This window comes from Rhodamnia argentea, chromosome 6 (assembly GCF_020921035.1).
Source record: "Rhodamnia argentea isolate NSW1041297 chromosome 6, ASM2092103v1, whole genome shotgun sequence".
Taxonomy (NCBI): Eukaryota; Viridiplantae; Streptophyta; class Magnoliopsida; order Myrtales; family Myrtaceae; genus Rhodamnia; species Rhodamnia argentea.
Window position 1 is genome coordinate 28,326,982 of NC_063155.1, and position 559,591 is coordinate 28,886,572.

Genomic DNA, 559,591 nt, shown 5'->3' on the forward strand with positions numbered 1-559,591 from the left:
AATGGATTCACCTCGTAAAAGAGCGTTTTCTTGCTAATAGGTTTGGCAAATTGCAACCTAGAGCCGATGGACCATTCAGAGTTCTTGAGCAAATTAATGACAATGCTTGTAGGATTGAACTGCCGGGTGGGTACAATGTATCCAGGACTTTTCATGTAGCGGATTTGTCACCTTACCATGCAAATGAGGAGAAACCCGAGGAGACCGATATCGATGAAGACGAAGTAGATTCGAGGGCGAGTCTTTTCTTAGCAGGGGATGATGATGCACTTAGGGCTGGCGAACTTAGAATGGGCTGAATTTGGTCGGCTGCATGGAAACGGGCCGTTGATCGAAACTCACCACTATGCCATGATGAATGTCATTTTTTAGCGTTTCAGAGTCATATTCATGGATTTTTTTAGCGTTTTTTGTAGTTTCAGTAGCATTTTCGTAATTTTATATTCCTTAATGTAATTAGGATTAGCACCATATAAATTGGTGTTTTACGGTTTCGAAAAGGGGAGACTTTTTGATATTATTCTATCGATTTGATAATTGTATTTGAGAGAATAGATTGTTCCTCATTGTCAATTCTACTACCACAAATAGTTAATTATCGTTATATCCAAATCGACCCATCAAGAGAATGACATAAGTTTCATCGATATATTGATGTGGCTTTTGTAGAAGTTACTAATCGAGAAAGGAAAAATCCGTGATTTCGGTGAAAAGTATCTATCGAATTATTTTGTTTAATATTTATAGAGAGAAGGTAGAAAAATAAATAAATCTGAGGGCAATGCGACACCATATCTCATAGCAATTAGCATTTAAAAGACTGTCCGTAGCAAAAATTCAACAGCAAAATGCAGCCGCAAATTCACAGAACTATAATTGTAGAACACCCAAGACTGAGATAAACAGAAATATCTCTTCAAGCACTCGTACCAGCCTTGGCAGCAGTAGTGATGTTACTCTTTTAGTTATGTGGGCTGAAAGTGGGTTTCATGATAGACCCAATTCATTTTGGACTTTTCTCATCAGAACCAGTTGAGCCCATATGACAATATTGAACTAACCCATTATGACTCGATCTTTTATGTATATTTATGGCTTATAATATGTAGGGGTGTCAACAGTACGGTTCAGTTCGGTTTTTTAAAATAACCGAACCGAACCGAACAATTATGGTGAACGGATAAATTGAACCGAATTGCAACCTGAACTGAATCGGCATTGAACCGAACCGAACCGACTTTTCGGTTCGGTACGGTTCGGTTTTTCGGTTTTCTTAATAAACAGCAACAAAAAATATGTTTTTCTTTTATACATATGCTCGTGCAAAGCGTGTGGCATATGAGTGGAGCTCCGAAGCCGGCATCACCGGCCTGCCACGGAGCCGCCACCTCAGGCTCTCTACAATGCCGACCCTCTTCCTCCCAAGGTGCCGCGTGCACCTTATGAGCCCGAACCGGATCCCTCCCCCTCGCTCTTCCAAACGCCGCACCCCTTCAAGCTCAATGCAATTTCGCCGCGCAAAGCCATTTCCACTCCCTCTGCAGAAAACCAAACCGGAGTTAGTCAAAGTCACAAGACACCCACGAATAGAAACCACCATGCGAGAACGAATTTGTCGTGAGGTTGAAGGAGCAAGGCAAAGACGAACCTGGTCGGATTCGACGTTCCTCACTCGATCAATTCGAGTAAGATCAATTCCTTCAAGAGCGGGTAAAAAACAGACCGTGCTGAGCGGAGGTCGGAGAACTGGCGGGTACCGATTCGGTTCATGATTTTAGATGGAAACTAGTCAACCATCCAACCAGATCGGATCTATTGATATAATATAAATATATATTTTTTAATTGAAGTTAAAACCCTCAAATTTTCAATCACGTCTCTTGACCCTGGGCCAGCTAACCTCACCTAAACCCTCTCTAGACTATGATCTTCGTTCTCTGCAAAATTGAGTGGAGGCCCTTCTTGAGATGGCCTGAGTGACATTTGGTTTGTCTGTGAAATTCTTTTCTCTGTTAGTCATTTGTTAAAGTGAATGATTCTGGTTTTGGGATTGCATTTTTAATGCGAGCATCTCTGATCCAGGATATTGCCTTAGTTTCATTGACCTTCAATAACTATGACGAAAGCTCAGGTTGATACATGCAATTATTGGCAAGCCCTCACTAGGATTCACGCAAACATATCTTTCTTTAATGCTCCCCAATCCCAGGCATGCCCGACTACTTCCATTGTTTTTTTTTTTTAAATTTCTAGGACACGCAACTTGTTGGGCCATGTTCTGTCTTAGTCCGGAAGGGAAGGGCAGCCCGAGCTGAAAAAGGATTCCGAACTTGTTGGCCTGTAGCAAAACAATATTTGATTCAACATAGCGGTTATATTCTGGTAACTCACTCACTTTTCCTTCGAGAAAAAAGATGAGAGTCGTGAGCGAATAACAAATGAATAAGAGTTGGATAGTATTTGTTTAAGCTGATGCCTTCCATGATTCCCTCCTCGAATGCCTTCTTCATAACTAAAGACGAAACATTTGCCACGAGGATGAAACAGGCATGGGGATAAAGGAGGAGGCGTTCTTACGTCGCAATTATCCCAAGAAATATTCTAAAAAACAAAACAAAATAAAAAATAAAAAAAATAAAAATTCATCATGAAATGTAATCACAAACAAGCCTAGGTCGACTTAATAATTTACATGTGAATGGTGGAGGCCGAGGGCCGACCCACCGAAAGTTTCTGGACACGTGGATTGACGAAATTGCCCCTGATCGGATGTGAGATCAAGAGGATCAAACGGTGGCATATCTGTCCAATCGAAATTGCAAGTGAATTGAGATATTGCTAGTACAGAAAATAGAAAAAATCGAAGACGTTGGTTTAGAAATATGGTTCCATTTATAAGGCCCGAGTTATGATCCGCCTGTTTAATTGCCAAAAAGATGAAATCAATGTCTAAATAAGTCAATTTAGTCCATAATCCATAACCCACAAGAACATTTACTCGATGTCTATGATGTGTTGTCCATGCCTCGATGTAGATACGTCACCACATTCCTTGCCGGGCGCATCTTTTGAGTTGAACACACTATCGTTCGTATCAACAATCGAAGAAGACATTACATAATTTAGGCGAAGGGTACTAAAACCACCCACGTCAAGTGATTGCGTACGTCTGCATAGGCACCGAACCACGATGTGATCGGGGGATGATTGTTATCAGATTCGCCGCTGGCGTAGATGAGCGTGTTTGGAGTCGGTTGTGCAACGGAATCCCTCCGCATGACATCCATCCGACGGCGAGCGCGCGAATCGTTCCTAGTACCGCATCAGATCTAATGAAAGCACCAAGAAGAATCCCAACGTTGTGAATTGCAAGAGCACCATCATCATGCTTTTCACTAGGTTTCAGGAAACACAATTTAAGAGAGAGACCAAAGAAATGGTGGACCACTCACTCCGATTAAACTAGGAGGCCCTAGAGAAAAGAGTAACAACCTCTTCCATGTGCCGATCGATATGAGTTAGGTTAGAAAAGGAACCAAGCTTTAAATGTAATGTGCGGACACGTCATCAAGTAATATAATCAATCAAGCGTCCGGAATCTCTAATCTCTAAAAAACAAAATGCCTGGCGTTGAAATTGCGAAAATGACATACGAGCCACCCTAATAAATAAACAAATAATAATAATAGTTATTGTTGTTGTTATTATAATTTAGGCAAAAATTATTATCGTGGTCCAATTCATTTATACGAAGTTATTAAAGAACGAGTCAATCTCGTTTTCTTGACAATTGGTTTATTCATTTGTCATTTAAACTTCTTATCTTTTGTTGATTTCAAATTGGAATTAACTCACAAAATGCACATTTCGATATAATTGCGGGAATTTAAATCTTTCCGCACCCTTATTTGTCTTGCTTTGACAGTGATCTCACAAGATGCCACAGTCGAAAAAGCATATAAGATGTCAAAAATTCGACAAGTAAAGATTAGGTGGCAACAACCAGTAGTTGAATAGTTCGAATATAGTTGAATGACGAATCATTGAAAGGACGCCTTAACACCTCTGTGATTTCCCCTTCTTCTTTTTTCCTCAAAAATTAACTTCATGTAATCGAGATGCATTGACTCGTTCGTTTGTTTTCTTATTGTTACGTTGAACTTTCCATCACTTTTTTTAATTCATATCACCATTAGTGCTACTAACTATTAAAAATACAGACAGGCCCTCACCAAGTGTGGATTGAATAGCTAGTTAAAAAAAAGAAAGAAGAAAAAACAGTTTTGTTATTGTTTAAAATAAAGGAATTAAATAGTGTTTGTCATGAGCTATCTTGTAAGAAGAAGCAATGAAGGAAAGCTATGGAGGAATTGTATTCCGTATTGCTTGTTCTCTAAACGAAACTGTAGAAGAATAGACCTATTTATAATACATAGAGGTCAAACTAAAAAAAAGGAAAAATGAGATATACAGAATAATATAAAATCAATTACTATCATACAAAACCATCAAATCAATAAGTATCAAATGAGATCGTGATTGCTGTCGCTATCAAGATCTCTCATTCCAAAGGCAACCGTATCTTCAACATATCTATCAGTAGGTAATGTGTCCGATTCAAGTCGTAAAATATCACGGTCAATAGTTTGAATCGTCCAATTAGAACATCGTTAGGAAAAGTTTTCAGTTTAGATTTCAATGCATCTTTTAGAATTAGAAATAAAAAGCTTTTCGAACACCAAGAATCATATTAATCGGACGTCATGTGAGACAGAAATAACTATTTAAAGATTCTTATTTTGATATGAACATGGGTTGTGCACAAAAGAACAAAAGAGCATATAGGGCAAACAAGATAATCTGGAATCAGCATCTACCAAACCCGATACTTTCTTGTTTTAATAAGAAGAAAAGAGAAGGAATTTGAAGTTTCCACATGCACTTGCATATTATTTTGAGTAAAGATTAAGAGACTTTCCCTCAAATTAGTCTTTATGACTACTTCCCGCGTATGGTCCACTCCATTAGTATGCACGGATGATTAGCTGTACATAGCAAAAATCCCAGACTAATTACTTTAAAGGCCAAATGCATTGCTTCTATTATGCTCCTCCCGTAGTCCCATTGAAAAAAAAAAGGGGAAAAATTCCAATTAAGGACACTACGTGCCTTTATTTTTTCAAATAAGAACTCGAGGCTAACATGTTTTCGAATAAGTTGAGCTGGATGATTCCTCACTTCTGTTCAATCTCCTTTATTAATTTGATTTTAATACCAGGTCGAATTCCATAAAAAGTAAAATCAAAGCATCCGTTGACTTTCGTAAGTTCATTTTCTTATATAATGAATATAGGAGATGTCTCTTCCTCTTCGTCCTTCCCTTTCTCTTTCCTTGCACCGCACTCCCATCGGTCGAATCGGAACTCGGAGTCGAACCATGACGGGCTTCACCGACACCACTCAACAGGCCTTCGACCGAGCCCAAGAGCTCGAGCAATTCGAAGAATCCAAGCTCGGAGTCAAAGGCCTCGTCGATTCCGGCCTCTCCTCCATCCCTGGCCTCTTCATCCACCCGCCGGAGACCCTCTCCGACTTCAAGCCAGCCCAGCACAGGCCCGTTTCAGTCCATTCGATCCCTACCATCGACCTCTCCGACTGCAACTCCGGCCGGCGGCCGTCCGTCGTTGAAGAAGTAGGGCGCGCGGCTCGTGAGCTCGGATTCTTCCAGGTAGTCAACCATGGTGTGCGGACGGAGGTCCAGGACGGCATGATCACGGCGGTGAAGGTCTTCCACGAGCAATCGATGGAGGCGAAGAAGAGGATCTATCGGAGGAAGATGGAGACCGGGGTCGCGTACTTCTCCAACGTTGACTTGTTCCACTCTAAAGCGGCTAGCTGGAGGTAGTAAACCAAGCCACTTCAAATTAATTTCGTTTTAACTGATGAATATTAGTTCTTATAAAAGCTTAATTACCATTTACGATCATATCAAATCAAGCTTAGAATATTCAGCAAAACGACACGAAATGATATATCAAGGAAGACATGACACATCCTAAGTTAGAGAATTCTTTCTTATATTTAAGAGAAGAAGCAAAAAGAAATAGTTCAGACCGATGCTAAGGAATAATGTCGCAGGGACACGCTAGAGATTAGGCTGGAGCCGAAAGCAGACACGGAAGAGATCCCCGAGGTGTGCAGAAATGAGGTGATGGAATGGAATCAACAGATCCAACGGCTGGGAAGCACCCTGATGGGACTGTTGAGCGAGGGGCTGGGACTAAGTCCCGGAAAGCTACAGGAATTGACGTGCCCGGAGAGCCGGATGATGGTTGGGAACTACTATCCCTACTGTCCCCAGCCCGATCTGACGATCGGCTTGGCGTCCCACACAGACCCGGGAGTGATCACGGTGCTCTTGCAGGACCACCTCCCTGGTTTGCAGGTGAAGTGCGGGGACGAGTGGGTGGATGTGGCGCCCGTCCCGGGCGCTCTCGTTGTGAACGTCGGTGACATCCTCCAGGTAAACTTCCCTTGAACACTAGGGAGCGTCTTCAAAGCGCCCGAGCTAGTTAAAAAGTTAACGTGATACAAGGAAACAGAAATCTACTTACGTGATTTCCAATTTTCCCAGATCATATCCAACAACGAGTACAAAAGCGCGGAACACCGGGTGCTGGCCAACTCTAGTCAAGAGGCACGTGTATCGATAGCAGTTTTCTGCAACTCGAACAATATGGAGATCCAGTTTGGACCGTTGCAGGAGCTCGTATCCTCGGATAAACCGGCTGTGTTTCGGCAGTTCACCATGGAAGAATACTTGAGGAGATTCTTTGCTACGGAGTTGGACGAAAGTCTGGTAGATTACTTTAGGGCCTGATTGAGAGCTCCATAGGCCACAAAAGATGATATAAGAATAAGATGGCTTTCCTGTAATACTAGAGGGAATAATGGATCCCTCCCCTTTCCTTTTCGCAACTTATTTCAAATGTTTTATGACCAAAAAATCTTATTTTAAATATTTTGCTTTCACGACTCTTAAAAAAAAACATTTTTCAATGAAACCCTTACGCTTACGCCCCTTTTCATCAACATTACAAATGAAGGAATCGGGTAGTATTTGTCACGAATTATATCTATTAATAGCTAACTTGTCTAAATTCACCGGTTGAATCGTAAAAACGTATCTCGATCTTTAGTTTTTTTTTTTTGGGTTCCAATGAATTTTTCAAACTAGAATTCACAAGCCTTCCGAACATCAAGAATCCTACTAATCAGACACCGCATGAGAGAATAACAACGACCAAAATTTCACACCGGTTGTAAAGCAAGTGGAGTTAACCTTATGACACGATTGCGCGTAACTCTCTTTGGGGTACCCTTAACTCTCAAAATTATAGACTATTCGTCCCCATCTAATACTTAATTTGTTACGACTCAATCCAATGAGAGCGGGGAGTAGCTACTGAGGCCAAAGAACCCGGACGAGGAGCGGCTCCTAATAGGCTTCCGGAACGGAAAATGACTCATGAGTGAACCAAACTGCAAATCGAACAGGGAGATATCGTACTTGAGATATATGTGCAAAACTAAAATTAACTCACAAGAAGCACCTTCTGAGGTATTACTAACATTCAACATTAGAACTCTAATGTTAAGCGTATTCGGGCAAGAGCACTACCAAGATGAATGACTTCCCGTGAAAGTACCTGTCTACACGCCAAAATACTAAATCGTGAGCCTCGGTACGGGATAGGCCAAAAAAGATAGTACCTCAAGTGAGTTAATCATCGGGTGTCACACAATTTAATTTGAAGAAGTTCAACCATTAAATTCAAAACCAGTCTTAGATTGGTTCATGTCAATGCGAATTTCTAGTAGATTTTCACTGATTTGCCTTTGCGGATAGTAGGGCAGTCAATTACGCCCGACCATACCCTACCCTACCCTACCCAACCCAATTTTTTGGGTATTTTAGGATAGGATAAAGAACATGTTTGGGTGATAGGGGGTATTTTAGTGATTTTGGGTAGGGTAGGGTAGATACCCATGCGATACCCTATCAACGGTGCAGGAGAGCATGGATGATATGCCTTTTCCTGCATGCGAGAATCAATGAATCACTTAGAAAAACTATAAAACCAAAACATCACATAAGAACATAAATTTCATAAAGCTTATTTAAATAACTAATCATCTCGAATAACCAACAAAATTATGCCATGCCAGCATTCACACATCAATATTTCGCAGAACAAACACATAATATAGGGGGAAAATTACCCAAAAAGTCCTAAGAGTATTGTACATGTGCCAATTCAATCTCAAACATTTTAACTTGGTCAATTTAGTCATAAACCTTTTGATGATTTGCCAATTCAGTCTTAAACTTTTCAATTTGGCCCATTTAATCCTAAAATTATTGACGATTTGTCAATTTAGTCCTAAATCTTATAAGGATTTGCTAATTTAACCCTCCTGGCTCATTTTGGCAAGAAATCACTAAGGTGGAAAATTTTGCTCCATGTCATAATGAAAAATATTACCAACATCGATCTGTTAGAATTCTGACTCCATCATTGTTTAAAACAAAGGAATTAGATAGCATTTGTCATGAGTTATCTACCAATAGCTAATTTATCTTAATCCACTGATCGAATCAAAATGCATATGACCTTTAGTTTCAATTGCCCAATTGAAACATTGTTGGGAAAAGTTTTATTTTTAGGTTTGAATGGATTTTTCGAAACTAGAACTCACAAGCTTTCCGACGGTCAAAACTCATGCTAATCAAACATCATATGAGAGAGAAATAAAGACCAAAATTTTGTACCAATTGTAAAACAAAAGGAGTCTATGTTAGAATTCCCTTAATGTGGTCCCAACTAAATGAAATTAACATATACCGTTTTACAAGATTGATCTATTAAGGTATGATATACATATTCTTAATTACTTATAATATGGCCTAGCTAATGTAGGCAGAGTTAGGCCCGACCCGTAATAAGTGGGCCTATGGCTGAGAACTCTATAAATAAGCTCGAATCCCTCATCTATCTCTCATATGCACAAATAAGAACGTGAACGTACCATTTCGTTTCTTCAGTGATTTTCTCATTCGGCTAGTGTTCCCAAGAGGGAATGGAGAGGAAACGCTTGAGTTTCCATTCGTCGTCATCCCGCTTCAAGTCTCGCTGGATCCCAAATCAAATGTGTGAATCTCGTATCCTCTAACATGTAGCGTGTTTCTAATTTTGGTTATGGTGATATTGAGACATGCCATTTTCGTGGCTTAAAGTCTAATCTCATAATTCCATTGCCTATAACTCTCTGTAGGATATCCTTAACTCTGTAAACTTTTAAACACATCTCAACATGTTTCAACCTATCCAACCATAGACTATTTGCCCGAATCTAATGCTCCACTTATTACTACTCGATTCGACGAGTGTGGGAGTGATCATCAAGGCCGGAGGACTCAAACAATGAGTGACTCCCGACAAGCTTCTAGGATGACGAATAGCACGAGAATAGACCAAATTGCAAGCACCGAATAGGAGGAGAGAGTTTTCGGAATATATTTGTTAAATTGGAATTAACTCATGAGATGCACATTCCGACGCAATGGCAACATGTTGTATTCAAATTTTAATGCTAACCGTGCTTAGACGAGAGCATTACCACGATGGGTGACCTTTTGAGAAATTGTCCACTTGTATGCCAAAGTACTAAACTATGAGACTCGATATGGAATGGATCAAATCGGAAAACACACCAACTAAGCGAATCCACGATGTCAAATGATTTGATTTCAACAAGTTCAACCATTAAAGTCAAAGCCGGTCTCGGATTGGTTCAGGCCAATAGGAATTAACTCTTATTGATTTTCACTGAATTTGTCTTTGTGGATAGTACGGATCATAAGCCTTTCCTATATGCGAGAGTTCCTCAAAACAACTGTCAAACCGAAAAATTACATAAGATTGAAATTTTATCATACTTTTATAAAAACTAATCATCTAGAAATAAATCTTCTAGAAATTTGCAAAAACATGTAAGATGTCATATATTCGATCGGCTAAGATTAGGTGACAACGGCCGGTCATTGAACAGTTGGAATATAGCTGTATGGCTAATCATCGAAAGGACGCCTTAAACCTCTGTCATTTCCCTGTTTTCTTTCAAAAATTAACCTCATGTAATCGAGATGCATCAACTCGTAAGTTTTTTTTTTTTTCCTTATCTTTACGTTGATTTTTCCATCACTTTATTAATTCATCTAGTTATATTGTTACTAACTACTAATAATACAGACAAACCCCACTCCCCACCAAGCGCGGATCGAATAGCCGGTTTAATACTTTTGTCACTATTCAAAATAAAGGAATTAGATAGCGTTTGTCATGAGCTATCTATCACTACTAGGTAATGTGTCCGATTCAAGTCGTAAAATATCACGACCAATAATAGTTTGAATCGTCCAATTAGGCCATCGTTAGGAAAATTTTTAGTTTTAAATTCCAGTCCATCTTTTCGGAAGTAGAAATAACAAGTTTTTCGAGCATCAAGAAACACAAGTTTCCACGTGCATTTGCATGTGCTTTTGTCTTCCCTAGGTTAAAATTTTTCTTATACAACGAATCTAGGAGGTGCCTCTTCCTCTCACGATCGCCTCTTCGTCCTTCCCTCTCTCTCTCTCTTCCTTGCGCAAAACGCTCACATCGGTCGAACCGGAACTTGGAGACGAACCATGACGGGCCTCACCGACACCACTCAACAAGCCTTCGACCGAGCCCAAGAGCTCAAGCAATTCGAAGAATCCAAGCTCGGAGTCCAAGGTCTCGTCGACTCCGGCATCTCCTCCATCCCTCGCATCTTCGTCCACCCGCCCGAGACCCTCTCCGACCTCAAGCCCGCCCAGCCCAGGCCCGTTTCGGCCCATTCGATCCCTACCATCGACATCTCAGGTCACGACTCCGGCTGGCGGCCCTCCGTCATCGAGGAAGTGGTGCACGCGGCTCGCGAGCTCGGCTTCTTCCAGGTAGTCAACCACGGTGTGCCGAACGAGGTCACGGGCCATACAATCGCGGCGGTGAAGGCCTTCAACGAGCAGCCAACGGAGGCAAAGGCTGGGGTCTACAGGAGGGACTTCAAGACCGGGGTCAGGTTCTTGTCCAACGTCGACTTGTTCAATTCGAAAGCAGCTAGCTGGAGGTAACCCGTTTGTTTCGCGAAAAATTAATGATTTGAAAATTATTTTTCTAAAAATGATAGCTTGATATAATTAGTCGATTAAAAATATTTTCATCATCCACGACAACTTATATCTGAACATTATCGTGAACGACAGAAATATTTTTTTATTTATTCATTGTTTTAAGTGATACAAAGCAATTATTTCTTGCAAAAGGGGAAAAAAAAAAGTTGGGCAAGCAAAAAGAATTAGTTCAAACCAATGTAACGAAGAATGTTGCAGGGACTCGCTCCATATAAGGCTGGAGCCGCAACTGGACACGGAAGAGATCCCGGAGGTGTGCAGAAATGAGGTGATGGAATGGAATCAGCAGATCCAACGGCTGGAAGGCATCCTTATGGGACTGTTGAGCGAGGGCCTGGGACTGAGTCCCGGGAAGCTCCAGGAATTGACGCGCCCGGAGCGCCGGACGATGGTGGCGAACTACTATCCATGCTGTCCCCAGCCCGATCTGACGGTCGGCTTCGTGTCCCACACGGACCCGGGCTTGATCGCAGTGCTCCTGCAGGACCACCTCCCCGGTTTGCAGGTGAAGCACGGTGGCGTGTGGGTGGACGTGCCGCCCATCCCAGGTGCTCTGGTTGTGAACATCGGTGACATCCTCCAGGTGAACTTTCCGTTTTGAGTCCTAGGAGCGTCTCCAAAAGCACCTGAGTTGGTTAAAAAGTAACGTTATGCGGTCAAACATACGTCTATTTACGTTCATTTCAATTTTCAACAGATCATGTCCAACGGAGAGTACAAAAGCGCGGATCATCGGGTGCTGGCCAACCTTAACCGAGAAGCACGCTTGTCGATAGCAGTTTTCTACAACTTGAGCGATTTGGAGGTGCAGGTCGGACCATTGCCGGAGCTCGTATCCTCGGATAAACCCGCTGCTTTTCGGCAGTTCGCCATGGGCGAATACTTGAAGGCTCTCTATACTGCGCCTTTGGAGGAAAGTATGTTAAATTACTTCAGAGCATGATTGAGAGAACATAGCCCGAAAAAGATTATTCAGGAATAAGATTTACGCCCGGTAATACTGGGAGGAAATACTGGATTCTTCCCCCTAAATTCAACTGCTCATTGAAGTATAGAGCTAGAGGTGGCCGGTTCCGGTTCCTAAAACCGGAACCGGAACCGCCGGTTCCGGTTCCTAGGCCCAATGGTTATTTTTCCCCGGGCCTCCTCCCTTTTTTTTTTTTTTTAAACCGGGTCGGAATCGGAACCGGCCCTTGAGAGCCGGTTCCGGTTCCGAATTGGAACCGTCGGCCCGATCAACGGCCCGGTTCCGAGCTCACAGTTCATTTTGGCCATCTCTATATAGAGCAGCTATGTCCTATTGTATTTTTGTTTTCTTTTTTTCTTGTCAAGTCAAACTTAATTCAAATAAAACTTTTCCGAACGTTACGGTTAGAACAAAACGATGCCGTTTTAACCACGTAATCACTAAGAAAATATTAAAAAAATCCAAATTGAATGGTGTTAATAAAAAGATTCGATTGTACCAAGTTAATAAAGTCTAGAACTTGATCGATATTTTTTGTAAGTGTTAAAATTTAATTGCTCGGGATAAGTTGGCTTTTAGTAAAAATATAAAAAAAAGGAGTTTATTTTCCTCTTGCGTAAAATCATTGGTCACGCCATCGCGGGGGTTTGACTTTGACCGTTTGAGCAATCACGCTGCTCATTCACATCTTTTCCTCGACCCTTCTACTTCCTTCCTCGCGGGGACCTCACATTCCAACCCGAACACCAGAACTCAGAGTCGAACCATGGGCGTCACCAGCACCAGTCAACCAGCCGTCGATCGAGCCCAAGAGCTCAAGCAATTCGAAGAATCCAAGCTCGGGGTCAAAGGTCTCGTCGACTCCGGCCTCACCTCCCTCCCTTCCCTCTTCGTCCACCCGCCCGAGACCCTTTCCGGCCTCAAGCCAGCCCGCCCCAGGCCCACGCCCACGCCCGATTCGATCCCCACCATCGACCTCTCCGGCTGCGACTCCGGCCGCCGGTCCTCCGTCCTCGGGGAAGCGGCGCGCGCGGCTCGCGAGCTCGGCTTCTTCCAGGTGGTCAACCACGGCGTGCCGGCGGAGGTCCTGGACCGCACCATCGCGGCTGTGAAGGCCTTCCACGAGCAGCCGATGGAGGCCAAGGCGAGGATCTACCGGCGGCAGACGGAGACCGGCGTGTCCTTCTTCTCCAACATCGACTTGTTACACTCCAAAGCGGCTAGCTGGAGGTAAGCCACGAAGCCATTGATTCATGAAATTCGATGAAAATTAGTTCTGTAAAAGGTTAATTACCAATACGATCGCGTCGAATATTCAGCAAATTACGCATGCGAAAATTTATAAAAAAAAAAAAAAATTGGGGAAGCGAGAAGTATCAGCTGAAGGAATAATGTTGCAGGGACACGCTCCAGATAAGGCTGGGGCCGAAATTAGCAGACGTGGAAGAGATCCCTGAGGTGTGCAGACACGAGGTGTTGGAGTGGGATCAGCAGGTCCAACGGCTGGGAGGCCTCCTTATGGGGCTGTTGAGCGAGGGGCTGGGATTGAGTACCGGCAAGCTCCAGGAATTGACGTGCTTGGAGACGAGGGTGATGGTGGGGCATTACTATCCCTACTGTCCCCAGCCCGATCTGACGGTGGGTTTGACGTCCCACACGGACCCGGGAGTGATCACATTGCTCCTGCAGGACCAGGTCGGCGGGTTGCAGGTGAAGCACGGCGACGAGTGGGTGGATGTGACGCCCGTCCCAGGGGCTCTTGTTGTGAACATTGGTGACATCCTCCAGGTAAGCTCCCGTCAAAGACTACTAGGACTGTCTCCAAAGCAACAAGGCAAAAAAATCTTAATATTTGTTCTATGATATGCTTTCGATTTTCCCAGATTATGTCCAATGACGAGTACAAAAGCGTGGACCATCGGGTGTTGGCCAACCCTAGCCAAGAGCCACGTGTGTCAATAGCAGTTTTCTGCAATCCGAGCAATCGGGAGAATGAGTTCGGACCGTTCCCAGAGCTCGTGTCTGCAGATAAACCCGCTGTTTTTCGGCAGTTCACGTTCGACGAATACATGGGGAGATTCTTTTCTAAGGAGTTGGACGGGAAAAGCTTGATAAATTTCTTCAGGGCATGATTGAGAGGTGCATAGACCACAAAAGATGATACGAGAATAAGATTGCTTCTGTAATAATGAAGGAAATACTATATCCTTCCCCTAAATTCTACTTAACCTTGTATTATGTCGTTTCATATAGTGGTTAATTTGCATATATTTGTTTGCATATTCCATGTTTGACAGTAACTTGTCCGATGGACGAAGTTTGTTTAACCAAACTCATTCCAGAGAGCAATCACATACATGGGAACTCAACAGCGAGAATGCAACGAGATGAATAGTTTAATGTTCACTCGAAAAGAGAAGACAGTATCCTGGAAAAATATGTAAAGGCAAAGAAACAAATGAAGTTGATTCTTCTCAGCTACATGTACAGGCATCTCTACTCACATCTTTCCCCTGCCGAACCATTCGGCCAGTTCTTCATCGTCCTCAAAATCTGGTGATTCTGACTTCCTATAAATTCTGGATGAGCGTGGCTCGTCTGGATTCGCCGTTTCCTCTGTGGTCATTCTGCTTCTTTCCAGCATCTTCAGCTTCCACGTTTCCCCTTTTTCTGTGTCACGAGACAAATCGCTCACGCCTCCTGCAATTGGAAAATCAAGAATTCCAGAAACATCGTTCAATGAGTTTGTTAACTTCGGTTTCTCGGCGACCCCGTTCTCTTCATCCACAAATCTCCACCTATTTGCGACTCGCGTCTGGCTACTACTTCTCGGAGACCTCATAGAATTTCTGTCTCCGATGGTTCCATGACCTCGATGATGACTTCCAACATCATGCTCCCATTGAGAAGAGCCATTTGAATTTGACGCTTTCGGCCTTCTATAATCACACTTCAAGCATACCATATTCCTTCTAAAGTTGATGTAGTTGCACCTACCAATCACAAATCCATAAGGATACAACAGCTCATGACAGTAACTGCTCAATATATACTGTCACTAAGAGAATGGATTAGGAAGAACTCACGATTCACACTCCCACTCCCCGGGATTGAGTTGCCTTTTCGGGGGTTTCTCTTTGCACAGCAAACATCTAGTATTCTTTGCAAAATTTAAGAAATTGCACCTGCAACATGCAACAGTTTCTATGAGGGAGGAGCTCTGCTGACCCCCACCACAAATCAGTGAACAACTGAGAAAAGACATGAGAAGCAATCACTTGTCACATATCCAGTCTCCTTTCTTTAACGGAAGATGATCTTGGTCTTCTTGTAGTTGACTCAGTCTTTCTTGAGAAAAAGTATCACATCGCAAGCATTTGATGTTCTTGGCAAAGTTTAAGAAGTTGCACCTGCCATATGCAGAAAATAAATAAAACATTCAGAGCAAAACTCAAGATAATCAATAGGATGTTAACAATTGCATTACTTGGGACAATGCCAATCCCCCTGTTTCATTGGAACATCTTTGTGGCCTTTCTCTTCCGAACTTGAAGGCCAGGATAGATCACCAGCTGGTGTGGGCTTCAACAAATCAGATCGAACTATGCCGGTGCCACACTCTGCCATTTGCTTTAGCAGTGCTCTGACTGATTCCTCAACTGTTCTAGTCAGACATGGTTTATTCTCCACAGTACCGCTTATGGGGTCAAGTCCATATGTTAACAAGATTCGCATAACATCAACCGTGCGCCCTCCTTCTTCTTCACGCGCCTTCACAAATGCTCTCTCACAGTTTCCCCTCAAATTGCAGGAGCAGCAAACCTGGCAAAGCAGCTGTCTGTAATGAGTACGACTGATGAACCAATATAATCTAATGATCACTGGAAGTCTTTAAGAAGAGAACTGTGATCACATACATTTCCCTCATCGATGCCCACATGTGCCCTTAAGCGCTTACCAGAGTTCACCACCTTTCTGTCTGTGCTGGGGCAACCACACTCTGCTATGACCTGAATATGTTTCTTTGATAAATGCCTATCAGGAAATGTCTTGTTAAAACCTTCTGAATACGAGTTAAGCGACTCTGTCCAATTGTAAATGAGGATATCTCCAGTTTCTCAAGTAAAGTTATGTTGTCGGATACCTATCTGGTGATGATATTGCATTGGACAGTCATTATCCACTTTCAAATGCTGACCTCCAAATCAGAGGGCATACCGTCAAATTGATTACCAGCTAATTTCTTAATCTGTATTGTTAACACATTCCCCATGTAATATGACTCGCCTCTTTTCAGGTTATATGTCATCCAAAATTTTCGGCTCCAGGTTCTAGTTAAATACCTTCATTCTGAGAGAAATGAAAAATGATAGTGGATGGGCAAGCATGAGGCCTAAAGGCGAGTCCTGTGAATGCTCTTTCAAAGTAAAGGAGGAAGCATATAAGGCCCCATGTTGTTGCCGCTATGCAGAAAAAAGACGGACTGAGATGCCAACTAAGGTGCTTTCAACAATAATATCTCTAGCTTACTCAACAGAATTCTGGATAAAAGAAAGCTCGGGAGAAGAAGTCTAGATACTTGATAATAGGGCATCACTTTATAGTTGACATTACATGGTGATATTATCCAAGACCACATGACCATTCTCAAGTCAATAGAAAAACTACTTCATACTTTTCTTTCTTCTCCAGGTTTTCAAAATGAACAAAGAAGGAAGGAAAAAAATTTTCCTTCACAATGTTGTGATTCTTGTCCTGGTTTGAACATTCTGGAGTTACCGCTTCCTACAAATAGCAGGCTCTCAACCTCAAAGCAAGAGAAAAATAAATTGACCAGGAGCTAGCTCTCTAAATGACAATATGCCGGTGGGTATGCAAATGCAGCATCTAACAAGAACCTGGAGAAAGTCTGAGCTTTCTTGAAGCTCGTATGAGCAATACCTTCACAAGAATCAGAACAAAGCTTATAACGAACTCTGTTCCGAAGTAGCCCTACTTACACACAAACATCTACTTCTCCAGAAAGCACAGAGGTTTATACCTCACCATCGTCATCAAAACCCAAGGTCTCTGAAATTACATCAAACAGGTAAAGCGCACAAACCAAAAGCCATTCCTCTCAGTACCTCATAACGTCATATCTGTCGCGGGCGAAATTCAGGCATGCGGTTCTAATGTGATTTGATTCTTTCGGACCCAACTCCACACACTGGAACGGGTTCCCCTCGGCATCAAAGTAATCTTCCTTCAGCAGAAGCACCATCAAATCCACCCACTCGGGCCACGGATGCGAAATCTGAGCCGCCGCCATCATCGACGACTTAGAGGGCTCTGTCGGATGGACATTATTCTCCATTCCCGGAACGAATTGGGGACTCGGGTTGATGGGTTTCGCAGACTTGAGCTCCACCTCAAGCACATCGTTATCAGTGAAGTCGAGCTCGGAGTTGAGGTTCGGGGTTTTAGTGTACTGGCGGGAACGAGCGGAGGTAGTGACGAATCTGAGGTTCTGGAAGTGATTTCTCAGACGCGAACAACTTGTTAGGAAGAGCTTGTGCATTGAGCCACTGAGAGTTTTGGCGGTAGATCGAAACAGGAGACTAGCGTATAACGTGGGGTAGTTGACCCAAGACAGGTTACAATTCACGTACTGTGGAATGACGAATGCCTTTCGGTAATATATATTCCAACGCATTTTTTCCTCCCCCTTCTTTCTCTCAGTCTCTCTGCCACTAGTAAACCAGTGTCACCGGACCCGCCACCATGCCACGGTCCCGCCGCCCCGTCCAGTTGCCACCTGCACCTCCCCACTACTGCTTGGCTCGCAAAAGCTGATCTCTCTCTCTCTCTCTCTCTCTCTCTCTCTCTCTCTCTACAGCCGAGGTTGCAAGCACCTGGCGTGACCACCCAGCCTCGAGCGATGCCAAATTTGGCGTCACCTAAGGCCGTCTCCCTCTCCCTCTCCCTCTGCCCTCATTGAGGATATAGGAGAGGGCTCGATGGGTCGCAGCACGACTCCCAACCAAACTCAACCACCACGGTCACAGACCTCCGGCATTGCCCGAGGCATCGGCTATGTCAGCAACTTCAGCAACATCGCCAGCATAGACTCGACGCACAATAAAGGGAGAGAAACATGGTAGTGCGGGCTCCGGGAAGGACTGACAACGGTTGGGTCCCTTGCTGGCAGCGGAAGCTCGTCTAGGCGTGCTCGTGGTCAATGGTCACGGTTGGTCGTGCGTAGTGTAGTATTGGTGGTGTTGGTCGTACTGTGTAGATTAGCAAAGGGCAGAATGACGGTAAAGACATACAAACTGGGAGTCCGGAGCGGGAAATTTGACCTTACAAGGACCTATCTGCACCAAAATACTAGCACTAAACACCATCGCATAATCAAACGAACCCAGAAAAGAATTCCTAGAAGACAAAACAAGAAGCTATTTTCCTTTTTCTCTGAAAGAAAGGGTGAGGATGAGGACGGCTCGAATGTCATGACTTTGCTTAGCCTTGAGCAGAGACTGTCTCTTTCAACAGCAGCAACTTTATTCTTCTCGAGAGGTCTCTCATCACATCTATGATGAGCGACTTCTTTTGAATTCTGAACGCGATGGCCAGTTTCGTTGTATCAGGAACGCCCTTCTTCAACATGGATTCATCCTCCATTATTTTGGTGGGAAAATGTTCCAATGCGATCGAGCAAAGAGCAATGATGGTACGGAAAGCGGCCACCTCCGTCGCAATTCCGCATGGAGCCTCAGCTGACATAGATTTGAGGGTGCTCAAGTCATGCTTTTGCACCGATTCACTTTCACTTTCAAGGAGCACCCTCAAAGCTGCTAGCAAGCGGCCCTCTACCAAGTCCGAACCTCCTAAAGTCACCTATAATTGAAGAAAGTGCAAAAAAATGCACATTGTCAGAAAGGATCAGAACCGATTGCACACAGAAATTTTTTTTTTTTTTTTTGGTAAAGAGATTGCACACAGATATTGATGTCTACAAATTTTACAAATAGAGAGAAATGCATTTATACTCGTGTGGCATTCCCTGATGCTCAAAGTACAGGCAAATTTGGGCATAAATTCTGAAATAATAAGCGATTTGAACTGCTCTTCTGAAACATAACACCAATATGAGAAAGAAGAAAACCTTGAGATCAGGAGCTTCTCCATCTAGATTTAACTGGGACAAGATTTCTTGCTGCCACGGAGCCGGTGAAGAGAAATTTGGTGATGAAACCCCAGCAGCCAAACTTGCAGCATCTAGAAGAGCTCCATCGTACTTAAGTTCGATAGTGTCATATCGATTTGAAGGTATAACAAACCCATAATCCAGAAGAAAAAGATCATTGCTCAAACAACCATAATTCAGAAGTAAAGGATCATTAACTCTGATTTCTTTCTCAGCAACAACCTGGAGAGAGTTGTAAGAAATGAGACTAACACCAAATATTATCACAACTACATAACAGCTAACAGAACTAGCGACACTAGGTGAACAGAACCTTTCTCCCAGAAATAAAGAGAACACACAGAAAGCAAAAATTGAAAACAAAAAGCGAGAATATGCAGACATGCCTTGACTAGCATTTCCGGTTGCTCTCCACCTACTTCCTGGACAATACGCGCATTTGGCTCGAAATTATGGTTGCACATATCTATGAGAGGAAGCATCATAGGAACATCACTGTAGGCCCCTGTTGGGGACTTATTCCCATATAGCCTAAAGGCTCTAGATGAGACAGCTGACATAGCCCATCCAAGAGAAGATGCATTAATATCTTGTCCTCCAAAAGGATGATCCTTCATGTTAAGATCGCTGAGAGCATTATTAACTTCCTTCTCAAAATCAAGAAGAAATCGGCATCTCTTGTTTACCTGGCATGAATTAAAAGGTTTATCACATGACAGTTACCAAAGAAAGAACCTTGTGTAAGGCATCACTAAGGTCGCCAAGAACATACAAATGCTATGAGCTCTAATGCAAGGTCATGATAGCCGAATAACACAATATCCAATCATTTCTCAGAGGAAGAAAAGAAGCAGCAGCTACCAGGTTCACAGGCAAACTGCTAAGTTTCTGCCACAAGAACAGATAGAGGTCAAGCTCTTAACAGGTTGCAAAAGAATAGAATGCTAACTACATCTCAGAAAGCCAATTGCTCTACAACCAGGAGAATTCAGTAATGATTGCTAGAGTGGTACTTGACCACATACCATTCCCAAGAAGCCTATGACTATCATCCCTGCAATCTAAAAGTTGAAAGATTTGTTGCAGCTGGCAGCATCCAAAACTTTTTAACTATAGGTTACTTGTTTCTTTGATAGCAAGGCAAAATTTGGCTTGTATGCGTTTCCATGAGTTTCTTCATATACAGAATAATTAAGTTTATTCATGTCCAGCAGTGGCATTTCCCCAGTTTCTTGGGCACTTCATATTATGAGCGAACCCTGTGAATCATAGGCATTGGATCGAGGTCCACTTCCTATTTATTTCAAAAATATTTTGGAGGACTACCTGATAAAGTAGAGGAGCATATTGCAAGTTCTTAATGTCCTCTCCCGGAAAGAAAATGGGTACACTGTAAGTCTCAGGAAGATTGCTGATGTAGGGCCACCAGAAGGATCCAATCTTTGATCTTTCTCCAAGAAGCTTTAAACCCAACTTCATCGCCCATAATTCCTCTGCCAATGCTCCCACAATGTCCATTTTACTCATTCAAAACTCATTACAGCCTAATTCCAAAAGTTATAGTTACCAAAAATATGTTGAGCAAAGAAAATCTATAAGCCGTCATGCAGTAGCATGGATGCAGCCTATATTCTAGGACAAACAAAATGTCTACCAATTGCACAGCCTTAAGTGTCAATGAGCTAGCAATACACCATCCACCATGTAACCTAACTTTGTCCAAGTTTTTTCTATCCACAGATTTACATTGAAGACAATTAATCCTATAAGAGAGGGAGGTAACATATTTAGAGAAACAAAACATCAAAAGTTCAAGCCATTTACTGAGGGAAATAAGGGAAGAGGAAGACAAAGTTTACTAATGAAGCCTTTACACTGCACTTGATAGATCGCAACTACTAGTGATCACATTGCTCCACTATCAAGACACAAAAACATATACATATACATCTTGACATCCATTAGGCCCAAGATGACTGGCAAACATGTGAATGACGGAGTGTTAGACATAGAGATATATCATAGCAAAAGCAAAGAAATGCCTCATTTGCAAATTGTCAGCTACCATTCCAGAGCATTCATACTCGACCTACACAAAATCTTGAAACATTCTGAGCTAATAATCGCAAGTTGTAGTAAACGAAGCTACAACAATCTTCATCTTATCTCACGGAATGAAGCCTCAGACTTTAACTCAAGAAGTAACCTCTCACAAAAGTGCAGCATCTCGCCATTGCCTTGAAGCACTAACAACATTATCACCATTGCAATCTATTAACTTAATCCTCTTTTATGCAGAACCCAATCGAATTAAAGTCCGTATCAAGAATCAACTCGAGCTTATATTAGAGGACAAAACAACTAAAGAGGCAAAGAAACATCCATTTAAAAAAAAAAAAAAAGCACCTCAAGCTAACAATGCACACCACAATCGAGACAGGTAACTTCACCAGACTCGGCTAAAAGCAAGAACCCAATTTTCAGCGTACCTGGGACCTTGCTCGCCAAGTCGGCAAGCACAGGTTCGGCCACGTCCCCGCCGTCCGATCGTAACCTCAACGGCACGTGATGGGGAAGAGCAATCAAGTCGGAGCCTTTGGGGATCTTATCGGCGGCGGCCAAGCCCAGGCCACTGAGCTCGTCCTGAGCGATCTTGACGGCCTCGTGCACGAACCCGCCTTCTCGCCCGACCCATTTGATCAGGTCCGGCGCGTGGGGGACGAGGCGCGTGGGATGGGAAGCGGAGGCGGAGGCTGCGCAGGTTAGCGGGCGGTAGTGGATGAGGGAGGCCATGGCAGTCTTGGAAGCAGCCATTCTTCCGGGGAGCTCCAAACGGGTATTAAGCTGCTGTCGGTTCCCAGTGCTCACCCCGACAAAATTCTTCGGGTCTTCGATGAGGATTAGAGTTAGACCCGGTGGCTCGGATGGTCCAGTCTCAACCTCTCAACTCGCAGAGGCCTCGAGAAATCCTTTTTCCCTTCTCAGTTTTCCGCCAGTTTTCCGCCAGTTTAGATGGAAGGGAAACAGTGGAAAAGAAGTTGAATGAAAAGGGCAAATTTGGAATAAGACCTTTTCCCATCATTTTCTCTAATAAAATTCTGAAATAAAATTTTATTTTATATAAAAATCTGGAGTGGATAAATCATCTCAAATAAGACTTTAAAATGACCAAATCATCTCAAAGAAGAACTTTCGGCTGGCTGACAAGCTTATTACTACTCCAGCCGTCGGAAAAGGAATATATTTGGTTAAAAAAGAATCCTAAGTATATATTTTTATTTTATTTTTAACTTTTCTTTCCTTTTCTTTTTTCCTCGTTCCTCCCTCGGGCCTCATCGATGGCCGACAGAGGTCACCGGCCTTAGGCGAGGGCTGCCCTCACCTGGCCTTGAGTCCAGCAAAGGGAAGGGAGAAAAAGATAAAAGAAAAGGAAAAAAGAAGAAAAAGAAAAATAATTCAAAAAGCAAATGACAAAAATACCCTTTGACCCGCTAGGTCATGCCCTTTTTGAAATTGATATCGCTGCTTCAAACGGCTTATTTGAAATAAAAACTACTTTATGCCCTTATTTTGAAAAAAAATGAATGCACTTCATATTCCTATTTGAAATTTTCCCTTAAATTTACAACAATGGTAAAGTATGAAGGAACTTGAAACTTCATTTAATTTCGCAATAATGATTAAAATTGGGTGTGTGTATATATAGGGAGCTGATTTGCCAACCGGCACATATTAGACATTATAAAGGGCTCGGATGAAACTTTTGTGCCCGTCTACGAGTGTGCCTCCAAAAGCTGGCCAACTTGATCAACCCAACTTGTCGACGAGTGCCTCCAAATTGATCGTGAATATTCCCCCCGCGAGGGGGGAATCGGCGCATTGGACCTTCGCGACACTTCCTAATTGACCAAAAAAAATCCTACGTGGCATATTATATTAGAGACCCTTTTTGACTCTGCCACATTAACTAACTGCACTAATCTAATGGCACCACATTTTATTAGCATATCACCTTGACCAGCGAATCCGAGGAAATCCAATCAAGGCGTCGCGTACGAACCACGCGCAGAACATCCATAATCCTTGATTTGGAAAACTCGTCGTGATCTCCAAAAAACAGTGTTGACCAACGAACAAAAAGTCAAGAGGAGGATCAAGACGCAGATGCTGTTTTGATGGAATTTGGGTTGGAAAGCCAAGCCAAAAGGGTTCCAAGAGCAAGAAGGAAGAAAACGAAACGGTGGTGTTCTCTGGAAATTTTTACATTTAGAGAAGGATGAATCGAGTCCCATTAGAACTTGGAACATTATAGACAATTGCTCATGAAACCAAACACATTCGAGGACGAGAACTAACCCCTGTGACCCTCCAACAAACGAGGAGAGAAGATCCAGAGATGCAGAGCGAGAGAGAGAGAGAGAGATGGGTTCGTGGATTGAAACTCTCTCGATCGGTCCGTCTTCGCCATCTGCTAATTGAGGTTGTTGTTGCCGGACGATGTGCCGTCGTAGCGCGAGCCCACCATCATCATCACCTTGAACTCCTCGAAGCTGATCATGCCGTCGCCGTCGCTGTCGACGCCGCCGATCATCCTCCGGCACTCGGCGAGCGAGCTCTCCTCCCCGAGGCTCCGCAGGACCTTGTGCAGCTCCTCGGCGGTGATCGACCCGTTCCCGTCGATGTCGTACACGGAGAAGGCGTCCCTCAGGTTCTCCATCGCCTCGTCGGGGTCGACCCCCTTGGTGTTCAGCTCCACGAACTCGTCGAAGTCGATGAACCCGTCGCCGTCGGAGTCGACCTCGCAGATCATCTTGGTCAGCTCCTCCTCCGTCTCCGGGTGGCCGAGGGAGCTCATGATGGAGCCCAGCTCGGACGCGGAGATCTTGCCGTCCCCGTTGGCGTCGAACTTCTTGAACACCTGCTCCAGCTCCTCGATCTGGGACCGCGAGCCCATCGACGAGGACCGCGACCCGAGCGGGGTGGCCAGCGCGGAGCCTCCCGTGGCCGACGGCGAAATGGGTTTCTTCCTTCGGAAGAGGGATCGGAGACCCATGATCGGAACGGGCTCAACACGGCGAGAGGAAGCAAGAATCGGAATTGGGAATGCAACAAGAAACGGGTGGTGGCGAATTGGCGATCGATCGTTCGTTCGTTCGTTCGTTCGTTCCTTGGGGAGCAGGTGGCTGTGGGGGTTAAAGAGGGGGCCGACGATTGATTTTCCGGGGTCGTTGAAGGGAATTGGTTGGGGGAGACAGAAAACAGAATCCACGATTGATGGGATTGGGTTCGTTTCGGTGCTGCGAACGGGGGGAATTGTGCGGTTTTGATACAGACTATCTTTGGAGGAGATTTTTCGCTCCCTTCTCGGTTTCTCTGCGTGTGTTCGTGCTGGTGCTGGTGCTGGTGCTGGTGATTGCACCACTAGATCTTTGGGGGGGGTGGGGGTTGAGATGATGAATCTGATATTACGTTCGTTCGTTCGTCCTGTCTTCACCATTAGATTATGTGGGTCCCGCATCAGCTCAACGGCTAAGATTAGAGTGGATTCGCGAGCTCTCGAAGCCCGTCCCTCCCGCCCGCCCGCCCGCCCGAATTTTCCTGTCATTTTAAATGGGTGACTTGAAATAGATGCCATGTCGAGCAAAGAGATTTGAAGTACTTAGAAAGGGCTACCTATAAAAGACACATCTTCTTCGAATTGACATAATTTGCATCTTGATACATAAGTTAGCCTTAATTCGTCACCGGATCCAAATTCGTTTCCCTCCCCCTTTCTTTCCCTATATGGCACTCTGCCCCCAACTCTCTCTCTCTCTCTCGATCGGCCCCTTAACAGCCGAGCAAGTCACACAATTTGGTGACTGGCCGACTTCAATCCCGACAAGGTCCGAGGTAGTAATCACTGTCAACCCTCTAATGCAGAGGATGGTTACCAAATGTTGTGGAAAAGAGTGAGTAAGTGAGATCACATTCAACATTTTATAGCTTTCTTAAAACAATTTTAATATGTCTAACGCTATTTTTCTACGCATGCTTTGAAAATTATGCTCTTGAAAGAAAAAAGTCTTTTTAATCCGTGTTTGTTAGTCATGATTAGTAGAAAAGTGTTTCTTATATTCTATTTATGATAGATTGATTGCACACAAGAGATCAGAAACGAAAAAATTTCTCGAACATGGAAGTCTAAATCCTTCATAAATTTACTTAGCATTATTTTAGAATGAATTTTATCATTTCATTCACGGAAAATTTCAAATAAAGACCTAAAATACCCTCATTTTCTCAAATAAGGGTAAGAAGTAAACCGTATTTCAAATAAGGGTCTAAAGTCGTCATATTAGTCTAAAAGAAGGACCTAACCTACCGAAGGGCATTCTTGTCATTTAATTTTTATTTTCTCTTTCTTTTTTCCTTTTTTTCTATTTTTTTCTTCTCCTCTTCTTTTTCTTTTCCCCCCTTCCCTCCGCCGGACTCGGGCAAGGGTCGCCTCGCCAACCGAGGCTCGGTTCGCCTAAGGCCAGCGATAGCATGGGGAGGGAAGAGGGAAAAACAAAAAAGAAAAGAACAGCAAAACAATCAAAATATGAAAAATTATATGCATAGAATTTTTTTTATTAAAATACCCTTTCTTAGAGGGCGGAAAGAGTCACATGCTCACCAAGGCCAAAAGTCCTTATTTGAGATGATTCGGTTACTTCGGACTTTTATTTGGAATAAGATCCACTTCATTCTCTCATTTGAAAAAAATAAGGACACTCTAAGCCCTTATTTTTGAAATTTTCCCTAAATTTAACATGGACTCTTAAGCATTTAAAGTATTGCACAACATTTTTAACATTGTCGTAAATTTTAGCATCCGCTGATATTTCTTCCATTTTCGACGTTAGCACTTCCGCTTCCACATGTCAGACAACTGATGTCCGACGGGCACATAGTAATGCTGCAAGGGTTTGGGATTAGGGCAAAAGAAGTCTAGAACAAAGCTATCAAGAAGCGTTTGGGGCTGCTGTTAGTCCTAGGGCTATGCCATCTAAGGAAACCTCTAATATTGGATGACGATAATATTAAGGAAGGTTGCCATTCGTGCTTGTCACACGCAGATTTTATAATTATGTCAAGTCGTGTCATTGGACAACGCTACTTTTTGTTAATTATGCTATAAAGTTCATAAATCTTGAATTTGTGTCCTACCAGCGGAAGAGCCGATGGCCAATATGGAAAGAAATCGAACGCATGCTAAATTTGCAATAATGTTGTGTGCCTTTCGAGGCAGTTTAAAGTTCGTGCCAAATTTACGACAATAATAGATAAAGGTTGTGCAATATTTCGAGATGAATGAGTCCAGAGTTGAGATCTGGTCCATATTTGAACCATGTAATTACTTATAAAGATCGAGAAAGATGGAGACCAGAGGGCGTGAGCAAGCCTATTATTATCACATGTACACATCAAACAGGCCATTCTTTTGGACTGGACGGGATGACTTCTTTAGATGTGCGCTTGTTCTGCATAACATAAGCACAAAGAATAGGCAATTAGGGAGGAGATACCTTAGTCAGACTAAGTAGAAACGTTCAACATCAATAATCATATTCTACTCCGCTAAGCTTCAAAAGATTATGTTGAAACAAAGGCTGGCGACAACCAAGCAAGACAGCGACGCCATGAAACTTGTCAGCAGCATTCCAAAAACCTACTCCCTAAAATACGACGCAGCATTATGTGCCAGAAAATTAGCAGTCATCTCGTGAGGGGCCATTGTAATTTCCCCAGTAATTTGTTGTTTATATCAACAGTTGTACTCAGCTAAGTCCACCAACTTCATCTACTCATTTTGTATCGCAGGAGGGTATTGTTGAGAATTTTAGCGAATAAAATGAACAAAGAAATCAGACTCTGAGGCGTGATAGCACTCTCTTTACGGAATTATTTGCCCCACAACATTGCTAATGGTTATCGGTAAAAATTTTATAGGATACAACAGAGTCTCAAGCGAGAATATTGGACAGCAGTTTTAATATTTCTCCAAGAACTTTCTAGGAAACAATCGAAAACGAAGGTTCTACTTCTCTTGTTTGGAAAGAATGAAAATTGAAGAAGTTATGAACAAGCAAAATATTTGAATATATAATGAGAAAAGAACACACATTTTTGCTTCCGAAAAGGTGTTAATTCTCACAAACCTTTTCATTGTTCGAAAATAATTTTTTTTTGGTCTAAAATTTGTAATTGTTTGTGTCTAATAATGGATAGTTCAAACATACCTCCTCATGTTCTAAACTATACACTCAACCACACATTTTCATATTTCAATCGGTAATTATTTCTGAACAGGTACAAAAACTTCATAAGTTACAAGAGTGTCTATTTGATAGTTATGTCCGAATAGACACAATTTTTCAAAGGTTATAAAGTACCTTAGAAATAGCCGCTAATTGGATAGACACGACCTTTCAAAGGTTGTAAGAATGCCTTAAAAAATAACTATCAATTGAACAGATATACACTCGTGTCTTTTCATCAATTGAACGAATAAAATAACCGTCAAGTGGGACATGGCACCTCTTCGTTTGTTTTAAAAATAAACTACCACCAATCCCCTACTTTGTTTCATGAGCTCTCTAGAAATTAACCCCAACTTTCGTAAGAAACGACAACATTTCTAAACTCATATGGGTGAAGTATTGCCATGTGTTTCTGTTACTAACAAACATGATACTAAATTTTATTATACTTCATTAAGAGTATAACTCAACCTCTAAAACGTAACAGGTAATACCGACTTCTCATGGTCAGGCTAATGTCGGTATCAAACAATCACTTTCAGTAACTTATTTTTACTCATTAAACCTTATAGCTAGTAATGTGCTAAGGCTTAAGTATACTACAATTGCCAAAACTTGTGTACGGCGCTCACTTTACCGCCAAAAATTCCATAACGATCGCTTAAGTGCTAAATTTTTTGAAAAACAATCATTTTAATGCCAAACTTTCAAAACAATCCTTTAAGTGCCGGATGTTTTGAAAAACACTCACTTCAATGCCAACCCCTAAAAGTCACATCAGCTTAAATATTAGTAAAAAATAGACCCCCTCGAATTTTCGGCAAGTCACATCAGCTCAAATCGGAGTTGGCATTGAAGTGAGCGTTTTTTAAAAAAATTGACACTTAAGTGAACGTTTTGAAAATTTTAGTACTAAAGTAAGTGTTGTATACAAGTTTTGACACTTATAATGTACTTTAGCCGATGTGTTAGTATTAAGTCGAGTTACCATTATTGGTGATTTTAATCAAAGGATTCCAGCTCCATTTCTTTTGAGGTCACATTTACCATATCTCTTGGAAAAGCCTTTATAAAGGAATTGACCAAATTCTTACTTGACTTCACGTAAACAATTGTTATGGTACCATCATGAGTCAATTGTTTCACATACTCATGTCTTACTGATATATCTAGATTTACCATTATAGATACTACTATAAGTCTTTGTTAAAGTAGCTTGACTGTCACAATGAATAGAAATAGGAGGCACAATACTAGGCCATAATTTAATGCCCATCAATAAATTTCTTATTCATTCAGCCTATTTCTCACTTGCTGCTAAATCAATAAATTTGGATTATATAGTTGAGTGAGTTATGCATATTTATCTCAAGAAACAGCACATCCATCTAACGTGAAGATCCATCCATAAGTAAAATGTTTATCTCTCATTAGAAATCTAACTAGCACCAGTGTATCCTTCTAATACAACCGAATAATTGTTATAAAATAATCCTAAATTTTTAGTTCTCTTAAGATAACAAAAAATTTTGGTGATGGCATTCCAATGTTCTAAACTTGGATTACTAGTGTATCTACTCAACTTACACACGAAAAATGCAATATCGGGTATAGTACAACGCATTGCATGCATTAAAGACCCTATAGTGCTCGCATATTCAAGTTATGCTACTGCTTTACCAGTATTATAATTTAAGTTGACACTGGTATCAAACAAAGTATTCATTTCTTTGAAATCACGATGTTCAAATTTACTTAACATCTTTTCAACGTAGTTACATTGACTCAAAGAATAACCACCACTATGTTTTTTAACTTCATTGCCTAAGATAGTATCTACTTCACCCAAATCTTTTATTTTAAAGTTTGAAGTTAGATACTTATTAGTCTCAATGACCCCACTCGTATTAGTTTCAAAGATAAGCATATCATCAACATATAAGCAGATTAAAACACCATAGTCTTTAGTGAATTTAGAATAAATACATTTATCAGTACTATTATGCTTAAAACCATTTGATAAAATAAATGAATCGAATTCTCCATGCCACTGCTTAGGTACTTGCTTAAGCCCATAAAGAGACTTAACTAATTTACATATTTTCCTCTCATTTTCAAGAAGAACAAAACCCTGGTTGTTCCCTATAAATTTCTTCATTTAAATCTCCATTTAAGAAAGCTGTCTTGACATCTATTTGACGAACTCAAAGGTCATAAATGGATACTAAAGCAAAAAGAATTCGAATAGATATTATACGTGCGACAAGAGCATACGTAACAAAATAATATATTCCTTCTTTTTGTCTATAACTCTTGGCTACTAATCTAGTCTTCAAAGCTTGGATAGAACCATCAAAATTGTATTTTCTCCTAAAAACTCATTTGCACCCAATAAGTTTAGATAATTTTGGTAAGTCAGCTAATACCCAAGTATTATTGAACATAATTGAGTCTATTTCATCATCTATAGCTTCTTTCCAAAGAGAAGCGTCTTTAGAAGACATAGCATCACTAAAACTTTTAGAATTATCTTCTAAATTTAATACTAATGGATATTTATTTACCACACTATCGTTCATGTCTCCTTCGACAAGGAAAACACGAGTAATAAAGTCTGGACCTAAAGTCTTCGCTTTTCTTACTTTATTGCTTCGTCTAGGTTCAGTCATGTCTTTGGAATCATTTGTCTCTCATGAGAATCTACGTGTGTATCTATGGATTTTGAATTATTCGTATCTTGCATTTGAGCACTATTCTCAATAATTTCAGAATTCGTAGAACATTTATTTTCAAAGAATTAATTTCTTGATTCTACGATGACGTTTCACTATAAATCAAGAAGCCCATAAGCTTTACTGATTTTAGCATATCTAATAAAGGCACTTTTGATAGCTCTAGGACCAAGTTTCGTCATCTTAGGGTCGGGTATTCTATAGTATGCTAAACACCCAACACTTTAAGATATGACATGTTTGATTTTCTACATTTCCACAACTCTAAGGGCTGACGTTATTTCTTGTGGATGGTACTCTATTGTGAGTGTAACATGCAGCAAGCAATGTGTCTTCCCAGAGATAAATTGGTAGCTTCGAGTTCGAGAGCATACAATTGATCATTTCTCCTAAAGACATATTCTTTCTTTCAGCCAAATTATTTTATTGTGGAGTGTTTGGTGCTGAAGTTTGATGAATAATACAATTTTCTTCACAAAATGCTGAAAAATTATTTAGGAAATATTCTCCTTCTCTATATAAATGAAAGATTTTAATTTTCCTTTCTAATTGATTTTCCACTTCATGCTTATATTTCTTAAGCATGTTAAATGTTTTATCTTTTGATCTTACGAGATAAACATATAAATACCTACTACAATCATCTACAAAGGCAATAAAATACCTTTTACCACCAAGTGTTAACATGCGTTGAATTCACACATGTCATTATGTACTAAATCTAGTAAATTCGAATTTCTCTTAACACTAGGAAATGATTTCTTTGTTAATTTGGACTTAGCACAGATTTCACATTCCTTCATTGCCGTCAAAGTTTATCAAATCTAACTTTTTCATGTTTAGTAAATAGCAAAAATTTAAATGCGTTAATCTACTATGCCATAAATGAGGAAAATCAATAATATAAGTAGAAGACACGATATTATTATTGATGCTCAGTTGATACATGCCTTTGTTGGCGTAACCCTTTCCCACAAACAGTCCATTCTTCGATAGAATAACTTGTCGGACTCAAACAAAACTTGAAAACCTTTTTTACAAAGCAAATCAACAGCAACTAGGTTTCTCCCGACTTTGAGTACAAACAGTACATGGTTGAAATTCCCACAAATCACATATTCGAAGGATCGGATTGGAAAGGATAACGAGCTCTCCCCTTTCGGGGTAACCTTCTCTCTAGAAATAAAATCTAAAATGACTGTACCTTAGCCAGTAACCTTTGTAAAATCTTTATTTTCCATTTCGACCTCTTGAAGATGCACTTCAATAGTCTTTTCAAAGTGCTTGAAAATTGATCAATCCTTGCATATATGCACCGTTGCACCAGAATCTACCCACCAAGTAGATTCAAAAGTGGCAGAATTGATTTCAGAAACCATAGCCATAGAATCATGATTTTTCTCAGAGCTATTCATATTTGCAAACTTGGTTGAAACCATAGCCGCGTAGATCTCTTCAACCATATTTGCATCTGTCTTTATTGTCGAAGTGTTCTTGTCTTTGAATGTGCTCTTGCGGTACCTACGCTTCTTTGCATAGTGGCCTTCTTTGTCACAAACAAAGGAATAACCTTTCTTCTTCCGCAGCTTCTTAAAATTGCATTCTCTCTTGCATTTCAAGTTTTGGTGGATTTTGGATTGAAATCCATTTTTCTCCACAGCATTCACTTTGGTATCATACAAAACGGACTTATCACGTAAACGTGACTCTTCCTCAATGCGAAGATGTTTCTGTATTTGGTCCAAAATGATCTCCTCCGACCCATGCAGCATCCTTTTTCCAATAATCTTTCCAACTTGGAGGCAATTTCGCAATAATTGCTCCAACTAGAAAGGATTCTGGAATATCCATCTTGAGGACATGAATTTTATTTACCAGTACTTGCAATTCATGGACTTGCTCTAATAAAGGTTTAGTATTAATGAACTTGAAGTCAAAATACTTGACAATCAGATATTTGATCATACATTCTTACTCCTTCGCTTTGTATTTGAACTCGAGAGCATTCCAAATTTCTCCGACAGATTTATCTCGGTGAACAAATCATATAGCCAATCGGATAACACGTTCGTAACATGTCCTCTACAGAGCAATTCATCATCCTTACGTTTCTTCCTCTCCTTATTGACCCTTTCAACATCTATTGCACTAGGCTCTCCTCCTTCAATGGTAGGCGCTGAATCCGCTACAAGCATCAAATTGAGGTCGAGGATACAGGAAATCTTCAGGATAGTGAAGAGAAACATCATCTTGTCCCTCCATTGAGCGAAATTGTTGGCATCGAATTAGTCCGGTTTCACCATATCCCGATTCATAACCTTCATTGATTCCGATTCCATTGTTCAAAGAATAATTCCTTAAAATTGTTGAGAATTTGAGCGAACGGGATGAACAAATGAATTAGACTCTGAGACGTGATAGCATTCTTTTTAAGGAATTATTTGACCCACAACATTGCTAATAATTACCAGTAAAAATCCTCCAAAATACAACGGAGTCTCAAACTAGAATATTAGATAGCAATTCTAATATTTCTCCAAAAACTCTCTACTAAATAATCGAAAACCAAAGATGTACTTCTCTTGTTTGGAAAAAAAGAAAATTGAAGAACAACTTATGAGCAATGAGCAAAATAATTAAACATACAATGAGAAAAGAATACATCTTTTCGCATCCGAAAAGATATTAATTCTCATAAACCTTTTCATCGTTCGAAAACAGTTTTTTTTCTTTAAAATTTGTATATGTTCATGTCCAATAACAAATAATTCAGACATACCTCTTCATATTCGAAACTATACATTGTTTTTGTTGGTCAAAAATGTTTGAAATTATACATTCAATCACACATTTTCATGTTTAAATCAATAGTTATTTCCGAACAGACACAAGAACTCCAAAGCTTACAATAGTGTCTATTTGGTAGTAATGTCCGAACAGACACAAACTTTTAAAGGTTATACAAATACCTTAGAAAATAACCGCCACTTGAATAGACAAGACCTCTCAAAAGTTATAAAAATGCCTTAGAAGTAACCCACCAATTGAATAGACATGATCTTTCAAAAATTGTAAGAATGCCTTAAAAAATAACTATCAATTGAACAAATACACTGATGTTCTTTCGTCAATTGAACAAATAAAATAAACATCCAGTGAGATAAGACACCTCTTCTTTTATTTTACAAACAAGCTACCAACAGGCAGCACTGGCTCAGAAGAGTAAATTACTTCTGATTCCACCGTACCAAAAGGATCATATTTTGACGTTCGCCACCAAGCATGCAAAAATAGATTACCATCTGTCGATTCTCTATGGTATTTCCATTAAGACAAAGGAAAAGGAGAATCCAAAACATGCCAGACAAAAGCAGAAACGCACCTCCAAAAATAATCATAAATTAGTAAACCCGCTAGAAGTGTAGATAGGAAAAAAAAGCAACTTGACTGTTTAACATCTGATTACAAGAATATTAACAAACAAAATGAACAACAATCACAGTACCCGTTGATTGCTTACATATACAAACTGCCCCCAGACAAAAAGATAAAAAAAAAATATGTCAACTGATGGAAAACGAAGGCCAGAAAGCTACCCATAAAACAACACAACCACTGCCACTCAATACCCGATAAAAGGTTAGCCCAGCATCAATGCCTTTGTCCTTCTGTCTCATTCTCTAAGCAGATGAATAACATTCTAAGTTAGAAGCACACAAATATGATTCACTGTTTTGATCTCTTTATGACTCTCCTACACTTTACCAAATTCTATAGAGACAATGGCACCGGCATGACAGTTACAAACTTACAATCTTATAATCAACCTCTAAAGGGGTCGACGAATAATAAAAGAAAAAAAAAACCGAGGAACTCACAAACATAGCTTATGCCAACATGTTCCTTACAGCTCTTGCATATGGGCTTCTGGTTATTGGGTGCTGCGTGTTAACCCAGTCCGAGCCACATTCCTGCACAACAATGGGTATTTGTCAATGCCATGGCTATACAGGGAAGAAACAGATTCCAGACTAGATCTACTAAGGGAAAAAATACAAATAGAGTGAAGGAAGGAAATAATTAGTCGAATATAAGGCTCACACCACGACTAAGGAAACTAGTTGATCCAACACCACGACAAGTACAAAAGCCTACATGCAAACATTTAGGGTAAAGATGGGCAATGCCAAATCCTTTCAAACTTATTTTGACTACCTTGGAGTTGGCAAAATATCGCCAAATAAGGCATGACAAAATTTTGATCTCACCTAATTCGTCAGAATGAAACAGGGTCAAGAGACAGTAGGCTTGTGCAAGTAAAATTTTAACCAGCAAGTATGATCAAACGTAACTTGCATATCAGCATGAGATGCAATGAACATTAGATTGTCAGCTATGTAAAGAAGTTGAATGTTCCTGCACAGCTTGTTTCTAAGAAGGCAAACCACAAGCTCAATGTGTTAGATTACAACCAAGAAGCCTACCATGTAAATGTTATTTGGGGGTTGGGAAGAAGTTTAAAGTACTACATTTTACCCGACCATAGTTTGTTGTACCCTAGCTAGAGATGCATTTAGAAAAGCCTTGTACATAAAAGCAGACCATAAATAGGGGATGTGCCATGTATTTCGATGTTTCAATAAGTTATAGGCAACGTGCCCATATACTGATGTGAACTCCCCCAAGCATAAAACGATCCTAGCCAGAAAGCCGAAATATATTGTTCTAATGCTTCCATTAATGCAAACATCGGATAACTATATCTGAGACAAATATAAGTACTTTATGATAAGGTCATTTTTAAACAGCAGAAAGACAAACACTTCATCATAAATTGAGCTTGATGAACAAGCTAAAAAAGCCCTTTACTGTACCACCAATTTATCCAAGACTAAGATCTATAGATGAATGCGCCCCATGATGAATTGGATGAGTGTCTTTCTTTTGTCGGAAAGAGGTGAAGATTCTTTTCCCCCTTGCTAGGCACCAAATATACGGTCATTAGAGATTGACAGACATGATACTGAACCCTAGGGATGCGCATGCCAAACACATTCATCTTCCTACTTCAAAAATTTGGTCTGAATCAATCACCACACTTATTCTCTTGGGTCACTCGTAGGAGCATGAACCTGTGTGCTCCGATAATTACCTACCATGGGACAAAGGGATTGCCACACCCAATCGGGATTACTCCAATGCTCAGAGTACCAATGACCCAATTTTTACCCCAAAAGAAAGAATGTGATATCAGACAGCGTCATTATCTTAACCCAAACATGACAATTTTACAAGTACATGACACTTTTTGACCAAGAACAATTACATGGCTTCAAATATAGGAGTTGAAAAAGTACAAAGAGTTGTAGGATTATGGTACAGGCTCAACAAAAGGAGACAGAAAAAAGGATGATTTCCATATGTTAACAACCAAAAACCCGACAGGATTAATTCTCTGAGGATAAATACCAGATAGTAACCAAGTACTTGTTAGTTCTGACACAATGACACTAATGTGTTTTCTTCAGATGACAAGGAGGATAAAGTTCACATGAGTTTTGACATGCAACCAAACATGACTACTGACAAGACACCAAGTCGGTGCATCGTCATCCATGTCTAAGAAAAAGCAACTCTTATACACCACAAAATAATAAACTTAACTCAGATACAGACAATAAATATCTGGTTTGATTCACCTCAATAACATAATAGAATTTCCTAAAGTTCTATAAGCTCAGTGGAGCACATCTAAGATTCTTTGGGTAAAAAAAAAAAAAAAACATCAATAGAGCACCAAGAAGGCACTGGGAGCATGTAATATTCTATGGGAGAGGTACTATCAACTCAAGCACATTTAAAGCATAAAAGAAAAGCATAAAAAAAGGAAGCGTAAAGCAAAAGGTTCAAGGCAAAAAACCAAGACTCTGCCCCTTACCACTTAGGGGGCTTCACCTAATAATCTTTCATACAAGTACAAATAGGATGTCAACTATTCCTTAGAAATCATAATGTAACTTCATTTACAGAAATCAGAATTAGAGCGAGTTTCATTGAGTTACCTTCCCGTTAGCAGTTGAGAACTGCCGATAGGATTCTTCTGATTGCTAAACCTTTTTGATCTACTTTCATGTTCCTTGTCTACCCGCATAGCAGCAACCTCCTTCTCCATCGCAGCTACTTCCCTTCTCATCTTCTTTGCTTCAACCTCCATGGCCTTGGTTAGAGTTTCTACTTTTCTCGCAAGCATCTGCAGTGCAGGAAATTATACCAATAATAAACTGAAAAATAAAACTGTAGGATATCATAACAAAAGCTTGACAAGTTATCAACCTCTATTGCATCATCCTTGTCTTTGAGGCTTTGATCTTTCTCGTGACCAGCTTTCCTTAAAGCTACAACTTCCTTTTGTAAGATGTCATACAAAACCCCAGGAACAGTGTCTTGAGTCTCAGCAGGAGCGAATTCATTTAATTTGTTATCGGAGTTTCCCTTTGAGAAGTCCTTTTCTTCTCCCTCCTTGGATGCATCACACGACTGGTTTGGAGAGTAATTTGCACCAGTTCCATTGGAAAGTACTTTACCCCTGTCTAAAGATCTTGTGCCGCCATCAAATGACCTCGATGTTCCTTTGGCATGTTTCAATACCGTAGTAGCACCAGAAGAGAAAGATTTTGATTGCGAAGCCGTTTTCCTGGATAAGAGTCCACTTGCAGTAAGCCTCGACACATTATCAGCCCCGCCAAGAGACTGGCGCCGGGAGGGCCCATTGCTGATGCTCCTCCCCTCTAATGCACTACGATTACTGCTGCCTGAAGATCCCCTCAAACTCTCCTCTACTACTTTGAGCCTCGACTGATATCTCTCCTGAAAAATGTGGAAGATGAGACTTCAGACCCTGCCTAAATACTCCACGAAACTGCAACAGCCATAGATGCAAGACAAGTATCACCTTTAAAAGAGCCTCAGATCTCGCTGCTCTCTCAGCTATAGCAAGTTTATCGCGAAGTTGCTGCATTTCTCCCTGTACAACTCATAAACAGCAACATAAACTTTTGAGAACAGAATGTGCACGACATATTAACTCCCCAGAAGCAAGAAATGGTGACAAGGGGCCTTCAATGCCAACAACTAAGATAAGATAAGAATTACCTGCAAGAATCTTCGTTCTTCAAGCCATTGCTTGACAGGCATTACTTTGTCATTGGCATCTTTCCACTCATTTGCTACCACAGTGGCCACTCTGTTTGCGGTCACCTTTGCTCGGGCCAACTCCCTGTCAAGGGTTCTCCTTTCTTCCTGGAAAAAACAGATTATCAATAAGAACTGAAATAAGAGATTGACTCAATCAAAATCCTCTAACTGTGCATGCCGTAATCCAAAGGAATTACATTCATCTCTTGCACTTTGCGTTGATAATCCCTCACAGCATTTGCAGCTGCACCACCAGCCAGAACAGTCTCTTCCAGCTCCCTTACGGTCTGTGTAAGCTTTTCAACCTCAGCAACCTTTTGCCTGTGCAGTCTGTCCAAAATTTTATTTTCTTCCTGGTTCAAGAAGAGAGGACGAGTTTGAGAAATAATTTTGCATAAGTTCTGAGAATCAACCCCAAGTTCGGATAAAGTGCTCAAAAATCCAGCAGCCAATTTAACCTGGCAAATTTCGATTTGTTTCATCAATTCTTGATTCTTATTTTGGAGATCATCCACCATAGAAGCCTTAGCTAAGGCAACCTGAACAGTCCTCTCAGCTTCTAGTAAAGCTGCTTCTTTGGATTTAGTAAGACGATCTAAAGCTTTGTTATCATCTTGAAGCTTTGCAATCTGCATAGAAATGAGGCAAGTATCGAAAATTTCAGATCACTGGCTTCCATCATGTGGTGCCTTTTACTTTGAAAAGGCTAGTCACTCATGGAGGAGTCACTACCTCCTGCTTTGCAAGCTTAAGCTCAGCCTCCAAAGGAGCAAGAATGGCTTCAATGGGAGGCATGTCGTCATCCTTCTGAGCAGCGTGAACCCTTCGAAGAGTGGCTTCAGCTGCAAATTGAGCTGCCATGGACGCCTTCTTCTCTTCATTGATTTTCTTAATTTCCAGATTCTGTTGTTCATTTTAAAGATGAAAATAGCTTGATGAGAAGGCACAGAAAAGGGGCGTGTAAATATATTTTCATACATTGGGAAAAACTGAAGAAAAGTTTCAGTAGGTACTTTATTTTCAAGAAGCTTCTCAGTCAACTTGAGCTTCTCTTCCACCTTAGACAGTTCTTCAGTGAGCTACGGCACAGAGACAGAGACAGAGAAGTCAATATTTATCTTGCTTACTACCAAAGAAAGAAAAAGAAAAGAGAAAAGCAAAGATAGTGTTAAGAATATCTAAGGGAATAGGTTAATAATGTTTTACCCTTACAAAATAGCAATAACAACAGTTCAGCTTCTTGCATTTTGTGGAATATGCCATATGGGTTCTCTTGAACAATGTAGGGCTGCATTATCTAGATCCAGATGCTAAGGGTGCTTTAGTGTGTTTACCGATATTTCTTTAAGACACAAAGTCACATTATCGAGTAGTATCATCTTTAAATCACCGATACTCCTAATAAACCACCTTAATGAGTATCTCTTGTTTCACACTTGATTGGGATGTCATCTAATTTCCATCGCAAATACACATTCAGATTCCATTGGTCCTTGCATGCCCACAGTCTATTAGAGCTCTCGTGTCAAAAGCACTCATTTTATGCATATGTTGATATTCCAATAACCGAACTCTCCAGCCGCAAAAAATTGCCCCAAAATGGCCTTTCAAACAGGAAAGCCTTCTATTAATATGGTACATGTACATGGAAGAAAAATCTAATATCAGCCAGATGTGAGTACGGAGATGTGCATTAGTACCAACAAATGAAACTTTCAAAGTGTCGTATGTCTTTAACTATTTAATGCATGATCTAACTCTGACTATCCACATAACAAATGCACAAAGATTATATCCCTGAGACAGATAAGGAAGATATTCCCCCATGAATGTGCCCCCTGACATCCACTGAGCTGCAAGGCAGTGGCATTGAGCAAGAAGAAGACAAAATCCAAAATATGCTGACAAAACCTGTAAGAGCCATCAGGAGGCGGGCAAACGAAGCAAAAATCTTTCCTTCATGATATTTTAGGGACACGAATCGTTTCACAATGTGAAGAAGCAAATGCACTAACCACATACTTCAGTAGCCACATCAATGATGTTAAGATAATTCCGAGTAATTTGCTCTAGATTAGAAAATATACAAATACTATCGGAGCCCGTATGAACAAACGTAAATTTTACGACATAGTGTCAACGCAACAAAAATAGCAATGTAGAAAACAAAATGGAAGTATAGGCGATGATATCACCTCCTCAACAGCCTTCTCTCTGAGTCGCTCAGACAACTTCAGAGCCTTGATCTCCGCTTGGGCCTCCCCTAGCTCTCTGTCCTTATCTGAAACCCCATCAAGCCACACAAGTCACACGCGCACGGTGAGAAACGCAACAAATGGAGCTCAACATCCAAAAACACGCCAAATCAACTCGAGAATCCACACGGAAGCCGCTGGATCCAACCGCATTCGCACCTCTAACTTCGTTCTCGAGCCGATTGAGCTCGACCTTGACGGGATCTGAGCCGTGGAGCAGGGCCATGAACTCGCTGTCGGCGTCGAAGCTGGGGCGGACCGAGGTCCTCCTCCGGGAGCCGCTCCGGCCCTCCTTGAAGGACGCCGACACGGTGAGGGGCGGGGTGGCCTCCGCCCTGCCGTTGCTGCAGCTGGTGGTGAGCTCCGCGGGCACTCCCCCGTCGCCGGACGCCTCCGCCATCGCCCGATCTGATCAATGCTCCTCCCCCACTCACGCCCAAAGATCCATCCACTAGGGTTTCGACCACAGGCGAGAGAGAGAGAGAGATATCCGCGCGCACAGAGAGGGAAGAGGGGGAGAGAGCTGGGAAGAAGACGAATGCGTTGTAGAGAGAGGGGGAGAGAGAGAGAGTTCTGGGTTTTCTCTCTCTAAAACGTGGATTTAAATCTGGGTTTAGAGGACTGACAAGACTGGGATGGGGGGAGAGGAGTTGGGAGTGTGAAGAGAGAGAAAGTAGAGATTAGCAGAGCAGAGCAGAGAGAGAGAGAGAGGGGCTTTCGCTGTTAATCTCAGACAAGTGCGCGAAAGGAAAGGGAACAGTTCAAGTGTACTCCCTTCTCTGCTGATCTTTATTTTTATTATCTTTTTTTTATTTATTTTAACCACCGCTACTTCTCTCCTCTTCTTTTTTTTCTTTTCTTTTCTTTTTTTTTAATCTCCTTTTTTGATCTTTTTCAATTTTTCTTTCCTTTTTTTTGTTCGGACCTCCGGTCTCTTTTATTTTTACTTCTTTTGTTTTTACTTGGGCCTTGTCTCTATGATGAGCGGGGATGCGCAGTGCGCACCGTGCCGTCGGAAAAGGAATGCATTTCCGAGCAAGTGTCGTGCGTGCTTCTTCTTTTTTTATCTCTCTCTCTCTCTCTCTCTTTTTATAGTAAATTTGGCTTTTGTGTTGCGGTTAGATTTCTTTTATCGGTATGTTTCGTGCGGTTTTTTTTTTTTTTTTTTGAAATTGGAAAAAATATATATTACTCATTGAATTTTACTTTCACGATGATAATCACCGCGATAAATTCGAATAACCGTTGTGAAACGAAGTACTACCCGTCGAATCATTGTATTAAGTGGCCTTATCATGCAATATGGAAAAAGAGCCGATGATCGCAATCTCCCCCTAGATAAGTTTAGCCGCTTCTGCAACGATGTTGTACTCTTGTATCATTTGTAAGGACTCAAATGGATTTATGTGAATCTGAGTTTTAAAATGAGCGCACCGACGAGAACTAGAAAATGGTTGATGGTCTCCTCTACGGTCTCTTTGTGATGATATCCTCTGTGCTCTCATTTTATGTCTCTATGAATTTGCAACTAGAGATGCGTATGGTAACATTTTTGTTCTCTAAAATAATTTTTTTCCAAGAATTCTCCGAACGAGTTTATGAGCAAAATGATGCATTTAATAACTGTACAAAATTTTTATTCCCAGAATAAAAAAAAAATACCGACTATGGAGATCGGTGACCAACGAGGGTCACCAATGATCATCGAAGATCGGCGGCGGCTGGGACGACGATCGACGGTGGACTCGTGGTTGTAAAAACGAGTATTAAGTTATACTGAGCTTATTTTTTTAAAAAGACATTGTTTCTCTTTTTGTTCTCGAGAACAAATTTTTTTTTTTTACTTCTTATTTATGTTTCAAACTTATTCCCTAGCGACTAGCCACCGATCTGTTTTCGAAAATGAAGAAATCAACCGGCATAGATAAATGGATTTTTTTCTTTTCTTTTTTTCTATTCTGAGGAACAAAAGAGAAAAAAAACATAGGGAATCAAAAACGTTAACAAATCAGGCCAGACATCCACTACAACATTAAGGTGAAGTCATGAAATGATATTTAGGAACAATTAATGGGTGCTCGGAGAAAGGGAGAGTATACGTCTTTGAATGACCGACTCACATACCCACTACAACATTAATAAGTGCATTTCCATAAATCCAAATAAATATCGAAAACAATGTCCTTCAATTCGGCAACCACACCACCCCCCTCCCAAAAAAAAAAAAAATTTTGCAATGCAAAAAGAGAAAATCGTATAAATTAAGTGGGGCCATTTATAAAACGGTTAATACTATGAAAAATCCTAAGCTAGTGCACCTATGACAAATATACCATAAACTGCTCTTTTTACCACAAAAACCCGCAAATTGATATATCCGTGATAAATTTACCATAAACCATATTTTTCTACCATCAAAAGCTCCAAACCGGTATATTTGTAATAAATTTACCCTAAACAAATTATTTTAACTACTAAAAATCTCAAACTGATACACATGTGACAAATTTACCCTCTGTTAGTTTCCGTTAAATTGGATTAATAGCACAAAAACCCCTAAATTGATACGCATGTGACTACTAGAGGGTAAAAACCATGAACGTGTACATCCGACAAATGTCATGTGTCATCCAAATCAGCAATTTGACGATAAAATTTAACGAAAACTTAAAGAAGGTAAATTTATCAAAAGTATACCAGTTTGAAATAAATTTGTTAAAGGTGTATTAGTTTAGGGTTTTTAATGGTTAAAAAAATAGTTTGCGATAAATTTGTCACATGTATACTAATTTGGGGTTTTTCGTGATATTAACCATTTATAAAAAGAGAAACCAGAGGAACCGGAAGAAACTGAAGGGAGAGCTGGTGAGGGAGCTCAAGGGGTGAGATTTGAAGACCCTTCACGAGATTGCAATGGGCAAGTTGAATTTCGAAAGATTCTCAATTTTATCTCAAATTGCACAAAACACATAAGAATTTTCATAATCCAAAGGTTATTTACAAGATTACTCCTACCCCATCGTATCTTATTTCAATTTAAATTCGGACGGATTAATGCAGCCTTGTACTATTTCGTCACATCACACAATCTGTAATCTTAAGTTCTAACCGGGTCAAGTTCTGTCCGGCTCGGAACGGTCGGGATTACCTTGTTACGCTAGTCCCACCCGGTCAACTTCCCCACGTACGAATGTATTCTCATCTCAACCGTCGAATCGAAAAGGCATGACAAGAAAAGAAAGAGCTTGATTATGGATCACGGTTTCCTTTGTCCTGGAGCGTGCCACGTGGCCACAGGTTTGTGGAGATTATTCTCTCTTTGTCACCTTTTGTCCTAAAACCAAGTCTTTTGACAAGTGTAGGAAGTCCCATTTGGATGGAGCTTTCGCTGTTAAACGCTAGGGGGGAGAAGTTGGTCACCCTTCAATTACAATTTCGTGAACGCATTGCGCCCTAATGGCTATGAGTCTAGGATCTACACGTTAATTATCGTTTTTTTTTTTCGTGAAGTTCAAGAATCGCGCGGCCGGTCGAAAATGTTTCGTTAACGAGTATCTAGAAATGTTTGACAAAGCAGCCGTTCGAGGAAACGCCATAGTTTTCGACGTGCCGACCGTGTTTGTGCCGACCGTCTTATGCCAAATTAAGTATGCTTTGTTAACCGCACTCGGTAGGTTGAATTTTCATTTTCGGTACCCTAATTACACAGTGCACGGCATGTATTCTCTAGCGCATGTTGCTTATGCTGTGGTACGCGCGCTATGAATGAGCAACACGCACAAGCATATATGGTCCCTAGAAACGCCGCTTTGATAGCGTCCTAAAACCGAACGCCTAACAATTCGAGGTGATGATGCCATAAAGACAACTGGCTAGTTGATTCTCTAGTGGCACGATACGGTGGTGTTAACAGCTAGATTTTTGGTACACGATACTACTGGCGATAAAAAAGAAAACGAGACATTTAGGTACGGAAAATTATCAATAAAGTCTTAAACCTATTGCACTTTTGTCAATTCAATCCTAAGTCTTTTGATTGTGCCAATCGGGGTCGTAAACCTTTTCATATTTTGTTAATTGAGTTCATTCGGTCGGAAATCGCCGACGTGGATGTCGGTCGCCCTACGTGGTAAGATTGGCGTTGACGTAAATAAATTTTTTTTAAAATTGTTTTAACTTTTTCGAAAAAAATTTCTTTTTATTTTCTGTTCCTTTTTTTTTTTATTGTGGTCGGCATGGGTCGTTGGGCCCTCGCCCGGACCATCGCAGCTGGGGGCCGAGGCTACCTTGCCCACATTTGGTGAGGTCGGGCGAATGCTGCAACCCTCACCAACCACAACAACAAAAAAATGTAAAGAAGAGTAAAAAATTAAAAATTAAAAATTAATAAAAATTCGAACAAAATATTAAAATACTAATAAAAATTCTCCACGTTAGTGCCGGTCGTGCCACGTAGGACGACCGGCATCCACGTTAGTGATTCCCGGAGAAAATTGATCAAATGGACTCAATTAACAAAACATGAAGATGTTCAGAACGCAATTGGCACAGTTGAAAGATTTATGACTAAATTGGTGCAAACATAATAAGTTTACGAGTTTTTTCGTATACTCATGCAATGTGATCAAGGACTTTCTATGCGTGAGATACGTGAGACTAACAAAAGCGCATGAGCAGTCCCGCACAAGTCACAACCAACACCATTCAATTCAATTCAAGATACTTACCATGCTCGTCGATACTTACTCCTCTCTCGTCGAGACAACAACTTTTGCAACGCAGAGGAAACGAAACAGCAAAGGAAATGAACACGGAAGAGAGAGAAAAGAGAGACCAGCGTCCAGCAATCAGTTTCTGGTTTGGGGTCATTTGTAAACAAACGAACGCAAATGAACACCATTTCGTAAAAAATGAATAATTTCGAAAACGTTTTCTAAAAAAATAATTACTTATGTCATTTGAAATAATTATTCAATTGGAAATGCTTTCATCGTCGATAATAATTTATTTTTGCATATTTTAGTGGACGATAAAAAATATTTTTTGTTTAGTTATTTTTATAAGGAATACAAATGATCGCTTTTAAGAAAATATTTTTTCGAATCGTTCGTTTTTTGCGAGATAAACGAAGCTCAATTGCGGGCGAATCGACGGATCGGAGATGTGGACAGTCCACCTGCTCCTTGGGGGCTTTTGCTTAGCCTTCATGCGGGGCCCTCCCCTTACTTTTGTTTTTGCCTGTAGTTCCCTCCTCGTCTTGTGTGCTACTCTACTCCTCCTGCCCCCCGTAAAGAGTTTCGGCAGGCAATGATTGAAACTTTAGCATGGGCTCATGAACGCACACCTTCAGCTAATTTGATTCGATGAAGAGATGAAGAGATGAATCGGTGGCTCTTTCCATCGACACCGTTTGGGGGATGGGCGGTGTTGGGTGAGTTCATTAGGCAATGCTTACTCATCAATTGGCGGTTGAATAATGGCATTATAGATCTCGATAAAATAATAAATCTCAACCGAAGAATTTTCAAGCGTTGACAAACGACGGCCATTTGTATAGAATTGGGGCGCAAATGCACGTGATTAAGAGTTGGCATCGATCTCTCGAGATATCGTGAAAGCGCACTATCTCATTTCTCACATATGTTGTGGATTTTAGTTAGATTATGTAGGATTTACGGTTATGAGGGTGGAGTGAGTATGCTTTTAAAAATATGAATAATTTCTACGGCCTTTAAGAATCACCGCATCGAATTTATGTATGTTAAAAGAAGTCTTTTCTCGTTTGATCGCCTAATGTGTAAGATTGCATTTGATTCACATAATCTTGATCGATGGACAACCTAAATTTACCTAGGTTTCTTTTTTTTTTTTTACAGCAAATGAATGATTTAAAAAATATTTTCTTAAAAATAATTGCTTATATCATTTGCAAAATGACAATAAAAAGTATATTCATTACCGAAAACAAATTATGTCTATACATCTATGTGAACGATAAAAATATTTTTCGTTCATTCATTTTTGCAAGCAATATAAGCGGTCACTTTGAGGAAAATATATATTTAAATTATTCATTCCTCTGCGAAACAAAACGGAGCTTTAAACTAAAGCAGAAAACACGAGCATCGGATCGAAGTCCCTTATCATCCACGACTATACCCCTAGCACATAAATTTACTTAAAAATTTGTGATAAGGTGTAAGTGCAATATGAGGTCATTTCGTGGAGCAAAACATGGAAGTGGGTAATATAATGCATCATTTGTTTGACTTCTAATCAAAGGGAGAGTATAATCTACTCAATAGAAAAAGTCATCCAAGTTCCTCTTTTTGCGGATATCGATCCAGATTTTCTTCATTGACTTATGTTCTTACATTCCTTGCGAAGTGGAAAAGAAAAAATAGGGAATCTATTGGCTTATAATCTTCCTTCATGTTGTAATTGCATGTATGGGAACTTGGGAAGGCGTAGGCTAGCAGCAATAGCAAAGTCATCTCGACGTGTGAAAGCTAGCACGAATTCCTGATCTTTTGGCCTTTAGGGTTTCTATCTTTCGTATATATAGAGTCGGGGCAATATTATTTATATGTGCCATGTTTGTCTTTTTTTTTGGGAATTTTTTTTCTTGAAATACCTTGTTTAATTTCGATGGTGCAACATCGAAGATGTTTATTTTGATGAGATACGAAAGTTTTGAGACACGTGGTTGGCTTGACGATGTGTAGTAGCCTTTCTAGAGATCATAGTCGTGGAGAGCTAGCATGCAGTGATGGTCCCAAATTCAGTCAAAAGATGCAAAATCTCAAAATTAGAAGATTTCAAAGTAGCTTGCAACTTTGTTAGGAAATGGAATTTCGGCTCCATTTATTTCGCTAAAAATAAATGATTTGGTAAGCATTTTTTTTTATATAAAAAACGATCAACCGTATCGCTTGAGATGGTTAATCGACTAGAAAATATTTTCATTATCAACATCAATTTATGTCTAAACATCTTTGTGGACAATGTAAGCATTTGTCATTTATTCATTTTTGCAAGCGATACAAACTTTCATTTTGAGGAAGATATTTACCAAATCATTTATTTTTCGCGAAACAAATGCACGATGATGTGTTTTACTAAACTTTGCTTAGGGATATGATATCTAATCTACCCTCGCCACATCTCTATGTTTTATTGACCAAACATTGTACTGAATTAGGTGATGGTCGCCATGGCGACGGTAACGGTAACACTTGTAAAATCAACCCGTTGTTTGCATGAACATTGCAGAGTACGGAAAACTCTAGTAGTCAATTTTTAACACCTTCATGACAAGGATGGTAGTAAAGTGAATTGAGTAAGATGATTTTCCCAAGAAAAACTTGGCATTCGATAAGTACTTAAGTTTCGTTAGTAGTAGTATGAATTGTGCGAAAACTTATCCGAAAAATTCTAAATCTATTGTATGGTAGTCAATTCAATCATAAAATTTTCAATTGGCTAACTTAGTCCTAAACCTTTTGACAATTGGTCGGAAATTGTTGACGTAGGCGATTTTGATAATATCATTTTTTTATTTTTCTAAACTTTCTCATTTATTTCCTTTTTTTTCCTGTCATTTTCTTTCCTTTTTTTTTTTTTTGCTTTCCCTATTTCCCTCCACCGGTCACCGACCAGCCCTCGCTCGGATTTGGTGAGGACCGTGGCCGACGAGGGCGTCTTGGCCATCGCCCGTGGCCAACAAACATTGTCGGCCCTTGCCAAGGCCCCGATGACCGGCAAAGGGAAATAGGAAAGAAAGAAAAAAGAAATAGGAAAGGAAAGAAAAGGAAAATAGAAATAAAATAATCAAATATCTAAAAATAAATAAAAGATCATCCATGTCGGCGCTAGTTGTCTTAGTCAAACGTGCCATGTAGAACGGCTGTCATCCACATTAGCAATCTTTTGTCAAAATTGCCGGGAAGACTATATTGACACATCATCAAAAGGTACAAGACTAAATCGGTCAAATTAAAATGTTTAGGAATGGATTGGTTGCCGTAAAATAGGTTTAAGACTTTTTGAACAATTATCTAGGGATGATCCATTCTAAGGTGGGCAATTCCCTAACCGGTGGTCCGGTCCTGGAGTGGGTCCAGGAACCGGACCGTAGATTGAGGCGATGGAGAGAGAGATGAGAGGGAGGCGAGGCCTTGTTCTCTTACTGTCAACTATACCAATATATTGGTAACTAGCTACACTGCAAGATTTACCAGTTTAACGTAGTCCTTTGCCAATGTAGAAACATCATTGGTCACATGTCTCGTTTCTTGACGGCTTGAAGTTGGGAGTCCGGGAGGACCACCGGATGGGCATGGTGACAACGACCATCACCATTGATTCAGGTTTGGGGGTTCGCGGTTGGAACAAAATCTGGGGACGAAATCGGAAAGTTTTTTGAACTCATTGCATTGACCAAAGGCGTACTTGGTCCGATCTGGGTGGGCAGTTCCAAACTTGGGACCGGGAACTGGACTGGTACTCCCCAGTTCGCATTTATTGGAACCGGTCCGGTTCCCGATTCTTTTGCACACACTGTTATCCCATCAAGTTTGACATAAGCTTCTGCACCTATCTTCGGACCCTTTACTAAATGTGTCAAATACATACAATTCATGTTCGGTCTAGGAAGATTTTTTCACCAAGATGAGAAAATCAAGAAAATGACACCATAAATATTATAACTGTTGTACAACGTTCACTTAAGCGTCATAACTTTTCAATCGATTACTTGAGTACTAAAACAAAAAGTGTTCGTAACGAATCGCATCGCTTCTAATCGATCACTCGAGCATTATAAATTTTTTAAAAACGTTCACCACAACTACTAAAGATCCGTCGTGGCAAGACAGTTCTAGCGAACATTTTTAAAGTTACGGCACTAAAATGATAGATTGAAAGATACACTCAAGTAAACACTTTTTAAAAGCCATGTCACTCATGTAAGCACTGCACAAAAACTACGACACTTGTAATATCTTGATCCCTCAGAAGACGTCGTCCTCGGGTTATTTTCCGATCAGCGTGCATTCAAGCAGAATAAGCAGCGACCCAGTTCAGTACCAAAATGGTTTATGATAAACGACCATTTTTTACAAGCTTTAGGATAAGATTGGAAAGTAAAATCCAGTGACACCTTCAAGGGCGAATTTGCAAACGCTAGAGGTTAGTGCACCACCTTACTTGGAATATCATATTGTCGTTGTGGCTTGGGAGAGAGGTAAGATCCGTAAATATAGGCTTTTATGTGCCGTAGAGAATTATGGCATCGGGCTGGAGAGCGATTGATTTGGACACAATACTATGTTAAGTGTGTCTCCTCACTAATTCATAGGCAGTCCTAGCGGGCATGTGTCGTTCGTTTCTTTCGAGACAAAGCCACTGTGTTTGCTTTTCTGTTGTGCCCGCCGCCGGGACAACGTGGAAAGTGTTTTGCGTGCGGAAGTTGTCTTTTGGCGACACGGCGCCAATGGGTTTTAAGCTCGATATCTTCGACTAATTTTAGAGAAATGGTGCTTAGGACAATTTGCCCGCAACGAAGAAAAGATGCCCTAGTTCTGGTTGGACCATCCAACTTGGAGGACCTGGTCGTTCAAGTGAGGTATGGCTTTAATATATCCCGGCTAAGTTAGGTTTGCTCAATGAAAGCAGCTGCGTTGTGTTGGGTGGAATGTACTTGAAGCTGCGCGGGGGCTTGGAGTTGGGACTTCTATCCAGTGCATTTGATGCTGGCATGCCTGTTCAGTGAGTGTAATAAGACGGCCATCGCGGTTGATGAAAGGTAACAGAAGCGGCCGTCTTGGTGGATGTGGTGTTGATGGCAGTGACGCGGATGGACTTGGCCATAACTTGCCTTGATCAGGGGAAAATTGGCCCGATGACTTAGGAGGCGAGGCTAGTCATTTGAGAGGCGTTTGGCTTGGACCTCGACTCATCTGTTCCGATTTTGCATGAACATGACATAAGATGCGCCGGATAAGTGGACAATAATCCGATAAAACAGTATGTAACTTGCTTGGCTCAACGATCTGGTTGAGACAAGGTTTGTTAGGTTCAATGCAAGGCCCGGATCACATATAATACCTATACTTATGCATATGGTCGATCCTTATGGATCCAATTCACCCGTCAATAAGATGCGAGGGATAAGGTGGAAATATGCACATCTTTTTGGACAATAACCAATAAGTAAAGGTTTAACTGAGCTAGTGAATACAGTTAAAGAGTCTTCGATGAAAATGACTATCATAGATAGAAGAGTAAGGAGCTACGCAGCATTCCTGTGATGACAAAGTCCTCACATAGGTCAGTTAAATCACCAAATGGAATTCAGTTCCAGCTAACGATAGGTAAACATATGCTCAAGTATTCCCATTTCGCGACCTGTCTCGGCGGCCCTCAAATCTCAGGCCATACAGATGCTTTTATGAGGTGCCTGGCGATAAACAATAGCCGTCACTTGCTGACAATAGTTCCAGCAACCATAGATAATCTCCCTTCCAACCATCCTGATAGAAACGATGAAACAACAGCAAGACGGGACATGTTACTATTTACCGGAGAGGTCAACAACATAAATCTTTCCATAAAACAAAAGAAGTAAGGCAACTTGGTCAAAGTCGCAAGAATGCCGGCATTTTCAGCAGGTACTCTGATCAGTTGCCTTGATCAAGTGGTCGGGAAAGCTTGAGGACTTGGAGAACTTTTCAAATTCTAGGACGCTGCTAAGTTTGCTCCCCAGAAGACCTTGTAGTTTTGCTGCAAGTAACCTGTGCATCCATCAATGGAAAAGGTGGAGGTTCAAACGCACAAGATTTCCAAGCGCTTTGGGGATCCATCCCGAGAGTCTACGACTGAATGAAGACATTATATAATGTTATTTTCAAAGACCCGGACTGATCTCTTAGTATTGCCGACGACACCTGGTGTGTAGTCGAACAAGAATCAACTCATTCACAGACTAGTGAACGCCGGTTCCATCGAAGTACATTAAAGGTGTTGATGAGTTTTTTTTTTTTACTAAGGAATCCAACGTCTGTGATCAAAGTACATTTAAGATCACATACGTAATGCTGTGTATAATGTGAATAGATACAGCTACCGCATCTGTTGACACAGCTACCGATAATCTGATTCAGCAAACTCTGCGGCATCACTTTGCTGACTGTACAGCATCGTATCACTTCTGTTCTTGATAGCGTCATAGTTCTTGTTTTAGATCTTGGTCAGTATCTTTTAACAATTTCTCCTTGCTCTTGCTGTTGCATTCTGCATTAATCTTTTCTTAAGTGAAATAAGATGGCTCTCCTGATCCCTGTACAGGGCTGGTGGAAGGATATGATTCTCCGAAGAGGCTACTCGACAACAAGTCGTCATCCTTTGCGCAGCTGGTGGCGGAATACACAATGAGGCCAAATTCCAACAATTTGAATTAACTAGAACGCGGTATGATCGCATTGGAATAGTTCCCCTTATGATGATGAAACGTGTGACTGGCCTTCTATGTGTCGGGTCATGTTCTTGTTGTATTATAGGCAAGTTAAGCAAAGTCATTCTGGATCGGTTCCCGTAGTTTATGAGGCCACTGTGATAGAACAGGCATAAACTCAAGCCTGAGGAAGGGTTTGTAGGTTGAACTATTGCCAAATCACATCCTTGGAATGATTTACTCAAATTGTAATGAACTAATGCACCATTTTCGAGACTTAAAAAGTTACCCACAAACAAGCAAATCATTCTTCCTGGCAGATTTTTCCCCAATTTGCCAGTAGCTGCATAAGTGAGGAGAGCTAACTTCAGGTTCCCGCAAGAAAAGGCTGACTGATACTTTTGCTCCAAATAGCAAGAACCATCCATATTAATGCAGCTCTATTCAACATATGGTTCTGATCGTAGCTGAATCCTCTAGTCAGACAGCAACTGCTTCTGAACATTTTGCACTTGGAGCATCTTCTCGAAATTGGCTAGTAGTTAATGTCACCTGCAGGGGTACCTCTGGGTGCAAGCATCTAGGTATCTCATGGTGCTAGACCACTTAGATGTTCTTATCAAGAAGATTCTTACCTGGCTTTGCGCAGAATAATCTTAGGATGATGGTGAGATGATCCCTAAAGCATTCAAACTGCTGCCCTTTCGGTGTTTCATCAGAGGAAGAACATATTCTATCATCAAGTTCCTTGCATTGTGAGTGGGACTTTAATTTGGGACATCTTGAGTACAGTTAGCCAATCTTGCTCATGAACTATGCCAAGCAGCGTAAAAACCCAGCATGCAGCGCATGGCCACTCTGTAATTATATCCAAAAGTTAGCATTTAACATTCTTGAGATTGCATATTACAGTTATCACAACTATACATAAGTACAGAACTACAAAGCCAGTAAAGGCACACTCCATGCCGAAAAAATAATTACCCATGTTACCTAGAACAGAAGAAATGCAGCCAAAAGAAATGTTTCCATGTTCAGCTTTCTCTACTTTTGCATCAAAGGAAGAACTAGATTATGGCATAGAAAGGTGAGTATGCTAGTCGAAATACAGAGCAATTAAATGGGAACCGAAAGGGAAAACTGCATCTACACCTCCCTTGCTTTGGGTGCTAGGTCAAGTGAGCTAGTGTACTTTATAGATGATGATGTTAGTCCCTCAATATATTTGGTTAACCGGTAGATTCCATAAAATGTCAATGCACCAACAACGCCCATGACATTGCCACGTAGGACAATGGCAGCGGGGAATCCCATTGGAAGTTTGTCAGAGGGGGGTTCGACAACTTGTCAAAATTGCAGGGACTGATATGGCCAAATATGAGTCCAAGTGGTCTCTGACTAAAACACCCAAAATAAAGGGACTATACGACAATTATCTCCAGTCAAAATTGCCAGACAATGCCCCATTGCTACAAGGGCACTACGAAGAAATGATTGCATCCAAATGTATGACTGAAAATTTGTAGAGATCGACTATTTGATACTCTCCTTTCCAATTTCTAAATTTGTCTTGTGTGATGTCTCTCATCCCCTGCTCTTTCGGGTAGGGCCACAGAAGGACAATTTTCACCCTTCAAATTTCCAAACAATGTATCATTGCTACAAAGGCACTAAGAAGAGATGATTACATCCAAAGGTATGACATACACTGAAAGTTTCTAGAGATCGACTATTAGATACTCTCCTTTATACCTACCCTGCTCCCTCTTCTAATTCCTAGATTTGCGTTCTGTGCTTCCTCTCTCTATGTCCCCTGCTATTTTGGGTAGGGCCACGGGTGGTCTTTTTTTCGTTGATGTGGGAGAAAGAGAGAGGACTTCATTGGCAGCATTGATTCTGAAAAGCTCCACAAAGTAGTAACAGGTATATGCCTAACCAACAAGCTGCAGCAGAAGGCATTAAGCATCCCATCGAAGGAATTAACTTGAGACCCACTTGAGCCAACTACAGCAGGGGTTAGCCTTATTATCTTAACAATGCGAGCCTCCCCTCCGTGTAAGTTTGGAAATCTGGAATTACTTTTCCACTTTTAAGCAAAACCCACTAACTAATTTTGCTATTGGTAGCATTGACAATAAGGAACATCAGAAACCATAAACATGCTCAACAGCAATCAATTTCTGTCAGAATTGACTCCAGATGCTACAGTAATCCCTCCATGCAAGGGAAAATGACCTTCCATTTTTCTTAAGAAAACAAACATCCAAAAGGATCCTTAAGTATCCAGGGAACATCTCCATAACCAACGACAAAGTGATAGATAACTCAGAAAGTTGGACAAAGTCAATGCCATCCATCTGAATTTCTCGCATACGATGTGAACCTAAGTCAAGCAGGGCTATCCGCTAAATTTAAACATATCCGAATATCTCGCGTACAGCAATGATAAGGTAACATCATTATATTGTGTCAAGTTTTACAATGCATCTACTTTCTAGAAATATAATGTTTTATGGTCAGTACAATTCAGATTTGTAATTTACTATGAAATTTGAACATACTTTTGAGTATCTCAATCGGTACACGCCATTTTGCACCATCATAATCACCTTAATATTTGCACATGAAAGTTTACATTTCATAATTTTTCCTTCGGCAGGAAAAAAAAGGGACATATTCCAATATGGCATTCTCCAGTTACATGGAAAACACGAAAAATTTTAAAAGTGAAATGGGTAAATACCTTGTAAGCAACTACATGTCCCACTGGAAGCCCTTGGCTACCGCACCGTGCAAAAAGAGAAAGATCACCAATAATATCCAAGGCCTTATGGCGACACGGTTCCTCATCAAAACGCAATGGCGGGTTTAACCAACCTTTATCTGCACTGTAGATGATTTCCGGAATGCAAAATGTCAATCAATGGAGCAAAAAAGAGAAGCATGCTGCCTGCTTTGGCTTGTTGATTCCAAAAGTTTCAAAAGACAACTTTGGGACATTACGCAGCATAATGTCTCGCACCGTCTTCCAACAAAACTTAAGCATTTCTTCTTTGAAAATTCAGGTTCTAAAACTACCAGTAGTCCCTTACCAAAAAAAAAAAAAAATACCAGTAGTCGGTGACCCTTGTTTCAGCCATTCATTTAACTCACTAAGCAAAAAAAAAAAAGAAAAAAACAAGAGAGAGAATGAAGAGGTTCCAAGATCTCACCTACAAACCAATGCATTTTCTAGTGAGCCTCCTTTTATCAATCCGCTGCTGCGCATTTTCTCCACCTAAGAAAATATTGCAATATCAGATCTGGCTTTAGGTGGAAAAGCCAACACTAAGGGAGATCTTTTGCTAAAAATAAGGTCCGCATCATTCAAGACAAATGCAAATATGAGCGTATATGGCAACCATTCTGATCCGAAAAAGTAATTCTGATTAAAATGACTTTCTAATTTTATTCCCTGAACAAGTTTTAGAGAATCAGAATACGTTTGGTAATCGCATAAAATTTATATTCCTCGAACAGAAACACGTTTGGTAACTGCACATAATTTTTGTTCCCGAGAACAATTGCTCTTCCCAATTTTTGTCATTTAAGTCAAATAATTACATAGTTACTTTGTGAAATTTCATCCTACATTTTGAATTAACCGAAGATTAATTCATACTGATTCTCGTATATAACATATGCATATTAAAATATAAAAATAAACATCAAGAATCACCACGAGTCATTTTCGCCATTTATTATGGGGTTTCATCCAACTCTTTTGAGCGAACGGACAACCAACATAAGCGACACCCTCGTTTATGTAGGGAAAATGCACCGCACTACACTACCCCGCATTGGTGTGCATTTTTTGTTCTAGAAAATCAAATCTCAATCTTAATTCATCCAAATCTTAAGAACGAGAGCTTGCTAAGTGTTCACGTTGGTTATTTTTGTCTTTTTTCAAAATTTTCTAAAACCAAACTACGACTAAAGTACATAAACCTAGGCAAATCACAACCAATAAAATCAAATGCACAATCAAAGAATCATGGCATTGATAAATCACTTCATAAAACCCTAAAGAAGCCTTAAGGGCTTATAAAAATGTGGTGTGAGTTTAATTTCAAAAGTGTTTATAATTTTCCTAAAAAAGAACAAAATCTATGAAATCTAGGAAATCTAGGCCCAAATTTATGAAAATAAGGTCAATCTAGCCTAATTTAAGTTTTTTCTATTCTTAGGGAGTTTCTGAAATTTTTCTGATATTTTGGATTTTTTTTTGAATTTTTTTATTTCTTACTTTAATTTTATTATATTATATATTTTTCTTTGAAAATGAGACGTCGTTCTGTTTTAGGTCGAACGAAAAGTGAGAGATGTGGGACTTCATTCTGTTTTGTGATTCTCAAAAGTGATTCTTTTTTCCGGAATCAACTTTTTTTTTTGTTTTTTTGTTTTTTTGTTTTTTTGCTTTTGCTTTTGCTCCAAAACAGTTTCTGGGAACAGAATCAGAATTAGAATCGGTTACATTACCAAACATAATTCTCATCTTTTTTTTGCTCCGGAAAATAGAATTAGAGAACCATAATAGTTACCATACAGGCCCTTAGTAACAGGAAAATAGTTTTGTGGAAAAAAAGATAATCTGTTGCCCAGATGGCACAAATTAAGGTAATAAGACGAGTGCGTTTACCAAACAAAACAAAAGGCATAAGTGTATAGTAAACATAAAAGATAATATTCCCAACCACTGATCGTATAGCAAATTCATACTACTAATAGTATTCATGAATCACCCAGCATTCCAACACTCTTGGTTGTGAGCGGGGCAGATGTGAAATTTGCACTCAGTACATCAAATTTCTAGACTCCGTCAGTTCAAGCAAATATATTTCACAGACACGGTAGGAAACATATCAATATGCAAGGAGGACTTCTATGTTTTGTTTACTCTGCTATTATTTTCTTTTTAGCTGTCAAAAGGTAGAATAAACGCACACAAAATGCAAGCGAAGGTAATATCCAGCGATTTGTCAAGCAGCAGTAGTTTATAGGCATGCAAAATAGTTATAGATGTCAATAGTTCATCCACTAATATTAACAGATGCAAGATTGTTTTTTTCGTTCATAACTGCGTAAGTGAGACCCTCACTACGGACAATTTAGTATCCCCCAGTGCCTTGATCAGTGCTGTGATAGCTGAAGAGGTGTAAATGGGCATGGACTGACGAACTGTCTTGACTTTATAAGTCAAGTTTTCCAGTTATCAAAATCATGGTGAAAAATCAGGAAAGGTATGTTTTGTAATTGAAAAAGAAAGTGTGTGTCTAGCAATGTCGCTACACTGAAGTACAACCTTTTTCTATTGCGGTAGGGAAGGGAGATCCATGCATAGGAGAGTAAGATATGGATTGGGAGGAGTGGCGAGTGCCATGGTGACAAAATAACTGACCTCCTCGTAAATGCAAAAGGTTCGTGAAGGAGCAATTTCCCTTTTATAAAAGGAATCGTGTTCAATAGAAGAGGAGAACCACTGGCAGCCAATAGATGGGACCTGCATCACCGACATAATAATGACAAATAAAGGTATTATTTAGTGACTCAAACACCGCATTGCACCTGATGACCCCACTAATCTTCATCTGATTGCTTAGCATCTCTCAACCTCACATTTACCTAAATGTTTAGCCAATATAGATGCACGTGTAGCTAGAATGAGCACAGATCACAGATTTAGCTTCCAATGACTACTAAGTAAGGTGGTGGTATAGTGGTGCTAAAAAGCACCACTCAAGCAAAGAATATGGGGCTTGAGAAAATAACAACATGATGAGAGTTTGAATCGTCCAACAAAACCAGTCCTATTCAACAGCCACTTTGAAGCTTCAAAATATATCCGACAAGATTCAGTCAGATTAATCAAGCTAGTGACCCGGACAATGTCAGGTAAGTGTCATAGACAGTACGAACACATATAAAGCAGTGCATCCATGCACAACATACATTTGCCAACCTGAATCTGAAATTAGGGAGATGGAGATTTAACTTCTCCTAATCTATAAAAACGGAAAGTGGAGCACAGAGCAACAGCAAGAAGAGAATTGCTATAAGTGAAGAGCCATGATGGATATTACATTGTCCTAGAGTTCATCAGATCAAACGAGTAAACCCATATTTTCATCTCCAAGTAACGGAAATTTTTCATAATAAAATTTAGTTAAAGGATCGCTAATCAATATAAGAATCTTATGGTATCACCGAGGTGAGGAACATGGACCATGGTAAGGAAGATGGCAATGCAGAGATTACAACATTAACATTCGTAGCTCATTATCAGTAATTAGCTGGCCTATCGTAAATCTCTGGTTCAAATGCTCAGACACGGAATCCCTTGAAGGTGCCCATATTTTGTTCTCAAAATAAGGCTAATATCTTCTGACCAAAAATATTTAAAACTAAGCTAATATCTCAATTGAAAAAAATAAGCAAGCAATAAGAGAAGTTCCCAGCCCAAAATAGACCCTAGACTGATATACTACTATTACTAAAATCATCTTGTCCCATGATGAATCAGGAAGGTTTACAGGCAATTAGAATTCAAATAAGGAAAAGGTGTCATCTAACAGCGAGAACCACTTTCCTAATATCCAGGTTATTTGAAGGCCCATACTTCCCAATTCACGATTGTGACTAAGTAGCCCCTCCCCTCCTGTAACAGGTTGATATCTCCTTGATCTTGTTGAAAACTTGAATAATTCCATAGCTAACAAAATCTTCATTGCCAGAAGGAAATAGTTAAGAAAGGCTTAAGAAATCATCATGGCATTTACATTTTAAAAAAAGAAAATTCAGGTAAACCACTGGAAGAATTTAAATAAGTAGTTAAACAACCTACCAATGACTCTCTTTTTGAGCAAGATTAGCAATTATTAAAGAAGAGGGAATAACTTCTGTGCCTTCTAACAGCCAAAGCCTCAGCCTGTTATATAAAAGAAGATACCTACATGTGGAAAGTTGATCCCACAGCTGATGTGGACCTGTGATGAGGGGAATGCAATCACAAAAGAATCATTCCTCCAGACATGCACTGGTTCCTCCAAATATGGTGCCATTTTCTCAAGACTGTCTCCACAAGCATCTTTCGCCACCTTTAAACCAACCCCTTCTATTGCCTCCACCCATTCACCTGCTGATCCATCTAAAATAGGAACCTGCAAAACAAATATCACAAATTGTATCCGTTTTCTCATCTGATTCGATAATATTTACACCCGAGCTATTGACCTCGGAACAAGCACTGAACCTTTTTCACCATGCCCTGAAACTATAGGATCAAACATAGATATATGTCCGTTAATTGCCATGATGCATTTGACAGAGCAATCTGCCAATGAGGTGAAATTTCGTACTAAAACTACATTGAAACAAACAACAGATACTTTCTGGATTGAGATTACTTTACACCCTTGATGGGAGGGATCCTGGACTAAGTGATAAGGATACCGAGTAGCATATGTGCAAGCTCAATGGAGTTTATATCGCAATGCTCAAGGCCTTCACTGTTGTAGTTTAGAAGGGAAAAAAGTACAATCTGAAAGAAGAATTGGTCTGATCAAAGACCTGGCTGTATGTTTGTCAATATTAACTGACAAGAGAAAGGGGCAATATGAAGCATCCCCTAAGCATCAGCAAGACTTAGCTCAAAAGTCATGGAAGTTAAAGGACTATATAGTTCTGTGTGAATCATGCGGAGATACAAAATACAAAGACTGCTATATGAAAGTAACTTAAGAAATTACGGGAGACATTCTTGTTGGATGCTTGAAGACAACACACTTGTTTAGGTTGTTCGTCACGTTGCTCCATAGATCTATTTTGCAATCAATCTTCGCATTCCTAACCTTACTCGTCGAGAGTATACCAACCCCAAGTAATACCAAGCAGACAAATTCAACGGAAAGAACAACTGGAAGTATAATCTAACACTTCTTCAGAATTATCTTGTCGGATGCACTACAAAATGCAAGATTGAAAGTGACAAAAGAAAAGCCTTGTTTAAAACAAGTTCAAACATTATAGCACGAACCTCCACATCGCGATCTCCAGCATCAAGGCTGACAACCTCGATCCGGCAATTGTCGACGCCAGTGGCCTCCAAAGCGGAAAGCAAGTGCTCAACGGTGCGGACTCTGTACCCGTCCTTGGAAAGCGTGGTGCAAAGGGGCGATTCTTCAACGTGATCGATCGACGCCGGTACGAAGTGGGACTGGAACTCGAAACACCTGCCGCCGCCGGCGAGATGCGGCCGTACCGTCACCCTCGAGACCTTACCCGAGTGCAGAGCGACGCCTGACTTCTCTATGCTGCCGGCGAGGGTCTGCTGCAACTTCCCAGTCTGCGAGACAGAGAGAGAGAGAGGCAGGGGTCAATGTATATCATTCTGCTGGGGAACTCAACCGGCGTCAAACTGGTGGATCAAACGGTTCAATCTCGACCGAAGTCCGGGAGAAAGAGATGTGAGAGGAGTACAGATTTCCAAGAGATGCGAGAGGAGGACTTGAACAGGGCGTTGAAGGCGGAGGAAGAGAGCGTCATGGTCGAGCGAGCCGAGAAACGCTCAACGCAGAAGCCTCCTCATCGGTCATGAAGCTTCAGTTTTCAGCGCCTACGGGTTTGGAGGAATTTGGAGGGTGACACGTGGCATCATGAGAGAGAGAGAGAGAGAGAGAGTCGGGAGTTTGGGATCGTACTGTCTGAGTGAGGGGAGAAAACACTTTCTCCTGAGAGAGACTGCGGTAAGCGACGGTGGCTATGAGAGACGGGGAGAGGACGGTGGGCCCAATTAAGGGAAAAAAAATGTTAAGAAGTTATAAATTTATTGTGAATTCAATTTTAAATCTTTTAATTTTATCAATTAAATTCTATTCACAATTTTTTTTTTCACGATTTTCAATATAATCCATCTAATCAATTTTCCTGAAATCGTTGATGCATATGTTGCTCGGCCTATAAAGCACTACTGGCCTTGACAATGATAATTTTTGTAATTTTTAAAATTTTATTATATATATTTTTTATTCTTCCTGCACCGGTTGCTAGTCAAGGTTGCCAAGTCTTGATGGTGGCCGGTGACCGACCACAGGTGACAACAGGCGAGATGGTGAGGCTCGAACTCATCAAGATTTGGTGGATGGTGACCTCACCAATTCTCGAGGAGGTCGAGTATTGTCAATTTGTCCGATTGTCAGCCATCGCTAAAGCCCGGAGATCGTCGGAGAAAAATGGAAAAAAAATTTTAATTAAGAAAAAATAAAAATATTATAAAAATCAGAAAAATAATAAAAAATTATAAAATTATCCACTTGAACGCCGCTTGTGCCACGTATGGAAAACATATGCATCAATGTTTTGTGGCCAAAACTAACTGGATAGGCTACATTTGGAAAATTGTCAAAAGTTTAGAATGGCCGGATTAAAAAGTTAAGGACCGAATCATTGCAACTGCAGTAGATTCAAGACATTTTAGATAATTTTCTCTCTTATTTGTCATGCGGATAGATAGGAAAGATATGACACAAGAACATGCCGTGGTAACGTTCACCGTCACAGTTTCACCGTCCTATCACAATTGATTTTTGTCTTAGTATAATAATACCATTGGCCCTAAATGACAGACATTTTACGACCTCCTTCGCAATCAAACAATCTTCCACTTGTAGAAAATCTATTTTCCATTCAACTCTAGACCGGTTTGACGGTTTTATGCGTCTGACAATTGCTTTTGATTACAAAAGACTGAAAGAGTTTCCTCCTTAACCTTTTGTTGTCATGGGAAAACGAATTCCTTAAGGACAAGTTTTCAATGACTTGATGTTGGTACGCCTGAGTAGGGCACGAGCATGTGTACTAGAAGTAGCAAATTGCCAGTTGAAGGTAAACAATTTGGACGTCCTCGCGTTATAACGAGCTCGTCTACTAAAGGAACAGAAAAGCGGCCGTAAAGAGAATTTGAGATGTACATATAGATCTACATAATTGATGCCGTGAATTGATTTTGCGGTAAGAAGGCATAATAAATGACTAGAAGCGCCACTTGAAAGCATCCAGCATATAATCATACCTTCGCCTAGATACACTATGAAATAGATCGCGAATTCAAGCTAAAAACTGCGAGCAAAATAGCTACGTGGTCATAAATGCACAAGTTACTTGCATGTTCCCATCATCCTGCACAATCACATCAACCTTGTTGAGAGCTGCCTAGGATAAGTTTTCTATATACAGAGCATTAACTTACTTTCCAAGAGCGAGACAATGCACATGTTAACCTATCTATACATTCCGTCCTTCATCAGCACCACCATTGCCGAAAACAAACACAAGATTTGTCTTTGCCGATGTCAGAGGCAACTGGCAGCGGCAGATAAAGCTCAGGCCTAATGTTAGGAGAGAATACCTTAGTGCTCAAGGGTGATTAGCTCGTGACTCAAAAAGGATGAGAGTTGTATCAGATATTCACAGGGTGAACTGGATTTTTCATCAGGTATCTGCACTTATGGAGGTGCTGTTCGGATTGCTGATCGATTGCAGGGCCACTAGCGATACGTTTCCTCTCTCTATGCGGTTGCAGATGGACTCCAGAGGAAGAAGCAAGTGTGCTAGCTGGCACTGAGATAAGTCAGCAAGAATGCAAACAAGGTTCAGGGGCAACTAAAGCAAAGAAACAATTACCAAAAGAGCACTCTCCGTACTTTCAAGACCAATTTTCATTAGCTCGATGACTTAAAAGTGAACAGCTCTTTATAAAACAGCGCTAACAAGAAAAACACTACAGTAAGAGAAAAAAGACCAGACTCCAGCAATCAGATAGACATTAAAGTGAAATTGGGATCCCACCGACGGCATTCAAAATTTTTCATGATCTCATTCAATGTAATAGTAGCACCAGAACATAACGAGTAAAACCGTACAGCTTTTTGGCAATTAGAAAGCATACATGCCCCGAATGAGTTGAAGTATATGTTATGGTGCCATGCACAAGGATTACTCCTAATGACCCAATGAAAAAAGTGCTATGATTATTCCTGTCTTAAATAACAAAAGAGAGCAGCAGGATAGAAGGAAAATGCAGACAGCTAGATATTGTACATTTTTTTATGCAGCAACTCAGCAAGAGTCTTGCAGTTTCAACTTTAAACCTTTTCTCGCTAAGCGAATTCTCTAAAGATTCACGTAGCGAATTAACTCCAGCATCTCATAAATTGTAAACTACATGATAAACCTGGCTATCTAGCATGTAGTGTTGGCTTTGGCCTCTGGTCATACAAAACCAAGTCGTTTTGAATGGGTTGAAACGTGCTTATTAGCTAGCCAACTCCAAACCAACCAAGTTCACCCTTTTTGACCAATCCATCTGTTTAGTATGCTCCACACATGTATACTCAAGACAAGAATATTGTTCCTAACAAACAAACAGATGGGTTATCAAAAACAGGTGTCAAAGTGAAACTCAATTGGAACTCAGTGAAAGAATAAATATCTGCAAAGTTTTTGGGGCTGCTGTCATTCCATAAGAAGGCATGTGGCAAAAATATTTCATTCAAAAAGCCAAAAGAGGGGAAAAAAGAGAAGAATATTATGAGTCATAGAAAATTTACCCGTCACCCTGCTGGCAAGACCAAGGGCCTGGCGTAACAGAGGAGCATTGTCATTCAGCGAAACACGATCTGCTAGATTCAGAATCTCATTTTCATTGAAGGAAGAAACCAACTTAAATGCAGCCAAGAAATGCAGAAAACGGGAAACCTCTAACGAACTCTCGGCTTTTTCTGTCAGTTTCATTTTCCATTCTATTGCCAGGTTCATTGCTTCTTTTTTAACTTCATTCGTTGTTGAAGGTGAAACTTTTATCAGCTGCTCTAACAGAAAAATTTGACTCCTGAGATGATCAGTATCCAAATTCATATCCATACTATTTGAGAATTGCCTATGAGACCCCTCAATTACATACAGGATAAGTTCTGCAGGGTCAGAGGAGCTTTGCAGAACATCCGAGATTTCTTCAAGTGTTGCATGATCTTCAGTCAAAAGCTCAGTTTGGAGAAACTGCAGAGTTCCTCCAACAGAGCCAGTTGGTGGTGGAGTAATCCCACCAGAAGAATCGTCTGCATTATGCACAATACAATGCTCTGACTCCTCAGTCTTTATATGCCACTGTTGAGTGGATCTCAAGGAGCCTGTCATATACAAATCAGTTGATAAGAATCCAAAACCACCTTAATCAAGATTATTGTAGTATATGTGGTTTCACGTGAAATCAAAATCAAGCAAGAGTTTATACTAACTAGTAACGAGCTACGAGGAGTAGGAAAGACACAAGACAAAAATGTAAAGACTATGCAAAAGGCAATATCAAAAGAAAGGTTTTAAGGTTGCAACTGCTGCTTAGATATCTTAAGAGAAATATTTTTGAGATCCAACTTTAGAGCTTCAACTATTGGATGGAACCTCGCAACATCCGTATCTGGTGCCGTAGCAACATGAACCTAAGCACTACATTGAAACCTCAATAAATGGTCCATCGTTCCAATCCAAAATATAGTGAAAAAATTGCTGACTAGGAGCCTTAATGAATCAATTTGATAGAACTTTGTATGTCCATGCTAGCGAAAAAGCATAAGGTTTGCGTGGAGAAAGAAAATGAAAAGTAAATATGTTGAAAGAATAACCACTTGAAGGTTTTGTTCTATTCAGAAAAGTAAACGTAATTCTTTTTAAAGTAAGAAGAATTTACCTTACCAAAAAAAAAAAAAAGGAAGAAGGAAAGAAGGATTTACAGATAAATTCAGAAGTGTGAAAGATTAAGGAATCATGTTATGTTCTGAAGGCCCAACCTGATCAAGTTTGGAATACAGTTCAAACGAAAAGGACCTACTGATCTAGAGATTGCCAAGTTAAAACAAAAACCAAAAAGAGTGAGTTGTTTGAGATCAGCCACATATATTGGCTGGCCATATTTTAGAACATAGTAAACATGAGTTAAGACAGTTGATCTGAATGGTCACTATACATACACTGATTTGCGTTTTATTTCAATCCATCACCAGCAATAGCGTGAAGCCCGAGCGAAATTTTCACTTGCCATATGAATCAGACATTTAAAATTTATCAAATTAAATGTTAGAAAAAAAGAATCCAGTTAATGATTTTCAAATTGATTTGGGGAAATCTCGAACCTACAAGAAAGTGTAAATCAGCATCTTCATGTTTTTGCTAGCTCAAATCATTAAACATTAAAATACACAGCTATTCTCGAGTTCGAAAATTTTGTTAGCATAAAGAAATGAGAGCTGAAGCAACATCAATATTGCAAAAACCCAGGCACAAAATGATAAAGAAACTGGCAACCAGATCCATCAATGCAAGTTGTTAGCTGCATAAAAACTTACCAGGTTGTGCATCTGAAGAACCTAGGAGCTGGCGCAATCCATGCCCCTTTCTGAGTTGCAATACAAAATTGACAAGATTTTGAATTTCATTTGCATCGAAATCGGAACCCAGCTTATATGCCACTAAAAGTTGCAAAAAACCCCAGATCTCCAAATAATTCTCTGGTGATGGCAAAACATTTAGCTTCGCCTTCCATTCAAAGGCCAGTTTCCTTGCAGCTTCCCTCACCTGAGGCTTCACCTTTGCTGAAAATTTTATTATAGACTCTAAGAGGAAGATACAAACCCTTCTGATTATACCAATATCTAATCCATCTCCATTGCTCGAGTCCTGAGGATAGAATCCTTCAATGCCATCTAACACCAATTTTGCCGCATCAGTTGATGTTTGGATTATTTCCAGTGCCTTAGAGAACGCCCTGTCGTGCTCCTTGAATTGCTGACCTAGGAACATGAGCAGATTCTTTCCATCAACGCCAATTCCGGGTTGAGAATTTACTTCTGAAGCCGAAGCAGATACATTTGCTAATGCATGTGTCATTAACCCAGAAAGAGCATTAAAACTCTCTCTCAGCTCCAATTCCCTAGTGCGGGTCTCGAGTGCCTTGTCAATCAAATCAAGTCGCTCCTTCCTCAATTCTAGTTCATTACGTTGGACCTCACAATCCTTCTTTCTCATTTCGAGTATCTTACAGCATTCTTCCGTTAACAAGTCAAGCGCACGAAGGTGCTTTTCCTTGAGATCAAGATGTCTGCGGCCTTTCTTGCTCCTCTCTTCAATTTGATCCAACTGCCCTTTTCTAAATTCAAGCTCTTGAGAGCACTCTGCCATAGACTTCTGCATCAAATCCAGTTGCTTCTTTTCCGACTCGAGGGTCAGTGAGCATTCAAGAATTGAGCTTTGGATGGAAGCATACTCTTGTTCTTTCAGTTGAAGTCTCTCTGCAGATTTCCTATTTTGAATTTCGATGGACTCTAGCTGTTTCCTTTTGGATTCAAGTTCAAGATCGAGGTCTTTTATAGACCGTTTGGTTGTACTTAATTCCCTGCATATATATTCAAGAGATCTGCCAACCTTTCTTTCTTTTCCTTCGACTGAAGCAAGCTCTTCGTTTTTTGACTTCATTTCCTCTTCAAGCTGCTCTATGCACTTCCTGATACCCTCCAAATGACCTTCCTTGGACTTAAGATCTTCCGATAGCTTTCCGATAGTCATTTCAATGAACCTGAACACCTTCTCTTTCGAATCAAGTGCCACCGACCGGTCACTGATCAACTTTTCAATTGCATCATACTGCTTTTGCTTCGATTCAAGCTTTTCATTGTTCTCCTTGATCAATGCTTTTGTTGAATGAAGGAGACTCTCTTTCGATTCGAGTGCTTTAGTAGACTCTTCGACGCATTTCTTGACTCGACCAAGTTCCTCCTCCTTAACTTGAAGTTCAAGGCAGCCGTCGTTTATCTCATCTTCGAGAGACTGCAATTCTCCCTGTTTGAGCACGATCACCCTGTCAAGCTCTTCGATAGAGTGTTCCAGACTGCTCAACTGATTCTCTCTCGTGCACGCTGTTTCGTATCTATCCTCGAGCAAATTCTCTACCATACTCAAGTCCAGTCTTTTGAGATCGACCTCCCCACACAATTTTTTGTGAGAACTCCTCGTCGATTCCAACTTCTCTCTTTCCAGATCTAGTTCCCTAGCATTCTCCTCTAGCGAAATCTGCAACTGTCCAACTTTTTTCTCTAGCAAGCTTACTTTCTGTTGCAGCAGGTCCATCTCCACTTTTTTCGAACTATAGTTCCCAACACACTCCTCCATCGACTTCCTCAGAGAACTCAACTCCTCCTCCTTATCTCTGATCAAGGAAACGCAATCACTGAGCTCGCCACGCGTTAGAACTAACCGCTTCTCCTCCGACTCGCGCTCATCACACAGCCTCTTGACCTGTTCCTTCACCGAAGTCAGTTCCCTCGTCTTTCCACCAATCTCCCCCTCACATTCCTCGATCCTCCGTTGCAACGAACACAACTCGCCCTCCTTGGACTCGACTACGCGGCGGCGCTCCTCGAGCGACCTCTCCCTCTCGAGGAGCTGCTCGGAGCGGCATTCCAACGACCTCTGGATGCCGTCGAAATGCTCCTCCAAATCCTTCCACATGAGAGCGAAAGACAGGAGATTCGATGCCTGAGCGTGCACTTGCTCATACGCCTCGGAAATGCCCTCCTTCTTCAACTCCGCTTGCTTCAACTTCTCAGACACTTTCTCCATGGAAGCCACCAGCAATGTCGAGGGAGAAAACGAAGAAACGCTCCCTCTAGAATCCAAACAGGAAACCCAAAACAAAGGAAAACAGAAGAAGCCGAAAGCTGTCGCGCGAACGGAGACGAACCTGGCGCTGCTGGAGGAGCAAGACGAAACCCTAGAGAGAGAAAAAGCTGATGAGCAGGCTCCGAATCCCTTCTTGCTGGTGAATCAGAGGAGGAGGATTTGCCGGGAGGGAGCGAGCGAGTTCCTTCGTGGTGTTGCAGGAAAAACGGAGCTGATGATACGTGGTTGAATCCTGAGCGGGGAGTGTCAGGCCGCGGGTGACGGTGAGGAATTACCTTCCTACTACTACCTGTGCCTGGTGGGATGTTACGTGACAGTCTCCGATAATCATCGAACGGTCTCTCCCTCTTTTTTTTTTTTTTTTCATTTTAGACCTTGGAGTTACTCGAAAGCCGGAAAAAAATTAAGTCGAAGTGAGTTTCTTTTGTTTCGTAAAAAAATGAATAATACGATTTTTTAAAGGATGGTGAGGATAAAATATCTTACAAGCTAGTTTTCACGGACATAATGTCCTGCGATTCAAGCATTTTAAGACATCATGTCCAAGGTATCTACAATCCATTTATGCTTCATTTGTTTCGTGAAAAAATAAAAAATTTTAAAAATATTTTCCTAAGGACTATCACTTGTATCGCTTAAAATAATTAGCAAATAAGAAATATTTTTTTGTCAATAACAATTTCCATCTGGATATTTTTGTGGATGATGAAAATATAATTTGTTGATTAATTTTTGTAAGTGATACAATCTATCGCTTTTAGAAAATTATTTTTCAAATAATTCGTTTTCCACGAAATAAGCGGAGCCTTACATGCGAACCACGCTAGTTGGCGCGAGTCACTTCGAAAGCCGAAAAAAGAAAGTAGAATTAATTTAGGCTTTGTTTATTTCGCGAAAAGTGGACGATTTGAAAATTACTTTCTTGAAAAAATAATCATTTATATTATTTAAAATAATTAATCGGTGAAAATATTTACATTATTGATAATGTCTAAATATTTTTATGGATAATAAAAATATTTTTCGTTTATTTATTTTTATAATAAAAAATATTTTTTAAATTATTTATTTTTCGAGAGAAAGGCAAAGTATCTTCGGAATCCTAATAAATGCAATCTCGTATGAGCTGGCAGTCTTCATATCTTTGTTGTTTTTTTTTTTTTTGGCAATCGCGTCAGACGCTTTAGGAGTTGGGAAAAGAACTATTATGCGATCTCGTCAAAGTCAAATAAATGCTAGTGCGTGGTTAAGACTAGCGAGTTATGAACGGAAAGGAAATGGGCGTTCGCATTGAATGAACGGAAGAGCGATGCGGTATTCATTCTTCAGTTTTTCTTTATTGCTCGTTTTTTTGCAAATTTCATGATGTGTGCGCGAACTCCAATCTTTTAATTATGTACAACACAATACACCGTACGGCACGATATGTGGATACGTGATTTTTTCAAAAAATAAAAAATTTCGATATGTTGAGATACGTCATATATTAAATATATTTTTTTTTCAAAAAATAAAAAATTTCGATATGTTGAGATACGTCATATATTAAATATATATATATTTTATCTATGCATATATAAAACTATGTGAGTTTTTTCTTTTTCTATTAAGGATTCACAATTAGATTTTTTTTTTACTAGTTGAGTATATGACTTAAATATATATTTTAAATAATTCACATTTTGATCTTTAATTTATTAAAAATGCTTAAAATTGACTCTGTGGATATTGAAATGGTGTGTCGAGAAGTCGGACTCGCGTGTCGCTAGCATGTCTAGAGTGCTAGTTACGTGTCGATTGTATGTCGAAGAGTGTCGGAGGGTGTCGGAGTGTTGAAAAACTTCGAACACTACACGAAGACCCTTGAAAAGTGTCGGTGCTGCATAGTTTAGCTTGAGTGAAATATTTAAAATCACTTGAAACCTGTCTCGATATTCTGGAAATTAGACATCAATTTTTTTTATTGTGACAAGAAAGCAACTGAAAAGTCAAAACACCTTGTATATAATTCAAACATGCTAGTGCCTTTGCTTGAGCTTTTTGTTTTGCTTCAAAAAAAAGTTAAGAACCTGAATTAAGGGCGTTTAATAAATAAAAAAAAAAGGAAGCCTAGAGATCTAGTGTCAAAGAACAACTTGAAGTGGTAACTTGATCTTAACTAAGGACCTGAGGTCACATGTGCCTCTCACATGTCACTTTTTTCAAGCCATGATTGGGGACATTCTTGTTCAAGAGAATTTTTTTTTTTTTGTTAATATTACGAAAAATTGCTAAACCGGTACATCCATAACAAATTTATCATAAACTAATTTTTTATCATGAAAAACCTTAGACTGTTACGCTTGTGACAAATTTATCCTAGATTAATATTTTGGTCACAATAAACTTTAAACCGGTATACTTGTAATAAATTTATACAAACTAATTTTTTTATCCCGAAAATTTTGAAATCGGTATGCTCTTGCTAATTTTTTATCACCAAAAATCAAAAATTAGTTCCGCTGTGACAAATTTACTCTCCATTAATGTCTGTTAAAGTGGATTAACCTGTCAACGTGTCATTCAACTCAGTAATTTAACGAAAATTAACAGATGATAAAATTGTTACGGGTGTATTCGTTTGAGATTTTTTCGTGATTGGTAAAAAATTAATTTGAAATAAATTTATTACAATTAAAATAATTTGAGATGTTTTGTTATTAAAAAATTAATTTAAAGTAAATTTATCATATATGTAATAATTAAAAATTTTCATAATATTTATTATTATTATTTTGTTTTATTTTTATCTTCTTCTTCTCGAGATCACCTTCTTCCTCGAGGAAGAAGATGCGGAGACAGAAAGAGCGCAGATAATGATCAGGCATTAGGAATAGGTGTGATGGCGGGGCCCACAGGCACATGGGTGAATCTGGGGGAACCCCCAAAAGCGAAAACAAAACAGATTTTCCCCATTTGTTTAATATAGTGCCATGACTTATGTTTGGTGTGTCTTACGGGCGTTGAATTGTTGGGGGTATATATCGTTTAAGATATTAGAGCAAGGGCGTCGAAAGTTTTAAAATTTATTATGAAAGTACAATTTAGTAGTAAAATTTTCATGAAATATAATTGAATCCTAAAACTTATTACGAAAGTACAATCAAACCTTAAATTTTTTTAAAAATACAATAAGATCCTAAAACTTATTAAATTGATCCAATAAAGTTCTTCAATCTATTACATTTTTTGAATATTTTTGGACTAGATTGCACTTTAGCTACAAGTCTTATAATGTGATTGCACTTTTTTAAAGTTTTCGAACCTGGATTGCACTTTAATGACGAATTTTATGACTTGATTGTACTTTTTGAAAGTTTTAGGACTTCGATCACGCTTTCGTGAGGAGTTATCCTTTTATTTTCAAGGGAGACTAATAGGAAATTTGCTAGATTTGGTCATAAGGTTTTGGACTTTGTATTTAGATTCCAAGACTAACATCTCGTGAGGTTGAGCCGTTGAGGCCCCTATCTTATCTCTCTCTCTCTTTCTTTGTTGCTTCGAGTCATTTTGTTCTCGGCTCACAAGCTGGATTTTTGTTCGTAGCTTCATAACAACCAAGAAGAAGATGAAAAGAGAAGGGAAAAAAAAAAAGAAACGAGAAATAAAAATGCGCCCAGATGAAAATGCCAACAATCACATCTTGAAAAGTGACATGCGAGAAGGACATGCGACTTTAGGCACTTATTTCAAATGAAGTTTATTATTGATCATTTTTTTGAGAAAATGGCTCGATTTCATGTTTTTATTTGGAATATTTCCTATTGTTATCTTAAATTTTTTTTTTGTGGGTCGAATATTGTGATCTTATTTAGTCGCTGCTCTTTCGACCCAAAAAAAAAAAAAAAAACAAATGGAGAGGGGATTTTGCTAGAGCGTTGGGTGACGGCGTGACAGGCCAAAGAGAGGGAAGCATGGGCCTATCACGGGAGGATAGAGAAAGGCATGCATTGTACGACTGCACAGTACAGCACGCTAGTGGAGTCGGCTCATGTGGGAAACTCTCGTTTTTCGCAGATGGAGAGAGGGAGGTCGGATCCGAGTAAATTTATTAAATTGTTCCGTATGAATTCCGCGACCTAAAATTCGAGAATATTCTTTAAATTGAGGAGAAGAAAAATATTTTTTTCTCGACTTAGAGATATAATAATAATGAATATATACTCTATATCATTTTTGAATGGCCACAGTCGGTAGGGTCGTATAGTAAAGTTCCACGCCTGGAGTGAATTATTTGAGGTTTGGCTCCTGCGTCGTACGGTGAAAAGAGGGTGGTTCGATGGATTTGATTGGAGGATCCATACGGTGGGTTTTGATCAAGGGCCGAGATTCGTTCTTTGAAAAAACTTTCCTTTCAACGTCCTTAATGTTAAGGATATATACAAAATCTCTACTGTTTAATCTTTTTGACATTCCGACCAAAAAAAAAATATTTTTGACATATAAAATTAAAATTCCATAAAATGGATTTAAATTCGATCAGCGTTTCAGTGGGATTACGCTATTTAAGAACATATGAAATTACGAGAAAATGAGGGGAAAACATGTTAGGTAGTCAAAAGGATCTGAAAGTCGATCACATAGAGGTTTTTCTGTTTTATTTCACTGAGCTGCGAGCTTCAAACGCAGCTTGTGGAATGAAAATAAGTACTCATGGTGGTGAGATTTTGAGAGAGCATTACTTATCATGCGGTCTTTTTCATCAATATACGTAGTTACTAAAGATAGAGACAATTTGTTCAACCAGTTCTAAACCCATTGTACGCATGTAATATTGCCAATTGAGAATTTTCGTGCGAATTGTCAATATAATCACGTGTCATGTAGGACGGACGGCAATGACTAATAAACCGTCACGTTAGCAATTTTCGTGTCATGTAGGACGGACGGTAATAGTTGATAAACTGCTACATTAGCAATTTTCGACGAAAATTGACTAGAAGTATTATATTGAAATTCGAGAAAAGATTTGGAACTAACTTGATAAAATCAAACAATTTATGAGTGAATTGACATTCGTACAATAACTTTGGGTGCTTGCAAGAGTCATGCCTTCGAAATTTGGTCCGATAGTTGGACGTATGCGAGATTCCGGCGAGTCGTTTGGTGACGGCGCTTTGTCAAGGATTGTGTAGCCCTAAGGTTGCATGTCACGTGCTTGTGAGGGGGCGTCTCCTCTTCCTTTCCCTCCCTTTTGTCATGATTATCTTTCTTCTTTTCATATTTTCATACTATCGAAAAAAATATTTTCGATAGTATAGTCGTTGCATAGTATTCCCCACGAGGTTGTGATACCCCCCAATCATATTCTTAACGGGAAGAACAATTTGAAAAAGAAAATGGTTGAAGGACTCACTCATTGTCAAAAAGAAGAGAACGAAAGACCTGATTGAACAATTGGCAATCGTTGATGGGATTTCTGATAGAGAAATCACAAATGGTGAGTCAAAAGAAAGCTTTTTTCTCATCCGTTTGTTGGCCATGCCAATCAAAGGCACCTTCACCCCTCATTTTTTATCGAGATACGCTACCCAAGCCGTTTGAAAATCTTAAAAAATTAAGCGCAAGCCCGTTGAACAGCATCTTCCGCGTCACTCCCACTTTTCAGGTCCTTCTGTCTTGCGATGAATCACCCGCCATGTTCATTGTCGTGCTCCATTTCGTCAACGCAAGCGAGACTCTAGCCACACTCCACCTCCTCTTGCTCCGCAGTCGAAGCCTCTTCTTTTCGAGCCTAAAAACAAGAATCCGAAGCTTGGACCATTCTTCTGATTGCGGAAAGCACCGTAATGGAGAAAAGCCAAGAACTTGCGCTGACCCAGATGAGGAAATCAGTTCAGAAGCTGGGTTCTTCGACGGAGGTAATGAAACGTTTGCTTTCTTCGTAAGCAATGGATTTTCATAATGGTTCTTGTTTGATTGGTTTTCGAGCTTTTTCATTTGTTTACCGTTGGCCATGCAGAAAATTGGCGAACCAACGCTCATGCGGTTCTTGATAGCTAGATCGATGGACGCCGATAAGGCAGCGAAGATGTTTGTGAAATGGCAGGAGTGGAGGGCGACATGGGTCCCGAATGGGTTCGTTCCAGAGTCGGAAATAGGCGAGGAATTGGCAGCTAGGAAGATTTTTTTGCAGGGCTTGTCGAGAAGTGGTCAACCACTGATGGTCGCCATGGCCAGCAAGCATTTCCCTTCGAAAGATCAGCTCCAATTTAAGAGTAATAAGCTCTTTTCACCTGTTCAAATTCCATCTTTCTTTTGACTTTCCCATTCATATAATTGTGCAGACCATTGATGAAGATATGCGTGTGACGAAATGCAAATACTAGGCGTTCTTCATGGGGTGATATGTCGATGATACTGCTGCTGAATCGTTGCATGCATTGTCAATTTGTAGATTGTCCCACTCGCATGAGATAAAGGTTTTCAAGCACATAGCGCAACTTGAGTCAGAATGACTTGGCCTTTATGTTTTGGGTCCCAGCTTTATTTGTTTGTTGGCTTTTGACAATAGCCGGAGGTGGTTCCATGTCTTCTCGCTTTTTATCCTGTCCCTTTGAATATACTGCCAAAAGGAAATAATTGACTTCATTTTATCAATCATCCTCCAAACTATTGCTTTCTCAAAAATGGTGATTGTCGATTCTGAAGCTCTGGAGTCTGGTATTAATTACTCGTATTCTGTATTAATTAGTTACCTGATCATAACGAATGAAGTGATCTCCCTCTTGGGCCGCGGACGCATCCCTAGGATCAATGTTTTGCAATTTGGTGTATGGTCATACCTTTCTAGGCCCTTTGGCTTAGACCGAACGTGCGATGTGGTTTATAATCAGATGCTTTCTCTTCAATTTTTTGCTTGAGTTAAAGATATTAAATTTGCTACATAGATTAGGGAAAGCTTAATTAACTTAACTTGCTGTCTCCTTTGGTAAACTCCTAAGTATAAACATAACCATGGAGTGATATTGGAGGTCCAGATGCCTAAATTTGGTTATGGGTTTCAGCATCTTCCATAAATGGAGAATTATTAATTGCATGGATGTTTGTAAGATCTACACGTGATTGATGGCCAATAGAAAAAGTTCACCATATGTGATCAGTTTCTTGTGACCGAGCGTCCTCATCCATGTGTGTACGTATTCTTTATTAATGCCACCTTTGCCTTTGGCAGTGCTCAATGTCTTAGCTTTTGCAAATTTGGTACCATCAGTATTTCTTAGCTTCCTCTGTCATGTGGTGAATGTAGAGATTCAAAATATAAACTCCGTGTTGCTTGATTCAGTTTGTTATCTGTCGAATCTTGTGTCTTAATTCTTATCTTGTTTGCTTATTCCACTTATAGATAGCCAACAGGGCGATGGTAATAAACTTAACCGGGCCAAGAATGGTTTTCATCATAACATGGAGTATATTGCATACCTCACATCACATCTTTAACACTTGTTAGTTGCATTTATAAGTAGATTGTTCCTATATATCTGAGTTCTGTTATCATCAGCGCAGGAATCAAATTAGAAAGTCAGAACAAACTGGTTTTTCGTTTTCCCTTTTGTTTCATGACAATGGTTGGACCGAAGAATTGATTAACTCTGCTTCCCTATTGATGCAGAATTTGTAATTTATCTACTTGACAAATCCATTGCAAGGTGCGTACCATACTCATTGCGCTCTATAAGACATGCATGTTTGACTAGTCTGTGTTTGTTTTTGAATTTTGGTATTGCGGGGCTTCATTCATTGGTAGCTAAATTGTGATTGTTAGTCTTGACCACAAAAGTCGTTTGTCAATGAATTTGCAATTTGAGAGAGAGGGAGGGATAGGGATGCTCGGGATAGATATTCAGGATGGTTTTATTCTATTTGAGAAAAAGGAAAAGTGATCATGGGTTGAGTAGCAGCCAAAATGAGATATGTGGGTGTCATTAGACAAGTACATATGGCCTCGTGCTCGGCAGACATTCGTAGGTGACACACACAGAAAATAGTCACGAAAGAACTGAATATTACACCTGAACACCTGAAACTGGTTTTCACCTTCTTAACTTTTCCATCTCTCTTTTAGCATTGGACAATTAAAAGGATTTTTTCACCATAGTATCTTTCCCATGTCCATTAAAGGTTGCTAAAATTTTGTGGATCACCTTTTAATAACTTAAATCAGCAAATAGATAAAATTTCTGATTGTAGATCCTTGCTTATTTTTTGCCAGTAGATATCTCTATATTTGATGCTTTATGTTTCTGTCCTTCATTTCTCGACTCTCTTAAATGTTCCTTGTCCAAATTGGAGAATTTCTGGACATCGGCAACCCTGTTCCCCCACTAAAACTAGGAATCTACCTAAAGCTGATGTTAATCTCCGCTTACAAAGAGAGTTATGCTTTCATCTATGCTGAATTTGCAAATCATGTCTTTTGACAAGTACACGTGATTATTGAGGTCCTGTTTTGTGAGTTAATCAACTCCATTAAAGTGTATGCATTCCATTTTCAGTTCTTTCAAAGGGCGGGAAATAGGGAATGAAAAGGTGATTGTCATTCTTGATCTGCAAAACTTAAGTTATAAGAATGTCGATGTACGTGGCTTCATCACTGGATTTCAGTGTTTACAGGTACTTATCTCATTAAGAGTTCTGTTTCTTATTTATCTCATGTATCTGTCTGCTAGTCCTTCAGACTAGAACTGTCTGCTCATAGATGAGAATACGGACAGAATATTTTTGTGTTCTTATAAGATGATTTAGTTGGAGAAAGGATCCAAATGAATTATATTGTGCAAATATCTGATCTCCGCTTCAGTTGTAGCAATCTACAAACTAAGAGCAAAATAAATAAAAGAAGAAAAGAGCAACTGAAACAAAGGGAAAACAAACTCTGTTTAATAATTCTCTTTCGGTGATACCTTTGAAAACTTTTAGGATTACTTAATGGTACATTGTGCGAAAGGTTCCCTTAGATTTGCATTTACAATTGTTGAAAAATGTCCTGAGACTGAGACCAATTGTCAGGAAGAACACCTTTTACCCCCTCATTTCCCAGACACTGATTTTCCACTAGCAGCTTTTCTTGAGCTGTTTACTTGGGTATGTTGAAGCTTTTACAGTTACATGAGAAGAAAAATGACCGTTTCTTGCACCCGAAGTACAATCCTCGAAATGAATTCGTAAGCTAGTTATGGGTGACATGATTGACGTCGGCCAATACAACTTCACTGGCAATGAAAATTATCTATGTCATTCCTCTAAATCACAAGCTTCTTATCATGCAGGATTACTATCCTGAGCGCCTTGCCAAGCTCTTCATTCTGAATATGCCACGGTTCTTTGTCAGTGTTTGGAGAATGATTTCTCGCTTCCTTGAGAAGGCAACACTGGAAAAGGTGCACTTATTTTGCTCTGCACATAATTATTCAGAACATTTAATGCACAATTTCTCTCGTTTTGCATAGTATTCATATTTTGGCCTAATATGATATTCAACACCTTGTTTTCTTGATAGGAAGGTAGTATCGCTATAGGGCACCAAGGAAGTGCAAGCACATGTACAAAAAGAGCTTAAGCAATGAAAAAAGAGCTCAATCACAAGATGAAACATCTACAATGTCAATCAAAGAATTTGCATCAACGAGTAATTTTCCATTATGCGAAAATGTAGGACTTCAAAAACTGATCCTTAAATAATGACAAAAACTGAGGATGCCTCTCCTTCATAGGATCTCTTGTCTTGATCTCTCCATATCTTCCAAAAACAAAAGAAGGAATATGAGTTTGAGATGCACCTGATGATAACAGGTTGTAAACAATAACCACTTCATGACTCTTGCTTGTCAAGCATTCTTTCTCCTAATCTTGACCCTTCATCCTGAAATAAACACTGCAGATCGTGATTGTGAGCAACGAAGATGAACGAGAAGACCTCGTCAAGGAAATCGGCTGCGAAGTCTTGCCCGAAGAGCACGGTGGGAAAGCAAAGCTTGTGCCCATCCAGGATGTTGTTTTGCCCCCTTTGGATAATTGATTTCAGTGACTGGACAAAACAGCTTCATTTTTTGGTTAAAAAAGGGGAGGAAAAGAAAAACAAAACGAAAAGAGCAGCTGCGATCTCGGCGTCAGCTTCCTCGTATGTACTTTTCAATGTATGTATATCTTCTTCGACAAACTGTTATGTACGTAACGACTCATGTATTAACTTGCCGGGCAACTTTATATGCGTATGTTTCAAGGATCAGCAATTTTAGCAATGAAGAAAGTTAGGATGGAAGAAGAGGTCAAGTGAAAAAGGAGGTGCGGAGGAGTAAAAGGGTGCATTTCGGAACCAATGCCATCTTCGTCAAGCACCTTGTCGAGAAGGGGAGTTGCTGGGTTGGGTCCCGTTCGGATCATGTCACAAAAAAAAAAAAAACCAAACAAACAAACGAATCATTTGTCTTGTTCAACAAGGAATGGTTCATGGTGTAAATCTCACTATCCTCCACGTTGTAATTTATTTTGTCAAATTGGGGATGGGCATGGATAATCCGAGGGACCCGAATCTGCCTCTTCTATACTTTAACCTTTAGAGACTATCTCTTTACACCCTATCCATTTGCATGACTGAGTTTGGCTTGGACCGGAAAAATTACCAAAAAAGCTCTAACCGTATTGCAATTGTGCCATCAGTCCTAAACCTTTTTGTCTATCAATTGAGTCATAAATATTTGCCATTGTGTCCATTCAGCCTATCAGGCCAATTTTGACCGGTCTGTCTTGATGTGGGGCAATAAATATTATTTCGAATTTTTTTCATTTTCTTCTTCTTGAGAATGAAAAGAAAAGAAAAATAAATAAATAATATTATTAAAAATTGCCACATCGGTACCGACCCGCCAAAGTTGGCCGGCTAAATTGAATTAACATAAATACAAAAGGCTTATGATTTTTTTGATCGAAAAAAAAGGTTTAGGATTCGATTGATAAAAAAAAAAGATTTAAAATTGAATTGACACAGTTACAATAAATTTATCACTTTTTTGATAATTTTTCCGGTTCGGATACGGTCTTTTTTCTTCTAACCGATGATTTGGCGTGCGAGAATGCCGCTTCCTGGTTCGATTCCATTAGGTACATCTTGTTCGCAAGGCGTAAATGGGTGGTTAATTGTTGAGCTCAACTCTGTTGTGTTAAGACACTAGGCCCTCGGTTGATCATTTCGATCCTTGTCAACTGATGAAAATTCCTACATCTTGTATTGGATTGGAGGGGTGGCGGATAAGTTATGTAGATCCCCTCTATTATGGACTGGTGTTATTTCTCGAAGTTATTACGAAAAGAAGCAAAAGTACAGTTAAAACGAAGTGAGTGAAACGAACTTTTATATATATATATATATATATATATATATTCGTTTATGTACATGAATATGTTTAATTCATGTATCTCTTGAGTACGTGAACTTTCAAATTCAATACATTAATTTGAACTATTCTCCTTTCAAAAAAGAGGTTTGAACAAGATTCGAAGAAGAAATACATCTCTCATCTTTTCATTTCGATTTTTTTTTTCCTACCAAGTTTGCCGGTTTTAATAAGTGTTTGACATATTCCTATTTGTATAGACGGGGTTCGAGGTGTTGTATCTTGAGAGTTATAATTCGCGAAACTACTCAGAACCATCGAAGGAACCAACCGCCTTGAGAAGATTCGATCAACCGCATCTCACCTCCTATGTAATTTTATCACAATTTTTACGGCAATTGTGCGAATTGCAAATTTTGATTCGTAACAGTATCCACTTTGCTCATTGGCTTGATAAAGTTGTTATCGCTTCCTTAGTGTGATTATTTTTCTATCTACAAACAAACCGTATTACGTATCTTCCTCCCGGTACGTTACCTTAATTTTCGACGTTAATTATTATTATACCAAGGGGGAAGAATGCTAAGGGAAAGGACATCCGCTTTCTTTTTCACTGGAGGAAGGTAGCTGCCTTGTTCGGTTAATCCTCGTTGCCATGGTGCGTTGTGGACCCCATATCAAGTCCTTCCTCGACCGGCTAGGTGGTCGTTTGATTTCTCCCACGAGAGAATAAAAATCAAAGCGTACCCAATTTTTTTTTTTTTGGGTCAAAAAAAGATAAAAGAGTCTGTCCAAATTATGTGGGTCCCACCCTAATCATTCCCCTCTTCCTTTTTTTTTTTATTTAGCTTCCCCACCAGGAAGAAGGTAAAGGGCTTGCGTTTCCAGCCAATTTATTTATTTATTTATTTTTCCCCATTGCTCTGATCACACGCACCTATGAGAATGCTCCATCTTTTAGAGATTTTGACCAGATGAGGAGAGCCCCGCCAATGGCAATCCTCGGATGGGCTGGATTGGACTTTGATAAGGGCAGAACTTTGTCTTTAAATGAAAAATAAAAGAGTGATTTGATAAGCCTTCGACTCATATTAACGAACAAATATTTTTCTTTTTTATTAATTGAAAATATTCACATATTTTAACGTCCCAGAGTTCGGACGAATAGTTTTAAGGACATACTGAGGGCCCCTTCGATTCACACTGTCTTCCTTCACTAATAGCCAAATAAACATTGAGATCTATTGTAACCACTCACCTGGGTGGCACCTTTGGTTCGCGCATTCTTTCTCTCGCAAAAGGTCGAGTGTTCGAATCCCAGGGGCGTCGCAGGATGACTTACTCGGTGACACGTGTGTGGTGGGTAGCACGTATTGCCCCCGGGGTTTACCCCCCAGTTGCCGGCCGTGCGGGGGTTCCCTGGGTCATCAAAAAGAAAAAAAACATTGACATCTATTGTAAGTAATCTTGAGATGTCAAAGATGTCAACAGAAAATGTTTTTCCTTGGCGCATGCTACAGGTGCACAGAAGTGGACACAGGAGGGCCGGAAACTCCTGCGACGGGCTGAATCACAGCCCAATGGGAAGAGAGAGGGAGAGACTTCTGAAGGTGGGATCTTAACAGGAAGAAAGAGGGCAGAAACTTCTGAAGGTGGGATTTTTATCAGGGGAGAAAGAGAGAAACTTCTGAAGGTGGGATGGTTGACTTGAGTTGACTGTACCAGCCTCTCTTCTGCTTTCACTGCTCTTTTTTCCAAGCTATAAATAGGTCTCGCGCTTCTCTCAGTTTGATGCACCGCTCCCCCTATCTACAGCATTTCAGCATTTTTGGCGCATCTCTGTCAAATTCTCCGACCTGGTGAGTCCCCCAATCTCTCCTTCCTCCCGCATCTTTGGATCATCTCTCTCTCTCTCTCTCTCTCTCCTCATTTGGGTCACATACTTTCTCAAAAAATGCACGAGTTCTGTAATGGTTAGCGATCCGATGTTTGGGAGATGCATCTTCTTGTTATGCTCAATCCGTCATCGCCATCGCCATTGCCATCACCGTCGAGTCTCTTCTCTTGTATGCTCTTGTTTCTGTGTTCTTTTTATGGTCCGAAGTTCTGTCACAGGGGTATATATGTTGCTTGCTGAGGATGTCCTTATGATCCGTGATGGACAAATCGCTTAGTTTTGTTCCTTTCTGGGTTTTCCTTGCTTGTCAATTTTTCCATGTAAATGGGGGGGCAAAAAAAAAAAAAAAATGAAACTTTGGAATTCACAAGTCGAGTCCTTCCTCTCTGTGAATGGCTCAGCCTTACTTTCTTTGCGGTCGTACATATTAGGTGGCATTGTACTGAGGGTAAATTTTTCACGATCTACTGCGAGGGAAAGTTGGTTTTGCCAAGGCCGGACTTGAGATGCCTTGGGCTTTTAGCTTTCTTGCCATGCAAGTCGTAAAGGGTTTGTAATAGATCATAATTTAACGAACACAATTTGTATTTGGAAAGACTCTTTTAAATTAAATTTTTTGCATTTTCCCAAAGAGAATTCTCCAAAAGTCCAACTTATGTTGAAATTCGACAATCAACGGGAACTAAAAGGCGAAAAAAGAAAAAGAAAAACATTTTTTTTATCTCTTCCATTTTTACCTGGCAGTTTTTTCCTCCCCCCGATCTTCGCCTCTCTCATTTTTTGCCCTTTGCTGACTCAACGTCCACCGGAGGACATGTCATGGCCACGTCAACATTAGCATAGTAAAGTTAATATAACAAAAAAAAAAAAGTTAATATAGACGGAGGCGCTTGAGATGACGCGGCTGTGACAGATCTGAGCGACCACCGGTGGCGCTGCTCAACGTTCTCCTTTTATATGCCAACTCCGGCGTTGACGGTGGTCAAACTCACATTACGGCACTGAAGAAGTCTGACATCTCTCTCTCTCTCTCTCTCTCTCTCCTCCTTCTGTCGTGGCAAAAGCCACGACGGAGCCTCCGGTGATGGAGCGCTTCAGGCCACGCCGGCCGTTCCCGGGCCATCGGCTGCCAATGCCGATTCCACGTAAGAACACGACCTCTATGATCGCGACGCTCGCTCTGGTAACTTATATTATGAGCTCTCAAGATTGTTCATCTCTGTAATCATCATTTCTCGCCTTTTCGAGCGAAGTTTTCTTACTCCTACGATCGGTCGTAGATGTTTTAAAAGCCTCTTCCGGCTATCCTTCTTGCTAAGATGCTCTTACGTTTCGTAATTCGGTCGAAGATGCGTGGCCGCCGTGGGCGTAATGGAGTCGTTCCGGGGAGGGAGAGATGGAGCTACATGCTTTGACTGTGCACTTCATTTGAAATAGACGGTGTTGGATCAAGAATCCATTTAGCACTTTTTTCGGACATGGGTCGATGGACTCGTTAGGAGGAAGCGGACCAACATGCTTGTGGTGTTGTACTTGGCTCGGCCGTCTCGAGGATATGAAGTTCTTATCCTGCCGAGCGCTTAATTTGGTCATGCATTCATATATAGGACTCGGAATGCGGTTGAGTTCCGGCATAGTTATGAGGTGGTTACTAGTTGATAAGTTGTGAATAGGCACTTTTGACCACGTCTAGCTTTTGTTCTTGAAAATGTGTCTAGATGAACCTGTAAATAGTTAAAGAGGTAAGACTTGAGATTGCGTAGTTTGACTCTTTAGTTTTGGTTATGTGGAACTCAATCTGTCATCATTATGAGTATTGCGTGGAGGCAATATCCATATTATGTGTTCAAGTTAACTTCATTCTTCTTCTTCTTTTCAAATGCAGTTAGAATCTTTGAGATAGCATGGGTAGGACCATTCAGTTGTACGGGTTCTACTGGCCCATCAGTGCAGAAGCAGTCAAGGATTTTCTGGAGCAATATCTTGGCAAAATGACTGTTTATGCAGTGGAAATTCTGAAACCAAGATCTGGAGAGCAAAGAACACGTGCACATGTTCAATTTACTGCTAAATGTGACGGTGAAGATATTATTTTTCTCGCTAATTGCAAAAATCTCTGGTATGGCAATTCATATTTAAAGGCTTCGGAATGGGGTTCTGATATTGTTCCAAATCCCAAGGTCTTTGAGCACTGCCTGGATGATGTAACTTTGTATTTTGGATGTCAGACTTCTGAGAATACGTTCACTGCCTTGTGGGAGAGCCCAAATGCCTCTGTAAAATTTGGATTTGGCATGAGAAAATTGTTTTTCCTCTTAACCTATGGTTCTGTGGACTACAAGCTTGAGCTCTCCTATGAGAATATTTGGCAGATTCAGCCGCACCAACCACGTGGTCAAACTCTGAAGTATCTAGTCATTCAGGTTTGATGCTTCAACTTAATGCTTGATGGTTTAAGCCAAAACATCGAATTGCTTTGTTCTTGTTGGAAGTGGATATGTTGACGAATCATATGTGGTGGGAGGGCCTAGATAGGGCAGGTTGTAGTGAATCACGATATGCAAAAGACCTGCTGTTTTACTTCTATTGAGGATGATACTCTTTCTACGATGTTTGATATATGAACTTCCCCAATCCCCATATTATAGGTCAAGCAGCAATTTTCCCCTTTAATAGCACAACGGTTTTATATGCCTGTCAAGCTGGACACTACTAATTTTTTTTCCTTTTGATCTCTCTGTGGCCTTATTTTACCAGTTACTAGGTGCCCCTCGGATCTATGAAAAAGATTCCTGCACTCTCAAATATTTTATGGCAGCCCCTGATGACCAATGGGTCAGGGAAGTTGATTTTACCCCATCTTTCTGTATTGGCCAAGCTTCCTCTTTGTGTTTGAAACTTCAGGGTCATCATCAGCTTCCTGATTTTGATAAGTATCTTGTTTGCTGCAAAGAACAGAGTGGGCAGTTCACCCTGAAATGTACCCCTCCTTGTACTTATCATTCAGATCTTGTACCTGTTGTGCTTCCACCTGCCGGAGTTGCCTTGCCATATGGAATCTTGTTCAAGGTCTGTTCCTTGGTTCAGCATGGGTATCTGCCGTGGCCGGTTCTGGATTCAAAATTTTTCCGGCTGATTGATCCGAGAAGAATGGACATGAATGTTGCTTGCATAGAACATGCTTTGGAAAAACTGGGTCGTCTAAAACAGTGCTGTTACCATCCTGTAACTTGGCTTGAGGAGCAGTATCGGAGGTATCTGAGTACTGACCATAAACCTACAGCTGGCACTCTTTCTTTAGATGATGGGTTGGTGTATGTACGTAGGGTTCAAGTAACTCCTTCTAAGATGTATTTCTGTGGTCCAGAAGTGAATGTTTCCAATCGGGTGCTGCGTAACTATCTTGGAGATATTGATAATTTTCTCCGCGTTTCTTTTGTTGATGAGGAACTTGACAAAATTTATTCAACAAATTTGTCTCCACGCAACTCTGCAAATGATGAAAGGCGAAGCGGAATTTATAAGAGGATAGTCTCAACATTGAGAGATGGAATTGTCATTGGTGATAAGAAGTTTGAGTTTCTTGCCTTTTCATCAAGTCAATTACGGGATAGTTCTGTTTGGATGTTTGCTTCCAGGGAAGGGCTTACTGCAGCAGATATAAGGGGGTGGATGGGGGATTTTCGTAAGATACGAAATGTGGCAAAATATGCTGCCAGACTAGGTCAATCCTTTGGTTCATCAACAGAAACTCTCAACGTCAGGAAAGATGAAGTTGAAAGGATACCAGATGTGAAAACCAAAAGGCGTGGAGTTGACTATGTTTTCTCTGATGGTATTGGGAAAATATCTCACCAATTTGCTGTGGAAGTGGCTAGAAAATGTGGTCTTATGAGCTCGACCCCATCTGCATTTCAGATTCGGTATGGTGGGTTCAAAGGTGTTGTGGCAGTGGATCCGACTTCTTCAAAAAAATTATCATTAAGAAACAGCATGCTCAAATACGAATCAGATAATACGAAACTTGATGTTTTGGCATGGAGCAGGTACCAGCCTTGCTTTCTTAATCGCCAGATTATTACTCTGTTGTCTACTCTTGGAGTCGAGGATCATATTTTTGAAAGGAAGCAAAGAGAGGCGCTAAGTCAACTGGATGCTATCTTGACGGATCCTCTGGCGGCACAGCGTGCACTGGTGCTTATGTCTCCAGGAGAGAGTACTAAGGTTCTTCTAGAAATGCTTATCTGTGGTTATAGGCCAGATGTGGAACCCTTTCTATCGATGATGCTTCGAACATTCTGTGCATCGAAGTTGCTTGACTTGCGTACCAAAGCAAGGATATTTGTGCAAAATGGAAGATCGATGATGGGATGTTTGGATGAAACAAGGACTTTGAAATATGGTCAGGTGTTTGTACAACTGTCTAGTGTTGGAAATTTGCAGATTGGAAGCAAAACCATGCTAAAGCCGAGCAGAAGTGAGTCACCCCTCGACACATTTGTCTTTCAGGGAGATTTGGTGGTTGCAAAAAACCCTTGCCTGCATCCTGGAGATGTCCGTGTCTTAGAGGCTGTTGATGTTCCCTCTCTGCACCATATGGTTGATTGCATTGTTTTTCCTCAGAAAGGAAAGAGGTAAGTTTTTTTCCTTTTACTGCTGGTACTCATTTTCTTCCATGTCAGTTCTTCTCATTCCCACCGAGTAGCATTCTAGGCAGTTAAGTCTGGAATCATTTCTCTCTGTTTTTTTTTTTTTCCACTTTATTGTCTCAAACCTCCGGTCTCAGCCAACCCTTTTCCCAACAACCCCTCCCCCCACAAAAATAAAATAAAATAAATAAATAAATAAAGAACAAGAATAGAAAACCTTAGCCAATGTTACCATAGTGGGTTTACTTGGCAATTGTGACTATTTTGTAAAAACATGGAGAGTGCACTAGTTTATTAAGATACCAAGATGCCATTGACAATGTACAGAAACTTTTATGAGAAAGATTTTGTCAAAGCTATCAAGGGCAGAGTATTCAGCATGTGAATGAACTGAAAGGCATATCAGCATTTTCTTTGTTTGGTCATGTATTTAGTTATTTTTATAGATGGCAACATTCATGTAACTGGGCACTTGTACAAACAGTATGTGGGCTTCTGCACAAAAGATATTGTCCTAACAAACCCATATCGTCCATCTTAGACAACCATATGTAAGCAGATAAAATCATTGATCACATTACCTCTCAACTCCATTTTTTCATCTAGTTGGTCCACCGGCATCTCTGGCTATAAGTAGAACTTGACATATTTCTTCAATCGTGATAAACTGGTAATCATTGTAGCTCTCATGTTATTTTTTATTTTTTATGGTAAAGATTGTAGCTCTCATGTTATTTACATAATAGATGCCAAAAAGATTTATTTATCCGTTACTCGCTAGACTTCATAATTACAAGCAATCATGGAGCAGACCTAGATTTAATTTCCCTGTTTGTTCATGCAAGTTCCCGCCCAGTACCAGATAGCATTTACGCATAATCTACATGTTTTTCTGATATTTCGCTACTAACCTCCAGGCCACATCCAGATGAATGTTCGGGAAGTGATCTGGATGGAGATATCTACTTTGTTTGTTGGGATCCTGATCTGGTTCCTCTTTGTTTGTGTCATCCCATGGATTATACCCCAGCTCCTACTGTAACTCTTGATCATGATGTCACCATTGAGGTACTCATTGGCCACATGCTTGCCCGTTAAACATTATCTTTGAGAGGACCATGATGATGGTAGTTTGCATTCATATTGTTCGAGTGATATGCTTATATGCAATAAATCTTAGTTGAGACAGTTGGATGAGATCAATGACTTCTAAAGAACGGTTGCAATGGTAATTTAGTGCGGTTTTGTTTTACCCAGATATCGTATCCTTTTGACAAGCAATATGAACAGAGATTTTGATAAAAAAACCTGAGTTGAATGTTCTTATTAGTTATCAAATAGATACGCCATTATTGCTAGAACTGGCCCATAATTTATGTGGACCGAAAACATCTTCAATTTACGCGGAACTGAATTGAAAAGGAATACCTTGTCATGGCTTAGCAAATTGAACTTTTCAAATTTGTACAGATAGTTGTCATCTTTGGCATTGACATTATTTCTTCCCTTTCGGTTCTCCATCTTTTGGTTCTTCAAGTATATCCATATGTGGAACGGAATAGGCTATGTTCTGGTACTTCTGAATGGAGAGTTCTATGTGCAACCACGTAAGTCATCTATCAGGGAAACCAGTAGATGCACAAGTATCAGACATCACTAGATCCCCTCATAGTTTATGAAGCAATGAGATACTTGAAAGTTAGATCATATGGATGGCACTGTTTAATTCAAATTATGGCACAACTCATTTGGCAATGTCCGTTACAGAGCAGTTTTTTGAGCATCTACTCTGTTTTATTAGCATAGTGTAATTCTTGTTGCTCAGCACATGAACCTTATAGTTGTTTAACTTGTTAAAGATAGTGTCCTTCCGTTCCTTAGCATGCCTCTTCAAACTTGCAAAGTCTTTCTCATTCGACATCTCTATATTAGTTTCATGAGGAAATTCATTTATTAGTCTTCTGATGATAGATACCTTCTCAGTGGATAACTAATAAACTCATGCTGTCCCAATTTAATGTTTTAACATACAGGAGGTCGTGGAGTACTTCGCAGATTACATGGTCAATGATAGTTTAGGGATTATTGCAAACACTCACACAGTGTTCGCTGATAAGGAGCCAATGAAGGCGTGCAGCGAATCATGTGCTGAGCTTGCAGAGTTATTTTCCATAGCAGTTGACTTCCCAAAAACTGGTGTTCCTGCTAAAATTCCTGGTCATCTGCGAGTTAGAGAATACCCAGACTTCATGGAAAAGTCTGATAAGTGCACCTATGAGTCTCAACACGTGATTGGGAAGCTTTACAGAGAGGTCAAGGAGGTTGCACCATATACCAATTCTATAAATTCCTTCACGAGGGAAGTTGCTCTGAGCTCCTACGATTGTCAAATGGAAATAGAAGGCTTTGAGGACTATGTCATGGAAGCCTTTCAGTACAAACTCGAGTATGACTGCAAATTGAGGAGCTTGATGCATTATTATGGCATCAAAACCGAGGCTGAAATGCTGAGTGGGAATATCCTGACGAAGTCAAAATATTTTGATAAAAGAAGAGACCTGGAAGGTATAAATTCCGCTGCGAGGTCCTTGAGAAAGGAAGCCAGGTCATGGTTCAATGAAACGAAGTCAGGATCAGCTTCTGGAGGTGTTAATACATATGCGAAGGCATCAGCTTGGTATCATGTCACCTACCACCCGGAGTTCTGGGGCCGCTACAAGGAGGAGGATCAAGAAGATCATTTCTTAAGTTTTCCTTGGTGTGTTTATGACAAGCTCCTTCACATTAAATCAGAGAGAGCTTCTATAGAGAGGTTAGCAGAAATCAACATTTGACTGCAGATTCTGAGTTAAATTCTCCGAATTGTTCAAATACATCTAAGATGTATGTCTTCTTTGTGAAAACAAATGATTTGCATTAGTTGTCATGTAAGTTCCACGGACATGCTCTTATAGCATATGTCAATCTCTAACTATCTTTGGTACTGTTGTATTTTGCTTTTTATGTGTGAATATATAAGGAACTCCTTTTTATCTTAGTGTCATAGTTATGCAGGCAAATGATCCAATGTTGGTGCTAGCCGATTCAATGAAACAGCATGCACGTAGCCATATTCTTTCAAATGAAAGTTCTTTATCCTCTTTTTGGATATCTCTACCGAAATTCTTGAGATAGTTATTGTTCTTTTCTTTAGCTTCTCTCAAGGTCTGCTGGATAGGTTTGAATCAGTTGTGAAGCATTTGATAAGGCCCTCATCGACTCCAATGAGCGATTGATATTGAAATGGAAATGCTGACACTGAAATCACCATGAAAGGTCACTTAATCTAGATAAAACTGAGTAAATTTATGTACTAGCCACTTTATTTTAGTTCATCCAATTATAGGGCACTAGTGTCATCTTCCAAAGATGCATCAATGGCGTTTGAGAACAAGGAACATTAGAGTCCCTTCCTTGTAGCTCGAGTCCAGTAGGTAGCTGAACTCCCGAGTCTTTTCCACGAGACATCGAAAGAGTTCATCGACAATTTCACTTCCGAAGTGCTTGCTGATAATCCCCTCCAAGCCTGCTCTCAGGTGTATCACAATCTCCTGTGCATTGACTCCACCTTCATACCTCGATTGGGTGTTGAGCAACTCCATCGTCTCTATGTGAAAACTACTGTCCATTTTGACTAGCCGTGCAATCTCCGCTGGAGACGCGGCATACAGCGGCAAGTTGAAGCAATCCACTTGCTCTTCACTTATTGTTCCCTGCAGCGAAAAGCTCGCCAATTTGTGGCTTTCCGTCAGTTGAACGAAGCTAAAATTTTATGCTCTCATGTTGATCTCCCATGATAGTAGGAAAGGTTGTGAAATTTCTGGATTCAGAAGAATTGCGAAAACATTATTGTCTATAGAAAATTATTGTTTTCTTCTTCAGTCTGATAAAAGATTTAAGAAGACGGTCGAACAAGAGTAGGAGATATTGTGATACCATACCTCTTTGGCCATGTCCATGAGACTCAGTCCTATAAAATCATACATTAAACACACGGGTATCTTCGAATATGGAACATCATCTGGTTTTCCAGGCATGGTAAGTACGACTATCCCTCCCGCGGCGACCTCTTCTGCTCTAGATTTCAGAAACGCTTCCATGTCCTTGTTGAACTGACCTGCGTATGCATTGCACACCGCCTCAGAAGCGTTTGTGCAGTGAATTTTCCCCTTATTCCATGCCGGAGAATTTCTATTCGACATCTCGTCCGGAATTCTCGAAAGCCACTGGAGCGCGTACTGCGAGTGCACGAAGTGGAGGGAAGACTCAGGGAAAAGCCGCCCGTGAAATGACCCCGGAACCCCTGCAGCGTAGTAGGGTCTTTCTGGAGGGACGGACTTGAAGAGGGTGTTGAAGTCATTGGCGGCGTGGTCGTTGAAGAAAACCTGGAATTCGGGCATCTCGGTAATGTGGCCTCTGGATGTGAGATTCATTTGGATGGCGTCTATGGCGTTTTGCATGGCAATGAAGGTGTTTGGTCCGACCGAGCAGCCGAGGTCGGCAAGACGGATCGTGGCAGGACGGGAGGAGACAAGAGCTTCTACGTTGAGCTTCTCAATGATTGCCTCGTCGATCAAGGCCTTCAGAACATTTGTGGTCGCTCTCTGTAAAATGGTATTCAAATTCGTGAGGACGACAATCCATTCCCTAGTTGAAAGGTCGAGAGAGACTCGTAGAATCAGCCATTTCTCTCGGGAAAAAATGCATAAAAATCACGGGTTTATGGTATCTGCATCTGTTATTTACTTGCACATTTGCTTAGCGAAAACACCATTGCAGTGCATGAAAATCAAAACCTGGAAGTAAGAGTTCTTGCTGTAGCTGTAAGGTCCCTCCCCGCCGTTCATCGGGTATGTCGGCGGCATTTTGGTTTCGACGTTGCTCATCTCTCTCTCTTCTCTCTCTCTCTCTATGTGCCTCTCAGATGCGGGACAATTTGAACTCAGCTGTTATTTTTGCTCAGTGGTTCGGTACCTCTTTATACCAAGCGAACCTTAGTGGTGGTCTGAATTTTCAAGTGACTTGTCGGAGCGCGATCATCAGCAACAGCGAACATTCAAATGCGCAACTAACGTCGGTCTTGATCCTCCACTTTAGTTCAAAACCCCAATGGTTTAATTAAAGCAGCCAGAGTAGACTTTTTGCACATGCGACAACGCAGCATTCAACCTCGACTCCAAGCGTGTATCTTGGACTTTCCAACGTGCGACTATCTTAACTTTCTGGGCAAAGCACGTGTCCTCAGCTTAGCATGAGGCAGGATTTCCATCCCGAGTCAAAAATCAATTCCAAAAAGTCGAAATATTTAGGGCCTTAAGCAGTTATTTAGCTGCCAAACCCAAAATTTTCCTCTAAAGACTTGTCTTCATCTTCGACTAGCTATCTTTGGAGGGTAATGTTTATATATGCTCCTCTAACTTAGGTTGTGTGTAAAATTCGAGTGTCTAACTCTTTTTTTTTTTTTTAAAGCCATTCGTGTATTCAGTGTTAATTGTTCACCAACTACCCTTTCATCGGTTGTGGCCGTCTTCGCATTCCAACCCAAGAGTTCATATCTATAGAGTCATGCAAGTCTATGGCGCTTGAGGATGAGAACCCTAGGAGCGACACAAGATATCATAATTGGTGGCTTTAGTTTCTTTAGGTGAAAGGCCCAAACAACTTATCGGTGCATCGGCCCACGAGACGTTTTGGTACTCTAATAATTTAATTATCAAAATAGGCAAGAATTTTACAATATTTAAATAATAAATCACGCATTCATTTCACTATTTAAGTTTTTAGAATAATTGATGGTAATCCCACCAAATCTCACATGGTATCAAAGAATAGCCAAAGTCTATAAGTTCTTTTTTCATAAATACAATACAACGACCAGAGCGATTCTCTCAATAAATAATAGGATTTTTATTGATAGAAACTAGAAAGTAGAAAATAGAGCACAACCTTCCACCACAAGACAAACATTTTTTCACAAGCGAATCTTGAGTAGGGAATAAAGGACAAGCGTAGGGAATCAACTGCTATCGGACAAAGATCGAGCAATCAACATCCATAAGCACACAGGCAACTACCCATCCATCGTTATCGATACTTTATCTGCGTTTCAAAACGGTGAAGAGCTGAATGCCTTCTCTGTAGGACGCTTCGAGTTCTTGAGAGCACTCGCCGGACAGCTTCCGAACCAATCGATTGAACAACTCGGCAATTGTGTTCTTGTCGAAGTGCTTCGCAAGCATGCCTTCCATCGCCGCCCTCACATGCACCATCCATCCACGGACGTCGATGGGACCGATCATGTTGGGCGATGGGTTTGTCAGCTCCATCGCTTCAATGGTGAAGTTGCCATTCTTGGTCACCAGGGTAGTCATCTCCTCCGGCGAGGGTGCATACAGTGGCAAGTTGAAGGAAGCCACTTTATCTTCACTGACTAGACCCTAGAAAAAGTGGGTAAAATTAGCAAAGGTGGATTACTTTCTTGTCGATGAAAGCCGACCAATTTTATCGATCTTTATAAATCCCTATATAGGTACTTACTTCATTCACCATGTCCATGAGACTAGAAGCCATAACATCATACATAATCCCGCTTGGAACTCGCCGATGAGGCATACCATGTGGAATTCCCGGCATGATAATCACCATCATCCCTCCGCTCACTACCTCGTCAGCCCTGGTCCTCAAAAATTCCTCCATGTCCTTGGCAAACTGCTCTGCATAAGCTTTAACCACTTCTTCCGGGGCACTAGTGTAGTGAGCCCTACCTTTGTTCCATGCTGCCGAGTCCCGGTCCGTCACCTTCTCTGGGACCTCGGAGAGCCAGTGCAGCGCGATGGAGGAGTACACGAAGTGAAGGGACGCGTTGGGGAACAATCTGGTGTGGAAAGAGCCGGGAACGCCTGCAGCGAAGTAGGGCTTATGGGAGGGGAGGGTCGCGAAGAGGGTGTTGAAGTCGTTCGAGATCTTGTCGTTGAAGAACACGTGAAACTCAGGCAGGGTTCGAGAATTAGGGCATTGGGAATTGAACTTCCTTTGCAAGATTTGCACGATGTTTTGCATCGCTAAGATCGTGTTGGGACCAGTGGCACATCCTAGGTCGGCGAGTCGGATTGCATGGGAAGTAGAGGATAGACTCGCAACATCGAATTTCTCCGTTATCACGGCGTCTATCTTTTCGCTCATGATGTTAGTGGCTAGTCTCTGAGAATCAACTCAACAGACATTCTTAGTCATTGTAGCAATTTCTCTTCCTCCTTCTTATATAAGTCGCAATTAAGACACGTAATATCCTAATTCTGTTTTTTTTTCCTTTTGATGTAAAGAAGTGTGGTCATCGATGCTTCTCCATCACTTACCCTAGTTTGGGATTAATTTGGAATTATGGTGTAAAGAGCTCGTGCTTATTCATGCAACAGATGGAGAATGTTAGCAGCAGTGAAGAATCATGAAAAGAAAAAAGAGAAGGATGAAGAGACCTGGTATTGGGAATTTTTGCTGTAGCTGTACCTTCCATCTCCTCCATTTGTTGTGGGAGAATCCACGCCAGGGTTTCTATCTCCCATCTCTCTCTCTCTCTCTCTCTCTCTCTCTCTCTCTCTCTCTCTCTCTCTCTCTCAATGTGGACGTGCTTATAGGTGCGTCGATGGTTGATAACTATATAAATGAAAAGGAAAAATGACACAAACGATTCATGAACTTTGATCCGATGTAATCTGGTCCTGAACTTTTAATCTGTACAATATAATCCATGAGCTTTGGTCCAATATGCAATGTCATCCCGAACTCATATCGTCGGGACCTTAACCTCAGCAGCTCTTATGTCTCTAATTTTACTTTAAAGTTGAAAGCATACATTTAGTTCCACTTTAGGGGTTAGGATAAATCAATTACAACTAGCTATAGAGGGAATTATATAAAATTACTGGCACTTAGTCTAATTAATGCATCATTAAAAAAAATTACGGAGAGTATCTTTTGAGTGGTGGACAACATCTACAAAGGGGACAAAGAAAGGTCTCTTTCATGGCCTAGTAGTATCTCTAAGTATATAAGCTATTTCCTACGCAACTTGTGAGCTACTTTGGACCACCCTTTCGTGGCTATCTCATAATGCACCACTTTTCTAATTCATATGTTGGGGATAAGATAGTCACAAGGGTTGTTAATTCGTGACATGGGAATAGCCAAGGAAAATGAAGATTGCATCAACAAAAATACCAATTGCACGATGTCAATGTCATATAATCTTTCTAAAATGCCCCCGACGGCAACATTAATTTTTTTAGCAATTAGATCATGTCATCCTGAATTGTCCTTAGCTTCAGGATGTGTCAAGGCAACTATATGAGACTAATTAATCAGAAGACGTCTATGTTCTAACACAATTGTTGAGGAGGGGACCGATTAGTCCCACCCAATGAGCAACGTGGACATTGTAATGGACCTTAATTGTCCTTTGCTTGAATTAGTGTCATGGTGATTATGAGTGACAAATTAATCACAGGATGTCTTAATTCTAACAATGGTTGAAGAGGGGACCGATTAGTCCCATCTAATGAGCAATGTGCACATTGTATGGACCTCGATTGTCGTTTACTTGGGAATTTGTCAAATTAATCATGAGTGACAAATTAATCACAAGATGTCTAAGTTCTAACAATAGCTAGAGAGGGGACCAATTAGTCTCATCTAACGAAAATGTGCACATTGCATGGACCACGTCGTTTTAAATTTATAACAACTTTATTGTTCTCTGAGCTTACTGGTTTTTCCTTTGGAAAAAAATTACCCAATTTGTCATTAGATTATATATAAAAAACTATGCCTTGAGTTTGACTACATAAGATGGAATATCCTTAATTGGATCGATCGGATCAATCTTATCAACTTCATGCATGCATCCATGCTCAAATTATTCCAATTAGTGATCAGAAAGAATATCCTTTGACAGCCTTTGTATCTCCAGAATTGGTCAAGAAAAATTCATTAACGTCAATCAACAGCAACCTTTGCACAACTGTAGGCACCTTTGATCGATAACTGAAATCTTTTTTGAGTTCGAATGATGCAATTTTGAGGTTCAACAATCGGAGTGAAGGTTTTATTTTAAGCTCGAAACTTTTCTAGATTTTAAATCAAAATTGAGTTTTGCTTTGGTTCGATTCTCATGAACAAGCCATATAAGCAAAAACGAAGAAAGCCCCCCGCTTTTAAAATTTGATTGTAACTTTTAAAACGTTTAAGACTTAATTGCATTATGTATATGCTTATAGAAGTTTGGTTATTGCTTTTTCAAGTGAAAAATAAAGTACAGAGCTTACCGGCTGGAGGACAACTACTTGTTTTTTTCCCCCATTCTATGACATTTTATTATGACATTATTGAAGTGCATAGTTGCGTACCATTGTTGAGGTATTATGTTTTCTTTTTTTTTTTGCACTCTAGGCGACTTATCTTGATTACAGTTTCGTAAAAAGTACAATCACCGTTGGCACGGTATTATCATGTTTGAAATTGTATTTTAGAAATGTTAGACCAATCATGCTAAAATATATTTTATTATAAAATGAAAATTGAACAAGCGTTAAATTTATCTTGTCGAGAGAATATCGAATCACATATGAAACATCCACAATACACCTTCGATCTCTTTTCTCTTTTCTTCTTCAAGAGATGAATCAAGCCCATTTTCGGTCTCCTAAATTATAATCTCCACGCAATTTGCCCCTCAAACATTTGCTTACACAACTAGACCCTCCAACTCTCTCGACAAAACAAATTTTCCGGTTGAAAGCCATCGCGGCGTCTAATCGATTACGGTGCAACAACGCCGGCACATCGAAGAACATCGACGGGCTTGCCTTGGCCCAAGGGTAATGAGTCTTTTGCCACACCACGTAATCACACAAAGAAGGGTCCTTCAAACGCGCCTCAAGATGACGTACAATTGAATCTTTTCCCTGTAGCTGCATTCCACCTCTCGAGAGCGCTCCACGAGCTTCCTCATCAACCGATCGAATATCTCGTCCACAGTCGCTTGGTCTCCGAAATGGGCGGCGAAGAGCGGCTCCATGGCGGCTCTCACGTGGTCAGTCCACTCTTGCATGTCGACCGGACCGGTCAGCCACGGCGACGGGTTGGCCAAGTCCATGGCCTCGATGCTGAAGCTCCCGTCCCGCTCCACGATCTCCCTCATCTCCTGAGGCGAGGCTGCGTATATGGGCAAGTTGAAGGTGTCCACTTGTTCCTCCGTTATCACTCCCTGCAGATGAATCTAAACTTAGCTTCCTTATAAGTTTCCATCATTTGATGCATCACAGCGACTAGTCTCAACACAGGTCTCACAGGAACGCCAGAAGAATACAAACATCTCGATCATTATGATGCGACAGGACAGTCTGAAGTATACCTCTTGTGCCATCTCCAGTAGGGCTGACCCAAGAAGATCGTACATCACCCCGGCCGGGAGCATAGCGTGAGGCATTCCGTGAGGAATGCCGGCCATGATGATCGCCATCAACCCTCCCACCGCAACCTCTTTCGCCCTCGCCCCTAGGAAATCATCCATGTCCGCCGCAAACCGAGCTCTATATGCGCCCACCACCTCATCCGGTGCGCTTGTGTAGTGGACCCTCCCCTTGTTCCACGCGGCAGAGCCCTCGCAGAGGAGCTCCTCCGGAACTCTAGAGAGCCAGTGAAGCGAGACCGCGCAGTGGACGAAGTGGAGGGAGGACTCTGGGAACAGCCTCCCGTGGAACGAGCCCGGGATGCCAGCCACGAAGTACCGCCTCTCCGCAGGGAGCAAGCAGAAGAGGGTGTTGAAGTCGTTCTCCGGGAGGTCGTTGAAGAAGACGGAGAATTCAGGGGTTTCGCGAGTAGGGCATTGGGTTCGGTACTTCCTCTCGATGCAGTCGAGGATGTTTTGCATGGACAAGAAGGTGTTCGGTCCAACGGCGCACCCCAAATCGGCGATATTGATTGTGCTTGCCATCGATGAGAGTCTCTCCACGTCCATTTTGTGGATTATCGCTTCTTCAATTTTGTCCTTCACAACGTTTACGGCCAGTCCCTAAACGTCAGGACGAATGAGACATGAATTAACGATATCGCCCATATTTTTCAAACAATCGCTGTTGCCAATATCAAGCATGAATGCCAGGCCAAAAAATAAAAATAAAAGAAAAATCCTAGGGTAAAAATTGATATGATCCTCGTTTGCCTCAAACATAGGTAACATTTTTGGCTTTTGGCCAACTCAGTCCCAAAGTATACAATTTTTTAGGCCCTTAGAACTCCCCAAAGCAACCCAACAACATCAATGGAAAATTAGGTCACACGTCAGAAAATTTTATCTTAAATCACATGAAAAAAAGCGGTCATAATATGTTCAGCTCACGGTTCTTGCATGTACCAGACAATATTTAAAATGTTGATATTGAAGTATCTTTGCATTAGCCAAAGTATCATTAAAATTGGGGCGTCCAAGAATAGTAATTCGAAAACGAAAGTTAGATATTAGAATCACAAAAACAAGGAAACTTAAGGACTAAAAACCTCAGTTTTCAATTATCTCACTTCTATTTAAGCATTTAAATAGCTGACCGAGCTCACTAGTTGTGAATTTTTTTTGTAGTTGTGATTTATAGTGTCCAATTTGTTGCTTGAAATACTTACTGGCGACAAGGAAAAGAAAAGAATAGGGTCGAATTAATATGCTATAGGTATAAACATTTTCTTCAAATATATTCTATGGGACTGCCATAGGTGCCAACCCAGTGTTGTTTTCCGAATTTTTCTATAGTCCATTTTAAGCCTCTATTGACGAAAGCTAGGTCACATCAATTATATAATATAGTATCTCATATGTACTTATGGTTTTTTTCATTAAAGATCGTATCTTTCCATATTACTCTTTAAATATATCTCTAATCGATTAATCATATCTGCCCCGACGAGATTGAAATTGACGAGCAAAAAGCTTGATTTGATGCCGCAACAAGCGGGCTTTGACTTTTCGTGGAATTGATTGGCGACACCCAATTCATGTTTGATTCCAGGCGAGGTTGACCTGCTGGTCCCAACATATTTGTAAACTATAGGTTGTCCCGTGATTAGGTTTTAGCTCTTGCTCGTGCGTGGTCCATGTACCCTTGTTTTAATTTAGACTTAAATGAGTTTATATTTATGTTGGAGACGAGGACGTGGCAAAAGACTTGGAATATATACCCATGTTTAAGCCGGTGATTTGTGACTTAGGAACCAAACCAAATATAAGTTGAATAATATAGGGATGAAGTGCTTGAAAACTTTGTCTGAACAGAGTCTAATGGTGAGTTACAAGTATTGACATCGCGCACAAAACATGCTTAATAAAACATAAACGGATAATGGCTATACTTGTAACCCACCAATCAGAATCCTAATTAGAGAAAGAAAAATATGGTCCAACAAGATATTGCTCAAGTAATACACATCTTCCATCACAATACACGTATCTAGAGCATATAGGTACATACGTATGTACATATTCATTTTCGAAAGAGCTCATTGTCGTTTTAATGTTTGAACACGAGACATATAAAAGTTTCTATTGCTCTCTAATATTAAGCTTTCAAAGAAGGCGGTTGCACATTATATTTCAAAGTTGAGAGAGCACCGGTCTTCTCTAAGAACGGCGCATGATATATTTTGTGCTACATCAATAAATTCTGTATATTTTGCTAGCATGTGATTGGCAAAAACTAGTGGCCCGATCCATGGAGAACAATATCTTTCGATGCAACCCCAATACGGAGTATTTGTCCAAATATCAGAGAGAGAGAGAGAGAGAGAGAGAGATTGCATCCAAACTTATATGTCCAAGCGGGCCTGTCTTAGCCTTAGTCTGAGTAAGAAAGCCACATCAAGTTCCACCCCTACCTCTGATAGCCTAACTATCTTCTTTTCTTTGCTTACTTCGCTCGTTATATCGACGGCAAGACAATTTTGACTCATGACGATAATCGCCTTGAATAAGTTTAGCGTTTAGCACAGGAAAGGAAATTATTCTACCTCAGCTGGATCAGTATCGGTACCTACCGTTGGATCAAAAATACATAGATTCGACACCATTGCAAACCTTAGAAGCCCCTTGAAACGTAGAGAGAGAGAGAGAGAGGTTATGGTTTGATCAAGCGCTATTACGAAACGTAGTTAATTACCTGGTAGTACGAGTTCTTCTGATAGCTGAAACTTCCACTTCCCCCGTTCGTTGGAAGTGATGAATAAGGCACCAACGTTGCCATATCTTCTCTCTCTCTCTCTCTCTCTCTCTCTCTGCTGTGTGCGCTTTTGTTCGAGAGGGAATAGCTCGAGGGTCGATTGGGAGGCCTCTTTTATAGAAGACGGAAAAAAAAAAGCATGCACACGCATGGCGCCCCACTTTGATTCTTACTCTTTCTTTATTGATTGCCGCTTTACATGTAGGTAAAATAAGAGATTCAGAAAAATAAGTTTGGACCGTCCAAGAGCGAGTTGGTTTTTTTCTTTTTTTTTCTTTTGACGAAAGTAGGATTAATCAGTACTCTACCATTTGAGCAACGATATCTACTAATATCTAATTTAGACTTCAGGTGCGCCTCACATTTTTTCGAATTTGGCGACTATTGGCCTCTTTCTTTAAACTTGACCAAAAAAAAAAAAAAAACAAGATGGGCCTTGTTGTCGATGACATGTCCCCATCTAGAGTAAGATTTAGCGTCGCCATTATTCATCTATTTGAAAAATTTTCGAGCGCGATAAATTTTCTGTGGGTAATATTCTGGTTGAAAATTTCATGTATTAATTCGAAAAGAAAAATAACAGTAAAGATAATTCATTGTCAGTATTAAAACTGCGGTAATCTCCTTGGAAAACATTACAGACAGCCTTGTTGGGTGCGTCCATGGCTTCCAAATCGAAGATGTTTTGTTTTGTTATAGCATAGGAGAGGTGCAGAGCACACTCTGCATTATTCACGAGTTGCTGTCGTAGTTTGCTTTATTTTATTGGCAGAAAATCGATGTCATTGTCATTTTTTCCAGAAAATCTATCTTTCTCTTGATTTGACGAAAGCGGCCATCGGCTAGTTTAAGTTCAGGCCCACACTAATCAGCTTTGTCACGAGATGATAATAACCATCGAAACTTTTATTAGTTTAGTTTTCATCTCAATGACGTGCATTCCATCTCCACTGATCTTTGTTCTAGGGATACAAGGTTCAGTATACGAGTAATTCCTGTTTTTCCAGCAGAACAAGAGCAAGAGATTATGTAATTTTTTTTTTTTTTGGGTCGAATGAGATTTTGTACTTCACTTAATGAGACTAAGACAGCTTTGACCAACTTTGTTTCCAAAAGCAAAATTAATGGTTCGTGGATTGTTCTTGGATTCCCTTATTTACAGCATACTTTCTTTGTTTCAAAAACAAAAGGAGAAAAGCTTTATTTCCAATCATGATATATAGTACAGTTTCTTTAAAATAGTGTATTCCCCCTAAAAAGATGCATATTTTGCTTCCTGGTTGCCCTACCAAAAAGTCATGATACCTGTGACTCTAGCCATCTTCACCTATTTGTCGCCCTCGCTATTATCTTCGACATAAACGAGTATGGCCTTATACTCTATCCATGCAAATTCTACTTTAAGAAATTAATTAATTTTTAATTGATCATGGGCTCTTTTACCATTGAAAATCAATAGAGTTACCTCATGGGGAATTAGCCGTGTTTTGAAATGAGTCCTTTCGTCATTAAGACAAAATTAATAAGTTGATTGGCTTGCTGACACAATTTTTTGCCATTATTAAGAGGATGGAAAGCAACTCCTCAGAAAAGGGGCATTATTTATCAAGGAAAACACGAAAACGGTAGAACCAAATTATAACCAGAAAAAAAAAAAAAAAAGGTCTAGAGCGAGGGCGAGGTTTTCATGATAAAAATTGACCAATGGGGCCGCCATGAGGGGAAAAATATAAATAAGCTAGTTCAAAGGATGAAACTTTTCCTCACATTTATAAACCGACCACCAACTCCTTTCACAACCTATGTGCAATAATCTAAAAGATCTCAAGGCACAATAAATTATGTTGTAAACCATTGTAGACTAATTATTTCATCGCAAATTAATACAGAGTGTGATACTACACATCCGGAGATCATATATACCATTTTACAGAGTGTCGAATTTAAATGTAAACATTCTTGTTTAGACCTAGTCTGTCTTAAACTGAATAATCCGAGTCATGAGATTTGGTTAATCCAACGTGAAGTTCGTGTCTCGTATGGATCGTATCACTCGGTCTACGGGAGAATCATAGTAGGCAAAACTTTTTACCTTCTAAATTATGCCTACCAGTTTTTAAAAAACTATGCCTAACAAGTATTAAGTTTTTCTAGGAACATGCGAGTTGTTTGGGTGCCTTGGGACCAAGAGTAGCCACTTTTGGTCTCTTGTAATTCTTTTAGTTAAAAAGGAATTATCTAATGCCAGTTTTATGAATATAGAAATATAGGTGCTACGAAAATTTTGGAGGCATGGGAAATTGGAATTTCGTGTCCTATAGAATATTTTTGCTTTGGAGTTTTCCTTGGTACAAGTTTTTTTCGATGCAAACCGTTCGCAAAGATTGCAATGCAAACAAGCAAAACTTTATTCTCATCGACATATAAATGGATAAGGCGCACGAGGCACGACAAAGGTTCATTTTTTTTCACACTAACATAAGGAAACAATCTCATTTTGGACCCTATCAAAGCTTTGATTCGCTTCGTTATTAGTTCATAAAAATCGGTAGGGTGTTTCATAATCGGATATTCATCAATTAAAAAACATGAATTTTTTTTTTGGTTGTAAAAAGAAAGTAAAAGATGCGAAGATAATGTAGTCTCCTAGACGTGTCTTCCTACCAAACAAAAACAAACCAAACGGAAAAGTAGTTCTAAAAATCACGATTTTTAACAAAATTAATTGGCAGTATGTACATAGGGTTCTATAGCCAAAACCATTTGTTATTGCTAACCTAGGTGAAAAGAGGGGGACCAAGGGCAATAACCACCTTATTAAAGACAAATACAAGATTAACTGCTTCAAATTTTAATTAATCTGAATCAAAGCTGGCAAGCTCTACTAGAGCCTCGGCCTAGGGCTCTAAGATTCTCGCCTAGCATGAATAATTGATCACCATGTAGCCCCAAGCTAATTCGCGGTGATTTTGTTTTGTTTTGTTTCAGTTCGTTGGTTGATTTGTCGAGTCAAAGAGTCCTAGTATTATTTGCAAAAAAAAAAAAAAATGAAAAGAAGTAGCGTATCTGTCTTCGACGAAAAACGTTCCTTAAAATAAAAAAGGGCTTTGATTTGACTAATCGATATATCGTGTAAGAAGATACAAATTGCGAGATAAGTGTTGAAAAAGAAGTTCCAAACATATTGTATTAATATCACTTCAGTCTTAAATCTTTTAATTATGTCAATTTCATCTTAAATCTCTTGTATTTGTATCAATTGAGTCCATCTAACTAATTTTAATCCGAAATCACCGATGTGGACACCGGTCGTCCTATGTAGACACTTTTTTTGCATTTTTTTTATAATATTTTTCTTTTTCTTTTTCTTTTCTTTACTCTTTTTTTTTATTATTGAAAGTCGGCGAAGGTTCCTGGCGACCCTCGCCATCATTGGGCAAGGGTGTCGCGGCCCTCATTGGTGACGGCGAGGACCGTGAGCTTTGACGAAATCTAGACCGGGCAAGGGCACCGCAGCCCTAGCGTGGTCCGGGCAAAGGCTACGACGCCCTCGCCTGAGGCCGGGCGAGGCCGAGAAGCCCGGATTCAGCAAGGGTGTGCGTCCCTCGCCCAATACCGATGACCCTCGTGGCCCTCAATAAAAAGAAAAGAAAAATAAAAAATAAAAATAATATATTTAAAAAATCAAAGTTAGCTCCAGTCATTCCATATAGGATGGTCGATATCCACGTCAACGATTTTCGACCAAAATTGGTAAGATGGACTCAATTTATATAAATACAACTAAATTGGTATCAACGCAATAGGTTTAGAAATTTTTTTGACCCTTTTCCCTACAAATTGCCTTTCTATATTTGATTCATCTTCGTGAATCACGTAAGGTTGTAAATACGCCGAGATCGATTTTGACCTCATTACATAAGCACCTCTATATTTTCTAGAGATTGAAAGCAATTTTAGAAAGTTATCTCGAGGTCAAAAGTACTGCTATTTTTAAAAGTTATATCATGCACTCGCCTTCGTTCCTAATATTTCTATCAACAGTCATAGGTTCTTGCATGTATTATGCATGGTTTTGAACAAAAATTAGGGCATGTGTGGTGAAGAGATTTTAGGACAACCCAACTCACACTCTAGGTTTTTGCACAAAAGCCAAAAAAAAAATCCATTACAAGTTTCCAAAATGAATTTTAGTCGTTCATTGCTAAACTATGAGTAAAATCAACATTTGAAAATAGCTTAGACGATTAACAAGGCGATTTCTTGAATCTCTCAAACTATCTAAAATTGCATTCGAATATTCTTGGTTGTGCAACGACTTAAAATTTCAATTTTTTTTTTTTTTGAGAATAGAGAGAACTTTAAACTTAATATCGTTTCTTTAATTACTTATGCAAATCCCTTTTTTTATCTCTATTTTTCTTTGCATGCACGCGGGCTCCTCTCTTGCTTTGCTAATCCATAGAAAGATATCGTCAAACTTTACCAAGGGTCCATCAGAGAAGCCGGGCCAAACTACTAATTTTCGCACGTTGTTTCTTTTACTAGGCCCTTCGATTGGGCCAGAAATAGAAATCCCATAAAGGTAACTGGCTAATATAACATCTCTATTGAAATTTTTCTCTTGAAATAGGAATACAATGCTATTTTAAGGGATTTTTAAACTTTTACTCAGTGTGTAATATCGTCCTTGAACTTTCAAATTATTTAATATATTCCCTGAACTTTATCTCATTGCGCAATGTCACTCCTGAACTTTTAATTCATTCAATGTGGTCCCTAAACTTTTAGTAAATGTTCAATCTAGTCCCTGTATTGTATAAAATTTTTAAATATTATCCTTGTATTAATTCAAGTTCAGGTACAGTATCGAACATTTTCATATAGTCCAAAGATTAAATTAAATATGTTTCAAAAATTTAAGGACTGCATTGAATAAATTAAAAGTTCATGGACGACTGTGCACTTTGAGTCAAAGTTCAAAGATCATTTGTGTCATGTTTTTCTTATTTAACTGCTTATTTATATTTACGAAACCCACCATGCCAAATATAAGCATTGTTTTTCCTCAAATCAATTAATCAAATCTCTAAACTTGCGTAAAACCTTTCCAATTAAGCGTCTCCTACTTCAAATTGGATGATTAATTAGAGCTTGTGTGTCAATAGTCGTCGACGAGAGTCTGTGAAAAACGACGGCTGCCGCTGTTACCCATCAACGACTGCCTTGGAGTAACTACGCAAAGATGTAAACAATGCTAGATTCTTATCGCTCCAACTTACTTGCCAACTCTTACTTACGTACTAGCTCTAATTAACTCGGGCTTCATTTATTTCACGAAAAATGAATTGTTTGAATTTTTCTAAAAATGTTCTTTTGCATCGCTTACAAAAATGAATAAATAAATTATTTTTCAATTGTCAACAAAAATGTTTAGATAGATAAATTGTTGTCGATAAGGAAACATCTTCCATTGACTAATTATTTCAATTGATACAAACGATTATTTTAAAATTTTCCAAATCAATTATGTTGTGCGAAACAAAAGAGTTGCAAAAAAATTAATGATGTGAAAAATATTTTTATAAAAATTAATCGTCTATATCGATTACAAAAATAAGTGAACGAAATCTTTTTTTATTTCAATGTCCACGAAAATATTTAATCATAAATTATTGACGAAAAAGAGATGTTTTACATTGATTAATTATTTCAAGCAATGTAAATGATCATTTTTCGGAAAATAATTTTTTAATTATATTTTTTGGCGAAAGCAAACGGAGCCTTTAACGATAATTATAAAGACCTTTTTCAGCTTCACCCTCAGATATCAAATATCTTCCCGTCATTTCAAAACACATGCTTCTCTTCTTCATGGACACCTGTTACTCCATGTCGTCAACCTCGATTTGAGCTTTGAGTCAGAGCGACTATTTGCCACAAATTTGAGGTCGGCCACGATCGCGAGGGCATCCGCACCCACGGCCAAGGAGTCGCAAAGCTGTGTCTCATATTTGAGTTCTGCAACAGAGCTCGGTCAAATTAAGGTCGTCTGACCTCAAGCCAGGCCCGCCACCGTTGCCAGCCTCGAATATGAGGTGCACCATGGCCGTGACAGCGGCACACGGTCAAGTGATCGATACACGTTGATGGGCGTGTCGAACCCGTCTACCATGAGGAAGAGAGGAGCGGGTGGATAGGTTCTTTAGAGTGCGGTGACGACGATTTGATCAACTACGTTACATAATGCAAGGTCGAGTATAAAAATGTTCCTAATACTTCTCAAGCACAAGCACAGAAATCCAAGGCAAGAGGACCGACTGCATTCGCTGAAGATTATCATCAATTCAAGCACTGGAAGTGTGGATCAAGCTCGCGCAAAGCCACCCATATTTACATCTAATGCTAAACCGAAACCCGGGCCAAAACCGGGATGTTAAAAGCAGTAAACAGAAGGTGCAAACTAGTTTTACGGTTGCAAACGAATGAATGCTCTTCTCGATGAACACCCTTACACAGACTCCGAGAGCTCCGAAACGGAAGCCAGACCCTGCATCAGCCTGACGATCTCCGCTGTATCGTCCAGATAGTACTTGGCCTTGCTCGGCTGACGGCAAACGGTACACGCAAACACCTCCGCGTCGGGAGCGATGGTCGAATTGGCCACGGAACTAGTAATCACCTCGAACATGTCCTCGTCGGATCTGTCGTCGCCGATGCACAGGACGAAATCCGGCGTCATTCCCCTCTCTTGCATGGCAGACAACAATCGCTTGGCGACAATTCCCTTGCTCACTCCCTGCACCATTCAGAATTTCACTTAAGGCATTATCGGCATTACGAGGCTTCTCTGAATCTTTCTTTGCTTCTCTAAGAGTAGCGTTAATAGTGAAAATTACTGGGAATTTCAAAGGCCTGTAACTGAAGGGATTAAACAAACCCCCCACCACAAAACAACAAGACAAAGCAAAACAAAAAGAAGGCGTTCAGTTCCTTAGAGAATTATTCCTATACAATTTCCATTTGCTTATGGAAACACTCCTTTTACATCAGTGGGAGAGTGGCCAGACTCAATTGAACATATAAAGATGTACTAACCTCTCTTTTCTACAGAGAAAATTGGGTGAAGTTACTATGCCATAGTCGGCACCCGAGTACTTTCATAGGATAGAGCACATGACAAAGCCAAGGCTAATCTAAGTAAACACCATAACCCCAACTCCGATTCACCTTGTTAATGCCATGGACGCAAATATATAGTGGATAAAGGCAGGTCATATTTATGCTCCGGCTGGTATATTCAAACTTCGATTTTCTCTGGTTCAGTCAAGTATAGCATAGCGCGGCTTAGGTTTCTAGTAGCACAAAATATAGACAAATTACTATTCTATTTCACTCTAGAAGACCTAGGCTTTAGTAGTCGTATGACTCGTATTAGATTTGTGGAATAGAAGAAGACCCTTGACTTGATACTCTATTAGTAAAGCGTTAGCACCCCTATAGAGTAAGGCGCTCTTTTGGATAGCTGCGAAGCCTTCCAATGTCGGTATGGAGACAGCATAGACAATATGCCCCAAACAAGTTCTCATACCAATGCTTGCAGCAAATAAATAATGCATGGCTAGACAAGAATGCAACACAGACCTGTGGCTTAACCTCCACCGTGTTTTGCCCACTCTTCACAGTCACTGGTTCATTGGCAAGCACACTTTCAAGATGGTCAAGAAGTTCCTTAGCCTGGCACGATCCAAAGTCTGGATCTGCATCTTCATAGGACCAAACAAGTGCAGTTTCTTTGTTTTCGATGGTCGAGCCATCGGTTGTCTCGGTGTAGAGGTTCATAACTGGTTCCGCGATCTGTTTCCAGGTACAGTCTGCAACTGGAACACACGTCTCCCAATCTGCATCTCGGTTCATCCTAAAAAGCACAGAAAAGAACGAGCTAAAAAAAGGCTCACCGGTCTTGAAAAGCGAAGCACATTAAATACGCATTTTCATATTTTTCACACTGACTTACCTTAAAGGGAAGACAAACTCAAAAGAAAAGTAATGCTCACCTCAAGAAGTAACCGTGCTCAGCAGCTATCCCTAATCTTCTGCAAGGAGTGAACCACTCAGCTAGCATCTCCCTGGTTCTAGCACTGACAATAAGTACCATGTTGTTCTTATCTCGGCAGAGACTATTTACGATCTCAACCGATTTCTGAGTCGGCTTCTTGTCAATGGAACCTTGGGGCATCAAAGTACCATCGTAGTCCAGAAGTATAGCCCTCGTCGTGGTCCTTTTGTAAGCTGACACTATGTGCTCCATGACAAGCTTCCTGAAATTCAAATCCAGCGCAACTACTCTAAAACTGAGCCCGAACCCAATGCCCCAGCACCTCCTGCGAGAGTGATCTCGACACGTTCTCTCCAAATCCTGAAGGAAACTGCGGGCCCAGTATCCAACATGATGCGTGCTGACATACTTATAATGCTTTTCATGACGGAGCTGCTTCTCCCCTTCCGGCATTTCCAAGGCGCAGTCCATCGCATCAGCCACGGCATCTATATTCCAAGGATTTACCCTAATTGCTCCGCTCAAGGATGGCGAACACCCTATGAACTCAGAGACGACCAGCATGCTCTTTTTAGGAGTTGAAGGTTTCAAGCCAAAGACCTCGTCCAGTTTCTCGTTTCCTTGGCGACTGATTATGTACTCATAAGGAATGAGATTCATCCCATCCCTGACAGCTGTTACCAAACAACACTCGGCAACAACATAGTAGGCAATTCTCTCGTAAAACTTAAGAGGCTGGTCGATCAACACTACTGGCTCATAACCCGGTCTGCCAAAAGTTTCGTTGATACGTTTCACGGTGGAATAAGTTTCTGCTTGCACTTCCTTCACGTCCTTCCCTTTGCCCCGAGCCGGATTAGCTATCTGCACTAAAACAACTTTACCCTCATACTCTGGGTGTTGAACTAGGAGTTGCTCCATGGCCAACAGTTTCAAGCTAATTCCTTTAAAAATATCCATGTCATCTACACCGAGCAACATTACCCTACCCTGACCACAGAACTGCTTAATAAGTTCGCCCACCTTGGCTTCGGTCTCAGGAAGGCTTAAAACTGACTGCAATTGTCCCATGTGTATCCCAACCGGAAGAATTTTAATACTGACAGTCCGACCATAATAGTCTAGACCTATATAACCCCTCTTCGATTCATAGGTAAGACCAAGCATCCGACTACAACAAGACAGAAAATGGCGTGCATAGTCGAAAGTGTGGAACCCTATCAAATCAGAATTCAGGAGAGCCCTCAGAAGCTCCTCCCTGATCGGCAATGTCTTGTAAATCTCCGAAGAGGGAAACGGGCTATGAAGGAAGAACCCAAGCTTCACTCTATTGAACCTTTTCCTCAAGAAAGTCGGCAACACCATCAAATGGTAATCATGTACCCAAACGAAATCATCCTCCGGATTAATCACTTCCATGATCCTATCAGCGAAAATCTTATTGACTGAGACATAAGCCTGCCACAAGGACCGGTTGAACCGACCACCGAGGTCGGGCGACAAAGGCAACATGTAATGGAACAATGGCCACAGCTGTTGCTTGCAGAACCCGTGATAGTATCTAGTAAACAAATCAGAGGGCAAAAAAGTCGGGACACATCTAAAAGTTTCAAGTAGTATTTGAGAGACCTCTTCCTGCTCACTAGGGTGGATATCTTCCTTAAGACAACCAACATAGATAAACTCAGTGTCATTATCACCTAAACCATCTTTCAACAGGAGGAGCAGAGAGTTCTCATCCCAATTAAAGGTCCAACCTCTATCATTGCTATCCGATTTCCGCTGAGCTCGGATGGGCAGCTGATTGGCCACAATGATAATCCGGTCCCGTTGGGTCGATGACGAGGACGGGTCGGAGCACGACCCCTCCCACCGGTTGTCGTCGTCGACGTCCGAGATGATGCTCGCAACCGTCATGATGCGCGGGATCCGGCGGCTCATCCGGCTGAACGACGGAGACTCGCCGGAGGCGAGCTCCAGCAGGTTCGAGTAAGATCTAGACACCATCCCTTACAGATAACCCCCCAAAAATCTAAACAAGGGCTTCTAAGCAAATATAGACTGGACTTCAAACATACTCACATACAAGAGCAACCCCATCCACTCAAGAAATGAATCTGAAGCAACCCAGTTAAACTAAAACGAATAAAAAATCCAGAGAAGAAGAGGGCAAGTGGTGAGTACGAAAAAGGAAGCGGAAAGAATACCCGGGTCAAACGCTAGATTGGAAAGAGGCAGAACTAGCAGCGAAGCTAGCCAAAGATTTTGACGGAATGAACCAAATTTGGACGATGGACAAACGAGCGAGCGAGGGAGAAAAGCGAAGGGAATAGATTCAGATCAAAACGGCTAAGGCCGTCACAAATCCACAGAGAGAGAGAGAGAGAGAGAGTGAAGAAGAGAGATGTTATCGGCGATGGAGACCTTGGAAGTATCGAGAGAGAGAGAGAGAGAGAGAGAGAGAAAAGAAAAGGGCAAAGCGATGATGCAGAAATCTCGGGAGCTTGCAAGAAAAGACGGAATTTTTCTGCTGTGGGCTTGTGAAGTGGCGAGAGACGGAGAGTGACCAGGAACAATTAACGCAGCAACACCACCGCCCCCTCTACAGGAGAGCAAAAATTAAAGAGGAAGAACAAGAATGGACGAAGACTGCCGCCCGACCGGAACCAAAAAAAAAAAAATCGGCGAAATGCAAAGTCGAAGAAGAAACGATACAGCTGGAAGTCACGTTGGCCCTCCGCCAAGTCACCCGCTGTGTGGGACCCGCCCACTGACAAATCCCCCTCTTTTTCTAAATGCGGGAGATCGGAGTGGATAAGAACGAGGGGGCAACGGAAGGGGAGAGAGAGAGAGAGGGGGGGGCCAAGCGTGGTGGGTTCACGCCACGTGGTGCTGTACGGTTCCTTCTCATTTTCCGAATTTCATTCCGCTCTTTTCTTTTCTTTTTTCCTGTTATATTTTTGCATAAGGGTTATTATGTCACTGTGTTCAAAAGTAAGACTTGGATCATCAAGCGATTCTAATATCCGTGATTAAACATGGCTTGATTTGAAATAAATGTAATTTCCAACCCTCCTCCGTGGCACACATTATTATTAACACAATCAGGACACTGCAAAAATAATAATAATAATAATAATAATAATAATAATTTGATCTCTAAACTTTCGAAAATATTGATCGCGAATAACATAAAACGCTACGATCCATCTAAAATCGTACGACCCGAACTAAGCAGTTGAATGATGCGAACGATTCATTGCCAAAAATGTTTTTCCGTTCTTTCATATAACAAAAAGCGTTTCAAGTACTGCCCCTTGAAATATCTACATGCGCATACAATTGTATGTGTACGAGGTTAATTAATTCGCGACTTCGACATGTTAGGTCGATGATGCGGTCCGAAATGCGACATTTCCTTTTCAGCAGCGCGCTTAAACGGGGGTGGGTTAGGGTAGGGATGTCTTGAAATAATTTTGTAACAGCGATGAAGTGAAGATAAGGGAAAATAGTGTGGAGAGAGAGAGAAGGGATTATTTAATTAGATGGATAGAGATGAGCACGTTTCCCCTGGGAAGAGATAGAGATAGAGATAGAGAGAGAGGATAAGGTTTGGTTTTCGTCCAGTGTTGGGCCATAGAGTAGGGTGGGGCTTTTGTGATTGGTTCTTGGGAAGACTCCCTTTTATTTTTATTTTTATTTTTATTTTTATTTTTTGGGGTGGGGTCGTATGATCCGACGGTGGAATTTCGGGGATCGTTCCCCGCAGCCCCGTGGGATTGTTGCAGTTTTCCCCCGCTGCTTCCTGTGTTTCTTGTCTCTTCCATCCGACGTCTAGGGCTTCTCCACTGCCCCACCCTCGTTAGATAAGGCGGGAGGATTCACGTCACGTGCGTTGAGCTACGCGTGTAAATTATGTTAAAAAAAAAAATCTCACATCGAAAAATTGACTAATCGAATTAGAAAAATCTTAAATTAGAGAATTTATGTGGTGGTGTGTAGTGCGGTGCGGTATAAATCAATTAATACATTATAATTAGTCCGTAACTCATTGAAGTAAGCTTTTCGGTGAAGGTAGATCCAGTTTGATATATTGACGAGCTCCGAAGGCTATCTCTTGACGAGCTTTCCAAGTGAAGGCATCAGCTTGCGGCAGTATAAGTCTAGTGCATTTCATATGGTCGAACGTGTTTCCTATGAGCATGCCTCAAAAGATGTATTAAAAAGTGGATCTTTTGAGGATAATTTAAAATCCATTTATTTTTCGAAAAATATATAATTTAAAATTTTTGAAAATGGTTTACAAAAAAAGGTTAGTATGTTTTTTCGCTTTACCATTTCTCTCTCATTCCATAAGAAGCTCTTATATGTCCGAATTACTTTTATTTAAACCTGTCGAATGGGTCCAAAACCCATTTATTAACTCAAATATACTTAAATGAGTCATAAATGAAATACTTTATATTTCACGAGCATGTTATAATGGGTTTTAAAATGAGAAGACTAAAATAAATGGGTCTTAAATGGGTACGTTCTCAATCCATTTAAAACCCACTCAACCTTTTAAACAAAAGAAAAAGAACAGCCCACCAAGCCTCCTTGTCGTCTTCTTCATGGACGACCTAGAGGATCCCACTTTCAGACTCTCTTCTCTCTCTCCCCTTCGTGACTCGCGGATCTGATTTGCCGCTGCCCATCTCCGGTGGCCAAGATTGGGTGATCGTCAGCCCGGACAAGGTGAACGACTTTCTCCCATTCGTAACTCGCGGATCTGATTTGTTGTTGAGCTTCTGCTTAGCTTGGACATGTCGCCCTCGGCCTTAGAGACGCAGGAGGCCATGGCCACAGAGATGATCCTGTGAGCCAGATCGAGCGGGTTGTAAGGGTCCATGGGCGTTACGGCGAGTATCTCCGCCACGAGGTCAGAGTCGGGACAACCATTGTCGACGCCCTCTTTAACAATACCCAATTCCAATTCCACATCGCTCTGAAACGACACACACCAAGAGCAGGTGAGGGCCGCGACCCTCATTGGCCAGTGAGGGCTTCTAGGCTCTCGCTTGCGGCCGGCAAGGGCTTTTGCTTGCGGCCGGCAAGGGCGGCACTCACCTAGTGTCTGGCGAGGGTCGGTTGGCAAACAGTCGCTACCCCTGATATGTGCCGATCCTCGCCGGTCTTAAAAGGAAAAAATATATTAAAAAATATGTTTTTTAAAAAGAAATAAAAATGAAAAACTCAGATTTTTTAGAAATTAAAAAATATAAAGAAAATCAATTATAAAAATTGCGCACAATGATTTAGTAATACAATTTTTTCAAAAGCTATAAGAAACGAGCTTTCTTAGATTAGATTAAATAGAAAAATCTTTTAGTAAATGGGTTGGATCAGGTATGGATTAGATGTGGATTGGAAGTATGGGTCAAGCATTTTTGCACTACACATAAATGGGCCATAAACGAGTTAATGGGTCAAACCATTTATGACCCGACCCACCGGTTTGACAAGTCTACTTTTGCTTTCCTTATCTAACTTTTTATGTCTCGAGAAATTTGACTGGAAATTCAGTAAATAACCTTTTTTTCTGAAAATAAATCAAGATAAACGAATTAGAAAATATGCTAATATACCCTTGATTTGAGTGGTCACTATTATCGTGTATTGCGGACGAAGGGCGTATATGGCAACATTTCTGCTCTAGAAATCTTCTGTCTCCAATCATTTTGTGAAAATTTGGAAATATGTTAAGATTTTTTTGACGCTACTGAATAACTTTTGGCCTAACAACTACTCTGGCCCCCATTCTACCACAGTGCTTCATATAACGAGGTTGTAATTGTTGAAATTAATTTGATGAGACTACTTAATTATGTTTCACCGAAATTTGCAACCTGTTTTCAAACTTTGGATAAACAATATACGACTAATGAAAGTATTTCTATACTCTCTTCAATGTGTGTCGATGCATATGATGCATGAATCGATATTAATACACAGTTTCGTTTTCTTTATACATTTTCGTTTGGAATGGTTGACAGGACCCAAAAAAAAAAATTAGAACAAGAACACTTCATGGAAATTAAGGTACATCTATAACTATATCCCGCAATCTAATTATCCGCTAACAGAAGGATTATAGATATTTATACAGCTAAGAGGAACCGAAGTTGTCTTCGATTTCATGCACAATTGTATTGACTGTAGTCCCTTGCTCGACCCCATGGACAAAAATTTCGATAAAACCTAGGGAAGCATCATTAAATACTTAATTAAACCCCTTTTTTCCCATCCGATTTACTAAAACTCGATGTTGATATTTCCATTGACACATCGACTGGAAAGGAGACAAACCCTAAAAAAAAAAAAAATATTCTAAGGTCGGCTAAATGGATCTGATCATTTGGTAAAGTCAACTCTCTTCTGTAGGTCGACATTTTGAAAAAGGCTCATGGTAGGACCCAGTAAATGAGAATTTGAAGTTATTCAGAGCGCTGAAAAAAAAAAATAGGGCATAAGTTTTATGTTTTTTTTTTGTCTAAAATTAGGGTATGGATGAATGGTGAGGATATGCGGTGGAATAAACCTTATCCCAAGATGCACGCACCCGATGCTTGCGTCGAAGGCGCCCTTGCGGCTGAGAATATAGAATATGTTGCGTTGGTAAGGGGAAGTGTTAGGAGAAAGTAACTTTATGACCAAGATGAAATTTAGGATGAAAACTTCTTGCATGTCAACCAACAACCATAGGAATAACATAATAAGAGCGATGACCGGCATCGAGAAGGTCGGCATTGATGGGATCTGCAAGAACAGCCGGGGCTGATGCGGTGCTTGTGCGAGCCGACGTTCACAGAATTTGGGAAAAGTACCAAAAAATTCTCAAACCTAAGGCATTGATACTAATTTATTCTAATTTATTCTTAAATATTTTAATTAGATCAATTCAGTCTTAAACATTTTTGCATTGATACCAACCGACATCCAACAAATTTTGGCTGGAAATCGCGGATGTGGATGCTGGCCGCCCTACGTGGCCGCTAACAAGGGTTAGCCGGCGGCCTCTGCTAGGCAACAGCCAAAAGAAAAAGTCCAGAGAATAAAAAAGAAAAAAAATATTAAAAAATTCAAACTAATATTAAAATAATATTAAAAATGTGCGTGTCACCCTCGGCTATGTCACGTAGGATGGTCGGCGTTCTCATCGGTGATTAAAAGTGACCACATAGACTCAATTGGTATCAATAAAAAAAGGTTCGAGACCGAATTGGTCTAATTAAAAAGTTTAAGACTAAATTAATACCAATATAATAGATTTATGATTTTTTTTTTGTACCTTTCCTCTCGTAATCCTTGTGCATAGTTAATGCTGGTGTGGTCTCGATAGGGCCTGTGCCATATGATCACTTTGAAAATCGTACTTATTGCTAGTGGTCACTCTGAGAGCGATAAGCGGAAAAAGGTCTTGATAACAAAATATTCAAATGACAAAAATTAGATACTAAATACAAATTTTTAAATATTTTTTTTGGTATTTTTTTTTTCAAATAGCTTAATAATGTAAAATGATCGACCAATAATAGATAATTAGAAAAAAATTACTTTAGATTTTAGTTAATCATTTCTTTTTATAATTATTTTAAGTATTTTTCTTTATCGGTCTGTTTGACATTGATTAACACTTTAAATGATATACAAGGAGTTTCCAATTTTTGTCATTTGAACTTTATTGTTATTAAGACCTTTTCCCGTTTTACCTAATCTGTGTTTAGCTCTTTTGTTAAATACATCTTATTTGGCTCTATTATGCTAGCGATATTTTATCGAATTACTGATATTTATCTTTACTATTATAGCTTGTATTCATTATTTTTCTATTACTAGTAATTTAGTTAGTATTTCTCGCATCATCTGTATTTTATTTTATTTTATTTTTACAGCAATTAAGGGTAAAAGAGAGATTTCCTTGAAAAATAAGATGAAAAATATGATTTTACCCTTTAAATGCCATGTAAAAAAATGAAAGTTTATATCAATATTCATATAATTCATTAGAGGATGTTTTTTTCTCCTGTCAACAAAGAAATTTTTTATTTATATCATTTCCAAGAAAGCTAAGAAACTGGGGAGGTATGTGAAAAATATTATTTTTTCCCCATCTTTTGAACACGTATAAAAAAAAAATATAGCAACATTTTATTTTTTTATGGAATTTTTATATTAATTGTACTTTGTAATATCACAACAGAGGATTCCGTCATTTACCGGTTGAAAAGAAGAGTCGCAAGAGGCTTTTTAAATCATAGTAACCATTGGCCTTCATTATATATTCGTAACTTCGAATTCTCTTTATTATTATTATTATTCTCATCCAGATAAAAAGTTTTATAAATGTGGCTATTTTTATAGAATGACTCTTAAAAGTTGTATACCAGCTGAAAGTTTTGAGAAAAAGTGTACAACCCAAAAAAATTCAAAGGGTTTTTGTATCGTTTACCCCTTATTAATGTACCAAAAAAGAGCACGAAAGCGTTGCGCATTCTCGAGATCTATTTCATAACTACTGTATAAGTAAGTGCATTTATAGCCAAGATCGTTGACAAAGTAATGGACGCACGAACTCCTATGGAGTTTCTTTCGTTTGTTGTTGAAATTTCTACTAATGACGCAATTACTCATTTAGTTCGCGTACATCCCGAGTCCGACTAAGCAGCCAGTCCGCCAACACGAGTTTAGTACAACTTTTCATAATTAGACAATTATTAATTAGTTCACGTACATCCCGATTCTGACTAAGCCGCGAGTCCGCAACACAAGCTTCGTGTGGCAATGGAGCTTAAACTACATATGAATTCAATTATTGGAAACGGACAAGTGATTCGTGCAACATCAATATAGTTATAGTCCACTTTAATATATCTAGTAGGATTTGTCAGCACGATCCACATGAATCTTGAGATTAGGTTGGTGACATTCCTCGTGTCAAACCCCTTTTTTTTTCTGTTTTTTTTAGAGCAAAGATTGATTCCCCGACGAATGAAATAATGGATCGCATGGAAGTGGCCGTCTCCTTTACATATTATCGACCTATTTAGTCGCTAATGCGACACGACTTTTTTTGTAGTCGTGTTTTTGACATTCTGCCACTAACAACAACGACAGCAAAGCCATTTGAAAATCAAATCACAAGATGTCGAAGGAAATCTTGGGCGGCCATCGGAAGTGCCAAAAGATAGTAGTAGCCCACGCCTTTTTGAGTCCCGATAATTGGCTTAGTGGGCTCTTACCGAATTTGTAAGTAGTAAGTGGAATGACTAATCATATAATCCGATAAAGAGTGCACAACGGAAGTCCGATACCTCCACGTTACATCAATTCTCGATATGAGATTTTTTTTCTAACACAACTCACACATGTATTTCAACAATATTCTCCTCACGTGTGAAATCGGTGTTAGCTTTGTTCTCCTAAATTTAGTTATCTTTCTGTCTCAAGTTACCCCTACTTGAATCTCCAACGCCTAACTTTATCCCTAATCTCTTTCTCTAGACCGAGTCATGAAATCTGCCATCGAGCCCATGTTGCTATACCATAACGCCTATTGGCGGAACACCATACTGGTTACTAGATTTCTTCATTGAGGGCTCATTAATCTACCATCGATTTTGACAACAGTTGCTATGAAAAAATTGCGGAAATTTATAGGATCTTGCAATTAAATCAACGTGAAATCACCAGAAAAATCACCCACTTGCTTTCGAGCGACTCTTTTTTTTTTCCTTTCTTAAATGGTCTCAAATTCGATGGGCATGAATGACACGGAGTGTAATCTACTAGGGCGCTTGGGAGAACCATGTCCACGGAACTCAAGAATGATGAACAAGAGACTAAATAACTGCTCCTTGATTACAATTGTTGAACTACTTGTGGTCACCTCCAACACCACCATTTTGACAACCCTTTTGTGCTCCTTAATTCCCATTGACTTGGATTACAAGTAGGACTTTGCTTCTGTGGAGCGATTTGAGCATGTGTGATTCTGAGTCAACCCGCATCAGAAAGATTCCAATTTGGCTCTGTCCAAAAGCTAATGCTAGAGAAATCTCCATCTCTCATTATTAAAGTCGGTGTCGAAAGCTGTCCAGATAAAGAAGTGATTATGATGGGGTTTTCACCTTTAAGCGTTTTCGGGTAGCAGCGTGCTGAGGTGATGGGAAATCTCCAAATCTTATCGTCCGATGACTCCAATGTCGTGATGATTGGCCTCGCGATTTAGTGGATCGCCGTCCGAATTTGGACGCAATTGCGACGAGAGGGTGAGAATAGAGGACGAACCGGCAGATAGATTGGCTGTGGAAAATTGGAAATGACCCCCCCACCTAGTCCCGCCATTCCTTTTCTTGTAGGCCCTGTGTAAAAGCTGCGTGGCAATGGAAATTCCCAGTGCAAATTGAAATTGCTCCGTTGAAAAAGCCTTGGATAACAAGAAGAAAACCTGATCGCTCACATGATAAGCGCGTTCGACTTCTTTCGTTTAAGATTTAGATTCGAGCCATCACTGTTCCATGCCCTTCCGGAGTATCCTCCGATAGTCAGCCATTCACTAGCGTGGGTTTAGGGTTTACTTTCTCATGATGTGCCTTTTGTTAGTTAACTTTCTACACCCATCAGTTATAGGTCTTATTTTCTTATGAAAAGTGTCAAAGAAGTGCAAAACCAATTGCATTGGTGCCAATTTAGTTCTAAACTTTTTCGCATTGATACTAATTGAGTTCATCCAGTCAATTTAGATAGGAAATTACTTACGTTAAACTCCGGGTGGCTTATGTGGCACGGTTGACGCTCAAGCAAGGCATGTCCTCGCCGGCCATGGAAGAAAAGGCCAAAAAAAAAATATTTAAAAACTATAATGAATGTCCACGCCAATACAAGCCGTGCAACATAGGCCGGCCAACATCCACATCCATCAGCAAATTCCGACCTAAATTGGTCAGATAGATTGAATTGGTACTAATGAAAAAATGTTTAGAATTAAATTGATCCAATTGAAATATTTAGGATTGAATTTGTATCATTGCAATAGATTTTATACTTTTTTTTGTCCTTTTTCGTATGTTCTCCAGTTAAAAATAGAGAAAAACATGGCACTAGTAAGCAAACAATATATGTTAATGAAAAGTCGAGCTTCATTACGAAGCCTACTGTTTTATAGTTCAATGCATCCGCTCTGTAACAGATCAGTGCATGGCGTCGATGGTAGCTCGAACAAGTCCCGGATCTAGAACGGGCAACCGAAGCTTCCCTTCCGCCGCATTAAATTCCGCTACTGCAGGCGTCTACACAAGGTGACTCCGTCCCCGATGGGGACTTGAGAGATGTCGACTCGCGGGTCGGAGGCTAAGAACTCGTTGAAATCCACGATCGCGGCGTGGCCATTGTAGAAGTAGCTGGAGACGTCCTCCATCGCTCGGCTCCTGAGGAACTCGGGCAGCTCCTCGTGGCCCTTGGCCACGGAGCCATACCACAGCGTGTTGTCGTACGCGACCACACCCCCGATCCTCAGGAGCCTCATCACGCGCTCGTGGTAGCCGCGGTAGTCCGCCTTGTCGGCGTCCACGAACACAAAGTCGAACTCCTCTGCTCGGCCTTGCTCGCACACCTGCGAATTGGTTTGGAGATTTTCCGGCGCCGGCTGTTTTCCGGGCGGGGAAAAACAATGAAAATCGATGAATTTGGGTGTTGGTTTCGTGTAAAATTAAGTACCTTTTGACCGAGCATCTGGTCTAGAACTGAGAGGGCGTCTGATTGGATGAAGTTGATCTTGTCAGCCACTCCTGCTTTTTCGATGAATGGCAATCCGACTTCATACGCTTCTCGATCCAAGTCTATGGCTGTTACCTTCAGGAAGAGAGGCAATATCTTTCCTTATAAATGAAGAAACAAAGTTGTCCCAACACAAACAAGAGAGAGTATATTAAATTCTAATGTTGTACATAATATGGTTCTATCATTTCATTCAAACATGAGCATAGAAACTCAGCTAGATTTGGTAACTCACGAAATCAAGAAACAAAAGAAGTCTCGACGTCAACCGGAATCAGCGTGTCCAAAGTAGCAGCGAACATAGCACATACCTTGCCGTCATCGGGCAATGCGAGTGCGGTGGTTAGGAGAGAGTACCCTGTGAAAACACCGATCTCCAACGTTCTCTTCGCATTGATCATTTTCAGAAGCATTGATAAGAACATTCCCTCGTCTCCGGGGACGCTCAGTTCACATCTGCATGAGCCCCGAAGACATATTGTCATTCTGATAGTATCGTGCGCGTTTAACTCGTCTAGTAGATTAATACGCACGTATGCTTCATGCACATATTCTAAAACCTAATAGTACAATCTTCACCGATTTTGCACGCAAATCTCGTCTAAAGCATTAGCGAAGTTGCCATAACCTAGCATAACAGTAGAAAGAGATCGTCTTGGATGATTCCACGTCCAGTCATAGTGATATTAACCGATAGATTTATCCAATGAATCGGAGACATACATATACTAAATTGAATCTGGATTGTCAAATCTGATGAGAGCCATGTGAGGTCTGCATGAAACCGCATCATTTTCGATATTCCAAATTCACGTTAATACATATATGACACTCGCGTAATGATTTTGCTCGAGGAATAGAGATACTTACAAGTGGCCATACTTCTCGAGCGTGGCTGTTCGGAGTTGTTTGAGGAGTCCATGCTCCCTCGGCAACACACTTGTGTCCAAGATGTACTGTCGCATATACGTTACAACAACGGTTCAAGGTTCAGTCGAATGTTGCACGTCATCATATGTTACAGTATGCAAACCTCGTGAACTGATCAGACAAGAAAAAGACGAACCGAAAACATGACGAACAGAAAATTGCCAGTTCGATATACATACATACATACATACATACATACATACACATATGTATGTATAGTGTGCATAAATAAACACGATTAGAGAGACAAGGAAATGGCAAAATGGGCACCTGCTGGAGAGCTTCGCTATGGAGAAGGGTCTTGGTGACACTTTCAGCCATCGTTGGTGGAACGGAGCAGCACTCAAACAAACCCAGAATTCGACACAACTGAAAAAAGGAGGAGGAAAAACAAGGTTTGCCTCGAAGCAAATGAACTGCTGAATTCAGAGAGAGCTGAATCTATCACACCTTCTTCCTCCCCCACCTTTAATGCTCATCAAATCAGTTACTGCTTTTATGACCACCACCCCCCCTCCCCCCAAAAAAAAAAAAAAATTTCAGTTACTTCATTTTTGGCCAAAGAAAAAATCAGTTACTTCTTCGAATTTATCATTAATTTTGTGACTGTCTTTCATCGAATAAGTTATGGCGGTCCATGTTACTGTAAGAAGAAACTGTACAATTAAGTTGTTCTACTTTCGCAAATATATTACTCAAGCCTTTCCGTTCGGTCAAGTCGAGTTGAGTGGCCGTCGGACGACGTTGTAGTGTGACTTGGATAAAATTTCCCAACGTTCGTTTCTAAATTGGCCAAATTTTAACCGCATCATACGCCGACGTTGTCAATATTGGCTAAACATTTCCGTTCATGGCCATGTGAATCTGTTTTATTTAGAACCAAATAAAAATTTTGACGACTTTAAATTATGATTGTCAAAACGTAACTGCACTTGGAGTTGTGATTATGACAAAAAAGAATTATCTAACAAAGCCGGAAAATTAGAGTAACGGAACTCGATTAAAGAAACCATGAAAAGGATGAGAAGAAATAAACAATAGCAGTAAAAGTTGGCATAAATTTAATAGGACAAAAGTCATCAGAAATCCTAAATTAAGCTGTTGTGACACATTTATCATAAACCTTTTTCCGTGACATCAAAATTCTCAAACTTGTACATGTGTAACACATTTATCCTCTATAAAAGTTTCGTCAATGAGGACCATTAAAAATTTGCCCATGTGGAGCTCGAAAAGAAAATTATGTTGACATAGCGCCCTCGTGGCTTAAGTGAAATAAAAATACCATTATTTTGACTGAGAAATCATTTGATGGGAATATTGACGGATGATAAACGTGTCATATAAGTACAAATTTGAGGTTTTTTATGTCACGAGGAAAATTTTAGGGTAAATGTGTCATAATGAATGTAGTTTGGGTTTTTTTTTGCATAGCAAGAATTCATTGTTTCATTTAAAAATTAATTTGGCAGAATCGGGGCGTACTTCCATATATGAATTTAGAGGAAATTAAATTTCGGGTGATAATAAAAAATGCTTATCTATATTGCATATATCGAATACAAAATGTTTAGATTTATGAAGAAGCACATATTTATACACTGAAGCCTTACTTTATACGTTGACTTTTAAATTAACTTAAAAAAAAGGATGGAGAAACAAAGTGATAAATAAAAGGAAAAAAAAGGGCTTAAAATAGGATGCATCGTATCCAAGAATCTTTTTGGATGAATAAAAAAAAATTAGGAGTAGATAAAAACAAAGGCAAAAGCCATGAAAAAAATTCAATCTATACCAATCGTGACACGTTTACACTAAACTTTTTTTTTTCTGTGACAACAAAAATCTTAAACTTGTACCTTTGTGATATACCCTCTGTCAAAGTTCCTTCAATGAGAACTGTTAAAAATCTGCTACATGGATGTCGCAAAGCAAAATGTGTTGACATAGCACCCACATCACTTAAGTGAAATAAAAAATACTTCATTTAGACTAACAAATAATCTATTGTAACTTTGAGGGAGGGTATCTATGACACATAAGCACAAATTTAAGGTTTTTTGTGCCACAAGAAAATGTTTAGGGTGAATATGCCATAGTGGGCATAGTTTGGGATTTTCGATGTGACAAAAAAGCTCAAGATAAATGTGTGATAGTGAAAATAGTAGGAAGTTTTTTGTGGCTCTTTCCCTTAAAAATAAGATTATTTGTTTCATGGAAAATGAATGATTGAGAAAATATTTTTTTCATAAATAATCATTTGTATGACTTGAAATAATTAGTCCATGAATTTTTTTTTCATTGTTAATAATAATAATAATTTATGTCTAAATATATTCGTAGATAATGAAAATACGTTCATTCATTTTTATAATCGATATAAGTAATTATTTTTTTAAAAAATGAATTAATTATTTTTTGTAAAGGCCTAAAAACCAAAATCCATTTCCATCGACTCCCGGCTCTCCTTGCTCTCTCTTGTACATTAATTAAAGGGAAAATTCCAAAAAAAGGCTCGAAATCCTCTCATTTTCTCAAATAAGGGTCCCAAATAAACCTCGTTTCAAATAAAGGTCTGAAGTGGCTATAATGTTTTGAAAAAAGGTCTGGCTTAAAGGACATTTTCGTCATTTTCCATTTTATTTTTTTTTCATTTTTCCCCTTTTTTTTTCCTTTTTCTATTTTTTAAAAGTTACAAAAAAAAGAGCGGGAAGCCCTACCGCTCGTGGCCGCCACCCTACCGCCGGTGGGGCAGCAGCCATGGTAGGTGGGGTCGCCGCTCGGTCTTGGTTGGTGACCCGACCGACCGGTGGCGAGGGCCTAATGGCTTTCGCCCAAGTCCGGGGGCAAGCTGCGGCCCTTGGCCAGACACGGGTGTTGGTTCCCGTTGTAGCCCTTGCCTGCGGTTGGTGGGGTCGCTGGCCCTCGCCAAGGCGTTGGAGACCCCGCCGGCTATCACCGTCGCTTCGCTAGCGTTGGGATGACGGCTACGGGCGGGAGGGCCTACTCTCCGGCTTCTGTGTGTGTTTGTTTTTTTTTTTTTTTTTTTTTGCTAATTTTTAAGGAAACAGAAAAAATATTCTAAAAAAAAGAAAAAAATATTAAATAAGCAAAAAGTCTAAAATGCCCTTGAAAGTATGCACTTTTTTGAGATTTTATGACAATTTCATGCATTTATTTGAAATAATATTCACTTTGGATCTTTAGTTGAAAAAATAAGGGCACTTCAGGCCCTCATTTGAAACATGATTCACTTGAGCACTTATTTGAGAAAAAGAGAGGATTTCGGATTCTTCTTTGAAATTTTTCCTTAATTAAAAAAAAAGGAAAAAAACTCATCTTAATGTTAATTTATAGATTTAAATCCTCTCGTTCTCCCAAAGGGAGTCCACGTGGCAGACTTTTTCCCAAAATATCTCCGCATCAATCAACCCGAGACCGAGCGAGAGAGTGCTCTCGCAGAGAAGTATCAGACCACATTTTCCTCTCTCAATCCTGCCCAACCTCCCCGGGGTTCCGATTCTTGGGCGACGCCACGACATGGCGAAGCCGAGCGGCAACCGATCGACTCTGCTCGCTCCGTTCCTCAGCAAGTGCTACGATTTGCTTGAGGACGAGTCGACCGACCCCATCATATCGTGGGGAGGCGCCGGCGACAGCTTCGTCATCTGGGACATCACTCAGTTCACCCTCCAATTGCTCCCCCAGTACTTCAAGCACTCCAACTTCTCCAGCTTCATGCGTCAGCTCAACATCTATGTGCGTCATTGGTGTGACCTAACCTCCCCCTCCTTTTGCTTCTTTGCTCATCGAGCCTGTTGATTCTTTTCGGTGTTTGTGTTCACGTGGAAGTGGAGCTTTCGGCTGCTCGTGGAATCGTTTTGTGTTTCTTTGGTTGCTTTTGTTCTTGGTTTTGATGTCGGGGATGGGTTGTTTTGGCTGAAGTGATTCGATAGACAGCGTTCACTGCTTGGGAATTTGAAATTTCGGGCCTAGGTTAATGTTGGTGCGTTGCAGCTGACATTGCACAGTACAAACCCTAGGAAGTGCAATTTTTATAAGTGATTTTGTTGCTGCAATGGGAAATCAGCTCGGTGATTGCTTTGCCTATGCGCGGAGCAACAAAGCAACAATCGCTCAATTGAGAATTTGTGATGCAGTACTCATTAGAGCTAACAATTAGAATTGCCGTAATTTTTCACCAATAATTCCTTTGTGCGACTTAGAAGACTTTTTTTTTTGTTGAAGTTTGCTGATAAATCTTGGTTGAACTGATGTATGGGATTAATCCCGAAAAAAGAGAACTTGGACTTTTGTGCGGCACATCTTGTTAGGAGCGGGCAGCCCATCTTCGGCCCTGCTTTTGCCGATGAGATGATAACTTAAATATCTGTGTCAACTGGACTAGAAAGGTCCTATGAATGAGACACAACTACTTTCACTCTCCTTTCATAGAGAGAGTAGTTTATAGACGAATTGGATTTACCCATGGAGTCAGGATTCAACTGCATCTGCCCGTCAACTGTTGTACTGCTCTTTTGCTAGTCACCTTCTTTGATGTCAATCACGCATAAGCTGAGATATGTGAAGAACACATTTCTCTAGTCGCCTGTAGGTATGTGGGTCAATCTGGCTTCATCTATTTGAATATTCTAGTGGGAAATTAACATTGTTGCCTCTGTTTTTCTGCTACATCTTTGCTGTTTTGGTGCTCTAACAACTTTTTAACTCTTTTCCAATGGAAATAAGTGACGAAATCATAGAACTACAGCAGTTATAAGTAGATGTATCTAACTAAGGTCTATAGGTTTTATGACTTGGAACTTTGTTTAGACTCTTCCATAGCTAAGTGGATGGTAGACCAAAGTGCAGATTAGATATTACCAACCCTAGTCTTGCTTTGCTATGGGTTGTCTTGCCGTTTTAGTACAACGAAATTAATTTCTGCATAAGAAAGGAATTAATCTCATGAGTAGTTGTTTTTCTTCAATGCAAAATTCCTTGGAAAAAGATATCCAATGGGACTTTAGCTAATTCTGATAAGTAGTGAATGCCATAGAATTAGCTGAGGATTCAGCCACTTCATAACGATTTTGAGCTTGAAGATGAGTGACATCCGTCCCAGAAAGATTAGTACTTTGTTGTTCTTATTTTCTATTATGTATTTCAACAAATTAATCAGGTTGATCAAGAAGCTTCCTTTTTGTCTAATTTAGATTGTCTTTATTTTGCTCGATGCCATTCTTGGAGGGTTACATTGTACTGCTTAATACTTTATAGTTACTCGTGTTCTTGAAGAACACAACATCCAACGTGTTATGTCAAGATTACCCCTGTCTTTTCTTTTTCGGCCAAAGAGATTGCCACTACTTCACTCCTGGGTTTTTAAGCGTCTGATAGCTGACGCCTTTCTGTCCTCATGTAGTCATTATAGTAGTTGTATTGTTATTTAACAAAGTGATGTTGCATGAATTTTACCAAACATTTGGTAATTATTGACTGTCTTATGGAGAAACGTGAAAATCAGCAGCAACAGCAGAATATTTGCCACTTCAATGGCTAAAGAATTGACAAGTATACTTCTGGATACTGATTTTGTTTCTCATCCTGTTGATGTCCTCTATGTATGATGAGTAACTGCTGTGATTAGTGACAATTATACTTGTTTGGTCCTATTTTAAACGAGGCTAGTACAAGCAATACATATGAGGAGTTAGCTTATTATCTGCCTTCATACACATAAGCAACTGCTTGCGAATGATTCTGGGTCTTGCCTTCAACTTTTATTTGTCTATATTGATGGCTTTTACTAAAATCTCTACCAGGGTTTCAGGAAAGTTGATTCAGATCGTTGGGAATTCTCAAATGATGGATTCGTCAAAGGTCAAAAGCACTTGTTAAAGAATATACGCAGGAGGAAGAATGTTCAGGTCATGGATCAGAAAATATCATTGCAGAAGCAGGATAATTCCGTTGAAGAAGTTGATAAGATTAAAATTGATGGGCTTTGGAAAGAAGTTGAAAATTTGAAGATTGATAAGAAAGCCCTTTCACTGGAGTTAGGTAAACTTAGACAGCTCCAGGAAACTTCGGAGAATAAGTTGGTCCTCCTGAGAGACCGTATTCAGAGAATGGAAAATAATCAGCAGCAGATGTTGTCATTCTTAGTATTGGCGATGCAAAACCCAGAGTTCTTGGTTCAGCTGCTCCAGCCAAAAGAAAATCATTGTCGTGTGACTGAGATGGGTAACATGCTAGAACAACAAGGAGCAGAAAATGGATCATTGATTTCCGAGGGAACAATAGTGAAGTACCAGCCTCCAACTGATGGAAACACAAACCCTGAATTATCCCCATTATCAGGTTCGGGGGAAATGCCCAAATCTGGCCCTTCTTTTGATGGGAAAAGAGATGTTTTCATGAACAACGATCTTACGTCGATACTCATGAACGAAAAATTCTCTTTGGATACTCCATTGGTATTTCCTGACTCTCCTGATGATGGTGCATGGGAAAAACTGCTTTTAGCTTGTCCTTTCATTGAGAGTGCCAGTGAGAAAAGGCAAGACAATGAAGGGCCCAATTATTTGGGCATGGACACAGAATCAGCATTTTCTGGAGCAAGCTCAGTCTCTCATGATTTTGATGCTTTAATAAGACTGATGGGGAACCCTCAGGAAGCTGAGACTGAGTCAGAAGTTGATGGAGATGATTGGGAGGACGCCCCAAATGTTGATTTTCTAGCGGAGCAAATGGAATATTTGGCTTCCAACTCTGATCTCAAGCTTCAGGCAACATAGAGCAATTTGGCTTTCCGAAGGGTAGCTGCAGCTTCAGTTTTTTAGGGGGCTACTCTGGTTTCTTCTGCATACTATAACATATCTTGGAAATGCATCCTCCTAATCTCTGCCACTTGATGGAGCTTTCCAGCAAAGACGTAAGTTAATTTCTAACTGCCAGACTTTTAATCCATCAGAAACAGCAATGCACGCAATCTGGGAAACTGATGCGGTTAACCACAATTGCAATGCGGAAGGGAGATTACATAATCTGACTGAAGAAAAAAAAAATCATAGTACTGTGTTTTCTATCCTGGATATGACACGAAATTTCCCCATTGAAGTTCCCTTATTGATGGTAACATTCCTGTTGGTTATTGACGGAGTTCATAAGCGTAGGCAACTCAACATGATCTTTTTCTTGCAGCTTGTGGGGTGAACCACAAAACGTTGAGTATAGGTTTTCAAATGACATTGTAAATTACTTGCTGAGAATCACAATACAGATTGGATGCCACTTTGTCGGTGGCTTATTAGTATGTTTGTACATTGCAATTCCTCTCAACATTGTTATAGGAGTTCGAAATGGCTATAAAGTATGTAATCATTAGCCCATTAGCCTAACAAATCCACTTTCTATGTACACCGTCCACTTCTTTGTCTGTTTTACATCAGCGCTCAAGACGGTTGTTCTGAGTTTAAATGGAAAGATCGCCACAATGCGAGTACCACAAATTGCACGTCCTATCATGATTCTACATGATCTAGCGTCAGTTCCACTTAATAGATTACCATAATTGAAGCTCGTGTGTATTCCCCAATAGTGCATTATAAGATTGTATTCTCATGTATGAGGGAATGCGGATTGGCATTGCACTTTTCCTCTGTTTACTACCAAATCTGGAGGGAATATCCAGTTGATTTTTACCCCCATGTGAGAGGGAGCTCTGTTAACTCCAAGCTCAAGTTTCTCTGCTTTGGTCGTTTTTGGTCTTAAAAGGGGACACACATCAGAAGTAGCATGGGCATGAGAGCGCTCATTGCTTTCTCGTCTGCCATTTCCTTCTTGCTTCACTCTATTTCCAATGCAAGCTGAGGATGTGTACTCGATATGAAAAGGCCGACAGAAATATGTCCGTGCCATGAAACGCCTAGCTGATCAATGATCATGCACCAATACCATATTCAGCAGTTCAAGAAAGAGAACCAAGTTCCTCCAGATCAAGAAAAGGAAAAAAGACACTCGAGTCTCGCTAGAAGAAGCAGGATCTCATGTAGGCAAACACAAAACTGCCCTACTTATTTTGCCTGAACAGCCTTGGCCATCCCGAAAGCGGCCGCGGAGGCGACGGCGCCGATGAGCGCTGTTTGCAGAGCACTTTGAAAGGGCTTACTACCCGTGAAATGTCCCTTGGCATAGCCGAAGATGAGCAGAGCGACGAGAGTGAGGACAACAGACACGACCATAGCGTCCGTGGCCCTCGGGATGAACATGTAAGGCATGAGGGGCACCAATCCACCCAATATGTAAGCTACTGCAATCGTGAGCGCACTCTGTAACGCTCTTCCCGGGTCCGGCTTTTCCAACCCCAGCTCAAACCTGCATTCACAACACTCGCACTTCTTGGCATAATAACGAAGAGGAAAGCAACTTTTACGAATCGATTGTCCTGTACATAATCGAAATAAACACGACCATAGAAACTGCCATTGCTTGGTGTGAGCTTATCGACGTGTCGCGAGTTCTCGAGGCCCTAGTAGGCACATGGGCGACGATGAACTCTCGGAAAGATTGGAATGACGGGGAATTGGCAATCATACTGCACAATAGAAAACAACTATTGAACTGAAGAAATAAGCTCCAAGAAGCGGGAGCTATCTTCATATCTCTGATATAATGTGCCACTTCATGGTGTTTCCAAAATGTTTTCGCGCACTATCTGTTTTGCTCGAACAACCTAGACGAGAAACGGGCGGGACTGAAAAAGACATAAAACAAGAAAAGAAATAAGAGAGGTGGCGGAGTCGCCATGAAGAAGCACGTGTCAGTGGCGGCCGTTTTAGGGTTTTTTGTCCGTGTTCTGGCCCAAAAGCACATGCCCTTGACATCTTCTGTGAAGAGTTCAAAGAGCCTGCTTCAACTTTTTGTTCTCGCTTCGTATTCTAGTGTCGCATTTTGTGCGTGAACATATCAAGAAAAAAGGGTAAAAGCCAATTCCAAATTATGCCTGATATATTTATTTTAAATTTTTTGTTAGTGACAACAAAAATTTTAAATTTATATTCACATGATATATTTACCTTAAATTTATATCAATGTGATATATTCACTTCAAACTTTTTTTTGTGACACCAAAAATCTTAAAATTAGATCCGTGCAACACGCTTACCTAAGAAAAAAAAAAGGGTTTGAGCAGTTGTATTTAAGTGGACATAATTTAGAGTTTTTGCTAACTTATTTTTCCTAATAAAAAAAAAGTACTGTCGTGGTTTGGATCTTCCCAAAGCAGCAGGCGAAACAGAAGCGTGTCCCGTCCTGTCTCAGTGGTTTAAGCCAGAACGCTCAGAAGCACGTCGCAGCTTGCAGAACATACTTTTTCTCAAGGATTAGGCACTATCGCCTCGTCAGATGAAAAGGGTCTCTGATTCTCTCTCCCCCCCTCTCTCTCTCTCCAAACTTCTTTAATTCATTCTATGAAATCTTCTGCAAAGCTTCTGATTGTGCCCAACTCCTACTTTGAACCAAGCTAATAGAAACATCATTTGATGCTGTCAAGCATACAAAAAATAGGAAGAGTTCGTGATTAGAAAGACCTGTCAACACTTACTTCATCATGAACTCGAGCCAGGCTTGGGGCTTCTTCCTCAGCGCATTCACAACCGGCCTGTATTCATGCGGCTCTAATCCGTATTGCGCCAGTATCTCCGCCACCTCGGCCGCTTCTGCACGGATCCGATATTGGTTCAAATCGAGAAAGATCGATATTTGCTAAATAGGACTGTTATGTCGGAAAGGAAGTGGATGATGAGAAGGGAGAGGACCAGTATCAGGAACACTGATGATCTCTTCTTGCTCTCTTTTGAGTTCCCTCGTGTAGTGGTCTGCCTCACTTTTAGCTGCAAGATACCTGGCACACACCCATTTCACAATCCCATCAGCTTTAAATCGCAGACTTTGCAAACTCAGAAGATCAGCCATTTTCCCTTGTCATCGCACGCGGTTGCCGATATTTTTTCGCCCGCATCAAACCGAACCCATCACAGCTGTTGATTTTGTAACGGCTGGAATCTAACTGGGTCCATGTTACTATAGTAGCTACTGGGTGCTACAAGCTCAACGAGAATAATGAAAAAAAATCCTATGGTTCTCTGCCTTACGAGAAAAGTGGTTCACGTGCCCCAAAAACAACATGAAACGAAAATGAGTATGCTCAGGAAAAGGTTGACTGCAAAGCTGTCACCTTTTTTCCAGGGCAGAATCACGTTTCGCATCTGCATTTCAGAACTGATGTCTCATGACATATAAGATCTCCTGTAATTTGCTGGAGATTATATGATGAAAGTGAACTACAAAGCAACCCCCGTGCACACATGGTGAACAGTTAATGGAGGAGAGTCATAGCAGACGTACCCGCCGAGACCCATGGAGATGGCGCCGGCGGCGACCTCGGCGACTCCGGCGGTGAGGACGATGGAGGAGGGGGCGTTGGCGCCGGAGAGGCCGGCGGCGAGGGCGAAGGGGACGGTCAGGCCGTCGGAGACGCCGATGATGATGTCGCGGACGATCTCGCCGGCGGTGAAGTGGGCCTCCGTGTGCTGGTTTAGAAGCCTCTGCTTCTCCGGCTCCAGCTTGTTCCTGCTCTCGTTTGCGCTCGCCATTGAATGCGAAAGCGTGAGAGACGAAGCGACCGGAAGGAGAGAGAGGAGAATGAGGAGATGTCTCTATTTCGCTTATTTATAGAGAGAGGGGTCGGAATTTGAGTTTAGGGTAGCTCTAAAATATTTCTACGAAATAAGGAAAACTCTACCAAATTATTTTGAGAAATTGCTATCTTGTGATCGAATACCATTTCAGGAGTCGGGCCTATCGACCTTTGATGTACGGATCCGATTTCACGTTAACGAATTCTATCGAATTCTGTAAAGACAATATTTTGACTCGCATTTCACTTTGATCCTACCGTTAGCTAGAGACATAAGTGGTGAATATGGAGTTTACCAAATTGAGATGCCTTTTTTTTTGCCATTTTAATAAAGAAATCGTCAAATTTCATGATGGAAAAGGATAATTATTGTTATGATAAAAGTCGGTTTATAATAAAGGGGCAGATTCCCAACATGTTCACTTATGGGTTTTGGAACCGAATTTGGTGACGTTACATACCAACGTTGAATCCTATGTTGTTCTTATCCCTATTCAAAATGTTGATTACTACGCTCCATATATTCCTCATAGGTGTACAAATGAACTAAAGACTGATCAACGTTATATGGCGTAATCTCAATTTGCTCATATTGGCGACAGGGCTATTAAGTTATCAAGAACAAAATCAGTAGTAAAATTCGAATTAAGGATATCATTTCCTTTCCTAGGTGGGCTTTAAAAGGGCACGGATAACTTGATGTGAAAATTTAGAACGAAGAGCGACCTCAATTCATATTGATTGGGGGGATATGCCGAATAAGGATGGGGAATAAAATGTACAAGACCCCGACGTTACCATTAAAAAGTAATGAAGGCTTTCATTAGCCAACTTCACATAAGTAGGGGATTAAATTTGCCATGTTAAGGACATTAGTTAGTTACTGCTAAACACCAATCATGGATATAAAAAGCTATGATTTTCTCCAAAATCAAAACTAGGGATTTTAAGAAGGCTTGTTACAAGTATGGCCTGAATTACTTTGATGAATCATCATATCAGATCGACATAATTAACGGCTGTGTTTGATCGGATCTACGATGGCAATAAGATGCTGTGTAGTTTATTACAGCAAGGTCTATAGACGGATTTTTGTCGTTTCGTTGATGTCCCCGACATCACTTGTCAGCAGAACGATACAAAGATTCTCGAGGCGGTTTAGCTCGTCTCACATGCGTTTTCGACAGAGCGTGTGCCCACCACGGGCCTCATCCAAACGCAAAGTTCAATGATCTGATGTTTGTCGTGCTGGTTTTCTATGCAGTGCAATTGTTCACTTCGGATCGGGTTGTAGCGATTCGGGCTGTGGCCCGATGGTCGCAACTCGATTAATAAGCTAGGTTTAAGGAAGCAAAAGCTACAATGCCCGTTGACCACCACGTCACGGCCCAAGTCCAGAGCTCAATTTAAGCAAATCGAATGAATATTATCATCAGTGATGGAATTGGAAAGAAGTCCTCGTTCCTTTGCAGGGTTCAAACTTTAAGTATCAACTACTGCAAGATGGAAAACAAAAAAAAAATCGTACCGGAATTCCTAAATCTTATATACTCAGTCGAGTCCTTTAGGCGAACAATGCCGACTATTATCTATGCGACGTTTTCGACATCTTACCAGTTATGGATGTTCGGCTTCGGGCGTAGTTACCACGCTTCACTTGGCGACCTGAAGGTTCGAGATTGGTGAGCCCGGTTGCCGCAGTCCTGCTGAGACGTTAGCAACCGGAGATGTGTCCTAGCACGAGATGGACAAAGGAAAATCAAATCACATTTTCCGTATCGAACGGCGAAGAATATTTTTCAATTCGTTTTCAGGTTTCAACCGAACACGAAAAATATTACTTTTTTTTTTCTGGAAAATGACTTCTTGAAAAATATTTTACAAAAACAACAAAATTTTCGAAACATGAACGGAGCCTTGATCTTAAAAATTTTCAATTGAAGGTGCATAGGATTTCAACGTCATTCACTCGGACTAAGCATAAACAATTCGGTTACTCAAGCTATGTTTATTTGGGTGCAAGTAGTTTTAGGAAATTGATTTTTCGGAGTTTCACCCGTTCGGTTCACCAAAAATGATTTAATTAATGGAAAACACTTTCAATCGGTGAAAATTTTGTGCAAAAAATTAGGAAAGTAAATCCCTAATCCGAAGAGGTGAAAACACTTTCTGCCTCTCAAATTTTCAGTAAGTACTAGCTGGAGATGACAGAAGGAGAAGGTGAAGCATCGAAATTTTCGAAAGGTTAAAAACTATGCAACTTCTCCGATCCAACAAACTTGTATTTCTAGCTTTGAATACCTAAACAGCAAGACTAAATCGCCAATATGTTTTGCACGAAGGCGTGTAAAATTAAGGTAACATTTGAAAATCACAACAACATAATAAATTCAGAAAATTAACTGTGAAGTAAAACCTCAAACGGTAAGAAGTAGGGGTGAGCATGGGCCGGGTCCAAACCTAAACCCCGAAACCGACCATGTTATAACCGGTTCCCAGTTTTTGAAATCGAGAACCGGCCTTGTTTGTCTTGGAACCTATTTTGGAACCGACCCTGTTTTCCGGTTCGGTTTCAAGGTTTACCCGAGAACCTGTTACATGCATCTTCTACCCATCATTCAATGGCCCGAAAAAACAATCTACTCTAGTAATAAAAGCAAACGCATAGAAAGCATGACAAGTTTTCTTTTTTTAATGGCTCGGTTTCACGGTTATTTTTCGTAAGAATACTCGGAGAAGTGCATCAAGAAGTTATTTATCCGAGTAGTTGGGCCGGATTACATTTGTTATCACAATGCCATTTGTCCCGAAACTCCCATCAAACACATGGCGTGCAAGGGATGTTCGGTGAACGCAATAAACACTATCGCTGTTAGTGCACTAAACACCATCACCGAACCGTCGCTAGCAATACAGAACCACAAAAAAAAAAAAAAATAGTGGTCTTTTGAGCTTGCTCAAATGCTACAGTTGGAAAAACCACAACATATCTTAATAAGAAAACCGGAACAAAAATAGCATAACTTGAAGCTTGCCTTCGTGGAGCATTCGCCAAAGTTGGCAGGGGAGGTGAGACCACGGAGAGGGCCGACCACCGGCAAAGCGTTCCGTTGTGGAGGTGAGGGCCGCGACCCGTAAGGCAACCAAAGGGTAATCTTGGCAGCTGGACCGGACAATGCATTAGGGTTTTTTTTTTTTTTAAGTAACTAAAATCAATTCTAAAACCGGTTCGGGTGGGTCTTCACCTAGAACCGAGAACCGGACAGATTTTAACCGGTTCCCAAAAATTGGAACCGAAACCCGGACCGGTTTGAGCAAGAACCGATTCCCAATCCTGTTTTTCGGGTGGATCGATCCGAGTTTCGGGTAAACTCGATCCGATTGCACACCCCTAGTAAGAAGACGTATTAATGAAACCTATTTTGTTAGTGAAATTTACCGTTACCTCCTTTCTAGGATGCGACAATCGAGATTAACACGTGTAAACATCTAATTTGCATCGGTGTGGCAGAAGAGTTGTGATTTTGTTTCGGGCATGTGTCAAGGAATTTGAAACTTTGGCCGACAAACGTTGGAAGGAGTGAAGTACTAAATTTTAATTAGGGATGATTGTTTTTTTTTTTTTTTTCACGGCATTGTGTTTTCATCCTTGCTTGATGTTGTAGTTATTGACGAATGAGACGAGAGTTAAAAGTTAAGCACTTAATGCGATTAATATTGTTAGATAGCCTTAAATAAATCGACTCAAATGATTCAATTAAGTCAAAAACTGCTCAATTCAGTAAGTGAGGAGGGGTTATTTATTTCATTCAACGGAGCAATAATTGGAAGTAATTAAAAATTCACCAAACATATTGACAGAACCTAACAACAATGATCCTTTTCTATATTCGGTAAGAAATCAACTATATATTTTCAATATCATCAAATGACTGGTTAATTCTATTTTCAAAACTTAAGATTTTTTTTTAAATTAACATTTCGTTCATATTCGCAAAATAAATAAATAAATAAGAGTGCAACATTGCAGTGCAACACGGGCATGGCGTGTTGGTGAGAATTGAACCCTTTGGCACCGACGTAACCCACGATCGGGGGTTCGAAACTCTCCCAACGCGTTTTTCGGACTTAAGTGGGGGATCCTTGTTGGTGGGCGGGGATCCTTGATGGTGGGTCATGGGCCAGCCCCTCCCTCCAGTATAGTCGCCGTCGGAAAGGCCCATCACGTCTACCAAAAAGGTGGCTGTCATGATTGATAGATCTTGGATCATAAAAGAAAAAAACATTACAGTGCAACTACTACAATTTCAAAACAAAACAAGCTATAGATAATACGATAAATCATCATAACAAATATAAGGGGTCACACGCTCAAAATGCTAATATATGACTTCTTCAAACCAAGGCCGATCACCAAATCATCATCATAACAAATATAAGGGGTCACACGCTCAAAATGCTAATATATGACTTCTTCAAACCAAGACCGATCACCAAATCCATCTTCGATAATGTACTTATGTTGCTACGGCTTTATCTTATGTTTGGCATCCCCAACATCATCGTCGTGCGGAATAAAAAGATGAAACGAGCACAAATCTGATAATGAGAGTGGAATCTTCATGAAACTCTTCCGATCTCCTTTGAAATTGGACTTGTACGCTAACGAAATCCGATGTAACAAAACTCCGAAAACATACACACAAAAAATCCTTGCAACGGAAAGAGAAGCTTCAAGATCTAGACTACATCGGAAGAAAGAATCTCCACAAACTAGAGAAAATCAAGAAAAAGGAGAAGAGAACTAAACTAGCTAATGAAGAGGAGAGGATAGAAGAGATCTAGCTAAAACCCTCCCCTCATACAAATAGAATAAGGGAGTTGTACGGAGATGAGAGGGAGAGAGCAGCTAGGGTCTCAACAAAACTAAATATTGTCAACACATAAAGTTTAGTATCGAAATTTCCAGCACTATTTTACTAAACAAGAGTAACGCCTAATGTTGGTTAATATTACGAAACAAGTGTAATCCGACTAAGCGCTGAACTTTCAATTTTTAGTACTTAATTGGGTTGTTAAACAGGCCATTTTGTCTAAGTTACATTCAAGGTCATATATTTATTCTCAAATCTTTAAAATATATTCGAGTGATATCTTTGGCCAAGTAATAGGATTCGTTTCTCTTTCGATGGATTTTTCATTCAAAGGACTACAAATGATTAAATGAGATCAGTCAGACTTTTCAGATCTGATAAATCCTAATTTAATATAAATCTACAATGTTCTAAATTTAATTATACCATTTAAATAAGAATCTACGAGTTATTTTTTCGAAAATAGCTAGTCAATAGTTCAAAATGGAAAGATATCGATTTCAAATTTGGACCAAGGCAATAGCTTCTCATCCAATTTTTTTTTTTTAGCAACATCCCCTATGAATCTCAGTAAGGATTAATTTGATGCAACCAGCATATTTATAATCTAATCGCGTGAGTTTGTCTTGTGGCCGACCATGATTCATTTTGTTTCTTGCAAATCACGCGGCGGTCTCTACCCAAGGTCCCGTGCTCCCGCGAACACCCAACCGAATCCTTCCAACGTTCGGGAAAAGATTTTTCACAGCCGGGCCCCACCCACCATTTCCCTCCTCCGGAAAAAATCCCCGAAAAAGTTTCACGTTCCCGCTCTATCTTTCAAACGAGAGAAGCCCTTTCCTTCTCCCCTCCTGCGTCTCTTCGCTTCACCTACCACCCAATCGCCGCCTCTCTCTCTCTCTCTCTCTCTCTCAAGTCCGTCGCAGCCTTTCGAGAACGATGCCGAGCAAGCGGAAATCTGGGGCCGTAGCAGCTTCCACCTCGGCCAAGAGGGGGAAGGCAGAGAACCCGAAGGGGGCGCCCGCGGAGGTGGAGGAGCAGCAGCAGCAGCAGCTCAACATTCATGTCAACGAGAGATCCAATGATTCCGACGAAGCGCTCCGTAAGGATGGAGCCCCTTCGACGAATGCTCGTGCCGACGACGGCAGCGATGAGGAGTCGGAGCTCTCTCTCTCTCAAGTCCGTCGCAGCCACTCGAGAACGATGCCGAGTAAGCGGAAATTTGGGGCCGTAGCAGCTTCCGCCTCCGCCAAGAGGGGGAAGGCAGAGGACCCGAAGGAGGTGCCCGCGGAGCAGCAGGAGCAGCTAAATAGTCATGTCAACGAGAGATTCAATGATTCCGTCGAAGCGCCCGCCAAGGATGGGGTGCCTTCCACGAATGCTCGTGCCGACGACAGCAGCAATGAGGAATCGGAGTCCCGGTTCGTTGGGGTTCCGATCCCCAACGAGGAAGCTCGCCAGAAATGGCCAAAACGCTACCTTGGTTTGGGAAAGGTAGTCTTTCGTGTTTTTTCTTTTCTGTTGAGTCGTTTTCTCTAGGATCTGATTCAGCTCAGCGACTTGCCATTGGGTTTTGGTGCTGCTTTGTTTCTGCCTGTTGAAAAATGTTGCTTTAGGTGTCGTAGTTCCGCTATTAGAGAAGGAGGTTTTGAGAAGATACGAGTTTTGCATTTTGTATTGCTTAGATTCTGCACCTTCAAAACTTGACGTCTTTATCTTTTTTTTTTTTTTTGGTAAGGTAAGTATGTATTGATCTTTCAAAAGGCTAGATACAAAAGATACCGGACACAGAAACCATGAACTCAATACGGCACATAGTGTGACGTGAAGAGTTCAACGGTGAACCGGACGCAAAATACACCCAAGCGAAAAGAAGATGACCTAGAAGCCAACAAGCTAATAGAGTAAAATAAAATAAAGCTACCAGCAAACCAACAAAAAGAACCACAAGGCTGGAACCGCAATGCATCAACAGAAGAGGCACCAGCCGGGAGAAGCAGCAGCGGATCAGCAACTTCAGTAGAAGGAGAGTCCCCTGTGTGACATGGAGGGCATCCGCACAACAGAACAGGTGAGGGCTGAAAAATGCTGCAATGATGGGGCAGCAGCAAAATCCTGGAGGGAACAACATCTGTGAGGGCAGCTGCAAAAAGGAGAGTCTGGCGTTGAAGAGTAGCAGTGGACCAGCATAGGCGCAGCAACGAGAAGACTGAAGCCGACTCAACAGAGAGGAGCCTCGAGAGAGGATAAGAAGAGTAGTACAAGCCAAAGTAAGAATACACAAAAGCAAGGAAAAAGTATGGAAAAACGACCTCAACAGAAGGCCAAAACAAAAGTGCCAGCGAGCACATGTACAGACCACACGGCTAGAGGAACTAGAGCACAAAAACTAAAGAAGAAGATTACAACAACGATCAGCGAAGACTAGAAAGTAACAGAAGAGGAAACTGATGGGAGCTACAGCAGGCCATGCAAAACACAACCAGGGCTAAGGGGAAGTCCCAGTAGAACCAGCAGCGGGAATTAGCACCAGCAGCAGGGGTCGTCAAACAGAAGAGCAGCAACAGCAGGAGGCAGCAGCAGAGGTGGAAGGTTAAAGATGCAGCAATGAAAGCAGAGCTGGCAGGTACCGAAGTGACAGGGGCATACGAGAAGCATCAGCGGAGCAATCCAAAACAAACCAAAACGCAAGCGGTAGTGGGGGTATGAGAGCGCCAGCAGGAGTGGATCAAGCACCCGCAAGAGCAGGGATGGAACCACCTACAGAACAAAATAGAAACAGAGGAAGACCAACAGGAGGCCGAGGGGGAGGGAAAGCAACAGAAGCACCACCCACGAAAAAGGTGGGGGAAACAGAAAAAGAAAAAAGCAAGGAAAAAGATAGAGAGCAAGAGGAACAAGGAGAGAACCACCAAAAACCAAGGGTGGACCGAAGTTAAAAGAGCAGCTCACAGAACTAGGACCCAACCCACAAACAGGCACTCCAAAGGGGACGTAGCAGCATACATAGATGGATAAGGAGCATCTGAGCAGCGAAGGAGTCCCCAAGGTGCAGCAGCAGCAGAGATAGAAGAGAAACCAGCAGCCACAGCGACCAGCAACCAGTAATACAGGCGAGAACCTTTTGTGGGGTGCAGTAGTAGAATCACCCAAGTAGCATCTCCAGTCAATGGCAAGAGCAGTAGAGTATTATTGCAAACCCAGCCATAAAGTGTATAGAATGTGAGAGGCGCAGCCCATAGAACAACCAACACACAGATTTAGTGATAGAATGTACAGAACCGAGACCACCATAATAGGTTCTGTACAGGGTCTGTTGAGGGCAGAAGATAGTTGCAGCGGTACTGAGCAAATACCCACTGGTGATGTGATAGGAAATCAGCTACGAGGACGTGTCGAAAATATCAGAAGATAAACCCCAATTATTCTGAACGCGTCTGTTGCGAGGATGATCTCGAATGCATCCCAAGGTTAAAGCCTTATCCTTGACCAGTTTAGTTAAGTGTAAGATCATTGCTGGAAGATAGAGTTGCTTGTTCCGGAAAAGAATATCATTTCTTGTGGTCCAGATAATGTGACAAAGGGTGCCAAGAGCAAATTTAGCTATCGTGTTAGAGAAGGAGGGCCGACGTAAATGTTTCCTAGCCCATCTCATAAAACTTTGCCACGGTCGGTTTCGCCAATGTAGTAAACAGTTAGACGCCCAAGTAGCAGCCAGTTGACTAGTGATAGGGCAAGCAAAAAATAGGTGATCCACCGAGTCCGGTGTGACGTCTTTATCTTTTGGTCACTCTTGCATTTGTTTTTTAAGAAGTTAAAACTAGGCTCGAATTGGCTTTATGATTTGTCATAATGCTCTCATCCATTGTAATATAAAGTGTTGAAGACTTGAAACATTAGACATACAAGACATCCACTATTTGTGGAAGGTATTGAAGCTTATTTCTGATGAAGTTCTGCACTCCCAAGTAGCTATTAAGGTGCTTACTCATCAGTTCATTGGTGCAAGTATTGATCCTTTAATCTGGCGGATAATTAGCTAAACTAAACTAGCTAATTAAGCAATGGCATTTGTTCATGTTGGGAGAGTCAGTCAAAACAGAGGAACCTTTGCATTTGTTTTAGAAGTAATTAGTCTGAAACCAATTACTTTTGCAATGTCAAGTTCACATTCCAGCTCTCTACTGTGTGGATCAATAATGGAAATATCATACAAGGTCACCTACTTAAAGGGAATGAGCCCTTATACCATTCTACATTAACATACATGAAATTATCGACATGCAATTTGATTTGTTGCTTTGACTATTCCTCTTTTGGTCTGCTGATATTAACTTTCTATTGTATTATTCGTATTGATACATTGCCATGGTGCCTTGTCTATCTTGCAGAAGAAAATGGTGGTCAACGGCAATGAAGAGTAAGATTAGATTTGAATACCTGCTTATTTTTTCTGAGATAGGTAGATCTTCTTTTCCTTGTCAACAATGTTATTTCCTAGACATTCTAATACAACATTTTATCTGTAGAGGGGATAACAATATTATCCACGTGAAGTGCCACTTCAGGAAGGCACAGGTTGATGGGGCTTTGTATGATATTGGTGATGATGCCTACGTCAAGGTAAGTTATTTTATAGGCCAGCGGAATAAAAGGTTTATCTACAGAAACAAATATTGATCCAGCCGTGATTTCATTGTAAATTCAATGACTATTCTTTCTTTCTAGTTTAAAATTGGGCCAATGTGAAATGATTTAAAGGATTCAACTTATGGTCGTATTGTATAACTTGAAATATGCTAGAACATTTTATGCATCAATAGTGTAGCTAATGTTGTTTTATCTGAAGAGTCTTTCAAGTATCCTCTTAATCATGGGAGTAATATGGCAGACTTCATGACAATCAGGGCATGTTAGACTCATGCAAAGATGAGATAGATCCCTAGTATGACATAGATTACCACCAGCAACCACCCAGTGGCATAAATCTTGGCATTACACACTCTAAATATAAATTGTCTAGATTATAATTTTTTTTTGCTATTTGTGCTGTCAAAGATGAGATATAGCAATTTTGTTTGGTGTATACCATTCAATGCATGTCGCGAGTACTTTTCTATCGCGATAAGTAAAAGGATGGGAAGGCGTGACTAATGCGTATTGCTTATACTTAATCTTTATTAATAAGTTGGTTGGAAATAATTGACACACTTAATTAAGTTGTATTGATGAAGTATATGGAACATAAAACTCACAAGGTTGTTCGTATTTAACTTAAGTTTTGCACTGAAATTTTGTTTTGACGTAATTTAAGTGTATGAAAGTTTTGTTTAGATTGTATAAATTGTACTAGATGTATGGTAACATATGGAAAAAACTGTGAATATTTCTAAATTTATTTTCATTCAAAATCCATGCACATGTCTAATATTCCTGGTCCACATGGCTTCGATGATTTCTTGTCTATGTTTGTACTTTGGCTAATTAATGTGTAAGGCTCCACAATCCTTTGGCTAGGAAGATGTACTTTCTAGCGAAACGATCCATCTTGGTTTTGACTTTGTCTGTCTTCCTCATCACTTTCGCCAGGATTTTGTTAAGGAGGCTACAATCTGAGGATTGTCTCACATAGTTGGAGAGTTAGGCAGTTGCAAAGTCAAAGTTTTCTAGCTCTTGCTGAGATGAATGTTACCATTTAAGTGCATGAAAATTCCAATTATTTAATTGGACTGAGTTCTGCACAATCTTCTCCTTCAAAAGCTAATGCTTAAATCACATAGCCGTGATTTTAGTACAAACTTCTTGAACCTGTATTTTTTGGTATGAAATTCAGATTGCGATTTTAATTTTTTTTTTCAGCTAATTTCATATGTATTCCTTATATTTTGGTCCATTTGAGGGAGCTTTGATACGAAGGTACTTCAACTATGTGAAGATATTTTATGATTGATAATTTTCTAGACAATGGCTTACTAACTAATTGTACATCGACATTTATGAATTGCGATACTGCCATAAGAATTTCATTGATGACTTTTTTGCCCACTTAACTCAGGCTGGCGAAGGGGAGGACAACTATATTTGTAAGATTGTGGAATTCTTCGAGGCAGTAGATGGCTCATACTATTTTTGTGCACAATGGTATTACTGAGCTCGAGATACAGTAAGTATGTTTATAATATTTTGTTATTCTCTCATCGGCTTTGTGATTATCTTATGTGAAATTCTTTGTTTGTAACAGGTCATTAAGCAGTTATCCTACCTCATTGATGAAAAGCGCGTCTTCTTTTCCGAAATACGCGATGTGAACCCATTGGAATGCCTAGTTAAAAAGTTAAAAATCGCTCGAGTGCCTCTTGAGGTATGTTTAACATTAGTTTCTTTAGATTGAATCTTCCTTAGTGACATCACAAGAGTGCATTGATTCTGATTTGTAGCTCAATTTGGATGCAAAAAGAGCAGCAATTCCGCGTTGTGATTATTATTGTGACACTATGTATCTATTGCCGTACTCAACATTCAAATGCTTGCCTAAAGGTATGCTTTTCTTCTTGGATACCCGTGTTCCCATACCTGTTTTCTCCTCATTAATTAGATAAAAACATGATAGTAGACACATAATTATCATCGCATCTTGTTTATGCTGTAGATTATAAGGTGGATGGTTGTGAGACATCATCCACCATTTCAAATGATGATGTTGACACGGCTTGTACAACATGTGAGGTCAAGGGGGTGCTGGCATTACTAGATTTGTATTCTGGTTGTGGTGCTATGTCTACCGGTATATGTCTTGGAGCAAATCTTTCTGGTTCAAACCTTGTCACGGTATGCATTTTGTAATTTTTTTTTCTTAGAAAAAGGTTAATATGCACAACTTATGCACTCTTGATTTCATTTGTTCATAGAGGTGGGCTGTTGACATGAACAAACATGCATGCAACAGTTTGAGACTAAACCACCTAGAGACACAGGTATAGCCATTCTTTTTGGTTGATGAACGTACTAATTTTTCCAATCCGAAATATATTCTAATAGCATTGTATTGTTGACTGTTATTGTAAAATCAGGTGAGGAATGAGTCTGCAGAAGATTTCCTCTTGCTGTTGAAGGAGTGGCATAAACTGTGCATGCAATTTCAGCTCATTGAAAGTGATGGTCAACAGCTGCCATATGCCGATTTATTTAGCATAGAGGATGGAATCAGTGATGTCGAGGAAAACAGTAAAGATGACAATGGGAGTAGTGATGGTGAGGCTTTTGAAGTAGACAAAATTTTAGCAATTTGTTATGGAGATCCTAAAGAGAAGGGAGATATCACATTGTACTTCAAGGTACTTAGAATTTTGAATTTAGCATGACAAAGTTGAACACTTATTATTTCGCAACTTCATCTGACTTTTTTCTTTTTACTCCTTGATATATACGTAGTACTTATATTGCAAACCTTTCTGTTCTAGTCAATTTCGAGTCTGCGACAATGATAGGTTGTTGATGAATTTGGTTGTTTAATAATTGTTTAAATAAGTCTTACAGTCCACGTCCATTTTTATATGGACTTGCATAGGATAATCCGATCACGATGCTTTTCTGTGTACTTTAGCATGTGATCTCAATTTTGCACAACCTAGTATCCTAGCGGTGTGATTCTTTTCTAGTGCTTTAAATAATCTTGAATCGTCATTTTGTTGCAGGTTTCGTGGAAAGGATATGGTCCTGATGAGGACACATGGGAGCCAATTGACGGCTTAAGGTAGGCACAATGATCAAAATAACATTATGAAAATACTAAGTACCACATCTCTAACATAGTGTCTTTGTGTCAGCAACTGTTTTGAAAGACTAAAGGAATTCGTAGTTGAAGGTCATAAATCCAAGATTTTGCCTTTGCCAGTGAGTTTTTCATTTCCTATGTTTTTCTATTTTTGCGTCTGGTCGCGTATCCTTTGTACGAACCTTCTCCACGGTGACGTCTGCATACACTTTGCAGGAGAAGCCTTCGATTTAGGAGACTCGTTTCTTGGTTTCATCATTTATAATTTCATATTAGATATTTCCTAATGAAAACTATTCCATTCAGATTCGTGTGCTCATTGTACATGATTACAAAGAAACATTCACCTTGAGAGTTCCTTGGCTGATTTTTCCAGGGGGATGCAGATGTGATATGTGGTGGACCACCCTGTCAAGGAATAAGCGGTTTCAATCGCTTTAGAGATAAGGACAATCCTTTAGCTGATGTGAAAAACAAGCAACTTCTTGTGTTTATGGAAGTTGTGGAGTTTTTGAAACCAAGGTTTGTTTTGATGGAGAATGTGGTGGATCTAGTCAAATTTTCTAAGGGTTTCTTGGGGAGATATGCACTTGGTCGTTTAGTGCAACTGAACTATCAAACAAGATTGGGTATCATGGCCGCAGGAGCATATGGGCTTCCTCAATTTAGAATTCGTTGTTTTCTGTGGGGTGCTCGTCCCAATGAGGTGAACTTGTATATGCACTTATATCTTAGATAAAGTTGTCTTAAACTTGTATTTGTCATTATAGCAGGGATTCAAAAGAATTTCACTCATTGGTTTTGTTTGATGCTTTAGAAGTTGCCCCAGTACCCATTGCCAACACACGATGTTGTGGTCAGAGGTTTCATTCCTTTAGAATTTGAGGTATGGGTTTCTGTGTTATAATGTGTAATTTACTAAAGGCGAAGTCTGAAATTTCCTTGAAATAAAATCAGATGCACACTGTTGCCTATGATGAGGGCCACTCGTACGAATTGCAAAAGAAATTGCTACTGGAGCATGCAATCTCTGATCTTCCACCTGTATGTATCTTTATCACCCTGGTGATGTTTTTATGCTTTGATGAATTGTAATTTTGATGGATTTCAATTGACTAAGGTTGGAACTTATGATGGAAGAGATGAAATGCCTTATGATAAAGCTCCACAGACAGATTTTCAACGTTTCATTAGATCAAGTGAAAAAGGTGAATAAGAAATTTTTTTATTTATTTCCCTGTATATAAAACATCAAATGCAAAATAGTGAATTACCTACGCTGATTAATGTGGTATCATATTAGATTTCAAGTTTTCCTACATGTATACTCTTTAGATGGATGTAAATAGATTGTAGTGTAGTTCATGAGTAGATAGACATTCTTAGGTTCCATCGCTAAACCATATTTACTCTAAATGTAACTTTTAACCAGTGATTTACTCACATGCATACTCTAGCTTAAATTATGGAAAGCTATTAAAGAAGAGCATTTTGAAAATTGTGTTGATACAAGATTGATGCTCATGTTGCTTGATGGGCTCTCCCTCTTTTATTGCCTTATACTTTTTTAATTTTTGCCTTGGAGGCTAGGGTGGCATGCTAGTACGAGTCGATCTAGATGGGTCTGTCTAAGGGGAAGTGAGCTTAGCAGGATGTTTGGTCACTAAGCTTTATGGATCGAAGCTTTTGCATGTTTTTGGCTGCTTAGGTAAATTAAGCGTTCAATTCTAGTTTTTCCTTCTCTTTCTTCTCTAATCCTGAAATCTTTACAGAAATGCTGGGGATCATAGATGACTCAGTGGATTCAGATCGATTACTCTTTGATCATCGACCACTTGAATTGAATTCAGATGACCACGAACGTGTTTGCCATATACCAAAGAAAAAGGTGTTCGTTCTTGTGTTCATAAAAGTCGACATTCTTCTCGTCTAGTTTATTAGAAGCTCTGTTGTTTTGCTGAAAGTTCCGCAAATTTTGTGAAGGGCGCGAATTTTAGGGATTTGCCTGGTGTTCGTGTGTGTCCGGACAACAAAGTTGAATGGGACCCTGATGTTCCCAGGGCTTATCTGGCCTCGGGGAAACCATTGGTAAAATTATACATCAATTTATACTTCCCTCAGTTTCTTTTTTTGACAGAATTTTGCTCATCATTCCCATTGACATTTAGTTCTCTCGCAAGTTTTATAACAGAATTGTTGTCCTTCTGCAGGTCCCTGATTACGCAATGACATTTACGAATGGTTCTTCCTCAAAGTAAGTGTTAAGGTGCTTCGGTGCATATAGTCTTTGTAATTTCAGTGGTCCAACCTCTTCGAATTTTGTAGGCCTTTCGCACGTGTGTGGTGGGATGAAACTGTGCCTACTGTAGTGACTAGAGCAGAACCGCACAACCAGGTATGCTACTTCCCTTTGATTAGGGGCAGAGTTCGATTCGGAGATGACTATATGTCCATCTTTTTCGGTTTCTAGACTTGTGGTTGTTGAATAATATGGAGTTTCTGAAAGTTAAATTCTGTCTAACCTCAGTGACGATGACCTGTGTCGCTCGATTTTGTTGAAAAAATTTTGCTAACCATGATGAGATTTTTGTTTTATAAATATTGTTCCGAACGTATGAAGTCGTTTCACTGTAAAGTTAATGTGTTGTGTTAGCTGAAACTTGGATTTTTCTTGCTGCATATCCAGTATCGTGTCAAAAGTTACTGTCTATAAAATCTTTAAGCTGAAAAGTCTAGCAAAGTTACTCATGTAGTTAGAAATGATGAATAAGCAATGGCCAACCAATTATTTGATCAACTATGCAGGCAATATTACACCCCGAGCAAGACAGAGTTTTTACAGTTCGTGAAAATGCAAGACTTCAGGGATTTCCTGATTATTACAAGCTTACTGGCCCCATTAAGGAGAGGTAACTATTTTATAAATGATGCCTTTCTTTTCATTCGTCAGCTTTACAAACATCCGCATTGTATAAAGGTCATTAGCTAAACCGAAATGCGCCCCAAATTGCAAGGGAGTTCTTTAAGTATGATTACAAGATGTTGTGAGCTGCAGAGCATGAATGCCAATAGGGTGTTTATATACTTGGGTTGAATGTATGTTGCAAGGCACTAATTATCTTTTTATTTTAGAATTTTTAGGATCAAAGCTGTTATATTTTCAGCACGTCTTTTTGGCTTTTACGATTTTAAATTGTGCTGGAGTGAGGGCGTTTAGTTCCTATATCTACCGAGGCACTAGATTATAACATCATCAAGTAGATCATTAACCATCAAATTCAGAGACAACTTGTGTTGATTTTACCAGGCATATCAATTGTACTTTAGTCGCTAGAGTTCGGATACAACGTACACTTGGTACGAGCATTTTCCTTCTGATCACAAGAAAATCTAGAGAAATGCGTAGCAAATTCAGTTGAAACTAGAAAATGCTAGCTATTTATCTATTGACGCTGAACAGTAAAAAAGCAGTGGCCCGGGACAAGGTTATAGTGTACCCGCACGCAATATATAAAACAACCCATCATTTTATTTCCAAAAGGTCTTTCAGAAAATTTATCTATTGAAGCATGGTGCAGGCAGGTTAGTGTGACAAGAAACAAATTATTCTTAAAGTTTTGCTTTGTCAATTCATGGTTTTCATTTTTTTATAATCTAGTTTTCCCAGGCATCTCATTAGGTTTCTCAAAATGAGCATCGCTGAATTCTTGTTAGCACAAGAAGGTTTGATCAGATAATATCATACTTAATCTAGGTGGTCTAGTAATGCAAGCAGGCATCCCACTAGGAAAAATTCTGATTGATGAAGTACTTCTCATTTACATGTAGACCTGAGTAGTTCTGTACTTCTACTCTTTACGTTGATTTTCCAATATTTTACCAGGTACATTCAAGTTGGAAATGCAGTTGCAGTTCCTGTAGCTAGAGCTTTGGGATGTGCACTGGCTCAAGCTTTCCAAAAAAGTGCCAATGATGATGATCCGTTGTTTCGGTTGCCTGATATATTCGTCAGTAGATCTGAGCAACGATCTTCAGCATCGTCTGAAAATGATGCATAGCTGTACAGTCGTAGAAGTGAGTTGTAGGTTAGTGAGATTATATCCCAATGATTTGGAGTGGAAGCCTTGCTCTAAGCTGACGAGGTTATCCCTGAAGGAGGCCGCAATAACAAACCCACCAATGACGGGGTCGGCTACTAGCACAAGTCCCTGCATTCAGTCCCACTTGATCTTTTACATATTTATGTGTTAATGACATCTTATACTTAATTACGGCGACACACCATGCTATGATACGATATGTCGGATGTACCATAGGAGGCTGGCTCTGGCCTCTTCCTATTCTTTTCTCTGTTTTGGTGGCAGGCCTCTCTGTAAAGATAACAATCACGTGGTAACTTTAATCTCCTCTAATCATAAGCTTAGGGTAATTTTAATTGCTTCTTGTAAGTCAATAACGTGGTAATTTAATCTCCCTGACAAGCCTAGAAAAGTTAATGCATACATCAAAACTGAAGCTGGTTTCCGCTGCTTGGAAGGAGAAGAAATCGGGGAACGTGCCTAGAATGGTTTTGGTTGTGACTAAGATTGATTTGATGCCCGGTATAGCATATCGCCCACTGGCTTCGAGCATTGGGTGAGGCGGAGAGCACGGGAAACTGGGTTGATCAAGATCACGAGTTTGCATTTGGTGAGCACAGAGAGGAATTAGGGAGTTCAAGGATCTTGCGAACGATGTCGTTGCTCTGGCTGGGCCTGGAGGGAATGTCTGCACCATCGTCGCGCAAAATGCGGGACGAGCAACTTGGATTAATGCAATGGGGAAGCATGTTGAAGTGGGGGAAAAGTTACCCACTTGACAGAGCCACCGGTGTCCGGTACCACGGGGGGAATAACTAGGGTCAAGGGGATTTTGGCCGGGTAAAGCGAAGTTGTTCGATACACCAGGGCTTTTGAACCTGCATCGGATCACGACGAGGCTAACGGGGGAAGAGCAGAAGCTTGTTAATGTCGGTAAGGAGCTCCGGCCAAGGAGTTACAAGATTAAGGTAAGCAAGCATGCTTAGACAAGTAGGATGATGTAGCTAAGTGGTCAGTGTAAGCGTTAATCCTCATTCTGGATAATGTTTAGGTTGGGAATTCTTTTGAGCTTCTTTAAAAGTAAGACTATCTGAATGGTGCAAGACCTTTGACGAGCATTTGCTACGTCGGAGAAAACAGTGTCGCGTGAGGAAATGCTGTCTGTCTGTCTACCCTTTTTCCCCCCAAGCATTATGTCTTCGTTGCGTTCGATTTTTTTTTTGTTTTCTGATGTTTTATCATTATCATTTGTTATTTTTTTATTTAATTTTTTTCTATTCTTTTTGTTTTCTTAATTTTTTAACTGTTAAAGGCCAGCGGCCTCCCACCGGCCAATGGCCGAGGCCCGGTATAGTACAAATAAAAGAAACAAAGAAAAGAAAAAATAGAAAAAAAATTTCAAAATCCGGAAATATTACAAAAATAAAAAAAGTTGTCATTGTCAATGTCGAGAGTGTCACGTAAAACGTCCGTCACGCACGTTAGCTATTTGCATTCAAAATTAATTGGAAGGACTATATCGACAAATTGTCAAAATTTTTAGGACCGAATTGGCACAATTGAAATGTTTAGTATTGATTTAGTCGCCGTACAATGAGTTTAGGATGTTTTGGACAATATTTCCATCTATGGGCAAAGTCTCTCACCCATCATACAGGGATTAGATGTTTGAATTTGAATTTGAGTGCAATGGTGGAGATTAATTAGTTCAAAATGTTTGGTTATGCCATAGTGAAATAGACTAACCATGAGGACATCATTCATATATGATTCAAGAAACATTTGAAGCAGTTCCTTTATCATCTTTACCATTTCTTATATGTATTTTGTAGCTTTTAACTATATCTCGACAATATTGTCACCCCATAGTAAGAATAGCGATTCATCACAACTCAACTATAATCTGAAAAGCATGACATACAAACAAGGTGGGCGGAGATCATGAACAGGCAATTTTGTCCCCTATATCAAACCAAAAGAAACAAAGAGACTCCAATGCAGACTACAAACCAACTTAATTGAACACAAACAGATCCCCAAAGAAGCGACGAGAAAGGATGTGTTCATGCCCTAAAGAGTTTAGCTATGCCGAAAGCGGCAGCGGACGCGACTGCGCTGATGAGGGCTGTCTGGAAAGCGCTCTTGAAGGGTCGATTCCCGGTGAAGTAGCCCTTGACGAACCCGAAGACGAGCAAGGCGGTAATGGTCACCACGATCGACGCAATCAGGGCGTCTTGGGCGATCGGTAGGATCACGTACGGCGACAACGGCACCATCCCGCCCGCGACGTAGGAAAACGCTATCGTGGCTGCACTCCACAGGGCTCTCAGCGGATCCGGTTCCTCGAGCCCGAGCTCAAACCTGAATCAAAATGTTAGTTAGGATATATCCAGGTTGAAGTCGTTAAAATTTCTTTAGATGATGAACCGACTATGAGATTACTTCATCATGAAATCTAGCCAGGCTTGGGGATTCCTCCTCAAGGAATTCACCACGGGCTCGTATTCATGCGGCTCCACACCGTACTGTGAGAGGATCTCTGCGATTTCAGCGGCCTCTGCGATTTAATGTTCAATAGATCAGCATAATCTGCCATTATTTTCCCAAATACCCACGGAAAAAATAAAGAGATAAGTGCGTTGAGAATTCTATAACTTATCGTAAACGTGTACATGAATTCTAAAACTTGTCAGAAATTGCAATTGAATCATAAAACTTTCAAAAAGTGCAATCAAGGCCTAAAAACTTATCAAATTTGTGAAATTAAATCCTATCGCTAATTGCACTTTTGAAAGTTTTAAGACTTGATTGTGCTGTCGTGATAAGTTTTGGGGCTTTTAGCGCACTAATCTCTTAAATCAAACTGATAAAAGATGAAAGCGTGGGGGAGAGAGGAGGACCTATGTCAGGGACATCGACGATCTCTTCTTGCTCTCTCTTGAGCTCCCTCGCATAATGATCAGCTTCACTCTTTGCCGCTAGATACCTGCATGGCGTCGTTATCTTTTTAAGCGTTAGAAACTCTCTCTCCAACTATGTCTTCACAAAGAAAGCTAACTATGAGCAAACTCATGAGATTATAACATAATGAACACATTTAGTGCAATCATAATTACCCTCCAAGTCCCATAGAGATAGCGCCGGCCACGACTTCCGCGATCCCAGCGATGAGGATGATGCCCGACTTCACTTGAGCCCCGGACAAGCCGGCGGCGAGGGCGAAGGGGACGGTGAGGCCGTCGGAGACGCCGATGATGATGTCCCGGACGACCTCGCTGGACATGAAGTGCTTCTCCTCGTGGTCTTGCAGAAGCAGCCTCTGCTTCTCTCGGTCTACATTCCCATTTTCCGCCATTGATGGACCACTGTGAAGCTATTGTCAATGCAGAGAAAACGAAAAAGGGAGACTGGAGAGACTTCAGAGAGAAAGCTGAACTCTCTTTTGGGGGGGGCGGATGGGCATAAAGCTGGTGATGGTTTAGAGGTTGTTTTTATAGGGAAAGAACGTGGTTTCATGGAGAAAAGGACAAAATAGTCAGAGTCATCCCTTCTGATGATCTCACTCGTATAAACCCTACCTTCATCAAGCACGCATAATACGAAAAATACAGAAAATTGCAAGATACACTACGTAACGACAGGCCCGTATACTTACGAATAACGTGAGTGACTATGGCTCAAGCCGAACAGTCAATAGAGACTATGAAATTCTTTTGATAATGTCCAAAGATGATAATTGTGTCGGTCGTTCCTTCTCACCCCCATTCATTAATTAAAGAAAAAACTATTTAGCGATGGTGGTTAGCTACTACTTCGTCGGAGCTGAGGGGCTTTTTAATCTGATAAAAGGTACATCGAGATAAGTAATGGTCAAGATCGGTTTGTGTTCAACTCGGGCCATTTACAAAAGACATTTTTCATAGAATGGCCCTTAGATTTGAACACGCGTACAAGTGAAAGCTAAGACGATTAGTGATTATTACAAATTGGCACGTTAAAATCGAATTTCCATCGATTCAGCACGAAATACGTATGTTTTTTTTCTCTTTTTTTCGGAATAGAGTTGGGTAGGGTTTTACCATTTCCCAAATATTCCTTTACAATCTACCGTGGACAAGCTTTAATGGGACATCGGATTACAACAAAATAATTAGTTAACCATTAAACAACTCTTAAATTAATCTTTTTGGAGGTTGGTGAAAAATGGATGGGTTGTCCGGTTGCACGTTAAGAGAGAGTTACTGCGGAGATTCCACTAGTGAAGACCCAAAAAAAAAAAAAAGGATAGGGTGGGTTGGGCGGTCGATGGTGACGGGTGCAACTTGTCTTCTTCTACATCCGGCCGCCGTAGATTAGGGCTTCCCTTCTTTTAAAAAGGCCTGTCCTTCACTTTGGCTCAATTTTTGTCGTTTCGCGGGGAAGGCACTTTTAGGGTGTGTGTCCGACACACGCCTTCTCATCCAAAACACTTTTTGTAGTTGACACGTGCCTTGCCAACGCGACGTCAAACCTTCCGGCGACCGGCCAACCGGTGAAAAGGGCAAGAATAAAATAAATATTCAAAAATCATATCGGCGTTGAGATCGGTGTCTACATCAGCGATTTTATATTAAAATTGATAAATTATCTAAATATTAAATATTAAATTTATACAATTGAAAATTTTAAAATCGAATCGGATCACCGTATAATAAAATTTAATGTGGACAATTATCTCGGATACCGTCAATACATGCCATGGCCGTTTTCGCGTGGAGACATTATAATGTAATGTTATATTCGCCTTTCAAGTCGGAAAAGATTTCGGAAAAGCTTGGCGATTCCCGTTTTCCATTTCGTCGGCTCGCCTGGTTGGTTTCACGTGTCGCTTTCGGGCGTGTGTCACGCACAGGCCCTCATCCCGCATTTTAAAGCTATTTCCATAAGGCCGTGCCGTTTTGTAGGTCCAATTCTATGTATCAATCGAGCCTTTAGTCTTTTAGGCAAGGTCCACCACATATATTTTTACCAGCCTCGTCAATCGGATAAGATGCTGATCGAAGTCTCGGGTGATTGATCCCGATATCGAATCTTTTACGCTCGAATGTTAATGTTTCATGAATCAGATAAGACATGGATTGGAATTTCAGAGATTTGTCCGAATACGAAATTTTTTTACAGCCGGATGATATAAATGACTGATTATGTGCGTAGGTTCTTTGATTAGGGTTTTTTTTTTAAAAAAACATCATAGGAAGGAAAACAGGAGAAAGCGTTGAAAACAAGTCGAGCTTTTTAAATCAAACTGGTGCACAAACATACATTTTGTCAGAGGAAATGTTCTTGATTGGGCCCATAAAGTCAACGATATGCATCTAAAGCATGGAATCACGTAGTGGAGTGAAACTAGCATCGCCTTGCATTCCCATTCCCGTGAAATCAAATGAATATCAAACTTTATTCAGCTCTTTAAAATATCATGCCACACTTAACAATTTGACAAGTAAGATTTCTCAAAGAAGCACATGAAAGTAAACCAAAAAAAAAAAAAAAAGATTAAACTTCGGATTATGAGTCTAGAAAGCACGGGAGGACCGAGTCGAAGGATTGACTAGGACTAAATCATGTCGATATACCGTATCGCATCATCTTATGTTCAAAATATATGAATACGCGGGTGCTTAAAGTCGCCGAACCCTTGGCACGTCGGGTGCGAGAGAAATTATGAACCGGAAATATCTTTTTTTGTTTTTTTGGTTGGCCTTTGGTCCTTACAAGTTAATCTTCTTGCTTATAAATCAATGATTAAAAAAAAATTGATTGGGTCCATTTCGTCCGACCATAATGATTGAACCATGTGTCGGCCACGCGCACCTAAATTAATTAAAGAGACGTACCCCCAAAAGAGAGAGGGTATGATTGGCTGGCAAAATCGAAATTATTGAACCACATGCGGGCGTGATGCGTCTTTTTCCAGACCCAGATGCCCCTCACTTCTTGGAAAGCGACAGGGAAGCCATAAAAAAACAAAAAAAAAACAAACCAACCTACTTTTCTAAGTTCAATCAAGAATCTACTCCCAAGGAGTGTTCCACGGCTAAACCACCGTCAAATCTAGATGACTTGATCTTATGCCATCGTCAACTGTTCCGTGGCCTAATTATGGCCTAATTACGGATGTTTGCATATAGCAAAATTATTCTTTCTCATCTCCACCCGTGGTATAAAACAAATACCCAAGTGTCTGCATGTCGTAATTTGGTATCCGGTCCGGCAGCTTCAGCCATTGCCATTCATTTTGCGACATTTCACATCCAATCCAATCGAAGCAAAACATTATAAACAGGCGAAGCATTATTACTGTGCCATTTTCGTTTCACCCAGGAGATATTCACAGAGAAGAACCAAAAACTTCTACATAAGATGTCACAAAAGGCGATGAGGCCACTAAAACTAAACAGTAAACATCTTGTAGATTGGAGAAAGTATATACCAGTGTCTCCTACGGCTCAAATACATTGTGACCCTTTCATCTCAAAAAAGCACAGTAGTAAGAATCCCAACCCCCAAAAAGCATGACAGCCAAAATTTTATAGCACAATAAGATGGAAGAAAGCAAACTACAATAATCAGCTTTTCCTATGCTACGGTGAAGTGAGAGTGATGCACAGAGGAGGGGCACCCGTACCTCGCATCTGCTCTCCAGGTAAATGTACAAGCAAGGGATATTTATAGCTTCTCGCAACATTCTGCTAAAACTGCTCCAAGTGTTTGCAAAACTGGATATTCTTAATCCAAGGAGAAGGCTCCATTGCAGTACCTGGTTTATTTACAAACAGACAGTCAATGACGCGAAGTTTTAAGTTGACTTTTTCTTCAGTCATCTGAAAAAATGTCAAAAGTGACGAGATAAAGAGTAAACTCAAATGGGAGCACGTAAAATCTCGTTAGAATCAGGAAAAGTGTCACTTTTTGAGTACTTCAATGGAAAAAATGCCCGAGCAAGAAGTCAGTTGAATTAGGAGATTTAATCCAACTTTTCCAGATTTAGTTGGAGAACATCTAAAATAGACCGAGATTAGCAAAAACTAGACAAAAAGGGAAAGAGTTAATCCTTTTGGCTCAGGTAAAGCTATATTATTCTCTTTAGAACTACTCTGACAATTTTCAAGAAAACAGTCTCGGGATAATATGTCCCCTGGCACGATGGCAAAGCACAATTTCGAAAAAACACATAAGAGACACTACCTATTGCTGAACTTCTGAACAGCATCAGAGGCATAAAGAAGGGTCTCGTTCGCATTTTCAAGAACCATGTAAAGCTCTTTTCCCCTTGTAACTCGAGTGATAACCCACGCATTGTTTCTAGCCCTAGTGCATATTTCGAGTTCTTTCTCATGATCATCATCATCCCATCTTGCCCTGCTTTTTTCTATGTCAACCTCTTCTCTGAGTTTACTCAATGCAAGCAAAGAATCCTGCAAAAGAAATTCATCTCAAACAATTCTACCTTTATGAATTGCATTAAATTCTGAAGCATACAAAATGTATATGTAGGAGGGGCCATAATTCCACCTTGCAAAATTGCCATTGGGAAAAAAGGAACTTAGCTTCATAACCCCCCTCGTCCCCCTCCCAAAAATTTAAAAAAGGGGAAAAAAGCATAGTCCTGCTGCTAAACGGGCACATGCCACATATAGTAGATGTGATAATAGTTAAGTGGCTACTTCCCCTCCCAAAAACCAAAAAAACCAAAACAAAAAGCCTATTCGTGCTAGCTAAATGGGCAAGTGCCATATTACGTAGATGCACTAAAAGCTAAGGAGATAACAGATCCTTCATGACTTTGCAAATCGCAAAATTTGGTTGTGAGAGAACACATCAAGAATTAGCTAACTGAACTGCACTATGTTGACGGTGCAGACTCCAGAATTTGTCACCGAAGTTACACCTAGAACATAAATTGCTTAGGATCCAAAGGAAGTTTAAAGTTAGCTTAAATAGGGAACTGTGGAAGAGGCTCCATAGAAAATGGACCTTGCACAGTTATATATAGCTCACCAAGCACTCTGGTTAATGCACTACACTGATGACCTATTGATGCAACCACCCGAGTCAGGCACTTTATAGGGAAGTAGAGCTCCAGATAATAATCTAAGTTGCCCAGGAAGAAATTATGTTTGCTATTAGCGAAGGCTAGCCTCTCAGGGTAAAGTTATCTTCTACAAATAGACCACACATAAAAATAAACAGTTACAGCAATTGACCTTTGTTAGTGTAGTAACTTTGCCTGGCGGCGAAGCCCGGGATAAGTTTCTGTCACCATCTACAAGCAAATAACGGTATCCACTGACATGGTACGCATTCTCGCCACCCCATCCTTTTGAAAGCTTTTCTTCAACTTTCAACATCTTCAACGATGCCTGACAATTCAGCAAAAAGAATTAATTCAGCAAATGGACGGTTGGTAGGAAGCCAAAAATGGCACATGGTTGAAAGCAAGAAGCTTTCCCTAAGCCTTTGATTGGTGGACTAGCAGCTTTAAGGAAAAATCACTAGATGTAAATGCTTTATATTCTCATCAAGCCTTTTTTGGTGGCATCTTCGTCAAAGTGAAGAAACTGGAGAATAATCATACAAAGAAGTCGTCCACGAATCAACTCACATATCAGAGTCAGTGCCAATAAGAAAGGCATGAATGGTCACTGAGACCAACATGAAGATTATGATTTTTGTCATCTGCAGCATTTTCCTCCCACTCTATCCAAATTTACCTAGAACTCAGAATACTAAAATAGGATGGAATGTGTTTGCAAACACAACCTACAGCACCCATGGATGTAACAGAACTAAAAATTATGAATATTGAATTATGCTCCAGTGCTCAATCTACTGAAAGAGCAACAAGTCCTGATGCCGAGAATTCTCTAAGGAGTAAAAGGCAGATAGTTCAAGTACTTTTCCAGCAACTTACATCTAATCCTTGCCGAAAGATACCAAATCAGCCACGACAAGTTGACAAAAGTCAATCACATTGAATACAAAACAAATGGCATTTAATTAAGGTGATCATGCTATTTGCAGAGCATGATTCGTGAAGAAAGTACAAAACCAAATAAGTAGATGAGGACATCATGGTTCCTTTACAGTGTCCAGCTTTGTCTATCATGGAATAGCAAGGCGCACACAAGTGCACCGAGATCACAAAGTCCAATGCAGCATGTCAATGTATACAACCATTATACCTCTAGAGAGCAACATTACCCCAATACAAACTAGGAAAACTTATGGAGCTCTGTAATTCAAAGTTTCAATAGGAGAAAATCAGAATCACAGATATGTTAGATACTTAGTCTACAAAGCATGACTAGAAAAGGACTCAGTGGCACTAGGATTTGATACTGGCAATATAAACACGTAAATATAGAGTGTCGCCTATACAAGAATGATGGGCAATGTACACTAAATAACTAGTACATAAAAAAGTGCCAGAAACTGCCCAGCCGTGAACAAGGGTGAGCCACAAGAATATGAAAATGTGAAAAAACGTTAATGTCAGTAATAACCCCTAATTTGATAGATTAGCTAAGCCATCCTAATTAGCATATTAAAATGCAAGTTAACCTTGATATTCCTAGCAACACATAACTCCTATAAAAGTATAGCAGTATAAGAACAACAGCTAAAACAGACATCAGTGGAGGACTAACGTTTTCGAGAACTAGCTGCTTCACAGCGAAAATGCCTTGTTCCCCATTAATGACAGAGGACACAGGAATCAGAACGATCAAGGTAAGGCTCTTGTGCTGATAAGCACAGAGATACATTTTCTCTTCAGTCTGCTGGAGCCAAATTGACGGGGTGACAGAAACTAAGCTCCCAGGCTCAGCTTGCCAGATATCTGTGACAAGAAAACCGTCGTTTCCTCTGGACCATCTGTCATGCTGCAGAGGTCTCATGGCATGACTCTGATCGTCACCTGCGGAGGTACCATGTGAACCATGGAAAGGTTCTGAAAGAGAAGTCGGGCTTCCCACAGCAGGCCCTGTCACGGCAGCGGATGCAGTACTTCCCTTAAGTAGATAGGACCAGGAGCTCGATCCCGTAGAGAGAGCACGAGGAGTCAATCTTAGTACAGCATATGTAAATAGATTGATGGCATCATCCTGAGAAAAAGGAGAATGATGACAGCTAGGTCAAGATAGAATTTTACTGTAAACCATCTTGTCAAGTTTAAGACAGAAAAGATTCATAAAAATGGATTATGGAAAAACAGAAAACTGGAATAAGCTTTAGAACTAAAACATACTGGAGAAAGTGTCGTAGAAACTAGAAGGTCCTGAAACAAGAGCAACGAGTGGCATGATGGGCTTCCAGTGCACGATTCTACAACCCTGACAAGCGACTGACAAAACAGCAGTATAACTATCTGAGAGAATCGACCATGGCGAATGCATGCATAGCAAAACTTGCAGAAATAACCAAGCATTAAAGGAGCTGCTCAATTTGTCAGTGCATTGACAAGGCCCTTTAATTCCCAACAGTGCATTGTGGTTGGCAATGAAAAAGTATTGGTGCGCCATGTCAATAAAAATCATGTCAAACTGGATGTATATACAGTTCCACGCTCCTTCAAAGAATCACGGAATGCAGCAAGAAAGTAATACAAAACCTACCTGAACTTCTATTGCAGCCTCACGTCCTACAGTCAGCATCTGTACAGTTCCACGCTCCTTCAAAGAATCACGGAATGATGGTAACTGGAGTTTCTTCGAAGAGAGAAAATCTGCCTCAAAGAGAAAATTTATGTGTGAGGTGCCAGAAACAGCAGCTTCAGCACAAGTGGAGTAGCAGAAATCCACAGGCGACCATTTGATAGAGCAAACTTCGCATTACCCCAGCAGCAGTAATCCAATGGAGACCGCTTTTCAAATGCTGACAATTAGTGACTTACGATGAAATACTTTGAACTAATGATAGATAATATGGCGCTCAGAAAAACTTGCACGTTAAATAAAGAATGTTACTAAGGTCAAAATACCACACAAAAACTCACCACTAAGATAATCCATGATGAATATGTACAGTTGAGATCTGATCAATCCTGCAGCTGGTTCCTTCTCAAGCAATGACCTTATAGACCCATGGAACATCAAGAAAAGAGAGTGGACTTCCTTTAGGACATTTCTCAAAGCGCCGACTCTCCAAACCGCTTCTGCTTCCTTGTTTTTCTCAACAATCTTACAAAAGAAGAAGGAAAGTATAACTAAGGGGAAAGAAAGAATACATTGAAGCTTTAAAATACTCGAGCGCAAAAGAGATGGAACAAAAAACACACCATGACCATCCAAATATCCGGTTCTGCCTCAAAGAACACATGAGAGTGCCTCTCTGCTTCAATGACCTCACAAGCAGCCTCAGGAGAGAAAATCCTTGACCCGACAAAGAACGAACACAAAACAAGCTCACTCCACTAAACCAACAGATCAAAGAAATAAACGAACTTTTAACAAGCTCTCAGCAACTGAAACAAAGTCGGTGATCATCTACTTAAGGCCACTTTATAAAGAATTCAAAGGATCTGTCGCCAACCTCGTGAAGGTGATGAGGCCCTCGCTCAGGCCAATGACAGAGAGCTGAGTGGAGAAGGGCAAATCAGCGGGATAAAAGAACAAGATCTTGTCCAGCTCTTGCCCCTCATTTTGGCCTCTTCTCAGGTCGAAGATACATAATTGCATGCCCTCGCTGTTGCTCGCAACCGACGACAAGCCCATTATGGCATCGATTCAGCCCTAGATACGATATCCTCCGATCGCCGGATCAAAGGGGCCGTCGAAATTGGAACGGCTCAGCGAGCTGGGAAGACTGATCGGACATGGAATTAGCTGAAGCAAAACAAGAAACGGAGAAACGAAACAAAGACTAAACAAGGGAAAAAGAAGGGGAAAAAGAGTTCGCAATCAGAACCGCGATTACGCACCGATCGCAACCATCTCCAGATCAAAAGTCCGCCGCAGCGTAGATGAATCTGCGAGCGGGGCCAGAACGGAGATCCGTCCTCCGAGGTGAACTTCGACCTAATCTCACTTCGAGACAACGAGGGGAGCGAAGAGGAGGCGATGACGTGGGAGCTCCGTGGCGTAGTCGTCGTCGCGTTTTTTAATGGCAGGTAGCGACGAAAACTGAACAGAGCAATGCGGAGTCATATGGAATCGAGAAAGGGCAAACAGAAGCTTGGGCAACCACTTTGGTGAAATTTGCAGAACACGTCTCACTTGATGTTGGAAGATGATCAACGATGATTGTGAGACTATCCACCAAATGAAACTCCAATAACTGATTGTAAAAAAAAATCGATTACACCACATTAAATGGATTTCTAATTAAATTTATTGGATCCTTATTCCCGAATTATCCCCTTTCTTATTTTATTTTTCTTCCTTTTAATTAAAATTAGAGTTGAACCGGTCGGTTCAATTAGTTGAATTCAATAGGATGGTGGAAGAAATTTGGATCAAAGCCGGTACCGACTTGGTACAATCGATCAACCAACGAACCGAATCAATCGTATCTAAAAATTGGGACTCTTTTTTTTTTAGAGGTGGGCCTTTTAAAAGGTCCAATCCTAAGATACGGTGAAGCACTCACTCAAATCGATTGATTCGGTTTGTTGGTTGATCGATTGGACCAAATTGGTGCCGGCTCTGATCCAAAATTCTTCCACCATCCGATTGAATTCAACTAATTGAACTGACCGATCCGACTCTAATTTCAAGTAACATCGGAATCACAGCTCTATCTTTTCCACCTTCCGTTCATGTCGCTGTATCTTTCGCCTCCTTCGTGGCTCCATTAGACACACTCCCTATTTGCTGTATCCACGAAAACTAAGACCGCCACCTTCTTCCGAACTGACGCCGAAAAACTGCTCTCGGAGACGATTTGCCCTTCGCATTGGCGGAAAGGCGAGGCCGACTATCTCTCTCGCATGCAAATCTTTTTGCCCTTCATGTTGGCGGAAATTGCAGCACTGCCATTGTGAACATTCGGCGTTCGGTTTCGGACAATAGAGTCGGAGACTGCCTCGCCACTTCGAAAAGCCCGGTAACCCTTAAAATCTAATTTGGCCAAGAAGGACCCAAAAAAATAAAAATTTGGGCAAGAAGGAAAAAGGAAAACTAACCCCATGAACCATCTCTAATTCCCTTTTTTTTTTTTTTTTTGGTGGGGCCCACGGCAGGGCCAGTGTGAGCCGTACGATGATCAAGTTGATCATATCAACGGCTATGAGCGATCCGCAGTTCAGTGCAGGAGATGTGGAGCGATCCACTACATCGCGTCCCTTCACGTCGTGATGGTTTTGGTTACGTCCCATTAAACCCACGTAAAACCACACTTTCCCGAACTCCCATAACCGTCTCTCCTTCTTCTTCTTCTTCTTCTTCTTATTCTTCTTCTGCGGCTGCTGCTCCTCCTCCTCACAAACTCTCTCTCTCTCACACACACACACAGAGTCGTCGTCCATCATCCATCGCATAACGGCATTGTCTCGAAGCTCGAACTAGTTCGACGAGTTCAATTTGGACGACAGTGGGAGCCGAACCACATAGGAACCACCAAAATGTTGCCGCCGCCGCCTCCGCCGCGTATACACAAGATGCTCCGGTCGAAGCTTCCTCAGAGGAGGCGGTCTCAGTTCTCTCCTCTTCCTTGCTTCTCACGCAACTCCACCATCTCCGCTTCCGTTGATTCCAGCTACTTGGACGGCGAAGTCTCCGTCGGGATGGTCGATGCGAAGGAGAAGAAGAAGAGCGCGAGCACTCGGAAGAGGCGATCGGATGCTGTCGGAGGCGGCCATCGCGAGTTTAGGAGAGTCACGAGGTCGTCGTCGCACAAGCGACAGGAGGAGGACGACCACAGAGTTGCTGAAGTTGCTGCGGAGGCCTCAGTATCGGAGTCGTGCTCTGGTTCTTCTTTCGAGGTCGATTCCAAGGCGGAGAACTCCGAGTTGAACGCGCGATCGGAAATCTCTTGCGTTCACCAGCATTCGCCTGCGAAGTCCAGTGAGTTCTCCAGCGAATTGTCGAGGAGCAGAAATGCCGAAAATGAGGTCATCTCTCTTCCGTCTTTTGTTGACTTGTGCTCTAAGGCAACTAGCGGTTTCCGATGTACCGAATTGGAGGACGAGACGCTTGAAGTCGAATGCCGTGAGAACACAGCACCGTCGGAGATCATCTCTGAAACATCGAAAGATCATGTCACCGGTTGTTTACTCGCTTCAAAGTCGGAATCGACAGTCGATCAAAATCCAAGCTACATCAACTACGACACTGACCTCGCCTGCACAGAGCAAATGGCGTACGACGACATCTCGGACTACTCTTCTGATCTCGATTCATTCTCCGAGCTATTCGAGGAGAACTCGGACGAATACTCCTCCGAGTACATTCTGTCGGTTTCCTCTGAATCTGGATTTGAGTTCTCCGAGAAATCAGATGAAGATTCGAATCCTTCCCCAACCTTCTCTCTGCTCCTCCAGTACAGGGAGCAATTTTCCAGATCAATTACCCGTTCAGACGACCACAAAACTAGTCTCGTTTCTGAAGTAAATGTAAGCTGTTACTGTACGCGCGTGCGATTTTCATTATTTGATATTTGAATTTGATTAATTTCTGTGAACATGAATTTTAGCTTGGGTATGGCGACGAGGAGGATGCGGAGAGCTATCGGTTGTTGAGAAACAGAGAGAGGAAAGAAGTCTTCTTGCGAAACTACGTCGAGGAGTACGGTGAGCCCGTGAATAAGGACAGGACACGAATGGTTCACTGGATTATTGAGGTGATCTACTCGCAGTTAGGTCCAAGTTTTCCCCCTTCATCTTTAACTGGATACAAAATATGGATGGCCAAGACATTCCATATCAATTCACGATGTTTTATAAGACGCTGAGATGTTTTGCTTTGCACACATCGCATTGGCCAATGAAATTTCATAGAGTTTGAATGTATGGGCTCTTCCTCTTTCTCCCTGATATGTTGTATCGATCTGTTGAAATCCATTTATTGTTTGCATATATTGCTTGTAGAAACTACTTTCGCATGACATGTAGATGACTGCATGCATTCCTTACTGTTAGATCCGTGCCTGCACATAAGAGACTGCTTCAAGCTGGACAAAACGTCATGCCAATATGTTTACATGGATCCTGGTTATGGATCTTTCTTTCATTCTGTGGTCCTTCCTTTGACCTCTTATAAGTTTGATATTCCATGTTAACAGCAATCTACTGTAAGAGAGCTCCACAATGAGACTTTGTTTCTAGGGGTGAGCCTCTTTGACAGATTCCTTACTAAAGGATACTTCAAACAGCGACGGAACTTTCAAATTGCTGGAATAGCCTGTCTCACCCTAGCCACCAGGATCGAGGAGAATCAACCTTACAACAGGTAATCAGATTTATCTCCTTCATTTTCCTTCATATAGAGGGATGCTAATCGAAGCCCTCATTGGACTTACATCATGAACAACTTCAAAGGTTTCCCATCTCTAAGGAATTACCAATCTTCTCAACCTTCACTGTGTCCGATTTGCCACTAGTGACTTAAAATCACTCTACTGCATAACTCATCTATGGATGATAGACACCCAATTGATTTATGCTGAGTTCCTAACAGATGCAAATGGTACTGGTATTTCAGCGTAAGACAAAAGAACTTCCGTGTGGGGAGTGACACCTACAGCAGATGCGAAGTGGTGGCGATGGAGTGGTTGGTACAAGAGGTTCTCGACTTTCAATGTGCATTGCCTACCATACACAACTTCTTATGGTACAGTCCATATCTTGTCTGCGCAAACCTCAACCGGCAGACTTATTTTCTCTCTCTTGATTGTGTTTTCATGTGTTGGACCTACTTTTGAAACTTTGCAAATTCCAATCACTTGACTAATCTGAGTAAAGAAAGTGATTTCGCTGAGTATCACTGAATATGAATAACCGATTGCAGGTTCTACTCAAGAGCTGCAAGAGCTGATGCTAGAGTGAATAAGAGGGCCATAAACCTCGCAGCTTTAGCTCTGCTAGACCATGAGCAGCTGTCCTACTGGCCTTCCACAGTTGCAGCTGCGCTTGTCATCTTGGCTTCGGTGGAAGATGCATCCTGCAAGCGAGTCATGCAGGTAATTAAACCTGTCTTAAAGCCAGCTTCAATTGATGCATGTGACATGTTTAAGCACCAATCTTTTACGAAGACTTCAATAGCTAAATTGTTGTTCAAGGCACCAAGGCTTTTTAAATATGCCACAAGTTAGCCAAACATGATACAATGAAACATCATCTGCTTTGGCAAGGATTCTCCGCGTCTTACTATATCATTTACAATTCTCGTTTGTCAGAGAAAATTTAATGGCATTGCACTTTGAGTGACTGATCCAATATAGGAATTGATCACATTCATTTCCACCTCCTTAATATTTTCTTCTGATTTTACAGATTCATCACAGAACAGAAGATGATGATATAGTGAGATGCATAGAGGTATGTCTATGGGTTCATAGTTAGTCGAGTGCTGCCCACTTTTTTCTCTCGCATTTCTTCGCCAAGCATATGTAACATTTTAATTTGTGAGGTTGCACCCATCTGAGCATTCTCCATGGCACAAAATGTTTAATCTATTCTTAAATTTTCAGCATCTCAATTAGAACCAATGACACAGTGTGCTCTAATCTTGGCAGAGCTTGCAGTGGGTAGCAAGTTACATTGCGGAAATAGCAGATTGATGACGCGGTAAATCAGCCTTATGTTCAATTAAACTCTCTGCTTTCCATTATTATCGACACGAATTGATTGATTAAAAAACATTCTTTCCGTGTACTACAGAAGTTCATTGAGTCCAAAGCCCGAGTGGCAATACATTAGATGAATACAATTCTTCTTGTTCAGTTTAATGGTCTCAATAACTATCGTTGCAGAGTCCTTAAATCCTTTTGCAGCTGCCTATTTTGAGCAGCTGTGTCAGATTTGAAAGCAACGGGGGTCCCTATCAACACGAAGATATACTGCTTTTTAACGCATTTTGCATCCTGTATTTGTTCCTATTGTCTTCATGTGAAGGAACACATGAAAGAAAGGATTGGAAGATTATCTTTATACAAGCAACTCACCAACCTAAAGCAGCCTTAATTCAAAAGTCAAGGAGCTGACAGATCTGTGATCACTGTTCGGACAAGTTTATCTATAAACATCCCACATCTGTGTTACTGAAAAAACCACAATTTTCCAACTCATTGAAACGAGATCGAGGACTTCAAACTCAAAAGCCCATAGCATCGAGAGGGAAGGAGTAACAAAACAAAATCGGGCAACCCTATGCCAATGCATGTATGCTTTGCAAGAAGTTCCTTCATCAGCTGATGGCCTCATTATGAACTTTTTTAGAACAATTAATGTCCCGAAAACGTTTCGTGACTGTAAATTTCAAGACGAGACAGCTAATCTCCAACGTCCTAAGTAAAATTTTTTTGGAAACTCTTCTTTTTGTTCCGGCAGACTATTTATGGTTTACCTACACAAGAATATACTATTTTCAAAGTTAATATCCTGCAGTACATTACCAATGGATTTCATATTGAAGATGGGTCCGCGGCTTGCCGACAAGATAATGATTTTACTGCTCTAACATCTACAGCAGATTACCAAGTGTTATGAAACTTGAAAAGTGGACCCGTCCATCAATTAGAGTACCGAAGAACAAGTCTACATTTTTGAAATCTTATATTTCGTGGTAGATTACTTAGTGCCACAAAAACAATACAATTGGGCCAGACAAGTAGTTTGAATGTTTTCACGGCCACATCTAGTGACAGGTTGAAATACTTTTTCATTTCAATTGGGCCCCACTAACCGATAAATTTTGAAAGGAAAAAGAACTCTTTAAGAATCGTGAAAATATACTTCTTATGCAAAAATAAAACCGATATGATATCGAAATCCAACTGGACCAACTAAACCCAAAAAAAGACAATAAAAGCTGCCAAGCAAACAACAAGCATACCGCTCCATCGGGTCATTATTTGGAAACTTTGAGGTTCGTTCACTCAGTCAAAACAAGGGAGCCCTGCGAGGAATCCCTTTCCTCTTCAACAACCGGTGTCTCGGCCTGAACGACCGCCTCGGCTCGTCGCTCCGAGCATCGCGACCATCCTCGGGGCTGCTGCACGACCCCTCCTTCCCATCATGCAATGTGATCGTGCTGCTCTCTTTCCGAGAGCCCTCGTCGGCGGCCCTCTCTTGCTGGTCCGCTGGCTCCAACGACACCTGCAGAGTCCCCTCAAAACAAGCCATAAACAAGCTACCTCATAAGAGGCCCATCTGTGCGGGTCCACTTTTCGTGTCGTACTTCTGTCATCGAGATAAGTAACTTTCCAAACGCACGCATGAGTTGACACCAAAACCCGATCGACATAACAGCGTTCTGCGCGCATTGCGTCGCGCGGTGTAATCCTCTGTTACTAGGACGGAGGAAACATGTCGCCGCTAGTATTTTCATCAAGGGGATCCCTAGATCTTAAGTTCATGACGGAGCTAAAGTGGAAATGGTTCTAGAAAACCATCTTGGTTCAACATTCTAACATTTTTCAGTTCGACAAGCTTCTTTACTCCGAATTCGGAGTGGGCAAACGAGTTGGGTTTTGGATATGTCTCTCATCGCAAATAATTAACGTCTGAGCTGTTGCGCTGGCAGACAAGTCTTGCAAAATCTCAAACTAATATCACATTTTTTTAACTCAAAATTCGAACCATGTTAAATGACTTATCTAAAGTTTTCTAAAAGATGTTGAAATGGCTTTTAAAAAATAAAACCCAACTAAATATAGGTTTCGCTGAGTTTGGATCATAACAACTTTTGACCCGATAATATCAAAACTCGAAAAGAAAGCACAATCCAACAGACAGAGCGGCAAATGAGTAGCGTTGCTTCTAATCTAATATAGGGATGCCGCCGGTCGCCTTTAATGACCATCCCCAATGGCCACCACCGTGATGGTGGCCGGAGGAAAACAATCTTGATGATGACCGCCATCGTCGCCTTTGATGACCGTCCCCAATGGCCACCTCGCCTTGGCGAAGGCAACTTGATAAAGGTCTAGAAAGAGTCACAGACCCGTAGTTGCATATTTATAAGTTTTACAATATTTCTTCAACTTTGAGTTCTTTTAATATGATTAACTTCTCATATATGTTTTCTAAACATGAATTTAATTTTTGATGATTCACACATATATATAAAATCTAGTGATTTAGTGGAAATAGGATAAATAGGCATTGGGTATATGGGCTATGAATGGATCAATATAACTTAAATAAGTACGTTTAGATCGACTTATTCATGATCCAATCCAAACCCGACTCAGTCCACTCTATTTGCCACCTTCAAAAGTGGCCGAGTCACTCGATGAAATATTCGGCAAATGAATTATGTACCTTGCAAGCAATGGAGCAGTAAGTCTCAGACGAGCGTTGGATGGACACGCCGCAAGCTGCGCAGGAGCGGCAGTTCTTGGGTTGCTCCGACGTCTCCGGTGGTGATCGGGGACTTATGAGCACCACTTTGTCCTCGTTGATTATGTATGACTGCATTCATAAAAACCCAACAAAAATACCACTTTGATTACCCATTTACAAACCAATGACCGAAACCGAATAAGAAGACGATATAGAAACCTTAATCTCGGAGCAATTGAAGTAGCTGCGCATGTCCTGGACACGGACCGCATTGTCGCACTTATACTTGAGGATGTGGAGGCGAGGGTGGCGTCCGTGGTCATTGGCAGCGCAGTGCTTGCAGATGGCGAGGTTGCAGTCCAGGCAGTAGAGCCGCTGCTCGCTCCTCGGCATCTCGCAGTGGCGGCTGCATTGGCTGAAGAAGCCGCACTGCAGGAGGTCGCCTAGCCAATCCGGCCTCTTCTTACCTTCGGGCGAGGAAACTTTTCGTCCTCTCTGCATCATAAAATCAACCGGAAACATACGTCGTAGTCAGCGAACGGGAGATGATCAACCTGAATAAATCACAAAAAAAAAAAAAAAAAAAAACCTAAAATCATCAAGACAGACTGGGAATTATCAGAAGTTATGTGTCGTTTCGCACCATTTTCTGCTAGCGATGGCAGCATCTGAGAGGATAAAAGGATGAGAAAATCAAAGTTGAATAATATTTTGGCGGATCTTAATCCTTTTTTATACGGATAATGTTTGAGTTTCGAATTCTTGTTACATCCACATCACGGCGTTATGATCCTAAATCTGCACGATTTTTTTTTTCCCTTACGTATAACGTTCTGCATTTGCTTTTGAAACTTTCACACGTTCCCTGAACTTCTTATTCGAATTTGAATCATCTAGTCGTTCAAATTTTGGTTAACTTCGATCTTACACTTAGATTTCAGAGAGGTTCTTCCTAAATTTTAGTTAACAACTTGGATTATTGCAAAATAGGATTTGCACCCGCTTAGCTAGTCAATTCTTCCAGATGAATTTCTTCAAGTGATCCGTTGTTTCGGCTTAATTAGTCACCATGATGGATTTCGTGTGGGATCGAGATCATGTTATCTCGTCACGATGTCTCAATCCATGCCACATCACTGAATGATGACATATGTTGCCAGTTAGTTTTTAACAATGCTTAACGAGTCGAGATTGATGCCAAATTTTTCGTCCTTCGGAAGGACTTCGGTGGGAATGATTTTACTGTGGTATTATAATAAAATGATTACATCCTAAACATTTTCACTGAAGAAATATACAGTGTAATCAAAATAAATTAATCTATAAAGGCAAATGCTTGTGATGATAAAGAGATGTAGCTATTAACAGCTGAAAATTATGATATGCAAGGTTTGTATGTGACATGAAAAGAAAAAGCTGATGAATGTGCTTGGTGAGTTCTCCAGAATTCTATCTTGAAGAAGCCAATGAGCATGAAAAGAACCTCCGCGAAATTAGTTAAGTCGATGAAAAGACTCGCAGTTTCAAGAATCTTTATCAAGAAAATGAACGAATTGGAAGTATTGACGACGAAAATAGGTGAGCATCAGAAACTCGACAATCAGTACGTGCCAATAAAATGTTTGAAGAAGCATGTATACATACTCGGAAACCAAAGCAAAAATGACGTGAAATCATCAAGAAAGACAACTTGTACGACGATCATTAGTAGATCTTGTCAGGCTTATTTTTTTTGGGGGGAAAGCCTCTTGTTTTCTGTCATGGCATGGCAAAGGTTATCAGATCATTCCCAAAAGAAGGTAAAATGGAGTGATAATTGGTGGTTTTGTAAGATGTGGAATTATATACCAGAGGTTTACATCATTAAGTGACTAGAATTATATTAACTTCTATGCAACAAGACAAATCTCATAAAACCTGTCATACATAACAAGAAACTTACTACAGCTTGCAGATTCCCTACACCGTCCACATTTCTTTTGCCAGAGAGACTTAACACCACCAACCGCGACACCGGTTTCCCTGATGAGATTCCTGAATTCTGTATCGGATATAAGGCTGTTAAGAGAACTGAACATTATGTCTCAGTGAATGACTCCAGTCACAGCTACCAATGTACATGGAAACCTACGAGAAAAGACTACATGGTAGCTTAATCGGCCTAAACGACAAACACGAATCCAATCGAAAGTCAAATGATTATCGCGAGCACTCTGCCACTCTGCAAGGAATACAGTAAAAGCACAGTAACCAGATGGATGCCACAAGGAATTCTTGAAATCATTTGTCCCTGAGCACGCTATGCCATACCATTAGCTGAACCAATACGCAAAACTGTTAGCGATACAGCCGCAACATGTAACTGGAGTTCTCAGTTATGTACATTACACTGGGCGAAAAAAGCATCCTCTTTTCTATCCAGCTTCAAGAATGCTCTTTACATGAAAACTATTACATGAAGGATCCAGCGCACTGTGTCATCCTGTAGTTTGAAGAAAGGAAATAAGACACAAGGGCAACATGCACTGGATTAAGAAAAAGCTCAGCATACACAATGTTGAATTGGAACTTCAACCAATCGCATGAAGCTCGAGAGCCGATTCCTAATAATAAAGGCTTCAGGATACCAAGAGGATCAAAGCCATCACAGTACCAGATGGCCTCTAGTGGTAACTGCTCCATCTCCTGAGCTAAAAGCAACATCTCGCTGATGCCTAAAGAATATTATGTCTCAAAATCTCTACTCATCTACTTGCGATGCCTTCGCTTCTGTTCAGCTCTTTGCCTCTTTTCATCGTCCCATTCTCGTTCATACATCCTACACCAGTTAAGGATCTTAATTTCAAAGATGACACCATTAATGCATCAATCCAGGGAACATAATAAATGCAAAAGAAACGTTGCAAACAGAGGAAAACCTTTTTTTCCCACAAAAACCTCTTCTCTCAAAGAGAATAGGGGGTTCACAAAATGGCAGCACTCTTCTAACTGCGATCCGATCTACGACTACGCATAAGGGAGGTGGACATCGCATTGATGTCAACGATGGGGAAACTTCTAAATAATAGAACAAACTACCAACGAACAAAGTCATTAATGTGTCGACACAGAAAATGATCGCAAGAGGTGAAAAGTATGAGCAGCAAGACATTATTATAGGGTCAAACAAGTGCCCATCATTCATGAAGACACCTCTTGCTATAATTCAAAACCTGAGTGTGCGAAAACAAGATCAATATGATAGGAAATAATTTTCAAGGATACGGATCGGCATCACGACGGCCCATCTTGCTTGCCGCCTCTTTCATCCTTGTTCCTGGTTCCTCCATATAACCTGGACGTTGCGTCATGAGAGCTTTCCTTTCTCCTCTGTCCCTACTATCATAGGATTGTGACGTGCTGATAGCTGGGGCAGTAGGAGGGCCCACTGGTGAAAACTCCCCAGGTTCCCCGGATGGAAGATGCTCTCTTTTCAGTTTCCGCCTTTTTGAAGCAGCATTTGCATCCATTTCCTCTTTCAAAAGGTTCGCTTTATCCCTATCCCTGTCCCTCTCATCCACCTTAATGCACAAAGTCAACAATATGAGCATAAATGTTCGAATATAAAGAATGATAATCAATAATCTAAACTATGATACTTGTTTCACCAAAATTAGAAGGATAAAAAATCCATAATAGAGCATAACCTGTATCATGTATCTGAGAGGAAAATATAATTAACATTCGATGAAAAGCCATTCAGTATCTAATGGGATATTATAATATAATCTCTTAAATTAAATAGAATTTGAGAATGGATCATATACCCACAACAATAATCCTACAAGGGGAAAATAAGCTTTTTAGGTCACATTCTTTGATCAAGTTTCTATCAACGTCAGCTAAACTCACTTCATTCACGAGCCACAATAAGGTGGGCAGGTATGCAGGGCTTACAGCCAAAGGTTTCCACTGTCTTCAAAATAAGCCCCCATGTCTCAGATAGGTGAGGGCAACATCATGCATCCAAACATTCAGTTTGACTATCATCCAAGGAAAACATAACCGAGTGTAAAGAGTTGATTATTATTATCATCTTTTGCCAAACTAAAAACCCTGTAGTGGAATGAAGAGGTTCGGTATTGCACCAGAGACAATACATACAACTTAGCAAAACCAAGCCTCTGTTGTTTATTTCGAACGAAAACCTTTATCAAAAGTAAAAGAATGTCTTGCCAATATAGAACTCAACACCAAGATATACGCAATACCCACCGATTAGAATACAAAGATCTCTTTGAGCACTTATAGATAAACTATCCTTCCTGCCATTCTACTAATTTACTTTTCACAAAAATAAAGGTGGCGCATACCTTCAATGACATCCCTTCTCGTTCCTCTCGTTTCCTATCACGAAAATCATCCTCTTTCTTTCGTTTCGCATCATCCTGTGAAGTTATGTTCTCTTCAGACCGCCTGCGTTCCCTCTCATCATGTCTTGGAGAAAGTCTTTGAGTATGCCTGGTAACTCCGAACCTTCTATCGCTGTCCTCATCCCTTCTACCAGAACTGACTGACTGAGGTACCACGTGGGGTGGCAAGGGCGGTGGCGGTGGCAGGCTCTGCCCATGAAACCGGTCGTCTACATGAACTTTTTCCGAAGCAGTTTCACCATACTTCAGCTTGCTTCTATCATCTTTTCCCCTATCCTTTTCAGGAAGCCTATCAAAACTCCTGTCATTACTTCTCTCCTGCACTTTATCAACTGAACGCTCTCTAACATATCGTTCCATTGAACGATCCCTTGCCCTTTCGACCACAACATCATCTCCACGAGGACGCTCCCTGTAATCTCTATCATATCTATCAACAACTCTCTCTTTTGTTCTGTCCGAAATCTTATCTGTGTTCCTGTAGATGCTATGCTCATCACTCCCCGTTCTTTCAATATCTAGAAATCGAGCATCTGCAGACCTCTCTCTATCAGAGTATCGAACATCTCCCTCCAAATCTCTGGAGTCACTGTCCCCCTTTCGACGCTTGCTAACCCTGTCAGCTTCATCTGGAGGACTACTCCTTTTCTGCAGCTTGTCGCCAGACTTCGAAGAAGCTAAAGAACTCTCATGTCTTGGGGAATGAACAAGTCGAGAAGGAGGTTTTGGCGCATCATAATTATCATTTCCATCGTCTTTAACATGGGAAGACCTCCCATCAGATGACTTGGCAGCTGCACTCTCCATCTTCGCTTCAACCCCATGCACATCAATTGAAGATCTTGTAGATGGAGTAGAACCTTTAGCATTCCCATTAGTTGTCAGAGTTGTAGACACATTCATAGCGGCTACTTGCCTACCCTCAGATGTATGAGCAGAAACATTCCTATCGTTTGTAGAAGCAGAAGATTTACCAGCAATTTTTCCAGATTTTTCATCCTTACCATCTTGTTTTGTCGGCTTAGCAAGTGATGCGGCAGCTATGGATCTTTTGGCTGGAGCTTTCAACTGTCATTAGTAAAAAAAATTATAAAAATAAATTGGCATTGAAGATCAATTGAGCTTCTAAGGCCAGTTCATGTACCAAGCCACAAGAGCAAACACGTTGAACAAGAAATTCTTATGTGTATAGAACCATGACAGTCATTTCCAGAACAAAACTAATAAATATAGTATCCTAAGATAAGAGTGGGAACCCCATGGCAACTATAGAGGATATAACGATCAATTCAAGGAATAGATTGTATGAGGGGAAAACCAAACAAATAAAATCTAAGGTACTCAGACCATACTTTAAAATGAGCTACTGTTTAAAGAGTCTCCACTGAAATATCACAGCTAATAGGGCACTGCCATGTGCAATCGCTTATGATGATAATGAGATACTGCATATAGTTGCACATTTTTCCTAAGCATATGAAAAAACTCTCAAGAAGCTTCTTTATCATTTGAAAGCCTGAAGAAGCTATTTTTTTCACCAAGCAAATGCCAACTAAATTATCTAAATCTAAGAAGAGCAGGCCAATTTCCCATGAGAAAAAAGAATTTCAAGCATCAATCACCAAGTGTAATACTTTATCAGCTAGCAGTGAGCTATGGGAAAATGGATGAAAATGCTAACAAAAACCGTAAAAGCAATTCATAGACAACAATGCTAGGGTACACTTGCTTCCTCCCCTAACCGGAAATTTCAGTTTCTCTCCTCTCTCATTAGTAATTGGGCATACGGGAAAACTTTTTCTCAAGCAACTTTGCACGAACAAAATAAGAGCCTAAACATGAAATTACACAGACAATTCCAAATATCGATGTAAATAAAAATTACGTAACATTTATACACAAGACACAGTAATGTATTTTGGCTTCATGTACTTATATTGTCATCAGCAATGCACATCCCAAATTACTTCCTAATCTTTCGAGGAAATGTTTGTACCGTTTAGTATGTTGGGCTGTTGAACATTATTCAAAAGTCACGAAGAATCATGATACATGCCATCATGCCTACATATGCATGCTTGATAATCTCATAAAGCCTAAGTGAATAAATTACAATCACACTAGAGTTTAATGTCCAATTTGTGTCCTCCATTTGTTGATGTATTCCCTCAAAGGCAAAAATAAGCTGTTTCGGACTAAAAGTTTTCTGCATAGATACTCAAACAAAACTGTTTGATATTATTTTTAAAAGCAAACAAAAATAACACAGAAATGCAAAACAATGGCTGAAAGTTTCTAAGCGGCAATTAACTCCTAGAACAAATAACTGTCACAAAATGGTGAGGTTTTTGCTAAATAATATCAGAAGAAAATGCAATGACAAAAAAGAGAAGCTCACATGGGGATAACCTGATTAATTGGCATGCTTGTGACCATGTGCGACTACAGTGTAAAGATTCTTTTGAAAATGATTAAAACATTTGAATGACCATGATTTCTGTATCCTGGTCGAAGAAAAGAAGGAACAGGAGACTCGAGAATGCCGGGGCTAGCTCCAATCACTGAGACTTTGAGTTCAATCAATCTCAGCTCACGACAAGTTATTTTCCATATTAAGATGATAAGATGGCCGCAATTCTTAAAGAAAATAAGTGAAGCAGGGATTGCACTCCCTAGAATTCCTTCTCTTTAAGTGAAGGCCTTACCCACTAGAGTTATACTTGTCCGAAAGTAGGAATCCTGAGGCAGGATGTAAAAGTAAATGCTCTCATATATGTTTTGTGATCTGCTCCCACTAAGCCTCTCAACTCTATAATGCCATTGTCTGCTAATATTTTTCTTTTCTTGTTTTGGTTGTGTGTGGGGGTTGGTTGGGTTTTTTTTTTTTTTTTTGGGGGGGGGTTGGTGTTGTGGGTTAGTGGTCATTTGTTTTTCTGTGCCAACTATAGGGCGAAAACAATGACGAGCAGGTTAAATAAGGAATTTTATATGATGCGCTTAACTCAATTGCCAATGAGATAGTAAAATAACCGGACTACTATGAAACTAACCGTTAACAGTAAAAATAAGGAGTACCTCAGAATCAGTCGAGTCCTTTGGAGCAGCTTTAGTAATGCTTTCATCAAATTTTGTTGCAGATTCTTCCACATATCTTTGATGTGATCCAGACTGTGCAACAGCTGGAAGCGTAGTTATCTGAGCCTCTGAACCATTTGCAGCTGACCCACCTTTCACTTTTAGATTTCCAGTATCAGTTTTTCCGCCTGACGCAGTATCTGTTTTCTCCGTCCCTCTCTCTGCATTTTTTGTTCTTAAAGCTTGCTCTTTGACTGAGTTCCCAACATCAGTTTGTGCTCCTCTTCCCCCAATATGTTCATTCTGAGCTAGCGCTGGACCGTTTGACGCTGCTAAATTGGTTGACACAGACTTCGAAGCAAGTGATGGAGGTTTTACTTCCAAATAGCCCATGCCAAATTCTTCATCGGTAACCCATGAAGGCTACAAACAAGAGAGAACTTAACTACAGTGTAAATTTAACAGATAAGTGAACAATCGAAATCGGAAGTTACCTTCCTAGCAGCCATTGCAGCAGCCACACCTGTTGCCAATACCTTGAGATCTTCTCTTTCATCACTTTTAATCTTAGCAACCTATAGATTTAGAGAGATAAACATAAGAATTCCCTTCGATGCCAGATTTTTTCTTCATAAAGATAGATATAGAATCAATTGGGCAATGACTTAGAAGTACATAATCTGCAATGGCACAAGCAATTTAGACATTGTCAAACAACCAAGCAGACGATGCTAACCCGTTTTTCAAGGTTAATCCCACTCTTTCGAGTAACTGGGAAAACACCAGAAATTTTTGTCAGCATGATGAGGGCATTCCGTATCTCCATGTACTCTGTTGATTCCAGGCATTGGATCAATAACCTTGTAATTCTTTGACTCCATTTCCAGTGCACCTACACGAAAAAGGAAAATTCAGACAACAGCACCTATATGTACAATGCACAAGCTTTCACTTGATAACGAGCATAAGTTTTTGAGTAAAGAACCTTAGTTCTTCAAACAACACAATAATGAAAGAAAATACACTTAAAAGAGGCCAATTCAGTCTTTCTAGTTCTACACTTCTTCGTTTTTGCCGTGATTATATGCACCAGTTTCGTAAATGAAAGTTCTAGAAGGTATTGTATGACAGACGAAAATAGGAAAATGACGAATTTAAAAAAAATGAAAAAGAAAAGTGAAAACATATCCTTTCTCCAGAGAGATGGTGTCGGTTTTACATTGAATGATCATGAAGGGAATGGGGTGGATAGATAACTGAGACAAATTGTATGAATGATCCTCATAATTCAAGAATAGTTTAAATATGGAAATTTCCTATTCATGGAAATTTAGCATATATGCAGCATATACAAATAGCAAAAAATATGCCATGAATTTTTTTTTTATTTCTATGACATAAAGGTAAGAGTTTTAGGCAGAAAGCCATGAAAGATTACCTTTATGAACTGCCCATATGTAACACGCTGGCTGTTTGGGTAACGATAATAGACAGCGAAGCCTGGCATGTTACCACATTCACGTTCATATATGGATTCGTCACTCTGAAAAAAAAAAAAAAAATGAGTTGACCCCCGTAGACCAAAAACTTATTAGTCTTTGTTGTTATTATGACCAAGATGTTATGAAAAAAGTCTATCAGCTGAATAACTATGAAGAAGGGCCATACGTATATATACACTCTCGAAGCCTAAGCTGCAAATGACAATACAGAGGAAAGAGCACTGCAAAAACCAGACCGAAAATTACCTTCCAATAGTAGGCTGTCTTTAAAGTCTCATACAAGAACCTCCCAAGTCTTCCCACTTCATATTCAGTACAGCAGCATATCATGGGTTGTAATGTTTTACATATCAAAACATCAATGTGGTTAACTGTGTTGAAGAAGGGGGTCCCCAGGGAATGAAGAGTATGCACAAACATAGCACAGTAGACAGCATCGGACATGCTAAAAGTACACCGTGGAAATATACAACGTTGAAGGAACTCCATATTTATCTTCAGAGTATCAGGGCAGGAGCTCAACCACTTGTCTTTTTCACATGAAAGTCGTCTCCGAACAGAAGCAACATGTTCTTCATGCTTGTGTAGTTCGCTAGTCAGACGATCAAGAGATTCCTGAATTTTCTCTTTCTCTTTCTTCCTTTTGGTAATTGCAGAACTTGAATTATCAGAAAGTTCCTCCAAAGCCTTAAGTGCTGCATGTTGCTTTGCAATTTCAGAATCATAACGACTCTTAGGAACATAGAGATCATACAATGTGAGCCCCCAAAATGTAGCATAAAGATCTGGGGAGAGGCTATTCCAAGCTTTTGCAGGCAACATAGACTTGACAGTCCCTAGAAGGTCCGACCACCTGCATAAAACGGTACTTTAGTAGCTACAAATCAAATAAAATCCTGTAAGGCCTGCACATCAGAAATCTACTAGAAAGACAAAAGAGGGTGTTATATGCAGAGAAAAGTTCTTTCAAGTTTCGACATGTGCACATAAGAAGACGACGACATGAGAGTCCATCAATACATGATTGGCTTCTTTTGTCGGCCAAGATCGAGAACTAAGTTGCAAGACTTCTCCTCAGACTCAGCCTCTAAGTCCATAGTCTCATCATCATCCAAGGGCCAGCAAACTTCTGAACTTCCATGAGCCTTGAAAAGCCTCATTACTGGACGGTATATCAAAAAAGCTACCTGAATCAAGGTACAAAAAAGGAATATAATATTATAAGAATTTAACAATTGCATAATCACACCACTCAGTAACAATAATAACGAGGAGGTGGATTTTCTCTCTCTCTTACTTTTCTACAAGAGAGAGAGAGAGAGAGAGAGAGAGAGAGAGACCTCAGGATCTAGGTGATACAGGTGAACAAGATCGTTGAGTGAGGGAATCAATTGCGCATATGCTGTAGCTGGTGTCACAGCACTACAGAGAAATTCCACATACTGAAGAAGGGTTCCATGGCATCTATCAAATTGCTCACTGACCATCTTAATGTATGGTGCTTCAGCCTTTATGACAACCCTGCAGGAAAAGGCATGACATGTCTTACTTGACAGTAGTCACAGAGCATAAGAATTGGGCTTGCAAACACATAATCGGTATTTCACAAAGAATACAGATATAACCACCGCAGCAATTACTTGTTAACGATCCACAACATGGACGAAGTGAAAGAAAAACAAGGACATTCATTATGCCTAGCCTAAGGAAAATAACAATCTAAGTCTCTAAACAGAAAAAGTGATGCAGTAACTTTGCATTCAACCAGAATCTCTCATGCCTGAAAACATTTTTCTCCTTAACAAGGTGAGAAACAGATGCAGCGTAAGCAAGAAGGTCAAGGGGCAAAAGAACCAAGAAAGAACACAAGCATTGGGAAGGAACCACTGTCAAGCATCAATTTCACATTGTCCATGGTATTAGTGTTAACAAACAATAAAGTATGACAGACAATCACACTAACATAGGAAAAGGTTCTGATATTTCAATCAAATGTAAGTATGACTCTAACATTAATGACACCATTAGCTTCATCACGAACGTAAGCAATCGCTTCAACAGACACCAAACAAACAATCAGTCAATTCCACTTTTATCTTTCACGGATAGTGAATCTGCATTAGTAGTGGAATACGTCGACAGTTCATGCATAATGGTAAGCCCTTATGCACACAATACTAATTTGAAAATCTTACACAGAACGATGTTGAGCAATGAGCAATAAAAGCGGTATGGCCAACTTTGGTTCATCTTTTGGAAGCAATGAATCCCTTAGCCGGTTAGTTGATTTGACCAATGCCTGCACCATCATCACAATTAAGAAAGAAGAAAATGATTAATAGAATTCGGATTGTACATGAATCTTTTTTTTTCCCCCTTCTTCAGATCCACAACCAGCCACTTGGCAGAAGGAAATCCACCAGATATATTATCAAAATGGGGAACATACGTGAACTCTTAATAGTAGGATCAAATGAAAATGTGTCTGAAGCCCAAAGTCAAGAACTAGAAAATAACGAATGTACCCAAGCTCCTAAGAGTAAGACCTATATAAAGCTGCTTCTGCAGAAAAACAATATATGATACCGGGCATCTTCAACAAACAATCTGGACAAATTTCAAGTATTAAGAAGGTGACTACAACTAGAAAATCATTCAAAACCATACAGAGAAAGCAGAGACTGTGATTGTGGAAAAGCAAGTTCAGAGTACCTTATTGTTGCGAGTCACTCCAAAAGAAGTAACTTGATACCGGAGAGTTTCACCCCCTGCCATGGCATCCAGCTGTTCCTCTGTTAGATTTTCAGTGTACTGGACATTTGCCATTTGTTGAATAAGCTCCTGTTCCAGACATGATTCATTTAGTCACAGACAAGAAAATTGAGTAGTGCATAAAAATTGGCATGACCTGTAGATTTTATCACCTGCAGAAGAACAAGTTCAATTCCTTGACCCCTTTTCAGCTGGTTGACAAGGTACTGAAAAAGACCCCTCAGTTCCATTGATGGATATTTCTTACACCTAGAAACAACGACATAATTACAGAAAGTTCAATAAATGCAACACTAGCACTCAATTCCTAAAGCAAAAGAGAAGAGACAATATGAATAAAAGCTCCAACTATTATTTGTGAGCCCAGATGCAGCATTGTGTCTATGTGAGCCAGTGTATGAGTTTGTCTGCAAGCATGCATGTCAGTTGGGGACATGTGCATGTCCATGTCTACATGGGCAGAGAAAGAATGAATCATTTAAACTATCAATACTGTTATTTTCAACATAAGTGACTTCTGACAACTTTGCAGCTCAAGGTAAATGATAAGCGCTGGCCCTCTAACTTACTGATTTTCAACTCAAACAAGATAGAACAATTCTTTGATCTGGCATCCTTCTCTAGCACTCAGAAGTAGGTGCATAGTGCTTCTTTTGATCAAAATGCAACAAACTACATCCCAGAAACCAGATGGGCTGAATCATAACAGATCTTGTGCTATACTGATAGCTCACAAAGCCTTGAAGACAGCTAATGCCAGCTAAATTGTTAGAACAGGAACCATTCAACCATTCTTCATTCATGCAACAGGCACCATCTATTTATTCCATCCATAGTAAACTCAACCAAAACACCATGAACATAACTCCCATGGTCCAATTCAACAGCATAAAATGAGAAATATGAAGCTGCCAACTCAAGGACTGTGTGCCGGTAGGAACCTCAAAAGCCAGACCAAGCCTCTATATTTGGCACCCACAAGCTGCCTGGAGAGGCCAAGACATGTGACTAGAGAATATCTATAATCACAATGCAGAGATGAGTCCCCCTTCTTTAGCTCCGATATAGTCACCAGTAGTCTTATAAGGGGGTGGTAAACTCATGTCCAATCATCACATCCAGATGCAATTAATTTTTCATTTTCCTCCTCTGGGTCTGATGCAGATCAAGTAAAAAGTGCATCAACTTCCAATTTTTTTGCAGTCAAGAACTGAAAATTTATCAGTAATCGACTAATGTGACTGTGGGCTAGTAGAGACTTTGCCTTTCTCCATCTGAGCCATGACCTACTCAAGACAAGGGAAGTTTGAGGCAAATCTTCTTATGTTTATTGCTCAAAGAATCCCATTTCAGTCAAACTTCTACTAGATGTACAAATGCCCTCCACTCCATGTGAAAATTTTTAATCCTAATAGCTGCTCCAAGATGTCAAATGATCATTCACCAACCAACGCGATCAAAGACCTCTTATAACAAGCCAATTAACATCTGCAAACTGAAGTTGAAGTGAGAATGTGAACCATTCCAACAAAGTCCTAATAAGATCCTGCCTCATTGCTCTTCGGGGAATGACATGCTTTCCAGTCAGTCAAATCTGTGCACATGCATGACATGAGCGATATTAAAATGGTGCTTGACCTTCATTGCCTCCTAGATAGTGACACGGGTCATACAAAATGACCTAAACCTCATCGATGGACCAGAACCTTGAACTTTCACCAAGTTTCCACCATCAGTTAACACTCATTTTCTGGGGTCAATCTGCAACCCAGACACTGAAATGAGGATTCTCCAGTCATCAAGGGTGCATAAACAAACTAAGAGGAGTAACTGTATTCTAAACTGAAATGTGGCGAATGCCGACTGTGACCGAAGTAGATCTATAACCAAATTGAAAGGGACAGTACGGTTATTTGGCGAAGACAACATTGACATGCAAGAATGCCAAATATCATAAAGTTTATCTTAGCTCGACCAAAATGAACTCACATCAACAAGAATGGAACAGCAACTATACATATAGAAGCAAAATCCACCAAAAGCTATTTTTCCTCATATGTTAGAAAACAATTAGTCTAAGCTCTGGTAGTAAAAGATGTTATGTCAAGCAATACACACAGTGCCAATCAAAGAAAGGATCAGTAGCTAATTCCTAGAACTCCCTCATATTAAGAGTGAATGCAAAAATCTGCAATGAAGAACACTAATACATACAGGTGACCCCAGAATGAAGCCAGTGACTGGAGCCAGTCTGACAGATTGATTCCATCATCTTTCAGCTTTTCTCGCCCTCCTTGTGCCAGGCGCTCAATTACCACATATTCCAAAATGTCGTACTCAAGCTGCATAGATAACTGGAAGAGTGAGATTGAAGTAAATGGAATCATAATGGAAGAACATGCAGTTCCCAGAAAGCTTCCATGAAAGAATCCTAAATAGTACGTGGTCAGATGGGACATTGGTAAATGATATAACTGTGGTCGTTTCCAACATGGTGTCTCGTGGCATTTCTGACAGACCAAGGATCTGTAGATAATGCAGCCTTCATGACATTGAGGCTGACTTGGAATCAGTTACCTAGAGCAACATTTTACCAGCTTAAAGGCATATGGATTAACAGAGCTTTAAGAGAAATTTATAACCTGTGCCAACTGCACCAGGTACCTATTGCTTTTTGAATTTTATTTTTCACAAGCAAAATTAGTATCCCTACCAGACTCACCTCTAACTGATTCTATTATGCAGGGGTCCAGCGGTATTTTACGTTCTCAGTTGTACATTACTTCATGCTGACGAAATTCTCCTTAAAGCAGCATACTGTTACTAACTCTATTTTGGAGCCTCTCTTTCGCTTAGCAGGAAAATAGGCAGGATAACTTCCAACAACCACCACTATAGGAACCGGTCAAGTCATTAAATTCTTCAGAAGAGGTGGAATAACCATGTCGTTCTTGTTGAAACGAATGTGATTCGTGGAAGGCAGAATTTTCACCATACAGCAGCAGCATCACTAAGCTAAGGTTTCGTATGAAGCGTTTTAGACTTTGAGGTTTAGCATAAGTGGCACGTGTAGCCACAGGCGAAAAATGCACTGGGAGTGCAGGATTATTATTTTTTCAAAGTAAAATTATTCATTAAAGAACCAAAACTAAAATTAGATAGAAAGAACGCATGATAAACCAAAGTAACTAGGACCAAGTGAGACAAAAGTGCATGATTAGTATAACGGGAGAAGCAAAACATTTATTTAGTGAAGGGCAACCATTTTACACAAGCAAATATCAAGAAAACCTCTGATGTAAAATATTGTTCAAGAAAATGAGAACTCTTCCAGTGTAAAAAACCTCAAAATGAAGGAAGTCATCAGCCAAAGTCATGAAGTGAAAGCATATGCACACCTGTGTCAGGTATTTGAATGCATCAACAACAGGAGTGATCATATCCCTGTATGCCTCAATCTGGATACAGCATTGAAATCATCATATTTATACACTCAAACTACTGCTACTACAAATTAAGCATTTTCCCACTAGGTGGGATCTGCTCTTAAAGTACAAATTCCACAAAAATAAAAAATAAGGCTTGCTAATTACCTGGTGAACAATTGTACGGAGCACTGTCATTGGATTGGCATGAGCTAGCTTGGCAACCATTCGACCTAGCTGCTTCAAGTTTTCTTTTGCAAGTCTTTTCAAGATTCTTCTAGTATCCAACTATAATCAAATGAAAGCACAAACCGAGCTTCAAACAAGACAAATATACCATAAATTTTAACTCTCACATATTAAACAATGCAAGTCAATTGGGACCTTTGCAGTCTGCCTTGCTGCCAAAATCATAGGTGTTCTTTCATCATCTTTTTCCCATTCTCCATATAGACGATATCTCACCTAACAATATAAGATTCGTTTGGTAAGACCCTTTAACGTCCAAAAATGGTTTTTAAAAAAAAAAATTGAAATCACTGTGATGTAAGCCCCAACCTCATATGGAAGGAGACACATGACTTCCCAGATCTCTTGTCCAACAGCTGGATTTGCAGGTACTAACTGCAAAGAGGGGAGCAGGCATGTTCCTAAAGCTTCCTCTACCCTCAGCCTAGCTTCTTTAAGGTGCATGCGAGGAACTTTATTTTGACCAGGAAGAAACTCGCGATTTGATACTTTATCACCACCCTCCACAAGTTCAAGTGCTGAAAGGTAATAACCTCTTAAAACTCTGCATACCTGCTCATGGAGAAGAGCAAAGTTCAACAAAATTCTGTAAAGTCAAATTCCAGAATATTATCACACTATTAAGGAAAGATCGTCAAACCTTCTGCAGTAATATGGTATCACGATAGAGATAAGGTCCAGCACAAGCAAGCATCTGAAAAAGTTCTTTAGGAAGATCGACAAAGGAAGTATGAGCCGACTCTGTAGCACTCATGGTATCCACACCAGCAGCAGAGGAAGACGCTAGAGTATGTGTTTGCCGAACAATATTATATGCCGGAGTCATCGTCATCTCAATGATCCTGGAAACAAGATCAGAATTTCGATATGTGAAAGACAGCTCTGTCCTCCCCACAACAGGGCATACCACTACAGCAAACGGCTCGTAAAAAGAATGTAGCAAAACTTCTGACCTCACTTCTAAGAGACACAAAATCAACACTGCATAGTTTTTCAATCACGAGAAAACCGAGTTACTGAACCTATCAATACATTTACCTAAATAAGCCGTTGCAGATGGGGAGATGTGCCACGGGATTAAGGGGTGACAATCGATCAAGTAGAGTGTAGGCATGGCACCTGACAAAATGAAAAAACTTATGATCCAAGGAATTATTGGATACAGAATGCCACATGGCAAAGACAAACTTCAAATCTTAAGTTCTGCTATACTCAAAAACAGTTAACTAAACCTGCCCCAGGTGAAAGAAATGCACCATTAGCAAATGATGAGCATTTATCAAAAACAGGCTATTCATTCTTTAAGTTTTGGAACAGCATCATGCTGTGACCTTTGTCAATGCCTCACTAAAAGCATAGATTCGTTTTAGGCCAAAAAAGTATTAGATTGGTTACGTCAGTTTATGAACAAGAAAAAGAATCTTGTGTAACATTCTAATTGAATGCATAAAGACTTCATTATAAAGTTTGCCCAAATCAGCAGTGCCAGACAAAATCAGACAAAAGATGCAGATAACTGACACCACAAGATTTTACAGCTGAGACCCCAAACTGCGGAAGAAGGATACTAGCACCCATAGTCACAGAAAAGCAAAACAACCAGGATGTTCCATATGAGTTGATACCATTCTAGAGGACGGTTTTAGGTGTGAATTTCTATATATACATAATATAAAAAGAACTGCTATTAATATACCAGTCATCCACAGAAAGGAAACCACAAAGCAAGCCCAAAGTTTGGTTGTTTTCCAGTTCTGTAAAATGCTCCGCTACTGCTTCAGATTCCATGTCCAAAGAAGCAAAAAGATCTATTGTCACGTCCCCTTGTTTCTCATCCTCCATAAGATCCTTTCCAGTAGCAGCAAGGTTTATTCTACCAATTTTATTAGCCTGCACGTAACAGCCAGTCATTCCACGATAGCAGAGTTACACATTCAAAGGTGACAAAAATCAATTCAAACCACTAAACTAAAGAAGATACAAATAAGTAGGCTTCATAAGTGAAGACAGACGGTAACAGACCAAAAGCAGAGGACATCTGGTAGCAAAGCAGAGCCTAAACTTGGCTCAAAACAAACCTTATAGCAAGAAAGCACTAACATAGCTCTTCAAGATTTGATAATATGGAATATCCCCAAAAAGGAAGAGCCATAAATTTGACAACAATCAGAAGAGAGAACAACGCGAAATTCGATATATTGCTTTATATACCTCATCAAGTCGCTTGACAGAAAACGCGTTGTGTTGCTCAAATGCTTCCTCATCCTTCGGTAGTAAATGTGCACATCTGCATCACATGCACAATAAGGAAACAAACAGGTATCTCAATTTGCTTTCATACATATAGAACCTGCTGTTGGAGGTGAAAAGAAGATATAGTAATAAATCACACCACACAACTTGCCCTATTCCTAATGTACACAGCATAAAAAGAAGAAAAAACAAGGAAAAAGAAAATCTTGAAGCAATGTTCAATGCAATGGCAAACTACCATAACCAACTTCAAACACAAATTGAAAAAGAACTCTTTCCATGTATTGCTACACATAAGTCATTGAACTCCAAACAACCAACAAATGTGTCTATTCAAATTTCACTATTACAGGGTACATATTGAGAAATGCTCCTCCTACGCAAAGTAAATGAGAATGACAATCACACACACAAGGCACAAGCACACATCCATTACATTAATATAGAAAGACACGTGCATCCACACAAGCACACGGCACAGAGACAACACCAGTCCTATGAGCAGTAAACCATCAACAAGTACAAGATATGTTTTAAATTAAATTAATCAAAGAAGTATCTGCCACTTAATTCATCTCCTCTTAGTTGAACAAGCACACAGATGCTCTCATGTTGTAAAGATTTTCAAACGTCATTTAACCAGCAATCTTCCACCAGCAAAAAGCTCGTGACACTACAAGCTATGCAACCTGGACTTGGGTGATACCGGTGCCAGTGCGATTCCGCATGTCTGACTTTCCTTTTGGAGAAAATGCTAGTCATGGGGACTCATAAACAAAGAATCCCACAAATGGACACAATACATGGACACACCGCGATTCATCTTAATTCTAAAAGGCAGTTTTTTTTCCTAAATTCCTCTTCAAACATAGTTATCTTTCCTAAAACTTTACATACAAGTACGAGTTGGTCGAGGAACCTAGCGTTATTGAACTCCTTATTAAAAAATTTTGGTGGACCATTGCATGTTCCTATAGCTTAAGCCAGTAGATGAGCATGAGATGCTGTGAATATTGAAATTGTCATACCACATTGCTTAACAAAGGGGCCTATTGGTCCTTATATTTATGTGGTCTCTCTCCACCTATTACCTTAAGCTTTTGGGTTGGACTTTCTAACATGGTATCAAAGCTAGTGTTATCCTTTTCGCGAATGTGCGTCTACCCCCAATTAGTTAATTTTCATGTGCCACTCGTAACCCGGCTTGCACGTTAGAAAGGGTATTAAAGTTGTTGTCCCACATCGCTTAACAACGGGTCCTATATGCTCTTTGTATTCACATGATCTCCCACCACCTATTAGCTTAAGCTTTTGGGTTGGATTTTCTAACGACGAAAAATGAAAAGATGTTGGTGTTTTCCTTTGTGCTGGCCCTTATTTCCTTTTGTTCTTGTTGGCCCACCTTGTGAAGATCGAGCATGACCGCGTAGACAGGACTTCAGCCTAAAAGTGCCGACTCTGGATCTTACCAATATATAAGACCACAAATGGGAAAGACAATCATGTCTATCATCACCAGGAATCAACATATCTACTTAAAGAGCAATAAGCAAGCTGGTGCGTGCTGGCTCTAGATGATTACATTCTTCTTCTATGCAACAAGGATTTTATGACAAAGATATAGACATATACTCTTCTTCCCTAAATTGGAACTATTCTAAACTACTAAGATTAAACAACACATCACTATAAGAAGTGATTTAGCAGAAGAAAATTTGGGTGTGGCGCTTTAGGCAATATAATTTTCAAGGGCATTGGCTCACATAAAATGTTTTTTATAACATCTAGTGATGCATCCAGATTTATATCAACTTCTATGGAAGACGTTTGACCATGCATACTAGACAACCTTACTCGAAAGACTAAAACTTGAGCAACCCAACTTAACCTGACAACAACATATATGAATTCATTTACCTCAAAGAAGCATGGGCAAAACCATTATCTTAGCCTAAAAATGCTTTGAAAAAGTATTCTAGCAGACAGATGGAAGCCCAACAAGATGAACATTGCACTATGGTGTTGAACAAGAAAAAAGTGCAACCAAGTTTAATTGAAAGGGTCGAAGAACTCACACACTGTCGAGATCAATGAAATCTTCCCTCACCAACAAAGCTGTAAGCTTGTAGAGCCCAAATGGTACAGGACTTTTTACATCCAGTCTCTGGTAATACTGGAACTTAAACCCAAGGATCTGTGAAGCATGTGACTGCAAAACCCAATTGGAAACTGTTAGCAGATCGACTATTACCTCCTCAAAATAACTAGACAGAAAAATTATGTAATTTAACTCCAGTAGCATCCCATTACCTTCGGAAAAATAGGAATGAGGTCCAAAAATATAGTTGCATCAGACTGAAGTTCGTAGCACTCCAAGACCTGGCGAGTCCAATTATTGACAAACAAGGAAATTATGGATGCTGGAATTTCCTAAACAAATGTAAAAATCTGCACAAATCCACACAAGACAGCACATGCATATGGCACAGGCATAAGGCAGGAAGACAACATCACCACAGAAAATAAGAAGTTAAAAGTATTTGCCAAACGAGACTTACAATGTCAAAAACACGATTTGGGTCCAAATCAAAGTGCCCAATCAATGACTGCAGGGGTTATCAGATATGGACAGTTAGAGTCCAGAACAATTTGATAACTGAAAAACACGTAAGAATTAATAAAAACCTTAATAACGCCTATTGTAGCTGCTTTTGCACTGTCGCTTGAAGCATCAGAAACTTGACAAAGTTGGGTCACCTGTGAGCCACAAGAATCAAGAGAAATAGTTATCAGACACAGAGGCATCCAAAGTCTCCAAAGAACCTCGTTCCACCCTTAGTGGCTAACTTATAGGAATTTGTTGTGACAACGATCAGCCAATTGCTCCTACAAGAGGTCCTATACAACCTTATTACTCAAACAGAACATAACTAGCGGCCAATCTAAGCAATTTAAAAGTAATGAAAAATTACAGCATCGTCCAGGTCATAAACAACTCAATCGCTAAAATTATAGTGAGCTCTCAAGCAGAACACACTATTTTAGAAACTTAACTCTCAAAAGAAGACAATTACCAAATCATACTAGTAAATCATATCGCAAAGGTGGATGAAGCCATCCACACAAGTGATGCAGGAAAAGGTAGTATCTACAAATGAAATATGTACACATATCCACATGTAAATATCATTAAATTGTCTCTAAAAGATATTCATTATAATAGAGAACTAATTCTGAGAAAATTTATAGAAACAAATGTTACAATAGATCAGGATCGTACCAGTTTGGCATAGCCCTCGCTCTCCTCACGGAGAAGGTTAAACTTTGTTTGCTGATAAAGTAGACGTGTATTGACTCGGACCTGTCATTATCAGCAAGTTAGCACCAATCTGACATGTTTCCTATTATTCTCTCACCTAAATACAAATAGCATCCTCCTGCATTTTGCACATGTTATTATATGAACTGAGTTCTCTGTGTGTGTGGCAATACAAGCACTCCTATAGCTCATTTCATGTTACTGCTGGCAACCTTCTATAGAATACATCAAATACGTGCATACCCTAGTAGATCGAACTTAGACTGGAACACAGAAAATTTTGTTTGTTGGTTGGTTGGGGGGGGGGAGTGAAGGAAGGATTATATGTTAATACCGCTTGAGCCAAAATGAAGTGAGGAGAAAATACCCATCAATTTTACTAATTCCTACGGACCTGTGACTGTTGCTAGATAATCTAGACGAAAAGCATAAGGGACATCCAATAGATATTCACAGGCATCTCACCTCTTTGTTTTTTAATTCTTGAGCTTTTATCTTGATCAGTTCAGCTTCCCAAAGAAATTCTTCCTACATCGCATAGATGCATGTCAGATGTTATTGTAACAAGAAAAGGCAATGATAGAAGTAATATTTTCTTTCTATTATTATTTTTTAAATCAAAAACATTAAGATATGAATAACCAAGGACAGTTTCAAGATTACAGAAAACTCACCTCACAACGTTCCTGGAAAAGTCTAAGCGGAACCAACGAACAGTCTACTAGCCATTTAGCCTAGAAGAGAAGGCACGGGTGATGATGAATATTCCAAGCCACAAATTGTGGAGGCACCATAATTAAGAAGTCCATGCCACAGAAGATACAAGAAATACCAACTTTCCGAAACCCAAAAACTTCAAGTAACTGTAGAGAAACGACTCCGGAATTCAAGGGAAAACAACATTCCTCTACCCTGGACAGCTAAACTTTATGAAAATGTGAGATATGCTCACCACATTAGAGCTGATGTTGAATGAGATGATTCTCTTTATGGGGTGGAAAAGAGGAGCAAATAAAAACTTGCTGGATATTAGTAACACATCGATACTTTATGTAACAGTGGGGTGTCATACAATTGACACTGGCACTATCAACAGTCTGCAATGATTATTGACATTCAAAACAAAATTGGTAAGGTACCCAAAAAAAAAGGGACATTCTAACATTCGGGTGTCATACAATTGACACTGGCACTATCAACAGTCTAATGATGATCAACATTTAAAACAAATTTGGTAAGGTACCCAAAACAATATAACAAGGACATCTAATCCCCGTAATAGGCATAACAATGTACCCAAACAAAACTGGAGTGACTTCCACCTTTTCAAATCTTGGCGGCGGTCAAAATTTGACTTTTGTTTACCACAAAACACCTAAACCTTTCAAAATATACGTATATTGATATGTAGAATTATTTGAAGTCTGTTCATAATTATTCACAAAACTTATCAAAATGAAAGATGGTTGCGCAATTGCATGGATTAGTGCAAAACAAGAACAAATTACCATCATGTTATTAACCAACTAATACATCAAGCAAATGACAGTCCTTGCTGAAAAGTTTCCATCAATTGGAGAAATCATTGGAGGGGAAAAAAAAGAACTACATCCTATAAGATGGTAGGGCAATCTTCAGCAAAAATAATAAGAACCTATCCATTGCTTTTGGGGTTGAGGGGAGGGGGGGGGAGGGGAGGGGAGGGGAGGAGAGGAGAGGAGAGCAGAGACGGAGATCCCATCATGTCGAGATATCCCGTTACATAACCTATCATTCGAGAGTATTGTGAAGAGTGTCTCTGGAGTTGGACAAACCCAACATTCACCAATTGATCCAACAATCTTACTCGATGTGCAAAAAGTGATAAATCACATTAAACCACGAGCAATACAGAATTGCTCAACAAATTGGGCAACAAACAGAAAAGCAACCTTTTTATATCCATTAAGAAGTACTAGGATATCTTTCTGCATGAAACAACAGCATAAAAGCTATCAAGAACCTACCAATTTTGTCAAGCGAGCACGAAACTCCCCAGGCAGTGTAAGCTGCAAAAGAGATTCATATAACATCAGTGAAGACTTTGTCACCGAAGCACAATGAATAACAAAAACGGCGATATAAATTTCAAACGAAGAACATCACAGCTTGAAGAACAATGACTAGCTCAATCAAAGAAAAAAATCAAAACAGCATCATTTCTCTAAAGTAAAGAAGAGAAAAGTAAATAAATAATAAAATCCTAGAGCACGTGCAAGCCACACTGAACCTTTACCACATAGATGCTCCATACATTAGCATTCATAACCGGCGTGACTGTCAAGAGCCTTTTGACTCAATAGAATCAACATGCTAAGAAAGGCAAAAGGGGTGTGCACTCCAAGGTAGGTAGGGCCTTTGTCATACCATGGAACCTACCTTATGCACAGAAACTAGTTTTCAACCCCAAAAGGCAAGTGCATGACGCTGTAGATTACATGTTTATGCCAACATAAAACATGATCCTCAAACATTACAACATTGTCCACACAAACCAATTTCATATCTTCACGATGGCAATAAAGCCAATGATGTTCAAGAGCACGAAAGGCAATCAAGAACCATCATGTGCACAAAATGAGCGTAACGGTGGTTATAATGCTTCATTGAATGTGCAAGCGCTGGAGTATCATGCAAAATGTATGTAATTGGGAATCTGAGATAAAGTCATCGTGGCCCTAATCAACAGAAAAAGAGAAGCACATCTAAAGTCAATTAGACACTTAAACATTTTGATGCTCCTATGAGAACATAGGACTCTACAATGGAGAAAAGGTTAAAGGGGATAGGAACACATCCAAAAAGGCAACTGGATGAGATTACAACAAAAGATCGCGACTCCCGAAGCTTACTAACTATTTGACACAAAATGGAGCGCAATCATATAGGAAGATCGATATGGTTGATCTAATTTAGCAGAATAAGGCTCACATTGTTGTTGTTTGGTGACATGGTTTCAATCCTTTCAAGTTAACATTTTTAGACTACTTGAATAAGGATTAATGCAAAATGCAAACCACTCATCTTATTTATTAAATTGGTAGATCGAACATACTTGCAAGGTGTTTGAGTATATTCCTTCGGAAACAAAAAGATAAGAGAAGGTGAACGGGGTGTCCACACTTGGTCAAAATATAAGGTTTATTGGAGTAAGTTACCCTCTTCCTATTATTCCAACTTCCCAATTGGTAAATTGAACTTTTAGTTCATTTTGCATTCTCCCTCTACCGACTTTCCTCTATCGAAGAAAACACAATTCCATCCTCTTCCTTTATAAATACTTTCTTCTCTCTCAGACAATTTCGTCCACAATAAAACTATCGTCATACAAAACTTCAACAGCACCACCTGTTTCTCCATTAGCATTATCTTCCTTCCTTTTCTTTAACTATACGACACGCACACAATTAAACATACTCTCAAAAGTTTGAATACTTGCCAGCGACCAAAGAGTCTTTAGACTCATATTGTATGCATGTATAGAAGAGACTGAATTTCTAAGAAATTGCACAAGACTATCCTAATGCTAAGCTCCACTTAGCTGACCATCCTATGAGGAATTTAAACATGAGACTATCATCAAGCTTTGTATACATGTGATACCTACGTTGACACCCATTCAATGAACGCCTTTACATTCAAAAAATAAACACCTGCCACCTCATGTAACTCAATCTCAACAGTTTCGGTGCAATTTCATGCCTCTTGACAAACAACACCACTGAGAAGACAGCAGAATGATCAGAATTTACCAAACATACCCTATCGTATGAGCTCAGCCATTTCTGTTACTAAATTTCTATGACAAAGCCAAATTTAGCTTTTGATAGACAGAACAAAATCCCTAGAGGCGAAGATAAACTTCTCTGATAAAAAAGTACAGATAAGTGGTATTAAAACTCAATAGCAAGAGAAAACTGAACGTTGCAAAGAGTTGCTAAAATACAAGAAGCACGATTCACAAAATGTAGGACAAAAACTCTTGGAAGGTATCACTGAATATTTTCGCATGAAAACATTAAAATGGAGTTCTTGATCTTGCAGTTTAGAATGATTGAAAGTACAGAGTAATTCTGCCAGAGTGCTTGGTCTAGGATTCAGTTTTAACTTCGACAAAGAAATTATAAAACTGACCATCAATACACAATTTTCCATTGAGTGTTGCATTCTGATTTATCCATGATTTAGGTGGGAGATAACTGTTTCTGACTGGTGAAAAGCTGAAAAATTCATCAAAGCGCTATCAAGGGTCTGAGCAAAACCATAAAAAAAGAGCTCGAAGTTGAAAGACGAGTCCGTTTATGAGAGATTCTAAAAGTACCAAAAGAAAACTCTTTTCCATCAAAAGATCCTTTGTTCCTCCTTATCCAGACTAGCCAAAGTATGGAGAAAGGAACAGTATTGACAAACTCTACTCTTACAAAAAGAGATCTCATACACTGCCAAACCCAATTTCATACTCCACAGATCCTGCTATGACCAATTCATTTGTGGAAGTATAAAAACTTGACCATGTCCGCCTGATCCAAGGACACTGAAGAAGGATTGAAGCAATGATCTCCTCTTTTTTAAAAATAGAAAGCAACAACTTGCCAAAACTTGTCCACTCTTTGGAAGGTTGTCTAAACTGAGAATAAGACCACGTACACTTCCCCAATTAAGAAGCTCTCTATTGGAATATTTTATTTCCAAGTTACCTCCCACGGGAAGTCTTGCAAACTGATTGACAATATTATCCAAGGCCCAATAGTGCAGTTTCACTGTGAACACCATGATTTACTCCATTTCCACAGAACAGCACCCCATCTTTCATCTGCAACTGGAACTTAAGAGTCCTATCAATTGCTAGCTAGTCTCCTTCCTTCTGCTAAATTACCAAAGTAATTTTTTCAAACTCCACCACCTACCATACCAAAGTAGCTTTTCTGAACAAACATATTATATACTATCAAGCCGATGCTTCTTTGTCAAATATTACCATAAGCCATTGCGAAATAGTCACAACTGGCCAAATTTCGTTGAGAAGACCACCCTATTCAGCTACTAAAATCAAGCCAAAAGCCGTCATTTTCACTTGCCCAGCCCAACTCCTCCACAGTAACCCAGCAAACCAAACGAAGCTCGAAAGACGGTACAACTTACGTCAAGAGCCATTTGACTGATGATGTCTGCGAAGCCTGAACCCAGCTCCTCCTTGGTCGGTCCATCCAAGAACTCCACCGAGTCTAACACCGGCTTACACTTCTGAAATGGCAGCTCTCCCCGAACCTGACGCACAACAATCAGAACTCAGCAGAAGCTCCACGAACACACAGAGAAAAAAACAAACCCCACCCCCCCCCTCAAAAGGAAAAACCCAAATCAAATGCACACAATTCAATCAAAAGAAGCGGAAAATCAGGCGTGCGAGAGCCGAACCATGGTCCAGCAGAGCTCGTAGAGGAAGCGAAGCGCGGGAGCAGGGTCGGGAGGCTTGGGGATGGAGCTTCCGGTGGCGGACTTCCATTCGCGGACGAGGTCCTCGGTGACGTACACGCACTCCACGGATGGGAGAGACATGGGGTTCTACGCCGGAATGGGATCCGAAATGTGTTTCCGCCGATTCACCAGCATAAAACGGGTAGATAAGTAGGAAGAGGAGGGAAGATTGGAGTGGAGTGGGAGTGAGGAGGTCAGGGCTTTGATTTTGATACGGAGAGGATTTAGGGTTTTTCCGGTGGATTTTTGGGGAAGACGGAGAGATATGCGTTCGCGTTGGGATCGGTCGATTGTCCCCACTCCGCGTTCTGCGATCCTTTTCTCGCTTCCCTGCTCTGCAAAGTTTTACGACGTTGAGGGGTTTTCGTGGGGGGATTAGGCAAAGTTCCGGAAGAAAGCACGGTCTAAAGAACCTCTCTTTTCGTGCATCATTATGGAACAGCTTGTTCTTTCTTTAGAAAAAAAATTGACATAAATGATCCTCAACTTTCCCAACATAAAAATTTAATTCCTAAACTTTTAATTTATTTAATATAAGCCCTAAACTTTATTTTCATATGCAATGTGATCTTCGAACTCTTAATTTTTTTTCAATGCAGTCCCCGAACTTTGAGGATCTGTCCAATTTAGCCCCGTATTAATATGTTCAATGTTGTCCTTAATCTTTAATTATTGGAATGACGACATTGAACATCTTCATACTGTTCAAGGGCTGCACCGAACACGTATCAAAAGTTCACGGTCCACATTGAATAAATCAAAAGTTCGGAGATCACATTGCCCATTTGTCTAATGTTCATTATCACATTGAATAGATCAAAAGTTCAGAAATCAAATTGCATGTTGAGCCAAAGTTCATGACCATATGTGTCATTATCCATTTTCCTTTCTCCTCATCTTTCATTTATTTATGTGAAAATTCCAAATAATGGCTCGAAGTGCTCTCATTTTTTTAAATAAGGGCCCCAAGTGAACCTTGCTTCAAATAAGAGCTTGAAGTGTCTTCATTTTCTCAAATAAGGGTATGAGTGAACGTTATTTCAAATAAGAGCTTAAAGTGGCCATGGAATATCAAGGGCATTTTCGTTATTTCTCTTTATTTAAGTTTTTGTTTTTTATCTATCTTTTCATTTTTCTATTTTCTTAAAAATTAAAAAAGAAAAGAAAGAAAAAACACACATAGGCGTAAGGGTTGTGACCATCCCCCCACCGTCGAGGAGGGGGCGGGCGTGAAAGTCGATGACCCCGCCGACCGGCTCTCACCTAAACATGGAGAGGTTCGAGCCCTCTCCTAAATCCGGGCGGAGTTCACCCGATCCTCTCTCGATTTTGGCGTGGGCTTGCTGGCCCTTGCCTTTGGTCAAGAGGGTCGCCGGCCTTCACCAACCCACCACCAGCGATGCTTCGATAGCGAAAGGTTGTGTGTGTGTGTTTTCTGTTTCTTTTCTTTTTTAAAATTTTAAAAAATAAAAATCATAATGGAAAAATGACAAAAATACCCTTTAGGCCAATCCCTTTTTTAGACTTCATGGCCACTTCAGGGCCCTTATTTGAAACCCGTTATATTATTTCAAGCCTTTATTTGAAACATGTTATATTATTTCAAGCTATTATTTGAAACAAAGTTCACTTGGGCTCTTATTTAAGAAAATAAAAGTACTTCGAGCGCTAATATGAAATTTTTTATTTATTTATTACATCACTTCAAAATTAATTATGCTGTCTAAACACTATTATCTTTGTCTGATTATCTTTAGTCAGAACCAAATTGCTTTCATTACTTCAAATAAGATCGCGAGTATACGATAAATCGGCCTCAGAGCAAGTTAGGTCCCCTAAAATTTGCGGGTATCGAAAGGCCGATGATAAGGAAGAGTTTGGCCCTGTTTGGTTCAGCATTTGATCAAGGAACTTTGAGAAAATGCAAATATCTTTGATGTGAAGGCTTTTTTCAAAATGCAAGTAATGTTTGGTAAAGTGTATTTTAAAAGCACATTTGAAAAGTAACTTTGACATAAATGTTGTTTGGTGAAAAACGAACTTTGTAAAATATTTTTTCTTTAGGAAAAAAAGGCGGCGGCGGCAAGAATCGTCGATTAGCGGCGGCAACCGGCGATTGGCTGCCGGCGACGAATAGCGACCGGCCGCCGGCGGCGAAAGATGACCGGCGGCGGCGAAGAACGGCGACAGGCGGCGGCGGCGACCGGCGCCCGACGGCCAATGAGTGATGGTAGTGAGCGGCGGCGACGGCAAGCAAAGGTGACAAAATTAAAATAATAAAAAAATTAGTTGCATTTCACAAAAGTCCTTCAGCCCTAGAGGTACTTTGGGCTAAAGGACTTTGGAGAGCATTTGAGATGCAATTGCACCTCTCCAAAGTGAGTCAAAAAATGAACCAAACACCATTTGCATTTGGCTAAGGGATTTTAGAGCCCAATGCTCATTTGGAATGCTGAACCAAACGGAGCCTTTTTCGCATGTGGGCCTTCAAGATCCAACCCGCCACTTGACTTGTTTCCTCAAAACGTGGGCTAGTTAGATGTTCTTGTAATGGGCCTTCGAATGTTTGCACTCGGTGATAATTGGTTGTACTTTCCAACTTGGTAGATCATGATTTGTGAGAGCCGTTATCGTTGACCAGCTATACGGTTGACCAGCGATAAGTCTCTAAAGTGAGCTTGAGTTCAGAACTAGACATGAAGGACAGAAGTGCTTCAGACCAGGGTGTCACCATACTTCCTTTGTAAGAAGAAAGGTGTGCCCCTACTGTCTTAGGATACTTTCGATGGAGGGGGTCACCTGGGCTCAGGTAAGATTTTGCTTTTTACACGAGTTCTCCGACGTGGAGAGTGCATTTTGACACACGCGTCAAATGAATAATTTGATTTTCGGAGAAGTGTTTAGAGACCATATCAAATTCCATTAGAGCTCTGGGAGGTTGATTTGATAATGAAACTTGGTCTACTTGTTACTGATGCTCTGCTCCTCTGAGGTAGTTTTATGCACTTTTCACTGGGGAAGGATACATATGCAATTTTCTGTTCAAGACATATAGAAATCGGTGTTTTGAAATTCGATATTGCAAATTGAGAGAGGGCCTGCACCACTGCTTTAATAAGAATCTCTCTTTCCTTACTTTAGAGATCAGCTTCTGTTTCCATCCTTCAGCTTTCATGTTAACTGTTGTCATTGTCATGATTCACATGGACCTTTGCTTTTTAGTTTGACCCTACTTAGATGAAATCCTCAGGTACTCTCCAGTATTCGATAGTTCATAAACTCTCAATTCATGTGCTACGTTCCTTCTTGGACTTTGAAGGATATTCTGGACTTGTTCACATTTATGGCATGCCCCGACACATTTACTGATCTGAAAGTGCACCCACACTATGACATTCTTGAATTCGTCCAAGAAGATGGAATCATTTGCAAACAAAATATGAGACGGAGCAGAGTAGTTTCTTTTCAACTTGATCCTTTTGATGCTTCAATCTTCAACAGCTTTATTCAACAAACCAGATAATACACTTTCCACAATGATACGAATGCAAGGGGAAAGAGGATCTCTTCGGCATAGTCCTCTTGGTGGTTGGAAATATTCTAGAGGTCCCCTATTAAACTTTACTCTTGAAGACACTGATGAGGCACAATGCGAAATCTATGACACCCGTTTTGCATTAAAACCCATTTGCACCATGCATGCTCTCAAGAAATCCCATTTCACTCTGTCATAAGCTTTGTTCATATCTAACTTAAGAACCGCTTGGTATTTCTTTTTCCTCTTCCCGATTCCAAGCTAATGCAACACCTCCTGCACTATCAAGATGCTATCCTGAATTTTCTTCCACTCACAAAGGCGCTTTGTTCTAGGCTAATCAAGTCCTGAAACAAAGGCTGTATTGTTTACTCACTTGAAATTGAGTATTTGTTTACCTTTTCAATGTAAGAAGGTGCAGAGAAAATGCCCTAAGCCAATGTTCGAGTACCAAGCTCTGCGCCGCTGAAGTAACCCATGTCATGACCTCAAGAAAAGCTCGAAAGACTCTCCACAAAAGGGTATATATACCCAAAATTGAGACAGGTGGGTAGGTCGAGAAGACCAAATGACACAAAACACCTCTGTCTATGGAACTCTACAAAATAGCCTTGTAAGTTCGGAGGAAGAGATGCCTCCACATAAAGGGCGATATAAGCTTTGAGATAATATTTTTACTGCAATTGTATAATCTAATAGGACAGAACTGAGCTAGACTATTAGAATTAGAAACTTCAGAAAAATGAAAGCTTTATACTCAAATAACGAAGTCTATTAACTCGGAATATCCACTAACCTCTATTTAAAGAATTAGTGATATGTGCATTTTGTTCGAGTGCGGATGAAAAGTACCTAATTCGAAGAGCTCTGTTAGTTTGTTTAACATGGGGATAAGGACACTGCAAGCATCATAATATTCGTACAGCGTGCACTTGAGTGCCGTAACTTTTTTTTTTCGATTACTTGATTGTCAAATTGTTCATTCGAGTGACTATTCAAACAATTCATCATACGTGACTTTTTAAATTAAACATTAAGTCGGACATGAGTTTTTTTAAAAGAATTCAAGTCTAATGTGGATCATTTTTCCTCCAATGTGGAAAAAGTAACGGAAGAGAACCCAAGAAGAAATCATAACAAGAATTGCAGAGATTGCTGAAAAAAAGGCCAAAGAATCGAATGAAGATCGATACTTACCGTAAAAGACCTCGATGAAATGCTGAAGTAGAAGAATAGGAAAATGGGTAATTGTTGAAAATAAGGAATTTCCAACCATATGCTTTTCCTGATATGAAACAAATGAAGACGAAGAGCAAAAAAAGACATTAGAAAAAATCGTCAAAGAGCATAGTAGGCGAGCTAGAAATGGAGGTCTGCTCGAGCGAAGATCATGGACCTTGACAGTGAAATAGAGATCTGCAGGAGAAATGGAGACGAAACAAAAATGCAGATCGAGCAAATTCTACTCGATTACCCGATAGTGAAGCAGAATAATCGTGAAACTTCCTGCAAGTTAGAGAAAAAGCAAATTGCAGGAACAACTACAGATGCAATGGGAGCGTTTGCCTTTTCGCAGTACTCACGAATTAGAAGACAAAATTCAAAGGTTAGAATCTAAACTCAAAAGGGAGTCGACCGAGTCTCTAACCGCCATTGATGAACTTTGCGCTCGCATCAAGAGCTTGGACGAACAGCTGAACAAACAAGCACCAGAGTTTGAAGCTGATCTCTGGAAATCATAACTCGTGCAAATTTCAGGACATGACTTTGTTCCAAATTTGAGGGTTTAGGTTAGGGTTTTTTTTTCTTTTTCTTTTTCTCCCTTGAAAAACATAGCAATTTTGCTGCGATTTGTTAATTTGGGGCAAACATATTGCAAAACGAAGTCATTTTGCCCACTCAGGTGCTGATTCATTTCGCTCGTGTGACATGCCGGACGTTACATAATAAATTAATGGCACGTCGGGGTTTATCAGCTAGATCTGTAGCCAATGAAGCTTAAGTGAATTATTTTTAATCGACATGGCACTCTAAATGATCGAAATATAAAAGTTATGGAACTCAAGTGAGCGGCATACTAAAGTTATGGCACTTATAATGTACTTATCCATTGAACATATCTTCCCTAACTTCGTCTCGGAAATGTTTGTAGAATTGCTCATTTACCATATTGAGCAGAGTGTGAAAGTCGAACCCCGCACCTATTATACTAGTGTCCTCACTCCCAATTCCTTTGCCAGCAGGGTTGCATGCCTATTGGCAATGACCACATTGAATATATTAAAAGCTTAAGAATGATATTGCACACCGGACCAAAGCTGAAGACTATGAATAAAAAAAATCTTTTTAATATATTATTTTGTAACAGTTAAAAGCAACCTCATCAGCCCGTTAGGCTAAGAGAGCGCTAAAAAAAATGGAGGATCAAATAGCTTTTACTTAAACTTCAAATTCACAGTCGTGAGCTAATCATATTTGGCATTTGCAAGATCTGTTTTGAGCTTGTTTCTATTTCTAGCGCTTAGCAAGTTCTGTAACTCTCATAATAACCAAGTTTTGTAACTTCGGTTCAATTTGTTACGATTGTTCTAAGGAAAGCAAAAGGATATCCTACTTCTAATGCCCAACACAACGTTTCCTATTGGAGCAAACGTCACTTCCTAAACGCTTTATTTGGCAATTGAATTTTGTGATGGAGGTGAAGTGAAAATCAAAGAAAGGAAATGAGTTAGAAAAGAGGGATTAGGGATAATTTCTTGCGTTGGGTGCACATTTAGGGGAGGTGATGTGGAGAGAATTAAAATTGACCAAAAAAAAAAAATACAACGCTTATACTATTAATAATATTTTATTAGAACTTAAAATTATACGCATTCAACTTGAATATTTAAATTATCAATGTTCATGGTCGGGGGAACAATGTTTGTAATTAACAGATAATCATAGTTATCCATTAACTGTAAATTGTGTTTTCATCGATTATAATTATCAATTAATTGGTAACAGTGATCGACATATCATATTTCATGGGGAAATTTTCAATTAAAGGCCCCATGTGACCTCATTTTTTTTAAATAAGAACCCGAAATATATTTTGTTTTAAATCAATGTCATGAAGTACCCTCTTCGTTTCAAAGCATGACATGATCGAATGGTATTTTTGTCCTTTACTCTTTTTTTCAATTTCATTCTTTTTTCCTGCTTTCCTTTCCTTTTCTGCTTTTCTTTTCCTTTTTCCCCTCCCCTCTCCTCCCCAGCCATGGTCCACCATTGACGCGACTTGCGCAGCTCAATCCTCCCAAAAAGAAGGCACTCTCCGTCTTCGCCGGAGCGATGGCTCGAACTTCAATCGCGTCATCACCCAAGTGCCTCCTCTCCAGATCCAGCCTGTTTTCCCATGTCGTCCCCTCCCCGATCTGTCACCTACATGCCCTGACCCGGCGATGAGGCATTGCGAGGCGTCGCCCTCATCCCCGGCAAAGGGATCGGTCCCGTCGTCGGCGCTTCCATCGAGGAGGTCATGTCCGAGATGCACGCACCGATCTACTTCATTTTCCCCAGGAACCAATTGTCCCGGAAGATGCCAGCGAGATCTCGAATAAAAGCTTTCATAATCATCCCATCGTTTTCTTATTTGTGTACAAAAAGTTGGGAAACAAAAAACATAGAAAACTACTTCGACTACGTTTGGAGGGAACCTCATATCCACTGCCATCACACATCTCCTTTGCATTTGACTACGAGGAAGGGATTTGTTCTTCTCTATCACTTCCACTTTGAATCTCCGGTAGTACTTCAATCTATAGACGATGAAAGATATCGCAGTGATTTCATCATTTTTGTTGAGAAAATCACCCAAAAAAAAAAAAAAATCCGAAACCTTTTTCATTTGTACCGATTCGGTCCATTTGGACATCGACTGTCTTACATGGTGCGGCTCTCAAAGATGTGAACAATTTTTAATATCATTTTCATATTTTGTTAATTTTTTATGTATGTTTTATTTTTGTTTTTCTTTTTTCATTTTGAAACAATCGGATCACCGGTCTTAGTGAATAAATGGAGTCAATGGGACATCAAATGGAAAATTCATTCAATCACAATGAACGGATTTTTAACGAGGAAAATGTCACGTCCGCCCATTCGACCTCTTGGAAATTCGCAAAGCCAATTGCTTTTTTTTTTTTTTCAAAATTGAACGGCATTTTTCGATTATTCGTTAGTCACTCTGGCGTTCAAGTACTTCATTTGGCGTCAACGCCAATTTATAGGCGTAGTTGGTAGAGTCGTACCAAGCTGTGGATCTTTGACTTCCAAACAATGCCAATCTGTTGCACGACGAGAGGTATCACAATGATTATCATTTTCCTTGCAAAAATTACCAAAAAAAAAAAAACGGTCCTAAACATTTTGTATTTGTACCGATTCAGTCCATTCATGCAAGATTTTGAATAAGAACGCATTCTAAGAAAGTCTTTACCCAACCGAAGAAATGCAACTACAATGCTTGGGATACTTTCGTCGTCGATCGAGGCATGCTTATGACTCCAGCAACTGGTTTTCACAAAACAAGGAAATTTGTATCTTTCAGAAAGGCTATGAAAAGGCCGGCAAATGTTGCGAGATTAGCCCCATCGAGATATCGCTCGTGTTTAAACTTTTTTTCATCCGATCTTAGTCCGGTTGATCTTGATGAAGAGTACTCAAGTAAAACATGTGTTAAAGTCACGAATAAATTGAATAACTATGACAAAAGATAACGTGAACTAAAAGTTCGGACCCTGAACGAGGAGGAACGACAATCAGAAGTGATCATAACACAAATTAACATAGGGCAACTCAAAGTGTTACCTTCACATGCAGAGTTGCACCAGTATATGCATATGAAGATCGTGATGAATAAACAAAACCGAAAATGTGTATTCTGTATCTTCGTTTTCCTCCAATCGGTCCGAATTCTGTACATTTAAATCTTATGAAAAGCATGTAGTAACTAGTCTTATCATCTATAACCTTTCCTGCATATTTTCCTATCTACAAGTAATGATGGTGATACACCTCAATCGGTTAATGATCAAAAAGGCCTCTTCAGATCCTTGAAGTCCTGCGAATCGATACACTCCAACCTCTCTCTGTGCAGATTCAACAGCTTCACAGCCTGCGTCGCTTTCTCTTTGGTACTCTCTCCACACCCGACCTGAAGCAGCAACAGCAGCTTCTGGAAAGCACCCACCAGAAGAGCTTCGGCCAAAACCCCTCCACCATCTTCGCTGCTCTCGCCGGGCGCCATCAGCTTCCACAGAACCGACACCGAGAACTCCGTGGCCAAATCCGAGACCCGCAGCAACTTCTTCACCAGGACCGGCACGGCCAATGAATTATCGCGCGCGGCTTCTTTCCCTTCTTCGCTGTCGCAGATCCCGTTGAGAACTCCCAATGCTTTCTCAGATGTGCTCCGATCGGCATCCACGAGTGTCTCCACAAGCAAAGAGACCAAGCCCATTTGCACGAATCTTGATATGATTGCGTCCTTAGCCGGATGGGACGAAGTGACCATGTGATAAATGACAATCAATGAGGATTTTGTTGCCGCGGGGCAAATGGGTTCCTTGACGAGCTTGAACAGGGATTCTGAGACTCCTTCGATCTCAGCCAAAGCCTCGATCTTCCGCTTGTCCGACGAGACGATCTCTCTCAGTGCCAAAGCTGAGTTCCATCTCGAGGACAAGTCGCCGCTTGTCAAGAACCCGACCATGCGGCGTAAAGAAGAGGGCGATCCTAGGCGTGACTTGGCCTCTACACCGAGAGGCAGCATCAATGTTAAGGCCGATAATATTTCCTTCAAGACGGCATCTTTCTCTTCATCCGCGCTCGATGTCTCCGAGAAAGCTCCAAACGCTGCCACCAAGACAGAACCCGTTCCGTTGGATTTGAAGCACTTCTTGTTCCGTTCGCTTTCCTTGGTCAAGGCCTTCATCTTCACCACCAGCTTCCTGCAAACGCTTTGGTCTTTCGCTTGGCCAGCCTCGGAAATCTTATCGAGCATCTCCACGACTTCCATCGAGCTCACGGGGATCCGCGGGGTCGGGATCCGCTCTATCCCGTGGGACCGGTTCTCGACGCACCAGTCCTGGATCATCCTCCTTATCATGTGGTTGGGCACCGGCTCGAGGCTCTCGAGGGTCCGGTTGGTGATGGGGCACGTCCGTTTCCCGGCCTCGATCCACGTCTCGATGCTCCCACGGTCGTACGTGATCCCGGAGGACAGGATGACGGGGTCCTTCATCAGGTCGAGCGATATCGGGCACTTGAACTCACTGGGGACGGTCAGCTCCACCTCCTCGTAGGCCTCATCGCCGCTCCGCAGCTCCAGCTTGCGAGCGCGCCGGGCCGCCATCCGTCGCCTCCACGTCGAGATCATTATCGCTTTCGTCGGAAAAAGAATGCGTTTAGGGAGATTGAAGGTTGGGAGTAGGAATGGCTGTAACGTTTTCTAGGTGTATGGCTTGTAATGTTTGAAGGAAGACAGAAGAACGATTCTTGGTGTTTTATACAAAGGCAAGGCAAAGCTACATTGATGCACGCGGTTCAACATTCAAAACTTGGATAATTATGGTTTGGGGGGCATGAGTTTTGAACGGTTGACCGTTGAAACGTTGAAATTGGGAAGAGGGAAAAGATGGAATTGGACAGCGTCTAGAGTGGAGGCTGACAAAACCTAATTAGGAGGAGGGCGCTAACGTTAATGTTGTGGGATCAAAGGTCAAAGGTTTGACGTTCGGGGAGGTGGAGGTGGTGGTCGCTGGTCAACCGGTCGGTGGGCTGACCATGCGCGCAATCTCTGAGTCCGCATGCATGTGAACGTGCTCCTCCTGTACACGAGTTTAATTTCTAATTAATCTTAAAGCCGAGTGGACGTTGACCTGGTTTAGGCCGCGTTAGGCTCCTTAATATTGGCCACTTAACACACGCGCCGCACGCGTAACCCGCGGCTTCGCGACTCGCGGAGTTGGGTCGGTTGGTCCTTGGCCGCGTTGCTGATCGACCCCGTGCAAAATCTAAGAGGACGCGTCCGGGATGCTCTCGAGCCATGAGCTAACACGGAATCCGGCGTGTCTCTCTGGACGTGTGCCGTCCTAACGTTATGGGATATTTCTCCTTTCCAATTACAAAATCTTCCAAAGTCCTCAGAGTAGCCTACCGAAGTCACCTATGTTCACCAAAGTTCGTTCTCCTAGGATGACATCGAGAGAGCGCGCGAACGCAACTCTCACACGAGAAAAATGGACATTTTATGAATAAATCTATCAAAATGGGTCATAAAATCCATTTATTGACACAAATACGATGAGCTGAACTGTTATATGAGTTAGTTATATTCAATAAATTAATCATAAATAAGTTTGAGCATACTAGACCCGTCAAATGGATGAGTCGGATTGGTCGAAAATGACCCAATCCAAATAGACCCGTTTTCATGGAATGTAGACTTAGCGCCCGGCTGATATTTCCTAAAACACTTTTATATTTAACCAAATATATAAATTCTTGAAGCAAGAGTGCGGAGTGAGCGAGCACGAGATCAAGTGAAGGCTAGAAAGAATGAAGAGAAACTTATGGAGGTGTGTGGGGATCTAAGTAAGTTGTAATTTTATTTACTACCCTTTTAACATCCATATAATACCGAATGCTCTAGAGAGTTTTTGCCGGATTATACAATTGATTGGTCCTTAAAGCTCCGAGACTGAAGCAAGAAAAGCTTGCAGATTCACAAACTCTCTGTGATGGGTCAGGCTAAAAAATTTTAAGTCTTGACAATACGCAATTAACTCGGGTTTGTGAGTGCATATATATCACCCCACGCTGTCTAAACAAAAAAATAAATCAAATTAAATTAAATTAAGGAGCGTAGTTTTTTCCTAGCAATTCATGATGGATTTTCCCATTTTTGACCATATAAAATTTACGTAAGGTAAAGTCGTGGGTTGCGCTATTACAGCACGTGGATTTTTCAAAGCATCGAAAAAGCGACATCTTCATTCGGTCGCCCCCACACTTTTTTCCTAGTACACGTCGGGCGATGACGCTGAAAAAGATGGCATGCGAGATTGGAAATTCGCCTAAGTCGTGCCTCGGGAAAAATTCCAGAGAATTGCTGATAAAAAAAATGACAATTAAAAATGGGTTTGGACCGAACGATAAATCTGATCATTAGTCGCCCCCGGAAAAAAGAGCGAAAAGTATGATTATTAGCCACAAGTTCGCTAATTAATTCATTTTTAGATACGAGATTAGGTTGTTTAACTACCCAGCCACTTGTTCCCATGCCTTTTCTTGGAGTTTCTTCTCGTGTCGTTTCATTACTATTAGTGTGGTTTCAATGTCGACGCACGTGCGTGCTTGTCAGATGGAATTGGACCGAAGTTGCACGAGCATGTGGCGAGCCTTATAGTTTGACCATCTAATCCTTTCTTTTGAACAAAGCTTTTTTTTTTTTTTAATATTTATTATTATTATTATTATTATTATTATTATTATAGAGAAACTTCCGTCAATTTTTTTTTTCTAGATTTTGCTGGCCAAACTTTTTCGTGAAAAAACAAATATTTGTAAAATTATTTTTATGAATTGAGATATTCAACGGCCGTTGTCTTGAGGAGATTATTTTATTCGATTTTAATCGCATTGTATTGGAAAAACACGATGACCGGAGATCATCTTGTATCGAAATCGAAGAAAGATCGGTGAAATTATTCGTTCTGAAACTACACTATTTTACACGGTCTATACAAAAGATTCTAATCGCTATGTTATTTTTTATTTTCGGTCGAAAACCGGAAGGGAAGGCTCGAGTATCTTATATACAAAATTGAAATACCTAATTTTCTTTTATAAGCATAAGAAAGCTAAGTTGAGACGGACGGTATGGTTTGGGCTTTATCATTTGCAGACACAAAAGGCCCCCGTTCGTTGAACCAGAAGGAGCAGTCGATCGAACTTTTCCAAAGAAATCAACTTCATGCTTCTTCTTCTTTCTGGTCAAAAACTTCATGCGTCAACTGCTCGCAATTAACAGACCCAAATAGTGTGTAAATCTAATCTCGAAAAGAAAAAAAAGATGCAATCAATCATTCCCATTATCGCGAACGGCACTTTTTGCTAGGTCACGATGATATCGATTGGCTGTTTTAAGTGTATCGGTCGCAAGAATTGCAACGTCCGCATCTCAAGAAAAAAAAGTATTACAAGGCTGGCACAAGACCGCACATTGCTTGTGTAACATACAATTCTACGCGACGTTTAAAATTCGAAGGTGCTCGCTTCAATTGGCCACACTTGTCGTTGTGTAACATTCACACGACATAGGGAAAAGTACCAAAAAAAAGTCATAAATGTATCGCACTCTTGCTAATTCAGTCCTAAATCTTGTTGATGATTTGACAATGCGGTCCATCTGGCTGGAAATCGCTGACATGGGCCTGTCTTATGTGGCACGATAGGTACTGACATGGACAAATCATACCATTTAAAAAAAAAATTGAATATTTTTTATTTTATTTTCTTTTTTCTTATTCATTTTTTTTTCATTGTGGCCAAGCTCAATAACCACAACCCCTGAGGGGTCGCTGCCCTCGCCTAGTGGTTGCTAACCACAATAAAAAAAAATTAGAAATATTTAAAAGTTGTAAAATTTATCCTCGTCAGCGGCCGTCGGATCATGTAGAACGACCGGCGCATATGTCGATGATTTCTGGTCAAGATTCGCCCGACGGACTATATTGGCAAATCGTCAAAAAATTTAGAACTCAGTTGATACGAGTGAAAGTTTAGGATCAAATTAGCACAAGCATAATAGATTTACGATTTTTTCCGGCGCTTTTCCACGCGACACGCTTGCTTTCATGCACTCTTGGTTTGAACTTTGGCTAAGCAATGTTTTTGCCCCTGGTCAAAACGCAATTGAACTTACACAGGAAGGCAAAACAAATCCCTCCATTGCCTTTTCGCAACATTAAACAAACAAGAACAATCGAAAAGAAAAAGGGCAAAAAGGAAAGAACATAGGAACGGCAGCGATGATTGATGAGAGAATGCGACCGAACAAGACGAGCCTCGTGACCACTTGGAGCCCAAGGGGCCCTTTACTGCGTAGCCCCGTGCAGGACGATGACTTTGCTTCACTAAATCTTCAAAATCATCGCCAAAAAGTGAAAATATAATTGGGAAAAATACATCTGAAAAAAGGATTAAAAAAACAAAAAAGGGTATGCTACCTTTAATAAAAAAAAAGAAAAGAGAAAAAGCATATAATGCCAGATACGGAAAGCTTGTGAATTATTGCGATAGGGGCAGGAGGGTGGGATGCTGATCCAATGATTCCAACCACTTTGGCCCACGATCGATCGTGCGAATTATGCCCAATGCACATTTTTTACAGTCTGGGAAACACTCATCGTGTTAGAGATAGAAAGAGAGAGAAGAAATTTATGATGAGAGGTGAAAATGAATGGAAGAAATTCTTCTCCATCGAATCATTTGTCACTTGTGGAAATCATGGTTCATCGATCCGCACGTAGTCGGGGGCAAAAAACCATCCTTGTCGTGTCGGGGCAAGAAAAAAGAGAATTTGATGCGAAGCATGTTGTCGCAGTCGTGGTCTGAAGAAACCCTCCAAGACGCCACAACTCTAATTAGCTGTCCACCACATCTCTCCCTCATCGTCTCCTGATAAAATCTATTAGAGCAATTCCACGATTCGTTTAATTAAATTCCTGCGCTTTTAATTTATTTAATCAAATCCTTTTATTTCCGAAAATTCTCTGCTCAAGTCTCTTTCACATCGAATTTAAGTGAACGCAATCATCAAATGACCGTGTGAGGAAAAATTTAGACATCATAGTTTAGGTTGGAACATGAGGCGGCTACATGAACACCCACGTTTAAGGTGAAACTACCTTGTCAACTGAATTTAGACAGATTTTGTGTCGGAAAAACCTAATTAGAAAATATTCAGGCATAAATTGTCGTTTAAAATGAAAATATTTTTTATTGACTAATTGTTTTAAGCGATAATGTTTAAGAAAATTCAAATTGATAATTTTTCTGCTAGAGCTTAAAATTACAGACGATGCAGCAGAAAAAAAGGTGAAAGTTGGGATACAAAAAGTAAGAACTTTCCAATTGGAAATCGTGCAAGAACAAAAGCAAAAGCCAGACAATTGGTGGGGCTCTGCGTAGCTGTGCCCTTTTGTTTGCTATTGTTTGCTATCTTGCCATTATCAATTCTCACCAAATTCGTAGAGAAAGAGGTTTTCATTTTGCTTCTATACTCCACGTGACGTCAAGACCACAAATCACATCTCAAGTTTGGTCAATATGCATGACCTACTCAGCTTCAATTAAAGGACTGGGACTAAGCAAAACTTTCAAAAGGATCCAAAGAAGACGCAAGGAACTCCCCAAGCATACAATTAGCACATTAAACACATGACCAAAATGTCTGAATTCATCACCAGAAAATGTGGATCACACGGTCCAACACATTTCAGAGCTCCACAGGATCTGCCTCATTCAACGCAAAACGGTTCGACAATCAAGTCCTACACCCGAAAAACCTGCACATAAATTATAGTTTTCGCCGTTCAAGTTCCAGCTGACATAGGATGATCATCTCTACGGCGCATACCAGAACAGAGAAAGAAAGAAAGAAGCAAAGATCTCATAATTAACAGATAGCAGGGAACAAAGCAAACCCCCATGAACCGTCAATATGACCCCAACTCCCCCATTTACTGTTTTACTTTCAGTTTCTTTCGAGAACTCCCATACCTTCATCTCCCATCTGCCGAAGTGAATGAGCTGGCAAACCCAGACGGCCGCATAGGAATACTCGTCTGGGTGCTCCCGCCGCTCGCTAAATATGAGGAAGAAGATTCGTCAATGTTGCTATTTCCCTCATAGGCCTGCCACTTCTTGAGAGCTTGGGGTAAGGTCATATCCAGGTCGATCCCATAAATGTCCTCGGAGTCCGGCTCGGATGGCTTCCAGAGCTCCACGAGCGACGAGAGCACGCTAACCGTGTGACCCATGTCCGGCCTCTGGTAGGGTTCCCGCCCGCAGCAGTGGCCTGCGAGCTCCGCGATTGTGCTTATGCTTGCCAACGTTTCTTCGTCGAGGTTGATGATTGGGTCGATGGCTTTCCGGAATGTGTCCTTGTTGAGGTGCATTCTCCGGAACCATGTCACAAGGTGGACGCTGTCCTCAGGCTGGGTTTCATCAAGAGCCCTTCTTCCCGTGATCATCTCCATAAGGATCACTCCGAAGCTGAAGACATCGACTTTGGTGGTCACCCGTCCGGTCACTGTATAGTACAGATGTAGGGCCATATCACAAGTACTGATGATGAAGCAGTTTTTGCAGGACATTATGAAAATGTAGTGGATGATCACTATTCAACTTGTCATTACCAGACATTTCTAATATCATCACTTATAAGATTCGGCAGTAATACTGTTCTCTACCGTGGCAAAATGAAGAGAAAGTAAGGAGATTGCCACTTTGATTTTTAGGAGCAGCAAATTGGCGATATCAGCATTATTTAAATGATTGGGCATTCAGTTGGTCAAAAGTTGCATATTAGAATGCTCCTCCATTTAATTAGGCTGGTATTCCACTTTCAGTCAACTCACAAACTGCCACCTTCAAACGTTCATTACTCAATGATAATAACTACTGATTCTAGAGTGCAACGCCAAGTATTGGACGTTTAGGACCAGAAAAGCTTGAAGTGTCTCATCATTCGAGATGGCACAAAGGAGTCGGCTGAACCACTTTAAGACACGCCTGAACAACTCATTTTAGCTTATCATGGGAAGCAAGAAGCAGCCAAGGAAGTCTGTCTCTAACCAAAAACCAAGCTACTGAGAAACAAAGAAAGACTTCAAAACGTGTGATCACCTAGACAAAGAAAAATATTTTTGCTCTGATCGTACTGTTAGCATTAACCCGCGATCAATTAATCCTCCAATGTTGCAAATCCAAAAGCTGTTAACCGTAAAAACTGATGGAGATCTAGGTCAAGAAACGAATAATTCAAGAACCAAATAAGTACTCACATCAATGACACTGATCTAGCATGATTGACAAAATAAAGCTCTTCGGAAGGGATATCTTCCTTTTAATATGTCAAACAGCTCAAGCTTTTCCTTTTTTCAGTAAGTACCATGCATGCACGCTATGATTTAATTGTTTTTCAGCCTACTTCTGGTTCTAATATTGCTAATAATTCTACACGAAACTCATATTTGACTTTTGACTGACCTAATTATAGTTCACTAATCATGGGCAAAATTTAAGGAAACTGTCTACATGCTCGGACCCTGGACATTTTTTAGTAACTTCCTATGGGTACATAGCCATTTCAAGACGTGTTGGATTATTTGACAAAGGTTATTGTCCATGGGGAAAAAACAGACAGCAACTCAAAGGCAACTTCGCGTCTAATGTAATTCAAAGAAGACTTACCAGCATATTCTGGTGCAAGATACCCAAAAGTTCCAGCAAGACGGGTTTCGATGGAGCCTTTACCCTCAGGGGCAAGACGTACAAGTCCGAAATCTGACACTTTTGCCCGCATATCATCCCCAAGCAGTATATTTGATGGTTTAAGATCACGATGAATAAAGGTCTGATGAGCTAAACCGTGAAGATATTCGACCCCTCTGGCAACATCCAAGGCAATGCTGAGTCTTCTTGTCCACTCAAGAGGCTTTAGTCCTTCCTCTTTCCAGTTGAAAAGATGTCTACTGAGAGTCCCCTGAGGCATGTATTCGTAAACAAGAAGCCTCTCGTTTCCTTCTAAGCAATACCCCAGCAATGCAACCAAATGCCTGTGCCTGACCTTGGTAAGAACGGCAATCTCAGACATGAATTCATTCAAGCCCTTCTCTGAAATCACGCTGGACTCCATCCTCTTGACAGCAATCTTTGTCCCATCATGTAGTTCGCCCTTGTAAACAGTCCCAAAACCACCTCTTCCCAATATATTGTCTTGACTAAAGTTGTTCGTTACATTCCTCAAGACCTGAATAGAAATGACCATATTCCCAGCTTCAACCACATGAATGTCCCCGGTCCCACCACTGCCTTGACTGTGGCTTTCGCTAGAACCACCATTAGCACTTGATCCTGCAACAGTGATCTTCACACCGTTTTGGTCGCCAGAATGTCGAGGATGAATAACCATTCCATTGTTTGGACTTTGCACTTTACCAGAACTCTTGGGCCTTTTTCTATACCAAAAGAGCAAACCGAGCAGCGCAATCACAGAAGCACCACCAACTAGAGGAACCACAATCCTCGCAATACTGGATTTCTTTTTGTCAGAAATGCTCCCTCCACCACCTGGTCCTGGGGGAGTAGTGGCTGATCCAGGAGTGCCAGGAGGTGCAGGAGTGTTTTTACCAATGTTACGATTACCAGCTGTAATTATATTCACATTTCTCCGAAAAGTAGGTACGTTACCAGACAAATCGTTGTTGGAAACGTCCAACTCTTTGAGATTAGGCAGTCTCACAAGCTCATCAGGTATTGTACCTGTAAGATTATTCTTGGACAGTAACAACCGCTGCAGTGATGTAAGCTGAGAATATTCAGGAGAAATAGTTCCAGAAAGACCCATATTTTGGAAGTTAATAACTGTGATGTTGCCCCCAGAACATGTAATCCCTGTCCACGCATTCCCTGACTCACAAGCATCGTTCCCTTGCCAATCTTGAGCGAATTTAACAGGGTAACCCATTGGTTGAGCAATGGAGAGCAATATATTGACTATGGGATCACAAGGAGTACCCGGTGAGGACGTGCAAAAGCTCTTTCCACCCACCATATCGACCTGGACAGCTTTACTATCAAAAGCAGGCGTCGGTCCCTGGAGCAAATTATTTGTCAGATTCACAACCTTAAGGCTAGGAAGCTTCACCAGGGACTCGGGGACAACGCCAGTCAACTGATTATCCCTCACACTGAAATCCCACAGATTCTTCAAATTCGAAACATCGGGTATGGGACCCGTGAACTGGTTACCGTGCAACCACACCTGTCCTAACTCGGTCATATTCGCTATAACGTCGATCGTCCCGTTGAGGTTAGAATTCCCACTCTTCCCATTCAGCCAGAGGATCTGAATCGGAGACCCGGAAAAGCTCGAAGGTAACCCACCTTCCAGGTTGTTCAGGGCCAATTGAAGCTCGATCATACCGGGAAAATTTTGCTCATTTATAAAATCGGGGATTTTACCGTTCACATTCGCTCCATTCGCACTGAAATTTTGAAGGGCGGTGCAATCTCTTAGGGTATCAGGAATTGCCCAAGGAGCGAAGTTATTATAGCTCAGATCAACCGCTTGCAAAGCTGACATACCAGAGAAGAAACCCGAAGGAATGGAGCTGAAAGCGTTGGTATGAAGAAGCAACACCTGTTACAAAAAGGGCCAAAAAAGTACGAAATCACTCGCTTTTTCCCAGAAAAAACTTGAAGCAAGCTCCTATGAAGCCAAAAGAAAAAAGGCAAAAAAATCCCAAAAGCTCGGTACCTGTAACTGAGCCAACCCGGCGAAACTCGGCAGGTCACCGGTGAGCTGGTTACGCATGACCTCGAATCGCACCAGAGAAGTGAGGTTGGGGAGCTCCAGAGGGAGAGTCCCAGTTAGGCCTAGATTGCCTATCTGGATCCGGGTCACCCGGTTACCAGAGCAACCGACTTGGGCCCACAGGCACGGGTCGGGGTTGGACCAGTCGAGGGAAGAAGGGAGCTTCAGGCTCTTCTTGAGAGCTTGCATTGCGAGGACGTCGCTCTGCTGGGTCTGAGCCGAGGCAGTGAGGCACAGAAGCAGAGGGACGGTCAGGAGGGCGAGAACCCGACGACCCATCTGGGGTCTCCGCTGATTCTCCCGGGAAACCGCCGGGAAAGCGAGGGAAAACGGAGGTGGGTCTTTGACGGAGGCCTTCTTAGGGCTCATGCGAGGCATTCGTTGCGGGGGGAAGGCGCTGCCTTTCGTCGTTCGACCATGGAAATATGGAAACTGCACGCACAGAGTGAGAGAGAGAGAGAGAGAGAAAGAGAAAAGGTGTAGTACTGTTGCTTGATAGAGAGAGAGAGAGAGAGAGAAGAAGCGGCGGAGATTGAGGATGAAGAGAATCAGGGAAGAAGAGAAAGAGAGAGAAAATGCTTTGTAAATAAGCGTGGGTTACCATAGAAAGTGAGAGAAAATGAGGGAAAAGCTTAAACAAAAAAAAAATATTTTTTTTTTTTGTAAGAACGGGATAAATATCGAACGACGACGACGAGATATTTGTCCTTATTACACGTACAACCTTAAGATCAAAATAATCATTTTGGACAACATTAAAAAATATATACATCTTTCCGCCGTCTGCCTTTTTTTTTTTTTTGGCCCTCCTTCAATTTTTTTTTTCTGGTCGGGAAAATATAGAAAAGATAAAAAAAAAAGAAAAAGAAAATTTGACCATGTTCTTGTGTATGGAAGGGGGTAACGCAAACAGCTGGCACATGCGTGTGGGGCCCGCGGGAATTTAAAATGGGTGGGCAGTGCTAATTAGGTATGACTTACGAGCAATTTCTGGACACGTAAAGGAGGACCATTATTAAGAGAGTAGTAGCATAGTTGGATCCAGGAGGAGATTATGAGGTGGAATATATCATCAGATTTGACTAATCTGAGTGATGCGGAGAAGAATCACCGGATTTTGGAACATTAAAAGGCTCTTTAGATGCTCTAATCACGAAAAAAAAAAAAAAAGAATCGAATGCGGCCTTGACGAGATGAAAAGAAAGTAAATTGCGAGGAGGGAGGTGAATCATTTTAAAAGCTCGTATCGTTTTGGAAAATGAAATTGAGTACTTATTGAACGCGAGTGGTTTTTATACGGATTTGCGCGGCGCGTGTTTATGGGACGGCCGTCGTGGGATGAGATTTCGGATTTTGAAAACCGAAATTTGTGGGAAATAAAGAATGAAATTATTAGTCCACGCATTTGTACGTGGATATAATGTTTGTAAATGAGCGCGTACCGGCAAGGAAGATAAAAAGTTTAGGGTACCCTTAAAAACCCGAGGCCCTCTTTGTTCTATAATGATACCAATAAATGTGCCCTATGCTAGAAATTAAAGGTTGAAAAGTCAAGCAAAATCACTTTATTTTACGAAACGTTTTATAACAAGATAATGGAAAAAGAAATTACCTATAAAAGCGCACAATTTAAGAAAATTGTATATACGGAAGGATGAAAATATTTCTAACATTGAAAATTTTATTTTTTTTTACAGAGGTTGTTGTAAGATAGAAGATGTCCAAAATTTTGCATGTGAAGTATCGAGGACTTTAGTAAAGTTCTTAAACAGTTTCGTATGAACTTTGAGACGTAAAATTCGGGGTATTTCCTAATATGAAGGAAAGGAAAATATTTTCTTTCAATTTGAAAGGTAATGGAGGGGAAGACAGACTCCACGTCATCTTCGGGTGGCTATTGCCGGGTAGAGTCATACAGTAGCTTTCTACGCCTGGGGTAAATCATCGGAGCTTCGGCTCCTGCGTCGTCGATATTTGCTTCACACAATGTCTTTGAACCGACTTGTCGGCGATGTATTCTCGATAATAAAAGATTAACGTGAGCAAGAAAAGGCCATTTCCCAAAAGACACGAGGGAAAAAAAAAAAATCGACGCAAAGGTGGTGCGTCATATTACTTGGAATTAGCCTTTTTTACCGATAATTTTCCGGATAATACAAATGACCCGGGACACAGACCCGAGAAATCCAAAGATCCGCTCGTCCTTTTCTGTCTTTGGACAAATTTTTAAAAACCGAAAAACGGGGAAAAGAAAATAAAAAAAAGAAAATCGTCTCTCCTGGACATTCTCTACCCACGTGGCGATGCCAACGCACCTTCCCGAACGTAAATCATCTTATGTTAATCTAATCGAAATTCCCCTTAATAACAATCCCTTAAGTCACATTCCGTTGTCACTACCCGCGTTGACAAATTTGCCCTTCTGGAATCGGCGAATTTATCGCGGCGGGAAGAGTTTAATGGCGCCTGGTATGTCTGTCAACCACCCCGAAGAAAATCCCTGACACAGGTTTGTTTTTTTTTTTCGGTTGGGGGTGGGGGGGAAGGAGGAGGAGGAGGAGTTTGAACTGACCTGCACGTCATCAATGTACTAATCAAGTTTAACAGTTGTTGGGCCCCATTTGAAATTAATTCCCAACATAAATACGTTTAGTTGGGTAACGTAGGTTGAGCCTGGCCTATGCCGAAGATTTTCGGTGCCGGCCTTGGCCATATTTCGTTTTCTAGGTCCTTATTTGTGCTAGACCATGTGGAAAATAAAAAAAATGTGCATAATTATAAGCTCTCATGTTTCGCTTGCCCAATGCAATGTTAGGATTTATCTTACATTGTCGGCCGGCGCAACAAGTTCCATGTCCGGCACGTGGAGTCGTGGTAGGAAGGACATGTTTGATTACCCGACGGTTTAGAAAAGTGAAAATGATTCGACTTTGAGAGTGTATATTGACTTGCTTTAGGCTCTTGAAGTCGTGACGCTCCGTTTGGAAAGTCAATAAGTAGGATGATAAACCATTTTCTAAACACTCTCTTTTAAACTGGGGGTGATCAATGGGTGGTTCATGATGGCATGCCCTAATGCTCCGGGATCACATAAAGCTTAGCTTGTTATTATTATTATTTTTTGGATAACCGAGGTTTTCCGGGGGTGGTGAGGGTTTTGCCAATACCACCGGGTACGTCCTTTAAGACATGGTTGCTGGGAGTCGAATCTGGAACCTTATCGGTTTACATGTCTAAGGCTCGGGCATCTTACTAATTCATCCGACGCCTCATTGGCTGCTTAGCTCATTGTTGGTCTCTTACATATACACGTTAACAAGAGATGTGATATAATGTCCATTTGTAGACAAAACATAACATTCGAAATTAAAGTGGTAGTGAGGATATCAAATCAATCCTTGAAAAGGTACAAAATGCATGTCAATTAGACAGCTAATAAGAGACACACACATATCTTTGGGAAAAGGTACAAAAAAAGTCATAAACTTATTACATTGATACCAATTCGATTCTAAATCTTTTAATTGAACCAATTGTGTTATCCAACCAATTTTGGCTGGAAATGGCTGACTTGAATTTTAGTAATATCTTATGATTTTTGTAATTATTTTTGCTTTTTTTCTTCTTTCTTTTCTAATTTCTCCCTCTTCTTTTTTTTTTGGCTGAGGGCCAGCGAGGGCCGTAGAGACAAAACAAACATCGGCTGTAATTGTTAGATTGTTCCTTGAATCTCTGACATCTCCTTGTTTCACTTACGTGAATGTGAATCTAGGAAAGCTTTGGACGCAGTTCAGTAAACATAAACATACTCGCCAAATACCATGCTCTTGCCTTGCTTTAAGACACGAAGAACGTTATGGTATCTGCATGGTGGAAGCAACATTATAATTTATATTGCTCTGTAAGGCTTCATAAACTTCGAGAAGTTAATATTGGGAAGGTAGCTCCAAGGATGCGAGAATATATAAAAGAATCAATTTTATTACTTACACGAGAATCGTTTACAAATTTCATTTATAGCTAGAATCAACATTGTGTAGCCCTCCCACATGTTGTTGCCGGGTGCTTGTTGTCTTCACAGAGCTTCATGACATCCTGCGTGAAGAACCGAATGATCATCACTCGAGTATCATAACTGATTTAGCAAATTAGAATGGTTCTCGATTATCAAGAAATTTCATCTCGCACGTACCGATCATAGGTCACTTTTACTATGCCGGCAACCGGGTTCGCGATGGGCCTCGTGGCACACAACTGAAACGACTCACGCTAGATAGCCGCCCCTTTCTCTATTTTTACAGCCTCGTGGACGGATGAAAGAAGGGAAGTTACATAAGGGGTAGTGAACAGGTGTAAGCTTCGTTGCTCGATAGTATGGAGTACTGACCACACCAAGGGACAGGCCCTAAAGCGAAGGACGACTCGACTTTTTTCCCCGTCCCCCGGCCTCTCACTTCGTTTCGTTCTTCTTACGTATCGTCGCTAATTTGTAGTATCTACCTGATCCCTTAATTTCGAATCAAGGGATTCATTAGACAATTCTTGAGTAAACTAATATTAAAATAATCAAATAATAAGAAATTTGAATCCATATAGAACAGAATTCAAAAAGCTTCCCTCGAGAGGTCGATGGTGCCGTTGCACCCGCCCGGGCAATGGTCCACGATCTTCACCACGACCGACCTAATTTGACGATAACGCCAAATTTCATCATGGCGATCTTTTCAGGCTAAGAATCATCTTGTCACAAGAAAAAAAACTTACGAACGTATGTCTGGTAAAATGTTGCCGTGCCCGAATCGGCTAGAGTTGCCCATGGAATGGAGGAGAACACAAGAGCAAACAAGGTTAGGACAAAAACATTGAACACCTTTACTCGTTTTGTTGATGTCATTCCTCTTCCATATATGTTGTGTAAATCTTACTCATGTGTCCAATATCATCCAGATGCTCTAACTCCGTTTGTTTTGCGAAAAAGAACAATTTGGAAAATATTTTTCTGAAAATCATTGCTTGTATCGGTTGAAATAATTAATTAGTCAATAAAAATTATTTCATTATCGACAACAATTTGTGTCTTAACATTTCTTGAAGATGAAAATATTTTCCATTTATTCATTTTTTGTGAGCGATACAAATAATCATTTTTAAGAAAGTACTTTTCAAATTGTTCATTTTTTGAGAAGCAAGAGTAGATTGCCAAAGTTTTCCCTACAATTTCCAAGGATCGTTATATCTACGTATGCTTTGTTTCACAAATAATAAGCAAAGGACTCGGAACTTCCCGAGCTTGGCAGAGCAATTTTTGTGTCGAAGCCTAAATTTTGGGGACCCATTAGTGACTTATAAGAAAATGGAGTCGACCCCTAACCCCTAAACAAAAATATCAATATCACACTTACACTTTTGATTTAGCATTAACATTTGGCAATTAGAGCATATTTGCGTGATATCCGGCCAAGAGACGACGTGCTTGATCAAAGGGCAGATAATCTGGAAGAGGGAAGCAATTGATTAACAAAGGGATCATATCTTTCGTGATGCTCTTGGGCACTAATCCTCTCTCTAGTTGATCTCCGAAAATTCAATTCAATATTGAAGAATGAAGATGTCCGATTCTGATATGATTTGTTTTGATTATAGGCATTATCCAATTGGGAAACTTTTGTGCATAAAAATCATTATAATCATTAGTGTGAGCCGAGAGATGTTTCGCAATCATTTCGTTTTTATTATTTTGATTTTTCGTCTTGAATCTTGGTGAATAAGGCTTGGTGGGTTTGATAATCTAATTTCGTACTTTTAATTCATTGCACATATCGATTTTGAAAGTTCGAAAAAAATTTGCATTGCACGTTAGGATGGATTAGTTTCATAATTAGAATTGCCTGTTTAGGAAATGTGTGGTAATTTAAGGAAATTTTTCAATTTAGAATAACGCTTAATTTAAATTATTTCATATGTCGAATTGGATAATTTCACATTTTAAATAGTTTCATAGTTAGAAGAAAATCTAAAAAAATAACATATGCATATCATATAGTTTTAGTTGCATCATCCTTGCCACGTCATCATACCTGTCATCATGTTTGCCAAGTCATAAGCCATGTCACATTTTCCATGCCATTTTAGTGATTGCATGTCAAGTTCATAGATTGCATGTCATGTTAAATTAGTAGCATGTAGACATATTGTAGAATTTAAAATTGCATTATATGCATTGCATATAATATAGTTTTTGCTTAAAAAAACCAAAAAAAAAATTAGAATTAAATTTCACATAGAAATCATATTTAGGGCATGCATATATTTTAAGTTAATATCCTGCGGATATTGGGATATAATCATAGTGAATTATGCTTCGCTTTGCATTGGGGTTAATTAGCTCTATCTCTAGCAATTTATTTAATACTTTTATTATCGAGTATTAAATTATTGATTGTGCATCCGTATGATCACCCATTGAATGTTAGTGGCTTAATATCAATCAGACTGTTTGCAAAGTTTTCTGAAAAAGCAAAGAAAATAGGTACCAAAAGAGTGTTAGATTGACCTAGCGTTACCAACTCCTCTCATCCATGAATATCTAGTTCGTAAAAGTAAAGTGCTCTACCACTCTTAGGTATCTAATCAACCTACCAATAACTAATTAGCGGCTACTCCTAAATGAATTAATTTACATGTTAAAATCAATCCAGAAGTTGAGATCGGTAGGGCTTAAGAGAGTTTGTGCTAAATCTTTGGGCTTAGTACTCCATTAGCTTTACCCAGAGTGGTTCACCTCTAAGAAGGTCGCGGCATTTAGTATACATATTGTTACATTGAATAAAAAGTGATAGAATGGAACCGGCATTAAAGCATAAACACCAACACATTTGGAAATAACAGTTAAAACAAGTTTCTTTCGGACTAGGAAAATCTCTAATTTGCCAAAAAAAAATAATAATAAATATTCACGAATCTTGTGGTTGTTCACATAAACTCATTATTCGGAACAGAAGTTCTTCTCTCCAAGAATCTTTTTAACTGTTCGAATACGGATCCATTTATGTCGAAATGGTTATGCAAGGAATAACACTTTATTATGTTAATGAACATCGACCATAGTAAGATACATGCTGTCAGGCAACTTGATTAGTCATTTCATTCGACTGATGTTCGAATTTGAATGCCACCGCTGATGGACGATATAATAAATAACTCCTATACTTACAATTATTAATTACAATATGCTTCGTGGCAAACCAAGGAGAGGAGGGAATATTATCGAAGAAGTCCTAAACCTACGACGGTCAATTCAGTCCAAACTTTTTAAACGTGTCACTTTAATCATAAAATTTAGTCTTAAATCCTTTTTTTTTTTTTTTTGCGGACAATCTTAAACATTTTAATTGTGGCAATTCAGTGCTAAATATTTTGAAATTTTACTATTTCTTGTATGTTATCCATGGTGGCTCTCTTCCTCGCATCGTCTCGACACAAGGACTCGTGATCGACTCTTCGGTCTTCGCGGCATTCCATATCCATCAGCATAAAAACCCCTAAGATATTTTTTTAAGTCACAAAAGAAAAAACAAAATTGCTCTGCTAAAAACGGCCTCGATGATAATCATCGAGATCATGCATGAGGATTGAGGCAGACGGACCGGCGGTAGGATATGTTTACCTTTCCGGCATCTGGGTGGGCTATAGATGCGAAAGCCTCTTGTGAGAGGTCGATGGTGCCGCAACACCCCACCGGGCAATAGTTGACAATCTTCACCACCACCACCGACTTGACGGTGCATGTGTGAGGATCACCGAGGTTGGTGGCGGCGGTGCACGTCTCCGAGTACTTTCTCCCGCAAGCAGCCCTGCGTTGCCAAAACTCATTGCTCGCCTCAGCTATCATCCCCACCCGGAGTGTCGTACCTGTAGCATGCGGAGGCTCTATATGCAGCGAAGGAATTCAAACCCAAGAACAAAAGAGTTCAGATCAGTGGTAGAAATATGTCAGTGCAGGTTGTAGGAGCACACTTACGAGCACATTCAGTGTAGTATGTTGCTGTCCCCGAATCAGCTAAGGTTGCCTGTGGAATGGAGCAAAAGACAAGAGCTAAGCTTAGGACAAAGATACAGGAACGAGCTTCCATAGCTCTTCAAGGTCGTTCCTGAGCCACTCTCTCCCGATAACTCTTTGTTGGTATCTAGTCCTAAAGAGAGGGGCGATTGTTTAGCCAAGGACAGAGCATGCCATTTATAGATTGGTTGTCCAGCCAAATTTTGTTCTATAGACAGCGAGGAGTCGTTCTTTCCTGATGTAATTTTCATGCCAAGACACAGCGTCGCAGCCAAATTTTAATGCGCACCCGCGTGTTTATGCGTGCGTACCTCACGTATGCATCACGACAGATCAGCTCGTTACTGCGTTTGCCGCATGAGATAAAATATTCTAATCAGATTAAGTGGTGTGCAGTTTTATCTTAATCCCTAACGACACTGTCGGACAAATCGGCTCGTCACTGTGTAGTTACTCGCGATGATGAGTAGTAACCGCAAAGTGTACGAATCTGCTCGGTATATGCAGGTCCTTCAATCATCTCAAGCATCAGCAATTCAGCACATGTAAGAACTATATTAAAAAAGAGCAAGGCAAAAATCTTCAAAGGTATACGCCATGGATGTACAAGAGAACGTATTGTCCGAAGTTGCAACAAACGGGGAATGCAACTAAAATCCTGTTGATTACTCAAAGAGAAAGAGATCTTGCATCCCCGTGCATTGTGTCGCAAAAGAAAAGACAAGAACCACGCACCTCTTTAACAATATTGTTCTTACCTATCGCGTGCCATGCGTACGTCTGGTGAAAGATTAAAGCGTCTGGAAACGCAGAAACGACTGGCCTATAAGAGCTCAGTCATTAGGACAAAACTAGCAAAAACATCCAACACAATCGGTTGAGGTGGTGAGTAGGAAGATGTTGAAGCTTTGTGGTGTTGGATTTCCATGGTCCCTGCCCACGTACTAGCTGTGGCTGCTAACTGAAAACTCAATGAACTTTCTCTGCTTGGGAGTCTAGGCGAGATACACCCGCTAAATGCAGGGAAAATCTTCTTTCTGTCTTGCAGAGTACTTGAAGTTCAACTTTACTCGTTGTGCATGACATGGCATGATAGGATCCGGAAGCTATCTTGAAACCTAACATATACAGTTTGACCTTCTCTAAGCGAATAAAGCTCCGAATTTTCAATGGAGTTGAAACTGATTGTCAATTTCCATGCGTCTTACCGTTCGGAAAACCTTTTAATCTCTCCATGACGGCGTAATATTCCGAACAGGCTTCTAGTCCACTTCCCCAGTGAGGCAAAAGCTTTTCCTGTGGTACACCACTCTTCTGGTACCGAAAAAGTTTTGAACAACTTCAACATTAGGATGCACAAGCTCAGATTCCAATTACATTCATTTTCAACTCAGCCACATTTTCAGTGCCTCAGCTTGCATGCAGCTTTCTCATTTGGATTTGACAAGTTCTGAAATCAATATTTTCTCAGCTATTACGTCTTTCGGCCATTCAGTTTTGCAACTTCAACTCTTTGCCCAAGCCTCATTCGTAGGTAACCTTTATTCCAAATTCCTTCTCAGCAGAACTTGCATCTCCACAAGTATGATCTTCCACCACTTTTTGCATAGCTAACGCTTCCACTTTTGATGCTAAGTCTCGGTTTGTTTGCCTCACCGGCTTCTTAGACTAGGTCCAGATAACCATAATCAATGCTGGTCGTTAGACAACCTATCTCAAACTCCGACCCCATTAGCTTCTCTATGCTCAATCATACACATCAGAGAGCCAAAAATCACAAAAAGCAAATGTGTAGGCAACACCTGGTTAGTCAATGATCGAAACTATGCACAAACAATGCGTAAACAAGATTTGAGAGCTTGCGTCGACGATATCAGGAAAGTGTATCAGATCTTCAATCAAGGAAAACATAAAAGAACATTTCTAGATTGTATTAAGTGGTTCAGAGCATTCTGAGAAAAGCGTACAAGATTTTACGACGATGAAAATATACACCTTTTGGACTCCTCTCCCCTCCTTAAGATCTATACAGAAAAGCAGGGCTGGATGTTCTATGGTAGTATACAAATACTCTCATTCATTCTACTCTAGTTAAGATAATGATTTGAGTCAGGTCAGAACAATTTACCAGGGCCTGCATTTTTGAGTGGGCGCATTCTCGACACGAAAAACCAACCAGCAGAATCCAAAATCGCTGGTCACTTTTGCCCACTGCAACATCCGAGTTGCGACATACATGAATTCACCAGATGCTCAAAGTTTTTAAGTCCTAGACGGGTTTGGTTCTAAAGAATTTGGCGACCGCCTGGTAAAGATTCTCTTCGTCAAACGGCTTCGAGACATACCCGTCCATCCCGCATTTGAGGCATTCGTCATACGTTGCGTGAATCACATCTGCCGTCATGGCTAATATTGGTGTGTGCCACTCACCCCCCTTCATGATTTCAACCGCAGATTCACTTTTCATTTGCTCGTTCACCTGGCTCTCCATCAGCCTAATCTGGCGTGTAGCCTCAAAGCTGCATATAGAAGAGAAAAAGAAATGAGAATACTGCCTCCATCCAGAAGTAAAGAAAGAAAACAAACGGGGAAAATTATATAAAAGCAATTGGTCAGTGAAAAGCTCAGTTCAGAAAGATTAAATCCCTCCCGAAGGGTAGCTTCCACCTCCTGAGAGAGAGATCGTTCTGACTTAACTGTGCATGCTTAATGCGATAAGATCATAAGTTGGCAAAACTGACAACCGAACTAAGCCTTGGACAATTTTGATTAAGCTACCGTGAGGATTGAACTTTTACAAGCTAACGGATCCTCTTTTATTTTTGCATTTCCAAGGAACAAGTAGAAGTTTCGAGATTCGAGATTAGACAGATTGTCTCCAATGAAATGACCTCACACTGATTAAATTTGCCGCCTCCAAATAACTAGAGAACAAACAAGGTTGGTATCCCTAGCTTGTCTGCAAGAATATTTGGTGGTTCAGGGAAACACATTCTAGCATATAAAAGCTAGTTTCAACAAATCAAAGTACGTATAAATCCATAAATACCAACGTCACTATGCAGAAAAGATATGTGGATGTCTTCTAAATCTCATCATAAGCAAAGATAAACCATTTAGTCCAATGAAGCTCCAATAAGCTGAACTCTCAGATGACAATGTTATATGTGAACCCCATGACCTCAAGTATCAAAAAGCCACCAATTGTGAGTAAAACCAACAAGAAGTGTAATTGTGATGCCCAAAATCTCTTACTATGGATATTCATATCAAAAAAAGTTGTGACAAATGAAAAAAGTGAGAGGTTTTGCAAAAGTATTGGTAGCAAAAGAACAAAATACGGGAATCGTTCCAACGTTTTATCACTTCCATAGTGTCAAAAGGTAGCATAACACTCTCAAGAAACTTGTAAGCCCCGAAATGCATGATTATTTAAGGAACCTATACTTAGGTCACTTTCTTTCAAAGTACTTCCCACAATTTTAAGAGTTTAACTATGTTCTCTGACAATGCTTGTGCGCAAAAAGGGAGGCCGATAAAAGTTTTCTTGCTTAGTCCTCAGCGAACATCCTACCATTGCGTAGCCTATGCAATTACTTAACTGACAAGTTTATAACACGTTTCTCAATGTCCATTTACCTCATTTGGAAACAAGGAGAGAAGGAATGCCATAGCTATTTCTCCCTCAGCAGGAGGTACCAATTAATGCTTGAACAACTTCATTTCACATGTTTCAGGACAAAGTCGCAAGCAAGGGGAATAACGTGTACGTATTCCAATCACATATGGACTACAGACAGAGTGAGTAGAGCATACCCATCCATTTCAGGCATTTGGATATCCATGAAGCAAGCATCAAAGTCGTGTGGCAATTGAAGCAACTCCAATGCAGCATTTCCACTCTCTGCGCACTCTACATTGGCCCCAAACTTCTTGAGTGCCCCTGCCGCGACTCTTCGGTTAACCTTGTTGTCATCGACCACCAATATCTTCTTCCCATAGAGAAGGCTCTCCAGGGCGCTAGACCCATTTCTCATGTGCATATCCTTCTGCGGTTGCTTCTTCCTTCCTATACCCAGAACCTGTTGCAGACATGCAGCAAGCATGCTTGCTCTTACAGGTTTCATAATGACGGTATCAGCGAAACCAGATGCTTTTGCCTTCTCTAATTCAGAGGCACTGAGTTTGCTTGCAAGGAGGATTTTAGGAAACTGAATTAAATTGCCATTCTGTTTCCAGTCTGTTACCGTTGAACTTATGCAGTTGTCAATGCTGGACATCCACGTATCTTTCTCAACTAGAATTAAGTCTGGATGTCGATATCTGTCACATAGGGAGAATAAAGCAATCAGAAGCTGCATTTGCCTCAAAACTCAGCTCCTTGTGGGCTGGATATGTCAGTTAATTTAGTTTCTTCTGCTAGAAACATGTAATTTGAGCCCACTAAGTACATCGACACACACTCATCAACCAACGGAGCGCCTCTTTCTGTTTATTGACAACCACTGTGAACCAACTGCAACAAGTAAAAAGAACTCCTCCATTTAAGAAAGATTCAGGCACTTCGATGAGGTCTAAGCTAAGCTACAATTGTATAGACTGAAGGAAAAGCAGAATAAAGACATGAACGAAAAATCTGCAACTTATGATTTTCCCTCAAAAACATACAGAATAACTTACAAAACAAATTCTTTGTCAAGTTCAAATGAGATCCATCTAGAAGCTACCGACAAGTCAGTGCAGTAACATTAAGTGTGTCTGTCAAGATTCGCACTCAATATTACACTATTCAAGAAAAATGTGACAATAAGACCTTATAAACTTTCTACTGATTGCATATACACCTTCGAAATTTTCTGTTATATCTCTCATACCAGGGTTTTCTTCTCCATTATAAGAATGAAAGTGTTGAAAAAATGACCATAGTTTATAAAGCTAATTACGTGCAAGAAGTTGAACATACCCAGCAGTCAGAGAACCCTTTTTCCCGCACATAGCTGCTGCCCTATTGATACTACTTGCGACTTCAACATGAATGCCAAGTCTGTTCAAATGGTATCTAGTTACGGCAGCTCTGACCGGCTTACCATCAACCACTACTGCCTTTAATCCTTTAAACCCAGAAGGAAGATCTTTGAAAGTTGGCCTTTTCACATTAGCAAACACAAGCTTTTTGCATCTCCCAAACACAGCTGTAAAGGAGAATGTGCTCCCAATCTGAGGCCGGCTTATGAAGTTTATGTGTCCACCCATCAGCTCAACCAGACACTTGCTAATACTCAAGCCAATCCCAGTTCCTCCATAAGTTCTAGAAGTTGAGCTATCTGCCTGCATGAAGGGCATAAAAACACGATCCTGGGCCCGCAATGGAATGCCGATACCAGTATCTTCAACACTGACCATTACAGTGACATTTTCAGAAGCTTCGTTAGTTGTCATCTTGGAATCAACAGAATTGAACAGGTCTTCAGCTATCAAAAGATTAAAGGTATCCCGACTGTTCCTCTCGTCGGCTACTTCACACCCACTCAATGTTTCAAATTGTGACCCACCAGAAATCAGTATATCTTCCTCTGGTCGTCCATTTAGGCAAGTTTTAGTGTGCGCATTAGGCGCGCCCTTTAGTTGGTCAGCTAGATGGACTTTCACAAATATATGTCCCTTCTCGGTGAACTGTCAAGTGTTCGATTTAGTGAGTACTAATCACAAGTGAAATGAAAAGGACTAGACTCGAAAAAGAAAAGGACTACCAAGTATGGGACATCACCGAATTTGTAGCCAAATAATCTAAGATGAAGATTCATTTGTAATTAGATCATCATAAGTCTCAGATATATGGGCTAGACTAGTAAGATACCCAAATAATTCTATTACTCAATTAGTTGGAACTAATTCCAATACAGAGATTTCAAGTAGGTAACTTTTACACAAGCTGAACAGTAAGATTTGGTTTTTCTCTCTTACTTGAATACAGAGAAGAGAATTCGCACTTACTTTAACAGAGTTTCCGACAAGGTTAGTAATTATCTGTCTGAATCTTCCTGGATCCCCCATGACAATTTCTGGTACTTTGTCAGAAACAAAGACAGCAAGCTTCACTTCCAAAATGGGTTTTAAAGCATATGCCGGAGATCATTGAAGATGAGAGTAGTTGAAAGTGGCACCCACACAGAGAAGCAGAGGAGGCATTTCCAGATAAAACAACACAAAGCACATCAGTTCCATGACCAAAAATGAGGACACCAAATTATAACTTCCACTGCCATAATTAACAAATCAAGCATATCGTAAAAAATATTTAACCCAAAGAATCTTCAGCGTTCAGATAATACTTGAAACTTAGAAATTATTTGTATGAGCATTCTTGCGCTATGTTCAGACCTACCTCAATACCTTTGTGTCTGGACTCCTCAGAGAATAGGGAGAGAACATCATCGAGAATGGATCGAATGTCAAATGAGACTGTCTCTAGCTCTAACTTGCCTGCTTCAATTTTAGCACGGTCAAGTACCTCATTTATCAATGCTATTAGTGCCTTTCCACAGATTTGAGCAGTTTGTGCATAGTCTCTTTGAGTAAAACTCAATTCTGTGTCAAGAAGCAGAGCAAGCATTCCTGAAGATAGAACACGCCCAAGATGGTGATGCTGACAAAAAAAGTCATAAGAGGGAAAAAGGGAAAAATAAATCTCCCAAAAGGATAGACAACATACCAAGGATCCCATTCATTGGAGTTCTAATCTCATGAGAAACAGTAGCAAGAAACTGCAATCAGCAACTCATCAATTCAAATTGCTCTCAAGTATGTGCATTGAATTGTGTAGAAAGAATAATAGGAATTACCTGAGATTTGGCAACATCAGCAGCTTCTGCTCGACCCTTCAGTTCCTGCATCTCATGAAAACCATCTTCAACTTTGACAATGTGAGTTGCTGCACCATACAAAATATACCCGACTAATAAGCCTATCACAAAGAACAAAAATGCAGTAGTGAGGGCAGTCCATGATGGCGGTGCCTTGTGATGATATCTGCTCAGCAAAAAAGAATAGGAAAGGGCAGCATCAGATCCTCCGGAAATCATCCAATCAGAAAGCAGTCTCCACGAATGAACCCACTAACCTACAAATCATTTGATGCTTCCTAAATGGATCGCCAAAGTCAAGCTTGCTCTCATGCAGAAGGGACGTGTCGCCCTCTTGATATTGGTGACCATACATGACAAGTGGTTCAGAAGAGTTTGTTACATCATACACATTGACCAAGATTGCCTGATTTCCATCCAGCTGCCCAAGTAGATTCTCCACGAGAGATTCAACATCAAAAGCTCCTCCAAGATATCTGCATAAATTCAAATTGGTCATGACTTCAGCACATCCACACTTGCAAACTTGATATCAAGAATACTAAATTCCAAAGATGTAATGTACACAAGGAAAGCAACTTTTGCTCCAGTGTTAAGATGTGAAAGTATATTTGACTACTACTCCCTCCTTACCACTTACAAACTCCATATATTAATTTGTTGATAATTACTTCTGATTTATTCTTCTTTGTTATTCTTGACTTAGTCTCTAACCTACCGCCTTCTTATAAAGACACTTTATGTACATTATATGACAGAATTTATGTTTGCATTAGTTATAGAAAGAAACTGACAAACAATGTTAGAGAAGCTGCTGGTAAAGAGCCATGGTAGGCCCAGGACATCCTGTTGTAACTTGATCCAATCATTAAAGTATATTGGTACAGAAGAAGTATAGTGGCTTATATGCATGGACTAAGAATACTGCACAATTAAGAACACCTGAAAGTTAAGTGGCAACTAATCAAGGCCACCATGAACTTCTGTGTCCATAGAAATGTCTACTGTGTCATCAGAACAGGTTAATTTTCAAAGTTCCCTATATAGTGACAAAACAAGTAAATTTCACAGCTAAGATCCGGGGGATCATGGAAGTTAAGGTTTCGTGTACGAAAGAGGGGAGGGGGGAAATGAGTGTTGTGGAAAGCTGGGCAAGAATTGAAATTTTTGCGAGAAGAGGAGAGGGGAAAAAAATTTCATCATTTCTTCCCAGTTTCCTCCCAATATCCTTTACATGCAAAGACTAAGGCATGATGTAAGGAGTGAGCTCATAAGAGATGACATAGCAACTGGATAAAGCATCCAAACTCCGTGTTTATCCTATGCAAATGTCCCTCTTCTTGTGTCATCACCTAATTTTAAACCCCCCCCCCCTCTTTCCCGCCACACACACCCCCCCTCCCAAAAGAAAAGACAAAATCCCCCAAATACACACAGAGAAAGGTCGTTTTGAAGATTGCCAGGCGATGACCAACGTGGCCTGTTTTTGAGAAGGAGAACAAAGCCATTGCTTAGTTGCTTTCATGAAAAATCAGTGCCAGCTTGATATTGCAGTCAAGTATAGTTCCATTTGCAAACTCCAGGTACAAGACAATGAAAAAAATTCAGCTTTAATAGCTTAGAAAATGAGACTTTAAAAACTTCTGTTTTTGCCAAGGCAAAGTCAATTCCTTTCTTCTTTGCCAATAAAGAATAAAGATCTCTATATAGGCTGCAGCATAAGGGGCTCACCCTGCAGTTGCCTTGATGCGCTCTTCCACAGTTGGATTCGGCGGGAGTTTTGACTTGTACACAGGGAATGTCAATACAACCCCCAAATGGTGGGAGCCCAACAGCCTAAATGGGCTCGTTAGAACGGCTTTTCCAGTTGCCCTCGCCCTAAGAATATTTTCCCTGTCCTCCTACGAGTAAAATGCACGCTGTTTCACTTCCATAAATCAATGGTGAATTACTAACAGGATCTCAAGCACAGAGAGCACATTGACGGGAAAAGAAAGGCCGCATAATCTGCCTTTACCTCTCCTGACATCATGTCAAGCGATTCAATGTAGGACACAGTTTCTTGCGAAAAAATGACGGGCGCATATTCATCTCTAACAGGAGAAGGCTGTCTCTCCATTGTCTTGATTGTCCATCCATGTTGCTCTTCAAATTTCTCCCTCTCTGAATTGATCACTCTTTCCGCGTACGCCACACCACTCAGTAATGGGCGTTCAAAAGCTGTTCTTGCTGTGTACTCAGCAAATGTTTCCTTCAAGATGCCAATTTCGATCCAAGATCGTCAGTACTAAGTAATTCCATTGGGTCTTTTAGTTAAACATAGACAGAAACGCTCCCATCTTTTCACTTAACAAAATGAGTTCAACTCCATCTGAAAAATGAACCATGTCGGATAATCCCTAGAAAGGAACAGACAGTAACAAGTAAATGAGGGACCCACGATCGTTTTCCTCCCATTTCCCCTGTCCTGCTCAATTGGAAGAACAAAAAAAAAAAATATTCGCTGGCCAACGTAACCGAGAGGCAAAAGCTGAGACATTCCAAAACTCCTTGTTTCGCATGAAAATATGCACAAGGTCATCCGAGAAAAACGAAAGGTGACCAGGGGAAAAATAGGAGAAACAAAACATATTCTGTTTTCACATTTCCTAGATATGCTTCAATTAGAAGAGTACAAGGACGAACCTGATCGATTGCAGATGGGTTCTTGTAGTAATGAAAGGTTGAGACAAGAATGGCCAAGGCATGGACATGATTAACACTGACACTGAACTGGTCTTTCAACATCCTTGCCCTCTGATCACACATGCTGACCAGCCCATCCTTCCTCCTCACCTTGATGTCAGCGTCCATGCTATTGTAGATCGACATGCTCGAGAATGCCACCACCACCACCGAGAGGACCAAGAATTTGGGAAGCCAAGCCCTGTTTGACTGAATGAATGTGTACCCTCTTTTTGTCCCCACTTGCTCATTCAACTTCACAGCCACCAAATGGTGGCTCTGTTGCATTTTCACCCCCATCCCTTCGGTGCCCGTGTAAAGCTCTCTGTCAGATTCCGCTTCTCCTCTGTTGTGCTTTTCCTTCTTGTTCTTCTTCTTCTTGTTTTCCTCCTTGTTTTCCAGATACCCACTTCATGCTATAGCCGAGAAAAGCTCAGGACTTGTTTACGCAGCTGAAGTACTAAAGTAATAACGGTTTTTGGGGAGCACTCTCTTTTGGACAACAAGAGTAAAGTTTGAACCCGAAGAAAATTATTTTGCAGCAGCATTCAAAGAAAGAACAGAAAGCAAAAGGGGGCAACAAATGTAAAGGGCAAACAAAGAAAGGGTGTTAGACAGATAAATCTGTTTCTCAAGGCTAGCGTACACACTCTAGCGGCTACAAACACACACACACACACACATTTTCTCTCTCTCTCTCTCTCTCTCTCTATAGAAACCCAATGGTAGAGCTTTCTAAGGAGATGAGAGCAAGAAGAATTCAAAAAAAGACGAGCTTGTCTCGATTCACATAGAGACGAGCATAGCTCTCAAAAGATGGAGAGAGCGCTCAAACTCCAAGACAAAGCCCCCAGCCCTCTCTCCCCGCTTCTCTAAAAATGAGAACTGGCCACTGTTCCAATCTTTGAACAGAATAAAAAATACCCACGAAGAGAGAGAAAGCACCAATCATGCTCTGTCTCTCTCTCTCTCTCTCGTGTCTAGCTTGAAGGCGTGAAGTTTGGTAAGAGGAGGAGAATGGAGGAAGAAAGGGCACGTTCACTGATCTTCTGGTTTTGTTTATTCCAACCAAGGCCTTGTGAAAAGATTGACCCTCCAACACAGCACAGCGAAGCAAACACGAGTGAAGCCAAGAAGAAGAGAGTGAAGAGGAGACACGATGTTCAAGAAACAGAGTGCGTGCGTGCGCGTGTGCTGCTGTCGTTGGAAGAAAGAATAAAGAAAAAACCGGTTTTGTTTAAAGCGTGGGATGGATTAGGAGAAGGAGATGATGGTGCATTGAATTGGGTGAGTGTAAAAGAGCTTTCTTTTCTTGGGTTCTTCTCGATCCAAGGGGAGAGGAGATTGGTTTAATGGGAGGTGAGATGAGGAAGAAGAAGAAGAAGAAGAGAGAGAGAGAGAGGGAGGGGGGGATCTGTTTTTCTTTTTTCCTTTTTGTTTTAATTGCTGGCCTTGCTTTAAAAAGCAAACTGAATCGAATTTTGTGGATTTTTTGCAGATACGCTCTGGTCGGTCTTCCCCACTCTCGGTGCCTGCTCATTAAAGAAAAAGGAGAGAGAAAAAAAACTATTTATTTTCTCTCTCTAAACAAATTTAGAAAGATAAAATAAGTAGGGTTAAGTTAGAAACCCAAAAATTAAAATGATATCCCTAACATGCCCTTTTGCATGACAAGTTCCGGCATAACAAGCTCGATCAACCATGGCCACGAGATCGTATCGAGCATGGCCATGGCATCCAGCCCAAAGCTCGACGCAATCGGTGAGGGACATGCTCGAGATAAAAAGGTGAGAGAGAGAGAGAGAGATGTAGACGAAGGGGAGAGAGCGAGAGAAGAATATATTTTCTTTTTGAAAGGAAAATGCAGACACTGTAAGCGTAATTATACGTTGAAATCAATAACTAGATGCCTTAACTATGCTCGGTATCTTATTATCAAACAATACTATCCATGGACGTTTCATTGATTAGTAAGTTACGTAATTTATGGACACTCCAATTCATTAATGGCTCTTCTTGTTTTGAAAAACACAGAAGGCTATTCAGAATAATGCTGTACTTTCGACCAATAAAAAAATGTGGTACTTTTAAGTTCGATTTCGCGAGTTCCTGATAGATATTATGACACGAATAGTTACAAAATACGTCGAGATTGATTCCAACTTTGCGTTTTCTTTTTCAATTAGATCATATTACATTTAGAATGTGAGTCGAGAAGATCTCTTAAAATCTTTTATCGGACTTTCAATGTCTTGAAATATAAGAACTTATTATACCGACGACTCTTCCCGATTTACATGCTCACAACAACATGGGACAATATTTTAACGTGAAAATCGATTTTTTTGTGCTACGTTTATAGTCTTATTAATTGCAATTTGGACACTGATTTTCTTTTTTTTTTTTGGACAATCATGCTTGTTTGTCTTATCGTACTCTGTTCCCTCTTCCCACTTTGTCCCTCTCTTCCCAATTATTCAATTTGAGAAGATTGGGGCAGATTCTTTCCAAATATTCGGTCGGAGCAAATTTGTGCTTTGTCGCATCGCATGGCCTTCAATTGTTAAAAAAAAAACAAAAAAACAAAAAAGTTTCATTTTTGGCCTTTGGAATTTCCATTTGCAGTAATTATTCTAGTTTTTATGTATCACAAGTAATTTAAAAAGTATGAGAACGAAAATCACTAGCCAGGATGAGCATGACTGTATAAGTCGTGGCAGGAAAAGAAAATACTAGTCACGGAAGGTAACTCTCGCCATTTCGGCCCGTCATTAGGATCACTAAATCAGTTCTAATTATAATCACCTATGATATTACGTAGTATGAATTCAAATATGACATCGCTTCATTTGTTTCGCGAAAATATGAATGACTTTGAAAAGTTATTTAGATGAATAGTTGTTTGTATCACTTACAAAAACGAATGAACAAAAAAAAAAAAATCTCATCGTTCGCAAAAATATTTAATCAGAAATCGTCTTTGATATTGGAATATTTTTTATTAACTAATATATATATATATATATATATAGGCAGAAAACTTTGCATCGTACTTTTTTGACCCCGACCTATCACTCTAGAGTCTAAAGCACGTCTGTCCATGGCCACCACTTCTCACTAGCTAGGTCACAGCCTCGCACCACCGTGACTAGTCGATGTCTACTATTGTCTCGTTTTTGGCTAGGCCCTTCATATATACATAAATATAACTTCTCGTGTTTTTGTTTTGTTTTCTTTATGTTCATCTTCATTTCCACCGTTGTATCCAAGGTTTAGAACTTATTTTTGTTTACAGAAAAAGCGAAGAGTCGTGCAAATTTTGTGAAATATTGTTTCGATTTCCAAAAACTTTCGAAACAAACCATGTATAGGTCCCTGTATCGATATTTGCTTAGCTCGGACCTGAAAAAGTCGATGTGCACGAGCTTGCAAGATTTTGATTGAGCAAGAAGTAAGGTGCGACGTAATTTAGGCACGGCCTTGATTGGTCGATGGTGGCTAATCTCCAATTAGCCCACATTAGGTTGTCCGAGAGACGGCAAGTTAAACATACGTACTTGATGAAAAAAATATGTTATATTTGAAGTGCTAATTGCAAGTTAATTACAAAACCGACTAGTAAATATTTTATAGGGATAAATACATCGGAAGTCCTAAAATTTATTCCGAAAATATAGTTTGAGTCCTAAAACTTTCAAAAATATCACTAGCTATGTCCACCACGACACATTTATTTTTTATTTTTTATTTTTGCGACATCAAAAGCCTCAAACTATGCTCACTACGATACATTTACCTTAAACTTTTTATTGTGTCGTAGAAAGTCTCAAAACTCGTGCTTATGCGACTTATTTACCCTACGTCAAGGTTCCGTCGGATGAATTTTCAGTCAAAACGTCATTTTTATTTCACTCAAGACATGTGGGCACCATATCAATACTATTTGCTTTACGGCGTCCATATATGCAGATTTTAAACCGTGCTCGTTGGCGGAACCTTCACGAATGGTAAGCGTGTCACACAGGTACAAGTTTTAGATTTAGTGTCACACAAAATTTAGGCTACCTTCGGTAGCCACAATCTTGTCATGTATTCGGTGCCTGCTCAAGACAAGATTAAATCGGATATACGAGGGATGTAGTCCAAATAAAATCATCCCAATGGAAGGTTCGGATAAACGTGAATGTGATTTCTAATATCCATAGCATAAAAATTGTTTTTCTCGAATTGCAAACTTATGACATTATGAAAATTAAAACAAGACTTCAGTATAAATAACATTTGAATTCTAACGTAAAAACTACAAAACAGCGAAAAATTATAATTTCGAATTGCTTTCGTTTATTCCTATTTTAATTTAAATATTCGAATTGATTTCTATCTCACGATATAAATCTAATATGCAAATGCACACATAATTTATTAGTATAATTTACTATTTAATAAAATCTCACTAGAGAAAGATGGAGGGGAAAGACGAAATGGAAACAGCAAAAGAACTTAAAATAATCAAATGAAAATAGAGTAGACAAAAGTACAGTGAGAGATTTTTACCATCGCAATTTCTACAATTTTTATGTTCATTTACACCGATACACCGATTCACCAAATTATATATACGATATAGTAAACTTTGATGGATTTTATATCTTATCCTATCCGATTTTTTTCCCCCAACTGGAACGACCAAAACATAGCCTATGCGGTGAATATAGTTTGGGGGCTTTTGAACCTCCAAATGTGAAGGAATTATCTTCCGAAGGTCGCTTGAAATGTTTCAAAGTCGGCAAGCGATTGTCAAACTGTTGAGACAAAATCGTCAAAATTGAAATCCAATTAAGAGAGAGAGAGAGAGAGAGAGAGAGAGAGAGAAGCCATCGATATCGCTATCGGAGATCTCTGCGGAAAGGACATTGCGACAAATGCGTGGATCTCATTCTCACATGGACTGACACAATCCCCCGTTGTTCTCCAGTCAACCAAATTCCCCAAATACCCCTCTCTCTCTCTCTCTCTCGAGTGGATTTTTTCCCCACTCTAATTTTGCTCCACATAGAATTTAGGGTTTTGTCTGATTTTCTCGTCCGAGGATTATTAACGACATAATACAAGATTATTAGACCCGAGCTTTGGAAACCCTTGGAAAGGTTGTTTTGACCAGAAAATCCTTAGCTAATCCGAAGCGATTCATTCCGCCTTACTCCTTAAACCCCTAGTCGCTCGGAGGTAAGGGAAATGCAAGTGCGTCCGAGTCCTAAGACTGTCGAGGAGGAAGCGATTAGAGGAGGAAGCTCGATTAGACAAAATTAGAGAGAAGCTACAAAGATTTTGGGCTTACAATTAACATATCACCCACGTCGCCTGCTGGTACATTGGGTACGTTGGATCTCAATGTGGGGGGCAAAGATGTTTGGTGAAGGGCGAGACGTGTGTAAAACAGTGGGAAGATGTTGAGGGGCTTCCTTTGGAAAAAGGGGCGTCGATATCTTTTGATGGGAATAAGGAGAAGATTGCGTGGGGACCACCTGCACCTTCTCTTCGTTCAACCACCGTGTAAGAACACGAGACTTCGTCCGGACAGAAGGCAAAAAAAAAAAATAATAATAATAAAGTTTGATGATCTTCCAATACGTGCGTAATTAGATTGTTAGATTATACATTAAGTAAAATGTTTTTGGAATGGTCCGTTAGCCCGACAAGATAACTGTATTGTTAGTTATTTTTTATCGTCCGATCTCTCAATCGATGAGCGCTTCATACAAAACACGTGGTGATGACATGTGAATCCATGATTGAGATCGTATCTTTCTCGACAGATCTGTCGAAAAAACATTTTCCTTTTCCGATAGTATTGTTCGTGTATGTTAACATTAATTCCGAGAGCATTTCCCCTTCTTTCTATCTATATTAATTACTAAATTCGACTTCCTTACGTGAAAAAGAAGTCTCGAATCATCTAAAATCACAACTGTAGGAGCACGTCGTGCGAATTCTTTCATATTTCAGAGCGAGCATAATTGTACGATTGTTTCGCATCTGAATCAAGTCGAACCCCACTAAGATCATTATGCACGGCAAACAGAGATGTGAACAAAAATGAATTATCTCAAGATTATGTTAACCCTTTTTTTTTTGTCTAGGTTCAAGGATGACAACACAATCCCACACGATGCGTTGACGCGACATTACACAATTAATTGGGTACGTTTCTTGATCGAAACACCGTTATCTGTTATCGAATGATGTTTAGACGAATGCCCATCGAGCGAGGATAGCATTATCCGCATGTCGGGTTGAGAAGGGGCCCGTGAGAAAGTTTTTTTTTTTTTTTTTTTTTTTTTTTGGGTGGGGTTCGAAATCGGCCCTAGGCCACACAAAGTGAGGGTGATCGGGAGTGTCGGCCATGTGTGGGGTGGGCTAAGTCAAAGGTAGGCATCGCTGTCGCAAGAACAAAAATTGGTTTCTGGCTTTTGGGGTTCGTATGTTCAATGAATGATCATCATCATGCCCCTGCCATCACTCCTCCTCACATGGCCTCTGGCCCCCCTACGCTTGGATTGGCTGCGATCCCCTGCTCTCCTGCCTTGCCCCTTTCCTTGGTCCCCCACCCCATCCACCCTTCATTGGACTCTCGCTTGGCCCCCCCCTCTCTCTCTCTCTCTCTCATCGCTTACATGGAAGAACCCTTTGTGAAAAAGAAAGGAGGAGGGACGACCGTTTTCCAATTTGAGACTTGGAGTTAAGGAAAAACCCTAATCCCAATCTGCGCAATCCCGTCGGCGAGCGATTGGTTACTTGATTGGGTCGTGTTATGTTTGGTTTAGAGAGTAGTCCTGTTCTTATTCGATCGATCGATCACTGACGTATTAGCCTCGGCTCCGATGGAGGGACCGAACGGAGCTATCGTGTTTCGCCTGTGTAGGACAATCCGAGACATGCCCGTTCGGCCTCGAACTTGGTGGGCCGAGCAAGACACCAAGTCTTTTCGGTCAAGTATGCATGCTTATTCGACTTTTACAACAACAAAAAAAACGTTGATACTTTCACATTTTTGTAATTGAAGGGTTTTCCTCCATACGTAGCAATTAGTAAAATCAAAAGATCTAGATGTTTAGTATTTTTCTTTTTCTTTGAAAAAGTAGAGTGAGGACATGACTTTTTTTTTTTTTTAATTCTCGAGAGCTCACATATAAGATAAGGTGGTTTCGCTATAACACCTGAAAATTAGGAGGCAAGACATAAAACAAGGTAGTTATGCAGTACGACTTGAAAATGAAATTCTTGTTTTTCTAGTTGACTAAGGACGGACTAGGATGTTTTTCTTTTCTCTTTTTTCCCGGTTAAGTGACAGGACGATGCATCCATAATTTTGTTCATAACATGGAAAATGACAATTAAAGTTAAAAATCATAGATGAGAACTTATCAAGAATCAACTTACTCAGATCATGAAATAACTAGAAATCCTGTTTTTTTTTTTAAATTATTAACTAATAATATAATGAAATGGGCATAGAAGTCGGGTTTCCCGAAAGCTTATTGAATCCCCGGCAAATCTCACGAACCAATTACGTTCAAATCTCGCGAATCAATTATTAGAAATCTAAAGCAACATGCACGTAATTTTGACGAGATTTGAATCGATTTCAGCAACATTCTATCACTTCAATCTCACACAAGCGTAGCTCATTGATTCAACGGGAGATCAAACCTCAAATTATCTTGAAATCCGGTGTCATGCTCGTGTCGCAGCTTGCAAAACTCACCTTCCACACGGCAGCTGGTCAATATTTCAAATCCCGTGACCAAATGTCGTGTACAAAAAAAAAAAAAAAGAGAGAGAGAGAATCACACTTTTTGAAAAGGTCCCAAGTAATCTCGAATTTTCAACCCAATCTCAATCAAATCTTGGCGTAATCTTTTCTCAATCACCCACAATCCTTTTCTGTTTCATGGGGGTCAACTCCTAACACGCATAGGCCCCAATGCATATCTTAGTATTATTGTACATATGCCCCCAAAGTATATGCAAGGAATCATAATCATTTATGCCCACTCGACCCTCTCTTTAACATCATTTCCGAGCAATCCACTAGCTTGTGCGACTGTTCAAACAAGATGAACCGTACCGCATTTTACTTTGAGTTTGATACCGAGGATAGGGCAGCAATTAGGGTATAATATCGTACGTCGCGTGTGATTTATTAGAAGGAGAATCAAACCTGTTTTCGAACAAAATTCTTATCTATACGATGACATTTAAAAGGTGTCTGTAACTACGCATCGTCCCTCTATCATTAAGAATATGCCCATGTTGCTCGCTCGACGTAATTATGCGCTCGCTAGGATAAGACAAATAATCTACCTGTTGTTCTCATCCCAAAATAAGATCCGATCATGAGCCTCGCAGCTTATCATGCCCGCCGATGTGTGTATGGACGCATATATGTGTATTTATCATGGGGGTGGGTTGGATAACCAGCCCAAACCCGAGATGTGTACTGGTCCGGTCGATTCGATTAGGGGTAACCGTAATCCTTAGTTCTTCGAGTTTACAGTTCTTTATTGGATAATGGCTTAATTAGCCATCCATAGTACGTATCGCCACTCGTTCTTGGAGATACGTGCAATGATGAGATTAGAGGTTCTTGACTCGTCCCACCCATCCGGTTCGGGTCGCGAGATCGATTTGATATCCACTTTGGAAAACCCGAGAACGATGGGTGCAGGAGCTATCCCAAAATCTGAACCTCAATGATCTCATGAATTTCACATTCTCCTGAGTACTACAGTAGGTTACCTAGGTTACTCATATTTCTATATTTGAGCTGAAGTATTTCACGTGGAGTTGGTTGGATTTCGAATGAAACCCGACTTTAAAAACAAAAGTAAAAGAGATCCCGTCTAGGGTTTGGGATGGGTTCGGGTTTTGGTCCGGACTTGTATTCAGTTTGATATGTTTTGCATGATAGTTTTACGTACGAAAAGTTCGATTATATGCTGGGAATGTCTTCGAGTGAACGTCAAGAGAAAAGGAAAACGGTAAGTTACAACGTCTGTCGTGGATTTGCTTCGGGATAAATCATCCGCAAGTGCCCGAAATATGATCACGAAAAGAAGGCAACTCACACGGCGAATGCTTGCCTCTCCGGCTTGATCAACGAGAGGCAAAATCCGATCTCAACAAAGCCCAGTGGCAAGCTATCAACCTCACTAAAATGGTTATGCCCTTCTTTAAAATAAAGAGAGCACCTCATGCTTTTATTTGAAATAAGGTCTATTTCAAGCCCTTATTTGAGAAAATGAGAACAATTCATGCCCTTATTTAATTTCATTTTTTTCTGACTCCTTGGTATATTCTATATTTCCGATCCGCTAGAATATATCAAATTACATCCTTTCATCGAATGTAAGTGGCTATGAGTTTACACCTCAAGAAGCGTAATCTCTCGGAGTTGGATCATGCGAACTTTTAATCAAATCATTCTGACTTATTGACTGGATGCAGCAACGTAAAGAGAATATGAATATCATTCGATTGAAAGAGGATAACACGCGGATATGGCAAGGTGGGGCAGCTCTTCATAGCTTTCCTCTCGGTCAAAAGCATCCCAACGACGCCTAATAAACAATGCTTCACTCAATTGATCTGGTGCAGACCAAAAGTATCACTTTTTCTCGTGACTTTATGGGCAAATCAAGCAGAAAGGTCTTCCCTAAATTGAGTAACTTTTCAACAAGTTGGAGCTCGTGGACCGCACAAAAGAGCTATGATCGATGAGATATTTTCACTCGGGGAGTTTAATTCCGAACCGGTCAACACGTTCAGTTGAACCCAATAAGTAATGAGAGTAATTAAAATATATTAACCGCTAAACATCACATAAATTTTCGATTTTTTTAACACAATACACGCATGCATTCTAACGACTTGACGTGGGTTTTAACTGATCTCAGGACTGCGTTTGGCTACTCGAAATTGTTAGGACGGGCAATTATGGAGTTATTAGTTTGATTTTTTTTCCACGACTGACAGAGATGGGACCAGAACTTGCTTCATTATTGAAGGAGAGGTAATAGGATCTTTGACTTGTTGGCGATCCACAACATCCCTAACAGGAACACGTCACTCAGTTTGAAAACAAAGAAAACGAATAATATCCGCTCGAGATATTTACCACAATCGAGATTCTTTTCAATTTCACCCATGTTTAATTAAAGCGAAGGCAGATTTTACCGAATCGAGATAAAGATCTTGGCGATCTCCATTCGGTCCCAAACTTTTTTATTGTCAACGAGACACGAACAAGAAAAGGTGCAAAATGGCAAAAAACTGAGGAACGTGTTCTTTGAGAAGTTCTCGAGTTCGTTTGATCATTAGATGGTTGCCGTTTGTGGGGGAGAGATTTTCAATTTTGTAATAAAGTCCTTTGTTGCGATGCCACATACGGTTTTGTGAAAAGCTTTAATCGGTTGTTAAATGAATGCGTGATTTAATGTTATTCGAGCACGATGTATGTTGTTGTGCAATACGTAATTGACAAATAGATTAGAAGCCTTAAACTTGCACACAATCTGCAATCGGCCTAGATATTATTCTGCCCCGTATAAAATTTTCAAAATTAGTCGTGTGATCACGAGATTCCAGCGGCTCGGATTGGTTCTTGCCATTGGAAAATTCGACTCCATGGTTCTATAAGTCAATAGCGCAGGCTTTGTGGGATATGAGGAATGATTATGTGACCATCGTTGTTCCACCGCTGTGAGACTAACGGTATGTTTTGAACCGTTAAAAAAAATTTAAAATGAGATCCACTCATTCAAGAATTCGTGGCTAACAACATATTATTACTTTGACAGTTATTCAAAGACTGTCATACTAGCAAAACTCGGTAAATATTGCACGATGTGAAACGATGTCGTCCTATACCGACATTAAAGTTCACACAATCGAACTTGTGGCTTTCGTATTCAGTACCTGTTGATAAGCAGCATGCAAAAAGAAAAGATAATCTAAATTAAGAGAGAGAAGCAATTCTCAGCACGTAACCATAATGTCCTCCATCGATGAAATGTCGTAGGCGTGGATCACGAGTTGGAGCCACGGCGTTTCGTTGTGCTCGGACAAATTATGGTAGAACTAGAAGGTGCGTTGGGGGGGGGTCCCATGGCACACTTTTGACGACTCCGATGATTGCGATTGTTGCGCAACGTAACGCACTTGACAATGTCACGAATCGTGCTAGCTTCACATAGGCTCCTTTCGGGTCAACATGTTTGCACTTTGAAGGATGTGAATCTCCCTTGAACACGTTGGAGTTTTGTGGACCAAATGACTAGAAAACACTGTGTTGTTATTATGTAAGGAGCAAGGAAGAAATGATGATGTTTTTTTTTTACTTCCTTTTCTCTTTTGGAAAATGAAAGGAGGGAAAAAAAAAAAAACAGCTCCTTGGATCTTGTGATAAAGTTTTCTGGCATCATCTACCACAAAATATCCATATGATAAACAGGAAAGTTATTCGAAAAGTCATAAACTTATTATATTTTGACGAATCCAGTCTTAAATCTTTCAATTTTATCGATTGAGTCTTAAATCTTTTGATACTTTGTCAATTAAGTCTATCTGATCAATTTTAGCCGAAAATCATCGATGTAGATGTCGAACGTCCGACATGGCACAGTCGGCGCTCGTGACCGGCGAGGGGCGAACCCTCGCTCGACTTGGTAGGAAAAAAGAAAAGAAAAGAAAGTACTAAAAAATTCAACATTTATTCAAAATGATTAAAAAAAATTATCCACGTTAATATTGGTCGTCTTATGTGATGCCATTGGCATCCAAGTTAACGATTTCAAATTTCAAATGAAAATTGGCTTGATGGGCTCAATTGGTAAAGTATTTAAAGGTTTTGCACTCAATCAAAGAAACCGAAAGATGTATGATTGAATTCGCCAAACCGCAATAAGTTCAGAATTTTTTGGACAATTTTTCCACAATGATTGCTACCCTTTTTCCGCTGCCCGAAATTGTTGAGATGGTGCTCAAATTTGGGAAAAGTGTCAAAAAAGTCATAAACCTATTGCATTAGTGCCAATTAAGTCATAAACCTTTTGTATTGGTGCCAATTAGGTCTTAAACATTTTATTAGTGCCAATTCAGTCCTAAACCTTTTACAATAGTGCTGATTTAGTCCTAAAAATTTTGCATTTATGTCAATTAAGTCAATTTGGCCAATTTTGATTGGAAATTACTGGCATGGACATCAATTATCCTACGTGGCACGGTTAGCGCTAATATGAATATTTTTTTATAATTTTTTTTATATTTTAAACAAAATTTAAAAAAAAGTTTGAAAAAAACCAAAAAAATGCTTAAAAAATTATTTAAAATATTAAAATAATATCAAAAATGTCCAAGTTAGCGCTAGCCGTGCCATGTAGGACAATCGATGCCCACGTCAACGATTTTCGATCAAAATTGGCCGGATTAACTCAATTGGTATAAATATAAAAGATTTATGACTAAATTGATAACAATAGAGAAGGTTCATGACTAAATTAGCATCAATAAAAGGTTTAGGACTTAATTAGCACCAATGCAAAAGGTTTAGGACTGAATTGGCACTAATGCAATAGATTTAAGACTTTTTTAACACTTCTCCTACTCAAATTTTGGAAAGCTACAAAGTGAACGATTCTTCTATTAGCTTGCTTTCTGCTCACAGAGGTCGTTAATAAGCAAATTCTTGTTGGAAATCAGGTTGGAAGTGAGCAATAAAGATGTTGTTTATTTTGACAAGAACCTAGGACATGCATTGCACTTGCACCTATGATCAGTTACATATTTGGTGCCCGGCAGAATTTCTTGTTGCATTCCCTAGAAGTCCCGCAACCAAAACTCTTTTGGTGGTGCTCCAGTAAGTTCGGAGTTTGTCTAGAGTGTGAGTTTTTCTCCTTCTTTTCATTTACACTTTTTCTCAGTTTGCTGACGCTACCTTAAGCGTATACAACGTATAAATATAGATACGTACATCCATACGTGTATTTCTATGGTCGAATCATATTTTAGATTCTAACGGAAACGTAAAATAGTTACTTCTGACTTTTCATAAGACCCAACATACGCACCTAGGGGGCCACAAAATATCGAAAATTCACAATAAAAAGAATGGGTGCGTTCGACCCAAAGAAAATCAATGGTCTATTTTCATTGTTGTATTTGATATTATAATTTCTCCGATGGAATCGAAAAATGTTCAAAAATGCACTTGTATCCATTGTGGATTCATGTCTTCGCTGATTAACAAAACTTAGAAAAATCGACATCCTAAAATATCGATAATGCTACACACATGTCTAGTATGTGGAAGTTGTATCCGTCTAAACTTCCCTTTTTCAAAACGAACCGTACCTACATATGTTCACAAAATCCTCGAGCTAGCCTCGCCGATTTTTCACGTTTTATTATCACTTTATCATTTATTAAGAAAAAAGGGGAGATTAACGGGAGTTTAGGATTTTAATAAATTAAGGACGATCATTACGAGAGGGGGAAAGATAAGAGGAACAAAGAAAGAAAGTACGAAAAATTCGAACGGGTCGAAATGCGTGAACATGTGCGCTTTTGCTTCCAATCATGCGAGTCGGTAGATTCCAACAAAGGACGAAAGCTGTTGTTTTTTTTTTTTTTTTGATAAGATTGAGGTGAGTCGTCTTTTACCCAAGGCGTGCGTGCATTTGCTCCGACCAAGATGTAGGAATTGACATCGAGCCATGGGCCGTCCATAGGCGTGTTCTTTACATACTAGCTCTCACTTCACTAGATAGAGATTTGCAAAGCAGTACTAGTTCATAACAATGATGGTTGCCTGGTTGGCATATCTTTTCACATGCCTACATGAATAGAAGTAAAAATTTACGATACGAATTTTTAGATCCGAAAATGAACTTCGGTATATCATGAATTTTGGATCCATTACACCAACTCAATCCGCCGGCCACTGGGCGAGGGCCGCGAGCCCTCGCTCGCAGCTGGGCGAAGCCACGACCCTGGCCACGACTGGCGAGGACTCACGGCCCTAAAAAAAAAAAAAAAAGTTTCCCCGTTTCATCTATATTTTCAAGCGGGGATCAAATCCAAATCTTCGCTCCTCGTAGTGGAGACATGGTTATTAGACATGGGCCCAAGAGGCCAGGAGCAATCTTCAATGCCAAGGCCCACAAAAGATCCGATCATCGTCATGCAAGGCATGCAGATTTGGTCGTTACTTCTCTCAATAACAGAAGATTAGACGATCTTCTCGATAATCCATGAATCCGACAGCTAAAACGAGTTATATCATGCTCAGTAACTACTGATATTAACATAATTAGTGAAGTAACGAACGGCAGACGCTGTGGTTTTTGATGTTACGGTTGACCATCACAGCCAACATGGTTAATTAGGGTTAGATCAACTCTTAGGTGTTACTAAGTTTCTCTCCGCGGATCAAGATAAAACCTGCGCAACGGCAGTAATTCCATAATTCTGGAATTTTTTTTTTTTTTTGCACTCTTAGGTGTTTTGTGGTTTGTTGAGTAAGATTAATTATAATCTTTGTCGCGAGAAACAAGCGATCAAGTAATGAGATAAAAAAAAAAAAAAAGAAACATGAAATGAAACGGACTCCGGATTCACGTGGTTTTGGTCAATGGGACCTAAACCACGGAGAGAGCAGCACAAGGTTCCATTGTAGATCAAGCGATTAATGGAGATTACAACTACATTCGAGTCATTGGAATGTTTCTCAGCTCTCGATTACACCCACTGCATCAAACAGTATATAGCTCTTACGATTTCTGATACGATAATTTCTTACTTTCACAAAGGAGTGATACAAAATCTCGCCACGAGATTTTCATGATTTCAAACACTCAGTGAAATAATTCACAAGCACGCCACGCAATTGGATTGTCATGGCTAAAAGCCCGCTTCAAGGTATAATTCCCGAAAAAGAACGTCCCTTAGGTGCTCTCCCAGTTTTATGTAGAAAAAGATTGGATCGGGAAAAAAGATGTAAGAATCCAAATCAGAAACCTACTGAGTCGAGATCATTGGACCTCTTATGTCAGGATATGGATCAAATAATAAATATTTTTTTTAGGTGGTCTACGAGCCGCCGCTTAATCGATTAGTTATGAAATATCACTAACTCTTTGTGTGATGTCAATATCTTTATGTGCAATTCGTTAAAATAGAAAATTCTCTTTCCTTTATTTTTTGAAAAGAAATTGAATAGATATCTCCTTTTTTGTTCATTATTGAGCTTGATGACCTAAATCAGATAGTTGTACGAGTGAAAGAAAATAGCTTAGAAATTAGTGGTAAAAAGATTGAGTCTCATTTCCCCCGTGCGCGCGTGTGTATATATATATAGCCCCGCATAAGATTTTCAAACGCCACATACATCTTCAAAGTCCAAGTCTCATTTGAACTTCAACTATAACCACAGACCTCATCAAAACACTAATTCTACTTGCACCTTTAGCTACTCCGAGAGAATTTTAGACACAAACTCCTCAATCACATATAAAGCAAAACCACCGTTGTATCTATATCTATTAGAAGATCAAACACGTAGTATATCAAGCTCGACAGCTATAGCAGTTGTTGGCTTTAAAGGCTCCACTCGGCTACAAGCACCATCATTGTCAATGACCACGCTAGCACTCGCCTTAGGAGTTTCTAATTGTAGCTCCACCTTGAGCTGAATACTGTCCAAATTCGTATAAACACCATCGCAATGACTCCTACCTAGAAATGCTGGAGACACATCGAATGTAACTTCTACACTGGCAATTAGCGAGTATAATTTCCAACACTACCACCGACAGCCCCGCTCACGTTGTGCGTAGCTTGGGAAGATGCACTTTCTTGTCCTTCCATCAAGCTTGTCATCATCACTTTAACATAACATTGGCAACCAAATATTGTATTACAGAATAACCGGTACTACCTGGCCACGCTTCCTCATGAGTCAAATAGTTGATGGGGTTGGCTCACTATTCTAAGCCCACCCAATAGGAATTTCCTAGCCATTTTGGCACAAGAGAGCATTTCATATGTTGTCTTCAATAATTTGTTGCTCGTTAACTTTGCAACTCGTCGTGGTTCACTGTCAATCTACCGATTTTTTACTGTCTTACTAGTCTTCTTTGTCTATCAAAGCTCTTGAATGCCCAATAATGTGAATAGTATTAAACTTTTGCCTTTGCATAAACACCAGGTCGTCCTCGAGTAGTCTCATTCACGAATTGGTTAGCATAAATATTGCACTATTCCTAGAAGGAAGTTGCGATAGCTAGAGATATCCAAGTGCATCAATTCTACAAACTTTGTGATTTCTCTAGCAATCGTACTGAAGTGCACTTTTCATTGTTTGGTTAAGTCACGGCATCTATATACATTAGGTTTCTCAACCACATAACCACATGGTATATTACTTCCACTTATGACTTTTAAGCTTCTCTCGTCGATATACCCCAAACGCATATGTCGCAATTACGAGTCTCAAATAAAAGCATCCGACATCTCCACGACGAAATCTGTCTCTGTCTTCACTTGAAGCTCATACATGTCGTGTGTTTAACTCCTCTCATTATCAGCATGGCACATCGAATAGTCTTCAAGCTCTGCTTTTTAAATCACACCAACACCCAATTGAATCTAGGGAACTCAAGGAAATTAGGTTCTTCTTCAATCTTTGGGGCATAGCTCACTCCAAGCAATATCCTTGCGGTATCATTATGTATTATGATTCTAACATCGTCACTACCCATAATATTGCATTTTACGTTGTCCCCTAATTGCATGTTACCAATATAATTGCATTGATAAGTAGTAAACTAATTATTATTTGGCGGAATGTGAAACGAACAACCATAATCCACAAACATTACCTCACAAGGTGTAGCGCTCACAATTCCTCATTAATCTCTCAATTTTACAAAAGAATTACGCAAAATCCAAGCTGTCCCACCCTGAAGCTTTTTAGTGTAATTTACGAGCATGCCTTACTATTGATTATTGCAGCCAAAAGCTTCTCTTGGATCATTTCAAGGGATAATTTGCGAAGAATCTGTCTCTTTGATCCTCTTCATTAAACCTACTTCTTATACATAAAGGAATTTGATCCAAAAGAGGAAATCTACTCGAATTAAGAACCCAACTACAACTAGGAAACTTATTTGAATCAAATTTCCTTTACGGTTCAAACTCGAACAAATCGTCAATAATTTTTGGGCAAATAGCCAGTGCGATACAATATCAACCAATTCAATATGTCTATCTCCCTAGCGTGAGAGTAACTCTAATCATTGTCGTGGCCAAAGTCTCATGATTGAAGCCACAAAAGGACAAATTCAAACAACAGAGAATTACCGAATACACAAATAAATATATTACCAGTGCGTATGACTATATCGTCGCGTGACGATAATTATATTAAGAAAATCAATGGTTTACAAGTAGACCACTAAATAAATACAGAGAATTACCGAATACACAAATGCGGCGAACCAATCGTAACATGTCCAACGTTATTTTTCGGCATAAGGGATAAAAGTAGTGACCAAATAATTCATCCCTAGATTGCCAAAATCTTACTTTAATGGAAAAAGAAGACAAGCAGCATCAAATCAATCAAAAGAAAGTTATCAAAAACACTAATCAAAATAAAAGGGTCCGAAAAAGAGGTCAGAAAGCGACAAAACGAAAAGGCATGAAAGCCCAATGGCCCCCCCCTCTTTTCAGAATCAGATCTTGTTGGATTTTTTTTTTTCCCTTGTACTTTAGCTTGTAATAATTTATTTATCAGCCCTAAAAAAAAAAACAGAAAAACTTATAATAATTTTTATTTTCAGCATCCCAACATAGTATAATCCCACTCGCCCGGAGGAAGAAAGAGGTACAAAGTTTGAGATTACAATAGGGGGGACCACGACCACCCCTCCACGACATGCCTCGCCAGCCGACACGTGTCAAACTGAACATGCTTGATTTGGTTTTGATTTGATTAATTAGAGAGTATCAGATTTTTCAGATTTTCCCTTCTATTTAAAAATTAGAAAGAATGCGTTCGGATTTTCCTTTTCGATACTTTCCATTATTTTAAAAAGTCTTTTTCGTTCGTTGAATTCAACCCACGTTTAATTTAATATTCGTTAATTTAATCGCAGCTAGGAGTGAGTTGGAATTCAATTAGGACCGTCAATTTCTTGGATATGGCGTTCTATTTTTCACCGATTCTTCACTTTCTATGTTGTCGAACTCGTATTGTTTGAGCTATATTTTAGACGGACATCGTTCTACTTTTCGTCGGATTTCTCTCCAATTGTATTTGTTTTTTTTTTGGTAAGGCTCCAATTGTATTTATATAACATGAAATTTACAATTTTTTTGAGTTAATACCACAAAATTTTTTTAACCGATACATCTGTCACAAATTTACCACAAATTATTTTTTAACAAAAAAAAGCCAATTTGATACACTTGTGATAATTTTACCAAAAACTGATAAATTTATTGTGCTTTAGTTTTCATTAAATCTAATCGTGAAAGTGCTACGTTGTATGACACGTAACAATTGACTGGTATACCAGCTTGAATTTTTATTTTCTATTTGTCACGTGTGTATGAGTGTGGAATTTTTTATGGTATTAACTCAATTTGCCATAGGTATATCAATTTAGAGTTTTTCGAGATCAAAAAAATTAATTTAGGGTAAATCTGTCACAGGTGTACCGGTTTAGGATTTTTGGCGGTTAAAAAAATAATTTGGGATAAATTTGTCACAACTATATTAGTTTGAATTAATTTGGGATGAATTTGTTATATGTGTATTAGTTTGAAGTTTTTCATGATATTAGGTTTTTTTTTGTTTTTTTTTGTTTTACCTTTTCTCAATGATAAGACAGGTAACACGACAGAAAAACACTCAAATTATCATGTCTTTACCTAATGTGACATGCCGATGTCTTTACCTAACGTGACATGCCCAGACAGAGGGAAGTTCGTCCTGACTCCAAGAAGAGGTCTCAACTTTTGTTTTTGGCCCCCTCAAACAGGAGTGGATCCATACACAAGGGCGAACCGGGTCGGGTTATAAACGATCCAGATCAAAGCCATATCCATACCAAAACCCAAATCAATCGGAACAAAACTCACGTTCACACAGTGTGTTTGATCAAGTCACCGTCACCATTAGCTACTCCGCCACTCGTGTAGAAAATTCTGTCGGCTCCCGAAAGAGTCGCTCTCATAGCTGAAACTCAACATTGCCCAGACGTTATAGTCGTGATCAAAACCCATCGTAAGATAAGGATATCCCAGAAGATTGCGAAACGAGGATTGACATTCCGATCTCGATCTCGATCTCGATATCCTTTGGAGAAATTCTCACTTCTCTTGCTAATATGCCCGAAAGGGACAACGGTCATACGAGCGGTCGTGAACAAATCTTTACTCGATGCAGGCCCAAAAGGAGCGTTTATTCAGGATATAGCGAGAATAAACTGATGTAACATAGAATGAACCGCAAGTCGGGTCTAACTGGCAAAACTAGAATAGGCCGCATCTCGAGACGTGACTCAGAATGATCTTGAAAGGTTGCGCGTAAGCTTCACGGTTTGGAACGAAAGGCCATTTCTTGTACTCGAAGTCGCGTGTTTAGTCAAGTGAGGGGGCGCAGATTTCTTCTTTGCTTATGTCTCTTGGTCTGCGTGTGGGCTACATAACCACAAACTTCTATTAAGTATTAGGGAGAAAAAAACTAAACTACTAGGTCACCAAGTGAAGGTGACAAGAAAGAAAAGGCAGTGGGGTCTGTCCGCTCCACTGGACTAATAGCAAGTACAGGAAAAGGAGTGATCCTAGAGAAGGCAAGGAAAGGAAAAAAAAAAAGAAAAGCAAAAGAAATAGATGGATGGACAAAATCTGCAGAACGTAGCAGCTGCATTTGTATGAGCAGGAGATGGGAAGTCATGGGAGACCATCTGAACAGCAGAGGTTTGGCTAAAAGCCCGACGTCGAAAAGAATCTGACCACATACGTTTTTTTTCTTTAAAGTGGGGAGGAGAGAATGAGGAGGGAGATAGACACTATGTGCTTATCTTGTGTAAGTGGGTCATGTCTGAAACAACAAACAACGCCAAGTACTCTTGTTTGTTTTTTTATGGGGAGTAGAACTCCACTCCCTGTCTCTTAGTCTCTCTCTCTCTCTCTCTCTATCCACCATTGTTTGGCTGTTGAGGAACTGGAGAGCCCAAGAATCAACCAATGGGTGTTCGGGTGTCATCTGCTTTTTCTCTGACTCCCCTGACTTTCCCCATCTCTGCATAATTATTGCTCTTCTACACTCTCCCTCTCCCTCTCCCTCTCTCTCTCTCTCTCTCTCCCACGCAGACTGAGTGACACTGAGGATAGTTGGAATTCCATTTATTCTCCATCCACTTCCCTACCCACTCCATTTGTGGAAGACTAAGGAAAAAAACCCACAAGGTTGTCTTGTTCTTTCTGAATTGGTGACACTCCTCTTTTTTAAGGTGCCTCCTTTCTTTCTCCAACTGCTCTTTCACACTCAAACTGGGAATGCCATGATTTGCCACTGCAGGTACACTTTTCATACCTTTACCATCTTTTACTTACTCTCTGGTGTAGCCCTTTGTAGTTTCTCTTTTCTCTTCTGCGGGTGTGTTATCATGCTTAGTCTAATTCTCTTGTCCTCCTACATCTTCCTTTTTATGTGGTGGAATTGTTGGTTTTCCCAGTTAAAAGGGTACTTGCATGTGCTTTTGCTTGTCAAATCTGGATCTCCCTTGCTTTCTGCTGCGGGGATGCTTGCTTTTCTCCAATTGCTCTTTCTGAGTTCTTTTTTTTTTTTTTTGTCGTAATTCAAATATTTAAGACTTGAGCTGTTAGATGTTAGTAAAAAACTTGTGGGAACCCGATAACAATTGCAGAGAACTTTTGAAGTAGGATTGTTCATTCGGATCTGAACAGAATGCACAAAGTTCTTCACCTCTTACCATCACTGATCAAAGAGATGATTTTGATGAACAACAACGAGGTGCCCCGGGGCGTTTCTGGAAAATTCACTACTGAGATGTACTGATAAACATATTCTGACTAAAGTTGTGATCTTGGAGAAAATTTTCTTTTTCAGGTATATCCTTGAGGACCTTTTATCTCTTCCTGAAAAAAAAAAAAAAAAAGGCCTGGCCAAGAACTGAATAAGCCAGATTTTTTTCCAATGAGGTATTCAATGTCTAGACTGTGGCTTTTGAGGAAGAACTCCCAGGAACTTTTATGGATTGGTGATGATAAAGTAATTGGTTATATTGAAGTTTGCAGTTTCTCCAATTACCGAGGGAAACTTCGAAAAGAATTACTGTCCTTCTTATTTCAGATGATCATACCTGATTAGTTGGCAATTAAATTGCATTGGTAGGTTAAAGGTGCGACATGCTTTGAGATCGCTTCATTTCTCTTTGCAGCAGTACATCGTTACTGTTAGTAATTCAAAAAGTTGTCTTCATTCATGATTTTTCGGTTTTTGAGTCGCTTCACTTTGGTTAACTTGGTTGTTACTTTGAAAACACAATCTTTAGACCAAGAAGTGTGGTCCCTCAACCATCACATGGAAGAGCAAGCCCAACTCCAGTAGAGCTCCCAATTCTGTTCAGCCTCCTTTGGATGGTCCAAATATCTGGTTTCTGCTTCGTTCTCATGTTAGGTTGTGGCGATTGTTTTAGGAAGTCCTCTTCATCCATTTGCAGCAGTGCATTGGTAAACCCGGAGACTTTTTTTTCTCTTAAGAATAGGTATGATCGGAAAAGGGAAACATGGTAATTGAATATGAGACCAACCACAAGGCCAAGTCATATCTCCCAACTTATTTCACCAAACTATAAGACGAGATGCACATGAATACATGTAAGTGTGGACATCAAGAAAATGGTGGCGCGGGCTATTCTGTGACGGTGCTTGAGCTTCTAATTCACTTTTTGCTACTTTTTTCTATATCAATTTCTTCCTCCCTAGAACACTTGCGATATTGGCAAGCGAAGAGGGGAACTTCCTGTTTCTACGTAACACTTCTTCTGCTTTAGCTTCATTTATATCTCTTGAGGTCATGTCTTGGTGTAAATCTTGAGGTGATGCAAAGATCAACTTTAGTGATGTGAATCTCTGATTTCTTTGAGGAGTTAGAAACATTAATGCGGTAGCTGTAGCATGTATCACAGTTTCTTGGCAAAAATTATCTAGTTCAGCACTTGTGTTTCCTGCATTTTCCTTGGGTTTGACAATTCTGTTAATTGTTTCTTGTTTTTTTCGATCTTTTTTTTTTGGAACTTGTTGATTATATTCCCTCGCAATGCTTGTCAGTCTAACCGTAGTATCTGGCTTTGCTGGAAATTGTGTATACCGTCCTTCTTTGGTCACCACACATAGAATCTCTGTTGTGGTGTTCCAGATGGTGATTCCCATTGATGATTGGAACTACAATAGTGGTTTTCCTGGATTGCCAAATCAATAACTGCATCTAAAAGTACAAATAGTGGACACGAAAGGCATGACACTGCAAAATGATTGATGGATTAAAACGCAACATTTAGCAAACTATGGTTTGAAAGTTCATGGAGTTCGCTGATGATAGTTGACTTCATTTGTGATCGTATCTACTTATTGGAGTTTCTAGTCATTCAAGTAGCTGAATTTCATAAAATTGAGGAGTCGTTCAATATGTGAAAATCGCTGGCCATATGCAGAGCACATAAAGTTACTCCTGGTAAGAAAACCTAAATTATCAATTTTAACCTCAACTTGTTGATTTCTGTTTTTGATGTGCACATCATGATATTCGGTTGGCTCACAAGTTTTAGTTTACTTGATACAAATTTCTAAGCATCACGGCACTAAAAAGTGACCTAAACTGTGATGGAGAAGATAAATATGGCATTTTTTCGTGGAACTCTTTGGCTCGTACCTTAACCCCGGTGGAAGAACTAATCTGGTCTCTGGTTATGCAGGTAACACCTAGCTAATCATCTTACTATTTTCAGTGGCGCGATAATCACCATAAACACAGACCAAAATTCAACTGTCTCGTCCAGACATGCTGCCACAAAACTCTGATTCAGGAACGGAAAATGAGTCCTCGGACTTCAGTGCCCAGGTAGCTTCCGAGGCATGTGTGCAGGAAATCTCTGTCGAACCCTCCAAAGTTACCTCGACCACTTCCTTGGATCAGGACAGTGTGTCACTCGACTTGACCCTTTTCTGCCGCAGTAATGTTCCTGCCGAGGTGAATGCTGTTGGAGAGAGTAATGATACTGATGCCACTGACCAACCTTCCATTGTTAAACTCCCACGGGTGTTCTCTTGCAATTACTGCAAGCGCAAGTTTTACAGCTCGCAGGCGCTCGGCGGCCATCAGAATGCTCACAAGAGGGAGAGGACGATGGCGAAGAGGGCCATGCGGATGGGAATGTTCTCCAACAGATATACCAGCTTGGCATCTCTGCCGCTTCACGGTGCGGCGATTAGGTCCCTTGGCATTGAAGCTCACGCAGGGGTGCACCACCAGAATATGGTGGCTCCAGAAAGTCGGCCTGCAGTTTTGAGGGGTGGAGCGAAGTTTGAGAAGGGCTATTTGGGAGCGCCGATGTTTGTTGAAGAAGATGAAGTGGCGCCGCTGTTTTGGCCAGGAAGTTTTCGGCAATTGGACATGAGGGATTGCACTAGTGATCCTAGCCCTCCCACGGATTACTTAATCAAAGGTTCGAATGTGAACTTTGTCCAGGTGTCGAAATTTCCACGGATTGAGACTTCGTCACCCGACCTTACGTTGAAACTTTAGGAACAAATCCGATCCGACGTTAATTCTCAGTTCTTGTACACCCGTTGCTATGCTGTGACATCTGTTTGTCTTTGTACAGTGAGATCTGATGAGAAATGGCTGCGAGGTATGAAGTTTTGGTGTCTCGCCTTCTCTCTTGCTGCCTTTTGCTCTGACGTGCTATGACAATGCTATCAGTTGCTATAATTGAATTTGCAGCACTCCTGTTTGCTGTTCTAACTGTAATGGAAGAGGAGACGATCATTTCTTTAGCCTTATGCGTGTTAATGCTGCGAGATTCACCAAGATTTCACTATTCTGCCTACTAGAGACGTTGCTTGATTTGTGGTTAACTTTATCGATGAGTTTACATGCCATACATGGATTTCCCGCCTGACTGCTGGGGATCTCCTGGAGTAACTGAAGAAAAGAATTTTCTAAGGGAAGGAATACTTCTTCTTCATTGCAATAACTTAACAGTGATACATATACAAACTTAACCTAAACTTCCTCCTACAAATATGGTAACAAGATATTCACAAATAACAAAACGATTCCTTCAATATGGTGCTAATCTATTCCTAAAATACACCAATTAGCTAATTGACAGCTCACGCCAACAGTAACTTCTCTGTCGTTCCCGTTCTACGTTTAACTTTATCGATGAGTTTACATGCCATACATGGATTTCTTCTTTGAAGTCCATAGACCCCGTGCTAAATTCAGTACTTTCTGAGTTTGATGTTGGTGGAAGTGTGATGCTTTACCTTGTGAGACACCAGAAACTGAGTGGTGGTCTCCAAGGAAATGTAGCTATTTTTCTGGAGCAATTCTGTTCTAGGACGATTTTGTGGCGACTCATTAGTTCCAGACAATAAAAGCAATGTCGGCCAGGAGTTGTTCCAAGTTATAACAGCACTTAAAGTCCCTCGTTCTGCAGAACGAATATACAATGGTGAACATCTCCTATACCATTAAGAATTTTATAGAGTTTCCAATTGAGAAAAGACCCTGTTTGCGGCATCGCTCGGTGACTTCATCAAATAGAGACCGGTCAGTTTACGGTCGCATGACCCTCTCAAGCTCGCTCAAATCCGGCTTTCGGGCAAATTTTCCTCTTCACCTTCAGGGGACACTATGACGGGGGGGCAAATGGAAAACGAATTTCAGTTGCCTCAAGTTTTAGAGAGGAAAAATATCAAGGGAAACTGATCATGTTCACGCTATGAATGTACCAACTCTATTACATCTTACTGTACAATCCAGAGGAATTTTCGATCTTCACGCTTGGGACATGCACAGGTGTTTACAGACACAGTAATCCGGAAAATGAAAGACACATAGAAGGGACCGCCAATTTTCATTCGTGGGGGCATGCTCGAGATTATTGCTATGCAAACATACTGTTCGATTCCTTTTCTATAGTTTAAACTGTTAAATGAATACGTGATTTAATATTTAAATCTCATATCAATCCCCTCACCCTTAGTACGATCTTTTTGCCTAGTATTAACTGCGGACATATTTAATTGGGGAGGCAAATAGGGTTTGAAAAGATTTAAACTCAATATCTCCTATTCCGATAACAATATGAATTTTCGTAGGACCATCGATAACCGTTCTAAAACGCTTAAGTTATTGGATAAATGGTTGGTTTAGATTATGTGACAATTCTTAATTTACTGTAGGATTTTGAAAGCCACACAAAAAAAATATATATATCGAAAAATTAGAAATTGTTGTGGGGTTCACCCCTTAAAAAATTTATGGTCCACAACATGATATTACTCTTCCGGTCACTTAAAAACTGTTATGCTAGCGAAAATTCTGTTTAAATTTTCTATCAGTTGAGAATAACAAAGTGGGAGAAATTTCCTTATTGTTTATACATCTATCGAAGAAGAATACATTAGCCTATTTATAGGCTTTATTCAATAACTATCTAAAATTACATATCAATTAAGATACATGCACAATGTTGAGAGATGTAGAGAATCGACAAAATTATGAAATATCTCAGGAGCTTTTGTCCTTCAAATGTCATCTAATATAACTAATTCTCCGACACTTCGCTTCCTAGTTTATCGCTTATAAAGAAAAATGAAAAATAAGTGGAAAGAGTCAATCTCATGGGTTCACTTGCTTCCAACCATGTGAAAATTGGCGGAATTCTTGAGACAATTGTTGAAATGTTGAAATACTATGCCTCTTGTTTAATTTTCTGTTCATGTTCTGTCGGGTCATGTGGATACATCATTTGTCAATTAATGCCGTTAGTAATTAGTTTGACTATGCTGGCAATAGTCAGTGACGGAAGGACTTAAGTTCTTCAACCAAGAGAGTCGGAGGATTCGCCAAAGAGTTAGAGGACAAAAGTACAAAACCCCTCAAGGATTAATATTACAAACAAATCTCAAATTAATACATCTATGATAAATTTACACCAAATTAATCTCTTGATCATAAAAAATTCTAAACCGGTACACCAGTGATAAATTTATCCCAAACTAATTTTTTAACCATAAAAAAAATCTTAAACTGGTTCAATTGCATCGAATTTATTTTAAAATACTTTTTCGACCACCGAGAATCTCGAATTGGTATATCTGTAATAAATTTTTCATTATTTAGTTTACCTTAAATTGGGTTTATAACAGGGAAAGTCCCAAAGCGATACATCTATAATAGATGGAAGGCAAAACTCTAAATTGGTACCATCGTCAATTGCCACATATCATTCAATTCAGTAACTTGACAATACAATTTATCAAAAACCAACGGAGAATAAATTTGTCACGGATGTATCGATTTGAGATTTTTTCGAAGTAATAGTTTCTTTTGAAAGCAAAGAGGAGTGGAGTGGCTGTTGCTTAGTATAACAAGCCAAAACGATTTAAAAAAGTGATCAAAAATTATTCTAAGATAAATTTGTCACGGATAGATCGCTTTGGGATTTTTTATGGTATTAACTCAATTCTAAATTAGAGGACCGAAAATGTTTTTTTTTTTGTGCGCTCGCTTCTTTCTATAGTGTATTTTAATAAGGGAAAAAACCACCAAAAATCCTGAACTATGTCAACTATGACACATTTACCCCAAATTTTTTTTTGTGACACCATAAACCCCAAACTTTTACTCATGTGACACATTTACCCTAAAATTTTTCTTGTGACATCGAAAACCCTAAACTTATACCCGTGTGACATATTTACCTCAAAAAAAAATTTTGTGACATCAAAATCTTAAATTTATATCAATGTGACACATTTACCTCAAAATTTGGGATAAATGCGTCACATGCCTATAAGTTTGGAGTTTTTAGTGTCACAAGCACAAGTTTGAGGTAAATGTGTCACACAAGCACAAGTTTGGGGTAAATGTGTCACATGCATACAAGTTTAGGATTTTTTGTGTCATAAAGAAAAGTTTGAGGTAAATGTGTGACAGCGAGCATAATTTAGGGCTTTTGATGGCTTTTTTTCCTTTTAATAATTATTCTGTTTTTGGGCTAGGTTTCTTTTCTTCTCTTCTCATGATTGCTTTTTTATTAATTGTTGTGATGGCTACATGGTACCATCGAGCTTAGCGCCAAACAATTTTGGCGCTCAATGTGCCTGACCATTTTAAGAAGTTGAGTTGATCGAAGGCTTCATCCAAGTAAAAGCTTGATGTGAAGTGAGTTCATTCCTTGCTATAAACTTTTTTTTATGGTATCCGATTCTAATCGATTCGTGGCATTCTCAGGCAAACTTTCTAATTTACTCGACAAGAAAAATCGGCCGCATTCATGAAACCAAAGCTAAAAACCGGTCCACCTGTATTTAGTCCAATTTCTTTTGAAATCTCTATATTATGCGGGTTTGATTTCATCGTCAGTCATCCGAGATAAGATTCATCATTCAAATTGATACAGTTGCCTGTCATCTCGAACGTTCCTAAGTACGCTTGAAAACCATCAAGATTTTGAACATGCCAAGCTCCACTTAGATTCATCCATGGCGAAACAAAAATGAAGATCGCGTAATCCTTCGAACGAATCGGTCTACTCCAAGCCCCATCAATTTCGTCCAGCATTCAGCAGACAGTGGCGAAAGGAGAAGCTACGACCTTTCGCGGACAATTACAGATGAAGACGAGGAGGACGACGACCGAGTCAGTAATTGTTCGAGTTGCCTTTTCGCAGCCAATCCCAAATTGAAGTCCTTCAACAGGTGATGAAAGTCCTTTCTGCATTTGTCTTTTTTGGGCGGAATCAGTCCAAGTCGATCCTTGAAGATCCTAGACAGGACATTCACGTGCTGCGAGAAGAACCGGTCAAATGGATATTTTCCATCGCTAACTTATAGTTCATGAGTTACGCTAGGTACGATAAAGCACATGACCCCCCCTCCTAAAATCGTTACGTATTTGTGGCGAGTGCTACTGAATCAGCTGCTTTATTCTCGTGTTTTAATACCAAAACATCACTGGGTTGAAATTGTATGTAAAAATTCACAATCTCACTAACTGCATAAAAAGTTTACATTATCTTTAGAAAACCGAATCGCATTACATAGTTTGTAGTCGCATACTTGTTAGAACGGGACATTGATGTGGTTGTAATGCAATTGTGTCGTGAAAGTTGCAGCACCTCGAAAGTCGGCGGAACAATTCTCCGAAAACCTTTAAGAAGAAGTAGGAATGCGAGGTTCGTCAAGCTCCTAATAAAAGTTTGAACGACCATTTCTTTCACGTACTAAAACTCTTACAGAGATACTTATGGCAAACAAACCCTATGTGGCAGGACTTGACATGCTTTTATGTCAACCTCGAAAAGAGGTAAGGTAATACGCAAATTAATCCAATTGAATCCTAAACTCTTGTTGAAAGTACAATCAAGTCATAAAATCCTCAACCGGTACATTCAAGTCCGAGACGTTTACTTAAAAAGTGCAATCGAGTCTTATACCCGTATCCAACGGTGCAAATTTAAGACCAACATACAGTCATTTCTAGAGCTTCTCATCGGCTCTTTTTAGCATTATCTATCGAAAGCACTTGTATTCTTAAAAAAAAACGTTCGGGACTTTATTAGACAAATGAAGAATGTTTAGAATTCAATTCCATTTCAAAAAATACACGGGGTTACGCTTCTGTCGTAACGTGCTACGGGGGGTGGTGATCTCGTTTATGGGGTCCGATAGAAGAGATTTAGAAGTAGATTACATCTTAGTTGGTTCGATATATATATTTTTTTCCTTTTAAAAAGTCAGCTGGTTCAATAATTTCATTTTCGCCAAAAGCTAGTTCGGATCTTGAAAGAAGATATATATTTGGTCATAGAGACTTTCGTTTACTTTGACCTTCTTCGAAGATGATCTACAGGGTATTATCTAGAATAACATACTGCCACGGCAACCATGTTAGGGGTTACTTTGGGATCCTTACTTACGCATTTCACAAATTTAGGTCAAAGTTAGAAAATTAGAGTGTGTATGCGTTGACTTATATTATAATTTTTTCCTTTCGTTTTACTTGTAAGTTCACTTTTTTGAACTAGGCTATAATTCAATCACCGAAAGTTAAAGTTTTTCGCAAAATGTTTTAACATTTAAACCGCTTGATCTTTTCATAATCTTCAACAATAAAAATCGAGACCAATTTTTACCTTTGCAAGTCATTGCAAACTAGGCCTGTGCATTCGATCCGGTTCTACCCGATCACCGTATCGAACGGGCCTTGGTGGGCTAGTCCAGGGTCTACGGGGTAGGTTCCGAGTTCCAAAACTCGAGAATCGACCTTAACGGGGTAGATTGTAAGTCGCGAGTCTAGAACCAACTTACCATGAAGTGTGCCTAGCTAATTGTCTCGGTTGCAAGTAAATAAGGAGATATTTTACTTCTCGCCCTGTGGTAAACTATCAAGAAAGTTTGTTCCTTCGACGAATAAAAAAATGAAACAAAAAAAAATTGGCAAGTAATTGGGTGGACTCTGGAATCGGATCAGAACGATAGGTACGGTTCCAAGTGCCAAAAACTGGGAACAATCGGAGTCTGAAATACTATCCACCTGAAATCGATCACTTTTATCGCAAATTACATAATTATTTTCTCTATACGCAGCAGCGATCATTTTTTCTCTGATGTCTAAAACTGGAAAAGGGGACTTCCCATCGCCTAGGCACGAACGGCAGAGGAATTAGGTAAGATTCTGGCTTGATAATTACTCCCCCTATTTATCATCTCATAGAACAGCTCATAATAATTAAAAATGTTGGTCAAAATCCCAAATTCTAAGTACATTGAACTTACCGGTATGTAGGTCTATAGCTCTCATTTGCTACACCAGCCGAAAGTAAAATGCACTTAATTTAATCCCCGCTCTTAAACTAATAAGGTCTCGAGGAATATGCCCGATAATTCCGTCCCCATAATTAATGCTCCCGCGTGATTATACAATAGTTCTCGTTATTCGCCTAACAATAACTCAAGATTAAGACACGACACGCCTGTCCATGACTCGATCTTCTTTACCAATAATCAAATTCGACGCTAATGGTATAGTTTTACTCATGTGAATGGCTACGTTCCTTGCACCGTGCTTGTCTTGACTAATCTAAATTAAAAATGAAAAGACGTCGGTGCCCCTCCATTCGTTTCTTCCCGTTGTTGGCCCAGCCAAAAACCCCAATGATAGAAGTCAAAGTGGGAAAGCCTCCTTTTGATGTCCCGAAAGAAAAATCAAACGAGTACAAAACGGCCATTAGAAAATGACGTGATTCCAGAATAATTTATGTGACAGAAGACCAAATCAATGGCTGCGGCCAACCTAACTAGGGTAGCACGCCGCATACGTGGCAGGTCTTGGTCAACCCGTATTTGGTTGCCGGGGAAAATTATTTAAAAAAAAGTCATAAATCTATTACATTGATGCCAATTTAATTCTAAACTTTTTATATTTATGTCGATTGAGTTCATGCGACCAATTTTGGCCGGTTAATTGTTAACATGGACACCGATGGTCGTAGGTGACATTTACTAGCACTGATTTGGATATATATTTTTATAATTTTTTAACATATTTTATTTCTAAATACTTTTTTTGATTTTTTTTCTTCTTCTTTTCTTTACTTTTTTTTTTTAGATTGAGACCGGCAACCCGACCCCCGCCGGTCCTAGGTGAGGGGCGACAAGCGAGGGCTGTGATGCCCTCGCTAGATTTGGGCCAGGCGAGGGCGCCGCGGCCCTCAATCTTAAAATAAAAGTAAACAAAAGAAGAAAAAACTAGAAAACACTAAAATACTGAACAATATAATAAAAATCATATAAAAAAATGCCCACGTCATTGTCATTCGTGCCACGTAGGATGATCGGTGTCCATATCATCGATTTTCGATCAAAATTGGTCGGATGAACTTAATTGACGGAAATATAAAAAATTTGAGACTAAATTGTCACAATTGAAATGTTTAGAATTAAATTGGAGGAAAATCTCCCATGTCGTCCTGAGAGATCCGGATGTTATTTCAATCCCTAAATTTTCAAGTTATAGAACCCGAAGGAAAAGAAAGAAGAAGAAGAAGGTTGCTTTCTCAAGCTCCCAACAATCGGACATTAACGATCAAAGTTCTAAGCCTTGTGCATTAATTATAACATTATGAGCTTTGATCTGTAATTGTTGTGTAAATTATTATTTTCGTTTAGAAGGAAGCAAAAGAGCTTGTTATTTCGAGCATCTAATAATCCGAGATTAGAAAGAAAAATTGCGAGTCACACATCTCGATTATAATAACATCAGCTCTCTTAGAAACGAAAGGAAAGTAACAAAAAGATGTCATGATTCAATTATAGAACTTGTGTTAATCGGTTTACAGTTCCGTGGCAATGCCTCACTTTAACATTTACCGGACATGAAGCCTTTTTTTTTAACCTTAAAAACACGCTTAATTTTAAGATTCGGCACACAATCACAACGAAATAATACATAAACGCGAGAAAAAGAAATTGAGACGCAAAGGTTTATCTCGATTCACCATTAAACTAGGGTTACGTCTAACAAATGATTCCACTATAATTAGCATATCTCACCTCTCTGTTATATCCCAAATTATGAGAGAAATATGTACTTATATAATAATTATTCATGGGCTCAAATTCAAACTACTAATAAAAAAATATGAACGCAAAACTATAAAAGCCCTTCGGCGGCTCGAAGGCATTGTCCCCGCAACTCCACGCCGCTCATCGAATAGTGGGATCCTGTGTTTTTCTATCGATGAGAAATATAAACCACACTCCAATACTCAATTGAGAAAAATTAGAACTTTGGTTGGCAATGGAATTGCCCAATGGCACATTATCAAGAGGAAGATTTCTAGCAATGTCATTGTCAGAACATGCCCACTTCACCATTTATGCATCGCACGAGCTATCCTGCTCCACTAGCAAGAATGATCAAATTAGCATGATACCTTCCAATGATGAACTTTTGGATTGAACTGATTGACACTTCTGTACATCTACCTGCCATCAATGAATTTCGTTCCATTCACTAACTTATGATCTTAGAAATTCATGACCGCTTTAAGGGCACGTAAAAACTGTAAAGCTTATCATCTCTCGAGCCACGAATGCTCGTCAGTAAGAGCTAGAAGTCACAATATTTGTACACATAATTAGGGAAGGGGAAAAAAAAAATCAATTTTTCATGTTTTCCAAAGAATCACTCGCGCAAATCGAACGAAGAGCTAATGTCTCGAGAATTAAAAGATTCCCTATTTTAGTTACTTACCTTGGATGTTCGTGTACGATGTACTGATTTCAATTACGTACATTCTTTGATATTCTTTATAAATTACACAATTAACGAATTGGTAACATTAAATGAAATACCTAATCAACATGGTCCGAGAATTAGTCAATCGAGTCGTGATATGTCCTGACAGTCCTGTCGCGTCGGTTTAGTTACCAATCAGTGGCATGTACACTTTCCTTTGTCAAAATACAGTGATCTTGCTTGAGCTTTTGAGGAAACTGGAATGGCATTGGACTCGTTACCTCGGACCGTTACCGCGTTGTCGCGCGGTGGAGTTTGACTGAGGAGTGCAGAGTTTTCACATGAAACTTCAATGATGGAACCATAAATGGCGTCAATGAAGCCAAAAACATTTCTTTTTAACTTTTTTTTTGTTTTTTTTGGTGTCATTGTACCTTCGCCTGCAACCCTAATAAACAAAGCTGCTTCTATGAAAGAGCAGCCATGGGACCACCGTCGTAATTCTTCGCCTCTGCGAGGGTCATTACAGTAATCTCCGAGACGAAGCAAGAGAAAAGAAGAGCATGGTTTCGCACTGAATGAAACCGGGGAAAAGGAGAATACAGCCGTTGTGGAGTGCGAGAAGAGAATCCGGACCCCAAATGATCTGAGCCAACAACAAACCTCCGATTCCTTCCGATTTTTCCGAATTGCCCCTTCGTCTCTCTCGTTCTGGTACGTCCCCTCTGGCTCTGCTCATTCCCGAGGCCATGTTTGGAGAGAAAGACCTCTCTAACGGTGGTCATAGCAGCAGCTTCACCGCCCAGAAGATCGTCTTTGGGCAAAGCAAGGGAAACCCAGATGCGAAAATGGCCTCTAGAGAAGAGGGGATGGATCTTTTCAAGAGCTCGAAGTTGGGGCTTGATGGGTTCCAATCAAGGAGCTCGAGGACCGGCAATTCGGGATCGCAGCAAGAGCTGACCTTCAGCTACATGTGCGACAATTCCAAGTTGGGTTTTCTCGGGAAGGACGATCCCGGCGATATTTCGCCGGAAAAAGCGAGCTTCAAGGGGAAGGGGATCGCGTTGGGCTCTGAGAATCTGAGCAAGGACGGTGGTGATTGTGATAATTGCGTGGAGAGGGATTTCATGAATTTGAGCGGTGGTGGAAGCAGCAGGTGGAATATCTCCAAGAGGGAGGCCGAGGAGGAGATTGAGAGGGAAAACAGGGACAAGAAGACGAAGCTCGAGACTCTCAACCTCTCTCTGGCTTTGCCCGATGTGTCTCTCTCCCTCACTGCCTCCAACGCCTTGCAGAATGCTGACCCTCCTCCTGCTCAGCCGAAACCCACCAGGTCCACCAACACGAACACCACTTACTACTCCAACGACTTCACCGCCCCGTCGATGTCCTACTCGTACTCGCACCCTCTTTCGCACAATCCCAGCTGCTCGCTCACTCGTAATTCGACGGAGAACTACGACTACTCTGTGGGTAAAGATGACCAGATATGGTATGGAGGGGAGGGGACGAACGGGTCGGTACATAGTCGGTTTAAGCCTCTCGGTGATGGGAGTGTTGCTTTGTCTAATCATGGAGGGGGAGGTAATTTCTTGATGCAGGGGGCTTCGAACAGCTTCTATAGGCCTACTAATTCGGATAACCACTCTTATTTCCCATCTGAATTGCCGGCTCGGCCGAGGAAAGATACGGTATCGGGCGATTCGAGAGGGAGGAATTCGGATCATTTGAGAGATCTGGAATGTATGATAGGGGACAGAGCACGGAGGCTCTCGAGGCCGGAGAAGATTGTACGCGAAATAGTGTTGGAGTCTATTCCCCTTATGGCTCAGACTGTGCAGGAGTTGTCTGACGAAGTGCTGGAATCCACTAAGGAGTACTTGAGAACCCTGGTCGCCGCACCAGAGAGGGCAGAAGAATTAGCTGGCCTGCAGAAACGGCTGAACAAAAGGTCTGACCTTACCAAGGAGACCCTGTCAAAGTGCAACAAAGACCAGTTGGAAATTTTGGTTGCCGTTAGGACAGGGCTTGGAAGCTTTTTCTCAGGGAAGAATAGGCTTCCTACTGGAGAATTGGTGGATATTTTCCTGTTTCTGAGGTGTAAAAACGTGAACTGTAAGAGCTTCTTGCCTGTTGATGATTGTGAATGCAAGATATGCTCAAGCAATAAGGGATTTTGCAGTTCTTGTATGTGTCCCATTTGTCTTAAGTTTGATTGTGCTAGTAATACTTGCAGTTGGGTGGGGTGTGATGTGTGTTCTCATTGGTGTCATGCTGCTTGTGGCATTCAGAGAAATCTGATCAGGCCAGGTCCGAGCTTGAAAGGACCCTCGGGGACTACCGAGATGCAGTTTCACTGCATTGGCTGTGATCATGCTTCAGAAATGTATGGTTTTGTCAAGGACGTATTTTCCTGCTGTGCTAAGGATTGGGGTCTAGAAACTCTGGTGAAAGAGCTTGATTGTGTGAGGAAGATTTTCAGGAATAGCGAAGACCGCAAGGGCAAGAAGCTGCATGTGAAGGCGGACGAGTTGCTTTTGGAGCTTGAAAGCAAAGCAGTTTCTCCTTCTGATGCCTGCAATATACTTATGGAGTTCTTTACATGTAAGCTTCGACTTTCCACTTCTTTCCACTTTTTGCCCCACGACTTTTGCTCTTCTAGTTTGTTTGTCTGTGATCACAGGACCTGCTTGTGTACTGTTCTCTGCATTTGTGAGATTTAATCGTGTAGGCTTACTAATAGATTTTAGAGTTACATGTCATGCGCTGTATGTGGTGGCTGAGTTTTGTTTAGCAGATTTCAATTCCAAAGGTGAAAAACCATGGTTTTCATTATCCTTACCTTTTCTTAGTAGAATAATCGGTGGAAAATAGAAATTTTTTTGGCAATATAAGATTGGCCTGGGAGAAACTTATATTCTCGTGAGAGGTATGCGATAAGAGCTGTCACGCTGAAAAGAATGGTGGACGTGCATCTCGAAAATTCAGCTTGCGATGAAGTGGAGACCAGGGTAGTCATATCTGCTTTCAAAGCAATGGGTGACTAAACCAGGATATCCAATATCCGTTTTCTTATTATGTGCCTCCCGTGAAACATTTAATTTGGTGAAAGAGTCAGTTAAATCAAATCGGTGATTTCCTTTTACATTTCTGGAAACTGGAAAATATCATGAGGTTTCTCTAGGTATTGCAAGAGCTGGTTTTGTGATTGCTATCCTTAGTAATGAATTTAGTCGATTTGGCCTTGTCGAGAGAACGAGGGGAGCTATTAGAATCTTCTCATAAAATCTGAAATTAGTCAAGTTGGAAGAAACTGAGTGCCTCGTTCTATTGTTTGCCGTAGTTAAAATCTTGGATCCTTCTGCATAAGCACAGTCGGTCGATATTACGGCCTATGCTGGAATTCATCTAAGACGCACTCTCTTAGTGATATTGGGATGCGGTCAGAAAAGTTATCCTAAGTTCTTTGGGTACACCTACAACAGATGCAAGCCCCATGCACACACACAAATACAATACCCTTTTTTCTGATGATTCGCACAGTACCTTATATGCTAAACCCAACACCATGTCAGCATGGGAAAAGTAAGGCTCTTCGTAAAATTTTGTCGTGTGATGAATTCTTAGTCACGTGGTGCATCTTAAGATAGCAATTGAGGAACTCATTTCTTTGCACCGGAAGTTTTCTTTCTGATTCTTGATTCCTGCTTCCGTGTTTGTCCCATTTCGCATTGAAAAACTTAAATTCTCCAACTTTTGCGTTGTCTGATTCTTCTTTTTCTAATGGTAACTTATGATGGATGCATCTATTAGACATAGATGGGATTTCAGATTTTTCCGCACCTAGTGCATTTGTGAAGCCGCAGATAGAAAGTGCCCGAAGAGACCCGGCATTTCGCCCGCAATCCACCTACATGAGGCCTTTGGCTCCCAGTGAGACGCCGAGCAATTCGCACAAGGAGCTAAAACCATCCTTGACGAGCGAATTGACAGCCGAGGATGATTTGAGAAGTCTATTGAGAAAAGACTCATTTGACAGCTTGGAGAGTGTAATACGGATCAAAGAAGCAGAAGCGCAGATGTTTCAAAGCAAGGCAGACGACGCAAGGAGAGAGGCGGAAGGGTACAAACATATGATCCAGATGAGCATAGAGAAGCTCGAGGAAGAGTATGCTCAGAAGCTGGCGAAGCTGTGCCTGCAAGAGACCGAGGAACGGCGGAAGAAGAAATTGGAGGAGTTGAAGTGTCTGGAGAATTTGCACTGCGATTACCAGAACATGAAGATAAGGATGCAATCTGAGATTGCTGGCTTGTTGGAGAGAATGGAGGCTACAAAGAAACAGCTTATGTAATTTTTTCTTTGCCTTTTCTTTCCCCCCCTTCTTTCCGTATTTCTTGCTATTTGTCTGCTTCCATAGGTATCTAAACAAGTTACCTTATCAGTCTTGAATGTGCATCTTCTTTTGAGGGGATGATTGGGCTGTTCATAATTTTGATGCAAAAATCAAGTTGACCTTTTAGTTAGTTTTCTGAAGATGCCATCAGCTGTCCTGTTCTTTTCTTCTTCTTTTCACGCTAAAAAGTGTCTTAAAAGTACTGTTGGTTAATGTACAGTTTGTGAAATAAATACCCTCTCTCTCCCTCTTCTTGGAAACTTTTACAGGTTTTTCAAATCACTATCATCTGGGGAAAAGTTCTAGATGTTCAAATATTTTCGTACTCTACTTAATTTTGGTTTCACAACTTTTCGATAGCTCATTTAAGGTGCTCAATTTATAAATTTCGTTCATTTAAGTTACTTTGGCGACTTGGGGTCACTGATGGAGATCAAGAAATGCTGTTATCAATGATGGTGTTACACTGTTACTCGCAGTCGCAGAGGGTGGTAGATAGGAATTTTCTCCTTGCAATGGTGAGGATGAAGATGGCCATATCAGTTCAAGGGCAAAGCTCTGTGTTGTCCACCAAGAGGCTCTCGGGGTTTGACACTGGTCTTTGCTGTTCTGAGCAAATGAACGTGACTTGAATCACGAGGAGACAAATTCATTTTCTCTCAAGAAAGAACAGGGAATCATAACATATGCTGTCATTTTCTGGTAATGAAATAAAATATGGAAAAGACAGTACCACGAAAGGGTCAAAGGTTGTGTACAGAGAGAATAATTGCCTAACATTGTTTTTGTCGATAGATTCGAATCTTCCTTTGACATTTGTGTCCATACTGCATCATTCGATATAAGATTAATCTAAACAACGAGACAAACCCTTGAAAAAAGAGAGAGGCTCTCTCATGATTCTCGGGGAAGCAGCTGGGTCTTGAAATGGAAACCGAAATAACCAATAAATTATGACAAGAGATACCAGTACAATCAATCGGTATTTAATCAGATCACACTCTCAACAAGGGGGGGCAAAGAAAAAAGCAAATGGTCCAAGAAAAAGAAGGTCCATATGTATATCTCGAATCGAGCATCGGGGTACAAGAATCACACGTAATGAGCGAGAGAGACGGAGAGATCGACGAAGATTCCGAAGAGGAGGATGGAGACGGCGGTGAAATTGACCAGGCGCGCTTCTCTCTCGTGCTTGAGTTGCAAGAAAGTAGCCTTCTGCATCAACCCGGTCAAGGCCGTGCATATCGCCATGAACAGGATGGCTCTCCCTCCGGTTATGTGCCACGGCATCATTCTCAGTCTGGTCGTGGTCGACGCGCCTCCGATCATGTAGGTGAAGAAGCCAACTAGCCACTGTACGTACAAACAGAGTCGTGTTCGCATGTCGGGGTTAATAACGGCAACATTAGGCGATGAGGCCCTCATATATTGTCTCCTGCAGGAGGAGTTTGGGATACTGTACGAATCGGGGGAGGGTGTGCGGTTCAATCGCTCACCTGGAGTGCGAACAAGGAGATGGTGCCGATGCCGATCCACGAGTGGAAGCTGTTCATGTCCTCCAATTGCTCCATGTTGTGGAACTTGAAAGCCGCGCAAATGCCTACGACTCCGAGGGTGAACGCGATGAGATGGAGAAACATGTGAACGAACTTCTGAGCGTCCCTCGTCGCGACGACTGTCTTGTACGCCATCATCGCTGCTTCCACGAAAAATAATCAGATGAAAACGGGAACTCGAGTTTCGCGAATCGGGACAAGTGGCTTCGCATTTCATACGTATATATGCCAACCCGACACAGGTCGCGGAAAAATCTTTGAAATGTATGTTCTTTTGATCTTTCGATTTCTGTCATTGCAAGATGAAATTTGCTCGATGAATAATAATGTCTAAGAAGTGTAAGCGCTTGCATTGTAAAAACCAATGACCAAATACTGGAAAAATGCGTTCTACTTGTGTTCCTGTCTGTATGACTAACTGGTAAGTGCAAATTGAAGCAAGTCCCCTGTAATGTTGGAAATCCATTGACATCAAAAGAAAGCTGTACCTTCACCGCTGAAGAAGATAAGCCCAAATACCATAAGGAATGGGTGAATCTGCAAAAAAAAAAAAAAATGAGGAACAAAAGACTTCACGATTTTGTCAAATGTAACTTACATAACTAGCCAAACCCAGGAATTAATTTCGTACATTGAAAACTCGGTACGCGTTGCCGGAATAATAGTTCAAGCCCTCGCGGTAGTGGAGTAACCAGATGAGCAAGAGGACGACAGAGAGGAGCCCAAACAAGTGCGCTGCCACCGTTAGGCGAGAGGCCGACCTATAGTACCGAGGTCGGTCTGCATCTGAGAGCATCGCGGAGCGAGATAAGTTGAAGACCCGGGAAAATTTCGGCTTCTGTTTCTTGCAATTTCCTTCCTTCCTTCTCTTGTTTCACTGACCGACTGATATTGGTTTGATGTGATGCGCATGACTTCTTTATAGCAACATGGAGGAGGAGGAAAGAAGCTCGATCTTGGTTTTGCTTTGTTGTGGGGATTGGTATACAATCGTGGGAAGCTTTCGGCTTTGGTAAAGCACCCAATTGGGAATAAAAAATCTCTGCATCGGAATGGACAAAAAATGGTACTATGTTTTCATGTCTGCAAGAAAGAACCAGATCCTCCAGTTCACTTCGTATCATCTTTTTGTTTCTCTCGTGTTGGTTTTCACGTGCCTGAACTTAGCTTCTCGACTCTGCTTCGTTCCTTTGCCCGATCGATGAGGCAGACATGATCAGTCGATATGGGAATTAGACTAGCACCCTATTGGGTTCTGCTTCCTAAAACCATTGGGATAGGGTAGGCTCTGCTTCGGTTCGGTTCGGTTTAATTTGTCGAGAAGCATGCGAACTTAGATAGTAGTTGATGGGGGTCCCGGTTTTGATCATTTGCTTGAACTCATGAAGCGTGAAGACTAAATATAACTGTCAACTCTCTCATTCCATATTGAAGAAAGGCAGTGAACATTAAGGGTGAGGAAGGTTTTAAAAAGAAAAAACGAAGAACTTGTTCAGACGAGTAGGTTTTAGCTTTCGGGTGAAACCTGTACGAAATGTGTAACCGCTCATCCTAGCAGACATGGGCTGCGTTTGGAAAGACTTTTGGTGAAAGCCTTTGAGAAAATGCAAACGTCTTTAGTCTGGAGGGGTTTGATGAAATGCAAAAACTGTTTGGTAAGCTTTAATTGAAAAGTGCTTTGAGAAAGACTTTTAGAAAAATGCTATTTGGTAAATATATATTTGGAAAGTCATTTTATGTGACCTATTTAATTTTTTTAATTTGTTTAAAATTAGAAAAAGAAAAACAATGACGGACGTGTTTATATATTTGCATTGAGAATAATATGATAGAGACGTATTAACAACTTTATAAATAAAAAAATATATCAAAATGGATTTCTTTTGCAATTAAAAAGAAAATACTTTCATTAAAATAAACAGAATGCAGTTCCATAATCAAGCAAGCAAAACAATCTTAAACATCCACTAATGCTCCGTTTGTTTCACGGAAAATATTTTTCCGAAAAACATTTTCCCCAATTTCCGGTGTTTGGGGGGCGGAAAATTAGCGGTCAACGGAAAATATTTTCCGGTCAACAAAAAAAACCTTCTAAAACTAAGGAAAATGATTTCCTCATTTTGAGAAGAGAAAAACATTTTCCACACTTTTCATTCTTCCTCTCTTTCAACTATTTTTTCTTTTTAATTATTTTTTTGCTTTCTTTTCTTTCTTTTTTTTTAATTTATTTTTTCAATTTTATTTTTTGGATAAAATTTATTTTTTAATTAATTTCTTTATTTTTTTCCTTTTTTCGTCTTTTTTTTTTTTTTTTAAATATTCCTTCTTCTCCCTCGACTCGTCGCCGGCCACGCCTGGTGGTCGGCTAGGTGAGGCCCGGTGTCGCCGGCCTCGAGCAAGGAAAGTTATAGCGAGGAGCAGAGCCGTGACGTTCATACTTAACTCCTCATGCTCCACGCGGACCTCGGCGGCGGACTCGCCATGGAGGGGCTCGGGAGGATGGGGCCGATATTCACGGCGGCGGTGATGGCGAGGAGGTGGGTGGGGGAGGGGGTGACGCACGTGTTCCCGCACGACGTGAACCGGCAGATGGAGAGGGCGTACGCGGAGGAGTTCCCGTGCATGAAGTACAAGGTGGAGCGCATGGGGAGGCTCCGGCATTTCGAGATCCCGCCGTCCCATAATGCGAACGCTTCACGATTCTATTGAGGACATCTTTATCATCCTTTTTTTCCTAGTTTTGGTATCGTCGTCTTCTTGTTGTTACACCATATTGTGTGGAGTTCGTGTAGAGAAATTTTACGAAAAATTTAAGGAAAAAAAAATTGAAGCGTGCCGAGAGTGGGATTTTATGACGTAGTTGACGTTGACGAGCGGGTCGGCGAGGCACTCGGCGGCCAATTCCAAGTTGCTGCCGAGGGTGGCCTCTAGAAGACACTGCGAGACCTCCGCGACGCAATCGACGGGGACCACTTACTTCCCAGTGAACGCCGATAGCATCGCGGGCCGGGACGGCGCCGCAGCTCTGAGCACCGTCGCCTCACGCTTCCTCCGCAGCATCAATGGCGTGCTTTGCGTGCGCTTTGAAATCAAAATCCCTATTGCTCAGTGTGGGGGATTATATTATGCACAACGCCTATCTCTTTCGGATTTCTCTCTCTATCTTTAGAAATGAGAGCCGAGAGAGAGAGGAGACTTTAAAAGAAGTGACCACCATAGTCTATTTTGAAGAAAAAAATTAGACGAATTTTCCTTACCAAATGGCGGAAAACATTTTCTGAAACATTTTCAAGTTTTTGCCAAACACCGGAAAAGGAAGTCATTTTCCTGGAAAATGACTTCCCGGAAAATATTTTCCAAAAAAGTCATATTTTCTACGAAACAAACGGAGCATAACAACCAAATTCTTCTGCACCGTCCTGTTTCTCTTCTTCGGCCTCCGATGGGGCCGATGTCCGGTCATTGCCATGAAATTCTCCTCGATTTCCTTCCTCCGGAGCAAGACAGCAAAGTTGGCTCTCTCCTTGTTCTTCCCACCGTTGCCGCCGCCGCCACGCTGCCACGACCACCGGCATCAACGCCCTCGCTCCTCGAAGGAGAATCACCGACTTTGGCACCTCCATTTGCGGCGACCGGAGCTTTATAACCCAACCTCATTGTCCTCGGATTCCACGTCACGCCCGCCTACACCGCAGCCACATCACTCGATTCCTTCTCCGACGCTTCCTTATTCTCGGCTAGAAACACCGGAATCTTCCTCCCTCTCTCGCCACAGCTCATCGCTCATCCTCCTCTTGTCTCTCTGCCATCCTAATTCATCACCACCGCTATCGCCTCCGTTTCGGGGCCGATGATGACTACCGTCGGCTTACCCGGCGCTCGCGTCATGCTCGCATCCTCGGCGTTCAATTCGACCGGCCCGATCGCGACCGCCGTGGTCGCCCCAGACACTGGGACCGGGATTCCTCACTTTCACGCATCGCAAGTGCTTCTGGTTGCTCCACCGGAGATACGGAAGCGCGAAATTGTGGACCTCCTCTCGGAGGAGCCCATCGCCCCAGAACCCCGCGCGTTCTCTCGCTCCTTCACTCTCGCGCTCACCATTACCGGCCACACGAGGAGGACTCGAGACTCGTAGAGCTCCGATCGGGAAGCTCTTGAGCAGGAGAAACCAACCGTGGCGGTTGTGGAGGTTGATGGGAGGGCCGATGAGGGCGGAGGTGGAGTCAAGGAGGCGGGGTCGTTGGGATCGCGGGGAGGAGGGGGGTGTTGTCACAACAAAGAGGGCATGGCAGCTAGGAAGAAGGGAAAAAGGGTAAATGTGAAATTATGATTAATAAGTGAGGGTAATATTGAAATTTTAAAAAATTCATTAATGGGGCTACTGTACCTACCGAGAATGCTGCAAAGCCAAAGCAGCCTTCAGGCTACCTTGGTCTTTTTAGCCTTTTGAAGGCTGGCTTTCAGCCAATGATGTTTTCAAAATTTTTGCCAAACACCTGTATTTTGGCCCAAAGGGCTTTGGGTGTCCAAAGCCCCTCGAGAAAGCAGTTTCCGAATGCAGCCATGGTGGACTAATATTTGGACAGGAGTTTCGGGAGAGGAGGGCACGGCGGAATCGAGTTCTAATGCGCTAAATATTGGGCCTGGTATCGTCTCGAAACCTCCTTAAATCTAGTTAGGCTGTTGACCCAAGGCCTTGAGGACCTGAACTGACACTGGCCATTTGCTTGCGGCTCGTGGGTCTTGTTGATTGAGTGGGCTCTCTGTACTGTTTTCAAATTCAAAGTCACAAGTTTGAGGGAAGATGTCCTTTTGCATCTCTTACGTATTTAGGGGAAGTTGCAGATGACCCCCTAGATCAAGATACCCTGTACCTGATTTTGTCTCAAAAGATTCCATGCACTTGACAAAATTGAATAAACTATCCCTATCGTTCTCAAAAGACTCGAGTTCATCTTCTTGTGGGGGAGAGAGAGGATCGACGTGACGACAGTGGTGATGGTGGCAATGGAGCAAGCGATTGTCATCGGTGAGGCAGGGGGACGCTGCTAGCAGGGGGAGAGAGAGATTTGGAAAATAAGGTATCAATGCATGCATCTTTTTAAAGAGTGGTGAGAATAGGATGTCTTACAAGCCGGTTTTCACGTACAAGATGTCTTACCATGCCTGTGGATCGTAAGACATCCTGTTTGAGGCGTCTGCGAACTAATCTAGTCAATCGATAGATAGGAGAGGAGCTTCTCATTTAGCTTCTAGAAAGTGTCTTTCCACAAGAGTTTCCTATTGGAATGGGAAGGCTGTAACTGCTCATCCCACTGTCCTTTGTCGCACATAGTTTGCATCTGTGCAACCGATCGGGGGCAATAACATGACACGGTGAAATTGTTTCAAACGTAAAATACGTGCCCGGTTCATCTTTTTCATGCATACGACTTGTGAATATTCATATCCGTCACAAGTGGAAAGAGATGCACCTCATGAACAATATCTCGCACCTGTCTGAATGCGGATGACCTCAACAAGTGTCACTACTTACAACCAAAGGAAATGGCATAAGCGGATAGAGGAGACCACAACTTTTTACGCATGGAACACATTTTTGAATAGACGAAAGTGGTTTCCACAATGTTTTTTTTTTTTTTTTTTGCCCTTTTGGTGGGATCGAAAGTGGATAATACAATTTAGGATGCAACAAGTTGAATAGGTACACAAATTTAAAAAGGGTTTTGCATGGTAGAAAAAAGCAAGGCTGCAAGAGATAGCTATAATTGATGTTGATATGGGGAGATGGGTTTTGCATAGGAAATTATTTTGCTCATCAATCAATCGCGTGCCCCTCATTATTATTATTACCATGTCGAGTCATTTTATCTTTTCATTTTTTTTATATATCTATAACATGTTTGTCCGAACCTCATGACATGATCAATTTTCTCGAATTCACGTAAATTCGTTTCACCAAGTGCATCGAGTAAGACTCTCTATTCATAAGGTGGCTGTATGAATATCATATTAGTAAAAATGAGTTATGCTTTACCGAATTCAAATGAAATATTTAATCATTGCTCGAAATTCAGAGATTTCTCTTTCTTCCTTCTTTTTTTGTTTGTCGTTTATCTGGGGGTGGACAACGGATAGGTTAATGATGGCAGTTAGCAGTGCTTGTCAGCTTAGCAATCTTTTCCGAGCCTTCCGTGAGCGAAGTAGTTGATGGATTGTTGGGACATTTCTCATCATCCCGCAGCCTTTTTATCCTCTCTCTCTCTCTCTCTCTTCCTTTTATTCTTGGCCACTGGTCTTCAATGAGATTAATCATGCATCGGCTTTGCCGGTCCTATGTTGGTACATATGGCTGCTTAAGTCAAGAGTTCCCCTGCCGGCTGATCCTGGCATGCATATAGCTATTTTCACTTACTCCCACGTACGGATGAGATTAGACCTGTCAAGATAGATTATAAATTTATTTCTTAACTCATATACGATGGATTGAATCCTTATGTAAGTTGATTAAATCTATTTTTTAATTCATATATGATGGATTGAGTCGTTATATTTGTTATAAATGGGTTTAAATATAATATGAGTGGTAAATTGATCGTAAATGGATTCATAACTTATTTATGCACGGCCCATCTCTATGATTCTCTCTTCATTCTCTCTCTCCCTCGCTTGATCTCGCGCACTCTCATCTCAATTTGGTGGTATGAGGTTTCATAAATTGGATTCCTTATGAAAGTATTTTAGTAGTATGAGTTGAATCATATATGTGTTGGGTGTTTATCAAATCGAGTATTAGTCATTATATTTGTGTTGCATATAAATAGATTGAAACGGGTTAAATGGATCTATTGGGATCGGATCGTTTTTGATCCTATCTAAATCCAACCCAATCCATCTATTTCACAAATCCACGTGGGACAAGAAGTTAAGAAGTTGAAATTAGTGGAATGAGCAGTAAACTTAGGTTTTTCTCTTGAGATGTTTACCAAGAAAGACCGTGAATCGATGCATGGATTCTCCGCAAAACTTGTTTTGCACGTAAAGATGTTGGCATGCTTTTTAGCCGTTGTTCTGTAGTTTCCAAGGATCTTGTCCAACTCGAAGCATGTTCCCTCAGCTTAATCTATACTCGTCTCTAGCGATTTTCAAGCTGTATCTAATGTCACCTTCGCCTCTCCATAATTTGCTTGATGATCACATCTTTCGGTACGATCTGTCGTAATGTATTCCTCAATCGAACTTCAAGCATGTTTGCTTAGCACGGACGGACGATTCAAACACGATATCGTTCGGACTTGGCAGTGTTGTGAGTCGAACTCGCCTCGAGCCTCATAATCATCCCCCAGAATCATGTTCCGATCTGACGGATTCATGTGTTGCAATCTCACAACTCATAGCCTACGTGCTCGATAAGGAAGAAGATCCGATCAATAATGGCCAAGAAAGAAATTGATGTGAAGGAGTGACAATGGATTCTATTAATTCATGTACGTGTGAATTTTGAGCTTTGCTCTTGTTATTCTCATATGCCCATGGTGTCGATGCACGATTGATAATGATGGATTTTTGTATCTCGTCCAATCTTTGTGCAATTCATTCAATCCTGCATGTCCTATTCGCATAATGTCCATTCCAACATAATTGGTGAGGCCATAGAATTAATTAAGAAATTTTCGTACTCATCGATCATCGCTGCCGAAGGTCTCAACCCTCGACCCCGCACAAGGGGCGGATACTACTACTAGTCAATTGGAGCACTTAGTGTCACCGAAAAAGTAGGATGCCGACGTGAATTTGACATCATCGATATCCTGGATTGAGTTCGCACATAGTCCTCGATCAGCGCCCCCTTTTTTTTTCTCAAAAAAGAAATCTAGCTAAAAATAAGATAAGCTAAAATTAATCAATATTACAACAGGTGCATTCGTATTACTATGTTAATGCACATTTAAACTTAATCTATAAATAATTTATTCCATCCCGGAAAAAAAAAATCATAATCCATCTATCTCTCTACCTTCCATCAAGATCGTCCACAGGGTCACAACTACAAGCACTTGATCCTTAAACTTTAATCCAATGTGCAATATCGTCTTTAGATTTTTATTTTGTCTAATGTGATCTTTGAACTTTTGGTAGATTTTCAATTTCCGATAACAAGTTCAGGAACAGAATTGAACATTTTCGTATAACCCACGAACTAGATTGAATGTGTACCAAAAGTTTATTGATCATATAAAATAAATTAAAAGTTCAAGGATAATATTGTAAATTGAATGAAAGTTTAGGGACCGTGTTGGAAAAATTAAAAGCTGGGAAATTTTGTTCGATGGTTGCTGTCTTGCGGAGAGCGACGACCTTTGACATGAGCAACAGACAAAGCGAGGGGCTTGTTCAGTTGTTCCCTCATCCTTGTCTGATTCGACAGCTCTGGCCCACTCTAATCGTGGCCCCAGTCCCCGCTGTGCAGCTGTAGCCCATGCCAACCAAATGGAGACGGCACTCTTCATTATCGATTGTGATTTTTTTTTTTCAGCCTTTTTCTATTCTAACATAGAGATTTTAATGTAGCTGTTAAGCTAGAAAGACAACGTAAATTTTCAATTTTTCAACGCACTAAGTTTTCTCTTATAAAAATTGAACAATTTCTTATTACTCGTTTCTGCACCCGACTTTTGTGCTTAAAAAAGGATCTTGATGTGTGCAACAAATGGACATTTCATCATCCGCGGCAGTCGAGAGCCGGTTCAAAAATAGAAAAATGCCCCATTTTCTAGGGGCTTGCACGCAAGAAAATGAATGCCAGAGAACCATTCGATCCGTGCCCGACTCTTTGATTCCCTCAACGACTTGAAAATCTAAGCGATGCTCGAATCCAAACACATTAGAAATGATCCCCGATCCAGTCGAACTAGCCGAGCTAATGAACCCGAATCACAATCACTACAACAAATAACGAAAGCCTGAAGATATCAATGCGACGCAGATTCGATTCTCCGTCTAAACCGCAACCACAAATCATTATCGACCCCACGGGACCAATAAAATTTGAAATTAAGCGTGTGGAGCCTAGCCCACCACACCTTCTCTCCAATTGCACCATTTCCTTTTCCAACATGCTATCGCTGATTGAGCAAATTAAGGGGTCGATGTCCCTTGCAGACGTTAATACTTCCACCATAAGACGGAGGAACCTTCTCATCTCCCAAAGTCTCCTGCTGTCCAAACCGCCCCCTCTTGTCCACATCCACAACCGTGCACCGTCTTCTTCTGCCTACTTAAATGGAAATGACGCCATGTTATAAGGTCGATTGTTAGGTCCCCCGTCACAGTCAGACAAAAAGTTCTCGTGCTCGCCGTTGGACGAGTGATATACGCTAGAATTTTCTTAACGTGGGCTTATATTACTTGAGATTGTAATTACCATTTTACGGAATTAATTTACCGTTTACAGGATTGGTCTCATAAGGTAATATATAAGGATTCTTAACCGGCCTAATATGGGCATGGCTAGTGTGGGCCGAGTTCGGCCTAGCCCGTGATGAGAGAGCCCAACCGAAACTCTATAAATAGCGCTTCAATCCTTCCTCTAACCCTAACGATTCAAAATGATTCGGAAATCACCTCACATAAGGAGTCGAGGGAAAGTGAGGGGCGACTCATCGAGCCAATCATACGGAGGTTAATTGAGGAGAAGATTTGAGTTTTGGATCGTCGTTATTCCGCTTCAAGAACGATGGATTCCAAATCAGGTGCACAAACTCTTTTCTTTCTTCGTACAGTGTTCTATTTCTTGCTATGGTGATTCAGGGATTGCCGTCTTAAGGTTTATAGCGGCTAACAATATTCACGTTTTAATTATTAATTGGATACGCATATAATTAATCCAATGGTACGCACTCCTCGAACATCCTATCGAATTTCAAGTCCAGACGCAATATTTTGTCTATGATTATTGAAATCGTTGGCACGTTTCATAAAAGGGGTGGTGGCCTCGAGAGAAAGTGCAGCTACAAGGGTTTCATATTTTGGACCTAAAGTTAGAAATTTTTGAGTTTCAATGGCAAGCTTATTAAAGAGAGAGCGTGCAATGGGGTGGTAAAATTCATGAGTTAGAATTTGTCTTCACGTGTTTGAGATGTCGGGAATAAATTATGAGAAGTGGGCCAATGGGGGGTGCTAATATAATCTAATAAATTAACTATTGGCTTGAACGGTTGAACAAAATATATATATATGTAGAAGTGAGCCCTACCACATTCCACAAGGATCATAGTGTCTTCTCTCCTTTGGCTCCACAGTTAGGGTTTTGGTGGAATCTCGTGATTTATATATTTATATGCGCAATAATTTGTATAATGCGAAACCACAAATTGTTTAATAAATTCCTCAGCTTTGAGCTATTCTAGCTTCAACATTCAAACATTCATAATTTTGACACGCAATCGACAATAATTCACATGATTGCATTCTTTTACCCATCGACTTTACTAGCATGTTAGAGTAACTTTTGAAAATGTGAGGACTCCTAGCACCATTTAGCCGAAACTAGGGCTATCACGATGATTACCTATCGATTCATTTCGAGGTTATGTCAACGCATATATTTTGGGAATGTACTTATTTTTTGGTAGGAGAGTCGATAGTATCACATGACATCTCGACGAAACTTAGTATTTTCATTAAAAAAGATAACATTTTTTGTTCTCTACTGTTCAGATAGGAGGGAGACCGGATATGCATGATTATGACAGGAATGCATGTCTTTTGGCCAGATGGGTAGAATAATAATACGTGCTAGGGTTCAAACTTCTAAGCCATTTTATTTATGTCGAATTCAGTGAATGTATCATAAGCTCGTGCAGAACCTCAGATTCATACACATTGCCATGTGGATGTGTGCGTCTCTCTGTGCCTTTTGGTTTATTACTATTATTATTATTATTATTATCATTATCATATTAGTTATTTTAAGGTTTAAGATTTAAGCAGAACCTCAGATTCATACACATTGCCATGTGGATGTGTGCGTCTCTCTGTGCCTTTTGGTTTATTACTATTATTATTATTATTATTATTAGCATATTAGTTATTTTAAGGTTTAAGATTTAAGGTAAGTCTCTGTGGGCATTGACGTACCCCATCTTATGTTGTCTAAAGCTTTCTTTAACTAATGATCTTTCAAATTCTACGATATTTAGATAATCCTCTCTTGCCGGTTCTATGGGACATATACCTTTGACTGTGTTGACCTTAATTATATTGTTAAACGTGCTTAACAGCTAAGCCAGAACGCATGTGACCCAAGTTGTTAAGTGTACGCTATGAATGAGACCAAAACCTCTTTCAAAAGTTCATAACCACCAAGAAAAATTGTCCGAACGGGGCAAGCCACAGAAACGGGGAACAGTATCTCTCGTGGAAAATCGAAGGCCGTGATTAACTTCCACAAGCATTCTCGCTAGGTCAAAAAAACACCCGTGGCTCCCCCCTTCACATGCACTGGCATGGGCGAGGAGACAAATAAGTGGGTAGCTTCGTGGTTCCATCGGCGAACCAGATAATAATATTCTGGTTTCCGAAGAGCAGCAGATAATGGATAGGGAAAACCTTCAAGATAAGACACTTATTGGCCAAGGAAAGAGATGATTCACCGCACGCTTGTCGCTTCAAGAATTACATTTGGATGTTGTTGAGTTACACGATCTTTAGACTGTCCATGTTTAAGCGCACCCACAACTTCAAAATTGTCAAGTAATCAGTTGCCCGCCCCTATTGATGGTGAAAACAAAGTCACGATCTCTCGTTTGGTTGCAAAGGTTGGAGAACACCATCGACGGGGTAGACCCGATTTCACGCCGGCGACGAAAGCGGTGGCGAGAAATGGGGGTTGCCGGCATTTCCTAATGCGCACTTCTTGTCGGGTTCGATTGGATAATTTCTCGAAGTCGGGGACAAAAGGGTGACCACATGGAGAGGGCCCTCAACGACCTTCGCCACGTAGCGTTCAAGAGCCAGTCTAGTCTAATCGATTGTTACATTGATTTTGGAGTGCACGAGTCTAATAATCATCACTCTTCATAATTATTTGGAAGCACACTCATCGACCTTTGAAGACACCATGTCAGCAGACCGGCAACAGCAATACTATGAGAGAGCACAAGACTATTAATCTAGACTTTAATTTCTGTCCGGTGACGATTTATCTTTTTTCGCATTCCATTTCACCTATTATTTAGGTTTGAAAGTTATTTTGAGAGACTCCTCTATGTTTACCGCCGGTCTGGAGTGCACCCCGCCTAGCTTAATGACCTCAAGGCTTAAATTAGTCGCTAACGTCCCTTAATGAAACAACAAATCGTAAATACTTTTGTTTTATAAGATTGATCCGATCACATATCAAAACCGCCAGAGAATCGCCAGTAGTCCCTAGACTCCACCTATGAAATTGAATCAAGTTCTAAACTTTCTTACAACGTGCAAAATGAATCATCAGCCTTTTTGAATGGAAAGAAACGAGAACCGCAATCAAGACCCTCATGATAATTTGTATAGAAAACGATCCGTACGATGTTCGAAAATGTCGCGCACAAATATATTTATGTTATGTTTCAATCGAGAGTTTATGATGTGAATATGTTCCGATTGAAGATTGAGTACTCGATCACACGTTATGCACCAAGGTTGTGGACTTATGCAACTTTCCTTTATCGAGAATTTGTGCATACATATTCATATTCGCGTAAATGGCTGGTATGCAGCCAAAATAGAATATGGTGCGGGGCTTTGCCGCGTATGGCCGGACCGCCGAAATTCGGCGGCGCATGCACGGCAAAAAGCTGACGGACCTGACGATATAGCGACACGTGGGTCGTGCTGGTTGGTCAAACTCGGCCTTTTAGTGGAGTGCAGGCATACATCCCCAAAATAAAGAATGGGGAAAAAATTGAAAAGAAAGGGTTTTATTATTCGTTTTCTCCTCCGTGGTTGATATTTATTGGTTTGACTAAAATACCCACGCGGATGAGGCTAAAACGACCAGTCTGACACATCTCCACGTGCGAACCCAACGACCTGTTTGTACTCTTGTGGCTGGACCGTCGACCATATCTAGCACATCGGATTCGCCGAAATCGTGGGTTGTGGTTGAAGCGGAGTTAACCCTTCTGACTCCTGACCAAGAGGGCAAAATACAGGATGCTTCAGAAAGGCAAAGAAATTTAATATTAAATGAAAGTATTCTTTTTCTTTTTGCTCTCCGAGAATCCAATGCCAAAATTGATCAGGTCGTCTCGCATTATTTGTCATCGGACATATCGAAAAGATAATTATCCATCATTTAGCATGCTTGATAAATTTTCTTTGGGCATGTTCATTAACTAGACCCAAATAGCTTTTCCGCTCGTTATCCGATGTAGCGGGGGAACTTCAGACTTAATAATAACCGAAACCTCACGTATTGAACTTAGCCTCACCTTGACCGCGCCTCGTCCTAGTCCCGCGTTTCACTCATAGCAAATTTCCTCCGTCACATTCCCATGCATCCTCAAAGTAATGCACGATGTGCCGCCTTATTTACGCTGTAAGGAAACTATAAATACATGGTATAAATGAATAATCATATGGCGTTATTACATCGCATGCGCCTTAGAAAGAAAATCGCCCAATAATAACCTCGAATAGTAGTTTTTATTCTATCAAGTCGAGTGCCCTACAGAGACAAGGGTAGGGTTGCCCTCGCTCGGGCTTGTTTCTCGACTTGGTGATCCAGAAACACGGTCGCGTCTATAAACTAAAATGCTTACCACATGCTCGATTGATTCCCCACGCCTTCCAATACAGATCATTTCACGTTCGCATTATGTTTTTAAATTTTGGCTCGTATTTTATCTGATCGACGACGAGATCAGTGATATGATTCGTATAATAAAAATTTGCCCACTTAAAAAGTCATAGCGCGTCCAAGTCACTGAATATGATGCAACGATGACCTACACCAACTACTCCCTGACACATTGCAAGAAAAACGAAGCCTCTCTGCCATTTTGGTCAACGACGAATCGCCTGCTTAATTGCTTCGTGAGAATTTTCGACCCTTATGACCTGCCCAAAGTGGACCGTTCTGTGGACAGAAGAAACACTTGCTAATCAATTATCGTACCATCATGGCCGTTGGGGGTTGCAGTGAGATCAAAGGTCGACACTGGGTAGCATTTAGTGAACGTTGGTTGTGCAGATATCTGGCACGTGCGTAATCCGACATCGACATTAGCGGATCCGATGAGCTCTTTCGGATTCCCTGCCATGGATCTAACATAGAAGATTCCACTTCCAACGTGTCTTCACTTGTTCCGATCTATCCAATTTAGCGTTATGTAATCTTATCCAACTTCGCACATTTATTACGCAAAAAAATAAATGATTGCTTGTATTAGTTATGAGAATGGACGATTGGAAAACATTTTCATCGCACGAAAATGATTAGATATAAAATTGTTGTCGATAATGAAAATATTTTTCATTGGTTAATTAATTCAGGCAATACAAGTGAATATTTTTAAGAAAATATTTTTTTACAAATGGCTCATTCTTTACGAAACAACGGAGTTTGAGATGGCATTGAATTCTCTTTCAATTTTATTGGCAAAATTATGTTACATTTATTTCTATTGTAGCCTAGGCCGTAATCATGAAATTTTCATTCTGTTGTCGCGACTACACAGAGTGTTGAAAGTCAATCTTCAAGCAACTTCAACTCATTAGCATGCAATCGTATCTCGGCCGCCCCTTACTTTGAAGGAATGCAAGCAAAGTTATACCAATGGAAATGCTATGCCCAACAAGTATGAGCAATGCGTCCACATCTCCATGAGCTATGACAGAAGATGGATTTATAGAACTGCTATCCAAAATGATGCTATACGCAGTGAGTGTTGAGACATATAATTTGGCTTATGAACTTGAATCGCATGTTTAAATCTCAGCTTCTAGTTTGGGGCTACTTGCACAAGTCAGAGGCCTAGACTTAATCGACTCACAAGACGCGTAAAAGTGTTCCTTGAGCTTTCAGGTAATCGGATGCCAGCGCTTGGTGCTTCTGTACTTTGTAAGCATCGTTTTCATGGATATTATGACGGATAAAATCGTGAGCCAACCATACCGCCTTATCATGGCCTAAACAATAGGGGTCTAGGGACTCAGTTGACCAATGCGGATACGACCCGTGTTACCATTGCTCGGGGGTCCGATCTCGCTAGGCTTGCATCATATTACGGCAGACGAGATTCGTTAGATTCAGTTTAGAGAGAGGAAATTAAATAGGTGGGAAGGCAAATACCGTTGAGGTCTTCCCACCAAATCAAAAAAGGGTTTTTTCCCCTTTTCGTTTGTTCGCTCGCATTCTCTCCGCGCACGCGGAGACGATGAAGGTGGCGTCGTTCACGGACGTTGGGATGCTTTGCGAGCGCGTCCCGTCCACCCATTCGGCTTTATCTCGCTTTAACGGGGGTTGACCTTGACCCACCCTTGACTGACGCCGTTAACGTCGCGCGGCTCTCCCTTTGACTCGCGCATTACGCCGTTTCGCTCCTGGGTGGGGGGATTCGCCGAATGATTGCGCAACGGCTAGTTGGATGCTGACGTGGACTCTCGAGGCCTTCTCCAAAGAAAAATATTACTTGCATCAGCACTACATAGGCCCAACGCTTGCGATCCCTCGGATGTTGTGGATCCCATGTGGGACCCACATGATCAAACGGGTGACGTGCATGGTTGAGTCAATTTGTATCGGGTGTCAGCCGAAGAGCATGCTTGGATGCGTGCTAAAGAGGATGGATAAATACGATAATGGCGATGGAACTTGAAAGATGATACTTAATTTGCGAAGTAAGTTCGACAATGGTATGACGAGAAGGAAGAACTTTGGAGTTGGAATTTAAGATGTCTATTACATAAATGAAATTTTATATAAAAAAAAATCTTGATACGGACAATCTTATTTTGAAGTTAAAAATAGACTAATAAAGAAGTTTCCGTGCATCGTCGACACACATATAGCGCCATAAGAGATTTTTATTTTTAAAGAAACAGAGTTGATTAAATGATAATATAAACTTCTACATGGAGTGAACTTAAAAATTGCTAAAAAAAAATGCATTTTTCTTTCTTGTTTTTTTTTCCCGCAAATTATGGACGAGAGCAAGATGAGCCCGACCCTCGAATTGCCACTCCCGTGAGCATCGAAAGTGGGAGGCGCCCACGTCGTCGCCCTTTTGCCCGAAACCCCCTCGGGTTTTTTAATTGGCCAGGTAGCGGTGGCCCTATAAGAAGCCGCCACGTGGCGACGCCGTTCTCGACAAGGAAACGCTCCACATCAGATGCGTAACGGTCCCCCGCTCCCACCGCCCCACGCCCATTGACGAAAGTGTCCTCCGCCCATTTCCCATCTCCACCTTTGGCAACGAGTTCGCTCCTTCTTGTACTAGGATTCTTAGTGGATCTTTCCTCGCTGCTCTCCCGTGAACATAAATTTACCAAATCGAATCACGGATTATGTCTACATCGATCGATTTGAGTTATTTACCGTGATTTCCCCGACATTGCCGTGCGACCTCCCAATTAACTTTCACAAATTAGAAATTGGCTTTTTCTGAACCGATCGGAAACATGTCATCTACGTTGAGTGGCTCGTAATTAATCGAGGTGTTGCTTTTTTCACAATCCTCACTTACGGGGAAAATTTAGGACGTACTTCAGTAGTTAACAAACTTTAGCATCTTATTTTTCCTTCTTCGGAAGAAAAGGAAGATGTTCGTGACGATCGATACCCTATGATCGATTTGGTGGACGGATCCTATAAAGGTTGTGTACAGCAAAAGCCGAATACAAAAAAAAAAAAAATCCCAAATTCGCCGAGGCATAGAATCCTATTACTCTAACGTACTTTACGTAATTTGTGAATTTGGACAATAAACTAAGCATGAGTGGTAGTTAACAATCGTGTCTTTTGATCGAGGCACGAAACGTCAAAGTTACATAAGACGCGGCTTTCTCTTCTTTTCCTTCTTTTGGTCGTTTTTTTCCAACGAGAGAATCATCTTTTCGATCTTCTTACACAAAGAATTCCGACACTACGTAATTTAGTATCATATTCTTTTTTTTTTTAACTACTTTTCTTTTCTTAATTTTTTTTTGTTGGTTAGTTAAATTTCGTGCTCGTTATCCCTTCACCACCACTTCTCGTCGCAACTTTATTTTTAGTCGTGGCTCTTTAACCCTCCCCGAAGTCTTCAAAAGCCGAAGTTTCAAGCTTTGTCATTCTTAATCACGAATTAATTTGGAAGTCTCGAGAGAGTTATAAAGTGCCCAAAAATCACTGTGATTGGGAAAAAGGAAGAAAGCTAAAGGTGCGCAATTGGTTCACGGGGTACTGATGATCTTTCGTGGAGATTACTCAATCACAAGTACATAGATTAAACTTCGTGTAGCTCGGACCCCGAAGTTCACAGTTTTACGAGAATTCAGCTTTCGCCGGAAGTGGGAATTAGAATGCCACGACCATCCGATCGCTTAACTCGAATGATACAGTTCAATCGAATCTGTTCAAGAGGTCGTGATGTGCGAAATAATAAGGAATTTGGGTGCATGCAATGAGTGACGACAGAGCACCTCGTCAAATGCATTAAGAAATTGCGCACTTGTGAGCATAAGATGTCTTCAGAAGTTAGCCAAAGCATCAAATTCCCTCTTAATGTTGTCTATGTGTTTTTATTAAAGTTTGTTCTCATTCTAGAAGCTACCGTCTTTTCGTAATTTTTCAAAATCTAAAAGATAAAAAGAAATACTTTGCTAGCATAACAATTATTAGATGATTGTAAGAATTACAGTATATTGTGAGCTACAAATTATTAAAAGAGTGGATCCCGCAATAATATTTAATTAATTATTCTTTATTTTTTGTGGCTCAAAACAGATCGTTAGCATATCAATTACCCAAAGGTTATTATATAATTAATTCTCTAAGGAGAAATAATTGTATCACCGTCCTTAATCTATTGTTTGATTAACAACCTATATTGAAAAATAATAATAATCAAAGCTTATAGTAGGGTCCACTTTTTTTTAGAATTTATGGCTCATAATATGCTGTTACTTTTACAATGCCAAAAAAACTGTTATACCGGCAAAAGGCAACAATAAATCTCATCCTTACTTTTTCTTGTCATTCCATAAGTAGAACCAACACCGATATAGACAACGGCACACAACACGCGAGATGAACAATGTGTCGATACGTCATTTCTAAAAAAAATAGAGAATTCGGTTACGTTGGGATACGTGGTATATTAAATGTATATTTTTACATATACATGATAAATTATTATATATGTAAAAATATTAGTGATAAGTTTCTTCTTATGTTAAGGATTCACGATTAAGTTTTTTTTTTTTTTTGGCTGGCTAGGCATATTAATTTTGGGGCGGTTGGATATCAGATTTAAGTATATATATATGTGTGTGTGTGTGTGTGTTTTTCATAGATTTACATTTTGACTCCTAATTTATTGAAAATGATTAAAATTGATTTCATGCGTGTTGAAATGATGCGTCATGATCTTGGACTCATGTGTCGTTGACATGTCCGAAATGCCGACCACGTAACGGATGTCTAATACCTATTGGCCACATGTTGATCGCATGTCAGACGTTGTCGGTGTTTGATACGCATCCGACAAGACACGAATACTCTCGAAGAGTGTCCATGCTTCTTATGTTATTCTATGTCTGGAAGCTAATTGCAATGCTATAAACAATTTTAAGATTTCAGTTATTTTCCTAAAAAACAAATTATTTGAAAAATTTCTCTTTTTTCTTTTAATGTTTCATATTAAATGAAAAGAGTGGTGGGCATTATATAAGCGGTGGCTTACCTGATTTTAATTATGTTTCTCTTCCACAAGAATAAGGTGTTCGAGACTCGTCAAGCACTCGGACTAATTTCGGTTGCATTTTGATCGGGTGTTTTAAGAGACTTTTGGCTTAACTATGCTTATGGTCTGTCCTTGTGATTGGTTTCAGACCACTCAAATTAAGGAGAGCAAGGAGGCAATAGAAATTCATCTTAAGGAATAAACGTAAACCTCAAAATTAACGAAGCTCACTTCCTCCAAGGCTCCCCCTGTGGCACAGATTTGCAGAGAAACCAAGAGAAGGTCCATGTTTGTAGCCAAAATAAAAGAAGGAGAGAATAACGAACAGTAACCACTCAAAAATCAGATTTTGAAGAATGATATTATCACAAAGACAGATGTCGTATTGTATCAATTACAGAAAAATCAGCAAATCAATGAATTGAGTGAACACATTTTTTCAGAAACCTGTCCACATAACAACAGCTCAACTCAACCCAAAGCAGAGCAAAGCACAAGAAACGCCTTCTCTGTCTCTGTCTCTCTCTCTCACACACACACGTCTCCATAAAAACGACTTCCTTTTGTCTTCCTTTCATCTTAGCCTTTCTTGCTCTCTCTCTCTCTCTCTCTCTCTCTCTCTCTCTCTCTCTGTGTCAAGTCCCTCTCTTACGCATTTTTCAATCACATATATAGCAACATAGTTGCGCAGAGAAGGAGGAGGTGGAGGGGAAGGAGAGAGGTAGAAAAGATGTTGCACTCCCATCTGGGCTTGTCCCTGACTTGCTGTGCCGTCCTTCTTGTTCTGGCTTCTGGGTCGTCCTCGAACTTGCCCATCATTTCCTTCGATGAAGGTTACACCCAGCTCTTCGGAGACAACAATCTTGCTCTTCACGGAGATGGCAAATCGGTCCATCTCTCTCTAGACGAACGCACAGGTGCCGTTTTTGATGTCTTTCTCAATCTGTTCCCATTTAGTCACTGAATATTGAGGATTCAAGGTGTCCTTTTTCGTTGGGACTTTGTTGATTGAGGACCCTTTTTGGAAATTTTGATTTGTCGCAGGGTCTGGGTTTGCGTCTCAGGATCTTTATCTGCATGGTTTCTTCAGTGCTTCCATTAAGTTGCCTTCGGATTACACTGCCGGCGTTGTGGTTGCTTTCTACGTGAGTGATCTCTGCTCCATAAATCTTTTTTTTTTTTTGCAATTTTTTGATGGTGTTTTCATTTTATTTTTTTTGATCGGGGTGTTTTCATGTTTGACCATGGTATTTATCGGTTGTATATTCGGGATGGGTGCTCGATGTTTCTTCTTTGGAAGTGTTTGATCTTGCTTGGGCGATTAAGTTCAGTTACAAAGACCATTCATTTTACAAATTACCTGAAAATATTTCGCTGTGCTTGAGTATCTGTATTTCGAGGACTATTTGAGAATGACGACCTGCAATTTTTTCTTTTGCAAGTTCTTCACTTTTGATCACATATATGGTTCTGCTTGACTGGAGATTCTTCTACGGAGTAGTCTTTCAAATTTCAGCTCCGGTGATCGGTGTTTGCTCTTTGATTGCACAGATGTCTAATGGAGATATGTTCGAGAAGAACCACGATGAGATCGATTTCGAGTTCTTGGGTAACATTCGGGGAAAAGATTGGAGAATCCAGACTAATATCTATGGCAATGGAAGCACCGGCATTGGCAGGGAAGAGAGATATGGCCTCTGGTTCGATCCTGCTGATGACTTCCATCAGTACGGCATCCTGTGGACCGACTCTCAGATCGTGTAAGCTTCAATTCCACCGCGATGAGAGCATAATTGTTCTCTGGTTCACCTTGCGATTCATAGTGCTTCTCTTGCATAGCCATTTGGTAGCTTTTGTGGATATATCTTTACCGCTATTGAGGTTGCTGGTCTCCTGAGAAGTCTTTGAATATGTGCTCAGTGCTCTAATATTATTCTGCTGAAATATGTAACTGGGGCTTAAGGTGATGGTCACTTCCTTAAGGAACATTGTGCATTAAGATCGGTGTCTCTTGCTGTGCCCCGTCAGGATGGTCGGGTGGATCATGTTTATCTTGACCATCACTCCTTTTACTACAACACCCTGGCTCGCTCGTTCCTCACTCAGTGTGAAAATGCTTTTATTTTTGTGACTGTTGCTTCAATTCCCTTTACCATGTCTTCGTTTTATCATGGCGATACTGTTAATGTTTGGTGGACTGACATCAATGAAAGCTCTTTTCAGTAATTGAGAGGAGTTAGTTGGATGTTTGGGCCCCTTCTTCTTTCTCTTTGTCTATAAACGGTAATTGGTACATTTGATTATGATGGATTAACTACTACTGTGGAGATTATGAGCTGAAATTTTTGTTGGATTGCCTAAAAAGATTGTAACTTTATTCAGTTAAGTGGCATTTAGATACTAGTTCTGTGACCTAAATCAGCGTCCCATCTTTGTGATCCTGTTCACATGTTATTTCACGAGCAAGAAGGGTTTGGTACATCTAAATTCCGTTTTAGTTATGCCAGAGTTTAAGCTAACTATAACATCTGTTTTAGAATTGCGAGATGAATTGAAGAAAACATCCTATAAGAGGACAGTCTATACCGCTTGTTCCTATGTTTTGATTATGATTGAACTCTCACCGCTTTTTTCTCTCTGGTAGATTTTATGTGGACAATGTACCCATCAGAGAGGTTAAGAGAACAGAGGCCATGGGAGGCCAATTCCCCTCTAAACCGATGTCTTTATATGCCACAATCTGGGATGGCTCTGGTTGGGCCACAAACGGCGGAAAATACCGAGTGAACTACAAGTATGCCCCCTACGTTGCCAAGTTCTCCGATCTCGTCCTGCACGGCTGCGCAGTTGACCCGATTGAGCACCAATCGAGCTGTGATGGTGTCCCAAGGCATAAGGCGATCCCGCAGGGCATCAGTCCCAGACAGAGGACGAAGATGGAACATTTCCGGAAGAAGCACATGACTTATTCATACTGCTATGACAAGGCTCGATACAAAGTCCCTCCACCCGAGTGCGTGATCAATCCAGGAGAAGCCGAGCATCTCCGGACTTTCGACCCCGTCACGTTTGGAGATGGCAGGCACCACCGTCCCAAGCATCACCGCCAGAGCCGAGCGGACGCCTCCATGTGAGAGATTGAACTTCATTTCACCACTTGCAGCATTTTATCTGGTCATCATGCCATGGGATTCTTCATGGCTTACTCCACTACCTTTTACCTACAATTTGATTATCATGCCTGGTCAAGTCATTTCTATTTTTGTTTCCTTTACTTTTTTTTTTTGCCTGTGAATAGAAAGATAAACAGAGGAAGAGAGAGGGGGTAGTGAAGGGGGCCACACAGATTCATCATTGGATTAATGTGGGTTCTTGGGTGGGGGGTATGTGTATAGTTTCATGATACCAACAGAGTTTCCAGCCATTGTGTCATCTCGTATATGGACTTGTATTTTCCCTTTCTTTTTTCGCTGAATTTGAAGATTTGTACTGCTATCTGAGACACCTCATGGGGTCTCCAAATAAATATACCTTTTGTCCTGAGTTAGGTACGTGTGTATGTATTATCATATGGTGGACATTAATGTGGGTCTGCAGAATCTTTGTTTATGGTGGGTGGCCATGGTGTGTCCCTTGTTCTATAATCTTGATTCCATTCAATTAGTCAGACAAACGAAGAGAGAGAGAGAGAGAGAGAGAAACAGGGGATCATCATGATCAAAAGCTTTGTGTTCCATTAAATGTCAAAAGTGAGGGACCCATCTGGGCTCTGTTTCGTGATACTTTTTTCTTTGTCGAGCTCAAACATGGTGTTGGGACAAATTTGTCAGTGGACCGGGACCTGAGAATCCAAAGGCCATTTGAGGGAGACAGAACAGGTGGTGAGACGCAGAGTGCTTTGCAATTGGCAGATTTTAGTCTCTTCGTTTGGAGCAGAAAAAGTTTGGCTGGATTAAGTCTATATTTGAAAGGATAATGGACATCATTATCTTCTTTCTCCTTTTGCTCCCTTTTGTTCCTTTTCCCCCGTGTCTGCATAAAAAGAAAGTGTCGGAGAGAAATCAACTGGATATTTCTTTCTTTCTGGTGACAAATTTACTGTAATCACGGAGGAAAGAAGGAAATGGAGGAGGGAGGGTGAATTTGCAAATTCATCACATTCAATATATTGGCGCTCGCGACTTAATGGCTTACGGTTATGAGTGACTCAAGAACACTGCTGAAAAAGAATGAGAACTGCCTGATATTAAGATGTTGCAGCCTTTCGTTCGATTGATCGCGCTAGGTATAGCACATTAAGTTCCTGATTAAGAGATCATTTCAAATGAGACAAGCAAGAAGATGAGAGGGGAGAAATCTAAACAGCTGTATGAAAGCTTCACTTCCATTTAGTGGTCCGGAAGCTAGACGTGACTTATCCTCACACTAAAGAAGAGAAAATGCAAGTTGCTCAACAACCCTCCTTTTTACTCTCCTTTTCTTTGCTCTCTCTACCAATAGAAAAATATATGACTTGATGTATACATATCCGCTTTAAAATTAAAGGGCCAAACCCAAATATACAGAAGGAAAATCAGACGGGCAAGAATGAGGCAAAAATGGAAGGAGTCCCTTGGAAATAGGACATGGGTGCACATGGCAACACTTTTGTTTTAGAAATTGACTTTTGGTCAGAAATTGATTTTTTTCAATTCTGCTTATAAGCATAAGTTGGTTTTTCTACTCCAAAAGTGTTGTCATGCACGCCCTTAATACTCCTTGAAAGACCATCTACAAAGGGATACCCGAACAAAAAGTTGGAGCAACTGTAAATGCACTAATTCAAACACAAAATTAGTTACCGATCGGTGAAAGTCAAAAGGAGAATAAAGTGAAGAGACAAAAAGAAGGGGAAAAGAGCCGTATGATCAAACATAGAGTTTGCTGAAAGCAAAACATGAAAAAGCCTCTCCAAGTTTTGCCCATCAATCAGACATCAACACTCAAAAAGATGATTTTTCGGCTCCCACGCCACCACCACCATTTCCTAAGTATGAAACCTTTTTCTTATAAGTGAAATTTGGCAAGTCCGTGATAAAGAACGCGTCGGGATCACGAAGCATAGGAAAAGTCAGATTGATTGAACTTGGAGCTTTGAATTTTAGCATACCAGCGTGGATGGGAATCAAGATAAAGCCAAATCATAGGTGTCTTAAATTCATGGTGATGGGGCTTGCATGAAAGTGATTGCATAGAGACAACTGTTAACATATCCAACTACCGAGTAAGAGAAGTGCTACGAACGTTTGATCCTACAAGAAAGGCAACAATGACCCAATTACGAAACACAAGGATAAAAGCACCTTCAGTTTCTTCCACTTCAAAGTAAATAAGAACAAGCTAGGAGAAGCCAGAAAGAAAGCAACCAGTAACAGTTCTTTAGAGAAGTGATGCCCGTCATAGATACTGTTTGTTTTAATAAAACGTTGCTGTACTTTCATAATTTTCTCAGTCAAGTTCCTGTACTTACAGTTTCGCTAATCGGGTCCTCGTATTTGCAGAAAGCGTCGATCCCTTTGGCACCATATCCGACGGAAATGACCATCAAAAGACATCAAAATGTGACTGTGACCAATTATTTGCCTGCATGAACAGGCATCACGAATACTGAATGCGCACTTACGTCAGCTTGGATTTGGTGCTGGAGAGACTTGATTAGACATTTTGTGTAAGCAAAAGAAGTTGATTATAAAAATTGAAAGCACAAGAACTTGTTTAGAATATAGTAAAATTATAACTTTTCCTTTATTTAGTTCCAATGGAGGTAAGACAACCTCACTAGCCTCTTACCATTCGATTTGTCACAGGGAAACCACTGACAATCTTTTACCAAAGTGCAAGCAAAATAAAGGAGAAGATTGCACTTATAAATGTAAGACAAACCCATAGAGTTATCATAAAGGGCGGTTGTTTTCACATAAGAAGACATTCTGTGTACCTATTACATCACACGTCCAGCCAAGAAGTATTTGCCTGAAAATTAGGCCCTGCGCAGCCGCCCAGTGTGAGTATTGCTCCTCCGAGAATCGATTCAAGGACTTGGGAGGATGTTCTCACTCGTATCTGGATTGACTACCAAAAATCATTGCATGAACAAGTCCCTCCTTTGAAATGGTGATAACGATTTGCATCTCGAATGACGATTTCTCGCTTGACGATAACACTGATGAATTTCAGTACCGTATGGCAATCTCCACAGACACGAAGATTTTTCACTATTCGTATAACAGTCCCGGGAACTGATTTCAGCAGCCCGTATGCGACGGCCAACCTCTCGCTGTGCCAGAAAAGTTGTTTCTCCTTCTCTTGCTGCTCCATGTCATGTAATACCAAGCTAGTGTCCGGAACATAACCTCTCCTTCTCATCTCTGCATCCAATTCTTTGAGCAAGCAACACATCTCATCTTTCATCGGATGAGTTGTCTCCCCTGCATAAAATACTTGTTTTTCTTTCCCAATGTCAATGCAACTATATCCCGGCTCTTTTCTTACTTCCATCAATGTCATCAGCTTTCTGATCTTGGAAACTTTGTCCCACATAGCAGCACGGGCGTATATATTGGACAGAAGTATGTAAGTCGAAGGATCTTCTGGCTTTAGGCTTAAAAGACCGTCAGCAATTCTAACCGCCATTTCGGTCTTGCCATGTTGTTTGCAAGCACTAAGAAAAGCTGCCCATGTAGGCTCATCAGGTTGAAATGGCATTTGATTAATGAGGTTCTCTGCCTCATCAAGATGCCCTGAACGACTAAGAAGATCCAATAAGCAAGTATAATGTTGCAAGGAAGGAGTGACCCCATAATCCTTGGTCATAGAATTAAAAAGATCGCGACCTCTCTTGACTAATCCAACATGGCTGCATGCATAGATCAGTCCAACAAAAGTCACTTCATTTGGCTGTACTCCGGTAGAAACCATTTTATCAAACAACTCCAATGCTTCCTCAGCTTTCCCATGCTGAGCAGCACCAACGATTATCGAAGTCCAAGATACTACATCTCTGCGGTTCATCCCATTAAAGATATACCTTGCACCAAGAATATCGCTGCACTTGGCATACATATCAATGAGTGCATTGCTGATAAAGAGGCAAGATTCATATCCCAGAACTACAACAAGACCATGAATCTGCTTTCCAAGTTCCAACATAGCAAAATTAGCACAAGCGCCGACAATACTAGAAAGGACCAACGGGTCTAGGATGTCAACACCTTCTCTTCTCATGTCAATGAATAAGTGAAACGCGTCAACATTATTCCCACTCTGGACCAACCCAGAAATCAATGCTGTCCAGGAAAACAAAGTTCTTGAAGGTGCACTTTGAAAGATTGCCATAGCATCTGACTTTAGCCCACTCCTAGAGTATGCAGAAATCATAGCAGTCCAAGAAACTGCATTCTTCACTAGGATTGAATCAAAAACGACACGAGCATCATATGGTAATCCACATTTCGCATACATATCAACTAGTGATGACTTTGTCACGTCATCTGCACAAAAAGGGGAGAGCAAAAAGCTGGCATGAACTTGCCTGCCCAGCCTGATGCTGCCCAAGCTAGCGCAAGCCTTAACTAGGCTAGCGTACACAAAATGATCCGGCCACAACCCATCATCCGCAACCATGGAGCGGAAGATGGAGAGTGTTTGGCGAGAGAGGTTAGCTTGGTTGTATGCCGTGAGGATCGAGGCCCAAGAGACTTGGTCTCTGTGAGGCATTTCCTCGAACAGCGAGAAAGCATCTCCAAGAAGACCGCATTTGCCATATGCATCCAGAAGAGTGTTGGGCAAAGGGCCATATCCACGAAGGCCGTTCTTGAGCAACTGGGCATGAAGCTTCTTGGCAATATTCGGAGCATTGCGCCGTGCACATTGTTGGAGCAGGAGAAAATAGTGAGAGACAGGCATTCACCACCTTTTATTAAGTAGGACGCGTCATTCTGGAATTACAGCAAACATATTATATGCATGTGGACAGCGCTCAGATGTGGAGAAACATACGGTACAACCATCCCATCCATGCGCCGTCTCCATGTGGAACTAACTGTGCACACTGGCGAGACAACAACAAGACCCCTCAATTAAAGAGCTTTTACACTTCTTTGCCTTTTCAACTCCCGCATGCGCCTAAGGCACAAAGTTTTGTAGCCTCGGGAACATGCCGCGACCACCGTGCCATTGCACGACAAAGAATTCACGAAACTCGAACCCACATGCTAGTGAACAAACTTCCACCGATAGTAAATTGCTAACGGCAAATTCCCATTTTGCTGGCGGAACTTATACGTGCGGGAGAGAGAACCTGTGAGACAATGGCTTGGCGTGGCGTGGCGCAAGAACTGGCAGCGGCAAGGCAAACCGGCAATGGACGCCGAACTGAGAAAGAAGCCAAAGGTGTCGCCTTGCTAACACTCCAAACCGACCTTTTTGAACTTTTCATTTCCAAAAGAAATGCCATGAATTAAAATTTTTAAACTGGCAATTAATATATATTTACTAAAAATTGTTTTTTTTTTTGCACGAGAATTATGTATTTATTCTTTTCCCTTCATTTTTCCGAATGGAAGTAGCAATTTCTCGTCCAAGCCGGCTTGGTGGGGAAGAGAGGTTGCGGGGGAACGAAAGAAGATGGCAGATCGACAGCAGAACCCTCGTCTCATGCTCAGCAACTTTCTCTCTCTGGAGCAGTGCAAGGTCAGTAACCTTATCAAGCCTTCGCATTTATGTTGATGTCATGTTATGGGACTCTCCTCCCCAATGGGTGTCTTTCCGCAGGAGCTGGAGTTTATTCACAAGAGCTGCAGCACGGTTGGGTACAGGCCGAGCGTCTTCTCCACCACGCTCTCTCATCTCATCGCGACGAACTCGGCCCACTTGATCGTGCCTCTTGTGCTCATCCGCGGTATAATCGCCTTCTCTCTCTTCCTCGCTTCGTTAGTTGATCCTTTGGTTAATCCATTGTGTGGGTGAAATCACGAATCTTGTGTGGAAGATGGACCCTTTTCTTATTTGTTTTTCTTGAGAGCGTTGAGAGCAATTATTGGAACTTTCCTTTGCTCGGTAAATCAAAGTTTTGAACTTGGTCTTTGTGCTGCGTTTTGATTCCATGGTAACTTAGTCCAATTGCCTCTGATACTCATAGTTTGGCGTGCTCTCGGATAGCTTCTGTTTGACAGCAGGATGAAGCGGTTTGGAGTAGCTTTGATAAATAAATCTTAAATGACTTAGAATATCAAAAATTGCTTGAGAGACTAATTCTTATTCGGGTGCTTGTGAATCATTAGCAAAGTATTTCTCTTTTTCTGTTAGTTGACGTGACTGACGGAATCAGAGAAGAAGCTCATGATTTTTTATAGTTATTGTAGCTTTTAATTTGATCCTGAAACGTCTGCTTCATTTCTTCATGTCAGAAAAACTGAAAGAGAAGGTGGAGGAATTCTTTGCATGTGAGTATGAGCTCTGTATCGAATTTACTGGTCTTGTCAGGTCTCCTCTTATCATCTGTTCACTATTTCCCTTTAACTGATTTTGTCAGGCTTCAAATTTGTTTCTGTTAACGTATCATAATTTTTGCTTTTGCGTGAGTATGAACAAAACATAAACAGCTAATTTTTTTTGACGATTTGATGATGTAATTTGACTGAGCAGCGAATCTATCAACCTTTTCTCAGATTGTCGACTTCTTGTATCAATATGACTCGTATCACTTCTCTGAAGAACTGTTGCTGGTTGTTTTCCTTCTGGCCTCTCCTAGCTTGTTCTTTATTTTCTTTGAAGTGAAAGAAACTAAGGGTAATTATCTTTGTGTTTCGTAATTGGGTCATTGTTGTCTTTCTCGTAGTATCCAACGTTTATAGCACTTCTCTTACTCAGTGTTGGATATGTTAACACTCGTATCTATGCAACCACTACTGGTCAGTTTGATCAAGCTCACATAACTTCGAACTCTATATAAGCAATAATGTTGGTGCATAAAAAGATGCTTCTGCTATGTTGAAGTTGAATACAAACTAGTCCTTATGAGGATATTTCTCTAATCCTAGATTAATTGTGCCAGAGATCTTATTTGTTGCTTCGCTCCTAGGAAGAATTAAGTTCTCAAACTACTTTTTCTTGCGGTTTAACTAACTTCGGATGTAGTGATCCCTCTCAACCTGGAAGCCTTCTGTGGACTTTTGATAGGAGACAAAGATAATATGATCTTTTCTTTTTGAGTTACTGAGCTGGAGCCTGGTCAGAACAGATGGGAATTGCAGGCTTAATTTTCTAAAGATGAATTTCTGAGGTGCTCATTCAGACATCACATCTTCCAATATAAGACCGTTGATGCGTAATGGATCCTCAGATTGACAATGGTCTCTGTCTCTGTTTCTCTCTCTGTGCACTTTCTGTGCCTGCTTAAGCATGCAGGTGCAGTTTGTTTGTTTCAATTTTCCTCCATTGGGGCAGGGTGGGGCAATATAGTCAAAGGTGAATGGCACACGTAAGGCACTGAGTCCTAAAAATGCCTGAGGGGTGAAGTGCAGAAATAGCATGCATAGTGAAGCTAAATGCAATAACACAGAGTAAGAAAGTAGGAGCGGTTCTACTTACCTAGAATTTTTTCAGCAAGTGCTATTGGACCTTGTACTGTATACCTTAGGTGTAAAAGGCATGCGCCCAATTGAAGGCGCATCACTTTGACACTCAAGAAGCGGAATCCCATTGCTCAGCCTCACTTCTGCACCTAGGTGTGCACTTGAAACACTTTTGACTACACTAGTGGGGGGGATTTCAGCTCTTATGAGTTGAGATTGTGAGATGTCCTCTGGACTGCAATTTGCTTCTTGTAATTTATACCATTGCATTTCCTGTAACTTGCCGGAGGTGGATACCTCCGCTGATACTATTCGATCTTCTCTTTGATTCATAGCAATTCTGTACTTTTGAAACAGCTGGACTAAAGGAGCGAGCATTGGATGGCATAGTGATGATAACAGGCCCTATCTGAAACAGAGAAACTTTGCGGTAACACACTGTTTGTTAATAATGCAACTCATCCTTCATGCATATCCTGAGGCTCCTGACTTTGAATTTTTATTTGCTTGATAGTATTACGTCTTGCTTGTTCTTGGAAGTTCCAAATTGATTTATGAATTTGTAGAAATGGTACTGTTTTATTATCTTGTAAGGTTCTTGTGTTTCTAGCTCACTTTGTTGAGTCCTTGTCATTATGGTGGCCAAAGGCAGTTTGTTATTTGAATAGCTATGGGAGAGATTTTAGAGGTGGGCTATTCCATTTCCAGGATGGTGAACCCACAACTGTTAAACCTTCAGCGGGCGTAAGTATATCTCTCTAATTCTTTCAAGTGGTATATCCACTATGTGTTTGGTTAATGGTCATGTATGATGGTAGTTGAATTTGCTGATGAGAAAGGAGTCATGAATTTTAATTATTTGAACAATAAAGTATTGATGAGGTAGTTGAAACTGGTTGAGTTATTTCTAGGTTATGTTATAGGGTGGGTTAGACAAAAAAGTATGGAATTACAACTACAAAAGTTTTCTGATAACAAGTCTGTATGTTTCTTTTTTGGTCTGTAGTCTATAAACATATAGACTACGGACTACCCACCGGCTGGTGGTCGCGCTGGTTTGCGCTCAGTTCCTTTCACGAGAGGTCCTGAGTTCAAAACTTCGTGGTGCCGTTGTCTTACCCGGGCACCGTGGTGGTGGGGTCCTGTAGTTGCCCCCGAGGACAAGTCGTGCTTCACCGCTGGTTTGAGCGCAAGCTCGCCGGCCGCGCGGACACCTCGGTTATCAAAAAAAAAAAAAAAAAAACATATAGACTACAGACTAATTCAAAGGCATGATAATAATGACTGATCATGATTCTGTGTCTCTTATTAGGCACTTGAGCTAAATATGATAGGATGGGGCTTAAAGGGTATGAATCTGATTTTGCCAATCAGTGTTACTAAAACTACGTTAGTTTTCTTTGCCTCCTGCGGATATGAAAGTTGACAATTATGTCTCTTGTTGAGCTATTCTGCAAGCTTGATTGAATTGAATACTTGTATTTGGTCAGGATGTTCTGATATACACTGCTGACAACCGAAATGTACATTCTGTTGACGAGGTAAGATCAGATGACTATGACTCTCTCTCTCTCTCTCTCTCCGACGGGCGCACACCCTCAAACACAGTCACACGCAGCTGCGCGCGCACACCCGGTTATCTGCTCTGACCTCTAATAAGGTTGCGGAGGAAATTAGGAAATGATGCTATCACGAGGAAGTTAAGATTGATTTTAAATGCTTTGACATTGATGTTTTTACTCTTGTTAGCATTTCACTATTTGAATGATTTTCAAATGGGGGCCTGGCGGACAGAAGGTATAGCCTACTCTTTTAGAGAGGAATAACTCGGTCCCCCCTCTTTGAGGCTGCTCAAACAAATGCATCTTGCTGTTCTTGTAGTTGCAAGTAATGAAGATGTCTATAGATGTGGCTATTGCTACAACTGAGGTTCGAATTCACGTGGACCTAGCCTCAAAACACCCGCTAGTCGACAATTGTGTGTTATAGTTATGATTAAGGTGATACGGTATTCCTGGATACTGGGTGCGCAACACTAGCAATTTCATTGGTCTAGGCCACCACCTTGCCACACTAGTGTGTTTATGGCACATATTTTGCAGTCTCTATCTCTAGTGCTATTTACTTTGTTTCTTGACAGATCATTGACGGGGAAAGACTTACTCTTACACTATGGTTTAGCCGTGATGGTTCTCATGATGAGGATGCCAAACTTATCTCTCGTCTCTCAGAGATTTTCTCAAGCGAGGTGACTGATGTTCCTGGCTTCAACTTACCCTTGCCAGCATCCAGTAATATGTACTGGTTTTCACCAGATCAATCTTCTGACCACGACTCAGCAATCAACATATGCTGTGCAAGAATATATGCTCTGGGATTTGGTATTTGTCCTTTGGAGGACAAGACGAACTTCTTGGATGTGTCTGATCTTTTGATGAAACTGCTGCAGTTAACAAGGAATAATGGGTTGTTTAACCAGGAATTTGAAAATGTTTTGCATGCACTGCAGGTATTCTCGACTTTTTGACTTTGTTCTGTTTTGTAGTTCAGGATATATTGTCAAATAGGGGAACAAATTCTTAGATATGGAGTAAAATTTGTCCAACCTGTTTAGTATTCACTCAAGCAAGATGGATAGCTTTTAGGTATTACACAAAATTTCTAAAGATAACGTACTTGCCAAGTGCATGAAGTATGGAGGTTTGAGTTCTGTTTGGTAATCTGTTTATGTTTCATCATTCAGAGATCGCCAAATAAGGTCTGGTTTACTTGCTTTATGAACATTTCTTTTAAATTTTGGTGGTGATGTGATAAGTGCTTTAAGTATCCAAGTCATTCCTTTCCTGATCAGGTGGTTCAGTATTACTCGTGGAAAGCTTCCGAGTTGCAGGGACAGGCCACTATATTGGAGGAAGGAAAGGTGATCCCACTGTCCCGATCACAAAGCCAGAAGGTAAGGGATTTGGAATCAGCATGTGTAAAGGATTGCCGATTGGCGCAGACGACCTTCGGTTGTTTGAGCTGTGATAGGAGTGGGACTCCTGAAATATTTCGTTGGGGCAGCTTTTCTGCTGCTGTTGATGCATGGAGAGATTACACGAATGAGCTTCACAAGGATTTACTTAGGAGCTTACCTTACTGGAGAAATCATCAGTTGATCTTCCACGTTGCATTTGATGAGCTTTGAATTAGGGTTTGTTTTCATATGCCTTGGCATTTCATAAGCTTAAAATTTCCCTCAAGAAGGTAGTCTAACAATGTCTCAAACTGTTCATCATGGCGGATTCCATCAGGAGCCTCTCTTGGATTCCATGTTAATGGACGGTGCGGATCCAATTGGAAGGCATCGATACGGCAAATTGCTTTGATCATGGCATCACTTCACAGCCCAAACTTGAAAGGAAGGCATTTTTTGCTGCCGCTAGCGGCTGGTCTCTTCAAGTTACTAGCCATATAACATTTGCAGAAACAAGACAAGTAAACTTACGAGAGCGGATGTTCAGTTCAGCTTTAGCAAGGGAGATTACGGAGAGATGAGCTTCTTAATGGTATATATCTTTTTCCTTTTGCATCGTATCGATATACATGTCTTGTTTATTTTTCTGAATCAAAGCCGACTTACAGCTTGTTCTAAAACATTTTCGTGTGTATTGGCTGCTTCATGAACACCCAAAGAGATCTGATCTCTTTATCGGCGACACTGTATTTCTCGCTAAGCTAACCATATGACTTTCTTCTCCCTCTGTGTAGTAATTTTTTTTGCTATAATTAGAACTCCGAGTATGATCTTTTAGCAGCGGTGCGAAGCTGTTTGGAGATGGACCATTTGTGCAAGACTTGTCCGAAGACGTCGTAGAAGACGAGATCGGCTTGGTCTCCGGTCATGTTAACGGACAAGAAACCTTGCCCATCATAATAGAACTTCATCTCCTCAGGCTTCCACGGCCTTATGTCGCCCCTCCACGCCTTGGACCCGCCTCCACTCGTAATGAATTGAGTTTCGCTGCAATTTATTTATAAAGATAACAAGAACTTGTTATCACTATTGAAGGAGAAGATCAAAGAAACCTAATTCCCAAACCGTAGCAAACTATACCTGTCTGTGCTAGTGATGTGCTCCAAGCAATGGTCATGCCCATTCACATAAAGGTCAACATTATTGGCCTGATGCAATTGGAAAACAAAAGAGATAAGTAATTGAGAAATTAACCTCGGATATAGCTGACGTGGAATAAATGCTGAAGTGGGTGCTTATAAATTATTTAGGAATCGACCAAGAAACTGAGAATTTTAAGGAATGACCTGAAGGATTGGGAGGAGCTGCTCGACAAGCTCAACGGTGACGCCGTGATGACCTGCGCTTTTTATGGTGTGGTGCCCGACCACGATTTTCCAATTTGCTGGGGAGTCCTTTAGAGCTGAATCCACATCCTATTGCAGGCAATTTGAATAAGAAAGGGATACGTATGGCTTAATTAGGAAAAAAGATCTCATTTAAGAGATGGTATGCTCCGAAAACATCTAATATAAAATCGGAGATGTGTACCGTCAAGAGTTTCGATAGGTACTCGTCCCTCGGCTCCACGCCCTTCCAGTCGTACTTGTGCTCTCCAGGGTTGGTGAAGTAGTCGTCCACGAACGGTGTCGTGTCCACGAAGAAGAAATCCACGATTTCTGTCCGAATTACCCCAAGTCAGTCGCTTCTAAGTGAAAAGCAGATAAACCGAGAAGGACCATAGAAAAATTTACCCGCGTTTAGGATATATGATCTGTAGCAAATCCACTTGCTGTCTTTCTCCCTTAAGACGGGACTTAGTTGGGCCTCAACATCGCCCCTATAATCGTGATTGCCCAAAACTGTCCGTTCCACAAGCACAAGATCATTAGGATGACGAAAAGGAAAAACCCTTTGTCGGAATTTGTTTACAATCCCTAAATAGTTTTTCATAGTCCTTTTCTTTCAGGATTGTATAGAGTTGTGATCAATTTCAATGGCTCGGAAGGTACCATTGTACCACGGCTTTTGCAAGCTCGGGGCGGTGTAGATGTCGGTAAATGACTTGGAGAATGCAGGGTCGTCTTCCCCGGTCAATCCGTCTTCGTAGAAGTTGTCGCCGGTAGAGATCACAAAGTCTATGTCCAGCTTCTCTCCGATCACTCCCATCTACGATAATCAATGGGGACATATGCCGAAAATCGAAATATCAATTGCATTGTGAAGGCTAAACAAAGGTCAATTTCTCAAGCTATACAATCAAGCTCGACCTTGCTCGTGCCACAAAGAACTCTATGTAACATTTCTATCGGTGACGAGATTCGGCGAGCCGATCACTTTTCCACGGTCCCTTTATCGCATGCGTCAGCAATCAAACAGGAGAATTCGAAGTTCTAAAATTGTCTCAATTGGGATCGATCGATATTCCAATTGAACCAAAAACATCTTTTAGGACCGACACGATTGACATGGCCAATCTGATCGCTGGGGTACATCTCAACTATATGTATTCGGTGAATGTCAAGGGAATTTATCATAATCTAAAAGGCTAAGACGTGTTAGGGGGAGCATTCACCCAATCCAACGGCTAACTCCTTATTATATGCCTTTAAGTAGTTTTACTTTTCAAATGGGAAGCGTGGCTTTTTATTTTTTCTATCGTGGATTAGAAATCACAATCGGAATATCCGATGGAATGATGCTTGTTGGTTGATGCGAGGGAGAACATGAACAACGTAAGCCTAAGTGGAATGGTCACGCGTGATCGCGACATTACACCCACGTATTGTAGAGATCCCAGACAAAGAAACCACTTTGGTTAGTGCCTTTTGATTTTTTGGCTTTCGTTTTTGGGTAATAAACAAAGTGAGCTTAACTAGGTCACGAACTTGGGACCGACATGCAAGTTGGAAGCCAAGGCACGCGATGCTGTCCATGAAGAGGATATCGGGGATAATTGTTCAAAAAATTCTAAATTATTATTCGGCGGTCAATTCAATCTTCAATCTTTTAATTGTGCCAATTCAGTCCTAAATCTTTTGACGATTTGTCAACTTTTCATCTATGAATTGTGTTAATTTAGTTCAAAACCTTTTGAAATTTTGCGAATTTAGTCCTAAATCTATTATTTTGAGGATCGATTGAAATGACTAAATTGATATATAGTAAAAAATTTAGTATTAAATTGGCACAATGAAAACATTTAGAACTTAAAAGCGATCCACATCATGCTCGTAAAATGTGTGACGAGGAATGCAAGAACGTGTCCTAGCTAATTAGGTTCTAGTTTCTGGTTGGGTGGAATTTCGTTGTGTAATCGATATTGGGAGGTGACGAGATTCACTCGCTGACGTAACCGATGCAATTGGTCGACAATTATGTGACTTGCCTTGCCGGTGAAGGTTCCATCAGAAATCGATTGACTTTTCCGAGACGCATTTCCCACACGAAACCGAAGAGAGGAAGCAAAGAAGAGCTGAGAAATGAATAGAGAGAAAAGGAAAGGAAAGGAAAAGAATGGGTTCTCACAAGGTAAGAAAAATAAAGGGGCATTTGTCAAGTAACATGTGTGTATGGCCACCGTTCTTCATCACGTTAAATCATAAATGTTGTTAGCTTAGTTGAAAGTAGGAAGGCCGTCCTAAACCTAATCCACGACTCGCAGCCGAACTCTTCGGCTTTTGATGATTCGTGAAATAAAAAAGTTTCGAAATCTTTTATTTTTCGAAGAGCGTGATAGAGTTCTTTGGGCTAGTAACATTAGATTCTTGTCTTGTGGCGCTGAAAAGTTGCTGATAAAACGGCCTTAAATTGTTTTTTTTTTTTTTCGGCATATGTTTTGGACTTAATTGTATGATTAAAAGGTTTAGGGAAGCTAAATGTGACGTCGTCTATTAGTATGAATTTTATCGGGTGCAATTTATGTAGGACTAGGACCCCGTTCATGGATCAACTACACTGTCGGCCATCAGTATTAGTGTTAATTGATAGGGGAAAAATGAGTGCTTTCCTCAAATTTCTCGAAATCAACCCGACCTTGTTAAGGAGGTTCCAACGTTGAGAAACGCCTAAAGAAAATCATCACTCGTGCAATTGACAAAAGAAGAGAAAGGGTATGCGTGAAAACCTGGGAAGCAACTTCAGATTGGTTGTAGTTCCCTTCTCTTCCCCAGTCGCCGACGACCAAGAAGCTCAGAGTCCCGTCAGGTCTGGCGCGGTGCTGGAGCCGCTGCAACTCTGACGCGGATGGTGCAGCCATGCATAGCCATAACAGCAAGCCGCCCAAGAAGAGAACACGATGCCCGCCTTCAACCATCCTCTCGTTTTCGCCACGGAGACGTGGTCAGAGCTCAAAGCAAATCCAAAGATCGGATCAGGAATCAATGGAGGGAAAATGAATACAGGGAGGATTCGAATGACTTTCTTGAGGCTGATACCTTGTCAGGTTCTTGATTTAGGGCATTATATATAGCTTCGTCGGGCGGTGTTTAATGGTGAGAAGATGGCTTGGGATTGGACGCAAAGTGGGGGCTGACAGCGATGGATGGCTTGTGGAGAAGAACGACATTGGACGGGGAAAAAAATTGGGACAAAATGTCAAATGCTGTTGGCTTTGACGATGTGCGTAGGTCAAGTGTCCAACAGTTGGCGTCTGAATTTGTAACTGGCATATTAACAAAATGGCGTCAGATGTGTCGCGTAGTCATCCGTGGGAAAGAATCTCTATCCAAAGAAGGTTTTCTCGATCGCGATAGATGTTTTTGGCTTCTTCGTGTGGGGAACGTCAAGGCCAACGAAGCCAGATATTCATGAAAGCACTTCCTAAACTATGTATAAAGGAAATGAAATGGATTCCCTGAGGTTAGGGGTTAACTGGATCAGGTCCAATTATCTTAAGCTAAGCAAAATGTCCCTAATCTTTAGAGTAATTATTTCTAGAAAAAGCCTTGATCTAATATCTTCTCTCCCCCTCCTCGCCCTCGCGAATGAGGTTAGGACCTCCTACATGAGATTGCGACCTCAGATGGGAAATCGCCTGAGACTGGGCAATCTCTTGGTCGCCCGAGACTAGGACCTCTAAGTAAGTCTTACCAAACTCCGGTTGACAAAGTGAAGACGAAGTTTGTCGACGAGGACTCGAATATGGATGATAAGTGAACCTATGGGCACGCATGGCAACACTTCCGCTCCAAAAATCAACTTTCGAAGAGAAGTAAATTTTTTGTATTTCTTCAAGTGGCTCCAAAACTACTTATGGAGCAAAAAGAAAATGCTCCAAAAGTATAATAATGAAGTCGCGCAATCAAACGGATTACTGCTCCGGAAGTTGCGTTACCAAATGGATTTCTACTTCAAAAGTAATTTTGAAGCATAAATTGTACTCCAAAAATGTTGTCATGCGCGCAAACATGTATAAGCATGACACTCGTAACTTGGGAAAATTACAAAAAATTTTCAAACCTATTGTACTTGTGTCAATTCCATCGCAAACCTTTTAATTGTGTCAATTCGGTTCTAAACCTTTTGACAATCTGTCAATGTAGTCATTTCGATTAATTTTCACCGAAAATGCTGACGTAGCGGTCTAGTTAGTACCGACCATCCTATATGGCATACCGGCAACGATGTGGATAATTTTTTTTAAAAAAATTTCAGAATGCTTTTCCTGAATTTTCTCTCTCTTTTTTTCCCTTTCTTTTTCCTGTTTTCTATTTTTTTTTCTTTCCTTTTTGCTGATGCTCGGTCTCTGATGATGACCGGACACCGACAAGGCCACCCTAGACGGTCACGGACGAGGGACGGCATTACACGGGCGAGGGCTGTGACCCTCACCGGTGCTCCACAAGGGTTTCCAGTCTTCACCGATCACAACAAAGGAAAAAAAAAAGAAAAAGAAAAAGAAAAGAAATAAATACATTAACATTTAGAAAACTTATATTTTTTGGAAAAAATTGCAAAGATCGTCCATGTTAGCAATGGTAGTGCCCTGTAGGATGCCCGGCATTCACATCAGTAATTTCTAGCCAAAATTGGTTAGATGTACAATATTTGCAAATTGTCAAGAGGTTAATGACTAAAATGATCAAGTTAAAAGGTCTAGATTTATGGCTTTTTTTTTTAAATATAATTTTCCCTTCTTAACTTCCAAAATAGCAGAAGCCAAATATTGGTCTTATTCACTAATGAGCGACTCGGACGGGTTTCGGCATAACAAAATCGGCAATCATATTTTGCGAAAGAATCGTTGTAACCGCACGAAATCAGAATAATCTTTTGATTGGCAGCTGGAATTCAAACAGCATAAGCTCAATAAACAATAGAAAAACCGATGGGCTTACAAATGACAGTTTACCAAAAGATTATTACAAATCTGCACACAAAGATCAAGCAGAAATCATAATCTTTCTCTACACGATGGAGAAAATTTCCTTGGTCCTGCTCCGCGTGTGCAAAACGCTGCCGGAAACGTCGTAAAACGTGACGTCGGCTTGGGCCGGAGTGATTCTCACGGACATGAAGCCTTGCCCGTCGTAATAGAACTTGACCTCCTCCGGATTCATTGGCCATTTCATCACCCCGCTCCACGCCTTCGACCCATCGCCGCTTGTCGTAAATTGAATTGGGCCACATTAAAGTCGCCTCAATTCGATTGGGATTTCATTAACGAGAGCTCGTTCAAACTAAATTAAAGAAAATCTACGGTTTACAACGTATTGACGGCCCTCGGGTCTCGCATAATCAATGTATTGATGATCGAACTGCATCAAATAAAGTATACTTAACAAGTGTCTTGAAAGCACTCATTAATAAAATCCATTTCGTTTATTGCTTTTAAAAGATTCAACGTAGATGTCAAATCTTCCTTTAATCGATAACACAAAAACTAACTTTTCAAAGAGTGGACAATTTCCTGATTTTTTTTTCCATTTTCATTCCACCTGTGAGGAAAATTTATGTCTTGGTCTTTCTAAGATGATGGATGAAATGTTACCTGTCGGCAGTTGATACGTGCTGCGAGCAATGATCATGGCCATTGATTGACAGATCGACATTATTCTCCTGAAAATAGAACACCGTGAAGATATCCAGAAAAGCTGTTCGTTCAAGGACTTCAGAAATTTCATCATGGTGGTTTCTCAAAGGAAGTGGAATTACCTCAAGGATTGGAAGAAGTTGCTTTACCAACTCATGAGTGCTCCCATGGAGCCCAGCACTTTTGATGTTATGGTGCCCCACCACAATCTTCCACTTCGCACTCGGTTCTTTCAGAGTCAAATATACATCCTGTACCCATCATCGCAACGCCAAGTTCAAAGTCGGATCAGGAACTTCTCAATTACCGATCTCGGTTCGTGCTCTCGAGATTATGACGCATCGTGTGTAAGATACATCTGCAAAAAAGCAGAATGAGTGATTTGTACCTTGAGGAGATTGGAGAGATACTTTCTCCAGTCATAGTTATGCCCTCCTGGCTTTGTGAAGTAGTGATCAACGAAAGGGTTTGTGTCCATAAACAAGATGTCCACAATTTCTGCTCATACGAAAGGTAATTAAGGAGATTTGATCAGCAGATACGATAAAGTAAGTCATACGATCACCCGATCTTCGTGTATCTTAACCTAAAATATCATTGTTTTGGCTTACCGGCATCGACAATGAAAGATCTTGAGCAGAGCCACGTGCTGTCCAATACTCTGAGAATGGGGCTAAGTTGTGCCTCAACATCACCCCAGTAGCCATGGTTGCCCAACACTGCATGCACCAGAAAAAGACAGAAAATAGTATCGATACGAATCAGTGATCGAAACGCACACGAATAGGTTTATCGGATTGAAAACTACTCGATTAAGTTGGCCAAGGACTCCTGGTTTACAGGGATTGTAGGCTGAGTTACTTGGCCCATCATAGGGTTCTTAGGAATCAAATTCTAACCTTAATTCTAGCCGAAGTTTTGTCCCTGAATAAGAGCTTGGGTTTAGCTGATTCCCAACAACAGGTTGCCATGGTATGTTCTGACGTTATGTATTCGGTTGTGGAAAACACCTCATCTCTTTGCCAGTTCAATGCAACCCTTCCATTAGGAAACCTTAACTCGCTTCGCCGTCATGTTCAGGGGAACTCAAAATGCCCAGATGTCCCTTCTTGATAGCTTACTATCTTAGATACGTTTTCTTCTACTTCTTTTTTCCCATTGTACTTATCATGTTGTATTGGTAGAGTGTCAATCGGTGGCCAGGAATTACCATTGTACCATTGCTTAAGCAAACTAGATGCCGTGTATATTTTGAAGAACGACTTGTCGAATGCGGGATCGTCGACGCCAGTGAGTCCGTCGTCGTAAAAGTTATCGCCTGTGGAGGCTACGAAATCTATGTCCATCATCTCCCCAGTTATGCCCATCTGCCAAACATAGCTAATTCAAACTTCGAGAACTGTAAACAAGTATATAGCCACTAACTTTTATCTGTTCACAAAATCGAGCATAATCAAGCTCCCAAGATGCAATATCAAGAGCAGTTTTGAAAAATCAAGCAAAAAAATTATTCTGGTTTTATCTATTCAATAGCGCAAATCGATATATAACTAAAAGAGATCGAGGAGGGTAAGATATCCACGACCCAAATCGTCAAAAGTTTCATCTCGTGTGTTTCTTAAGGTTATGCATGTCTTTCACTATACATATGACTATATATATGTATGTATTCACATAAAGGGTTCTGAAGGTAAATAATGACAGATAAAGAACCAAAGAGGACTTGTTGAAGAATTAAGATTATGACCTGAAGAGAAACTTGATTTGATTGTAAAGTCCTCTTCTTCCCCAATCTCCTGCCACCAAGACACTTAGCGAGCCGTCGGGCTTCGGCGAGTGCTCGAACTGCTCAAGCTCGGCTCGAGCCGGAACTGAACATAGTGTCATTGCTAGAATAAGAGGAGCCAATAATGTGAGACTAGAGGCAAGAGAAGTAGCCATTGTCGTCTGTGGCTCTGCAACTTTTCTTAGGGGAAGACGAAGAAAAGGGAAAAGTACACTTTTAGTATCAAAAGTTGTGTACAGAGATCACTTTAGTGCCAAAAATTTCAATTGGATCACTTTAGTGCTAAGTTTTTTTTTTAAAACCATCGTTTTAGTGCCAAGTCCGATTTGCTCCTCCGAAAATCTGACATGACATTATTTTATTATTATTTGAAGGCGACGTGGCATCGACGAGGTCTAGTCTCGCAATTAAAAAGGTAAAAATTTAAAAAACGCTAAAATTAAAAATAAAAACTTAATTTGCTTTAACAAAAATACAAATTGTTTTTTGAAAATAATTTGAAAATTTAGGTTAATTTTTTTTAAAAAGTAAAAACTCAGAAAAAAAAAAAGGTGAAGTAGCCCTCACCGCCTGGTTCTCCACCAGATTTTTGTTTTAAGTTTAAGGTTTTTTTTTAAAACTTATTTTTAATTTTATTTTAAATAAATTTTGTATTTTAAATAAATTTAATTTTTAGCTAATTTTTAAATTTGAATTTTTTTTATTTGAATTTATTTTAAAATGCAGAAGTCCACGTGGCAGCCCACATGGATTTATTTATTCTTTAGATGTCATTTTTTATTAAAAAAATAATTATTAATGACATGTGACAATTTTAGCCTGAAATTCTCATTGGAGGCACCAAAGTGAACCTTTTGTCTTCGACTTGGCACTAAAGTGATCCGATTGAAACTTTTGGTACCAAAGTGATCTCCGTACACAACTTTTAATACTAAAAGTGTACTTTTCCTACGAAGAAAGTAACAATGCACATCGGAGCATCAAGCGGGAGCAACTTTTTATATTGCTAGTGAAAATACAGAAAACAGTGACATTTTCTGATAAAATAATTTGGTTTGTTTTGCAACTCTAATTAATCTTATCTCGATGTGTTAGTTAGCTCAGATCAATTTTTTTAGCACAAAGCGGGTGTGTGTTTTAACCTATATCTGAGGGGTTAAATGTGCATACCCTATGTTGTTGAATTTCATCTCATTATGATCTTAATTTGTCGAATCCAGTAGTATTACTATGTTGAGTTATTGATTAACTAGATATCTACAACGATTCCAAATCCGACGTACATATTATCTTGATTGATAAAAGACATGTCTTATCAATAATACGATTCCCATATCTTCTACACTCTCCAAAACCATGAAGCAGGCACGTGGCGGCTTCAGAAGCCCCATCTCTCATTATGTTTCATGCAAAAGAAACTATTGCTATGCTTTCTTTAATGTATATGTATACAAAATCCTAAATCCTAAAACTCAAAACCCCAACTCCTGTACTATTTTGAATTATTCAGTATCATCAATTAACATGCATTAACATATTAAAATGCAAAGTTGGAAAATAGAAAACATGCAATACCTTGAAAAGCCTGAGGAAGAATGTGGCATGCACAGTGAGTGCGGTGCTTTGTCTCGATTTCAAACCCTAATTTTCGTTTGTTTTGGAGAAGGACAAGATTGAACATTCGACGACAGACAAAACTTTAGGAGCAATCATGCAGTGTACGTTAAAGACTAGAAATTTCAATATTATGTTTATACCCATGAGAAAATTACCAAAAAAGTCTTAAACTTATTGTAATTATGTCAATTTAGTCCTAAATTTTTTTTTGTCAATTGAATCCTAAACCTTTTGCATTTATGTCAATTTAATCCATCCGACCAACTTTAATCGGTTGATTCTGACGTGGATGCTAGCCGACGCTAACGTCGCAATTTTTAATAATATGCTAATATTTTTTTAAAAATTTTGTTACTTTTTGTTTTTTTATTCTTTTGTTTTCTTCTCCTTCTTCCTCTAGCCAGTCGCTAGATCGGCCACTAGCTAGAGGGAAGGGGAGGCGATTGGCTGGAGGAAGACTGAAATGAAAAAATAAAAATAAAAAGAAAGACAAACAAAAAACAATTCAAAAATATTAAAATATTATTAACAATGTCCACGTCGGCGTCTCGTTCATGTCAAGCATCGGCCGGTCAAAGTTGTCTAGATATATTGAATTGATACAAATGTAAAAATTTTATGACTCAATTGACAAAAAAAAGTTTATGACTGAATTAACACAATTACATAGGTTAATGATTTTGTTGGTAATTGTCCCTTTTACATGTAATTTTGCTTCATCATAGCTAACATATGATTGTAACTTACATATGTTGCAATTCACTAGGCATAACTGATAATCATGGAGAGCCACCTTCAAAGTAAATGACATACAATACTCGTAACATTAATTCAAAAGAACCGAGCCGTAGATTCGAGTACATATAAATATTTATTTCCAATAATCGGCTCGAATCGATCGAAATTGAAGTTTGTTTGCATGCGAACAATCCGGACCCGACCCAACGGGAAACTTAACCCCGACTCGACCCAACGTCCCGTTTTGTAAAGTGCAAGATCGTCCATAAAAGCAAGGAAATTGTTGATGGGCAAGATCCAACGATTGGGCTTGGGCTTGGGCTTGTGATCTGTCAAGTGTACATTATCATTGAATTGACTTTTTTTTTTTGTTGGTAAAATTGACGTTTTGTGCATTGTAAGTGTTGGAGGAACAGTTTCTCCCAAAAGTTTGAACTGTTAAGGAACGGAGTAATAATGGATTTCACTAATAATAATGATGATGTTAAGTGAGGCAAACTTGTTCAAGATTGGGGAAAAGTACCAAAAAAGTTCTAAACTTATTGCATTGGTATCAATTGAGTTTTAAACTTTTTAATTAGACTAATTTAGTCTTAAACTCTTTTGCATTAGTACCATAGACTCCATCTCGCCAATTTTGGTAGGAAATTGCTGATGTGGACATCGGTCGCTCGATGTGGCACGATCGACGCAAACATTTACATTTTTAAGAATATTTTAATAAACTTCAATTTACATATATTTCTATATTTTATATTCTTTGTTCTTTGGCTGAGGATTGGCATGGGTTGCTGGGAGACCCTCAATGGTAGAGGTGGCCAAATGGACCCGTGGGCCCGGAATCGGCCCGTTGACCGGCCTGGAACCGGCCCGTTGACCGGGCCCACGGTTCCAACCCGATTTTAAAAAAAAAAAAAAAAGGAAGTTGAGTGAAAAGAGCATTTGGGCTTTGGACCCGGCGGTTCCGAATAGGAACCGGAACCGGAACCGCTGGTTCTCGAACCGGAACCGGCCATCACTACTCAATGGTCATAGGCTAGGTCGGGACATCCTCATTGGCCATGGGCAAGGGCCACAAAACCCTCACTTGATGCGGGGCATTGCGACTTTGGCCAGATTGGGTAATGTTCGCGGGGCTCTCACTCGGTGTCACGCCCCGATTCTCAAGCTCGTAACAATCCCGCCAAATCGCCTCGGGTAAAAAAGAACGACATCTCGGGCATGTCATTGACCCCTTTAATTTTTAACCTTCAATTACACATGCGAAACGTGCAACTCTAAAAAATCAATTCGAACAACGGTGATAGTTAAAAAGACAGTTACATCCATCAAATCGCGACAGTTCAGTAAAAATCACATTGCATTTAATTATCTTTATTAACCCAGAGATGTGAAATATCTACAAGTCCATTCTTCGGGCCACTATCTACAACTCTTAGATATACCATGTCAGAATTAACACGATTCCCAAACTACTCCAATAAGATCCATGCTACTTCCAACTCTTCCGGACTAAGGGCCCGAGAAAGGGTTAACAACGATGTGATGAGATATGAATATCGGTGTGTCAACACCTAAGCCCGGTTAGGGCGTTGATTCGCTCGTACATCTTAACATACAATCACATCATCACAGAGCAGATATTTCAACGACATGCAAGCTTACCCTCCAAGCCACACATAATGAGATGCGTACTCGACTTAACCGTCAAACCAACCAACCCAACTCAAACCATTGGCAAAGCATCACAGCACTTGCATGCACAAGACACCACACGTAGTCTATTTATTATCAGAACCGACCCGTAGGTCCAACACACTAGTCGGTTGGTGCTCTTCGGGCAGGACCAGACATTGTCCCTTATTTCCGGCGACGGCTTCTGATAGTCCATGTAACTCCGTTCGGCCAACCGGAAGACAATGATTGTCGACACGGCACGGAGCTAATAGGAATCCTTAAAAGGCTTCGGTCCTTCACAAGTCTGCGACCGTAAACGAACAGCCAAAAGATAATGACTAATGCACATCTAGCAATTAGAAGACAATGATTGCCAGGACCGACCAACCAAAAGATAATGGTTGTTGGAATTATCCGATTATGTGATCACTCAAGCACTTCGACAACCGGCCAGTTCATTTCTTTGAATTATGTCGAATGCTCACACTCACATGTTCAAATACTTGGCCCAAGGCCATTTTCGTGCAAAACCTTGCAATTTGATCTCATACGTGGTCACATGAATGCGCAATTTTATCGACTAACAAATCAAGTAATCTAGGGCGATTAACCTCTAATTGGATCCCTACGGCAATCAAGATACAATTCTGGCATTCACATCCAAGAATTCAAGAACCAATTAACCAATTGCAGCCAGTTGATTTTTAATTACAATTTTAATTCCAAGTGATAGTCAATCGGGCGCTCGTCTCTGACTTATCGCTCGCTCACAATCAATCAACACAATCAATCAATTCAATCAATTCTACTCACCAATTAGCCACAGATAACATAGCTAATCGACTAATCTTAACTAATTATGGTCATTTAGCCTAACCCACGTTTCTATCTAGTCCAACCGAAATTAATCTACCTAAATACCATAATTAGCTAATTAATCTAATTCCGAACGTAATTAACATCATAACCGAGAGTTAGGGGCTAACTCACCCAAAAATCGGTGGTCGAAGACAAGTTGCGTACTATACTTTCGGATTGAGCCGGATATTGTTCTCGAATCGGTATTGTTCACTGGGGCACTGTTCATGAGCAACGTTCATGGATACTATTCACGGCACCGTTCACGGGCGCTATTTACCGCATTGTTCATGGTCGGCACTGTTCACTGAATAGTAATTTCAGCGGCACGTGTTCGGGACGACGACGAGGCCTCGACAGTTGGGGCGGCGCACGCGGGTACGTGGGTCGCGGGGTCCCGCAGATTCAGCTCATTAGGTTCGGGTGAAGAGAGCTTAGGATCGGGGTTACTGTTCACGACTCCATGGGCTTCGGGTCACCCGAGGTAGCTGCGAGGCCGTAGGTCCTCGGGGCTTAATGTTGGTAGCTGGTAGCAAAACGGCGACGAGATCCGACTGGGTGAGGGTGGAGCGGTGGCCGACGATGGAGGTGGCTGAAGCTCGGCGGGACTACGGGGCTAGGGGGCATTGGCTTCGATGGTCGATCGAGGCTAGCGGTGGCCGAATCCGATGGGGTTTTGGGATTGTCAAAACGCAGCGGAATGTAAATTTAAATCGAAACCCTAGATATGATCCATGCGTATATTGAAATCAATCAAAGTTCAAGGTGTACATTTTGCAGATCGAAGTTAAATTGACGATCGGTTGTGTTTGGATTAACGCTCCTAGTGTTGCGCCTCTACCGATATGCACACACACAAACCGAAGTCTCCAATGATCCAAGTGCTAGCTTACGGATCTTGGAGTTTCTCTCGCTAGATTGCCTTTGATCTTTGAGACTCTCTTAGAGATTTGAGAATCGAGAACGATTCTCCGTGTTTCCCCTTATGTCCTCTTTCGGAATAAGACTCTTTTTTCCAACATGCATCCCTAGGGTTTTTTCCTTGTCTATATATATAGCATCAATATTTACGCGTAATAAAGAAATGGGGTCGGGAGATTCGGGCCCGCTAAACCGCCTATCTCCAATCGTGCGTTTTATCGTTATCTCATAACATACACGATCGCGTAGATATTCATAATAGGAGAATAAATTAAAATCCACTTCTTAAGTAGATCAAGGCACGAAAAAAAATATAAACTCGGTTCGCTATTGTGTACGACCCCGTAGGTTCACTAAACATTAGCAGTGTGCTCAAAATCCTTTTTGGTCCACAAGTCATAAGCGGTCTTTAACAATACATTATGACTACCTAAATATAGTGAATGTCGTTTTTCGACACAACCTAATCCACGACTAATGTTAGAGTATCAACCTTGATTGGTTCCTAGGGCGGACCGCTATACCGCTAACAGGCCGTGGGTCGGACATGTGTCGATGGTGGTTGGCCGAGGCTTGTGTGGCTGTTGGAGTGTCTCCGGGGGGCTTTGACAAGGATGACGGGTGGTGGTCGGGCGTCGGGACCGTTGGGCGGGTGGCGGCCGGCGGTGAAGGGGCCGCGAGATCTCGCAGCTGGGTTGAGCTCGTGAATGACGATAACATGGATCTGTAGAGGTAGGCTGTGGGTGGATGGATATGGAGGTCGTAGAGCTTCTACCGACTGTGAGGCATGGCGTTGGAGGGGGGGTTGGTATGGTGGAGGATGGTGGCGGACAAAGCGACGGTAGTGGTGTGGTGACCGGCGGGCGGAGGTGGTGGTCGTGCAAGGTAAGCCGGTGGGGGAAAGGTTGAACTGCAATCAAAGAAGAAAAGAAGAAGAGGAAGAAGATGATGAATAGTGGAAGGGGGAAGGGGCTCGCGCGGCAGAGAGAGAGAGAGAGAGAGAGAGAGAGAAGGACAGTCATGTGGGGGGTGGCTGAGAGAGGGGGATGAGAGAGAATGAGTGGGTGGGTGGTGATGGGACACCACTTGTCCCATCGCCCATTAAGTCTTTTGACTTTTTGTGCATAAATACGTGAGAAAAATTCTAATATTAGGTAATATAGGACTGGTTGGACATTTGACTCAACCGATAGAAAATAATTTTGATCTTTTCATAAATTGGGCTGGGTCGGAATTAGGCTCAAGCGCGAGAATTAAAAAAAATCCGAAAACGCGGCGATTAAGGTTTTCGAAACCTAATCTAAACCGATCAACAAGTCGGGAATCGTCCAAAATTACGTCTTTGCGATCCGAAATTAGATACCGACTGGAATTCAATATTAATCCTTTTTATTGAATTTGGGCACTTTTTAGATGTCGGATTTTGCAGGGCGTCACAACTCTCCCTACCTTAAGAAATTTCGTCCTCGAAATTAGGCCACTACATGACCTCAAAATGATAAAGGTACCGATGCCTCACAACATCCTCACCGCTTGTCATACAATACTCATTTTATATTAATTCTCATCTCAATTCAGCGCATTAAAACCACAATGCGACCATCAATATACATGTCGGGTTCAAGCCTATAATCCTCAATTACCAACCCGCCACAATTTCGTATTCATAATTCTTTTAGATAGGTTAAATCATCTAACTCTAAAATCCAAAACTAAGCTGTCACCAACTAAACTTGTTGTCCAACCCAATTGTCGATGGCCATATTATATTCATAATTAACCACAGCAATTAGCTATCCTTGCTCATCGATTAACAATCTCTTGACTTCCACACGGACAAGAATTGTTACTATTTCTTCCACCATACGTAATCACATCCCACAACAAGTTCCCTAGCATTTGAATTATTCTTTCGGATCGACCATCCGTCTACGGAAGATAGGTCGTACTGAATTGCAGCTTTATTCCCAACGTAGCCTGTCGGCTTTTCCAAAATATGGCAGTGAACTTGGAGTTACAATCTGAGGTTATCGTTACTAGCACTCCATAAAGACGTACTATTTGCAGTACATACAGCTCAACACATCTATCCAAAGGAAAATCCTTTTGCGCTACTACAAGACGAGCAAACTTTGATTCGAATCATTTCCCTTTCGACTTGTTAGCCATTCCATCTCAATTCCATTGTGATATGCTCCCACCTTCATTCCAGAATCTCCAATGGCAGTAGCGGTTTACTAGACTTACAATGCTACACCTTGACTTATCGGTACATCTAACACTTCACCACATGCTTGGCTACGTCGGCCTTCGAACCAATCCACTGAAAGTGTTGCCACAGATTTTTATAAATCTTCGTGCTAACAGGACCAATACTATAGCTACTACGATAGGTTTCTAGCAAGATTTCTGTCTTAACCAAAACAAAACCCTCATTGTCATTATCTCAAGAACTATGTGGCCCTACTATGCTTTATATGCGTACTCTGATCACGTGTCTTCCTTAATTGCCACATCTCGCAATCTTAATCATATTCTAAGCCATCACCAATTTTAATAACTCACATATTGATCTAGTACACCCTATTATGTCTTCCACTCTTAGCTTGCCATTACGAATTTTCCTTGTTTGACCCTACGGTCTTCGTTCCACGTATTTGCTAAAGTTCTATTAGTTCTAGTTCTCAAACAAAATCCACTCCATCATGACATTAATGAGTAGCTAGTTAACTAGCTTATATGGACCTCAAATCATTCCTAGGCTACTCTAGTTACATAGCACGGGGTTCTCTCTCTAATTCACATTCGGAGGCACAATCGACCTTTACCAATATCGCCACGCATAAAAGTATTATTTTAATGCGGCATCTCGATCCACTCACAATCCTTCATTTAACGCTCAAGATACAATGCTATGCACCTTCAATTTTTTTTTTTCACTTTGAGAATCAACTTTAAACATGTGCAACGCATGATCATCCTCACTACTCATCACATATTGCTTAACTTCACTTCGGTCTTTATTAATCTGAACTTTTTAACCCCACAAGCGATCATCGTATCTCCAGCTCAATTGCCTAACTTTAATCTATAACTTCATGTCCGATCGCGGTCCAAACGACTCTTATATGTATTCAACCACACCAGCCGTTGGTCCAAATGTTGGTTACTCACTTTCTTGCGAATCTTTTCTCATCAATCAGGGCCGTAAATAAATTCGACAACTTAAACCATCAAGGTGCCACATCAATTTAGATTTATAATCCATGATTACTAATCACCACCACTTCAAACAGACTAACCACCAAATTCCAGCAATTTGAGTTTAAATCCTCACGTTCCGAACTTATCGTCCAATCTACTGTCGACTACTATACTATATCCTCAAATTTGGTCGTTGATAATTCAAAATTACAATCATACAATCCAACTAGCCATTCGTCCAAGCGTTTCTTGTTCGCTTCTTGAACCTCACATCAGCAATTAATTAGGGCCTTTCCATAACAATCGGTATCTAAAATAATCGGGAACCGACACAATTTCCAACCTATGACCCACCAAAATTACTCATCAAACTTCACATCCAAAGCCATTGATATGTCATTTCCATCTCGACTTATCGTCCACAAGTAAATCATTAAACCTTAATTACATCCCCTAGTTCAACTCTATGCATAAAACTTCCTGGTCTCGTTGGCTTCTTTGCGAATCTCCATCTTGTCATTATTCATGATTATCAAAGAAGTCGATAACTAAAACCATTAGAATATCACACAAGCTCAAACTTATATAACCCATAATTGTCGGTCGTCTCTTCAACACTCATTTTTATGAGTTTGACTTAGCTTGGGTAATCGGGTCAAGAACTTGGTTATTATAGAGAATATTCTCACAAAATGTCTATACTAGCCCCTCGATGTTAAGATACTTTGAACCTTTGTCACTATCGGCGGCTTTGGCCATTCCATGACCGCTTCGACCTTAGTCGGATCCACATATATCCATTTATTAGAACTTTCATTACCTAAGAAAACCAAACGAGTCAACCGAAGCTGGAACCTACTAAACTTGGTAGGCAATTCATGCTCTCTAAGGGTCCTCACTATAAACCTCTAATTCCACTCATAATCTTTAGAACTCTTTGATAACACTCAAAATATCATCTATGAACACTATCTCCAATCAATCCAAATATTCCTTACACACCCTATTCGTTAAGTCCATAAAAGCAGTAGGAACATTTATTAAACCTAACATCTCCGTAAACTCATGGTGTCCAAAACACGTCCTAAATGTCATTTTCGATATATCCTCCTTTTTAATCCTCAATTGGTGATATCCTGTTTGCGGGTCTATCATGGGAAATATCGAAGCTCCTTGCTGCTGGTCAAACAAACCATCTATCCTTGGCGGTGGGTACTTGTTCTTGTTCATCACCCGATTAAGTTGCTAGAAATCAATGCGCGACCTCAACGATCCACCCTTTTTCCTTGCGAACACACAAATGCTCCCTATGGCGGTGCAATGGAGTGGATAAATCCTTTATCCCGCCATTCCCGCATTTGCACCTTAAGCTTATTTAAGCTTCGATAGTGCCATCCTATACGGCGCCTCGGAGATCGACTCCGTCTCAGTGGCCAACTCAACTACAACCTCTATTTTCCTTTTTGCGGCAACCCTTACAATTCTTAAGGAAAAGCATCCGGAAATTTACACACCACATTGATGTCTTCTATCCTAGGTTTCTCGATCGACGTGTCAACAATAGATGCTAGGTAACCTTGACAACCACTCTCTAATATACGAGTCGCCTTGAGCGACGAAATTGACAAAATCGGGGACTCCTCCAATTCCATCAAACTCAATACTAACCCCATTCATCTAGTTAAACTAAATCGTCTTGTGATAACCATTCTTCGTAGTTCCAAGACAATTCACACTAAGAATAACATCAAAGTCACATATTGCCATCACGATCAATCTATCCTCTTCTTGTGACCACTTGTAATCAAATTACACCCAAAACATCCTACAGCAGACACCACCTTATCCTTTAGCGGCATTGGAATCCTAAAGATCGTTTCCAAAGGTTCCAAACTCAAACCAATTAGTTTAACGGACTACACTCCTAGCAGGTACCTTATAGGGCCCCGCTCATCCCCAATGCTATATTAACGAGAATTCACTCCAGGCCATGACTAGATAGATCGAGCCGACCTTGCTCTGATATCACCTTGGGCGGGGTTGTCACGTCTCAATCTCCGGGCTCGTAACAACTCTACCAAATTGCCGCGGGTAAAAAAGAATGACGTCCTAGGCACGTCATCAACCCCTTTAATTTTAACCTTCAATTACACATGCGGAACATGCAACTCTCAAAAATCAACTCGAACAACGGTGATAGTTAAAAAGACAGTTACATCCATCAAATCGCGACAGTTCGGTAAAAATCACATTGCATTTAATTATCTTTATTAACCCAGAGATGTGAAATATCTACAAGCCCATTCTTTGGGCCACTATCTACAACTTTTAGATATACCATGTCAGAATTAACACGATTCCCAAACTACTCCAATAAGATCCATGCTACTTCCAGCTCTTCCGGACTAAGGGCCCGAGAAAGGGTTAACAACGATGTGATGAGATATGAATATCGGTGTGTCAACACCTAAGCCCGGCTAGGGCGTTAATTCGCTCGAACGTCCTAACATATAGTCACATCATCACAGAGCAGATATTTCGGTGACATGCAAGCTTATCCTCCAGGCCACACATAATGCGATGCGGACTCGACTCAACAATCAAACCAACCAATCTAATTCAAACCATTGACAAAGCATCACAGCACTTACTTGCACAAGACACCACACGTAGTCCATTTATTATCAAAATCGACCCGTAGGTCCAGCATATTAGTAAGTTTGTGCTCTCCTGGCAGGATCAAGCATCGTCCCTTACTTCCGACGACGGCTTCTAATAGTCCATGTAACTCCGCTCGACCAACTAGAAGACAATGATTGTCGACACAGCACGGAACTAACGGGAATTCTTAAAAGGCTTCGGTCCTTCACAAGCTGCGACCGGTAAACGAACAGCCGTAAGATAATCATTGACGCGCATCCAGCAATCAGAAGACAATGATTGTTACGACCGACCAACCAGAAGACAATGGTTGTCGGAATTATCCGATTATGTGACCACTCAAGCACTTCGACAACCGGTCGGTTCATTTCTTTGAATTAGGTCGAATGCTCACACTCACATGTTTAAATACTTGGCCCAAGGCCATTTTTGTGCAAAATCATGCAATTTGATGTCATACGTGGTCACATGAATGCGCAATTTTATCGATCGATAAATCAACCAATCTGGGGTGATTAACCTCTAATCGGACCCCTACGGCAATCAACAGACAATTCTGGCATTCGCATCCAGTAATTCAAGAACCAATTAATCAATTGCGGTCAGTCAATTTTTAATCACAATTTCAATTCCAAGTGACGGTCAATCGGGCTCTCGTCTTTGACTTATTGCTCGCTCGCGATCAATCAACACAATAAATCAATTCAATCAATTCAACTCACCAATTAGCCACAGACAACCTAGCTAATCGACTAATCTTAACTAATTACGGTCATTTAACCTAACTCATGTTTCTATCTAGCCCAACCGTAATTAATATACCTAAACACCCTAATTAGCTAATTAATCTAATTTCGAACGCAATTAGCGTCCTAACCGAGAGTTAGGGGCTAACTCACCCAAAAATCAATGGTCGAAGACGAGTCGAGCACTAGACTTTCCGATCGAGCTGGCTCTTGTTCCCGGGTCGGGTATCGTTCACGACCTGTTCATGAGCATTGTTCACGAGTACTATTCACGATATCGCTCACGAGCACTATTCACGGTGCTGTTTATGAATACTATTCATGATACTGTTCACGGTATTATTTATGAATACTATTCATGGTACTGTTCACGTAACAGTAATTTTAGCGACACGTGTTCGGGACAACAACGGGGCCTCGGCGATTGGGGCGGCGCATGTGAGTTTGTGGGTCGTGGGGTCCCGTTGGTTCAACTTACCGGGTTCGGGTGAAGAGAGCTTCGGATCGGGTTACTATTCACGGCTCCATGAGCTTTGGGTCGGTTGAGGTAGTCGGAGGGTCGTAGGTCCTTGGGGCTCAATGTTGGCGACCGGTAGGGGAATGACGACGGGATCCGACTGTGTGAGGGTGGAGTAGAGGCCGACGACGGAGGTGCCTCAAGCTCGACGGGACTACGGGGCTAGGTGGCAACCGCTTCGATGGTTGATTGAGGCTGGCAGTGGTCGGATCCGGGTCGGATAGGTGTCGACGGTGGTTGGTCGAGGCTTGTGTGGCTGTTGGAGTGTCTCAAGGGGGCCTCGGCAAGGACGACAGGTGGTGGTCGGGCGGGTGGTGGCACAACGGCGAAGGGGCCGCGAGATCTCGCACCTGGGCTGAGCTCGTAGACGACGATAATACGAACCGGCGGAGGTGGTCTGTGGGTGGACGGAAATGGAGGCCACAGAGGTTCTATGGACCGCGAGGCGTGGTGTCGAAGGGCTGGTGTGGTGGAGGACGGTGGTGGACAAAGTGGCAATAACGGTGTGGTGACCGGCGGGCGGAGGTGGTGGTCGCGCAAGGTGAGCCAGTGAGGGAAAGGTTGAGCTGTAGTCAAAGAAGAAAAGAAGAAGAGGAAGAAGATGATGAATAGTGCAAGGGGGAGAGGGGGCTCGCGCGGTAGAGAGAGAGAGAGAGAGAAGGATAGTCACGTGGGGGGTGGCTAAGAGAGAGGGGGAGGAGAGAGAATGAGTGGGTGGGTGGGTGGTGATGGGACACCACTTGTCTCATCGCCCATTAAGTTTTTTGACTTTTTGTACACAAATACTTGAGGAAAATTCGAATATCGGGTAATATAGGACTGGTTGGACATTTGGCTCAACCAATAGAAAATAATTTTGATCTTTTCACAGATCGGGTTAGGTCGGAATTAGGTTTAGGCGCGAGGATTAAAAAAAATCCGAAAACGCGGCGATTAAGGTTTTCGAAACTTAATCTAAATCGATCGACAAGTCGGGAATTGTCCAAAATTACGTCTTTGCGATCCAAAATTTGATACCGACTTGAATTCAATATTAATCCTTTTTATTGAATTCGGGCACTTTCCGGATATTGGATTTTCCAGGGCGTCACACTAAGGGCCGACGAAAGTCATAGCGCCTTCGCCCGACCCAAATCAAGAGAGGGCATTGTGGCCATCGCCAAGTCCGGGCGAGGAGATGAGCGAGTTCCCTTGCCCTAGTGGCTAGCAAGGGCGTGGCAACCCTCATGCACAGCCAGTGAGAGCCACAACGCCCGCACCTAAGGTCGGCCCATTGCAAAAAAGGAAAAAGAAAAAAAATAAAGCATAGAAAATAAAAAAGTACAAAAAAACTATAAAAAATCAAAACATTACTAAAAATATCCACGTTAGCCTAAGATGTGCCGCTTAGGATGACCAGTGTTCATGTCAACGATTTCTAGTTAAAATTGGCAAAATGAACTCAATTGATACCAATGCGAAAATGTTTATGACTATATTGGTCAAATTAAAAGATTTAGGATTGAATTGGTACCAAGCAATAAGTTTATGACTTTTTTTGGTTTTTTTACTTGAAAATTGTTACATTCTCAATTTGAAATAAATAAGTGAATTAAACTTGAAAAGCTATGATTGGACCTGTGAAAATGGTCATAGACCCATTTCTTGACCCATATTTTATATGGATCAGTCATACTTAGTACATGTGTCATGAGTGTGTTTAGAAGTAAAGCTCAAAACAATATGGCCGTTAAATGGTTCTGCAAATTACTTAAACCCAACCTACCTTCATGACTCTCTTTTCAGTCGATCCCGCACTCGCTCATTCCGTACTCTCACCTTAATTTGGGTGTGAGTTTTCATAGATTTATTGAATATGAAAGTATTGTAACAATATATCTCGTTTTGAGTATGAATTAGGTCGTGTATTGATCATTAGACTTATATTATATATAAATGGGTGGGTCAATTTGGATTGGATATTTTCGATCCGACCTAAACGCGGTCGAGCCTATCCATTTGATATCTAGATATGGCTCTGATTGGCCCTTTAATTTGAGGGGAGAATTGCACTACAACCACCGAACTGACGGCATAGGTTATTTTTATTATTATTAAAAGATTTCGCTCCTTCGAATGAGACCGCTTTGCCTTACATCTCTGTCTCACGTTTAACCACTTCCATAAAAAGCACTGCTCACGTAGGCTCCCGACTTCACCATCAGGAAGCAACAAGGCTTCTTGACAATTGCAAAACGGCTTCGCTTTCGCTCGAAACCACGAGAAGGCTCGAGATCACCCTCGGTATTTTGCGTCGCTTGTAATCTATTAAACAACAAACGGGGCATCATGGAAAGATCCTTCTTTTTTTTTTTTTTTTGGCTTTGTTATTGAGGCTTCTAATCTCATCCTCAAACTTCTTGAAGGGCAGATGTCAACACGGAAACTAAAAAGGACACCATAGAATTACACCTCTAACGCTCAACAATGGTGGGTGATATCCTAATGCACGGCAGACGTATGAGAGAGAGAGAGAGAGAGAGAGAGAGTCCTGAGTTCGACATTGCTGAGGTCAGTGTCTCGAAACGACGATGAAAGTCATGACTTCGATTTGTGTGGTTGCAGGTGAGTGTGGTTATCAATTCTCACCCCCAGTTGCAGAATCTTTATTGATTTCTGCAGATTCATTGCAGCAAACAAAGAAAGCTTGCGTGCATTATAATAAGCAGGCAGCTAATCTCGATCACCCCCTGCATGAAAGTTGGACTGATGCGTCTTCAAGTTAACAAGAGGGAAATAAATAAACGTGATGTATTTGAGGTCTGAATCTTTCCAAGGTTAGGTTAGAAACTGTTGCGAGGTCATGCAAGTTCTTTAAGCATTTCCATTACACGACAGAGTTCGTGTTGTAACCCACGTACGTAAGAGGCATAAAATACAACAACTTTGTCCGGCGGTCCCCCTGGGAGAACATAGTTTATTGTATTGAACCAATCGCACTTTGATTTGGTTAGCCCAGTATATTTGAAATGCTTGTTATATATGAAAACATGAGAATACTATATTCTGAAACACCATAAGATCAGTAATATGGATTGGTAATGAGAGTGTAATATCCTACATTTTCAAGCAAGTTGGAGTATTGCATACTAGTTTTGGAAGGTACGTAAGTGAAAATATGTGGAGGATTCTTGGGGATATAGATCTATATATGAAAAATATGATTATTATTGTACCTATAAATTTTTTGTCATATCGTTGAGTTAATAGTTAGTAAGAAAGTGAACAATCAAAATATTCGAATTAAGAGTAAACATGAAGACATTGCTTCGTTAAGAAGCTACCACCATTATAAGCAGAGATTAAATTGTGAATATGGGCATGAAGTTGGAGTGTTTTCTCGAAAGGGGCTCAAAATGGATATTTGTCTCAATTAAGGGCTTAAAGTAATCAAAGTTTCGCCAGCCCATAGCACATATATCTCACATGCCATTGTTTTTAATCATGATGGGGGCATTTTCATCCCGGTGCTTCTTTTTTCTTTCTATTTTTCTTCATTCACCTACTTCTTCGTTCTTCATCCAAGACTCTTCGATTCTTCTTCTTCTTTCCCGTACATGGCGAATCCTTCATCAATCAAACAAGCTTGACTGCGATCGACGACGGTGACTTGGGCTTGGACAGTGGCTGGAGGACATGACGATAGACCCAAAAACCATGCCCTAGGGCTTGATTTCAGGCTTAGTTTCAAGGTGATTCAAAGCCAAGCGGCGCTGACGAGCTCTTAAACGGCAGTGTGACCATCGGTGAATGACGATAATAGCTTGGTTCCACGACGACAAAGCTGGCTGTTCTTAGCGTGGTGCAGCTCAAATCATGTCCTAAAGCTCGATTCTAGCAGCGATTTCCTCGTAGCGTGGCGACAACATTGCCTATTTGTGGTCTAATTTTGGGCGGTTTTAGACTTATGCGCGTGAATTGCGGGTTTCGATTTGGGATCTACAGTTTGGGATTGAGACGGTTGTTGGCGGCTGCAATGTGGAGTCCTGCCGTTTGCTTCGATTTGTGGTGAGGTCGCTCGGAACTGAGGCAAGTCAAGGCATAGGATGACTTTGCTTTTGCACGCAACTGTTGCAATCACGGTTGTCTCGAGCAATTTGCAATCGTTGGGTAGATTTCGGTGAATACATCCTTGATGATCTGTCGTAGAAAAAATCTAGGCTCATTGTAAGTTCGATGTATTGTTGGGGCGAGTGTACGAAGGGACATAGCGTTTGTGGAAGGAAGTTGCTAACCTGATAGTATTGTGAGTTATTTTTTACCACACTATCTCCCCATCAATAGTGCTTCATGCAAAACACGCTGTGATGGTGTGCAGGTATACGGTTTAGACTGTACCGTTCTTGACGGTATTATCAGAGAATCATTTCTTTTTGTGAAATTATGGGGATGCGGCGGAAGTGAGGAGGATGGTGGCTGGGCGGCTGCATTTTGGTGGGTTTAATTTTCTTAAAGTTGTCAATTTGGACTTGGGATTAATAAATGGATAATTATGGAGGTCTTTCAACTAAGTCAATGAAGTGGATTTGGCTAGAATCGAACGGGAAAAAAGAAGAAGGAAATCTGTTAATGACTAATGAGAAAGGTGACTTGGTTTGGGTTAGGAATTGCAGAGCACAATTTCCAGTTTCCATGCGAAAATCATTATGTGTCCTTTTTTTTGGGTCAAAATTTATGTGTCTTGTTCAATGCTTCTCTTTCTTGTCAATATCCTACCAGTAAAAAAATTATCATTGAAGCATATGATAAATAGTAAAAAAAATAAGAAAGAAAATGAAAAAAAAAAAATCTTTCGACAAAAAACCCCATAAGCATGGCTTGAAAAATGGCATGTGAGATGCATGTGCTTGTCGCTCGGCCCTTGTTTGAGACTAAATTGGCCATTCCGGACCTTTATTATAGACAAAATTCACTTTGGGTCTTTTTTTGAGAAAATACTCTCACTTCAGATCTTTATGTGAAATTTTCCCTTATGTAAAGTATTAACCTGTATATTCTAGAATTACTCAATTTATGTGGTTAAAACAGATTGTCACATTTAGGAGGAATTGACTCCACTCAACTTCTAGAAATTCTCGCCCGTATCTATAATTTAAGCAAATGCCGATTTGACCTTACTAAGTTGTAGCCTTTGGCGTCCTGGTGAATTCTTTGAACAAAATTTGATCATTATAGAGCTCTAAAAACTTCCAAGTTACAATGAAAGATTCCAATTTATAAACATTTTAACAAAAATATAGAGAAGGGCGAGGGCGACCCTCACCTGCGGCTAGCGACCTCCACTAGCCATCGACAATGCCCGGCGATGGCTGGTGAAGGGAAAAAGAAAATAAAAAAATAAAAAGAAGAAAATGAAAAAGTAAAGAGGGAAAAAGGCAAAAAAGTAAAAAAAAATTGAAAACAAAAAAATTGAAAATAATTAAAATTTATAAAAATTAATCCATGTCGGGATCGGTCGTGCCACGTAAGATGGCTAGTGTTTATGTTAGCCATTTTGATCAAAAATTGACCGGATTGACTTAATTGGCAAAACGTAAAAATATTTAGGATGCAATTGGCAAAATTAAAAGATTTAGGATTGAATTGAATTGAATAGATTTAAAAAATTTTGACAATTTTCCCCATTTAAAGATGTAGTATAGATAATTTGAAGTTCATTTGCTTTCATCCTTGATAATGTTTCATTTTTAGCTTACAATAATGAGTAGGAAAAATTCCAAATAAGGACTGAAAGTTTCATCGTTTTCTCAAATAAGGATCTCAAGTGAGCTTTAGTTTAAATAGAGGTTGACCTTGCTAGCCGGGTAAATATTCCGACCAATCAAGGCCATTTTCATCCAAAGATAATTTAAACTTAAAATTTAGTTAAATTAGATTACATTAAAAAAGAAAAAATACAAGCGGGAGGGGGCTGCGGGGTGCCCTCACCTAGGTCTCGGGGAGGGCCGTGGCCATTTACAAGAGGGTAGCGACCCTTCCCCGGACTAGGGCGAGGGCCGGCAACCCTCGACCATATCCGAGAGAGGGTCACCACCCTCCCTTGGTTCTAGCTAAACCGGCCATTGCCAATGCCCACCGGCAATGGGGTGGCAAACCATAGGTGGAGGACTTGAATTTTTTCCTCTTTTGAGTTCTTTTAAGCTTGCTTTATTTTTTAAGAAAATATTTTGCATTTTTAACCTAATTTAATTAAGTTTTTGTGCAAAAATTAAGATCCAACATCAAAATAACATTTAGGCAAGGCCGGTCCTCGCCTATGGATTTTGAGATAGTCATCGGTGGCCGAAAAGGAAACAAAAAAACAAAAAAAGGAAAAAGAAAGAAAAAAGAAGAAGTCAAGGTTGAAAATTCCGTTGACTAGCCAATGAAGTCAGACATTTTTTTTAAACTGACATTGTCACTCTAGGATTTTACTTGAAATAAGGTTCATTTCACGGCCTTATTTGAAACAAGATTCAGGTTAGGATCTTATTTGTAAAGATAAAGGTATTTCAAGCATTTATTTGGAATTTTCAAGATGCATACGAACATGCTATCGATGGGCTTCATGACTCATCCTATTCTTGCTATTCTCCGTGCAAAGTTTTTGCGAGGTATGTCTTTGTCCTCTTGTATATTAGGTTTTGAATATCAATCTTTTGTACCTTTATTTAGGCGTTTAGCTATTTTTATAGTTGCATATTTTATCTTTTTATTTTCAATTTACTGAATTTTATGGATTCTTTATTTATCTATTTTTTCTTCTTGATCATCTAACATCATCTTAATGCGAGGGTAAACATCTGATATTCTTCAAAGCTGTGTGCATAGAAATCAATGGCAAACGTTACTGAGCAATATAAACGCTCTACTCCTCAAACAAAAAGAAGAATGAATTTTAGGTCAATTAAAATTAGTTTGGGAATTAATTATGTAACGGTCTTAGGTGACTATTATGCTAACGATTTATTGTGAGATCCACTCTTTTACATATTGACATTTTCACAGTCACCCAAATACTTGCTATACTCGCTAAATACACACCGAATGACACGGCGGATTGCAACTAATTGGACTGTGAAACAAGTTTGCCATACTTGATATCCATTAAATTCCGTCACTTTACTTGCTACATCAATTTCGTCCGTACTGATATTAGTATACTTAACATCATTTCACTAATTAGAAAAATTATTACTTGTGCCACGTCATCCAACGACACCGCGGATTATCATACTTAAAAATCCATTTCTTGGGACACGTCCACTTGCGCTATTAAAGTCTGCTGTACGTAAGATGATCCTTCAAATCAACTAACAAGCTGCTCAACATACGGACAAAATAAAAAATTATCTGACTCCCACTTGGGTAAAAGAAAAAATTCAATTTTATTTTCCATACGATTGTGTTTTCCTTCATTCTTGAGATTGGACAAAATAAACTCCAGCCATAACTTTAATTGATGCGATGCATAGAAACTTAATTACTAAATCATTTAAGAGACGTGCGTGTTTGTAATTCAATGAAAATCGAAACTATATAGAAGTGATAACTGAACTAATAGAGGATCAATGTGCAAATAATTGGCGGATAGCATTGTTTTCTCTAATATGATTGAATGAAATTCATTTCAATCGAGTCGCTTGGTAGGTTACAAATATGAACGTGACTTGCATTCGAATTTAACTTAAAATAAATGTGGACAATGCTTATACTTATAACCCTAACCAATCCCCCCCCTCTCTCTCCATTTCTTTAGCATCTGGATTGGCTTTCTTATTCAATCAATCCTCCCCAGTCTCCTCTACCTTCCAATACTGCTCTCTCTCTCTCTCTCTCTCTCTCTCTCTCTCTCTCATACATATGCCAAAGTCCCAGAATTGCAAGAGTAAATGCAACCTTCTCTGCATGTTCCTTATTCACAGGGGCTTGTAATAATATCTGCTATCCATGCCTAATGTACAGGGCCTTGCTGATTTTGATCAGGTAAGCCATCATCATGTGGACCAGACTGGTAGCTAACAAGATCCTGAAGATGGGATTGGGGAGCAATAACTTCGTCGCCGATTACCCCATCGACGTCCCAGACTCTCTCCTCGACTTCCCCATATTGGAAGAACCCTCCTTGGGCGGTGGCAAGAACATCTTGAATCACCACAAGGACACCCTCAAGTACAAGTAAGCATTTCGAAACTCACCCTCCTGTGTAATTTCAGTTTCCCACGTCCTTCTTCCGTTGCCTGGTGATTATGCATTTTAAGGTCGCTGCAGAGCCAAAGTTTTATGTCTGCATATTGAATTCTTTAGCAGCTTCAGGTTATAAAGAAGGGTTTACAGTCAAGTTTAACATGATAAAATTCTAACTTCGTTTGTTGTTCCTTCTCTCTCATGGAGTTTAGAGTTTTTGTTAGTACTTGGAACGTGGGCGGGACAGCACCGGAAGAAGATTTGGTGATGGAGGACTTCTTCGATACGAGCGGTGACTCCTACGATATCTACGTTCTGGGGTAAGTAGCAAAACGAAATGGGAAAGCCGCCTATTTGCAGGAAGAAAAATCAAAACGACAAATTGGATGATATTCGTGATTCTAAATTTGTAGGCCTTCCATTGGCACACAGAAAAACCAAAATTAGAAATTGGACTAGATAAGTGATTCTTGCATGGATCAGGTGCTTTTGCAATTGGATTACTTTAAAAGAGACTGACGTGGAATGAATCATATGCTGCATCAGCATGCTCTATAGATAGTACTGTAGATGAACCAAAAAAAAATGCAGAAAATATACATGAGAATATGCTCTACTGGTGGGGTATGTTAGCCGCGATTAATACCCTTATACAGCGATCTAAGATAATCACGTTTAGATGCATGAATTTCAAATTCGTAAAGTTGAAGAATTGACGCACCTTGTTTAGGATCCATCGTTCTTGATGCGGAATTTGCGACGATCCGTTGCTCAAGAGCTTCTCCTCTATGAACTCCTTTATCACCGGCTTCAATAAGATGGCCTCTCACGTATCGCTCCCGACAACCCTTGATGTGAGGTTATGTTGACATTAGGGTTTAGAGGAGAGACTCGAGTTCTATTTATACATATTGACACATTATCCCCTCATTATAGATAAGGCTTATCTCAGCCCATACTATCCAGTCTCATATTCAACTAGAATTAGGAAATCTTTTATCTATCTTTATTAGACCAATTAATATTTACAATAACAATTAATAAAGTCCACATTGAATATTAAAAATATATTCTAACAAGGTATAGTAGTATTGTCCTCCATGTTTTTCTTTTCTCCTTTATAGTGATCGATTTGGTTCGATGGATCGAATGGCTTAAACAATAATTTCTCGAAGAACTCGGTAGAGATCGACTTCTCATGTGAAGAATATCTCCCTTACCCTTGTTTGATTCAGATTTCAAGAGATTGTGCCGTTGAAGGCGTCCAATGTTCTAGGGTCCGAGAACACGAATATCTGCATGAAATGGAATTCGCTCATCAGAATGGCCTTGAACGGAAGCCGGAATTGTCGCCATGGATCCGACTGTGAGAAGAAGAGGATGCACGGGCCAGAGTTTCGTTGTGTTATCAGCAAACAAATGGTGGGGATATTCATCTCGGTGTGGGTTCGCGGCGATCTCCGTCCCTACATTAGTCATCCGAGCGTTTCGTGCGTCGGTTGTGGCGTTATGGGCTGCCTAGGCAACAAGGTAATGATAGGTACTCGGTTTTTTTCGGTAGATTGTCCACAGCATGTAGATCGGAAATGAGATGCTCTATCGCCGTTCACGTCTCTTTCTATGTCGACTTGTTCAGTGTAACCATTGACTCACTTATATAAGGGTAATTGTGAACTTTATGACTCAATATATTAGCAGTTGATAGTCTTCGTCACACCAATTGATACACCGCAAAGTGATAGAAGATCTTCAAAGAATTTGTGCACCTATCTTGGTTTCTCATACATGAGATGTTGCTCGTAACGGCGCCAAGATTAAGATGGGGAAAAACGTTCTTAATGCAAATATCCACACAACAAATATATATATCTTATGGTACGTGTATTACTAGTATACTCTACGTCGAGCCACACGATATGAGAATAAATATTTCCATCTTATTTCTTCTTAATTTTGGATTAATTTGCAGGGGTCGGTTTCAGTTCGGTTTCAATGGCATGAGACGAGCTTCTGTTTTGTGTGCACTCATCTTGCCTCCGGAGGCAGAGAAGGCGACGAAAAGTGTCGGACGTCCAATGCGGCAGAGATTTTATCCCGGACAACCTTTCCTCGGGGCCCTTTGCTTAATTTACCTAGGAAAATTTTGGACCACGAGTACGTGAAGCTAAATTTTTAATGCTTTGCTGCTTCGTTTTCAAACCGCCTAACCAATTCCTCGTTTATTTATCGGTTGCTCCTATTTAAAATGTTCCTTCGCTAGAAACCATGAGGATAAGACGGGGTTATGCACATATATGATGCGCTAAATTAATCATTATTGCATGTTCACAACTTTGCATTTGTCTACATGGACGTTGGACCGCCAAAGAAGATCAATTAGTGTTGTTCTCCTTGTTTCGTCACTTAAACTATTTTACGTGATTTTAGTGGTTGTTGAGGAATTATTTTATTGGTTCTCCAACCAATTAAGTTAAGTAGTTAGATAAACCGTCCCAAAATGATGAAACCTTAGTTGTAAGCCTGTCTATTTGCTGTATTATCCTATAGTTTAAACAAAGTTGACTGGCTAATCGATGCGTAAACAATCACAATACCCTGATTAGCAGTTCCTAATCAATATATTAAGCTTCGAAATATTTGTGTTATCTCCGTTGATTGTGTTTGGTATATGGATGCAGTCGGGTTATTTTGCTCGGGGACTTGAATTACCGGATTTCCTTGCCAGAAGCGGCCACGCGAGAACCGGTGGACAGAAAAGAATGGAATACATTGCTAGACAAAGACCAGGTAGATTTTCGAAGTTTTGTTAGATTGAACGATGCGAAATAGTTAACTCTCGAAGTAATTTCATGATAGAATATCATTGTGCTCACAATAATTGGAGATTATCTTTCATTACTATCCTTAACTACGTATTGAATTATGTCGCTAGTACCACATACATAAGGAATCATATTGGTCTTTGTATATTCTATACTCATGATAAAAACCCTAATTCTCAGGTCACATTGGTTCGTTCTAAAAGTCATCTTTTTTTTTTTTTTTTCACTTTTTTGGAAAACTGAAGCTGATGATGGAGCTGATGAACGGGCAAGTGTTACAAGGTTGGCACGAAGGGAAGATCAAATTCGCCCCCACATACAAATATATTCCGAACTCTGACTTGTATTACGGATGCTTTCAACGGAAAAAGGGAGAAAAAAGGCGTTCTCCAGCATGGTAAATTTATTTTCTCGGACTTCCGTCGTTGAGAACTCGAAAAGAATTAAGCATAAAAAGGTTCTTTTCCTTTCCTTTTATGTTGTTAATCTGTTTTCTTTTGTTAAGCAGGTGTGACAGGATAATTTGGTGCGGGAAAGGATTGAAGCAACATCTGTACACACGGGGCGAATCGAGGCTGTCCGACCACAGGCCGGTGAAGGCAATCTTCACCGCGGAGGTCGGGGTTTCGCAAACGTTGAGAGGTCTTCAGAGCTTATTTCTATCCAAACGGTTCAATCAGCTCACGACCCGATTCGAGGTCTCGTCCAAGGACGATGGATTGCTATGTAAAGGCCGGTCCAGCTTCCAAATTTGAGGTCATCATCGCTGCAGTTACAGCAATATACTGAAGGAAGTATGGTGATCAGGGTGACGTTTATATTTTAACTTAAGAGGGAAACCTGAAAGCTTCTTGAATTTACCTGTGTTTTAGTTTGGCGAGGAGTGTACAGTGAAACCTATATGTCTTTGTTATGCATGTATGGTTGCGTAATGGAAGATGTCCACCTCATCTCTCTCTTTCATCGGATTTGAAAATTAGGGTTTTGTTTTGGTCCAACGATTGCGGTAGGAAATAATGGGCAAGAGGATGCTTCCTACGTTCTCGCCCTGTTAGGGCCTTGGCGTGCTAACCCTCCATGCAGGCCAAGATTGATGTATGATTAAGTTAAACATTATTAGCCAATGATTAGGAGCAGCCCGGGGATCAAATTGGTTGGAGGATCCTAACCGCAAGATTTGTCCAAATTGGAAGATTAGGACACACGTAATTAAACAAAGAAGCTTTGGTTGGGCCATGGTTTTGCATGGAACCACGGAAGAGCATCGTCGCTTTGCGTATGCATCATCTTCGATGGCTTATTTTATGCCAAGTAAAGGGACAAAAACTGATGATTAATGGCAAGTTGGTATGGGAAGATCATGGCTGTCTTTAGGCCAACAGCCACTCTGGTTCTATTGCATGGGTCATTTTGACTCGTTCCGACAGGGACTGAACGTGATACATTAGTTTAGATCGACATGAATGGTGATGGATTTCCTTTTCTTTTATTCCCAAATGGAACTCCAATTCACGACGAAATGAGCATGGCAGGACTTGTTCGTCTGGCAATCTTTGATGGCGAAACATTTTCACCACTAAATTTTTGGTTGGTGGGTCGAATTTCGACCAATCGCAGGTGGTGCTCCGCCTCGCGGTGATGACAGCAATCTTTTTCATTTTCTGATTTGGGGTCTTTCACGAGGTCCAGAAACAAATGCATGTATGGTAATGTCGGGTTTGACCAGAGAGTTCAAAAGTTGAAAAACCATGCGGCATAATTTTATGGCAAGTTGCGAGTGGAATTTGACGTCGACACCTTGCAGTGCACTGACCAATTGTGCCTTAAGGGTTGGAAATGATTTAGATGCCGCGGGAGAGAACATCAACGCTTCTACCAGAACATAAGGCAAGTTTACCTTGGTGATTAAAGCTACACAAATTTTTACATAAGTAACGAGAATACAGGTTGTAAGCTAACTAAAACCCTTACTTTCGGTTCTTTCTTCTTCTCTCCCCTCACCCTTTTATCGAAAAACTAAAGAAACTCGATTCTGTTTAACCACGTCGTTACCCATAAGAGGAATATCAGCAAATTGAAGGAAACTATGCAAATATGAAAATCTTCGTTGTTTATCCTGTTGAAAATGGAATGGATCAGTAATATTGGGGTAGAAATAGTCTCAACATTCTTTTTTTTTCTTTTCTTTTCCTTACTTTTTTGTCCTTGAAAAGTTGGAACTTTAAAATCATGCATCCTTGAAAAGTTGCCACCATCAATTTAGAATAATTGATGCCCTTTCAACTTCCTTGGAGGCCGAGTTACACACCTTGTTCCCTCCTCTCTCTCCTCAAGCCCTTTAGGGTTTCTCTTTAAAAAAAAAAAAACCGCCACCCAACACGGCAGTTGAGGGAGAGACTCCCTCCCCCTCTCCCTTTTCATCTCTCATTCCTTCTTGTTTTTTTTTTTCTCTATTTCCTTTTCTTGCTTTTTGTTTGAGAGCTTTTCTCTTCCGATTTAGTTTAGATCTAGAAGTTTCTCTCTTCCATTTTGAGAGATTTCTATCCCGATCTAGTCTAGATTTGAGGTTTTTGCTTGAATGTTTTCGGAATTTCGCTTTCCTCATATTTCGTTGGTCAACAAGTTCAATTTTGTAGAGAATCATAGGAGCTTTATGAAGGTTTCGCTCTTACAGGTGGCAGATCTATACTCATTCAATCTTTTTACTCTATTTAGTGATGGTATAGGGGACGACAAACATAGGCACGCATCACCAAAAAGCAAAGCCGTAGTATCGGATGGAGTTCTCTTTGTGTGCCCGTTATTGAAAATGGATTCGGTGATCGACCGCGGATTTTGGTTTGAAGAAATCAAAGGTGTGCTCTTTGAGCGTGCATCCCGTAACCCGGTTCTGATAATCTCTCTTGTTATCCCAAGTTTGTTTTGTTTTGAAGTTGTCTAGGATTTGTCTTGGTTTGAAACTGTGCTATTTTAACCGAGATATTTCTCTCTTGTATTTTTATGAGAAAGTGAATGCAATGTTATTTTGACCAAAAAAAAAACTTTCTTGGAGGCCCGTAAGAGCAATCATTGAAGTTTCTATCTTTTTCTCATTCTATCCATTCACGTCCATCCACCTCTCTATCCAATTTTGACTTACCTAAAGTGTTCGTCTTAGAAAACTCATGTGACGCTCTGGAAATTCGTCGATTGTAAGATGCCGGAATTCAATAAAAGGATGAAAATCGGATTTCGGTCTGTACGAAATTTTGGATCGTAAGGACGCAAGTGACAATTATCCGGACGATTCCCGAGTTGTCTATCGGTTTAGATTAAGTTACGATAATCTTAGTCGTTGCGAATCAAGATCGAAATCCTCATGCCTGAGCCTAATCTTGATTGAGCCTAGCTTGTGAAAAGACCAAAACTAACCCCCGTCCAGTGTGCCAAAACTTTGTTCTATCCTAAAATACGAAATGACCCTTTTGCCCCTCAATCATAAGCCAAAATTTTCAGAATGTGGTGAGCCCCACATGTCACTCTCACCTTTTCTGTTCCCCACCAACCCATCATGTCATATTTTTCCTCTCACATCACCTCTCTCTTCTCTCTCTTCCTTTTTCCCCCCTCTTACATGCTCTCCCTTTTTCCCTCTTCTCTCTCTCACCCGAACTCTCTCTCTCCCCTCGGCTCTCTCTCTCTCTCTCTCTCTCTCTCCTCTCTTTTTTCCCCTACCTTCTTTGCTGCGCGAACCCCCCTCCCCCTTGCACCGCTCATCTTCTTCTTCTTCTCCCGCTTCTTGCCGGTCTTCTCTAGTTCCACCCCCTCACTCGATACTACCATCACCAGTAGCCACCCCATTACGCCGTCGTCCGTCACCTCATCACCACCTGTCACCGAACCGCCAGCCCCGTTGCCCGCGAATTGGCCAAGACCCACGGCGTCCATCGAAGCCCAATCGGAACTTGAACCCTCTCGGTCGTCTTGTGCCAACACGCCCGTGACTCAAACCTCGCCGCCTTGCGCCACACCCGTGGGTCGCCACAACCTCGAACCGCGAGACCCGACTATGAGACCCACCGACCCGCGAGCCGAGTCCTCGCGAATCGCCATGCCGACTCGTTCGTGAGCAACCGAGGTCGTGAGCCGCGCCGCCCGACCGCCAACCCGAGCCGCTACTGCCGTTTAACCCCCGACGTTAACCCCGAACCCCCTCCAAATCTGCAACCCGAACTCGAGATACCCGAACTAGAATCCTCCGCCGGTGAACCGACCCAGCCCGAACTGTTGTGTTGACCCAAAACTCGATCATGAACAGTGCCACATGAACAGTAACTGTGAATAGTGCTACATGAACAATACCTGTGAGCAGTGCCACATGAACATTACCTCGCCCAGTGAACAATATCCGACCCGATTCGAAAATCTCATGCCCGACCCGATACCAACCGTCGATTTTTTGATGAGCTAAACCCCGATTAGGGCGCTAATTGCGCTTAGTATGAGTTAATTAGCGTAGTTAGCAATTTAGGGTGTTTAGGTAGTTTAATTGTGGTCGGATTAGATAGAAATTAGGTTTAAGATAAATGACTATAATTATTTAAGATAGTCTGACTAGTTAGATTGTCTGTGGCTAATTGGTAATTAGAATGGACCGATTGTTTGGGCGGTGATTACCGGTGTTTGATCGTGAACGAGCAATAGGCCGGAGCCGAGCGTATAACTGTTAATTGTATGAAAATGTATTAATAATTATCGTTGGGGTTATTAATTGTGTTTAATTAATCCGCGGTGATTGAATATTTGACTGGATGCTCTATGTTGATTGTTGGCTATAGTGTGAACAATTATGGATGTCGGATACCCCGTATCAAATACAAAGTCTTGTGGGTAATACTATGCATTCATATGACCACGTGCGGAATTAAATTGCATATTTTAGTATGAAAATGGCCTTGGGCCGGTCTTTGAGCACATCTGCATGAGCATCCGGCTAAAAGTAAAAGATAAGAATTGGTTGGTTGTCGGATGTGCCCGAGTGGTCATATGATGAGGACAAACCGTGCTAGTCATACGGAAACCCGACAAGTTCGTACCGTGCCGGTCGTATGGAACCACACGACTTAACAGAAGCACTTCAATTCGTGCCCGTGCTAGTCGTATGGATCACACGAATTGTCGGATGCCGGTCGCAACTTGTGATTGACGGACGCTCCTTTTTGGAATGCCTGTCTGTTATGCCGTGCTAGTTGCACTGGATACATAGCTTTCGGTCGCCGTCGCAGGAAGTAAGGGACAATGTCCGGTCCTGTCGGTAGATAATGCCGGTCGTAGTGTTGGGGCCACACCAATTGTGTGCGCCAACCACACCCGTCACGTGGGTCACCTGTTAATAAATGGACTTCGTGTAGTGTCATGCGCATGCAAATTGATATGATACCGTGCCCGTTGATTGTCCGATGTGGTTGTTGAGTTGAATCAAGCATTCCATTATGCATAGCTGAAGACTAGTAAGTTTGCATGTGGTTGACCATTATAAGTATGATGCTTTCATGGTTTCCTAGTAAGATTTTCTGCGCGAATCAACATCTTAGTTGGGCTTAGGCGTTGACTCATCGAGATTATTCTCACCCCATCGTTGTTAACCCTTTTTCAAGTCCCAAGTGACAAAGTCCGTGGGCGTTTAAGGCGAAGGTCATTGTAGGATTTTGGAAGTAGATGATAGTTTAACCTTACCCGACCGTGTGTTTTTTTGAGGTCTTAGAGAACCGCCCGAAGTATGGGATTGTGTATGATTGTGTGTAGCTCTGTAGGGTTAAAACTTATATGCTTTTGACCAATGAAATGAAATTGTCTTTTGTTTGAATGATTGAGTTGATTTCTTGTTTTTCTATCCATGTTGTTAATTATTCGGGAGAATTTACATTTCCGCGTGTGCCGTAAGTGCGAAGGTCAATAGTGTACCCGAGACGCTATCCTCTATGACCCGTGGCGAATTGGTAGAGATATCGCGAGCTTGAGAGTCGGGACGTGACATCCCCGCCCAATGTGATATTAGAGCAAGGTCGGTTGATCCATCCGGTCATAGTTTAGAGTGACAAGGAGCGTTGGAATTTGGGATAGTTAGTAGAATTGAAATTCCGTGCATGTGTTTGTTGTTTGAGTTTTAAGGTTGTATGCCTAAGTTCTCATTAGTATTGTTTTGGGGTGAGCGGGGCTCCGTAAGGTACTTGCTAGGATTGTAGTTTGTCAAACTAGTTGAGTTGAGTTTGGAACCGCTGGGAACGATCTTTAGAATTTCGACGTCGCTAAGGATAGGGTAGTGTCTATTGTAGAATGTTCTGGGTGTAAGTTGGTTATAAGTGATCACAAGGAGGGAATAGATTTGATCGTGCCGGCAACGTGCGACTTTGATATTATTATTAAGATGAATTGTCTTAGAGTTACGATGGATGTTGTCACAAGACGATATGTTTTGACCCATTCGATGAGATTAGTTCGGGTTTGATGGTAATTAAGGAGGGACCTCGAGTCTTTTGGTTTCATCAAAAGATGGCGACTCGTCTGTTGGAGATTGGTTGTCAAGGTTACCCAATTGGTTGATGCATTAGTTGAGGAACCTAGGATGGAAGACATTGATATTGTGTGTGAATTTCTGGATGTCTTTCCTTAGGAGTTGCAAAGGTTGCCGTCGTAAAGGAAAATAGAGCTTGAATTGATTTAGCCCATATGATGTAACCGATCTCTAAGACACCATATAGGATGGCGTTGTCAAAGTTTGAGAAGTTCAAGTGCGGAGGCAGGAGTCGTTGGATAAAGGATTTATCCACCTTAGTGCGTCGCCATAAGGAGAACTTGTATTGTTTGTGAGGAAAAATGATGAATCGTCGTTATTGTACATCAATTACATGCAGCTTAATCAGGTGATGATCAAGAACAAATACCCACCGCCAAGGATAATTGATTTGTTGGACCAATTGTAAGGAACTTTGGTATTTTCCTAGATCAATCTACGGACAGGATATTATTGGTTGAGGATTAAAAAGGAAAATATACCGAAAATGGCATTTATGACATGTTGTGGACATTGTGAGTTTCTTGTGATGCCGTTTGGTCTAGTAAGTGTCACCGCCACTTTTATGGATATGATGATTAGGGTGTTCAAGGAGTATCCGGATCGATTGGTGATAGTGTTCATAGGCAATATCTTGGTGTGTTAGAGGAATTTTGAGAACCATGAGCAACATTCAAAGACTATCTCGAGGACACTTAGAGAATATAAGTACGGGCCCAGTTTGATAGATGCGAGTTTTGGCTAACTCGTGTAGATCCCTTAGGTCATGTAGTTTCCGGCGGAGGAATTCTAGTGGGTCCGACCAAGATCGATGCGATTATGGGTTGGCCGAGGCCGACGACAATGATAGAAATCAGAAGTTTCTTAGGATTAACGGACTATTACAAGCGTTTCGTGGAAAGGTTCTCTACAATAACTATGCATTGGACACGGTGTCGAAGAAAGACGATAAGTTGAAATGAAAAGGTCATATCAATAAGCTTAACTTGTGAATATGGGTTCATAATGATACGACCAGTAGTGGCGGATCATATAGGCTTGAATTATGTGGTTCTAATGATTTTAGTTATTGATTTTTATTAATGGCCTTAAATAATGACATGATGAAGACTCGCAAAAAAGTGAACGAGAACCATGAAGTTTTATGCGTGGAGTTGAACTGGTGAACACATTTAAAGTTTAATGATTTACTTATGAACAATAAGTTGAGATGAAAATGCCCCAACTAATTGATGATGTGAGGTTCGGGAAGCGAATAAGAAAGGCCTAGACAAATGGCCGGTTGGGTTGTATGATCGTAATTTTGAATTGTCAACGACCAAACTTGAGGATATAGTATAGTGACCGACAGTAGATTGGGCGATAGGTTCGAAAAGCGAAGATCTAGACTTAAATCGTTGAAGTTTGATGGTTAGCCTGTTTTGAAAAAAAAAATTATGGTGATTGATAATTACGGATTATAGGTCTGAATTGGTGTGGCACGGCCTTGATTGATGAGAAAAGACTCGCAAGAAAGTGAACGACCAACGTTGGGACCAACGGCCAATGTGATTGAATATATATGAGAGTCATTTGGATCGCAATCGGACATGAAGTTATATATTGAAATTAGGCAATGGAGCTTGAGATGAGATGGTCACCTGTGAAATTAAAAAGTCCAAATTGATAAAGACCGAAGTGAAGTTAAGTGATATGTGATGAGTAGTGAGAACGATCATGCACTACACATGTTTAAAGTTGGTTCTCAAAGTGAAAAATATGTTTGAAGGTGCATAGTATTATATTTTGAATAACGGACGAAAGATTGTGAGTGGAACGAGATATCGCAAATAAGTAATACTCTTATGCTTGGTGGTACTGGTAAAGGTCGATTGTACCTTCGAATGTGAATTGGAGAGAGAACACTGTGCTATGTGACTAAAGTAGCCTAGGAATAATTTGAGATCCATATGAGCTAGTTAACTAGCAACTCAATAATGTCGGGGCAGAGTGGATTTTGTTTGTGGACTATATAACCAATGGAACTTTAGACAAATACGTGGAATGAAGACTGTGAGAATAAACAAGGAAATTTCGTAATGGCAAGCTAAGAGTGGATGCCATAATAGGATGTAGAAGATAAATGTATGAGTTATTAAGAATGGTGATGGCTTAGAATAAGATTAAGATTGTGAGATGTGGCAATTAAGGAAGACATGTAATCGGAGTGCGCAACGGAAGTATAGTAAGGCCACATAAATTCTTGAGATAATAATCATGAGAGTCTTGTTTTGGTTAAGGCAGAAATCTTGTCAGAAACCTATCGTAGTAGTTACAATATTAATCCTGTTAGCACAAAGATATATAAAAATTTGTGGCAGTACTTTTAGTGCATTGTAAGTCTAGTAGACTGCAATAACCACTGGAGATTCTAGAGTGAAGGTGGGAGCATATCACGGTGTAATTGTGATGGAATTGCCAAGAAGTCAAGAGAGAAATGATTCGAATTGGGTTATAGTGGGCGAATTATCAAAGACTGCTCATCTTATAGCAGTGCAAAAGGATTTCGCTTTTGATAGATATGTTGAGCAGTATGTGCTACGGATAGTACGTCTTTATAGAATGTCAGTGACGATCACCTCGGATTGTGACCCCAAGTTCACCGCCGCATTTGGAAAAGTTTGCGGACCGTGTTGGGAACAAAGTTGCGGTTTAGTACGGCCTATCATTCGTAGACAGATGGCCGATCCGAAAAGATAATTCAAGCGCTATGGAACATGTTGTAGGATGTGATTACGTCTAGTAGAAAAAAAAAATAGTAACAATTTCTGTCCGTTTGTTAGTTAAGAGATTATCGATCGATAAGTATGGATGACTGATTTCTATGGTTAATTGTGGATATGATGTGTCAATCTGCAGCTAGATTGGATAACAAGTCTAGATGGTGACAATCTAGGTTTGAATTTTTGGATTGGACAATTTAACCCGACTAGACGAATTGTGGATACATAAATGTAACAAGTTGGTATTTGAAGATCGTAGGCCGGAATCTGACTCGTGTATTGATGGTTGTATCGTTGTTTGTTTTTTTTTTTTTTTTGGGTAAGGATGGTCGCATCGTTGTTTTTATGTATAAAGTTCATATAAGGATTATTATGAAATAAGTAGTGTATGACAACCAGTGAGAACATTTTGAGACGTCAGCATCTTTATATTTTTGAGGTTGTGTAGTGGTCTAATTTCGAGGACGAAATTTCTTAAGGAGGGGAGAATTGTGACGCTTTGGAAATTCATCGAATGTAAGATGTTGAAATTCAATAAAAGGATGAAAATTGGATTTCAATCTGTACGAAATTTTGGATCGTAAAGATGTAAGTGACAATTATTTGGACGATTCTCGAGTTGTCGATCGGTTTAGATTAGGTTACGATAATCTTAGTCGTCATGAATTAGAATCGAAATCCTCACGCCCAAGCCTAATCCCGACCGAGCCTAGCTTGTGAAAGACCAAAATTAACCCCGTCCCAGTGTGCCAAAATTTCGCTTTGTCTTAAAATACTAAATGACCCTTTTGCCCCTCAATCATACAAAAAATCCAAAATAATTCAGAATGTGGTGGGGTCCACATGTCACTCTCACTTTTTCTTTTCCCCACCAACCCATCACATCACCTCTCTCCTCTCTCTTCCTTTCCCCCCTCTCCACGTGCTCTCCCTTTTCCCCCCTTCTCTCTCTCACCCGAACTCTCTCTCTCTCTCCTCTCTTTTTTCCCCTCCCTTCTCTACTGCGCGAACCCCCCTCCCCTCTTGCACTGCTCATCTTCTTCTTCTTCTCCTGCTTCTTGCGGGTCTTCTCTAGTTCCACCCCCTTACTCGACACTACCACCACCAGTAAACACCCCATCACACCGTCGTCCGTTACCTTATCGGCACCTATCGCCGAATCGCCGACCCCATCGCCCACGAGCTGGCCAAGACCTACGGCGTCCACCGAAGCCTAGTCGAAACTCGAGCCCTCTCGGTCGTACCGTGCTAGCACAGCCGTGATTCAAGCCTCGCCGCCTTGCGCTACGCCCATGGATCGCCGCGACCTTGAACCGTGAGACCCACTAACCCTCGAGCCAAGTCCCCGCGAACCGCCATGCCGACCCGTCCATAAGCACTCGAGGTAGTAAACCGCGCTACCCGACCGCCGACCCAAGCTACTGCTGCTATTTAGCCCCCAACGTTAACCCCGAGCCCTCTCCAATCCGCGACCCGAACCCGAGATACCCAAATCAGAATCCTCTGCTAGTGAACCGACCCGGCCCAAACTGTTGTGCCGACCCGAAACTTGACCGTGAACAGTGCCCGTGAACAATACCGGTGAACAGTGCCATATGAACATGATCGATGAACAGTGCCATGAATAGTACCCGACCCGTGAATAGTATCCAAATCGGAATCCTCTGCCCGTGAACCGACCCGGCCCGAACTGTTGTGCTGACTCGAAACTCGACCATGAACAGTGTCCGTGAAGCGATGCGGTGAACTGTGACACATGAATAGTATCGATGAACAGTACCCATGAACAAGACCGACTCGTGAAATGTATCCAACCCGATCCGAAAGTCTCGTGCCCGACCCAATACCGATCGCTGATTTTTCGGTGAGTTAAATCCCTAAACCCCGATTAGGGCGCTAATTATGATTAGTATTAGTTAATTAGCGTAGTTAACAATTTAGGGTGTTTAGGTAGTTTAATTGTGGTTGGATTAGATAGAAATTGGGTTTAAGATAAATGACCACAAGTATTTAAGATAGTCTAACTAGTTAGATCGTCTATGGCTAATTGGTGATTAGACTAGGCTGATTGTTTAGGCAGTGATTGCCGGTACTTGATTGTGAGTGAGCGATAGGCTAGGGCCAAGCGTACAACCGTTAATTGTATGAAATTAGATTAATAATTATCATTGGGATTATTAATTGTGTTTAATTAATCCGCGGTGATTGAATACTTGATTGGATGCTCGATGTTGACTATTGGCTATTGCGTAAACAATTATGGGTGTCGGATGCCCCGTATCAAATACATAGTCTTGTGGGTAATACTGTGCATTCATATGACCACGTGCGGAATTAAATTGCATATTTTAGCATGAAAATAACCTTGGGCCGGTCTTTGAGCACGTTCGCATGAGCATCCGACTAAAAGTAAAAGATAAGAATTGGTTGGTTGTCGGATGTGCCCGAATGGTCATATTATGAGGATAAACCGTGCTGGTCGTATGGAAACCTAACAAGTTCGTACCATACCGGTTATGCGAAACCACACAACTTGTCGGAAGCACGTCAATTCGCGCCGGTGCCGGTCGTACGAATTGTCGGATGCCGGTCGCAGCTTGTGATGGACCAATGCTCCTTTTTGGAATGCCTATCTGCTGTACCGTGCCGGTCGCACCGGATACACGGCTTTCGGTCGCCGTCGCCGGAAGTAAGGGACGATGCTTAGTCCCGCTAGTAGACACTGCCGGTCGTAGTGTTGGGGCCACCCCGGTCGTGTGCGCCGATCACGCCGATCACGTGGGTCACATGTTAATAAATGGACTTCGTGTGGTGTCATGCGCATGTAAATTGATATGATGCCGTGCCCATTGATTGTGTGGTGTGACTATTGAGTTGAGTCGAGCATAGCATTATGCATGGCTAAAAACTGGTAAGTTTGCATGTGATTGACCGTTATATGTATGATGCTTTCATGGTTGCTTGGTAGGATTTTTTGAGTGAATCAACGTCCTAGCCGGGCTTAGGCGTTGATTCATTGAGATTATTCTCACCCTGTCATTGTTAACCCTTTTTTCAAGTCCCAAGTGATGAAGTCCTTGGGCGTTTAAGGCGATGGTCGTTGTAGGATTTTGGAAATAGATGAGAGTTTAACCTTACTCGGCCGTGTGTCTTTTTGAGGTCCTAGAGAGCCGCTCCGAAATAGGGGGTTGTGTATGACTGTGTGTAGCTCCGTAGGGTTAAAACTCATCTGCTTTTGGTCAATGAAATGAAATTGTCTTTTGTTTGAATGATTGAGTTGATTTCCTGCTTTTCTATCCATGTTGTTAATTGTTCGAGAGAATTTACACTTCCGCGTGCCGTAAGTGCAAAGGTCGATAGTGTACCTGGGGCGCTATTCTCTATGACCTGTGGTGAATTGGTAGAGATATCGCGAGCTCGAGAGTCGGGGCGTGACAACACATATCCAAGATTTACAATCATTTACCCGATCTAGCACACACCTAAAGTTTATGATCGTTCTTGTGACGGTTTTTCTGTATGTACAAGTCGATCTCCGGCCACATCACGACCTCTTAAATCCACGAGGATGACGAAAATCCGGTCCATCTCAAGAGCACCTCAAACAAAATTACTTCGCTCCATGTCTACACTTCACTGTCTTCAATTGCACCTTTTTCTTCTTCTTTGATTGTTCTCGATTCTGTTTTGTCACCGTTGCATTTGCTTAGATTCGCTATCCGGAGGAGAAGATTGGTCAATTGATCATTGCGCAAGTTCCGAGTGAGATTGACCATTGGAGGAGCTTGATTTTTCGTGATACCGAGTGGCAGAAAATGGTGTAAGTGAGGTGCCCGATTAGGAAATGGGTTTTTTAGTATTGTACTAGAGAAGAGGAGGGGGCAAAAAGGGACGACCCGATAACTTGATCCAACCGAACCAAACCGAACCGAACTCCTTTCAGGTGTATTGCTGTTGGGCCTTGGTTCGGGTCACAAGAAGTATGTCGTCTTCAATGTTCGGTTTGGGCTGGGTATCAGTAAAACCCAAACCGAATTATAAACACCTTTCAGTAGTATGAGACCGGCGACCGACTCCAGTTTATCACCTAATAAGAATGGGCAATCTATATTAGCTTGAAGCATACACAACGTAACTCCATCTTCTGTTGTGACTCAATCCTTGTCTTGGCGCTTCCCCATTCTCCACGATGGGAAGCTCCATTGCAAGCTCGGATTCCCCTGCCGCCGCAAGGTCGTCCGCTCCATTCAGCGCCACCATCTCCTATAGGAGGTTTACCGCCGCACTAACAACAAGACGTGGCCGGATCACGGAGGCAAGACGATAGACACGATCAAAACGATTTCTGAATTGGGGGGGGCGAAGGTTTCGTAGAACTGAGAAAGAAACTTTTGCACTCGATTACTTGATAGCAAAAACGGATAAATATTCAGGTAATTGCCTTACATTACCCATTCAGTTAGTTGAATTTGAGTAAGGTTATTTAAGGTCAGTTAATTTGGTAGAACTGAACAGCCATTCCGCTCGGAGCCAGCACATGCGGAGGAGAATGTGGGAGGGGAACGAGCATCGTTCGGACGACCCGCGGCTCCCAATGGTGGAATTCCTCATCCTCTCCGCGCAGGTGAGTTTTTCGCTCCGCAGCCTCATCGAATCACTCCAGTCCCCGACCACGCGAGTTCCCTCTCCCCGTTGATCCGACTTGCTCTTGTGACGCGGCGCGCCGATTGACATTCGCAGCGGCTCGGAGTCGATCCGGTGGTCAAGTACACCGCTCTGTCGCTTTTCGCCGATCGGTTCTGCGCTTCTCTCTCCCGGTTCGTCTCGCTGCTTCGCCATTTCCAGTTTGGAACGCATGATGTGCCGGTTCGCCGTTTCTAGTGCGTCATTTCGCCGGATTTTTCGAACCTTAGAGGAGCTTCAGTATTGCCATGTCGTTGCGTTGAGTGAGATCAGGTTGAATTCGTCGTGGCAAACAAGCGTCGAATTGAATCCCTTGGCAAGGTTGCTCCAAGTTAATCTGAAAAATTTTGCAGCCGTTGGACTAGATACTGTCATGTTTCTGTTGTACGTTGTATTTTTTTTTTTTTTGGGGGCAATCTGTGTTTGATCAGTTTGTTTTAGGAGTGACAATTTTGGTGGTGTTGTTTGCTTCGTCTTAATTGCTGACCGGAGGTTTAGATGCTGCTGTTTTGCCTTCATTACCTTTTTGAATCCCCTTTTTCTTAACGTTAAATTTGATCAGATGTCCATTTTTGAGACCGAGACTTAGATAAAAGGATATCGATGATGCGATACTTGCGATTTCTTTGTAAAGTGGGTGATGATCGGGATTGCCGACAGCTCTTTTGGTACTGAGTAAGCAACCTTTCCTTTGTAAAGGTCTGAAGGGAGCAATGCCACTCAACACTGGCTACTACAGCCTCTGAGAGAGAGCAATCTGCAGTTATTTTCACTTGTCTCTATCTGGATCTCAAGCAAAGTAAAATCCTGTACTTTGGCATTGTCAGAACATTACTTAGATGGCTGTCTTGTTATCTTTTGATACGTCTCATATCTAGCAGATACATCTGTCTCGCCCTTTGTCTGTAAAATCCTTGAAGTTTTTGGGGGATCGGATCATCACCGGACAACATTTTACAACTCGAGACTTTTCCGAAGCAGTATGCTAATTACCGTCCATAAGGATTGAAAATAGCTAACTCTTCTTTTATGTATCTTGCTGTGATTAATGACGCTGGCTTTGTCTAGGAAGTGATCTTTTTGCAGGTATATATATCTTCGAAATCGGAATTAACATTTCTTTCTCTTTTTTCTGTCGAAAATTGAACGATGGATCTGTCATTTCAGATGCTGAACTTTGAAATTGGATCTGCAAGTGATGCTTTTATGTTCCTCGAACAACTCTACTTCCAATTCAAGCAAGTCTTTTTTCCTTCCTTGACTATGGTTATATGAATTTTCAGCTTTATGGTTTCTGCTGTGAGGTGCTTTTAATGTTTCTATGCGTACTTCAATTCAGGGAAGTAGCAGCAGTAGGGAAGCTTTTGAGTTTCCAAGCGTGCATGGATGTCATGGATCTTCTCTATGAAAAGGAGGAGATGACAAGGCTTTATCGTTCTCCTCGTCCTCTAGCTGCATCTATCTTGGCATGTTTTGAGTGATATAATATACTCAGATAAAGAAAACACCTGTTTTTAGCTAAGCTTTTGCGCTCACTTGCAGGTTTGTTCCTACCTTATGACAGTCCCAAAACAGAGTCTGGAATTTCCAATTCTTGCTTGGGGTACTATTTAGTGTTCAAGTTATTGCCTTTTCATCTTCTCCATGATTGTTTCTTCTGTCCACAGTACCTTAGCCATAGATATAACCAGAGCTCTTCATATTATGATGTGGTCATCTCAACTTGTTAGAACAACTCCCATCGAGTCTCTGCACCTATCCTATCCTTTTTTTTATTCTCGCTTTATGAACCCTTATTGTTTTGTTGCTTTTCGAAGACGTAGATCTTTTGCTGTATAGGCACATTATATTAATGTGCACTGGTCCTCTTTTTTCTTCCACTTAATTTAATTAAATTACTGACTCACTCTCTTTCTCTCTCACAAACAGTACCGTGTATTGTTTGCATTTCACATTTAACTGCTTTTGATTATGGTTGAGCTGCCTACAAATTCTCTGATATGGTCTGCTGATATTCTGTTGGCTTGTATCTCCACATCAAGGGAGCATGTATTGGATTTTCGAGTATTTCGCTGACTCCTTCGTTTTAATACTGTTTCTGGATTGTCAATCATGTAGAATAGACGGGCATATAGGTATTGGAGGTGAGTTTTGCTTGTTGAGATCATTTTTCACTGGCATGACTGCCGAGCTGAAGTGCGAAAATGGAGAACTTGGGATGTTTCTAAGAATTTTTTTGCTCCTGCATATTGAGTACACAGTACAATCCAGTGTCGACTTGCTTCTGTTCCACGGAATATGACGGTTCCCCTGTATTGCTCCTTAAAGCGCTAGGACCTCTTTTTCGACTTATTTGAATGATGAGATTTGAACTTTGTTTCAACGTAATTATCTGCAATATTCAAGGTTCATCGTTTGAATTCATATTAATTGAATAGACTTTCTGTTGTTGCAGTGAATTTTGCAGCTTTGTGCAAAGAAGAAGAAGTGAAGGAACTGGTGAAGGTCATTCTTGGCCATGTCTTCGAGCCTACCTGTTAGGACGGAAGTGCTGAAGAAGGAAACTGCTCAACGAATCTGATTCTAGTGTGAGGTCCTTCCTTTCTTCTTTTACATATTTTGACTTGTTCCAACATTATTCTTGTGGATTACGATGCTCAAAGGGAAAAAAAAGTGGAATAGAACAAAATGCACGCTTCAGAGATAAGGTTTTCGCGGGTAAGTTATGCCTTTCACTAACTGCACAGTAGTTATCAACAGTTGAGAGTTCTATCTATAGACATGCATGAATACATAACCCACATGCAATAGTAGTATTGACGAATACTGCAACTGGCAAAACGTCTCGGTAAAGTTTTCATAGACGGATGCTTCACTTAATCAAGTTGAATGTTCACTCCATTCGGTTGATAGGGCCAGAGGAAGGAAAGTTCTTATTTGAGCTTTTGGCATGCGGTGCCATAAGATACGTGTATATATGTCAATAAGCAGGTTCACCTGCCGATAACATACACATATGGCCTTTCCGAGTACACCGTTTTTTAATTTGACAGATAACAAGAGAATTCTGTGACGGATCCGATACCATAGCAGCTTTGACAATTAAAACCCCACCAAATGTGCTTATAAGCGGGAGGCAAAGGTGGAAGGTTCGGGTGATTTCTCTTTTTCGATGGCGGTAATCTTTCAGTTCTCAAGACTGTCAAACTGCTGCTGAAGCATGTGGAAGATGGTCATGTTGTGCGATGGAGGGGGCGGCGGCAGGGGTGGTGGAGGCATAGTCCTTAGTGGGGTTATTATAATGTCCCCATGGGTTAGATTGTGATGCCTCTTGCGGAGTGGTCGGATGGATGGTTCGGAAGCCACCATGACCTTCTCCGTCTTTGCCAAGTCCTGTGCGTCTGCTCTCTTCCTCATGCTCTGCGCAATTTGCTCCTCCTTGGTTCGAGCACCCTTCATCAGCAGCATTCATTTTCACTCGCTAAAGAATCAAATGAACAAATTTGTCTAACCAAAGATACGTGGAGATAATTGCCACGTGACATGCACACTCACGGTAAGATTATCATGAAAGTGGATACCCCGTAAATCTATCTTGTGACGGCCTTTAGAATTCAACGATTCCCTATCTGGAGTTCTAAAAAAGTTTCAACTTTCACCAACTTCAATTGGCAGACAAACTTTCATGAGATTATTCGCTGAAGAAATTTTAGTTAGCTTCCCTTCCTGTATGCAACTAGATGTGTGGACATGGCGTCCAACATGGAGGAACAACTTTCGGGGAGCAAGCTTACCGGAATAGCGGAAGTGCTGAGCATTGGGCATTTCACGGGCTGATCTTCGTCCGGGGGCTCGGTTGGGTGTTCGAGGGGCCAGAATTCAATCTCCAATTCCACCTCATGGTGAGGATGATGGACTTCCATACAATTACGTCCTTCTCCCCTATCCTGTGTGCCTCCTGTCAGCGAAACTCTCCGTTCCTCTGTATTCTGATGCGCCAAAACTCACCTCAGTTAAAGTAAATCAAATCCACAAAGAGAGAGAGAGAGAGAGAGAGAGAGACTCACAGTGTCATCTCCACATGAAAGTTCCATGGAGGCACGTTGAGAAGCTTCAGCCTGTGAATTTATCGCAGGGGGAAGAGAGAGGGGGAGAAAGAGAGAGCATGAAAAGGAGGAAGTGGGAAGGAGAGAGGTGGCGGAGTGGGATCACCCGCACAGTTGCGAGGAGGGAAAAAGATGCTGCCACCAAGTTGCCTCTTTCATTGGTTTTGTGCCATCCATTACGTTTAAGTTTACCAATCTCTTTAGTTTTTTTTTTTTTTATGGGGGGTGCAACTTTTCCTTTTTTCTTAGCTGGGTCCTCTCCTCCATCTCTGCTGGGGGGAGTTGGACAGAGCTTTCTCTTTTGCTTTAGCAACTGTTGCGAGTGTTCTGGGTTGAAAATCTTACCAGCGTTCCACTTTTCTCTTGTCATGCCTTTCTTGGGTTCTGGAGAAGACGGGAAATGCGGATGACAAGGGGAGGTGGGGGAGGAGATGCACAGTGAAAAAGCACGAGAAAGCGGAAGGCGGAAAGCACGAGATATAGCGGCTCGCTTAGCTCCTATTTCTGTAAGCTGTAAAGAGTGCAAAGTGCGTAAACATCCACACAAGCCCGTTTTCATAAAGCCCAACAAAGGAGGGAAGCACAAAAGACAGGGAAAGCTAGTTCCCAAAAAGAATGGGGAGACATGGGCACATGAAGATCTAGGGGGCCAGCGGTTCCCTAGTTTTTGAAATCTTAATTTTATTTTATTTTTTTGCATATCTTGGATCTTAAAAGCTACCCTGTCAATTCGTTCCACAGTCTACCTAAGACCGGCCAATTTCTTTCTTTTATTGATTTTTTCTTTTTTTTTATTCTTATTTTAGTTAAGCAAAATGAAAGTGAACGTAATAACAAAAATTCCCTTTTAGCAGCAATCTATAAAAGATGAATATATTGAATAAAATAATACGATTAATTATATTCCACACCCACTCCCTAAGCCATTTCCAGGTATGAGTAAGGTTATTGACCGTTGCGTAAAAGGAAAAAAAAAAAAACTGAATTTTCCTCTTTGAGGTCAGCCAGCTTAAGCTAACTTCACCGCATGGAAACATTGTATCTATAGCTGAACCGCATAGTGTCTTGCAACTAGGGGTACGTTGCCAACAAGTCGGTTGCAAAGACACTATGCGAAGCACGGATCGACGACATAGGAACCGAAGTCTCGATGATGCCTCATCCCGGACGTGGGTCGTTACTACACGAGCATACCCAACGATAGCAATCTGAAGATGACGTGGAGTCTACTTTCTCCACCGACATCCCCATAAGTTGAGAGAAGATATTATTCTTCCCCTCATCTCAGGGAATATTCTCGAAGTTTTACGTTCCGGAGTTCGGACGAATAAGTTTAAGGACTTACTCGGGTACAAAACCTTTTCCATATTAGACACATAATAAATGTGAGGTCATTCTAATACATTTTCAATGTATTCTAATAGCCGAAACAAACAATACAAAATTCAGCTGGGACTAGATGAGACGAACCAGTATGTCCGGTCACTATAAACCGAAAAATTTGCATTGACAAAGACCGAATTACCTAATGCATGACAGTAGATGATTTGATATGATAAACCTGGAAAGACTACCTTCATCTTATAACATATCTATAGATACCAACAAAAGAAGCAAGGGGCCGGGCGGGGCTCGACCTCGCCGTCGCTGCCTCGCTCGGCGACGGCAAGGTCGACCCCCACCGTGGCAGGGGGAGTTAGCCTCTCGAATCGCCCCTCCGGCCGATCATTGGATTATGGCAACCGGCTGGAGGTGAGGTGGGAGGAGAGGGGGGAAGAAAAAAAAAAAAAGAAAAAGAAAAAACATAAAAATTTCAAAAAAATATTAAAATACTAGGTCTCGGGCCGGCCGACGTCCACGTCGGCGTCGGCCGGTCAAAATTCACTGGATGGACTGAAATGACACAATTGTAAAAGGTTTAGAGTTGAATCGGCAAAAAATAAATGTTTAAAACCGAATTGGCACAATTGTAATAGGTTTATGACTTTTTTGGTAATATTCTCTATCCTAAATTAACTAAGCTAAAGAAGGTAAAAAAATATAATGCCGTCGAAGTTCTAATTCTAAAATTTAAACCAGTTGGGAAATACATCTTGAAGCTGTCTGATATTGGAGAAAACTCGACCTTGAGGTTTGAAATGTCGATTGATGAGATTTAATGAATTCCATTCAATCATCGCACCCTATGTTCTATATTGAGTTGTTCTTGTCTCAAGATAACTTTCACACCAAGACTTTTTTTTATTAGAAAAGAAAAAAAATTTATTGTCATAGTGGGAGGGAGGACTTTGAATTCCAATTTTTATGATGTTTAGGCGAAGTCATATCCACTCAATCAATTCAAAGTCCAATAGTCCAAAGTCAAGAGCTCAATCATCACTGCGGGGGCTCATGTGTCGGAAATTAGGATGTCTCCATATATAAGAACCAAGTGCCCAATATGCGAGTTGCTTGAGATTCATTCCTTCACGACATGACTCGAACGCGTAACCTCTTAAAAGAGCATGTGGGCATCGAAAAAGTTTCAAACGATCAGAACTTTTCAGAACACGTCTCTTTATCTCACTCGAACCATAAGTCGGTTAACTTGAAGTTGCCCAATCTCCGATGACAAATTTCTTCCACCTCGATGGACATGCACTTCCCTGACACGGTCATCATCGGTCCGTTGTCGTTTTAGAGGCTGTACAGTTACTTAAAATAAGGACCCACCCTACGTTGCGAAGTTGACCGTGGAAACGTCGTCGTAGAGGCGGGAGAAGTGGAGCACAACGTGAGAAATCGATGCAGACACGTAAGTACCTTTTGACGAAGTCCCCCGACCGCAACATCGATCGACCACAATTCGACATTTGTCCTCCTCAGACAAATGAGAGAAAAAGAAACCAGAAACTGAAACGTCCTTTAGGGGTCCAAGTCCAACGAACGACCCCAACCGAAACAGCTTCATTCCTTCTCATTCTCGGTCGGCAAAGTCAATTTTTCTAATTATTGACTCTCGGAAATTACAAATAATAATAATAATAATAATAAACAAACGAAAGAGGAAAATTACACCCAGCTAAAGTCTAAAAATAATAAACACGTCTCTTCATCCTCGCGCGTGTTGCGTTGTTGCTGTGGGGGCTTCTGCCTCGTCGGGATCTCGATCTCGATCTCGATCTCCAGAGAGAGAGAGAGGGGGAGATAGAGATGAAGCTGTGGAAAAAAGCCGCCGGCGCTCTCAAGGACCAGAACAGCCTCTTGATCACCGCACTCTCGCGGCGCACCCACCTCCGCAGCCCCGACCTCGAGGCCGCCGTCATCAAGGCCACCAGCCACGACGAGGCCCGCGTCGACTACCGGAACGCCCAGCGCGTCTTCGCCTGGGCCCGCACCTCCCCCTCCACCCACCTCAAGCCCCTCGTCTGGGCCATCTCCTCCCGAGCCCACCGCACCCGCAGCTGGCCCGTCGCCCTCAAGTGCCTCATGCTCCTCCACGGCGTCTTCTGCTGCAAGGTCCCCGCCGTCCACCGCATCGGGCGCCTCCCCTTCGACCTCTCCGACTTCGCCGACGCCCACTCCTCCCCTTCCAAGACCTGGGGCCACAACGCCCTCGTCCGCGCCTATTTCAACTTCCTCGACCACAAGTCCTCCTTCCTCTACACCGACCTCAAGGAGATCCGTAAGGTCAAGTTGGCCGGCCCCGAGGAATCCATCATGGCGGAGATCGTCATGCTCCAGAGGCTGCAGTCCCTCCTCACCCTCCTCCTCCAAGTCAGGCCGCAGGCCGAGGGCATGCGCGGCACCCTCGTCCTCGAGGCCATGGACTGCGTGATCATCGAGATCTTCGACACCTACAGCAAGGTGTGCAACCTGATCGCCAGGGTCCTCTCCCGGATCTACGGGGCCTCGCAGGCCGAGGCCTCCATGGCGCTCCTCGTGCTCCGGCAGGCGAACTCGCAGGGCGACGAGCTCGCCGAGTTCTTCGACTTTTGCAAGTTCTACGGCGTGCTCAACGCGTCGGAGTTCCCCAAGGTCGAGCGGATCCCGGAGGAGGATTTCCGGGAGGTGGAGAGGATGGTCTACGCGGGAGTTGAAGAGGAGTCTAAGGCCATCGTGGTGAGCGAGAGCGGAGGCGGCGGCAGCGTATTGGTGCAGTCGTCGGGGAAGGTCTTGACGACTGTCGTGACAAACAAGTGGGAGATCTTCGACGACGACCTCAAGAGCCTGAATGGTGGCAACGGAACGGAATGGGGGATTGTTAGTGTAAGAAGTTCGGACGATCCTCAACCTCAACGTCAACCCCCCCATGTATACGCTTATAAACTTGAGATTCCAGATTTAATTACTTTCTAGCAAAATTGGAGCGGACACATAATAATTCTTGCATTCTTTCCTATTAAGAGTTTCATTCCATTGCTCGCAAATGACACCAGAAAAGATGGAGACTCTTTTTACTAATGCCTTCTCTATATTTTGACGGTACGGCACGATGTGATGCTGATAGTTCTCGTGGACTACTAGGTTTTGTTTTTGTCAGTCATTAGTTGTAGCTGTTCACGTTCTCTGTTCCTCTTTTTGTTGTAGTTTGGTCTCAGATAAACTAAAGGTTGCCAATTTACCCATTGGGAATTGTTGGCTATAGCCCAAAGTTAAACCAGATTTGATTTGGAATCGACTTGATTTATTCGAGCTGAATGTGCATGGAACTTAAGATGAAACACGGGGTTTAACCTAATTCGCTTATTAGGTCAAGCCTAACTCAGATAGAGTTTTTAAGGAGCCCTCAAGAGAAATCTATTATGAGAGATTATGGCAATACATTTACGCGAGGGCTTCTCGCGGGGTCAGGAAAAATTTGTGAGTGAGTATGATTGAGCGATTGTAATCTCCTTTTTGCTAATTATAATGGAGCCATCTCATCGATATCTTCTCATTAGGGGTGAGCGGTTCCCGATTCGGTCCGGTTCCCATAAAAAATCGGGAATCGGACTGGTGGTCTCGGTTCTCATTTTTCGGAACCGCGGATTGGACCGGCCATCCTCCGAGCTTATGTTCGGTCCGGTCCGGTCCGATTCCGAGGCGGTTCCAAGGAACCTATGTTCATGAAAAAATTGGCAAGTCCCCACAAACGAAAGATACGGGTAAGGGCAAAGCAAGAACTCTTAAACTGCGAGGCAAAGAACCAAAAAGAAAATGAACCCTTTAAACAACAAACAAACGTCAAAACAAGACATGCAACCGAAGATCCACAAGAGGGGAAATTCGCTCCACAACAGCAAAGCAAATGCAACCGAGAAAAGCCCCTCAAAATCAAACAACTACAGCTACAAATACCGGGCCCATCATCCAAAAAATCCACCAACACAGAAACATACAACAAGACAAAGCTCGTTTTCACACTGAATTTACGCCAAGCTTTTCAGCCTCTTTTGGGTATGGCAGTTTGTTGCCTCTGCAATAAAAATACCATACCCATCATCCAAAAAAAAAAAAAAAATGACCAGTCCAATCCGGTCCGGTCCTGGGCCTGGGCCTGGAACCGAGAACCGGACCGCCAGGTCACCGGTTTCAATTTTAGGAATCGGGAACCGGACCGGATCCCTCTAAAATCGGGAAAAGAACCATCGGTCTCGGTCCGGTCTGTGCGGTCCTTTTTGCTCACCCCTACTTCTTATGGAGTCGACACACTGTCGAATCTCGTGAATCCGATATGTACGGTTTGTTATTTCGCATTCATTTCTCTCTTCGAACTGTTTTGGTTTTGTTCTAGCTTCTGATTTTGGTTAACCCGTGAAGTTTCTAAAGCAGAATTCCGGAAAAATATTACATAGATTAAACTTATCCAAATTTCTTGACCGTCATGCTTTTCAAATTAAAACGATCAATGACCTATCTCATATGAAATTTAAACCGTCTCTATTTTCGTTTACTTTGGAATTTCTTGGGATGAGAGTATATGTGACCGTAGTTGCCTAACGTAAACCTAGGAGTAGACCAAACAAGTTTTTTTTGGTCGGACCAAACATGATTGGCAAATATTTAATTTTGCGCATCCATGCAAAGTTGTGGGTGGAGTACCCAATAAATCGGCCATTAGGTGACCGACCCTGGGTATTGGAACATGTAGTGTGCAACTTCTCCTCCGGCTTAACCTAGTTCGATAGTTTTGCATTCACTAATCCTTAAACAGCACATAATTATGCTCCTTAAGTTAGAGAATCAACTCCTATGTTAATTACGGTAGAGAGGGTAAGACCATGATTACTTGTTCACATCTCTTGCAAAGAAATATTCCTGGAACTTCTTCGCCGTTCGGGATCTGAACACACCACGTATGTTGCCAAACTTCGCACACGGCGCAAGCAATCATCCGCTCGCCATCGTCTTCCTTGGCGCCACAAGCGCAATCCACCACGCGGCCGCCGTCCGGGCCGCATTCGTACACGTCCTGCCCGGTCGCTCCTTGCTCCCGGACGCTGCCTTCGAACACGAGCCTGCGCCCCACTTCGACCAGCCCAAAGACCATCTCTGACCCGCTGGTGTTCAGATTGACGACGGATTCCGCGACGAAGCTCTTCAGTCCCCAATACAGTTCCCGGAAAGTCCGTTCCACCTCGACCTTCAGCTCGTTCACTGTGGCATTCTCTTTCAGGACAACGCATTCGTCGGGCGGCATCGGCTTAGTCTTCCATTCGCAACGGACGGCGTCCCTCAACAAAACCGTGCAGAACAGTTTGAACTTGCCTCCCAAACCAAGCTCCAATTTGGATGGGAGATCTCCAGTATATTCTTTGATAAGGTATCTGGAGTCCAAGATGATCCTCGCCGCAAGCGAGACGTTGTCACTGATGCAGGTGCCGTTTCCTTGCTCACGCTCTTTGAAGATGTGCTTGTAAACGCAGAACATGTCCTTCATGAGCTGAACCCTCGTGACCTTGGATCGAGTCCTGAGATTCGAGCTGCTCGTGACCGAACCTTCCGACTCCACGCTCGCTTTGGACACGTCCTCCAAGCAGTACTCTAGGACTTTCGTCACCGGGTTCAAGCTCCGGCGAACCAGGTATTTCCCCACGACGTGGTTCCCGAGCGATTTCAGAACAAAGTCCAACAGCCCCGTGTCGCCGATGTAGGCACGGGCGGCGTCCCGCACCTCCTGCCTCGAGACCCACCTGAACTCGGCACTCTTTAGGGCCTCGACGATCACTCGGGTTGCCATCTCGACTCGCTTCGGCGACCATCTGCAAGCGGTCTCCAGAAGGAAACCCGGGCTGTAGTACGAATCGACAAAGTTCGATCTCGGGACGCGGTTCACTAGCTCCGACATGAAATGGAAGAGGTCACCGAGGCTGACCAAGGTACGGTCCGACAGCGATTGATACCTCGAGAAGATCAATAGCACGTCATGGCCGGAGCTTCCCAAGTGATGGATGAGTAGAGTTAAGGGCATGCCTTGGATGGCTTCTATGGCTTTCTTGTACATGGGAAGAGTAACGCCGAAGCTTCCTCGGCCAAATCGGTATCCCCAGCGGCCGAACCACGGTTCTCCATAAGCTAATCCATGAAGTAACCTCAGCTCCATGCCTCTTTTGTAGGAAGCGTCGTTCAAACTCACTTTCCTACCAAACAGGAGAGAACAAAAGTTTCATGCCATCGCTCGAATCTTACTAGGTAATTTGCTTATCTAGCAAACGTTTATCAGAGGAAACATTGTAACATTGGGAGTCAATAGCTTGCAGGAAATAAAACGATAAAGTAGCCGCGACAATCTGTACATATTCGAGACCAGCAATTCCCATTTTTTGATGATTTGATTCGAATAAGCGACATGTGCGTAAGAGCGTTCATAACGATATTTCAATCGTAAAATAAATTTTCAAGCACTTCAAATTTTTACTAGAGGTTTCGAATTTTAGTAACTTGATATGCTCCGTTTATTGAGACCTCATCACATCGAGTATACACACACCAATTCGCATGATTTTCTAGGATTGAAAGGAAAAGATAAACAACAGCAAACCTTGCTTTTAAACCAGTACACAATCGATCCCAAAAGTCCATGATCTGGAAGCCGGGCAAGTCCGAACCCGATTCCAACCCGTTAATGCACATCAAATGTCCGAACCCGTTCGAGTGGAAGACACCATGCATGGTGTGGCCATGCGCTTCCGTCAAGTTGCACTTGACTTTCATTGGATTTGCATCGATCGAGTCATCCTTGGAGATCAAAGAAGCAGGTGTTATGTCCTTGGAGAGCAACAAGAAGTGATACTTCTTGTTGCAAATTAGATGTTGTCCCCAGCCTGAACCACAAGTATATCAGTAGCACATACTTATGGTACGTAAGTATACAAATTCATCAAGTGACGGACTCGACAAAATTACACACGAAGGTAACAAATTATGCTTTTGCATCCTCTGCTAGTGTATTTTTTCATGCAAAGTTTATTGCTGCAAATATTGCAATCTTTAACTCTAAAGAAACCAAATTTTCTTTGCACACAAGATGTAAACTTAAGAGAAATATTGAGTGGCATCAGATGCACGAACATCTAATAAGTCAAAACTCGTAGATTACATGGGTCTCACGTGGAGCTTGTTATTGAAATATACCCTATGATTTTTCTAAACTTAGGAGGTTTCCAAAAACTTTTGCCCATTTATTCTTAACCACGCGCATTTTCTGGATTATATGAGACCAAGATAGAGTTTTTGAGGGGCATTACCTACGTATAAGCAGTGCTTGCAGTGATGGCTGAGAGAAGCCTCAATTGGCTCTTCAATCACGTACAGCAAGACATGAAGAGGCGGTTGGCAGTTGATCTCGAGCTCGAATGACCAGCATGGCACTCCAACACACGAGCCACTCTCCGATTGCCCTAATTCAAGAAGCGCCTTCACGTTCTCAAGAAACGACCCGTTGAAGTCGACCGGGTACCCACTCTCCCCGAACGACTTGAACCTAAAAACCCTCTCTCCCCTCTTCCTCTTCTTGCATCCCATCAGGTCCCAATGAGACATGCTGAGGAGAGAGGCATGTGAGGAATCGGCTGGAGTTCCCTTGAGAGATTGTAGAGGCAAATGAGGAGGAGGACGCTAACATATAGTCTGCCTTCTCTGTTCACACGCAAAGTGCCTAGAGATTTAAAAATGTGGGGGATGACCCAGGTGAGGCAATGACTTAACCGGAGTAAGAACTCATCACTATTTGCATGACGATCTAGAATATGATTCCTCCTGCAAATCTATCGCGGCTTCACATGGAATGACCGGCCTCGCCACCTCTTTTAAACAAAAATTTAGAGGCTCCATGCTTGTGATTTATCGATACGCCTTAGTTATCCTCCGCCAAAGTCTACGCTCAACCCGAGCTAGGTTGGTTTCCAACTGAAGTGGAAACAAAGAGAAAATGCAACATGTCCCGGCCAACTACCTTTGAGAGACCAATTCATCTAATCCAAGAACTGCCCGGCCTTGTTGTGAGAAGCGAACTTGCCTCTTTGTGCTTCGTATATTTAAGAAGTGGGGGTTGCGGAGAGGGGCACAACAACTTCAGCATTTGTAGATTAGCTCAACCCAAGAATGAAACGTACAAAACAAAAAGACAAAACCACAAAAACCTCAGTGATATGAAACCTAGATCTGATTTACTTCTGTGGAACCTCTGTGTCTCAAAGGAGGTGGTGGCATGCATGGAGGAGGGAAAGGAGCTCGGTGGAGACAAGAAAGAAGGAAGAAGACGACGAAAGGAGAACTCATTTTAGCCATTAAACTTAGACTGGGTTGATGCATTATCCTCTAGGGTAAATATAAGATGTAAATTCACCTATACTGATTTATATAAGCAGGGTTTCGTACAAGTAAAAAGTAGACATGATCTTCCCACTTATATTCTAGAAAAATTTCTAGCTTATTCTCTAAAAAAGTTACGAAATATTCAAGGAAATAAAAATGGTATGATAATGACGTAAAAAAAGAGTTGAAAACAACATTATGTGGTATCACAATATCAAAATAAATGTGTTTCCTTTTGGGCTAAACTTGATCAGAGGGAGAACTCAAGGCGAGGCTATGAAATAATTGCAGGTCAAGCAATCAGAGTCGACGTTAAGCCTTGAAAAAAGCTAAAAGTGTCTTTCCAAAGTTGATAGGATGGAGCAGTCGTTCTCCGGTTTGCCACTTGATCGACCCTTCGAGTTTGAGTGATTATCTTTAACTATTGACAAATTTTCCGTGCCTTTTCTCAATTATGCTATTACGCTATTCGTAATTCTATGTATGTGAAAGGAAATTCGCGGTCCGCGTCGATTCATTACTCTTGACATCCAACTAAAATAGGGAAAAAGATTTAGAACGATGTAAATAATGAAAAAGTCGTCGAAAATCTCAAATTATCTCCATTGTAACACATTTATTTTAAAATTTCTTCTGTGACACAAAAACAAAACACAAACTTAAATCTATGTGACATATTTATCCTTCATCAAGATCTCGTCAATGAGTACCGTTAAAACTTTGCCTACATGAACACCAAAAGGCAAATGATGCTGACAAAACGCTCACGGGGCTTAAATGAAATAAAAACGATGTCGTTTCAGCTAGCAAATACCGGATAGAATCTTGACGTAGGGTAAATGTGTAACATATGTACAAGTTTAAGATATTTATTTCATAAGAAAAAGTTTAGGTAGTGGGGGATTCTTGATGTCACGAAAAAAAATCAAGATAAATGCGTCACAATAGGCATAGTTTTATATTTTCTAGAGAAAATTTCAAATAATGGCCTAGAATGCCCTCATTTTCGCAAATAAAGTTTTGAAGTGGATTTTGTTTCAAACAATGGCATGAAGTGGGTGTGGCGGTTTCTAATGAGGGCTTGAAGTGACCATGACTATTTCTATTAAAGGCCTAGTCTCGCTAGCCAACTAAATATTCGGGTCTATCAAGGGCAATTTCGTCGAAAGATAATCTTAATCTAAATTTTAGTTCAATTAAATTAAAATACAAAAAAGTTAAAAGTTAAAAAAAAATACAAAGGCATTTCGGGCCGTCGCCCCATGACTAGTGTGGCGTCGACCATGGCTGGCGCCTTGCCAAGGGCCTATTGGACCTCTCTAGGTTCTAGCGCCGGTCCACCGACGATGGTGCAACGGCTAGAGGTAGAGGACTTGGGTTTTTTCTTTCTTGTGTGATTTTTTTTTAAGTTTTAGCCTTTTTTTTTAATGTCTTTTTAATGGATTTTGAATTTTTTAACCTAATTTATTAAGATTTTGTGTAAAATTAGGATTCGAATAAAAATGATGTCGTTTTAGTGCTTTACTTAACCTTAATGCCACATGGGAAAGATAAAATGTTAAAAAAATCACATTAGCATTTTTCATCAGCAAAATTGGATAGAGTTATCAAGTCCTTGGTACGGGTCTACAAGCCCTCACCGGTTGCTGGCGAGGTTCGCCTCACCCAGGTGCTCTTTGGCCGCGGGCGAGGTGACCCTTGCCTAGATCTGGTGACAATTGGCCTAACCCGTGGTCGGTCGGGAAGGTCGCCTAGGCGAGGCTAACCCTCGCCTGTGGCTTTCGAGGGCAGCCTCGCTTGGCTCTCTAGCAAAAAGGAAATAAAAAACTAAAAAAGGAAAAAGAAACTTTAAAGAAGAGTAAATGACGAAAATGCCCTTAATCGGTGAGATTAGACCCTTTTTTGAGACTAACATGGTCACTCATGCTCTTATTTGAAAAAATGATGACACTTTAGATACTTATTTGATACAATGTACACTTCAAGCTCTTATTTATTATTTTTTATGATTTTTTCCCATATAAGTATCTTCTTTTTTTTTAAAAATTTTTTTTAGTATCTATTGATAAATTAATGTCCTAGCAAAATATCCTAATTAAAACACTGGTTGCGTTTGGTCGTCGGGATTTCTGGTTAGGATAGGATTGGATAGGATAGGATAAGAAATCTAGGGATTTGGCCATATCCTATCCATCATTTGGTGAACTACGGATTTAAAGTTGGATATTCTCATATCCTATCATATCCTGCATTTGGAAGAAACCGCATATCAATATAAAGGACATATATGCCCTACGTGATGCTCATGAAATATTCCGATCTTATTACTATAAAAATAATGTTCTCATACAAAAAAAAAACTTGAAAATATACACATGTTATTAGATTTTCAAACCTCTTTGCAAAAAAAATAAAATAAAATGAAAATAGAAACAAATGAGACAAGAAAAGTTAGCTTTTATATGACGGATAAGAGAAATCCTATCCGACCTTATCGTACCCCTTCCCCTAGGATTTTTTTATCCGGGTTATATCCCCCTATATCCGACATTATACTATCCGGGACACCTACCAAACGCGAGATATGATAAAACATATCCTATCTCGAGTTTTATACGGACGACCAAACGCTGCCTTAGACATGTCAACCCGATACACATCTTAATGAGTTTTCACTTTTCCTGTTATGGATATCATAAGCTAAAATTTACTTAAATTGAACTATCGCAATATTTATAATGATTAAAAATGTAAAATTGCAATAGCATTCGGGAAAAAGATTGAAATGAAAAAAAAAATTATAAACTCTAAGCAAAAGTTTATTTATGAAAAATTGTGGATTGTATTGAAGGATTGATTTGAATTTGTCACGAGAAATTGATGAACCAGATCAAATAAGAGTTCAATCATGAAATTGTACGTAGAGTCAAAATTTAGATAGGATTAAGTTCATTTTCTTAATAGCTTGAACTTTTAGGACGTACCTTTGCGAAATCCATCTTAAAATTGCTATGAAAGTTGAGCGATTCATTTTTTATGATTCGCATTTTCTTCCTTCATGAGTTCTCTTTTGTTGCGTAGAATGAGTTTTCAACAAGAATTCTTGAATATCTTTCCGTGGTACTCCGAAATTGCTTCAAATTTTCTCCACCTTGTTCTTGGTCTATTCAGCTCAACTGATGGTTTGGTGCACTTGCTAGCAGCTAAAGCAAAATCAACCCTTTTCGACAAATGCCCAACACTCTTGTTCCCTCCCAAATCTAATCAGTTCGCAAGAAAATTGTCGCTCCCGTTTCATTCTACTGATTGATTTCCATTGTCCTGATGAAAATTCAACTGGACTATCACGTCTGCTGTTAAGGTACAATATCCTGCTTATCATGACTTACTACTGTTAAAATCTCGATCAATTATCTTCTTCGAGTCCATATGGGTAATGGGTTAGTGTTCATGGACCTCTTCGTGGCAATTCACCAATACATATTTGTTTGGTTTGAGTGACACCTGCTTTCTTGGCATGTTATTCTGTGTTCTTGACAATGGCCTTCACCCGTTTGAGTAAATGCCGCACCCAAAGGTCCAACCGCCCTTTCATTAGGTAGAAGAATTCGTGAACTTTATTTCTTCACTACGCGATCTGGGTAAGTGCATGACTTGAATGTATAGAGGGTCACGGCGTCGGCACTCAACGTTCGTCATCAGATTGGAATTGTTGTGAATTTGATACATTAAAAAGATCTCATCTTGGTTCTTAACATATGAATAAAACATACAGGCACTATCATCTTACAATAAACAGTAAGAAAGATAACATCAGCAGTTCATGATGTTTCAGGTGCTGTTGCTGCTTCCGTTTGTGGAGCCAGGCACAAGCTCTCTCAACATGGCCACCACCTGCAACATGGTTGGCCTCTTGGAAGGGAAATCATCCACACACTGCAGTGTTATCTCCATGTACTTCACCATCTCCTTCACTACTTCCGCTTCCGCTTCGGCTTCCTCTGGGACTTTGGTTGCCGAAAGCAGTGCCGGGTCTATGACTTCCATCTGCTTCCCTTCTCTCACTTTCATCTTCACCCACCCCACCAAGTTGGTGTCCCCAAAATCCTCCTTGTCAGTCGGGCGCTTTCCAGTCAAGAGTTCCAAGAGGACGACACCCAACGAATACACATCTCCTTTGGCCGTGCATCGGAAGCTTTGGTAGTACTCTGGTGGGACATAACCTGGTGTGCCAGCTAGCGTGCTTACACTTAGATGCGTGTCGAGAGCACTTATAAGCCGGGCCATTCCGAAATCAGAAACTCTTGCTTCCATATCGTGGTCCAACAATACATTGCTTGATTTCATGTCCCGGTGTATGATGTGGGGGATGCAGTTATGGTGTAGGAAGCACAGTCCTTTCGCAGCCCCTCGCGCTATCTTTTTCCTTTCCTCCCATGTAAGTATTCTCCGGTCTTGAGTTTTGACTCTCCCGTGAAGCATCTCTTCTAGGCTACCGTATTCCATAAACTCGTATACTAATAGCCTCTCCTCTCCCACCTTGCAGTAACCCAAAAGAGGCACTAGATTTTTGTGTTTGATTTTCCCCAATGTCTCCATCTCTGCCATGAATTCTCTGTCGCCCTGATAACTCAATCTTATGAGTTTCTTTATCGCGACATTTGAGCCATCTTTCAATGTAGCCTTGAACACTTCGCCGAACCCACCACAACCGATGAGGCTTGCTGCCGAGAAGCCATTAGTGGCTTCGATTAGCTGGGAGAACTTCAGCTTCCTCAGCTGCCTCTGGAAGGTTGCGACATTGATGCTCAGTGGCTCTTTCTCCTTGTCAATTTTCCATGTTGTGGCTGCATGCGCTGCTTGTAAGCTCTTCAGCATCTTCACTTCCTCTGCCTCTTTTCTTCTTGCACGCATTGCTACCCCCCATACAGTCAAGATACAAATGGAGGCAATAGAAAGTAGAATTCCGAGGACGATGCTGTTAGCCCACGATGCAGTCCCTGGCTTTGCTCTTTTTTTCGTGCCCACGGCCCCATCCGGGTTTGTTTCTGGATCGTTATTCTGACATTCAACTAATGGAACCCCACAAAGTCCTGGATTGTGTTCATACTGGCTGGCAGGAAGTGTACTTAGTTGTCCTCTCTGTGGGATTTGCCCTGTTAAATCATTGTAGGAGAGATCTATCTGGACCAGGAAAGATAAGTTTGAGAACGAATCTGGAATCTGGCCTTGCAGTCGATTGTGTGATGCGTCAAACACCCCTAAATCCTTAAGTCTGCCAAGCGATGAAGGAATTTCTCCAGATAGCTGATTGTGCGATAACTCGAGAACCTGCAGAGCTACCATGTCCCCAAACTCTTCTGGGATCTTCCCTCGGAGCTGGTTGTAAGAAAGGTCCAGGTATTCCACCGTCTGGTATCTTGTGAACATGCTAAGGATTGGACCTGAGTACATTCTTGTGAAGTCACAATTTCTCAATGTCGGTATTTGCGACAACCTTTCAGGTCTAATTCCAGCAAATTCCAACAGACCTCCTACACCCTTGCATGTATTGCCCACATTTCTTACGAATACAAGAGTGTTTCCAGAAAGAATACCAGCCAATGCTTTTGCTCCGAGCTGCCTCCCCAGTCGTGGCGGTATTTCTCCTGTTAATTTGTTGCTGTTTAAGTCTAACCACACCAAGCTACTGCAATTTCCCAGCTCCCATGGGATCTGACCGCTCAAACTGTTATTCCCCAGCTGCAGAACAGCCAATCTTGACAAAAGCGTGACCTCACGTGGGATTTCGCCGGTCAGTTCGTTGCTTGTGAGTGATATCCATTCAAGATTGCTGCAGTTGAACAGTTGTGTTGGGATTTCACCCTTAAGATGATTATTGTTAAGGATGAGATTCTTCAAGTTCCTGCATTTTCCTAATTCTGGTGGGATTTCACCTTCCAGGCCGTTGAACCACGCGATTAGCTGCTCCAGATTCTCAAGCTTCCCGATCTCCGCTGGAATTGAGCCAGCCAGATAGTTCAGGCTGAAATCAATCTTCTTGAGTTGTGAGCATTGAGATAATTGAGGTGGGATTTTTCCAGTGATGAGATTGTCCGGAACTCTTAGCTCCTCAAGTGAGGCGGCTCCGGGACATAATTCAGGTGGTATGATACCTGAAAACTGGTTGGAACTGAAATCAATGACTCTCAGCTTTTTGCAGTATGAGAGGGAAGCAGGAAATGGCCCAGAGATGATGTTGTTGCTCAATAGCAAACTCTCAAGCGATCCAAGATTTCGAAGGATAGAATCTGGAAAGGGGCCTGATATGTTGTTATTAGACAAATCAATGCTCTGCAACCATGTGCATGATGAGAAAGATGATGGAATTGGCCCCGAGATGTTGTTAAAGGAAAGCGTGAGCTCGAGCAGCGAGTTGCATGCAGTTCCCAGCTCATAAGGAATCCACCCTGTGAGATGGTTGTGAGAGAGATCGAGTTTTTGCAAGCTAGCAAGTCGCCCAAATGAGCGGGGAATCTCTCCAGTGAACATGTTGTTTCCTAAATTCATTGTCTGGAGGCTGGTGCAGTTTGAAAAGGACCTTGGAATGGACTCGTTGAGCTGGTTGTTGGAAAGATCAAGTTGCAACAGAGAACCACAAGAATTCTCGATCTTCAGTCCTGAAATTGACCCACTTAGATTGTTATAAGACAGGTCGAGAACCTGAAGCTTATCAGCCTTCGTAAAGAAATTCTCGGGCAACGAGCTTGTTAAATTATTGAAAGCTAGATTGACATCAATGAGATTGGGGCACTTGGAGAAGAAATTCTCAGGGACCAGGCCGAAGAGGCCTGCAAAAGAAAGGTCAAGATGTTTCAAACCATAGGGGAGTTGAAGCAAGGAGTTTGAATTGATAGCGAATGAGTTTGATGACAATTTGAGTACAGTTAACATGTCTAAAGACCTCAAAGGGTCAAAAGACACGGTCCCTTCAAAACTCTGGCCGCTAAGATCGAGTTGAGTGACCCTCCCTGAGTAACATGTGACTCCATACCAAGCACAAAGATTTTGATCGAGTCGCCACCCAGATAGCACTCCATTCAAGTCCTTCTGGATCATTTTCTTGAACAAGATCAGGGCTTCCACATCCGTTTTCATGGAGGAAGCGCTCTGTTCGGCTGCAGAAACAGAGACAAGACCAACAACGATGAAAAGTACAGGGTAGATTAGATGAATTGGGCTGGTCTCCATTGGAGAAATAACTCTCCTGGAACACATCTGAAAGAATGAGAGTGAGAGTGGGAGAGAAAGCAACAGTGGGTTCTCCAAGAGAGTGAGAGAGAGGGGGTGTGTAAGAATGATGATACTTTGTTGGTGCAAAGCAGGGGAGGGAAGCTTTAGGAAAAAGAAGGCAAAGAACACTTTTCCCTCCTTATAGTTTTTTCGCAAATGCTAAAGGAGGGAACGTGCAGAGGAATAAGAAAAAGATCTGGGGTTGAAATCGGGTGGGGAAGATGTACTGAGAGAGAGAGAGAGAGAGAGAGAGAGAGAGGGTGTGAAATCTGAGTGAGGAGATTGATCTTGATCTGACTTTTGGTCAAAAGGGTTTGATGGGCTCCATAGACAGAGTCTTGTATCCATGGATCCGTGCCTTCAGGGCTTAACCGAAAGTATGGGGGAGCTTGCACTGCTTGATCCAAGACTCAAAAAGAGTTATTCTCAGTCAGTGTCCTGTCAGTGAGCGTGAGAATGTCTTAGGCACGAGTGTGAGCGAGTGACTGAGTGAGGGTATTAAGAATGGGATGCTAGATACTTTGTGCTCGACTTTATGCTACAGTGGTCCTCCCCAACTCATATGGAGGAATGAGTTTGTCTCTGATTGGAGACATCAGCCATGCTTGTATATGCAAAAAACTATCATTTAACCAAAGCAAAAAGGGTTACACATATGGGAATGAGGGTCGTACAACTACTGTGCAGGACAGGGTAGAGAGTTCTGGGGTTTGATTATCATCGGTTCCACGTGAGGATCGACTTTAATTTTGCGATCAGATCATGAAGCGATCCACTAAAGAGATATGATACTTACCCAAGTTTGGCACTGTTGGAGATTAATGGTGAGGGAGATGATGTTTAGGGGAGTGGAGCGGAGCCCACATGTTGAAATTGGAGGAGGGGAATCAACGATCATGAAGTTCAACCAGTAAATCTGAAGCTGGATTGTTTGTCCACTGAAAATCAAAGTAAGAAAAGGTGGGAAAAGCTAATGGAGAAGAGAACAATAATAGTTTTGTATCGAGGAAATGGCCCACAAGGAGGAACACCATCAGTGAGCTCTGTTGTTAATGGAATTGGAGGTGATGATGCCTCCTCAAATGCTGCCCCTTTTATTCTCTGTTCTTGCTTAAAAAGCTCTTTGTTTCATCCTATCTTAAATCTTGACGGGAAAGTTTTCACTTTATAGCTGGCTTTTGGTTCCACCTCCATTTTCTTCATGGGAAACCTCCGACGGAATTCATTGCCTTCTTTGGTAAATAACTCTGAAATTCTTAGAATTGTAAATGAGTGAGAATAGTATATTGATTTACAAATTAAAGTTATTCACTTCATGGGCTATTTGCGTAAGAAGCTTAGCGAAGACAATTTGAGCCAAAAATCCTATAAACGAGTCATTTCTCCATGTCCAGGGATTGTACTTAATTTGGGATGAATCGTTAAGAATAGATTGACCAAATTTTATAGTCACATCCCTTCTAAATAATTGGCGAAATAGGTTGCCATGTTAATTACCAAACCCACAACTACATTAACTGTAGCAGTGGTCGACCCAAAAAAAAAGGGGACTATAGTAGTGATATGGGAATAAGATGCAAATAGTCTCTAAATTTTAGCTCAACATGCAATGTCATTCATGAGATTTTAATTCGTTTAATGCAGTACTTGAACTTTTCCTAAATATTTGATGTAGTCCCTAAATTTTCAAAATGTTCAATATAATGTCTCAAATTTTTACGACAAAGTAAAAAAAAAATCATAATTAAATTATTGCCAAGTTTTTAAATAATTTTTTATTTTAATATATTTCCTAAATCATCAAAAAGTATGGCTATCTTTTTATTACTTTTTTTTTTATATTTTTTGGTCTTTATAAGTATTTCTATAGTCCCATTTAATAACATTTTTTAAGCAATGATATCTACAGTGGTAAAAGTAGAACCTCATTGAAAGTTGTATTGATTAATATTCTTGCTCTTTAAAATTTGGACATTTAACAAAATTTAATTAAGAAAACATGAAACACAGCAAGTTGCAAATTTTCTATATACAAAAAAAAATTAGGAAAAAGGTTCCCATTGATATAAGTACGAAAAAATGTATAGATAAATTGATATTGTTATTCAATATCATTATAAAAACACTTATTTAAAAAATAAATAAAAGAAGTTCGAATACAATTTAAAACAATCACATAGGATTGTCGAGGCCTAATTTCCTAAAAAACCTCTTAACTTTTGGACTAGTTCTAATTCCGCCCAAAATTTAAACTTTTGGTCCAATCCATATCTGCCGTGAACTTTTTCCTAATCTAAAATAAAACCTCCAACTTTGGATCCAGTCACAAATCTATCCCCGAACTTTTTTTTTTGTCTAAGAGAAAAATCATCAATTTTGTACTCCAATCTCAAATATGCCCTTATTAGCCCTTTGTCCAAACATTTTCGTTAGCCAGACCTAATTTTCATGTCCTAGAACGATTTCATTTCCAAATAATTTCAATAATTTCATCGAGGTGGATTTGATATCGACTTGGAAATACCACGTTGGTCCGTACCTATCGTTCCATTATTTTGCTGATGTGGATTTGTTAGTGACATGAAATTGCCATTTCATATTGGGACCGGACCACGATGATAGATTTGAGAATATATTGAAAGATGGTGATTGTTTTTAGACCAAACAAAATTCGGGGCAAATTTGGGACTGAACCTAAAATTTGAGTATTTTTAGAAAAAAAAATCATGGTAGATTTAGGACTACACCTAAAGTTTGGGGATTTTTAGGGAATTAGGCTGGATTGATCATGTTTAGTTTCTTTACAATACCGTCGGATGATCAATTCGAATAAAGTACTCGAGTGACGATGCTAACGCCATTGAGGGATACCGACAGCACTTGAGGATCTTTATGGTTTGCCCTGTTAGAGTAATAGACAGAAAGACATTTGACAGAAGCATTGTCATGGACCAAAAGCAAAACACAAAAATTCTATTAAAAGGACAGAAAATTACTGTACTAATAAGAAAGCAACGTGTGCTATAAAAGGCATGAGCTATAATTCGATCCACATATGTCTCCTCTCGATTTCTTTTTTTATTTTATTTTTGATTAATACCACGAAAAATTTTAAATTGATAAACTTGTGACAAATTTATCTCAATTTATTTTTTTGACCACAAAAATTCCGGACTGGTACATATGTGACAAATTTACTCTAAATTAATTTTTTAACCACCAAAAACCCAAATTAGTATACTTATGATAAATTTACCTTCAGTTATTTTTTGTTAGATTTTATCATCAAATTGCTGAGTTGGATGACGTGTGGCGGTTGACGTGTGTACTAGTTTGAGATTTTTACCCCCTTTTTGTCACATGTGTATCGGTTTGGGGCTTTCGTGGTATTAATCTAATTTAACGTAAACTAACGTAAGGTAAATTTATCATAGGTGTGCCGGTTTGAGATTTTTTATGGTCGAAAAAATAATTTTTGATAAACTTATCACAGATGTATAAGTTTGGGATAAATTCATTACATGGATACCGATTTGAGACTTTTTATCTTCAAAAAATAATTTGAAGTAAATTTATTACGGATATACCAATTTATGATTTTTTCATGATATTAATCTTTTTGTTGTTGTCTGAAGTCCTTTCTATTTCTAGGAATACGAAAATGATGAAGAGAAGGAGGAGAGGAATGGTGGTAACACGACTTAGTCGTTTAGCCCCACTTTGTGCTCGATTGAGCTCATAAATTTCCAGAGTCATTGTCGTAACGATCGGCCCAATTCACGTAGGCCAAGTCCATAAATTTCAATTGTTATGCCTGGTTTGCAACTTCCACTTTTAACGTTTCAGTTTCTATAATTTTTGCGGCTTTCGCAATGCGATAAATGCATTAGAGCATTTCTGACTAGTGCGATAAAATACATTAAACCCATTTCGACTTGTTTAACTTGCCTTCGGCTGAGCTCATATTTGTCCAAGTATGGCAAAGAAAATACGATTTGTCAAGGACATGAATCCGAGAGACTCGTCTTAGGCGACAACGAAAGCCTCGATTTTCGACTCGCAAGAGAAGATGTTGGGGTGGGTTGTCGAATCAATCAATCATTTGAGCTTCATAGTGTAATCTCTAATTCCCATGGGTATTCGTGCGACCCAAATTGGGTTGGCCTTGTTCACGACATCGACGATTCTCGCAGATTTTTCTCTCTCACTAGCGGGAAAAGAGGCAGAGACGATGATCGGATTCCCCACTGATTGGGGCCGCCTCCTCTTATCATGAAGGCGGATTGAATTTTGACCACAAACAAAAGTCGTTGCCATCATTAGTCTCACGTAAATTACTCTCTTCACTTTGACCCAAAAAAAAAAAAAAAAAAAAAAAATTCTACTCTCTTCACTTCGGTGGCTCGGGCTGGCCCTTCATAGTTGATATGATAATTGAGATACAATTACAGATTTTTACATGGTTTTCTTTTTCTTGAAAGTTTACTTTGATGTGACAACAGCGTTCGGCCAAAGAAAAATTGGAAATAGGTGTTAGTGGTGATAGAAGATAAATCAAACCCTAATTAAATCACCATGAAAAGGTATCCTTTTGGCCAAACTATAATGTCGTGTTGATTGTTCAAATATAAAAAAAAAACTCACGTTTTGGTCTTGCAAAAGCCTTGAGATAACCTTTTGCTAGAATTTACTATGATCTTCTAGTTAGAGGGGGAAAAAAAAAAGAGTGAAGTAAAGTACAATTTTGAACCTCTATTTTTTGTTATCATATGTGCAATTTGCACTCTTAGCTTTAAAGAACGAAGTTGTTTATTTGTTTCGCTTAATTTGTTCAATCAAATCAAGCCCTTTTGATGATCCCCATTATAGCATGATCGATGTCCTCGCCCCTCGCCGGATCCCAGTGAGGATGACCCTCCTTGGTCGTCTCCTTTGACCAGTTGTCCGCCATTGTTGAGGCTCAGCGATTGGCAGAGAAAGAATGAAAGTAAAACAAAATTAAATATAAAAAATTCACAAGAAATGATTAAAAAATGTCAAAATTATTCACGTTAACTTCGGCTGTGCCATATAGAATGGTTGGCATCCCATTTCAACGATTTCCGGCTGAATTTGATTGGACGAACGACATTGATTAATATCGCGTTGGTCCTAGCTTTTGAGGATTCATTTGAAAACTTGATGTAGTCTAAGGCCTATATGCATCACAATATGCTTTGTGGAGCCTTTACATTTTTTTCTCCCGGTCGATCGTTAAAAAATAATGGAGTAGATCAAACAGCAAAGAGATTCTTATCCACACTGGCTATGTGACTTTCCCACTGTTTTCGAAAAGGCAAAACCCCATGATTAACTTTTGCAGATTTTTATTCCATGAATTTGGAGAAATGCGAAAGACCAAAAGAGGGGGTGTGACTTTTGATGCTAAGTGGGATAAAAAGGCATGACCAATTTGCCGTCCATGGCACGCCTATTGGCCCCTCTAATATCACTTCCGACTGATTGCAGCATTTTCTGCTTATTCCAAATGATTTGTTATGATCCCGAAAAGAACAATACATGCGACTTTGGGAGAAATGACATTAACAGTCTTTTTTTTTTTTTTTTTTTGGTCCAAGACATCAACGGTCCTTGAACTACCGCATGATATGCAATGTGATACATGAACTTCTAATTTATTCATTGTAGTCTTTGAACTTTAACCCAATGTGTAATATTATCCATGTACTTTTCATTTATTCGATGTGATTTTTGAAATTTTGGTACATATTCAAACTAGTACTTGGACTATATGAAAATGTTTAACGTTGTCCCCGAACTTAAATCAATGAAATGAAAATATTGATTATTTGCATATAGTTTATGGATTGTTAGAATATATTTTTATGTGTGGGCTTTATTAATTGCTATTGTGATTAATTATTGATCCAATAAAGAAAGATAAAAAGGTTTACTAATCAAAGTTGGATATGTGGCTGGAAAGTATGGGCTGAGATAAACCTTATCTATAATGAATGATAGGTTAAAATCTCTATAAATAAAGTTAAGTCCTTTCACTAAATCCTAATGTTCACATAACCTCATATAAAGAGTCGTTTGAAAGCGATACGTAAGGGGTTGTCTCATTGAAATCAGTGTTTGAAGAGTTCATAAAGGAGAAGTTTTTGAGGATCGGATCGTCACAATTCCGCATCAAGAACGATAGATCCTAAACAAAGTGCATCAATTATTATACTTTATGAAACTGTGATTCGCATACCTAAACGTGACAATCTTGGGACGCTGCTTAAAGTTATAATCGAAGCTTACATGGACTACTTTGATCATTAATTAAAAGTTCATGAATCACATCGAGCAAATTAAAAGTACATGATGGCATTACACATTAGGCTAAAATTTGCTAATCAAAGTTGGATATGTAATCGGAAAGCATGGGCTGAGATAAACCTCATCCATAATGAGCGATAGGTTGAAATCTCTATAAATAAAGTTCAAATCCCTCAACTAATTCTTAATGTCCACATAACCTCATATAAAGAGTCGTTAGAAAGCGATACGTGAGGGGTCGTCTCATTGAAGCCAGTGTTTAAAGAGTTTATAAAGGAGAAGCTTTTGAGCATCGGATCGTCACAATTCTACATCAAGAATGATAGATCCTAAACAAAGTGCATCAATTCTTATACTTTATGAAACTGTGATTCGCATATCTAAACGTGACAATCTTGAGACGCTACTTAAAGTTATAATCGCAGCTTATATGGACTACTTTGATCATTTACCAAAAGTTCATGAATCACACCGAGCAAATTAAAAGTACATGATGGCATTACACATTGGGCTAAAGTCGATGACCACATTGAACAAATTGAAAGTTTAAGTACCACACTATACATGAGCCAAAGTTTGGGGACCAATTGTGTGATTATCCGTGCAACTTTTTTTTTCTATCAAATTCGAAAAAATAACCAAAAAAATCCTAAACCTATCGCAATTGTGACAATTCAGTGCTGCATTTTTTTTTTTTGTCAGTTAAGTTCTAAACCTTTTGTATTTGCATCAATTTAGTCTATTTGTTCGATCGGCTTTAACATGAATCCTTTTTAGTAATATTTTAATATTTTCCTTATCTTTTTATTCTTTATATTTTTTCTTTTCTTTTCACTTTCATTTTGTTTTCCCATTGACTGTAGAGTTGTGGTTGGCGAGGGTCGTTGGCACTCGCCGGCCATTAGGTGAGGCCATCACCATCATGCGCAAAGGCGACCATGGCCTCGCTAGCCGCAGGTGAGGCTACCTTCACCCACGGTCATGATGGCCTCGCCTAGTGGCCGCCGAGCTTCGATTATCCTCGTCGGTCACAACTCGTCAACTAGTGGAAAGAAAAAAACAAAAAGAAAACGAAAGAAAAGAAGAATATAAAAATAGATAAATAAAAATTTATAAAATATTCAAAAAATTTGTCCATGTCAACGTCGACCGGGCAAGAGGACTAAATTGGCATAAATGCAAAAGATTTAGGACTCAATTGGCCAAAAAAATTTAAGGACGGAATTGATACAATTACGATAAATTTATAACTTATGTGATAATTTTCCCATCAAGTTTTAATTTTCACATCTTTCTCTCTTTCTTTCAATCTTGCATGGCAAACTATTACTTTGATATGCAGTCATTCGTCACGGTGACGAAGGTAAAATTTAATTGGAGGAGTGTGAATTTTAGTTTAACTTACTTGACTTAATGGTTCGATCCATATTTCTTATTATTGCTCGCGAGAAAGAATGCCGTGTAGTACATTAGTATGAAGTGGCTAAATACTGAATAGCATTCTTTTGCCGAGATGAAAGATTCCTTATTATTGACCATGTTCATTCTTTTGCCGAGATGAAAGATTCCTTATTATTGACTATGCTGTAGTGAATTTTGGAAGTAGATTTCGTAAGTGAGTATTTTAAGTATGCTTTTGTGGAATTTGATGTTCTCTAAATACACTAAATTTGTAATTTATCTATTAAAATGTGGTTCATACCCTCCATTGATATGAAGGTATGAGAGCGGCTTCTTGACGAGCGAGTGGGTGTCCGAGGGGCCACCTCGGAGTGGTCGCGTTTCCCCGAACCATCAGAAAGTTTTTATAGTTTAGCCCACACTTTTTCATTGGTAGTTTGGATTAGTGAAATGACCCGCGACATCCTAGGGCATCGCCTTGCTAACGGGTTCTGTGTTAATCTTATATTAGATAATATTATAGGGTCATGTGGAAGCTTAGTCGTCTAAAAACAAACAGCAGCCATACATCAAATACAAGTGCATGCATAAAGAGAAGTAGTAGGTATGCCTACTAGGGTATGGCCTTTCATAGGGTTTGCTAACAACACACATAAGCCACGCAGATTTGAAAACATTTGTCTTACAAAAATATATATATATAGATATCAGTTAGTTATATTATCTTTTTTAGACAAACAAACACGAAAATACACTAGGAGGATTTCAAAGGGAAACGCCTACTCCGGAGTATTATCCACGATCTTCATCAGTGAGCTCCAATGCCGTCATCCAAATCCACTGCTTCTCAAACGTGAGTCCTATCTGAAAAATGATTAAATCAACGGGAGTAATTCGAAGCTCAGCAAATATGATATCTAACCTAACGACCAAGCTACCCATTCACCATTCAAGCAATCCTTAGCAGGCCACAAGTCCGCAGAATACCAAACCAAAGGCAATTCAAAATATAGACAGGAAACATTCACCAAAACGGCATAAGAAACATGAAGATCATAGGGCCGAAGTTCATAAAATCTCCCTTTCCATTCATGCCAAACTAACCATATCAACCCAGAACTTACCTCGTTTGGATTCCAAACCCCCACGAATCCTTTTCCCAACCTATGGGATCGAACTTCCCTTCTTATATTCCCACTTCAATCCATCAAAATCCACCGACAAACCAGACGATTGGGTCTTGATTTCTAGTTACCCATGTCTACACAATGTTAACCCAAGCCACCGAATAACATGCAAGTCCATAAGTTCGTGGGTCTCTCCCCAGCCTTATGACGGAACCACCCTCTAATGGGCCCAACTTCAATTCCTCACAACCGACCCGAATCAGAACAAACAACTCATAGAACCGGGTTACCCATGATCTAGGGATACCAATTCAAGCAATGGATCGAACAAATAACCTCATTTCCCTCACCATGCAAGCACGTCTTTCAACCAAAAAACCCATATACAAAATCCATGATCCGTGCTTAACGAAGAACGAATGATCAGTCTAGTAGTAAGGGTAGATATCTACTTGCCTGGGATTGATTTTCAGAGAAAATGGATGTCGAATCACCGTTGAAACGAGCTTGATTCGTCCATTCTTCCTCCTTGGCCGCACGGGTCACCACGAGCAAGAGAGAGGGGCACGAGCAACGGGACGAGCGGAGAAGGAGCTGAGGTTGAGGGGGGGTCGGGTTGTCGTCGGGCTTGAACTTGAGCAAGGAACGGTGGCGCCGGGGCAGTGGAGGAGCCACATGCATGGATCTTGCGGCAGAATGAACGAGGTGGGAGAGGGGGTGTTGCAAACGATAAGGGGGAAAATGAGAGGAAGAAAGAGAAAGGGGCTTGGGGGTTGTTTAAGGAACTTCACGATTCCATTGCGAACCCATTTAGCTCCGGACCAACAATCGAATAATTGCTCGGTTTTAGTATCTTAAATAGTCCACTGCACCACAATTTATAAATCTCCAAATCGCAAATCTTGGATGTCTTAACCTTTACAATGATCAATCCACTCGAAACGTTAATAATCCAATCGATTAAAAAATTAGGCCGTTACGGTTAGAGTCCATGAATAACTACTGCTATATATTATATATTTCTCTTGTAATTGAGGATATGCAACAAAAATGTGCGAGGTGATAATTATAGTGAATTCTCTGCTAGATGTAGCCCTAATTATGGGTGAACCACAATAAACCTTGTGTCTCGATTTTCTTTTTTCGCATTTACGCTTTATTTCATTGTGATTTGTGCGCCGAATCCCGATATTGTCAAAGGTCGTGACTTCTCACTTTTGTGTACTTATAGAACCAGTGTAGCATCGGCACCGACACGAGACATGCGATATGACACACGACACGCCGACACGTCATTTCTTGAAAAATAGAGAATTTTGACACGTTGGGACACATTGTATAGTAAATAGATATTTCTATATATACATGGTTGTATAGTAAATGGATATTTCTATATATACATGGTAAATTATCATGTACATATAAAAATATCGGCGGTGAGTTTCTTTTTTTTCTTATTCTATTAGGAATTCACGATTAGTTTTTTTTTTTTTTACCGATTGAATATATTAATTTTGGAGTGGCTGGATATGTGACTTAAATATATATATATATATATATATATATTTGATAAATTTACATTTTGATCCATAATATATTGAAAATGTTTAAAATTTGACTTTTCGCTTGTCAAGATGCTAGACTCGCATGTCGCTTGCGTATCCGGAGGGCCGACCACATGTCGATAGCATGTCGGAGAATGTCGTAGTGTCGAAGAGTGTCGCACATGATACGAAGGCCTTCGGAGAGTGTCGGTGCTTCTTAGACAACGGCAATATTCAGAAAAGAACTGTTTTCTTTACCCCAAAGTAACTACGTATTTTCTCTTTCAAGTTATATGATAGTAAAAGGAAAGGAAAAAGGAAGCTGGTATTATTAGTTGGTGGAACGCTATTTAAGGTCTTTCGAGTATCGAGTGTAATAAATTGAGGTAATTAATGTGTAAAGATATGAAACATTTGGAAGTAATTTCGTCTAGAATATGAGAATGAACATGAGAGAAATCCACCAAAATCTGAAACACCGCAAAAGCCGCCGTGCCCGACCGTGCATGACGGCTTAGTTTTATTATTCGTCAAACAACACATATAGAAACACCTCCCTATGACACTGACAAAAGGAAGGGTGAACATAATTACGCTCTTCTTAGAATATAAAGGGACTGCCATTCACTTGGCCATCAAAAGGTTCAAACAAATCTCGGAACAAACTCATTCAACACGTCTCAAGTTGAACAAACTTATTGAAGAAACTGACAATTCCTGTCTCAAACCTCCCCGTCCCAGAACTCTTCGGGAGACTTGAAAGGACCATCGGGGGATACAAACTCGGGCGCGAGGAATCCTTTCTTCTGCGGGATCTGACCAATTTTGTTCAGCTCTTCAAGGCTCAAGCTCCAGTCGAATATGTCGAGGTTCTCTTTCATCCTCTCCGTCTTGAAGCTCTTCACCAGCACGCTGACCCCTTGTTCATGCACCCACCTCAGACAAACCTTCATGCAAAGCCAACGATGTAACCAAAACACGAGCTTGACCATTTATACGGAACATGTTCACGTATGTGAGGAGTAAAGAGCTGAGCTTTGTAAGCAGAGTGATTAATTCTTAAGGGTTCCTATCTTACATAACTGCAACCGACCGTGGCCTAGACGCATCGAGTATTGATTTAAGAGGACCAATGGTTTAAATTAATCATCCGAGTCGATGTTTGTACTAGCAGAATCGTAGAATTTGAGAACGATAAAGTGCATAGGAGATTGATGAGAACCTGGGCAAGCGTCTTCCCTTTGGCTTTGGCAATCTCTTGCAGCACCTCGCATTCCATCACTCTATTGGTCCCCCAAAACGATCCTTTGGCGCCTAAGGGAGAGAAGGCAGTGATGTGAATTCCCTTCTCCTTGCAGAATTCCCTTAGCTTCTGTTGCTGCCAAAGAGGGTTCATCTCCACCTACACAATCAAATCGCACCCCCTTAAATCATATGATAGAATGTCGCACCCTTTTGTTAAGGTGTGAGGAATCATGACTCATCTGATTTAAGATTACAACTAACCACTTCAGGAGAAAAATGTTTTTGGTCATAGCAAGTTTTGATGCTGGTTCCTGCAGAAAGATCACCATACTATAATCTCAGTGCCTTCACTCCTTTTATTCTCTCTTTTTCATTGATACCTTATAAGATTGCCTGGGATGACGTTCATGGGCAGATCTCATGTTACCAATTTTGACTTCGTCGATGATCAGATGACTCGGTCATCCTTCACGAGTATGATTCTTTTGAGGGGCGCCCTAGGAGCCTAGGAGATTAGATTTAGGCTGATCTAGGAGTGTACCGGCCTTGAACTATCGAGAAGTCGACTGAAGGAACGTAGAGGGTGCGTTTGATTCGGCTTTGGGGGAACAAACAAGTTTTTTTTTGGAAAACTTGTTCCGTGGTAGCTTTTCTTTGTTAAGACGAACAGGGTTCTTATTTTTCTAGAGCAATTTTAAGAGAACATGAATTCCCAAGGGGCCAACAATGAACTCACTTGGTTGACAGCAGGAGGAATCTCAGCAATGCTGAGTAACTTCTCAAGCTTTTTGCATGAGAAATTGCTCACTCCAATTCGTTTGGCCAAGCCCAGCTTTTGACACTCTTCCATGGCCTTCCATACACTCTCATAATCAAACGGAAGCAGATCCTCCTTCAACACTGGAAGCGTGCACTCACCTGGTTTCAAGGTCACCGGAAAATGCAACATATACAGGTCCACGTACTCGAGCCTGAGATTCCTACGAACAAGAACCGACCGAGGCCGTGAAAATCAGGACAATTGAAACGCATAAATAAACATGGTACTACGTGGTTCATATGTTTAACTGAGATTGTACTTGAGGGATCTCTGGAGCGCAGGGACAACGAGGTCGCCATGTGCGTCGCTGCTCCAGAGCTTCGTGGAGATGAACAGCTCCTCACGTGAGCTTATGAGGCCGAGTTCAAGGGCCTCGGCCACGGCATTTCCGAGGGGCTGCTCAGACTGGTAAACCCTGGCCGAGTCGAAGTGTCGATAACCCACTCGGATCGCGTCGAGAAGGTGTCCCTTCACGCTCTCGGAGGAGACAAACGGGAACTCGGCCGTTCCGAAGCCGAGGAGCGGGATCGCTTTGCCCTTTGAAATGAGTTGAGTCTCAGGAACAACGACATTGGCCATGTTTCTCTGTTTCTTTCTTTGTTTTTTGCCTGATACAGACGAGACCTAAACTTAAGGAAACAATCCTACATCCAATAAGTAGGTCCCTTGGTGACCATATTTCTTCTTTTTTTTTTGGGGTCTAACGGTGACCATGTGCAGAACCGAATAAACTATACGAGGAACTTGCATTGCGTAAAAGAAAATGTTACACGCAAGCGAGTGGCCACTAGAATATTTAGTCAACGTGAGTTAGGTATTCACATCGAACAAAATACACGGTGCGAGGAACTCGCACTGTGTAAAATAAACGGCACATGCCTGTGAAGATTCCTTGCATTGGGCGAAATCAAATAAACAATGAACGCATGCGAAGTGAGTCGCCACAAGAATATTAGCTTCTCTAGTCAGAATCACACATCGTGGCCAACCAGGCTAAATTGAAATAATGAATGTAGCGGATTCGAAGGCGGCACGATCTCTATTGCTGAATGAATTTAGGTGAGGGAGGGAATAAAGAGCCACCATCATGTGGTTTTGCACCAAGCACTATCGATTGCCCTTCCTTTTCAAATACAAGCTCGAGGTGCCTTCGTTTTCTCAAATAAATGTATGAATTAGATATAATTTCAAAAAAAGGCTGGAAGTGCTCTCATTTTCTCAAATAAGGATTTCAATTGGACCTTATTTCAAAGAAGGGTATGAAGTGGCCATGACAGTCTTAAATAAAACTTAATCTTCTGGCTGGTCAAGGGCATTTTGGTCAAGGCCCTCGCCAGCCGCCGATCGCAATAAAGAAAAAGCAAAAGAAACGAGATAAAAGAAAAGAAGAAAAAGAAAAAAAAAAATAATTTAATTGTTTTTGGACGAATATGCCCTTGATCGGGCGGAATATTTAACCGGCTAGTGAGGTCAAGCCCTTGTTTGAAACTTATTTGAAGTTAGGTCCATTTCATATTCTTATTTGGAATTTTCCTTGTTTATAATTAGGGAAGTTTTCTTTTGTATGTGCAAATTTATAATTACCATGTATAAAACGAAGGATTTCTATTAAAAACACACGGCCAGTGAATGAATTGGATGGTAGTAGTGTCCCTCGTTCCTTGTACATTCCTCCGATCAAGTTTTTTGATTGATTGGAACATGAGAGGGGAAAGCAGAAAGAAGGTATGAAGTAGGTCAAAAGGGAAGAGGTTTTCAATTTCCAACTTGGGGAGATCATATTCCCTAATGCCAAGAATAACAATGAATTGTGTAAACCTTCTAGTGGTGCAGATCTACGAGTTTTTTGTCCACGATTTTCCTTGCGCTTCGAGGTTTTTCAGCTCGAGATGGCTCCTGTTTGTACGGCCTTTCTGCGCTCGATGGGCAACGACGGCGAAGCGAAGCAGTTCAGCTACAACCTCGACGTCGGTGGGAACCGCGGAGGGTTAATATGGCGAGGCATTCCGATGAGCATTCGAGATAGAACCATGGCATAATCAAGAACAGTGATGCTTGAAGGCATCTTTGGTTGGTAAAAGAGGCTCGCGAGTTTTCCGCAAGCCGGTACACAACTGCTGCCGGTTTTGTGTAATTCTACGGGAGTAAAGCTTTAGATCATTCGCGACTTAGGCGCGTTAATGCACGATGTCTGTAATATGCTTGCTTCAGGCTAATGACTAGCATTTGAAGACCAGTATTCAGACGATGAACAAAAGCCACAGTCCACGCTTGCCCCCTTCTCCGTGGAGCTTAAGTTAAAGCTTCGCATTCAGACATGTTTAGAAATGAAATGAATGGATCCCGGTAAAATATGTACACATACCCAGCGGATTACATCTAAATACAAGCCCTAGATCGACTTGAGTCACTGATCGAAGAGGTATATCACGTTAGACGAACATACCTCGATAGCCACAAATTAAATGCCCCAATTGCAAATGAGAAATCGATCCGAATCAATAAATCGATCGTCCTTCGAGAGAGATTTTTGTAGAGTGTTTTTTTTTTTAGAGAGTTTCTGTAGAGTCACGCTAATAGAACGACGTACGTTCTTAATATCCACATATATCGTCTCTCTCTCCCATGTATTTAATAAGAAATAATATCATGTTCAATTGTCACAATCAATATGGTAATAAAAGGCAATCAATCTTGCTATCAATTTTGCCCTTAATGGGCGTAATGTTCCAACATCTCCCACTCGTCCATAAAGGGCTAAACATCTCTATTTCTCTTCTCATTGGAATGTTCATATGGGCAAATAATCCGGGCGATCAACATACTTTGAGAGCTCGTTGTCATACATCCGTTGAGAGTTTATAATAGCTTAAAATGAACATAATCAAAAGTAGATTTTCGTATGCTATACCCTAGATCAATTAGTCACATACATATCTCTCTCTCAATCTTATTTAAATATGATACGTTATATACATAGTTATGTTCACAAATCATAACTAACCGGTCTGTGAATATAATCTATAATCTGACTTAAAATTCTAGATCGATCTTCCTCCTCCATTATACCTCTCAATCTCGGTTCAGCTCGCTTTTCTATAAGCGTCCCTTTAGATCGAATCAATTTCATGATCATAGGCAACATCTTAAGATAACAAATACTAAATAGAAATCTTGAGAATAATGAGGAGTCGTGAGGGCATCAAATGAGGACTTCTTATCCTTGAGAGTCTCACAAGGCTTAAAAGTTGAGATCTGTACTTTTGCCTACTCTCGTTGATCAACTCATATGTAATATGAAGTATGTACTACAGTATTTTGTCCTTCGCCATGGAGTGTATGTCTTCCTATTGAATACCATACAGATGATAGTTTAGACACACTCAATGTCTAACTTGAGTTCACGTAACTACTCTACTCAGAAGTATCCATCAAAACTCACATATGGCAATAAAGACAGATTAAGTGAAATATGTGGGTTACTTCACTTTTGGACATTATAAATAATAAGTCCCCATCTTAATATTCTGTTAAGGTGATACCTATAATTAAGCTCGAGCTCTCAATTATTACCTAGATAAGGAGTTTAAATTTTGTCTCATCTCTATTCATCACGTAGTAAATAGAGGCGATTACCCGTGTGAGTGGGCTAATATCTCATCTGTCCGACATGCCTTCTCAATATAAAACACTAAGTTTTATAATCTATAAATATTACAAAATTTCATAGACAATAATTTCAAACTTCATTAACTGTGAACATTTAGGGAAATCACAATATTTGGTATATTGCATTTTATGCAATCCAACGGATTTCATATGATTATGGAAAACATCTCTAGGAATTGGCTTTGTCAACGGATTTGCTAACATTCTATACGTAGAAATATATTGTCTATTCACGTTCTTTCGTGCAACTACGTCTTTAACATAGTTATACTTAATGTCTATATGTTTGGTCTTACAATAGAACTTAGGATCTTTGGTGTAAGTTATTGTTGCTTGACTGTCACAATATACCAAAACTAGATTTGCAGCATCACCAGTAACATCCAAATGATCTAAAAATCTCCTAAGCCGGACACCCTCCTCCGCTGTCACCGATAAAGCCACGAACTCGGCTTTCATGGTAGATAAAGCTGTACACTATTGCTTCTTACTACTCCACGATATTACGCCATTATTTAGTAAGAACACACTTCCGGAGGTCTCTCATCTAAATCTCCTCCCCAATCAGCATCAATGTATCCCTCAAGATGCATATCAATTCCTTAGTAACTCGGCGTATAAGCAGCAATAACTTTTAGATACCTTAGAATTCTCTTGACAACAACCCAATATGCTTGACCTGGATTAGATTGGTATCTACTCACCATTTCAACTGCATAACAAATATCAGGTCTTGTACACACCATAGCGTACATTAAGCTTCCAACGGCACTCGCATAAGGAACGCTTTTCATTCGTTCTTGCTCTTGGAGTCTTAGGACACATTCTATGACTTAAGCCTTCACCTTTTGCAATAGGAGTATCAATAAGTTTACAATCTTGCATACGAAATCGTTTAAGGACTTTCTTAATGTAGGTCTCTTGCAAAAGAGACAATAACTTTTCCGAACAATCACTCAAAATTTTAACTCCGAGAATGTATGTAGCTTTACTCGTTCTTTTCATTTCAAAATTAGAAGATAGCCAACTTTTGACTGTCTTGATAAACTCCATATTGCTTCTGGCAATTAATATATCATCAACGTATAATGATAACATTACAAAATGACCTTTGAACCTCTTGATATACACGCAATTGTCTTCATTAATCATCTTAAAATCATATGCCACTATGACATTAAGAAAACAAATATACTATTATCTTGAAGACTGTTTAATGTCATATATCGATCTCAAAAGTAGACACACTTTTTGTTCTTGGCCTTCATTAATAATGCCAACAGGTTGTTCTATGCAGACCTCTTCTTCTAATTCTCCATTGAGAAAAGCAATTTTTACACCCATCTGATATAATTCAAGATCCAAGCAGGCTACTATTGTCGAAATTAGGCGAATTGAGGTGAATCTTATTACGGGAGAAAAAGCATCTTCATAATCAATCCCTTCTTATTGGTTATACCCCTTTGCCACAAGGCGAACCTTATATCTCTCAATCGAGCCATCACGAGTCTTATATCTCTCAATCGAGCCATCAGCCTTACGTTTTATTTTGAAAATCCATTTATTCCCAATGGCTCTGCGTCCTTTCGGAAGATCGACCGGTTCCAAAACTTGATTTGATCTCATTGACTCTATCTTTTCTTCCATTACTTTTATCCATTTTTCCTTATCAAGGTAAGATAGAGCCTCATTTACATTCCTTGGCTCATCCTCTTCTAGTGGAGCGATCATGAAAGCTTCCCCTTCAATCTCAAAGCGTCGATGGGGAATGCTTTTGCGACTTGTTCGCCGTGGAGAAGATTGTACCAATGGTATTTCATTCTCCATTACGCTCCTACTCGGACCAAATAATGGTATTGCAAGTGGTTGCAATTAAGACGGGTTTGTACTTAACTCCTTACTTCTCACATTGCTCCCACTTGAATCATTATATCCAACTGTCTCATCATCTTGATCCAAATTCTCAAATAGGGAATAATCATCACCTATTTCGTCATTTATTGAAAATTCATTCTCTAAGAATGTGACATCTCAAGATTCAAATTCAGTCACACTTTCGCTTTCTTGCTTGCCTTATACCCTTTTGGGTGTTACGAGTATCTTATGAAGATGAGATACTCTTTTTGCCTCTTGGTCCCAATTTTTCATATCTATAAATGGACTTATGAGTAGGCAGCACAACCCCAAGGTTAAAAAAAAACTCAAATCATGTTTTCGACTTGTCCACAACTCATATGGGATGGAAAAGACTGATTTTGAAGGCATACGATTAAGTACATAGACGGTAGTTAACAAAACATCACCTCAAAAATTGATAGGCAAATTAGCCTATTCCATCATAGACCTAATCATTTCCATTATGGTTATATTCCTTCTCTCTACATCACCATTTTGTTGCGGAGTGTATGGGTAAGACAATTGTTTTTCTATTCCCTTTTCATCACACAAATTTCTAAACTCATCAAATAGGTATTCTTAGGGGGTGCCAAATGGACCCGTGGGCCCGGAACCGGCCCGTTGACCGGGCCCACGGTTCCAACCCGGAATCGGCCCTCAAGGGCCAATTCCGGTTCAGAATTGTTAGGAACCGGCCCGGAACCGCCGGTTCCGGGCCGGTTCCAACCCGGTTTTTATAAAAAAAAAAAAAAAAAGAAGAGGAGTAGGTTTGATAAAAAGAGTAATTGGGCTTTGGAACCGGCGATTCCGAACCGGAACCGGAACCGGTTTGGAACCGGCGGTTCCAAACCCGGAACCGGAATCGGCTCTTCAAGGGCCGGTTCCGTTGAACCAGCCCCCTCTAGGTATTCTCGACCTCGATTGGAAGCATATAGGACAATGTGCGGGAACAAAGTGCGACCACTGCGTATGATAAGTTGGCGGGTGCCAATTCCTTTAACTTTCACTCTAGAGTTATTTCCCACATAGATCACTTCATTCCACATGGAATTCGTCGAAATTCCACACAAGTATTTCTATCTCTGGTTACATGGTCTGTGGTACCCGAGTTTACGATCCACAAAGGATGCAATTCAATTAAAAATATAGAATTTGATACATAACTAACACTTTTAAGTGTATAAAGGGTTTCTACCTTCTTCGACTCACCATAGTCGCAAGCGAAGTGACCCTTTTTGCCACAATTATAACATTTCACCCTTGAAATGTTTCTCTTAAAAGGACGTTTCCCTTTATCATGCTTATCAAACTTTGGTTTCTTGCCGGATGGTTCAGCTCCTTTACCTGTCCTCTTCATGAACCCGCCGGGATACTCGCGCTTCGAGCCCGAAGCTCCATTTGAGCCAAAGCCAGCAAAATACATATAAGTTTTTATCTCCGGCTCCAAGTCATACATAGCATCCTCAAAGGTCTTGGCATTTTCATTATGGGTCGGGTTAACTTCATGTGCTCCCAACTATAGGGTAAAGAGCGGATTCTCGCTTGCACTTGTTGCTCAGCAGATAATGTGTGACCTGCATCCTTGAGCTCACTAATCATGTATGACATTTTTCTCAAATGCTGCTTCATATTATGCCCATATGGCATCTTATATGCGTCGAATTTAATTGTAAGCTGCTTTAGCTTAGTGATTGAAGTATGCCTAAACTTAATCTTTAATGCGACTCACATATCTTTTACATTCTCATGCTGCCCAAACTCATGCATGATATCATTATCCATACTGCTCAATAACGTAATGCGAGCAATTGAGTTATTTTTCTTCTAAGCGGTGAAGGCTTCCTTATCCCTCTTGTATTGTGTAATGGTTCCATCCTCTAACTCGGTTATGACCATGTTAAGAGCTTCCAATGCCTCTAGCTTTCCAGCACATACTGGATTTTCATATTCCAGATCTCATAATTTTCACCGTTTAACTTCTCACCCTTATTGAGCTCAGCCACGATATTCTTTGAAGCTGTTGCCATTATGTCTAAATATGAGGTGATTTAGACATTTCACACGAATTATTATTGCCTAATATTTATAGACACGTTTGACACTAACTAATTATACTAGTGTACAATTTCACATAAGGACTTAGATTCGAAAGTTCACTAAATTTCCAATCATCGTCTAAAGATCCTCGCTTGAAATTATCATTAATATAATTATTTAGGTAAAGATTGAGTTCTTTAAAGGTCACTAAAAAGCTCTAGAACTCCCCTATCAAACATACAATACTACTAAAACATTATATGACAAAAACTATATTCATTTACTAACATAATATCATAAAATGTTCACAATCAACAGCAATAGGAAATATCCGGAAATTGATAAACCAACTTCAACAATAACACGATTTAAAAGTTCATAAAACTAGAATCCAAAGGAAGTAAAACGAAACATCAATTTTCTATCTAGTAACACTTCTTAAGACCAGGAAAAGACCTCAGAAACTTGTGATAACCAGGTAAGTTTTGAACTCTACAAGGTGGCCTCATAAACGCTCTTGGGGTGCCGGTCCCTCTGTGCCAGGGCGCATTCTGCCTCCTCCAAAACTATTCATAGCCGTAGTCGATGTCCTTCGCAACTCCCTACTCATATACTCACATAAAAATTTGATTCCGAGACTCTTGTAAGTATGGGGGTTTTCTTCCCTCAAGCGATCGATGACTCCATGCCACTTCATAGGAAGAGTAGTCCTCAACGCTATGACTTTCATGTTCTTAGTAGTGATTTTGATACCGCCACCGAGAAATATCTCTTGAAGCTTTTCGTTGACCTTCACTATATAAGTTATCATGTCATCTTAAGCATTCCAGATGTAAAGCGCTAAGTTATTGCTAAGGCTCAAGAGTTTTTCATCTAGCACTTGCTCTTTAACATCCAATCTTCTAGGGGTTCAGTACATCCAAGGCATTTTTTTTCTGCAATGAATGTGGAAAACAAATGGAATTAATTAGAATCCTTGATATATAATATGGTAACACAAATACACCACCTCACAAGAAATTTTGATACGAACACATCGGTACTAAAAACACCTTGGATACAACGGTTCCTGCCACAAGCGGGAATGTTGAATGTTGATTCATCTTCGTCTTGTCGGGCCAAGTGAATCACACGTGATGCCCGAAGGCATTGTATATGGTATAATAGAAAGGAAACCGCTAGTCTAATAGTTTAACAATATTGTCATTATTTTTGACCCCACAACATTTCAATTAATAAGTGATTTATGTAAAATACGCGGTGATGATATATGGAACTATGGTCAGAAATAACAGATAGTCTTGTCGGACTATCAGTAAAACATTCTCTTAATGAAAAAGCCGCTAGCCCGACAGTTGGGCAGTACTATCATTATTTCCGACCCACGATGTTTCAATTAATGAGGCGAAACCGAATCTCGATTAGAGTTCCTTATTTGATTCCTATTTTGGATTTGGTTTCGGAATAGAGAATGCCTACTCAATAGAAAGAATGCGTGTTGGTTCACCCCTCGAATAGGAAAGAACACTTTAGCGAGGGGTCGAGAGTGCTCTTTCGTCACGGTCCTAATGGCTATATTTAATTATAGTCTATGTTGGCTAATCAGCAACTGGACTTTAGCAATTCTAAGATGCTGTTTTGTCCCCATTCGTTCAATCACATTCTCAAGTTGCCTCCTAAAATCCCCCTAATTATTTTAAGAGAAATGATTTTCTAACCGTACGATCAGAAACAGTACAATCTCGGTCGTGGATCTACACACCATCATTACATGATTTGCATAAAACACTTATTAATTGAAAGATCGTGTGATCATAAATAACCGACAGTACTATCGTACCGTCAGGCTAGAACATGACAACACATCTCTCAATAGGCTAGTAGCTTCCTTTCTTCAAATTCCCAGACAGATTAATCTCCATGGCTGTTGTTATCGTTCCGCGTTTAGCTTCAAAGTAGCCACGGGCCCCTAGTTAATGATCCCAATTCAATTAATTATACACGTCTGACTTGTTCTATGACAATTTAGTTCCGATTTATGAGAAAGATCAAGATATCATTTTCCGTAATTGAGTCATTGTCCAACCCACCAACCGATGGCTTCTTAATTGATTATCAAAATGGATTGCTTGGTCAAGCTCTTGGCGGGGCTGATATTGTCAAGGGGTTCAGATTAGAAGAATGACGCCATCGCTCGTTGAAATCAAATTAGACATTACCCAAGAATACAAAAATTAATGCCCATGAAATTGTCCAAAATTAATGCCCGCTAGTCTCGATCTGAAGGAAGAAGATTAAAAAAAACTTGAAATGGAAGAAAGAACACTTTGGCGAGGGGAGGAGGGAGGGGTGCGATTCTCCAGGATGCTCACCATTTGATCCGATTGGTTCTCCGAATACGGGCCCCACGCTCTCTCTCTCTCTCTCTCTATGTTTTGTCGTCTTCAGAGGTTTTCTGCTTCGGACATTATTTGCATTAAGGAAAGCAACACTTGTTGTCCGTTCCGTTAATCGAAACACTGTCTAATTCTTGAATACTTATAAAAAGATTGGTTGCACCTCAAGTTCTTGTATTATCTGTTGAATGGGCTTGTCTATATTTGACGTTTTCAAGAAGATTTGACCAGGTCAAATGGTTTTGGATATCTTTGACTAGCATAAAGAAAGATACTTCACTTTCTTTCTTTATGCGTACAAAAAGAAAGTTTGAGGCCCCAGCGTGGGTGGATGAAAGGAAATAAAAGAAGGACTAGGTTTTCTTTTTCTCATCTCTGCAGAAGTCGTACGTGAGGAAGCACAAGAAGCCGCACAAAAAGAAAAGCCGAAGAGCAGCAGTACGAAGAAAAAAAGGAACCATCGCATAGAAGTATTCATTCATCGTACGTAGAGTTTTTTTTTTTTTTTTTTTTTTGCTAGAGGCTCTATTCATAAGCGATTTGTGCGTGAGTTTATTATATCCAATTAAATTATTTATTTGTGAACAATTTAGGTTTGGGTATAATCTAGGTGCGGGAAACACGAGCGTATTGAGCGATTGTAATCGCGATTCTTTGATTATAGTGGATTGTTCGTCTTAGCTCTCCTGTGGATGTAGGTACCGATATTCGGACCGAACCACGTAATTTCTGATGTTCTTTATCATTTCTCGTTATTTTTTTGTGCTTTTGCATTGATTTATTTACAAGATCCCGATTAGTTTTCGTGTTAGTATTACAACATAGTCAAGCGAAATTATTGACACCCAACTCATGGTGAAAGAGAAAAGTAGTAGTTGGAGATGAGAGAAGATGAAAGTGCAGCGTAGCATATGGGAAAGGTTAGAATGATGCAACTTCTCCAATCCAACAAACTCACCGAGCCAAATAGTTCAGGAAGCCACCCTCAAAATGATCATTTATTCATCACAAGCAAGGGTGCTCTTCAATGTGGAAGCAGACTTACGAAGAGGAAATATTTCAATGACATGAGATGTTTGCAAAAGACGAGTGTTGTCATACTACCCCCAACTTATTAACTTACTAAGGCTCTGCTCATTTCATGAAAAATGAGTAATTTGAAAAATATCGCCATTCATTAAAATATTTTAGACATAAATTGTCGTCAACAGTGAAAACTTTTTTTCAGAAAACAAATGGTCCGTATCGGTTGTAAATTTTTTCAATGGTAGAAGATTTAGCCATATGGTTAGACCACTCGACCATACAAGTTTTGTATCACCCATTAGGGGAAGGTGTCGCATCATTCGTATTAATTCGTACCTAGATACCTAGCTTGCGCTTTGCAAGGGCATACTTATATATTGCAGCTTCGAATACCTACGATAGAAAAATTAAATATATATAATATTAAGGTAACACTAGAAAATTACAACAACATAATAAATTCAAAAAATTAATATCTAGGCAGAAAAGTAAAACCTATAGCAAGAAGACATGTTAATCAAATCTATTTGTCAGAAGTTTATTAGTTTGTGAACTTTTTTTTGTGGTCAAAAAATTAGTTCTTGGTAAATTTATCACGATTGTGCAAGTTCGAGATTTTTCGTGGTGTTAATTCTTATTGGAGAATACTTTTCTGACAGTCTGACGATACTGTTAGTTATTTCTGACCATAGATCCACACACCATCACCGCGTATTTTGCATAAAGTACTTATTAATTGAAATACCGTGGGGTCAGAAATAATGACGATCTTGTCAGGTCGTCAGGGTAGCGACCATGATTCATTGTTTCTCCAAATCACACGGTGGTCTCTACTCAAGGTCCCGTGCTCTCGCGAACACCCAACCGAATCCTTCCAACGTTCCAAAATGATTTTTCACAGCTGGGCCCCACCCACCATTTCCCTCCTCCGGAAAAGTTTTCAGATTCCCGCTCGTCTTTCAAACTCTGCCCTTCAGACTTCCCCCAAAATCCCTTTCCTTCTTCTCTCCTGCATCGCTTCGCTTCCCTCACCAGTCACCACCCAATCGCCGCCTCTCTCTCTCTCTCTCTCAAGTCCGTCGCAGCCACTCGAGAACGATGCCGAGCAAGCGGAAATCTCGGGCCGTAGCAGCTTCCGCCTCCGCCAAGCGGGGGAAGGCAGAGAACCCGAAGGAGGCGCCTGCGGAGGTGGAGGACCAGCAGCAGCAGCTCAACAGTCAGGTCAACGAGAGATTCAATGATGCTGACGAAGCGCCTGTTAAGGATGGCGTCCCTCCAACGAGCTCTCGTGCCGACGACGACGGCAACGATGAGGAGTCGGAGTGCTGGTTCGTTGGGGCTCCGATTCCGAACGGGGAAGCTCGCCAGAAGTGGCCAAACCGGTACCTTGGTTTGGGCAAGGTAGTCTTTCGTGTTTTTTCTTTTCTATGGAGTCGTTTTCTCTCGAATGCTGTTCATCTCAATGACTAGGCATTGGGTTTTGGCGCTGGTTTGTTCCTGCTTGTTGAAAAGTGTTGCGTTAGGGGTCGTAGATCTACTATTAGAAAAGGATGTTTAGAGAAGATATGATTTTTGCACTGTATGCTTAGATTCTGCAACTGCCAAATGTGAAGTCCTTATCTTTTGGTCACTCTTGCATTTTTTTTTTTTTTAATGAATTTAAAACTAGGTTCCCATTGACTTAATGGTTTGTCGGAATGCTCTCATCCATTGTAATCTAAACTGTTAAGCCTGGACTCATTAGACATTCAAGGCATCTATCATTTGTGGAAGGTATTGAAGCTTACTTCTGATGAAGTTTTGTACACCCAAGTAGCTCATTAAGGGGCTTACTCATCCGTTCCTTGGTGCAATTTTTGATCTTTTAACCTGTAGGATAATTAGCTAAACTAAACTAGCTAATTAAGCGATGGAATTTGTTCATGGTGGGAGAGTCAGGCAAAACAGAGGAATCTTTGCACTTGTTTTATGAATAATTTGTCTCAAACCAATGACTTCTGCAATGTCAAGTTCAAAAGTCAATGAGCCCTGACTACCATTCTACATGAGATTATCAACATGCAAGTTCATTTGTTGCTTTGAATATTCCTTTTTTCCTCTGCTAATGTCAATATTTCATTATATTATTCGAATTGATACATTGCCATGGTGCCTTTTCTATCTTGCAGAAGAAAACGGTGGTCAGCAGCAATAAAGAGTAAGATTAGATTTGAATACCTGCTTATTTTTCTCTGAGATCGGTTGGTTTTCTTTTCCTTGCCAACAATGTTATTTCCTACACGTTCTAATATTACATTTCATCTAATAGAGGGGATGATGATATTATGCAAGCTAAGTGCCACTTCTCAAAGGCACAGGTCGATGGGGCTTTGTATGATATTGGTGACGATGCTTATGTAAAGGTGAGTTATTAAATACTTCTTTCTAAAATTGCAACTATACGTATTTTGCAAATATTAGAAATCAGGCCAGTGTAATTAGAGGTTTCCCTATAGAAGTGAATTTTGATCTAGCAATGATTTCATTATAGCTTCAATGACCACTCTTTCTTGTTAGTTTGAAATCCCACTAATGTGAAATGATTTAAAGGATTCTACTTATGGTCGTATTGTATAACTTGAAATATGCTAGAACATTTTATGCATCATCCTATTCTTGATATGGATGTAACTATTGTGGTTTTTGTTTGAAGAATCTTTCTAATATCCTCTGAATCAAGGGAGTAATATGGAAGACTTCGTGACAATCAGGCGTGCTAGTTTTATGCAAAGAAGAGATAGATCTCTAGTATGGCATAGATTACCACCAGCAAACCAATGGCATGAAGCTTAGCATTACACACTCTAAATGTAATTGTCTTGATGATTATTCATTGTTTATGTTACTTGTACTGCCACAGACGAGATATAGTAATTCTGTTTGGTGTATACCTTTCAGCGCATGTTGCTTGTACTTTTCTTTTTTGGGATAAGTAAAAGGGTGGGAAGGGGTGACCAATGCATGTTGCTCATACTTAATCTCTGTTAATAGGTTGGTTGGAAATAATTGACACACTTAGTTAAGTTATATTGATGAAGTATATGCAACATCAAACTCCCAAGTTTGTGCATAGGTAACTTAAGCTTTTCACTATGATTTTGTTTTGATGCAATTAAAGCGTTTGAAAAGTACTTGTTTAAACTGTCTCATAAATTGTACTAGGCGTACGGTAACATATGGAAAAAAAAAAAACTGTGCATACTACTGAATTTATTTACATTCAAAAGCCATACACGTCTCATATTCTTGGTCCACATGGCTATGATGACTTCTAGTTTATGTGAGTACTTTGGCTTATCAATGTGTAAGGCTCCACAATCCTTTGGCTTGGAACATGATGTACTTTCTAGCTAGAGGATCTATTTAGGTTTTGACTGTCTTTCTTCCTCATCGCTTTCACTAGGATTTTGTGAAGGAGGCTAAATATCTGAGGATTGTCTCACATGGTTAGAGAGTTAGGCAGTTGCAAAGTCAGAGTTTCTAGCTTCTGTTCAGCCAAATGTTGCCATTGAAGTGCATTAAACTTTCAACTATTTAATTGGACCGAGTTATACACAACTTCTCCTTTAGATGCTAATTCTAAAATTGCTCTGCCGTGATTTTAGTACGAACTTCTTGTACCTTTTTTCTATTTTCCAGGATTTATTTTTCTGTATGAAGTTCAGATTGTGATTGTAAATTTATTTGTCAGCTAATTTCACGTGTATTCCTTATCTTTTGGTCTATTTGAGGAAGCCTTGATACCAAGGTTCTTCAATTATGTGAAAATTTCTTAGAATTGATAATTTACTAGACAATGGCTTAGTAACTAATTGTAAATTGACATTTGTGAATTGCAAGACCACCATAAGAACTTCATTGATGGCTTTTTTTCCCACTTAACTTAGGCTGGGGAAGGGGAGGACAATTATATTTGCAAGATCGTGGAATTCTTCGAAGCAGTTGATGGCTCAAAATATTTTTGTGCGCAATGGTATTACAGAGCTCGAGATACAGTAAGTATGTTTATAATCTTTGTTGTGCTCTTATCAGCTTTATGATTATCTTATTTAGGTTCTTTATTTGTAACAGGTCATCAAGCAATTGTCTAATCTCATTGATGAGAAGCGTGTTTTCTTCTCAGAAATACGTGATGATAATCCCTTAGAATGCCTCGTTGAGAAGCTAAACATTGCTCGAGTACCTCTTGATGTATGTTCAACATTACTTTCTTCGGGTTGAATCTTTCTTAGTGACAGCACAAGATAAATTTGATTCTGTTTTTGTAGATTAATCTGGATGCAAAAAGGGCGGCAATTCCACATTGTGATTATTATTGTGACACTTTGTATCTACTGCCATACTCAACATTCAAACACTTGCCTATAGGTGTGCCTTCTTGGATATTCGTATTTACATATCAATTTTCTCCTCATTAATAAGATAAAAACATGATAGAAAATCCGTAATCACCGTTGCATCCGACTTATTTTTTATTTTTTGCAAGGTATCTGACATTGGGTTTTTTGATGTAGATCATAAGGTGGATGGTTGTGAGACTTCATCAACCATTTCAAGTGATGATGTTGAAATGGCTAGTTCAACATGCGAGGGGAACTCCAAGGATATTACGCAAAAAAATAACAAGGGGGAGGCGACGCTACTAGATATGTATTCTGGTTGTGGTGCGATGTCCACCGGATTATGTCTTGGAGCAAGCCTTTCTGGTTTGAATCTTGTCACGGTATGCATTTTGTGAACTTTTTGTCGTAGAAAAAGGTTGGTATGCACAACTTATGCATTCTTGATTTCATTTGTTCATAGAGGTGGGCTGTTGACATGAACGAGCATGCATGCAATAGTTTGAAGCAAAACCACCCGGAGACAGAGGTGCAACCTTTCTTTTTGGTTGATGAGTGTTTTAATCTTTCCAATCTACGTATATTCTGATGGCATTTTAGTGTTGACTGTAATGGTATAATCAGGTGAGGAATGAGTCTGCAGAAGATTTCCTCTTGTTGTTGAAGGAGTGGCAAAAATTGTGCGTGCAATTTCACCTCATTGAGAGTGATGGTCAGCAGCTACCATATGCTGATTTATTTGGCGTGGACGATGGAAATGAGGAGGAAAATAGTGAGGATGACGATGGGGGTAGTGATGGTGAGGTATTTGATGTCGAGAAAGTTCTAGCAATTTGCTATGGAGATCCTAAAGAGAAGGGAGACAAAGCATTGTACTTCAAGGTACTTAAAATATTCAATTTAACTTGACAAACTTAGTACGTAGAATGCGAACCTTTACATTCTAGTCGATTCTCAGTCTACGACAATGATAGGTTGCTGGTGAATTTGGATGTTTAATAATTCTTTATATACATCTTACAAAAAACCAACGTACATTTATATGTATATGTTGTAATTCGATATGATGCTTCTTCATGTACGCATGTGATCTTAATTTTGCATAACCTTGGATCCTAGCAGTGTGATTCTTTTCTAGTGCTTTAAAAAATTTTGAGTTGTCTTTTTGTTGCAGGTTTCATGGAAAGGTTATGGTCCTGACGAGAACACTTGGGAGCCAATTGACGGCTTATGGTAGGCCCGATGATAAAAATCAACTTGATATGACAATCATAAGTACTGCATCTCTAACATAGTGTCTTTGTGTTAGCAACTGTTGTGAGAAACTAAAGGAATTCATCATTGAAAGTCACAGATCAAAAATTTTACCTTTGCCGGTAAGTTTTTCATTTCCAAAGTCTTTTTCTGTTTGCATCTTGTTGTGTTCCCTTTGCATCAACCCACTCCATGATGACCTCGGCATACACCTTACACGAGAAGCCTTCCTTTGATCTAGGAGACTCATCTTTTATTATTTCATAGTAGATATTTCCTAGTGAACTATTCTGCTCAGATTAGTTGCTCATTGTACTTGATTGCAAAGAAACAATCACCTTAAGAGTTCCTTTCCTTGGCTGATTTTTGCAGGGGGATGTAGATGTGATTTGTGGTGGACCGCCCTGTCAAGGGATAAGCGGTTTCAACCGTTTTAGAGATAAGGACAATCCTTTGGCTGACGTGAAAAACAAGCAACTTCTTGTGTTTATGGAAGTTGTAGAGTTTTTGAAACCAAGGTTTGTTTTGATGGAGAATGTGGTGGATCTAGTTAAATTTTCTAATGGTTTCTTGGGGAGGTATGCACTTGGTCGTTTAGTGCAACTCAACTATCAAACAAGATTAGGTATGATGGCTGCAGGAGCATATGGGCTTCCTCAATTTAGAATGCGTTGTTTTCTGTGGGGTGCTCGTCCCAGTGAGGTAAACTTGTATGTGCACCTCTGTTCTAGATAAAGTAGTCTTAAACTGGCATCTGTCTTTATAATAGGATTCAAAAGAATTTCACTCACTGCTTTTCATTTGATACTTTAGAAGCTGCCCCAGTACCCATTGCCAACACACGATGTTGTTGTTAGAGGTGTCATTCCTATAGAATTTGAGGTATGGGTTTCTGTGTTATAATGCATAATTTACTGAAAGCATAGTCTAAAATTCCCTTGAAATAAAATCAGATGCACACTGTTGCCTATGATGAGGGCCATGCATACGAATTGCAAAAGAAATTGCTACTGGAGGATGCAATCTCTGATCTTCCACCTGTATGTATCTCTATCATCATGGTGCTGTTTTTAAAGCTTTGATGGATTGTAATTCTGATGGATTTCAATTGGTTTAGGTTGGGACTTATGATGGAAGAGATGAAATGCCATATGAGAAAGCTCCACAGACAGATTTTCAACGTTTCATTAGATCAAGTGAAAAAGGTGAATAGCATTGTTTTGTTTCCTGTCTATAAAACATTAAATGCAAAATACCTCTATAACTAAGCAGATTAATGTGGTACCACATTGACAAGTTTTCTACATTTACTCTTTACATGAATGTAAATAGAGTGCAGTATAGTTCATGAGTAGATAGATATTCTTAGGTGCCATCGTTAAACCTCCTTTGCTTTAGAAGTAACTTTAACCAGCGGTTTCGTGACATTTATGAGACTAGCTTAAATAATAGAAGCTCCACAGATGAGCATTTTCAAAATTGTTTTGATCCAAGATTGATACTCATGTTGCTTGAGGGGCTCTCACTCTTTTATTGCCTTATACTTTTTGACATTGTCTTAAGAGGCTAGGGTGGCAGGCTGGTTGGAGTCGATTTAGATGGGAAGTAAGCTTAGTCGGATCTTTCCTGTCACTGGGATTTATGGATCGAAGTTTTTGCGTGTTTTGGGCTGCTTAACTAAACTAAGTGTACAATTCTAGTTTTTCCATCTCATTCTTCTCTAATCCTGAAATTTTTACAGAAATGATGGGGATCACAGACAACTCAGTGGATTTAGGTCGACCTCTCTTTGATCATCGACCGCTTGAATTGAATTTGGACGACTATGAACGTGTTTGTCGCATACCAAAGATAAAGGTTTTCTTTGTTTTCTTGTGTTAATGAAATTCAACATTCTTCTGATCTATTTTACTGAAGGCACTGCTGTCCGCTGAAAATTTTGTGAATTTTGTAAAGGGAGCGAATTTTAGGGATTTGCCTGGTGTTCGTGTGCGTCCAGACAACAAAGTTGAATGGGACCCTGATGTTGCGAGGCTTTATTTGGACTCAGGAAAACCGTTGGTAAAAATATACATCCATTTTTACTTTCCCCAGTTTTCTTTTTTTGACAGAATTTTTTTCATCCTTCCTAACGACGTATAGCTTTTTCCCGTTACAAGTCATAACAGAACTGCTGTCCTTCTGCAGGTCCCTGATTATGCAATGACGTTTGTGAATGGTTCTTCCTCAAAGTAAGTTGTTAAGGTGCTTCGATATATTTAGTCTTTGTAATTTCAGCATTCCGACCTCTTCGAATTATGTAGGCCTTTCGCACGTGTGTGGTGGGATGAAACTGTGCCTACTGTAGTGACTAGAGCAGAACCTCACAACCAGGTATGCTACTTTCCTTAATTAGGTGTAGAGTTCGATTCGGAGATGATTATGCCCATCTTTTAGGGTTTCTACTCTTGCGGTTGTCGACTAATATGGAGTTTTTGATAGTTGAATTCTGTCTAACCTCAGTGATGACGACTTGTGTCACTCTTTTTTGTCGACACTAAATATTGTGTAGTTGCTGAATTAGCTTTAATTTTGTCAACTATGACGAGAGTTTTTTTATGAATATTGTTCCGAACATATGAAGTCCTTGCACTGTAAAGTTAGGGTGAGGTGCGACCTGGATATTTCTTTTTGCATTTTCAGTGTCGTGTCAAAAAAGTTACCGTCCATTACATCTTTTAGCTCAAAGACCAGCAAACACGAAATCAGTTATTCATGTAATTATACAATCACGAATAAGCAATGGCCAACAAATTATTTATCAACTATGCAGGCAATATTGCATCCCGAGCAAGACAGAGTTCTTACAGTTCGTGAAAATGCAAGACTTCAGGGATTTCCTGATTATTACAAGCTCAGTGGCCCCATCAAGGAGAGGTAACTTTTTGATAAATGATTCCACTCTTTGGTTTGTAAACTTCACAGAAATCCACAATGTATAAAGACCACTAGTCAAAACGAAATGCGCCCCAGTTGCAAGGTACCATAAAGAGTGTAGAGTGATATATTCTTCCTTGGGGTAAGTTGAATAAATACTGCAAGGCGGTACCAATTATCTGCATATGTCACAATTTTTAGGATGAAGCTGTTATATTTTATAGGCATGTCTTTTTGGCTTTTTACGCTTTTAAATTGTCCTGAAGTGAGGGTGTGTAGTTCCTATAAATACCGAGGCATTAGATCATTTATCATCGAGTTTTGAGAGAACTTGTGTCGATGTAACCAATATAGACTCAATACGGGCATTTTCCTTCTGCTCACAACAAAATCTGGAGAGATGCGTAGCTGATCCAGTTGAAATTAGAAAATGCTTGCTATTTGTCTATTGACGCTGAATAGTAGAATAACAGTGGCCCGGTCAACGTTATAATGTATGCATATGTACCTATAATTTTTTGTAAAAGTCTTTCGGAAAATTTATCTATTGAAGCATGGTACAGGCAGGGATAGTAAGAAGTGATAAATTATTCTTAAGAATTAATTTGTCAAGTTATGATTTTCATTTTTCAATAATCTAATTTCCCGAAGCATCTAACCGGATTTCTCGAAACGAGCCCTGCTGAATTCTGTTAGCCCAAGAAGTTTTGATTAGATTATATCACACTTAATCTAGGTGGTCTAGAAATGCAAGCAGACATTCCACTAGGGAAAATTCTTATTGATGTACTTCACAATCATATGTATACTCGAGTAATTTTGTGCTTCTGCTCTTACGTTGATTCTCCAATATTTTACCAGATACATTCAAGTTGGAAATGCAGTTGCAGTTCCTGTAGCTAGAGCTTTGGGATGCGCATTGGCTGAAGCTTTCCAAAAAAGTGCCAGTGAAGATCCCTTGTTTCGGTTGCCTGATAAGTTCGTCAATAAATCTGAGCAACATTCGTCTGCGTCGTCTGAAAATGATGAATAGTTGTACTGCCGTAGAAGTGAATTGTAGGCTATTGAGATTGAAATCACGATGATTTGTAGTGGAAGCTTTAATCTCATCTAACGAGGTTATTCCAAGGAGACTGCGAAGCTAGCGATTGATTGTTTGCCACCACAATTTGGAGTGGCATTGAATTAGCTTTTAGAAACCATTCCGTGATTAATTTGCTCTGTCATCTTATTTGATCGGAGGGTGTCGTTATCTTTTTTGGTTGCTTATGTGAGGACCCTCCGCAGAGTCTCTGCTGAGTTTTGTTTTGAAGTAACTAAAGGAATGACCAAGTCATTTTATATTGTGCGGAACCCATTAAAATTTAGAAATGAAATTTTTTATTGTGCGGAAGTTCAAGAATTCAATCGAATTAGTTGAAAATTACCATGATGTGGTACATTAGGCAAGTTCAGAGCTTTATGGTTCATTACACTTAGTCCCTTACCCAAAGGGAGACTACTATATCCAGATTAATGCATACTTTGAGTTCCTTTATCAGTGAAGAGGCTATAAATTTGACATCGATTATAAGAGATTGAAGAAGGTTTACTCAAATTCATTAACATAAGTATACCCATTACTCTTGCTGATATAACTACAAAGTTTAACATTCCTATGCCTATGCCTAAATTCATCTTCCCACTTGATCAAGCGTGTCTAGCATTTGGTACGAGTGTTATTTGGTTGTAATGTCAATGCTTACGGTATCTCAAAGCATACCAGGCTTTACCTTTTAAAGCAAGCTGACGTGCTTTATTTCGAAAGTACACAAGGGACAATAAAGGTTGCAAGCATCTGCTGTCGGGCTTGGTGCTGGTTTGAGCTCTTTTCTTCAGATAGTCGAATCAAATGAGTCGCGAATTAACAGTTAGTATAGGACCGTGGCTGCAGGAATTGGTCATAAAACCTTGATCACTTGGCATCGCTAGCCACTGCGTGACTGCGTCCTTCAAGGATCGCAAAGGGGCTGTTCTTTGTGGAAACTTGTTTAAAGAGACTTCTTCCAACCTTCATGACAAAGACCGGCAAGTCGGCTAATGTCTCTCAGATAAAAGGGCTGATTGAGAAGTTGGTTATGCGGAAAAATGACTTCCGATTTTGGGAATCTGAATACGTTTGAGCAACTGCAAGGCACTGCAAAAAGGCACATGTGCCCGCTCCATATAATAAGTCTAGATGAGGTACAAAGCGATGGCCCCCTGAAGGAGTGGGGGGAAGTTGCATCCCTTTGGGAAGACTAACCTTTCAGAGTTTGACAGAAACGGAAGACTGAAAAGAGTTGCAGGGAACGAACTTGATAGAAGAAAAATGTACTAAGCACCCCTCTAATGTTTGACTTCGTCAAGGGCGAAAACAACAATTGACAGTGGATACCGCTAGTTACCTATCATATATCACACAAAAGAACGAAACTTTAAGTCCCGATTAGAATATGAAGACTGAACACATTCGGTCATTTACAGGCAGCGCCGTCATTGAAATTACCTTCTGAGAAGGCTGGAGCTCGGATCGAAATAAACCGGGGCAGATGAGGGCATTGGCGGATTGAATTTATGCAAGTCGTCTATTCTTAAACCACCCTGATGATAAGCAGGGAAAGACTAAGGCTATGAGCCTAAACACATCCGTGAAACCCATCTCTTATTTAGTCCCATTGAACAGACTGAGGCCATTTCCCTGGACAAAGTATTCAGTGGCCTGAGTTCTAGAATGCTAACTCTAGATTTTCACTGCAGTCCAATCATCTTCTTGCGTCCACATCTTAATGAAATCAGGAAATCAAGCCTCGAACCACACACCATTCAAAGTCTCTGCGCAACCATCACAGGAAGGTGTGACCAACATTCCTCGAAGAAACTAGCATTCGATACCCGAACTAACATGAACAGACGAAAGTCTGAACAAACTTCAACGACCATCACAGGAAGGGCATAAGTTTCGGGTGACGTGAACCCAAACCATCCCGACATCAGACAGACAAGAGCAAGAACGAAGATCAAAAGTTCAACGGGTGTTGGATTGCGTACTTGATCGGGCGGTGGAGAGCGGGGCAGTCACAGCACGGCTTCCTCCATCTCAATCGGATCCGACCTTAGTATCTACCAAACCAAAGTCGAACAAACATCGTCAATTGCGATGAGTACGAAGGAATGACCCAAAAAAAAAAAAAAAGTTCGAGAGAGAGATACTAAGGTATCCCCTTATTGCATCCAAAATCTGATCAGCACAAAAGCCATAGCGTGCATGAAATTTTTAATCTTAGAATAATTCATCGAATAAGTCTCAAAGTTGAATGAACTAATTGAAGCAATTAATGCTTCTTAATCAAATCTCCCCGTCCCAGAGCTCTTCGACAGACTTGTAAGGACCATCCGGGGATACAAATTCAAGCCCGGGGAATCCTTTCTTTTGTGGAATTTGACTAATTTTGTCCAATTCATCAGGCCTCAAGCTCCAGTGGAATATGTCAAGGTTCTCTTTCATCCTCTCTTTGTTGAAACTTTTCGCTAGCACGCTGACTCCTTGTTCATGCGCCCATCTCAGACAAACCTTCATGCAAACCAAAAATATAGCCAAACTATGAGCTTAACGTGTATTAAACACATTCTGACATGTAATTAGCAAAGAGTAAACCTGCTTTACAAACTTGCACAGATAATAACCAGAGAGATTTTAACAGAGATGAGCAATGCTCTAGCATTTCACTTAGTTCTAGCTTTACGTGTTGGACCATGTTCAACTGATCCGAATCTCCGACAGCGCCATAGAGTGATCTAATACTAAGGAATTGTCGGGTGTTGTACAGGAAGCTTGTACTGGTGGTAAAATATTAAATAATATGAAAACTAAGAGCTGTTGGAAATCTGTTGAAAAAGATGAGGAAAAAAAAATTGTCCGAGACGTGTAATCACTGTCCTTAAAGATAATTTTGCTCTTCGGAGTACGAAAAAGTGCGAAAGGCTTCTGGCAACTACATTCCCAAGTATACTCTTCATTGAATATTAGAAGGAACAGAACAACGATAAGTGTATAACCCAATAAGGAAATGAAAACTTTTAAAAGAAAAAAAGAATATCTCTTTCTCAATTCAGTGTCACTCGAAGATTGCCTTTTGAAGTTCAATTGTGTATTCAAACAAGATAAAACTATTGAGAAACTGTTATAAAGCCGTTGTAAAATAATAGAGAATTTACGAAGAAATAAATTATTCATTATAGAGCTAGTACATGACCGTTAGAAAGCCATTATGTAGCTGTTAAATTAATGATGCCTTTCATTGCGGTTGTAACTTCTATCAAAGTCATTTTAAAATATTGCAAAACTGTCCAACATGTACGAGGCATTGCTAGAGTAAAGTTAATTTCCTTCTCTTGGCCGAATTGATTAATTTTCAGGGCCTATATCTTACATAACTATAACTGATCATAGTCTAGCTGCATACAATTTTTTATTTAAGAGGACCAAGTGTCCAAATTAATCATCTGAATCAACATTTGTTTGCATAGCATCATCAAATTCGAGAAGCATAAGATCAACAGAGATTGAAGACAACCTGGGCAAGTGTCTTCCCTTTGGCTTTGGCAATCTCTTGCAGCACCTCGCATTCCATCACTCTATTGGTCCCCCAAAGGGTTCCTTTGGCGCCTAGTGGAGAGTAGGCAGTGATGTGAATTCCCTTCTCCTTGCAGAATTGCCTTAGCTTCTGTTGCTGCCACAAAGGGTTCATCTCCACCTACACAATCATATGCTTTTTAAAGTCCCGAGGAATTCAGACTCATCTTACTCAAGATTAAAAATTGATGTGAAATAATGTGAAAAACCAACGAATCTTAAAAAATTCAAGTCAAATATGAGAGAACAAAATTACCCGAGAAATCAACTGGATCGATAAAAAAAAAAAGTGAGAGATTTACGTGATTCGGGTTATGTGCCAACACTTATTATAAGGGAGGAGCCAATCGTAATTGCTCACACATTAAAATATTTCCCACTCATGATTATTAGCCTCACGTAATTGCTCAAATATGGAAAGCCAGAATAGAAGAGCACTAATCTTGGGGTGAATTTGCCACTTAAATGCTTTTAGCAGTTATTTACTCCGTACTTGGCTACCCAGTGTTTATCGTGGGCATGATAATTGGTACACCGGAAGTGCGTCCTTCTCGGTCCTCTCGTGCTAGGGGAAGGTCCTCTCAATGCTCTAACGCCCATACCTGGTACCCTCGAAACTGATTATAGCTCCAAGTGGCAAAGAGCCGACTAACTTCTTGATTAACAAGAGAAAATCGTCCAATCAGTCCTAAACATATCATACTAATGTCAATTTAGTTCTAAATCTTTGTGTGAAATTTCGATGTAGTCATTTTGGCCAATTATCGTTGAAAATCGATGACGCAACCATACGACTTGTGATGACTGGATTGCCACGTCAACGATTTTTGGCTAAAATTGATCGGAAGAGCTTTACGATTCAATTGGCAAAATTTAAAAGTTTAGGATTAAATTGACATATATATAATAAATTTAGGAGTGATTGAGTAATTTTCCCAAGTTAATAGCACACACACACATCAACAATTGAAGCCAAATTCACGAGTAAATTCCTTCAAGCACTAAAATCTATGAGAGTAGTTTTAATTTGGATGTCGCTAGCATGACAATATACAGTATCATGATGGAATGTTAGGCATAAGATCAGATGTGGATCCCGCAAGTCATGATTGCTATATATTTTTCTATCATTCATAACACTTGTGGTTTAGATTGTACCGTTATACTGTTAGATTGTCAGCTTCTCAAATCCTTTTTAATTTTGGGTGAGGTTTTGTTACGAGACATATATTCTAACAAAACTAGTCAATCCAATGATGCGTTTATCCTTCAAGAGTTGGATTCTATTGAGGGGTGGTAGGAGCCTCGGAGATTAGATTTCGTTGTCTATGCCATCCACATTTAAGAGGGCTGCGTTTTGGTGGGAGGAAATTTCCTCCGATCAACTTTATTGGTGGGGTTACATGAGTTATGTAACACACATGCAAATCTAACATGAACAAATAAACCTCCTCTCTGTCTCTATTGTTTGGGTCGGGTCGGGTTGGGGAAGGCTTAAAAAGCAGCTGCGACGACCTCGGCTTGGCAGTCCTCAGGCTCAGTGAGGGTGGCGGCTGGAGCATGGTGGGGTGGACAGTGCAGCGGCGGCGTTCATGGGCACTCTAGCTCGTGATAATAGAGGGGAAGGGGGAAGGACGAAGAGGGAGAAAGAGAGGAGAGATGTTCGGATTTTGGGTGGCTTTTCTTTGTAATGACAAGCATGTTCTTTTCTAGAGCAATTCTTAAGAAAACATGATATACTCACTTGATTGACAGCAGGAGGAATCTCGGCGATGCTGAGCAACTTCTCAAGCTTTTTGCATGAGAAATTGCTCACTCCTATGCTTTCTGCCAACCCCAGCTTCCGGCACTCTTCCATGGCCTTCCACACACCCTCATAATCAAACGGAAGCAGATCCTTCTTCTTCACCGGAAGCTCATACTCACCTGCCTTCACGCACACCGGCCAATGCACCAGATACAAGTCCACGTACTCCAGCCCGAGATTCCTACCCACAGGAACCGATCCACGCAATGAAAATAAGGATAACGAAACGTACAAACACGGCACCATACGATCCATGGGTTAGCTGAAATAGTACTTGAGGGACGTCTGGAGCGCGGGGACGACGCGGTCGCCATGTGCGTCGCTGCACCAGAGCTTCGTGGTGATGAACAACTCCTCGCGCGAGTCGACAAGGCCGAGCTCGAGAGCTTCGGCCACGGCTTCTCCGAGGGGCGGCTCGGACAGGTAAAGCGCGGCCGAGTCGAAGTGTCGGTAACCCAATCGGATCGCGTCGAGGAGGTGTTCCTTCACGTTGTCAGAGGACCCAAATGGGTACTCGGCTGTTCCGAAGCCAAGAAGCGGGACCGCTTTCCCGTTTGTATTGAGTCGAGTGTTAGGAACAGTGATGTTGGCCATGTTTCTCTGTACCGTTTCGCCCAAGATCTGATCTCGTTTCGTCGTGAACGGATAAGTTTGGGAAATGTGTGATCCCTGAGTGCCAAAAAGCCTGATTTGGCAATCGAGTACGAAACGAGGAAAATGTCGTTTGGCCTGGGTCTCTGGTTGTAGATGTTGATCGTCACGCCACAAAAGCCCGATATTTTCATTCCACCCAATACATTCACGGGGCAGATTTTCGATAAATGGCTTAAGTCTGAATCCGTAAATATATTTAGTTAGACCCATCATCTCTCAAAAGCTTTAAGTTAAAATATATTAATTACTACAAATCGCATCAAATTCTTTGATATGAGATTTTTTTTATAGCACAATTCACGTGTATATCACAACAATAGAAGTTCTTTTTTCCTCTTGAAATGAAAATATTATTTGTATAACACTTGATGCTTCCTGATTAGTTGTTACGCGGTTCGATGAAGATAATGGAAATTTATTGCTTGGTTGGGACTAACTTTTTTGATAACGACTTAGATCGTCAATATATACTATTAACTCCGCATAATTAAATAGATTTCTGCTCTATAAGTTGCGTTATCGAATGAATTTCTCCTCCAGAAGTACTTTTGGAGCAGAAATTTTATTCCAAAAATGTTGTTTCTGGAACAAAAATGAAAAATAAGAATCTCTCTCTCTCTCTCTCGCTCGCTCGTGTCCACGTCGTTGGTTGTAGCTCCGCCCGTCCGTCGGTTCGCCATCCATTGGTCGTTGATCCGCCATCCGCCAATCCGCCGGTGCTAGTCGCCATCCCCCGATCTGTGGTCCGCCAATCGCCGTTTGTCGGTCGATTGTCCGCCGTCCACCAATCATCGACAAACTTAGAATTTTATGTTGTTATCGAACGAATTTCTATTTTGAGAATAGAAATTTGATGTTATCAAATGCGTTTATCCGCTTAGAAACTTGTCCGTAAACTAATCTATTTCTAATTAGAAATTTATTCCAGAAATAGAATGGTTATCATTAACGCCTTTAAACTGCTAAAGTGTACCATTTTCCAACGTCCGCTGTTACAATTATTCTAAAAATGAATTAGATCTACTCGTGGAGCGCAAACCCATTTGAAAATGCCATTAGGCACCGACATGTTATAACCAAAATTGCTTTCGTCCTATCCATGATTTGCTTCTCCTTTCGAAAAAAATCCATTATGCATTTTCATGCAAACCTCTTGAAATTGCATCCCACTTGATGTAAAATCCTGTTTTTGGAACTTTATTTTTCGAAAGGAGCGCCTGATTTGTTCAAAACAAGTTGAGCATGCCTTTTGAAATTGGATTGGACATTCAGATTGCAGTAGGCTTTTTTCTCAAAGACATGTTTCTAATGGGCCATTGCCATTCAACATGAAATTTAAGGGTTGAGCTCAGTCAGCTCCTTGAACCTGGACGGGCTTGGTGCATGTTGCAATCTCAAAGTCTCAGCATTTGGCCGTTTCAAATGGGCCATTGCCAATTGTTTTTTTTTTTTTTTGGGTCAATAGCAACATCGAAGTTAACCTGGCAGGGAATGATCTCTTACTGCACAGTGACGGATGAACCCGGCAAAATAGATGGGAACTAGCATTCCTTTAGGATTAAGGTTCAACTATCTTAGGATAATCCATTCAATAAATGTCAAGTTGAATGAACTAAGAGAAGCAATTAATCATTCTTGATTAAATCTCCTTGTCCCAGAGCTCTTCGGCAGACTTGTAAGGACCACCTGGGGATACTACTTCAAGTCCGACGAATCCTTTCTTTTGTGGAATTTGACTAATTTTGTTCAGTTCTTCAAGGCCCAAGCTCCAGTCGAATATGTCAAGGTTCTCTTTCATCCTCTCTATGTTGAAGCTTTTCACCGGCACGCTGACTCCTTGTTCATATGCCCACCTTAAACAAACCTTCATGCAAACCAGTAACATAGCCAAAATATGAGCTTAACCATTCAAGTTCATATTAAACATTTAGAGACAAAATATATTACTGAATAATCTAGGAATAGATTGAACATCGAGGAATAGTTCAAAAACATATTAAACAAATTAAAAGTCGAAGGATGATATTACACATCAGATCAAAGTTTAGGGACTATTTGCATCATTTTCCCACCTTATAAGGAGTAAAGAGTAAAATTGCTTTCATGTGTGCATGGATAATAACCCGTGAGATATTAGTAGAAATAAGTAAGGTTGTAGACATTTTACTTAGTTCTAGCTCAATTGTTGGACTTGGTTAACTAATACGCTGAATCTCTTACAGTGCAATGGAGTGATCCAATGTTAAGGAAAATTTGTGTGCTGTAAGGGTTCATGTCTTTCACCTTACCCTAAAATGATTAATTCTCTAGCTTTTATATGTTACATTACTATAACGGATCGTAGTCCAGCTACATAGAATTTTGATTTAAGAGGACCAAATGTCTAAATTAATCATCGGAATCAATATTTGTGTGAATAGCATCAACAAAATCGAGGAGGATAAGATGAATAGAGACTGAAGACAACCCGGGCAATTGTCTTCCCTTTGGCTTTGGCGATCTCTTGCAGTACCTCGGATTCCATCACTCTATTGGTCCCCCAAAGGGTTCCTTTGGCACCTAGTGGAGAGTACGCAGCGATATGAATTCCCGTCTCCTTGCAGAATTGCCTTAGCTTCTGTTGCTGCCACAAAGGGTTCATCTCCACCTACACAATCACATGCTTTTTAAAGTCCTGAGGAATTCAGACTCCTTACTCAAGATTAAAAATTGATGTGAAATAATGTGAAAAACTAACGAATCTTAAAAAATTCAAGTCAAATATGAGAGAACAAAATTACCCGAGAAATCAACTGGATCAATAAAAAAAAAATATGAGAGATTTACGTGATTCGGGTTGTGTGTCAACACTTATTATAAGGGAAGAGCCAATCGTAATTGCTCACACATTAAAATATTTCCCACTCATGATTATTAGCCTCACGTAATTGCTCAAATATGGAAAGCCGGAATAGGAGAACACTCATCTTGGGGTGGGTTTACTACTTAGATGCTTTTAGCAGTTATTCGCTCCGTACTTGGCTATCCAATGTTTATCGTGGGCATGATAAGCGGTACACCGGAGGTGCGTCCTTCTCGGTCGTCTCGTATTAGGGAAAGGTCCTCTCAATACTCTAACGCCCACACCTGGTATGGACCAAACTGTCTCGGGACATTCTGAGCCCAATTCACGTACCGCTTTAATAGGCGAACAGTCCAACCCTCGAAACATACTATAGCTCCAAGTGGCAAAGAGTCGACTAACTTCTCAATTAACAAGAGAAAATCGTCCAATTAGTCCTAAACATATCATACTGATGTCAATTTAGTCCTAAGTTTTAGTGTGAAATTCTAATGTAGTCATTTTGGCCAATTTTCTTTGAAAATTGCTGACGTGGCCATACGGCTTGTGATGATTGGATCGCCACGTCAACGATTTTTGGCTAAAATTGATCGGAAGAACTTTACAATTCAATTGGTAAAATTTAAAAGTTTAGGACTAAATTGACATAAATATAATTAATTTAGGAGTGATTTTGCCCCAAATTGTTGAAACAATTGAATTCTTCTTTAATAAGAGAAGCATACGATGTCGTTTGCCATTTTCATTTGCTGATTCAGCTTTCCGGCAGGCCACGTCGATTGGTTTTACATTATTATAATGCCATGTAGGATTTTCCGGTTACCCAATTCGCCGATGGCACTAAAGTGGTTGATATTTAAAAGTTGTAGCACTCGGATGATCGAAAAAAAATTATGGCACTCAAGCGATCGCCGTACAAAAGTTGTGGCATTTGCGGTGTACTTACCCCCCAAAAGTAACTACGTATTTTCTCTTTCAAGTTATATGATAGTAAAAGGAAAGGAAAAAGGAAGCTGGTGTTATTAGTTGGTGGAACGCTATTTAAGGTCTTTCGAGTGTAATAAATTGAGGTAATTAATGTGTAAAGATATGAAACATTTGGAAGTAATTTCGTCTAGAATATGAGAATGAACATGAGAGAAATCCACCAAAATCTGAAACACCGCAAACGCCGTCGTGCCCGACCGTGCATGACGGCTTAGTTTTATTATTCGTCAAACAACACATATAGAAACACCTCCCTATGACACTGACAAAAGGAAGGGTGAACATAATTACGCTCTTCTTAAAATATAAAGGGACTGCCATTCACTTGGCCATCAAAAGGTTCAAACAAATCTCGGGACAAACTCATTCAATACGTCTCAAGTTGAACGAACTTATTGAAGAAACTGACAATTCCTGTCTCAAACCTCCTCGTCCCAGAACTCTTCGGGAGACTTGTAAGGACCATCGGGGGATACAAACTCGAGCGCGAGGAGTCCTTTCTTCTGCGGGATCTGACCAATTTTGTTCAGGTCTTCAAGGCTCAAGCTCCAGTCGAATATGTCGAGGTTCTCTTTCATCCTCTCGGTCTTGAAGCTCTTCACCAGCACGCTGACTCCTTGTTCATGCACCCACCTCAGACAAACCTTCATGCAAAGCCAACGATGTAACCAAAACACGAGCTTGACCATTTATACGGAACATGTTCACGTATGTGAGGAGTAAAGAGTTGAGCTTTGTAAGCAGAGTGATTAATTCTTAAGGGTTCCTATCTTACATAACTGCAACCGACCGTGGCCTAGCTGCATCGAGTATTGATTTAAGAGGACCAACGGTTTAAATTAATCATCCGAGTCGATGTTTGTACTCGCAGAATCGTAGAATTTAAGAAGGATAAAGCGCATAGGAGATTGATGAGAACCTGGGCAAGCGTCTTCCCTTTGGCTTTGGCAATCTCTTGCAGCACCTCGCATTCCATCACTCTATTGGTCCCCCAAAGGGTTCCTTTGGCGCCTAGTGGAGAGTAGGCAGTGATGTGAATTCCCTTTTCCTTGCAGAATTGCCTTAGCTTCTGTTGCTGCCACAAAGGGTTCATCTCCACCTGCACAATCAAATCGCACCCATTCAAATCATATAATAAGAGTCACACCCTTTTCTTAAAATCTGAAGAATCATCTTACGTAAATTGAAGCTAGTCACTTCAGAAGAAAACTGTTTATCGCGTTATAGTAAGTTTCACACTTGTTCCTAGGGCTAAGCATAATGAACCGACCATATGGGAGCTGCCCTATCGCACCGAACTGGCCAGTTTGGTCCAGTTCCCGAGGGCTCTGGTTCCGTTCCGCAAGGGGGGGGGGGACCACCAGGCCGAATAATATGTTTTTTAAAAAAAATTCCTAAATATAAACCTAAACCTAAACTTAAGATGCTTAGTGTGACTTTTAGGTTTAGCGACAATATGATGCAATGAACGGAATGTAATCCGATGAATATGTCGTTAACGAAAAAATTTTGACGTCAAATCACCCAAAAAAAAAATAAGCGACCTGTATAATGATTGGACCACCATGGAACCGGATTGAAAACTCATCACCCCTACCGCTTCCCGAAAGAAGTTCGGGATGAAACTCACATGTTTTCCGTACTATAATGAATGTCTTATAATCTCTATGGCTCCAATATTTTCCTTTTTTTATTAGCATGACATAAGATTTCCAGTGTACGATGTTCTTGAGCAGAGCCGACCAATTTTTCACTTTGTCTATGTCAAAGGAAACGATAACGTGTCCTAATTCAGCTACAATTTTTCCATCACTTGCTTATCAATCGCAATCTCAGACGGGTACAATCTCTCCATTGCTTGCGCATCAAGCACAATCTCAATCAGCTGTGATCTCTCCACCAATTACTCATCAATCAAGATCAATTCTTTCCAAAGAGAAGAGATCATGATTGTGTCCTTATAGCTTTAGCTTGTATTATATAAAGACACCATACTGTATAGTCGATGTATGTATAAAAATCTTATCGTTGAAACACAAAGTACTTATTGGCAATTGCCACTCAATCTCTTCTTGCTAGTTTATTGTTTTTACATGGTATCAGAGCCATATCGTGCAAAAGCATAAATGGCAAACAAATCAAATTCATCCATCACCCCACCTTCCCCAAACGCCGCTACTAACAATCAAGCAACAAGCAACCCAATCACAAGTGTTGTTAATCCAACGGACCTCATCAAGAATGTTGTCCCATCGTGTCCTCTCATCCCTCCCTCAAGAGGCTCATCAAGATCAATCGCATGTCCCGCGGTTGGTATCAAATTAACTGGAGACAATTTCATCATATGGAAGGCACGCTTCTTCCCCTTTCTTCGAGCCGGTTGACTCTTGTCAATTGTGGACAAAACCGAGCCATGCCCTTCACACACTATCATCGAAATCAGCGAGAATGGTGTCCTCAAAAGTTCACCAAATCCAGCATATGAAACATGGTTTACTCGAGATCAAATTGCCCTCGGGTGGATTCTCAATTCCATAGCCGACAACATTGTTGCACAGCTCTCCAATTTGGACTCTTCAGCAGCCGTATGGTCCTTCTTAGCTCAATCGTATGCGGCACGTAACAGTGCCCGCGCCACACATCTACGAATGTAACTTTAGACTCTCCGCAAGGGAAATCAAACAATCACGGAATATCTTCAACAAGAAGCCTTCCTTGTTGATCAACTTGCCTCAATTGGTGAGAACATGTCTTCACAAGAATATCAAGCTCACTTGTTTAGGGGGCTCGGAGCGGAATATCAAAGTTTAGCAAGATCGATCTCCGTTCAAAGTTAGTACCAATCCCTTACACGTGAGTCTCTACATGGGCTGCTCTTGGCTCATGAGGCAAGGCTTGACTTGCTTGAGCCCATTATCTCCCCTCCAGCAGCGCTCATGACGCAGACAGCACATCATGCACCACAACACATTCCTTCTTGCATGGACAGGTCACAACGGCTTGCGCAACACTTTTTGCGAAGTGAGCAGCACTTTGGCCCATAAAATTCAGCCTCAAATTACTCACCAAATGCTGGCAATTACGGGAATCAAAGAAAGGGCAATGTTCAATGTCAACTCTACAATTGCTTTGGCCACCAAGCCAATGTATCCAGTGATCGTGGGCCTCCAACCCAATATGCGTTTACAACCTAATAATTCACATATGCAAGAGCCGAGGATCGATGCATTCCACATGTCGACACTTGTACACAGCAATCCCACCGCTTCTCGCTTAGTATCTCTCCAACCGCAACTAGAAGTGCCCTCTCTTGCCATTGAAACTATCCCCCGGACTACAATCCAGTAGGCTAGTGATCTGCCACCACAACCGGCGCTACCTACCCCCCCCCATCGTGAATAGACTTCGAGACGGCACCGTTCCTCGCCGACATGTGTAAAAGGATCACACCTATGCACTCGCCACTTCGGTAGCGATCACATCTCCACCATCTTGTTACAGTGAGGTGGTAAAAGACCCAAATTGGCGAGCAGCTACAACGAAAGAGTACACCACAGATCTGAAAAATCAGACATGGGAGCTTGTACTATCTCTTCAGATCTGTAAACCCATTAGCTGCAAATGAGTCTTTCAGGTCAAGCTTCATGCAGATGGCTCTTTTAAATGATCCAAGGCCGGATTAGTCGCAAAGGACTTTCATCAACAGCAGGGACTCGACTATCATGAAACCTTCGGTTTGGTGGTGAAACATGTCACCGTTTGCACGGTTCTCGCGGTTGCATTTTCACGGGGTTGGCAACTCCGGTAGCTAGACGTTAAAAATGCTTTCCTCCATGGTCATCTCACCGAAGAAATGGTCATGGATCAACCGCCAGGTTTCGTTGATCCTCACCATCCTCATCATGTCCGCCGCTTGAAACGATCTCTCTATGGCTTGAAACAAGCACCCCGTGCTTGGCACCAACGTCTCAGTACTTTTCTCATCTCAATTGGTTTTGTAGCTTCTACCGCCGACTCATTACTATTCATATTGCATACGGCCCAATACAGTATCTTCCTGCTCGTCTATGTCGATGACATCATTCTTACAGGATCCCCTTCGGCGCCATTGTCTGCTCTCCTGAAGTCTCTACAAAAAGAATTTGCTATAAAAAAACTTAGGTAATTTCCATTATTTTCTTGGGATTGAACTACAACACACTTCGGATGGTATTCTTTTTCACCGGACAAACTACGCAATAGATCTTCTTGCTCGATCAAAAATGTAGGATGCGAAGCCTGTCACCACCCCATGTGTAGTAGGCTTGGATATTCCATCTACCCATTGTGATGAGCTATTCTCGGACCCGACACTTTATAGTAGTACCATGGGTGCATTGCAGTATCTTACTCTCACTCGGCCCGACATTGCCTTTGCTGTCAACACTGGCTGTCGGCTCATGCATGCACCCACGGAGGTCCATTGGCAATTTGTCAAATACATATTGCGTTACGTTCAAGGCACGCAACACCATGGCATACTCTTTACCCGCAGCCACAATTTTCATCTTCATGCTTTTTCGGATGTAGGTTGGGCTGGTGACCATCACACCGGACTATCGGTTGGTGATTTTAGCATATTCCTCTGCTCAAATCTCATCTCATGGTGTTCCCATAAGCAACGGATTGTCGCCCGATCTAGCATAGAGGCCGAATTCAAAAGCTTAGCCGACACAACCGCTGAACTCTTTTGGATTGAAGCTCTCCTCCACGATCTCGGTGTCTCTTGGCAAGGCCCTCTAAGCTTTGGTGTGACAACATCTCAGCCATCTATTTAACAGGGAATCCCATCTTTCATGCTCGGACAAAGCACGTGGAAATTGATTACCACTTTGTGCGAGAACGGGTCGCCAAAAATCAACTCCATGTTTAGTATATTTCTACTACCGATCAACCTGCCAATATCTTCACCAAAGGGCTCTCCATGGCTCTATTTCGACTTCTACAATCCAAGCTTACTGTGCGTTCCACCACATCAACTTGTGGGAGGGTGTCAAAGGAAATGATGACGTGTCCCGATTTAGCTACAATTTCTCCATCACTTGCTCATCAATCACAATCTCGGACGGCCACAATCTCTCCATTGCTTGCGCATCAAGCACAATCTCAATCAGCTATGATCTCTCCACCAATTACTCATTAATCAAGATCAATTCTTTTCAAAGAGAAGAGATCATGATTGTGTCCTTCATTGATTTTGTAGCTTTAGCTTGTATTATATAAAGACATCACACTGCATAGCTGATGTATGTACAAAAATTATGTTAGTGAAGCACAAAGTACTTATTGGCAATTGCCACTCAATCTCTTCTTGCTACTTCATTGTTTTTACAGTCTATAACTAGATGGTGCATTAATCCTTTATGAGTTGCATTATTTTCAGAGGCACTAGGATCCTAGGAGATTTGATGTCGTTGCCATTGCCATCCATGTAGGCTTTCTAAATGTACCTTAATACTTGTGCATGGAAAATTTAGAGGGCTGTGTTTTGGTCGGATGGTTTCTCCAACCATTCATTTTTATTGATGAGTTATACGAGTTATGTTATGCACATGTAAATCTATCTTGACATCTTGAGGCCACCGAAAAAGACTAACTAACAAGAATGTAGCTGATGTCAGTCCTGATAGGATACTTCAGGACGCCAACCTTGTGGCCACCACCGTTAACATTGTAATTGACGCGGTCGCCGCCGACCATTAAAGGGTTTTCTTTTTTCTTTCCCTTCTTCATGTAGCCGTCAATTTTGGGCGTGACTTACAACAGCTGGGAAAATTATGAAAAAATTTCAAAACCTATTGCCATTGTGCCAATCAGTCCATTTTCCCAGCCGAAGCTGACGCGAATTTTTTTTAATAATTTTCTAATAATTTTTAAATTTTATAGATTTTTTTAATAACTTTTTTCTGTCTTTTGTTCTTTTCTGTTTATTTTTTTTGTTAGGGCCAGCAGGAGGTTGCTGGCCACCGGCAGAGGGTCGGCGACCTCCGGGGGCCCGCGACCCTTGCCGATGCTGTCGAGGTCTCGTGGCCCTAACCCAGGTTATCCAGATATTTTCGGCTCTATCATAACTTTCTAGGTGATTTTTTCAAATAGACGAGGGATTTTTTTAGTGTTTTAGAGACCTATAGATCCACAGACAAACAAGAATATGATTTCTCATACATATCGAAAATGATGAAAGTTGTCTCTATTTTATTTATTTATTCGAGAAACAGAAGAAGATGGATAAGGAGAGAAAAAATCAATAATTTGAGAGAGAGAGAGAGAGAGAGAGAGAGAGAGAGAGAGAGAGAGAGAGAGAGAGAGAGAGAGAGAGTTGGAATTGCGAAGAAAATGGAGGGTTTTGGAGGGGGAATACCAAGAGTATGAGAAGAGGAATATAGCGCGTGACGAGCCACCGTTTCTAAAGAATGAAGATGCGTCAAACTAACCTCAGAAAAAAAAAAAAATGAACTGTAACAAAGAACTTGAGGAAGAAGAAAGACAGTAATAAGGACAGAAAAGAAAAAAAGAAGAAAAGAATATGACAACTTTTTTAGTCAACTTGTTCATGTCAGAAGTCGGGCATGTCCCGTAAGATTCTCGGCAATTATTGAACCACCACGTCAATAATTTTCAGTAAAAGTCAGTCGAATTGGCCATTTTGGAAGATTTAGTACTTATTAAAACTTAATTGACATCATTACAGTATATTTAGAATTGATTGAGTAATTTTCTCTAAAAAGTGAGCGTTGGTTTTGCCCATTAGAGAGTAGAGGATCATTTCGGCGTAATGTTATGGTGCGCTCTTAAATTATATCTTGAAGAAACTAAGTGCTTAGAAATTAATAAGTCATGTGGTAAGAATAAGAGATTACTTAGCAAGAAAATGTGAGAGCTAAACACCATGAATATTGAAGGTAATTTAAGGTTGGAGAACAATAAGAGTGTTTGAGTGGTTCGAATGTGATTATAACTTCCGTTGTATCATAGATCTATAATAAAATTCTATATTGATATTCTTATATAGTTGGTTACATCAATGGAGCCACATAAACTCACTGTCCAAAATGTATATTATATTATTTATTTATTTTATCAATCGATCATTTGTTTTTTGCAAAGGATAGATAGTGCAGCTACTGTGTGATCAAGTCCTAAAACTCTCAACAAGTATAATCTAGTCCTAAAACTTATCAAATTAGTACAATTGAATCATTCCATTAATTTCGGCCAATTTAACTAATGAAAAATACTAACATGGCTTGTTTTAATATTTTCTATCTCCTACATGTCACTGGTGTGGTTAAAACATGTAGGATGGCGCTAAAACGACCTTATTTTGGTCTAAATATGATATCTTTATTTGAATACCACTTGAATTAGACTAAAAAGCAAACTAGAATTAACAAAAAAAAAAAAAGGGAAGGAAAAAGCACCGGCGATGGTGGGGATGGCTGCCGGCCGGCCCTTTTCGGCCCTTGTCGGAGGACAAACCTACCCAATTTAAGAACAGTTTTTTTCCCCGATCATGTAAACGCATCAGAATCCAGAGTGATCCCGTTTTGGCTGAAGCATCAAAATGACTTGAGCCATGGTATTTCCCATCTCTTCCAAAAATTAGAAAATAAAAGGGTTTTACCTCCGATCTCAGCAGCTCCTACTCAAAAAACATGACGAACTCAAACTATTTAGAAGTCAAAATCGCACCCGAAGACTGAATTAACATATAAAAGAAGAGCGATGCTAGGATTGGAGCAAACATGTGTGTGTGTCTATATATATAAAAGCTACATGTTCTTTTCTAGAGCAATTTTTAAGGAAACAATGAACTCACTTGGTTGACAGCAGGAGGAATCTCGGCGATGCTGAGCAACTTCTCGAGCTTTTTGCATGAGAAATTGCTCACTCCTATGCTTTTCGCCAACCCCAGCTTCCGGCACTCTTCCATGGCCTTCCACACACCCTCATAATCAAACGGAAGCAGATCCTCTTTCGCCAGAATCTCACACTCCCCTGGCTTCGAGCTCACCGGGAAATGCACCAGATACAGGTCCACGTGCTCCAGCCTGAGATTCCTACCCACAAACAAGAACCGACCGAGCGACATAGTGAAAACAGAGGATAATGAGGCGCACGAACATGATACTAGTGTGATTCATATGTTGTCTGAGATTGTACTTGAGGGATCTCAGGAGCGCAGGGACGACGCGGTCGCCGTGCGCGTCGCTGCACCAGAGCTTCGTGGTGATGAACAGATCCTCGCGCGAGCTTATGAGACCGAGCTCGAGGGCATCGGCCACGGCTTCCCCGAGAGGCTGCTCGGACAGGTAGACCGAGGCCGAGTCGAAGTGGCGGTAGCCCAATCGGATCGCGTGGAGAAGGTGTTCCTTCACGTTGTCTGAGGAGCCAAACGGGAACTCGGCTGTTCCGAACCCAAGGAGCGGGATTACTTTGCCGCTTGCGTTGAGCAGAGTCTCGGGAATAACAACATCGGCCATGTCTGTCGGTGCCTTTTTCGCCACACAGTTGAGTCGAGAGATATAGGAATGAATCTCTTTTCACCACATATATAAATCCCGTTGGAACCATGTATTAATGAGAAAATTCCAAATGAGAGTTTAAAAAAAAATCCCCGACTGAAGGGCAATTTTGGTCATTTTCCTTTTTATGTTTTTCGTTTTTGTTCATGATTTTTTCTTTCTTCCTTTGTTTTTTCCATCCTTTTCACCATATATCTGATGGCCAAGCTGAATCCAAAGGTTATGCCATTTGAAACAACGAAAGCGAGCCCTTGGTCAGGCGGATGAAAGAGCAAAGATTGACGAGCTCCAATCGGCCAACGACGCCATCACTACTCCTTTCCAGCTCCGTTGAAGCTCGCCACTACCGTCACCGAGTGGCACCGAACTACCATCGGCATGCGCTCTTCCTCACTCGACAGAGAAAGAAACCAACACATTCTCCTCTCTGGATTTTCTCTCGGATGATCTCACAAGCGCCTTCTTCTCCTTGATCATCTTCATCTAAACTTCGTTACATCTCTGGAGCTTCGAGACAGATAGACACATAGGGACGCACTTGTTCAGAAATTAATTCTCTTGATTATCTTTTCCTTTGTTAACAGAACAAAGGAAAGATGGAGAGTCTTTAAATAGAGAGAGAAGAAAGGAAGAGAGAGCTCGGGTGTTTACGTACACCCTAATCCTCCTTTGTGTCGCAAGCCGCCTCGCCGACTATCGTCCGAGGACCTCCGGCCGGTACCTTCCCTTGTGTGACTCATTCTTGTATCTCAGCATTTCCAATAAGTTTATCTTTCGATCTATCCTTCGTGGTCGTTCTCGATGGCCAAAGGCCGTGCGACTAGCCTAAGCAGGGTGAGGGCGGGCGTCGAGGGCAGCCTCACCTCGACGGCCACACCCGGTTCAACAAAGCAATAGGCTAGCATCCGGATCCATCAAAAAGAGACAGAACATGAATTCGAGATATCCTACGAACAACTCATTACTCGAACTTTTGCCCCCCCATTACCGAGTTTTACCGGTCTTGGTTTGAGAATCGACACCGTGGACCGTGCCCATCCAGCGAGGGAGAAAATGTATGGAAAAAAAAAAAACAAAGGAAGAAAGCAAGAAAGAAAAATAGAGCATTTATCTTGACAGTGTGACAGTCTTGTCATTATTTTTGACCCTCACGATTTTTCAAATAATGAGTGATTTATACAAAGCACACAATGATGGTATGTTGATCTACAATCGAAATAACCGATAAGTCTTGTCAAACTGTCGGAGAATCATTTTCCAAAGAAAAAAAGGAAAAACAGAAAAGGAAAAAGGGAAAAAAATGAAAAAAAAGCAAATGACGAAAATATCCTTAGTAAGACCCTTTTTTGGAATAAAGAGAGCACTCGTATTCTTATTTAAAATAACATCTATTTTAAACCCTTATTTAAAAAAAATGAAAGCACCTCGAATCTTTATTTGAAATTTTTTCTTTATTAATTGGTCAGGAATCAAACACACAATTTATGTGATGTCACTTACCATCAAAATAGAAGAGCCTTAGAAAATATTAGGTAGTTCAGACTATCGTATCATCGGGGTCCATTGTCGTTCAGAATGCGACACGTGTGACGCAAGGGCCCACTTTCATGATTGACCTTTTCCATCCTCTGTTAATAATTTGTTCCTTCTACGCTTCACGGAGAGGAATGTAAACGAACGAGCCATGACTCAAAATTATCCTTGACCAATCGTCTGCGTTGCTCTGTTTCATTTTCCTTACACCAAAAAAAAGAAAAAAGAAAAATCAAACCTTTTGCATGCTGACAGGCATACTTTTGCTTGTTAATTTAGGACGCATAACTTCTCACTAAAAGTTGATTTTTCTACTTCTACTTATGAATAGAATTTGATTTTTTTTTTTAATTTCTGGTGAAAAGCAAATTTTTTTACTTCTTCAAAGCGCCTCAAAAATACTTTTTAAGAAAAAAAAATGCTCTAGAAATAGAAAAGCAGAGTTGCACAGCCAAACGAATTTCTACTCTAGAAATTATATTATCAAACGAATTTCTGCTCCAATAATGTTTCTAAAATGAAAATTCTACTTCGGAAATATTGTCATGTGCGTCCTTACTTTCCTCTCGGCACATTCAACCAAGTTGTCAATAAAGGAACCTACAACAAACCCCATCAATGTACGTTTATCTCTATGCCATCAAAGAACCAACAAAAATCGAAAGCCCCATGTCTGCGTCGCTTGTGAGCCCAGCGTGGCCAATTTACATATAATTTTTTAGAATAGTTAATTAGGAGTGGTCCCACTAGAGGGAGTATAAAAATCTGAGAAGTGGGGTTCACTTGACACGTGTCGTACCCCCGAAGGCACTGACCACAATGTAAAAAGTGGGGCCCACTTGCACGTGTCAGACTTTCACTGGCGGTTGGACCACAATGACACGACGGTTCGAGAGAGCACCTAACATCACATCCGAGGAGCTTTCACAACTGATTTGGAAAAGTGAAACAGGGATTTTCTCCGATGAGGGGTACGCCCGACGTCAGGACCAATTTTTGTGGAAGGAAACGCCAAACCTGCCGTTCCAGAATAAATGAAGGTGGGGCCTTTCCCTTGCGATCATTAAAATAGTGAAATTTTAAGGGTGATTGATTTCGGGTGACCCAGCCCCCACTTAAAAATTGGAAATCGGATCATTTGTTGCTGATATCGGACCAGACCGATGATTCGATTCTCGAGTAGAGCCAATGAAATCGGTCTTTTTATTTTTATTTTTTACTCTATGGAATTTGGGAGCTCCCCGTTTCACCTTGCCATGGTGAAACTTTTCTTGTTGCGTTTCTCTTCGTGGATTGTTTGAATTATTTGTTTCAATTTTCTTTGCCCTTTCTTTTGTTGATGGAAGGTGTCGATTAACGCAATACATTGTGAAGGGGCAAGTGTTATAGAATTTATGCTCAAGAGTTTAGTCATACACAAGTAACAGAACCCATAGAAAGCAGACCAAGCATCATCAATAGAAAGGACATCAATTCGGCTTTTTAGGTAGTAAAGGAATTAAACAAAAAAGATCGATCCAGTTCGGGTGGGTAGTTTCACCATAGCATCGGGAACCAAACTGAAAATCATCCATTTCCAAAAATTGAAATGGAACCGGACCTGTGCCCTCACGAGCTACCTAGAACCGGCTGGTTCGGTTCGATCCAGGTAGTTCCTATTTCTCACCCCTAGTAAAATCAAATTATCTCTTTTACTCCCTGAGATCTAAGCAAGGGTCCACACCCTTGCCGGTGGCCGACAAAGCTCGCCAACCATTGCCGGCCACGATTAAAAAAAAAACAAAGAAAAAATAAAAAAATAAAAATTCAAAAGTTGTTAAAGTATTACCGAAAATTGTACACGTCGGTGTCAATCGTACTACGTAGGACGGTCGGCACCCATTTCAGGATTTTTGGTCAAAATTAATCGAATTGACTCAATTGCCAAACATTTGATTGGCAAAATTTAAAAGTTTAGAATTGAATTAATAGAAGTGCAATAGATTTAGGACTTTTTGGATAATTTCTCCCTTTTTTTGCGCATGGGAAACAAGGAAGTCACCATTGTCCTAAACGAGGCAATGGCGATTGGCCAAATCTCCAGGATAAATCACTAGAGGAGTTTCATTCAAGATTCGACCACCTTCTTACGGGACTCTCTTTGTGAAATCCGGAATTTCCTATGTTCGATAATAGTGCATATAAGTTAATAACGTTAAGTAGCTTGGAGTTTTTGCATGGTTTTCAAATTTTAAGTTTCTTGGATTGAAATTTTCCTAGCATCCGTTACCTTTCACTAATAATTTTTGGTTGGTTCAAAATATTTATAATATTTAGAATGTGTATTAATTTCTCCATTTACGCTCTAATATTTTAGTAACTTGACAAAATATCTACGTTAAAAATCATATAGTTGGGTCGTTGGTCATTCTCTAATTTGTGCACACATATTTTCATTTTTTTCCTAAGTGTTTTAACACCCACGCGCTCATAAGTTGAGACATTGAACTTGGCTTATGATGATATCATGCATTGCATTATCTACTTCAATCTTAATCATTAATGCCTTAATGACTCTTTCATTTTACTTGGCCAAGAAGCTTTCTCTCAAAATATCTCATTGCTAGCTACTTTTATTGGGCCACTTGTTTTCTTAGGATGGAAGCACCATTCCTCTCTTTACACTTGATGTTTCTAACCCAAGTCATCATTACTCTTACTCTTAATATTCTAAGTTCATTCCCCTTGAACTTATCATTGGATGGAGCAATATGATTTTGCCACTTTTAATCTCAAGTCATCATTTCTTTTAAGGTGGGCTACTTGTTCTTATCTTCCTTGGCCTATAAATAGATCTTTTTCTTTCTTCCAAGTTCAAAAAGAATTTCAACTTGTTATTGCAAAGAAAAGAGATCTTTCATCACTTTTATCTTCTAGTTTCACTTAAATCTTTCGAGTAAATGCAAAGATCCCACTATTGTGTCATCAAAGTTTCAAAATTCTTTCTCTCAAGAGCTCCCAAGGTGAACTTGTGAGCTTTATTCTTTTACTATACTAGTTTTGTTGAGAGAGAGTTGTTAATCTTTCTTCTTTATTTTGCCTGGAAGGTAATGACATTGGGAGAAAGCGTAGAAAAGTAGGAGGTAATACAAGTGAGAAACTAAGGGATAGAATACTCGCCACGAGTGGGAATCCACCCCAAAGGATAAGAGTAGAAACAAGAACTCCTTCTTGTTAACAAGCCAAAGGCTCAAATAAATTTATCAATTAACAAGTCCGCTGTTCTCATTCATCAAAATGCCCTTATATAGGCGAGCATGGAACAACCCTCCAAAATAGAAAACACAATTAAATTCTAGGAACTAGAATTGACTCTTAGGAAAGACACGATACAATTTAATAAGACTTGGAAATCTAAAGGTTACTCAACTACTCTTGAAAAGATAAGAAATTATTAATGCCCTTCGACGCCTTCAAGGAATGCTCCGGCATCGGTTAAAGATTTGAGTTGTCCAAGTTTTACTCGGGGTAAGTGAAACTCTAGGGGCTAAATTAGATTGATCTACGAAGTACTGTTGACTTGGTTATCTAATGATTGTTAATTCTACTTTGAACTTTGACGTTATGTGTGAGAAAGTTATAATGATTGCATGATGAATCGTTGTGCTCATATATCATGAATCGATGAGATTTTACATGCCGAGGTCGTGATTAATCAACTTCCGTGAGATTTGGTAGTACAAAAAATTTAAATGGTGAGATTAAACTAGAAAGTGATACCTTTGTTATTTGACTAAGTCACCAATTTAGTTGTTAAGCGTTGCCAATTAATTGAGTTGTCTATTATTTGAGTTGTTAATGATCATGTTGTCGATGTTCATGCTATTGATTGTTTGGTTGTCGATGTTCGTGTTGCTGATTCTTTGAGAGTGTTACCATTGCTTGTATGAGAAATGAAGTGAAGAAGTACGTTATTAATACTTGTAAAAGTGATGCATGAAAAAGACATAGCCATTATATTTCAGTAATGATTTGCATGACAAGATGATGTGTATTGGATGTTGATTCTTGAAATGAATGTTGATTTCGATGTGGATGCAAGGGTAATCATATGACTATTATATATCACATGCATGGATGTTATGAGATTAAATACGGAAAGTATTAATAAAAAGTAAGTTCCATGGTCCACGTATTGATGGTGATGATGCCGTGGAGTGGGGATGCCCCGAGGAGTATTTAGGGGATACTTTGAGTCGAGATGCCTCGAAGTGGAGATGTCCCCTATGTCGAGATGCCCTAGGAGTAAGGATGAAATCTCACGTTAAGTTTCATTAGAGAGAGAGAGAGAGAGAGAGAGAGAGAGAGAGAGAGAGAGAGAGAGAGAGATGGTGCCTTAGGAGTTGGGATGAAACGATATGCTGATCTCACAAATAATTTTATTTTCATGCATTTGACTTGACTTGCAAGATTATTTAGTTTTCATAGCATTTCACCTTAAGTTTCATTCGTGAGTCATATGAGTCCGGATTCCTCGGACTTCAGAAAAAGGATGTAATTTCTTTTATTTCCGATTTAAATGGGTGTGATTTGATTGTATAGGTGGAGATGAACCCTATGTGACAACAAAGAAACTTAGGGAATTCTCGTAAGGCAAAGGAAATCCACATCGCAGCCTACTCTCCGTTAGGCGCCAAAGGAACCCTTTGGGGGACCGACGCTGTGATGCGATGCGAGGTGCTACAAGTGATTGCCAAAGCCAAAGGGAAGACGCTTGCCCAGGCCGTCATCAATGTCCAACTTTTTTTTTTTTTTTGTGGTCGAAATCAATCTCTATCCACCTTATTTGTAACATCTCGAAAATTCGACGTCCGTAAGATAAATGAATTCGATGGATTTTAACCACGAATTTCAATCTGGTTGATAATATTGGATTTTCGAGGATTAAGGGACAATATTTAGATGTTGATTTATCGAATCGAAAAGGGTATTGGGTAACCTTAAGGCATTTGACAAGGAAAATCAAGTTGGGATAATTGAATCGTCAAATCGAAGCTTCGAGACAATTCGCGCCTGAGCCTAATCCTAGCCGAACCTTAGAAGTGAATTTACCATTTTGCCCTTAAAGGTAAATTTACTGTTTTGCCCTTTTGCCTTGAAATGACCATTCTACTCCTTTGCAAAATTACCATCTTACCCTTGATGCTAAATTATCGAAGTACCCCTAATCATTTATGCCAAATGACTAACTTACCCTTGTTTGTGAAATGACCAAAATGCCTTTTTTGCATTATTAGCAAAAGACAAGAAGCTTTGATGAGAGGAGACTTTTGTAGCATGGTCTTGATGGAGGGTTTCTTATCTTGAGCTAGGCTTGCTCAAGAAACCAAAAATGAAATAATATCTCATAGCTCTCTCTCTCTCTCTCTCTCTCTCTCTCTCTCTCTCTTCTTTTTGAATTTTCGGCCAAAACCTCCCCAACTCGAGTTCCCTCTCTTTCTCAATTTTTTGTGCGTGCTCGAAAAGAAATCGCTCGTTTGAGCTCGCCCGGAGGGCGAATTGAGCTCCGTTTTCTCCTATGCAACCGTAAGATTGAGGGCTACTCGGATTTGGGGGCTAATTCTCAAAGAACAGAGGCTGGTCGGTGGAGACCCGATTTGTTCGGCGTCGATTCAAGCTCCACCATTCGTTATTTGTTGCCGCGCCGCTGTGGATTGTCATCTTCAAGCCACACACCACCCCCGCGCTCAAGCCGCCGACCATCGTGCCGAGCCGAGAAGCCGAGAGCCATCGAGGATCGCCGTTGTTGTGTTGGACTTATCGTCGCCGACCGTTTGTCGTCGACAACCGTTATTTGTGAGTTAACCCCTAAACTCTGATTAAGATGTTAATTACATTTAGGGATAGATTATTTTATGTTAATTGTGGGTTAGTTTAGTTAATGATGATTTGGTTAAGTTAATTGACCCCGATTGGATTAATTGACTGCGGTCGGGTTAGTCAACCTTGGTTAGTTAAAGTAATCGTAGTTACTTTTAGTTAACTATAGTTATTTTTCATTAACCGCAGTTACTTTTAGTTAACTATAGTTACTTTTCGTTAACTATAGTTACTTTTTATTAACCATAGTTACTTTTTGTTAATCATGATTGGGTTAGTTAACCTTGGTCGATAAGCTATCGATTTGGACAATAAACTATCAAGATTTTAGCGATAAGCTATCGAGGTTTTGGGCGACAAGCTATCGAGGTTTGGGCGATAAGCTATCAAGATTTTGACGATAAACTATTGAGGTTTAGGCGATAAGCTATCATGGTTTGGGCAACAAGCTATCAAGGTTTTGACGATAAGTTGTCGCGACCTAAAATTTAGGTTAACGGATTATCAAGTTAATTAAATCAACTAACCTAATTCGGACCCTCCCAAGTCCTACCGAATTGCAACTTAGGTTCATTCATGAGAAAATATTTAATCGGAGCCGCCATTAATCATTTACGGTAGGTTGATTAGAAACCTATATAAAATAGCGGGAGAACTATTTTATCTCTACGAACCAGAGAGAATGAGTCCGGGGACTTGGTTACGCTAAAAAATTAATGCCCTTTCGGTACCAATTTCATGAAAAAGCCTTTCCAATTGATATGAATTTGATAATTAATTAATTGAAAAAAATGTGACATGATGACCATATATTATGCGCCTAGAGGATGAATTTTTTTTGGTATTTTCGGTAATAAAAGAAAACACTCAAAAGCAATCAAAAATCTGAACAAAAATAAACAAAAATGCCCATAATATACCTTTAATTTTCGATTTTTTCGAAAATCCTCTCATTCCCAAAGATCTGGGCTAGAGCGAGATTTTATCCGCTACATCTTCGAGGATTCGAACCAATAAGCGGATATACGTATAGAAAAACGACATCCCTTTTGCCGAAGGGCAGAATACGAATTTCTATACTAAATCACCATCCCATTCCACGAGATCGTGGCTAAGGCGTGTGACTTATTTTTCCGACGGGTCTAGGCATATAGGGGAGCATATATTATGGGCATGTTTGTTTAAAGATGTGCAAATTTTATAACAAATCAAAACAAACAAGCATGACAAAAATAAAATAAAAATGAGTCAATTGAGCTTGAAATTTCAAAAATTTGGAGGGGTGGCCGAAATTGTGAGATTGAGGATCCACCTTTCCTCATCTAAATGCCCAATCCATTTTTAATTTGAGAAATTATCTTTGAGATTTGAAAATTTAATTTTAGATAATCCTCATAAAAAAATAGGTAGAGATTCAATCCAACCAAACCTTATCTCTAATCGAATGTATTCAGAAAATTCACCGGAGATAAGATAAGATAACATCCAAACCGTTCCGCATGTGTTAAAGATAACGACTAGCTAAAAAATGTATCCATGAGTCAAAATTTATCTAACTTAGCCAAATTAGATAAAATTTCAATTTGGTCGAATCTTTATTCACACTAGGAGATAATATCGAACAATCACAAATTCCTATCAATAACACAAGGTCATGATCGAACACCCAACGGATAAGTTCCAAGTCAACCAACGTAGCGAAAAAGATTAATCCTCCACTCACATGAAACCGTTCGATCAAACGAATTGCCTACGTGCCAAAAATTCCATGCTCATGCCAGTAAATTCAAATCGTTTATGACATGGAGAGATAGGACTAAGTCATCACAAAACAAAACCACTCAAAGATAATGCTTTAGGATCAACTGTAGAGAGCAATTCATGCCATGAAAATCTAAGTGCCGAATGGCTCCCTCACCTTTTCCATCATACTTACTGAGAATGATATCAGAATTTTCACTCTACTAAAATCTGACTTTCAGTCCCTACCATGGTCAGAATTTTTATCCCGCGGAACCAGATTTCAAGATTACTTTTTGACAATCGGCAAAAATTCATTTGTTGTTTGATAAAAGATTAGCTCTGATTTCATTAAATTTCTAAGCTAGCGTAAGATTCAATCAACTCTTGAACATGTCAAGCCTACACGAAAAAGATCGGCCTTTTGCATCATCCATTCAACTTTCGGTGCCAACATGAATTTGATAGGAAAAGATCCAATTTTCCACCTTTGCTTGCAAATCAGTGTTTATTCAACATGGTACTAAAAAACTTATGCAAATTATCACATAAATAAACATGGACTGCAATCAAAGACGTGAAAGTCGTACCTTTTTTGAGCAATTTCCAGATCACGCGAAAACTGGAAAATTTGTCCAAGAACGCGCCTATCCGAGCTCGATTTGCCGCTAAACTTTTTCAGGAAGTCTAGTACAAGTAACAAGACGATTAGAGCTCCAAATAACACCAAGACAGGGGCTGATCAACCTTATTTTACTGCTGAACAGAGGCGGACAGCAGAGGGTCTCGGGCAAAACAAATTGATTCTCGATCGGCGGTTGAAGCTTCGGGCACCAGCGGTGATTGGCGAGCTGTGGCGACTCCGAGACCGAGTTGGAACACCAAAGGAACCTTCGACGACGAACGATGGAGCTTGATCACGTGCGCACGATCGGGGCTTCGCCGATTGAGGACTATCTCCAACGTCTCGTTCAGTCGAACCCGTAGAACCTTTCTTTAACCCTCAAGCGCTAAAAATTCTGATCGTCCCCCCCACATTTGCAAGCAAGCCCTTGTATATATAGAGCTAGACCCGATAATCCTAGTAGGACTAGGAGTTTTCTTGAACCGTCGGATCAATTATCCTAGCTTGAGTAGGACACGATTATGACCATTAGATCTTGTGCTTCCCTATCTTCTAGAACTCTTGCTAAATAAGTTCCCCAATTCGGTAAAACTCTTAGTCAAGATAAGCCTCTCAAACAAATAAGATTCAGAATTAAAATGAAATTTTTGAAGAGTCCCAATTGCACTAGGACACTAGTGTATTCGACCACTTGATGGGGGAATGAGAGATGGCCTAAGTTCTTGTGCTTCTGTGGGCTCAATTAGAACTTAATTAATAAAATTGGTCGTCGACTAGAGGCCTTCCATAGTCAAGTAAGAATGGGCTGACTTTCAATTAAATTGGATCAAAATTATAGTGAAAAAATTTGGCACATCCACATTCATGACCCACCCAAAATTTTCAATCCAAACTATGGGCTCATTTTAATTTATCAAGCTCAAACAAAGGCTTCTCTAAATAACGAGCATTTAACCGAAGGCCTAAATGATTAAAACAAGCTTGAACGAATAGGATTGTGCTCAAGAAATAGGTCCATTCGGCACATCCCGCAGGTTCAGTTAAAAATCTTAGACCGAGTCCGCTCCAACCACCTGTCAAATCAAACTCAATTGATTCACCTATGACCCTAAATGCAGATGATGCGACTGACAAAAAATAAAAATGTAATGCATGAAGATTATTTTTTGTGAGAATTATGACTAACTCTCATTTTTATGAAATGATAAATGAAAATTAAAATTTAGGTGTCAACATAAGCTATCAAGGTTTTGAGGATAAGCTGCCGAGGTTTTGACGATATGCTGCTGATGTTTTGATGATAAGCTATCGATTTATTATTTTACTAATGTTATTTTATTCCATTGCGCATGAAAGTTGTGATCGGTAATCTAGTTGTGAGCCTTGATTTGTGTGTGATTGAATGCCCTGTTGTGTCTTGTATAATATGTGAACTAAGGCGAGGTAAGATGACAAGTGTTTGATGGTTAACTATTGATTTGCGCCCGATCATGTGGTAGCTAGAACGTTACGGAGTCGCATGCTATTGATATGTTATCGACATTGACCTGTATGTTTAGGCCGCCCTGAGCGAATCAACGCCCTACTCGGACTTAGGCGTTGACTAACGGAGATTTTATATCTCGCCCGTTGTTGTTAACTATTTTTTTTTCAAGCCTTTAGCTATGAAAGCCAGAAGTGTTCGCGGATTCTTTTTGAGTAGCACGGAGTAGTGTTAATCCATAACTCTGATCTGATATTTTTGGAGGGTTGTAGGAAGTGGCCTTGAGGTAGGATTTGTATATACGTACTTCCTGTGGTTAACAGTAAATAAATAAAAATGATAGTGTCTGGTTTGATTTCCTGCTTTTCTATCCCCGTTGATTTTATAACTGTTTGGAAGTTGCACGTTCCGCATGCGTTTAATAAAAAGATAAACATAATGGGTCGATAACGTGTCTGGGACGTTGTCATTTTATGACCTAATGCATTTTGGTAGGGTTGTTGCGGGCCTAGGGATCGAGGCGTGACATTATCCTTATTGAATTTTGATGATTTTATGCATACAAATATTGATCCAGACAATTAATTAGGCACTAGGTCCTCTTAAATGAATATTCTATGTAGCTAAGCTACGATTAGTCAGCGTTACGTAAGATATGAACCCCTAAGAAATTATCCAATTGGTTAAGAGAAAGAAATTAAAATTTACCCTCGCAATGCCTCGTACAAGCATCCTACACAACACACGATAATTCATTAAAGCTAGAACTTGGTGGAATGCCAGAACATTACTCGTCTCTGTGAACTTGCTCTCGGGTTACTATCAGTGTAAGTTTGTAAGCAGGTTTACTCTTTGCTATTTACATATGAGAATGTGTTTAATCCACGGTTAAGCTCACGAAGGTTTGTCTAAGGTGGGCGCATGAACACGGAGTCGGCGTGCTGGTCAAAGAGAACCTTGACATACTTGACTGGAGCTTGAGCCCCGACGAATCGAACAAGATTAGTCAAATTCCACAAACGAAAGGATACCCCGGACTTGAATTTGTATCCCCAGATGGTCCTTGCGAGTCTGCTCAAGAGCTTTGGGACGAGGAGAGTTTAAATTAAGAAGCGTTAATTGCTTCAATTAGTTCATTCAACTCGAGACAGTCAAACTTGGTCCATCGGGCCCTGGGTCGAAAGGCAACAATCCATACCTGATTTGCTAAATCCAGTTACAAAACAAAAACAATGAGGGAAAGGTTGCGTCTCTGGATAAAAGGATAAGTGGATCCACGGAGAGTTTTAAGGTTCTTGCTAAATGAACAGTGCGTAACTTGTTGAGTTATGTTTTCCATCATTCCTTGGGACTTCCTCCGATCAGGCTTTCGATTGGTTGGTTACTAAGATGAACATCGCCTCCATGTAAACTTAATGAAAAATAAAGATGCGTGATGTCCATACCCTCTAATCGAAAGATAATTTTCTCCAACCAGGCAAGAAACGAGTCCTAGGTTGATTGTTGAAAGTATAGTGGAGCAGTGTTATTCTGATGTATTGAAATCTTTGGAAAACGAATGATCAATCCTCAAGTTCAAGTGGGTCATTGAAAACCACACGACACACTAACTGCCAAGCCCTTCTGTTGAACATTCATGGACAGCAACAAGACGAGCATGGCGGTCCTGCCGGATATTGAACGATGTTGTGGTGATCAGTCATGTATTGTCAAATTTCGCCATCCCAGAACTCGTCAAGGGACTTGTAAGGCCCCTTTTCTGAGATGAATCCCAACGGGACACACGCTCTAATTTGTGGGATTCGACTAATCTTTTGAAGCTCCTCAGGACTAAGACTCCAGTCAAATATGTGGAGGTTCTGCTGCATTCTCTCTTCGTTGAAGCTCTTCATGATGACGCTCACTCCTTGCTCGTACGCCCATCTCAAGCAAACCTTCACATGTTCCACCCAACCTAGATAAGCTTATATGCCATATTACATGGCATAAAATTTCATCATACTGCACACACCCTCTAGAACTTAACAGTAGTGTAAAATCATGTTTAACATCCGACGATCAACAGTCAAGTTCGACGGTTCCAATCCACATGAAAACCCCTTTAAAATCACTCTTAACCTTGGGGCGGCACGGCTAAATTCTAGACCATGAAAACAGCCGGCGTGATTAATATGCCAAACTACGTGGCGAACAATAGTTATCGATCGCGTGAATGAAATAGATGGTAGATTTTTGGCAATAAGATGTGGAGTGAGAATGCGAAGAGTTGTACCTGGGCAATGGTTTTCCCTCTGGAGGTGGCGATTGGGTGGAGCACCTCGCAATCCATCACTCGGTTGGATCCCCATACGGTTCCCCGTCCTCCCAAAGGTGAGTAGGCGCTTACGTGTATGCCCTTCTCCACGCAAAACTCCCTCATCTTCTTTTGTTGCCACAGAGGGTTCATTTCCACCTTACAATCATGCCAAGTTACCTTATTACATGCTCTTCTCTGCCTTCCGAATATTTATGGCGTTCTCGTAGCGGTCAGCCGTTCGTACGACCATGGCCGGCCATTGGTGACGGTAAAGATTGAAGACTATTTCTTGGTAGACATGTTGTAACTATACATTCAGTAAATGCAGAACGTTTGGTTCGAAGTTTTGAGTTTTTCTCAGTAGTTTCATTCCATGTAGCGCTAGGTACTTGGACAGGCATTCACTCAAATATCACAATCAAATCCAGTACCTCTCCCTCTCTCTCCCTCTCGCGTGTCTCCACACACGATAATTAATATCTTTATTCAAATTCTGTAGACGTCGCTACTTTATGTCTTACATTACACACATATTATATAGGAAAATACTTTCATAATAATCTAAGAGTACTGTCAGTTATTTCTAACCATAGATTAACACACCATCATCGCGTGTTTTGGATAAATCACTTATTAATTGAAAAATCATGGGGTCGAAATAACGACAATACTTGTTAGACTGTCTTGGTAGCAATTCCCTATTACATATTATTCTTATTTTGTTCCAAATGAAAATCAAGTTAAATATGGAATTTAATCTCTCTAAGTATACTTCTTTCCCTATGGACTTTCCTCTTTTGACAGAGTAAATTTGTGCTAGGTGTAGAAAAAGACAAAAAAGAACAATTTTAAACTAAATGTAGATAGGGAAGTGACGGTCAATCGTTTATGACTTTCCGCTAAGGGACTGGCTAGCAGAACCGTCCACTGCTCAATGATAGTGGACAGTGCTATATCAGTCACAAATGAAGCAAATAAAAGAAAAAAAATTGTGATATCTTTTTAAGGCTTGCATAGCACCGGCATACTGTCATTGAGAAGTGTGATAGTCATGCAAGCATTTTCCTTGTGCAAGAAAGGTCACAATGAATAGCGATCCATGCTCGAAGTGTGATAGTCATGCAAGCATTTCCCTTGTGCAAGAAAGGTCACAATGAATATAGATCCATGCTCGACTTAATGGGCTTTCAGAGGGTAATTAAGGGTGTGCTTAAATCAGGAAAATATGTGAGAATAGGCGCACCCTAGTAACGATAAGAATTATGCTAGGGACGAACTTACTTGATTGACGACGGGTGCGATTTTTGCCGCGGCGAGCAACCTGTCCAGTTTTTTGCAGGAGAAATTGCTGACGCCGATGCATTTAACGAGGCCCAGCTTGACACACTCTTCCATGCCTTTCCACACGGACTCCATCTCAAACGGGAGCAAATCCTCCTCCTTTGGTTGGAGCTCAGCCTCCGGTCTCAAGCTCATCGGCCAGTGCACGAGATAGAGATCCAGACACTCCAGTTGAAGATTCCTGAGTGAATTCCGTAGCGCGGGGATGACGCGCTCTCTATGCGCATCGTTGCACCAGAGCTTGGAAGTGACGAACAAGTCGTCCCGGGACTTCACAAGGCCAAGCTCGAGGGCCTCGGCGATGGCTTCTCCGAGGGGCATCTCGGACCGATACGCGGCTGCCGTGTCGAAGTGCCTGTAGCCGAGCTTGATCGCGCGGAGGACGATCTCTTTGAGGTTCTCCGTGCTGCCCAAAGGGTATTCGGCTGTTCCAAACCCTAACAGCGGGATCGGTCTCCCGTTCGAACCAAGTGGAAGCTGAGGAACGTCGCAAGCCATTGATTGTTTCACCCGTTTTTGGGACTTGGGAGCTGAAAAAATGCGAGTACATTATATATGATAGTCCTCCTTATCTTCTAGATGACCAAGCCAATGACTGGCCGGCCACACGAATCCAACCTATGTATGTGGTCTGTATTGATGAGGTTCTTTCCCCTAGGGAAAATATTCTTATTCGCTTTCCGACTGCATAGATTTTCTCCTGCATTGGTAATGTGTAAAACAAATGAAATTGATTATATAATAGTTTTTGAAAAAAATTATCAAAAAAATCCTAAATATTTCACTTTTTTGTCATTCCAGTCTTATACATTTTTACCTTTTGCCGATTCAGTCCTATTGGCTGGAAATCATCGACGTGGACGCCAATCGTTCTAACTGGCACCGCTAGCGTTGATATGGATACTTTTTAATAAATTTTTCCTTTTTTTTTTTAAGTTTTACATTATATATTTTTTTAATTTTTCTCCTTTTTTGTCTTTCTGGATTCAGAGGCCAGCAGCCCCATCGGCGCCTAGGCACATGCTGAAGGGGGCCGCTAGCTCTCGCCCAAGGGCTGGCTACCCCCACTAGCCTCTAAACCTAGGAAGACAAAAAAGGAAAAAGAATTCAGATATTAAAAAATAAAAAAATTACTAAAATTATTCCCGTCGGCAGCTAGCGTTCACGTCAGCGATTTTCCTCCAATAGGACCGAATCGACAAACTTAAAAGGCTTGGCACCGAATTCGAAAAAGTCTTAAATGCTTAGGACTGAATTGACAAAAGTGTGAAAGGTTTATAACTTTTTTGATAATTATCTCCAGTTTTTGGGTGACTATTATACTGACATTATCTTTTTGGCCACAAAAATACAATTAACAATTTATTTCAAACTGTTAATTGGTTCAATCTTTTAAGAATTTGTGGTTCATAACAGACTACTATTTTTATAGTCACCCAAAGACTATTATGTTAGTAAAGTTCGAGAAACAAAATATAGAGTTTTGGTGTGAGTGCCATTGGAAGATTAGCTTCGACAAGTGCATGGGAGAGTGACAAGCATTTTGCCGTGACCGGCCATCGACGAAAGGACGCCCGATGTCAGGACCATCTTGGCGAAAAGAAGCATCAACATGTGGGTCCCGATGAAGTGAAGGGTGGCTGTTTCATCACAAGCGGATTGTGGTTGGATGGGAAGAGTCCTGCACGCATATCTCGATAGCCATTCGCATGCGCAATCAAAACCCAGCAAAGAGACAATAGAAGAAGAAACTAAACCCACGACCACTAAAAGTAGTGAAATCGAATTGAGCTGAGATATTGTGATGGTCTTAATGGGTTGCATATTGCTTTTTTAGCTGTTGCTGTTGAGGCTCTACAAGCCCACACAGCCGCCCCTCTTCAATCTTCTGATGCCTTCTCAAATTTCTTTAACTATTTCTCTTCAAATTTATTGGAAAAATAGCCCTAAATCTATTGTAATTGTGTCAATTTAGTCCTCAATATTTCATATTTTTGTTAATTCAGTCTTTTTGATCAACTTTGGTCGATCGACACTAACGTGGACATTAGCCGACGCTAACGAAAAAGCAACATGGCCAATTTTTAAAATAATTCTTATTTTTTCCAATTTTTGTTGTCTCTTTCTTCTTGTTTTCTTTTCCTCCTTACTCTGGCCGGCAAGGTTGGCCTAGCCAAGGCCGACCTTGGCCATCGTCGCTGCGCGAGCTCGACCTTGCCCAACGATAGTGAGGTCTAGCCTCCCCCGGCAACGATGAGGCTCAGCCTAGCTAGATCCGGGTGATGTCAACCTCGCCATGGTTGCGTGATGGTCGAGCTCGCCGCGAGCTTTGGCCTTGACCATATCCTGCGAGGTTGAGCTCGCACGACCATGGTGAGGTTTGGTCTTAGCTAGTGACGATGGGTCTCGATCTCGCCATGGCGGGGCAAAGACTAAGCTCACCCAAATTTGGCTCGGCCGAGCCTCGCCCTCGCTCTCGCCGGCCATAGAAGGAGGAGGAAAAGAAAAGGAAAAATTAAAAAAAAAAAAAATTTATTAAAAATTGATCACGTCAATGTCGATATCTTCATCGACGTCGGCCAGAATGATCGAATTGGCACAAATGCAAAAGATTGATAACTGAATTGGCACAAAAAAAGAGTTTATGACGGAATTGACAAAACCGCAATAAGTTTAGGACCTTTTTAGTAATTTTCCCCAAATTTATATCACATCCATTGTTTCGTTTTTACTCTCTCTTTTTTCCGAGATCATTTAGTATGTGATCATTTTGCTTAACTCGGTTTTTCTTAATTAGTAAAATTTTGCCTCAGCCACTTTTTGAAGTGCCAATTTTTTTTTTTTTCTAATAGTCCATGCACGGAGGGTATTTCCCTTAGTAGAGCCCTAGAACGTACAATAAAGCATGCATTCAAAATATATGGGAAAAATTCTAAATAAGGGCTTGAATGCCCTCATTTTTTTTAAATAATGGTTGAAGTGGACCTTATTTCAAATAAGGTCTTAAAATGCCTCCATTATTCTAAAGAAGGGCATAACCAAGGGCATTTTCATCGCTTTCTTTATTTTTTCTTTTCTTTTTTCCTTCTTTTTTGCCTTAGCTTTTCGCTGGTGGCCAGACATCAACGAGGTTTGGGTGAGCAAGGATGACGAGGGCCTTGCTTGGGCGAGTCAATAGTTGCCCTCGCCGGCCTCACCCGGGCGAGGGTTGCCTCGCACAGGCAAGTGAGGCCGCGCTCGAGGCCGGCAACAGCTACCCTTGCTAGATTTGGCGGGCGAGGGCAACCTTGCCCATCCCTCGCTAGTGGTTGGCCAAGATCGGCCATCGGCGAGAAGCCATGGCAAAAAAAAAAGGAAAAAAGAAAAAAAAGAAAGGGAAAAAAGAAAATGACAAAAATGCCATTGCTCATGCCATTATTTAAAATAATGAAGGCAATTCAGGCCCATATTTGAAATAAGATTCACTTCATGCCATTATTTAAAAAAATGAGAGCACTTCAGGCCCTTATTTAAAATTTTTCCGAATATATATCGTCACGAGACATGCATACTTTTCTAGTCTTTCATAGGTAGTTCAATTTTTAGTTAGTTTTTTATACATTTTTTACTTTATTTAGCATTAGCAACATCTTTTTTTTTTTTTTCTGTAAATTTACTTCTTCAAGTTTTTTCCAAGTAATATATTTATGAAGAGCTTGAAGTGTGCTAAATATTATGGATACCGATTTTCATAGGTTGAGTTAAATACATAACTATTTTAATAATATGGCATGGGTCGGGTAAGGTTAGGTCTTAGTCGATTGGCCTATGGATTGCTAAATTATATTGCATAGAAATGAGTTAATGCAAGTTAAATGGATCAATTTGGGTCCATCATTTTCATCTTGACCCACTCATTTGACTATTAGAGAATTCCATTTTGGTAAGTAAACCAGCGAAGAGCCTCAGGCTTTGCCCTGACTCAATAAAAAAATAATGGAAATATACAATTAGTTCACTTTTGAAATACAGTTGTCTCCTGAAAACATAGAAGTAGTTCACTTGTGAAGTATGGTTATCCTTTAACCTGAAAAAAGTATAGTTATCTCCCCAAAACATAAGTGAGTCAACGTAGGCGCATTTCCAAGATAAGTGCGAGTACGAAATTTTATTAACATATCATAATCAAGCTTCATAAACTTTTGAAGTAATGTAGGATAAATTGGCTGTTTAGTAATTGCAAATCTATTTTTAAAATGTGAACGGTTACGTAATTTTCTTTTAAATACCCACTAATTACATGTGCATGTGAAATAAGTTAGTATTCACACCGAAACTCTTACATAGGTAAAAATATATAAAATGGATAAATTTTCAAATAATGACTTAAAATCCGTTTGTTTCACTGAAAATGAATGGCTAAAAAAAAATGTAAAAAATTATCCGCTTGTCTCATTTGAAATAATTAGTCAATGGATAATGTTTTTATTAACGACCACAATTTATTCCCGGAAGTGGAACTAACCGGAGGGTCGGTATGCAAAGAGAGGTCTCCCTTCTAACAGGAGTGAAGAATGATCCAACCCAGCCACAAGAAGACAGGCAGAGTGGCTGGGCAATGGTTCCAAACGTTAAGGAGAGAGAAGCGAGTTGGTCTTGATGATAGCCTAGGCAAGTTTCGTGCTTAAGCTGGACAAGACTACCATAAGCTCAATAACCGAAATCAAGACATTAGCTAAAAAGACCATGTGACAGGGCATAGGTAGTGCACAATAAGAAGATGAAAGCAATCTGGATATTTTCGTGGACGATAAAAATATTTTCGTCCATATATTTATATAGGCAATATAAATGATCATTTTTAGAATAATATGTTTCAAATTATTTATTTTTGCAAAATAGACAGAGTCTTAGTTAAAAATAAGTCGCTTCCACGGATTCAATATAGACATTACTTTCAGATATCATAATGCCTTTTCTACCCAAGTTAGGCAGGATGGGAATCTGAAAAGTTATTGAGTTGGACGAGCTTCGCCATAGGTTGGCATCCATACTAAAGATCGAGCTAAAACAGGGTTTTGCATTCCATCCTAAACTGACCAGCTACCCAATAGTGCCAAAGATGGTAGATACTTTATAGAGCAAGTAATCTTCTAGGTAGGCTTGGCCTAGAGGTGTCAAACGGGCGGGTCGGGTCGGGCTTGGTTTGGGTTGAATATGGTCCGACCCATATTAATCTATTTAACCCGCTTTAATCCATTATCATACAGTACAAATTTTACGACCCATATCCAAACTCACCCATATCCGACTCATACCCGATTCATATAATTTAAATACTTATATATTTAATCAAAGCATGAAATATTTTGTTTAATAAAATTAAAAAAATATAAAAATTTATTTGGTCCTCTGCCTACCTCTGCCACCGTGGCCTGCCTGCCGCCGCCGCCGCCTGCCCCCACCTACTCTTACTGGTGGGGAAGACTGTTTTGCTCTTGATGGTGAGTTAGGTAGCGGAGCAACGTGCAATCATTTCAAAAGCTTGCATTCTAGTGCTCGGTGCAGAAATTGCAACTGAGAGCTCCCTGATATCCTTGGCGCAAAACTCCCTGTAAATCCCGCTCTCGTCGGCAGAAAAGAAGGCGATGGAGTCGAGGAACTATCCAAGCATTTGCTTGAGTGAGAATTCTTATATCAACTGAGAATTCTGTAAGAAATACTTTAATTTTGCGGTGGCCGGGTGATGGGGAGCGGCAAGCGGTGGAGGGCAGCAGTCTAAAAATGAATAAAAATGATCTTGCAAAATTATAGGTCATGGGTTGAAAATGGATTGAGTTAAAGCCCATATTTAAATAATTTTATAGGCTTAAACTCTTATTTGATCCATTTTTTAAATTTGATGAACCCATATTTGATCCAAATAAATAAAAGTGGGTTAAAAAGTGGATCAAAGACTCGTATTGATACTTCTAGCTTGGGCAAAGATTGTCAAAGACTCATATTAACATCTCTAGCTTGGGCAAAGATCGGTCGCTTTATGCTTTATGATTAGGTCAATTTAGCCATAATCCTATTATATTTGTGCCAATTGATTCCATCCGGCCAAATTTGGCCGAAAATCGTTGATGTGGTTGCCATCTGTCCTACGTGGCATGATCGGGGCTGATGTTTAATTTGATGCAAAGTGAAGAACTTTACCAGGGCTTGACATGCCACCAAAAAGCCTACAGCTCCATTGACTCTTCCGATCGTTCCATGGATTATATCGATAGCCTCAAGAATATTGTATTGAAGTGGCATGCATCGCTCATTTGCGCATCGAGTTCCAATCCAGATGCATTGAACCTCTTCATACGTTGGGTGTTGGGATGACGATGGTGCGTGTAAGCGGATCAAACAATTACATAGTTGACCCAATCCGCATGGATCCGCCCTTCGTTCTCATGTGGTGCAGTGAGCCTTTTCCTCCTATTCAGCCCCTTCAATGCTTCGCATTCTTGCCTCTTTTGTTTGATGGGGTCTTGCCAACCCCATTCCCTCTTTATGTCCTTTCCAAATGCTACTGATGTCACTATAACAATTTAGTGAAAATGAGGATATTTTTTTAAATATTTTTTTAATTTCATTTTTCTCTCTCTTTTTTTTCTTTTATTTTGGTCGGTGAGGTCGCTGGTGACCATAGCCCAAAGCTGGCGGAGCCACAAAGGCCCTAGCCGAAGGCCTTTGCGGCATCGCTCGTGGCCAACAACGGCTTGTAGGCCCTCATTGCAAAAAAAAGAAAAAGAAAAGAGACATACAAAAAGAAAATTAGTTAAAAATTTCAATTTTTAATAAAGAAATATTAAAAAAATATCAACATTAGCGCCTGTCAAGCTACATAAGACAGACGATGTCTACATCGACAATTTCCTACCAAAATTAGCGGGATGCATTGCTCCTTCCATGCACCTCCTTTCTTTTTATCCTTGGTTCACGGCTTGTGGGTACGAGAAATTTTTATATGAGCGTAGTTACATACACGAGATTGTATTTGGCCTATAGAAGATGGCAGGTCCCATGTGGATCTCATCAAATTTGACGACCCGAATTAAAGTATAAAATGATAGAAATCCCAAGGATACAGCGTTGCCTTCACTCCGCTGCTCCACGAGGGTAATACCGTAATTTTACCTCTCCACAGCAGATTTTCCATCTGTCCTACCAGAGAAGTTTTTTTTTTTTTTTGTTTTTTGGGTGGGTCGGAGAGAAGTCAATGTTGAGCTGCTGTGATTTAATCGAACTACGATTCCACCCAAGGCGGTCCAAATTGTACACCCCTGAATTCATTGACAATTGAGGTTGATGTCGACCCAAACTGTCAGTGGAAATGTCTTGCTGACAATTTCCCCTTATCAGCCGAGCTTAGTCAACAAATTTCGACTCTGACAAGACAACACGTTCTCATCCTATATAAAGTGACGAGGGAACACAGACTTTGTGCTCCAAGTCCAAGTACCAGCGCAGAAAATGGGAGTGACTCAAGTTCCTGAGATAAGCGTAGGCTCCTGCGACCGGACCATGCCTGTGATCGGCATGGGGACGGCGGCGTACCCCACGCCCGATCCGGATACCACCAAGGCCGCCATACTGGAGGCTATCGGAGCCGGGTACCGCCACTTCGACACCGCATTCGCGTACGGCTCCGAGAAGCCGCTCGGGGAGGCGATCGCCGAGGCCCTGCGTCTCGGCCTGGTGAAGTCCAGGGACGAGCTCTTCATCACCACCAAGCTGTGGAGCAGCTTCGCGGAGAAGGACATGATCCTGCCCGCCATGAAGATGAGTCTAAGGTCGGTTATCGCTTGACGCCAGTAGTCCTCTCCTTTGTGCTGTGATGGTCTAAATTTTGGAAATTGCAGAAACAGAGCAGAAGCGATTGTGCAAAAGCCATGACTGTCCAATTTCCCTTGTTTATAAAATTGATTTGGGTCAGCCGTTTTGCCATTGCAGTAACCTCCGACTAGAGTACGTCGACATGTTCCTGATCCACTGGCCGGTGAGGCTGAGCAAAGAGGTGAAGAAATTGCCGGCTGAGAAGAGGGAGTACATCCTTCCCCTGGACATGAAGTCGGTTTGGGAAGCCATGGAAGAGTGCAAGAACCTGGGCCTCACCAAGGGCATTGGAGTCAGCAACTTCTCCTGCAAGAAGATGGAGGAGCTGCTAGCAACTGCCAAAATCCCTCCCGCAGTTAATCAGGTTAGCAACCCACGTAATCAATCGCTGATTCCGGGCACTACGGGTCCTAAATTGGTCCACGACGGATTTGATCATTATCAGTAGCTTCTCGGCTAACATAGTCCTGAAAATTTTCTTCGAGACTTTAGCGAGTTACGAAATAGATCGTTTAAGTTAGGTCGGTTCCGAAAATCGATTTACACCGTCTTGCTGTGTAAATCAAAGGTTTGGCTAAGTTTTTGGTGATGTGGGTGTATGATATGTAGGTGGAAATGAACCCCATTTGGCAGCAGAAGCAGTTGAGGGAGTACTGCAATGCAAAGGGCATCCACATAACCGCTTACTCTCCCTTGGGTGCTAACAACACCAAGTGGGGAGACAACAGAGTTATGGAATGTGATGTCCTGGGAGAGATTGCCAAAGCTAGAGGCAAGACACCTGCTCAGGTAAATAAAAAAAATGAGGAAAATTCCTATTTTTTTGGCCCATGTACTTTCACTGTTCACTGCCATTTTCAGAAAATTTCTTACCAAATCCTTCCGGCACCAAATCCGACCAAATCTAGCAGACATCGGGAAACATGAATGAACCGAATAATGGTCATGCGTAAATGTTGCAGGTTTCTCTGAGATGGTTGTATGAGCAAGGAGTGAGCATCGTGACAAAGAGCTTCAACAAGCAGAGGATGAGGGAGAACCTCGACATCTTCAGCTGGTCTCTCACCGAAGAGGATTCGGAAAGGATCGCTCAACTTCCTCAGAAGAAGGGCGTTTTGTTTGCTGATGTCATAGGACCATACGATATTAGTCTGGAACTTGATGCAGAAATTTGAGGCTAGTTTTTTCTTTGTTTAATTTTTATTTTTTGCCAAATTATAATATGAGGCTATGTTGGTGTAATACTATATGCACCGATAATTTTTCTTCATTTGACTCTGCATCTCGTACTTTATAATGTTTTTTTTTAAGGAATAAAAGCCATATATGATCATTGCTCTCTTTTTCCTTTTTTTTTGGTCAAAATAACATTTCATTCACTTTCTCGATTGAGATACACGAGAGAAATATTTCAGTTTAAAGGGCACAACTTCAAACCCAAATAAATTCCAGATTACTTCAAAAGAGAACAAGCTCCGGATAACAATTGAGGTCGCCTTTACTACTTCTCTCGGTAGAGCCTTTGCAAAGGGATCAAACAGATTCTTGCATGATCTCACATTAACAATTGTTACGGTAACATCCTAAATCAATTGTCTCACGAACTCGTGTCTTAAACTTGCTATTATAGGTGCTACTATAAGTCTTTGCCAAAGTAGCCCGATTGTCATAGTGAATAGAAATATGAGGCATAAGACTAGGTCATGTCATATTTGATGTTCAACAGCAAATTTCTTATCCATTCAGTTCCTTTCCCAGTTGCTAATTCAGATTTCATTGTTGAGTGAGTTATGCATGTTTGTTTCTTGCTCGCCCAAGATACAGCACATCCACCTAATGTGAAGAGATATCCAGAAGTGGAATGGTTATCTCACACACTGGTAATCCAACTAGCATCGGCGTATCCTTATGATACAACTGGATAATTGTTATAGAAGAATCCCAAATTTTCAATTCTCTTAAGATAACAAAAAAAATTCTAGTGATAACATTTATGTGTTCTATATTTGTATTACTAGTATATCTAATCAACTTACACACGGAAAATGCAATATCGGATCTAATACAACACACTCGCATATTCATGTTGTGCTATTACCCTACCAGTATTATAATTTAATTCAATACTAGTATCAAATGGAGTACTCATTTCTTTGAAACAAACACGTTTAAATTTATTTTACATCTTGTCAATGTAATCACTTTGGCTCAAAGAGTAAACCACATTATATTTTTTAAATTTAAATTCCGAGGTAGGTCCTACTTCACCCAAGTCTTTCATTTAAATATGAAAGTTAGATACTTCTTAGTATCAATGATTCCAGTCATATTGATTTAAAAAATAAGCATATTATCAACATATAAGCAAACTAAAACACCGTAGTCTTTAATAAATTTAGAATAAATACACTTATCGACACTATTATATTTGAAACCGTTAGACAATACGACTAAATCAATTTTTTCATGGCACTGGTTAAATGTTTGCTTAAACCCATAAAGAGAGTTAATCAATCTACACACTGTCCTTTCATGTCCAGGAAGAACAAAATCCTCCGGTTGTTCAATGTAAATTTTGTCATTTAAATCTTCATTTAAGAAAGTAGTTTGGACATTAATTTGATGAGCACGGAGATCATAAATTGATGCTAAAACAAGAAGAATTCGACTAGATATTATATGTGATATATATATATATATATAGCTTTTTATGTATACCCTTTGGCCACTAATCTACCCTCAAATGCTTGATTTTCTAAGGAACAAAATTGAATTCCACTTGCACATCCATATGAAACTGGCTCAGTCGCCCATCAAATAGCGACATATAGTAAATCACCATCATAAACTTTATTCCATGAAACTGATGGATTACTTAGAAGCAAGAAATACTTAGGATCAGACCTATCTGTAAAAATCTGCAACTCTCACCAACATAGAATCATAAGTTAGCCAGCATTTATTTCTAAAGGGGCAGACCGATGCCTACATTGAAAATTCTGCCGACCAATACTTGGATTTATAGACCAGAGGCTAAAATAAATACCCGGCATTAGATCCACATGCACAGAAATTTCCTCGAGATGGAGACTACCAAAGTTCCATCTTCAACAATTTCGTTTTTGCTTGCATCAAAAGCCCATTCCTCTTGAAAAGATAAAGGAGAGCCCTTTTGATTCTGACACAAGCAAATCTCTAGTGAAACGCATCCATCCAAGTCCCAGAATTCACGGGTATTGCCGCAAGTCTCTAGAACCATGCGAATTTCCATTTAAATTCACGACAAATCGAGCCCCAAAAGCTGCCTTAAACGGCACGTTGCCACGTCATTCTTGCCCAAGAAGCATGGCAAGGGGATGGAACTCGGTGGCAGGGACGAGACGCCCATCCCTGGACCCGTATGGAAACCGGACAACTCCCTAACCCGGATTTGCCTCTGCACGATCTTGGGGTCGGGCCCGAGCCGGTTGGTATACCCCAGAGCAAGGTCAGGATCTCCTTTGTTGATCTTAGACAGCAAAGAACACAGATGGTTGTAGGAGTGATGCGAGATAGCTTCGGACGAATTATAGAAGGGATTCACCAAAACAGTGAGGGCCAGCCCTGCAGCTCAAGCCGAGGTCAGTGCTCTTGTTGAAACATTTGTCTTCTTCTATGATCGTGTGTCGGAGTACCTTCTGTTGGAGTCAGATTGCTTGAGAGTTGTTGAGAGGCAGAGCCCTCACAAGTGCTGATCAATGTCAGTGGGATGTACGTGTCCTTATCTTGGAAGCCCAAGGCCTCTTGAAGAACTTCTCGGGCATAAGCTTGGTCCATTGTAAGAGAGAGGCTAACAAAGTGGCAGACTGGTAGCTAAGGCCTTTAGAAAAAATCCTCTGCCTCTTAATTGGTTACTTTGTGCTGATGTTTATGCTTTGTACTTGCAAGCTAAGAGTTAAGAAATGAATGGATATCTCTTTTCTGACCCCAAAAAAAAAAAAATGTTGGTTGTTATTGTTACATTGTTTTCTTTTAACTTCTGAAGTAAATTCCAGTTATCCACATAAATTGGCAAGTAGAAAGTTCAATGGCAACATCTCACCAAATCTGTAACGGAGATATTATATTATTTTCTCTTTAGAGTTAGAAAAAGAAATCTGTCCAATGAATCCCAAATATATTGTATGAATAGCAATTCAGTCCTAAGCTTTATAATTTCACCAATTTAGTCCTATACCTTGGGCGAAATTTCAATATAATCCTTCCGTTCCCGGAAATGGCTGACTTGTCGATGTGCCATAAAGGACGGCCGGTGATGACTGGAATGCCGCATCAGAGATTTCCGGAGAAAATTGGCCGGATGAATTGCATTGAAATTTCGTCCAAAGGTTCAGAATTAAATTGTCAAAATTTAAAAGTTTAGGACTGAAGTGACATCTCGAGAACATCCTTCTTGGAGTGGCGGAAGAGCCCGGCCTATATCTCCAAAATGCTTTCCCCCCAAAATGATCGAGGAGGGGGAAATTCTTCATGTCCCACAATATATTTAGGATTACTAGGGTAGTTTTGCTGTTTAGAAAAACTAATCAAAGTTGAAAATTGTATTAATGCATCTTCATTGTAAAACTTTATGGGGAAAATGACACTAATAGTTTTTAATTTTTTGCCTAATGTGCAATATCATTGCTGAACCTTTAATATGTTCAATTCATTTAATGTGATTCTTGTATTATTCTTGGACGTTTAGTGTAATCCCTAAAATTTCAAATTGTCCAATTTAGTCCCTCAACTTCCACAACAAATTCTAATTAATCATTCAACATTATTTGCACATTTTCATAGTTACATTATTACCCGTCCATTTCCTAATTCAATAGAAAAATATGTTTTCCTTTTTTTAGATTCTTAAAAATTTGGTCTTTATAAGTATTTTGAAAGGTTCATTTATGCATATTTTAACTTATGATATATAATAGTAAAAGCAGAACTTGATTTAGAGCTATATCAGATTCCTAAATTTGCGAGTTGCCCGGTCTAATCCATCGACTTTCCATAAAAGGCCAAATCAGTTCTTCAACACTATTTAAATGTTTATATAATTAGACTGTTTCGTTTACGTAAATTTAAACTTTTGAATTCTATAATAGTAAAAATAGAACATTAGTTAGCCGGTGCCTAGTGGATTTCTCAGTAATCCTATGTAACTCCAACGTGGATTTTCTCAAGCCGACTATTCTGCTACGTGGCAAATGACTCGGCCATTTCTTTTTTAAAACAATACCGTCTCTCTCCTCCTCCTCTTCTTCTTCTCCTCAAAATGTCCCAAATCGGATTCAAAAGTTTCAACTCACACGAACCCAAATACTAAAAAAACCAAATAGGAGTTTTAAAAGCAATACTGTCGGCGACTGCCACCACGGTGGCTGTGTCTATTGTGGTGATTGCTTAAGACCACCATGATAGGAAATTGAGCAGCCCAGGTCAATACCCAAATCTCGAAATGGGCTTGACCTCCATAGACGAGCACCGTCATGGTGGTTGCTTAAGACCACCATTACTTAAGATCATCGTCAGTTGGATGAGCTGCCCGGTGATCCCTAGGTTGCAGCACGTCTTCCATGGTCTAGGTTCAAGGACAATCCAGTCTTAGATTCGGACACACTCTTGGTTGTAACATAATCCACAATCCCATCACTTGCTTTACCATTTTCGTTAATGGTGATTGATTTCAAAATGGGGAGGTGCTTGATCAAGAACCTAAAACCTACCCGATTATGCATGAGAGGGATTTGAGATGGATTTCGTCGACCGTTGAAATTGAACGGGATAAAAATGAGAGAGAGAGAGAGAGAGAACGGAGGCTGTGTTTTCTTTTGTTTTCCGTTGGATGAAACCCTTCAGGGCTCCTTCGGACCTTCGGCGATCAGCTATCCTATAATGCCAAAGACCGTGTAAACTTTATAGACCAAGTCATCTTTTAGGTAGGCTAGGGCAAGGATCAATTACTTTATGCTTAAAACTAAACCGAGAGGTAGATTCTACCTGAAAAATTATCAGAAAAAGTCTTAAATTTTTTGCACTTTTGCCGATTTAGTATATGAACTATAACAGATGATGGATCTCATGTGGATTTCATCAAATTTGACTATCCGAATCTCATGGAATACTTTGTTAGTGGGCAACTCCATGCAACCCATGCATAAATAAATCCACTGGCTTTGACGAATGCAAAGACGACTGGTCTCGGCTCACCTAATAAAAATCCCAAGCGTACGGCGTTGTCTTCACGCCGCTACTCCACGAGGGTCATTTTTTTCAAGTTAGCCAAGATGCCACTGTCGCCCCTTGAAACTTCTCCCGCTCTCCCTCGCCACCTCTCCCTTTTCAATCTCCCTATCTCGCTATCTTCTAGATGTCTTCGTGAATTTTGTTGACGAAGTCATCGCCATCCTCTACGAAAGTAAGGTCTAAAGATCAAAGCGCAAGTACTTCAAAAGAATTTGTTCTTTTCTCGATCGTTTCGGTTTTGGATGCTTGCTCTAGATTGTCAAGCGCTCCACAAGTTTTTGAAATTTCTTTTCTATCTTAAGCAATCGGCATATCTAAAAGTGATTTTGTGATCAACTGATATTTTTTTACAGCCATTCTCTCTTGATCTAGAGGTAAAACTAGATTTTGGTGTTCTTTTATCCCTATCTTTATCACAATCTAGATATAGATATGGAATTTACAATGTGCTTTATGTACTTTTTCAACTTATTAGAGTGGGGGACGTCGAATCTAGGCACGCACTATCTTTTGACAAAGCCGTAGCTACTGAAGAAGGGTTTCTTGGTATGTGCTCATCACCGATAATGATGTGAGATTCGGTGATTGACCGCCGGTTGTATTTCAACGCTATGACAGATTCATCTTTTAAGGAATAAGCGACTTTTTTTTTTGTGGGCTGTATCAAATTGATTCACTTTTCAAATGTACTAACTTTGTGGGATGTACAATTTTATTTGGAATTAATATAGCTCTCTTTCATGTTAAATGAAAATCTTCCTTTTGACCAAAAATAAAAATAAAAATGCCAAACCTATGTATGCGCAGCCGATTTCCATCTGTCTTACGGGAGAAGTCAACCTTAGCTGGCATGTCTTAATCGAATTACATCTAGACGGTCCAAATTGTACGCCCATGACTTCGTTGACAATACATGCCACTTATTGGGATGTTCGAAATTGTAGGAAAAAATTGACCCAGATAATTTCCCAATTTTGGTTCGATATGCAATGTGTGCCTTGAACTTTTAATTTATTTAATCTAATCTCTGAATTTTAGTCTAATGTGCAATGCCGTCCCCGAACTTTTAAGTTGTTCAATTAGATCCATAGACCCCTGGTAAATGTTCAATTTCCTCAATTAAATATACGAAGATGTTCAACGTTATCCCTGAAGTTGAAAGGATAATATTGAATATTTTCATATAGTTTATGCACCAAATGGACAACATTGAACTTTTTATATGGGATCACATTGAACAAATTAGAAATTTAGGAACCGCACTGCACATTAGAACAAAGTTCATAGACCGCATTGAATAAATTAAAAGTCCAGGAATCACATTGATCATTGCGTCAAAGTTGACGTATCATTTATGTCATTATCCCGAATCATAAAGTAGGCAAAGACTAATATCTGGGATTCTGGAAGCAGTGCTGAACTCATGCCAACGTCCACTTCGCTCCCATGAGCGGAATAAGATCCTTAGCCGGCCTAATCTTCAAACAAAATAAAGATAGAATAGACCATTCAATTAGTGATACAATTTATTCAAACTGACGATACCATCAGTGAAGAAAACTTTTGCTGGCAATTCGTCCAATTAGAATCATCAATCTTTCCGATTTATTCAAACTGACGAAACCGTCAATGATGAAGACTTTTGCTGGTAATTCGTCCAATTAGAATCATCAATCTTTCCTATAATTTGTGGAAGCCTACGCGACTCATATGAGATTAGTCAACAAATTTCGAATGGGACCACGCATTCTGATCCTATATAAGCGACGAGGGAACACGGACTTTGCTCCAAGTACACGCACAAAAAAATGGGAGTGACTCAAGTTCCCGAGATAAGCGTAGGCTCCTGCGACCGGACCATGCCAGTGATCGGCATGGGGACGTCAACCAACCCCCCGCCCGATCCAGAGACCGCCAAGGCCGCCATGCTCGAGGCCATGAGAGCCGGGTACCGCCATTTCGACACCGCCTTCGCATACGGCTCTGAGAAGCCGCTTGGGGAGGCGATGGCCGAGGCCCTGCGTCTCGGCCTGGTGAAGTCCAGGGATGAGTTCTTCATCACCACCAAGCTGTGGAGCTCCTTTGCGGAGAAGGACATGATCGTGCCCGCCATGAAGATGAGTCTAAGGTCGGTATCGCATGATGCCATTAGTCCTCTCCTTTGTGCTGTGAGCAAAAGTGATAGTGCAAAAGCCATGAATGTTCAATTTTCCTTGCTTATAGAATTGACTTGGGTCAGCTGTTTGGCCATTGCAGTAACCTCCAACTAGAGTATGTGGACATGTACCTGATCCACTGGCCGGTGAGGCTGAGCAAAGAGGTGACGAATATGCCGGTCAAGAAGAGGGAGTACATACTTCCCCTGGACATAAAGTCGGTTTGGGAAGCCATGGAAGAGGGCAAGAACCTGGGTCTCACCAAGGGCATTGGAGTCAGCAACTTCTCTTGCAAGAAGCTGGAGGAGCTGCTATCAACTGCCAAAATCCCTCCCGCAGTTAATCAGGTGTGACCCACATAATCAATCGCTGATTCGTCGCACAGCGTGCCACAGATATAATCATTATCTGTCGGTTCGGCTAATATAGTCCTGAAAATTTTGAGGACTCTAGCGAGTTACCAAATATATCGTTGAGTTAGGTTAGTTCCATGAATCGTTTTACACCATCGTGCCGAATAAATCAAAGGTTTGGCTAAGTTTTTGGTGATGAGGGTGTATGTAGGTGGAAATGAGCCCCATTTGGCAGCAGAAGCAGTTGAGGGAGTACTGCACTCAGAAGGGCATCCACATAGGCGCTTACTCTCCCTTGGGTGCCTACAACACCAAGTGGGGACACAACAGAGTTGTGGAATGTGATGTCCTGGGAGAGATTGCCAAAGCCAGAGGCAAAACACCTGCTCAGGTAAATAAAAAAAAAAATCAGGAAAATTCCTAATTTTTGCCTATGTACTTTCACAGTTCACTTCTATTTTCACAAAATTTCTTACCAAATCCTTCCGGCACCAAATCCGGCAGGCATCAGGAAACATTAATGAACCGAATAATGGTCATGCGTAAATGTTGCAGGTTTCTCTGAGATGGTTGTATGAGCAAGGAGTGAGCATCGTGACAAAGAGCTTCAACAAGCAGAGGATGAGGGAAAACCTCGACATCTTCGGCTGGTCTCTCACTGAAGAGGATTCGGAAAGGATCGCTCAACTTCCTCAGAAGAAGGGTCTTTTGTTTGCTGATGTCATAGGACCATACGACATTAGTCTGGAAATTGATGCAGAAATATGAGGCTGGATTTTCTTTTAACTTTTATTTTTGGCATTCTAGAATATGAAGCTGTGTTGGTGTATATACTACATGCACCTGTAACTTTTTCTTGATTTGGCTCTGCATCTCATCCTTTATAATGTTTTTTTTTTTTTGTAAAAGAATAAAGCCATATATGACCACTTGTCTCTTCTTTAATCATAAGCTTTGAACAATAAGCCTCGCGGAAAATAATTTTCAAGAAATTATTTTTCGAATTTTCCAACATTTGGTTCATGAAAAATGAATGAGTTAAGGAAAATATTTTCCGTCAACGAAAAAAACAAAAGAGGAAATCATTTTATGTGGAGACTAATTTTTCTTTTCTCTCTTCTCTCTATCTTCATGCTTTGATTTTTTTAATAATTTTTTATCTTTATTTATATAATTTTTTTCTTTTCTTTTCTATTTTTTGTCTTTCTTCTATTTTTTCTTTTTTTTTCCCTTTCTCCGCCAATCGCCAGGCCTCAATGATGGTCGGCAGCTCGGGGACCTACCACAGACACTACCCAGCGACCCCTAAGCTCGCTAGCGGCCATAGCCGGGCGGTCACGAGAGAGGACGGAGGAAAAAGAAAAATAAAACAAAAAGAAACAAGGAAAACAAAAATAACTAAAATTCATTTAAAAAAAAGAATAGAACAATAAAAAATAAGAAAATATTAAAATGAGTGCATGGAGGAAAATCAAATCCAATTTTTCATATTAAATGGCAGAAAATATTATCCAGTTCATTTTTAGGTTTTAGCCAACACCGGAAAATATTGTCATTTTCTTGAAAAATGATTTCTTGAATTTTTTTTTTTAAAAATCACATTTTCGGCAAAACAAATGGAGCCTAAGATTTCACATTTATGAAATGAGAGCTTGTAGCTTAACTAGTTACCACAACCACGCAAATTCTTATATATCATTCATAACAAACACATCTTGTCCGAAAATTGCAATTATATTTATTCTCTTTTCCTGCAATCAATTTGTTCTACCTGATCCACGCTGAAGAATTTGCATGAATCCTTATTTAGTTGAATTTAGTTTGCAAATTAAGCAAATCGTCATGGAACTGAAACAAGCACCGGCTATAATAATGTGCTCTTTTGCTAGCACATGTTCCGTCTAAAATCGCGGTCGAGGACAACTTGAGGCTGATGTGAACTATTAGCTATATGCAAGCAATGTTGGTTGCAACATTGTTTTCTTTTAACTAATGGAATAGAATCCATTTATCCACATAAATTGACAAGTAGAAAGTTCAATGGCAGTTATTGACAAGTCAAGAATCGAGGTCATATATTGTTTTCTTTTAACTTATGGAATAGAATCCATTTATCCACATAAATTGACAGGGGTTCGAAAAAAGAAAATTGTCCAATCAATCCCTAATATATTGTATGAATACCAATTCAGTCCTAAATTTTCTAATTTTGCCAATTTAATCATAACCCTTTGAGTGAAATTCCAATATAATCTTTCCAATCAATTTCCCCGGGAAAATCGCTGGCGTGGTGATGTGCCACGTAGGAGGGCCGACGACACTCGAACCGCCACGTTAGCGATTTTTTAAGATAATTGGATGGATGGATTGCATTGAAATTTCACCCAAAGATTAGGGCTAAATTGTCAAAATTAAAAAATTTAGGACTGAATTGGTATTTGCACAATATAGTTAGGACGGGAAAAGGACACTTTTAGTGCTAAAAGTTGTGTGCGGAGATCACTTTAGCATCAAAAGTTTCAATCGGATCACTTTAGTGCCAAGTTTTTTATAAAACAAACGTTTTAGTGCGAAGTCCGATTTGGTCCGTCGGAATTTCGACATAGCCTTATTTTATTAATAAGTGAAGTCAATGTGGCCGTCAGAGAGTCCAATCAACAGCACAAAGCCTTCACAACGTCGTTTTGCACATGGTTCTTAAAATAAGAACCCTAAATCAGCCGATTGAAGAAAAAAATCCCCAATTTGAAACCCTATCCCAATTTCAATTTGCCCCAAAGAAATCACAGGTCATACTTGCAAATGGAGGGCTTCATAGGCGGCTTCAGCAGCGCCTCAAACCCTAAATCAGCCAATTCAAAAAAATCCCCAATTTCAAAGCCGCCTAACCCCAATTTCAATTTGCCCAAAAAAATAACAGCTCAAACTTGAAAATGGGGGGCTTCACGAGCAACACCAGCGGCTTGGCGCCTCAACCCCTAATCCCAATTCTTCTCGAAGCGAAGAAGGTAAGTGTTATTGTTATTATGGGTTACCGAGTCCAATAAGAACATCTTGGACTCGGTTGAATCTGGGAAGACAATTCAATGAATGCGCCATGTATAGAAAAGGCTTGAAATGCAAATATTTCAAATGGGTCGATGCGAAATTTTCCAAATGAGCGACCGAGGTAATATTGAAACTTCTTGAAGGACGACATCAATCGTTACCTACATTACTAGACGAGTTGGAGGATGTTGATGTTCAATCAATGCAAGCTAAAAATAAGGCTTTAGCATCTTTGGCTAACCATTTGAAGAAGGAAGTTTCAAGCTTCAAATTTGAAAGAACTTGTTCTCGAGCGTTGATTGTCTTATTATTATGTTGTGTAGCCTATTTTATGGGCAAATGTAAAGGGACCGATGAGAATAGGTTTCTCAATCTATCATAGTTGAATATGAATGAAACATGTAGTTGTGAAAGGGTAATTTGTAGTTGTGTTGTTGGTTTGGTGTTTTTCCCTAATTGTTGTATGAAATAAGAGTTTGCTATCTACTTTTGGTTGAGTCAAGGTTGGAATTCATTGTGTGTGCACATTTACAAGTTTTGTTGAGATTAGTTGTTATGCATTGTCAACTTCCTTTGCTTTGTTTGTGAATGAGATGTTAGTTGTTGGTGATTTTCTGGTTTGCTGCAATTTTTGCTGCAAATGCTGTTAAATGAAAGAGTAGTGGTTTGCTAAAGGTGATCACTTCAGTGCCAATTGTGCTTAAAAAATTAATACTTCGGTGCCTAATTTTTACTAAAGTGATCACTTAAGTGATAAGTTTTTGTTAAAATGATTACTTCAATGTCAAGTTTTAGTGAAAATGGCCATTTTAGTACCAACAAAGGTTGCATAATGGCCATTTCGGTGCCGATCGAACCCGGTACAGCAACAACAACTTGGAGCCGCAGCAGCTGCTACTAGTGTAAGCTGGTGCGCTAGCAACTACGGGTGTAAGCTTGCACCACATACAGCAGCTTCAAGTGCTACTGGTGGTGGTGCAAGCTGCACTTCTTGCTTCTGCTTGCACTAGCATTTGCTAGTCCGCAGTTCAAAGCTGCACATGTACTAGGAGCTGCACATGTACTAGGAGCCGCTTAGAGCAAGCATAACCCAACCTACACAGACAAAAACTCCAACAACATCATCCCAGTAACATAACACCATCAACCTCACATCAATCAAGAACAACACAACAACGAAAAAGTAAGGTGCTGATAAAAACTTCATTGCCATTCACATTTAACTGATAATTCACAAACAAAAACATCTATCAATCATACCAACCGATCCCGCACAAACAAAAACATCCATCAGAAGTGCTTTCCACCATCATTCAATGTTCACCTCCCACTAAACATGTGAAAAAGTAACAAAAAAAAAAACATAACAACATCAAACTCAATCAACATCCATCACCCCCCAGATTTTTTTCCTTTTGATAGCTTTTTTGACTTGATTCATGATCCTTGCACTTTTTTTAACCCATCCTCTAGGTTCTTGAGATGGGCTTGCGGGTGGTTCATCATCGTCACGTGCAAGTTCTTCAACCGGTGCGATTACTTCAACTACCCTTGTTGTTCCCTAAACCTTCTTGGCATGAGCTTTAGTAGTTGATGGCTGTTTTGGAGCTGCAGCAACTTTTTTCTTCTTTGGACTACTCTTCCTTGGCACAGCTTTGGACTCTTGAGTTAGGCCCCATTAAGCGATTAGAAGCTCGATAATCAACCTTGGCTACAACAATAATGATATGGTCAATGATATGAAATATAATTGACAATAATTGAAATACACAAGTCCTACAAAACTTACATTCAATATAGTCATCCCAAGACGTTCGTTTGCATAGATAACATAACCACATTACCTGATCATTTTCTCGAGAGCCCCTCTTGTTTGTTGTGGTGCCTCACTTTCAGCAATCTAAGTAGATTGTCTTCTTCTCACCTAAGAAAGACATAAAAATTTAACAAAGTCAAAGTGAAGTCCGTAAAATAAAACTAACACAAATAATTGTGTAACTTACTGGATATTTTTGCCTTCTCTTTCGTTCAACCGTGGACTCGGTGGTTGGACCCGTAGATGTTGCTCCAATAGACCCATCAATAGGCCCAAGTGTTGGCCCATGAGTAGGCCTAACTGTTGCCATATAAATGGCCTATCAGTAGGCCCTTCAACTGAAGTTGCTCCTATACTTGGTCCATCACTGGGCTGTTATTAATTTTGCTTCTTCAATTTACAACCTTTCTTATTGTGTCATTCCGTATGGCAATAGGAGCACTTCATCTTTGTGTCGGTTCTGCTCATTCTCTTACTTGGATCTCCCCTACGTCTATTCTTTGTTTCCATTTTGGCCTTCCTATTAGCTTCTTTAGTGGCAACGTATAAGAGCTTCACGATCTATTAACTCCCAAAATTTGCTCGATCTAAGAGGCTATAGCATGAATTTGTAAGACTCAAGATATGTGCTTTTCTTGTAATACTCATGTAGGTATTCCTCTGGGTTCTATTGCTATGACTGGATTGCACAAATGGCATGTGCACAAAAAATTCAAGTTAATTGCCAAGCTCGGCATAAACACTTTTCCTCTCTAAGTGGACGATATACGTACCGCTATTGTTCACAATTTCAAAACCATCATCTCCATTCCGTGTTGCATGACAGAACCTAGTAGCAGCCAGGTTATCATCCAATTTTTTGGCAATCCTAAGACCACATTGTTTTGTCCACTTTGCAACCTCATCTATTTGTGTCTGCAGTCTTCTCATAACCATGAATCGTATGTCTTTAATCATGCTCATGATCGGTTTGCACCCGGCTTCAAGTATTTTGCCATTAAATGCTTCATCAAGGTTGTTGTTGATAATATTGCACTTGAATTCTTTGCTAAAGAATGCCTTACATCAATGCTTAGGGTCAGTTCAAAATAGTGCCTCAAAATTGTCTTTTGTTAATTCTAACAATCCCTTCTTGGCCATTCTAAATTTAGCTATGTTGGCGCTCTTTGCTATCCGCCAAAATTGCCTCCGTAATTTGACTCTTTTATAAATCTTTGTCCAGTTTGCATAGATGTACTTTGCACATATCCTATGTTCAGCATGTGGCATCAACTCGGTTAATGTAAAAAAAAGTCCCTAAATAATTAAAAATAAATAAAAAGATTATCAGCAAAAGCAAAAGCAAAAAGTAATTTAATACAAGAGTTTTCTTTGAACTCCTATGTGCACTAACAACAGCAGTTGCACCTGCATAATTTTAAAAAAAAAAAAAAGACTATCAGCAAAAGCAATAAGCATTACCTTTTGTTGGTCGCTCATGAATGCTCGACCTCCCAATCGGTTATCTCATGGATAGTGATCAAATTCTTTAGAAACCAGGACCAAGTGTCCTTATTCTCTACCTTGACAACAGCCCAAGCTATGTGATATATTTGGTTATTGGCATCTCTCTCAACGGCAGCCAACAACTCCCCCTTGCATAACCCCTTCGAAAAACATCTATCTAATCTTATAACTCTTCTAAAATCAACCAAAAATCTCGGTCCGCATGCGTCAAAACAAACATAAAATCTATCAAACTTGGTCGCAGAGTCGGGCAATGGCCTCTCCACAATCTCTACATAAATTCTACCGAGTGAGTTTTGAAGTTGACACTCATAAGCATAATCTCAAACCTGGGCATATTCTTCCTTGTACCGACCCATCAATGCCTTCATCAATTTTTACTTGGCTCTTTTGCATTGATCCCTCGATACATTGACCCCTAACTGCTCCTTCACTAACGGCTTCAACCGAGCACTCTTCATCTCGAGCATCGCCTTAATAGTGTTGAAGAAATGTTTCAACAATCATACACTTGTTACCCTTTTGTTGTAAAAAATAATGAGACAAGTTTGTTCTTCCAAGCAATGACCTAATCGGAATAAACTGGTCATCTTACTCGATGAGCCATAAATCTTCCAAGGTTAATTTAGTTGTGACCACTTAGCTCCGAGAAAAAGTCCTTAGTATGTCTATAAAATTGTACACACCTTTGTTCATAAATTGATCTCTTGACAATAGCTTTTTTTAATTGTTTGGCATTATCAAACCAAATTCCTATGCTTCCTCCTTTGTACCCTTTGAATGCTTTGGTTGATTTTATTTTTTAAGATAGAACTCGAAAATTAGAAAAATGCCATGAAATGAACCCCTACAAAATCATTTTGCATAAACGCCTAGCATGGTTGCAAAAATATGATTAGGAATTAAAAGCGACTAAACCTTGCATGATCACCTTAGTTAACAACCACTCTCATGGTAACCACAAGGGCTCTAGTAGAAATACTAGCGTAAACTAATCCCCGAACCCAAAAATCTCTGGTTGCGTGGAATCGAGCGACCCCTCTCAACTGCTCGATAGGGTCTACGATCTACCCTCCTCGAAAGATCAATGGCAACTCCCTTCTGTATATACACTCGCACATGTCATCCGAACACATTAAGGTCGAATACGAATTTTTGACATCGAGACTTGGTATGGGCTTAGAAGAGCCCAAGCCAAGGGGCCCATACGCAAGACCTCCCTTAGCGAGCCATTCCCTTGGCGAGCCATTAGCCTGTCTTCTCCCTGTTGTAGGATCACGTGGGCAGGTCGCGACACACACGAATTGCAATTTAAGTTTCTCATAAAATTGGTGGGGCCCAAAGGCAAGATTTGACACTTATAAAAAAAAAAATCATTGATCGCAATTGCAATTTAATCTTCTTTTTAACTTTATCTTTTTTTTTCTAGAAGGCTAGGTTGTTGATCAAATTACTAAAGTGCTCATAACATAATTTTTTTTTTTGGGATAATTTCAAAAAAGGGCCCCAAGTATCTTCTTTTTTTCAAATAAATGCTTGAAGTGGACATTGTTTCAAATAAGGGCTTGAAGTACCTTCATTATATCAAAAAAGGGCATAAAGTGCATATTATTTCAAATAAGAGTATAAAATGACTATATTAGTCTAAAAAAAAAGGGCTTGAGTCACTTTAGTTATGGGTATTTTGGTCATTTAATATTCTATTTTATTTTTTCCTTTTCTGTTTTTTAAGAGATTTTAAAAAAAATATTAAAAAAGAAGAAACACCTCCCGCCTGATTTTTTTCCTTTTTTTTTTTAACTTTTGTTTTATTTTATTTTAATTTAATTTAATAAAAAATTAGATTAAATTTATATTTTTACAAAAATTCCTTTGATCGGCCGGAAAATTTGGCCGGCCGGGTGGCCGGTGAGGTCAAGCCCTTATTTGAAATAACCATGGCCACTTCGGACCCTTTTTTGAGATAATGATGGCACTTTAGGCTATTATTTGAAATAAAGTCCACTTCATCTTCCTATTTGAGAAAATGAGGGCACTTGAGGTATTTTTAAAGTTTTCTCTTTTTTTTTTAAATTAGAAGTGCTCTTTTTTTTTTACAAAAAATCATAGAAATGATAATGTATTATGATTTATAAAAATATATATTTTTATATAATATATTCCTAACGTGTTAATAATCTTTATTATTTTTAAAAATGATGTGTTGGTATATCATGTGGTGTCGTGTACCAGTAATACTTGAGTTACAGCGACCAGAGGGGAGATTATGGTCACATGTTCGCTCGTACAGCAATGGTCGAGTTCCTGCTGTGGCATGCGAGTGTGGCGCTTCTGCTTCGGAACAATGGCGAAACCAACACCAACGGACGGAGTGTTATTCGCCGGCCTGAGCTGCGTCGTCGGCGTCGCTTGCAGGCACCTTCTCCGAGGCACTCGCGTCCCTTACACCGTAGCCCTGCTCCTCCTCGGCCTCGCCGTCGGCTCTCTGGGTCTCTGACTCTTTCTCCTCTAGCCACGTCCTTTCTGGGTTTGGGTATTGGCTTTGCCAGTTCATTCGTTTATCTGTTAGGACTATGATTGAACGTCCTCCAGAACACTGGTCGCAGAAAGCTTTCTGATTCATTTTGACTCGTCGCAGGAAGTTGTCGAATATTTTCCTTGCATTTCGGTTGCTCTGCTGGTTTTTCTTGCTTGCATTGTTCAGCTATCGTGGCCTTTTACCGTCGATTGGATTCTCTTAAAAGATTTTTGTTAAAATGGATAGAGCATCAAGTATATCATCCTTTTTTCATTGTTTGTTTTCCCTTTTTGTAAAATTTTGTATTGATCTGGTGATATGCAGAGTTTGGTGCGAGTCTACCGTTAGGGGCACTGGGGAATGCAATCCGCCTTTGTGAGTTTTCCCTCGTCGTCAAGCATCATCAATCCAGAGAACACAACTTTTTGGGACAAATGTGTGTTAGATGGTTTTTTTGTCTCCAATTAACTTGTTAGTTGCAAAATTTTGCAGGGGCAGATATTGATCCCGATCTCTTGTTGGCAGTCTTTCTTCCTCCTCTTCTTTTCGAGGGCTCATTTTCTATGGACAGCCACCAAATCAAGGTTCTTTTTCTCTCAATATTTGCATCTCCTTTGTAACTTCGGTCGTCAGATATGGGTTTGATGAGATTGGCCTTTGTTGTTTCCGAAAAGGGTTGCCCCGACACTGATTTCTCCAGATGGGGCTTCTTTCTTTGCTTGTGTGTTTTACTTGAATTAACTGGACCTTGATGTTATTTTGTACATTGTCTAAAGCTATTGGAAAAAATAATAGTAAGGAGTACTTCCTGATGATTTAGAGGTAGACACAGACTCATTTGGAATCCATACAAGAAGGGCCAACTTTAATAGGATTAGGGAAGGGCAACCCTATCATATTCAAATTTTTCCTGTGGTTCTTTATACGCTCAAGAGGTCTGAAATTAAAAGTATGTCATGTAAGTTTGCAAAAAACATAGGTTTTACCTTCAACATAAACAATGATTATCGATGCGAAATTTGGAACAAATTACCCTATAGTTTTATGTGCAACAAAGTGACGTGATTAGTTTTCCTGGAATTACTTGCTGGTAATTCTTACAAGACTAGAATTGCTGCCAAATCGCTAGCTATACACAGATTACTCTGAAAATTTCTTTTGCAGGCAAATGATTTTCTGATACTCTCTACATTATATATGTAGATTTTTGATGCATCTCTATTGATCTAAAGAAAACCTGGTAGACATTAACTCTTCTTTCCAGTGTTATTGTTTTTTCTTTCATTAGAAAAGAGACAACAAAAAACCATGTAGACCTGGAATTTGTTAATTGATTGTTTAAACCAAATGCACTTCTACTCCTAACGCTTAACCATCTATGCAGAAATGTATGGTACAGATGCTTTTCCTTGCAGGCCCAGGCGTCATTATTTCGACATTTTGCATCGGATGTGCTCTGAAGGTATGGGTGAAATTAGATAGTCTTTGTAAGCTCTTGATTCTATGAATTCACTCAAATTTACTTTCGGTAGCTTACTTTTCCATATGAATGGAGTTGGCAAACATCTTTACTGCTGGGGGCAATTTTGAGTGCAACTGATCCTGTGGCTGTTGTTGCCTCATTGAAAGAGCTTGGAACAAGCAAAAAATTGAGTACAATCATTGAGGGAGAATCAATGATGAATGATGGGTGAGCCTTGCCTTTCATCTTCAAGTTTCTTTGTTTCTATTTTGGCATTGATCTTTTAGCCTAGTAATAATTATCCTCTTTTATAAGTATTCCTTTAGTGTGCAAATGCAATAAGAGGATCAATCTCATAGTTTTGGTCACTAAATTTTGTCCTAGGTCATACTTCATACTTTGTAAGTTCATTTCCAGATCAATTTCAATGATCTTTCCCCTGAAAGTATGAGCTTGAGGACATGTGGTCACTCAATGGTATTTTCTGGAGGGAGCTGCGGTGATGGAATCGATATGGGTTTTGTGATTTGAAGTTTCAGGATGATTCTAGTCGACTTTCTCTCACCAAGAAATCCTAGTCATAAGGAATTTTTTGATTTAAATGTCACTTGGCAAAGAGCTTTCCGAAAGCTCCATGGAATGAAAAGGATGCATTCTCCAACTGACATGACCTTATCAGAGATATGAAATGACAATGTAAGGAATATGATAGGAAGACTGACCATCCTCCACATGTTATAAGAATGTCAACATTTGTAGCTGTGGGGCAATATCATAGATCCTCGCGATTTCGGGGAACCAAATATTCTTATATTTATAAATCAGAAAAGCCTGTACTAATATACTGTACATGCTGTGGACTACTTATTCAGGGCATCAGTTGTGGTATATCAGTTCTACAGAATGGTGCTTGGCTGGCACTTGAAATGGGCGGACATATTCAAGTTCTTGACTGAAGCAACGGTTGGAGCGTATGTGTCTTACTTATCACTAGATAGTAACTTGTTGTTAAAGCATAATATACTCATGACAATCATTTTTGCTTCAGTTTTGGCTTGGGTATAGCTTTTGGCATTGTGTCAGTATATTTGCTGGGTTTATGCACAATGATTCTGAGATAAATCTGGCTTTGACGCTTTCTGCGAGCTACATTTCTTACTTTACGGTAAGGTTCTTCCAACTCAAAGATGCCATGACTATTCTGCTACTTAGATAGTGAAATTAGCTCTTGCTATTGTGAAATTAGTTCTTGTCACCTTATTTTCCTCTTTTATGTTGTTACCTTACACTTTATGCCATGGTTTGGTTGAAAACATTGACCAACCACCCATGTTAAAGTTAAGGGTGCATTTAGTTTTGGAAAGTCCTTCAATTCATATCTCACTGAACTTTATTAAGCACTCCAGTTTATTATTGCTACTGCTTGATTTTTATGCTTTGTAGGTCATCTTACTATGTTCATAAGTTCCTTATATATTTCACTTTTCTTCTCATTTCAATTGCAAAGGGCAGAAAATATTTGTCGTTTTCTAGTCCTCCACATTGTTTTCAGAAAATTGTGAAAAAGAGAGCCTGTCAAACCTGCCTTTGCTATGCCATCCAATCAATGTTCTGTTTTTACTGGTAATGGAATAAAAACAGTTGCCCTGATACTTACCAAGTTTCTTCCGCAAGTGGATTGCAGAAGGATTATATGTCAATTGCATTACAAACATGTTGTCTTAAGCAGGCCCTCAAGCTGGTACTCCTTCCAGCTCTTATTTTATTTTGAAAAAAAAAAAAAGGTGGAACGGTGGGCTTTGGAATAGATGGAACCCATAGCTTTCCATCAATTTGGCAGCAATGACTGCACATGAGTTGCAAGAGCTCTAATTTGTTTTACCAACTTTTACTTTACTTTTCTGGTCTCTTTTCCCCATTGAATTGAGAACTTTTTACCTTTCATCCATTTCATGCTGAAAGGTAAGTAAAGGAGCATAACTCTTCAAAAGTGGAAATCATTTACTATACAGGTTCGACAATTACTCGACCTTAAACATGGATGTGTTGTTTGTATTTTATAGGCTCAGGAAGTTGCTGACAGTTCTGGCATCTTAACAGTGGTCACTCTAGGAATGTAAGTATAGTTAATTTCTTTTTCATATGTTATACATTTGTCCTTCGGAAGACAAATCCTGATTATGCAAATGATAAGCAGGGTTTTTGCTGCAGTTGCTAGGATTACATTCAAAGGTAATTGTCAACAGAGCTTGCATAACTTTTGGTGAGTTCTTTTTCTCCTTTTTTCCATTTTTCCATTCTTTTCAGTATCTGGAGTTCTGAAAGATCTGCCTTTGTCTTGGTATTTAGAGGAGATACTATACTCGTCTTATGTCAATGCTAACAGCACTTTTAATCTCCACAATTGTGGTTTGTGTCTACTTTTGAGTTGAGTGATTCTTAAAGATATATTATGTTCTTAGTATGCATTTGGGGTATTCCGTACTCCCACAGATACAGGATCTTTAGACGTTATTCCATTCAACAAAATTCTGCTTTTGTCATACAACATAGACCTGGATGCTTTTCAGATTAGCTCTAGTTTTCTACCCGTGGATGCATGTGCTTTTGTGCGAAAAAGGAATATTTTTCATCTGAGAGAGAGAGAGAGAGAGAGAGTATTTAAACGGCCATTTCATACCACTAGAGTGAGCTTGTTCTGGAAATTTTAAGAGCCATTTGTTTCATCTTATTTTAAGCATAGTACTTGTTGAATTTCCTTCCAAAACAAAAAGAATTGCTTTACTTTTGAAAAATCCTGGAAGGATTCCACATGGTTAAAGAACCTTACATTACATGTCCATAGTGTTTGTTTAAAGATTTGAGTAATTAGTATCATCAAATAAAAGTCAAATTTTGAAGGCTAAAAAGTAAAAACAAAAGCAAATCGTTAAATTGCAAAGCCAAAATTAAGGTTGCCCCAACAGTCCAAACAGACTCTAAACGCAGCCACAGAAACAATGATCTACAAATAAACTTTAATTGCACTTGGAAACAACAACATAGCCTTCTCGTTCAACCATAGTACAGAAGCCAATTTCTGCTGCTTTGAAGACTTAAAGAAGTACTTTTTATTGTTCCAATAAATGAGATAATAACAGTGATAAGTTCAAATTCTTTTGGTTTTTTGTTAATTTTTTCTGCCTGGCATTTCATTTTCCTGGAAATGGACTCCTAAAATTTTATTTTCCTGAGGAACTCCAGAAGTGGTTTTGTCACAATATATGTTACTTTGTTATTCTCTTTTTCCTTTTGTATTGCTTTTCTTTTTCCTGTTTATGATAAAAGTATTACCCTCAAGCTGCAACATAGTATTTGTTCTCTAATTTACATACATGCCACTAATGGCCACTATTTTTATCTGACGAGGATAGCTCCTCCACAGGGTAACATCCAACCATTTTCTCTGCCAAGTAATAACTTTTTGCTTGTAGGAAATGCTATATTATATTGAAAATTCCCATCCACAGGATGGCTAATAATTTGTATCAACTATTTAAAGAAACCTAGTTTATGAGAAGTGATTTTTACTTATCATTTTACGTCCTATATCTACCCATGACTCTTTTTTTCCTATTGACACGCAAGTTGCAATCAGGGACAGCCTAATAGTAATATCTAGTCAGCTGGTATTTGTGGATAGCCATAAAAGGTTGATTTTAGGAGGTATTTGTTTGCTTTTGTATCTAGTGAATTTGATCTTTTGCTATGTGCTTCAGGTACATCCTTTTCTGTTTTTCCAAACTGGATGCATGAAACATTTTGACAATGCTGATGCACGGAATTGTTCCCCTTATACATCTTTGATGGATCTTCATTTGTGTAGCATCCTCCATTGAACGTTTCTTTACCTTATGTTCAAGCTTCAGCAATTTCACTCAGAATGTGTAACTCTCTCTCTCTCTCAGGGAGGGGACAGCCTACATTGCCAATATGTTGATTTTCATATTGAGGTAACTGCATTTGCTTTCTATTTGTTAATTTGTTGCTACAGTTTCTATACCGGTGAAGCAAATTTGGAAGGATGTTTTCCTTTATTCCTTTACTATTTCAAGGCATCATGTTTAATGGAAGTCTGGGAGTTCTATATATGTTATACGACTATAAATTTGATGCAAAATGGTGGTCAGAGTTAGAGCTATCTTTCTCAGATTTGCTTCCACATAACACATTAGACAAGTGTTTGCTTTTCTGAAGGATTAGTTCAAATTTGTTTTTGGGAACACAGGGACTAGGAAGAGGAAAGGAGGATTCAGATAGTTTTGCATGAAAGTGGCACACTATTAACAATAGCGCACACACCCCCCATTGCTGGGAATGATGTGCCATTGGTTTTATCACCAGTCCTCAATTAATAGGCCATGCAAAATGCTCTTACCGTGACTGATTTTTTTTTTTTTCCTTTTTCCTTTTCTTCTCTGTAAGTTTTGATGCTCACGAGGAAATTGGCATATTTTGGGATTAGTAGGACTTTCAAAAGGGATGGTGAGTGGGTTTGGTGAAAATAAAAAAGGTAGACAAGTGAGGGGGAATGACTTTGCCATGTTATTCTCTGTGCCGTGTTATTTTCTATTGACAAAATAAAATGCTTAAACATTTATTCATTTTTTGAAAGAAATCTTCTTGCAGCGGAGTGATCATGGCCAAGGGTTTTTTCTGCTCTGACAATAATGCCAAAACTGGTACTGTTGATTTTCTGTTGATCATATTATTACTTCTGTTGTAAATGATCTATCAAATCATAGGACTTATTTCCTATGCTTATAAAGCAGACAGTGACAATTCTACTTGTCAGATGCCTGATGTAAGATAGTTTTTTCTCACAAGGGACATAGAATTAGTTTGGATAGGGTAATGTCACATTGATAGTTTAAGTTTAGTTAATCCGGTATTCTGCTTTCAGACGCAATAGGTCCATTTTTCTTGATCAGGTAAGTTCTTTGCTAAGATTGGGTTTGCACATACTAGTGTTGGATAATTCTAGGTTGATTCTATGGCTTGATCTCACCAGTTTGTTCTTCCAAGTCTGAATCTGCTTTTTATTTTCTTTCCCCCATATTTTGAGGTGTATGTGTGATATTTTTCTTTGCTATAGTCAATAAAGCACTTTATAAGCTCTTGCTATATTTATTAGTATTTTTTTTCTTACTTTGTTGTGGCTGACATGCCAAGAATGGAAAGGAGAGGCCTTAAAGAGGGGTTGGACACCTATATCATTTCTGGTAGATGGGCGGGGCCCTATGGCCAAACTTTGCAGATGAAGCAGAAGACTAAGTAAAATTTTTGCCTTGAAGTTCGACGAATTTGAAGATGCTATGGGACTTTTGTGAAACTATGGAGAAAAACATGTGGAACCTCTTTATTGACCCAAACAACTGATTTTTTTTTTTTTTTTGTCGTAACCCAAACAACTGATTTAAGTATGACACTTCTTGACAAGTCCGGCATATTTTGGTGGCACTCAGCTGAACACACCACTTTCTTGATGTACATTGCCAGCTTTAGAACAGTTTATATATTCTGTAGTCAAGATAGAGGAGATACCAACAATGGCCTTCAATTTTGCTTTCGAAGCTAAAGTTGTTAGGCATGTCTTTGTTGTGAACCAGTAAAGGTTGTTACTCTGTTCAATATGGAAAAGACCACGTAGTGTCTTGAACTTAGCTTTTGGCTGTGACCAGTTGAATATGTATGACTTGGTCATTGGAGTTTGGACTGCCGACATTTTACTTCAATTTCATCATCGTTGCGCCTATTTGTCCATCTTCTTCACTGATCCACAGTCATTTAAACTACTTCTTTCAGGGAGCTCCTGGGGCTATCTCTTTCTTCTTTATGTCTTTACTCAAGTTGCACGAGCCATAGCTGTGGTTACTCTCTATCCTCTTATACAGTATTTTGGATATGGTTTGAGCTGGAAAGAAGCTGTCCTTGTCTTTTGGTCTGGTCTGAGAGGAGCAGTTGCATTATCAATGGCCCTATCAATCAAAGTAATACTGTTTAACCTCATTTGGAGTCATCAGCAGACTAATGCGTGCTTCATCTGGAATGTCCATTACATAATTCTCTATTCTCCAGAATTGTTTATTGTGATGTGCTAGTGCATCGATAATCTAGAATTTTTATGTTTCTTCAGTCAACCAGTACGTCAAAGTGCGGTTAGTGGACACATGGATGAACTTCATGTTGCCTAATAACTAAAATTCATTTGGCTACTGGCGATCTTCGCCCTCACTAGGTTAAGGTTCTTTGATGAACGTGGCACAGCTGACTAGGAATAGATTCCTTTTCCACGTTTTTCTATGTGAACTTAATCACCAGATAAAGATGAGCCACAAAGTCAAGGCTTATTAGCTTATATTAGCACAAACTTAAAAAAGATCTTGAATATTAATTATCGTAATTCATGTTAAATTTGAGACAGTGCAATTGCACCCTGTGGCTTAATGATTAAGTACGTACAGGGAGAGGGATATTATTTTGAGGAAGATGAAAGATTTGTCTGGATTGAATGCATGCTTTTAGCCTATATGGATGCTGGAGAAATCCTGGAGGAATCATCTTTCACTTTCTAAGCATTATTTTCGTTTGTCTTCCAGGATGCCAGCAATGCCACACCATACATAAGTTCAGAAACAGGAAACCTGGTATTTAATTCCAAACAAATATGCATGTCAGTGTGTTTGAAGCAATTCTCCTTATAATAAAAGTGGTTTACTTCCACTAAATCTGAAAGTTAATGCACATTCTTTTAACAGTTCCTTTTTCTCACTGCTGGCACTGTGTTTCTGACACTTGTTGTCAATGGGTCTACTGCGCAATTCTTGCTTAGTTTCTTTGGCATGGATGAGCTATCAGAGATGGAGGTGAGACTCTACTGACTTCTGCCGTTCCATTTTTTGCTTTGTTCTTTTAAAGCAACGGCCAATTATGAAGTTCCAAATTCAGCTTTGAAGAACTGCACAGAAACATAGTTAAGATTGAATATCAATTAGTAAACTAAGCTAAAGTAGGATCCACAATTGTGCTTATGTATTTCCTTGCTATGTCCTTAACTTGAGCAGATAATTTTCAAAATTTTCATGTCAGGCTTTGATCAAACATGTTAAGATGTGCTTGGTATATATTGTGGCACGTTTCCTGACAACTTAAGCTTTTGGGAGTAATAGCTTAGTATAAAGCTTCATGTCAAAGGTTCAAATCTTGGCACTATTTGCTATTATCTCCATTGCTCCTGTTTGTCCTTCAGTTGTTATTTGATGTGGTAACATCCGCATCTATGTCCATGTGCAACTACCATTACAGCGCTACCAACAAAGAAACTGACATGAATTTTTGCCGCAATTACCTTATGTTCATCTATCCTAACTGCGACAAATGCTGCTTTCCCCATCCTTGTGGTTTGTGAGACTATTGTCTTTGGTATGGCACATGATGACCGATTTCACTCAATGCATTTAGATTTAACTGCCTAAGTGAAAATTATGCTTTCAAACCAGGTTGTGGCCTTTAATTTCCAGATGAAATCTGTAAGCTAATGGATGTGATTGTATACTTGATGTTTGACGAGGTGGTTGCTTCTGACACATCAAGCAATTTGTCTATCAATTGATGATTAAGGATAATTGTGGTCAGATGAGTGGGCTCTTATGTCACATACTACAAACTTTGTGTAGTGGCACCTAGTGAATTAGGTTAAAATCAATGGCTTAAAAGATAGGGTTGGAGTCAATCAATTGATTTTGACTCGCGCAAGGTTTATGTCAATATTGTTGCTGACCTTGCAAGATTGTAATAAGTTTTCCTAGAAAGTAGCACAATTTTCTTTGTTAACCAAGGGATAACCTATTATGGAATTGAAAGATACATTATCAGGAAAGAATGTAGTTGCCAAGGGAAAGCATTTCGTCAAAGAGTGAGATGTGTCCCATGGACATAGTATCATCCCACTAATCTCATTTCTTCAGTGTTTTTACGTAACTTGTTTTGATAATTACCATGTTTTGAATTCTGAACCATCATCTGGCAGATGATGCTTTCTTCATGGCCAGGGAATGATATACATTAGAATGGTGGAGTTATTGATTAATGGAGTCTTTCAGCACCTTTTAATGGTTAGTGCCTTCAAGGCTTAAGGAAAATTACTATGGCTTTTCATATGCGTCTCCTCACACACAGATCATCCTATGTCTTGTAGTAACCTTGGTCCGGATGATATATTTGGACAAGAACCATACGCGCGAGAAATATTAGATGGGACATGAATAAATAGAAATTAATCTTGATACTGTGTCATAACTTCTGACAGAAAAACAAGTAATGTGGAATATTAAATACTATTGAATCTGTGATCATAGATGAACAACTATGTAGTAATACTCTGGTATAAGTCAAAGTGAAGCATGTGGCTCAAATCCTCCTAACTAGTTTGCGGTACACTTGCTTTTCAATATTTTGCATTTCATAGTTGCTCATAATTAGACTTTCCACTGCTAAACTAATTCTGAGTAGTAAAAAAAATTGAGAAGTTACATTTAAAAAACATAGATAGTTTCTTAGTGGATTTGAATCTGTTTGTCTGAGGTAATGTTTCAATGCATGATCATCTGAAAATGTAAATGAAAGGGAGGAAGAGTTCTTGTTTCCTAAACTGAATAAAATGTTGGTATATGTCAGCCCATATCCTCAGCTGGTCTACAAGACAAGCAACATTCTTGCTGATTGACTGATGTTTCTGGCATGTCACGTAGTTTAAATAGGGTTCGGTGTACAGTTGGAGCTTCATAAGTTCTCATGTTTCTCATGGCCAATATTATCACAGAAACTCACATTGGACTACACAAAGTACAAAATGATGGACGTAGCTCTAGGGGCTCGTGAGAATCTCCAAAATGATGATTTGGGGCCTTTTGATTGGTTCACTGTCAAAAGTTACATGATGTCCTTAAATAACATGGACTTGGAAGGTGTGCACCCTCACACTGTTTCTACCTGCAGCAGTAACCTGGCCCAGATAAATTTACAAGCAGCTCGAGCATGCCTTTTAAGGGGTGAGTCACATGTATCTATCATCTGGTGGTTAATATTAAATTTGTTTTTATCTCTACCTTATTCTAACGGTAAACTAGGAAAGACATTCAGATTCATGAAGATTCATTGAGTGTTCATTTTCATACGACATGTATTGCTGCTGGTAAAGTAAAATTTTCTCTCAAGATCTGCTGCTTCACAATGTTAAGCCCATCTCTACAGTGGTTCCTGATATGTAGCATTCCTCAATTTAACTCAGCCAAACTGGAAAGGCTGTGTGTGGGAATTTCGTAAAAGTTGACTTAGGTTATTTTCCCAGCTGCTCAGGCTGCTTACAAGAGGATGCTTGATGATGGATGGGTAACTCAAACTACGGCATATCTTTTGATGGGCTCAGTTGATGATGCAATCGATTCAGTTTCGAGAGAGCCTTTGTGTGACTGGAAAGGCTTGAAACTTCATATTGATTTTCGGAATGATTATAAGTGCTTTGGCAGAGGCATTTTCCCACAAAAGCTGGTCAACTATTTGTCCCTAAAGAAACTAAAATTCGCATGTTATACCTGCAGTGCATTTCTTCGAGCCCACAAGATTGCAAGGAGAAAAATTCTTGAATATATGGGTATATACTTGATTATCTTTATTATCATGCTTCAACTATTTATCTGCTGTACTTCTTTTGGTCATAGATCTTTTTGTTTGGCAATTGCATTGGCTTGTCGATCGTGTGAAAGTAGACTCATATTTTTCTGTTATCCAGCAGTAGTGTGATTGACTGGAAATAAAGGCATGTCCTAGGTATGCTGGGTGGAAATTTGGTTTGTCGGTGGAAATCAATTTCACTTCATGTGAAAGCACTGCCAAGACTTTCACTTCTCTGATTGTCCACTGAAAGTTCCCTACAATGCTAGTCTGATTCATACTTGGATTGTGCATTGGCTTATTGATCATTCCCTTCTTTGTTGGACACGAACCGACTTCTTTTGTACAATTATTTCAGATTCCATGCTTTGTAATTGTCCTATAGAAAGAATAGGTTTTTTAATTCTGCCAATGTTATTTGGTTGGGACTGTGTACAAATGGCCTTGCTGAATTTTTTCAGATTGGGCAGGGATCAATTGAATGGAGACTCCATGACCTAGAAATGAGAGTTTATGTTGTGTCACCGTAACAAGGGACAGCATCTGCAGAATTAGAGTTCATCATAGGCATTGGTTGTGCTTTTGCTGAGCTGCTTTATATAGAGTTTACTGAAATTGAGTGCTGCGCACAAGTAACTTCCAAAACCATGGCCCTGAATTTCTGGTTATTTTGATTCACTTTATAACTTTGAATGTTATTCTTCTTTTTAATTTTTAAAAGACATATCACCAGTCAAGATATATGCTTTATATTCATTGTGGGGACATCAAGCTTTTGAGAAAAACAGTTATTAAAGACGGTATCGGGGCTTCAAGTAGAGGGTTCGAATCTTAACACACTCACATTTTCATATTGTTTGTTTCTCTTATTCGTCCTTCGGCTGTTTGATGCGGTATGTCTACATTGTAGATTTCACATGTAGATTCAACTTACAAGCAATGGGAATTATTAAGAGATATGCTTGATATACATTGGATGCATGTTGACTGACAGCTTAACATTGAGAGAAAAGGTTAATTCACGCGTCTAAGTAGCTGAAGTATGGGCACAATGAATTCATTACCTCATTACACTGCAGACTGCTTCTGCTATTGATACCCTATACAAGAGACCCATAGTTACTGGCCCATTTTCACCTTAAAGTTAACTCAAATCTCTCTCCTTTCGCAGTGGTTGTTCTTGTATGAGACAACTTCAATTTCACTGCCTTATCTCTCTCTCTCTCTCTCTCTCTCTCTCTCTCTCTCTAGGTGAAAGTAACATTATAGCTGAAGTCATTAGTGAAAGTGAAGCAGAAGAAACGGAAGCCAGAAAGCTTTTAGAAGACATTCTTCTCGCATTTCCTGAGGTTATTGAAACATGAATTTTATTCTCTAGATTTTGCGTATGGTGCTATATGTAGATTTTCCTTTGCTACCATATTAGCTCTTCCTCTATCGTAAGAAATGATAGCAATCAATGCTTATTGTGGGAAGTTCTCAGGTTTTACGAAGTGTGAGAACAAGTCAAGTTACGTGTTCACTGCTGAATAATTTAGAAGATTACATTCAGAATCTTGGCAAAGATGGTGTCTTGGAAGATAAATTGTTGCTTCATCTTCATGAGCTTGTCCAGGTGGTAGCTTCTGCAGAACCCTCCTCTTCTCTTTCTTCTCTCTCAGTACAGACCAAAAATCCAAGTAAACATTTTTTGGTGTGCAGAGTGCTGGCCATCATAGAAGTGGCTCTTAACAGGAGAAAAGTACCGTAGTCCACAGAAGTTGAGTTGAATTATCAATTAATTATTCTTTAGTTTGAGAGGCTGGTGAGGAGTATTTAATATAAGATGACTTTTAGCGACTAATTGTTGCTACCAAACACACCATTTCAGTTATTTTTTAGAAAGGGGCAAAGAAAGTACATAAGGATCTGAATTTGCCTGTAGACATCTATCAAGTTATTGTAGTCATCATACGCAATGGAAACATATTCATCTAACGATCGGTGGGATGGAATGCTGGGTTCTTCAGCATTCGTTTTTTTGACACCTGTTAGCTTGATCCTGCTGTCATTCTGTGTGTTCTGAAAAAAACTCATTTCTCTGCCGGCAGAGTGATTACAAGAAACTGTTAAGGTCTCCTCCTCGCATAAAGGTTCCCAGGGCAAGAGACGTGATAAGTCAGCATCCTTGTCTTGGTAGTCTTCCATATCAGGTTTGCCAGGCTCTAGAGAATTCTGTGAAGGAAACAGTCAAGCCCCAGGGAATGGTACTTTCAGAGAAGGGATGCATGCCAAGGTCTTTGTTTCTTATTGCAAATGGTCTAGTTAAGGTAAACACATGTCAACAAGCAAGGTCTTTTCGAGACCGTACATTACGTATTAGACTGATTAGACCACGTAAAAGGACCCCTTTTGCTACCTGCAACTTTTTCTAATGGTTTATAGAATGGCAAGTACTGCTTCTTATGCTCCTTTTATGGCAGTCTGAAGTGAGGCATCCCAATAGCCCCCATGGTCTATATACGACTTTTCCTCAAGGATGTATCATGGGCCTCTATGAGTTGCTGTCTGGGAAAACTTATTTCTGTGATTTGACTTCAGATACCATGGTACTCTGTTACATGATCGAAGTCAAAGTGTTACTTCCACTGGTGAGATCGATTCCCGAAGTTAAGAATATACTCTGGGAGGTAGAGTTGCTCCTAGTGCGATTTGTTGATGCAAGAGAATTAGTATTTTGAGAGTTTCATCTCTATATGGTCTACACAGACTTATATTCCAACTGTAGGTCAGTCCAAAAGTGCAGGAAAATGGAAAGGTCCTACTGTGTCTGTCTCTTTCTTGTTTGTGTGTCCACATGGAGGTGTTAATTGGTAGTTCTTTAACTCGTACATAACTGGATGGCAGGAAAATCAGTACAATAGGCGGAACATTGGTCAGATAGCAACGTTGTCTGTCCTGTAAAATTGTATGAAGGCAGGAGAGAGGGGGAGAGAGAAAATCTACTGTTGTCTTGGAAGCCTTACTTAAATCTCAAGAGTAGTTGATCTAATTTTTTTATTGATTTTCAGGAGTGCATCGTAGTTTTGGCCAAACTTTTGCTCACCCAAAAGTTCGAGAAGACATCAACACCTGATCTAAGAACTTTTCTTCTTGAAAGATCTTCAATGATCACCTACATAGCGGGAGAAGCTGTGGAAATTCGGAACGAGACAATTGGCTTCCTGTTGGAAGGATTATTGCGAACTCCAGATCTCCCTTCAGTGGCTGTGGAATCTCCGGCTGCGCTGTTGCCTTCACAGGAGAGTCCAAATTCTTCCACACCAGAAGCACCAGGTAGTTCTTTAACCTCGTTTGATACCAGCTCGAGCATTTTGTGCGTAACAATGAGTCAACCACTATAGGTTGTGTGACGGCAAGCGAAGAATGTAAAAAGAAACAGGCGTTTCATCTTTAGTGAACTTCACTGTAGATTTGTAAATAGAGAGTTTAGCACAAGGACAATACGCCTGGTCTAAGTGTAAAGCCTAGCAGCAATGACTGATGCCCGATCGTCGTTTTCTGGCAGCAGGCTCTACAATGTCTGGCTTTTGTCATTACGGATCCCGGTATCAAGTTGAGGAAACAGCGACGATCGCGCATGTTGATATGTCGGGTTGGTGCATTTGATGGTCCAATTTCAGGAACATCGAGGATGAGTTCCTAGCAGCAGCAGTGCCGACTGCTGAGGACTATGCTTGAATCCTGACTCTACTACACTATTCCCAGTGCTTTGTTAAAACAACAAAAGTAACATCTTATGTATCGCACTGCATTATTTATATAGATTGAATCACTCACTTCTTTCATTCTTGCGTACATTTGTAAAATATTCTGCCCGATTTGCATGCGCTTCGTGCAGTTTTGATAGACGGACAAATAACACAATGTGAGGCAACAAATCGGAAGTGTCGGCTTTTCATGATGATTATGTCACTCCAATTTTACCGACAATCATCTATTAACTTACCCAAAAAAAAAAGTTGACTCGTCGATTTTGTTCTTTCTTGTAAAAAAATATTAGAGTTTATGAGGGGGATTGGGTTCAACTTTTGGCCTCTTAACATTAAGCGTTCGCTCAATTGGGTCCTTCACATTTTGTTGGGCAACCAAATTCTCTCATTTGATTGATTCGTGTAAGAAAGAGAGGGAGAATCAAATCTGATTTTTTCTAATTATGTTCCCTAAGGATGCGCATGGTACTCCTTGTGGAAGTGGATTTTTGCTCCAAAAGTGCTTCTGAAGCAGAAATTCATTGGGTAATGTAACTTCTGAAGTAAAAATATTTACTTCTCACAAAAATTTTTATTTCCGAAGTGAATTTTCACTTATGAAGTTTTTCCTCTAATTTGAAAAGTTAAAAATCAACTTTTGCTTCTGAGTAGAAGTAGAAAAAATTAACTTTTGATTAGAAATTGATTTCAGAAGCGTAAGTAAAGTGTTGTCATGCGCGCCCTAAACGAGTTTTAGAGAATCAAAACGCATTTAGTAACTACACAAAATTTATATTTCTGGAACAAAAATACATTTGGTAACTGCACATAATTTCTATTGTTAGGACCAATTTCTCTTCTCAATTTTTTTTATTTGAGTCAAATAATTACGCCTTGTCACTACAAAATTGACCTATATAGCATCACTAATAAAATGAATACAGATCATGCATAATCCATAATTAGTCTATTTACTTTGTGGAGCATAAATACTTATGCAAGATCCTCACGAAAGAACATAAGCTCAATAGGCAATTTGCACTTAAATTTTTGTCACGAATTTGCACTTAAACACTTCTATATTTAGCCAAACACATACCTGACTCAACCCGTATTACTTAAACAATTATATATTGAATCAAATCATGGCTTATTTGTTTCTTATAATTTGTTAAGAGTGCAATACAAATCTAGAGAAATTTTTTCAATTTTTTCAAAAAAAATTATTGTTTATTTTTTAAAATATATATTTTTAACAATTAATTTTAAATTAAATTATTTTATTATTATAAAAGATTATTATTGTTATTAATAAAAAAAATTATTTTAAAAAAATTCTATTTTTTTTTCCTTTTTCTCTGACAACCGGCGGCGATCAAGGTGGTCGACAACTTTTTTTTTTTAATTCTTGTTCTGTTCCAAATGTGTTTTGGGGAACATAATCAGAAAATTTTAGGATCGAAATCATTTACGTTACCAAACAGGCTTCTCTTTTCTTTTTCTTTTTCTTTTTCTTTTTCTTTTTCTTTTTCTTTTTTTGTTCGGAAGAACAGAATCGTTACCGAACATGTCTAATTGCGAAAGGGTCACACATCGCATGAAATTGCTCATCTTAGGGAGCGGGAGGGACCTTGGCCCTATTTGGTTTAGCATTTAGCCAAGGGAGTTTGAGAAAATGCAAATACCTTTAGGCTAAAAGCCTTTTTCAAAATGTAAGTAGTGTTTGGTAAAGTGTATTTTAAAAACACATTTGGAAAGCAACTTTGATGTAAATGTTGTTTGGTGAAAAATGAACTTTGTAAAATATTTTTTCTATTTGAAAAAAAGGCGGCGGCGACCGGTGGCGGCGGCGGCGACGGAGGCGGCGGCTGCGGCGACCGGTGGCGGCGGCGGCGACGGAGGCGGCGGCGGCACCGGCGACCGGCCGCCACCAGGGGCGACAGGCGGCCGCGACCGGAGGCCAATGGGCGATGGCGGTGGGGGCAAGCGAAGGTGACAAAATTAAAATAATAATAAAAATAGTTGCATTTGGCAAAAGTCATTTAGTCCAAAGTGAGCTAAAAAATAAACCAAACGCCATTTGTATTTAGCTAAAGGACTTTAGAGCCTCAATGCTCATTTGAAATGTTGAACCAAATAGGGCCCTTGTCTGCACAAGCTTCGTCAAAACACTCCCGAAGAAATTCAAGGAGAGAGAGAGAAGAAATCCTAGCCCAAGATGCAACAAAAGAAGAACCCGTCAAGGCAACTTTTCTGTAGCAACTCCAGCCCCGACGCGTCGCGAAGATTGATGAATGCCCCCACAAGTCGAAAGCCACGCTGCAGGAGAGGTGGGGAGACCGGTTCAACCCCTGAATTCGAACTGATCTCACGACTTGTCGAAGCCTTTCGACCAAAGGCTCGAGTCGAGACTCGATCGCCCCGACCGGTTGATATGAATATAAAAGAACAGATCCCGTCGCACTGAAACCGAAGCTAACAGTTAAACACCACCCATCGCCATCTCTCTTTAAAAACTCTCTTTCTCTCTCTCTCTCTCGGCACGCGGTCCTTCGGTCCTTCCATACACGTTTACGCGGCCTCTACACTTCCTCCTTATTTGTACTGCCCCCCACGTCGGCACTCCCACTCACCACCTTCCTCCCACGTTCTCTCTCTGTCTCTCTGTCTCTCTCTGCTCCCACCTGTCGCCAGCTCTCTGAGTTGGAGCAGAGTGCCGACAATGGCCACCCCCAGCGCCGCCCACCATCAAGAACGGAGGCCACGCGTCATCCCCGCTGGCTTCGTGTTCGACCCTTCGTCTTGTGCCCCTCGTTTGGTCCCTCGACGAGGCCAGGTCCTCAAGAACGTCCTCAAAGCCCTCTTCTCCCCGTTGCTCTGTCTCAAGAAGCGGGCCACGAATCGTCGTAAACCCTCCTCCGTTTGTCCCTCCTGAAACCGGTGCTCGATTTCTGATTGGTTTCCCTAGGAGCCCCCATTCCATTCATTCTGTTTTAGTTCAGGATCCCAATCCCGTTATGGCGATGACCCAGTTCGGCTTCGGCGCAATTTGAATTTCTCTTCTTTTCAGACGCTACTTTTTAGTTTTTGACTCTGTTTCTGCAAGTGAAAGAAAGGCCTCTGCTTCTGGCTCTGCGTGGCCGAGACAGAAAGCTCTCGTTCTTCAGGAATTTCTCGCTGGCGACTCTGTCTGATCAAAACCCCTGGTTTTGGCTGATGATGGGGAAAGCAGGCTCTGGCTCATCCAAACCCCAAGCGGAGGACTTTCCTTAAGTTTTGTCTAGCTCAACTTGTACACTCTGTTTTTCATTTTTATGTTTTTTTTTTCAGATTCTTTTCGCTTGTCTCATTACCACACTTGCAGAGTTTGTAACACAGACATTGGACTGGCTACACTAAAGCTTTAGCTTCATCTTCAATATAATCGTTTTCTCCATCGAAAAGTTCCCCGGGGCCTTGATGGTGCACCGTTCTTGTTCTTCTCTAAAGTTTCGATAATGAGAATCGAGCTGAAAATGAAATGTACGATGAACGCGCAGACTAAATAACCGCTTTTCCAATGGTCCCCGCCAATGTAATTTGTGGGGGTTTCCGTTCGACTCTTCGCTCGTTTAAACCCTGAAAGGAGGAAACCCATCAAAGATTCAAGGTCATGTGATGAGAATCTTGTCCACGTTTAAACCGATTTGATGCTGTGAAGCATCTTTGATCTTACGATAATATTATCGAGTAGCTACTCTGTCGCTCTATCCGCGTCGAGCGTATCGCACGTGTATTTGCACATACATTATGTATAGAGAGAGTGTTAATTAAACAATACAAGCATGATTGCGATGTGTATATTAAGAGAACATCCCCTCTCCGAGACGCGCCTCACGGATGCGGTCGATGCGAAAGATGCTGCCGGTGCCATCACGCATCGACGCGTAAGAAAATAGAAACTGTTGACCGTGTAGGAATGGAACCTTTTCTTCCTCCCACGCAGATGGATTGGATAGAAGCCAAAAAGCTATCATCATCATCTAAGCTAATTAATGGGTGATGTAGACATGCATTAGACAGTAATAATTATCAAATCCGAGAGAAATCGTACAAACGTGCAAGAGGTCAAAGCAAAATTTCGTAAAGCAATTGCCCCGCGTCGAGACGATCTTTGCATCCATTTGCACAAGTGACACTCGAAATTCAATCATCCGCTCGTTGAGAACTGAAGGGCTCGGCGGAGTGTAATGGTAAAAAAAAACCCCTACATTTAATTTTTCAAAGACATTTACCATCTAAATATCGAGCTGAAGTACAATCGTAGCGGACGAGCCATATCGAACGAGTTGGTACCATTGATCGTTCTTAATCGTTACTAAACGATGGAGCACGAGGCTTGACTCGCGAGCACCACCGGACCCCTTCATTAATCGCCAATAGTTTCATTTTTCGAAGAAAGAAAGAGACTAGTTCAATGCCACCCGGTGACCCTACGACCGTGCCTTACTTCCTCTTACGTGTGTCTTTATTGCAGAATCCAACAAAGCCAACTCTCAATTCGCCAACAGCTAGAAGTCAAGGAACACCGGTCATGGGTTGGGGGCAGTTCTATCATTCTATGTCCGGTCGTAACTTCTTGCCGCGCCGGCTGCTATTTAAGTAGATAAGATCTTTGATGATTAATCAAGTTTACTTACCTAATTGTAAAGTCGCCCAAAATTAAGTGGCTCCCGGTGAATTTTACCTCCGACGGCAGGACCCTCGAAGTGACAATCACCGAGGAAAAGCTAGAATTATTTTCAAAGGCTATGACCAGCAGGACCCCTCGAAGTGACGACCACCGATTGATCGAGTCCTGTTGCTCATCTCATCCGTGTGGTTGTACGGAGGACGAGTTGACTTTTAATCTCACGCGCCAGAAGCTATTGAATTCCAGCGTCCGGAAGCAATGAACGGAGGCAAGGGATTAACAAGCTCTACGGTTCAATCAATCTTTGACCAAAACCCGACATTTAATTAATCCTTAAAAATGCAAGATTAAGGACGCCCCACCGTTGGAAGCGGGTCTCGATGACGGTCAACGCGTTTTGGATGCGTTTCTCACTGCTATTCATCGTTATGTTTTCCTTTTTTTCTTTCATGGGTAAGTTGAGTTTTAATTCGTTGACAAAAAGGTGGATTATAGCAAATCCGAGTTCAACCCGCAGTTCAATTACAAGCCTCGCCGAGCACGGAGGACAACTTTACATGTTTCTCCGAGCTGAAGCACAACTGTAGCAGACGAGCCATATCGAAAGAATTGGTGCCATTGGTTGTTCTTAATCCAAGTTACATCTTATCTTCAAACGCGGGGATCTCGCGGTTAACAATTACGTTTAGGGCTCGTATCGTTTGGCTATCGACGAATGCGCCTCGGACACATTCATTAATTGCCAATACTTTCATTTTCAGAAAAAAAGAAGAAAAGAGGCCAGTTCAATCCCACCCGGCGACCGTGACACTACGACCGTGCGTACTTCCTTTTACGTGTCTTTGTTGCAGAATCCAACAAGCCAATTCTCAATTCTCCAACCGCTGAAAGTCTAGGAACTATGGTCATGGGTTGGGGGTAGTTCTATGTCCGGTCGTGACTTCTTGCAACACCGGCTGCTATTTAAGTAGATAAGGTCTTTGATGATTAATCAAGTTTACTTACCTAATTGTAAAGCCGCCCAAAATTAAGTGCCTACCGGTGAATTTCACCTCCGACGGCAGGACCCTCGAAGTGACAACCACCAAGGAAAAGCTAGAATTATTTTGGAAGGCTATGACTAGCAGGACCCTCCAAGATTACTATCTCGTCACTACAAAATTAACATTATATCAAAGCATGGTTAGGCCATATTGGTTTATTGGGAATGAGAAGAGTGGATTGGGAACGAGACCCCATTCCCTTTGGTACGGTGCTTGCTAACTTGGAATAAAGAGGAATAAAAATAGATACAACGTTTCGCTTTTTCTAAAAAAATGATTGCATGTATCGTCCGCACAAATGAATGAACAAAAAATATTTCCGTCGTCTATCAAAATAGAAATACATAAAGTGTTGTGGGTAATGAAAAGGAAAAATTTTCCATTGGCTAGTTATTTAAACGATGCAAGCGGGTCGTTTTTAGGAACATATTTTTGAAATCATCCATTTTTCGCAAAACTAAGTGGAGAGAACACGAAAAGAGGCTTCATCGCCATGTATCCATTAATATAGGTCCCGAAAGGCTATGGACATTCGTCGTGGCTCATGTAGCAATCCCCATTGCTCTTGGGCTTGAAAGCAGCCTTAAGCCCAAAACTGTGGTGATGGTTTTAAGTATTTTTTTAATTTTTTTTTTTACTAGAGAAAAAGTAATCCGCACTTTCTCGAATATTCTTTCTTTCGATCCCAAAAAAAAAAAAAAAAAAAAAAAGACTGTTTCTTTTTTTTTCTTGTAGTAACTTCGAGTTCGTACGGCATGTACTCTGCAAGGTGCTCTAATGTTTTCAATTCGGTAGTGATGAAAATTGAAACCTTGTGTGTTTACAATAAGCAGAGATTTGCCATATCTAAGTCAAATGTGTGCGAATACAGGGTGCTCTCTGAGTGCCCGTACGTTCCAGATGTCAGAATCGAAGTGCCCTGGAGACAAAATTCGTCCATTTTAGGAATCGGAGTTCGTCCGCCGCCATCAATTTTATCTTTCTTAGGCTCCTCCGGTTCCGAAAATGTTTTCTAAATAGTTCATCATCTTGATATGAAGTCTTAATATGAATCGAAAATTATTTTCCGTCGTTTTGGAAAGGAAAACTTGATTTTATTATCCTAACAACTCCTGCACCATTCATGTAATATACGGGAATACCCAACAGCCGAGATCACGCAATTTCTCGGGCCAAGCTACCAAGCACCCGAGCACGGGCGTCGAGGACCTGGTCACGGCCTTGATGGACTCGGGCTCGAGCGCCGGTGACTTGGGCGCCGGAGCCACGTGCCCTAGCACGGTCGCTAGGGTCCTGAGCACAAGCATTGGGGTCTTGGGCCTAACCTTTGAGACTTTGACCTACCACCATGGACCCATACCTAAAGCCACTAACTTAGCTAGACATGGGAGCCGGGTACCTAAGTGGCACCGACACCGACACTTGATACGCAACATGATACAAGACGCCAACACATCATTTCTATAAATAAAAAAAATAGAGAATTCCGACACGTTGAGATATATTGTATATTAAATATATATTTTTATATATACCTAGCGATTAGTTTCTTCTTCTTTTTCTTCTATTAGGGACTCGCGATTAGTTTTTTTTTTTTTTTTTTTTATGGATGCATATATTAATTTTGAAATGATTGGATATATGACTTAAGTATGTATATATATCTACATTTTGACCCCTAATTTATTGAAAAATTTTAAAACTAATTTCGTGCTTGTTGGAATAGCGTGTCGGGATGCTAGACTCGTGCATCGCTTCCACCTATTGACCATATGTCGATCACATGTCGGAGAGTGTCAGACATGTATCGAAGTCCGACGAGCATCCGACACGATGTGTGAACCTCCGGAGAGTATCCATTCTTCCTAACCAAGTACCCAAGCATGGACACTAGGGACCTTGGAATGGTTGCCAAGGACCCTACCACGAGCTACGAGGTTCTAGGCATGGCCTCCGGGGACTCCAGCATAGGCACCAAGGTCCTAGGCCCAACCTCTTGGACCCAGCCATGGGCAACAACAACTAGGGCATGAGAGTCGGGTTTCGGGGCACGGGTATTGGGATCTTAGGTCCGGCCTTCGTAGACTCGGGCACGGCCTCAATGGACTCGGACCTGGAGCACTAGTGACTTGAGCATAAGAGCTAGGTTCCCAAATGCAAAACTAAGGTCTTGGGCTTGCCCATAAGGGACAGGAGTTAAGACTGTGTAGATCCGGACTCGATCGTCGAGTAACCTTTCCCAGCCTCGTTGGACTTGGGATCGAGAGTCGAGAAGTCGAATATGGGCACGGGCATCGGGCTTCAAGCATGACCACCGGGGGGGCATGGGCACCAGAGTCTTGGGCCCAAACTTGGATCGGGGCACGGGAAAGGAACCAAGGTGTCGAGCTCGATCGTAGAGGACTCGAGCGGGAGCGTCAAGGTTCTCGTGCCCAAGCGCTAAGATTTCTGGTCCAAGCACTATTGTATAATCATATTATGAAAAATGATTTCTGATTTTCAAAAGATGAAACCATCTTCATAAATTTGAGTGTAGATTTTCTGTTGACTATGAGAAGACCTTGCGTTGGTTCATTTTCCTACGAGATCCATAACGCCAAAAATAAGAAAAATATTTATCGTCAAAAAATATTTTACGAAACAAACAGAGCCATAATACTTGAAGTCTTGCCCATCTTCGTCCCGAAGAGTGCTTGGAATTTATTTTCCATGAGTCCTGCGTTGTACTTTTTATGCCTTATTCTCATATTGCAGATGCTGAATTATCATAGGTAGAGGATGATAGTCCTTTAAATGCAACTAAAAAACTACGGCTATACCATACAAGATTCCATCTTTCGTATTTATAGTTTTCCATACTCAGTCACTCTTTACTATAAAGTTTCAAGACTTCCAATAAACAAATTTCGAATTTGATAGCATCCGGTGCAACTTTTAGTTTTACGGATGTAGATACATGACTATCTAAAAGCCCATGAAACATCATATAAATTTCATGAATCGATTAAATCTAGGCATTTGCCCGACACAACTGACCTTGATCCAAAATAATTGGCACGCAACCGATGAAATTTGATGTGCGAAGTCTCATTCTTAGACAAGAAACCCTCCGACTTCCAAATCAATTACAATTAGAAGAAGACTATGTGCCACGGTCCGAAGGCTAACGTCATGAGGTGTGATATTCCGACGTCGTAAAAATCCCCCCGGACCAAAGTTGGATCGTGTTGGAGAAAAATCTTTTTGTCATTATCGCTGGCGATGGAAAAGCAAAAGGCGAAGATAATATTCTCACGTTTACCTATAAACTCTCTCTCTCTCTCTCTCTCTCTCTCTCTCTCTCTCTCTATTTCACTTTGTGTTTTTTTTGCTAATTCGTCAAAGAAAAAGAGAAGAGACATAGGTCATTGTTGACTAAATAAGGGCATGTTTAAAGCATCATGTCCAGAATTCCACGAAAAAATTTACTTTTCTTTATGCTCCATTCTCTAAAGTTAGTTTAGAATAGATTAACTCTCTCTATAATTCTTGATACTGCTTAAACCCAAAGCCACAAGAATGAACGGAGATTCCAAGTTCTTTCTTTCTTTTTCTTTCTTTTTCTTTCTCTCTCTCTTTTCTTTTTTTGGCTAAAGGAGATTCTCCGGTATAGATTTTGATATATCGAGGAAGTTCCATTATTCTCGTAAGCAGCCTATCGAGTCAGTATTTTATCACATCAATTAAGATTATTTCACCTAAAGTAAGACATATCAGCGATTCAGACTTTCGCATATTCATCGATTTGGAGTCGGTGACTTGTCCCTTTTATAAGGATGAGAGAGGAAAACGAGATGAAAAGAAAGATCGAATGACTTGAACAATAGAAAAATAAAAAATCAAGGACACAAAGGTCAAAAGTTTCTTCACCTGCACTGATTAATTAATATAAAAAGTATATGTTATAAACGACAAACGACTAATCCACATCAATCGTTACCATTTTTCCACTAAAGTTGGTGCACATGGCATTACATGATGCCGTGCCTTCCAGCTATAACACGCTTGTCTTACTTTTAATTATTTTCTCGATTGAAAGAAAAAGTCACCATTTGCAATATTATAGGGAAGATATATAATTGTAAATTTTAAGTCAATGATAGAGGATGTTAATAGACAAAAGGACACCAGTTTATGTCTAATTTGAAATCGTGTATTAAAATTAATTGATTGAGAAGCAAACAAATCATAGTCGGAGGTCCTTGTTAAAATAAAAGGGGGAAAAAAAAAAGTAACCCATCCTCGGATTGACCGAGTGATGAGGACGATCACATACTTTCAGGTTGTGAATACGATTCGAGTATCGGGGAATTCGAATTCAAATAAGTACCATGGCGATGGGTTGTTGTGCCAATTTCCTTACTAGTAGCTGGGTGATTACAGTCGTCCTCCTAGTTTTTTTTTTTTTTTTGGTCGAAAGAAAGATTCATTCATTTTTCTAAATAATACACGAGAGGTACATAGAAGGTTTCAATGCTAACAAATCCCAAATAACTATAGAACATAGCAAATGTCATAAAACAAATAACAAAACACAATCTGCAACTAGAAGCACACTATCGTTCTTCAAGAATAGATTTGTCACAGTAAATGATTAGTACATGAACACTAGGTTCAATGATGAACACGCGCCGAGATAAAAAGGGCATAGAAGTATTAGTCCTTAGTCTCTTTAAACCCGCCAAAAGAAAGCAAAGAAATTCAGTTTGTGCAACAAAATCTGAGCAAATTCACATAGCATTCACAATACGTAGATAAAGAGAAACTTTCTTTTGACGGTAAGTTCCTAAATAGTATAAAGACATGTCATATATGCTCTTCAAAATTCGGAAATAAATCCTAGACTGAAAATGAATATCATAAGTAAGATAGCAAGTGGCGGCTCCAACCAGTGCTGAAAAAAATGGGTCTAAACTGGAAAAAAAAAAAAAACAGACTCAAAACCTAGAGAGAAGAAAAATTGAATTCGAATGTCGAAAACGACGTCGGATGAGTTTACCTAATTGTGTTATAAAAATAATTAAAAAATGTAGGTTAAATAAAAGTCCCAACATAGGAAAATCCAATAATTAGAGAAAGATCCATGGGTCGTCCTTGAGGTCCTACGTGTTGGATCCTGTCTTGAGATCTGCAAGGGCGTTGAAAGTAGCGTTGACCTACGAAGAAGACGACATCGCATGGCAACATCATGCCCAGGAATTTACTAACCTAACTCCAATTGCAATGCAATCCCGTGGCCGGTAGGCCACTGATTTTATATTCATTATCGCATACTTTAAATGTCCCTATATTCGTTACACATAATGACGTCATTATTGTTTTTTATTTTTTTGGTGTAATTTTTTAAAGAACATAACAATATTTTAGTAAATTCTAAGCATTTGATTCACCTGGTGACTGAATCTTAACTGATACTATGGTCCAAAACTTTAAATAGATACGATCAATTTATGAACTGTCCTAGAATGTGCGAAATTCTCTAAAACGTTTACTAAAAGTGCAATCTAACACCGCCGCAAAGGTGAAATTAATTTCCCAATCTAACTAATTTTGAAAATCTTTAGATTTTGGAGCATACGATTATGCACTTAGCATTATCTAAATAGACGCGATACCATCCATTGTGCACCTACATCATCTTTATGCTTTTGCGTCTCTAGAGAAGTCATGTTTTCAAGATTCTATTGCGAGTGCCTTAAGGGTACTTGCTATGCAATTAATGACGGACAATTGCAGTTCCAATATGTTGATTGTCCCTAGTTATGTGTTTTATTATAGAAAAAACGTGATCCTTCTTTATTTATTATGATTAACAAGAAGTTAAGCATGGTTTGTGCAGCTTCTAAACTAAAAATCTGCTACGCCGAGTCAACTACTAAACTAATTCAGTCCTTGCAGACAATTAAGAGGAAAGGATCTGTCTGTCTCTTTAACAACCACGCCGTTGTCGCATCAAGGTGCCTCAAGGTCTAGGCACGCATTGATTAATTACGGCTACATTAGCGGTGACTGGCGGCCTAACTATTTTACACACACAAAAATCGTAGGAGACACATAACTGCTACATAGGAGCTCAATAAATTGACCTGATACATATGCATGCCATGTTTAGTACTGGTGATTATTGTTAGACTATATATACTATCGAAACCACACTTTCATTTATTAACTTAAGTTCTTAAAATAATTATCAATGGTCCCGCAAAATCTCATATTATATAAAAGCGGGGGATCCCGAGTTTAGGCCTCTCTAGGTCCATATTTGTCTACATAATTTAAACTTTTAAAACAGTTAGCTACGATCATCCATAAAATCTCACAATTAATATGACAAGTGATAAAAGTCGACACTTGCCATAGATACTCCAACTAGGCATTGACTCGTGCAAATAAGTCAGAACTTTCGATTGATTCGCCCGAGCGTAAATCTAAGCTAGTCGATGTTAAAAGGACCCATCAATCATAAGCTAGCAATAACATGATTTTGTTTTTCAAATTTCGAGATCTAACCCCATATTTTGTGAAGCAAAGAACATCAAATGACTAAAGAGCATAGGACCATTCTATCAAATCTTCTTGATGTAAAATATGTTGCAGAGGTTGTGGGTCACTCCTTTTGCCTCCAAATATGTCTGTCGCACGAACTACAATTCACAGAAAAAGCATTGTCCTCTCTTTTTTCTTTTTTTCCTTTTTCTTTCTATTTTTGCCCTCAGCTTCTAATTTTTGCTTTTTCGTCCTTTGCTCTTTAACTCTTTCCAATCTTTTTTCTTCTTCACGCAACCTTCCGAGTTCTCAGATTCTTCTATTCCCTCTCTTTTACTCAGGAGGTCCATATTGAATCCGAAAGATCCATCAAAAGAATACGAAAATTTAAAGCAGTAAAAAAAAGTGTGGGAGACAATTAAGATAAACACAAACTTTCTGGCATTTCAGCTACTGCTGAGCTTAATTACACCTTAAACCCACACATGAAATAAACTGTACAATCGTAGACAAAAATTACGTAACCATTACGTCGAATATACATCAAACCGTACAAGCACAACTCAAGCCAGACCAAACATTTTACGTACTTCCGTCTATCTTGCTCTCCCGCCTGATTGCCAATCGGCGCGAGAGAAATCGACGCAAGATATATTAAAGACTAATTCACGAAATCGATTTACAAAGTGACGTGATTAACTAGGAGAATGCCGTATCAAGCACCCGTCAAGAAATGGCGCGTCTATTTGTAAATCGATTTTGCAAACGGGTCTTCGATAATTTTTGTTTGAAAGCCGAATTGATAATGTGACGGAAATATTTGCCCCAACTTTGGTTTTTGAGTAGCGACAACTAATATTGCTTTCGTTTTTTGGTTCATGAATTTAACCTTTGGTGCGAATGATGGTGATGGTGCCTCGTCCTTGAGTGTGGAGTCGGGTGAGAGCGACGACAGCTTTGCCGGAGAGGCCAGGACCATGAGGGGACACGCAGGGGCGACAAGCGAAGTCCCCGACCGGATGCCTGACCGGCCGGGTTGGCGGCATGAGGAGCCTCTCGTTGATGTCATTCAGCGTCACGTCCCCGTCGGCGCCGCCGGGCTTCACCACCGCGAACGGGTACACCACCCTCCTCAGCACCACCCTCTCCTGGCTCCTCACCTTCTCACCGCCACATCCTCCTGCACCCATTTCGTTTTCATTCTTAGCAAAAAGAAGAACAAAAACAGTGCCAGGGTTACCTTACCAAAAAAAAAAAAAAAAAACAGTGCCAGGGTTTTCTCAAAGGCAAAAAAACAAAAGTTTATACGAAAATGGGGTGATTTTTTCTCCTTACTTATAGAAAGAGAAAGAAAGATAATCCCGAAATGCAAATACCCATCGAGCAAAATTTTATCACCTCACGTGGGACCAATGCCAACATATGTATGACTTGTATAATGATGTAATAATTCTATAGACTACGTAATATCAGTCTGCTTTGGATTTGAGCATGTCGTGAGAGAGAGAGAGAGAGACTCTTGCGTACCAGATGAAGGTATGGCATCGAGAGTGAACCGGACTTCTTTGTCGGAGCCGGACTTGGTGAGTGACGACGACTCTTTGAACGGCGAGGAGGAATCCAGCGACGACACGACGTCTTCTTGCGTCTTAACTTCAGGAAAAAAGTTAGTGTCCTCGCTCGCCCTGCTCCTTGAACTCGCCATTTCATCTACAGTACCATAATTCAAAAACATCATCAGACACAAACAACCGCCACAGAATCATCGCGATCCAAGCAGTGACACGATCTCGCACCTGAGAGCCTGGTGAAACTAGTTATTTCGCTCGCGCCATTGTAATTCTCGTCGATGCCCCATCCGCAAGTCGAGTTCCAGTAGCCCTGCCCAGAAAGAATCAACCAATGTGATGAACTTGGAAACCAATCAATTTCTCCACGCTCTCAACTACTCGAGGGACACTAAAGTTCCTCACCAGCGCACGGTCATCGTCGAATTCTTTGGCGGCCCGGTCCTCGCCGCAGAACGAGAGCCGGCGCCGCTTCGACCGGTCGCCGAACTCGAGCAACGCGTCCTCGAGGTATCCCGTGGAGAGGTCGTGATCCGAGTCCAAGTCCGAGAAGTAGGGCGGGGTGCTGCCCATGACTGCACTCGACATCACTTCCACAGGATGAGACGAACGAAAGATCATCATAGTCTGGAGTTAACTCTGAAGAGCTCAACTCTCCGCATATAAAACCACAAGGACGGACGCATCACGACAGACAACAACAGTGGAAAGCAACCGAAGAACGAACCCACGAAGAAAAAGAAGGGACAGAGAAAGGAAAAAGGAGGGGTTACCTAAGGACATGTCTGCGTTGAGAACTCCAAGGTTGTGGAGATCCCAACCTAGGGAAGAACAGTGTGGGCTATTGCTATTACCCATGTCCGACTCAATCACCATTTGAATCATGCGCTAGTGAGTTCCCCTGGTCATGTGGGCATTCTATTCTATTCTACAGGATCCATTTATGGGCGAGGAGGGCAAGAAAAAAGGACCGAAGGAAGGAAAAAACAGTGGGATGACATGATTTTGGACGGATCGGTCATCAGTCAACGGCGAGGGAAGGAGAAAAAGAGCTCGAAATCGAAAGTGGGCGTTTCTTGGGATACGGGGAAAAAAAATACGTGTGGGGGCCACTCTTTTGGGTAACGTTTGATTTTTTATTTTTTTTTTCAAAGTATTGAGTAATGTGGTGGGGGACTAAATAATTGCGAGGTTATGATATGATTGCTTGCTGCATGTAAAGGGCAAAGGCTGGTGTGGGCGCAATGCAATGTGGAGACACAATTCAAAATTTCAGCTTTTCCTTTTTGGCATTCCTTCTGATATGGTCATTGGTCACCACCAACCGCTTCTCCTTTTTTTAGGGGTTTTTGGGATGTGAATGATTTTTTCTCTTTCTTTCCTCTTCCCATGGTGGGGTCATATCAGTAGTCATCACGACTGCCACATTCACGTTTTCTTTCTCTTTTTTTCCCTTGCCAGAAGAAAAGGAGCAAGAAAGAAATGCGCATGGTACGTTGGAACTTCAGGCGAGTTTCCGAAATTTGATTCGCATTGGTCGGGCAAGGGTAGCCTGGCAATCGGGAAAAAAAAAAAACCCTAATTCAAAATTTCGTGAGAGTTTTCTGTGCATGGTAGTTTGTAGAGAGTGTCTTAGAAAATCGTGTCTTTACGTTGCTAAGGAACGCGAGTTTGTCATGGACCCTTTGACTTGCGATCTACACGCGACATGGACGAAATCCCTGAGTTGGACTTTCGGGAACCCTTTAATATCCAAGTCTTGAAGGATACATAAAATACTAGGAAGAAGACGAATGCACAGAGGCAAAATGTAGCTCACCTTTATGGCTTGATACGTTTGTCCTGTTGGGGAACAAGACGATCTCCTAGGTTTGGGCTTTATCTCATGTCCCCTCGGCAACTGTGGCGATGACCACTACGGCCAGGGTCGCGACCCCGCCACCGAGCCTGTGGTGGAGCCTTGAAACCCAAGTCATGCGTCGTCGTAGCAGCATAGCCCCGGTGAAGCGGTTGTCCTGGGCTTGTGTGACCTCCGACAAGGCGAAGCCGGGTCGCACGGCACGATTTTGCTGAACCAAGTGGTCGACGCCGCCAGCATGTCATCACCAGTTTGTCTAGCTAGTGCTGACGTGGCGCTAATATGTCAGTACAAATCAACATCTACCATTTTTTCATATTTAAGGAAAGGTCTCATGCGGACATAAAAAGTATAGAGTTTAGGGGCTTAATTGAAAAAAAATAAAAAAAGAAGGTTCAAAGACTTGATTAAACAAATTGAAAAAGTTTAGAAATTACTGATTCTTTATCCCTGCTTTTTAGATGGATATCAGATGTCTTTATTGCGCTTGCAGTAGTCTTCGGCGAATTCATATTAAAGCATGGAAAAATATTCTCTTTTCCTTTCTTCTCTTCGAGCTAGTATTGTTCCCAACTTCTTCTTCTTCTTCTTCTACCTTGAGTGTCCCATGGTCTCGGAGATAGCCTGGGTAGATCGTCTGAGCCGCAAGATGATTCGTCCCTTTGATGGCTTAACCAGAGAGATAAGATTTCCCCCATGGTTGAAGATTGAACGTGATATTTAGGGAAGCACTTGCGCTGTAAGGGATCTTCCCCCGATTATTTCGAATGTAAAAGCATCACATTAGTCAGGAGAAACTTTATTAAAAAAGTCCTAAATATATTGTAATTGTACCAATTCAGTCTTAAACTTTCTGTTTTACCAGTTCAATTATAAACTTTTTATATTTATATCAATTCAGTCCTTCCGGCCAATTTTGATCGGAAATCATTGATATGGCGCAATCGATGCTAACTTGGCTAATATTAAATAATATTTTATTACTTTTGAAATTTTTATTTTTAAATATTTTTTTCTCTTCTTCTTCTTCTTCCTCCTCCTCCTCCTCCTCTAGCCGGCATGGGCAAGCCTCGTCCGACCATGGCGAGCTCCCAAGTGGCTGGCAAGGGCAAGCTTCGCCCACTAGAGGAGGAAGAAGAAGAGGAGGAGAAAAAAAAGGAAATAAAAAATATTAAAACATTACTAAAAATTGGCCACATCAGCGCAAGCCACTCCAAGTCAGTAATTTATGGCCAAAATTAGGTGGAAGGATTGAAGTGGTACAAACACAAAATGTTTAGGACTAAATTGGCATGAATGCAAAAGGTTTAAGACTGAATTGACACAATCACAATATGTATATGGCTTTTTTTTTATATAATTTTCCCTTAGATAGGCTAAGTTTCATGATTAACGAGGTATTATAAAAATTGGGAGAGGGTCACGTTTGACTTGCTCCAGTTGACTCAACCACAGTGTTAAGTAAAATAAGTTGAGTCCACATTAGAGTCTTAAGGCTTCAATTTTATCTTGCAGATGTGAATGATCATGGTGCTATGCCAAAAAAAAAAAAAAAACCCTTAGGTCTATCAAAATAAATAGGAGAAGAACCATTAGTCTTGTACAGATATCCAGACAATGTAAAGGGAGTATCAAGAAAATAAGGGAGGGTAGTTGTGTGGGACCATCTTATTGGCTTGTCATTTTGAATGGTCAATCGCATTTTAGACTGGATGATGCGTGTCTTACTTTGGGAAATGTTACGCTTGATTTCCTGTTACAGCGAATGATGGCTCTAGGCCCGCCGACAGCTGGAATGACTTTGGTGTTTATTACTGTTCTTAGTGACTATTATTGTCAAGCAATTCAAAATTAGTGGATAAGCAACCAATGAACAACCAGTGCCTGGACCCGCATTGGATTAATTCCATATCCGTATGTGGGAGAATATCAAAAAAGTCATAAACCTATTATATTTATGCTAATTCAGTATTAAACCTTTTTAATATTTTTCCAAATGAGATCATCCGATCAATTTTGATGAAAACCGCTAACGTAGACAAGTACAATAATATTTTAACGTTTTTTGAATTTTTTTTCTATTTTTGCTTTACTTTTCGTTCCTTCTTGTTTAACTTAGGGTCGGCAAGGGTGGCGGATGTTGTAGGCTATAATATCATCTAGAGGAGGGTGAATAGGTGATTTAAACTAAACTTGATAAATTAATGCGAAAATAAAACAATCAAATTGAGTATTGATAAAAATGAATTGAGAACATAGTCTGAATTATATCAATGATTTGATGATATTCAGCAATGCGCAATATTCTAATAAAGTCTAAGAGTTAAGGGATAGAGAAAATTTAACACAAAGTTTATAGTGGTTCGCTTTATGCAAGCCCATGTCCAATATCTCACGTTGACGGCCTAAACAATCAATAAAATGTTACAAGAATGAGTGAAAATACTCAAGTTTGATAGGATTCTCTGTCTCACAAGATCTCTCTATCAATGTCTCTCTAGGAGTACAATTGAAGCTCACAATAGACAAGTATGTATGATTGAAGCTCTCTTTTTAACTTTGGTATTTTGGATCTTTGATCTCCCACTCTCTTCAGCTCCTTAGTCCCCCTTTCATACTACTCCACTTCCAAACGAACCTTTAGACAGCCTTATTCTCCAATCAATATGTTGGACAAAATTGCTAAAAGAAGGTCGAATAGCCGTTGAGGGAAGAGGTCGGAATCTCCGTCGAATTGATCTCCCATACAATCGAATCTTGATTTTCATAAGTTGAAGTTCATTTAGGAATGTAGTTTACCTTGATGATAATTTCCAATTAAATCTAGATGTTTTGCGATTATGAATCCGTTGCAAAACAATCGATGAAAATGATGATCAATAAAAAAAAAATTAATATAGGAATTTCAAGCTACCTTACACTGTGACAATATAAGAAGTGGAGAGTGAATATGAAAAGATATTCCCAAATCTGATTAGTTTTATTTGTCGCATAGAGTCTAAAGATATCAACTCCTTCAGAGTATTGTACTTACTGTGCTACTCCGATTAGAATTCAGCATTCGTCATTACATGAATAACACATGAGAGACAAATATTTGAGTTAAATATAAACTAAGAATAGTTTTGTCATCTTCAAAATATATATTAGGAGATTTTCTCCATAGTAGAGTCCTCGCCGATCCTGGATAAGGGCATCAAGGGCCCTCACTTTGGCCGGCATGGGCCTTGGCGAGGGCCGCGCCACCCTCTCCGGCCCTAAGCTCAACAAAAGAAAAGACAAGAAAAGGGGAAAAAAAAAAAAGGATAAAGACAACAAAAAAATATAGTTAAAAAATTTCGTAAAATTTTAAATATTATTAAAAATTATTCGCATAAGCATTGATCGTGCCGGGTAAGACCACCGACGTCCACGTCAGCAATTTCCAATTAAAATTAGCCGGATTGACTCAATTGGCAAAATATGAAAAGGTTTAGGACTCAATTGGTACAATTAAAATGTTTATGATTGAACATGTATAAATATAATAAGTTTACGACTTTTTTAGTAATTTTCTCTTTACGGACGCTTGTTGGTCCCCTAGGGATGAAGAATGAGCAAGAGGGACAGAGAGCAAAAACAATAGAGTGACTTACCAAATATGTACTGACTGATGAAACAAAATAATCATTAAATGTCAAGTATAAACCATATTGAATTTTTATTTTTATAGACCCATCTTGTTATTCTAGAATTTTAATAGCGCATTGAAGGATTTTGAATTTATTAGAAAAATTGAGGAGAAAAAACAGATAAATAAAGAATCCCTAGAATTAAAGTAGATGAAGAAAAGTTAAAACATTAATCTAAAAAGCGATTTTTTCTGGAAATGCAAATATGTAAAAGAGATCATGACACAAATAATCCATGAACTTTGGCCTTATGTGCAGTATGATCCCCGACTTTAGCAAAATGCGCAATTTTATTTCTGAATTTTTAATTTGTTAATTGTGGTCCTTGAAATTTTTTGTATATGTTCACTTTAGTCCGTAGACCGTATCAAAATGTCAAACATTGTCTCTAAACTTGAATTAATGGAAGGACAATGTGTTTAATAAATTTATATTTAACAAATTTCATATTTTCCTCCAAACGAACGAACCGTAATATTACTTTCCACACGTATAAACCCTTCGATGACTCATCAAAACGGCTTGTTTCATTAGCAGATCATAGGAAATAGATATGCAAAAGGAGGAAATACTGTTTTTTTTCCTTTTTTTTTCACTCACTACACAAGTAGCCCGCTTCAAATCGGCTCTCGGTACCATAACATAAAAACGATGCAATTGCTAGTACAATGACATGGCGTGACCGTCGGCAGAAATTGGTTTTTCCCTGTGAAAGAGGGGCAATTCATGAAATTGAGGCAGTGGAGACAAACCTTAAGAGCTCTCTACATAGATTCGCACTTCGATATCTTTCGGCCATAAAAGGAAAAGAGCGCTTTGGAGTTGGGATGAATGAACATAATGAGGCCAAACCATTATTTTGTTCCCTTGAAAAAAGGCCTATGTAGAAGAAAATTGAGGGAGACTCGATAGGCATGATGAACATGAAAGCATTGACGATCACTCACGGGCCGACACCACCTCACTTGTCCTATTCTCTAGCAAGCCTAATCATATTGGGCCGGGCTCCCTAGGTCCCTATGCGTCCGCAGCATCCTTGTTTGGCTAGCTGCAACGTCAGTGATTATCGATAAAATTATGATCAAAAAAATTATATTGAAATTTCGCGCAAAATTTTAAGACCAATTTAGCAAAATTGAAAAGCTTAGAGATGAACTGACATCCATACAATAGGTTCATAATGGATTGAGTAATTTTTTACTTGTCGCATTGATCTGCAGTTTCATTTGACGGACCCGATTGAATTTGACTTCTTTTGCTCCCTCCCAAATTCCATCCCTTACCGTGTAGCAACCATTGAATTCACCATAATTTTGGTGTCCTAACTGTTACGATCTATGATCGGAGTGAACTAGACGAACTCCAAAAGAAAACTTCAGAAGCATCTAAGCTGGTCCGCTTGTACTAACAACCTCTTCAATTAGCCACTCCTGTTGAAAGTGGTTTCATATAAATGAACAAACCTAATTTGCTTTCTTAATTTGAGAAGATCTTCTCCAATATTCACACGCCTTCAATTATATGCGTCTTCAAAGTTTGAAAATTTTTAATTTGCGTCGTCGGTTTCCTAGAATGCACTTCGATTTACAGCCGTAGGAAACAAAGATTGGTAACTTACAGAAATCGACATCTTAATGTCACAACATCAATTAGGAAAAGAATACCGCGGCAGGGAAACAATTATTTGGTACCTATCGGGTTCGTGGGAAAACCTAATAGTGTCATGCCAAACCTAATCAAATTTTCTCGAAATAATATATATAATATTTAGTATTCACAAAAAGAAATATCCATATTTTAAAGGAGTAATGCTAAGTATTGTTAGACCAATTGATCGAATGAACTTACAAAACGGTGACGACTGCAAGTGGGGTAGAGTGAAGTTCAAAATCCACAATACAAGGGGAAGATGATAGATAAGGACCACTAAGACATATCATTTCTAAGCTTTTATCCAGAAAAAGCTGACCAGGGTGCGCATGGCCTTCGAGCCAGGATTGCATCGTTCTTATGGAACAGTGTACTCTGCACGAATATTGCAATTATAAGAAATAAGAACAGCCTAAAATAGTCTAGAGTATGGAAAATGTGTATGAAAAATAGGGTGAGCGATACCAGTCGGTTCAAATTCCATCTGAAACCTGTAACATACATGTTGGAACCGATTCTTTAATTTTTGGAATCTTAAACTTACCTTGAAACCCGGAATCTACCATGTTGCAAGTTTCAAAATCTACTCGGGTTTTACCTGAATTCTTGATTGAATAATTGCAGTAAATCATCATCTTTAATGATCATAATTTGTTGCTATCATCCACTGACCACAACCCATATTTAGACACACCTAGAATATGAAACACTAACAAAGAAATGTCTCAGTCATGTTTATACACAGAAATTGAAGCTCGGACTAGCGGTTCTAGATCAAAAACTCATCATCGGATGTCATGGAATATCGCAGGATCTCGCGAAACCATAGAACAAGAAAAACATAGAGGCTTATTCTAGGTTTCAGATTTCAAGTACCTAAAACTTGAAACCTTCCTGTCGAAACCAGTTCCCCAACTTTTGAAATCTGATACCTACCCTACATACCGTAAAACCCGAAATCGGACCGATTCTCATAGGTACGGTTTTTCGATTCTCGGTTCTACCTCGAAACTATACTCATCCCTATTGAACAAGTCGCTAAACGTCGACCTACATATTGTCTTTCTAACAATAGACTATGTAGCTTCATATGCTAAATGACCAATTGTCGGCTGAGAATTCCCTGTGAGGGGGGCGAGACTGTAAATTTTAAAATGAGCAATCAACTTTGATGTATCTCAAATCTACAACTTGTAATAGCCTTTAATTTCGACATATAGACAAATTGATCGAAATAATCAACTTACTTCCACACTTCTTTCCAACGGGTCTCTTCTTGATGTTGCACCTCTTAGGGATGGTGATAGCGATTCCAAGGTTGATCCCAGCCTGCTTGGCTAGAGGAGACAGGAGAACGGCGCAGAGACATTTGGGTGCGGTCGCGATGAGCGCGCCGACTTTAGTGCAGCAAGCGGGAGGGACCTTGGCCTTTGCATTCCCAGCCGCGCTCAAGCACGGGCTCAGGCTCACCGCCGCGGTGCTGATGGGCGTTTTCCCGCACTCCCCGGCGGCAATGGCTCCTTGGAGAGAAGCCATCGAGCACACCAGGAAGAGGACCAAGGTGGCTAGGCAAGGGCACCCACTAGGTTTGGAAGCCATTTGTTAGTCTCAAATCTATTTCAGATAGATTTTTATGAAGGTGGGCTTTCAGGAACTGGGTAGGAAGATTTATATGGACTTAGAAATTTGGAGGGGCAATGGCAATGGGCACGCTAGTGGGGTGAGGTTGGTGAGAGGCTTGGTGGGGCTTGGAGGCTCACTTTTATGTTTTTTTTTATCCTTAAATTTATGGACCGGACATCATGACAATCGTGCCTTGCCACTGTCTTTGTGCAACCAGATATGATTTTACTTTGACGATTTGGATAAGCTAGTGGGGTTAAGTTCTCCAATTCCTCGCATGAAAACCAATTGGATTCTTCCATGGTGATCCACTTCGACTTCTACTTCCACAAAGGTGGTTGGTGGTGTTCGATTAGATGGCGCTTCGAATTTTTCTACATTGTGCGAACCTTGGAGCTGTCGTTCTAGGTGTTGATGCAAGAACCGGACATCACAAGCATAGCCTGAAACTTCGCTCGGAAAGCAATTTGCGTAACAATGATCGGCTCAAGGCGTCCAGGATTTGTACTCGAATTGGCCTTCCGATGCTTAAGTTCAGCATTGGAAGCTTTTGGGAGAGAAAAGTTGGTTGAGCTTAAAGTTGAGACAAGAGAATTCTTAGAGAGAAAAATTGGGGAAAATTGTCCCAAAAAAAAAAATTCTAAACATATTGCACTTTTACCGATTCAGTTCTAAACTTTTTAATTTTATCAATTCAGTACTAAACCTTTTGAATTTGTGCCAATCCATTCATAAACATTTTTTCTTATGCAAATTCAGTCATTAGCCTTTTGTATGTTTTTGCCAATTCAACTCTTTCGCCCAACTTTGACCTACTGGTGAAGACGTAGACCCAATTGGCACTGACGGGACATTTCTTAATAATATTTTAATATTTTTTTTTTTTTTTTTTTTTTTTTTTTTTGCTTTGACCTTTTCCTCGTTCTTCCTCCGGACCGAAAGCGAGGGCCGGCCACTGGCGCCTCTATAAGCTCGGCCTCGCTAGATCTGGCGAGGCCGAGCCACCCCATGGCTGGGCTGGTGAAGGAGAGCGAGAGGGATGGTGGCGATCAAGGCCAGCCGGGTGGAGGAGGGTCTTGATTGGGTCAAGAAATGAACTCACGCCCAAGAACAATCAGATCCCGTGCGAAATCACTTCTGAAGAAACGCTGAAGAAGGAAGTGGACGAAGTGCGGATCAAATGTTGAGGGGATCTGTGTTACGTGTGACAAAGAAGAAAGAAGAAAAAGCAAGAACCGAAGAAGGAAATGAACAGGTTGCGAAACAGAAGGAGAAGAAGAGTGAGGAGGGAGTGTACGTGTGTGAAAGTGCCTTCTCCGACTCTGAAGATAGAGAGAGAGAAGAGAGGAGAGTCTTGGACACCCCCTCTGCTTCAAATCTTGGGAGACCCAGATGCAGAGAAACCCCTACTTGTGTGTTCTCAGATCTGGGCGAGGTCGAGCTCGCCCAGCGACGGCACTGCCGACCTCGCCCAGCGACCGCGACGCTGGTGGGCGGTGAGACCTCGTCGGTGGCTGGTGAGGTCTCGCCGGCCCTCGCTTTCAGTCTGGAGGAAGGTAGGAAGTGGAAGGAGATGAACAGTAAAAAGGAGAAGAAATAAAAGGTAAAGAATTATAAAAAATATTAAAATATTAATAAAAATTGAGACATCAGCGTCGGTCGGGTCTACGTTAGCACCTCCGATAGGCCGAAGTTGAGAAACAGAATTTTTAAGTATATGGGCAAAAACTAAGTAAGAGGACATATCATTGTATCATCCACCCCCAAAAAAAAAAATTAGTCGCATACATGGCTCTTTGAATGGCATTAATCAACTTACTGAAACGACAAAGAAGAAGAAAGAAGCAGAACAAAAATTTCAAAACGCAAAATTGAGGGAATTGAGGCGAACAAAACTATATGAAGATTACGAAGTATCGTGAGATGTTAAAAGTGGCGGGTGCCCCTTTTAACATATCTTGTTCTTGTTCGTCTTCCTTTCCAAGACGAACTTCTTCCAGGCATCCGTGATTTCCCTCTGCGTCTCGATCGCCGTCTTCTTCCAGCCGTTGTCCTTCCCGTTCTCCTGGGCGCAGGCGATGCTCATCTTGGCCTTGATCTTCGCGGGGAGCGCGTCGAGGTCGTGGATCACCTTGGTGATGTCCAGCACGAGGCGCTCGGCCAGCGTGCGCGAGAAGTCCTCCCTCACCACCACGCGGAGCACGGTGATGTGCTGGGCGTCCGCTGGCATGGTGTAGGCGGGGACTATCCATCCGAAGCGGCGCAGCATCTCGGACACCTCGAACTCGTCGTGGCGGCTGTTGTCCTTGAGCGAGAAGGCCACAAGTGGGACCCCCTCGTCCTTCGAGACGATGTTGAAGTAGCCCGTCTTCTCGAGCCCCTCCTTCAGCACCATTGCGTTCTCGTGGCAGTTCTCCATCACATTCTGGTATCCCTGTGATTAGGGACGAATTTTGAATACAAGTGAGTCAAATGAATCAATCGGAAAACTTTTGACTCCGGCATCTTTGAAAATCTGCTTAGCTTTCTTACCTCTTGGCCCAACCGGATGAGCTGGTAATATTGAGCAATTACTTGACTTGAGCCTGCAGTTTATTGCCAGTGCAAAAAAAATTTAAGAATGCCATTCCATTCATTGCCAAAATAACAAGAGACTCCTTTCTCCTTCCGGATGAAAAATTGACGATGTGATATGGATATTACCTTTGGAGAAGTTGAGGGTGAAGGTGGGTTGATCAGCACCAAGATAGTTTATGTGAAAGATGAGCTCTTCAGGCAAGTCCTCCTTGCTCCTCCAGATGACCCATCCAATTCCGGCATAGACCAGCCCGTACTTGTGCCCACTGACGTTGATGCTCTTGACTAGCGGAAGTCGGAAGTCCCACTCAAGCTCCGGGTACAGAAACGGCGCGATGAATCCACCGCTGGCAGCATCGACGTGGATCGGGGTATCCCATCTGCGCCAAACAGCAAGCACAAAACAAATGACCTCATTAGTCTCCCAATTTTATTTTTTTTCTTTCTGCAAGGACCAATATGTTGATCTTCTGTGCTAGAGAATTTGCCCCAAAGAAACACATTGGAACGCGTCATACCCGGTTTGTTTGTTCTTTTCGAGCAACAGGTCGTTCAAGAGCTTCACGTCCTCGAACTCGCCGTTGAGGGTGGAGCCAAGGATGGCAGCGACGCAGATGGTGTTCTCATCCACGAGCTCCACCGCCTTCACCGGGTCCATCACATAGTAGCCTTCCCTCAGCTTCACCTCTTTGAGCTCCACCTCAAAGTACCTAGCAAATTTCTCCCAGCACACCTGGACGGACAAGACTCATTAGGATTCACTAAGGTTTCAAACTCTGGTCTCGAGCGTCCTTTTGGTAAATTACGGGGGGCTCACCTGGACGTTGGCACCGGTGACGATGTTGGGCTTGTCGCAGGGCTTGCCCTGGGCCTTGCGCATGTTCTGCCACTTCCGCTTGAAGGCGAGCCCGGCGAGCATGATGGCCTCGGACGACCCAACCGTCCCCACTCCCACAGCTGTCTCCGAGTCTCCCAGTGGTGCATTGAAAAGATGTGCTATCATGTTCACACATCGGTTCTGTTGTAGATAGCAAATTCAAGAAACCTAGTCACTCCCAAGCACCACAATATGAACCGAAGAGACAGAAAATCAAAGAACATTTTCGACATCGCATTAGATGTATCAGAAACCTCTCATTAGGGAGATCCACCTGATCATATAGCGGGTTATATTCCTCAAGAACTGATATTGGGTTATCAAATCTCGTAGTCGACATCGTATATTCACGAAAGATAAGCAATTATCAAAATGCATGGTATGTTCTGTGGCTCATACGGAGAACTCATACGTTTCGTGGTAGTAAAGTCAACTAACACTCTTGGTTCGGACACAGAATATCTGTGTGCCCGACCAAATTGACCAAACGTGTTTGACTTTGACTGAGTAGAGCGAGGGGGCGCAAACGACGGTGAATAGACTTTATGACCAAGGCCCGGACGCTTTTTCAAACATTTAATGCATATATTTCTCCTCCGTCTGTGCACGTTCCCATTTAAAAATTACGAGCAGATCGTGACACAACTCCTGATTTCTCGAAACTTGGGTTTGCCATGGATTTGGCCCTGGGATTGGGAAGCAACTGAAACCATTTGACACACTTTGATCCAACATTACTCGATCAAATCAGCAAATATAAATTGATGAGGAAGTTGGTCCGATGCCAAGTAAACAATCGAGCAGACTCCTACATCAGATCCGGGAAAAAAGGGGGTAGACAGCTAGACTTGTACACCGCAGCTCGATAAATTTCAAACCAGTACCTACTCTTTTAGACTTTGACAAATGTGATTTAGGTTTTAGCCATCGTCTTCTAAGAGATCACTGATTCATTTGATCATTATAGTCTATGCTAATGAATGTCCGAGATAGAGAAAGAGCGATAAATCAAAATAAGGAACAACCAACGTGCCTGCAACTCGGTGGTGACGGGGTACTCGTCCATGTCGACGTAGTTCTTGTTGATGGAGTCCATGATGAGCTTGTCGCACTCCGGCTCCATCCACGTGGTCACGAACGAGGCCAGGTTCAGCCTCGGGTTCCCGTCCAGCATCAGCTCGTCGTTTATAATCTGGTACGCCGCCTCCTTGGGTATCGAGTTCTCCGGCATCTTAAACCTGCGCGCGCACAAATTGTCATCAGCCCCTTTCCACAAAGTTCACGCACGAACCCATCAGAGCTCGACCGGAACAGGCTCTCAGCCTCGATACTGACCTCGGGAGCGAGCTCCGGACATAGCGGGACGCGAAGGTGGAGTGGATGGAGACGTCGGACTGGGAGGCGGTTTTCGAGAGCACCATGGTGGGTTCGAAAGACGAAAGGCCAAGAAACTTAGAGAGGGAAAATTTGTTAGGGGAGAGAGAGAGAGAGAGCTTGAATGGTGTTGTGAATGGAGGTTTTGCTTGGGGACGAGGTTGGCTTTTTATATAGGGGCCAAACACGGTTTACAGGGGATTCCCTCGTTCGATGATCCCCTCAAAGGAAATCAAGAAAGGGACATGTTCTTCGAGCGCTCCTTTGTTAACACATTCTTCTAGATAGAGCAGGAAGAAACACGGAATGGGAAACTTCGGGGGCGCACTACCTAGGGTCGTCTCAAATCTCTAATACAACCTGACCGTATCTCCAATGGCAAGTCACTTAATCTGATCATGTAATTTATGAACTATAGCATAAAATGAAGGGTTAACATCGCGAAAACTCCCAAACTGGTACACGTGTGACAAAATCACCCCAAGCCGGTACACTTATGACAAATTTACCCTCTATTAGTTTACTAGTAAAATTGTTGAGTTAGATAATACGTGCCACTTGATGCATGTACTTGGTTGGGATTCTTATCCTCTATTTGTCACATTTTTTGTATGGTATTAATCCTTTTTTTTTTTTTTTGGTCGAAGGTATTAACTCAATTTAACCGAAACTAATTTATTATAAATTAATTTTTATTTTGAGATATAGTTGTGACAAATTTATTCCAAATTAATTTTTTAAATCACAAAAAATTCCAAACCGATACATTTGTGATAAATTAATTGGAGGTAAATTTATCACAAAATTACTAGTTTAGGATTTTTTGTGATTCAAAAAATTAATTCATGATATTAATCCTAAAATCAATAACCGTGGCCTATATAAGAATTTTTTTTGGCACTTTTATGGTCAGGTTGGACTTTTGAAACTTCAACCCGTAAAGGGCAAGAAAAGAATTTTAGACCGAAGGCAGCCAATCGCGGCAAGGCGGGCGAGTTCGTAAGTCAAAAAGGTTGAGAAAGCTACATCGGGTCATCAAGGAAAGAATGGGGGATGGCTTGGAGAGGAATTTATTCCTAAATTTAAGAAATCAGCAGAATGCGAGGCACGTAATGACTTTCCTGGACTTGGGTTCACACTGGGAAAAGGAATCCAACCCTATCGTATCCTTCATGGGCACTACAAGAAGATATGGTCATATTCATTTAGGTAACTCTTAACTTAATTAGACATAGGGAAGTTACCAAAAAGATCTTAAACTTATCGTGATTTTATCAATTCAGTCCTAAACTTTTCTTTTTTTGCCAATTTAGTGTTAAACCTTTTGCGTTCTTGGCAATTGAATCAATCCGGCCAATTAGTGTAGGGAATTGCTGACATGGACATCGATTGTCCTACGTGGCGTCTCCGGTATTAATATTATTATTATTATTTACAAATTTCTGGTTTTTTATTTATCATTAATTCTGTCTTTATTCCTTTTTTATTTTATTTTATTTCACATTGGCTGGGGAGAGTTAGGTTAGGACCTTGCGGCCTCTGGCAAGGCTGCCTCGCCGACTACAATGAAAACACAGAAAATAAAGAAGAGAAATCAAAAACAAAATTAAAAATTCATAAAAATTCGCTTTAGCGATTTCTGGTCAAAATTGGCCGGATTAACTGAATTGACAAATTATCAAAATTTTTACGACTAAACTGGCAAAAGAAAATTTTAGGACTGAATCGGCATAATTGCAATAGATTTAAAACATTTTTTTAGTCTTTTTTTCCTAGTTTTATAGACATTTCTCGTTAAAAAGAGACAATTTGACATTAGACGACCCAAGTAGGTTTTTGTTCGACAAGGAGACATGCATAATAAGATTACGCCTTTCATAGATGAGTAATGGATTACGTCGAATTGTGATAAAATGAAACTGCATTATTGATCAATAGTGTAGACATTTACATCGAAACCTTCAAATTTGTTTGCGTGTATCGAGGAAACCTAAATATTAGTCTCCATCGAATGGCTTATTTTCTTGATTAATGAGCCATTAATTAAGTGTGATAAACTGATGATTAGGTCACCACTCGCACTCGGGCATCTTTTTTCATATTTTATCTTTGGGACCTTTTCTTAAACACGCATTTGGAGCGAGTCAACTTTTTAGAGCCGAGCAAGGACTGGGACTCCACTTTATTCCCACTTTTTTTAGACGATCGAATCTGTATTAACATGTCTAATCCATGCGCACAACTTTATTCCCTTTCCACCGAGCAAATTTGCCGGACATTTTTTATTGCGATAATAATCATTATTGCTACCGAGCACTATAATTTAATTTTAAAAAAAATTATGCAACTTAGACCTAAACCAACCCGACCTGACTGATCTGAAGTTTTGGATCATGTCTTTAGTATTTCGGGTCGGATTTGGTCGGGTACCATGGAAACCCGACCTAATCCATTGACATCCCTACCATGCAGCATGCAATGTCTTTTTCTAATTATTTGGGGGAATTGGGGGAGACCATCTAATATTTCATTAGTTCACATGCTTAATTTACATTGTGAAAAAATACATTATAAACGAGTTAAGGTTCGAGTCTCTTTAATGACACGATGTCACCGCTCCATTGCCGTGAACCTTTTTTTAAAGGTAGCCTCTGTCGTCGACTACCTCGCAAAATATGAAACTTGGCAAATCATGATTGAATCGTGACCCACACGTCCTCAATTAACTAGAGAAATGTAGTTGTAATTAAATATGTTGACAAAGAACCTGAAAGTCCAAGCTTAACCCGAATTGTTAAACATAAACATCTAAACCTAATCCCAATTGCTGGAAAGCAGCCAATAAATCTGTTACAATGCGCAAGTCATTTTCCCTGATGCTTGAAGTCTTGGCAAAAATCGTCTTAAGGCAGCATTAAAAGCTTTTTCCTTAGCGAAGTCTCTTTCTAACGGGAATTCAAAAAAAAAAAAATTTGTGCGACAATGAAATAGTCAAACACTAGATTAAATAATCTTAATCTAAAAACGGTACCTAAAAAAGAAAAAGAAAAAAAGAGACAATGTTTCACTTTTTTTTTAATATGTTTTATCCGATGGAGATTCTTATTTTCCTCATCGGCACACTAATAAGAAAAAAAAAATTCTTAAACATGATGTTCAGTTCAAGCCATATATCGAATTAGTTTTCTAAATCCTAAATCAAATTCTTTATTGGACGAAAAACCAACCTAAGGTCTAAGGGTTAATATAAAGTGCATGGCAACACTTTTGCTCTAAAAATCAACTTTTAGCCATAAGTTAATTTTTCTACTTCTGCTTCTAAGTAGAAATTGATTTTTCTTCATTTGGAGTGAAGTAATTTTTTTTACTTCTTCAAATAGCTTCAAAACTACTTCTGATGCGAACTGGAAAAATGAAGCTGCGTCACCAAAAAGGATCGCCGCTTCAGAAGCTGCGTTAACAAACATATTTTTTCTCCAGAAGCACTGATATAACAAAAATTCTTTTCTGAAAGTGTTGTCATGCGCGGCCTTAGTATTCTACAAATGCCTCAAAGACATTAATTGTTATAATCGTTGCTTATTAAAACAACACCAACTTCACTAAAAATTCAATCATTGCCACCGAACGCTCATGTCTGGTCTTTCCACCTTGTGGACAGTACAATTTTTTTTTTTTTTTCACAGATCGCCGTGGAAGGCGCAATTCACGGGTAGATAATCAATACTGAAACCTGACATGTCAACACGTCCGTCGAATCGGATCCTTCACCAGATACGAGTTCCCCCAGAATGCTCACGCTCTAGATAGCTCTAGATATCTGACCCTTCAACGTGTTGGACTACGAGAAATGAGAAGTCAAAACTCGTTAAATGTCAGCAAAAAAAGGTTTGAATTGGCCATGCATCAAACTGAAATGACATCTTACCTTAAGAATGGCGCGGGCAGTCGTCGCTGGCTTCGTAAACAATGGTGCGACGGAGTCGGTTTTTCTCGTGTTCTTTACGGGAACCCGGGTTAGCCATGTTGACCAAACGATTAGACTCTTATTCCTCGCAGTTGGTGACGTTTTAAGTTGGACGGTTAGCTTGTCGCCGCTGTTAGGATCCCATCGACAAGAAAGTACTTCAGTTTTATATCCCCCTAACCCCGGCATGGGTAATTTGTTCTTAGTCGAAACGGGGAGAACTTAACATATATGGCTATCCGGATAGTAACGTGGATAAACAAGCCGATCCCTTTTTCCGTTTAGTGATGAAGGTTCGTAAAAGCCGCAAAAAAGTCACGAGTCTCGATCGATTTTCTTCTCCACGCATCAATGGTACATAGCATAACGGATGTATGGAGATACATTTAGTCCCGCGCACAACGGCTAGCTTCACATAAAACTCTCGTCGGCTTCGATGGACATGCAGAGTCTCGTTAATTGAATTTGAAGTCAGAGGCACTTGGTTAGAAAAATTAGGCAAGTCCAAAGACTTGACTAGATAAATTGAAAGTCCAAGAGCTTGATCAGAAAAATGCAGACGCTTCTAGGATCAAAACTTAGCTTATGTCAAACAAGTGAGGCGAAAATTAAGTTTTCCAAAGGACTTGATGAGCAAAAATATGCAAGATCAAGGATCAAAAGTGGGTGGAGAATTATCCAAAAAGTCCTAAACTCATTGTCCTTTTGTCAATTCGGTATTAAACTTTTCAATTTTGATAATTAATTCCTAAACCTTTTTTACATTTTGCCGGTTAAGTCAATTCGATCAATTTTGATTGGAATTCGTTGACGCAAAAGTGAATTTTCATTTGGAAAAACTTTCGAAGACCGAAGCAAATGTCAAAAGGATTACGGTCGCGAGTCGTTGATCACTGAGTTGAAGGAAGACCGGGCAAATTGGAAACTCGGAGGGCATCGGGGAACGAGTCAAAGGTAGCCGGCTGTTTTCGGTGAAGTGGTGGGGGTATTGGGAGGAAAGAAAACCGGCCCAGCGCCGCCACTTGGACCGAATTCCCACCGACCGACGCGGCGAATATAATCGAGATTCGCCCTTTGGAAATGTGGAATGGACGTGGACCGGTTGGTTTTGGTTATCCGGTTTCCTTGAATTGGGCAGCGGCGGGCTTTGCTTTTCTAGAACCGAGAGAGCGCATGTGCCGTTAAAACCATTGGCCACTTGGAATTTGCTTTGGACACTTTTAATTCCCCCGGTTCTTTCCCAATCTTCATGTGAAAGCATCATATGTTGGGTCATGACATCGGAACCGTTGGCCGCTCACCCAGAATCTTGTTGACCAGTCTGATGTCCTCTCCTTTCCCATACAGTACCTTCCCCTGCCCTGCCCTGCCCTGCCCTGTCCCCATCAACAAAAAGCAATCATCTATACCTCTCTTAAGAAAATGCTTCAATGGCCTTTTCAGACCATCGATGCGCCGCGGAAACACTACGATTAAAAACGCAAAAATAAACACAACGAAGAAAATGAATCTGATGCCAGATTTAGGTAGTTTGATCATTCATTTGTGATTCTACTATAAATCAAACGATATAGTGCGGATTATAACCGCACTCAAGTCACTCAATAACTCTCGTTTTTTTCTGGTCCCCAATTACACCAAATGACTCGCGTTGTTTTTGGCCCCACAGTTTCCTGGGGAGAATTTCCCAAAAAAGTCCCAAATATATTGTAGCTATTCCAATTTAGCCTTATAACTTTTTTTTTTATCAATTAAGTTCTAAACATTATGCATTTGTATCAATTCAATCCATACAATCAATTTTGACCAAAAATCGCTAACATAGTGACATGGATGCCGGTAGTCCTACGTGGTGCGTCTAGCGAGCGTGGCCGGCGAGTGCGCCCAGCACCGACGTGGAAAATTTTAATAATATTTTTATTTATTTTGAAACTTGAAATTTCTTTTTCTTTTTGTTGTTCTTTTTTGCTTTCTTTCTCTTCCTTTTTTTTTGCTTCCTCCAGCCAGGAGCCAAACCTTGGCCCGAGGTTCTAGCCCACACGTCTATCCAACACGTCCAAGCAAGTGTTCTTGTCCATCAGCGCCTGCTGTACCACGTCTAAGCAAGGGACTATTTTTTATTTTTTATTTTCCTCTTTTTCCTTGCTTTTTTTGTGATAAAAAAATTCAAGAAAAATAATAAAATACCATTAAGAATTGTCTATATCATTGTCGAGTCATACCGCCACGTAGACGGCCGGCGTCTGCGTTAGTAATTCTCGACCAAAATTGACTGAATGACCTCAATTGGCAAAACTTGAAAAAAATTATGACTCAATTAGTAAAATTGAAAGGTTTAAAATTAAATCAGCATAAATGTAATAGATTTAAGATTTTTTAGATAATTTTCTCACCGCAAAAGTATCAAATCGATCTTATGATGGATTTAGGGGTCGGGGCAAGTTTTATAGTCTCCTAAACACTATTCTTGTTCTCAACTTCAGGAGGAATAAGTCTTGATGAATTCAATACAAGAAAGGAAAGGCAGAAACAGGAGGAGACTATGCTTTGTGGGTGGCATTGACACAAGTCTTCATGATCCAAACGTTTTCTCAATTTGTAGGTAAAAAATTTCCCAGGATGTTTTCCCGCTCCCCTAACCTCAAATTCTCGGTCCGTCAATGCTCTCCCCTGCGCTGCCGTACATCAGCGGAGATGGGGTTCTATTTTTCCTTTCCTCACAATATCTCGCGATAATGTGTTTCGTCGTCTTGATTTCCAATCAAGATAGGATTGGATAAGATAGGATATGAAATTCATGAATTTTGCTATATCCTATCCATTGTTTGATGACATAGTAATAAAGCAGCATATATTCATATCACATCATATCATATCATATCATATCATGTTCATCCTGCGGTGTTTACACTTATCGATATAAATGAACCTAAAACTTCACAAATGAAGTCTATAAGAATATATCATAATTCACTGACAACTCTAGTAAAAGAGAGAAGACATGATCATTCATATTTGCAACTTCGAAAGTTTCGCCTCTCTTGCTACTTTCGTCAACCTTCAACATGAACTATAAAGTTATAGAGGGAAATAAGTTTTGACTCTCTTTTTGTTTTCATAGACTTTTGACGTGAACTAGAAACCTACGAAAGAGAATAGGTTCCCACTCTCCCACCGTTTTCGTAAAGTTTTGACGTGAACCAAAAACTACAAATGAGTAACTAGATATACAAAGGAGAAGGAGATTGAGATTTATGTTTTTTTTTTTCACAAATTTCATTGCCCCACATTCTTAGTGAATTAGAAAGATCATTTTCAAGTTCGAATTTGTTCATTTAAATTTTAGGTCCTTCTACTTCATTTTTATTTGCTTATTTTTTATTTTTATGTCTCATTTTTCATTATTTTTATTTCATTCCATTATTTTTAATAAAAATTATACTAAATAATAAACTATATTACCACACCTAAGATATTTATAAATATGAAATTTATTAAATACATATATAAACAAAATATATTTTCTAAAGTAGAAAGAAACTAAAATTTGCAAATACATATAGGAATAAATAAATAAATATTATTTTTAATTTTTAATTTTCTTTTTAATATTAGATATCAAATATAATTCATCTTTAATTATTATTTTAAATTTATTATATAATAAATTTTTTATTCAAGAAAAAAGTAACTTTTATACCATGAACATAAGAAATCCTATCCAACTTTATCTCACCTCCCTCATTAAATAATTTTATCCAGGCTATATCCTCTTATATCTCACTTTATCCTATCCTGGGCTGGAGCTAAACACATAATATGATAAAATTTTGATCATATCTTGATTTTTATCCTGAACACCAAACTCAGCTTAAGAACATGGAGTGCCCTAAATTACGTGGATCCGATTGGGAGTTGGCTGGCAGGTAAGGCGCCATGAAGTTAGTACCGTACTAGGACAGGTTGTAAGTCGGGAGATCGAGTCTTGAGGTCATAGCTCGTGATTGGCGGCATATCTACCTCTACCTCTCCACATAACCTCATTTGTGGCGATATCATATAGGAAGTTGAAGACATATGTTCAGCGGTGAAAATGATGATGCAATATTCTTGAGTATCCTTTTCTTCTTTTTCTAACGGGTGGCATGACTGACCGAGTAATTATCCAAAGCAACTAAAGGCAAGGACCTTGGACTCTCGGACAACTCGTCCTATGTATGTCACTAAGAGTGGAGTGAGATCCCCTGAAACGGAAGTATGGGTTGCGTCGGATGGCAGAGAGGCGCATCAGATTCTTTCTTTCCCCATCTGTTGCTCAGTCCCAGCATGTCCTTCCCCTGAATCGCTCTACTTCATCTTCCCCAATTCGTAACTAAAGATTTGGAGACATGGGCTCTGAGGAAGGCGAGAGACGGCCATTAGGAGATGGTCTCTCGCAGGTTTTTCTTCGAACTGCCCCACTTCTTTCTTTGGATCGTATATCGTATGCTGTTAAATCTGCGGATTTGGTTCCTTTTCTTTTGTGTGTGTGTGTGTGTACGTACGAAAGGAGTTGTGGCTTTGATGCTTTCGTGGTGGAAGTTTTTGATTCTGATATTGCTCTCAAGGTTGAAACTTGAGAGCCAATTGATGACAATTTGGGATAAAACTGTGTTTGAGAACTTTAATTTCTTTGCCTACGGAATGGACCAGCTAGTTCTTGAGAGTTACTGAACTTCTTGTTCTTTAATGTCTTATGCCTTAGTCGTTTTCTCTTTTATCTCTGATTTGTCAACTTGAAGATTATGCTCTAGGTGAGCTTCTCGACGAATCCGTTACGAAAGGATGATAAAAGAATGTGCGCTCATCTTTAATTATGCTTCAGTTGCTGGCTGCTGGCTGAACTAGTAATTTCTTGACTGGCATTTTGGATTCAAACTTGTTTCGTGGAGGTGTTATGGTTTGTTTGATCGCTTGGTCAAGTTATTAGGTAACCAAAAGAGTATCATAAGGCTTGCAAAATGATGCCAGTCCCATATGCTGATTTGCCATTAAGTCACCTACTTTCTACTCTAGCTGCCGTTGCCATCACAAAGATCCCGAAGATAATATCCGTAATCAGAAACACAAGTCACAGACTAAAGGATTTTGCCCAGTCACAGACTAGAGTTTAATCCTGATTTAAGCTAGAGGACTTCATGGCAATGTGATAAAAAACTAGAGGGAGGAGAATCAGTTAATGTGCCTTACGCTCTGAAGATTGATCTTGGATTGTGTAGAGTGAGATGGAAAAACCTTGATTTTGTTAGCTAGCAGAGATTAATAGGAAATATGGATCGTTTGGGGAAGAAGCCTGCTACTGCAATCTCTCGTATCCGTTGCTTCATATAACTGAGCAGCACCTGAGGGAAGAACTATAAAGACCGTGCTGCCACAAGGACTTTCGACATTGAAAGAAAAAGACCATCCTTTTGATTTTGAGTTTTTGTGGTGTCGTTTACAAGTGCATGAAAAAAGAGAAATATATGGTTGAATGTTGAAATGCAGTTGTTGTAAGCTTAATTATCGTCTTTTATAAGCAAAATGCCGACTTATTTGAATGTGCTGGTGCACTGCACTTGGAATGAGCCCCTAGATATGATACTTTAGGACCATCTTAACATGGTTTCTTTGAAGAACACCAACGCTGAAGCCAAAGAAAATTGTATGGCATGAACCAAAGCACTGATTACAGACGTCAAAAGAAATGTCAGCAACTTGAAAATCGAACACTTTTTCCCTCATTTTTTCTCCTCTCATCTTTGGATATCTTTTGTAATGCCCAGGATGAAGAGTTACGGACTGTACACTGGAGATGGTTCTGTAGACATCAAAGGAAAGCCTGTCTTGAAAAGCAACACTGGAAATTGGAGTGTGCCCTGTCATCCTATGTAATGGTTGTCCTCTTGTTCATCTATTTGAGGGATCCTCTTCCCGTTCATTTGTTGAGTGAATTACCGGCACCGAGTATTGTGAATGTTTGGCCTACTATGGAATCGCCACGAATCTTGTTACTTACCTCACCCACAGAACACATGAGGGACATGTATCGGTTGTGAGAAATGTTACCACTTGACAAGGAACTTTCTATCTCACACTTTTAATTGGAGCTTTTCAGTCGGTGCTTATTGGGGAGGATATTGGACAATAGCTGCATTTTCCACAATATACTTCATTGTTAGAACTATTTAAAACCAAAACCTTCTTTTATGCATCCCCAGCATGCTGTTTTTTGTAAACTGCTGGCCATTAGATGAGACTATTTCTAGTTTTTACATGATTACATCCCTTTAGCAACTGCGAATATTTACCCTGTTCAGAAATGGAACTCATTTATGCTTAGTGTGGTCTTCATTTTTGTAGTGAGAAGATATGACTCTATGATGATTGATGTAAATTTAAAGGGTGGAAGATGTGTGAATCAATATGGACAGAAAGTCTTAGGAAATATCCTGAATATTTGGACCTTATTGAAGATTTGATTCTAAATAAAGCATAGTAACGTGAGAGGATCCATGTAGCTGATGCATTTAGTGGTCAAGATGCTTTTATGTTGTCGTCTTTTTTATTCTTGTTTTTGACAAAGAAGTTGAGTCAGGATAAATAAAACAGTCTGATGTTGAGGCGGATTTATCCCAGAATCCAGACTAAGTGATTGCTATGATTTGTAACTGGGGATATTGACATATTATCATTGGAAATATTCATAAGCTTTGGAAGAAAGACAGAGCTCGCCAATTCAGACCCCATAACATGACTAATGAATTCTAGCTTGAGGAGCCTAGTTTGCTTAAGGTCTTGGTTGAGTGCTTATACTTGAATTGCTGAATTTCGCTGCAGCTTGCAGCATTTTTTCTTTATCTGAATCATTTGAGTAACTTCTCTGCTGCCTTTCCTCTCTTGCTTCCATCAGTGAACTTGTTTGATCAACTTATTTGGAAATTCATTTTCCAGATTAATATATTAGCCACTACTCTTTTCCTCATTTTTTGCTGGAAGTACTTTGAAGTTGATGTTAAAACCTTCACTAGGAAATCTCCAGTAGGGTCTAAGCATTGCTCTGTGACATGCCCCTTTTTGGCTATGTGACTTCCCATTCTTTCGTTCCATGCTTTAGGTTGATGTGCTGACAATCACTTGGAAAATTATGAACTTATGGACATCTTTTTTGTTCATTTGTTAATGCATAGAAAACGTGCATTCAAAAAGAAAAGCTGTTTCTCCACTGTGGTTCCAGCATAGTTGTGACATCCTAAATCTTTATTCTATCTAATTTGTTAGCCATATCGTGTTACATAGAAATAAGACTCATATTTCTCCATATAGCATTTTTAATTACATTAATCTCTCCCTCTCTCATAACCATACTCTATTGGCCATTTGTAGCCTTTCTACTTCAACATCTCTCTTCATTTTCCACTAAGTATTTTAACCTACATGCTCTAATTTGTGCCATTGAATCTACCCATAAGATGACGTCATTCATGACGTCCCTTGACAAGCTTCAATAATAACAAATAAAAAATGATTCTCATTCATGCATCTACTTGGATGTTCTTATCTTTAGTTAGCTACTCAAATTAAGCCACTTGTCACCCATATAAATAATCCACATGTTTTTAGTTTGTGACATTGAACTTAGCCTATCAAACAATATCATGTATTACATCACCTCTTTTAACTTTAGCCCATTAATGCTCATGATAAGCTTGAGTCCTTATTCATGCATTTTACTTGGCCAATGATGCTCTCTCTTTCCAGTTAGATATATCATATTAGTTACTCACATTAAGCAACTTGTAGCTTTTAGATTGGAATACTTATCTCTCTATTGTATATAGTGTTTTTTTATTTAAGGTCGTCATTATTTTAACCTCGGTTATTTGGTCTTATCTCTTGGTAACTCTTGAGTAGCCTTCAAAATACATCCCCTTGGTCATATAATGACATTTCAAAACAGTTCAAGTTTTCAACTTTTCTCCTAACTTTCATCTTTTAGTCTATCGAGTAAGCAAGGGTTCCACTATTAACATACACGTGAGATTTGTCTTAGAGAAACCCCATATCGGAGAATTTATGTGGTGTGAAGCGGTTAATATATCTAAGTTAACCCATAACTCTTTGGTTTAAGTTTGAGTGAAGATGGGTCTAACCGGATATATTAATGGGCTCGACTTAGGCTCCTTCTTGGCGATCTCCTAGTGTGAAGGTATCAAACTTCTATTGTTCGCTCCCAACAAATGGTATGAGAGCCAATGGTTGATTGTTGGGCCCTCAATTTGTTTCGGTGTTTGGTGAATATCTCAAGGAAGAAATCCCGTAACCAACGCAGTTTCGGGTAATGGGTGTTGTGGTGTGACAATGTGCGCCCGATGGTAGATTTCATGGTTTGGTCTAGAGAAAAAGACCAAAGATGAATGGACGTTGATGGAAATTCAAGTTGAGTTATGTTGGTGTAGAAGAGTACTTGAATTAAGTGGAAGCAAACCTAACATTTAGCTCACATGTGAGGGGGAGATTGTTGAGATGCATATATGAATTGTGTTAAATTCCCTCATTGGAGAATTAGTATGGTTTGAAGCATTTAATATATTCAAGTTAGTTCATAACTCAGTGGTTTAAGCTTTTGAGTGAAGATTGTGTGGGTTCAATTGAATATATTGACGGGCTCGGACTTAGGCTCCCTCTTGGCAATCTCCCCGTGTGAAAGTATTGGACTTTTGCTGCCTGCCCCAACATTCACTATTTGTTGGTTGAAGTTTCTAATTTCACCTTTGCAAGAGGGTATAAGGTGATTTGATGGGCTTTATTCACTTTTATTAAACTAGTTTTGTTAAAAGATTGAGAGTTGATCATTTTTCTTGTTTATTTGGCCTTGAAGATGGTTAAGGCTTTGAGTTGTCCAAGCTTTTGTTCAAGCTAAGTAACATTTTGGGGCCAAGTAAGATCGATTTACTTAGTTTTTTTTACTTGATTGTCTTTGTTCAAGCTAAGTGAAATTCTGGGGCTAAGTTAGATCGATTTACTTAGTATTTTTGACTTGGTTGTTTGATGGTTGTTAATTTTGATTTGAACTTTGATGATCCAGTGTGGGAAAGTTTTATTTAGTTTGTTGAATTGTGGTGTTCTTGTGAGTTGAATAGATGGGTCTCTACTTACCAAGGTCATGAGTAATCTATTCTCATAAGACTTGGTGATATGTTAGGTGAAAATGTGGAAATGGAAAATTTGAAAATGGAAGTGATTTTTTTGTATTTCGAGTAAGTTACCAATTTACTAGCTAAGTGTTGCTAATCAATCACATGGTCCATTATTTGAGTTGTCGATGTTCACATTGCCGATTCTCCGAGTATGTTATTATCGCTTGCATGAGAGATGAAAGGAGGTAAGCATATCATTGTCATTTTCATGAATGTGATCATTGAAAGGGCAATGTTATTGTCTTTCGGAACATCTCTTCATGTAAAGTCTTTTCAAGAATTGACATCCGATGCACAACATCTTTTCATGCAAATCATTCTAGAAATATAATTACCTTGCCCTTTCAATGATCACATGTGCGGGTAACGATAACGACATGCTTACCTCCTTTACTTTCTTAGGCAAGCAATGATAACAAATTCAGAGAATCAGCAATGGGAACATCGACCACGTGATTGATTGGCAACACTTAGCTAATAAATCGATAGTTTATTCAAATTACAAAAATATCACTTCCGATTTTAGTTTCCGCGTTTTCACCTAACATGTCTGTAAGTCTTATGGAAATCGATCAATCACGACCTTAGTATGTAGAGAGTCGTCTATTCAAATCACAAGAACGTAACGATTCAACACACTATCAACAAAACTTTCACACACTAGGCATCAAAGTTCAAATCAAATTTAAAAGACCATCAAACAACCAAGTCAAAAGTGCTAAGTAGATTAATCTAACTTGGTCCTAGAGTTTCACTTACCTTGAACAAAGACTTGGACATCTCAGAGCCTTAACTACCTTCAAGGCAAAATAAAGAAGAACAAAGATTAACAACTCTCAATCTTTTAACAAAGCTAGTTCGATAAAAGAGAATAAAGCCCACCAAATGACCTTGTACCCTCTTGAAAAGGTGAAATTAGAAGCTTCAACCAACACAATAGTGAAACCCTTGCTTATTCGAAAGATTTGAAGATGAAAATTGGGAGAAAAGTTGAAGACTTGAAGTGTTTTGGAATGGAATTACATGATCAAGGGGGTTGTATTTTGAAGGCTGCTCAAGAGTTACCTAGATATAAGATCAAACAACCAATGTTAAAGTAATGATAACCCTGGGTTAAAACACTAGGTGCAAAAGAGAGAGAACCGTTCCAATCCAAAAGCAACAAGTGGCTTAATATGAGTAGTTGAAAGGAGACAGTTGATTGGAGAGAGAGAGAGAGTATCATTGACCAAGTAAAATGCATGAGAACTCAAGCTTATCAAGAGCATTAACAGGTTAAAAGTTAAAAGAGGTGATGTAATACATGATATCATTTGTTAGGCTAAGTTCAATATCATAAACTAATAGTATGTGGGTTATTTATAGGAGTGTCAACAGTTCGGTTCGATTTTTCTGAAAAATTGAACCAAACCGTTAGGTGGAGCAGCTGAACCAAATTGAGAATCCGGTTCAGTTCGATTTTCCTTTTATAATTTTTTTTCTTTTTCTTTCTTATTTTTTCTTTTTTGGTTCAAAGGGCCAACCCCAAGGGCTGCCACTCCTTCGCTTCATTGTGGCCTATGAGGGCTGGCGCCCCCCTGCGGTCCTCAATCATGGGCCAACGGCCGCGTCGGCGATCTTCACCGAAAAAGGAAAAAAAAAAGGAGAAGGAAAAAAAAGGAAAAATAAAAATAAAAAAATGGTAATTTTTTCCCAAATCGCCAATATTAAAGAATGGTTACTATAATCCAAACCCAAAAAAATAGTTATTTTTCAATTACCTGGACATAACTGAAATGCACGAAATTTTCCGTTAGCGGTTCGGTTCGGTTAGTGTTTCGGTTCGGTTTTGATACTCCTAGAAGTCCTAAAACTTATTGTAAAAGTGCAATTGAGTCCTAAAACTTGCAAAAATTGCAATCGAGTTCTAAAACTTGTCAAATTAGTGCAATCGAGTTCTTTTATTAACACCGTCAACTTATTTAACGAAAAATGCTGACGTGACATTTTAAAATTAATTTATCTCTCCTACGTGGCATCATCATCATCATTATCATTATTATTATTATTATTATTATTATTATTATCCTTTCAAAGTTCATTTTAAATTAATTAAAAAATCAAAAAAAGGTTAAAAATTAATTTTAAAAAGCAAAAACTAGAAACTAAAAAGAAAAAGGAGGAAGAAGAGCAGCTGTGCGGGGCTTGGCTGGTGAGGCTAGGCCGCCGCCGTAGCCATCGCCCGGGGAGCCGACGGAGGTCACAGGCCCTAGTCGAGGGTCGTCGACGGTCGCCAACCTCGGGCCTAAATTCGTGATGCCCTACCTTCAACCGGAACCCGAAATTCTCCAAACCCGGAGCGGCAATCCGATGATAGAGGAATTGCCGATGGAATCGGCCTCGTCCTCCGCCCCGAAGAACGAGGATAGGGCTATTGTTCTCTTCAAGCCCATAAGAGAGGACAAGATGTTGAGTCATACGGACCCTGTGCGGCTTCATCGGATGATTCGGACCGAAATAGACGTTGCCCACATCTCCCGCAATGCCAAAACATAAAGTTGGTGCTTCGGATCCCCCTAAACCAAAACCGGTCGAGCACCCCGCTAATTGAGGGAGGAAAGAACATAGAATCCCAGCCAAGCGCTGCATATGAACCCGGATCTGGGTTGAGGAAACCCAAATCCGGGCAAGTCGGGTCGGCGTGTTCTCTCTCGGGGCTGGTGACGGCCTGCCACCCTCGGCCGGGGCCGGCAATATCGACCGGCTCCTACGGCGACGAGCGATGACGACGGCCTAGCCTCACCGGCCAGGCCCCACCCAACCGCTCTTCCTCCTCCTTTTTCTTTTTAGTTTTTAGTTTTTTCTTTTTAAAATTATTTTTTAGTCTTTTCTTGATTTTTTTAATTAATTTAAAATGAAATTTGAAAGGAATATAATAAAAAAAAATGCCATTTATGAGAGAAAAATTAATTTTAAAATGCCACGTCAGCATTTTCTGTTAGGTAAGTTGACGGTGTTAATGAAAGAACTCGATTACATCAATTTGACAAATTTTAGGATTTGATTGCGCCTTTTGCAAGTTTTAGGACTCAATTGCACTTTCACAATAAATTTTAGGACTTCTAATGAACATATCCCTTATTTATATGGGTGACAAGTGGCTCAATTTGAGTACTTAAATAAAATAAATGATGTGAGACCATAAGATCACTTGAGTAGATACATGAATGAGAATCATTACTTGATTTGTGACAATTCAAACTTAGCAAGAGATGTCATGAATGATGTCATCTTAGGGGTAGATTTAATGGCATAAATAAGGGCATGTGGGTTAAAATTTTTGATGGAAAATGAAAAGAGGTGTTTTTTTTTTTTTTTTTTTGGTATAAGAAAAGAGGTGTTCAAGTAAATGCCATATGGAGACAAATGATTTTTTTCCCTTATATAACACAATATTGTAACATATTAGATAGAATGAAAAATTTAGGATGCCACAATTAGGGGTGTCAATGGTTCAGTTCGGTTAAGTTTTTTTGAAAACTTAACTGAACTGAACCATTGGAAGTAAAGTTGGAACCGAATCAAACCTTGCCTTGAACTAAATAAGAACGAAACCAAAATTTAGTTCAGTTCGGTTCAGTTCTCGATTATTTTGGTTTTTATTTTATTTTCCTTTTTTAATGAAAACAGCAAGAATTGACCTGAAGACGCGTCTTTTCCAGCCTGCCACATGCCTTTTTATCCCCCCAAAAAACCACAAAAGGGCACCTCACTCACTTACTTCCCATAATACCCCCATCCTCCTCACCCTGTCTCTCTGTCTCGTCTCTTCTACGTCCTCCAGCATGCCACCTGCCCTCAGGACATCGTCTTCCACCTCGTCGCCGCCACCCCGACCTCCGCTGCACCATCGCCTCCACCTTCCTCTACCTCACGTTCCGCTTCTACCACTTCAACGCCGACCTCATCCGCGGCAAGATCACCTACTCCATCCGCCGCGCCCCGGACCAGCCCCTCAACTATTGTGACTCACAATAGTTGTCATGGTCAGTGTATGATGATATGCTGAGATGTCATCTTCTAAAAGTTCCTGATTCAATTGGGGTTATTGGAATGTTCATCACATATTCGTGTTTGAATGGGTGATGCTGAATAGCTCATGGACTTAAAAGGCTTGTTTTCATTCCTAGACACCAGTAATTTCATACACATCGTCATCAGTATAATTGGAGATCCTAATCCTCCAAAATATTCTAGCAATTCCAGTCGTGGAACACTGCTTCATCCAAGTAAAAACCGAAATGAAAATACACATCACTCCTCCAATAACTTACCAATTAGTTTGCTTCCGATTTGGGACCTCAATGCGATCTCCACAACGACAAGCCAGCTCCTTTACAACAAAGATGAGCTCGGTGGCATGAGCAAGCTCGTCACAGTCGATCCCTTTCTCTTCTTCAAGAATCCTCTGATCCGAAGGCACAATTCTCATGTACACCTTCTGTCCTTTAACTTTTATTCTTCTCCTTCAGCTAACGTAAAACAGTTGGGTTCAGCCAAAAAGTAGAACAATTATGATTTATGACATTGGCTTGTCGTTCTCTATAGGGCGGTGCCTGCGCTGACTCTCGCTGTGACAGTACCTGCATTGAAGCCTTCAGAATGTGTGGACAGAGTTTTCCCTTCAGCAACCGCAGCCCAATCAATATATTCGTTAGGAATCTTGATCTTGGTACTTTTGGGAGGGGTGGGGTTGGGTTCAAACCATGTGTTTCGTCTTTTGATGCCGATCAGTCAAACCATGTGTTTCGCCTTTTGGCGCCGATCAGTTTGATGACACCGATCCTAGAGAGCCAGTGAAGAAAGGGTCTTTCTTCAACTGGTTTTAGGATTCCCGCACAATTCATGGGCATTGCTATTGCTTATTTCTTCTCAGGATGCTGCTCTATTGATTCCTGACGCCGGGGGGGAGCCCCATCACTAGGATGTGTCAGGTTTTGGTCTCATCCTTTCATAAGTGGAACGTGGAGGTCCCTGAGGACAGTAGTCTCCTCTATGAAACACGAGAAGAACCATGCCATAGAAGGAAGCCGCAAAATAGAACACAGCGATGAGTTGAAGTAAGTTGTCTTTGCTTCTTTTTTTCTCATTGTTTGAATTTTTCAACCAGTGTTTGGTAAATCAGTGTTGCTGCTTAGTAGTACAATATGTAAATCAGTTCTTCTATAACCAAGCTCCATCCGGACGCCTTTGCCGAGCTTTTGCAGTGCGCTGTCGCTTTCAACTAGTTCTCTGGGGAATTACGTGAGCTCCTTGATCTTGATGATCGTGACGTACCTCACGACCAACGGCAGGCAGGTCGGGTGGATATCCGATAACTAGAGCAAGGGCCACCTCAACTACTTCTTCTGGCTTCGGGCCGGGCTCAGCTTCTTGAGCTTGCTCGTCTACATCATCTGTGCAATGAAGAATAAACAGAAAAAACGCTCTTGAGGGTTTTACAGATTTTTCCTTGAATTTCACTGAAAAGGGTTGGGCCTTAGCAAAATGTATAATTCTTTAACGTTTTCCTGCATGGAGGTTGATATAAAGCAAACCATGCGGTTCAAATATGAATTCGTCATTTTGTATCATGACAATTCAGAAGGATTTTACTTCTTGTACTCTTCAAAATGGGTGCATTATCTATTGATGTCTAGTCTCTCTTTGCCTATGTTGTAAGGTTTTGGAAGCTCAATCTGCTCGTCGATCACCAATGTTCAAGACTGTGACTTCAATTGAATAGAATCGGATTTCATTAAAACTACGACTTCAAATCAACATTTGCAACAGATAAATTCAAAAGGAAATAATTTTTAATATTCTATATTCTTGCAAATATGTTGAGTAAATAAAAAATGAAAATGTTCTTGGAACAAAAATAGTGAAACTATGCTTCTATATTTCTTCAAAATTACAAAAAGAGGCTTGCAGTTTCCAAAATCTCTTCATTCGAAATTGAAACGACAGTACAAAGAAGTTAATATTCGTAACTTTAAAACACTCCATGAGGGAAGTTTTCTCAAAAGGCTACCTCGGCATGTTCTGCTCTAGATTGTTTGTCAAATGAAAAAGCAAAGGATGCTGTTAATGAGTTTCCCAGAGCACTTGTTAAGTATACTTTGTTGGGCATGTTTAACTCTTAAGGCAATTCTTTTGCATAACACGAGGGCAATCGGTTCATTAAAGACTCTGCAATTTTCTTAATAAGTTGCTTAATCAGTGCCCTTAAGGTTATGCCATGTGGCACATTTGTGCGCAAGCTCCACTCATCAATTTGCTTTGATGGTCACTTTAGCAAATTTCTTGTTCTTATGCATATCTTGTTTTGTGTATATACAGATAAGGCCGAGTAATTATGAAAAGAAGGCTTTCCTACATCTAAGTATAAAAGAAAGAGAAAAGTTAAGTGTTAGTAAGGCTTGCCTAACATCTGAGTCATAAACAGAAAAAGGTAAAATTTAAGATTAAACTAAAGAGCAAAAAAATTAAATGTTTGAAATGTTATAGTGGGCAAACTTTAGCAAATGTTTTATATATAGATCATTGCACAGATTTTACTGAATCTTTAATTATGTATCTCTAACTTTTATGCATATACTCATCACTATAGCAATATAGCTCATCTCTTACACATTAATTAATAATACAAAATTAATGAAATAAATATCTTTAGCCAAAAAAAAAAAAAAGGATCCATCATTATGAAAATTCCATAGTATACTTCTGAGTTCTAAATGATCATATTACCCGATTGTCCATATGTCATATATAAATTTGAATAAAAACATAACTAGTGATAAGCCTTATGGTTAAATGCATAATTGAAGTTAACTCTTATCATTTTCCAATGTCAACGTTATTTAATAGGTGAATAATATGCACTAAATAAATTATGTTAGGCGATCATAAAAATGATATCTATAACATGACAGCTCATATTTGATGAATAAATTATTGTTAGAGGATTATTAGAAAAATTGCAATGCCATTTCTAGAAATAAATTAATGTTAAAGATACATAAAAACAAATTGTGATAAATTTAAAAGCCATAACTACATAGTATTTATAGAGGCAAAATATATTCCCAACATATTCTACAATTTTCCATACTTTATAAATAGATATTACTAAGTACAAACTTGATGACGACTCTTATTATTAAATGCATAATTACGAAGATGTTCTTTTATATCTATGTTTGAAAAGTACATGTCAACAAGCACGCGAAACAAAAATTAAGCCCTGCTAAGTGAAAATTTGAAGAAATTACGTCTAATTCTCTAGGGTAAATGAAGATTTCATTCAATGTTTAGCAAAGATAACCTTAATCTCCTCCTCCTAGACCCGAGAGAGATACCGGGAAGGGGGCTCTATGTCTCACGGGAGAAAGGCAATAACGTCGGTATATGGATGGAGAATCGATCTTTCAATGAGGTCGCCTCTTATATGAAAATGAAGCGATGTTACCTGCCCCACAATCTCAATGTAGAGCCATTTGGTACTTCGCCATGATTTCACTGTAAGAGGAGGCGTCATTAAAAGATCGTCCGCAATCATTAATAGAATGTCCATTCAATTTCGAAAGTTTAACACACACAAAGTGGCATTTAATTTTGAAAAATTTCTCTAAGATGTTCCTCTTGCAAAAGAATGTGGTTTAAAATTTGCATTTGAAAATGATGATAAAACGATCTACTCGATAGAGAAGATTAGAGATGTTTGAAATTTATGCTTAGGATTAACTACCAAAGGTGATTGCTAAATTTTTTCAATTATGGGTTTAGACCACGTAGGGTGTTCAATTGATCTCTACGAACTACCGAAAATAAAATTCAAGGTGGAGCAGAAAGAGGAAAAATCATACTCACAATGGTTTGTGAACGGTACCTGTTAAAGACATAGACATGCACATGCTAACAAGTGAAGTCGACACATAAAGGGTAGGGTAGACTAATGGCTAAAGGCTCCTATCACAACGGAATGATGTCTTGCCCCCAAAAACGCCGACAACATAATCGGGTCGGGGCACATATTTCGAGATGATGAGCGAGATCAGAAATGATCGTGCCATTTGCCGACTTTCGTATGGCCCAATCTATTTCTAACTCCTCCTAAGGATTTCCTGGGGTCGCGATCCGGGTTTGACCACCGGATGTGTGCAAAAAGTGTAGTGTATGAGAGACATGCATAGGGCGGTATATCAAACACCGCTTCTATATACATACAGAAAACATACATTCCTACAATTCCCCGCAAAACAGACATATCAACAATCACTTCGCCCCTTATAACTCCCAACCCGCAAGAACAACTAATCACAAAATTAGCAGATTAACTTGATTTTTCTAGCAACATAACAAAATGGTTTTCAAATTAGGGAACAATCAACTGGTTATTATAGCCTAAGTCTACACGGGTTTTTAACCTCCGGTCCCCGGAGGAGTCGCCAAACTATCGTGACCCGCCTTCGGCCTCCCCCGAGGGTCCGGCGGGTTTAGAGGTATTGCCATCGATCAATGGTGTGGACTCTCCCAAGTCCTACCTCGCGAAACTTTGGATTTCTTTTTACCGATTAGCAAACTAATGTGCTATTAAGAGTCGCCACTAGCCTATTATGGTCGGTTAAAAACCAATCGAGACATAGGAGTGTCATCTCGATTCCTACGTAACCAAAACTTTTAGGTTCGGGGACTTGTTTACGCTAACTAGATAATTAGCGTCCTTTCGGTACCTAACCAATCGATATTCCCTAAGGTGACCACATATTATGTATATCATTTTAAGATTATCAGGTATCTAACTAGTACTAAATGATCATGCATAATATTTTTCTGCCATTTCGTGCAATTACCTATTTATCCTTAACCTAGCATATAGGAAAAACGATTAACATGCGATTTTTCAAAATACGGTGTTATAATAAACACTCAATCAGGTAAATATACCAAATAAAGATCAAGATAAACACATGTAGACCAAATCTATGATAGCGATATTAAATAAACAACTTCGACTTAAAGGTCAAATTACAACAAGATCGACTAGGATTGGACATCGGTCTTCAATCAACGCCAATTTAAGGCTTAAAAATTCACATTAGGAGTAAAAAGGTCATGAAAATCAATTTTCTAATTTTCAGAAATTTTTTTGATTTTTTTGGAATTTTTCTTATTTTCGAAAAAAAAAAATTTATTAATATTTTATTAAAGTGAACCGGCCCGGGTCGGGTCCGAGATAGAGGACCAGACCCGGGTCTGGTTTGCACAAAAAGAGTCAGGCCCAGCCCACTCGAGCCCAATCTCCCTCCTTCAGTCCTCAACTCGGGCCCGACCTCAACCAAATAAACAAAACAGGCCCCGACCAAAACGAAAACCCAACCCAGAATCATGTCTTCTCCTGCAGCTCAGCTCCCAAAGCCCAAGCCCATTCTCCTCTTCTTTATTCTGCCAGCCCGTCCAACCAGCCCAAATGCATGCCTTTTTTTCTTCCACAGCAGCCCATCCAGCTAGCCTAGTACAAGAGCGTGGGGTGGCCTACCTGCCACTGTTCATCTTCTCCTCCATGCGATGTCCCTTTTTTTTTCTGCAACACCCGACGACGACGCTACATCACCAACTCCAACAGCTTTCGCTCGCCTTGTCCCTGCACCATCGAGACTCGTTCCTCTTACCGCCACCGGGGTTCGTTCACTGGGCCGTCACTAGATCTCGCCCCACGAGACTTCCTGGACACCGACCGGCCGGTTCTGCACACCTTCAGGCGCCAACGACAGTCACCAAGACTCTCTTGCCTCGGCCACGCCGGCGTACCATCGGGACTTACTTGCAAGTCGCCTCCACTTACATTCCGTGCCGAACTCAGTCGGACTGCCTCTATACGCCTGTGTCACCTCGTTGGGCGGCCACTGTTTGGGACCCGCGCCTCCTTCTTGCTCGAGTTGTCGTTGCCAACTGTTGTCATTTGCGTCACCTCAGCCCGAGCTCGCATCGCCTCCAGTCACCCTCACGTTGCCTCAGCTCGAGGTTGGGTCTCTTCTACACCCGTTAGGACTCGCTCGTCGTATTGTCGCTGGATCACGCTCCTGTCGGACCTCCTGGATGCCAACCGGTTTTGCCCAGCTCGTGTCCAACTGCATTCGTCGCGACGTCGGACTGTCACTGGTTCGAGCTCGCAGCCCGCGCTGCCACTGGTTCAAGCTCACAGTCGCCTCCAGACCTCACATGCGACCACTGGTTCAGGTTGCGCGCCGTCTACGCTTGCATTCCTATGCCATCAACTTAACTGGACTGACCTAACCTGCCTTCCTCGCTTTCCCCACGAGCCATCGGCCTTTTTCTGCCCAAACGCGATGGCTAGCGATCGGCCCTACTAACTTCTCTCCACCCTCCAGTGTCGCCCCATCTCACCACGTTGAAGGATGAAGGGAAGGGACTGACCGAGAAACCAAACGAGCTGGGGTACGAGACCAAAAACCAACGATGCTAGCCCGGAAAGTTAACGGACGCATAGATAGTGAATTAAAGGGAGCTAATGACTCATCTGAAAGCTAGAAACAGTAGCGAAACGGAGCTACATGTTGGAGAAGAAGCACGCGACTAAGTCTATACTACACGCGAGCCTAGACAATGGAGTTCAGTTCATTATTCCGGCCAAACCGGGGCGGGCTTAGGGGGGTCGGGCTTACCTGATGCGGGAGGACGTCGGTCGGGAGTCAATGGGCAGTGGTGATAGCGACGACGGTCTCTTTCGGACAAGGTGCGACTGGTTCCCACTCCCCTGCACTACAACTCTCTTTGACCTCTCTCTCTGCGCCTGCCTCCTGCTCCAACTTTCTCTCCCTTTTCTCTCTTTTCTCTTCATTTTTTTGGTCGCTGAACCAACCCTCAGTCTGCTCTCCTCTTCTTCCTTTTATGCTAGTCTTGCCTCCTTCAGCAAGTTTGTTTCTACGAACAAGCGTAGAATCCGGTTGATGGGGACGTGGGTTGGTGAATAACCACGTGAAGTGTGTGGTGAAACTGAAGGTGACGTAAGTGTGTGCAGGTGAGTGTATGGTGATAGTGAATGAGTGAGTAACGGGGTTGAAAGAGGGACCATGTGAGTTGGGAAGGAGAGAGGTGTGGGCTGGTTATGCAAAAGGAGGAGAAATAGAAATGGAAATGGGCTTGGCTGCAAGAGAGAGGAAAAATGGGCAGCCCACGGGATAAAGGGCCTAACTGGGCGTGCAGGCTTGGCTTGATTAGGCTTGGCCTGCTCCGATTTTTTTATTTTCTGTTTATAAATGTATACATAGATATATTACTTTTCTATTTTGCGCAATAAAATAAGAAAAGATGCATATTGAATAATTATGAAATATTCTATTTTAAGAAGATGATAAAATACGAGACCGTCAAAATTAGGTGTCAACAACTGTCTCCATTATTGTCTCCTCCACGAAATCGCGACATATATTTTGAATCTAGATTCTAAAAGCACGCTTAAATTATTAACAGAAAACTAAAAATATATATTGGGGGTATTTTAACTTAAAATTTCGTACTCGGACCTCAAATTCTCGGTCTGTCTATGTTCTCTCGCGCCACCACCCATCGGCGGTTGGGCACCCATGAGGGGGGTCCATTTTTCTGCGCCTCACAATGTCACACGGCACCATGTCCGATGTTATCCATTCACTAACATAAAGTTCTCGATTAGTAGTGTTCTAAATGACGAATTACGGGCATTCGACCGAGGCCCGGTCGGCTAACGGTTAAGGCGCCGTAAAGTTGATGCCATCACGAATGAGGTTAAAGTTTACTCAATTGACTTGGTTAAGTATAGTGCCTCTGGTGTACTCATCGACAAAATCCTTTTTTCATAGGTGATTATATTACGAAGAGAATGAACAGGGTCAAAGGGAGCCGATACCGAATATGTCCGGAGTATCCACTAACGAAATATGATTATTACAAGGAGAAAGGCCGAGGCCAAAGCAAATTTAGCGGGAGGAGAAACTCGATCGACGAATGAGCGTTATTAAAAAAATTTAACGAGTCTCACAAAAGGGAATCTAATCGTTAAGATCGGGCTCGAACATTTCGCCTCTTCAACGAGGGCCTCAAAAAAATTTATCCTCTGCTTAGCCTTTAATATATGCATAATCTCAAGAATACAATTAGAGATGAGCATAATGGATCAATTGAACCGAAAACTGTCCAAACCTGGTTGACCGGATTAATCCGAGGCTTTGGTCGGGGTTCCAATTTCCTCTGGAGCCGGATCACCCAAACTACCTAAATATCTTTTATTTATTTTTTTCCCATTTCTTAAATAAAAAAATAAACTTAATTTAATCTCATTCGTGTATCTTTTCGCACATCACATCTTAGTGGATGAGAAGAAAGACCACTAAATCTCAGATTAACAAAAAGAATGGGTGAACCAAGTACTTATAGCAATTTCGACGAAAAGAAAGTACTTATAGCAAATCATTCTCTCTCATTTTGTCTCCCGATCGATGTGAGACACTAAAGAGAAAATTACCGAGAGATAACATGGACCAATCCGGACCATACTTATCCCTAAATATAATGGTTATAAACAAAAGGCTATACATTTAAAAAAAAAAATGTGTCGACGTGGGAAAATGAGGAAAAGATTATATTCGTGCATACGCAACACGAATAGTGCCACTTCGACGCACGTTGGAAAGAGACCGGAACCAGTGTCGTCCCCTTTCCTGGGAGTTCTGTTGCTGCCAACGACCTTGGAATCTCGGACAATTCGTCAAACGGGCAGCCAAGAGTGAAGCGGGACACCCCGACACGGCACTTCGTGTCTCGTCGGATAGCGAATAGGCGCATCAGATTCTCCTTTTCTTCCCCGATTTAGCTTTATTCTTGCTCGGTCCCAGCATCTCCTTCCCTTGAATCTTCCTCCAATTTGTAACTGAAGATTCGGAATCTGTTGGAGACAGAGGGAAATGGGTTCCGTGGAGGAGGAGAGACAGCTACTAGAAGATGGTCTCTCGCAGGTTTCTCTTCCAACTGCTGCCACTTCTTTCTTCGGATCTTATGTTCTATTTTGTCAAACCTCTGGATTTGAAATTTTCTTTGTTTCTTTTTTTTCTGCGCGCACAAGAGTAGCCGTGGCTTTGATGCTTTCTTGGTGTAAGTTTTGATTCTGAAATGGCTCTAAAGTTTGAGACTTGAGAGTCTACTAATGACGAGTTGGGATTAACCTGTGTTTGAGAACTTTTTCTTGTTAGGTCTACTGAATGGACTGGCTAGTTGTAAGAGTTACTGGACTGTGGTCTTTCTTGTTCTCTGATATCTTATATGTCTTAGTTGTTCTTTTTGTGCTATCTCTGACATGTCAACTTGGAGATTATGCTCTAGTTTACCTTCTTACTCGATCCGTTCCGAAAGGACAGATTTGCTTCAGTGGGTGGCTGCCGGCTGAACAAGTAATTTCTTGACTGGCATTTTAATTTTCGAATTTGCTTCGTAGAGGTGTTGTGGCTTGATGGCTTAGTCAAGATATCATGCGACCAAAAGAGTACACCTGATCATAAGGATTGAAAAATGATGCCAGTCACATATACTCATTTGGCATTTAATCACTGACTTTGTACTCCAGCCATTGCTATTTCAAAGGTTCCAAAGATAATGACCATTCTGCTTTGCTTCAAGGGACTCAACCCCAACCCCACACTTAAAGGGTTTTGTCGTGAGTGCACTAGTATCATCTGAATCGAACTGTGGCATTTGTCCCTAGTTGTCCCCAGGACACATGGGTGTCGGCGGGATTTTGAAATCGCCCTAAAGTATTCTCTTTGCAAATAGAGATTGCTAGTTGGAATTGATTGCAGCCTCAGCAACACTGATGGCTCGTGGCAAGCTGGTGCCCTAAATAGGTGTCAATTTTGAAACGGGCTGAACCTCACCTACATGAGACACCGTATCAACTTTCATGCACCATGGCTTCTTGAATTTCCATTTTCAGCTTCTCGACAACAGAGGCTTTGTCTAGGAACCTATGGATCAAGGTAAGCACAAACCCTAGTCACAAACTAGAGTATATACTTAGTATAATCCTTATTGAAACAGGAGGGACTTCATGGCAATGTGATAAAGAAGCTGAGGGAGGAGCATCAGTTAATGTGTCTAACATTGTGAAGCTTAATCTTGGATTCTATGGAGTGAGATAGAATTACCTTGCTGTTTTTGCTAGCAGAGATTAATACGTATATGCATCTATGTGGGAAGAAGCCTGCTACCGCAATCTCCCATACCTATCATTCCATATAATCGAGCGCACCTGAAGGAAGAAATATAAACATGCTGCCTCAAGGACTTTCGACATTGAAATAAAAAGACCATCCTTTTGATTTCGAGTTTTGTGGTACTGGTTACAAACGACGACTTATTTAAATGTGCTGGTGCATTGCACTTGGAATGGGCTTCTAGGTATGATTTTTTAGGACCCTCTTAATATGATTTATTTGAAAAATACCAAACTTTGAATCCAAAGACAATTGTATGGCATGAACCAAAGCACTGATTACTGATATTAAAAAAAAAGTCAGCAACTTGAAAATCGAACACTTCTTTATTCTTTTTTCTCTGCTCTCATATCTGGATATCTGTTGTAATACCCAGGATGAGAGTTATGGACTGTACACCGGAGATGGTTCTGTAGACATCAAAGGAAGGCCTGTCTTGAAAAGCAACACCGGAAATTGGAGAGCGTGCCCCTTCATTTTAGGTAATGGTTTTTTTCTTGTTCAGCCACTTCAGGGATTCTTTCAATTTCTGTGGAATCCCCATTCATTTGTTGAATGAATTGCAGGCACTGAGTGTTGTGAACGTTTGGCCTACTATGGAATCGCCACTAATCTTGTTACTTACCTCATCGACAAACTGCATGAGGGAAATGTTTCAGCCGCGACAAATGTTACCACTTGGCAAGGAACTTGCTATCTCACACCTCTAATTGGAGCTATTTTAGCCGATGCTTATTGGGGGAGATATTGGACGATAGCTGCATTTTCCACGATATACTTCATTGTGAGCACGTTTTAAAACCAAAACCTCCTTTCACAAATCCCCAGTATGCTGTTCCTTGTAAATGGTTGGCCGTTAAATGAGATTCGTTCTAGAATTTACATGCTCACAACCCTCTAGTAACGGGATTATTTGGCTATCTACTTTCTATCATTTGCTATTTAATTAACTAGGTCATAAATATTACTCATCTTTGCTTAGAGTGGTATTTGGTTTTTCAGTGAGAAGATACGCCTCTAGGATGAGATGTAGGTTTAAAGGAGTGGAAGATGTGTGAATGGATATGCTTAGAATGTCTAAGGAAATACCCGTGTATTTGAATCCTATTGTAGATATGATGCTAAATGAAGCATAGTGATGTGAGAGGATCCATCTAGCGTGGAGATGCTTTTTGTGGTCTTCTGTTTTACATTATCTTTAGTGTTTTCTTTTTCTCTCTTCATTTTGACAAAGGAGGTGAGTCAAGATAAATAAGCAGTCCGATGTTGAGGCTGATTTATCCAGGAATCCAGACTGAGTGCTTGCTATAATTATAAGTTGGAACACTGTCATGTTATTATAGGCAATATCCATAAGCTTTGGAAGAAAGACAGAGCTTGCTATTCAGACAACATAGCATGACTAATGAATTCTAACATAAGGAGCACTAGTTTGCTTAAGCCCTTGCTTGAGTGCTTATACTTGAATTGCTGATTTTACTGCATTTTACTGCATTGATTTCCTTTATTTTCCAAATCATTCTGGTAACGGCTCTGCTGAGTTTCCTCTCATGTTTTCTTGATCAAGTTATTGGACAATACATTATTTTGATTAATGCATTAGCTACTACACTTTTCCTCATTTTGGCCGGAAGTACTTTGAAGTTGATGTTTATCCTTTATTAGGAAAGTTTCGAGTCGGGTCTAAGCATTGCTCTGTGACTTACCACTTTTTGGCTACGTGACTTCCCATTGCTTTTGTTTAATGTTTCATGTTGACGAGGTGACAGAACTTATGGACGTCTTTGCTAATGCATAGAACTGCTCAAAGTTCTTTGAGCTCTCTCTCTCTCTCTCTCTCTCTCTCTCTCTCTCATGCGTGCACACTTGCACAGTGAAAAGGAAGAACTGTTTCTCCACTACGGTTCCATCATATCAGCTTCCCATTTGAGATCTTTAGGTTTTTCTTAGGTTGTGATGGTGAGTGTATGATATTTTACTAGATGTCATCGTCCAAAAGTTCCTGATTCCATTGGGGTTAATGAAAAGTTCATTACCTTAGGGCATTAATTTGTGTTTGAAAGGGTGATGCTGAATTGTACTTGTGCTTAAAATCATGTGAGTATGCCCTTGATATAGTTCTGTGGATGGAGTTAATTATGGAGTCGATCACACTTATTATTTTTTCCTCTGGATGCCGTGAGGTCAGAAATCAAACAGAAAACTCAGTGGAGCTTTCCAACCTCTAAGAATTAAACTGGTTTCCTCTTATGATTCAGATATTTATGAGCTCTGTGACAATCTGTATCTGCTACTTTTCTGTTACGTACATTTTTTTATATAATTAATTGCGACAATAATTGTTCAAGATAAAATGTGCCAATGCTGCAGGTGATTATAGCAAATAAGTGAGGCTGAATTAATCTACCATTTTTCATCCCGTGGTCACCTATCGTGCATAAAAAAAATTTCATAGCTTTTTGCTAATGTAAAACAGTTATGAGTTCACCCCAAAAAAAAAAATAAGTAAAACAGTTATATTGATGACTCTGGTTTGTCATTTTGTATAGGGCATGTGTACGTTGACTCTATCCGCGACAGTTCCTGCATTGAAGCCTGCAGAATGTGTGGACTCTGTTTGCCCTTCAGCAACAGCAGCCCAATACGCAGTATTTTTTTTAGGGCTCTATCTGATTGCCCTGGGTACTGGGGGGATTAAACCATGTGTTTCCCCTTTTGGCGCCAATCAGTTTGATGACACTGATCCTAGAGAGCGAGTGAAGAAAGGGTCTTTCTTCAACTGGTTTTATTTTTCTGTTAACATAGGCGCTCTTGTATCAAGCACTCTCATAGTATGGATTCAAGAAAATATTGGTTGGGGCTTAGGATTTGGTATTCCTGCACTATTTATGGGAGTTGCTATTGCCAGTTTCTTCTCAGGCACACCTCTCTATCGATTCCAGAAACCTGGGGGCAGCCCTATCACAAGGATGTGTCAGGTTTTGGTCGCATCCTTCCATAAGTGGAAAGTGGAGGTCCCTGAGGACAGTAGTCTCCTGTATGAAACACAAGAAACAAACTCTGCTATAGGAGGAAGCCGCAAAATAGAACACAGCAATGAGTTGAAGTAAGCTGTCTTTTTCTTCTTCTCTCTTATTATTCGAATTTTCCAACTAGTACCTGGTAAGTTAGTGTTCCTGCTCTTTTATAAATATAAATGACTCTTTAGTGGATGCCTAGTACGACAGAAAAGATGTGATTACAGACATGGAAATATAAACATTTCTAGGAAACACTTCATCTTAATTATATGCGTGCAATGTCAACATCTTGCTGTGCAACTACTATGAAATAGTTCTCGCAGATTTCGAATCACGCTCCCAAAATTTCATAAGAACAATACCCGATCATACCTTCACCCTTCTGTGTCCAAATTTTGTACGTTTATTCTTGTTTTCAGTGTGCTATTCCAAATTTACACACATACTACGTGCAAGACCAAGTTTCGTAGTTTCCCACATATTTTTCTGCTTGTCATGCCAGAGAAGATAATAAATTATCGTCTATCTGAAAGGTGGACAAAGTGCTAACAATCTCTACTATAATAACAGATGCCTTGATAAAGCTGCGGTAGTCGCTGATGCCGAGATCAAAAGCGGGGACTTTTCAAATGGCTGGAGGCTATGTACAGTCACTCAAGTGGAGGAGCTGAAGATTTTGATCCGTATGTTCCCAATCTGGGCCACAGGAATTGTATTTTCTGCGGTATATGCGCAGATGTCTACCTTGTTTGTGGAACAAGGGGAGATGATGGACACTACTATCGGCTCTTTCACTATTCCTGCGGCATCTTTATCCACTTTCGATGTCATAAGCGTGATTTTCTGGGTGCCTGTCTACGATCAGTTCATCGTTCCAATAGTGAGGAAATTCACAGGCAAGGAAAGAGGCTTTTCCGAGTTGCAGCGGATGGGAATTGGCCTCTTTATATCAGTTCTCAGCATGTCGGCTGCTGCCATAGTGGAAATTAAGCGTCTCCAAATTGCTAGGGAGTTCGGCTTGGTTGATGAAGATGTCGCGGTTCCCTTGAGCATCCTTTGGCAAGCACCACAGTACTTCTTGATGGGTGCTGCAGAGATATTCACTTTCATCGGGCAGCTCGAGTTCTTCTACGACCAATCGCCAGACGCCATGCGAAGCTTATGCAGCGCGCTGTCGCTTTTGACTACTTCTCTGGGGAGTTACCTGAGCTCCCTGATCTTGACGATCGTGACGTACGTCACGACCGAAGGCGGGCAGGTCGGATGGATACCCGATAACTTGAACGAGGGCCACCTCGACTACTTCTTCTGGCTTCTAGCCGGGCTCAGTGTCTTGAACTTGCTCGTCTACGTCGTTTGTGCTTCGAGGTATAAACAGAAAAAGGCCTCTTGAGGGTTTTGATAAGATTGTCTCCTTGAATTTCATACAGAAGGATGGGGTCTTGGCAAAATTTTCTACTTTGGAAGTGTTTGCCTGCACGGAGGCGCATAAAAAGCAAAGGCAGGCAGTTCTAATGTGAATGTGCTTCCTCATCTTGGATTAGAAGAACTCAGAAGGATTTACTTCTGGACCACAACTACATAATGTTTAGTGAGGCAGAACTACATTTTTAACATGCTGCACAATTTCCCTTAGTTTGTAAACAGATATGACTCAATGCATTCTTAACGACGACTCTTATGATTAGATGCATAATTATGGACAACTCTTATGAGATAATTTCTTTGTATTTACAGCGGACAAAGAGGAGTAAATGAAGAAGAGAGAACCACTCTACTTTTCACTAGAATATCTAATGCAAAATTGCAAATAGCTTGCTTGCTTTTTCGACATAAAAAACTGAACATTCCAACGAATTGAGGAAAGTTATGAAGAGTGGGGAACTTGCATTTTTACTTTATGCTTTCATGGTATTTTACGCGCACGAAATGGTGGAAGGGATCATCATGAAAAATTTCAAATTAATATATTTGTGACAAGTTTATCCCAAATCAAATTTTTGGACCATCAACAATTTCAAACGGGTACACATGTGATGTATTTACCTCATAACTAATTCTTTTATCACCAAAAAGGTCAAATCGGTACATTTGTAACAAATTTATCCTTGATTAGTTTTTGTTAAATTGAACTAATACCACGAAAAATCGCAAACCTATCCTTTGTGACAAACGACTGGTAAAATACCAAACCGGTATACCCGTCAACTGTCATGTGTCATCCAACTCAACAATTTAACGGTATAATCTAACTAAAATTAAAGAATGTAAATTTATCATAGATGTATTGTTTTAAAGTTTTTAGTGGTTAAAAAATTAGCTATTGGTAAATTTATCATAAGTGTACCAATTTGGATTTTTCGTGGTATCAACCCTATAAGTAAAAAGTAATGCAATTTTATTTTTTTTCGTATTTCCTTTTTAAGTAGATGATATACCTGTATGAAGTGGTCCCGATCCACTTTAAATATGGCACCGTGTAAAATTCTAACTAAAAATTTGATTGATTTGAAGGTTTATGTTGTTTTGATCGTCTGCATATGTTACTCATTGTGAAATTCATGTCGATATCAACATTAAGGATGGTATAGCAAAACTAGTGTGTATCAGTGTATATTAATGGGTAGTTTATAAATTAGTGCAGACGGTCCAAATAGTCACAACTCGCACCCTTTCTCATCGAACCGGATCACACCCGACCGGCAAAAGGACCGAGGGGTCACATTGGTGCATTTTTCTGTGCGACGCATAGCAGAAGCCGAAGAGAGAGAGAGAGATGGAGGTGGAAGGATCGTCGAAGAAGATGATAGCGACGCAGGAGGAGATGGTGGAGGCGAGGGTCCCGTTGGCGTACCGAGACCAGTGCGCGCACCTGCTGATCCCGCTCAACAAGTGCCGGCAGGCCGAGTACTACCTGCCGTGGAAGTGCGAGGTGGAGCGACACTCGTACGAGAAATGCGAGTACGAGCTTGTCATGGAGAGGATGCTCAAGATGCAGAAGATCCGCGAAGAGGAGGCCAAGCTCAAACAGGGCTTCAAGCAGCCGGCCCTTCCTCTCATCCCCAAACCGGCCAATGCTTAGCTCCTCCTCCTTTCTTTCTTCTTCTCCTCAAAGGTCAGCTTTTTCCCCTTCTTTTGGGGAGATTTCTGCTTGTTGCGACTTCTTTTCCGCGCCAAGAAATTTGTGTTTCGTTTTTCGGTTGTTACATGTGGATTTCCATTTGTAAATTGTTTGTTTCCCTCGTCGATTTTTGATTGATGGTTTGTTGATTGTGGGTGGTAAGGAGCAACGATCTTGTGTCTGATTGTGCTTGTTGGGATTTGGAGGGTAAGGAGTTCTTTTCTAGGGTTTGTTCGTCAAAATTAAGAGATTTCGTGGTGGACGTGCTTATTGGATTGTAGATTAGTGGCTATTTGTAATGATGGTGCTCGTGGGCAAAATTTGAACTTGTTGGAGAACGGGGAACGGTTTATTGTGTAACATAAGGTTGAAGGTTGAATTGATGAGCTATGAGAATTAAAGTGTCCATCCATTGTCTATTTAAGGTTATATCTTATTGAGGGGATCACCTCTTGTCAGTGTTTGCCGTCCAAACGTCACGAGCTTCTATGAGTGTGTTCAATCTCAGCCAACATTTGTAAAAGGGAGGATTCTCTTTTGCTGGGCTTCTTCTTTGGTTTGTGTTTTGGAATGACACTTCGGAAACTTTAAGGTGTTCTTTTCCACCCCTCGTTGATTGAGCGGCCCGTGGTACGTGTATTTGCTGATGCCAATTGTTTTTCTTCCTTTGCTATTTCCCCATTCATCCGGACCCGTCTCATGCTTCTTATTGGCGATTATTCATAAACTGCATATTGACAATATCAGGAGTTCATCTTCAAAATGACATCATACACAAACACAACAGATTGCCCTTAGCGGATTGTGCTTGTTGCTATACAAACAGCCTGGGAAAGATATCTTACAGTCTTACCACCAAGTCATATGATGTTTCATTTAGTAATGGCTTGGCTAGGCCTAGCTTTCTTCATAGCTTATGATTTCGTAAGTGATCTCCAGTGCTGGATTTGCCAAAACTCTGGCATTTGCATGCAGATAGGTATAGCAACAGGAATTATTCATTGCTACATTAATGTACCTGACTGGAGAAAAATGGAAGTAAATTTCCAGTAGAGTTAGTTCAGACTGCACTTACTGAAGTTGAACCTTATACCCTTTACGACTTTTTTCTGAATGGAAGCTTCTGTGCATTGATTGTTTTTGTCTCCCATTCTAGTTGGTTTTCTTCATCGCCATTCTCTTTAAGTTCTTCTATTTCCATTTCTTATTTGATGGGACATCCTTTTGGATTTGCAATATGTTCTATTTCTCTTTCTATACTAAATTCTTCATCCATCACTATGGCTTCTTTTTTTTAATGCAATCGAAAATTTGTTCTTCTGTAGATAGATCTCTACGGACATAGGATTATAAGGGTTACTCATCCTGTCCTTCGGATTACTTCTACTGTGTTTGTACTGAGCTCAGAACTGTTCAAAAGCACTGTGACAAATGTCTGTCATACTTGGCTTGCATGTTCAAAAATGTTGTGTATAAGGATCGAGCATGTTTGCGTTAGGATTTTCTGCCCCTCCAAGGAAATATGATCCCACGGATAGACGGCTCTTTGGAAGCAACTTTCAGCTATATTGTAGTTTGTGAAGGAAGATTTTCTTTGCTTTGTATGGCTTCGATAAACCTCTCTGCTTATACTCTTATAGCCCAAGATTCGCCTTGCCTTGCAATTCTTTGCAATTCATTTGCTTATCATACAATACTCTGATTCCTTGACTTCACAGCACTTTTCACCTTATGTAGTATGAGTAGTTGGTTGAAGTTGTTCATTTAGCTTTATGCAGTGAATATTTGTTTTTCGTGCGGAATTTAGTCCTGATGTCTCTTGTTGTTAACCAATGCACACTAGTTGTAGGATTATGTGATTTCACTAGAAAAGAATCAAGATATTGAGAATACACTAATATACTTTAGGTGTCAACAAGATGCACTAAATATCGTAAGTCAGTTTCCTTTGAACTTCTTAACAAATTGGATATTCCATCTTGACAATCGCATTTGACAATCTCATGTGTGAAAAACTGTTATTTGTTCTAAAGTGCTATTACAATGGAGCTTTCTTCATGTATACTGATGTCTTAAGCGATCTAATTCGATGCATCGTCTAATTACAGAGTTGCAAAGACATTAAGTACTTCATAGTACTCTCTCTCTCTCGATCTTTCCTATCTAGGTGAGAATCCAGTAGACCATCATTGCAGACTTACAAATTGATTGAAGTTTGCAATTGAAGTTTGCAATGGTGGTCTACTGTTCAATTTGATCAAGAACTTTTTGGAAGGGTCGCCACTTGTTCTTCCCTAAATTTTGTTTTGTAATAATATTGATAAAAATTGGAGCATCTCCATAACACATTGGAGACCTAGATCTCAAATGTTTTTACTAATTTTGCTTTATCTGGGTGTAATGAGGTAGCATGACAACAAAGGTGCTATTAAAGATTATTGCAATCTGAGGGGAGGGGGTGGGTGGGATTTTTGGTGTAGCCTGGTAGAGATCTCTACTGATTACTTCATTGTGCTCCCGAATGCTATTTGATGCACACACCTAGAAAATATTCATACTGTTCTAGTGAAGATCTTGCATCTAAAGTAATGCTTTGGTAAGTTATCACTATTGTAGGAGAAGGAAAACGCTACAGAAAAAGATATCGAGTATGAGAGGGTGTTTGGAACGTAGAGACAGCAATGAATGGATTTTATCTAACAACAAAAATGTCAACCTCGGTGTATGGATAACGGGGTTTACAAATTGATGCGTGCCCGTGCTTTTTTCTTTTTGTGGTTACATATTTCATCCATCTCGTTAACCCTATAAATAATCGGGTATTCAGTCATTTGTATGAAGTGTTAGAAAATGAAGCAAGTAATGTAATATGACCGTTTCTAAATACTTGAACGTTCCTTGTTTGGATCTTGATATGCGCCTTAAGAGTTCCAATCATGGATGCTTTCACACAGTGTCTCTCTCGACAATTGTTAGAGCATCTCTTCCATTGGATTGATTCTTAAACTGAAAGGATGTGAAGTGCATTAACTGCAAAGCTCTTGATTCTTTTTCTGATCCCAGTTGTCACTTTGCAGGGAGCTCGAGCGTGGGTGCTTTTGGTGAAAAAGTTGCTTCGTTTATCTGCTCATTGTTCATTGAGACTTGTATGCATGAGCATAATTGCAAGGAATATTGGTACCTTCATCCTCTCTTACTTTTGCTACTTTTGTCTTGAGTCATAGAATAAATGGAATATCAATTGTGATGTACATTGTGAACTGGTTGGAGTCCTCTCTTTGGGTTAACATTTTGTCTTTCTAGACCCCCATGAGAATAATATCTCTCCGATTAGGTGACAATGGTATTTCACAAAAGATTAGTTTTATGGTGCTTAGTTAAAGGAAGTGAGAATAAATTCCCTCCTTCCACGGCTTAGCTTCGGTGAGGCTTGTTTTCTCCTGTCTTTAACCACAGAGGACTTGGTTTTACCAAGTCAGTCATACCAGGTCGTGCTAGTTCCCATACATGATGTCCTGATCGCCGACGGTTATACTATCGAGTAAGGTAAGATGTTGGCATATCGTCTAGCAAAAAAATGTTGCACTATCGTAACAGTTTTTTCAAAGATTTCGAGAGTTTGATGGTCTAAGCAGCATGATTGATTCCAAGAATTTGATGGACTAGGCAGTAGGATTGTCATGCTTCAAGTAAAAAAAAAATTGATGAGGAAATTCATTGCATAACATGGCCTGAGAAGATTCATTGCATATTAACGTCAATCTCTTCATTCTACTTTATCTGTTTCAGTTAGCTGGATGATGCCATTACAAGTATTTCCATCTTAAGATTCCTTTAAGGGCTGAGCTACCAGCTTGTTCTTTGACATTCTTATTCGATAGAACAGAATGGAAATTCGCTGTTTTTAATTTGTTTGGGCTTATGTTAGCTGGGAATGTGATCTTTTTTCACATACGCATGGTTACATCTTCACTGAGATGAGAAGCAGGATGGCTGTGTGAAATGTTGAAGTAAGCTGCTGGCGGTGTAGTTGTGATGGTGAATATGGTACTTGGAAAATCTGTGGTGATACCACTCAGACCTTAAAGTCGGTGGTGGCCATGGTGGTGGTAGTGGAGATAACAAGATAATGTTTTTGTGGAGGTGAAGGTGGAAATAAAAGGGACGGTGGAGCATGGTGGTTGCGGTGTTAGGAGGTGAATGTGGTGGCAGAACAGAATGCTGGTGGACAGATGGAGATGGTCTTGTGGAGGTTTTTGTGGTGCAATCGGAGCCCAGAGGTGGCCATGAAGAAGAGTTGGAGGTGGAAGTGAGGTGATAGAAGTAGAGCTGGCAAGGTTGCCTGTCGTGTTGTATACTGGAGATGGTAGTAGCAGTAGCTTGTGGAAGACTGGTGGTTCCGGGTCAGTGATGGTGGAGGGAGTGGCGGTAGACTGGTGGTGACGTTTGTGGTTTAAGAGGGATGTCAAGAGGTTCCGGCTAAACCAAGTTTTGGCCATTTCCTATCGCCAGTTTGTGATCAAGACGGCTCTAAGCCCGATCTACCCTTCTTGCCCAAATATTATGCTTTAGTGTATGGGTCCCATATTAGTACACATCGGCTTCTCTATATGAGATGTCCTTATTCCCTTTTTTCCCTCACGATTTTGTACATTACGGTCGAATTCATCAGCTGCAAAATGGTTTGCCATTGCCGCTTCTATAAGAACTTTTTGCGAACATCTCCAGCTACGTCGCCTTTGAACCTGCAATAGCTCGCGGCAGCTTTCAGAATGTTGTGAAGCATTTCACTCGGCCTTACGGATTGCAATGCTTCACAACGTAGCAACCATAGTTATACGAACGGCTTTTAAAAGGTGACTTCGCGAATATTCAAAAATGTTCTAAATCTAAATTTATATCTGAAAAATCCATGAGGAGCTTGAACATGGTGGAACAAGTTCAGTGCTTCATGTCAGTCGAGCCCAAGGGCCAGTGGCTCCACATTGCCTATTATCGAGAGACCGAGAAATTGGATAGGAGAAGCAATTGGGCCTTAGAAAAAGGTGCCTCCACACCCAAAGTGGATTTGTGCCCGAATTGGGCTCATTATAAGGCGGGATCGGAACGAGGCCCAAATTCACATGAGCCAATCAAGTACCGAAATGTACTAAATGATCATCAACATTTCTACCCGATTTCCATTCGAGTGTCGAACAAACTTCAAAGCTCTCTTTCACTCTGCGCCCGCATGCTCAAACTCACTCGTCGCGATCCAGAGTCATTCTATGCCCAACCAAACGGGCCTTTAGCCTTTTGTTATTTATCTCGGCGTCACGGTCCACCTCTATGTTTAGGACTTCAACGTACTCACTACTCGCCAACATGCACATTCTTAATTACCTATCCACATTTATGGTCCATGTATTTTTATTTTTATTTGTAGTTTTTAACGACGTGTGGAAATATAGTGGGACATTAGAACTCTCAATATTTTTGTGAACATGGAATGCGTTTGCTATGTCTCTTCACGACATGATGTTCTGTGGCTCCAACACCATTTGTAAACACAGGTCAACCAATAGATCTGCTGATCAACGTGCTATAGCCTCTAGCTCTACCGAGAAGTTTTGTTCATCCTTAATTGAGTTCACGTTTTAGCCGTTACAAAAACGATCATAAGAATTTTGTAAGTACTAGTTGTACGCTTAAATGAAGGTATAATTTGATATTCAAGTATTTCAACCAGATAGGCGTTGGTAAAATTCAAAATCTATCATCAATTTTAGTAGGATACAAATTCAATTATCCATGACGACACCGTGACCAACGCAACCGTCTCACCTGCTCGAACGTAAACGTTTAAACTCTTGCACAACACAACAATTGATTAAGTAGCCTTTAGGGTTTAACCAAAACTTTGGGAAAACCCAAAAATGCGGGAGATTCAAAGTTACCTAACATTTGATTTTGGCCCCTTTTTCTAGAAGATCATGTCCCCATACGTGCGTATTTGGTAAGCCGGAATATATCGCGCACGTGTCAGGGGCAGAACGTGGCTTCATATGTAATCACACATATATACTTAGCCCCCCAAAAAAAAAAAAAATCCGCCTCGTATGGGATTTTGATTACGTGCGGGCAAAACACGAAATGCAAAGAGGAATCCAGCATTTCGGACAAGGAACAGAACACGATCCATCTTTTTTTTTTTTTTTTGTTCAAATGTTCAAATCAACCTAATTCCCAATCAAAGAAAGGAAAGTCAAAAAGTGGCGGGACCCACCCCCATCAATCATCATTTATATATACATATATACATAAATATTCCCTGGGACTAAATTGGCGGACCATGCTTTAGAGAATGTTCATCTTCCAATTATTTTAAGAAACCCTAGACTGTCATAGAAAGTCCACATTTCATGCTCCATAGTCCATGCACGATAAAATACAATGATAAAATGCCATCTTTCTCTCTTTCTCTCTCTACAACTTTTTGTCTTTAGGTGCATGATTTTCCATGCAGAAGAGAACGACAGACTTCCCCCCACTAAAACTCGGTCTCTCTCTTCCACCCATTTGCTATTATCTTAGCGTTTAGCGCATATGATCCCGCACCAAATCATTCTCATCTTTGACTAATCACCTTGATTAATCCATCCATCCATCCATCCGTCCATCCCTACCTTCGCCATAAGAGGGCTGGAGGAAACCCCACTTTTCTTCGAGTTCGTAATCATGGTCAAATCATGCTTTAGGGTGCGATGTTTGACTCGCCTCGTTGCATTATTTGCAGACTTTTCTTCACCTTTCACTTGCATCATTTTCACAAATTCTCTCTCTCTCTGTCTCTCTCTCCCTCTCTCCACGGCCAACTTTTTTCTTTCCTAGCTTTCTTTAATGAGTCGAAGACTGAGTCGCGCCCAAGGGTCGTCGGTCGTTTTAAGTTTGTACCCAAAAGAAGGGGTGGCTCTCTCACGAATTTCGTACTCCTTTCATTAAAGGCGGGGTCCTAACGTGGAATATCAAGCTACATTCGGGGTCATATATTATGGTTTTTTTTTTTTTTTAATAGGTGCCGAGGACTTTGCGAATGGCATACAGGTTGGAAAGCGAAGGTCAAGATTCACTGTGCAGTGGCCAAACGTCCTGGAAAATCAAGTCCTGATGCGTGTGTGGGTCTATGTGAATGGCATGCATAGTCAATGTCTTTATCAATGCGACGGTAGCTGTTAGCTCGGATGTTGTGTCCCTACTTAACGTGCATTTTAGGGATGTTAGATATTCTGAAAAGTCTAGCCAAAATAGTTTTCATAAATGATGGGAGAGACTCTAATACATGGGTATTTGATGGGAAAAAATGTCAAAAAAATCATAAACCTATTGTATTAGCGCTGATTCAGTTCTATACGTTTCAATTATGTCAATTTAGTTGTAAACATTTTGCATTTATGCCAATTAAGTTCATCCAATCAATTTTGGCTGAAAACCGTTGACATGGACGTTGGTCATCCTACATAGTACTACTAGCAATGACGTGGAGATTTTTTTACAATTTTTTAATAATGTTTCAATTTTTTCTACTTCTTTTCTCTTTACTCTTTTTTTTATTATTGAGGGCCAACAACCCCCTATTAGCCACAGTTAAGGGCATCGCAGCCCTCGCTCAACGCTGCCAAGGGTCGCCAATATAAAAATGAAACGTAAAGAAAAGAGCACGAAAAGAAAAAGAAAAAAATCAAAAAAACATATTACAAAATTATTTTAAAAAGTGCACGTGAGCGTGATCGACGTTCATGTCAATGATTCCGGCCACAATTGGCCGGATAGACTCAGTTGGTACTAATGCATAAGGTTTATGACTAAATTGGCACAATTAAAAAATTTAAAGTTGAATTGGCACCAATGCAACAGGTTTATGACTTTTTTAACACTTTTTCCGGCAATTGAATAATATATAAAATCCATACGTGAAATGGTTGGCTTATTTCAGCATTTTATAAAATTTTGAGATCTTCATTCCATTAAAAAAGGTGCCTGAAAAATAATTAAGTAAGCGGGATTTTAAATAATAACTACATTTCTTATTACAAAGTAGATTTGTTCTATAAATAAATTAACACTTCTATTCGAAGAATGCTCGCGTAGAGAGCTTGTTATACATCGGCCATGATAAATGTTCACCTAGCTATTATTATCGCTCCGTAAAATAACAACTAACGTGCGTGCATGAAAACTAGCGATTATAGTTTAGAGAGTAAGGATGCATACTACCATGAATTCTTCATATAACACGTGCCATAATGAAGTGTCTATAAATTATTCGTCCTTGAGATGCGATAAATGTTAAATCAACGTTGTCCTAAGATAAGAAATTACCAATCAGTATCATCCCTAGAGATGAAAAGTGCGAAAAAAAAAATTCCTCAAAAATGCATTGTTTTTGGCCGAGAACATTTTCCTCTTGGAGGGACAAGAATTAATTAATCGAAAACGACGATGAAATGTTCTTTAAACTCATCAAATCACCTAAAAAAATTGTAATTCATGGCGATTTCTTACGGGAGTCTCCTCTAATGCAGTGAGAAACACGTTCATTGATAAACTAGGGTTTTTGCAGGGTGTATAAGCAAAAAGAAATCTCATCAATCAATAAAAGCAAAAGGAGCGACTCAATCATTTCCACCTAATTCAATGCCTTGGATCAAGGAGAAGTCAAACGACGAAGGGGCCCTCCACCTCAATTATTGATGCAAGTAGGAATTTACGTGGTCTTCTCGGGATAAAGATGAGATGTATGTGGAACAAGTTAGTAAAATGCTCCAAGTAATTCAAACCCAACGATGACTTGCGAGGTTTGTCCACTTAATTACGTGCCATCGTTTGTCATCCTTTCAAATCGTCACGAATTTGTCATTAGGAAGAAAGACGATGGTATACGCACGTAATTGAAGTTGTTTAAAGAAGGTATGCGGGTTATAGGTCGAGTCAGGTTTGAATTGGGCGAAAAATGGCCCCATTTATATTGATTCATTTAGCTTGTTTTGATCTGTTTTCATGCAATATAAATTTATTACCCATACATTATCTGACTCATATTGCTAAAAAATTTATATATTTAATTCAATTTAGGAAAAAATGTTATAATTTTTTATTTGTTTCATATTTTCCTTTTATTCTAGGAAATGGTTGAATTTCCCTCTTCCTCCGCCGACCGGCCAAACCCCGACGAGCTCGAGGGTCGCTTGAGGCCGGTGAGGCTCGAGCTCACCTGTGGCTGTCACCGGCCAATTGCGGCAAAGGAATAAGGACAAAGACAAAGAAAGAAAAGACAAAATAAAATAGCAATTATCAAAACAATCAATTTTTTGAAAAAAAAAATTCACTGCCCTCACCAGCTTTCGTAGAAGAAAGCGAGAAAACGAAATAAAAATTATAAAGATCCAGAAAATTTATTTATGACTCACTTAAGATAGTTAGGTAACCCATTTATGAAAAAAAAATTACCAAAAACTTCTGAACTTATTGCAATTGTGCCAATTTCATTATAAACTTCATTTTAGCCAATTCAACCATAAACCTTTTATATTTGTGTCAATTCAGTCCATATGACCTGCTAGCGCCGACGTGGCGCTACCGACGTTGATATTGATCTTTTATAAAAATATTTTTTTATTTTTTATTTATTTTTCAATTTTTTCTTTGATTTTTTTATTTTTTTTCCTTTTCTTCCTATCTTTTTCATTTCTTTTCCCCATTTGGCCGGCAAGGGTTTGCCGAAGCTTGCCGACCATTGGAAGGCCTCACCCGGGTTGGACAAGGCCATGGCAGCCACGGATGAGGCCGTGGCTGCTGTCGCCCATGGCCACGCGTCATGAACCGATACCATCTCAAGACACGATTGCATGAGGACAAGGCTGGCTTGTTCATATTCGAGTGAGGGTAGCCTTGCCAAGGCCTCACCCACCTACTGCCGCCTTGGCCTCGTCCAACCTGGGCAAAGCCGTTCAAGGGCTTCACGGCCCTCGCTAGTGGTTAGTGAGCTTTGGCGATTCACACCGACCAAAAGGGGTAAGAGAAAAAAAAAAAAAGGGAAAATAAGTAAGTAAATATTAAAATATTATTAAAAATAATCCATAACGGCGTCGGTCAGCCAAATGGATTGAATTGGCATAAATGCAAAATGTTTAGACTGAATTGATACAATTGCAATAGATTTAGGGCTTTTTGGTAATTTTTTTAAATTTATAACCCATTTAAAATTCATTTAAGACCCATTCAGTTGTTAAGTAACCCATTTATGATCCACTTGAATTTATTTTTAAAGCTAAATGTAATATATGTATGACCCACACTACTAAATATGGGTCAATATATGGGTTTTAGACCCATTCTGTTAACCACCCCTTCTCCCCTTCTCACATGGAAGCAAAAAAAACAATATAAGAAACAAAATTTTCTTATGTGTCAAAAATTTTACAAAATCAAGCAAGAACATTACTCTAAACTCATATACCGAGGCACCGATACCACACATAATAAAATTAACGATTCATATTGATTAGAAACATCAATATTTTGATCAAAATCAGATTTCTCGACATACTACACTAAGTATGTTTACTATTCTTGAATTGATTGATATGAATGAGGAGGGTTGTGTTGGAAACACGCAACAAAAGTCCGTTACCTTCTCCTAAGAAGATTACCAAGAGAGAGCCAAAGTCCGAGCCCATCAACGTGTCACGCGTTTTCTCAAAAGGTTAAGCCAATGAATTATGGGTCCACATCAATTCTCCCCCTCACGTATTTAGGTGTCCTTCCGCATCAAGATATCTAAACTAGAACCTCATCTAATACTATTTGTTGGAAGGGCGTAGCAGAAATCTAATACCTTCATCCGTGGAGATAGCCAAGATGGAGCCCAAATCCGAGCTCGTCAACATATTCAGATAGACCCACATTTACTTAAAAGCTTAAGCCAATAAGTTATAGGCCAACTAAAATATATTAATTGCTCCGCACCATATCAATTTTTTGATATTGAACTTTTCTAACATAGGTTACACGTGCATCTTAAATAGGTTGATACCTTCTCTTCTTTATAGATGGTCTTTAATGGGTAAAATCATAAGATTTCAAAATATGAAGTATAGTAGGAGAGGGGCCATATGCATAGCCTATTTAAAGATCGAATCCTCACACGTCATCCATCGCATCTCCTTACTACACTATCGTCCTACAGTGACTATCCAATTATATCACTACTCCATCGAGATATGGGAAGATCTATATTGTTTGATCACCTTAGTATGCATGTATTGAAAACCAGTCCAAGGTAACGATGGAAACAGGTTGGTCTAATCAAATTGCACAACTTGACCGAATCTTAATGGAAATTGAACCGATTTTGAGTTTTAGCTTAGGTTTGAGATAGCATTATAGATGAGATAATTGTTCAAAAAGTCTTACAACTATTTTAGACAGCCAATTTTCTCCTAAAACATTCAATTTTGTCATTTTAGTCCTAAACCTTTCGATAATTCGGTAAGTTAGTTCTAAAACCTTTTTTGTGTCGGTTTAGTCTTAAATATTTTGAAGATTTGACAATTTAGTCCTAAACATGTTGTTTGGATATTTGGCCAAAATGACTATATTGGCAAATTCTGAAAAGGGTCAGGACTAAATTAGCAAATTATCAAAAGATTTTGGATTAATTGGCATTAATCAAAGGTTTATGATGAAATTAGTCTCCGTACAATAGGTTTATTACTCTTTGAACAAATTTCCTAATTGGAAACACCGGTCTGTCAAGTCTAGGGGTTTTTTTTTTTCCTTTTACATAAACAAACACTAGAATGCACCATCCCAATTAAGTTAACACACCCAAATAATCTGGTCAAATTTTCCAAACTAATTGAATTGGTTCAAATCAAGGATACTTAAAGTGTCCGTTTTGGGTGCGTTTTTTTTTCTCTTGATAACTAAAGTTGAGATGAGAGAACGACCGACCTATAACTGGAGTTATCAGTGAAATCCTACGAAAAGATCACAGAATAAGTCGAGTGCTTATAGAAACCGGCACGCCAAATTCAAAAGGGTCAAATTTAGGAATCACAAATTCATGATTACAAGCAACTCAGCTCGTCCATACCTAGCTGGGGACGGTATTCATCAACCCAAACTCAATTATTGTTTTGCTTTTGTCTCCCCTCGATAACCCCTAATTGCACGAGGATTAGTTTTTGAATATCCATTGCCTGTTGGAATATATAAATATTAAACCACGCATTCTTCTATTAGCTTAAGCTTTTAGAGCAGTTGATTGTGGTCACATCAAATCTTTCTGTCGAATATCTAAATTCGATCATATCAATGATGCAAGAAAGTAATGGAAATTCGCACAACACAAGAATTTACGTGGTTCGGCAGCGGAGATGTTCCGCCTACCTACGTCTACGGGGAGATGAGATCTGTTTCACTAATAACGTAGAAAAGTGTACAGCCGCTCTTTCTCACACCCTCTCTTTATAATAGAGACCTGTTTCGCCCTAAACATATATAGCGAAACCCTACATGGCACAAATTACAAAATTGCCCACATAGCCTAAAATATTTAATTTTTCCATAGAAATCATTCTATAATCGAACATAAAAACGCCTCTAGCGGCTGCGGGGCGCCGCCCCCGCGACCCCCGCCGGGGCGGCCCCCCCGGACCACCACCCGCGTGCTGTCCGGTCGCAGGGACCCCCTTGCTGTCCGGTCGCGGGGGGCCTTTCGGAACCGCCTCATAATCTCTTGAATAACAGAATACAAGACATCAATCTCAACATTTTCATGGTATCAGAGCAGGAAGTCATGAGTTTAAATCTTGCATTCTTTTGTTAGCTTAAACTTTTAGAGCAGATTACTGTGATCAAGAGGCACCAAAAGAGTGCCTTGATTTACGGTTTGCGTCAAGAATGTGCAATGAAAAGGACTCGAGAGTGGAGCCATGTCTTTTGACAAAAGACATTGGCGTGGATTGGGGCCAGAACATCTTCAGTAGAGCAGCTAAGTCGTGCATGAAAATTGAAGAGCCCCACGTGAGGGGGTTGTCTGATTTTCTAGAGAAATGTTTATTTTTTAAGCTTGATGTGCCCAATAATGCAAACTTTTCGTGAAGGCCAAAGGGGCATGTTCCCATCTCTCATGTTACACGCCAAGCTACCCCATTCAAGGGTTCACACAGAAAGAAAAAGGAAATTCTATTTACTATCCCCGGAATACTTCAATGTAGATTAGAAAAAAATTGTCGATCTACTTGCTATTTTTGTTGCGAATAAATATATTTTGTGTGGGATAATTGTTTGAAATGTTCTAAACCTATTGTACGGCAGCCAATTCAGTCTTAAACATTTTGACGATTTGTCGATTTAGTTCAAAATCTTTCAATCGTGTCAATTCGGTCTCAAACTTTATAAAACTTTGCATGTTTAGTTCTTAAACTATTATTTGGATAATAGGCCGTAATGATTACATTAACAACTTTGTCAAAAGGTTTAGGACTAAAATGACACAATTGAAAGATTTATCATTACATGAGTAAATTAGCAAAGGGTTTAGATAAATTGACATAATTAAAAAGTTTAACACTGGATTGGCTGCGTTAGAAAGTTTTGGATAAGTTTTCTTATTTTATGTTTATTCGAAACAGTTGTTGTGAAGAAATTGTAAAAAGTTGCGGCCATCTTAATTGATGAACCCAACTTAAGGGGAGGCTTTGACTTCAGGGCAAGCGAACATCGGGGAGGTAGTTGGTGCTTTGGAATCTGAGGTTGATCAACACATGTTTAAGAAACCCTTGTTGCTTGTCGGAAAGAATTTCTTGACGATCTTCAATTATATGGGCTATGGATCTTTGTTAGGAATGTCGAGGAGAAGATTTCTAGTGCAAGGATCGTGTAGTGTCGAAGAAACGGGAGAAAGACAGTAGATGAAGGATACATTTGGTTTAACTTTTTCAGTGAGCTTTGAGAAAATGCAAAACAATTTAGCCTAAAAGATTTTGGAAAAATGCAAATACCATTTGGTAAACTCTGCTATGAAAAATAATTTTGAAAGAAAAGTTGTTTGATAGAAACACATTTGAAGTTTGAGTTCGAACCGTTCCAACCCTAATTTGTAATCGTGCTCGTACATTTTTCTAAGTGACTCGGGGAGATAAAACTTCTTACTACCGTTCTTCTAATTGGTGGATTACCGCCATGCACGCTACCGATATTTATTTTTTATTAAGTATGCATTTGAGCAATGTTTGGTGACTTCCTAATAAGACGCTCTGGTCGGAGAAAAAAATAGAACAACCTTTAACATGGAGACGGGGATCAATAACTTACAACAGTTCTTTCGGCTCTATTGCGACGGATTTTATTACATGGGTGTTCAGTTTTTCAAACTTCTCCTCACATTATTTACATTTATACCAAAGAATTATGAAAATATGATGCCATATTTATATTGTAATTATGTATCGTAGTCGACACTTCTCGTTCTTCGTCGAGTCTTAATATCCTCTAGACTAAAAATTTTAAAACTTCAAAAATTATCACGAAAAATCCAATCCAATTCAATTCAATTCCAAACGGAGATGAAAGGACAAATTCAATTTGATTAGGGGCGTGTTTGTTTTGTAAAAAAACTTCATACTGAACGAAAACACTTTCTGGGAAATCACTTTTTTAGGAAAATGATTAGTTTTCCGTTATTTGGTCTGATATTTGGATCTTATTTACAAAATGGTTTCAACTTAATGACTTTGCAAAAAAAATATATAAAAATATTTTAATTTTGTTTGTAATTGTTTTATATTTTCTTCTTGCTTGGCCTGTGGATGGCCTCAGGCGAGCTCATCCCTCGCCAGATCGGCGAGCTTGAGGACTCGAGGGAGTCGCCGATCTCGGGCTAACTCGAACCAAACACACCCTAAGTTAAATTCTAAATTTCTTCTTTCTTTTTCTATTTTATTGTGCTTTTCTTTTTCTTTTCTTTTTGGCTCCTTGGATACGAATAACAGGAAAAGAAAATTCAACATCATACACAGAGCAATTATTATTCCTCTGCCGAGTATATTTAATTCTGCACGCAAGATGACGAGGAGCAGAGTAGGCCCGCCCCGTACACACTGACGAGACTGGTCAAAGCCAAAAAAAAAAAAAGTTAGAACAAAACAATTAATTCACGAAAAAGGTCTTTTCCCACAAAATTCCCTCCCTCTCGCAATAATATATGATATCGCAAAAAATTGCACGCCTTTCCCTTTCGCCATCATATCATCAAGTCAGCACACATTCATCTCTTCAATGTGGATTTCCCAAATCCCCAGTTCTGAAAATTCTCTCCTTCTTCACAGTCACAGGTACGCAAAATATATGTTTCGTCGTTCACTCAAAATCACGATCCATCTGTACTCGGATTGACTTTCATTTTTGGAATATCATGTTGAATCTAATTCGTATAATTCCTGCATTTTGAAATTTTTTTTTAAGTTAAAGTACTTTCGATTTCACAGCTTATAAATATCAACTACCGAATACTTTTATACGCAATTTTCCTTGGCATTTCAAATTTTGCATTGTACTGTATCTTTAAGCTGAAACAGATAAATCGGATATTTTCTGCTTTTTGTTTGACCCCATGTTACGAGCACTTTTGGTTAACGCCATTTGTGCCGTGGGATTCTCTGATTTCATGCAAATCGAAGCAATTATTAGAGTACATAGAGTGAGTTGCGAAGAAGATTGCGCCGGTATGATGATTGAAACTTGCGTCTTATGAGATAAACATATCTGTAACTTAAGCAGTTTCTTGATATTAATGCGATTTATATGAGCTACTAAAAAAAAGTATTTAGGGGATAAAATAAACATCGCCAGTATGATGATTGAAATCCACGTCTTATGAAATAAACATGTTTGTAACTTAAGCAGTTTCTTGGGATTAATGTGATTTATATGAGCTCCTCAAAAAAGTATTTAGGGGATAAAATAAGCATCGATGTACGTGATAAGAATATGTCTATAGTTTGAGCAAGTTTTCTAGAGTCGGATTTTCTCTATAAGTGAACTTTTTGAGAGACTGCAAGATAATACTTGTGGGTTTGCTTTGAGTGTAATTTAGGATTGGAAAACGCTTTAGTGATTGTAACTCTTTGATTATTCGATTATTAATAAATTATTTGCTCATGGCTCTCCTCGTGAAATATGCACCGACACTCGGATCGAATCACGTAAATCTCGGGTGTTCTTTATTATTTCTTATTTATTTCTCTAGTGATTGCTCGTTGATTTAATTGTAAGATCTTAACTTTCGCATGTTATTACAACATTAAGTACCTATCAAGTTGAAATACATTGTTGGACCAAAAAAAAAAAAAAAAAGTTGAAATACATTTGTCATTTTCGCGTGCGAATGTGGAAATGAACAGTAGATGTGGAGCGAGAAAAAGAGTAATCAAATACCATTTGAGTAATAGTATGACATTAATGGTTCGACATTTTGAGTTAAAACTCATCTCAAACTAATTAATTCTTTCGGATCTCAGCATCCAATAGGTACTGAGCTTTTGCGGCATTTGCCAAATATTGTTAGCGGAGCCACCGTGTTAACAAGATAGGTTAAGGATGTGTTTGTTTGGGAGAAAATTCCATGCCAAAAGAAAATACTTTTCGATAAATTATTTTTTAGGAAAATAATTAGTTTTGATTTGTTTGGTGATATATAACCGAAAAAATATTCTAGTTCTTTGGATATCTTTTGGAAAATTATTTTAATCTCATGACTTTATCTCATGTCTAATGAATTTTTGAAATTATAAATTTATTTTCATTTGCTATTTCTATTTTCCTGTTTTTATTTATTTTTTATTCTTTTTCTTTCTTGCTCCCCCTGTCGTCGGGTCTCGGGCAAGCTCGAGCTCGCCAAATACGACAAGGCTGGAGCTTGCTAGCTTCCAGCAAGCTTCGAGGTCTAATGAGATACACCAATCAGTCAAATTTTGAGCTCCTTCTTAGATCCCTTTGACAAAGGTACTAGGCTTTGACTATACTTCTCCCGATATCTTTCTTATAGAGTAATCCAAGTAAATATGTCTATGATCGAGCATGTACTTGGGGATTAAGCCTTGCTCATTACATGGACTACGATTCCAAGCGCGGAATTCATTAGCTCGTGTCGAGGGTCACATACTCGAGTAATTTGGATGGCGATTTGACAAAAACGCGTCTCATCGAGCATAAAAACATATGTTAAGCGAAGCATAGCGATATTTTAGCAATCACATTTGTTAATTTTGTTCGTTTCTTTTCCAAAAATAAACGAGAACATGATCTAAGATATTTACTTGCTTCATAGAAAAAAGACGCATTTTCTCCCAATTTTTCCCCCCCGACACAAACAGTAACACACATGAATCCAAATGGCGAAGTGGGGGACAAACCAGGGAGTGCACGCAGGCCGAGGGAAGAGGACTGCACAGGCCAAGAAAACCGGCGTCCTCGAAGCCGCAAACTCTCATTACCCCTCTTTGTATTCTTTTGACGTGAGGGCGAATGCAAAAGGCATAATCTTAAATGCGAGGCAGAGAAGAATATATATATATAAAAGCAAAGAAGAAAGAAGAAGAGTAGAAAAGCAAAAGATAGAATTGGAAGGTAAATTTTTTTTTTATTTTTTTGGCGGAATTGGAAGGTAAATTGGAGGAGCAATAATGATGGATATTCTTTCCCCATTGGAGGAGTTGGGTTGAAAGTCGTGGGGGGGGACCTCAGGAATTTTCCCATCATTCCATTCTCTGCCACCCCCTCTCCCTCTTCTTCTTCTTCTTCTTCTTCATCATCATCATCATTGGTTTCTCTTCCCCCACCATATGCCAGGCCCAGGACCTGATCCTCTGCCACGTCCCCCCCTTGGATTGTACGCATGGTATTCATGGCTTCCTCAGTCCGTTTCCGGTCCGTGATTTTGAATTCCTGATCGTGTAATTCGGACCTTTTCCTGTGTTTCTTGTCTTCTTTTTTAGGGTTTTTTTTTTTTAATTTTTACCCTGGTCAATGAGGACGGCTTCCAGATGAGTCGTGTCTAATGTCTGGTTTTAATTTCTCGGATTGTCCACCCGCAACCCATTATTGCCCTTCTTTTTTCACCTCACCAACATGTGTGGGAAAGAACCCAGAATTTGAAAAAGAGTTAGAAAGGACGGCCAACGCTGCGACTTATCTCTAGAGATACCATCTTTAATAGTCCCACACTCGAGGTCCAGCGGTGACTCCTCGTTTGAAGCGAGAGAGCCCGTATATCTCATTGTCGTGCCGGGGCAATGATACCGTTTCGATTTGAGACTAGAGCATATAGACATTGTTGATTCTATGGGATGTGTAGCACCTTTTGGTGTAAAAGCAGTGTGAAATTAAAGTACCCAACAAGCAATTAGTCCGTTGTATTGCTTCACAAACACTAAGGCTCCATTCGTTTTACGAAAAAAATGTGACGTTTATGAGTAACGTTTTGCAAAAAGTCATTTTCCAAGGAGATGCCGATATTTTCCAATGTTTTGGTTGAAACTTGAGAATAAACTGAAAAATGTTTTTCGCAGTTCGTCATGGAAAATCGAATTTTCCTCCGAGCCTCGCCAGCCAATCGACGGAGGAAGAAAGAAAAGAAAAGAACAAAATATTCTAAAATAAATAGAAAGAAAACAAATAAAATTAAATTAAATTAAAAAGAAAATTAATGTGAATGTGAATGTGAATGAGGGGAGGGAGGAAAGACGAGGCAAAGTATTTATTTTTTCTCAAAAAGATGAAATCATTTTACCCACTTTTGAATGTGTTTTTTTTCGTGGGAGGAAAATATTTTCCTTGATTTATTTTTCGTGAATCGAACGCCAAAAATTCAGAAAATATTTTCTTGCAAGTTATTTTCCACGAAACGAACGGACCCTAAGTTTGTTGTATTGAAACAAATTCAGGAAATGCAAATTTGTTATCCCATGTTGTGATTCCATCTGATGTCAACACATATTGAATCAAACATACCATAGGTTGCAAAAGATTTTTACAAACCAACCAAATTAAGACACTACGAGTTCATCCTAGCTTTTTAGTTGGGTAAATTTTTGTGCTTTACTGAATTGACCTTTGGGATTTGCAACAGGCTAATCAATGAAGCTACTACGTACATAATCCAATGCAAATCCTGTTATTAAATTTTTACCATCGTTTTTTTTTTCAGGTGAAGAGAGGGCAGCCACCCTACACCCCTGGTCCATCAAATCCCCCCAAGCTCTGGCTGGACGGGACATCCCTGTTTCTGCATGGCAGCACCATTTATTATTGTTGTTTTTACCCTAAAATCACTCAGAACTTCGATTAATCCAGCTACAAAAAAACAAACAAACAAACAAACAAACTAGTCCATGATTTTTCATTTTCTTCAAATTTGTCCGTAAAAATTCATATGTCGACCAGCCGGTTCGACATGAGATACAGCAGGATTCAACAGTACATGCAATACTAATCTCATGAACTTTCTTGTTTATTCCTTGATCAAGAGAAAAGCGCATCTCAAATGATCCTTCACGTATTTGCGTACGCATGGCATTTACTTGAGCCAGTGGGTTGGTCCTGCGATGCACCACATGCAAAGGACCAGGGTGAAGAGAGAACTCGGCCGCTCTTTAAGGACATAAAACACTAAAAAGTCGGATCTTGTCTTCCAATTTCGCCATACCTATAAATCCTTCCACGTAAGTCATGCGCATCTTATCTCGTCGATGCATTATGTTCAACCATTTATTGCTTAGCTTCCGATAAGGACCCGAAATAGTGCTCGAGAGACTGCTCGCATAAGCATTTGTAAGCTATTGATCATCGATCGTAGGATTGAGAGCCCTACTTCTACTTCGTGCATCGTTTGTTATCTCTTTCCTTAAAATGAATTCCGTTCAGACGAGTAAGGGGATATATATGATTTAAATAACGGAAGATCCAATATTTAAAAATTGTGTCTAGAATGACTGAAAAAGTAGAAACAATACCAGATATAATTTGATCGTCTATAAGGAGATGAAAATTATCACGCTTCAAAATTAGAGCCTCGTTTTTTTTTTAACTGGATGTCCAAGATAGAGAATCTGTATTTCGTATATCCAGAATAGCTTGGATAAACTGAATTTTACACAGACTTTGTATAGCACGAAGCCCATAAAGCAATCCACCTAGAAAAGGGAGAGACATCGAAGGGAGGTTTATAGCTAGATAGCAATTGCACAACTTCATAGATATTAAAAGTGAGCGTAAGTCCAAGGGAGAATCACGAAATCGGACCAAACCAGTCATGAGAACACGTCCAGTTAGGTTCCCATGGTTACCAGTTCTGAAAAATGTGGAAACGATACTTTGTGGTTCAGTTTTCGGATCCTTGGTGAGAACGAAACCATGAAATCGACGAGATGGAGATTATATACTGTAAGTGACGCATATATATTCTTACAGTAGTTCCTTTGCATATCTAATGAGTGAGTGTTTTATTTAATCACTTTTTTTAGATATATATTATCTTAATGAAGTGATTATCATCGAGAAATAGAGTTTACTAGTTGAAGTGAAATGAATATATGTGGTGAGATTTTCCAAGAATTATTTATTATTTATAATTTTAATTTAAGTTATTACTAAGTTATTAGCTATGTTTGTTGTTTTTTTTTATTTTTTTATTTCATGTGGTTAGAATTTGGAGTAATTTTTCATAGATGATTGAGGACTGAAGTTCTACAATTTAGGTTTTATATTACATATATTGAACTTTTTATTGTTGTTGCTATTTACAAATGGGAATTTTGTTGCTGTGTTCGCCTTTGTTTTGCTTAACAAAAAATGAGGCAAATAAAAGGAAGAAAAAGATGAAACAAGAAAATAGAAATTGGGTAGTTCCGCTTGGATTCTGGAACCAATGGACATGGTAGGTTTAAAGTTTAAAAAACTAAGAAACCAATTCTAATATGGTAAGTTTCAAGTTCCAAGTAGAACCTCTAATGATCCCGAAACCACTCTAGCCTAAGAAATATACAATATAAGTACCGCCAATGAAGAATGCTGCTAATTTTATGTACTTATTATTAATATTTTAAATGCCCTTTCCTCTTTGTGAGATTTTTGGCAATGATAACTATCGTGTTCCCTACCGCGAGAAGAGTCGGTCATACGTGCAACGTCAGATCAACTTGTAAATAAATGATAACCCTTATCTCTTCGACTAAAGCCCTCGTCAAAGTCATCAAAATCCTACTCGGAAACGGAAATGATTTATATTTGCAAGCAACATTAGTCTTGCGAAAACAGCATGCTATGCATTTTTTGTGTTGACAATGGCGAGCATGTCACGGACTTCTGATCATTGTAGTTTTGACTTGCCGTATTAACAAGTCAACCTAAACCTAATATAACTTTACGATTATAAAGCCTTGAAGAAAAACGACCCTTTTCAGAAGACATCATCAGACGGACGATTCTTTTTTTATACCCGCCAGGATTTAGTCGCGACCCAAGTCATGTCAACAAAAAGTCAAAGGATCCAACAAAATCGAAAACCCTATTTAGTGGCTGAGGAAAAAATTTGCAGAAGCTGGCAATTTCTTGCAGCGAATTTTTCAAACAGTCGGCACCGTCTATCGTCTTCCGGGGGCAAACCAAATACCAAAGAAAAGACGAAAAAAATTGAGAAAAAATTGAGAAAAAAACGTGATTGATTTGATTTCATTGGTATTCGCAAATCCGAAAATTCTCAAAGAAATTCCAGTTACGGCAGCACCAACTTCTCGTCACCCTGTCTTGTCCCGACCACATCGTTGGTATCTAACCGTTGATTTCCCCTGCTGGAAAGGTCATAATTATTCGGTTGCTTGGAAATGAACGGCGGGGATTTGAGGGAATGGGATTTTTGTCCTTTTGTGGGCTTGTTTTTTTATAGAAGACTTGCATGTACAGTTGACTTTGTCATTTCGACAAGAAAGATTAGGACTGGAATCCCAGAAAGAAGGTAAGGATTTTGGACCATGGGAGTATTTGACCTTTAAAAAAGGCGTGCGAGTCCAACTGTCTATGCGCAAAAAAGAAGGAAAAAGGGGTAATTTCATAAAAGTCCCTGTACTACAACATTTTTCAACTAAATGCCCTTTGTCTTCTATGATTTTGCAATCTTGAGACCAGCATTGTTCTACCAAATATATTTAGGTGTTCTCTTAGACAATACATTGTTTTAATCATAGAGATACTGTTATTGCGTTGAGGATTTCATTGAGCATCAATGTAGGGTCAGATTGAAAGAATAACCATATTCTGAGTTGAATTAAGGAAATTAGAAATTCAAATGCACTTTCAAAACGTGACAAATATTTGCTTTTCTTTCAATGGTAATAAGAGAAATCTTTTTTATGCCTAGTAGAGATGCCCAATCCTAACTCGACCCTTGAAAGCTAACTAAAACCCCATTTGTGTGGTGTCTACTAATTGATATCTTTCGAGATAAATGCGTTAAAAGGATTAAAATTTGTATCGCAAGTGCAACTGAATCCTAAAAATTCTAAAACGTGTAATCGGTTTCTAAAACTTGTCAAATTAAATTTTTTTTTCATTCATTTTGTTAATCTTTTTTTCCTTTTTATTATGTGTTCTTTTTTAGAAAAAATGTAGCCATTTTTTAATTTTCAATTTCATGTAATTAAATTTAGTATTCTGACCAAAACAGTATTGGTTTAGTCTCATGCTTCATACTTTAGTTTATTTTTACGTCGCAAAAAATAGAGACAAAAGACCACTTCGCTATTTTCTATTAGTCAAATTAGATGAAGTCGACGGAGGGGCTTCATTGCATTAATTTGATAAGTTTGATGGTTTAATTGTACTTCTCAAAAGTTTAATGAGCATTTTTAAATTAAAAATACACTTCATGGCCTTTGCCACCGGCTCTATAATGTCAGGCTCTAATGAATTTTCTGGATTGCACCCGTCGATCTTGTAACTCCACCAAATCTGGAGTTGTATGCCTCTTCCTTATTTATTTGCACTGATGACATCTTGAAGTTTCTTGAATTTCTGATCTTATTTAGGATGTTAAGATGATAACTGGTTTGCATGAATTATTCGATAATTTCGACAAACTGCGACCTTATCATTAATTAGTTAACTTAGGAAAGCTTCCAGAAATTTTACTTCTGGAGCCGTGATATTT

The 559,591-nt window shown here is 40.3% G+C and overlaps 52 protein-coding genes, 7 long non-coding RNA genes, 1 other non-coding gene and 1 pseudogene across 99 annotated transcripts; 25 read left to right on the forward strand and 36 right to left on the reverse strand.

Moving 5' to 3' along the window:
- The first annotated feature begins 5,356 nt into the window (after positions 1-5,356).
- LOC115728074 (1-aminocyclopropane-1-carboxylate oxidase homolog 4-like) lies at positions 5,357-6,880 on the forward strand. Its single transcript, XM_030658405.2, has 3 exons — positions 5,357-5,901; positions 6,139-6,523; positions 6,635-6,880. Exons 1-3 carry the CDS (start codon positions 5,357-5,359, stop codon positions 6,878-6,880), a joined length of 1,176 nt encoding a protein of 391 aa, XP_030514265.2.
- A 3,870-nt stretch (positions 6,881-10,750) lies between these two features.
- On the forward strand, positions 10,751-12,225 carry LOC115728084 (1-aminocyclopropane-1-carboxylate oxidase homolog 4-like). Its single transcript, XM_030658415.2, has 3 exons — positions 10,751-11,214; positions 11,477-11,861; positions 11,976-12,225. Exons 1-3 carry the CDS (start codon positions 10,751-10,753, stop codon positions 12,219-12,221), a joined length of 1,095 nt encoding a protein of 364 aa, XP_030514275.1. The 3' UTR covers positions 12,222-12,225.
- A 682-nt stretch (positions 12,226-12,907) lies between these two features.
- Positions 12,908-14,525, forward strand: LOC115728064 (1-aminocyclopropane-1-carboxylate oxidase homolog 4-like). The gene is made up of 3 exons (XM_030658395.2): positions 12,908-13,475; positions 13,646-14,033; positions 14,129-14,525. The coding sequence occupies exons 1-3, from the start codon at positions 13,012-13,014 to the stop codon at positions 14,375-14,377; spliced, it is 1,101 nt and encodes a 366-aa protein (XP_030514255.1). The 5' UTR covers positions 12,908-13,011; the 3' UTR covers positions 14,378-14,525.
- An 80-nt stretch (positions 14,526-14,605) lies between these two features.
- Positions 14,606-17,900, reverse strand: LOC115728042 (zinc finger protein VAR3, chloroplastic-like). Of its 2 annotated transcripts, XM_030658374.2 has the most exons (7): positions 17,372-17,900; positions 16,163-16,280; positions 15,733-16,067; positions 15,524-15,655; positions 15,332-15,430; positions 15,044-15,238; positions 14,855-14,945 (listed from the first exon to the last, which is right to left on the reverse strand). In XM_030658374.2, the coding sequence occupies exons 1-7, from the start codon at positions 17,803-17,805 to the stop codon at positions 14,921-14,923; spliced, it is 1,338 nt and encodes a 445-aa protein (XP_030514234.1). In that variant the 5' UTR covers positions 17,806-17,900; the 3' UTR covers positions 14,855-14,920. The 2 variants fall into 2 exon arrangements, with proteins under 2 accessions (XP_048136360.1, XP_030514234.1); XM_048280403.1 differs by having other exon boundaries at positions 14,606-15,238.
- LOC125315435 lies at positions 16,334-16,602 on the forward strand. Its single transcript, XR_007198695.1, has 2 exons — positions 16,334-16,501; positions 16,543-16,602. It is a non-coding gene; the product is annotated as an uncharacterized LOC125315435 (long non-coding RNA).
- A 653-nt stretch (positions 17,901-18,553) lies between the features above and the next one.
- LOC115728058 (actin-histidine N-methyltransferase) lies at positions 18,554-22,505 on the reverse strand. Its single transcript, XM_030658383.2, has 5 exons — positions 21,924-22,505; positions 20,761-20,927; positions 19,821-20,120; positions 19,393-19,656; positions 18,554-19,124 (listed from the first exon to the last, which is right to left on the reverse strand). The coding sequence occupies exons 1-5, from the start codon at positions 22,246-22,248 to the stop codon at positions 18,747-18,749; spliced, it is 1,434 nt and encodes a 477-aa protein (XP_030514243.1). The 5' UTR covers positions 22,249-22,505; the 3' UTR covers positions 18,554-18,746.
- A 1,262-nt stretch (positions 22,506-23,767) lies between these two features.
- On the reverse strand, positions 23,768-24,656 carry LOC115728102 (probable calcium-binding protein CML25). Its single transcript, XM_048280406.1, has one exon. The coding sequence runs from the start codon at positions 24,485-24,487 to the stop codon at positions 23,906-23,908; it is 582 nt and encodes a 193-aa protein (XP_048136363.1). The 5' UTR covers positions 24,488-24,656; the 3' UTR covers positions 23,768-23,905.
- A 9,221-nt stretch (positions 24,657-33,877) lies between these two features.
- LOC115728636 (microtubule-associated protein 70-2-like) lies at positions 33,878-40,655 on the reverse strand. Of its 2 annotated transcripts, XR_007198694.1 has the most exons (12): positions 40,060-40,655; positions 39,841-39,926; positions 38,659-38,724; positions 38,378-38,548; positions 38,104-38,274; positions 37,843-37,998; positions 37,604-37,750; positions 37,404-37,475; positions 36,785-37,318; positions 36,514-36,701; positions 34,330-34,422; positions 33,878-34,131 (listed from the first exon to the last, which is right to left on the reverse strand). XR_007198694.1 is itself a non-coding variant. In XM_030658967.2 (11 exons), exons 1-11 carry the CDS (start codon positions 40,298-40,300, stop codon positions 34,383-34,385), a joined length of 1,872 nt encoding a protein of 623 aa, XP_030514827.1. In that variant the 5' UTR covers positions 40,301-40,655; the 3' UTR covers positions 33,878-34,382. The 2 variants fall into 2 exon arrangements, 1 of the variants encoding a protein (XP_030514827.1); XM_030658967.2 differs by having other exon boundaries at positions 33,878-34,422.
- Positions 40,656-51,100: 10,445 nt separating this feature from the next.
- Positions 51,101-51,601, forward strand: LOC125315436. Its single transcript, XR_007198696.1, has 2 exons — positions 51,101-51,148; positions 51,247-51,601. It is a non-coding gene; the product is annotated as an uncharacterized LOC125315436 (long non-coding RNA).
- A 387-nt stretch (positions 51,602-51,988) lies between these two features.
- Positions 51,989-60,026, reverse strand: LOC115728642 (probable UDP-3-O-acyl-N-acetylglucosamine deacetylase 1, mitochondrial). 2 transcript variants are annotated; one of them, XM_030658979.2, is made up of 7 exons: positions 59,867-60,026; positions 59,424-59,732; positions 58,342-58,548; positions 56,790-56,891; positions 54,565-54,629; positions 54,096-54,240; positions 51,989-52,210 (listed from the first exon to the last, which is right to left on the reverse strand). In XM_030658979.2, the coding sequence occupies exons 1-7, from the start codon at positions 59,930-59,932 to the stop codon at positions 52,166-52,168; spliced, it is 939 nt and encodes a 312-aa protein (XP_030514839.1). In that variant the 5' UTR covers positions 59,933-60,026; the 3' UTR covers positions 51,989-52,165. The 2 variants fall into 2 exon arrangements, with proteins under 2 accessions (XP_030514839.1, XP_048136362.1); XM_048280405.1 differs by lacking the exon at positions 51,989-52,210 and adding an exon at positions 52,904-53,403.
- Positions 60,027-61,446: 1,420 nt separating this feature from the next.
- Positions 61,447-67,289, reverse strand: LOC115728613 (cingulin-like protein 1). Of its 3 annotated transcripts, XM_048280826.1 has the most exons (4): positions 67,025-67,289; positions 64,786-66,910; positions 62,995-63,573; positions 61,447-62,005 (listed from the first exon to the last, which is right to left on the reverse strand). In XM_048280826.1, exons 1-4 carry the CDS (start codon positions 67,052-67,054, stop codon positions 61,845-61,847), a joined length of 2,895 nt encoding a protein of 964 aa, XP_048136783.1. In that variant the 5' UTR covers positions 67,055-67,289; the 3' UTR covers positions 61,447-61,844. The 3 variants fall into 3 exon arrangements, with proteins under 3 accessions (XP_048136783.1, XP_030514812.1, XP_030514804.1); XM_030658952.2 differs by having other exon boundaries at positions 61,447-61,999; positions 64,786-67,289; XM_030658944.2 differs by having other exon boundaries at positions 64,786-67,289.
- A 5,359-nt stretch (positions 67,290-72,648) lies between these two features.
- LOC115755994 (sec14 cytosolic factor) lies at positions 72,649-77,236 on the forward strand. 2 transcript variants are annotated; one of them, XM_048281391.1, is made up of 7 exons: positions 72,649-72,825; positions 72,899-73,014; positions 73,116-73,371; positions 74,766-74,802; positions 75,649-75,766; positions 76,423-76,533; positions 77,034-77,236. In XM_048281391.1, exons 1-7 carry the CDS (start codon positions 72,792-72,794, stop codon positions 77,169-77,171), a joined length of 810 nt encoding a protein of 269 aa, XP_048137348.1. In that variant the 5' UTR covers positions 72,649-72,791; the 3' UTR covers positions 77,172-77,236. The 2 variants fall into 2 exon arrangements, with proteins under 2 accessions (XP_048137348.1, XP_030551513.1); XM_030695653.2 differs by having other exon boundaries at positions 72,649-73,014.
- Positions 77,237-80,232: 2,996 nt separating this feature from the next.
- On the forward strand, positions 80,233-88,064 carry LOC115755957 (probable RNA-dependent RNA polymerase 1). 4 transcript variants are annotated; one of them, XM_030695613.2, is made up of 5 exons: positions 80,233-80,345; positions 82,269-82,806; positions 83,141-85,017; positions 85,950-86,100; positions 87,066-88,064. In XM_030695613.2, the coding sequence occupies exons 2-5, from the start codon at positions 82,288-82,290 to the stop codon at positions 87,864-87,866; spliced, it is 3,348 nt and encodes a 1,115-aa protein (XP_030551473.1). In that variant the 5' UTR covers positions 80,233-80,345; positions 82,269-82,287; the 3' UTR covers positions 87,867-88,064. The 4 variants fall into 4 exon arrangements, with proteins under 4 accessions (XP_030551473.1, XP_030551455.1, XP_030551463.1 ...); XM_030695595.2 differs by lacking the exon at positions 80,233-80,345 and adding an exon at positions 81,243-81,566; XM_030695603.2 differs by lacking the exon at positions 80,233-80,345 and adding an exon at positions 81,243-81,528.
- Positions 88,065-88,259: 195 nt separating this feature from the next.
- Positions 88,260-90,159, reverse strand: LOC115755976 (loganic acid O-methyltransferase-like). The gene is made up of 3 exons (XM_030695628.2): positions 89,868-90,159; positions 89,013-89,675; positions 88,260-88,784 (listed from the first exon to the last, which is right to left on the reverse strand). The coding sequence occupies exons 1-3, from the start codon at positions 89,955-89,957 to the stop codon at positions 88,446-88,448; spliced, it is 1,092 nt and encodes a 363-aa protein (XP_030551488.1). The 5' UTR covers positions 89,958-90,159; the 3' UTR covers positions 88,260-88,445.
- An 837-nt stretch (positions 90,160-90,996) lies between these two features.
- LOC115755986 (loganic acid O-methyltransferase-like) lies at positions 90,997-92,681 on the reverse strand. Its single transcript, XM_030695641.2, has 3 exons — positions 92,547-92,681; positions 91,609-92,271; positions 90,997-91,508 (listed from the first exon to the last, which is right to left on the reverse strand). The coding sequence occupies exons 1-3, from the start codon at positions 92,631-92,633 to the stop codon at positions 91,167-91,169; spliced, it is 1,092 nt and encodes a 363-aa protein (XP_030551501.1). The 5' UTR covers positions 92,634-92,681; the 3' UTR covers positions 90,997-91,166.
- Positions 92,682-94,930: 2,249 nt separating this feature from the next.
- LOC115727336 (loganic acid O-methyltransferase-like) lies at positions 94,931-98,412 on the reverse strand. Its single transcript, XM_030657547.2, has 3 exons — positions 98,271-98,412; positions 95,480-96,139; positions 94,931-95,332 (listed from the first exon to the last, which is right to left on the reverse strand). Exons 1-3 carry the CDS (start codon positions 98,352-98,354, stop codon positions 94,991-94,993), a joined length of 1,086 nt encoding a protein of 361 aa, XP_030513407.1. The 5' UTR covers positions 98,355-98,412; the 3' UTR covers positions 94,931-94,990.
- Positions 98,413-104,633: 6,221 nt separating this feature from the next.
- LOC115756708 (alpha,alpha-trehalose-phosphate synthase [UDP-forming] 6) lies at positions 104,634-108,755 on the reverse strand. The gene is made up of 3 exons (XM_030696581.2): positions 106,388-108,755; positions 105,975-106,248; positions 104,634-105,129 (listed from the first exon to the last, which is right to left on the reverse strand). Exons 1-3 carry the CDS (start codon positions 108,394-108,396, stop codon positions 104,842-104,844), a joined length of 2,571 nt encoding a protein of 856 aa, XP_030552441.1. The 5' UTR covers positions 108,397-108,755; the 3' UTR covers positions 104,634-104,841.
- LOC125315428 lies at positions 108,698-109,056 on the forward strand. The gene is made up of 2 exons (XR_007198680.1): positions 108,698-108,820; positions 108,858-109,056. It is a non-coding gene; the product is annotated as an uncharacterized LOC125315428 (long non-coding RNA).
- Positions 109,057-117,633: 8,577 nt separating this feature from the next.
- LOC115727354 (putative caffeoyl-CoA O-methyltransferase At1g67980) lies at positions 117,634-119,457 on the reverse strand. Its single transcript, XM_030657569.2, has 5 exons — positions 119,407-119,457; positions 119,077-119,162; positions 118,518-118,662; positions 118,147-118,281; positions 117,634-118,018 (listed from the first exon to the last, which is right to left on the reverse strand). Exons 1-5 carry the CDS (start codon positions 119,455-119,457, stop codon positions 117,707-117,709), a joined length of 729 nt encoding a protein of 242 aa, XP_030513429.1. The 3' UTR covers positions 117,634-117,706.
- Positions 119,458-122,574: 3,117 nt separating this feature from the next.
- Positions 122,575-127,146, forward strand: LOC115757593 (heat stress transcription factor A-8). Its single transcript, XM_030697897.2, has 2 exons — positions 122,575-122,895; positions 124,962-127,146. Exons 1-2 carry the CDS (start codon positions 122,677-122,679, stop codon positions 125,934-125,936), a joined length of 1,194 nt encoding a protein of 397 aa, XP_030553757.1. The 5' UTR covers positions 122,575-122,676; the 3' UTR covers positions 125,937-127,146.
- On the reverse strand, positions 125,953-129,842 carry LOC115757602 (vacuolar iron transporter 1-like). Its single transcript, XM_030697905.2, has 5 exons — positions 129,547-129,842; positions 128,958-129,043; positions 128,744-128,858; positions 126,141-127,515; positions 125,953-126,097 (listed from the first exon to the last, which is right to left on the reverse strand). Exons 1-4 carry the CDS (start codon positions 129,792-129,794, stop codon positions 127,215-127,217), a joined length of 750 nt encoding a protein of 249 aa, XP_030553765.1. The 5' UTR covers positions 129,795-129,842; the 3' UTR covers positions 125,953-126,097; positions 126,141-127,214.
- Positions 129,843-135,543: 5,701 nt separating this feature from the next.
- Positions 135,544-401,832, forward strand: LOC115757354 (DNA (cytosine-5)-methyltransferase CMT3-like). Of its 4 annotated transcripts, none has more exons than XM_048281401.1 (22): positions 135,544-135,870; positions 136,123-136,206; positions 394,113-394,141; positions 394,253-394,346; positions 395,871-395,978; positions 396,055-396,174; positions 396,252-396,351; positions 396,498-396,706; positions 396,787-396,852; positions 396,948-397,205; positions 397,498-397,556; positions 397,633-397,699; positions 397,950-398,279; positions 398,391-398,459; positions 398,531-398,617; positions 398,695-398,782; positions 399,319-399,434; positions 399,534-399,638; positions 399,765-399,808; positions 399,881-399,950; positions 400,390-400,493; positions 401,355-401,832. In XM_048281401.1, exons 1-22 carry the CDS (start codon positions 135,652-135,654, stop codon positions 401,524-401,526), a joined length of 2,598 nt encoding a protein of 865 aa, XP_048137358.1. In that variant the 5' UTR covers positions 135,544-135,651; the 3' UTR covers positions 401,527-401,832. The 4 variants fall into 4 exon arrangements, with proteins under 4 accessions (XP_048137358.1, XP_048137357.1, XP_048137359.1 ...); XM_048281400.1 differs by having other exon boundaries at positions 135,544-135,754; positions 135,818-136,206; XM_048281402.1 differs by lacking the exons at positions 135,544-135,870; positions 136,123-136,206 and adding exons at positions 392,924-393,207; positions 393,253-393,345.
- On the forward strand, positions 140,856-146,808 carry LOC115757611 (DNA (cytosine-5)-methyltransferase CMT3-like). Of its 3 annotated transcripts, none has more exons than XM_048281408.1 (19): positions 140,856-140,875; positions 140,954-141,073; positions 141,150-141,249; positions 141,362-141,540; positions 141,621-141,686; positions 141,783-142,046; positions 142,407-142,465; positions 142,539-142,605; positions 142,873-143,192; positions 143,304-143,372; positions 143,444-143,530; positions 143,607-143,694; positions 144,259-144,374; positions 144,470-144,574; positions 144,697-144,740; positions 144,812-144,881; positions 145,292-145,395; positions 146,370-146,522; positions 146,578-146,808. In XM_048281408.1, the coding sequence occupies exons 9-19, from the start codon at positions 142,980-142,982 to the stop codon at positions 146,735-146,737; spliced, it is 1,209 nt and encodes a 402-aa protein (XP_048137365.1). In that variant the 5' UTR covers positions 140,856-140,875; positions 140,954-141,073; positions 141,150-141,249; positions 141,362-141,540; positions 141,621-141,686; positions 141,783-142,046; positions 142,407-142,465; positions 142,539-142,605; positions 142,873-142,979; the 3' UTR covers positions 146,738-146,808. The 3 variants fall into 3 exon arrangements, with proteins under 3 accessions (XP_048137365.1, XP_048137367.1, XP_048137366.1); XM_048281410.1 differs by lacking the exon at positions 146,578-146,808 and adding an exon at positions 146,028-146,068 and having other exon boundaries at positions 146,370-146,512; XM_048281409.1 differs by lacking the exon at positions 143,444-143,530.
- Positions 148,500-149,981, reverse strand: LOC115727305 (vacuolar iron transporter 1-like). The gene is made up of 4 exons (XM_030657490.2): positions 149,682-149,981; positions 149,466-149,551; positions 149,008-149,122; positions 148,500-148,926 (listed from the first exon to the last, which is right to left on the reverse strand). The coding sequence occupies exons 1-4, from the start codon at positions 149,918-149,920 to the stop codon at positions 148,629-148,631; spliced, it is 738 nt and encodes a 245-aa protein (XP_030513350.1). The 5' UTR covers positions 149,921-149,981; the 3' UTR covers positions 148,500-148,628.
- LOC115727048 (vacuolar fusion protein CCZ1 homolog B-like) lies at positions 152,908-158,573 on the reverse strand. Of its 4 annotated transcripts, none has more exons than XM_030657178.1 (11): positions 158,525-158,573; positions 158,137-158,409; positions 157,883-157,976; positions 157,601-157,784; positions 157,441-157,479; positions 157,221-157,330; positions 156,854-156,949; positions 156,255-156,710; positions 154,812-154,967; positions 153,793-154,022; positions 152,908-153,364 (listed from the first exon to the last, which is right to left on the reverse strand). In XM_030657178.1, exons 2-11 carry the CDS (start codon positions 158,316-158,318, stop codon positions 153,334-153,336), a joined length of 1,578 nt encoding a protein of 525 aa, XP_030513038.1. In that variant the 5' UTR covers positions 158,319-158,409; positions 158,525-158,573; the 3' UTR covers positions 152,908-153,333. The 4 variants fall into 4 exon arrangements, with proteins under 4 accessions (XP_030513038.1, XP_048137362.1, XP_048137361.1 ...); XM_048281405.1 differs by having other exon boundaries at positions 158,137-158,416; positions 158,527-158,562; XM_048281404.1 differs by lacking the exon at positions 158,525-158,573 and having other exon boundaries at positions 158,137-158,518.
- LOC115755579 (cyclin-SDS-like) lies at positions 160,000-163,464 on the forward strand. The gene is made up of 7 exons (XM_030695043.2): positions 160,000-161,155; positions 161,236-161,382; positions 161,824-161,990; positions 162,243-162,371; positions 162,549-162,720; positions 163,034-163,078; positions 163,276-163,464. Exons 1-7 carry the CDS (start codon positions 160,166-160,168, stop codon positions 163,318-163,320), a joined length of 1,695 nt encoding a protein of 564 aa, XP_030550903.1. The 5' UTR covers positions 160,000-160,165; the 3' UTR covers positions 163,321-163,464.
- LOC115755563 (THO complex subunit 2) lies at positions 162,593-192,916 on the reverse strand. 2 transcript variants are annotated; one of them, XM_030695021.2, is made up of 32 exons: positions 192,510-192,914; positions 192,234-192,359; positions 189,059-189,100; positions 187,727-187,786; positions 187,518-187,580; positions 187,014-187,094; positions 186,419-186,490; positions 186,292-186,339; positions 186,044-186,112; positions 185,809-185,942; positions 183,692-183,767; positions 183,177-183,370; positions 182,519-182,599; positions 182,121-182,322; positions 181,790-182,032; positions 181,616-181,696; positions 181,400-181,519; positions 181,205-181,264; positions 180,021-180,148; positions 177,959-178,055; positions 177,747-177,875; positions 177,230-177,333; positions 176,375-176,555; positions 176,055-176,221; positions 175,281-175,887; positions 174,971-175,075; positions 174,269-174,424; positions 174,027-174,107; positions 173,533-173,955; positions 170,398-171,525; positions 169,310-169,605; positions 168,315-168,863 (listed from the first exon to the last, which is right to left on the reverse strand). In XM_030695021.2, exons 1-32 carry the CDS (start codon positions 192,648-192,650, stop codon positions 168,794-168,796), a joined length of 5,565 nt encoding a protein of 1,854 aa, XP_030550881.1. In that variant the 5' UTR covers positions 192,651-192,914; the 3' UTR covers positions 168,315-168,793. The 2 variants fall into 2 exon arrangements, with proteins under 2 accessions (XP_030550888.1, XP_030550881.1); XM_030695028.2 differs by lacking the exons at positions 168,315-168,863; positions 169,310-169,605; positions 170,398-171,525 and adding an exon at positions 162,593-162,603 and having other exon boundaries at positions 173,504-173,955; positions 192,510-192,916.
- LOC125315665 (protein RGF1 INDUCIBLE TRANSCRIPTION FACTOR 1-like) lies at positions 164,423-166,823 on the reverse strand. 2 transcript variants are annotated; one of them, XM_048281417.1, is made up of 4 exons: positions 166,689-166,823; positions 166,265-166,540; positions 166,025-166,174; positions 164,423-164,857 (listed from the first exon to the last, which is right to left on the reverse strand). In XM_048281417.1, the coding sequence occupies exons 1-4, from the start codon at positions 166,689-166,691 to the stop codon at positions 164,642-164,644; spliced, it is 645 nt and encodes a 214-aa protein (XP_048137374.1). In that variant the 5' UTR covers positions 166,692-166,823; the 3' UTR covers positions 164,423-164,641. The 2 variants fall into 2 exon arrangements, with proteins under 2 accessions (XP_048137374.1, XP_048137373.1); XM_048281416.1 differs by having other exon boundaries at positions 166,265-166,599; positions 166,689-166,766.
- LOC125315667 lies at positions 182,755-186,250 on the forward strand. Its single transcript, XR_007198947.1, has 3 exons — positions 182,755-182,879; positions 183,472-183,480; positions 186,238-186,250. It is a non-coding gene; the product is annotated as an uncharacterized LOC125315667 (long non-coding RNA).
- On the reverse strand, positions 201,001-202,624 carry LOC115727795 (U-box domain-containing protein 21-like). The gene has a single exon (XM_030658082.2). It carries the CDS (start codon positions 202,523-202,525, stop codon positions 201,179-201,181), a length of 1,347 nt encoding a protein of 448 aa, XP_030513942.1. The 5' UTR covers positions 202,526-202,624; the 3' UTR covers positions 201,001-201,178.
- On the reverse strand, positions 207,593-212,293 carry LOC115756598 (receptor protein kinase TMK1-like). The gene is made up of 3 exons (XM_030696436.2): positions 211,697-212,293; positions 209,629-211,579; positions 207,593-208,465 (listed from the first exon to the last, which is right to left on the reverse strand). Exons 1-3 carry the CDS (start codon positions 212,129-212,131, stop codon positions 207,936-207,938), a joined length of 2,916 nt encoding a protein of 971 aa, XP_030552296.1. The 5' UTR covers positions 212,132-212,293; the 3' UTR covers positions 207,593-207,935.
- LOC115756519 (histidine kinase 4) lies at positions 221,689-230,809 on the reverse strand. 2 transcript variants are annotated; one of them, XM_030696353.2, is made up of 11 exons: positions 229,361-230,809; positions 228,693-228,926; positions 228,407-228,576; positions 226,933-227,151; positions 226,655-226,841; positions 226,525-226,576; positions 226,206-226,427; positions 225,807-225,910; positions 224,776-225,485; positions 223,629-224,135; positions 221,689-222,331 (listed from the first exon to the last, which is right to left on the reverse strand). In XM_030696353.2, the coding sequence occupies exons 1-11, from the start codon at positions 229,697-229,699 to the stop codon at positions 222,082-222,084; spliced, it is 2,994 nt and encodes a 997-aa protein (XP_030552213.1). In that variant the 5' UTR covers positions 229,700-230,809; the 3' UTR covers positions 221,689-222,081. The 2 variants fall into 2 exon arrangements, with proteins under 2 accessions (XP_030552213.1, XP_030552207.1); XM_030696347.2 differs by having other exon boundaries at positions 225,807-225,905; positions 226,198-226,427; positions 229,361-230,808.
- Positions 249,642-253,582, forward strand: LOC115726696 (zinc finger protein 4-like). Of its 4 annotated transcripts, none has more exons than XM_030656689.2 (3): positions 249,642-250,046; positions 250,599-250,690; positions 252,466-253,582. In XM_030656689.2, exon 3 carries the CDS (start codon positions 252,552-252,554, stop codon positions 253,293-253,295), a length of 744 nt encoding a protein of 247 aa, XP_030512549.1. In that variant the 5' UTR covers positions 249,642-250,046; positions 250,599-250,690; positions 252,466-252,551; the 3' UTR covers positions 253,296-253,582. The 4 variants fall into 4 exon arrangements, with proteins under 4 accessions (XP_030512549.1, XP_030512540.1, XP_030512559.1 ...); XM_048281415.1 differs by lacking the exon at positions 249,642-250,046 and adding an exon at positions 250,060-250,502; XM_030656680.2 differs by lacking the exon at positions 250,599-250,690.
- LOC115757154 (protein OBERON 3) lies at positions 262,492-266,562 on the forward strand. Its single transcript, XM_030697268.2, has 2 exons — positions 262,492-264,632; positions 265,842-266,562. Exons 1-2 carry the CDS (start codon positions 262,778-262,780, stop codon positions 266,378-266,380), a joined length of 2,394 nt encoding a protein of 797 aa, XP_030553128.1. The 5' UTR covers positions 262,492-262,777; the 3' UTR covers positions 266,381-266,562.
- LOC115726633 (probable transmembrane ascorbate ferrireductase 3) lies at positions 267,343-268,914 on the reverse strand. The gene is made up of 4 exons (XM_030656599.2): positions 268,610-268,914; positions 268,467-268,515; positions 267,919-268,118; positions 267,343-267,775 (listed from the first exon to the last, which is right to left on the reverse strand). The coding sequence occupies exons 1-4, from the start codon at positions 268,772-268,774 to the stop codon at positions 267,515-267,517; spliced, it is 675 nt and encodes a 224-aa protein (XP_030512459.1). The 5' UTR covers positions 268,775-268,914; the 3' UTR covers positions 267,343-267,514.
- LOC115726359 (probable xyloglucan endotransglucosylase/hydrolase protein 27) lies at positions 287,539-290,450 on the forward strand. Its single transcript, XM_030656200.2, has 4 exons — positions 287,539-287,827; positions 287,955-288,055; positions 288,462-288,670; positions 289,555-290,450. The coding sequence occupies exons 1-4, from the start codon at positions 287,641-287,643 to the stop codon at positions 290,042-290,044; spliced, it is 987 nt and encodes a 328-aa protein (XP_030512060.1). The 5' UTR covers positions 287,539-287,640; the 3' UTR covers positions 290,045-290,450.
- On the reverse strand, positions 292,661-295,384 carry LOC115757167 (pentatricopeptide repeat-containing protein At4g14050, mitochondrial). 2 transcript variants are annotated; one of them, XM_030697295.2, is made up of 2 exons: positions 294,599-294,778; positions 292,661-294,515 (listed from the first exon to the last, which is right to left on the reverse strand). In XM_030697295.2, the coding sequence occupies exons 1-2, from the start codon at positions 294,776-294,778 to the stop codon at positions 293,022-293,024; spliced, it is 1,674 nt and encodes a 557-aa protein (XP_030553155.1). In that variant the 3' UTR covers positions 292,661-293,021. The 2 variants fall into 2 exon arrangements, with proteins under 2 accessions (XP_030553155.1, XP_048137360.1); XM_048281403.1 differs by adding an exon at positions 295,249-295,384 and having other exon boundaries at positions 292,665-294,990.
- LOC115757182 lies at positions 295,481-300,762 on the forward strand. Of its 3 annotated transcripts, XM_030697305.2 has the most exons (8): positions 295,482-295,640; positions 295,722-295,848; positions 296,357-296,432; positions 297,881-297,953; positions 298,172-298,267; positions 299,014-299,064; positions 299,664-300,032; positions 300,375-300,762. In XM_030697305.2, exons 1-8 carry the CDS (start codon positions 295,575-295,577, stop codon positions 300,708-300,710), a joined length of 1,194 nt encoding a protein of 397 aa, XP_030553165.1. In that variant the 5' UTR covers positions 295,482-295,574; the 3' UTR covers positions 300,711-300,762. The 3 variants fall into 3 exon arrangements, with proteins under 3 accessions (XP_048137368.1, XP_030553165.1, XP_030553174.1); XM_048281411.1 differs by lacking the exon at positions 298,172-298,267 and having other exon boundaries at positions 295,481-295,640; XM_030697314.2 differs by lacking the exons at positions 295,482-295,640; positions 295,722-295,848; positions 296,357-296,432 and adding an exon at positions 297,465-297,511.
- LOC115757194 (purple acid phosphatase 8-like) lies at positions 301,052-305,118 on the reverse strand. 3 transcript variants are annotated; one of them, XM_048281413.1, is made up of 7 exons: positions 304,645-305,118; positions 302,531-302,687; positions 302,279-302,380; positions 302,070-302,203; positions 301,826-301,954; positions 301,620-301,687; positions 301,052-301,529 (listed from the first exon to the last, which is right to left on the reverse strand). In XM_048281413.1, exons 1-7 carry the CDS (start codon positions 304,831-304,833, stop codon positions 301,292-301,294), a joined length of 1,017 nt encoding a protein of 338 aa, XP_048137370.1. In that variant the 5' UTR covers positions 304,834-305,118; the 3' UTR covers positions 301,052-301,291. The 3 variants fall into 3 exon arrangements, with proteins under 3 accessions (XP_048137370.1, XP_048137369.1, XP_030553187.1); XM_048281412.1 differs by having other exon boundaries at positions 302,070-302,197; positions 302,273-302,380; positions 304,645-305,108; XM_030697327.2 differs by having other exon boundaries at positions 301,052-301,526; positions 302,070-302,197; positions 302,273-302,380; positions 304,645-305,107.
- On the reverse strand, positions 306,926-309,468 carry LOC115727280 (annotated as a pseudogene).
- Positions 309,939-316,709, reverse strand: LOC125315666. Its single transcript, XR_007198946.1, has 3 exons — positions 316,696-316,709; positions 311,310-311,325; positions 309,939-310,098 (listed from the first exon to the last, which is right to left on the reverse strand). It is a non-coding gene; the product is annotated as an uncharacterized LOC125315666 (long non-coding RNA).
- LOC115756106 (type IV inositol polyphosphate 5-phosphatase 9) lies at positions 330,121-334,279 on the forward strand. Its single transcript, XM_048281407.1, has 7 exons — positions 330,121-330,472; positions 330,694-330,801; positions 331,717-332,011; positions 332,451-332,635; positions 333,160-333,268; positions 333,549-333,700; positions 333,812-334,279. Exons 1-7 carry the CDS (start codon positions 330,294-330,296, stop codon positions 334,056-334,058), a joined length of 1,275 nt encoding a protein of 424 aa, XP_048137364.1. The 5' UTR covers positions 330,121-330,293; the 3' UTR covers positions 334,059-334,279.
- LOC115756134 lies at positions 347,129-357,397 on the forward strand. Of its 4 annotated transcripts, XR_007198945.1 has the most exons (4): positions 347,129-347,242; positions 347,359-347,435; positions 348,001-348,967; positions 357,386-357,397. It is a non-coding gene; the product is annotated as an uncharacterized LOC115756134 (transcript). The 4 variants fall into 4 exon arrangements; XR_007198943.1 differs by having other exon boundaries at positions 347,359-348,967; XR_007198942.1 differs by having other exon boundaries at positions 347,135-348,387; positions 348,469-348,967.
- LOC115756125 lies at positions 349,621-351,825 on the reverse strand. The gene is made up of 3 exons (XM_030695815.2): positions 351,369-351,825; positions 351,096-351,290; positions 349,621-350,754 (listed from the first exon to the last, which is right to left on the reverse strand). Exons 1-3 carry the CDS (start codon positions 351,393-351,395, stop codon positions 350,488-350,490), a joined length of 489 nt encoding a protein of 162 aa, XP_030551675.1. The 5' UTR covers positions 351,396-351,825; the 3' UTR covers positions 349,621-350,487.
- LOC115756116 (putative clathrin assembly protein At1g25240) lies at positions 354,477-356,039 on the forward strand. The gene has a single exon (XM_030695803.2). The coding sequence runs from the start codon at positions 354,600-354,602 to the stop codon at positions 355,743-355,745; it is 1,146 nt and encodes a 381-aa protein (XP_030551663.1). The 5' UTR covers positions 354,477-354,599; the 3' UTR covers positions 355,746-356,039.
- LOC115756098 (PHD finger protein MALE STERILITY 1) lies at positions 357,442-360,449 on the reverse strand. The gene is made up of 3 exons (XM_030695781.2): positions 360,116-360,449; positions 359,410-359,692; positions 357,442-359,008 (listed from the first exon to the last, which is right to left on the reverse strand). Exons 1-3 carry the CDS (start codon positions 360,408-360,410, stop codon positions 357,628-357,630), a joined length of 1,959 nt encoding a protein of 652 aa, XP_030551641.1. The 5' UTR covers positions 360,411-360,449; the 3' UTR covers positions 357,442-357,627.
- LOC115756089 (serine/threonine-protein kinase BRI1-like 2) lies at positions 364,865-369,714 on the reverse strand. Its single transcript, XM_030695768.2, has one exon. It carries the CDS (start codon positions 368,439-368,441, stop codon positions 365,016-365,018), a length of 3,426 nt encoding a protein of 1,141 aa, XP_030551628.1. The 5' UTR covers positions 368,442-369,714; the 3' UTR covers positions 364,865-365,015.
- Positions 379,578-381,519, reverse strand: LOC115757378 (non-functional NADPH-dependent codeinone reductase 2-like). Its single transcript, XM_030697587.1, has 4 exons — positions 381,180-381,519; positions 380,837-381,080; positions 380,078-380,257; positions 379,578-379,802 (listed from the first exon to the last, which is right to left on the reverse strand). Exons 1-4 carry the CDS (start codon positions 381,497-381,499, stop codon positions 379,578-379,580), a joined length of 969 nt encoding a protein of 322 aa, XP_030553447.1. The 5' UTR covers positions 381,500-381,519.
- A 1,888-nt stretch (positions 401,833-403,720) lies between the features above and the next one.
- LOC115757368 (non-functional NADPH-dependent codeinone reductase 2-like) lies at positions 403,721-407,625 on the reverse strand. Its single transcript, XM_030697577.2, has 4 exons — positions 407,229-407,625; positions 406,892-407,135; positions 405,089-405,268; positions 403,721-404,085 (listed from the first exon to the last, which is right to left on the reverse strand). The coding sequence occupies exons 1-4, from the start codon at positions 407,546-407,548 to the stop codon at positions 403,861-403,863; spliced, it is 969 nt and encodes a 322-aa protein (XP_030553437.1). The 5' UTR covers positions 407,549-407,625; the 3' UTR covers positions 403,721-403,860.
- A 1,453-nt stretch (positions 407,626-409,078) lies between these two features.
- On the reverse strand, positions 409,079-420,042 carry LOC115757390 (non-functional NADPH-dependent codeinone reductase 2-like). Of its 2 annotated transcripts, none has more exons than XM_048281414.1 (4): positions 419,640-420,038; positions 419,296-419,536; positions 412,357-412,536; positions 409,079-409,472 (listed from the first exon to the last, which is right to left on the reverse strand). In XM_048281414.1, exons 1-4 carry the CDS (start codon positions 419,957-419,959, stop codon positions 409,248-409,250), a joined length of 966 nt encoding a protein of 321 aa, XP_048137371.1. In that variant the 5' UTR covers positions 419,960-420,038; the 3' UTR covers positions 409,079-409,247. The 2 variants fall into 2 exon arrangements, with proteins under 2 accessions (XP_048137371.1, XP_030553457.1); XM_030697597.2 differs by lacking the exon at positions 409,079-409,472 and adding an exon at positions 411,842-412,081 and having other exon boundaries at positions 419,640-420,042.
- A 12,745-nt stretch (positions 420,043-432,787) lies between these two features.
- LOC115728860 (non-functional NADPH-dependent codeinone reductase 2-like) lies at positions 432,788-435,442 on the reverse strand. Its single transcript, XM_030659273.2, has 3 exons — positions 434,819-435,442; positions 433,514-433,693; positions 432,788-433,175 (listed from the first exon to the last, which is right to left on the reverse strand). The coding sequence occupies exons 1-3, from the start codon at positions 435,374-435,376 to the stop codon at positions 432,951-432,953; spliced, it is 963 nt and encodes a 320-aa protein (XP_030515133.1). The 5' UTR covers positions 435,377-435,442; the 3' UTR covers positions 432,788-432,950.
- A 6,851-nt stretch (positions 435,443-442,293) lies between these two features.
- Positions 442,294-444,054, forward strand: LOC115727805 (D-galacturonate reductase-like). 2 transcript variants are annotated; one of them, XM_048281163.1, is made up of 5 exons: positions 442,294-442,686; positions 442,847-443,093; positions 443,339-443,518; positions 443,692-443,909; positions 444,002-444,054. In XM_048281163.1, exons 1-4 carry the CDS (start codon positions 442,367-442,369, stop codon positions 443,902-443,904), a joined length of 960 nt encoding a protein of 319 aa, XP_048137120.1. In that variant the 5' UTR covers positions 442,294-442,366; the 3' UTR covers positions 443,905-443,909; positions 444,002-444,054. The 2 variants fall into 2 exon arrangements, with proteins under 2 accessions (XP_048137120.1, XP_030513952.1); XM_030658092.2 differs by having other exon boundaries at positions 443,692-444,054.
- Positions 444,055-450,732: 6,678 nt separating this feature from the next.
- On the forward strand, positions 450,733-452,363 carry LOC115727814 (D-galacturonate reductase-like). Its single transcript, XM_030658103.2, has 4 exons — positions 450,733-451,124; positions 451,253-451,499; positions 451,717-451,896; positions 452,061-452,363. The coding sequence occupies exons 1-4, from the start codon at positions 450,805-450,807 to the stop codon at positions 452,271-452,273; spliced, it is 960 nt and encodes a 319-aa protein (XP_030513963.1). The 5' UTR covers positions 450,733-450,804; the 3' UTR covers positions 452,274-452,363.
- A 7,760-nt stretch (positions 452,364-460,123) lies between these two features.
- On the forward strand, positions 460,124-475,277 carry LOC115726346 (sodium/hydrogen exchanger 8-like). The gene is given in 23 exon segments (XM_048280959.1): positions 460,124-460,364; positions 460,718-460,768; positions 460,886-460,977; positions 461,778-461,855; positions 461,926-462,083; positions 462,728-462,826; positions 462,904-462,944; positions 462,947-463,020; positions 463,919-463,971; positions 464,053-464,118; positions 465,803-465,847; positions 466,524-466,576; positions 467,700-467,884; positions 468,494-468,541; positions 468,653-468,760; positions 470,716-470,944; positions 471,244-471,546; positions 472,818-472,915; positions 473,050-473,181; positions 473,657-473,875; positions 474,029-474,235; positions 474,617-474,881; positions 475,117-475,277. Coding segments are annotated over 23 exon segments (2,925 nt in total). The 5' UTR covers positions 460,124-460,141; the 3' UTR covers positions 475,215-475,277.
- Positions 465,144-465,585, reverse strand: LOC125315598. The gene is made up of 2 exons (XR_007198808.1): positions 465,476-465,585; positions 465,144-465,314 (listed from the first exon to the last, which is right to left on the reverse strand). It is a non-coding gene; the product is annotated as an uncharacterized LOC125315598 (long non-coding RNA).
- Positions 475,278-488,047: 12,770 nt separating the features above from the next.
- On the reverse strand, positions 488,048-490,126 carry LOC115726289. Of its 2 annotated transcripts, none has more exons than XM_048281430.1 (5): positions 489,879-490,126; positions 489,511-489,680; positions 489,334-489,418; positions 489,065-489,247; positions 488,048-488,729 (listed from the first exon to the last, which is right to left on the reverse strand). In XM_048281430.1, exons 1-5 carry the CDS (start codon positions 489,988-489,990, stop codon positions 488,422-488,424), a joined length of 858 nt encoding a protein of 285 aa, XP_048137387.1. In that variant the 5' UTR covers positions 489,991-490,126; the 3' UTR covers positions 488,048-488,421. The 2 variants fall into 2 exon arrangements, with proteins under 2 accessions (XP_048137387.1, XP_030511964.1); XM_030656104.2 differs by having other exon boundaries at positions 488,048-488,717; positions 489,065-489,250; positions 489,879-490,122.
- Positions 490,127-492,497: 2,371 nt separating this feature from the next.
- LOC115726303 (non-specific lipid transfer protein GPI-anchored 15-like) lies at positions 492,498-498,040 on the reverse strand. Of its 2 annotated transcripts, XR_007198746.1 has the most exons (3): positions 497,532-498,040; positions 496,592-496,659; positions 492,498-492,513 (listed from the first exon to the last, which is right to left on the reverse strand). XR_007198746.1 is itself a non-coding variant. In XM_048280836.1 (2 exons), exons 1-2 carry the CDS (start codon positions 497,881-497,883, stop codon positions 496,643-496,645), a joined length of 369 nt encoding a protein of 122 aa, XP_048136793.1. In that variant the 5' UTR covers positions 497,884-498,040; the 3' UTR covers positions 496,566-496,642. The 2 variants fall into 2 exon arrangements, 1 of the variants encoding a protein (XP_048136793.1); XM_048280836.1 differs by lacking the exon at positions 492,498-492,513 and having other exon boundaries at positions 496,566-496,659.
- Positions 498,041-499,636: 1,596 nt separating this feature from the next.
- Positions 499,637-502,886, reverse strand: LOC115726282 (glutamate decarboxylase 4). Its single transcript, XM_030656086.2, has 7 exons — positions 502,697-502,886; positions 502,395-502,599; positions 501,302-501,502; positions 501,003-501,217; positions 500,611-500,864; positions 500,440-500,492; positions 499,637-500,341 (listed from the first exon to the last, which is right to left on the reverse strand). Exons 1-7 carry the CDS (start codon positions 502,780-502,782, stop codon positions 499,856-499,858), a joined length of 1,500 nt encoding a protein of 499 aa, XP_030511946.1. The 5' UTR covers positions 502,783-502,886; the 3' UTR covers positions 499,637-499,855.
- Positions 502,887-510,867: 7,981 nt separating this feature from the next.
- On the forward strand, positions 510,868-534,851 carry LOC115726262 (protein NRT1/ PTR FAMILY 8.3-like). 3 transcript variants are annotated; one of them, XM_030656056.1, is made up of 6 exons: positions 528,640-528,782; positions 528,876-528,954; positions 530,582-530,687; positions 530,772-530,989; positions 532,755-533,311; positions 533,796-534,851. In XM_030656056.1, the coding sequence occupies exons 2-6, from the start codon at positions 528,904-528,906 to the stop codon at positions 534,616-534,618; spliced, it is 1,755 nt and encodes a 584-aa protein (XP_030511916.1). In that variant the 5' UTR covers positions 528,640-528,782; positions 528,876-528,903; the 3' UTR covers positions 534,619-534,851. The 3 variants fall into 3 exon arrangements, with proteins under 3 accessions (XP_030511924.1, XP_030511916.1, XP_048136010.1); XM_030656064.2 differs by lacking the exons at positions 528,640-528,782; positions 528,876-528,954 and adding an exon at positions 510,868-511,141; XM_048280053.1 differs by having other exon boundaries at positions 528,640-528,954.
- Positions 511,401-529,479, reverse strand: LOC115726354. The gene is made up of 3 exons (XR_004013535.2): positions 529,385-529,479; positions 527,482-527,487; positions 511,401-511,580 (listed from the first exon to the last, which is right to left on the reverse strand). It is a non-coding gene; the product is annotated as an uncharacterized LOC115726354 (long non-coding RNA).
- On the forward strand, positions 517,117-539,704 carry LOC115726310 (NADH dehydrogenase [ubiquinone] 1 beta subcomplex subunit 7). Of its 3 annotated transcripts, none has more exons than XR_007198631.1 (4): positions 517,117-517,138; positions 535,978-536,340; positions 536,788-536,938; positions 539,424-539,704. XR_007198631.1 is itself a non-coding variant. In XM_030656153.2 (4 exons), the coding sequence occupies exon 2, from the start codon at positions 536,002-536,004 to the stop codon at positions 536,305-536,307; it is 306 nt and encodes a 101-aa protein (XP_030512013.1). In that variant the 5' UTR covers positions 517,117-517,138; positions 535,978-536,001; the 3' UTR covers positions 536,308-536,333; positions 537,901-537,902; positions 539,422-539,704. The 3 variants fall into 3 exon arrangements, 2 of the variants coding, with proteins under 2 accessions (XP_030512013.1, XP_030511997.1); XM_030656153.2 differs by lacking the exon at positions 536,788-536,938 and adding an exon at positions 537,901-537,902 and having other exon boundaries at positions 535,978-536,333; positions 539,422-539,704; XM_030656137.2 differs by lacking the exon at positions 536,788-536,938.
- The last annotated feature ends 19,887 nt before the right edge of the window (positions 539,705-559,591 follow it).

What these genes read in the sequence shown, in the direction of transcription:
- LOC115757368 (XM_030697577.2), bottom strand. Translation starts at nt 407,548, where the DNA reads ATGGCCAACATCACTGTTCCTAACACTCGACTCAATACAAACGGGAAA. An exon ending in GCGCTCCAGACGTCCCTCAA is followed by an intron (nt 407,136 to 407,228) that starts GTACTATTTCAG and finishes TCCTGTGGGTAG; the next exon opens with GAATCTCGGGCTGGAGTACG. An exon ending in AAGGGAAGACACTTGCCCAG is followed by an intron (nt 404,086 to 405,088) that starts GTTGTCTTCAAT and finishes GTTTGCATGAAG; the next exon opens with GTTTGTCTGAGATGGGCGCA.
- LOC115728064 (XM_030658395.2), top strand. Translation starts at nt 13,012, where the DNA reads ATGGGCGTCACCAGCACCAGTCAACCAGCCGTCGATCGAGCCCAAGAG. An exon ending in TCCAAAGCGGCTAGCTGGAG is followed by an intron (nt 13,476 to 13,645) that starts GTAAGCCACGAA and finishes ATAATGTTGCAG; the next exon opens with GGACACGCTCCAGATAAGGC. An exon ending in ACATTGGTGACATCCTCCAG is followed by an intron (nt 14,034 to 14,128) that starts GTAAGCTCCCGT and finishes CGATTTTCCCAG; the next exon opens with ATTATGTCCAATGACGAGTA.
- LOC115727048 (XM_030657178.1), bottom strand. Translation starts at nt 158,318, where the DNA reads ATGGGCTTGTCGTCGGTTGCGAGCAACAGCGAGGGCATGCAATTATGT. An exon ending in TTTCTACGACACTTTCTCCA is followed by an intron (nt 156,711 to 156,853) that starts GTATGTTTTAGT and finishes CCTTTTTCTCAG; the next exon opens with GATGATGCCATCAATCTATT. An exon ending in AGCAGCTAGTTCTCGAAAAC is followed by an intron (nt 154,968 to 156,254) that starts GTTAGTCCTCCA and finishes CTGAATTGTCAG; the next exon opens with GCATCGTTGAAGATGTTGAA.
- LOC115756519 (XM_030696347.2), bottom strand. Translation starts at nt 229,699, where the DNA reads ATGGGGGTGAAAATGCAACAGAGCCACCATTTGGTGGCTGTGAAGTTG. An exon ending in TCCAATGAATGGGATCCTTG is followed by an intron (nt 226,428 to 226,524) that starts GTATGTTGTCTA and finishes TTCTATCTTCAG; the next exon opens with GAATGCTTGCTCTGCTTCTT. An exon ending in CAAATGCCTGAAATGGATGG is followed by an intron (nt 222,332 to 223,628) that starts GTATGCTCTACT and finishes TTCTATATGCAG; the next exon opens with CTTTGAGGCTACACGCCAGA.
- LOC115757194 (XM_048281413.1), bottom strand. Translation starts at nt 304,833, where the DNA reads ATGGTTGAAGGCGGGCATCGTGTTCTCTTCTTGGGCGGCTTGCTGTTA. An exon ending in AGCTCCTCCCAATCCTTCAG is followed by an intron (nt 301,688 to 301,825) that starts GTCATTCCTTAA and finishes CAATTGCATCAG; the next exon opens with GCCAATAATGTTGACCTTTA. An exon ending in CACATCACTAGCACAGACAG is followed by an intron (nt 301,530 to 301,619) that starts GTATAGTTTGCT and finishes ATAAATAAATTG; the next exon opens with CAGCGAAACTCAATTCATTA.
- LOC115757154 (XM_030697268.2), top strand. Translation starts at nt 262,778, where the DNA reads ATGTTTGGAGAGAAAGACCTCTCTAACGGTGGTCATAGCAGCAGCTTC. An exon ending in ACTTATGGAGTTCTTTACAT is followed by an intron (nt 264,633 to 265,841) that starts GTAAGCTTCGAC and finishes TGCATCTATTAG; the next exon opens with ACATAGATGGGATTTCAGAT.
- LOC115728084 (XM_030658415.2), top strand. Translation starts at nt 10,751, where the DNA reads ATGACGGGCCTCACCGACACCACTCAACAAGCCTTCGACCGAGCCCAA. An exon ending in TCGAAAGCAGCTAGCTGGAG is followed by an intron (nt 11,215 to 11,476) that starts GTAACCCGTTTG and finishes AGAATGTTGCAG; the next exon opens with GGACTCGCTCCATATAAGGC. An exon ending in ACATCGGTGACATCCTCCAG is followed by an intron (nt 11,862 to 11,975) that starts GTGAACTTTCCG and finishes AATTTTCAACAG; the next exon opens with ATCATGTCCAACGGAGAGTA.
- LOC115728860 (XM_030659273.2), bottom strand. Translation starts at nt 435,376, where the DNA reads ATGGCTTGCGACGTTCCTCAGCTTCCACTTGGTTCGAACGGGAGACCG. An exon ending in TCGCACCCGTCGTCAATCAA is followed by an intron (nt 433,694 to 434,818) that starts GTAAGTTCGTCC and finishes CATGATTGTAAG; the next exon opens with GTGGAAATGAACCCTCTGTG. An exon ending in GAGGGAAAACCATTGCCCAG is followed by an intron (nt 433,176 to 433,513) that starts GTACAACTCTTC and finishes GAACATGTGAAG; the next exon opens with GTTTGCTTGAGATGGGCGTA.
- LOC115726359 (XM_030656200.2), top strand. Translation starts at nt 287,641, where the DNA reads ATGTTGCACTCCCATCTGGGCTTGTCCCTGACTTGCTGTGCCGTCCTT. An exon ending in CTCTCTAGACGAACGCACAG is followed by an intron (nt 287,828 to 287,954) that starts GTGCCGTTTTTG and finishes GATTTGTCGCAG; the next exon opens with GGTCTGGGTTTGCGTCTCAG. An exon ending in TGGACCGACTCTCAGATCGT is followed by an intron (nt 288,671 to 289,554) that starts GTAAGCTTCAAT and finishes TCTCTCTGGTAG; the next exon opens with ATTTTATGTGGACAATGTAC.
- LOC115727805 (XM_030658092.2), top strand. Translation starts at nt 442,367, where the DNA reads ATGGGAGTGACTCAAGTTCCTGAGATAAGCGTAGGCTCCTGCGACCGG. An exon ending in GCCATGAAGATGAGTCTAAG is followed by an intron (nt 442,687 to 442,846) that starts GTCGGTTATCGC and finishes TTGCCATTGCAG; the next exon opens with TAACCTCCGACTAGAGTACG. An exon ending in TCCCTCCCGCAGTTAATCAG is followed by an intron (nt 443,094 to 443,338) that starts GTTAGCAACCCA and finishes TATGATATGTAG; the next exon opens with GTGGAAATGAACCCCATTTG.
- LOC115756116 (XM_030695803.2), top strand. Translation starts at nt 354,600, where the DNA reads ATGAAGCTGTGGAAAAAAGCCGCCGGCGCTCTCAAGGACCAGAACAGC.
- LOC115756098 (XM_030695781.2), bottom strand. Translation starts at nt 360,410, where the DNA reads ATGTCTCATTGGGACCTGATGGGATGCAAGAAGAGGAAGAGGGGAGAG. An exon ending in CAAGCACTGCTTATACGTAG is followed by an intron (nt 359,693 to 360,115) that starts GTAATGCCCCTC and finishes CTTGTGGTTCAG; the next exon opens with GCTGGGGACAACATCTAATT. An exon ending in TGTACTGGTTTAAAAGCAAG is followed by an intron (nt 359,009 to 359,409) that starts GTTTGCTGTTGT and finishes CCTGTTTGGTAG; the next exon opens with GAAAGTGAGTTTGAACGACG.
- LOC115728642 (XM_030658979.2), bottom strand. Translation starts at nt 59,932, where the DNA reads ATGACGCTCTCTTCCTCCGCCTTCAACGCCCTGTTCAAGTCCTCCTCT. An exon ending in CTCGCATCTCTTGGAAATCT is followed by an intron (nt 59,733 to 59,866) that starts GTACTCCTCTCA and finishes TCTGTCTCGCAG; the next exon opens with ACTGGGAAGTTGCAGCAGAC. An exon ending in GACATGTAGTTGCTTACAAG is followed by an intron (nt 52,211 to 54,095) that starts GTATTTACCCAT and finishes ATATAATTACAG; the next exon opens with AGTGGCCATGCGCTGCATGC.
- LOC115726303 (XM_048280836.1), bottom strand. Translation starts at nt 497,883, where the DNA reads ATGGCTTCCAAACCTAGTGGGTGCCCTTGCCTAGCCACCTTGGTCCTC.
- LOC115756106 (XM_048281407.1), top strand. Translation starts at nt 330,294, where the DNA reads ATGTGGACCAGACTGGTAGCTAACAAGATCCTGAAGATGGGATTGGGG. An exon ending in CATTGCTAGACAAAGACCAG is followed by an intron (nt 333,269 to 333,548) that starts GTAGATTTTCGA and finishes GGAAAACTGAAG; the next exon opens with CTGATGATGGAGCTGATGAA. An exon ending in AAAAGGCGTTCTCCAGCATG is followed by an intron (nt 333,701 to 333,811) that starts GTAAATTTATTT and finishes TTTGTTAAGCAG; the next exon opens with GTGTGACAGGATAATTTGGT.
- LOC115757602 (XM_030697905.2), bottom strand. Translation starts at nt 129,794, where the DNA reads ATGGCGAGCGCAAACGAGAGCAGGAACAAGCTGGAGCCGGAGAAGCAG. An exon ending in ATCTCCATGGGTCTCGGCGG is followed by an intron (nt 129,044 to 129,546) that starts GTACGTCTGCTA and finishes GGTGTGTGCCAG; the next exon opens with GTATCTTGCAGCTAAAAGTG. An exon ending in CATCAGTGTTCCTGATACTG is followed by an intron (nt 128,859 to 128,957) that starts GTCCTCTCCCTT and finishes GGATCCGTGCAG; the next exon opens with AAGCGGCCGAGGTGGCGGAG.
- LOC115756089 (XM_030695768.2), bottom strand. Translation starts at nt 368,441, where the DNA reads ATGTGTTCCAGGAGAGTTATTTCTCCAATGGAGACCAGCCCAATTCAT.
- LOC115727795 (XM_030658082.2), bottom strand. Translation starts at nt 202,525, where the DNA reads ATGATCTCGACGTGGAGGCGACGGATGGCGGCCCGGCGCGCTCGCAAG.
- LOC115728636 (XM_030658967.2), bottom strand. Translation starts at nt 40,300, where the DNA reads ATGGCGGAGGCGTCCGGCGACGGGGGAGTGCCCGCGGAGCTCACCACC. An exon ending in TTAAGCTTGCAAAGCAGGAG is followed by an intron (nt 38,275 to 38,377) that starts GTAGTGACTCCT and finishes ATTTCTATGCAG; the next exon opens with ATTGCAAAGCTTCAAGATGA. An exon ending in AAGAACGAAGATTCTTGCAG is followed by an intron (nt 37,476 to 37,603) that starts GTAATTCTTATC and finishes TGAGTTGTACAG; the next exon opens with GGAGAAATGCAGCAACTTCG.
- LOC115756598 (XM_030696436.2), bottom strand. Translation starts at nt 212,131, where the DNA reads ATGCCTCGCATGAGCCCTAAGAAGGCCTCCGTCAAAGACCCACCTCCG. An exon ending in CCGGGTTGGCTCAGTTACAG is followed by an intron (nt 211,580 to 211,696) that starts GTACCGAGCTTT and finishes TTTTTGTAACAG; the next exon opens with GTGTTGCTTCTTCATACCAA. An exon ending in TCTTGCACCAGAATATGCTG is followed by an intron (nt 208,466 to 209,628) that starts GTAAGTCTTCTT and finishes TGTACTATACAG; the next exon opens with TGACCGGACGGGTGACCACC.
- LOC115727305 (XM_030657490.2), bottom strand. Translation starts at nt 149,920, where the DNA reads ATGGCGGAAAATGGGAATGTAGACCGAGAGAAGCAGAGGCTGCTTCTG. An exon ending in ATCTCTATGGGACTTGGAGG is followed by an intron (nt 149,552 to 149,681) that starts GTAATTATGATT and finishes GACGCCATGCAG; the next exon opens with GTATCTAGCGGCAAAGAGTG. An exon ending in CGTCGATGTCCCTGACATAG is followed by an intron (nt 149,123 to 149,465) that starts GTCCTCCTCTCT and finishes ATTAAATCGCAG; the next exon opens with AGGCCGCTGAAATCGCAGAG.
- LOC115757390 (XM_048281414.1), bottom strand. Translation starts at nt 419,959, where the DNA reads ATGGCCGATGTTGTTATTCCCGAGACTCTGCTCAACGCAAGCGGCAAA. An exon ending in GCGCTCCTGAGATCCCTCAA is followed by an intron (nt 419,537 to 419,639) that starts GTACAATCTCAG and finishes GTTTGTGGGTAG; the next exon opens with GAATCTCAGGCTGGAGCACG. An exon ending in TTCCTCCTGCTGTCAACCAA is followed by an intron (nt 412,537 to 419,295) that starts GTGAGTTCATTG and finishes TTGATTGTGCAG; the next exon opens with GTGGAGATGAACCCTTTGTG.
- LOC125315665 (XM_048281416.1), bottom strand. Translation starts at nt 166,567, where the DNA reads ATGTTTCCGGTTGATTTTATGATGCAGAGAGGACGAAAAGTTTCCTCG. An exon ending in TCAATTGCTCCGAGATTAAG is followed by an intron (nt 166,175 to 166,264) that starts GTTTCTATATCG and finishes TTATGAATGCAG; the next exon opens with TCATACATAATCAACGAGGA. An exon ending in ACTGCTCCATTGCTTGCAAG is followed by an intron (nt 164,858 to 166,024) that starts GTACATAATTCA and finishes GGGACTCTGCAG; the next exon opens with GTGTCGTTGGAGCCAGCGGA.
- LOC115728074 (XM_030658405.2), top strand. Translation starts at nt 5,357, where the DNA reads ATGTCTCTTCCTCTTCGTCCTTCCCTTTCTCTTTCCTTGCACCGCACT. An exon ending in TCTAAAGCGGCTAGCTGGAG is followed by an intron (nt 5,902 to 6,138) that starts GTAGTAAACCAA and finishes ATAATGTCGCAG; the next exon opens with GGACACGCTAGAGATTAGGC. An exon ending in ACGTCGGTGACATCCTCCAG is followed by an intron (nt 6,524 to 6,634) that starts GTAAACTTCCCT and finishes CAATTTTCCCAG; the next exon opens with ATCATATCCAACAACGAGTA.
- LOC115726310 (XM_030656137.2), top strand. Translation starts at nt 536,002, where the DNA reads ATGGAGGTGGAAGGATCGTCGAAGAAGATGATAGCGACGCAGGAGGAG.
- LOC115727336 (XM_030657547.2), bottom strand. Translation starts at nt 98,354, where the DNA reads ATGGCAACGTTGGTGCCTTATTCATCACTTCCAACGAACGGGGGAAGT. An exon ending in AGAAGAACTCGTACTACCAG is followed by an intron (nt 96,140 to 98,270) that starts GTAATTAACTAC and finishes CCTGACGTTTAG; the next exon opens with GGACTGGCCGTAAACGTTGT. An exon ending in TACTGGAGATGGCACAAGAG is followed by an intron (nt 95,333 to 95,479) that starts GTATACTTCAGA and finishes ATTCATCTGCAG; the next exon opens with GGAGTGATAACGGAGGAACA.
- LOC115728042 (XM_048280403.1), bottom strand. Translation starts at nt 17,805, where the DNA reads ATGCACAAGCTCTTCCTAACAAGTTGTTCGCGTCTGAGAAATCACTTC. An exon ending in GGGGATTGGCATTGTCCCAA is followed by an intron (nt 15,656 to 15,732) that starts GTAATGCAATTG and finishes TGCATATGGCAG; the next exon opens with GTGCAACTTCTTAAACTTTG. An exon ending in GGAGACTGGATATGTGACAA is followed by an intron (nt 15,431 to 15,523) that starts GTGATTGCTTCT and finishes TGCATGTTGCAG; the next exon opens with GTGCAATTTCTTAAATTTTG.
- LOC115755976 (XM_030695628.2), bottom strand. Translation starts at nt 89,957, where the DNA reads ATGAGCAACGTCGAAACCAAAATGCCGCCGACATACCCGATGAACGGC. An exon ending in GCAAGAACTCTTACTTCCAG is followed by an intron (nt 89,676 to 89,867) that starts GTTTTGATTTTC and finishes ACCATTTTACAG; the next exon opens with AGAGCGACCACAAATGTTCT. An exon ending in TCATGGACATGGCCAAAGAG is followed by an intron (nt 88,785 to 89,012) that starts GTATGGTATCAC and finishes TTTTCGCTGCAG; the next exon opens with GGAACAATAAGTGAAGAGCA.
- LOC115726282 (XM_030656086.2), bottom strand. Translation starts at nt 502,782, where the DNA reads ATGGTGCTCTCGAAAACCGCCTCCCAGTCCGACGTCTCCATCCACTCC. An exon ending in TCACCGGTGCCAACGTCCAG is followed by an intron (nt 501,218 to 501,301) that starts GTGAGCCCCCCG and finishes TTGTCCGTCCAG; the next exon opens with GTGTGCTGGGAGAAATTTGC. An exon ending in CACCCTCAACTTCTCCAAAG is followed by an intron (nt 500,493 to 500,610) that starts GTAATATCCATA and finishes AATAAACTGCAG; the next exon opens with GCTCAAGTCAAGTAATTGCT.
- LOC115757593 (XM_030697897.2), top strand. Translation starts at nt 122,677, where the DNA reads ATGGCGAAGCCGAGCGGCAACCGATCGACTCTGCTCGCTCCGTTCCTC. An exon ending in TGCGTCAGCTCAACATCTAT is followed by an intron (nt 122,896 to 124,961) that starts GTGCGTCATTGG and finishes AATCTCTACCAG; the next exon opens with GGTTTCAGGAAAGTTGATTC.
- LOC115756708 (XM_030696581.2), bottom strand. Translation starts at nt 108,396, where the DNA reads ATGGTGTCTAGATCTTACTCGAACCTGCTGGAGCTCGCCTCCGGCGAG. An exon ending in GAGCACGGTTACTTCTTGAG is followed by an intron (nt 106,249 to 106,387) that starts GTGAGCATTACT and finishes TGTGCTTTTTAG; the next exon opens with GATGAACCGAGATGCAGATT. An exon ending in CGGTGGAGGTTAAGCCACAG is followed by an intron (nt 105,130 to 105,974) that starts GTCTGTGTTGCA and finishes TGAATGGTGCAG; the next exon opens with GGAGTGAGCAAGGGAATTGT.
- LOC115726262 (XM_030656064.2), top strand. Translation starts at nt 511,091, where the DNA reads ATGGGCTCTGAGGAAGGCGAGAGACGGCCATTAGGAGATGGTCTCTCG. An exon ending in TTTCCACGATATACTTCATT is followed by an intron (nt 530,990 to 532,754) that starts GTGAGCACGTTT and finishes CATTTTGTATAG; the next exon opens with GGCATGTGTACGTTGACTCT. An exon ending in GAACACAGCAATGAGTTGAA is followed by an intron (nt 533,312 to 533,795) that starts GTAAGCTGTCTT and finishes CTATAATAACAG; the next exon opens with ATGCCTTGATAAAGCTGCGG.
- LOC115757182 (XM_030697305.2), top strand. Translation starts at nt 295,575, where the DNA reads ATGGCAGATCGACAGCAGAACCCTCGTCTCATGCTCAGCAACTTTCTC. An exon ending in TGAAACAGAGAAACTTTGCG is followed by an intron (nt 297,954 to 298,171) that starts GTAACACACTGT and finishes TGGTGGCCAAAG; the next exon opens with GCAGTTTGTTATTTGAATAG. An exon ending in ATGTTTTGCATGCACTGCAG is followed by an intron (nt 300,033 to 300,374) that starts GTATTCTCGACT and finishes TTTCCTGATCAG; the next exon opens with GTGGTTCAGTATTACTCGTG.
- LOC115726633 (XM_030656599.2), bottom strand. Translation starts at nt 268,774, where the DNA reads ATGCTCTCAGATGCAGACCGACCTCGGTACTATAGGTCGGCCTCTCGC. An exon ending in TATCTTCTTCAGCGGTGAAG is followed by an intron (nt 268,119 to 268,466) that starts GTACAGCTTTCT and finishes TCGTGGAAGCAG; the next exon opens with CGATGATGGCGTACAAGACA. An exon ending in TCTCCTTGTTCGCACTCCAG is followed by an intron (nt 267,776 to 267,918) that starts GTGAGCGATTGA and finishes TTGTACGTACAG; the next exon opens with TGGCTAGTTGGCTTCTTCAC.
- LOC115755563 (XM_030695021.2), bottom strand. Translation starts at nt 192,650, where the DNA reads ATGTCTCTCCCATCCGTGGAGTGCGTGTACGTCACCGAGGACCTCGTC. An exon ending in TCAGTCAAATGGCTCTTGAC is followed by an intron (nt 189,101 to 192,233) that starts GTAAGTTGTACC and finishes TCTCTTTTGCAG; the next exon opens with CTTACACTGCCTGGGGAGTT. An exon ending in TTCCTTTCTGTGGATGACTG is followed by an intron (nt 182,600 to 183,176) that starts GTATATTAATAG and finishes TCATTTTGTCAG; the next exon opens with GTGCCATGCCTACACTCTAC.
- LOC115757378 (XM_030697587.1), bottom strand. Translation starts at nt 381,499, where the DNA reads ATGGCCAATGTCGTTGTTCCTGAGACTCAACTCATTTCAAAGGGCAAA. An exon ending in TTCCTCCTGCTGTCAACCAA is followed by an intron (nt 380,258 to 380,836) that starts GTGAGTTCATTG and finishes TTGATTGTGTAG; the next exon opens with GTGGAGATGAACCCTCTTTG. An exon ending in AAGGGAAGACGCTTGCCCAG is followed by an intron (nt 379,803 to 380,077) that starts GTTCTCATCAAT and finishes CTTTGCATGAAG; the next exon opens with GTTTGTCTGAGGTGGGTGCA.
- LOC115727814 (XM_030658103.2), top strand. Translation starts at nt 450,805, where the DNA reads ATGGGAGTGACTCAAGTTCCCGAGATAAGCGTAGGCTCCTGCGACCGG. An exon ending in GCCATGAAGATGAGTCTAAG is followed by an intron (nt 451,125 to 451,252) that starts GTCGGTATCGCA and finishes TGGCCATTGCAG; the next exon opens with TAACCTCCAACTAGAGTATG. An exon ending in GAGGCAAAACACCTGCTCAG is followed by an intron (nt 451,897 to 452,060) that starts GTAAATAAAAAA and finishes TAAATGTTGCAG; the next exon opens with GTTTCTCTGAGATGGTTGTA.
- LOC115755986 (XM_030695641.2), bottom strand. Translation starts at nt 92,633, where the DNA reads ATGGGAGATAGAAACCCTGGCGTGGATTCTCCCACAACAAATGGAGGA. An exon ending in GCAAAAATTCCCAATACCAG is followed by an intron (nt 92,272 to 92,546) that starts GTCTCTTCATCC and finishes GTTGATTCTCAG; the next exon opens with AGACTAGCCACTAACATCAT. An exon ending in TCATGGACATGGTGAATGAA is followed by an intron (nt 91,509 to 91,608) that starts GTAAGTACCTAT and finishes CACTTTTTCTAG; the next exon opens with GGTCTAGTCAGTGAAGATAA.
- LOC115755994 (XM_048281391.1), top strand. Translation starts at nt 72,792, where the DNA reads ATGTTCATTGTCGTGCTCCATTTCGTCAACGCAA. An exon ending in GCTCCATTTCGTCAACGCAA is followed by an intron (nt 72,826 to 72,898) that starts GCGAGACTCTAG and finishes CCTAAAAACAAG; the next exon opens with AATCCGAAGCTTGGACCATT. An exon ending in CTTGACAAATCCATTGCAAG is followed by an intron (nt 74,803 to 75,648) that starts GTGCGTACCATA and finishes TTCCATTTTCAG; the next exon opens with TTCTTTCAAAGGGCGGGAAA.
- LOC115756125 (XM_030695815.2), bottom strand. Translation starts at nt 351,395, where the DNA reads ATGGAACTTTCATGTGGAGATGACACT. An exon ending in TTTCATGTGGAGATGACACT is followed by an intron (nt 351,291 to 351,368) that starts GTGAGTCTCTCT and finishes TTGGCGCATCAG; the next exon opens with AATACAGAGGAACGGAGAGT. An exon ending in TCAGCACTTCCGCTATTCCG is followed by an intron (nt 350,755 to 351,095) that starts GTAAGCTTGCTC and finishes CTGCTGATGAAG; the next exon opens with GGTGCTCGAACCAAGGAGGA.
- LOC115755579 (XM_030695043.2), top strand. Translation starts at nt 160,166, where the DNA reads ATGTTGCCGCCGCCGCCTCCGCCGCGTATACACAAGATGCTCCGGTCG. An exon ending in TGGTTCACTGGATTATTGAG is followed by an intron (nt 161,383 to 161,823) that starts GTGATCTACTCG and finishes CCATGTTAACAG; the next exon opens with CAATCTACTGTAAGAGAGCT. An exon ending in ACCATACACAACTTCTTATG is followed by an intron (nt 162,372 to 162,548) that starts GTACAGTCCATA and finishes AACCGATTGCAG; the next exon opens with GTTCTACTCAAGAGCTGCAA.
- LOC115728613 (XM_030658944.2), bottom strand. Translation starts at nt 67,054, where the DNA reads ATGGAGAAAGTGTCTGAGAAGTTGAAGCAAGCGGAGTTGAAGAAGGAG. An exon ending in TTCTTCAGATGCACAACCTG is followed by an intron (nt 63,574 to 64,785) that starts GTAAGTTTTTAT and finishes TGTATATGACAG; the next exon opens with GCTCCTTGAGATCCACTCAA. An exon ending in TCTTGCCAGCAGGGTGACGG is followed by an intron (nt 62,006 to 62,994) that starts GTAAATTTTCTA and finishes GACTTATCTCAG; the next exon opens with TGCCAGCTAGCACACTTGCT.
- LOC115757167 (XM_048281403.1), bottom strand. Translation starts at nt 294,854, where the DNA reads ATGCCTGTCTCTCACTATTTTCTCCTGCTCCAACAATGTGCACGGCGC.
- LOC115757611 (XM_048281408.1), top strand. Translation starts at nt 142,980, where the DNA reads ATGGAAGTTGTGGAGTTTTTGAAACCAAGGTTTGTTTTGATGGAGAAT. An exon ending in GGGGTGCTCGTCCCAATGAG is followed by an intron (nt 143,193 to 143,303) that starts GTGAACTTGTAT and finishes TTGATGCTTTAG; the next exon opens with AAGTTGCCCCAGTACCCATT. An exon ending in TCTGAGCAACGATCTTCAGC is followed by an intron (nt 146,523 to 146,577) that starts ATCGTCTGAAAA and finishes TTGTAGGTTAGT; the next exon opens with GAGATTATATCCCAATGATT.
- LOC115726289 (XM_048281430.1), bottom strand. Translation starts at nt 489,990, where the DNA reads ATGATTCAAATGGTGATTGAGTCGGACATGGGTAATAGCAATAGCCCA. An exon ending in CAACGCAGACATGTCCTTAG is followed by an intron (nt 489,681 to 489,878) that starts GTAACCCCTCCT and finishes TGTCGAGTGCAG; the next exon opens with TCATGGGCAGCACCCCGCCC. An exon ending in TCGACGATGACCGTGCGCTG is followed by an intron (nt 489,419 to 489,510) that starts GTGAGGAACTTT and finishes CTTTCTGGGCAG; the next exon opens with GGCTACTGGAACTCGACTTG.
- LOC115727354 (XM_030657569.2), bottom strand. Translation starts at nt 119,457, where the DNA reads ATGGCTGAAAGTGTCACCAAGACCCTTCTCCATAGCGAAGCTCTCCAG. An exon ending in ATAGCGAAGCTCTCCAGCAG is followed by an intron (nt 119,163 to 119,406) that starts GTGCCCATTTTG and finishes TATATGCGACAG; the next exon opens with TACATCTTGGACACAAGTGT. An exon ending in CTCGAGAAGTATGGCCACTT is followed by an intron (nt 118,663 to 119,076) that starts GTAAGTATCTCT and finishes GGGCTCATGCAG; the next exon opens with ATGTGAACTGAGCGTCCCCG.
- LOC115728102 (XM_048280406.1), bottom strand. Translation starts at nt 24,487, where the DNA reads ATGGGTCTCCGATCCCTCTTCCGAAGGAAGAAACCCATTTCGCCGTCG.
- LOC115726696 (XM_030656689.2), top strand. Translation starts at nt 252,552, where the DNA reads ATGCTGCCACAAAACTCTGATTCAGGAACGGAAAATGAGTCCTCGGAC.
- LOC115757354 (XM_048281400.1), top strand. Translation starts at nt 135,652, where the DNA reads ATGCCGAGCAAGCGGAAATCTGGGGCCGTAGCAGCTTCCACCTCGGCC. An exon ending in TTGCTCGAGTACCTCTTGAT is followed by an intron (nt 396,175 to 396,251) that starts GTATGTTCAACA and finishes CTGTTTTTGTAG; the next exon opens with ATTAATCTGGATGCAAAAAG. An exon ending in GAGCCAATTGACGGCTTATG is followed by an intron (nt 397,557 to 397,632) that starts GTAGGCCCGATG and finishes TCTTTGTGTTAG; the next exon opens with CAACTGTTGTGAGAAACTAA.
- LOC115755957 (XM_030695613.2), top strand. Translation starts at nt 82,288, where the DNA reads ATGGGTAGGACCATTCAGTTGTACGGGTTCTACTGGCCCATCAGTGCA. An exon ending in TGAAGTATCTAGTCATTCAG is followed by an intron (nt 82,807 to 83,140) that starts GTTTGATGCTTC and finishes TTATTTTACCAG; the next exon opens with TTACTAGGTGCCCCTCGGAT. An exon ending in TTTCCTCAGAAAGGAAAGAG is followed by an intron (nt 85,018 to 85,949) that starts GTAAGTTTTTTT and finishes ACTAACCTCCAG; the next exon opens with GCCACATCCAGATGAATGTT.
- LOC115728058 (XM_030658383.2), bottom strand. Translation starts at nt 22,248, where the DNA reads ATGGCTGCTTCCAAGACTGCCATGGCCTCCCTCATCCACTACCGCCCG. An exon ending in CTTGGCGAGCAAGGTCCCAG is followed by an intron (nt 20,928 to 21,923) that starts GTACGCTGAAAA and finishes GAGCATTGGCAG; the next exon opens with AGGAATTATGGGCGATGAAG. An exon ending in AACCGGAAATGCTAGTCAAG is followed by an intron (nt 19,657 to 19,820) that starts GCATGTCTGCAT and finishes AACTCTCTCCAG; the next exon opens with GTTGTTGCTGAGAAAGAAAT.